The 574,303-nt window shown below is 44.8% G+C and overlaps 14 protein-coding genes and 1 long non-coding RNA gene across 107 annotated transcripts; 8 read left to right on the top strand and 7 right to left on the bottom strand.

The window, feature by feature from the left end:
* The first annotated feature begins 4,878 nt into the window (after window positions 1-4,878).
* On the top strand, window positions 4,879-6,559 carry LOC146766855 (uncharacterized). The gene is made up of 2 exons (XR_014956661.1): window positions 4,879-5,115; window positions 5,972-6,559. It is a non-coding gene; the product is annotated as an uncharacterized LOC146766855 (long non-coding RNA).
* Window positions 6,560-62,701: 56,142 nt separating this feature from the next.
* Window positions 62,702-74,137, top strand: GALNT5 (polypeptide N-acetylgalactosaminyltransferase 5). Of its 2 annotated transcripts, XM_085584833.1 has the most exons (10): window positions 62,702-63,710; window positions 66,668-66,834; window positions 67,515-67,634; window positions 67,911-68,046; window positions 68,462-68,581; window positions 68,933-69,050; window positions 69,205-69,528; window positions 71,507-71,587; window positions 72,127-72,288; window positions 73,735-74,137. In XM_085584833.1, exons 1-10 carry the CDS (start codon window positions 62,860-62,862, stop codon window positions 73,879-73,881), a joined length of 2,226 nt encoding a protein of 741 aa, XP_085440959.1. In that variant the 5' UTR covers window positions 62,702-62,859; the 3' UTR covers window positions 73,882-74,137. The 2 variants fall into 2 exon arrangements, with proteins under 2 accessions (XP_085440959.1, XP_085440958.1); XM_085584832.1 differs by lacking the exon at window positions 72,127-72,288 and having other exon boundaries at window positions 62,728-63,710.
* A 3,643-nt stretch (window positions 74,138-77,780) lies between these two features.
* Window positions 77,781-81,185, bottom strand: ERMN (ermin). The gene is made up of 3 exons (XM_077784859.2): window positions 80,750-81,185; window positions 80,359-80,445; window positions 77,781-78,544 (listed from the first exon to the last, which is right to left on the bottom strand). The coding sequence occupies exons 1-3, from the start codon at window positions 80,994-80,996 to the stop codon at window positions 77,997-77,999; spliced, it is 882 nt and encodes a 293-aa protein (XP_077640985.2). The 5' UTR covers window positions 80,997-81,185; the 3' UTR covers window positions 77,781-77,996.
* A 4,677-nt stretch (window positions 81,186-85,862) lies between these two features.
* Window positions 85,863-93,028, bottom strand: CYTIP (cytohesin 1 interacting protein). Of its 2 annotated transcripts, none has more exons than XM_085584830.1 (8): window positions 92,837-93,028; window positions 91,222-91,271; window positions 90,430-90,484; window positions 88,309-88,411; window positions 88,093-88,186; window positions 87,862-87,931; window positions 86,983-87,046; window positions 85,863-86,621 (listed from the first exon to the last, which is right to left on the bottom strand). In XM_085584830.1, the coding sequence occupies exons 1-8, from the start codon at window positions 92,969-92,971 to the stop codon at window positions 86,188-86,190; spliced, it is 1,005 nt and encodes a 334-aa protein (XP_085440956.1). In that variant the 5' UTR covers window positions 92,972-93,028; the 3' UTR covers window positions 85,863-86,187. The 2 variants fall into 2 exon arrangements, with proteins under 2 accessions (XP_085440956.1, XP_085440955.1); XM_085584829.1 differs by having other exon boundaries at window positions 86,983-87,049; window positions 92,837-93,027.
* Window positions 93,029-99,656: 6,628 nt separating this feature from the next.
* On the bottom strand, window positions 99,657-114,652 carry ACVR1C (activin A receptor type 1C). Its single transcript, XM_085584828.1, has 9 exons — window positions 114,505-114,652; window positions 106,979-107,209; window positions 104,895-105,134; window positions 103,182-103,412; window positions 102,706-102,873; window positions 101,832-101,988; window positions 101,372-101,496; window positions 101,129-101,259; window positions 99,657-100,177 (listed from the first exon to the last, which is right to left on the bottom strand). The coding sequence occupies exons 1-9, from the start codon at window positions 114,575-114,577 to the stop codon at window positions 100,052-100,054; spliced, it is 1,482 nt and encodes a 493-aa protein (XP_085440954.1). The 5' UTR covers window positions 114,578-114,652; the 3' UTR covers window positions 99,657-100,051.
* A 7,441-nt stretch (window positions 114,653-122,093) lies between these two features.
* On the bottom strand, window positions 122,094-167,428 carry ACVR1 (activin A receptor type 1). Of its 3 annotated transcripts, none has more exons than XM_021543441.4 (10): window positions 167,286-167,428; window positions 140,140-140,213; window positions 139,310-139,576; window positions 138,654-138,871; window positions 136,274-136,373; window positions 135,381-135,527; window positions 133,078-133,353; window positions 129,372-129,569; window positions 124,307-124,437; window positions 122,094-123,375 (listed from the first exon to the last, which is right to left on the bottom strand). In XM_021543441.4, exons 2-10 carry the CDS (start codon window positions 140,189-140,191, stop codon window positions 123,241-123,243), a joined length of 1,524 nt encoding a protein of 507 aa, XP_021399116.1. In that variant the 5' UTR covers window positions 140,192-140,213; window positions 167,286-167,428; the 3' UTR covers window positions 122,094-123,240. The 3 variants fall into 3 exon arrangements, with proteins under 3 accessions (XP_021399116.1, XP_021399118.1, XP_021399117.1); XM_021543443.4 differs by having other exon boundaries at window positions 167,263-167,406; XM_021543442.3 differs by lacking the exon at window positions 167,286-167,428 and adding an exon at window positions 146,601-146,624.
* A 14,376-nt stretch (window positions 167,429-181,804) lies between these two features.
* UPP2 (uridine phosphorylase 2) lies at window positions 181,805-189,066 on the top strand. Of its 4 annotated transcripts, none has more exons than XM_021543449.3 (8): window positions 181,815-181,982; window positions 182,079-182,138; window positions 182,730-182,847; window positions 183,883-184,041; window positions 186,081-186,195; window positions 186,799-187,008; window positions 188,228-188,374; window positions 188,879-189,066. In XM_021543449.3, exons 1-8 carry the CDS (start codon window positions 181,903-181,905, stop codon window positions 189,025-189,027), a joined length of 1,038 nt encoding a protein of 345 aa, XP_021399124.2. In that variant the 5' UTR covers window positions 181,815-181,902; the 3' UTR covers window positions 189,028-189,066. The 4 variants fall into 4 exon arrangements, with proteins under 4 accessions (XP_085440951.1, XP_021399124.2, XP_085440953.1 ...); XM_085584827.1 differs by having other exon boundaries at window positions 182,685-182,847; XM_085584825.1 differs by lacking the exon at window positions 183,883-184,041 and having other exon boundaries at window positions 181,805-181,982; window positions 182,685-182,847.
* A 2,430-nt stretch (window positions 189,067-191,496) lies between these two features.
* On the bottom strand, window positions 191,497-233,798 carry CCDC148 (coiled-coil domain containing 148). Of its 7 annotated transcripts, none has more exons than XM_021543447.3 (15): window positions 233,670-233,796; window positions 223,992-224,072; window positions 222,262-222,383; window positions 219,496-219,599; window positions 218,861-218,943; window positions 218,541-218,704; window positions 218,182-218,277; window positions 217,909-218,090; window positions 212,776-212,914; window positions 210,529-210,735; window positions 197,331-197,471; window positions 196,021-196,139; window positions 194,770-194,887; window positions 193,094-193,234; window positions 191,497-192,087 (listed from the first exon to the last, which is right to left on the bottom strand). In XM_021543447.3, the coding sequence occupies exons 2-15, from the start codon at window positions 224,044-224,046 to the stop codon at window positions 191,941-191,943; spliced, it is 1,818 nt and encodes a 605-aa protein (XP_021399122.2). In that variant the 5' UTR covers window positions 224,047-224,072; window positions 233,670-233,796; the 3' UTR covers window positions 191,497-191,940. The 7 variants fall into 7 exon arrangements, 6 of the variants coding, with proteins under 6 accessions (XP_021399122.2, XP_085440946.1, XP_085440947.1 ...); XM_085584820.1 differs by lacking the exon at window positions 233,670-233,796 and adding an exon at window positions 233,027-233,657; XM_085584821.1 differs by lacking the exon at window positions 233,670-233,796 and adding an exon at window positions 232,973-233,002.
* A 105-nt stretch (window positions 233,799-233,903) lies between these two features.
* Window positions 233,904-300,887, top strand: PKP4 (plakophilin 4). Of its 12 annotated transcripts, none has more exons than XM_021543454.4 (22): window positions 233,904-234,015; window positions 261,315-261,448; window positions 272,584-272,696; window positions 276,599-276,633; window positions 280,756-280,881; window positions 281,040-281,233; window positions 282,034-282,589; window positions 284,224-284,415; window positions 285,830-286,040; window positions 288,406-288,538; window positions 289,577-289,790; window positions 290,717-290,900; window positions 291,208-291,325; window positions 291,795-291,986; window positions 292,137-292,310; window positions 293,121-293,271; window positions 295,273-295,468; window positions 296,185-296,269; window positions 296,377-296,494; window positions 298,449-298,580; window positions 299,280-299,353; window positions 299,817-300,887. In XM_021543454.4, exons 2-22 carry the CDS (start codon window positions 261,320-261,322, stop codon window positions 300,063-300,065), a joined length of 3,576 nt encoding a protein of 1,191 aa, XP_021399129.3. In that variant the 5' UTR covers window positions 233,904-234,015; window positions 261,315-261,319; the 3' UTR covers window positions 300,066-300,887. The 12 variants fall into 12 exon arrangements, with proteins under 12 accessions (XP_021399129.3, XP_021399128.3, XP_085440938.1 ...); XM_021543453.4 differs by having other exon boundaries at window positions 299,814-300,887; XM_085584812.1 differs by having other exon boundaries at window positions 285,830-286,044; window positions 288,410-288,538.
* Window positions 300,888-307,358: 6,471 nt separating this feature from the next.
* DAPL1 (death associated protein like 1) lies at window positions 307,359-318,639 on the top strand. 3 transcript variants are annotated; one of them, XM_085584818.1, is made up of 4 exons: window positions 307,359-307,524; window positions 310,486-310,573; window positions 312,193-312,256; window positions 318,137-318,639. In XM_085584818.1, exons 1-4 carry the CDS (start codon window positions 307,479-307,481, stop codon window positions 318,176-318,178), a joined length of 240 nt encoding a protein of 79 aa, XP_085440944.1. In that variant the 5' UTR covers window positions 307,359-307,478; the 3' UTR covers window positions 318,179-318,639. The 3 variants fall into 3 exon arrangements, with proteins under 3 accessions (XP_085440944.1, XP_021399173.3, XP_085440945.1); XM_021543498.4 differs by lacking the exon at window positions 318,137-318,639 and adding an exon at window positions 313,759-314,028; XM_085584819.1 differs by lacking the exons at window positions 307,359-307,524; window positions 318,137-318,639 and adding exons at window positions 308,527-308,642; window positions 313,759-314,028.
* A 5,205-nt stretch (window positions 318,640-323,844) lies between these two features.
* TANC1 (tetratricopeptide repeat, ankyrin repeat and coiled-coil containing 1) lies at window positions 323,845-381,352 on the top strand. 18 transcript variants are annotated; one of them, XM_085584781.1, is made up of 28 exons: window positions 324,532-328,846; window positions 329,891-329,978; window positions 330,590-330,700; window positions 337,324-337,398; window positions 348,849-349,052; window positions 352,938-353,054; window positions 354,129-354,250; window positions 355,201-355,390; window positions 358,662-358,919; window positions 359,499-359,618; window positions 360,636-360,917; window positions 361,796-361,962; window positions 363,226-363,457; window positions 364,556-364,722; window positions 365,967-366,574; window positions 367,891-367,999; window positions 368,213-368,335; window positions 369,167-369,403; window positions 370,013-370,198; window positions 372,037-372,115; window positions 373,456-373,589; window positions 374,327-374,450; window positions 374,564-374,739; window positions 375,739-375,871; window positions 376,674-376,765; window positions 377,198-377,344; window positions 377,825-377,925; window positions 378,806-381,352. In XM_085584781.1, exons 2-28 carry the CDS (start codon window positions 329,948-329,950, stop codon window positions 380,163-380,165), a joined length of 5,685 nt encoding a protein of 1,894 aa, XP_085440907.1. In that variant the 5' UTR covers window positions 324,532-328,846; window positions 329,891-329,947; the 3' UTR covers window positions 380,166-381,352. The 18 variants fall into 18 exon arrangements, with proteins under 18 accessions (XP_085440921.1, XP_031361323.3, XP_085440907.1 ...); XM_085584787.1 differs by lacking the exon at window positions 330,590-330,700; XM_085584784.1 differs by having other exon boundaries at window positions 324,532-329,978; window positions 348,852-349,052.
* On the bottom strand, window positions 370,265-397,114 carry WDSUB1 (WD repeat, sterile alpha motif and U-box domain containing 1). Of its 10 annotated transcripts, none has more exons than XM_085584804.1 (12): window positions 396,985-397,114; window positions 396,209-396,294; window positions 394,310-394,723; window positions 391,089-391,273; window positions 388,235-388,327; window positions 387,444-387,537; window positions 387,141-387,174; window positions 385,394-385,434; window positions 385,199-385,305; window positions 384,108-384,287; window positions 383,283-383,417; window positions 381,549-381,957 (listed from the first exon to the last, which is right to left on the bottom strand). In XM_085584804.1, exons 3-12 carry the CDS (start codon window positions 394,705-394,707, stop codon window positions 381,803-381,805), a joined length of 1,422 nt encoding a protein of 473 aa, XP_085440930.1. In that variant the 5' UTR covers window positions 394,708-394,723; window positions 396,209-396,294; window positions 396,985-397,114; the 3' UTR covers window positions 381,549-381,802. The 10 variants fall into 10 exon arrangements, with proteins under 10 accessions (XP_085440935.1, XP_085440930.1, XP_085440929.1 ...); XM_085584803.1 differs by lacking the exon at window positions 396,985-397,114 and adding an exon at window positions 396,805-396,862; XM_085584802.1 differs by lacking the exon at window positions 396,985-397,114 and adding an exon at window positions 396,389-396,845.
* A 1,992-nt stretch (window positions 397,115-399,106) lies between these two features.
* On the bottom strand, window positions 399,107-511,730 carry BAZ2B (bromodomain adjacent to zinc finger domain 2B). 41 transcript variants are annotated; one of them, XM_085584750.1, is made up of 37 exons: window positions 511,613-511,712; window positions 471,722-471,921; window positions 458,356-458,508; window positions 452,619-452,780; window positions 452,047-452,240; window positions 449,132-449,341; window positions 448,044-448,442; window positions 445,228-445,834; window positions 443,754-444,050; window positions 441,432-441,492; window positions 440,805-440,913; window positions 440,438-440,539; window positions 435,487-435,697; window positions 434,460-434,552; window positions 434,294-434,355; window positions 429,425-429,490; window positions 428,655-428,720; window positions 427,976-428,020; window positions 427,697-427,729; window positions 426,442-426,507; window positions 423,884-424,024; window positions 422,921-423,175; window positions 421,955-422,169; window positions 420,457-420,531; window positions 415,092-415,335; window positions 413,414-413,476; window positions 412,062-412,206; window positions 408,850-409,514; window positions 408,062-408,338; window positions 407,763-407,918; window positions 407,135-407,295; window positions 405,924-406,234; window positions 405,402-405,537; window positions 403,449-403,595; window positions 402,497-402,759; window positions 401,720-401,863; window positions 399,107-400,571 (listed from the first exon to the last, which is right to left on the bottom strand). In XM_085584750.1, the coding sequence occupies exons 3-37, from the start codon at window positions 458,504-458,506 to the stop codon at window positions 400,418-400,420; spliced, it is 6,486 nt and encodes a 2,161-aa protein (XP_085440876.1). In that variant the 5' UTR covers window positions 458,507-458,508; window positions 471,722-471,921; window positions 511,613-511,712; the 3' UTR covers window positions 399,107-400,417. The 41 variants fall into 41 exon arrangements, with proteins under 41 accessions (XP_085440876.1, XP_085440878.1, XP_077640973.2 ...); XM_085584752.1 differs by having other exon boundaries at window positions 443,766-444,050; window positions 511,428-511,707; XM_077784847.2 differs by having other exon boundaries at window positions 511,428-511,703.
* Window positions 506,654-527,958, top strand: LOC146766853 (uncharacterized). The gene is made up of 3 exons (XM_085584008.1): window positions 506,654-506,841; window positions 510,851-520,062; window positions 520,642-527,958. The coding sequence occupies exons 1-2, from the start codon at window positions 506,654-506,656 to the stop codon at window positions 512,043-512,045; spliced, it is 1,383 nt and encodes a 460-aa protein (XP_085440134.1). The 3' UTR covers window positions 512,046-520,062; window positions 520,642-527,958.
* An 8,216-nt stretch (window positions 527,959-536,174) lies between these two features.
* Window positions 536,175-560,894, top strand: MARCHF7 (membrane associated ring-CH-type finger 7). The gene is given in 10 exon segments (XM_085584799.1): window positions 536,175-541,449; window positions 545,495-545,653; window positions 548,444-548,615; window positions 550,219-550,386; window positions 552,025-553,138; window positions 553,402-553,571; window positions 554,751-554,860; window positions 556,239-556,352; window positions 559,990-560,099; window positions 560,101-560,894. Coding segments are annotated over 10 exon segments (2,343 nt in total). The 5' UTR covers window positions 536,175-541,275; the 3' UTR covers window positions 560,153-560,894.
* The last annotated feature ends 13,409 nt before the right edge of the window (window positions 560,895-574,303 follow it).

The following is a 574,303-nucleotide window of genomic DNA, read 5'->3' as shown; positions in this document are numbered from 1 at the left end:
GGGCTGCCGGCAGAAGGCGAGGGGTGGCTGCTGCCGCTTCCCCTGCTGCCTCTAACCGGGGCACAGCGGCCCCGGCCGGGCACGGGCACCGCAGCGGGACGGGCACCTCCTCCTTTGCTGCCCGGCTGCGCCCGGTGCCGCTGCCCCGCTGGCCCCGCTGGCCCCGCTGGCCCCGCTGGCCTCCCTCCCCTCCCTCCCATCTCCTCTCTCTCCCCTCTCTCCCCTCCCTCCTCTCCCCTCCCTCCCTCCCCTCCCCTCTCTCCCCTCTCTCCCCTCTCTCCTCTCCCCTCCCTCCCCTCCCTCCCCTCTCTCCCCTCTCTCCCCTCCCTCCCCTCTCTCCCCTCTCTCCCCTCTCTCCCCTCTCTCCCTTCTCTCCTCTCCCCTCTCTCCCCTCTCTCCCCTCTCTCCCCTCTCTCCCCTCTCTCCTCTCCCCTCTCTCCCCTGCCTGCGATGGGGCCGTGCCTGGCACTGTCACACCTGTAACAGACCAAATACCCGTGCCGCAGGAACAGGGAAAAACCCTCGGAATTCTGTCCTTTCAAACTGGACACCGCTTGTACTGGAGCATCCGTCCAGACAAGAGCTGCACAGGGAGAACCCAGATTTCCTAAGATTCTCTGGGCTAAAGTTCCTTTGGCAAAGGCGATGTCTGGGCTGCAAAACTGCAAAACAAATTAAAAATCAAACCAAATCCATTTTCTGAAGAGGCCAAACACAGCAATGATGATTGTAGGCTCCTAGAATCCCAGAATGGTTTTGGTTGGAAGGGACTTAAAGCCCACCCCATCCCAGCCCTGCCGTGGCAGGGACACCTCTGTCCCTGTCCCAGCTGCTCCAGCCCCAGTGTCCAGCCTGGCCTCGGGCACTGCCAGGGATCCAGTACAGCCACAGCTGCTCTGGGAGCCCTGTGCCAGGGCTGCCCACCCTCGCAGCTGAGAATTTCCTCCCACTATTCCTTCCAACTATTTCCTCTATCAGGGGAAGCCATTCCCCTGTCTGGTCCCTCCGGACCCTTGTAAAATGAAGTGCATCAGCACAATTTGTTTTTTTCAACAACTCTTCTCAGAAGGCCAGGCAACACTCTCAGAAAAATAGAGGACAAATAAATTGGGAAATACACACTGCTTCTGCAGGCACTCCCAGAAGTGGCAGTTCTCTGGTTCACAGCAAAATTTCCCTGCTGCTTTTTTTTTTTTTTAAGGAACCTTCATGAATATTGATGGTAAACATAATAACTGCAATACTCAGGAGTATAGTCAAGCCATGCTGTACAATTCACATAATTCCCCTTAAATTAACGGGAGTCCCACATGTGCCCTGGGCACAGCCTGTGCTCTCTGGGTGCCCAAAGCCAGCATCACACCCCTCCTCTTCCCAGGGGGCCAGCTCAGGCTCAGACCCTTGTGGGAGCTTTGTTTTCCCTTATGTTTGAGGCTGAATCTAGCTTTAAAATGCAATCAGTGCGTGGTGTGACGTGCACACGGGGGTTTGGTTCATAAACTCCCGAGGGATCTCCTCTCCTGGCTCAGCCCCAGCACGGGCTCGCTGCCGGGGCTGGGGAGCGCAGCTGCACCCCTGGGGCTCACCTGGCTCCCTGCCCCTCCAGAGGCACCCAGCCTGCGTGCCCGGGTGATTGTCCTGGGCACACCAGCTCCGGCTGCTGGGGCTGGCAGTGCCTCTGGCCCAGAGAGGAGCAAGGCTCCCATCCCCACCTCCCAGCTCGGGCTCTCCAGAAACTCCCAGCTCTCAGGAGAGCCACAGCTCCTGCCCATCACAGCCACACCAGCAGTGTCCCCAGTGTCCCCAGTGTCCCCAACGTCCCCAGTGTCCCCAGTGTCCCCAGTGTCCCCAGTGTCCCCAGTGTCCCCAGTGTCCCCAGTGTCCCCAGCATCCCCAGCGTCCCCAGTGTCCCCAGCCCACACTGGGCAGGGCTGGGCCAGGCAGAGCTGCAGGCAGGCAGGGAAGGGCTCCTGGATGCCAGATCAGGGGGAAGGAGGTGGGCATGCCACCAGACCCAGGCGTGCTGCTGCTCCACAGGGTCTGCCCCAGGGATCCGTTCCTCCTCCTCTAACACGGCTTTCTGGGAGCTGTGTGCACAGGATTCCTGGGATGAGCAGAAGTGTCCAGACAGGGCATGGAGATATTTACATTTCAAAAGGCTTTGCCAGAAATGGAAAGAAATCCTGCCCAAGACACCCTGGTTCTGCTGGAGCAGCCATCCAGGCTCTGGCACCATGGGGCTGCTGCATCCTCAAGTTCACCCAGCTCCACTCCAGAGCCAGACCTGCTCTGGGCCCCATCCCATCTGGGAATCACAGGATCTGGGGCTCTTCTCTCCTTCTTTTTTCAGTCAAGATAAAGATCTGCATTTTGGAGTGATCCCGCACAAGTTAAGGCGTGACCTGCACAGTTCCTGTCAACAGAGCCGGGCTGGTGATCTTTAAAGGGGATTTTCTCCGGGTGAAGGACAAACATGACATTAGAGTTATCAAACTCCCCGTCTGACAAGGACATATAAATTGTAAATGCTCGGGGGCACTGAGAGCAGCCTGTCTCTCTCCCAGGCACTTTTCCATGCCACGGAGATCTGCTGGATGCTGCCTGGGCCTTGTGCTGGTGCCCACGGCAGGGACAGGGTGTGGCACGGTGGCTGTGGTGTCCTGCTGCCCACCAGGGCTGTCCCCACGGGGCACTGATGGCAGGAGAGGGGGACAGAGCTGCGGCTGGGTCAGTCAGAGCTGGTGGCCCTGTCCTGTGGCCACTTCATGGGCTGGGCACTGCTCCTCTGACCAGCCCTGTCCAGGCACAGCACAGGGCTGAGCCCCTGGGCAGGGGCAGGGACTGACCCCAGCACCGAGGGGATGATGGCACTTCCCCAGGGCTGGGGCCACCAGCTCCTGCAGACAGCTGGAGCATCCCAGCTTTGCTTCTCCTCACACCATGGGTCCTTCCTGGCCAGTGGAGCAGGCAGCAGCGCCCCAGGGTGCCTGGGGGTCCTGGTGCCCGCACATCAGCCCAGCTCTGGCACCCCAGGCTCAGGGGGGAACCACAGGCTTTGGGTTCAGCCCTGGTGGGGCAGGAGGAGCCAAGGCATGGATGGACAGAAGGAGAGAGCACTGAAAGGGTGACAGAACCACAGGGGTGACAGAACTAAAAGGGTGACAGAACTAAAGGGGTGACAGAATTACAGGGGTGCAGAACCACAGGGGTGACAGCGCAAAAAGGGTGACAGCACTACAGGGGTGACAACACTAAAGGGGTGACAGCACAAAAAGGGTGACAGCACTACAGGGGCCCCAGCACTGAGCAGCAGAGCCCAGAACTCCTCTGCCAGTGAAGCTCTCTGAGCCCTGCCCAGAGCCCTGCTCCCCCAGCGACGTGGCCAAGGGTAGCAGCCAAGGCAAGTGTGAAAATGCAGCCAGCAGGAAGTGCAAAAAGCCCCCAGGAGCATCAGGAGAGCAGGCACACCCTGCTGTAAATCTGGGACCCTCCTGGATTTATCCCAGCTGAGCACAAGCCTGACTGAGATGGATTTAGTCCTTGAACTGTAATTAAAAATGAGAATGAGACGAGTGCAGAGTGCACGTGCTTATGCAGATGAAGACACCTCGTCCTGCCCCGCCGGGAGCCGCTGCCCGGCGGAACAGCAGCTGCACAGCCGGCAGGAATTCAGCGAAAGCCGCCTCGAGGGCCGGGGATGCTCCCGCAGGAGCCCCGGCAGGGACCCTCCGGCTCTGTGACCCCCGGCAGGGACCCTCCGGCTCTGCGACCCCCGGCAGGGACCCTCCGGCTCTGCGACCCCAGTCAGGGACCCTCCAGCTCTGTGAGCCCTGTCAGGGACCCCCCGGCTCTGTGACCCCACCAGGGACCCTCCGGCTCTGTGAGCCCCACCAGGGACCCTCCGGCTCTGTGAGCCCCACCAGGGACCCCCCGGCTCTGCGACCCCCGGCAGGGACCCCCCGGCTCTGTGACCCCACCAGGGACCCTCCGGCTCTGTGAGCCCCACCAGGGACCCTCCGGCTCTGTGAGCCCTGTCAGGGACCCCCCGGCTCTGTGAGCCCTGTCAGGGACCCCCCGGCTCTGTGACCCCACCAGGGACCCCCCGGCTCTGTGAGCCCCACCAGGGACCCTCCGGCTCTGTGAGCCCTGTCAGGGACCCCCCGGCTCTGTGAGCCCCACCAGGGACCCCCCGGCTCTGTGAGCCCCACCAGGGACCCTCTGGCTCTGTGACCCCACCAGGGACCCCCCGGCTCTGTGACCCCAGTCAGAGACCCCCCGGCTCTGTGAGCCCTGTCAGGGACCCCCCGGCTCTGTGAGCCCTGTCAGGGACCCTCCGGCTCTGTGACCCCACCAGGGACCCCCCGGCTCTGCGACCCCCGGCAGGGGCAGGGCCGGGGCCGCTGGGCGGGGGACAGGGACAGAAACGAGCCCCGAGTCCCCCTCCTGTGACCCTGCACTCAGCAGAGCCAGCGGGTCCTGGCACTCCGGGAGGGGAAGCTAACGACGCCAATTTGCCAATATTAATTAAAGATTTTACCACAGAATCAGGGAATTATTTGGGTAGGAAAAGCCCTCTAGGCCCATCGGGCTCACCCCTGACCCGTGCCCCCAGGTGCCACATCTCCGCGGCTTTCACGTGAAATCTGCAGCTCCTTCTCTGCCTCAGTTTCCCCACCTGTAACATCATTAGTGTTTCTCCATGTGCCGTTAATTGCCCGCGTTCGCTGTTCGTTTGGTTTGGAAGGACGTTTTTGGGAGATGCCGAATGCCAGCATCCCTGCCCCGCAGCTGTGCTTGGCACCAAACCCCAGCGCCTGCGGGGTCCAGCTGGGCTTGATTTACGCCTGGGATAAAAATGGGAAATCAGCTGAGGAGCAAACAAAGAAGTGCGAGGTCAGAAGTTTGATTACTCCATTTGCCCCCGGGGTAAACTGAGGCACCAAGTGGGGCACCTTGCCATGGAAAATGTGCCCCGGCCGGGCAAGGTGGGTGCTGGAGAGGGAGACTCGGGGCCCAGCAGCCACAGAGGCAGGGGACGCCTTCCCCTGCCGCGTGCAAGCCATGGACGGGCTCAGAGAAGATCACGGAATTTACAGCCTCAAAAGGAAAAAAAAGGTATAAAGTGTCACTTCTATATAAAAATGTTGCTGTCATCTTCAATGTATGTACTTCTCCCACAAAGAGGCATATGCATCATTTATAAGTCTTGTAAACCTCTCACATATATTTTTTATTCTTTTATATATATACACGTATATATTTATTTTTATATTGTATCCATATATATTATATAGAGAAATATACAGATATGTATTGTCTATATTATTATCCATATATTTTTTTTCTAGGTATACAGATACATGCATATGTATTTTCTATATTATTTCTATAATAATATCCATATATATAAAATATATACAGATATAGATGATATAGATATAGATGTAGATATAGATAAATATAGATATAGATATAGATATAGATATAGATATAGATATAGATAGATAGATAGATAGATATATTAGATATAGATAGATATAAACGTATTTTCTAGTGAATTACAAGGAAGGCCATCACGTTCTACCTTTCCCCAGCCCTGGCCCTTTATCAATGCTACTCACATTTAATTAGTAGACCTTTCTCCTTCCTGAGCATATTTACTTGAATTCCTCGTTCCTACGGCAACCCAGGCACTGCTGCCGGAGCAGCCCGGCCCAGCCCAAAGCGGGGATGGAGACAACGAGCAGCTCAATATTCCGCTTACCGGCAAGGACCGAGCCTGGCGAGGCATCCTCCCCAGCGGCCCAGCCCCGGCCCCGGCAGATCCCTGCTCGCCCAGGGGCGCCCCGGCACCCAGCCTGGGGAGGCGGCTCCTGCAGCCGAAATTCCGTCATTTGCTATCAGCTCAGGCAAAGGCGCTTAATTATTTCTTTTTATTAATCGCACTCCATTTCCAATTTCGAACACCCAGCGCAGGAGTAGCTGAACGATGTCCAAGCCATCCCTGCCTGGCGACGCTTTGCTGGCTGCTGCAGCTGTAGGCTTCACAAAACACTGAATTTCCTGGTGGCCCTGCAGAAAACAGAGTGGGACACACACACACTGCCACTTCTGCTGCCATTCTCACGCAGGATTTCCTCAGCCGTGTGCACACTGAAGGCAGATGTTGGAAGACTGATTCGAGATAAATACCCAACAATTCTTCTCCTTTTAGTTTATAAATGTCCCCTATTTTCTTGGCTGATAAAGGAAAATGCAATGTAAAATAAATAAAATAAAATAAAATAAAATAAAATAAAATAAAATAAAATAAAATAAAATAAAATAAATAAAATGGGATGTGTGTAAATTACAGCGAGAAGCCTCTCATTTAAACATTTTTAAATCTCACATGATCCTGATGCTTTTCAAGGAGAAGCACAGTGTAAATGCTCACACACCTTCTATTTTCAACCTGCTGTGAGTTTAACCCTGGAGCAGACAGCTCTGCTTCCAAGACAGGTGCAAAGCGTTCAGTAAAATAAATAAATAAAATAATTAAAACCAGGGCAGAGCACCAAGCACTGGGAAGCATTCATTTTCATGGATCTCCACAAGGCGTTCTGGATTTATTTGGAGGTCATGTGCCTGCACCCACAGGGAATGTTTGGGAGTTTTGGGGAAGCTCCTGGGCAGGGAGAGACCCCCAAGAGGGCCCAGCCCAGGAGCCTCCCTGGGCTGTCTCTGGCCCCGTCTCAGGGGAATATTTAGGTGCCCACCTCAGATTTTGGCAGTGAGCCAGGCCCTGGGGCTGGGCTCCCCCACACCTCCCGTGGGGGCGATGCCATGGGGCACCCATGGGGCACCCGTGGGGCACCCGTGGGGCACCCGTGGGGCACCCGTGGAGCACCTGTGGGGTGCCCGTGGGGCACCCGTGGGGCAGGGGAGCAGCCCAGGGAGGGCAGAGCCCGGATCCATCCTCGCGCCGCCACCGCAGCGGAGCCCCAGCACCGCCTGGTCCGCTGCAGAAACTCGGGGTGCAGCCGGCCCCCGCCAACCCCCTCACAGCCTTTGCCTGGGGACAGAGGAGGTGGCATTTCTACGCATTATTTCTGTCCTCCCAGGCTTCTTCTTCCCCACAAATATTGGCCATCATGGGAATTAATTAATTGCAGCAGCCCAAGAGTGGGGCAGCTGCAGCAGAGCATGCCCTGAACCCCACAATCCAGGATGTGCTCCCAGGCTTGTTCCGAGTGCCTTTTAATACCAAAGAACACAACAACTTAAATGCCATCCCCTGGTTTTATGAAAAAGCAATATAGGAGAGTAAATAGGGCAAATACCAACAAGGCAGGACACGCGAGTCGCATCGAACAATAAATTCAAATAATATCACTAAATCGAAGGGCCAGGCAGTGTCCGAGAGCTCCTTCCCCATGACTTTTCTGGAGAGCCGAGCACATGGAATAACCCGTTCTCCTTGCCCATTAGCAGCAACAATCAAGGCTGGATTAAACCTCTTCAAATAATTCTCCAAGTAGAGATAAAGCGTAAAAGAGAGAGAGGGAGGAAAAATCCCGCGTATCCTTTCGCCGCTGGTAATAAGCTTACGCCTGGCACAGACTTGTTAAATAATTAGAGTTAAATTACCTGCTCTCCTACCACTGCCTTTCCCAGCTCACCTCTCTGGGCTGTGCTTTAATGGAGAGGGATGGGGTGGGGACAGCGGCAGAGGAGGTGACAGCGCTCGGGGCGGCCGTGGTGGCTCTCTGTGGAGCTGGTGATCGCCCAGGGACCCGGAGCAGCCCCGGCTCCAGCACCCCAGGGATGCTCTCCCTGCATGCCCCGGCCTCACACGCGCCCTGGGACCTGCCTGAGCCCAGCCCAGGTCCCTGCTCGGAAACAGAAGGCACAAAAAAAGGAATTGAGATTTGCAGATCTGATAATGAGCCAGTTAATGACATAAATGATACCTCAAGAACCTCACTAAACCATCCAGGTCCTACAATTTAATCTGTAATAAATACTCCTGCATCATTGCGAGATGGCTGCTCATAATGGCAAATGAAATATGCTGGTATGATAGGTACAATAAATCTGGATTTTCCTATGGTTCCCTCAGGCTAGAACAATATGTAACCAGAGTGCGCACTGTCAGGATGAGCAGATCTCAAAGCCATCATAAAATCTAAATGGGGACTAATTAGGAGGCCCTTCCCTTCTAGAGTTACTATTTCTATTGACATTTTCCATGCATGAGCCCCTCCATAACATCATAAGTCACCAAGATAAGAACTCCCTAGATTATAGGGAAAAAGCTTTAATGGAGAAGTTGAACTCAAAGGCGATGCATAAATTTTCCTTCTGATACCCCGGGAAGTCTGTGTTCAGTACTTTCTTTACAAACTTTCCTCCCCAGTGCCAGCTGCTGCTGTGTCCGGCCCGTCCCTGCTGCCGGGCACCTCGGGCTGTGGCACCGGGCACCCCGAGCCCCCGGGAGGGCATCGCCCCCTCCCCAGCCTGGGGGTCAGTGAGCCAGGGCACGGCGCGGGGCAGCCCCCGGTGGGGCTCGGGCAGCTCGCCGTGGCGTGGGCACCTGCATGGCCGGGGCGTGGGGCAGGAGGCCAGGGGGCACAGGAAAGGGACGGGGCAGGGTGGGCACAGGGCACAGGGCAGGGGCTGTGCGGGCACCCTCCCACCCTCTGCAGCCCCCACAGCACACCTGAGAGCCAGCGGGCAGCGCCCACCTGGCACCCAGCCCCTCCGCAGGTGTGCCCAAGGTGGCACCTGTGCCCGAGCCACGGGGCAGGGGACGGGATGGGGGACGGGGGATAAAGGGACAGAGTACAAGGGGACAAGGGGACAGGGGAACAGGGGGTACAGGTGGACAGTGAGACACTGACATGGGGACATGGTGACAAGGGGACAGGGGGACAGGGAGACACAGTGACATGGGGACATGGGGACAAGGGGACAAGGGGACAGGGGGACAGGGGGACTGGGGGACACAGTGAGGGGGGTACAGGGGAACAGGGGGACAGGGGGGACAGTGAGACACAGTGACATGGGGACACGGTGACAAGGGCACAGGGTAGCAGAGGGACAGGGTTACACAGTGACAAGGGGGCAGGGGAACAGGGGAAGAGGGAGAACAGGGGACAGGGGGACAGGGTGACAGGGTGACAAGGACACAGGGTGGCAGGGGAGCAGGGGGACAGGAGGACACGGGGCCAGGCAGTGCAGCAGCAGGTGGATGTGCCGGGCACAGCCATCCCCTGGCACTGCCTGCAGGGGCCTCGCAGTGCCCGGGCTGCGCCAGGCTGAGCACAGAGCAGGATTTCTTTCTTGCCTGCTGGCAGCAGCCTGCACATTCCTGTCCCTGCCACGCTCCCGGGGACAGCCCTGCGGCTCTGTGCACCTGCCTGGCTGCAGAGCGCGCGGAGCACGTCCTGCTCCTGCATCGATCACCTCAGGCCCTCCTCCAGCTGCAGGAATTAGGAATGATCCTGCCACCATGACCCAGATCCCAGAGTCCCAGATCCCAGAGTCCCAGGCTGGGGGTGTCTCCCTCTGCCTCGCTCCCTCCCAACCACTTACACCCCACCTGGTGCTGTACCAGGGCACCAGGGCAGGGTGTTCTCCTCAGGGCCGTCCACCTCTGCAAACTGGAACTGCCAAGTGGGAGGTGTCCCTGCCCATGCCAGGGGTGGAACAGGATGAGCTTTAAGGTCCCTTCCACCCCAACCATTCTGGGATTTTAAGATTTAATTGATGACATTGCAGGGAAATGGCTCAAGATGACATTGCAGGGAAAGATGGGAGAGTGTGATGTGTGCCAAGCATCTCATCAGTGAGTTACTCTTTTGTAATCTTAGTAAATACACTCTAAAAAATATTATGAGATTTTACAAATATTTTCCTCTTTGCCTACATGAAAAATAAGAAATCATATAGAAGAAAATCTGTAGCAAGGTAACTTGCATTGTAGGGAACATGTAATGGCTCCTGCCGTTGATCACATTTATCTTCACTTACCAGGGAACACCTAATCACAGAATTATCAGGTGCCTTCTCACTCATGAATAAAAATGCCACAAAGGCTTCACCAATGGAGGGGTTCAGGGCTCACCCTCCCACTGCTGGAGCCGGCAATCCCTTGCTTTTCCATGGCTTTGATAATCTGGGGTGAAGAGCCAGCTGGGAGCAGCCAGACTGCAATTCCACGGGAGCTTCAACTCATCCAAATGCTGGAGTTTTCACATTTGATCTTCAAATGCACATTATATTCTTGGAAATTACTGACGTAGGTAAACAAGCATTTCCTCAACAACAGCATTCCTGGAGGATGAGTCTAAATACCCTTTCCTCAACTTTGTGTTTGCACAGAGTTATACAGGGGAAATGAGCCTTCGGAGAATTATTAGAGGGCAAACGAGAAGCAGCCAAGTTTATGAAAAACTAGCACAGGAATGACTGAGAGGATAGAGATCTATATCCTAAGTCAACTCCAGCTCCAGCTCATTTTTGTTTGAAGGAGAAGCACTGGCAGGTGTGATTTACTCTGTATTTTCCAGCAGGGTGCCGTTGAGGAGGGGTCCTCTCCTCATTCCCCAAAAGCAGCCCCCGAGGGCCTTTGCTGCCCCGGTAAAAGGAGATTGAGGATGAGGATGAGGATGAGGATGAGGATGAGGATGAGGATGAGGGGTGGCCGCTGGCTGAGCACACCAGGGGTCCCGGGGTGGCCGGACCCCGAGCTCGCTGTGCTCCCACCACCCCTCCTCCCTCCTGCCCTGCCCCAGCCTGGCAGCAGTGGCACAGCCCCATCCCATCCCATCCCACACTCCCATCCAAGCTTCTGGGGGACTCTCCAAGCCCTGCCTCTGGAGCTGCAGTCCAGATTTCCCTGGCACAGCCACTTCCACGAAGCTATGCTCAGAGGCTCTGCAATGCCAGTGTATAAATATCAAACGCCTGCCAGCTTTTCATCAAAAGGATGGAATCAGGGAAATCAGGATGAAATATATGTGGGATTTAATGCAACACCACTTCTGGGTCAAATAGCAGTTGGGTTTAAATGGATCCAGAAACCCTTCCCTGGAAGATGCACAGAGGAGCAGCAGCACTCCGTTCAGCAGGATCCCTGGAGCTGCAGCAGGGCTGCTCAGCCTTTTATTCCAAATATTCCCTTCATGGGCTCACACGGTGCACATGAGGGAGGGTGGGTTTGCTCAGTGCAAGAAACTAATTCAAACCCAGCAAAATCAATAGGAAAATTCATGAGCCACCTCTCCTGCCAGCCATTTGTTCTGCTTTTCCCGAGGCTGCTCCCGAGGCAGACGTAGGAACCTCGGGCACGGGCCATGGACTGGGCTGGCCCCGGGACCGTGCCCAGCACTGCTGCCCACCAGGGATGTGCCAGGACCACCTGCAGCTGCACGTGGCTCTGGCCACCAGGCAACCCCAAATCCCCAAATCCCGGAGAAAACCCTGCTGCATTCTTTTCTTGTCACCCCGAAGGCAGGCGATGTTTGCAGAGACCCTGGAGATTCCCGAGGTGCCGGAGCCTCCTCCCAGCCAGCACCTCTGCTCCAGCCGAATCCCGGCTGGCCAGTGCCAAGGAAGAAGGATTTGGCAGCAGATATAAACCAGCCTGGCTGCTCGGCAGCACTGGTTACTGGGAAGGAGAGCAGCTGGAGCGCGGCCCAGCCCAACGGGGCAGCTGCACGTCCGCACCGCGGCAGAACTCGGCGCCCTCTGCACCCACCCGCGTGTGCCCTTCGTCCCTCAGAGAGCCAGCACCTGGGGAGAAAGGACTTTTACCTCATAAAGGACTTTATGTCACACACCACGGCTCCGCCGTCCTGCCAGCGCGATCTGGGCTCGCCCCGTGGGCACGGGAGGCGCGTGGCCGCGGTGCCCTGAGCGGCACAGCCACGGCGTGCCAGGGAGGGCACGGCACCATCACCCCTGGGCTCACATGCCACCATGCCAGCCTTCCCAAAAGCCCAGCAGCACCGGGCCGGGGGCGCAGGGGCCGAGGAAGGTGAGCTGGGGGCACTCGGTGGTCCTGGCTCTGCGGCGGGGTGCCGCTGCCATCACCCGGCCCTGGGGCTGGCAGAGCTCAGGGCAGCAGGAGCCCTGCCAGCCCAGGTGGCAGCAGCAGGACCCTGTCCCCAGGGTGGGGGTCACCCTGTCCCCAGGGTGGGGGTCACGCTGTCCCCAGGGTGGGGGTCACCCTGTCCCCAGGATGGGGGTCACCCTGTCCCCAGCAGTGTGCCACTCGATTGCCACAGGTGGGGAGCAGAGCTGCTGAGCAATCTGCGGCACGGCAAAGACCGGGAACAGCTTTGTCAGGAGCAGCTCTGTTGTTGTTATTATTATTATTGTTGTTATTATGACTATTTAAAGAGCATCCCAGATGTGTGCGGCACTTTACGGACAAAAATAATGGATGGGCCTTGCCCCTGAAGCTGAAAATAGCACAAGGCCAGCCCAGACAACAATGAGGGAGGCTGTGGAGAGCTGGAGTGAGGCTCTGATGAAAGAGCAGGGTGGTAGCTGTCCTCACCTCTGCTCCTGCACTGGCCTGCTCCAGCTGCCACCACAAGCAGCTTTTCACTGATCTGCACTGAGCACCCAGTTGCAAGGACGGGACAGGGCTTTGAATTATTTTCTGTCTCTCTCTAGAGCTGAAGATAGTGTGGGTGGAGGAGCCAGATGCATCAGCAGTGACACAGGGAGAACGGCTTCCCAGTGCCAGAGGGCAGGGATGGATGGGAGACCAGGCAGGAATCGTTCCCTGGCAGGGTGGGCAGCCCTGGCACAGCTGGGGCTGTACTGGATCCCTGGCAGTGCCCAGGGCCAGGCTGGACACTGGGGCTGGAGCAGCTGGGACAGCGGGAGTGTCCCTGCCATGGCAGGGTGGCACTGGGTGGGATTTGGGGTCCCTCCCAGCCCAAACCAGTCTGGGGTCCTGTGAAGGTTCTCCGTGAGGAGGTGCTGGTGGGGATGGGGTGGGCAGAGACAGGAGCTCAAGGATCCCAGCCAGGGTGACCAGAGCCCTGTGCATTTCCAGGCTGTGCCCGTCTGAGGCCCCTGGGTTGGCTTTTGGGCACTTCTCCACACCAGGACCCGTGGCTGTGGCACAGCAGTCAGGGTGGCAGAGCCCACTCTGCTCAGCACCAGGACTGGGATCCAAAACTCAACGCGAGCCCAGCCCAGAGCTCACGTGAGGCAGAGCAAGCTTCCTGCAGCTTTTAATGAGTTGTGGACTGGGTGCCAGGCCGTTCTAGTGCTGTTTTGTGAAATTACTTAGATTTATGTCCAGCTATTTAATATCAGCCTGGAAAAAAAAAAAAGCCTTGCCTGTGCTCGGCTCGGTGTGACGGTGTCAGCGCTGCTGCGTCCACCCAAAGATTCTAATTTTTTATCCTGTTCATTTTTTTCCCCTTTGCACTGATTATTTTTTTCTAATTTGGTGATCTCAGCGAGATGTTCGGGATGCACTTGACAGAGCATAATATATCACCTGTCGAGAGACCCCGGCCTTAAAAAAGTGGGAAAATTACTGGCGTAATTGCAGAGTAAAGCCTTGTGCAGGAGGGGAACGCCTGGGAGTGGGGGAGCAGGAGCTGCTCCCTCCCTGGCCAGAGCGAGCCCCCTGCCCCACGGCTCAGAGACACCAGAACTGATTGTGTTAATACCAAAGTGACACCGAAGGGGGTCAAGTAAATAAATATGCATGTCTCACCAGTGCAAAATAATAAAATTCCAATGTGTGCAAGCCTGCTTGTTGAACATATGTTTGCAGCACGGCTAAGCCATCTGGCTCAATGTCAAGCATTTACACCAACTGCAGTCTTACACTACCTGACAGCAGAAAAGCTTTATTCCCCTGGTGTTTGGGCACAAATGGAGAAATATTATTGAAATGATTATCTGCATCAAGACTCAGATTTGGTTTGACATTTAGCTGGCTCTGTTTAATCCAAAGGGTTGTCTGAATGAATAAAGAGAAGGGTTCCTCCAGAAGATGCTGCGAGCAGCCAGGGAAAGCCAAATGATTAATGAGACTGAGAGGCTGGGTGGACCCTGCCCACCTCCACCCAGACCTCGGTGCCAAGAACTGCATGGGAAATCAGGCTGAGGCTTCTGGAGCTTGTCAGGAGATGCTGACGGCCGTGGGGGCTCTATTTTTGGACCTTAGGAGAGCAGCAGGAAGGAGCACGTTGCTCCCAGGTGGGAAGAAAAGGTCCGTGCCCCCGTTAAACCCCACCTCAGGTGTGCCACGGGTCCCATCGTGCCTGCCTGGTGTGGGGTGCCCGGGCTGGGAGCCTCCCTCCCACAGCCCACCCAGTACCCGAGGGACCTCAGCCCTGAGAGGAGCCCTTTCCTCACCCCTGGATGAGCCCTTTCCTCACCCCCAAAGGAGCCCTTTCCTCAGCCCTGAGAGGAGCCCTTTCCTCACCCCAAAGGAGCCCTTTCCTTACCCCTGAAGGAGCCCTTTCCTCACCCCAGAGGAGCCCTTTCCTCACCCCAAAGGAGCCCTTTCCTCACCCCAGAGGAGCCCTTTCCTCAGCCCTGAGAGGAGCCCTTTCCTCACCCCAAAGGAGCCCTTTCCTCACCCCGAAGGAGCCCTTTTCTCACCCCCGAAGGAGCCCTTTCCTCACCCCTGAAGGAGCCCTTTCCTCACCCCTGAAGGAGCCCTTTCCTCACCCCAAAGGAGCCCTTTCCTCACCCCAGAGGAGCCCTTTTCTCACCCCGAAGGAGCCCTTTCCTCACCCCAGAGGAGCCCTTTTCTCACCCCGAATGAGCCCTTTCCTCACCCCAGAGGAGCCCTTTTCTCACCCCCAAAGGAGCCCTCTCCTCACCCCTAATGAGCCCTTTTCTCACCCCGAAGGAGCCCTTTCCTCACCCCAGAGGAGCCCTTTCCTCACCCCAGAGGAGCCCTTTTCTCACCCCAGAGGAGCCCTTTCCTCACCCCAGAGGAGCCCTTTCCTCACCCCGAAGGAGCCCTTTCCTCACCCCAGAGGAGCCCTTTTCTCACCCCAGAGGAGCCCTTTCCTCACCCCAGAGGAGCCCTTTTCTCACCCCGAAGGAGCCCTTTCCTCACCCCAAAGGAGCCCTTTTCTCACCCCAGAGGAGCCCTTTCCTCACCCCGAAGGAGCCCTTTCCTCACCCCAAAGGAGCCCTTTCCTCACCCCAGAGGAGCCCTTTCCTCACCCCAGAGGAGCCCTTTCCTCACCCCAAAGGAGCCCTTTCCTCACCCCAGAGGAGCCCTTTCCTCACCCCAGAGGAGCCCTTTCCTCACCCCAGAGGAGCCCTTTCCTCACCCCAGAGGAGCCCTTTCCTCACCCCAAAGGAGCCCTTTCCTCACCCCAAAGGAGCCCTTTCCTCACCCCAGAGGAGCCCTTTCCTCACCCCAGAGGAGCCCTTTCCTCATCCCAGAGGAGCCCTCTCCTCAGCCCCAAAGGAGCCCTTTCCTCACCCCAAAGGAGCCCTTTCCTCACCCCAAAGGAGCCCTCTCCTCAGGGGAGCCTCCTGTGGCACACAGTGGAAGGGGGAGCAGTGCCCCGGGCTGGGGGTGCGCTGGCAGCAGCCCAGCGGGAGCAGGAGCCGCGGGAACCCCCGGGGCTGCCGAAGGCTCGGTCTGACAGAGACAAATTCATCCCAGCAAGCAGATGCACTGCATTGCAAAATGAGATGGGCTAGAGCGCCGGGCACGGGGCTCTGAGCAGCGCCACGCTCCAGGGAGTGCCTCTCTGGAGCTCCGCAGCGCTGCCTCCCCCGTGCCACGGCACAGCAGCCTGCCCGCGGCCTGCCTGCCCCTCCAAACCTCCATCCGGGCTCTGGATTTGGATTTAAAACTAATTCGGTGATTTGAGTTTAATAGGAATGTTAGACATGATTTCCTTCTCACTCTTACTTTTAATTAACTTTTTAATTGAGATTTAAATGAATTCTAATGAACAGAATTGTAGCCTAATTGATTTGTTGCACAGCCTGGTGAGGGATCAGTATGCCGGCAGCATTTTGATATATTACTGTGGGACGTCAAACAGTTTACAGGTTAATTTTTTGGCACAGGTTACTTAATGGCAGCTGAAAACAGTAATTTATGTTGGATTCATTGGTAAACAGTTCCTGGTAGGTATATGGTCCAGGCTGGTTAAACGAGCTCCTGGTTATGCCTTTGTCACCTTGGCCTCTCCTTGGGAATTCATCCGGGGTTGGTCCAAGAGGAGTTTTTGCCCAGCTGTGTCCAGATGCAAACTAGGAGTGGCAGTATTCCTAAATGAATCCATAACACATTTGTTTCTGTAAATATCTGCAAAAGCACGCTGCTTTATCACACGGAGAGCAGCAGGGAGCCTGCGGGGACATGGGGACACAGGGATACAGGGACACGGAGACACAGGGACACAGGAACGCAGGGACACGGGGACACAGGGACGCAGGGACACAGGGACACGGACACAGGGACACAGGGACACGGGGACACAGGGACGCGGGGACACAGGGACGCAGGGACACAGGGACACAGGGACACAGGGACACAGGGACACAGGAACGCAGGGACACAGGGATGAGGGGACACAGGGATACAGGGATACAGGGACACAGGGACACAGGGACGCAGGGACACAGGCTGCTCCCTGGGGCACCCAGCCTCGGGGTGCTCCCACTGAGATCCGCACACCCCACTGTGGCAAGGGAGGAGGATGCCAAGGCAAGGCAGGGCCTGGCAGGGCCTGGCACATCATTAATTGCTGATTTCACAGCTGGGGAGCCCATCGGGGGTGCCAGGCTGCTGAAACACAAACTCACCTCGGCCTCTGGGTGCTCAGCCTCATCAGGACAGCTCAGCACAGAGGCTGTGGCTGGCACGGGGGACCAGGGCACGGAGCAGGAGGGGTCCCTGAGTGCCCGGGTGGGGATCCGACCCAAGGGCACCCCGGGGCTGTCCCTGTCCCCAGGGCTCGGCGCTGTCCCTGTCCCCGATCCTCGGTGCTGTCCCTGTCCCCGGCTGTGATCCGTGCCAGGCAGTGCCACCAGGCAGGGCTTCGGGGACATTCCTGCTGCCAGAGGGCAAAGCAGGATGGATGGAAGAGGAGAGCGGGGACGGCGCAGGGAAATGGGATGAGAGAGAGAAATATTGCCAGCAACATCCGAAATGCCCTGAAATATAGAGCACTCCCAAATTGAAAGGAGTCGGGTTTAAAAGTTCCGCTTTACGATTTGTAAGGAATTTATGTGAAAATAATATTCGAAGACTGGCACTTTTTTGTTCCATAATACCAAGCTGTTAGGTGGGAAGAGAGATCCGTGGAGAACATTAAAATCCCTTCCTGCTGCCGAGCAGAGTGGGCAGAGCTGCTGCCCGCCGCCCCCCCAGCATCCCCGGGCCCATTATCTGCTTCAGCCTGCTCCAGTCGGGTACTTGGTACATCACGAGCTGGAGATTAAAGGGAGAGCCTTTCTCAAATGCAGATTAATTTTGTTTTTCAACTTCTTAAGCTTCTGTTAACACCTTTTCTGCAATCAGTACAGTATCTTTTAAGTTAATTAGATCTGGAGAAGAATTACCAGTGTAATTTGTGCTGAGCCCTCCCCCCTGTCACTCACCAGACAGAGCAGCCTCTGATGGAGATAAAAGGGACACTGGAGGCTCCTCCAGCACGAGAGGTGTTGGAGAGGAGCTCCGATAGCATCTTCAAGCCATTTATCCCCGTTCAGCTCTGCAAATGGGGAGAGAAGGAGTGAGCTGGAGCCGAAGTGGGTATTCGGTAACCTCTGGAGTTTTCTCCTGAGCTATTTAGATCCCTAAACACCCCACATTCCAGGCAGGGAGCGCCTCGCTGGGGCTCCTCCACAGCTGCTCGCACTTGGGTCGACTGTTCCTGCTTCCTGTCACCTTGGAAATAATTTGTTTTATCGACGATGTTCACGAGGTTCTGCGAAGCCTCCTGAGGAGCTGGACTGAATTTTGGGTTCCACACAGACCGTGAGCATTTGAAATTAATTACGTGCATCACTGTTCTGCTGCCAAAGGCTGGCTGCCAGCAAAGCCAGAGCTCCCACACTCTGTCTCTGGGGGCTGGAGCCAAGGTCTCACCCGCCCCGGAGGTCTGTGTGTGCCCACGAGTGCCCACGAGTGCCCACGTGTGCCCAGGTTCTCACACAGCTCAGCTCCCCGCAGTGACCTTTCACAGCATCCCTGACTCACTGCCGGCCCACGAGCAGCAGAGATCCATTGGCAGCGCATAAATTTGCCTGCGGAGCAGCCCAAAAGTCCTCACAGGTGGTTGGTGTCCTCTGGAGCACGGTGTGCTCAGGGAGGGCAGCAGGGACAGCCAGAATTTCCCTGCTCCCAGCCCCGGGACAGCCAGAATTTCCGAATTTCCCTGCTCCCAGCCCCGGGACAGCCAGAATTTCCGAATTTCCCTGCTCCCAGCCCAGGGACAGCCAGAATTTCCCTGCTCCCAGCCCAGGGACAGCCCCAGGTGCTGCTGCCCAGCGCAGCCCCGGGCTGAAGGTGGTTCTGGGGCAGGCAGGAGGGAGCAGCAGCCCCGTCCTGGGACTCCCGCAGCCCCCAGGGCTTCCCCCGGCTCCCAGCAGTGATAGACGGATTTCAGCTGAGCTAATCCTGCTAGAAACACACACAGCAGTAACGGCAAGATTGGCTTATGCCATTAATACTTCTGTTAAAATCAATTAATGAAATCCAAATGGAAAACATTTGTACATTAAAATGCTCATTGAGGACTGTTTTTCCCTATAAACCCCAAGTACAGCAGTGCCCAATCTGTCCCTCCCTGGAGTTTGCATTTAGAAGCGTGATCACTCTCAACTTTCCTGCTTTCATTGGGAGGATTTGGCAAGACACATTATCCAGCTGATGCTGACTTAGTTAAGCTAAATCAGCCAATAAGCCAGGAGAAAGTTCGCAGCAACTGAGAGAGCCCTGAGTGGGAGCCGGCTGCTTTCATGGAAATGAAACTCTGTTAACCCACAGTGAACAAAATCCAGCATTGGCCGAGGCATCGCCCAGCTCCTCAGGCCTGCAGCAAACGCTGCTGGCAGTGCAGGGCTGCCCTGGCCACCCGGCTGAGGATGCCACCCGGCTGAGGATGCCACCCGGCTGAGGATGCCACCCGGCTGAGGGTTCCACCCCACTGAAGATGCCACCCAGCTGAAGATGCCACCCCGCTGAGAATGCCACCCTGTCCCAGGCTCTCCTCAGCTGCCCGCCCGGGCTGTGCCAGTGCCGTGCTGCAGGGCCAGAGCCAGCAAAGCACCGAATAAGGCGAAATCCTCCGGATTCCCGCTGCCCTGGCACAGCCTTACCCGCTGGCAAGGAGCCAGCATGGTGCTGCCCAGCCGCCACAGCTCCTCTCTACATCCAGTTCTTTTCTTTTTCAGTGCAACTGGCCAACGTGGTTCTGTTGCCCATTCCTCTATTTTCCTTCAAGCTGTCTCTAGGGCTGAATTATTCTGCAGAACTGGAGCTTTTTTGCAGATCTGGTTGCAAAGCTGGCAGGATGGGGTGGCTGGGTGCTGCTGCAGCTCTCAGCTGCCCCGAGGAGCAGAGCCTGGCATGAGGAGAGCCCGGTGCCACCGGCAGCCTGGGCAGCCAGGAACGGAGCTGCCAGCTCTGGGCTGCCCCAGCCCGTGGCCATCCATGTCCCAGCCCCTGTAAAGGGTCGGGAGAGTGTTCAGGGATGAAGGGCAGCGGTGTCTCCCCTCCTGCTCCCCGCTCTCGGCCCACCCAGCTGGCACTGGTGCCCTCCCCACCCCTGACCCCAGCTGAGCAGCTCGGGGAGCCAGCACCCTGCCCAGCACAGGGCGAGGATGTCCCTGTCCTCCCTGGGGTCCCACAGGGGCTGTCGGAGCCCGGCCCACCCTGGGCAGGCCCCACGTGCTGCAGCGCGAGCCCCAGCTCAGCGTGTGAGCCTCGGAGAGGAGCCAATTAATTTATTTTTTACACGCCGCAGTTAATTACACCTGATGGCTCTGATTGTGCTGATCACTCCCGTTCCTCCCCAGCCAGTGATCAGCAGCCCCTGGTGGGTCTGGCGGCGGTGCCAGCACACATGGGACACGGTGTTGGCACATGGGACACAGTGCCAGCACACACGGGACACGGTGCCGGCACATGGGACATGGTGCCAGTTCACAGGACATGGTGGTTTGTTTGGTGACTCCATTTCTGCTCGGTGTGGAGCCCACTCGAGCGGCTCCTCCGGGGTTTTGCTCGGGGTTTGGGATTCCCTGCCCCAGCTCGGGCACGGGGTGCCCGTTTGTCCCTGGCAGGGAGGGCCGGGCTGGCGCAGCACGGCGGTGCCACCGCTCCCACCCGGGGCTGCCTCCCGGGAAGTTTGGGAGATTGTTCTCTCCGTGCCAAGGCCTGAGCGCCAGAAACTGCGAAATGCCAGGGGAACGGGAGGCTGGGAAGTGAGCAGGGGCAGACAGCCTCTCTGTGCCTCTTTTCCCTTCAGTGACACAGAAACGAGGGCGTGCCTCCCCAAATCCTGCAGCCGCGGTGCTTACGTACCAGAGGGTTTCCTCCTGCCCTGCTGCTGCTTTTTTTTCTCCTCTAAATGATGCTCTGAGTAACTGCTATGATATCATCTGCTGAGGTCTTTCCAATCTCTGCTTTGCATGAAAGACAAAGAATTCTCCACAATTAATGTGCTTTGAGGGTTTCCTGTCACAAGGAACATAATTAACTCTTTGCTGGCCTAACTAATTTCTGCATTTTAAAAAGTAGCCTGATAATGACAAAAGTGGAGCACTCAATCCACAGGATAGCCATTAACGGCGCTCCGGCATTGTGCTGGCTCCATTCAGCCCACAATTACTGTCAGGGAATGGCACTGGAAGCTGCTCCTTGTACGCAAACAACGCTGTTCATTAAAGGCCACTTCCAATAACGCACAAGCTGTATTTGTAATGAGTGTTTGAGAAAGGAAATAAAATCCCGCGCTCCGAAACCTGCGATACAATTGTTGTTCTTTTAAAAACAGACTTTTTCGGGGCTGGCAGATGTTGGTGCAGTGCAGGATACGAGGTGGGTGTTGTAGGAGCTTGGAACCCAGGGATGAACAGCTGGGCTCAAGGCATCCAGAGGTGGAAAGCTGGGCTGAGGGAGCCTTAAGTCCACGTTAAATGGAAAAGAGCTGGAGGTGTTCACCTGGAGAAGGATCCAGGCAGAGCTCAGAGCCCCTGGCAGGGCCTGAAGGGCTCCAGGAGAGCTGGAGAGGGACTGGGCACAAGGCATGGAGGGACAGGAGCCAGGGAATGGCTTTTTCAGGATTAGATGGAATATTGGGAAGAAATTCTGGGCTGCGAGAATGGTGACGATGCCCAGAGCAGCTGTGGCTGCCCTGGATCCCTGGCAGTGCCCAAGGCCAGGCTGGAGCAGCCTGGGACAGCGAAGGTGTCTCTGCCATCGCAGGGGTGGCACTGGGTGGGCTTTGAGGTCCCTTCCAAACAATCCTGGATTTTATTGTGTGACAAACTCGCTTTGCTGTGGCACCGAGCACGGCTGCTCCCCCTGCCCTGGGCTGCTCCCCCTGCCCGGGGCGGTACCGGCGGCTCGGGGCACTCGAAGGTCCCCGCTGCCCCTGATATCCCCGACACCCCAACACCTCCGACACCCCCGATATCCCTGACACCCCGATGTCTCGGACACCCCGATATCCCAGACACCCCCGATGTCTCGGACACCCCGATATCTCGGACACCCCGATATCCCTGACACCCCGATATCTCTGACACCCCGATATCTCTGACACCCCCGATATCTCTGACACCCCGTTATCTCTGACACCCCCGATGTCTCGGACACCCCGATATCTCTGACACCCCGTTATCTCTGATACCCCGTTATCTCTGACACCCCCGATATCTCTGACACCCCGTTATCTCTGATACCCCGTTATCTCTGACACCCCCGATGTCTCGGACACCCCGATATCCCAGACACCCCCGATATCCCTGACACCCCCGATGTCTCGGACACCCCCGATGTCTCGGACACCCCCGTCTCCCGGGCCGGGCGGGCTCGGGCGCTCGGCGCTTCCGCACGGCAACAGTGCCCCCTGTGGGCCGGCGGCGGCAGCGCGGGGACAGGGACAGGGACAGGGAAAGGAGAGAGACAGGGACAGGGACAGGGACAGGGACAGGGACAGGGACAGGGACAGGGACAGGGACAGGGACAGGAGAGGGACAGGGACAGGGACAGGGACAGGGACAGGGACAGGGACAGGGACAGGGACAGGGACAGGGACAGGAGAGGGACAGGGACAGGGACAGGGACAGGGACAGGGACAGGGACAGGGACAGGGACAGGAGAGGGACAGGGACAGGGACAGGGACAGGGACAGGGACAGAAGGACAAGGGACACCGCGCGGGACAGCGGAGGCACCGGGACAACGGGACACGGGACAGGGGACACCGGGCGCGGGAACAGCACCGCGACCCTCCCAGAGCACGGGAACGGCAGCAGGACCCCGGCACGGGAAGCCCCCGGCAGCAGTGACATCCCCAGCACGGGGACCCTCCCGACAGCCCCGGAGCCCCGGCAGCACCGGGACCCCCGGAACGCGGCGCCCCCGGCAGCACCGGGAGCCCCGGGACACGGAGCCCCCGGCAGCACCGGGACCCCCGGAACGCGGCGCCCCCGGCAGCACCGGGAGCCCCGGGACACGGAGCCCCCGGCAGCACCGGGACCCCCGGGACACGGCGGCCCTGGCAGCAGGGATGCCCCACGGGCTGGCGGGGACACGGGCATCCCCCGGGACACCCCGGCCCCGGTCAGCCGGGCTTGGGAAAGGTTTGGGGAAAACGGCTGATTCGTCCTGGCATTTACCGCCGTCACACTCGGCTCTGTGGGTCCCAAGGTTTCATGTGCAGGAGAATTCCAAAGAACTCCAGATTTTAAGGAAAACATCAAATTTTATGGGAAGAAGAGATCCCTCGACAGAATTCAGAGCATTTTGCACAAGTATTCTCTGGCTGTGTGTAGTGCTGGAGTCACCAGCACTGGAGGGATTATTAGAGTATTTTATTAATATCTAACTAGAAATTGATAAAATCATTAAAATAAAAACATGCAGAAAGATATACAGCTCCCTGACAGGAGGGTGGAGGTGAGAAGGGGTTGGCCTCTGCTCCCACCCAACAAGCGACAGGAAAGAGGAAACGGCCTCAAGTTGTGCCAGGGAAAGTTTAGGTTGGACATTAGGGGAAAATTCTCCTGTCCAGCCCTGGCACTGCCCAGGGCAGCTGTGGAGTCCCATCCCTGGAGGGATTTAAAGGCCAGGTGGATGTGGCCCTGGGGACACGGCTCAGTGGTGCCCTGGCAGCGCTCGTAGAACACTTGGACTCGATGGTCCCAGAGGGCTTTTCCAGCCCAAATGATTCCCCAGGCAGGAGCAGCAGAGGAAAGTTCTCGTCCTGGCAGCCCCGGGAGTGGCCAGGGCCTGCCTTTGCCTCTGCCTGGGGTGGGCTGGTGGCAGCCAGGAGCAGGAGCCAGGAAGCAGCCCCTTGTCCCTGCTGAAGCCATTGAAGCTGGGCAGGAAAAGTGCCTGCAGGGGTTGTGCTGCACAGGTGGGAGCTGAGCAGACAATGACAAGGCCAGGAGCAATTCCTGACCTGCAGTTTGTAGGCCTGAATATACAGAATGGCCAAAGAGGGGAATTTCTAAGCTCACAGAGGAATTCCAGGGACGAGAAGGACCAGGGGATGGAGTAGTTCTCCCTGCTACAGGAGTCATTCTCAAAATAACTTTTGTTCCTCCAGTACAAAAACTTTATTTAGTTGAGACTTTAAAAGAAAATCTTAATAAGCAGGAAAAAGAGAAATAAATATGTTGTTGACCTTGTTAAATCCTAATGTGGCTATTTAACTTAATGGCACTGCACATGCTGATAATCCCATGGGATCCCTCCCCCTCTCTCCCTAGTGGGATAAACACGGTTTGTCATGTTGAGGGGACACTCTGTAGTGCAGGAAAAATCAGAACATATTGTTGGACCAAATTTTCTATCATTTACATTTTGCTGTCAAACAAAAGCAGAACCCAGTGCACAATCTAGTGACGGGTGGAAGGAGAATTAGCCCTGCAATGCCACCAATATTCGGAGGTAAAAGTTGAGGGGCTGCAGCCTGCATTAACTCCCATTGTTTGCTGCCCTCACGGATGCCATGAAAGGATTTTGGTTTTCATTATTATGTACTTTGCGTGTTGCCTGTATTAAATCCGTGGGCTACTTCCCTCCTTCTTGTTCCTGCAGCTGATCTAAAAGGCCTTTAGAGAGCAGCCTGGCCTGGCGCAGACAAAGGCTGATTCTTCATCCCTGGTGCCACGCCAGCGAGCGCGGTTCGTGGTTCGAGCACTCCCGGCGTCTCCCCCGAGCCGCGGCGGCTCCAGGAGTCTCCCCGCTTCCTTCATCCTTCTCCCGAGCCTCCCCGCTTCCTTCATCCTTCTCCCGAGCCTCCCCGCTTCCTTCATCCTTCTCCCGAGCCTCCCCGCTTCCTTCATCCTTCTCCTGGAGCCTCCCCACTTCCTTTATCCTTCTCCCGAGCCTCCCCTCTTCCTTCATCCTTCTCCTGAGCCTCCCCACTTCCTTTATCCTTCTCTCGAGCCTCCCCTCTTCCTTCATCCTTCTCCTGGAGCCTCCCCTCTTCCTTCATCCTTCTCCCGAGCCTCCCCGCTTCCTTCATCCTTCTCCCGAGCCTCCCTGCTTCCTTCATCCTTCTCTTGAGCTTCCCCGCTTCCTTCATCCTTCTCCCGAGCCTCCCTGCTTCCCTCATCCTTCTCCTGAGCCTCCCCTCTTCCTTCATCCTTCTCCTGAGCCTCCCTGCTTCCTTCATCCTTCTCCTGAGCCTCCCCTCTTCCTTCATCCTTCTCCTGAGCCTCCCTGCTTCCTTCATCCTTCTCCTGAGCCTCCCCTCTTCCTTCATCCTTCTCCCGAGCCTCCCCGCTTCCTTCATCCTTCTCCCGAGCCTCCCCGCTTCCTTCATCCTTCTCCTGGAGCCTCCCCGCTTCCTTCATCCTTCTCCTGAGCCTCCCCGCTTCCTTCATCCTTCTCCCGAGCCTCCCCGCTTCCTTCATCCTTCTCCGGGGCCTCCCCGCTTCCCTCATCCTTCTCCCGAGCCTCCCCGCTTCCTTCATCCTTCTCCCGAGCCTCCCCGCTTCCTTCATCCTTCTCCGGGGCCTCCCCGCTTCCTTCATCCTTCTCTCGAGCCTCCCCGCTTCCTTCATCCTTCTCCCGAGCCTCCCCGCTTCCTTCATCCTTCTCCTGAGCCTCCCCGCGCTTCCTTCATCCTTCTCCTGGAGCCTCTCCGCACTTCCTTCATCCTTCTCCGGGGCCTCCCTGCTTCCTTCATCCTTCTCCTGGAGCCTCTCCGCACTTCCTTCATCCTTCTCCCAGAGCCTCCCTGCTTCCTTCATCCTTCTCCGGGGCCTCCCCGCTTCCTTCATCCTTCTCCCGAGCCTCCCCTCTTCCTTCATCCTTCTCCCGAGCCTCCCCTCTTCCTTCATCCTTCTCCCGGAGCCTCCCACTCAGCACTTGCAATCCACCGGCAATCCTGCGTCCCCTGCCCGCGGCGGGGCTGGCATTGCACCAGGCAGGGCTGGCTCTGGCAGGGCTCCGGGTGGACAGCAGTGCCCGGGGGCTGCGGGGCACACCGAGCCACCAGAGAGGGCTGCCAGCCCCCTCGGCTCTGCCACCATCCGGCTCCTGGCAAAACTGAGATCACCTCTGCGTGCCACCTCTGCGTGCCACCTCTGCCTGTCACCTCTATGTGCCACCTTTGCGTGTCACCTTGTGCCCTCTGTTGGTGTTTTGGGAAAAGGAGAGGAAAAGGAAAGGGAAAGGGAAAAGGAAAAGGAAAAGGAAAAGGAAAAGGAAAAGGAAAAGGAAAAGGAAAAGGAAAAGGAAAAGGAAAAGGAAAAGGAAAAGGAAAAGGAAAAGGAAAAGGAAAAGGAAAAGGAAAAGGAAAAGGAAAAGGAAAAGGAGGAAAGAGAAAGGAAAGGGAAAACCAAAGGAGATAAAGAAGGAAAAGCACAGGAATTGAGTAGAAGGTTAAACACAGAATAGAATCACACAACCATTACACTGGAAAAGTCCTCCAAGGTCATCAAGCCCAAGCTTTGACCAGATCACCTCTGGTCACCTTGAGGTGGCCTGGCCTGGCATGTGGCATCCACCCGGGTGCAGACTGCCAGGTCAGGTGGGCACAAACATGGCCTGGAACGGGAGAACAAAACGCCAGGGGGGAATTCCTCAGGGCTGAGTACATGGGGTGGCTTTTGCAGCGCCTTAACCAAGACCTCGAGTGCTGGCAGAGCAAACAGGAAAAACTAACTCGGCTTTTATTCCTTTATGAGAATTCCACCGAACTGCCTCCGGGGCTCTGCCTGCCGTGTCCCAGCAGCGGCTCCTGGACCATTGTCCCCGAAAGCGGCGGCACAGCCAGGCCTGCCGCCGCTTGTCCGGCATCCAGCCCGTCTGGCGTCTGACATTCGCGCGGCAGCCCCGCCGGGGCTCCGCTTCCCGGCCTGAGCGGCGGCCAAAAGCCGAGCACGGCGGCCCCGAGCCAGCGCTGCCCCGGCAGGAACGGAGCTGCCCCGGCAGGAACGGAGCTGCCCCGGGAGGAACGGAGCTGCCCCGGGAAGAACGGAGCTGCCCCGGGAGAAACGGAGTGCCCCGGGAGGAACGGAGCTGCCCCGGGAGGAACGGAGTGCTCCGGGAGGAACGGAGCTGCCCCGGGAGGAACGGAGCTGCCCCGGGAGGAACGGAGTGCTCCGGAGAGGCCCCGGGAGCCGGAGTACCGGGGAGGGAGCGCTCGGAGTGGCCCCGGGAGCGGCAGCGTCGGGATGGAGCGCTCCGAGAGGCTCCGGAGCCGGAGTACCGGGGAGGGAGCGCTCCGAGAGGCTCCGGTACCAGCGGAAGGGTTCGGGCTCGTCCCAGCGCAGGAGCCGTGCCCGGCTGCACCTGGGGCAGGTAAATGTGCAATGGCACCTGAATCTGAGCTCGGAGCGGAGCGCGGCACCGGCCCGGGCCTGCAGCGCTCGCGTGTGATCGCTCCGACACGCCTTTTAAAGTACATTATGCAATACATAAAAAATAATGATTTTGAGACAAATTAAGCTGTAACAGCATCAAATCAGTTTGTCTACACAGTTAATATGTTGATTAATGTCCTTTTAGGACTGAGACATTCATTTTTATCTCATTATTCAACTCGGTGTTTTCCCATAGCTATTGAATAAAAACATAATTATTGCTCAAAATTATCATGGAACCATAGAATGGTTTTGGGTTGGAAGGGACATAAAAGCTCATCCTGTTCCACCCTGCTATGGGCAGGGACAATTCGCACCACCCCAGGCTGCTCCAGCCTGGCCTTGGACACTGCCAGGGATGCAGGTGCGGCCCCAACTGATCTGGGAATTCCAGCCCAGCCAGGAATTCCCAGTTCCAAACATCCCAGCCATCCCTGCCCTCTGGCAGTGGGAGCCATTCCCTGGCTCCTGTCCCTCCATCCCTTGTCCCCAGTCCCTCTCCAGCTCTCCTGGAGTCTCTCTAGGTACTGGAAGGAGCTCTGAGGTCTCCACAGAGCCTCCTCTTCTCCAGGGGAACATTCCCAGCCTGCCCCGGTCCCTCTGGATGCCATCCCTTCCCCTGAATGCCATCCCTTCCCGTGGGTGCCATCCCTTCCCGTGGGTGCCATCCCTTCCCGTGGATGCCATCCCTTCCCGTGGGTGCCATCCCTTCCCGTGGGTGCCATCCCTTCCCGTGGGTGCCATCCCTTCCCCTGAATGCCATCCCTTCCCATGGGTGCCATCCCTTCCCCTGAATGCCATCCCTTCCCGTGGGTGCCATCCCTTCCCCTGAATGCCATCCCTTCCCATGGGTGCCATCCCTTCCCGTGGGTGCCATCCCTTCCCGTGGGTGCCATCCCTTCCCCTGAATGCCATCCCTTCCCATGGGTGCCATCCCTTCCCGTGGATGCCATCCCTTCCCATGGGTGCCATCCCTTCCCGTGGATGCCATCCCTTCCCATGGGTGCCATCCCTTCCCGTGGATGCCATCCCTTCCCCTGAATGCCATCCCTTCCCGTGGATGCCATCCCTTCCCGTGGGTGCCATCCCTTCTCCCCATCGTGGTGACTGCCCTGCCCTCCTTGGTGCCACCAGCACAGTGCTGACGCTGCCCTGGCACACTGAGATCCCCCAGGAGGATCTCATCTCTGGTTTTGTTTTATTTATTTGCTGAAATTGTAACTGGCCTCTGAACGTCAAATTGTTACTCAGAACCAGTCACTGCTGACATTAAAAGTCATGATGCCTGTTTCAGGATTCATTCTCTTTTTAGACTTAATTGCTAATTTAATTGCTAACTTCAGAGGTAGAGACCCTTGAAAACAAAATGAAAGAAAACTTGGCTGTTCTGGGTCAATGGTTAGACTCAATGATTTTTAGGGATATTCTATTCATTTCCTAAATAAGCTGTGATTCTGCAACGATTTTTTTTAAAGCTCTTGTATGTGAGGAGAGCTAAGGTGGCTTCAATTTTTTGATTGGTTTTTTTTTTATTTTTTTAGGGTCTTTTAATTTTATCAAAGTAAAAAAAAATATATATATATAACTGCCCTAGTTCTTTTTGATGCTTCAATCCAGAGAGAGTTCTTTTATAAGGAATTAAAGGCTGGACTTGATGATCTTAGGCGTCTTTTCCAACCTTAATTCTTCTATGAGCTGCACGAAGGTGAAGATTCAAACTTCCTCCAGGAGCATCTTCTGGATGCTCTTTTTTTATTTCCAGAGAAAGGGGAAAACCTGTACTCCCCCAGGCAGAGTGCACCCACTGGGGGGGACCTGAACTGCTCAGAAGTTCCCCTCTGTCCCGACCATTCCCACCCTTCTCCTGCCTGGCCTCTGCCAGGTGCTCCCCAGGGCTCAGGGGGTTTCCAGGCAGGGAGGAGGGAGCCAGTCCCCACCCCGCCGCTGCCAGCTTGGCATGGACTGGGACCAGTGCCCACCAGCACTGGGAAAAGCTGCCCCGAGCTGCCTCCTGCCTCTCATCCGGCACAGGCAGAGCCGTGGCTGCACAGACACTGTGGAGGAGGTATCAGGTCTGCTTAGCTTGATTGAGAAAGGTTAATTACATGTGAAATGAGACTGGGATTCAGGCAGTGTTTGCTCTAGATTTTGTGTAATGTTATATCAACACTGGGATTCTCTGTTATTCTATTAACAAAATAAATTCATTTTGTTTGGTTTCATTTTACTGTTGTTTTAATCCCACTGAACATTTATACTGTTATTTAATTTTACTAAACATGTGTGGATAGTAAAATACCTACAGAATTAAACTACCCAAGGATATTAAAGTGATCCAGTTCTCATGGAGATTTGATCTGCTAATTAGCCACACCAATTTTATGGATCATTGCAGCGCACTTAAAATGTATTGTTATATGTTCATAATCTTTCCTTAATGAGCTTTTATTGAGAGCACAGGGCAGGAGCTGCTGCTCGGCACCGGGGCTGCTTCAAACCCAGTGCCAGTGCCCACCCCAGCCCAGTGCCAAGGGGCTGGGGTCCTGCAGGGTTTGGGGTCAGAGGGGGCAGGAGCACAGCCCTGCAGGGTTTGGGGTCAGAGGGACAGCAGAAACCAGCCCTGCAGGGTTTGGGGTCACAGGGGACAGGAGCACAGCCCTGCAGGGTTTGGGGTCAGAGGGGAGCAGGAGCACAGCCCTGCAGGGTTTGGGGTCACAGTGGGGCAGGAGCACAGCCCTGCAGGGTTTGGGGTCACAGTGGGACAGGAGCACAGCCCTGCAGGGTTTGGGGTCACAGTGGGGCAGGAACCAGCCCTGCAGGGTTTGGGGTGACAGAGGGACAGGAACACAGCCCTGCAGGGTTTGGGTTCAGAGGGACAGGAGCACAGCCCTGCAGGGTTTGGGGTGACAGAGGGACAGGAACACAGCCCTGCAGGGTTTGGGGTGACAGAGGGACAGGAACACAGCCCTGCAGGGTTTGGGTTCAGAGGGACAGGAGCACAGCCCTGCAGGGTTTGGGGTGACAGAGGGACAGGAACACAGCCCTGCAGGGTTTGGGTTCAGAGGGACAGGAGCACAGCCCTGCAGGGTTTGGGGTGACAGAGGGACAGGAACACAGCCCTGCAGGGTTTGGGTTCAGAGGGACAGGAGCACAGCCCTGCAGGGTTTGGGTTCAGAGGGACAGGAGCACAGCCCTGCAGGGTTTGGGGTCACAGTGGGGCAGGAACCAGCCCTGCAGGGTTTGGGGTCAGGGGGACAGCAGGAACCGGCCCTGCAGGTGTGGGGTCAGAGCATCCCCCGGGCTCTGTCAGCCCCGTGGCTCTGGGATCCCAGAGGGGAGCAGATCGTGCTGCAGCTCGGGCAGGGCCACTGCCCCGACTGGGGCTGGGCTCCGGGAGAGCCGGGAGCATCTCATCCCAGGCTGGGGCTGCTCTGGGAGCCAGGAATCAGAATTAAACTACCCGGGCCCCTCTCCATGGCCAGACCCATCCAGTTTTGACCTTTGCCACCCCACAGGTTACCTGTGGCCTAAACACGCACAAAGGAGAATCAGGAGGATGCTGAAGGTGTGAAGTCCCCCTCTAATGAGAGAGAGGAGAGACTGCCGGAGTCCCAGCACCAGTGGGCTCATTTTGGCTGGCACAACTGCAGCTCCCCTCCTGCAGACCTCTGATCAGGGATTCTATCCTAAAGCCAGAGCCAACGGGGTCACTTTTTGATGGACGGTGTTGTGACAAAGGTGGGGGTCCCTGGAGAGCTGGGGGAGCATTCCCTGCCCAAGGAGTTGTTGATGTCCCCTCTGCTCCCCGTGGACCTGCCTCACTTGGGGGTCTCCTGCGCTCCTCCAGGGCAGGAGGTACCGGGGGCGATGGTGCCTTGGCAGGAGATCATCGAAACACGGAATTGTTGAGGTTGGAAAATCCCTCTCAAACCACAGAGTCCAGCTGTTCCCCAGCAGTGCCGAGGCCACCACTGCCCCATGTCCCCAAGTGCCACATCCACACAGCTTTGACATCCCTCCAGGCCTGAGAACTCCACCCCTGCCCTGGGCAGCTGTGCCAGGGCTGGACAAACGTTTCCTTGAAGGAATTTTCCCGATACCCAAGCTAAACCTCCTCTGAGAGCCCAGGGTCGAGCTTGGTGCCGGGATGGACACAAGGATGCCAGCTGGACGGGGAGCTGTGACATCGGGCTGTGCCATCGGGGGTCCCTCAGCTGCTCCCGGGGGTCCCGGGACCCACCCCGCCCGTCCCGGCTGCTTCCGTGGGCCCCGTCCCGCTGCCGCCGGGGGGCCGCTGCTTAATTAATTAGGGAGGAAAGCTGGCGCGGGGGGAGCGCCCGGCGGAGCAGAGTGCGCTGTTCGGCGCGGCGCGGGCTCGTTTAACAATTCAAGGGTCGCTACCTGCAAAAGTGAGGACAGCGCTTACAAGCGCGGATCCGCCAGCGACAACGTGCGCGCCGGGATAATGAACTTAAAACAATCGCAATTAGCGGGCCGAGACAAAGGCTCGGAACGGAGCGCGGGGCGGCGCCGGGCCAGCTCCCCCCGGTGCCGGGGCCGGGCCGGGCCGGCGCTGCGGAGCCGCGATACCGGGAGCCGGGCCGGCCGCGCCGCCGCCTCCCCGGGGAGCCGTGCCGCTTTGTGCCGCCCTTGTCATTGACTGATCAGCCTTTGAACGCGCTTTCAGAGTCAATGGACCCACCTGAATAGATGAAAGGCAGACGGCTCCTGACAAACAAGGGGCTGCGGAATATTCATTGTGCATCTGCGAGGGAAAGATTAATGTATTAGAAATTAAAATGGGCCCGGGCTGTATGATCTTGCTCTAACACTTGGCCAGACCCGTGTCACCCACCGCAAGCGCCTGAAGTCGGCAGACGATCCTGCCAAGGTAGCGGGAATCATTAAGCATCCGGCTATTGTGCGCGGTGAATAATAAAACTTTCCCCCTATTCTTTGCCCGGAGCTGACAATGAATAATTCCGGAGCTATTTGCAATGTTAACAGCACCTATCTTGCCCATCCATTCCTTCACGATAAGGATGGAAATATGCATTTCAACAGTCTGCGCAGATAGTGATTCACAGGCGCTTCAAAGGACACCTGCCACTCAAGAGAAGGGCTGTCAGTCTCCGCCGTCGCCTCTGCCAGCAAAATGGCGAAAAAGATTATCTGCACTTTATTCCTTTTCTCCTCCGATTATAACACCGGTACGCTTGCCATCGACTGACAAGTGATTTACACCCGCTGCTGTAACGCGGTTAAGCTAGGAAAAGCTATTCTCTTAGGCAGCCCTTATTCCTTCAAGGTTTACAACTGTATCCAATATCCTATCGCGGTGTGATCGCCGCCGTACAGAACGCCATTAGGGGAGATACTGGGGGCGTTTAATCTGTTTGCTGACATAAAGGTGACAGTGATAAAGTCCTGTCTCTGGCGCAGGGCCTGGCCGCTCAGCCGACTTTCACGCAGCAGGACGGTGGCCCAAGTTCGGGGCTGTGGCTGGAGAGGCTCCGGGCTCCTCCGCGGCGGGTCCTGAGAGCAGACACAGCTCACGGGACTCCCTTCGGCTGGAACAGGCTGAGCTGTGGGTGCCCCAGTCCTGGCAGCGCCCGAGGCCGGGCTGGCCAGGGCTCGGAGCAGCCTGGTCCAACAGACAGCGTCCCAGCCCATGGCAGAGAGCAGGCATGAGACTTGAGGACCCTTCTGACGGATTCTCTGATTCCACGAGCCCGAGCACGCAGGTGGAGAGCAGCCCCTGGCCCCGCACCCCTCACCCCGGCGGCTGCCCCGGCCGGGCTGTGCCTGTGATTCCTGCTCCACTCTGGGTGCTCCAGGGCAAAAACAAACAAGGAAAAACTCTGCTGCAGTGCCCCCATTTATCTGAAATATTTTCCAGATTATTCGCTAGAAATTCTTCGGCCACAATCTTCCCATTGTGCCCGTCAGGAGGACACCCTGAACAGCCGGGCTGTTCTCCATCAATGCCCACTTTCTTTCGGCACCAGGAATAGCGGGAGTGACTCAGAGCAGCAGCTCCAGCTCTTTCCAGTCAGAAACAGTTTTAGTTGGAGAGGAAGAGGCGCTGCCACTCTGTGTGCCCCGGTGGCACCCTTTTGACCACACTGACCATTCCCCAGCCACGCTGGGCAGGGGCTGGGGACACCAGAGTCCCCCGGGCTGCCCCGCTCTGTGTGCTGGCAGAGGGTCCGTGCTGGCAGAGCCGTGGGTGCCCAGCACCAACAGCTGCTTTGGTGCCAGCAAAGCAGAGCAGGGCTGGGCACCGGGGCTGGGCAGGGTCCCAGTCCCGCCAGAACACACCAGTGAACTCAGCGGTGCTGACCAGAGCTGGGACCCCAGGGATAGTGAGTCCTGGGTTAATGAACAGGCCACTCAGATCCTAGTAAACAGAGAGTTTGGAAACAAGGTCCTGCAATCCCCAAAGCTTGAAAGAGCTGGAGGGGGGCAGGAGCTGTGCCTGGGAGATCTGCCTGAGCCCAGGAAGCGGGAATGCTGGAGCAGCAGAGGGACCAGGAGCCCCTGCAGAGCCCTGCTCTCTCTGTGGCACCTCCCTGTGTGAGCCCCAGCTGTCCCCGTGCCACACAAAGCGGCATTCTCTGCTGGCAGCACGAGCTGGAAATCCTGACTCACAGGGACACTCGTGCCACCCCGCCAGGCACCGCGTCCCCCCGCAGCCCCACATGGCCCCACAGCCCCAGAGCAGGGAGGTCTCCAGAGCCCAGGGAAGGTCCTGTCCCCATCCAGCAGCTCCACACAGACTGGCACAGGTTTCCTCCACTGTGCAAGAGAAGGGCTGAGCTGGGGGCACAGCAAGGCCAGGTGGAAATCTGGAAATCTCTCCCTGAAGGGGAGCTACTGAGATTGTGTGAAAACAACTGAGGTTGTGCTGTGACTTTTAAGGAAAAAACACAGTGCCCAGGTAAGTGCTCTGACCAAAAATCTGCCTGCAACAGCGCCTGCTCCAACACAGGCTGGAGCCCGTGTGTGCCCAGGAATGTGGTGCCAGGCACGCTGGGGTGGCTGCTCCAACACTCCCCCAGGCTGGAGCCCGTGTGTGCCCAGGAATGTGGTGCCAGGCACGCTGGGGTGGCTGCTCCAACACTTCCCCAGGCTAGAGCCCATGTGTGCCCTGGAATGTGGTGCCAGGCACGCTGGGGTGGCTGCCCCAGCACTTCCCCAGGCTGGAGCCCGTGTGTGCCAAGGAATGTGGTGCCAGGCACGCTGGGGTGGCTGCCCCAGCACTTCCCCAGGCTGGAGCCCGTGTGTGCCCTGGAATGTGGTGCCAGGCACGCTGGGGTGGCTGCTCCAGCACTTCCCCAGCCCTCCAGCCCTCCCAGCCCATCAGCTCGAGCATCAGGAGCGCAGGCCTGCCCTGGCACCCCTTGGTGCCCTGTCACTGCCACTACAGAGCCTGAGCAGCTCCGGGAGGCCTCACCAGTAAAAGGGCACTGCTGGTCTCTTGGGTCTTGGTTCCGTGTCCCTTCCACAGAGCAGGCTACAGTCCCACAGTCAGCGCTGCTTTTCAGCAGAACCACAAGGAGGGAAGCGTGGAGCAGGAGCTGTGCCCGCAGGTGTGAATAACACAGATCTGTGCCAAGGCAGGGCTGCTTTCAGGAACTTCTCTTTGACCTGCACAGAGACGTTCTGCCCCACAAACAGAGGGACTTTTGCAGCGCCCCAGCACTGGCCAGGTCCCTGCAGAGTGTGAAGTTTCTGGAGCACTGGCCAGGTCCCTGTGGAATGTGAGGGTTCTGGAGCACTGGCCAGGTCCCTGCAGAGTGTGAAGTTTCTGGAGCACTGGCCAGGTCCCTGCGGAATGTGAAGGTTCTGGAGCACTGGCCAGGTCCCTGCAGAGTGTGAAGTTTCTGGAGCACTGGCCAGGTCCCTGCAGAGTGTGAAGTTTCTGGAGCACTGGCCAGGTCCCTGCGGAATGTGAAGGTTCTGGAGCACTGGCCAGGTCCCTGCGGAATGTGAAGGTTCTGGAGCACTGGCCAGGTCCCTGCGGAATGTGAGGGTTCTGGTGTCCACTGGCACATTCCTAGCGCTGGTCTCTGAGGGTTTGGGTCCCCGTGGATGCATCTGCAGTCAGCCCTCAGCAGCATCACCCGTGAACTAACATTTGGCCGAAGGAGTTGTCAGTTCCAGAAGCACACAGGATCCCCATTCCCGATGATGGATTCCCTGGAGTGAGGGTGGAAGCGATCTGGCTTGTGCCGGTAGCTCTTAAGCTTAATACGAGAGTGAATTCAGCCTCCGTCCCACTAAATTATCCAGCAAGGGCTGAACCCTATTTTTCTTTTGAAGAAGAACAAGGGCGCTGAAATAATTTGTGGATCTGGGTTCCTAATCTTAAATAATTCTTACCATTTAAAACAGTTTTTGCAGGAAATATTTTATAGTTAGAGAAATAGTTTTTGACATTTTGGGGGGAAAAGAACAATGGACCGTTTACAGGTCTACACAGTAGATTAATGAATCTAATTGAGTCTGTAGGGAAATGCTTCAGTTTAACTACTGGAACTAATTTATACATTCACTACATCGTAATAAGTCAATTTAAGTTTCTGGAAATAAAACTGGATATCCTGGGTATAGATTTGAACTATAAATTTCTGCAAGAAAGGAGTCTGTGTGTTCATTATACATTGTAAAATTACCATATGGACCTGTCAACACTTCTTAGCACAGCTTTGTAATAATGTCATTTAGTTTAACATTGTAATGTGCCAGCTGAATTAATGTGTGTGGCACAATGAACACCTCCCACCGCCGGTTCGGGATGGGGGGGCAACTTTTAGAAGGGTTTCCCATGCAGAAGAGTTTTGTCTGTGTTTGCAGGCCCCTGATCGGGTGTTTTCAGCAGAGGCGGCTGCCCGGGGCTGCTGGGCTCGCAGTGCCAGGAGCGGTTCCGAGCAGCAGCCCGGGCAGGACGCGGCGGAGCCCCGGGCAGGACGCGGCGGAGCCCGGGCCGGTGCAGAGAGGTGACGCCGCTCTCCTCCGCTGTCGCTGCCGAATTTCTCCTCCTCCCTGGGTTATTTACGGCCGCCGCCGCTCTGCCGCCCGCAGGCTGGGAGCAGACAGCCGTGTTCCAAAGCCTCTGTCCTGGCTGTGCTCCAGCTCCCCGCTTTCTCTGGTGTGCTCCTGACACCTTCCTCACCCATCTCGCCACCAAATGAACTCCTCAGTGGTAAATGGAGTCAGAGACAGAAGCAGCAGCATTCCCACTCCCTTCTGGTGGGTTACTGGGGGCACTGGTGCAGAGGCACATTCCAGACTGGCCCCTGGACTGGCTGCCAGACCTGAGTGCAGCTGACAGCGCACCTGAGCCACATCCCCGTGGCAGAGCAGCTGCTGAGCCCCTTTCTCTGTCCCTCTCTTCCCATCCAGCCCACGGGAGCCCCCCAGCCCAGCCTGGCGGGTGAGAGGGGCCCAGCTCGGGAGGGTCAGGGCTCACAGCTCTGGCTGCAGGGGGGTCCCAGCACATCTCTCCCTCTCTCCCACTTTTCCTGCTGCAGGACACCTCAGGACCACGCTCAGCTCCTGGAGGCCTGGGAAGAGCAGCAGCAGCCTGCAGGGTGTGTGCCAGACGGGTCTGCCACGGGAAAAAACAGGCACAGCAGAAAGGCCGAAGTGCCCTGTTGTACCCCAGACCTGATCCTGCTCCAGCCTGGACACAGCATGCCAGGGGCAGAATTATCAACGGGAATGCACACACAAAACCCACAATCATCCCTACAGCCTGCAGTGGTGCAAGGATCCAAGGAAAAACTCCTTCAGCAACCCAAAAACTGATCCTGCAGCGCTGACCATTCTCACTACCAGAGCCGAGGGGAGCTCATCCCGAGGATGCTCCAAATAAATCAACTGACATTTCTCCCTTTTCTCCTTTATTTGTCTAATTCTTTGCTTTCCTCCCCTCTCCTTCCTCTCTCAGCAGCCTTGGGAAGTGACCCTGGAGATCTCATAAAACTCTACAGCATGTGGCCGGAGGAGGGGAGGGCAGCTGGATATCTACCTAAAGTGGGGAAAATGCACTTGCCAATGTCCCTGCAATCGGGCTGCGGGCAGCCGGGAGTGCAGCTTGGGGCCATGTGCTCAAGCAGCAGCGCAGCAGCACAGCAGCAGCACAGCAGCAGCACAGCAGCAGTGCAGCAGCAGTGCAGCAGCACGTACCTGCCGTGGGGCGCTGCCAGGGCCGGCTGCCGGCTGCACACGCTGCAGAGACGCTGCCTGATTTCCCTCAGGATGCAGCCGGGAAGAGCGGAGGAATCGCTGAACTTCCTCCCTCCGTGGGCTGCAGAAGGAACAGGCTAATCCCCACCAAGGGACGGGATTTGGGATCTGACTCTCGGTTCTTTATCCAATTGCACAAATCTGCGCGGCCCGGCCGTGCCGGAGCCCCGCCGGCGGCGCACGGATCAGAGGGCTCCGCTCCGGGATGGGTGTGGGGAAACAGACCCAGTTTGGCTAATTAAACATTGCTACCGAGGCTCGGCATTGCTAATTACATATTAAAATCCAGCGGCTATTTACATTTCTGCGCCTGGATTTCTACAGGAAGCTGATGGTTAATGTCACCACTTATGCAAACCTGACGGCATCTGCCAGTAAAAGGGTGATTGTAAAAGCTGAGCACTTTACCTATAAATTCATCTCGCTAATAAGCAATGTGCTCGTGATTGAAAGTCAAAGAGTCTTTGGAAAGTAGTTGGGTGTTTTATTTCCTTTAAAAAAACCAAATCTGATGGCAGCCAGGCAAGTTCTGGAGAGCAGCGCGAGCGTCTCGGTGCCAGCCCGTGCTCGCTGATCCTGGGCAGGGTGATAAATAGCGGCTCCTCAATTCCATCTTTGCTTTATTCCCCAGGTGACTTGTATTCGGGTTGATATACAGGCGCTGTGATTGCGCTTGTTTCCCAATGCAAGGGAATGCCCTTCATGGAAACGTTATTAATTAGGCGGAGCTGTAATTGTGGGCAGGCTGCGGGCGTGGCGGCGGCTCTGCCGTGCCCAGGTGGCGCATCCCTGGCGCTGCCACACGCTGCTCCCCGCGGGGCAGCTCGGCTGGAGCCCGGCGGGGCTCAGCCCCTTCCCAGACCGCCCCGGCTCCCTCTGGAAACGCGAGATTTTTCCCATTTATCGCGCGGCCCTTGTTTCCCTTTAATAAACCTGTAATTGTACATGCTCACGGGTATTTGCCGTGCTTCACGCCTTGACATCTCCTGCCTGAACCTTATCCAGGTTAAGAGAGGTCACGAGTCAGTAATGATTTCCCAAGAGCCCCAACCCAGAATCTATTTTTTTTATTTGGAATATCTTTTATTTAATTAACCACTGAACCAGGCAGACGGTGTTTCCTGCACACCCTGCCAGCACAAGGAATATATCAGTGAATTTCCAGTGGGAGGATTTCTCCTTCCCACTGTGCCAGGCGGGCAGTGCCCACAGAACCCCGCTCTGGGCTCCCGCTTCCTTTCCCTCTCTTTCCTTCTCTCTCTTTTTAATTATGAAAATCAAGGAACCCGTAATTCCCATGGCAGCTATGACTACATACAGACTTACCCATAAACTGTGCAGCAAATGCTGGGTTTGTGGAAAATCATGTTCTCTGACATATGTTTCTCATTATGGGGTAGATTTGCAAAGGAGCGAGGCTGGTTCCTCCTGCAGGTGCAAAGCAGAGCCCTGCATTTCCCGTGCCCTGCCCTGCACCTGCAGCCAGCACGGGGAGGGACAAGGATGAGGCTCTGCTTCCCTTTCAATGAACCAGAGGAACAATCCCTGCGCCCGGTGCAATCATATGCACCCGAGGGACAGCTGGGAATGCACCAGGGCTGTGCTGGCAATAGCCCGGGGTAGTGAAAGGTGTCTCAGCCCATGGCAGAGGGTGGCACCCAAAACGTTCTGGGATTCCTCCCAAGGGGCAGTGGAGGGCCGGGTACCCATCTCTTCACCCCCATGACCGGGGACAGAGCTCGAGGAAATGGCCAGACCTGAGTCAGGAAGATTTAGGCTGGAGATCAGGGAAAGGTTCTTCCCCCAGAGGTGCTGGTACTGCCCAGGCCCCCAGGGAATGGGCACGGCCCCGAAGCTGCCAGAGCTCCGGGAATGTTTGGACAATGCTCTGAGGCACAGGGTGGGACCTTTGGGCTGTCCTGCCCAGGACCACGAGCTGGATCAATGATCTTATGGGTCCCTTCCAACTCAGCAGATTCTCTGATTCTAAGGCTGTGCAGGTCTCCAAGGTCGCTCCAATCCCAGGACTGTACTGTGAGGTCTGGGCTGCTGCAGTGGGACCTGTCCCTTGACCTGCCACCCCAGAGCAGGGCTGAGCAGTGACAACCCTGCAGCAGCCGAGCAGGATCCCAGAGGCAGGAGTGGGACCGGGGGAGGCTCGTCCTCATCTGAGCAGTCTCGGCATGGCCCTGGGGAGCTGCTGATCGGCGCCCACATCGATCCTGACCTGGATCCCTGAGCAGGAGCAGCTCAGCCCTCGGCCCCAGACCCCGCCGGTCCTGCTGCTCCCTTGTGCTGGGCTCAGCCACTGAGTCCTCCTCCGTCTCCTTCCCCTAGTAAAGAACACTTCCTCCCCCTCCTGGCTGCTCTATTCCATCCTTCCATGGCATTCACTGTGCATTCCTGCTCTCCCATCGTCACACGTTTTCATTTCAGCTCTTTTCCCGCATCCCGTGTCCACCTGTCTCCATCCAGAATTCCTCATGTCACAAGAAGTTCAAAAACTTTAGCAGCAGCAAGTTGTAAACAGAACAGAGAATTTCGTGTTAATGCAAAGGGGATCAGCCAGGAAAAGGAAAGTTTCCATTTCCTGCAGAGCTCTCGATCTCACTGAAGGAAGCTGCATGAGACTGATCTCTCAGCTCGGCCCAGACAAGAACTCTCTGGGGGTGCAGCCCTGCCTTCAGCCCCAGCCATCACCTTCCTCACACCCCTATCCCATGCTGACCTGCACCTCGCTGCGGGGGCATTGGCTGTGCCAGCACCACCCCTTTCCAAAATCTGAGTGTCACAGACCCTGGAGCGCTGCTGCAAACAACTTCCTCCTCCTATGGGATGCTCTAGCTGGCAGGATGCTTTTGAGCACATGGAAATCTTACCTTCCCCTTCAGATGCTGATAATTCTGTAGAGAATTTTGTTGAAAAAAAAAAAATTTGCCCAATGTGGTGGCCCTGTCTGTGGAACACCAGCAGAGCAAGTCTAACTCAGGTTCCCTGGCAAGAGCCTCTTGGGACAGCAGATCCGGCCCTCACTCCTCCGTTTTGTCAGCTGAGATCGGTGCAAATCTGGGTTAGAAATAAAGAAAAGGAAAAGAAAGCTTTGTGTGTACAGAGGAATGTTCTCTGGTGTTTATTATACAGCTGCTCCCGAGCTGTGAGAGTGGAGCTGCCATTCAGTATTAACTGGACAGGTATTAGCAATAGCCCATGTCACTGCTCTAAAGGAAATCAATGGACAGCATAAATGCAAAATCAAAAGGTTCTTTCCCCGACGGTGTCATCTTGCCAGCACTGAGTAAATAAACCCCAAAGCACCCTTCACTGCTCCTCAGTCCCTTCAGCAGACTGGAATTGCCTGGGTGTCCCAGGACATGGGTGTCAGGGATCCCTGGGGGTCAGGGATCCCTGTGGGTCAGGAATCCCTTTGAACAGCTGGCAGGGAAGCGCAGCCCTCGGTCCGTGGCTGGCTGGGCTCGGGCAGGGCCAGCTGGACCCGGGTGGTGCTGGCCATGCCTGCTGGCCATGGGCTCAGGGAGCAGCAGGAGCACCTCTGCTGGTCACTGTGCCCAGCCAGGGAGGCTTTGCTGAGCTGCTCCCAAAGGATCCAGGGTTTTTCCGGTCTCACAGGACACACGGAGCAGGGCAGATGTCTCCTGGCCTTTCAGAGGGGTGTCAGGTACCCCCGAGAGCCGAAGGGCTCAACCTTTACCTGCTGCAGGTCCCACAGCAGCTGTGGCAGGGCAGGGCACATCCCTGTGTGGAGCATCCCTGGGGAGCATCCCTGGGGAGCACATCCCCATGTGGAGCATCCCCACGGGAGCACAACCCCACGGGAGCACATCCCCACGGGAGCACATCCCTGTGTGGAGCATCCCCACAGGAGCACATCCCTGGAAGCCTTAGCCGGGACGTGCTAGCCCTGGGCAGGACGCGGAGGGGCGAGGCCAGTGCTGGCCGTGCCGTGCCCGCCCCAGCTGTGGGTGGCCGTGGGTGGCCGTGGGTGGCCGCGGGTGGCCGTGGGTGGCCGTGGGGCCCCGCTGCAGGGCCGAGCCCAGGCAGTGCTGCCCCCCGGAGCAGCTCCGTATGCTCCATTGCGCTCCCCGCTAGGAAATCACATTTCCTTGCAAGGCTGAATTTCTCCAGCCTCCAATTCCAGACGTAACTTCGAGTGAAGAATGAAGATTATATTTTTAGGAAGTGTGATCGTTTGCTGGGAAGAAGCGTACAGAACACATACCATAACGAGAAAGTTGCCTCATTAGATTAATTAACTGGTGCAGGCAAAGGCTCACACGCCAGCTCCGGGAGAGCAGAGCCCCAGCTGCCACCCGCCCTGAGGAGGGGAAGCGCCGGGCAGGAATGTTCCCTTCGTGTGCTGCAGGAGCCAAGGACAGCCTGCAGCCCTGGAGCCGGCCAGGGAAGGCCACTGAGATGCTCCAAGATGCTCTGCTCTGGAGCCAGGCTGGAGCCCCAGGAATGTTCCCCTGGAGAAGGGAAGGATCCAGGCAGAGCTCAGAGCCCCGGGAATGTTCCCTGGAGAAGGGAAGGATCCAGGCAGAGCTCAGAGCCCCGGGAATGTTCCCCTGGAGAAGGGAAGGATCCAGGCAGAGCTCAGAGCCCCGGGAATGTTCCCTGGAGAAGGGAAGGATCCAGGCAGAGCTCAGAGCCCCGGGAATGTTCCCCTGGAGAAGGGAAGGATCCAGGCAGAGCTCAGAGCCCCGGGAATGTTCCCCTGGAGAAGGGAAGGATCCAGGCAGAGCTCAGAGCCCCGGGAATGTTCCCCTGGAGAAGGGAAGGATCCAGGCAGAGCTCAGAGCCCCTGGCAGGGCCTGAAGGGCTCCAGGAGAGCTGGAGAGGGACTGGGGACAAGGGATGGAGGGACAGGAGCCAGGGAATGGCTCCCACTGCCAGAGGGCAGGGATGGGTGGGATGTTGGGAATTGGGAATTGTTCCCTGGGAGGGTGCAGCAGGGGTGCCTGCCTGCTGAGGTGGGGCCCCTTCCCCAGCCCTGTGCCACCTTCCCGCACTGCACAGCCCGCTCCTCCAACCACAAGCCCTATAATTCAATGTCAAGGGGGCTTATGTAATATTTAGGTGTGTATTACACTAAATTAATCTTAACATGAAAAATCTTTTGATTACATAGTGTGTTTTTGTCATTGATTGATTAATTCATTTATTCATATAGTAATGCTATGTCCAACTTCTATTTATATTCAGTTGTAAGAGAAAGTTCCTATTCATGTCAGAGGAGATGAATTAAAATAGTTATCACTGGTATTTGCCAGCCGACTGTTTCAGAAGGTCCCTTTACAATATCTGCTCTCATTCCATAGGAGCTGCCTGCCAGGAATCCCTGCGAGTTCTCATCCTCCCCGTGGAAGGCTGAAGGGTCTGGAGGTGCTGCTCCCTTCCAGCACAGAGGGCTGGGGAGCCAGGGCAGCCCCCGAGCGCAGGGAGCAGGGGCTGGGACATCTCCAGGGACAGGAGAAGGCAAAGGTGGCATGGCACAAGTGACCCACGGGCCCTGGCACTGCCGTACCCTGGCAGGGCCGTGCCACCCGCCCCTGGAAGTGCCACAGCCATTCCTGGAAGCAGCACGGCAGGGCTGAGCCATGGGCAAGGCTTGGCTGCCGCGGCGTGAGGCTGCCCTGGTGCAGGAAAGATCCCTCTTCATTTAAAAATGATGCTTAATTAATTATTATCCTTTAATGGGCTCTGCCATTAAGGCAGAGAGCCGAGGGCCCTGTGAGGCTGTCACCACTGTGACACGTGTCCCCTCAGCCCCACAGCTCCTCCCAGCCATGGAGAGCGGGGCAGTGACCTGCTCCACGAGACATGTCCCACGGCCATGCACAGTGAAACCCGGGAGCCTGGCCCCAGACACTGTCCCTGGTCCCCAGACACTGTCCCTTGTCCCCAGACACTGTCCCTTGTCTCCAGCCACAGCCCCAAATTCAGCAGCCCCAAAGCTCAGCAGCCTCAAAGCTCTGCAGCCCCAAGCTCAGCAGCCCCAGGCTCCTGCCTGGCTCCCCAGGGATCCAGCAGTTGTTGGCAATTGGAATCCCCCCCAATCCCTTCTGTTCCCCTCACACACAGCAGAGCCACGGGAAGTGGCTGTGCACACGGAATGTACCTTCTGCTATTTATGAGTGTTTTCCTAAATTAAAGGGAATTTAAAACCTGTGAGAAATCTACTTGGAAACATTCCCCTTTTGGGTGGGAAAACACTTCAGTGCAAGCCGTATCAGCAGGGACAGGAGAGCCACCACGGAGCAGCTCCACACACTTGGTCACTCAGAGGGGCAGCTGGACCCTGGGTGCCCGATGGGCAGCGTGGCACCGACCCTGGGTCCACGGTGCCCTCTGGACACGGGAACATCCTGGAAAGCAGCACCCAAATCAGCTGGGAGGCTGGGAAAGAGCGGAGGTGGTGTGGGGCTGGAAGCTCAGAGGGCTGGGGGGTTGTGGGGCCCAGAACTCTCTGGCAGCATCAGGGAATTCCAAAGGGACTTCAGCACCTCCAGAAGTGAAACGTCTCCTTCTTCCATTAAACTGAGAGCCCTGCAAGAGCAGCAAAAGCCAAGCCAGGCCGGTGGCACATGCACGAGTTTATGATGTGGAGATAATTAAAGATAATTAACACCTGGAACAACATCCCTGGGGGTGTGGAAGAGCTGGATTGGGAAGGGTTCAGGACACAGCACCAGGCAGTGCAGAGTTCCCAGCACCGAGGCAGTGTGGGGTTCAGGACACAGCACGGGGCATTGAGGGGTTCAGGACACAGCACCGGGCACTGAGGGGTTCAGGACACAGCACCTGGGCACTGGGGGGTTCCCAGCACCGAGGCAGTGCAGGATTCAGGACACAGCACCGGGCACTGAGGGGTTCAGGACACAGCACCTGGGCACTGAGGGGTTCAGGACACAGCACCGGGCACTGAGGGGTTCAGGACACAGCACGGGGCATTGAGGGGTTCAGGACACAGCACCAGGCACTGGGGGGTTCCCAGCACCGAGGCAGTGCGGGATTCAGGACACAGCACGGGGCACTGAGGGGTTCCCAGCACCTGGGCACTGAGGGGTTCAGGACACAGCACGGGGCACTGAGGGGTTCAGGACACAGCACGGGGCACTGAGGGGTTCCCAGCACCAAGGCAGTGCAGGATTCAGGACACAGCACGGGGCATTGAGGGGTTCAGGACACAGCACCGGGCACTGAGGGGTTCAGGACACAGCACCGGGCACTGAGGGGTTCAGGACACAGCACCTGGGCACTGAGGGGTTCAGGACACAGCACCAGGCACTGGGGGGTTCCCAGCACCGAGGCAGTGCAGGATTCAGGACACAGCACGGGGCACTGAGCAGCTCCCAGCTCCCAGCTCCGGGGCTCTCCCAGCCCCACACTGACCCCACTGCTGGCCAGAGCTGGACTTCCCAGCGGATTTCTGTGCCGGGAACGATGAGGGCCTGGAGCCCAGCGTGGCCCGGGCTGGGAACTGTCTGCAGGGCTCCTCAGGGGCACGGCGGGGTTTGCTCTCACACGCTCGGCTCTGCTCAGCAATATTTCACACGCGCAGGTGTACGGAATCCTCATTTTCATGCAAATCCCCCTGCAGCCAGGCAGGTGCATTTCCTGATCTCTATTCATCATCTGGAAATCCAATAACTTGGCTTGTGTGCTTGCAGCTGGTTAGGGGCTGACCCAGTGTGCACTTGAGCATGGATTTCAGGTCTGGGCAGCAGAGAAATAGCTTATTTTCCCCCTGGCCTTTACAAAATTAAGTGCAAGCCCCTCTGTGTTGGTGCAATGTTTGTCTTGCAGGATCAAGCATTTTGAAGACAGGAAATTCCATAACTTAAGGTTACTCCAGCAATGCCAAGTTGAGGCATCACCCGTTTGATGTCGGGTTTTTTTGTATACCTAATTATAAATATTAATAATTGAGCAGTAAAATAAACAATATTAAAATAAGACGGTGTTTCAGACCATTGAAACAAAGGGAATTGTGGCAGGAAATCCCACGTGTGGGCTCAGAGCCCTTGTAGAGGGTCTTGCTTAGCCCGACAGGCTGGGAATGGGTCCCTGAGCTGTGACAGAGCAGCATGGCTGGGGCTAAGGTGTCTCTTCCCAAACAGGGTGCTTTTGCACCATAATTGCAGGAAAACAGCTCAAACCCAAAGGTTTTGGGAGGGCTTGGAGGCTGCTGGCCCCAGTGTGGCCAAGGCACCTGGGAACTTTGGCATCCCCCAGGTGGAGACCCCAGCTGCAGAGGGATTTCAAACACAGCAATCCTGTTCCCTCCTCTTCATGGGGAAAAAGTGAACCCTGAAGTTTTCCGTGGGGGAAAAGCTGTTCCTGGTGCCAGGAGCTCCTGTGGCTCCGAGCTGGCAGTTCAGGTGAGCCCCAGTCTCTGCCCTGTGCTGGGGTGTGAAGCAGAGCTGCTCCGGGCAGGGACAGGCTCTGCCAGCCCTCAAACACCAGCACGATTCTGCTGCTGCCGCCTCGTCAGAGATTCTGCTTTGTGTTTGCTTGTTTCAAGCAGGAAAAATACTTGTTTCCTTTATTATCTTTGAAATAGACAAAAAAAAGGTAATTTTTTCCTCCCCTACAGAAAACAGAGGAGCAAAAGGGGACATGACCTTTGGGAATGGCCACACATGAATTGATGTGACCAAGGAGAGACTTGGAGCATCCTGGTCTAATGGAAGGTGTCCCTGCCCAGGGAGCTGGCCCAGATGATCCTCAAGGTCCCTTCCAGCCCAAGCCATTCCATGATTCTGAGATTTTGGTCATTCACTGACTCTTCCACGCAAGAAGGAGGAAAATCTCATTATAAGGGGATAAACCAAAATCCTGCTGGGATGAGTTCCCTCCCCAAGCCAGGAGCTGCTGCCTCCCGTGGCCGTGGAGCTGGCTGCTGGCCGGGGAGCAGCCGAGGATCCAGCCCCTGTGCTCAAATTCCGGAGCAGAGGTAAACATGCTACTGCTGTCCAGCTGCTGTGCTTTCATTGCAAAATAATATTTTTTCAAATGAAGTAGCAGAAAACAGCTTTACATTTTTGTTATCCCTTCCAGCACAAAATAAAAAATGCCTTTGCTGCCAGTACCTGATTCAATCAAGTGGAGCACGTTGGATACCCACAGGCTACACACACTGGAAAGAGCTGACTTGTATTTTAATTAATAATGCGATACAGCATCTCCAGACCCCGGCCTCTGGCAACGCTCTTGCCTTGCTTCATTATTTGCTGTAAACAATTTCCAAGCGATGTGTAGACAACCCTATTCTTTAATTTCTGCTAATTCATAACACCAGCAAAACGCAGGATTTTTCTTGTGCAATAAAGCAAGAGATTCAACCTCCTTCCCACCTCATGGAGGGTTTCAGGCTGGTTCTGGCTTCAGACCAAGAGGGTTGCTCAGCAGGGATCCCACGGGTCTGGCAGGTGACTCAAGATGGGGCGAAGGGGGCAGGAGGTGATCTGGGGGATGAGGGGCAGCCCCAGCGCAGGAGCTGTTCCCCTCTCCAAGAGGTGAGCTCAGACTCCAGGTGCAAAGGGAATGGGATGCTAATCCACCAAAAGTTTTCTCACTTTCACTCTCCCAGTTCTGCTGGGAGGTGGGTGAGTGGCCGGGGGGGTCTCAGTGGCCGGCTGGAGTTAACCCCCCACCACTCAGGCTGGTTTCGTTCCGTCCTGCCCCTCGGTTCACCTGACAGAAGCACCAGCCCTGCCCAGATCCCAAAGCCCGTTCTGTGGCCATGGGGACGGATGTGCCTTCTCCAGGGCTCTGGCATGAGGGCAGAGTGTGCAGTGTGCACATTGGCAGGTACAGGCAGCATTGTTCTGTCCCCGATCTCCCTCTTGTTTTCACAGAATCATCACAGCTGGAAGGGCCGTGAGATATCCCAACCAGCCATCAGCAGTTTTGCTGCATTAATTCACCGATCCTTTCATCCTGTGCATTCAGCTGCAGCAGCTCCGGATCAGTTTTCCAACTACCCGGACAAACAGGGTATAGCTGGTATAAATACCCAAACAAACAGGGTATTCCACAGGAATAGCTGCACTTTCATTTCCCTGCTCAGTGCAGCCAGGACCCTGCATGCCCTCAGGTGCCCCACCAGACCCCTCTGAAATGTGCCTCAGCCTCCCATTTGATGAGCAGCAGTTTGATCCCAGCTCCTGATGAAAGCCCCGACACCACAAATACAGGAAATTAGGGTGACACGGAGCGTGCAGCCCTGCACGGCTGTGCTGTAATTACACAACTTCTGACAATTAAGTGCTCGCTGATTATGTGTTGAAAGGAAGCCGAGCACTATCAGATGGCACCGTTGCTGATTTATTGAGTTGTTTTTGGCCACATCCTAAAGCTCTGACTGTCCTTTTTTTTACCAAAACTCCTCGTTTAACTGGATGGAGATGAAGAATTTTGCCCTGTAGTCTTTCAGGCCAGAGTGTGTAATCTCCAAACCTTTTCAAATGCTATTTATAATCCCGAAGCATATTGTTTTATGCTTGTTGAGTTTTATAAACAACTATTTTTCCTGCAAGGATAAAGTCAACCAACGGCTTCTGCATTGAAGTCAGGTCACCACAAAGTGCAATAGGCAGGATTTTAAAAGGTCTGGTTTTACAATTTATTGAAGGCAAAAGAAAAGACTCCTGAAAGCTTCCCCATTCCGCGTGCACTGCAGTACATTATGTATAAAATAAGGTCACAGATGCTTTATCTCCTTTCTAGACATCAGGCATGGGATGAAACAAAGCTGACAAGCCATTTACTGAGTGCTTTCTTTATTAATATCGCAAACTTAATTCAGCCGCGAGAAGACTCTTTGCATAGAGCGTGCCATTGACAAAAAGGTACGAGGCAATCATAAAGAGAACAAGGTAAGCGATCTTCATCATTATTATTATTTATTCCGTCTCTTCCCTTTTCCCCCATTAAGCATTTCATTTGGAAAGCCACTGGGGAAAAAGGAACGGGAGGAAATGCGTTCTGCTTTCCCATCTGAATATCCTTAAGTCACATATGTTATAATATATTTGCATTTTTAAATAAATACCCCTTGCGAAGCCGAATGAGGAGTGGTTATTTATGTCCTGGGAAGCTGCGCTAGCCCGCAGTGCTGTCAGAAGGTCAACCATCGCCTCCAACTCGCAGTGCACACGCTGACCTGGAAGCACCGTCGATAACGACCCCGTGGCTGCAAGTCTTGAAGACTTAATCATCTGCCACGCCGGGGCCCGCGGCACCCGTGCCTGGCATTTGCCTTATTGAAACGTACACAGACAATATGCATCTTCAACAATTCCGAGCCGCCTGCCTAAAACAGTCACCGGGCCAGCGATCCCTGTCTGGAACGGGCCCCCGCTCTCATCTCGCCTTGATGAGCAAGGCAGCTAACGAATCGAGCCGGTGCATCTGGAGCTCGGAGCCGGCTGCATTTGTTGTTGGCATTTGCTCCATATTGCAAGGGAAAGTTATCATCTGCGTCATCTGGAACTTAATTAGGATCTGCCACCAGCCAAATTTGATTTTAAGCCTCTCTTAGAGAGACTTCATAAAGCACAACAACAAAACGGGGGGAGTTCTGCGTTCCAAAAGAAACCCAAGCCCGAGAGCCCCTCCGGGAGCAGCTGCTGCTGGGAGCGCCCGTGGCCGTGGTCAGCAGGGGCCACCTGCAAAGAGCCCCTGCAAAGGGCCTGGGATGGTCCAAAAGGGCCAATTCCTGCAAGCTGTTCTCTCTGTGATGGAGCAACCCCAAACCATGGGAAGGGAAGAGCACTGCCCCGAGCAGGAAAACCAAGGTCAGCGTCACGATAACGAAGGACAAAGGGGGACCTTTGCCGATTTTGAGGCTCCTGGGCACTGCTGATGTGACACGAGAGGCAGATGGTTTTGAGATGGTGCCCAGCTGGCGTGGGAGGGTTGGACAATGTGGAACGTCACCACGGTGGCCGGGGTGACCCTGCTGACAGGAGAAGCCTCTGTGAGGGTACCTGGGAGCCCCCCAAGCTGCTCTCAGGGGGGAGCAGGGCTGGGCCGTGTGTGCACAGCCACGGCTTCCCCTGGGCGGAGAAGCCAGAGCCAGCTGTGCCCCACGGCCATGCTGGCACACAGCAGTGCCCACGCTGCAGTGCCCACAGCCCTGTGCCCACAGCCCTGTGCCCACACTGCAGTGCCCACAGCCCTGTGCCCACAGCCCTGTGCCCACAGCCCTGTGCCCACACTGCAGTGCCCACAGCCCTGTGCCCACAGCCCTGTGCCCACAGCCCTGTGCCCACACTGCAGTGCCCACACTGCAGTGCCCACGCTGCAGTGCCCACAACCCTGTGCCCACAGCCCTGTGCCCACAGCCCTGTGCCCACAGCCCTGTGCCCACACCGCAGTGCCCACAGCCAAGCCCACCCAGCCCGACCGTCCCTGATGTGCCACAGGAGGGCCTGCAGAGGCACTGGCTGCTCGAGGTGGAGGCACCATATGGCAGCGGAGCTGTGGCTGTTTCCTCAGCGTGTTTGCCCTCCCACATATCTTCTCCCAGGCTCAGAGGAAATATGCTGGATACAGACAAGCTCTGGAAAAAAAAACGTTCCCTTTTCTCCCCACCCTTGAAAAATATGCCCAAGTGATGTCTCTTTTTGGTATTTCACAGCGCTGGGAGGCAGGAAAGGCTGCCGTGCACTTTCTGTGCCTGCTGCTTTAATGAGGTGCCCATCAGTTCTGTCTGCAGCGCCAGCCCCGGGCTGTGCACGGCACCGAGGGCTCCTTTTAAACACACTTCACCTGCGCTCACAGCGGGCACGAGCTGCGCCTCGGGTGAAGGAACAGCCAGCATTGCTTTCCATCTGCACTTTCATTGAAAACATTTATTCAATCAAAGGGAAAAATAAATGTGGTCCCTCTGCTCTGTCAAGTATAAACTGTTATTGATCCCCTAAATGAAATTTGTCCATGCTGATCGATCAAACGCATTATCCCTTTTCCCCAGTCCATTACCAGCAATTGGAAACTCTCAAGCATCAATAGCAGCTTGACCACACACAGCTGCATGTTCAGCCTCTGTTCCCCAAATCCAAATCATTCCTGTCACCCTCCTTCCCCTCCAACACCCGGATCTCAGCATTATAACCACATTTTTTCCAAGCTGACAGATAGAAAAACTAAATTTCAGGAAACGCTGGGAATCAGTTGTGTTGTGTTAAAGTCCAGCTCTGTGGTGCTGCCTGTGTCACAGCATGGGGACTGCACCAGAGCCCAGCCAGGCTCCCCAGTAGGGTCCTGGGGATGTGTCCTAATACCAACCCATGGCACTCTGGCTGGCCACATCCTCTGGAGCCACCCAGTGGGTTTTAGTACTTCCCAGGAGTGCATTTTTGCCAAAGCTGGTATTTATCAGGAGCATTCCTGCTGTACGAGCTGCCTGGCACGGTCCCCACTCCTGGGGGCACGGCTCCCTGGTGGCCTTGGCAGTGCTGGGATTGGGCTCACTGGGCTCACGGGGATTTTCCCACCCCAACCTCCCCACGTTCTGTGGTTCCACGGAGCTGGCAGGTGGCACCGAGCCCTGAGCCCAGAGGCAGAGCCACTCTGCAGGTGCCCTGCCAGCCCCACAGGCACCAGGCCCTGCTGTTCCTCTCATTCTCAGCACAGGAAAATCACCTTGCCACGGCTGCCCCGGCCCGGCACAGCCCAGCAGGATGTGGCCACCCCGTCCCTGCCCCTGTCCCTGGCCTGACCCTGTCCCTATTCCCTGTCCTTGTCCCCTGTCCCTGTCCCTGTCCCCTCCTTGTCCCTGTCCCTGGCCTGACCCTGTCCCTATTCCCTGTCCTTGTCCCCTGTTCCCATCCCTGTCCCTGTCCCTGTCCCTGTCCCTGTCCCTGTCCCTGTCCCTGTCCCTCTCCTGTCCCTGCCCCTGTCCCTGTCCCTGCCCCTGTTCCCATCCCTGTCCCTGTCCCTATTCCCTGTCCTTGTCCCCTGTTCCCATCCCTGTCCCTGTCCCTGCCCCTGCCCCTGTCCCTGTCCCTGTCCCTGTCCCTGTCCCTGCCCCTGCCCCTGTCCCTGTCCCTGTCCCTGCCCCTGTTCCCATCCCTGTCCCTGTCCCTATTCCCTGTCCTTGTCCCCTGTCCCTGTCCCTACCCCTGTCCCTGTCCCTGGCCTGACCCTGTCCCTATTCCCTGTCCCTGTCCCTGTCCCTGTCCCTGTCCCTGTCCCCAAGGGAAGCCTTTAGGAAGGGACAGGGCACCCCCAGGCTGCAGCAGCCCCTGGGCACCAGGTGCTGCTTCCAGAGGGGCTCTCGTGCTCCGTGTGAGGGGTCCCCACTGTCACAAAGGTCCCAGAGCTGGGGACGTGCTCAGGCCAGGCTGGACAGAGCTCGGGCAGCCTGGGCTGGTGGCAGCCTGGGCTGGTGGCAGGTGGCCCTGCCCTTGGCAGTGGGGTGGAACCGGGTGATCTCTGGGGTCTCTTCCAACACGAACATTCTCTTATTCTACGGCCCGGCGTGAGCTCCCGGGGCTTGGCAGAGCTCTGGTCCTCAAAAGGAACCTGGCTTCAGGCGGGCAGTGGAGAAAGGCACCGCTTGTCTCCTCACAGCCACCCCCGGGGCTCACTGCTGCTGTCAATAGCTCACGTGTTTGTCTTTTGTCTTGCTGATGGGTAATAATTTTCCTAGAGAGCTTAGGGAGCAGACTCTTTTATTAAAACTAATAAGGGAGGGAGTCACAGGCCTTTAAAAATCACTCAGGAAATTATTGCTGACAAGTCTTTCTTGCCTCACCCCTCGGAAGGAACGTGGTGAGGAGTTAGGATGCTCTGCATGACGTCAGCTCATGGATTTGCTGCCAGGTATGCTCAGGACCCCCAGGCTTTACAGTGTCCTGCAGCTTCACTGGAGGTAATAGGAGCTCCAAGTGTGCCTTGTTTCAAATGTTTAATTTTGTCTAAATATGGCCAAAATCATATACCAGGGGAATAAACGACTGTGAAACATTTTGGGTGCTTTTTAGCACCTGCTCAAGTGCTAAAAATATAAATCCTGAGGAAAAAGTGGAAACAGCTCTGCCCCTGAAAAGGGGGAAGAAAAACTGCATTTCAGGAAATGCTGGGAATCTGTTGTGTTGTGTTAAACTCTAGCTCTGTGGTGATGGCCGTGCCACAGCACAGGAGCAAGTGCTGGTCCTGCTCCTGGACACATCACCCACAGGTGGGTCTGCAGAGTGCCTCTTCTTCCAGCTGTGTGACAAAGCACAGTGCAGCTGAGGACAGGAGAGGCTGCGCTGCCTGAGGACCCACCCAGCCATGGTGACCTCAGCAGGATCTCCAGCCCCTCCGGCCTCCAGCTGCAAGGTCACACCAGTGACATGAGGGGCAGCAGGTCTCAGCCTGCCCAAGTCACATCCTTCCAGCAGGACAGCAACTGGCTGTGTTCTAATGATCAGGGACACAGTGGCATCAAAGGACAGAATGGTTACAAAAGGAGGAGGAGGAGGAGGAAGAGGAAGAGGGGGAAAAAGAGAAGAAGGAGGAGAAAAGAAGAAGAATAAAAAGAAAAAAAAAGATAAAAATATAATAGACTCGAAGAAAACCTAAGAAATAAAATAAAAGCCAATAAATAGAATAAAAAATAAGATAATAAAAATTAAGGGATAAAATAAAAACTGGGAAGTAGAAAAAGGACTCCTGCTCTTGAAGTTAGACTTCAAACCAAAAAGTTAGCTTTTAATATTCCTCTTTTTTTCCTCCCATCTTCTCCACCTAGAGAAATTCAACTGATTTCTTTCTGCTCCAGTGCTTCTCCCATGACCCCTTTGGCTCTTTAACAAACAGTATCCAAATGTGGATGTTCTTCCCCAAACCACCCGCTCCCTCCTTTCCCTGAATTGTTATGGCCAGGGCCTATGCCATTCTCTGTGTGAGTTACGAATTCTCCTCCTCTAAAGAATCCGGCAGAAGAAGAAACTCTCCCCCACCCAAGGCCACAGACGCTCCTTCACCCTCAGGCCCTGCTGGGTGTAGTTTGCAGAGGAAATAAGTTTAAACTTTTCTTCAGCTGTAGGCGTGGAAGAGCAGGGAGTGCCCTGTGAGCACCCAGCAGCTGCTGGGCTCAGCCCTGGCGGGTTCCACCTCCGCTGGCACCTCCTGGAAAGCAAACCCGGCCCAGGAGATGGAGCTTCCTGCACCTCCTCGTTCCCTAAGTGCAATTAAACCCCTGGATTTTTCTCTGTAATCACAGGATGAGCTTTTAAAAGGAAAACAACCGAGTCCGGCAGGTTCTTGCTATGATATTTGCTGGGGGATAATTCAATTATTGTAGAAAATTATTTTAAACATTAAGATGCACAAAGTTCAGTTTCCCCTGTTTCTGTGACTATCACCCAAGCTATTGATAAGATGTCTAAATTTATTGCAGAATAATTCTGCAGGAAAAGAGATAAAAGGTTCCTGAATAAAATATGAGGCGAGAGCTGTAAATTGTAGCAATGCATATCATTTCATTCAAATGTAGGAAGCAATTACCATCTGCTATACTCATCAGTTCCCTCCTTTATGACTTAATTATATGTTTAATGCTATCAGATCAAGGAAAGGGCACAATAGATGAATGAGTGAAAGAAACAGAAAAGATTCAGCAACAAGACAAAAGGCAGATGAAAAGTAACCCAAGAACAGAATTGATTTCATTTGTTGGGAGAGGAGTTAATTTAAATAGTATATTCTATCATCTCCTGTGCTGTACCGAGATAATATAAATCATGTGTTTGTGAATTTGCTTCATACAATTTTAACAAAAGCATTCAAGTTTCTGAAAACCCAGGGTCTGCAGGTTTTGATTTATTTATGAAATGAGTAACATTTACAAAGAAAGAGCAGTGACTGACACCAAAGCATTTAAATGATTATTAACAGCACTTTGCTGAACAAGTACAGGATGACAGAGGGAAGCTGGCCCAGAGCTCAGCTCGGGCCGCTCCTGTCTGGATTCCAGGACCTGCTGGGATCAGCTGCCCTGGGCACGGGGCGGTGAAGGGGCACGGACACCAGAGTCAGGGGCACCACAGCCATGGGCATCACAGCCATGGGCACCACAGGCACGGCCACCACAGCCATGGGCACCATGGGCACCACAGACACGGCCACCATGGTCACCACAGCCAGGGCCACCACAGGCATGGCCACCACAGCCATGGGCACCACGGTCACCACAGCCAGGGCCACCACAGCCACAACCGTGGCCACCATGGCCATGGCCACGGCCACGACAGCCATGACCCTGCACCCTTCACCCTGTATCCTTGCATCCTGCATCCGTGCACCCTGGATTCCTGCAGCCTGAGCTCTGGATCCCTGGATCCCTGAATCCTGCACCCTGGTTCCCAGGATCCTGCATACCTGAATCCTGCACCTGGGATCCCTGCTCCCTGCACCCTGTATCCTGCATCCTTGAATCCTGCATCTTGCATCCCTGGATGCCTGCAACCTGAGCTCTGTATCCCTGTATCCCTGCACCCTGTATCCCTGTTTCCCTGGATCCCTGGATCCCTGTATCCCTGTATCCCTGTATCCCTGTTTCCCTGGATCCCTGTATCCCTGTTTCCCTGTATCTCAGTATCCCTGTGTCCCTGTTTCCCTGTTTCCCTGTATCCCTGTATACCTGTTTCCCTGGATCCCTGTTTCCCTGGATCCCTGGATCCCTGGATCCATGTTTCCCTGGATCTCAGTATCCCTGTTTCCCTGGATCCCTGTATCTCTGTATCCCTGTTTCCCTGGATCCCTGGATCCCTGGATCACTGGATCCCTGTTTCCCTGGATCCCTGTTTCCCTGGATCCCTGTATCTCTGTATCCCTGTTTCCCTGTTTCCCTGGATCCCTGTATCTCTGTATCCCTGTTTCCCTGTTTCCCTGGATCCCTGGATCCCTGGATCACTGAATCCCTGTTTCCCTGGATCCCTGTTTCCCTGGATCCCTGGATCCCTGGATCCCTGTTTCCCTGTATCCCTGTATCCCTGGATCCCTGGATCCCTGGATCCCTGTTTCCCTGTATCCCTGGATCCCTGGATCCCTGGATCCCTGTTTCCCTGTTTCCCTGGATTCCTGGATCCCTGTATCCCTGTTTCCCTGTTTCCCTGGATCCCTGGATCCCTGGATCCCTGTTTCCCTGTTTCCCTGGATCCCTGGATCCCTGGATCCCTGGATCCCTGTTTCCCTGTTTCCCTGGATTCCTGGATCCCTGTATCCCTGTTTCCCTGTTTCCCTGGATCCCTGGATCCCTGGATCCCTGTATCCCTGTATCCCTGTTTCCTTGTATCTCAGTATCCCTGTGTCCCTGGATCCCTGTATCCATGTTTTCCTGTATCCCTGTATCCCTGGATCCCTGGATCCCTGGATCCCTGTATCACTGGATCCCTGTTTCCCTGTTTCCCTGGATCCCTGTATCCCTGTTTCCCTGGATCCCTGCATCCCTGGATCCCTGTATCCCTGTATCCCTGTATCCCTGTTTCCCTGTTTCCCTGGATCCCTGCATCCCTGCATCCCTGTTTCCCTGTTTCCCTGTATATCTGTATCCTTCCATTCTGCATCCTGCACCCTTCCGACTATTTGTGCCCATGGAGGAAGTAATCCTGGAATAATGCAATTTGCTGGAGTATCACACGGTGGGGTTAGAGCACAGAATGAACGAATGTGATCTCCCAACGGGGCTCAGGTGCTTTTAACTGCCCCAGTGTCAGCAGGAGCCTGGGCAGGGGCAAATCCCGTGGGATGGCCTCCAGAGAGCTGGGGACAGCGGGGTTCCAGGTGACAGCGCCTGTCTAGCTCTGCACATGGAGAGTTAAACACAGGGGGCACCGAGTGCCCCTCTGAAACAGCAAAACAAGTTTAACACTTCTCACTTGGGGGCTGAATGCAGATTTAGATTAGACATTAGGAGGGAATTTTTCCTGGGAGGGTGGGCAGCCCTGGCGCAGGTGCCCAGAGCAGCTGTGGCTGTACTGGATCCCTGGCAGTGCCCCAGACCAGGTTGGACACTGGGCTGGAGCAGCCTGGGACAGTGGGAGTGTCCCTGCCATGGCAGGGTGGCACTGGGTGGGCTTTAAGGTCCCTTGCAACCTAGACAATCCTGTGCATCCCGGATTCCCAGTGCACAGCAGGGACTCACTGAGGGGTCTGTCCCCCCGAGGGGGCACTGCCTCTTGCAGCAGTGCAGCTGCCAGAGGGCTGGACCTGCGTCCCTCTGTGGGCACACCAACAGCAGCACCAGGGCCTGCTCACACCCTCAGCCACTGTGTGTGCAGCAGGGATGTGCTGGGAAGTTCCAGAGAAAGAAAGCACTTTTGTACTAATTTCCTTAATTTATTCACATCAAATGTCAGTGCAGTGTCATATAAAAGTCTTTTATGATTTTAAAACAAATGGTCCCTGAGGCAGGAAAATAGTTATAGTGCCATTTCTAAAATTAATTTAATTCTGTGGAATAGAAATAAAAGAAGTGCCTGCTCGGTTTCAAAAGCATCACAAATAGCACTGGAATACTTTTGGAGAGGCTTTTCAGCCTCTCACCCAGGGTTTCCCAGCCCTTTTGCCAGCCCTGGCACCGGGAGCCTCACGCTGGGCAGCGCTGGGGGCAGTGTGCCCCTCCTCATCACCCTCTGCCAGAGAGCCCCACATCCCGAGTCCCTGCTGCTCCTCCCCGCAGCAGCAGAAGGGATTTTAGTGCATTTCTCTGTGGCTCACGGGGGATTTTAGTGCATTTCTCTGTGGCTCACAGCGTCCGTCTCCCCTGCTGGACGTGCACAGCTCAGCCCTGCCCTGGCACTCCTGGCTGGAGCCCTTCCTCAGCAGCCCTGGGGTGACCACAGCAGCCCTGCCCCGCTGCCCTGGCCCGCTCAGCTGCTGTCCCTGCCCTGGTGCCACCCCAGTTCCACGCTGGGACAGGGCTGGCACAGCCCCCAGGGACACAGTGCCACCCCCAGGGACACACAGTGCCACCCCCAGGGACACACAGTGCCACCCCCAGGGTCACACAGTGTCTATTTTATTGTCTCCATGGACACTGGTGCCCAGGGTGGTGCTGGGGGAGCACAAAGGTGCGAGATCTCCTGAAAACCGCCGGTGTGGATAATTAAAAGAAGCCCAAACACGTGAAATCGTGTTCAGTGACTCAGCCCACAGGCTCCCCCGCCGCTCCCACACACTGCTGATGCTCAGGCAGAAATGCAGCGCTTACGGACTTTTCGTGCTTTGTATTTATGGCTCCACATTTTCTCTCTCCTTCGGCTCATGCAAGGCCACCCCCAGCACGGCAGGGTTTGGGAACCCTCCAGGGATGCCCCCGGCCAGCCTGGAGCGCCAAGGCCCGGTGCCAGTGAGTGATGGGCGAAAGCAGCGCCCGCAGTGGCAGCCCGGCTTTGCTGCCCCACGCAGGGAGCACCCCTGAAGCTTTCCCTTGCAAGGTGCGCAGGGACCCCTGCACCCCAGACCGAGGTGCTCCCCGGACTCCTTCAGGGCCCTGGGGAAGCCAGGCTGGTGCGTTCCAGCCCCGTGGGAGAAGGAAGGGGTGTGCAGCCCAGCCCTGCCCGGGGTACCACAGCTCGAGTGCAGCCTGCTCCAAAAGCCAGCGGGGATGAGGAAGGAGCCTCCTGCTGCTTCTGCTGTGGAATGGTGCTGGGGCACGGATGCTCTCCGTCAGCCTGACGGACCCAAGTAAAACATTCCCAGTGGAGGGGTGGAGGGCGATGCTCCCTGACAGAACCAGCTCCAGTGAAGCTGTGGCAAGGCTCCCGATAAAGAACCACCAGTCAAGGTGCTGGTGCCTTCCTTCCCTGCACGGCCCTGGGGACACGTGGCCAGGGCCAGCGAGGCTGAGGGGGAAACAGGAGGAAAAGGAATACGAGGCTAACCCGGGGTGCAGCTGAGGGAGACGAGCTCGAGGTTCACAGGAGTTCCTGCCCCAGAGCCAGGGGATGGTGCCCAGGGGGTCCCTGCACCCCGCGGGGAGCTGGGCCCAGGGCCCATCCCCGCTACAAACATCCCAGCGCTCAGCAGACAACTTGACAAATTTGGTTTAACTGTTTTGATGTAATAATGTAATTAGGTAAAAGGGTTCAGCAACCAATTGCATTTCACTAATTTCAACCATCTGCTTCAGCACTTGTTCTGTGTCTGCCAGATTTCAGTGTCTTTGCTCTAATAGTAATTAATGAAACTGTTAATAAGCTACATATATCATATTATACTTCAATAATTTATCAAAGGATAATGTTATGAGACAAATTCTATATAACAATTATAGAAAATGGCTTACATTACTAATGCTGCACAGTGCTCACTAGTTTCTTTACTCTTCCCTTCTTAATGAATTCCCTAATTAATTTAATGCATACGTTATGCATAATTTGAAATTTAAAAACATCGCTGGGTCAGGTTTTAACCATCCTCTTTTACATGCTGTCTGCTTCTACAAGACACATATTAGCAAAACATGACCTCTATGCAAATCAGGGTGCCCGCTGCTGTTCCTGCTCCCGGTGACGACGGCGGCGCTCGGGCACGCTCCTGTGCCAGGGCACGGGCTGCCAGCAGGTTCACCAGAGGCGCTGCCACAGCAAACCCAAACAGCAGCAGCTATTCCAGCCCCTGGTTGTGTAAGCAGCCCTGGTGTGGGGACAGCTGCCCTCAGTCACACATCGTGCAAACCGCCGTCGAATACCACCCTCACCGCCCTCACCCGGGACACCGAGGTCAGCTTACAAATCCAGAAACCCTCCAAAACAGAAATGCAAACTTCAGCCTCTTCATCTTCAGATTTTTAAGCATCCAGCACACAATTGCACAGTATTTCCCAGCTTTCTGCCTCTAAAGCTGTGGGGTTGTCCTGCAGAACACGACCCCAAACTCTCTCAAAGTTCCCGTTTTCATTCCCATCTGACTGGGTGGAGACTTCCAGAACAGCACCAAGCACCCCAGGGGGACAGGGCACTGCAACTTCAGTGTTTCCTTCAGTGGCACAGCGGAAGGTGTCCCTGCCCATGGTAGGGTGTGGACCTGGATGAGCTTTAAGGTCCCTTACAACCCAAACCACCCTGAGATTCTTGTGCTCCATGGAGGAAATCAATTTACCAAGCCAGCCAGGCTTTGGCAAGAGATCATTCCCTCACGAATTCTCTTTGGACAATATATTATTTACATCGCTAAAATATTATATAGAGACCTGAGTGAGTTATATGAACATTTCCTTATCTTTTGGGACACTTTTGGCTGAAAAAGTGTTGAGTTTTCATCTTTGAGCAAGCTTGCTTCCGTGCTTTTCCATCTGACGCGTCAGATAATTTTAATGATGGAGTACTTGATTAAATTAATTCCTCCCTACAAAAGCAGCTGTCTTGTGTCATGGAATCTGTTCAGCTATCTGGAACATTTGTACGTGCCAGGGAGGAGAGCCAAAGTGCAGAGCGTGCGGAGGGAGTGTCTGACCATACGGAGACGACTTTGTCACCACGCGCAAGGCTGGAGCTCAGCGGGCGACCCGGGTCTCTCCCTGCCCCTGGATCTCCCTGCCTGGCTGGATCTTGTGCCCAGGGATTAGGGAAGAGGCTGCTGGCCTGGCCCCTGGCAGAGCAGCACCCTTCCAGCAGCTCCGGGTGTCCTGCCACATGCCGCCGTGTCCCTGTGCGGGTGCTGAGCCCTGAAACACGGCCTGGGGTGCGCTGGCACGGCCCAGCAGTGGGGACACAAACCCGAGGGAGGGTCAGCAAGGGAAAAGCACCAAATGAAAATGGAAATGTTGTGCCAGAATGGTGAGTGAAGCACAGAGAGTCTGTGTCAAACTTTTATTTCTAAACAAACAGAATTGTTTGATTTCTGTTCATCTCTTGCTTACTCTCATGCTGCTGTTCATCTTTTTTTCCTTTAGAGAGTTTTTGCAATCTTATCCTTCCCTCCCTCTCACTGAGAATCCCCAAGCACCATCCACACATGCAAATCATCCAAAATGAGAACTGCCTGCCACATCTGCAGGAGTTTGCTTGGCAAAGAAAAGCCTTGGAAAAACAACGGAATGGCCATTTCCTTGTTTTCCATCCCACGATGTAACCATAGGCTGGGTTTTGATACTATTAATTTTTTGAAGTATAAATTTGAAAGTAATTTTTTCCACTTACTTCTTTTCAAAATTCACGTGCACTGCCATGGGTTGGAGCCCGTTATTTAACAAAATCTCCTGCTTTGGGATTTGGGATACAGTGCATTGTAGTTATATTTATTAATACCAGAGAACTTTAGGAGAGTTTAAGCTAAGTTTAATAAAGCTGCAAAATACCATCTCAGGCTTTTTTTCTTTCACTTCAGTGCCTGTATCCTGAGTTCTCAGAACTGCTGCCCACAGCTCGCCCCTGGTCCCACAGCTCCTTCACCAGGCGGTGCCAGCAGTGCCAGGTGTCCCCAGGCAGCCTGGCACGTTCAGTGCCCGGAGCTGCTGCTGAGCCGTGGGCAGAGTGCCTGCTGTGTGTGCCAGCGTGCCAGTGCTGCTGGGGACAGGACAGGGTGGGGGACACTCTCCGAGGCGTGGTGTGTCCCCTCACTGCTGTCCCTCAGGGGAGCTCAGCCCTGCACAGGTTACCCCCACACAGAGCATCTCCCAAAAACCCGGCCCACACAGGCCCCCCAGAGGAACAGCTTCTGTGTGAGGAACAGCTTCTGTGTGGGGAACAGCTTCTCTGTGTGGGGAACAGCTTCTCTGTGTGGGGAACAGCTCCTCTGTGAGGAACAGCTTCTCTGTGTGGGGAACAGCTCCTCTGTGGGGAACAGCTTCTGTGTGGGGAACAGCTTTTCTGTGGGGAACAGCTTCTCTGTGTGGGGAACAGCTTCTGTGTGGGGAACAGCTCCTCTGTGGGGAACAGCTTCTCCTCTACGGGAAACAGCTTCTTTGTGTGGGGAACAGCTTTTCTGTGGGGAACAACTTCTCTGCGAGGAACAGCTCCTCTGTGGGGAACAGCTCCTCTGTGGGGAACAGCTTCTCTTCAGGGAACAGCTTCTCTTCGGGGAACAGCTTCTCTGTGTGGGGAACAGCTCCTCTGTGGGGAACAGCTTCTCTTCGGGGAACAGCTTCTCTGTGGCTCAGCGCGTGTCCCCGCACCCCGCAGCAGCCGAGCCCGGGGTCAGCGCAGGTTCGACCCCTGGGTGCCAGCCCATGGCTGCAGCCACACAGACCCGGCTCGCTGGGGCTGCCCGGGGCGTTCTCAGGATGCCCTGCTCGCCTGAGCTCCCAGGCTGGAGCGCCTGGGGCCGGCAGGCAGCCCCGGCCTCAGCTGCCAGCGCTGCCAGGACAGTCAGCAGAGCTGGCACTGCCGGCACAGCCAGCACACACGGCACAGCTGGCACAGCCAGGACAGGCGGCACACTCTGCGCCTCCAGATCAGCGGGCACAGCCAGCACTGCCAGCAGAGCCTGCCACGTCCCAGCCTGCCGGAGCAGGAGCAGGGGCAGGAGCAGGAGGGTGGTTCCTCGCTCGTTCCTTTCTTGTCGTTCTCCGGCTCAGCCCACCGGAGGCTGCCGTGTTCGCCAGCGTGGCTCCCGTGCCCTGTAATTGAGCGGGATGTGGAACACACCCACGTCCTCAGCAGCGGCTCAGCCCAGCTGCCACGTGGAGCACGGACACGCACGGCTCCCCCGAGCCACGGCCCCTCGGCCCCGGCGGGGACCCCCGAGACAGCCTCGGGCAGAGGCGCCCCCGGCCGCATCACCGAGCCCGGGATGTCCCCCCAGCTGCATCACCGAGCCCGGGATGTCCCCCCGGCTGCACCACCCATCCCCCGGGCTGTCTCCTCCGAGGCACAGCCCCGCTCCCCCCGGCGTGTCCCCCCGGGGCCGGGCGGGTCCCCGGCTCGGGTGCCAGCGCGGGCGGTCCCGGCGCGGGGTGGGGCGGGTCAGCCGCGTCCCGGCCCCATCCCCGGCCCATCCCCGGCCCATCCCCGGCCCATCCCCGGCCCCATCCCCGGCCCATCCCCGGCCCCGGCCCCATCCCCGGGCCCGGTCCCGGCCCGCCTCCCGCCCCGCCGGGCCGGCGGCTCCGCGGCCGCCCGGGATGAGCGGGCTGCGGCGGCTGTTCCGCGGCAGCGGGCGGGCCCTGGCCTTCGTGTTCGCCGCCTCGGTGGCCTGGGTGCTGCTGGACATGGCCGCGCTCCGCCTCTCGCTCGGCGAGGCGGGCGGGCGGCTGCTGCGGGAGGCGGCGGGGCGCGGGCCGGGCCCGGGGATGGGGATGGGGATGGGGATGGGGATGGGGATGGGATTGGGGATGGGACTGGGGCGGGCGCGGCCCCGGCGCGGCCCCGGGGTGCCGGCGAAGGCAGCGGGGGAGCCGGGAGCAGCCCCCGGCGGGCGAGGGGCCGGGGGCCCGGGACCATCGCCGCCCCCCCGGCAGCCCCCGGCCCCCGGCGGGACGGGCACGGCGCCGCCCGGAGCCCGCGGGAGCCGGCAGCCGGAGGAGACGCGCACGGGACGCGGAGAAACGCCCTCCGAAACTCGCTTCGTCCTCATCGGCAAAGCGGGAATGAGCCCCGCCAGCCCCGCAGCCCCGCGCCGCGGGCCCCACTCTGCGGGGAGCGCCACGGCCAGACGTGGAAAGCACAGAGAACTTGCTGACAAGAGCACTGATGGTGCCCACGCTGCGACTGCCGCTGCTCGGGCCGCTGTCGTGGGTGGCTGGAGCCGGACGCTGGGTACGACACCAGGAGCAGCTCCAGGAGCGGCTGGCACTGGCCGGGATGGGCAGGAGCAGGCAGAAGAAGCTCCAGGAGCAGCTGGCACTGGCCGGGATGGGCAGGAGCAGGCAGAAGAAGCTCCAGGAGCAGCTGGCACTGGCCGGGATGGGCAGGAGAAGGCAGGAGCAGCTCCTGGAGCAGCTGGCACTGGCCGGGATGGGCAGGAGAAGGCAGGAGAAGCTCCTGGAGTGGCTGCCACTGGCCGGGATGGGCAGGAGCAGGCAGAAGCAGCTCCTGGAGCGGCTGGCACTGTCCAGGATGGACAGGAGAAGGCAGGAGAAGCTCCTGGAGTGGCTGGCACTGGTGGGATTGGGCAGGAGCAGGCAGGAGAAGCTCCTGGAGCCGCTGGCACTGGTGGGATTGGGCAGGAGCAGGCAGGAGAAGCTCCTGGAGCAGCTGGCACTGGCCAGGATGGACAGGAGCAGGCAGGGAGCCACCCCAGGACGCACAGAGTCCTGTCCATGGATGCAACACTCGCCCCGAGAGACCCCCGTGCTCCTGGCCAGTTTGGACATCCTGTTGCTGTCCCTGATGATAAACAAGAAGAAGCAAAAAGTAGATGGAAAGAAGGAAATTTCAATGTCTACCTCAGCGATCTGATCCCTGTGGATCGAGCCATCGCAGACACCAGGCCTGCCGGGTAAGATCTGCTCCTCTGCTCCCCTTGCACAAAGCCCCGTGCTGCACCCTGGGGTGGCTCCGTGGCTCTGGGGAGGGCTGCTGGGGGCACACACAGCCCTCCACTTCACCTCTCAGATGGCTACTGCCTGTCCAGCTCAGGGCAGCCTGTTGTTAAACATGAAACTGGGTAAAGTTTGCAGGTTGTCATAATCCACTGAGCCCAGCTGCCCCAAGGGGCAGGACAGCCAGCTCAGGCAATGGGGCTCAGGCCCCTCTGTGCCTTAGGACACTGTACCTGCTGTGCCAGGTACAGCTCTGGTTATCTGGTGCAGCTCTGGGTACCTGCTGTGCCAGGTACAGCTCTGGTTATCTGCTGTGCCAGGTACAGCTCTGGTTATCTGGTGCAGCTCTGGGTACCTGCTGTGCCAGGTACAGCTCTGGTTATCTGCTGTGCCAATTACAGCTCTGGTTACCTGCTGTGCCAGGTACAGCTCTGGGTACCTGCTGTGCCAAGTACAGCTCTGGTTACCTGCTGTGCCAGGTGCAGCTCTGGTTATCTGCTGTGCCAATTACAGCTCTGGTTACCTGCTGTGCCAGGTACAGCTCTGGGTACCTGCTGTGCCAAGTACAGCTCTGGTTACCTGCTGTGCCAGGTGCAGCTCTGGTTATCTGGTGCAGCTCTGGGTACCTGCTGTGCCAGGTACAGCTCTGGTTACCTGCTGTGCCAGGTACAGCTCTGGTTATCTGCTGTGCCAGGTGCAGCTCTGGTTACCTGCTGTGCCAGGTACAGCTCTGAGCACTCAGAATTCGTGTCTTGGTTCCCATGGGTGTGTGAGGGCAGCAGGAGCTGCCCAGAGGGGCTCTCACAACTCAGGCTGCCATGGCCCTTCCCTGGAGGAAGGGACACCAGCCCTGCAGGCAGGGACCTGCTGTGGCTCCACTGACCCTGCAGGAGATGAGCTGAGTGCTCACAGACGGGAGAGGCAGTCTGGGGGACTCTGCCCTGTGGGTGTGTGCAGGGAGGGATGTGGAGCTGGCTTTGGAGAAGTGTCACGCAGTTCCAGCTGTCATCCAGAAATGTGAAACTGAGCTGCACATCTCAGCCCTGCGCTCCCAAAGAGCCACTCCCTGCCGGTCGAGGAGAGCAGGACGAGGCAAGGGCAGCGAGGACAGGCAGCTGGGGAGCCCCAGGCTCGGCAGGGCTGGCTTGGTGCCTGCACCTGATGGCCTTAAAGCTCACTGCCAGCCGAAGCCATTCTGTGTTGGGACAGCTGCAGGGAGGGGGAAGGTGCCAGCTCAGGTGAGTGCCAGTAAAGTTCATCTCTTGCCCTTCCTACAAACACCTCTCAGCCCCTGGGCAGGTGACAGATCTGCCCCGTGCAGAGACCCCCATGTCCCTGTTCTCACGCTCACAGACTGTAGGCACAGTGGGCTGGGAATTGTGCCGTGACTCTCCCTCGTGCCACCGTGCTGGCGGTGCTGGCTGAGGTGAGACCTGCACCAGGTGAGAGCAGGGCAGGGGAGACAGCTGGGGCTGCTTCCCGATTCCACCTGGGCACAGGGCCAGAGGCACGGTGGCACCAAGCCAGCCCTGGCTGCTCTGGCAGCAAAGCCCCAGAGCTGCAGAGCAGGAAGCGCCTCTGGCAGCGCCGCTCCTGCCCTGGAGGAGACCTTTGCTGTCACGGGAACGCCTTGGCCAAACAGGGGCGTCCCCGGGATGTGAGCTGCTGCCACGGGGCATGGAGCTGCCCTGGGCACCCTGGTTCTGGCAGGAGCCTGTGCAGGCTCTGTCCCCACCCGCCAGCACAACTGGGTTGTAAGGGCAGCTCAGGGCAGTGGGTGGTGGCAGCTCGTGGCAGCCAACAATTATTTATTTGGTGTACTCCAGTCTCTCCCAGTTTTGAGTCCAGCTCCTGTTGTGGTCCTTCCTGGAGTACTGGACTGGACACCGACATCTGGCCCATCCGTGCCTCCCCGTGCTCAATGCTTGCTGCTTTGGAGCTTCCCCAGCAGTGCTGGTGCCGTGGGTGCTGTGTCCCTGCAGCTGGGGTGGGGAGAGGGCCCTGAGGAGGAGAGTGGTGGGCAGGAGGCTCCTGGGGAGCACAGGATCCTGCACAGGATCAGGAGTCCTGGGGCTGAGGGAAAAAGGGAAGAGAAGGCTCCAGAGAGGCCCTAGAGCCCCTTCCAGTGCATAAAGGCTCCAAGAGAGATGAAGAGGGGCTTTGGATAAGGGGCTGGAGTGCCAGGACAAGGAGCAGTTGCTTCCCACTGCCAGGGGCAGGGATAGATGGGACGTTGGGAGGGAATTCTTCCCCGTGATGGTGGCGAGGCCCTGGCACAGGTTTCCCTGAGAAGCTGTTGCTGCCCTGCCCCTGGAAGTTTGAGGGCAGGCTGAATGGGGTTCCGAGCAACCTGGTTTAGTGGAAGGTGTCCCTGCCCATGGGAGCCACTGGAAGGAGTTGGGATTTGAGTTCCCATCCAACCCAAACTATTCCAGGATTCTCTGGTGGAGGACAAAGGGGGCATGACCCATTCTGCTCACCAGCTGCCCAACAAGGTGAGGCAAGACTGGATCCAAAATGGACTTTTTGGTGTTTTCTGCCCACTGACCTCCCTGAGACAGGAGGACACATCTCAAGGATTGTGACACAGAGTAATTGTGGGCTGAATTTCACCTAGCCAGAGCACTTCTGGTTAACTGTGAAGTGCTGAAATACCTCTGAATTGCCTTCAGAAGGGGTTCCTGTCAGAACCAAGTGAGTCCATCCTGCCCCATGGGGCTGTCCATGTGCGGGGCCCTGGGGCAGGGTGGGGGGTTCCCCCCTCACCCCCCGCTCCCCTCCCAGCACTGCAGGGCTTTCCCTCTGTGTGTCTCGTTGGGCATTTTCCCTTCCCCCATGCTTTCCCAGGAGCACCAAGGCTGCAGATTTCCAGGTGTGACTGGCCATCACCCCTGAGCCCGTGTTGCCGTTGCAGGTGCTCTGAGCAGCAGGTCCACGACGACCTGCCGACCACCAGCATCATCATGTGCTTCGTGGACGAGGTGTGGTCCACCCTGCTGCGCTCCGTGCACAGCGTCCTCGGCCGCTCTCCTCCGCACCTCGTCCAGGAGATCATTCTGGTGGATGACTGCAGCACCAAGGGTAGGTGAAGCTTCTGCTGCCTTTATGAAACTAATATAACTTGAGGGCAAAATGCAATTTGTCCTCTGTAATTCAATTCTAAGCAGGAGAGAAATTACATTTTCTCCTTGCGCTGTATTGAAGCACATCCTGGCCTGCTCTGGGGCTGAGGGTGATCAGAGGACAGGGGGTGTCGGGGCCGGCTGTGGGGGATGAAGGCACGGGCTGCCGGAGGCTCCAGGAGCACAGGGAGCTGGGTCCTGCCCTGACCATTCGTCTTTCCCGGCTCGAGGGCTTGTGTGAGTGAGCAGGAGGTGCTCTCAGCCCTCGCGTGCAGCTCCCAGGCAGGTGCCCCGTGCTCCAGCGTGGGGAACACGCTCCGGGGTGTCTCGGGGGGCAGTGGGAGCCGTGCTGAGCCGATCTGTGCCGCACGGGGCCTGCCTCGCCGCTGCAGCCGGCAGCCAGCCCTGCGGTGTGACGCTGCCCCTCTCTGCTGGGCTCACCCTTCACAGCTGAGGGCCGTGGCATTTCCCGCTGTGTCCCACGGGCTCGCAGCTCACAGCACGGGCACAAGGAGCCGTGCCCAGAGCTCACACCCAGAGCCGAGCGCCTGGCATGCCCGGAGGCACCTCCAGGGCAAAGCCGCTCATCTCACCGTGTCAGAGGGTGCAGCGGTGAGCCAGGTCCCTGTCCCTCTGCAGAGCACCTCAAGGAGCAGCTGGACGCGTACATGTCGCGCTTCCCTAAGGTGAAGATCCTGCGCCTCCGGGAGAGACACGGGCTGATCCGGGCCAGGCTGGCGGGAGCCGAGGTCGCCACAGGTAGGACAGGAGCCCTCTCCAGCATGGCGTTCGTCCCTCCCAGTGCACCAAGGGTGTCCTTTTGCCACCATCTCAAGCCTAAACTCCACCACTGGCCCCTGCCAGGCCATTTCTGTCAGCAGCTGCCCTGCCAAGCAGGCAAAAAACGCTCTTGGCTGTGGCTGGGCAGCTCTGGGGAGCCAAGGAGGGCCGTGGCACAGTCAGCAGCACCCCGAGCCCACAGGGAGCTGCTCAGCAGGGCAGGGCTGGAGGCTGATGCTCCCACCTGTGCCGCAGGCGCCGTGCTGACGTTCCTGGACTCGCACGTGGAGTGCAACGTGGGCTGGCTGGAGCCGCTGCTGGAGCGGGTCCGCATGAGCCGGAACAAGGTCGCCTGCCCCGTCATCGAGGTCATCAGCGACAAGGACATGAGGTGAGGCAGGTGACAAGGACAGGATGTGAGGCAGGTGATACAGGAGGTGAGGCAGCTCGGCCCTGGCAGTGCCACCGTCCAGGCTGCTGTCCTGGGCAAAGCCTGGCACCGCCCCTGGATCCACTGCAGGCCATGGAGCCGTGACTCCAGAGCCCCTCACCGGCCTCCAGAGCTTTCCACAGGGACACAGAACGTGGCTGTCCACCCAAAATTAACATTAGCTGAGGATGTGGCCCATGTCTATCACACACCTTTTTGCTTTTTCACAACTTTTAGTACATGGAGAGGATTCCTGATGAAATTTGCTAAAGTCCTGGTTTAATTACCTACAGATATTCATCTTCTCTCATTAGGGGTGACATTTCAATCAGGAACGTGACTCAGAATTAGTCAGCCCGATCTTTCCTCTGTTTAGTTACATGACCGTGGACAACTTCCAGCGCGGGATTTTTACTTGGCCAATGAATTTTGGATGGAGACAGATTCCACAAGAGGTCATTGAGAAAAATAAGATCAAGGAAACTGATATAATAAGGTAAATTAAAAAAATGTGAGAGCTTTGCAAACAAACCTCTTCCTTCGGTAATAATTTAGGAGCAGAGGCTCCTTCGAGGCCAAATGCTGTTCTTTTGTGGCCAGGTATTGTTCCTCTGCTTTCAGGACAGGTGAGGCACAGGCAATCCCCCCATCAGGCACGGGCAAAGCCCAGGAAGCCTTTGTCCCCACGCATGGCACTGCTGGCGTGTCAGCCAGGAGAACATTTCACTGAACATTTCACTGCCTTTTCCCCTTCCCTGCCCCACTGCAGTTTTCAGGCCAGGTAGAGCCATCCCAACGCCCTCTGTGTCACAGCCAGTGGCACACCGTGTGGCCTCTCTGTTCCCAGGTGCCCCGTCATGGCAGGTGGCCTGTTCTCCATCGAGAAGAAGTATTTTTCTGAGTTGGGAATGTACGACCCAGGACTGGATGTCTGGGGAGGGGAAAATATGGAGCTTTCATTCAAGGTAGGTCACTGTCACACAGCTGGGTGAGTGATGGCCCCGGGCAGGGGCTCCCCAGGGACAGCCCAACTCCCTGGGCACCTGACCCGCTTCTCTTGGCGTGCACAAAGGCAGCACCCACCCTCAGCTCTGTCCTTCGGGGACCTCTGCTCCTCAGGTCTGGATGTGCGGAGGAGAGATCGAGATCGTTCCGTGCTCCAGAGTCGGGCACATTTTCAGGAACGACAACCCTTATTCCTTCCCAAAAGACCGGGTGAGGACAGTGGAGAGGAACCTGGCCCGCGTGGCAGAGGTGTGGCTGGACGAGTACAAGGAGCTGTTCTACGGGCACGCCTACCACCTGCTCCTGAGCGCCGTGGACGTGGGCGACCTGAGCCCGCAAACCCAGCTGCGGGAGAGGCTGCGCTGCAGGAGCTTCCGCTGGTACCTGCAGAACGTCTTCCCGGACCTGGAAGCGCCCCTGGTCAAAGCCAGCGGGCTGGTACGTCCCAGGGGCTGCTCCCAGGGCATGCAGTGCCCGCCTTGGGCAGCACCGCTGCCGCTGGCACTGGCCTTTGGCAGCGTTCGGGCTGTGAGACACGGCACAGAGGTGTGGTTTTACACAGAAACAGCTCACGGCTAGAGGGTCACTCCCCTCCAGAGAGCTGCTGGGCTTTGGGTGGCCGAGCTGGGCACAGGCAGTGCCAGACAGCCGTGCCAAGGGCTGGATGTGCCCGCAGGGGAGAAACCCCTCCATGCTGGGATGTCCCACCTCGGGGGGCCCAGGGGGTCCCAGCCTTGCCCCCTGCCCCGGCTCGGGGGCTACAGTGCAGTGTGGGGTCGGTAAGGTCAGGGTCTGTGGGAAAAGGGTCTGTAGGCCAGGTCTGTGGGAGCAGAGTCTGTAGGTACAGGGTCTGTGGGATCAGGCTCTGTAGGTACAGGCTCTCTAGGTACAGGCTCTGTGGGATCAGGCTCTGTAGGGCCGGGGTCTGTAGGTACAGGTTCTCTAGGTACAGGCTCTGTAGGTACAGGCTCTGTAGGTACAGGCTCTCTAGGTACAGGCTCTGTAGGTACAGGCTCTGTGGGATCAGGCTCTGTAGGTACAGGTTCTCTAGGTACAGGCTCTGTAGGTACAGGCTCTGTAGGTACAGGCTCTGTAGGTACAGGCTCTGTGGGATCAGGCTCTGTAGGTACAGGTTCTCTAGGTACAGGCTCTGTAGGTACAGGCTCTCTAGGTACAGGTTCTCTAGGTACAGGCTCTGTAGGTACAGGCTCTGTAGGTACAGGCTCTCTAGGTACAGGCTCTGTAGGTACAGGCTCTGTGGGATCAGGCTCTGTAGGTACAGGCTCTCTAGGTACAGGTTCTCTAGGTACAGGCTCTGTAGGTACAGGCTCTGTAGGTACAGGCTCTGTGGGATCAGGCTCTGTAGGTACAGGTTCTCTAGGTACAGGCTCTGTAGGTACAGGCTCTCTAGGTACAGGCTCTGTGGGATCAGGCTCTGTAGGTACAGGCTCTGTAGGTACAGGCTCTGTGGGATCAGGCTCTGTAGGTACAGGCTCTCTAGGTACAGGCTCTGTGGGATCAGGCTCTCTAGGTACAGGCTCTGTGGGATCAGGCTCTGTAGGTACATGCTCTGTAGGTACAGGCTCTCTAGGTACAGGCTCTGTAGGTACAGGCTCTGTGGGATCAGGCTCTCTAGGTACAGGCTCTGTAGGTACAGGTTCTCTAGGTACAGGCTCTGTAGGTACAGGCTCTGTGGGATCAGGCTCTCTAGGTACAGGCTCTGTAGGTACAGGTTCTCTAGGTACAGGCTCTGTAGGTACAGGCTCTGTGGGATCAGGCTCTCTAGGTACAGGCTCTCTAGGTACAGGCTCTCTAGGTACAGGCTCTGTGGGATCAGGCTCTCTAGGTACAGGCTCTCTAGGTACAGGCTCTGTAGGTACAGGCTCTGTGGGATCAGGCTCTCTAGGTACAGGCTCTCTAGGTACAGGCTCTGTGGGATCAGGCTCTGTAGCACGGCTCCGCCGCCAGCAGAGCGCAGCAGCCGCTCGCGTTCCCGGCGCTGCGGGGCCGGGAGGAGGCACCGGCACCGCTCCGGGCACGGAACCTGCGCCTCGCCGGGGGCAGTGGGCAGAGGGCACTTTAAAGTCCTTTCGGATTCAATGCTGTCTGCACAAACCTCTTGCTTGGCGCCTGGTGAGAGAAACCGGGTCAGGCTCCCCTTCTCCAGCCTTAGGTGGAAAGGGACCTTAAAGCTCAGCTTATTCCATCTCCTGCTATGGGCTGAGAAACCTTTCACCAGAGCACGGTGCTCCAAGCCCCGTCCAGCCTGGCCTGGAGCACTCCTTTCTGCCTCCCTTAGTTTTGTGGACAGGATTAATCAGAGTCCTGTGAGCCCAGCAGGTTAAGTGCAGTGTAACATCCTCTCTCCCCTCTTGGGAATTTCTGTCTAAATCCGCATGTTTTTGCTGTTTCCCAGCTCATGAACGTGGCCCTGGTGGGGTGCATCGCTGTGGAAGGCACCACCCTGGCTTTTCGGGAGTGTGATGCTAACAACACGGTAAGGACGGCGTGCACGCAGCCCGGGGTGCCACGCTGCCCACGGCGCTTGGCGTGGAGCTCCGGTGCTCCCCGCGGTGACCTGTCCCCTCCCGGAGCTGGCCAGCCCTTCCTTCCCCGGGAACATGGCCCAGCCATGCCTGGGAGCAGCGAGGGGAAGAGTAGTGAGGGGCAGGATCTTCTGAGGGCAGGAGCTGCCTGCTGGCACGGCCTGCAGCCAAGCAGCAGCGTCAGAAACACAAACCCAGCTGCTTAGGGAAGTCTGATAAAGCTGCGAGCTTGCACGTGAAAACTGAAAGGTTTACGCAGCAGCCTGTGATCTGTGTGCTGGACGTGCAGCTGTGCCTTACAGCCCTGTCCGTGCCCGGGCTCCGAGAGAAGGAGCCACAGTGCCGGGACACAGGGAATGCGTCCCCGCTGCAGAGGGCAGGGCTGGGTGGGATATCGGGAAGGCATTCCCGGCTGGAGGCTGCCCAGAGCAGCTGTGGCCAGCCTGCCGTGGAGCCTGACGGGGCCGTGTCTGTTCCTGCTCTCCCACAGAACCAGAAGTTCAACTACACCTGGCTGAGGCTGGTCCGGCACGGGGAGCTCTGCCTCGCCCCGGCTGGCGCCCTGGGAGCCGTGGGCCTGCGCCGCTGCCGGGCCAGGAGCCGCAGCCTGGCCTGGCTCCACAGGTCGCTGGCCACTGTCCAGCCAGGGCTGGTGAGTGATGCTGCAGGAGGGGTCAGGATGGCCCTGCCTGCCCAGCGCGGCTCAGGGAGCCCGGAGAGCACTGGCACAGCCCGGCACGGGGGCACCCCACCCTCTGCTGCCCGCTTCGCCAAGGCCACCCGTCCCCTAGAGACGTGCTGGTGCCTGGGCCCCCATCCCTCGTGCCCCTCTGCCGGGGGTTGTGTCCATCCCAGTGCCGAGCACCCCAGCACGGCTGCCAGGCCGGGGACCCTGCCACAGCCACAGCAGCAGCTACAAAACAGCCAAAACAGCCTGGTTTTACACAGAAACCGTCAATAGCACTTAAAGGGAGATGAGTCAGCATCGATTGGCTCTCAGCTCACAGGGGTTTTTAAAGACAGCACTTATGGAAAGGAGAAGAATGGTACTTACACTAATTGCCTGCACTGCACAAAGAGCCATGGCTGTACCTCTGTCAGCCTGGTGTAAGCAGTTATCCAAAATTCTCTGAAATGGTATCATCTATTGTTGAGGAAAAAACACCCTTCAGTTAAGAAAGAAAAAATGTGGCATTCAATATACAGACAATTTTCTGTTGTCCTTTGGACTTTTCAGCCTAAAGTGTTGAATGCCAGAATGCCACAGGCTCATGTTGGGTGTTTAGGGAAAAATACAGGAAAATTCTTATCCACTTACTGAAAATTGTGAAATTGTCATTTCACTTTGTGAAAAATATACAGAAATGCCCAAGGAGCTCTATGGGGCACAGGCAGGTCTTGTCTCCTGTTGCAGCCTGATTTCTCAGCTGAGTGTGAGATGGATTTGGTGGTGCTCTTTCACTGGTGCCGGCAAGAGGAGTCTGAAGGAGTTGCAGTGCTTTGCCCTCTCCTGACATCAGGCATTGTGTTGTCCAAGGATGTGAAGTGCAGTTCCTGTCTGCTTCTGCCTAGACCCCCTGCACATGTCACAGCAGCAGTGTTTTTACCGAGCTGCTCCTGAGGGTCACTGCAGTGCCAGGAGGGGCACGGAAATGTCCCTTGCCTGTGGCAGCACCTGCAGCACCACCTGGCTGGCCACAGGCGTTAGAGAGGTTAATCCAAGCCCATGTGAAAAGCGAAAGGATGGAGGTCACTCAGACTCTTCATTCTTTCCTGCCCCAGCACTTGAGCTCAGGGTCTGAGTTACCTGACATCCCTGTCAGTGCAGTGCCTGTGCCAGGCTCATCAGCCAGCAAGCTAAACAAGAAATCAGCCTCCTGCTGCATGTTCCTTGTGGAGCAGAGATATCTCAGGTATTAGGGACAAGCCAAAGAAGGGCACGCTGTAAAGAGCTGGACTTTCTCAGAGTGAAAGCAGAGCTGCTGCTGCAGGAGCCCTAAAGCCTGAGTGCCCCCAAAGCCTGAGCTCCCCAAAGCCCAGCCCCCCAAAGCCCAGCCCCCCAAAGCCCAGCTCCACTGAGCCCCCCTCTCTCCTGCAGACCGAGCACCTCATCTCGGAGCACCAGCACCTCCCGCGGCCGGCGTGCCTGGAAGTGGATCCCTCTCGCCGAGCGCTGCGGGTGAAGGGCTGTGACCCCCGGAACCCTCGCCAGAAGTGGAGGTTCAGCAGCTACCACGCCGACTGAGGCCGGCCCGGCCGCGGCACCGCGGGCTCAGCGGGACATCGGCAGGGCTGACGGCAGCCCCCAAGAGGGAAGAGCATTTCCAGTGGAACTGGAGCCCGTGGTGTGATAGCAGAGAGTGGAGGGATCCAAACACCAGAGCAGCACGGCTGCTGCGGCAGGGCCTGAATGGAGCGGCATTGTTTTCCCGCGCCGTAGGAGACTTTGGGAAAAACTCATTTTCTGTATTATTAAATGGAAATAGTTTTTGAAGTCCCCATCCTACTGTAAGCAAACATCGCTCAGCTCCCCCCGACAGTAGCATAAGCTACAGAAATACTTCTGGGGCCCTTAAGTCTTTAAGCAGCAAATTGAGCTGCTCATTCCTCCACAGAAACTGGAAGTTTGTTGACCGACGCATCAAAAAAAACCCAGCACCATGTCCAGACTGGATCTGGCTGCAGGATCCATCCCTGCGGGACCTGGTGTGTGACAGGTGAGGATCAGGGTTCTGTGAGGAATCACTTGCACATCACTGAAGCCCACATTTTATCGTGGGAGGTGGATGTGGGTCAGTCCCACCCAGGACTGCAGGGGAGGCCTGGAGCAGTCCTTCCCTGTGCCGGGGACAGTGAGGACACGCGTGCCCTGCTTTGTTTGGTGGGGAGAGGAGCTGCTGGAGCAGGGAACCAGAGGTTTATCCTGCTTCTTGCCAGAGGCACACTCCTGGGGCCGCTCTGGAAGCTCCTCCTCCCAGGGCAGCCAGGTTGTCCCACCCTGGGGCTGCCAGGACCCCAGCCATGTCCCCGAGCCCCTGTAGCTTTCCAGAATTCTCCAGGGGCCCTGCTGCTCCCCTCAGCCCAGGCTGCTTGGCACAGACAGGCTCTGCACACCAAACTCCCTCTGGACTCACTGGCACAGGCAAGTGTTGTCTGTACTGTGAAGTTCCTCATCTCCAAAATCCAGCCCCAGTTAGCGATGGGATGGGTTTGATGGGAGAGTAAATTCTGTGTGCCCAGGCTGTTAGATCCAGGGTAAACACCAGACAGGGTTTGTAGCCTGCTCCTGCTGGGAATTCCTGCTCTGGGATGCTGCTCCCTGCTCCCTGCAGGGCTGCAGTGTAGGCAGTGCTATTCTCCTGCCCTGTGCTGAGCTGAGGGGCTGCTCCAGCCCCTGGTGCCTGGGCTGAGCGTGGCACGCGGTGCTCACGGTGAGCACAGCCGAGCCCCCAGCCCTGCCGAGCCCCCCTCCCTCTCCTCTGGCTTTGCAGAGTGCCCCAGCATAGCTCTACCTCTGTCAGTGCTGACAGCATCTGACAGGCTCAGTCTGCCAAAATATTGACTGGCCCAACAGATTTTCCCAGTTGACTCCTATTCCAGCTGTCTTCCTGATTTTCTCTCCCTCCTTCAGCGCAGCTAGCCCGCAGTCACCATCAGAAAAATGACACAGACGTTGTTTGGGCAGTCAGCTCGTATCAGGAGCATGAATTTCATCAAATTCTGTTTGCTGACATTCAATCACTTGTCACCGCGCAGGCAGCGGGCAGTCATATGTCACGGTCACATCCCATCGCCAGCCCTGTCACTCGCCCGCCGCTGCCGCGCTCTGTAAATGCTCACTTCCCTGCTGGATCTCTGCTCGGAGACTGCAGGCTGCCTGGGGGCTGCTGGCAGCGAGCTGGGCCCCGCTGCCGCTCCGCTGAGAGCATTCCCACGGCGCCGCTCAGCCCAGTCTTCCAGAAGCGAGAGCATTTTTCCGGCAGGCTCGGCAGCCGCTGCTCCCCGCGCACCCCGGGCCGCGGCTCGGGGAGCGCCCCGGGTGGGAACACCCGTGTGTGGGGTGGGACAGGAGTCCCTCGTGTCCCCGGTGTTAAATTGTTGAAGAAATAATAATAATAAAAAGGAATACATGATAATAGATGAAGCTGCTTGCTCTGAGCGCAGCGTGTTAAATCTGACCAGCCTGGTCTCTCTCCAGGGACTCCTCCCGAGTTACACCAGGCTGAACCGTAAATCATCGCCCCAGGAGGAGCCTTCAAAGCACCAGTTCCCCTGGTTCCCGGCCTCTTGGCTCCTCGCTCGCTGCAGGAACTGAGCTGGTTGCTGCAGCCACAGCTGCTGCAGGTGTCGTGACAACTGTCACCAGCACACTCCACGAGGCTCTGCTCTTCCTGCCCTCAGCCCACACCCGGCACGGCAGAAACGGAGAAAAAGCATTTTCGGGCAGTGGCTGCCGTGCCCTGGCCAGCACCTGCCTCGAAGTGCCTCTGCTCCGAGGGACAATTCCCACGGCTGCGTGCCCCCTGCCCCGCACGCCGGGCAGCGGCTCCGTGCCCGGCACCCTCCCACGGGGATGGCCGGAGCTCCGGCACCTCGTCTCTGCCCGTCCCTTGCCTGCGGACCCGGCTCTCCACACCACACCCACCGGAGGCCCAGGCAGGCTCCGGCCTCCGAGCATCCCAGCACTTCTATTTTTTCACTTTTTTAACCCAGAAAAGCAGGTGAGGGCGCTGCGGTTCTCGGCTGAGCAAGCGCTGCGTTGCACAAAGCGAGCCCAAGGTTCTGAAAGCCTTGGGGAGCCTTGCCCCGACAGCTCTGGGGGTGGCCACAGACACTGGGGGGGTCGGGGTGCTTTGGGTTGGAGGGACCTCAAAGCCCATCTCTGCCACGGGCAGGGACAGCTCCCGCTGTCCCCGGCTGCTCCAGCCCCGGCTGGGACCACCACAGCCGCGTCTCCAAGGGGGCCGTGTCACCCCAGAGCAGCTGCCAGCGGGAACAGACCCCCAGTATAAGTTGGTACAAGCAAAGCTCAGAACTTCCCCAGGCCAAGGAGCAAACAAACAAGTGTGAATGGCACAATGAGGGCTATGTCTGCTGGCACAATGCAGAATTGCCCCGTATTATTTGCACGCTGCCAATAAATAATTGCCTTTATGTAGAACAAGAAAAGTCAAAGCGATATTCAGTGCTGCTGGAGATGTAAAACTAATCCTTAAAAAGGCACTTAGGGCTGCAGGAGGCCCTGTATAACTCCTTCCTTACCTCCTCTCCCTTGGCAGCTGTTCTCAGCTTTCCCAGATGCTTTCTGGGATGACAAGTGCAAAGCTAAGTCCCAACTCCAGACAAATCTGACCGTGAAACAGTTTAAAAAGATTGCCACCACTCCATGGTGCTTACACAAAGATCTTTCAAAATGGAGAAGGGTAATATGCAGGTGAGACAAAAATAATGGATTAAAACACACCTGGTTTTGACAAAATAATCTTTAAAATTTTGCACCTAAACTTAGGATGAAAATCAAGACACCTGAGAGAGTCTGACCTGGTGGCCTCAGGACAATAGGTGTTCCTGGCAGTGGCCAGGCCCACCAGCTGCACACAGGCACAGGCAGGCAGGTGCCAGCCGAGCTGCTGCCCTGGTGCCAGCCAGACCCCACTGTGCCTCTGGAGATGGCACTGGTCACCGGTGCCACTGCCCCAGAGCCACCCCGGGCTGGCAGGGCAGGCCCCGTGGCCAGCCAGCACCAACAGCAGTGCCCACAGCTGCCCCAGGCCTGGTGGCACTCAGCTGGGGACAGGCAGTGCTGGCAGAGAGCAGCTCTTGGGCACCAGGACAGACAGACTGCAAACCAGAGCGGGGGTGGCCAGCAGCCGTCCCTCTCGGGGACGAGGTGACAGAGGGACAGAGGTGGCCAGCAGCCGTCCCTCTCGGGGACGAGGTGACAGAGGGACAGAGGTGGCCAGCAGCCGTCCCTCTCGCTGCCCCCTGCCCTGGCAGCGTCGCAGCTGCCACGCTGCCAGCTCCTTACAGCACTGCTGGCAGCCTGGGGCAGCCAGAGGGGCCCAGCCAGCTCCAGCTGCCGTGGCCTCAGCACGGTTATAGAGGCAGAGAGAAGAAAGGATGATAACCCTAAAATCCAGCGGGTGTGTATTTAGCAAACTGATTATTTATTTTCCTGCGCTATGGGTGCCTCTGCCCCCGTCAAAGCCAAGATGTTAAATTTTCACAGTGTATTATAAATCATATACAAAAAGAAGAAAAGCAGTGACCCTGTGTTGTATGAAGAGACACGTTTTGGGGGAACAAAATAAAGCCAAGCCCAGAGCAAAGGCTTGGTGCGTCGGGCGCTTCCCCCTCAGTTCATAAGTGCATCATGGACTCGAACTCGTCGATCCGCTGTTTGGTGTTTCCTTTGCGGATCCTCCGGTAGGAGATTGTGTTGTACCTGGAATAGCTGTGTCTGGAGATGTCGTTCTTCTTCCCCAGGCTGGGCGGCTCCCCCGCTTTCTGCAGCGGGGAGTTGCAGCCGGGGCTGCCCGGGGGCGAGGGCTGCTTGCCGCTGTCTCGCTGCTGCAGGCGGGACGCCTCGCTGTTCTCCTTCTTGATTTCAATCACCTGAACTTCATCCTCTTCGGTGTCCTCCTCCTCCTCCGCCTCCTCCTCCTCTGCCTCCTCGGCCGCGTTCCCTCTGGGCTCGGCGCTGCCCGGAGCGGTCTCCGCCACCTCCCAGCCGGGCGCGGCCGCCGTGCCGATCCCTGCCGTGCCGGTCCCTGCCGTGCCGGTCCCCGCCGTGCCGGTCCCTGCCGGGCCGGTCCCCGCCGTGCCGGTCCCCGCCGTGCCGATCCCCGCCGTGCCGGTCCCCGCCGTGCCGGTCCCCGCCGTGCCGGTCCCTGCCGTGCCACCCGGCCCTGCGCGACACGGGGGACACGGCGGCTGCGGGTGCGGCACCACCGGCTCCTGCCCCCAGATTCGCCATCCGGGATGACTCGGGGAGCCTCGCGCGGCCGGCCGGACCCGACAGCCGGACCCTGACACCGGGACCGCGACACCGGGACCCCGACACCGGGACCCCGACACCGAGACCCCGACACCGGGACCCCGACACCGAGACCCCGACACCGGGACCCCGACACCGGGACCCCGACACCCGGGCGGCCTGGGGGCAGCTCCCTGCGCTCCCAAAGTCATCCCTGGTCCTTTCCAATGCCTCCCTCCGTACTGCCACCGAGGGAAGGGAAGGGAAGGGAAGGGAAGGGAAGGGAAGGGAAGGGAAGGGAAGGGAAGGGAAGGGAAGGGAAGGGAAGGGAAGGGAAGGGAAGGGAAGGGAAGGGAAGGGAAGGGAAGGGAAGGGAAGGGAAGGGAAGGGAAGGGAAGGGAAGGGAAGGGAAGGGAAGGGAAGGGAAGGGAAGGGAAGGGAAGGGAAGGGAAGGGAAGGGAAGGGAAGGGAGCCATTCTGCATACAGTGCCCAGCTGTGCCCCAAAGGGATGTGTCCCTCTCTCAGCAGTGGCCACCCCTGATAGAAATGGCCATCTCCCAATTGCCCTGTTTGGCACGTCTCTGCAGTTAATGATGCTTTAGTGTCGAAACAAATGGTCTATTCAAGGTTTTGCCTGTAGGGTCCAGAGTATTAATTAGACTAAATTGGTTGGGTACTAAAAAGCTGCCTGCAATTTGGAGATAAAGTGCTGTGGTTGCAGGGCGGGTGCAGGGGGCCCATGAGAGATCCTTTAATAGGTTTTATTATGTGCTCCTAAAGCAGCACAGCTGGAATATGGATGTCAGCTCTAAGTGGGAAAGCCTCCACCACTATTCACCTCCTCGCACCCTAGGCAGTTGCTATGAAATATTAATTTGCCCATGACAAATGTTCGGATATTTTCCCCTTTGTTAACGGAAGCAGGTTTTGCTTTCAGGGCACAGCCCATGGCTCATTTAGAGCCCACTTCAAAGCTCAGGGCAGAGCATCACCTGCAGCTCCCCTGTCCCATCCCTGCCAAAGCCAACGAGACGGGAGGAGCCTGTGGTGGGAGATGAGGAAGGAGCAATGCCCAGAGCCCCCCTCGGACAGACGTGGCTGTTCTCCTCCAGTAACACGCCATAAAATACTCCTCCTTTTGGAGAAGTGGCTGCAGTTTGCACAGTAAATAAGCATGTTCGTTTCTGTATACACTCAGTACATTTTTAGCTCATGACCAGGACGGGCAGTGACCCCCCTGCAGCCCCACTCACCACAGGAGGTGGCTGAGGCTCCAGCCCTGGCTCCTACTCATTTCCACCATTTTCACCCAGAAATGAGCAGAGCAAGACCCAGGAACAGGTGTGTAGGAGAGCAATTTGATGTGGATCATTGGACATTAGGGGATTCATCACTTGGTGAATCAGGCAGGAAAAGGATTTGGGGTTTCTGACCGCCAGCAGCCTCACAAGGTTCTCCTCTGAGCATGGAGCAGAGAATGGCCCAACCCTGTGAGGCTGCTAGGGACCTTCTGCCTGAAAACCCCACAATGCTTGAATACCCCATGGTCAATGAGATATGTAAAACCCTGGAAGGAAGATATCAGCTGTGGTTTCTAAGGTGCAGCAACTCACAGGTGATAAAGGAGTCACTGCTCCCTGACCCAATAGAAGTTTCTGACCCAATTAAAAAAATAATAACCACCTGCATCCACTGTCTCTTTGCTACACATCAGGGCACCCCACATCAGATGGATTTTGCTTTACCTTCCCCTGATCTCTGGCCATTGGTCCCTGTGTCCTGGATATCCGCTGGTCCCTGCTGTGGTGTCCCAGCGTTCTCCTCTCGCTTTTCTTTGGGAAACACAAAGCACAAGACATGGGCTGATGGAGCAATTAGTGATGACAGTCGGGTTTAAATGGCTGCAGATCCGCAGGTTTTCAGAGCAGATTTAGAATTGCTCCTTTCTTTAGTTATGAGCTTTTCATAGCATCCCTCTAATGTGTCCCAGATTCTGAAATACTCCAAGTCACCATTATAGGTCCCACAGATTAGGAATTTTGACTAACACACAGCACATCCCATTATTCATCAGGCTATAGAGAAAGCAGGACTTTTCTCTCCCAACACCTAGAGACAGGCAGCCCCACACAATACCTTGGCATCGCTTCTCTCCAGCAAAACTCTCAGGCGGGATGTCCTCTGGCAATGAATTACTATTTTCCTCCAGATTTTCCTTTGCAGGTGAAGCGCCAGGGCTCATTTCTGCATTTGTGTACGGGACTGTCCCAACAGATTTTGCAATTTCTTCGAGGCCGCCGATGACCTGGAGCGGGCCGTCCTGCGGGGCAACGCTCCCGTTGCACGCCAGCATGGTGGCAGCTGCGGGCACTTCTTCTGTCATGCTGAGGGCCGTGCCGGGCCGGGCCGGGCCGTGCCCGCTGCCCCGGGGTGGGGAGCTCCTCCTGGCCCCTTCGCCCCGGCTCCGGTCCCTGCGCGAGCGGCCCTGGCGCGTCTCCTGTGCCGAGCCCGGGCCGCACCATCCGCTGTGCCAGGGCTTGCCAGCCCAGTCTGCACCTCCCTCGTCGCCGAGGCTCTGCCCGTTGCATAATTAAACGCACTATTATAATTTACATAAACAAACAATCTGAAGCAAGGAAGCTTTTGTGCTGGCCCGGAGCGCGGGGCTGCGGGCATGTCAGCCCCGCGGGAATAAGCAGGAGTTTGTGCTCTGGGCACAATGGCTCTTTGTGTCCCCGCTGGCCACAGGGACAGCCATTGTTCTGACCCCTAATCCCCGGAGGGTGACCACCTTCCCCAGCCTGCCACCTAACCCGCTTAACATTCCCCAGCGGGTTTGTGCCGGGGAACCTCGCCAGGGACGGAGCTGGGAGCTCACCGGGGATGGAGCTCACCAGGAATGAACTTTGCCATGGATGGAGCTCACCAGGGATGGAGCTCACCAGGAATGAACTTTGCTATGGATGGAGCTCACCAGGGATGGAGCTCACCAGGAATGAACTTTGCCATGGATGGAGCTCACCAGGGATGGAGCTCACCAGGGATGAACTTTGCCATGGGTGGAGCTCACCAGGGATGGAGCTCACCAGGGATGGAGCTCACCAGGAATGAACTTTGCCATGGATGGAGCTCACCAGGGATGGAGCTCACCAGGGATGAACTTTGCCATGGGTGGAGCTCACCAGGGATGGAGCTCACCAGGGATGGAGCTCACCAGGAATGAACTTTGCCATGGATGGAGCTTACTGGGGATGGAGCTCACCAGGGATGAACTTTGCCATGGATGGAGCTCACTGGGGATGAAGCTCACCATGGATGAATCTTGCCATGGATGAACCTCACCATGGATGGAGCTCAGCATGGATGGAGCTCACCATGGATGGAGCTCACTGTGGATGGAGCTCATTGTGGATGAAGCTCACCATGGCTGACCTTGCCATGGATGAACCTCTGTGCCCTGGGACACAGTGGGGGCACTTTGCCCTCTGGGGAGCAGCCCCCACAGGGGAACAGGCACAGGCCCTGCATACAGCGTGGTGTCACTGTCCACCTGCGCCCAGCCACGCACCCCGGACAGCCAGCACTGCTCAGAGGGGCCATGGCTGCCCCTGGAGCCCTGGAAGTGTCCGGGCAAGGCTGGACAGGGCTTGGAGCAGCCTGGGGTAGTGGAAGCCGTCCCTGGCCAAGGCAGGGGGTGGAACAGGGAGAGCTTTAAGGTCCCTCCCAACCCAAGACATTCCGTGTTCTCTCGGTAACTCTCAGTCACTCCGAGGGCTGGCAGGATCCACGGGGAGCGTTTTGCAGAGCGAAGTTGGAGAATCACCCGAGCAGCAATGGTGCATTTCTGACCACAGCTGAACTCGTCCCAGCCCTGGTGCCCAAAGCCAGGTTTACGTAACAGGGTAATCTCCTGCTGTGAATGACATTCTGTGTTTGTACAGTACAGCATTTCTGGTATCTTTGGGATTTAGGGTTTGGAAATCCTCTTGTCAAGTTCAGCCCCCAATTAGAAATGGACCCAAACACTTTCCACTGCTCCTATTAATCTCTTGAGTTTGCGTCTTTAAATCAAGAAGTTTTCATTATTGTTTTAAGATTAATTTGGTGTGATTTATTTATAAAATCCATCCTTTGCTGGCAAACATTGTCCAAGAAAAGTGAACAATAAGGTTTGAACATGAGCTGATAATGAGCAGCGGTTGGTGCCCTCAGAGAGGCTGAGTACCCAGCAAGGTCTGGTGGCTGGAGAGGAGAAGGTTCTTTCCAATTATCACAGAATCACAGAACTGTGTGGGCTGCAGAATTGCAGAAGGAAAAGGCAGCAGTGGATTCCTTCCACCACAGGCAGCTGTTTGTAAACAGCTGGGCAAAACCACCTCTCAAGGGCAGGGAAACATTCCCTCCATGGAATCCACGGGGTGGATTTCTGCCCCTTCAAGCTTTTAAAAATTAAAAAGCTTTATTCTGTCCAATCTGGTGTGGCACAGCTACAGCTGGATGTGACACCAGTAACAGCAGCAGGCCCATGCCAGGAGCACCAGGACTCACTCCTGGCTCTGTCTATGGATAACGTGTGAGTGCATTTGCTGTGAGGTGCTGGCAGGCCAGGCCCAGCCGCCCTCGATAACAGCTGTGCCATCTTCTGCCCTGAGCCCTGAGAGCTGGGTGTGACCAGCTGCTGCACAGGAACACGGCCCCACAGCCACAGCGTGGGGGAAAGGAAGTGCTGGGTGCGGTGCAGGAACCAGCCCAGCAGAGCAGCAGGAGGGAGGCAGCAGCACCGTCCCTTGGAGCCCAAGGGGCAGCGGCACCATCCCTTGGAGCCCAAGGGACAGTAGCACCATCCCTGTGCTGCCCAAGAGGCAGCAGCACCGTCCCTTGGAGCCCAAGGGACAGCGGCACCATCCCTGTGGTGCCCAAGGGGCAGCAGCACCATCCCTGTGGAGCCCAAGAGGCAGCAGCACCATCCCTGTGGAGCCCAAGAGGCAGCAGCACCATCCCTTGGAGCCCAAGGGACAGTAGCACCATCCCTGTGCTGCCCAAGAGGCAGCAGCACCATCTCTGTGTTGCCCAAGAGGCAGCAGCACCGTCCCTGACTGCAGGCCAAGGTGGCACCCAGGAGTCAGGAGCTGGTGGGAGGGTCTGGGCAGTGGGCAACACTCAGCTGAGCAGTTAAGTCTCCTGAGAAGGTCAGGCTCTGTAGCATTCATCAAATTAATTGAAATGTTCAGTTTAAAATCCAATTTCATTCATCGAGGACCAGCTGCGCCCTGCTCTGCAGTAAACTTGTGTTACCCGCTCCGTCCCTGGGGGATAAGCAGAGAAAAGGTTCCACTGGCTGCTGGGAATTCTCCAACATCCCTGTGATCAGTGAGAACTCTGCTGCGGGAGGTCCAGAGCCCACGGAGCCGAACCCCAACCCCGGTGTCACTGTCCCGTGGCGGCTGAACACGCACCCTCCTCCTGCCCTGCTCCCAGGAGGCAGAGCAGGACCCACCCCAAGTGCTCTCTGCGAGGAGAAATGCCTTTTTTAAGAGCTGCTGCAGTTGCTTGTCTCCCTGAGGGCTTTGGCTGGCCTGTGAGCTCCTTCCTCCCCCGCGGGCTGGGGCACAGCGGGGCTCGGGGCTCGGCACCCACATCCTGTTTGTGCCACGCTGCCGTCGCCCAAAGCACGCCCTCGCCCTGCTGGGAGGGCATGGCTTCTTCAGCCTGTCCTCAGCTGAGGGCTGCTCAGGCTCCTCAGCCTTCCCAAGTGCCTATATCCCAAAGTGTGGCAAATTAACCTTTCATGCCCAAAGGCATCACACCTTTGGACTGGAAAGCTGCAATACTTTGGGCTCCCTTTCTCAGTGTTGGGCTGTCCATTCCCTTTGAGCTCCACAATGAATCTCACCGTTTTTCTGCCCCTGGTTGCTTTTGGACACCCTACATCTGCCTTTAACTCAACATTTTGGCCAAATAGAAAATATCTCTAATTTTTTTTTTTTCTCCTTTCAGGGGGTGCTCCTGGCAATGAAAAGTAGATCTATATTTTGAGACAGCGAATCACGGGTGGTAATACTGGTGCCCAGTGACAAGCTCCAGAGCCCAGAGCAGCACCTGAAATGGCCCAGCCTGGATTGGGATGGGCTTTGACTCCACATGGGTGTTGGAGCAGAACATCCCTGCAGAGCAGGGGCTGGGGCTGGACCCAGAGCAGAGGGGTTCCCAGGCTGAACTGCAGGCACTCGGTGCAGCAGCACAGATAGGACATCTCCCCCTGTACAAACCACAGGAGCTCCTCTGTGACTGCCCCCAGCTTTCCTGACTGCCCCCCATCTCTTCTGAGTGTCCCCCAGCTCCCCTGACTATCCCCCAGCTTTCCTGACTGTCCCCCAGCTCCCCTGACTGTCCCCAGCTCCCCTGACTGTCCCTCGCAGGGAAGCTGTTGGATTTAGCCTGCGGTCTCTGGGAAGCCCAGAAAACCCTGGCACAGCGGTACCTGAGGGTACAACAGCACAGGCTGCCCAGGCAACAGGAGAATGGGTCACACAAGGTCTTTGAATTATATTTAAAATGCTTCCAGTTGTATTTCAAAAACATCATGAGGCTGCTCAGGCTGAACAAACAGCCTTTTCTGTGTACTGAGAGGGAGTGAAAAAACTTTCTTCTTCACATCTGTGCCCACGGTTATTAAACCCCACTTCACACAGGCTCTCGTGTGATCCTTACTGCCTGAAGCCTCTGCTTCTGGAGAAATAGATGTGAGCAGGTGTGGGGTGCTGAGAGCAGTGGGAGCAAGGGGCAGCTCCTGCAGCCCTGGGGCACCAGCACGGGCACGCCAGGGCGGTCCCTGGATGTCACCAAGCTGCCAGAGCAGAGCAGTCCTGCTCATCCCTGCAGGATCCCTCCACCTTTCCTCTCTGGCCTCAGAGAGCTCACATCAGCCAGACACACAGCTGCTCTGCTTGGGGCAGCGTCAGACACCACTGCCCTCCCCAGCACGGCCCCTGCAGAGGGGCCTGGGGACATGTGCACGCTCAGGAGAGCCCTTTCCACTTCACCTGTCCTGGAAGGAGGCACTTGGCAAGACACGGGACGCCAGCACCCGGCAGAGGCTGCAGCTGGCCAGATCAAAGCAGCACGGGGTTATCACACGCTTTGCCCAGCGGCTGCCGGGGTGCAAACCTGACACTCAGAACTCCCTGCCCGGCTCTCCCTGCCACATGCTCCAGGCTCCGTCCTCTTCCCAATGGGACTCTGCAACTGGTTTCAGTAGAAGCACTCGTTTTATTAAAGACCTTTGGAAGACACTGACTCTGGTAACAGGAAATAAATAGCTATCAATTTCGCATTCAATTAAAAACTGTTATTAACAGTGAAGTTCGCTGAGGAAGTTCTCCAAAGGTTCTTCACGTTTTGGAGTCGCTCATTTTTCACGTTAATGAAGAGGTCCACAGCTTGCTCTGATTAAAAATTAAAATAATTACAACCCCAGAGCCGTGTGACTCTCATCAGAACTGTTGTCCAGGGGAGTGCCCTGCGGTGCCACCGCCTCAGGCCACAGCCCAGGCACGAGGGTGACACGTGCGACATCAGACCCGGCTTTCCTCCTCTTCTACGGCCCGGTGAAAGCCCGGAATGAATTTCAGAAGATGCTTCCGCACACTGGCGCCGCGGCTCTTGCGCGGGAGGGTGCCGAAGCCGCCGGAGCCGCTGCTGGCCAGGCTGATGCTGCGGTGCCTGCGCAGCGGGCTCCGGGCCCCGGCCCCGGCCCTGGGGAACACGCAGTCGTCCTCCAGGCTGGACTGCCGGCTCAGGCTCTCTGCGGCCCAGTCCTCGAAGGCGCTGCCCTGGTAGAAGCTGTCCTCGCTGCCCAGCGTCATGGAGCTCAGGCGGCTGCGGGAGCTGCTCTCGCTGGAGAAGCGCGGCTTGCCCGGCCAGAAGGGTCCCGGGGAGCCGCAGCCATCCCCCGGGCTGGGCTCTCCCGGCTCCAGCGCGCCCGGCAGAGCGTTGTCGTTCAGCTCCCCTGGCAGCAGGAGCAGGAGCAGCGTCAGCCAGCCCCGCTCCCGCCGCAGCAGCGCCGTGCCCGGCCCCTTGGCCCTGCCCTGCTCCTGCTTCTGAGGGGCTCCCTGCACCCTGCCCAGTCCACGGGAACCCAACCCAGCCCCTTCCCCCGGAAAGCCAAAATAAGAGGGGAAGAAATGCTACCACCCGCATAAAGCCCTGGCCCAGGAGTGACGCAGAGCCCCGGTGCGCGCCGCCCCAGCAGCGGCCGGGCTCGCTGCCCGCGGGACAAAAGCGTTCCCGGGCAGCCCCTGCTCCCTTGGGAGGGGACGGGAGGGAGGCACAAGCCGCTGGGGCTGCGGGAGCGCTGCGGGAACACGTACCGTGCAGCAGGAGCCGCTCCCGGGCCAGCAGCGCCCGCAGCTCCCCCCACCGCTGGTGCAGCGCCTGCTGTGGGGACAAGGAACAGCTCTGTCACCCCAGGGCGGCAAAACAGCCCGCACAAGTGCAGCTCACCCGCAGGAAACACTCGGCTGTCCCACTCCTTCCCCAGAGGGTAGCAAATTTCTTCCGGAAAACACGAGTGGGCTCATGGCTGAGGGGGCTCTGCCCAAGGCACCGGCCAGGTTCGATTTGGGAAAGGAGCAGCCCGGAACCTGCAGAGCGTGGAGCCCACCTCCACCCAGCCGGGGCAGTGCTGCTCTTCTGCAGCCCTGCCCAGCTCTGGAGCACCCAGCAGGACCAGCACCCCACTCCTCCTCGCCGGGCCTCCCGGCATGGGAATGGCACAGCCAGCCACCCCTGCTGCCCTGGGAGCACCTGGGGATCCTGACAGCCCCCCAGTGCCACCAGCCATCCAACACCCGGCCACCTTGCTCTGCCTCTGCTGCAGGTCAGCTCTGGGGGTGAAATCAACCCCTGCAGAGCTGATTAAAAATGCCAAACAGGCGAGCCTGTGCCTGGGACAGCCACAGAAGGAGCCACAGCCACAGTCCAGTGCCCTCTGTGCAGATGGACATTCCTACACCCAAACTGACCGGCCTGAGCTCACCTGGGCAGTCCGGGCATTCTGACCACCTTTCTTCTCTACTCCTGGTTTACAAAAATTAATGCCAGGGGCACCAGGGCTGGGGGTGCTGGCAGCAGGCAGCCCACGGGTGTCAGCCTTGCCAGGATGCTGTGTCCCATGGAAACCCTCCTGCCCCAGCAGCAGTGAACCCACAGCAGCCATCTCCATTTGCCAGTGGAATTAACCACAGTACCTTGAGAGCCTGCAGTCTGGTCTCCAGCTCCATTTTCCTCAGGAGCAAGGCCCCGTTGACGGTCTCTAGCCTGTGGGAAGGGGTGGTGCTGGCCCTGAAGCAGAGGCTCTGCCCAGCCCAGCCCTCGGGGCTTCTGCCCCTCGGGCGCTGCGGGGCCGTGGGGCAGCACGGTCCTGCCTGCAGTGGGGGGGGGAAATTAGACCAAACCCCACCCAAAGGAGGGACACACACCTCAAATAGTTCCCTGAAGACTTGATCAAGTCCACTATCTGCTTGTGGCCGAAGCCCTCGATGCTCACGCCGTTGATGCTGCTGAGGATGTCGCCTGCCGGAGACACACAGAGGCCACATGGGCACCCGTGCCCGCCCTCACCGGCCCCGCGGGAACAGCAGCGGGCAGAGGGGAGCATCGGGCCTCCCACGCCGGGAAAACCCACGGACAGTTACCTGTCTGAAGGCCGGAGAGGTGGGCAGGGCTTTCCTCTTGGATTCTGCAGACACAAGTGCACACCTCCAGGGAGAAATCATTGTGGTGTGGAAACCTAATAGTCTGTTAATGCCAAAGGGACAGTTACCAAACCTGGAGCCATGAAAGCCTCTTAAAATTCAGTATTTTGTCAATGAGAAGGCTGTGACAAGCAGAGTACATTGTATGCGAATGAGATCAAAATGCTATATCCCAACAACTAAAAATACATTTGTACAGCAGAAAACAGTAGACACCTGACATGTGCCTCTACACTGGGTTTGAGGGAAAAAAGCCAACTTAGTTTTAAAGCAAGCTGGTTATTCAGCATTAAAAACTCTGTAACTTCAACCAAGAATATGTCAGCACGGGTGGGAATGGCTCATGCTCCCGGGGGGTAAGAGGATGGCACTGGGGCTTTTCAAGGGATTGACTCCTATTCATTGGGAATGCTCTGTGAGGTCAGCTGCTGCTACCGCACAACTCAGTTTGCATGGGAACTGAAAAGACAGAAGATTTAAACTTACTTTTGCTCCTCTGGCCTCTGGAACTTGTCATCCACACACATCCCCGCACTCCTCGAAGTGCTTTTTATTCTTGACTTAGACATTTAACTAAACATTTAGTAACTCTAATTACTCTAAATCCCTCATGTGGTTACGGGTGCTGACGTGAATTTAGAAAAATGCAAAATCGGGTGCCACAGGCTGCCCAGATCCCGCGGCAGCAGGAAGCCTTTTCTGGTGACATGCAAATAGCACATCTGTTTCCTGGAAACCTGCAGCTGCTGCTTCTAACCCAGAGAGAGCTCACGCTGCAGTCCCGATTTCCCAGCCGGTGTGGACAAAGGGGTGGAGGCCAGGAAGTTCAGAGCTCATCTGGTCAAATCCCCCCTGTGGATTCCTAGCAGTAAAATTCATGCCTAAGCTGAGAGTGCGAGTGAAGCACGAGCTCCCTGCAGATCTAGACCTCAAGTTTCACATCATCTTATTGTGTTTTGCCTGAATTTATCTCACAGTGAGGGAACTACAGCTTCTAAACATCCTCAGTAGCTGACAGATGCTGCCTTTCTGCAGCCCCGACTTTCTATGAAGCGCTCACGCTGAATATATGTTCAGGAAGAAAACGTGCCAAGAACAATTATTTTTAATCAGAACGCCACATTTCATGAAAATCTGCCCTGACAATTTACACAAAAGCCCAATAATTGACTCAATTATCCTCCCTTCTGAAAGCTCTCCTCTGTTCACAAGCTGAGTGCTGACCCCCTCATTAGTCACAGACCCAAACTGGGCAAAGTTAAGCTTTTCCTAACACACTAATTTCACAGAAAACACTTTTTCCCTCTGTGTGCAGACAGAGGAAAGCACTTTAAAAGTGCCCCGCTGCTGGCAGGCAGATTCCTCTGCTCCCAGACTACATCCCCTTATTCCTGGGATCATTTTTTAACTGCAGCCAGGATTTTAGCAGACCTGCTGATTATGAGTTACCTTTCTCACAAAAACCCACAAACACAGAATCTCCCACTGGCAGTACTCCTGGTAGCATTCTGGTTCTCCTACTTGATGACTTACACTTCTACACCAAACAGAATCTCTTCCTGTATGATTTAGCTCCTGCCCCAAAAGTCATGCTTAGCAGGTATTTATGGAAAAATATTGTATACCTTCTTCAAAAGTACACATCTCTCTGTGCATATTAAAGGAGGTAGCAAAAAGCCAGTATAAGGTAATTTTTAAGAGAGGTTTTTGATATCTCTCATTTTAAAATATTCTCATATACAATTCTCAAAAAAATATTCACTTATGGAGGTAAGAAGGTACTATCATTGCCTCTTATTTGGATTTGGATGGGGTTTCTCCTACATTCAACACTCTGACTTGTGAGAAGGCCAGAAATTCTGATCTGTGACTTTCACTACAAAAAAATCCCTGGAGAAACATCCCTGTCTTGTATGAGTGCTGTAAGCTCTTCAGATTTCACAGGCTCTGACAGGCACCTTCCTCTGCTCTGGCCTGCCTCAGCTGCTTCTGGGGATATGACACTTCAGACTCTGCGCCACATTTTGCTGTTAATGAATCAACTTGTCATTTAGGCCTTACCTGGATTTCAAACCCAAATGTCTCTTTATCTTCTTTCAATATAGCAACGAGGTGCCTGCAGGAGGAGCACAAGAATTCCATGTGACCGTGGGCCGCTGCTCTTTGTGGGCCTGCATTTCCACCCAAAACGGTGGTGTGCCCCCACCGCCCCTCCCTGTGCCATGGGGTGTCACCACACCGTCCCTCCCTGTGCCTGCAGGGTGTCACAACACTGTGGGGTGTCACCACACTGTCCCTCCCTGTGCCTGCAGGGTGTCACAACGCTGTGGGGTGTCACCACACTGTCCCTCCCTGTGCCTGCAGGGTGTCACAACGCTGTGGGGTGTCACCACACTGTCCCTCCCTGTGCCTGCAGGGTGTCACAACGCTGTGGGGTGTCACCACACTGTCCCTCCCTGTGCCTGCAGGGTGTCACAACGCTGTGGGGTGTCACCACACTGTCCCTCCCTGTGCCCATGGGGTGTCACCACACTGTGGGGTGTCACCACACCATCCCTCCCTGTGCCTGCAGGGTGTCACAACACTGTGGAGTGTCACCACACCATCCCTCCCGTGCCTGCAGGGTGTCACCATGCCATGAGATGCCACCACGCCATCCCTCCCACGGCGGTGCTGCCTGTTGCCCTGCTCAAGCCAAAGGTCACAACTGCACCTGCATGTCCCAGGTGCTGGGTACCACTGTCTGCCTCGTACCCCGATTGCACCTGGGCTGCCACAATCCCCAGGACACACCTCTCATGCAGAATAAGCCAGGAACAGTGACTGCAGAATCACAGAATAACACAATCCTACCTCTGTGGCTTTGAGAAGTCCTCCAAGGAGCTGGATCTGGCCAAGGCGAGCTGTGACCAGGGACAGGAGAGGAAAGGCATCAGTAGGTCTGTGGTTCTTTGAGGCACACAGATAAAACCAGCAGTTTAGAGAACTAAAATCAGCTGCTGGCATCCCACCAATACCTCTGCCTTGGTCAAAAGAGAGCTTGAACTTTCTGACCAGAAGGAAAAGTATCTGGAGGTCAAATCCTCCTGTCAGATGCTGGTGGCAAGCTCAGGCACAGATGACATCTCTGTTGTGCCAACAGCTCAGCTCACTTTTGTCCCTTTCCTCTAAAAATCTGTGGGTGTTCATAAGGTGAACACCTGCCGGGAGAGGCACAAAGCACCCCAAGGCAGGGGAGTGCAGACCCTGAGCCCTGCAGGTCTGCACAGCACCTCCCAGCCAGGGCCCTGCTTCAGGCCAGGGACCCTCGGCTCTGGGAAGAGCCAGGTCAGTGTTAAACATGGATTATAAAAGTGAGCCAGGAATAAGGAGCTCCATTATCAGCGAGATAACAGGCAAGATAATAGATCAGGGAGTTTATAGTCAGCAGAGCGGATGTCTCTTCAGCAGGATAAAATGGTGCCACGGTGTGACCTCCTACAGAAAGAGCCCCTTCGTGGAGGTGCCCTTCCTTGCCGAGGGACAAGGGCAGGGGAGAGAGGCCGTGTTTAACCCTTCTGGGAGGAGACGAGAGGCCTGCTAGCAGGGCCACACCTGGGCGAGGGACCCCTGCCCTGGGGACGGACCCGCAGTGCCACTTGGCGCTGGTGTAACTCAGCTCTGCCAGTCACAGCCGCGCCGCAGCCGCCGCCGCGGGGCAGCTCCGGCACCGGGCGCTCCGGCGGGGCCGCAGGAGCTGGGGCCGCCCGGCAGCCCCGCTCCCACCGCCGGCCGGCTTCCCCGGCCCCTCACCCGCACCAGGGAAAGGTTCAGTGCCCCTCTGCAGCCCAGCAGAGCAAGGCCTGAGTGCACCGATATTCTGTGCAGAGCATTTTCTGGTTATTCTGTCAGATCAGCGCGCCTCACAGGCACTTTCTGTGCAGGCTTCTTCGTGTCAGGCAAGTAGCCCAGAGCTGAACTGCTCAGCCCATCGGCCGCAGCAGCGCGGTTCTGAGGGAAGCCGGGGGAACGGCGCTGCCCTGTGCTGCTCCGGGGGAAAAGCCCAGCGGCAGAGACAGCCCCGGCAGTGCAGAAACCAGAAACGCTCCCAAATCCACACGGAAATGGCGCGTGGTGTCACTGCTGTCAGCCTTGCAGGCAGAGGGCAGCCAGGCCGCCTGACCGAGGTAAATGCACATTTTTGAAGGAGCACATTTTTGAAGACAGCACAAACCCTCCCTGGCTGCCAGCACGGCTGGAAATGGAGAGTTCAGCCGGGGCCGATCTCAGCTGCCGCCGCCTCTCCCAGCCCGAGCATCCCTCGCTCCTCGCACACCTTCCCACGCTGCCAAAGCGCCGCTGCCACCCCGACAGCAGCCGGCGCTCACCCCTCCAGCACCCACCGGGCCCCGAGGGAGCCCGGGGGAGCCCGAGGGTCCGTCCTGGGCTGGGGAGCAGCCGGCAGTGGCTGTCCCTGCCCGGCCCGTACCTGCCTGCGCCCGCGGGGCAGCGTGCCCACCGTGCTGGCCAGGTGCTGCATCCTCCGGCCGTCCGCGGGCAGCGCCTGCTCCCCGCCCGCGGGGCCGGGGCCGGGCCCGGGCTGCAGGAGCCGCCGCAGGGCCATGGGCAGCGGGGCCGAGGGGCTCCGGGCAGCGCAGTGCCCGCGCTCCGCAGGACGCGCTGCCGGGCTGCGAGCGCGGAAGGGCCGCCACGTGATGCGCGGTTTAGGTGCGAGCTGCACAAATCCCTCCCAGCGCAGCCCCGGGGCCTCGCTGTGCCCTGTGCTCGCACGGCAGTTAAGCACCAGGCTTGGCAGTTACAGAAATCTGCTTAATTTTTCCATTCCTGCGCACAATTCTCACCAGCTGCTGCTGCTCTGCCAGGATTTGTCCTTGCAGCCCTGCCTGCCTCGGGCACCCACCTGGCCTCAACCTGCTCATACTCTGACTCGCTCGGCATCCCTGGCATCCCTCAACTCACCTTTGGGCAAAGATGGGGAAATAACACCGCCCTTGGCTAATGGTGCCCGTGCAGGACCTCCAGCTGCAGAGAGGGAAGGCCAAGAGCAGAGGCTGAAGCGTGGCAGGACGAGGGCAGGACAGTGCCCTCAGCCAGCACTCGGGTCTCGGTGGGGACCAAGGACTTCCTGGCACAGCAGCTCTGGGCACACAGCAAAGCCCATGCAGAGTCTCCAGGACAGGGCACAGGGGGCTGCTGTGGCAGAGCTGGGACAGGCATGGTGCCAGGGAGAGACCTGGCCAGAGGCCATCCCTGCACCTTTCCTGGACGGCCAGAGCTCAGGGAAGATCTATGACTCTGAGAACTGTCCATGGAGGGCCTGCAGGGATGGGTCCTTGCTAGTGCAGATGAGCTCTTAGTGCCAGAGAAGCGTTGGCGTGGAGCTTCCCCCACTCCAGGGGATCCCCTCGTTGCCCTGGATAGCTGAAGAGTCATTACAAACCCATCCTAAAGTTCATCCCTCAAAAACCCGGCATCTGACGGCAGAGAACCGCCTGTCAGGACTGTCTGGTGCTCCCCCCGGAGGAGGGCTGGTGGCTGGTCTGTGGCAGTGCTGCGGTCCCTGTGCCGCTCCGACGGACGGACGGCGGCAGGGAAGCGCTGCACTCTGCAGCACCACAACAACCGGTTCAGATGTCTGTGCTTCACCTCCGAGCTCCTTGGGAGACCCAAGAGGGTTACGGGAAAGAAAAAAAGATATTTAAAAAAGAAGTTCAAAAAGCCCAGCAGGCAAGGGAGAAAGTTCTCTCCCTTTTCCTGAAAAAACTATCTGCGCCCCCGTGTGTCATCTGCACACTTGCCGAGGCAGTGGCCAGCGCGGGGAGCGGGTGACTCAAAGCCGCCCCCCCTTTTCCTGCTCACGGTCACCCCGCTGAGTGCTCGAGAACAAAGCGCCTTTCGCTTCCTCCGGCCGCCCTTTCTGACGTTCCTGAAACCCGGTGACTCATCTGCAAACAAGCGGAGGGCAGAAATAAACGACACCTCACCTCCGAGCACAAAGCAGGACCTCGGTGCGAGCTGCCCCAGCAGCCCCTTACCCTTCTCTGCCCTGCGCCCGCACAGCCCCGCAACCTCAGCCCCGGCAGGCGCCCCGCACACCCAGCAGGCGCCCCGCACACCCGGCAGGCACCCCACATCCTCGGCAGGCACCCCGCACACCCAGCAGGCACCCCTCACATGCAGCAGGCACCCCACACACCCAGCAGGCACCCCACATCCTCGCCAGGCACCCCGCAGCCCCGGCAGGCGCCCCGCACACGCAGCAGGCACCCCACACACCCAGCAGGCACCCCACACACGCAGCAGGCATCCCTCAGCCCCGACACGCACCCGACACCCCCGACACGCACCCCTCACCCAACACGCACCCACACCACAGCAGACACCCCACACACCCCGGCACCCATCCCTCCCGGTCCGGCTGCTCCTCCCAGCAGGGCTCGGAGCTGCTCGGGCCGGGCCAGGGGCAAAGCCCACTGGGCTCACGCGTGTCCGGGCAGAGCCCGCAGAGCTCACGCGTGTCCAGGTGGGGCCCGCCGGGCTCACGCATGTCTGAGCAGGGCCCGCTGGGCTTACGCGTGTCCGGGCAGGGCCCATAGAGCTCATGCATGTCCAGGCAGGGCCCGCTGGGCTTACGTGTGTCTGGGCAGAGCCTGCCGGGCTCACACGTGTCCGGGCAGGACCCGCCGGGCTCACGCGTGTCCGGGCAGAGCCCATAGAGCTCACGCGTGTCCGGGCAGGACCCGCCGGGCTCATGCGTGTCCGGGGGCTCACACGGCTGCCCTGCCCCAGCTCCTCCCTGGCACGGCACTGGTTCTGTGTCAGGGCAGGAGCCATGGGGCGCCTTCCTCCAGACCAGGCTGCTCCATGCCCTGTCCAGCCTGGCCTTGACTGCCTCCAGAGCTGGAGCGTCCCTGCGAGGCTGCAGCGCCCGCGGGGTGCCTGCCCTGCGCCTGGCCCTGCAGAGGGAAGGAGCCATCCATCCATCCTCCGTGGGACACGAGCCCTCAGGAGCTGGCTCCCTCCTCAGCTGCCAGGCGCACGCCAGGGGCTCTGGGGAGTTGATTTACTAGATAACGAGAACCTGGGCAATCGGCCCCTTCTCTTTCCCAGCCAGCCCCTCCACCGAGCGGTGGCTGCGGGCGGCGGCCTCGCGTTCTGCTGCCGCAGGGCCGGGATGCTCAGCCGGGCACAGCACCCAGGGGCAGAAGCGCCCATCCGACTCCACCCAAGTGTGCTGGAGCAGTGTCTCCCGGGAGGCGGCAGGTCCCCCGGCTGCTGGAGGAGCAGCGCGCAGCCCTGCTCGCCGCGGCGGCCAGCGGATGGCAGGCGATGCTCGCCGCTGAGCCGCTGGCTGCTGCTGCTCCATCGGAGCCCGACCGCCTGGCCACAGCCCGCACGGCAGCAACGACACCGTCCTGCAGATGGGCAGGCACAGGGAGTCCACAAGTGATCGCTATAATACAAAGCTCTTTTTAAGAAGAAAAAATAAAGCCCACAGCCCACAGTACCCTTCAAAAGCCACTGAAGTTTCCTGAGTCACAGCATGGCAGATTTCATTTTGACATGCCTTGAGTTAAAATAAAGTCTGACTTAAATTCCCAGATTATGCCTACGTCGGGGAATTTTCAAGCATACACACTCTAGAATTGAGTGCTCAGGGTGAGCTGGTCCCACTCAGATTTGCACCACTGAAAATCTCAAAATCTGGAAGGGCAGGATCAGGGAGTGCTGTACAAAGGGGAGCCCACGGAGAGCTCACACTGCCGTGGGTGCAAGAGCCACGAGTGAAGAGTTCTACAGGTTCACACAGGCTTCACCCTTCTCCCCTCACACCATGAACATAGGAACAGTTTCAGGCCACAGGAACACAAGGGCAGAGCATACTGAATTTATTAAAATTGCCACGTCGTCCCCAAATCCGCATACAAAATACAACAGCTAAACTATTATTTACATCCAGGCAGCTGCAATATCAAGCAATCACTTTAGCAATAGTTTTTAAAATAACTGCAGTGTGCACAGATCAGATATTTCACAACACAAGGGTCGAAGTTAGCACTCACTGCTATACTTAGTTCAGCAATATTACAGTGTTCCAGATAAAATACTCACACTTCTTTTAAAAACAGTCAACTCAGGAAGTGGTTTGTAGGTCGACAAAACATGACATGTTTTTCTTAGGGACTGAGAATCACAGCAGGCTTAGACATCATGTCATAGCTACATTCAAAATATATCTGGTCCATTTACGCCAAAAATACATTCAGTGTAAGTTACAATTTATTGCACATGTCTTATATTCTGTAGAAATATATTGTACCTCAATGCTTATTCCCTGTACATTCGTAAATATTGCTCTGCCCGTTGGAGCAGAACATGGATGCCTTTCCCTAAAAGCTTTGGGGACCTGGAGTCCCACAGCGTGAGGGGACAATCCCTGAAATGACAGCACAAGGGCAGAGGAGGGGACAGCAGTGCTGCTGGGGCACCCAGGTGCTGGGCCAGGACACCCCCAGGACACCCCTGGGTACCCCCAGGACACCCCCAGGGCACCCCCAGGACACCCCCAGGACACCCCTGGGTACCCCCGGACACCCCCAGGACAGCCCCAGGACACCCCCGGACACCCCCAGGACACCCCCAGGGCTCCCCCAGGACACCCCCGGACACCCCCAGGACAGCCCCAGGACACCCCCAGGACACCCCCAGGGCTCCCCCAGGACACCCCCAGGACACCCCCAGGACACCCCCAGGACACCCCCAGGACACCCCCGGACACCCCCAGGACACCCCCGGACACCCCCAGGACACCCCCAGGACACCCCCGGACACCCCCAGGACACCCCCAGGACACCCCCGGACACCCCCGGACACCCCTGGGTACCCCCAGGACACCCCCAGGACACCCCCAGGACACCCCCGGACACCCCCAGGACACCCCCAGGACACCCCAGGACACCCCCAGGGCTCCCCCAGGACACCCCCAGGGCTCCCCCAGGACACCCCTGGGTACCCCCAGGACACCCCAGGACACCCCTGGACACCCCTGGGTACCCCCAGGACACCCCAGGACACCCCTGGACACCCCTGGGTACCCCCAGGACACCCCAGGACATCCTCACAGACCCCAGCCCCACGGCAGGGGGTTTGAGCCGTGCCCTTCACCAGCACACAGAGCCTTGTGCCTGACCCCCAGTGCCCCCCTCGCCCCCAGCAGCACCCCCAGTGCCACCCTGTCCCTGTCCTGTGACTGCCCCAGCAAAACCCAAACTCCTCCTTGCCACGAGCCGGGGCAGCCTCCAGCCCAGCCCTGGCACGGGAGCTCTGGGTGACTGAGAAGAACTTGCCCTGCTCAAAGTCCAGACCCATCCTAGGGACTGGGCATACTTCTAAATTCATTTATTTATAATTCCTGAATCTCGTACCGAGCAAAGAAATGACACAGCATTGACTAAAATTTAGGATAAAATAATAGGATTAAAATTTTAAATAATTTTTAAAAATAAAATATAAAAATAAAAATAAAAATAAAAATAAAAATAAAAATAAAAATAAAAATAAAAATAAAAATAAAAATAAAAATAAAAATAAAAATAAAAATAAAAATAATAGGATTATTTGTAGTGTCATATGAGGGAATGAGCTTGATTAAGTGCAAATTATACAAGTAGGGAAGTGCAGAGGAGATTACAGCCTGAATTTCTAAAGGAGTGTCTGGGGGCAGCAGTTCAGGTAACACAAAAGAAAATTAGGTATTACAGGAAACATTAATTAACTTTCCCTTTCAGTGCATAATCCCTACATTAAACTTTAGATTGTTATTAGAAGCAAATGATAAAATATTGGTAACTCCCCCCAGTTAGAAGCATCAATTAGGAGAAGCTGAATGTGGCGACAGGTTTTGAGCATCCTTGACCTTGAAAATTTTAATGAGCTTAAGAACTTTTGCTTTAAGTGAAGATTATTAGGAACATTGTGACCTCTGGGGAAACCTAAACTGCACAGAAGTGTCTTGGCATAACCTCTGTGCTTAAATTAGAACAGGCCAAACCCACACGGAGGGGAAAGGCCACTAAAACAAGGGTTCTTTGGAGTTTTTCTAAAGGAGTGTAGAGTTTACAAACATTTCAGAACTCAATACAACAGCATCAGCCCCTTTATGCTCAACTCTAATCCATCAAAATGTGCATTCACTTCTCCACAACAAAAGAGAAAAGAAAACCAGAGCAAAAATCCTGAGTTGGGTGAAAAGCCAGGGCAAACAGCCCCTGATGCCTGATGCCAAGAGATGTGTCCAGGGAAAAGGTTACAGCACCTCTGGGGCTGGAGCTGCGACCGTGTGAGGAGTAGCTGAGCCTCGGCATCCTCCACCCACCCACACTGCCCTCAGGCACCAGAAGGCTCTTGTGCAAATTTCCAGGCTGGCCAACAATTTCCAGAGACTCCAGGGGGGAAACTGAAAACTGAAACTCTTTCCCCACTTAAAAAAAAATAAATTTTGATTCTTCCTTTTTAAGATAAGGATCTTTCAAAGATAAGTATGTTCTTGTACATACGACAAGAACAGATGCTGGATCTTAGGTTTGCAGATTTTTTTGAGAGTTGAGTCAGCCACAGGCTTTGGATCGTGCAGCTGCCAAGGTGAGCCTCAAACAGCCTCCAAAGTCACATCACTGACTCCTCGGGGAGCTCACGCAGCTGAGGCACGTAAGAATGAATCGTAGAACCCCAGAATGGTTTGGGCTGGCAGAGACCTTCAGGCTTGTCTCGTTTTACCTCGTTTTACCTCCCTGCCTCGGCCAAGGGTGCCTGAACAGGCGGCATTGGCTTTTGTTAAAGCTTCTCCCTAATTCATCAAAAGGCACTAAAAAAATGCTGCCAGTGGTTGGGAAAACATTGCTAAAAAGAAATATTTTCTCAGTTTAGGTAGAATTTCTCCTGCTCAATCCTTTCACAGCTAACAGAAAAGTGTCGCGTCTATTATTCTTTCCACTGTTAAAAGGAAAAGTTGTTCCTAGATTGATCTGTTCAATGAGCAAAAGACAGAGTAAAACAACTCAAATTTTAACCATGATATGTGAAATTGAGACAATAAAAATAATGTTAATAGGGAACTGACTGAATGGTTTTACTCACGGTGTACAAACTTTGTGGAATTTCCATCTTTTCTAATTGCTTGGTTATTTATAAATATAGTAATTCAAAATGCATTTACTGGCAACCACTTTTCAGATAATGGAAAAAATATTAAATTTAAAAAAAAAAAAAAAAACAAAAAGGTAAAAAGCTGGGTTAATTTGGTCTTTTACTTGGTTGGAGGACAGAACATGAGGTTTCTCCCACAAACAGGCTTTAACCAACACCGGACACTTCCAGGACGCTTGGGGTCTGACAAGGATGAAAGCACAACAGCAAAAGGCATTTTTACACTGTCATGGTGCTTTAAGCTCCTTCCTGCGACTCACTGGTGTCTGATTTACAGAAAAAAGCCAAAGCAAGTCACGGACTCGCTGCGTCCGCCCCGAGCGCCGAGCGCCGAGCCGCCCGGTGCCGCGGCCGCGCAGCCCGGCCCGGCGCTCTGCCCGGGCCCCGAGGCGCATCACCTGAGGTAGAGCGGCAGGGAGGCAGCCCCGGCCGCGGAGAGACGGCAGCGAGCGGCCTCGGGCCCGTTCCGCGGCAGCCGTCAGGCTTTGGGCTCCTGGGGCGCGCAGAGCTGCGCGATCGTCTTCTTGACGCGCAGCGCCGTGAGACGCGCGGCGCCGCTGGCGCGCCAGCACTCCCGCATCAGCCGGCCCAGCACCCGCAGCGCCTGGCACGGAGGGGACGCTGCCAGGGCGGGCAGGGCACGGACAGGGTGGGACAGGGCACGGACAGGGCACTGCCGGGGAGGGCAGGGCACGGACAGGGTGGGACAGAGCGGGGACAGGGCACAGGGCACCGCCGGGGGTGAGACAGAGCGGGGACAGGGGTGGGACAGGGCACGGACAGGGCACAGGGCACTGCCAGGGCGGCAGGGCACGGACAGGGCACTGCCGGGGCGGGGCAGGGCACGGACAGGGCACTGCCGGGGTGGGACAGGGCACGGACAGGGTGGGACAGAGCGGGGACAGGACACAGGGCACTGCCGGGGGTGAGACAGAGCGGGGACAGGGGTGGGACAGGGCACCGACAGGGGTGGGACAGAGCGGGGACAGGGCACTGGCAGGGGTGGCACAGGACACTGCCAGGGGCTGGGGACAGAGAGAGGACCAGGTACACACAGGGTGTGGGGACAGAGAGAGGACAGGGTACAGATGGGAGCTGGGGGATAGAAACAGCACCGGGTACAGACAGGGTGTGGGGACAGAAACAGGAGTGGGTACAGAGAGGAGCTGGGGACAGAAACAGCACCTGGGGTACGAACAGGTCTGCAGGGGGACAGACAACAGCCAGAGATATAACCACCACCCCCCGTTTTCCAGATTTAGTACAGGGAGATAAAGTGCAGCGCTCTGAAATGGTGACACAAGAGCAGCAGCAGCAATTAAGCCCTGCCTTGGACAGCATTGAGCACTTGGTGCAAAGAGTTTTCTCTGTATTGATCTGAAGGAGCGCTAAACATCTGAAGCTTCTAAATTCAGGAGAAGCTGGGCATTGACTACCCTATTTCTCGCTGAAAAGTTCTGTCTAAAATTAAACTTGAAAATATAAACAACAAAATAAAACTGTAAAAAAAACCCCTACAAAATAAACCTGGAACAAGCTAGGAAATTGCTTTTACCTCACAGCTTTGCCACTGGTTTGGAATACTTGGTCTGAGCTTCTGTTCACAGACAACCCTTCTCATATCTTCTATGGAAGGATCAGAAGGCACAAGGTCATAGTAAGGCAACTGGTATTCCTCAGTGATTCCTGGAGAAGATTTGTGTTGTAGGTGCTCATGGCAGGGGTGGAATGAGAAGAGCTTTACTGTCCCTTCCAGCCCAAACCTGTCTGGGACTGGATGAGAAGGTCAAAGCCTCACCTCCAACAGAGCACCTCCGGGCTATCTCCCAGTACACCAGCCCCAGGGAGTAGATGTCTGCACGCTTGAAGGACTCGAAGATGCTGGTGTTCATCGCATCGTCCAGGATCTCGGGGGCCATGTACCTTTGGGGCACACAGGGTCACTTTGCTGGGCAACTCCTACAAAAGGCCACGGCTGTGCTGCCACGTGCCGGGGCCCTGTGACCCCTCGTGGCGCTGGCAGCTGCGCCCTGCCCAGCCCAGAGCACCGGGGCTGGCTGGCACACCGTGCCCCACGTGGGGCAGAGAGCTCCACTCCACAGCAGGGTCTGCAGCTCCTCCCTCGCCCATCCACCCGGCCAGCACCCTCCCCGCGGGGCTGCGGCCAGCCCTGCCCCGTGCCAGGGCAGCGGGGACGTGGCTGCTGGAGGGCAGGGCTGGAGGGGCCGTCACGGAGCCAGGCTGCCCGCCCGCCCCACCTCCTGGTGCCCACGCGGGGGTTCTGGGGGATGTCGATGGTGTTCAGCACCGAGTCGTGCTTCACCGCCAGCCCCAGGTCGGCGATGGCGCAGGTCTCGTTCCTCTTCACCAGGATGTTCTTGGATTTCAGATCCCGGTGTGCGATCGCCGGCTTCCCTGTTCACAGCAAGAGAAACCGCCTCCAAGTTTGATAACTACGAGTGGATTTTAATGCAAGGAGCAAGGATGTAAAAACAGTTTGATTCACTTTTGTTATTGTACCCTATTGAAGTATTGAGGCCTATTTTGAGCCAAGCAAAGCTCTGCTAAATGTTCTCAACTTCAAAAGAAAATTTTAAGGGCATTTTTTTCAATATCTATATTTCAGGAATAAAACGCATAGACAGAAACAGGAAGCTCACTGTCCAAATTTGTTTAGAAAATTACAGACTCACTGGATGGATTGAGTTGGAAAATCCCTCTAAGACCACTGAGTCCCACCATTCCCCAGCACTGACCACCACTAACCCATTTCCCCAAGTGCCACATCCACACAACTTTTTAAGGGATGGTGACCCCACCACTGTCCGGGGCAACATGTGCCAGGGCTGGACAAATGAAGAATTTTTTCCTAATTTTTCCTTCATTAGTGCTCACTCCCCTTCAGCAGAGCTGCTTCTGTAGGCATCTCTTTAGAGGCACGGTTTAAGTGCAGACAATGGAGCAGGGAGGGAAGGTCCCTCTTCCCTGTCTGCCTGCACCACTGTCACTCACAGTCCCCCTGGTGCCAGCAGTTTGGAAAACGCTTCACAGTACCACGTCACCCACGAACGCTCTTGGGAACACTGAAGCTCCTTAAAACACCTGAAGGAAGAGCGGGAGGGAAGCACTTGCCTTGCGTGCCAACGATCTCCATGTGGAGGTGGGCCAGGCCGCTGGCCACCGACAGCGCCAGCCTGACCATGCCCTGCACCGTCACCGTGCCTCTGTTCAGGTAGTCGAACAGCGAGCCCTGCTCGTGGTACTCGGAGACGAGCCAGAGCTGAGTCCACGTCCCATTATCTGGCCAGAGGAAGCAGGATATGAACAACGCGAGCTGGGGAAAGTCTTTCCCTCATTGGGAGCGCGAGCAGGGAAGTGTGCCAGCTGTGCCCAGGAAGGAGCTCAGGGCCGCGTTGCAGATGGATGGGGGCAGCGGACGCTGAGCTGGGACAGACACTCAGGACTCAGCCGGTGCCGTCGCTGGGGCTGGGAAGCGCTCCAAGACCACGGAGTCCAACCAGGGCCAGCCCTGCCAAGGCCACCGCAGAGAGGCAGAGGGCTGTGTGGGCCGGAAAAGCTCTCCAGGAGGCTGGAGGCTGCGCTCTCACCCTTGTTGTCGGCAGCGATGAAGCCCAGGATGTTCTCGTGCCTCAGCATGACTGTCTGGTAAATCTCCGCCTCCCGGAACCAGGACCGCTCGTCTCTGGAGGAGAAGATTTTCACAGCCACATCCTCCCCGCACCACTTCCCGTGCCAGACTTCGCCAAACCGTCCTTTGCCCACAATTTCCTGCAGGACAATAGTCCTGGCGATGGTTCTCTGCACCAGCAGAGGCAGCCCTGGTGAAAAGGAGAGACGGACACCGGAGAAATGGTTCAGCTGGGACCCTCAAACCCCAGCGCTGGCCTTTCCCAGAGAGCTGCGCTCATGGCTTTGCTTTCTGAGACTGCCGAGGGAAAAGACGCTCCCAACCAATAGCTCCTCAAATCCGAATTTTTGATATTACTTCCCAGTGTCTGTACATAGAAAAAATTTTTTAAACCCCAGTAAAAATCTTAAAATTCATCCTGAACTACTCTATTTGGTTTGATACAGACTGCAGCTGTCCTGCAGGCAACTAGTTGCTCTACTCCAGCTGAAATTTTTTAAAATAAAAATAAATTATTACTTATTAATAATAAATCATTAATATTAATTAATAGTAAGCACACTGTGCTTTGCCAACCACAAACCCTGCCTAGATTGATTTGATTCTGTGTTTGTAGAGGACTTAGAAGGAAAAAAACAAAAAGAAGAATTCCCTGGGGTTTTTTTCTTTGTTTGTTTATTTTTTAATAACTGCAACCTTGATTTTGGCTGAAGTCAGAACAAATCACGCCGGTGCATGGGGCTCTGGCTCTGCTCAAGTGCAGCCCTGTTCCTGGCTCAGGGATGGCTGTGAATAGTTAAAAACTTCAGCATAATTAAAGTCAAAGCCTGCTCATTAGAGCTGTAAAAAGGCATTAGGGAAGAACAGCAATTTAATCATCAGAGGTATGCAGCTCATGGAAATAACTGGCATTGTGCCAGTGTCAAACCATGACACAGCTGTACACTTTTTACTTACAAATAAAAGCAAGCATAGTTTACATATTTTGTTCTAGTTAGGGAAAGTTGGGCTATACATCCCAGACATGTCACTGGTCAAAGGAGCTGGAATTTGTGAATTCCCACCTCATTTTTAGGTTTCTTTGGTTAAACAAGCTCTCAATAGCAATGGAGGCATCACAGTAGGCAAGATATCAGAAATGGAAAAAATGTAAAAAAGAAGAATGTTCTGCTCAAAACAAGAATTTGGAGAAACATTATTGTGCTATGAAACACAAGAAATGTCAGAAGCAGCATCCTGAGGCACTCGGGTGAGCTTAGCACCTGTCATTGTCTGCTGCGTTGGTTCTGCTTTCTGAGCGCGTTCCCTTTCGAACGCCTCCGTTCCCACAGAGAACCGAATGCTGGCGGTCTGGCAGAGCAGGAACGCCCAAAGCCCCGCAGGGAGCGTGCCCTGGCACAGCGGCACCAACCCACGGAGGGCAGGCAGGGATGGGCAGGGATGGGATGGGATGGGATGGGATGGGATGGGATGGGATGGGATGGGATGGGATGGGATGGGATGGGATGGGATGGGATGGGATGGGGTGGGATGGGATGGGATGGGATGGGATGGGATGGGATGGGATGGGATGGGATGGGATGGGATGGGATGGGATGGGATGGGATGGGATGGGATGGGATGGGATGGGATGGGATGGGTAGGGCAGGGCAGGGCAGGGCAGGGCACCTACCCGAGCCGGAGCCGGAGGTCGTCATGTCGGAGATGAGATCCTTCAGCGTCTTGCCGGAGCCCAGCAGGCTGCCCTCGCAGAGCGGCTCCTCCACGTTGGGTGGCTTGGCCCCGCGGCGCCGCCGGCCCCGGGCCGTGGCCAGCAGCCCGGCCAGCAGCCCCAGGGCGCAGAGCGGCACCGCCACCGCCGCCGCCAGCGCCGCCGGCCGCCGGCCCGCCCGGCCCGCCCGGTCCGCCGATGCTGGGGACAGGGACGGCCGTGACATGGGGACAGCGAGGGGACAGCGAGGGGACAGCGAGGGGACAGCGAGGGGACAGGGACACTGCTGCAATTCCCACTGACACGGGAACCACGGTGCGCTCCTGCAATTCCCACTGACACAGGCTCCCCTGAACCTCCAGAGCAAAGGGCTCAGGGTAAGAATTCAGTCCTTTTTTTTGAGGACTGAAATATGAAACTAGATGTTTTGCAAGTCCCAGCTCAAGTGCCGGAACAGCAGATATGCCTCTGCAGCTCCTCCAGAAATAGCAGCTTTCTTCCCAACTTGGAAAAACCACCATGGCACTTTATTTCTAGAGCATGACTACAATTAGTGTGTCCCTTCTGTGGTCAGCTGAAAGAAAAACAATGTCCTGGAGTGACTTGGTGATGCTTCTATCGCCAGTTGTCTGTGGAGATACAAGCATCATGCAAATTATCCTTACCACTAATTAAATAATCCTGATTCCTGCCCCACGGCACAGGTGAGGCTGGGACCAGAGTTCACCAGGAGGTGACAGTGCCCAAGGCTCCCACAGCAGTTCCCCCACGGTCTGCCCAGCAACAGCCTTTCAAATTCCATTAAGAACTACACCTTAATTTGCATCTTAAATTCAAGTTACAATCTTAAATTGTGAATTAATTTGCAGCTTTCTTACCTGCAACATACCTCACTGTTGTAAGTATATAAAAATGCATTATCTGATAGAATAGTATATTTTTCACCTTTTTTTAAAAAAAGCCTAGAATAAACAAAAATCTTAGAAAGAAGAACAAAAAAAAGATTAAACTAAAATTATGCTAAAAAAAGTAGAAATATTTATTTGCAGAAAGCACCTAATCAACTTCATTACAGAACTTCATGCCTGGCAGACTCACACACTGCAGCAGCTGGGTACCACACAGGGCTCCACTGGCACTATGAGTGCCAGCCTCTTTCCTCCCTCTCACTGGGACCAGGAATCTCACAGCTTCCCGTTCCTCGGTGACACCGGCGGGACAGCTTGGACCAGCTGCCTCACAGGCTGCCCACCCAACCACGGCCCAGGGCTCCCACTGCTGAACCTGCCCCAGCCAGAGAGGTCCCTGGCAGTGCCCTGGAGCCACCCACCACTCCTGCCCTACGAGAACCCTGTGCCCGTAGGACAGCAAAGCCAGCCTTTGGGAGACCCTCAGTGCCTGCAGGACAGCAAAGCCAGCCTTTGGGAGACCCTCAGTGCCTGCAGGACAGCAAAGCCAGCCTTTGGGAGACCCTCAGTGCCTTTGGGACAGCAAAGCCAGCCTTTGGGAGACCCTCAGTGCCTGCAGGACAGCAAAGCCAGCCTTTGGGAGACCCTCAGTGCCTGCAGGACAGCAAAGCCAGCCTTTGGGAGACACTCAGTGCCCGCAGGACAGCAAAGCCAGCCTTTGGGAGACACCCAGTGCCCGTAGGACAGCAAAGCCAGCCTTTGGGAGACACTCAGTGCCCGTAGGACAGCAAAGCCAGCCTTTGGGAGACACTCAGTGCCCGTAGGACAGCAAAGCCAGCCTTTGGGAGACCCTCAGTGCTGACAGGACAGCAAAGCCAGCCTTTGGGAGACACTCGGTGCTGACAGGACAGCAAAGCCAGCCTTTGGGAGACACTCAGCTGCAGGACAGCAAAGCCAGCCTTTGGGAGACCCTCAGAGATGAAGAACTCCCCGTGCTGCGGGCAGAGCTGCAGTTTATCTTTGCGGGGGCTGCAGGCAGCTGGGCATGGCCGCAGCGGGCACAGGCGGCCCCCGAGCGCTGGCAGCTCCCCCAGCCGAGCCCCAGCGAGCCGGGCCGCGCCGGCCGGCGGCACTCACCGAGCGGCAGCCGCAGCGTGATGTTGTTGCAGAAGTCGGTGTAGCAGCACTCGGTCTTGGTGACGTTCTTGGAGCTGTGGCAGAAGACCTGGGCGTTGAGCTCGGGCAGGGACACGCAGGACTTGACCACCTCCTCGCGCCCGTTGGCCAGCATGACCGAGGCCCAGCAGGCGCCCTCCGTCTGGCAGGTGAAGTTGGTGTGCTCGCACAGCTGGCACACGCACTGCAGGCCTGGAAGCAGGGCACGGCCGTGGGGACGAGGCCTGGCACGCGGAGCCCGGGGCACGGCACCGGCCGGCCGGGACACCCGTGCCAGCCCAGGCGCAGGGCCAGCGCCGGGAACGGGTCCCGGACAGGGCAGGAGCCCGGCCCAGGACACCCAACAGCACGAGCCCCCAGCATCCACACGAGACAAGTGTTTAAAGCTTGGTGCCAGGGGATTTTACAGACACCGTCTGTCCTCTCTGGTGGAGAAGACTGGCCACCCAAAAAGCAGATCCCCCGAAAGCTGGCTCCCAAAACCATGGCACCCCTTGCCCATCCAGCCTCCTGCCCACAGCAGCCACCCCAGCTGTGCCAGAGCTGACTGGGTGACAGCCCCGAGCCAGGTCACCGACACACAGCACCCCAGCCCTTCCTGGGCCAGCCCCAGCTCTGCCAGACAGAGCCCTGCTCTACTCAGGGCAATAATTTCAGCCATAAATCTTTCTGTTTCTTTTGGAATTATGGGGGACAGGGTCTTTCTTTCATTTAAGGATAAGAGAGAGTTGAAAAGTAGAATACAGGTTAGTGGTGGACTTGCCAGTGCTGGGGCACAGTGGGCTCAGTGATCTTAGAGGGGTTTTCCAGCCTAAACCATTCCAGGGATCTGCAACCCCAGGGTCCCCAGGGGAGTGCAGAAGTCCTGAGAGACATCAGCACAAGTCTGCTTTCTGTTTCTGTGACACTCTTTGCTTCCTTACAACAATCCCCACCCTGTGCCACCCTTCCCAAATGCCAGCCGGGGTGTTTATCTCCAGCTCGGGCCCACAACAAACTCCCTTGGCGCGGCGTGTCCGTGTCTGGGCTGGGCGTGCCAGGAGCTGCTCCTCGGCTCTCCCCCGGCACAGGGGCTGGCACCATCCATCACACACAGCACAACAGCCACATCTCTCCTTAAAGACATTACCCTGGTCCTAAAGCTGCTGCCAGGAGCAAGGCTCACCAGACCCAAATGAATTAGAGATCTAGCAGAAGGAAAACAGACACATCATCACCAAAACTGCAAAATAAAAGCATTATTGAGGAAATGAGTCTAAGATTGTTGCAAGTGTCTTAGGGGCTTTAGACACGTCATTATGGTGTTTTTCTCCCTTTCTCACAGCCTAAAAATAAGATGGAAAATTATCTTTATTACATCATCTGCAGTGGATAACTGGCAGATTTATCCATGCTCTGTACTTGCAGATTACTTGAGAGCAGAGCTGATCAAAACTGTCCCTGCACATCCCGAGCAGCCCCACAGACATGGGGTGAGTTGAGGATGGTTGGGGAGCTCTGACACAGCCACTGCCACAACGACAAGGGCTCTGCACCACCAAAACCTGCCCTCATGTAGGGGGCAAAGATGGAAAACTGCAGCCGAATCTGTTCAGAGACACGATCAGAGCTGGAGTTGTGGGAAAGACAAGACACTTTCCTCACAGAAGACTTTCACAGACCACTTTTAATTATAATTCTACAAAAGCAGAAGCCTCAGGTTCCTCAGAGAGCTGCCTGTGCTGCTGGCTGAATTCTCATGTAGAAAAATGGATAGAAATCACAAACCAGGTACAAATCCCTGACCCTGTTCCAAGAGCATTTGTGTCCATCCAGAACTCTTTGTTAACAGAGCAGAAAGATGATTGAATACACAGGTTTCTTTCACCTGTGCTACTTCAGCTGCCTCAGCTCTTGTGGAATCAGGGGAGGATCCTGGGCCCTTTGGAACACGCCCTTGGGAAGATCCAGGTGTCTCCCACTGCCACCCCACCGAGCAGGGGGTGACAAACCCGGTGTCACAGCCCCGCTGTGCCCCACACAGCTCCTCACACACACCTGTGCAGCCACTCCTGCTCCAAGGAGCCCGTGTCCCCAGCCCTGCCGACATCCTCAGGGGCACAGCACGCACCAGAGTTCGTGCTTTGTCTGTTCTGCTCCATCAGGAGAGCCCCAGTGCTGCTCCTGGTCATTCACAGCCCCTTCCATTGGAGAGAATTGGCCAGGTCAGTTCCATAACCAGCCCATCTACAACCACTGGCAGTGTATCCCAAGTTTCACACCACACATCTAATTTGATCTAATTAGAGCATATCTCCTCTAATTTTCCCCTGCTGCTGTTCCAGAGGAGCCAGCAGGGCATTGCCCTCAGCTTACAGGCCAGAGGGGTAACAGCACAATGATGGGAGATCTTCTCTCGCTGTCTAGGCCAGCACCACCTTTGACCTGCCTCCCTCCCACGGAGCCATTTTACAGCACGGGAGAAGAGGAAGGCTTTACAACCATTGACTGAAATCCTATATGTTTCCTCCCTCCCCAAACCCATTCCCGAGAACAGTCTTGGCAATGCCATTGGTGATGCTCTGTCTCAGGACAAAAGTCAGGACTCCCACCACCCTGGAGCCAAGGAATGGGATAAGGTGGCTGTCAAAGAGTTAAAGAATCAAAGAGGCAGGCAAAAAATGTGCTCCCAAACTTTCAAAATAAGGCACTCTTTAATCTGGTATTGAACAGGACTCCTTTATTTACTCTAGCACAACAATTCTCTTAAAACATTCCATTCTCTGCTTGAGAAATTAGGAGAAAGTGAACGACTGAAACACGCCACGGCTGCAGAGAGCGTGCCAGGCATCCAGACCTGGCCCCAACAGTGCCAGCTCTCTGGGCATGGAGCTCTGCAGCAGGCACTCCCAAATGTGCCCCAACCCTCCCCAGAACCCATCACCCCATCCCAGTGGGACCTGGGCTGGAGAGCTGGGCCAGGAGGGCAGAGCAGGGCAGGGCTGGGACCCCAGAGGCTCCCTCCAGCAGGGACAGGAGCTGTGGACAAGGGACAGAGGGTCCCTCCCAGGGCAGCTGGCACTCACTCACAGGGCCCCACAGCTACAGCAGAAGGCACGAGCCAGCCGAGGGCACGGGAGATGCACGCTCTGGCACACGGGGAAAGCAGATTTTGGGTACAGACACCCCAGGAGCAGAGGTTTCCTGGGTTTTTAACACGAACATGGTTTTCAAGGACAATTTCCTGCTGTTATTGCAATAGGAGCTGGGACTACACACCGGATTCTTGGATGAGTCCCACCATGCATCAAGGGCAGGATGGCTTGGTGCTCAGAGAAGAAAATAATCTCCCCTAAAAAGTGACACTTGCTGCCTTTTAGTTTTCAGTGCCACTGCCAGAAAACACCCAGGACAGGCAGACACGCCATGCAATGGGCTAAGAGCAGCAGGAACAGAGCCAGTACCTGATTCCCGGCAAACCCAGAAGGTTTCTGTGTGCTTCCAGCCCTTGACCAGCAAGGGTCAGCACCAAGCACACGAATCACCAGATAACTGAGGAGCAAGTGTGACACCACACGGGAACAGGAGACAGAAGAGCAGGAGCTCAAACACCAGCTTCATGAAGACAACGAATAATTTAAACACACTGATAGACAGGGCAACTTCAAAAGTTAAATGGAAGGAATTGAGCACTTAACACAAGCCCACTGATACCATTGGTCTAACAGAATTTAACTAAAAACTCTGGGGGAGCACAGCCCAGACCTGCCCTCTCTTATGAACCACACGAGGTTCTACATCTCAGCACAGACTTTTTACTACACAGATTAACAGAGCATTAATCTTCCACTAAATCATAATCCATCACTACTCATCATAGCTACCAGTAGAGCATTTCAAAATTAAATTGGAAAGAAAAGATCTAAGTGGCCTGATGGGAGGAAATGCTGAATATTCAGAACATTTCCATCTTTGATCATTCTGTACGGTCATTGTCTATGTGTCCTTCCAGATACACTTTCATTTTATTTCCAAATAACAGACCTGGGGCTCCCATGACTGTGGGCTCTCCACATGGCCTGGGTCCCCTGCCTCAGGCACAGACCACAGTGCCAGGACACAGCTGCCCCTGGCCGCCTCCACCCTAGGGAAGGGACGGAGCCACACTGCAGGACACACACCTGGACCTGGCTGAGCTCACAAGGGTCCCAGCTGACAGAGGATTTCCCGTGGGATGAAGGGGCTCAAAGGAGACCCTAAAGATTACAGCCTGGTTGTTTCCCATTGTGCAGCCCCTTGGTGACGGAGCCAGGACAAAATCCAGAGCAGGTCCCAGTGCAGGCGCCGCGGGGAGGGCGTGGGTCTGGCCCAGCCCCTTGTTCTCCAGTGCTGGGAACTGAGCACAGCAAAGGAGCTCTGCTGGCAGCAGGCAGAGGCACCCTGCTCTCAGCAGCCAGCCCGCCCGTCCTCCAGCCGCTGCCCAGGGCTGGCAGGAGAGCGGCCGTGGCCCAGGGGCTGAGCGCCCGGAGCTCCGGGGAGCTCAGGGGGTGACGGGGCTGCTCGAGGCCCAGGCAGGACGGGGTTCAGAGCAGTGCAAAGCCACTTCACCATGGAGGCACAGAGCTGCTTGGGCTGGCAAGGCCCTCTGAGGCCGAGTCCAGCTGTCCCTCCAGCACTGACCCGAGCCCCCGGGTGCTGCACCCACACGGCTGCCAGGTCCCTGCAGGGACGGCGACTCCGTCACTGCCCCGTGCTGAGGGACCGACGGCCGGAGGACAGACACACCGCACAGAAGGACAAACAGCCCCAGCTGTGCCCGAGCAGCGACAGCACACTCCCACCCCCACTGGGAACAGAGGGCTGTGCCCCCGGGGAGTGTTGGGCAGCTGCTCAGCTCGTGGGGAGAGCTGGGCAGGAGAAGATGCAGCCCTGTTCTGCCATGGGGGAGCAGATGCTGCCACCCACCTCAAAAAGGCACAGGAGAAGTAGGAAGAGTTTCAGGACAGACAGCAAGGGATTAAGAAACGGAGCTGTCACGTCAAAGGCAGTTCTGGAGAGGTGTGAAGGTTCTCTGCAGAAATCACAGATCACAATTAGAAGATGAAAGGGGTCGGGTACTCACCACTTCACATGTACCCAAAAGCAGCCCAGGTGTCCCAGGCAGCACTCTGCCATGGAGCAGGAGGAAGCTCTCTCCTCTCCCTCTCCTTCAGGCAGCCTCAGCACCCTCCCTGGCAGCCCTGGGTGCCTGTGCCAGTGCCACTGCAGGGGCAGAGCACGGCTGTATCCAGCAAGCACAGCCCATCCACCCGTGCCTGCTGGGGACTCTCAGAGCTGCCACAGGTGATGACAGAGGCAGCAGCGTCCAGCCCAGAGCCCCGAGCTGCTGAGTGCCCCCATCCTCCCTCGCAGCAGCTGCTGCAGTGCCAGGGTGCCCGGGCATGCCGAGGCCACCCCTCAGCACAGCAGGGACGGATCCAGCCCCAGCCAGGGGACGGACAAATTTATTCTCTTCTAACACATTTCTTCAGAAGGCAAAAGCAGAATTTTGAGCAATGACGGGTCTTAAAAAACCAAACCTGCTTTTTGGACTATTATGAAAAATATGGAGAAGTTCCCCCTCTGGAGAGGGCTCTGAAAGAAAATAGTTGGAGGAAAAGCTCCCTACATAAATACACTGTAAGAAGGGTTGGTACCAAACAGGACAAAAAATAGAAAGTTGTAGAAAAGAGAGGAAAAGTATTTCTTCTAGAATTGAGGGGAAAATGTCTTTGAATGAGAGACATCACAAAGTTCCAGAAGTTTGATTTCTTAAATAAACATCTGGGGAATTATTTTATAAATATTTGCAAGTATCATCATTTTGGAAGGAGGATACTGAATGCTCAAAATTCCCACTCTGGAAAAGCTCAGCAGCCAAGGCAAAATCCAGCAGGCAGGAGCTGGGTCCAGGCATTGAAATTAATATTAACAGGTTAGGGAAAGGGCTACAACACCCAGGGAAATGACTTCTGGTGGAGTAAGCTGCCAAAGGACATTTTTAGGTTTGAGCAGGAGAGGTATCCTTGGGAAGGCAGTGCTTTATGGGACACGAGCGACACAGCAGAGTACTGTGAGTGCAGGGATTTTGTGCAGCACACACACAGAGCTGAAGGAGAAGCTGCTGGTCCCAGCCCGTGAGGGGCTGAGGGCAGGCCCAGGACTGTGGGTACAAATTCCATGGGGAGGCAGCTGAGATAACCCAGGGCTGACAGCACCGATCCACTGCAAGGCTGGAATTGCTTGCACAAGAGAGTCCCCAGCACTGGAAACTCCTCAAGTCACACCTGAGTGGTCTGACAAGGAATTTTCCACCCAGACAGTCACACTGTCTGTCCCCTCTATTGCCACACACCTGCCTGCCTGCTCTGTGCACAGCCCCAGGCCTGAGCCAGACTCTGGGACAGGAGAGGAGAAGAGGACCCTGCCCTGCACCCGTGGAGAGCAAAGCAATGCAAGACTTTGATACACAAAACAATCAAATCCAGCGTGACTCCGTAGAGCTCTGGATGCTCTCCAGAGGGAAGTGGTGACAGCCACGGCATTGCAATGCTCCGGTTTAACCCGGGCACACCGGGACAGCAAGGGCTGTCCCTGGGGTCACTCCCAAACACAGCAGAGCTCCAGCGAAATGAGAAGAGCTCATACGGAGCAGGTTTTACACCCTGTGGAGGTACCAGAGGCTACCAGGTGCGCACTAGTACACAGAAGCACTTCACAGCCCAGAGCTGAGCTCTGGTCCTCCTCCCTGCCCAAAAGCAGGGATCCGTGCGCAGCTGGATGGGCTCTGGAAGCGCACGGTCCTTCCCCGCACCTGGGGCTGGGACCTCCCCTCTCTGCAAGGTCCTAACGAGCACCACGCAAGGAAACTGCTCTGGTGAAAACACGGAGAGACAGGTAAAACCCAGCCAACCTAACGGGTAAACTGTGAAGTATTCTGTGGTGCGCTGCCTTGCTTACGGCTGGTTTGCAGAGCGCTGCCAGAGAGCCGGGTTTAGGCTTTAAGGGGACGACTGAGGGGAGGGAGCGGCTCCCATCACCTGCCGCCTGAGAGAGGAACCTGTGGAGGAGCCGGGCGCCCCCGGTGGGGCACGGGCACCGCAGGGCGCTGGGACAGGTCCCCCTGTCACCGCACCGGTGCGCTCCTCTGAGGATCTGCCTCCGAGCGGGTCCCCGGGCGCCGCCGGAGCCCCGGGGCGGATCCGCCCGGGATGGCGAGGGAAGCCCCAGGGATCAGGGATTCGGCTCCGGTAAGTCCCCGCTGACCCAGTTCTCGGTACGCGCGGCCGGATTAAAGGCACCGAGAGCCCGAGCCCCCCCGAACGGCGTCGGGCGCACGGCCGGGATGGATAAGAGGGGTTCTAGCGCAGCGCCCCGACCTTCGCGCTCCCGGAGCCCCCGGTGCCGCTCCCGGTGCCGCTCCCGTGCCGCTCCCGGTGCCGCTCCCGGAGCTCCCGGTGCCGCCGTACCTGCGCAAAGGGACACGGCGGCGCCCAGCAGCGGCAGCGCCGCTCGCAGCGCGGAGCCGGGCGCGCCCCGCATGGCCCCGGGGCCGGTGCCGCTCCGGTGCCGGTGCCGCTCCGGGGCCGGTGCCGATGGCGTTCCGGTGCCGGTGCCGCTCCGGGGCCGGTGCCGGTGGCGCTCCGGGGCCGGTGCCGCTCCGGTGTCGGTGCCGGTGCCGCTCCCGGGCCGGTACCGGCGCCGCTCCCCCGCCGGCGCCGCTCACCGGCCCCGCCGCCCGCGGCTTTAGCGGCTTTGGCGGGGAGGGGCCCGGGCCGGCCCCGCCCGACCCCCGCCCCGCTCTGCCCCCGCTCCCGGGCCGGGGGCTCGGGCTCGGCTCTGCCGCCCCTCGGGGCAGCCCCGGGCGCTGGGGGCGGACAGGGACGCGCGGGGCGCCCCAGCCCCGCTCCCTCGGCCGCGGCTCCCGGGGCTCGGCCCGGGCTCCGCGCCGCCCTCGGGGCTTCTGCCCGCGGAGATGCGCAAAACCGGCCCTGGGACAAGGACGGGTTTTAATCTTGGGAGTTTTGCCGCATCCCCATCAGTGCCTTTTGGCACCTGCCCCGGGACTTCTCCGTCAGGCTGCACCGAATCATCCACGAACAGCAACGTGTTGGAGAGTTTTGCAGTGTTTCTGCAATATCTGAATGGGTTTAAACTAAAAGAGATTTAGATGTTAGTAAGAAAAGCACTGGCACAGGTTGCCCAGAGAAGCTGTGGCTGCTCCATCCCTGGAAGTGTTCCAGGACAGGCTGGCCAGGGCTTGGAACACCCCGGGATAGTGGGAAATGTTCCTGCCCATGACTAGAGGTGGCACTGGACAAGCTTTAAGGTCCCTTCCAACTATTCTAGGATTTAGCGATTACACCTTCACAAGCAAAAATCATCTGACTAAATCCTTTTTTCCAAGAAAACAAATTGCCCTCCACCACAGTACAGAGACAGCAGAAATGAAACCCAAGTATTGGGATCAAGTGGCTGTTAAACAGCACCAGAAAAAGCTGCTCTTGTACTTTTTTCTTTTTAAAATTGTCATTCAAATAGATCCCAGGAAAACACTGAGGACTTCCATGTCACCCCACCCTCAATTAATTGTGATGGGAATTGCACAGCACAGAATTATTCTGCTTTTCCATATAAAGGAAGACATAAAAGTAGGAATAATGTAATTAATTTTTCTTCAGTTTAAGAAAGAAAATGTACAGAACATGATTACCCACACTTGGCAGAAGTGATGAAAATATAATCTCCTGCACTTGTAAAGAAGGAGAATCAAAGCTTTTAGAAATTATGTGTATACTCAGGTACCTGAAGGTTTGGGTCCTGATTATCCATCACCACTGAGCTTTCACTCTCTGCCTGATCTTCCTCAGGCCTTTGACACAACAAACACCAGCAGAAACCAAAACAACAAGACAAGGCATGGGAGGGAAAAACACACCACGCTTTGAGGGTGTTTTGAGACAAATGCTCCCCAGTAGCTGCTTGCATGGCATGGCTCATGGGGCACAGGAACAGCCTGTCCTGGGAATGTAGGATTCTTTGGAAATAGGTACCACCAGAGAAACTTCTGCTGACTAGAAGCACTTATAGAATGGGCTAAAAGCCAAGAATCTTGATTTGTAATTCGTTTTGCTCCACGTCAGGATAAAACCAAGATCTACTGAAATTTTGTGCAAGAAAAACCAAAGGGAATCCACAAACAACCTGACACGGGCAGCAGATCAGCAGTTCCCTGTCCCCTTGCTCCTCTGCCTCCCACATCAGTGCCATGGCTACTGAGCACCCTTGCACTCCCTTAGTCCCACTCTTTTCATCCAGAAATGTCATAAAACCATAAAAAATTCTGATGATACATTCTTGCAAAAGCATTATATTGTTGACTGTGGCAATTAGCACAAGAGGTGAAAAAATCCCAAACATTTTATAATTCCAAGAAACATAATTCTTTAGTCACCTCCTCCCCAGATGCTGCTTCTTATGGCTCTGAAATCAAGCACACAGTAGCCCATAAATCTCCTGAGAAGGACACATCACTGAGTGGGGGACCTTTCTGATGAGGAGGTAGCAATGGAACTGCTTGGAGTATTTGAGCATCAGGCATAAGAAGTGTCCAAAGAGCGAGCATTAGTGTAGTTAAAAAGTTATTTCATCATGGCATGGGTTGGGTTGGAAGGAAGCCCACCCTGTTCCATGCCCTGTCCTGGGCAGGGACAACTCCCCCATCCCAGGGTGCTCCAAGGCCATGTCCAGCCCAGCCTGGCACACTGCCAGGGATCAGGGGCATTCTTTCCACCTAAGCCCAACCCAGCAAATTTCCAAAGGGAAACCTCCAGTGGCGCAGTTTGGAACCATCTCCCAGGGGAGTGAGAGGAGATTTGCCAGAAGCAGCAACAAGGAAACGGAACCATCCACCTGTAATGGCTGGAGCAGTCAAAGGCACCGAGTCGGGATAAGGGAGAAGGCCAGAGCCCTTTTCCTAAAGGTTTAATGTGCATTCAAGATCCTCATAAAACAGAGCAAAAGATGCTGAGAGCATGGAGTTGTGTCACATTTCTCATGCAATTTTTTTAAAGTGCTTGCAGAGGAGACACAGTTGCAGGTTCTCTCACTTCAGCAAACAATTAGAAACAACCAAATACCTTTTTTATTTAGTGGTATCAGTGTCCTTTCTCCCAGTGAAGAGAGGCTTTCTCATGTTTTAGATTCCCACAGACTCTCATTACAAGAGACCTGACAGGGTGACTGTGCCCTGCCATGAGCGTGTTCCCAGGGAAAGCTGCAACAACCGAGGCACCTCTGGCACGGCCGGAGGCACGGCCAGGCTGGGCCGGGCAGGGAGAGCACTGCCCGGGCTGCTCGGGGCTGCCCCAGCTCGTGGCCAGCCCCAGCTCTCCTGAAGCCCCTGCACTGCCGGTGCTGCACACAGGAAACAGCCAAGCCCGCTGAACTGCAGGCACAAAAGGGGGATCGCATTTTAAGGCTCCGGGTTTTCCAGAACATTCCAAGAATGGAAAGAGATCCATGTTGTGAATCTGAAATACCTATGAAACTTGGGAAGAGGATTTTTTGGGTGGTGAAAATTGGAGAAAACTGCTGCAGAGGCCCATGGGGGAGGAAACAGGGGCGATGCAAAGTCCTTGACTCCAGCCAGCAGCACGCTAAGGGTGTCATCATCTTTTATGATCCAAAGAGCAAGCTGACTGCAAATCTTAATGTCTTTAACAAAAAAAACCCTGGCCTTGCTAGGTATGACTTCCTTCTGGCACAGTTTTTCACAGTTGACACACATCTCATCTCTGAGCTTGAACAGAAGAACAATACAAGGGATAAGAGGAAGGTGTGCTGGCCTTTTCCATGCTGTGAAAGCCAGCAAAAACACCCAAAAAAACCTTTTTAAAAAATATCTCCACGATACCCACAAGAAGAAGAAAAATTCATGTGTTGAAACTGAACACAGCATCAGCTTTTCATTTTTTGAGAGGAAAAGATTTTAGCACAGAAACCAAGACCTGGACTTGCTGACACTGATGCCAGCATCCAAATGCTGTTGATTTGAGGAGATCAGGGTGGTTTTGTGACAGTACAAGTGGACAGTCACTGCACTGGGAAAGGTGGTCAGTGTTTGGATGGGGGCTGCAGTTGGAGACAAATTGTTAATTACTGCTGTTAGATAATTTTTTAAATCCACCTCAGAGGTTCAGACCTGGGAGAGCAGAGCTCTGAGGAAGGGACGGGAGCCCCAGGGCTGCGCTCTGGGTTTTGACACAGCACTGGATGTCACAGGGCAGCCACTGTGGTGCCGAGGAGGACACTGGCTGTGTTTTTAATAAAACCCAACAGCCCAACAACTGACGTCCCCCAGGTCTGAGAGCTGGCAGACACTTCGGTGTGCTGTCCCACAGGCACCATCCCGGCCCCTGGCCCCGCGCAGTGGGGCTGGTACAGAACAGGGGACAGGGGTCAGGTGTCCCCAGCCCCTGGCAGATCCCTGCCCAGGACCAGGGGCTGCAGGACAAGGCCGTTCCCAGGGAGAAGCTGCAGCCCTGGGGCAGCTCCCAGCTCTCCTCCTGCAGCCTCTTCCTCCAGGAGGGGCTGGCCGGGCGTGAGCCGGGTCCAGCAGAGCTCAGCCCTCCCTGACAGGCTCTGGCTCTGTCCTGGCACAGCTCCGTGGGCCAGGCACTGAAGGGTGGGGGGATTTTTCCTTCTAACTGGGAATGTAAAGCCCAGGTGCTATTTCCAGGTGAGAGCATCTGTAGCAGTAGCTCAGTAGCTCGACATTGGATGAAACATTTTTCCCACACAAACCTTATCTTTTAGATGTATGCTGTTTTTGAGATTCTCTCTCTATAAATGGAACAGCACCTGGAATGTCTCTGCTTCCTTTCTCCAGTGCCAGCCACTGAGCCAAGGCTGAGCATTTTGTACAGCAGACATTTTGCCTCGCAGGGAAGAGAATTGTCCCTACCAAAATAGCTTAATTCAGGTAAATAAAATTCTTGAAGGCCTCCTATGGGTTTTTGATGGATAATTCCAGCCCAGAAAGCCCACAAGAGAAGTTCCAGCTGAGAGGGAGGAAGCCTTCAGTGACTTCCCTACAGCAACACAAACCGGAGTGCTGGCCTCAGGCTGCTCCCAGGTGTCCATCCCCAGGACACCTCTGAGAGCCCCACATTCCTGAGCAGTAACAAACCAGCCTTCTGCACATGGCATCATGGAATCACAGGATGGTTTGGGTAGGAAAGCCCATCCCATTCCACCCCCTGCCATGGGCAGGGACATTTTCCACTAACCCAGGCTGCTTCAAGCCCCATTGAACCTGGCCTTGGACACTTCCAGGCATGGCATGGGACAGCCACAGCCTCTCTGGGCAACAGAGAAATTCAAACAAAAATCGACATTTCCTACCCCTCAGGATTTGACACACCTCTGGTTCCATCCAGTCTTCCCCCAGTAACTGCCGGGGATTGTCCCCAGCAGCAGGACAGCTGAATCCCACAGTCAGTGCTGCTCATCAGAGCTGTTTTTCCAGGCAGGGCCTCCCCTCAGCAGGCTCTGATCCCCAGCGAGGCACGGCTGGAGCAGCTCTGTCCTGGCTGGTGCAGTGCAAACCCGCCAGACACATGAATAATTCAGCTGCAGCAGGGAACTGCCTGTGCCATCGCCATAGTAATAAACGCAGCAACGCCCTTACCGCAGCAGATTATGTGTAAGAATTCCAAATCTCTTTAGAAGATTAGATTTTGGTGGAGGTACTAGAAGAACACTGATTAATGAACATGCTGGGAAAGTAGCATGGGGAGCTGAGGTGTTCCCTTCACGTGGAACCTCCCCCACTGCCCAAGCCCTGACACCTCCAGGGAAAAGCAGCAAGAAATGTTCTCCTGTGACAGGAGAACACGTGGAATGAGGTTAAACCATGCAGACCACAGATAACACTTCCTTGGCTGTCACTGGCTTTTCCCTTCTCTGCTCCCAGCCTGCCACACTCCAGTTCCCAAGAGGGCAGCCAGCTATTCCTGCTGGCTTTGGGCAGCAGAGACCCTGACCGTCCTCAGCAGTAACTACATCAGGACAGCACAGTGCTTGGCTTATCCCAAGCCAAGGGATCAGAACTTGCTAAGAAATAACTCCCAGTGATTACTCTCCTCTTCACTTTCTGGATTCACATTTGCTGAACAGCAACCAATTCCAACACACACACTGGCTAGCACTTCAAATAGTCCAGTTGATGCAGGGGTGAAAGTGAAGTATGTTTTAAATAAATCCTGGATGCTTTTCTATGCAGAAGAAAGTCCTTGGAGCAGCAGCAGTGACCGTGACCTTGTCCATCACACCCAGGAGTGTCCAGGACTTCCAGCACTGACAGACTCTGTTACCCCCTTGCCAGTGGCTTTTCCAGATAATCTCCTTTACCTAACAGAGGATAAAGAGTATTACTGGGGTGTTCCTATGGTTTGTGGTCTTATCCTTTTGTTGGTTATCCCGTGTGTTCAGAGAGGGAATGGAGCCCCAGGAGCAGACAAGGGAGCTGGAAAGGGACTCAGCCTGGAGAAAAGGAGGCTCAGGGTGGACCCTATGGCTCTGCACAACTCCCTGCCAGGGAGTGGAGAGAGAACCACGGTGATCTTGCTGACAGCCCAGTACCCAGCACCGTGGCTGGAAAACCCAAACCCAACCCAGAGCTGTTCCCAGCCTGCAGTCTGCTGTTCTAGAACACAGCACTTTGCAGAGGACGCTGCAGCGCAAAGAGCTGGGGCAGGTATTTAACAGGACCACCTCCCTAATGCCCAGTAAGATGCTGTGACTCAGCAAGGCAGGGCTGGAGGGATGCAGCCCAGCTTCCACCAGCATGGCCAGAGCTGTCACTAACTCTCAGCACAACAGGCTACCTTCTCTCCTCTAAGCCCTGCACTGGAAAACACTGGAGAGGTGAAAACTCCAACCAAAAACCTGACCATACACACCACACTCACACAGCACACTGAACTGCCACCTCTGCCTCTGTCCCCACTCTGCAGTGCCACCTCTTGTCACCCCAGCCTGTGCAGACACCCCTGCTGGCCTCACCCCAAGCACTTCCACAGGAGCCTGCCTTGCTTGCCCTGGGTTTAAGTCCTGCAGCAGTTCCATCAGCTGTTAGAGAAAGCCAGGTAGGTGTCCCAGCAGGCACAGAGGTCTGCAGAGCTTCAGGCAGTGCCCAGATCAGCTCCTCACCACAGCTGAGCTGGTCACCAGTGACCTCCCCCTCCCAGCAGCTCCAGCCCAGCCCCGACTGCCCTGTGCCACGGCCAGCCCGTCCCTCCTGGGCTGCAGCCGTGTCCCAGCCAGCCCAGGACACAGCTCACACACACACCGATTTAAAGCAAACCCAAACACATTCAGGAATGTGAATTCCTGTTGCAAACTAAGAGAAGAACTCTTGGAACCCCGCGTTTCCTGGCTTTTTCTCATCACATATAATTAGAGACCTGGCAGCTGGTGCCAGCCCAGGCTGCTCTGCAGAGCTCCACGCCGTCTCTCAGCCCCAGGCAGCACCTACCCCACACTCGGCTCCTGCTGCTCCTCCTGCACTGTGGAATGACGCATTGCACTCGCTGGAATGGGACTGGAGGTGGGGCTGAGAAGGAAAAGTCAGAGCAGAGCAGAACCTGGCAGACCCAGGAGGGAACCTCGAAGTGTTTTACCCCGGGGAGGAAGCGTGGAGAGGGTGACCCCTGCCCAGAGCCTTGGGTCACCCGGGGGTCCCTGTGAATGAAGGAGCTCTTTTTTCCCAAGGACGAGAGGGCACTGCCACTGCTGGGCTCCTGCACGGGAAGGGAGAGCACGGGAGAGGCTCTCTCCGAGGAGGGAGAGCAGTGGATGGAGAGCCCAGGCAGAGGGAAGCTTTGGTGGCACCCGGGGCTGGGGGACAGGGCCGTGTCCAGGGAGAGCCCAGCACCCTCGCTGCACCCCTGCAGCCCCAGCACCTCGGAGGGGCACGAGCAGCCCCCGAGACCCTGCGGGTACAGCCCAGGGTCCTCACTGGGACAGGCAGTGACACAACTAAAACACTCCCACGTTTGACTTGAAAACATTCTATTTAATTTATACAAATAACTACTAAATAGAAAAAGTAGATTAAAACAAAATAGTTATTTTTCTGGCAGAGTTTAAATGCATATTATATAGCTTAGAAGAAATAAAATGCATTTTCCCCACAGCATTCATGACCTAATATTCTAGTTAACTCCTCCATTGCTTTCCTTTCCCAGATCAGTAAGATGCCAGATGCAAGGTCCTGTGGGAAATGGCTATATATACGTTCCATATTCCAACTGAAAATATGGTACAGACCACACACCTACAAATGTGAAGCACTTAAAATGTGACTATCGAGTTGTAATATGATAATACAGAAAACAATTCATGTTTCAGGTTATATCGTGTTACAAAAACGTCTGTGTAAGAAATCATGAAAGAGGCCACATAAAAATAAGCTTTAACTTTATGCACTTATTTTACAGTTTAAAAAACTGGCAAGTGCACTAGTAATAAATAATTTGCAAGTTTTGGATAAACAAGAAATTCCTAATGTTCAGCATTATTGTAAACATCAGTACACATGTAAAATGCAGCTAAAGTCTGACAGTTACATTTTCAGTTTACCAAATTCTTTTCCTATTACTCAGGCAAAGATCAATGCAGGATACAGCCAATCATATTTTTGGCAAGTCATGTCGTTAAAATTAACAGTGACAGTGCAAGTAAGGAATGCAAAGAATTCCTAGTGCAATAAAGAAGAGAAGCACAGGCAATATTGCTGATTAAAATTTACCACTTCCACGTGTTCACCTTGGGAGTGATTAGGAGAATTAAAATAAAATATTAAAAAAAAATACAAAGGGGAGAAAAAAGGAAAAAAAAAAAAGAAAAAAGAAAAAAAGAAAAAAGAAAAAAAGAAAAAGAGCTGTTCAAAGCCATTGTTTAATGCCCTGATCTTGTCTTAGGATTTCTCTGTCTTCCTTCAGGCCACTAGCTCAGGCACAGCACACCCAGCCGAGTCCTCAGCCCGCCCAGGTGAGCCGGCGCGGGCGGCCGGGGTCCCCAGCTGCTCCCCAGAGCTCCGCTCCGAGCAGCCCTTGGGGACCAGGGCTGGGCACTGCCTGGCCAGAGCCCTCTGGGGCAGCCACGTGCCTTCCTGCCGGGAGAGCACCACGAGGAGAGGGTCAACAGTCAGCTTTCAGTTTGTCTAAGGAATTGTCAATTTTGGTCAAAGTCTTTTTGATGCGCAGGGCTGTCAGTCTGGCCGAGGGGTTCTGGTACCAGCACTCCTTCATCAGCTTGGCAAGGGACGTCAACGTCTGGGGAAGAACAGAAACCACACAACACAGGGGTCACTCACAAAGAACTCGGGGAAGCACTGGCTGGGGCCAAGCACCCACACAGAGAAGTTTCATTGCCTAATGAACGCTCCATTTTCAGAGCTTCCCACTATTTATCAAATACAGAGCTTACATGTTTTGAAAAGCTCCATAAGTCTGATAACTTGATTAAACCAAGAGCAGAACTGGCCCGTGGGCTGACTGGAGTGAACAAATAGTGCAGCTTTAAACAACGGCGTGTTGGGGTTTTTCTAATTAAACACTACACAGAATTTCTCTTCAATGAAACCAACTCCTGCAGACCCATGAAGGCAGCTGAGAAGGTACAGAAGTTCTAACTGTGATTTCATCAAGATCTAACTGTGATTTCCAGCATGATTTAACTGGCTGGGCTCCCAGCACAGGGCACAGCTCCACACCCAAACCTCAGAGATGGGCACTCTGCCTGCCCAGCCCTACAGATTTCAAACTGACTTCCACAGCTCCAGGGGTAAGGACAAAACAGCTGGGCAGCCAGGAGAGGCCAGACTGATACTGATGAAGAAAAATTAACTTGAGCATCAGTCTTTCAAAAAGAAAAGAGCCCCTGTTCTGTAGGCAGGAAAGCCCAGCATTCTGTTGTGTGTGCTTGTAAAATGTAGAAAAGCCCTGGACAAGCTTCTCTCCCCTTCACTTCCCCTCAGAGGGAGAACAACCACCAGGAAAAGCAGCTGGAAGTTTTGGTTTTTTTTCCCTAAAAGGCCAGTCTGTGACTGGCTCAGACCTGGCAGTTGTCAGTTTGCTGAGTGCTCCCCAAGCCAGGCCAGCATGTCCCACCCCTGTACAGGTGACGAGGCCACCGAGATCATCCCCCAGCGAGTGACAACTGAGAAAGCTTCCACAACAACATCAGAGACCAGCACACACTGACCGGGTCTGAGAACCATCTGTTGGGAATGTTGGGCCTCTGCTGATCCACACAGACCACTTTCCTCATGTCTTCAAAACTGGGATCGTTCGGAACCAAGTCATAAAAGGGTGGTTTGTAGTCTTCCACGATTCCTGGCGAGACACAAACAGACATCACTCAATGACTGAGACAGTGAGCAGTGTTTCTGCAGGGATAGAGGGAGCACAAACCCCACCCAAGAGGCACAAAAATCCTTTAGAACTCAACCCTACAGTGTCGTGCAGTCTCTGAACAACAGTACAGCACTCACTGCCCCAGGAACAGCTTTATCAACTCAAAATGTTAGCTAATTGGCTCATATTGCAAGTCCACAAAGTATAAGCTATACCCACTTTGCAGATGCTGGAGCTGAAAGGAGAAGTACATCCCTTGCCAAAAGGCCATGTTTTGTAATGCATGCAGCTTTCCTGCCTACCAAAAACTGGGATTTCTATGAGCAAATGGGAAAATGTAAGGTCTGCACTGGGTTTCCTAACAGGCTCAATACACTTTGGTGCTTCTGTAATTGCTGAAAGTCCAATAAGCATGTCGGCATTCACAGACCCTCAAACTGGTGCTTCAAAGCATTTCATTCCTTGCTATGAAAACAGTAAAATCCCCAGGGCAACTGGCACCACATGCCATCACAAAGCCAAACACTCGAGAGCCTGTGGCACTCAGGAGCTCAATGCATCTTCATAAAATCACAAACTGGTTTGGGCTGGGAGGGACCTTACAGCCCAGTTCATTCCACCCCTGCAATGGACAGGGACACCTTCCACTGTCCCAGGTTGCTCCAAGCCTGATCCAGGCCATGTCCTAGGGGTTTGGCACTGAAAGCAGAGCTGGTGTGTGTGTGCTCCCCCAGCCCATCACCAGCTCACAGAACGCTGCCAGGCTGGAGCCCCTCTGCCCACTCCCCAGGACACACATGCAGTTCTCTGCTTCCCCACTGCATCAGGCTCACAAACCATCTGCAGGGAGCCCAGCCTTCTCAGGAAGCCAATTTACAAACTGGTGTTCAAAGACAGGCATCTGGGTCAGCAGTGTGGAGAAAGCCAGAGCTAATGAGGCCCTCTGTGTCCAGCAGGAACATCAAATATCTGCTGCTGACAGAAATTCAACAGACTGAAATCTGCTGTCCCACGGCCAGACACGAAATCCCTGCTGCTTTGGATACCCTGAAACTGAAAAGAGGTTCTCAACCTTTCCTGTAGCAGTTGAATTTTAGCCTTCCTGTTCTATTGGAGATGAAGACCAAAGCCCCATAGATATTCCTGTGCATACTCAGCAAAAGTCTGTAAACCCCTGTCTGCGATGGTTAGTCAAAAAGGGAAATAGTCTTCAGGAAATCACAAGTGCCTTGGAGAACAGCAGGGTAATTTGGAGACCTGGCTACCCAGGCAAGTTCCCATCAGAACATCAGGCAGCCTGCAGTTTGCCCGGTGCTATTCCAACGTGAACACAGGACAAGTGACATGTGCTGCATAAAGCAGCATCACCCACCCTCCTGCTCAGAGCAATTGCCAACTGCAATTCCCAAACATCGCCTGCTGGGCTGAATTCCTATCTTAAGAATCCACTTTACTGTGAGACCTCATGAACACAACCCCCTCTGTGCCCGTGCTGTCACACCTGTCCTGCAGGTATGGCCAGAGACACGAGACAAACAGCCGAACCCAGCTGTCACACAGCTCTGAACACACTCCAGGGCCTAGAGGATATTACAGATGAACTTTATCTGTGCAGAGAGCGTCTGGCTCTCGTTCACTACTGTCATGTGCTCTTTCCCAAGCACAGGGCACACAACTGCCTGCTGCAAAGCCACGCAGCACTGCAGACAAAGGAAGCGGGCTGGCCTTTGCTCCAGAAGTGCCTGCGGAGCGCTCCGAGCTCTGTCCAGCCTGGCGGGAGCTGCAGCCCGCGGCGGTGCCAGGGAGCCACTCAACCTCTGTCCCAGCGCCGCCACTGACCCGCGGCACGCTGCCCTCGCCCGCTGCCCGGGGCCAGCCGGCTCCTGCACAGCCTGGGCTCCAGCACAGCCTGGGCTCCTGCACAGCCCGCAGCCCGGGCTCCTGCACAGCCTGGGCTCCCGCACAGCCTGGGCTCCCGCACAGCCTGGGCTCCAGCACAGCCTGGGCTCCTGCACAGCCCGGGCTCCAGCACAGCCTGGGCTCCCGCACAGCCTGGGCTCCAGCACAGCCTGGGCTCCTGCACAGCCTGGGCTCCAGCACAGCCTGGGCTCCTGCACAGCCCGGGCTCCAGCACAGCCTGGGCTCCTGCACAGCCTGGGCTCCAGCACAGCCTGGGCTCCTGCACAGCCTGGGCTCCAGCACAGCCCGGGCTCCCGCACAGCCTGGGCTCCAGCACAGCCTGCAGCCTGGGCTCCTGCACAGCCTGGGCTCCTGCACAGCCTGGGCTCCAGCGCAGCCTGGGCTCCAGCACAGCCCGGGCTCCCGCACAGCCCGGGCTCCAGCACAGCCCGGGCTCCCGCACAGCCCGGGCTCCAGCACAGCCCGGGCTCCAGCACAGCCTGGGCTCCAGCACAGCCTGGGCTCCTGCACAGCCCGGGCTCCTGCACAGCCCGGGCTCCAGCACAGCCTGGGCTCCAGCACAGCCTGGGCTCCTGCACAGCCTGGGCTCCCGCACAGCCTGGGCTCCAGCACAGCCTGGGCTCCAGCACAGCCTGCAGCCTGGGCTCCTGCACAGCCTGGGCTCCTGCACAGCCTGGGCTCCAGCGCAGCCTGGGCTCCTGCACAGCCCGGGCTCCAGCACAGCCTGGGCTCCAGCACAGCCTGGGCTCCTGCACAGCCTGGGCTCCAGCACAGCCTGGGCTCCTGCACAGCCTGGGCTCCCGCACAGCCCGGGCTCCAGCGCAGCCTGGGCTCCTGCACAGCCCGCAGTTGACTGCTGCCACTTCCAGCACTCCCTCCTGCTCTGCTGGGGCCGCTGCCTCTCTGTTCCCCAGTCACCTACAGTTCACAGGTACTGCACTGGCTTCTTGCCTCTACTCCCTACAAAAGGGACCTCAAAGCCCATCCCCTTCCTCCCCTGCCATGGCAGGGATGCCTTCCACTATCCCAGGGTGCTCCAAGCCCTGTCCAGCCTGGCCTTGGGCACTGCCAGGGATCCAGGGGCAGCCACAGCTGCTCTGGGTACCTGTGCCAGGGCCTGCCCACCCTCGCAGCCAGGAAGAACTTCATCCCAATATCCCATCTGTCCCTGCCCTCTGGCAATGGAAGCCATTCCTCCTTTTCTTGTCCTTCCATCCCTTGTCCCCAGTCTCTCTCCAGCTCTCCTGGAGCCCCTTCAGGCCCTGGCAGGGGCTCTGAGCTCTCCCTGGATCCTTCTCCAGGTGAGCACCCCAGCTCCCCAGCCTGGCTCCAGAGCAGAGCAGAAGGGCTCCAGCCCTGGGACACGTCCATGGCCCTGAGCTGACCTTAAGTCCAGCTTGTCCTGTGCATGCACAAATCTCACTGCTCAACCCAACACAAAGCACAGTAGCAGCACACACAGAGCGGCAGCTCCAGCCTCGCACAGGGAACGACGACCACACACCAGGGCTCCTCTGAGCAGGAGCCACCTCTGAGCTTCTGGTGTCACTGTCACTGTGAACACAAGCACAGCCCAGGGAACAAGCACAGCAGCTCCCAGGGAGGTGAGCTGTGAGTGCCAGGCACCAGGTAAGCGCCAAACGAGGGAGCACGTTCCAAGAGCAGGGGATGCTCTCCAGGGAACCAGCACAGCTTGATGTGAAGGGAGGCAAACCCATCTTTGGGGACTGAAATCACATTCTGAGCACAGAGAAAATGCTGGCTGGCTCCTGCTGCAGCACACAGACAACACACAAGTACTTGTTTGTGCCAAAGGAGTTCCCTACCATAGCTTCTTCCTCTTACTGAACAAGAAAATACCAAGAACCACTGTATCACCTGAAGATCACTGGGTAAGTTTTTAAAAATTTTAAAAATTAAATTAGAATAACTAAACCATTAAGAACTACCAGACTTAGTCATGTTAGACCAACTTCAAGGTCTCTGTGAGCTGAAGCACTAAACCAGGATGAGTCACTGGAAAACTGTCCACGAGCCCAGGAGAGCACAGGGAGCTGATGAGTGCCTCTGGCCCCCAAGACACTACCCTCCCTTACTCCTGCAGCTCACTCCCAAAGCCAAAGTCTCACTGCAAAGCAAACAGGGTTATCAGTGACCACCTAACCAGCAATGATTCCCACACAGCTCAATGCACAGAGACCAGGGAAGATGTTTGCTCCATCCCAACCAGTGCAAGGGCATGGAATTATTTACAGCAACAGCCAGGAGTACAGAGCAACTGTTCTGTGCAATTGGTATCACCAGCACCTGCAACTTCAGACTGCCCTGATGTGACCAAAGCACAGACAGATCTGCATCACCTAAGTGTTTCCATGGTGGCACTGAGCTCAGTCAGAATCTAATTCCCAGAGCATGCACCTATAAGCAGGTAGGTCTGCAGTGCCATGAGCTCCACACCAACCTGGTGAAGCTGCCAGCACCATCCACCCTTTCTCATTCAAGAGCAGCTCAGGTAAAGCTTCTGTGAGCTGCAGCTGCTGCAGCAATACCTGTGTCCAGTACCAGAACTGTACCTGTGCACATGCCAGTGCTACATTCCAACTTGGTAAAGCAAAAGCAAGTCCTGAATTCTGACACCTTCTGCACTGCCTTTCTTTCTGTCCTTTAGTGTTTGTCATGAGAAACAGACACCTGAAAGTATTCACTATGGTTTACTGACACAAGGAAGAAAGAGACCTTGTGATTTAAAATTTTAACAGCTATTTGGTATGAATTATGTCTCACCAGGACTTAGAATGAGCAGGGGACTTCTCTTCCTTAACAGAAGTGGCAAGAGGAATCAGCCACTGTACCCAACACACCAACAGCTTCCTCAGCGTTTCAGGGCTCAAGCCATCGTGCGCATGTTGCTGTGCACGCTGGGGCGGGTGCTTTGCTGTGACTTACCCTTCCCAGCTCTCCCAGAGCCCAGGGAAGGAGTCCCAGGCACTCACCGTTGCTGACCATGCGCCTGGCCACCTCCCACAGGACCAGCCCAAAGGCCCAGATGTCCACCCGCTTGTAGGAGTCAAAGCAGTCCGCCTGGATCGTCTCGTCCAGCACCTCTGGAGCCATGTAGCGCTTGGTGCCCACACGGGGATTGTTCCCCACATCCAACTGGTTTGTGCTTTGGGAATGCATAACTGCAAGGCCTGAGGGACAGAAAGAACAAGGCACTGTTAAGACCCCTTCAACTGCAGCAGCACACGCTGAAAGGCCCCGAGAGCAGCAACCCTGTCAGATGGTTTCTGAAAGAGGAGCCAAGGGCCCAACTGTCCAAAGACCAACAAGGTCAGCTCCAAACCTGCCAGCAAAACCACCCCTGGGGCCGCAGACAGGCCCCTTATCTCCTAAGGGATTACCATCAAGCATTTTATTGCACTCTTGCAAAACATTGTCATGAAGTGTTTTGCAGCCACTGGATGTCCCCAGCACTCCGGGTGCAGATGCACAGAGGCCAAACAGCTGCTGCTTAGAACAAAACAATTTTACACAGCATTCAAATTTATTTATAGACCTTTTGGGTAGGTGGATACACCCGAACTGTGGGGAAGGGAGACGAAAAACACTGCATGAAGGATACACACAAGTTAAAAAAATAAAGCTGGAAAACAAAAACACCGTATTTGCAGCAGTTTGAAAAATAAACATCCTCAAGCAGATCTAAAATGAGTCAGACAAAACCACTCTACCTGGTTTCTACTAATTACTAAACATTTAAGCAGAGAACATTATGTGAGGGACCAAATTACTGTAAATTTGGAAGCACACAGAGCACTCATTTGGCCACGGTAAACAGAGAGCACTGCAAATTGAGCAGCAGCGGGTGCACAGCAGAGCCAAGCGGCAGAGAGGGCGACACAAACTCTCCCTAATTTCCTCAACAAATCTAAGAATGACATATACTATTTACATTTAACAGGAGTTTATTTTAGGTGAGCCTTAAAAGGCTTTTTACCTCAGTCCCACAAAAACTAACCTGTCACCAGATCATTCATTTGCCTTTCTTTCCAAAGAACAGTCTGTTCTTTAACATAACAAAAATTTTGAGAACACTTTTCTACAATTTAAATGCACTTCAAGGTATTTCAAGTGGATAAGAATATGGTTATGGCACATTTAGGAAGATCACAGAATATTTTGGGTTAGAAGGGATCTTAAAGTTCATCCAGTCCCACCCTGCCATGGCAGGGACACCTTCCACTGTCCCAGGTGCTCCAAGCCCTGTCCAGCCGGCCTTGGGCACTGCCAGGGATCCAGGGGCAGCCACTGGGAAGCTGCTCTGGGCACCCTGTGCCAGGGCTGCCCACCCTCACTGTAAAACACTTCCAATATTTAATGTAAATCAACCCTCTTTCAGTTTCAAACCACTCCCCTTGGCCTATCACAACAAACACTGCTAAAATGTTTGTCCCCACCCTTCCTAGGGAGACCTTATGTACCATCTCATCACCCCAGACTGATGAGAAGTCTGCTCCCAGATCCAAGTACTTCTGTCAAATACTGACACATACACATACACTTTTATGCACTATTTTAAATTCATATTAGGTTATATTATACACTACGTATGGCTTATAATTTTTCCTTTAAAAAAGCTTGCAACAGCAAACAAAGGTCAGAAACCACATTTCCTGGCCAACTCTGAAAACATCAGGCCCTCAGAGAACACTTTGATAAAAACTGTAAAACTTCACCGGAACGGAGCAAACCAGATTGCAGAGGCCGCCGGGTCAAGGTGCACAGGGAGGGAGGCAGGTCAGCACAGCGCAGAGCTGGCAGGGGCAGCGGGGCCGGGACACAGTGCTGTAACCCACCACAGAGGCACCCTGCAGTCTGGGAGCTGGGGAGCAGCCCCTGCTCCAGCCCAGAGCCCCTTGCCAGGGCTCTGCAGGCACTGAGCCCACGGCAGAGCAGCTCCTGCTGCGAGACACCAGCTCCTAAACTGGAACCCACTGGTGTGACAGGGCCCCGGGAGCACGCAGCCCCGCCTGCTGCCCAGCCCAGGCCCACGGGCACGGCTCTGCAAGGACAAAGCAGAACATTCCCCAGCTGCCAGCTGAGCAGGGATGCATGACATCCCTTCCTGACTGCCCCACAGCACACCTGAGCCAGCCACGGCTGCTGCTGCAGCTCCTGATCCTGGGCCACAGGCCACGGCAGCTCCCAGCTCCGCATCCTCACAGGAACAGATCAGAGCGTGCAAACAAGACAGAGCCTCACAGAAGGGAGGGCAGGAATGCATGCCAGAAGCCACAAACTCTTCGGTCACTTTCCCTTACAGAGGAGGAACATAGGGAAAATGTGACAGATATATGTTTGAGGAGTTTCCATTTTAAAAAATAGCTACTTTAACCATCATAAAGACTAATCGAGAAGTATTTACTGCTGTATTCTCTTAGAAAAATCTCTCACAGACATCTGAAACCGGTAGATAAATAGTGTAATAGATTTCACTGTACCTATGCCATGTCAGTCAATGCCAGGACATGCTGCACCTCCTCAGAGTGAACTACAAATTTATTTAAAAGCCACTCTGTGACGCTTTGTATTTTCAGCTCACTGCTCCATTTGTTACTGCTCCATAGCATGTTTCCAGAGGCCCAAGTATGTGGCTTTCCTGTTTTCCCTGGCTGTATCTCAAGTCCCTCAGGCACAAGTGACAGGAACATTTCTAATACAATTCTATGCAGCATAATTATTATTTTAAAATTCCCATCTCCTGTTACAATTTTTGCCTAGGCAATGGTGCCTCAATACACCTCTACTACCATTTTCTCCCTTGTCTTCAGAGGGAAGCAAAACAAAGTTACTGTCAGACATCCCTCCAAGGTGTGAACAAGCCAGGCTGCTGTGCCTGCTGCTCAGCACCCGTGCATGGTGCTGCAGTCCCAAACCAGCTGGTGCCAGGGAACCCACCTGTGGGTCACAGAACGCTGTGCACGACTCGGGCTGATGGGGCCGCGGCACCGGGACAGCGAGCGCACGGCTCAGCCTGTCTGTGGCAGGACACACACTGCTCCCGAAATGAGGTGTGAGGGCTGCAAGCCCTGGGATCTGGGAACGGGACCCGTCCGGGATCTGGGAACGGGACCCGTCCGGGAAGAACGGGACCCGTCCGGGAAGAACGGGACCCGTCCGCGAAGAACGGGACCCGTCCGCGAAGAACGGGACCCGTCCGGGAAGAACGGGACCCGTCCGCGAAGAACGGGACCCGTCCGCGAAGAACGGGACCCGTCCGCGAAGAACGGGACCCGTCCGCGAAGAACGGGACCCGTCCGGGAACGGGATCGAAGGCGCTAAACCGGGAACCGGCCCCAAAGCGCTGCTGGGCTGCAGCCGCCACCTGGCGGCCGCGGTGGGCACTGCAGGGAGGGCCAGCGAGACAGCGGCAGCGCGGGGGCAGCGGCCAGGGGTCAGTGCAGACAGGGGTCAGGGGTCACTGCGGCCAGGGGTCAGGGGTCAGTGCAGACAGGGGTCACTGCGGCCAGGGGTCACTGCGGCCAGGGGTCAGTGCAGACAGGGGTCAGGGTCACTGCGGCCAGGGGTCACTGCGGCCAGGGGTCACTGACACACCATCCCCACGCCCCCAGCACCCCTCAATCCTCCAGCCGCAGCCCCCCGCCAGCCTGGCCGTGCAGCAGCAGGGGCTGCGCTCACCCAGGTCGGCGATGCAGCACTGCCCGTTCTTCTTGACCAGGATGTTCTTGCTCTTGAGGTCGCGGTGGGAGATGGCCGGCTTGCCCTGCGTGCCGAAGATCTCGATGTGCAGGTGCGCCAGGCCGCTGGCGATGGACAGCACGATGCGCAGGCAGCTCACCGTGTCCAGCGTGGTCAGCTGCAGGTAGTCGTACAGGGAGCCCATCTCGTGGTAGTGTGTGATCAGCCACAGCTGCGTGCTGGAGTTCCTGGAAGTCATATCAGATGCAATAAAACCTAGAGGGAGAGAAGAGGAGAAAGATAAAATAAACTGACAGAGCTTTAAGACTCCCCGAGAAAAGCAGCTCAGCCGGCCGGAGCAGGTGCTGATAATGCCAAGGTTTGGGTGTGACCCGCACAGCCCATCCACCCAGAACCTGGACTCGATGATCCTTGAGGGTCCCTCCAGCTCTGAAATGTTCTGTGACAAGGTGAATCAACACTGCAGGCCGCTCTTGCAATGCACAACTTGTCTAACTACAACTGCACTGCAGATGACTGCAGGTACCGCTGCGATGAAAACAAAGCCAACAAATGCTGGAACTCTAACGCACATCTATTCACAAGACCCCATTTACGTATCTGTCAATCACATAAAAAAACTACTTGTCAGGACTGCACACTTTAAAAATATTTTTACTTTTCCTTCTTTTTGAAGGACTCGGGGGTGGGGAAGACCCCAAGTCTGCAGCACATTTGCTGCTGCCCACTTTGAGAGGGTCACTGGAAAGCAGAAACTCCTCAAACATCAAGCCATGAACAACCATTTCCATTTTTAGAGTCCACAGGCAGCCAGTGCAGACTCCTGAGTAAAGGGTTAAATGTGTGGCCCAACCACAATGATCTTCTATGAAGAAACAGAGAAAATTTTCTGTTCAAAAGCATGGACCTCAAGAACTGCCTTCAAAAACATGTCTTAAAACTGAACCCCAAATTCAGGGGAAGCTCCCTTCCTGTCACCTCTGAATATACCCACATAGTGACCTCAACAGCTTTAGCTGGGAACAACGAAAGTTTTATTCCCAACTCAAAAACAAATCATGTTTATGAAAAGCTCACAAACATTTGCCAGAAAGAATACCCGCTGCTTTCTCTCCTAAAGTCAGACTTGTGCACAATGCGACATTTCTGTAATCTGTGATACTGTTTAATATTACATCTAAAAAAGTCTCTAAAATAGCCAACTAATTTGACAGTCATCAAGAAAGACTAAACACAGGCAGAGCACCAAAGAAAATATGCAATGTAATTTCAGCCAAGTCACTTGCCCTCTTGGGAAGGGAAGTTCAATAATTCACATTTCAGGAGGCCACCGAATTATCTTTGTAGTAACAAAGGAACTGCTTCAGGAAACACACAAATGTCTAGCAGAGTGAGCTAGAGAACCAGGGAACGTTCTCTGACAGGAAGCAAGAATAAGGAGTCAAAGGAAAACTGTCTGAAGACAGATTTTGGGTGAAGCAGTGTCAGCACTTAAAATGTGCTGCTGCTTTTATTTGCAGAGGTGGCACACCAGTGACAGAAGGGCACGACTATTAGGAATCAAAGGGCTGATTAAACCTCAGAATGGCTCAACACAACAAAGCCACTTTCCCAGTTCTTAGAACCAAGCACATGAGGTATGAGTGATGCACAAGGTTCATTTACTTTCCTATTTACAGGGAAAAAGATACATCATGCAGCTATAACTGAAGTTTAAACACCAAAAGAGCTTACTCTCACCCTGAGCAGAACAATTAAACACAAGAGAATACTGGATTCATATTACACCTTACTTAGTCATACAGAAAAGTATTCAAATCCCTAAATCTCATTATAAACTCCTCCCCACCTTTTCTCCCTCCATTTCTGCAGGGAAACTGAGATTACAATCCAACACAGATCCACCAGAGCTTCTCCTGAGCCTGGGCAGGACTCTGCCATGAGAGCTGCAGGAGCCAGCCCCTTCCACAGGGCTCTGTGGCACCTCCACTGCTTTCTGTGTGCTCAGCTGCCTACACCTGATTCATCTGGTTGATTAACTGCTTCCTGCTGGAATACTGAAGAGCAGCAAGTCAAGCTGCTATGACACATTCCCTTCTTGAGACTCAGCCCCTCCTGGAAGGTCTCTCCCTGAAAATTTCTCTTCAGCTGTTTATCACAACACAAGAACATAGAGACTGTGAGCCGCCTGGCAAGCATGCAGTGCTTCACAGGTGACCTGTCCAGGAAACTCACCTTTACACCAGACACACCAGGATACAGAACCTGCTTGTCCTACTTACCTAAAATATTCTCATGCCGCAGCAGTACAGTGTTGTACAGCTCAGTTTCCCTGAACCAGGACTTTTCATCCCTAGAAGAGAAGATCTTCACAGCAACATTTTCTCCTTGCCACTGACCCCTCCAAACTTCTCCATAACGGCCCTTTCCTGGTGGGGGAAAAACACAGAAGCTGTCAACGAACAACCAGCCTTCAGCAGGCAGAACTCCACTGTCATGAACCAAGCATCACACCAGGTGATCTCATCCCCTGCGTGCACTTCTTTCCACTGGAGCCACACTGTGCTCCAGCATCCCTCGTTTTTCCTGGCTGCTTTACCTGCAAGGCGTGTGAGTGTGGATCTCCCCTCCCTGCACACCAGTGCAGAATGGAGGGTTTGAACTGGGAGGTGTCACCGTTCACCTCCAGCAATGAAAGAGGTTTTGCAGCTGAAGTGACTTAGGCAGCACATGGCAAAGTCCACGTGCACAACACAGAGCTGTCAATTCTGCAGCAAGGACAGGAAGGAAATGTAATACTGGGGATACAGCCCTTATATTTCTACTCCATCATCACCCCTTGCAACATGATTTAAAGAAAGCAAAAACCCAAACCCATCCACAAAGGAAAAAAGGATTAAAAACCACCAGCCCCACCAAAACCAAACCCTGTCCTGTGCAGATCAGGACATACTGTCTGCAAGTCAAGCTTTTTACCCCTATAGCTTCCTGACCTCTTCAGTGCCTGCATAGCATCTTCCCTCAATGCCAATGCCTCCAGGTATCTTTGACCCAAATGTTTCCTAAACTCAATTAACACTACTCAATAATAAAAATAAGCTGAAGAAAGATGTAATGAATCCTTAAAATTAAAACCAAAGCCCTACAAAAAACTAAACACCCAGAAGACACTGACCTACACACTCCACAAGTGTGATCTGGCGAGCCACCGTTCTTTGCACCAAGAAAGGAAGTCCAGAGCCACTTCCAGATGTGCAGGAATGGTCCAACAAATCCTGTTCAGAAGGAAAAGCACAAGTTTAGGACCCCTGAGAAACCCCATTTTCCCCTGCATGTTTACATGCACAAAGGATAGGTTAGGTTAAAGTCTGGGAGTATCTCTGTGGCTCTGGGGATGCCATTTGGTCACTTGGCGTCAAAGACATTTGTTTACTAAGTCATTATTTCTTTAGTAAGTGTAATAACTATATGACAACAAATGTGTATGCACTGGAAGCCCACTCCTGGCAAACCAGCTATCGTCTGTCATGAGATTCTGCCCTTTTTCAGCACTTCACTCTTCTTTTACTTATCTTATGCCCTCCCAGCTGTTTCTGATACCCATCCAAGCTTGGTGCAGGTATTTAAAACCAACACCAGTTTTCAAATAAACGAGGTGAAGGGATTTTCCAGCATCACCTACACAAGATTTGCCACTGATACTCCAGAAAAATTTCTGTAACAAATCTTTCTTAAAAGCTTTATCAGTTTCTGGTATTTTTAGTGCATAAAAAGCAGACTTTGAGCTGTAAGCTTATAATAAACATGAGTGAGATCCTGATTGAATATTAAAATCCCATTAGCCTTGTAAAATGCTAATGCCCAGCTATTTTCATAGCCAGGAGTTTAGTTCAAAGCATTAACAACTATTGCTGGAATCTTTCTTTACAAAGGAAAATAGGATAAAAAAGCCTAAACAGAATCAACTTCCTATTATTACCAGAAAACTGCATTGCTGTGCTTGGACCAGATATCCATGAAATCTCCTTTCTTCTAAGAACCTCTTAATGAGTGCTCAAGAAAAAGATAACCTAGGAGTGACAGAGACTACCTTACTTTTTAACACAAACTAAGGGCCCATTTTCCTTCCTGCTTGCATCAGAGGCAAAACAAAAGCAACAAAACCAAAAAAAAAACATCCCCAAACTTATCTACAGCAACTGTAAAAACAAGATTTAAAGAGGCCAGAGCTCCTTCCACTAAACAGCTTAGGGCTTTAAGCACTTGGTACACTGCAGAGACTAATCCTAAATGTAAACTTACTTAATGTGTGACAAAACCAGTGACTTAAAACACAATGGAGAAGAAAAATCTGGAATCTAGAAGACTTGCTGTTTAGATGAACATTTGGGCAGAGGAGCTACCGATTACATTTTGTGCATCAGCCACACTGGGAGGCAGAGCAGCAGTGCTGGCACCATTCAGCACTGGCTCAGAGGGTCTGACAGCTCCCAGCTCTTTGAAACAGAATTTTGATTTTTTTTCTTTACAGGCTTTATCACCATTTCCACATAACATTAAATAACTACAAGTACAAAAAGTCTGCAAATGGCTTGAAATGATCCTGCACACATAAGATGGAAGAGCTGGTAAAAGCTGAAGTCAATGCTTAAGGACAGATCACTGCTTTGTGGGCTCATTAAACAGAGCCAAAGGCATTACAAAAAAAGGAAAAAAAATATTAACAGACAGGCTACTCTTTGGCCCCAAAGCGAAAGTGCATTATGGTGGGACGGCACCAAAATAGAAAATGTTTTCTAGCCTCTTAATGTCGGGGACATTTTATCTCAGCAATGCAAGAAGAAAAGTCTGCATTGCTTCAGGAACACACTCCATCTGCCTGAAGTTTTACTTGCTCTGCTCAGATAAAGTGAGGGACATTTGTGCTCTGGCCTCCGGGAAGGGGGAAGGGACAGTCATCTGCAGAAAGGGAACACTTCCCAGCTCATTGTATTTCCCAGAGACCGTATGAGCAAGAGCATATTTTGAAAACTGAGCTTTGAGTAAGGATTGCACATTTCTTAGAACTCCTCCTCCATCAACAAAATGTCACTGACATCCCAGTCATCTCAGAGTCCTGCTATCGAGATAATGGCAGTCTGAAGGTTATAATTGTCAAAATTATCTGTATTTTCTTTCCAGCTCTTCAGGCTGTTGTATATCAAACACGCAGCACAATTCTTCACCTCTCCCATTACTTCAGGCCACCCAACAGCCAGGTACACTCTGTTCTGATGTGCTGACACTGTTTCCAGAAAACAAACAGCTTAGAGTGATTCTCCAGGTCCAAAGGACCTACACTTGCCACACCCATCTTTTGGTTAAAATTCATTAATACTACAGTTTTGGGAGCACAGGAACAGCACCCCTCCAGTCCTGAGGCCAAGTGGCACCCCCTGGCCAAGGGGGATCACTAAGAGCAAAGCATGCTCTTAGTGATGTGGCCACACAGAAGGAAGAGAGGGGAGTTTGGAAGTGAGGAAAACTCACACCCTGCACACAGGCAGGTCACTTACTGCCAACGTGCTGTCCCCCACGTTCGAGGCAATGAGGCCCTCGATTGTGCCATATTCTGCATCCCTAGAATTGAGCCTCTCCATGTGGTTTTTCTGTATTCTCCGTATGATCAGCACAGCTACTGCAGAAAAAACTATCAACACTACCACAGGAGCCAGGATAACGATGATTAGTGTTTCCATGCTGTAACCTGCAGCTTCTCCTTGAAAGGTTTGCCCTTGGGAAAGAGAGGGGAAGGGAAAAAGTGTGAAAAGAGAGAGAAAAAAATAATTTTGGAGATTCCCAGAGAAAGTCTTTAAACGCATTAGCACTGACACCAACCCCGACCACCCAGCGTGACAGAGAGGCTGTGGCACAGCCAGGTGTGAGCACACCTGCACAGAGGATGCACTCCCTGTGGAACAGCACAGCCCTCACCTGCACTGAGCCACTTCTCACAGGCAGTGCCTCCATCCTGACCCCAGCCACACACTGCAGCCCTGCCTGCCCCAGCAGGGCATCAGATGTGTGCCAGCAGGTCCAGGGTGGGGCCCAGGGCACAAAGGCCATCCCGTGCCTCCCTTCAGCCAGCACTGCAGCCATCCCTCTCCCGACAGGGCAGACCAAAGCCACCCCCTCTTTCTCAGAACACACTGCTGCTGAGCTAAGCTCTCACCTTTGGACGAGGGCAGCTGCGCAGTGATGTTCATGTTGCACAGGTGTCCCTGGCAGCACTCCACGGCCTGGTTGGGGGACGGAGGCGTTTTGCACGTCATTTTCCGTTGCTCATAGACCTGGAAGCAGCCCTTCTGGTAAACCTTGGCCCCGTCATTAATGCTCAGGGAAGCAAAGCAGCGCTGGCCTTGGCACCGATCCCCGTTCCCACAGGATATGCCTTCACACACACATTCGTAGGGGACCATCTTGAGCTTCCGTTCATCATCTGCAAAAGGAAAGAGTCGAGGAAAAAACATCCTCCTGTTCTTAATAGCTTCAGTTAGAGGTAATGAAATCAAAAGACAATAACATCTGCTTAGGGGAAGCAACAGTGTTTTCAGGTAGTGCTGAAGAACCACTAAGTAGGAGGTAACAATTCCAATTCAGCTATTTCAGCATGAGATATGCCAAAGCAGACATAGAGATCTCTCTCAAGTAAGTTAAAATTTAAAACTGAGAAAACCAAGTTACTCCCACAAAGCCTTTACTCAATGTTTTCCAAAGGCTGTTTGTGAGGTGGAGCACCCATCTTTCAGGAGCTCATCTCTCAGAACATCCAAGAGATCTTCAAATGAAGCATTCCTTCCTCTCCGTGGCAGTGGAAATACTATTCCCTTTTTCTGAGGCAAACCTTAAACACGCTGCATGTCACAAAAGCTTCACGTGCACACAGCTGTGTAAACCAGTTACAGAAGTCACTTTCCAAAGCCAATGCCCTCACTGGAGCAATGAATCATGGAAGAGTGACCAAACACCACACTGGAAACCCTGACCCCACACAACACTCACCTTGCCAGCTCGGGGATGGGAACGCCATCACCATCAGTACAGGGAGAATCATAACTCCATCAACCACCCTGGAGCTGCAGAAAGGAGAGACACAAGAGTTCTGTATGCTTCCATTGCTGTCTTTAAATGGAACCAGCCCAAAAGCAGTCTTTAGCCATTCATGAATTCCTTACACAAAACACAACCCAGCATTGACTGGATTCCTTTTTACCTCTGTCTTGTTTCCTAAATAATTTCCTTCACTTATAAAATCCATGCATTTACTGGAACATCTTTTTCGATCCACAGAGACATCACATGCAACTACCATGTAGATTCAGAAGCTTGTAGTAGGGAAATATGAACCCTCCAGTACCAAGCAGGCATGCAATACAGATGATCCCTTCTTTGAACCGCTTACTAGAAGTTAAATTATTGTTAAACTGAGACGATGGTCTGTAAAACTGTATTAGCTAGCCTTTGAGGGGAAACAGAAAAGATCTCCACCAGAAAACTCAGAGTAACTTCCATTAACCAGCAAAAACCATCGCTGGATGGCAAGAAAAAGATTGAGATGTATTTAAGGAAGATGCTGCTCTCTGAAGAGCAATTTCCAAGTTTAAGTTGCCTCTCCAAGGATTTTCCTTTTGATGGCCCCAGTCCATTTCCCTGCTGCTGAAGACAGTAACTACACCTTGTGCAACAGTCCTGGCTGATTCCAGCATAAAGCAGAGGCACATGCTCCCTCTAAAACAGGAAATAAAGGAGCTTGCCTTTCTATTTGAATTTTTCTTTCTATTTCCAATATTTGCCATGATACTTGGTCTTTACAAGAAAATAACATACCACTCTTTACTCCACTTTTTACTGTGAAACAAGGCTTCTGAAAAGAAACTCTTCTGCAGTTTCTTTGAATTTAACCCAACAGCTAGGGCTGGTGACTCCGAATGGTTTGTCTGTCCTGTGCTAGCTGGTTCCTGCAGAGACTCTCTGGCCTAGTCACATGGAACAAAATGTTCCTTATGTGAAGGCATTTGTCTTCATTTTTCAGATTTAATTCTAATTGAAGCAGATGAAAATTGAAAATAAATCTGATATTGCCGCTTTCCTCTCAGATCTCTTCTGTTGTGCCTTTTCAAATCATTAGCACTCCTTAAGTGCTCAGTGATGAAAGACAAGCCATTACTTCTGTATTTATTTCCAGTAATTGATTCGTCATCAGTTAAAATGATCATAAAGTTCTGACCCAAATATTCAGTTTTCACCCTCACAGAAAGTCCCAGGCAGCACTGACCAGTTCACCTCCCAGAACAACACTCTCCCTTCCAAAGAGACATTCCCCAAGGAAGCTTCCCCTAGTTCTCCTTGATGCACCCAAGGCATCAGTAACCCCTGCTGATACCTAACCCTCCCCAATCATGCTGCAAACCTGATCAGAGCGAGTTAAACAGCAGGGAGCAATGCACAGAGGCAGCTTAAAGCAGAGGAGAGCTGTTTGCAGCAGCCTGTAACACAGCCACCCCGTGTCCTCACCACCAAACCAAAGGCTGCACCACGGCCATGCAGCCCAGGACACTCCGGGCTTGGGCACGGCCCAGCCACACCACCGGGACCGGGTCAGCTGCGGCGGGAGACTGGAGGAGGGACGGAGCTGGGAGGGAGACTCTGACCGCCACCAAACACGGATTCTCCCTCAAAAATCATTTGAGAGCATGAGTTCAAAGGTGCTGTGTTCACTGCTTAAAAAAATTACTTTTTCAAAGCAATTCATGCACATACATAAGCACTGAAGTCTGGTTCTAGAGACACCAGCAAGCACCCCCTTCCAGCTACTGCTTTAGAGGGAAAGAAAATACACATTTTAATGGAAGGAACAAAACATTATTTAATAAATCCCCCAGAAAATTGCTATGGATTTAAAGATCCATGAGTTAACCAGTTATGATCTGGTACCTGAATTCACAAGAACTTTTTTCCCAAGGGAAGAGTTGGGATTTAACCCAGATAAATGAAGAGGAATTAACAAGCAACCAGCAAAAACACACAAGAGGTATTTTCCTTTTACCGTTTGATTGGAGCTGCAGGCCGTGCCCTATGGAACCGCAGCACAGCGGCAAGAGCCACTAGAGGGCATGGGGAACGTGGGCAGGGATGCAGGGATGCAGCAATCCCAGCGCTCCATGGCGTGCTCCACACACAGGGATGGAGGTGCCAGCACTCCCTGACATGCAGGGATGCAGGGACCCCAGGGATCCCAGTGCCACACCACACAGCCACAGAGGGATGCAGGGATCCCAGGGATCCCAGTGCCCTGTGCCACACCCCACACCCACAGGGCAGGGATCCCAGCATCCCATGCCATACTCCAGATGCAGCAGTACTGGACACCATAGGGCAGAGCAGGAGGCAGGACACTGTGTCAGAGCTTCAGGCACATACAGGGAAATGTGGATCATTTGGGTTTAACCTCCTCCTGCAAAAGCACATTACCATTGGAAAACCAGAACTTGCTATTGATGGAAAGGTCTTTTTCAAAGTGGCAGCTCCCAGATTTCCAAACAAGCCTGCAATGCAGTGCAGGCAAGGAAGGGATCCTGGCTCCTGGGCAGGCCAGCATCTGCTCCAGGGCCAGCTTTGGATTCTGAAGAAGTCCTTTAAACTGGCTCTGGAAGCCCAAATGAACAATGAGCCAAGCACAAGGCAGACCAAAGGCTTGGTGAAGACATCCAACGTAGCACAGAGACACACAACTGGTTCAGGTAACAAGAGTCTATAGAATCCTTACGCTTTGTAGTCATAAAGTCCCAACACTGCAAAATCCACCCTGAAACCCCAACGCTTGTTCCACTTTCACACCTAATATTGCTCTCTCCTTTCTTCTTAAGAAAACCGCGTCCTGCCAAATCATTCCTGTATGGCCTTAGAGCAATGTGGGGTGAAGTTCTGTACTGGGACTGTCAGGACAGCAGCTGCAAGAAGCCAGAGGGGAGAGAAGAACCAGTTCAGACAACCCAAAACACCACAAGGAGCCCTGCAGGCAGTGGCTGTTGGGAAGTGGCTTTTAGTCCCCAGAGCCAGCACTGAGCACAGATCACAGCAGTGAACCCATTAGTGCAGGAACTTCAGGCTGCATTTCATCTCCATATGACACAGACATGGGAACATGAACATGAGAGCCGCTCAGACTTTCCAGATGAGATCAGAAGCACCCAGATATCGCTGACAGTCCCAGTGGCCCCCTGCCAAGAGCCCAAGGGCTGTACATATTTTGCATGTACCTCACCAGATTCCTATCAAAAGAAAACATCCACAATACTGGATCACAGTAGTGCCATCCACAACAGCCACACAAGAGCTGAATTCATCCACAGCTGTGTCTTCAGAAGGAGAAATGTGCATTTAAAGGCAATAATTCACAGCTTGCTCTTTAATTGAATCTCACACAAAGGAGGTGCAACCCCCGAGCAGCCCCACAAAGGCATTCCTTGCATCAGAGAGCAACAACCTTGGGCAGTCCTTTTTTACAGTCTAAACTTGGTTGCCAGAATTCAGAAGACTGAAACCAGCCACCAACTCCATTTGGTACCCACCTGCACAAGGCACACATCCACATTTCACAGCTCCAAGAATGTGTCAAAGTGCCATCCAGAAAGACCAAATGTCTCAGATTCAAGTGTCCACAAACACAGAAAGAGTGAAGGATGGGATACTGGTTCTTCTGTAGTCATGTACAAAGCAAAGTCACAGCACTGCTGAGTAAGAATGAAAACACTACATAAAAGGCAACTACACAGTGTAAAGTGTCCTGGAAGTTTCTTCCAGTCTGTAACTCTGACATGTTCACAAAGAGTTCCCTTGGTTCTTTTAAGAAAAAGAAAAGGTAGCAAAGCAGGAGTGTCATATAAAAATAAAAACAGCCTGCTCCCAGGGAACAGGGACAGGACAAGAGAAAACAGCATCAAGCTGTACCAGGGGAGGTTCAGGTTGCATACTGGGGAAAATTCCTTAACGGAAAGGGTTGTCCAGCCTTGGCACAGGCTGCCTGGCACTGTCCAGGGCAGTGGTGGGAGTCCCCATCCCTGGAAGGATTTAGAAGTTGTGCGGATGTGGCACATGAGATTAGTGATGGCCTTGGCACTGCTGGAAGAATGATGTGACTTCATGGTCTCAGAGGGCTTTTCCAGCAGATACCATTCAGTGATTCCATGTGGGCAGCAGAACCTCTCTGTGGCTGCAGGAGGCAGAAGGCACTTGCCCCAGTGTAAAAGCTCAGGCTGTGTGCAGGTATTGCATCAGTACAAGGGTCTGAGGCAACCCACTGACAACCGGCTTACTCAAACAATGAAGCAAACACAGACACTTTTAAATTGATCTGCAAGTTCCCAGTGCTTTGAAAACACACATGTAACTTTCCATTTTGTGTATCTTTCCGCATTTGCTGCCTCGAGGGGTAATTAAATCCACCAGGAGGCAAGTACCGAGGATTAGCACTGCCCTGTGGAACAGCCTGCCCCTGCAGAGCCAGCAGCATCACTTGGAAGCCCTCACACACAGCCACTGGCTGTGGCTCCCTGAGCACGCCGCCGGGGAGCATCTGCACAGCTGCGCAGTCCCGGTGTGCAGAGAGCAGCACGCAGTGAACACACCGGGCTGAGCAGCACGCATGAACACTCCGGGCTGAGCAGCACGCAGTGAACACTCCGGGCTGAGCAGTGAACACTCCGGGCTGAGCAGTGAACACTCCGGGCTGAGCAGTGAACACTCCGGGCTGAGCAGCACGCGTGAACACTCCGGGCTGAGCAGTGAACACTCCGGGCTGAGCAGTGAACACTCCGGGCTGAGCAGTGAACACTCCGGGCTGAGCAGCACGCAGTGAACACTCCGGGCTGAGCAGTGAACACTCCGGGCTGAGCAGTGAACACTCCGGGCTGAGCAGCACGCGTGAACACTCCGGGCTGAGCAGTGAACACTCCGGGCTGAGCAGTGAACACTCCGGGCTGAGCAGTGAACACTCCGGGCTGAGCAGCACGCAGTGAACACTCCGGGCTGAGCAGTGAACACTCCGGGCTGAGCAGTGAACACTCCGGGCTGAGCAGCACGCAGTGAGCACTCCGGGCTGAGCAGCACGCAGTGAACACTCCGGGCTGAGCAGCACGCAGTGAACACTCCGGGCTGAGCAGTGAACACTCCGGGCTGAGCAGTGAACACTCCGGGCTGAGCAGCACGCAGTGAACACTCCGGGCTGAGCAGTGAACACTCCGGGCTGAGCAGTGAACACTCCGGGCTGAGCAGCACGCAGTGAGCACTCCGGGCTGAGCAGCACGCAGTGAACACTCCGGGCTGAGCAGCACGCAGTGAACACTCCGGGCTGAGCAGTGAACACTCCGGGCTGAGCAGTGAACACTCCGGGCTGAGCAGCACGCATGAACACTCCGGGCTGAGCAGTGAACACTCCGGGCTGAGCAGTGAACACTCCGGGCTGAGCAGCACGCATGAACACTCCGGGCTGAGCAGTGAACACTCCGGGCTGAGCAGTGAACACTCCGGGCTGAGCAGCACGCAGTGAACACTCCGGGCTGAGCAGTGAACACTCCGGGCTGAGCAGCACGCAGTGAACACTCCGGGCTGAGCAGTGAACACTCCGGGCTGAGCAGTGAACACTCCGGGCTGAGCAGCACGCATGAACACACCGGGCTGAGCAGTGAACACTCCGGGCTGAGCAGCACGCATGAACACTCCGGGCTTTGCAGACCCGTCAGCCGCTCAGGGGAGCGCTCAGGTTCAGGTTTCACCTCACATGAACCGTGCCCGAGGCACCGCACAGGTATCTGCTCAAGACACCTAGATACACGCGAATTACTGCGGCTTCTCACGCATTTCACATACAAAGGTGTTCTTTTATTATGCTACACACGTTTCCTTGTACAGGTATTCTTACATGGCACACAGACAGCTCCTACCAGAGGAGCATTCTGTAACTGCCAGAAAAAAGGCTCCACTGCACAGCTGCAAAGCTCCCCAGACACTTTCCCTGTTAGACAAGTCACAGCTACAGACAACTTTGAATACCACTCTGCCAAGGCCATCCTAGATACCCACAAAGTGAGGAAAGCCCCCATCGTCTGGTGACTTCATCTGTGCTGAGGCCTTGGGTTTAGAAGGCAAAGAGAGCACCCCTGCACATCCTGCTGCCAGACTACCACACTTTTTCCCCCTGGAATGGCTCTCTCTCCAAAGACAGTATACTCTCACAACTCAATACAAAACTGCCAATGAAGATACAAACTCTGTCCAAACAGAACACCTGGATTTATCCAGCAGCTGTAAGTTCCAAAAAACAAACATTTTCAACTGAGAGATTATGGAGAATTGTCTGTAAAAGTTGTTTCTGAATAGTTTAGGTAAAAAAATATTAAAATAGCCACAAAAGCTCAAAATGCACCCAGTAACAGAGACTAACTTTCAATTTACTCAAAGCCTACCTCTCCTAGAGTTGGCCTGCTTTCCTGCAGCCAGCAAGAGTGTGTCTATTCCAGACGTTATCTGTGCCACGTGTGATGAAGGAGCTCAGGCAGGAACACAACCCCAGGCGTTCCAGGACTGCCCATCACAAACTGCTGCTGCTGTATCCTGGTCTGTCCTGGCAAGGGAACATGGGGACAGGCACAGCACTCAGCCCCACTCCTACAGGCACAGCCAGTGCCACAGGACATGGCTGTGCCAGCCCCAAAGCCCCAGTGCCACAGGACAGGGCTGTGCCAGCCCCAAAGCCCCAGTGCCACAGGACAGGGCTGTGCCAGCCCCAAAGCCCCAGTGCCACAGGACAGGGCTGTGCCAGCCCCAGTGCCACAGGACATGGCTGTGCCAGCCCCAAAGCCCCAGTGCCACAGGACACGGCTGTGCCAGCCCCAAAGCCCCAGCCCCAAAGCCAGCGCCCTGCAGTGCCAGCCGGTGCCAGCCCTGGGAGCCCGCAGCGCCTGCATGCCCCCTGCTCTCCAAATCAACACCGCTCTGCCCCAGAGCTGCGCCGCAATCTCAACCAGAAACCGAGACAGTTGAACTCACAGCCTAAATGAGATCACTGACTGCTAATAATTTTCAAATGCTTTTCAGTAACTAGTTAAATATTACATAGCTCGCCTGTTCAGAGTTTCTGCAGAACACTCCAGCCAACCAAAACAAACATTTCCAAAAACAAATCTTTGGCTTGGTTATCGCCAACAAAAATCCTATTTTTTCCTAAGGAAAAAAAAAAAAAAAAAAAAAAGCAGCTGGGTTTTTTTTCCCGGTTTCCCCAGTTTTTCCTTACAGAAATTTTAACTACTCATTTCTTTATTCTGGGTTGCAGAGAAGCCTGTGTCTGATGATATGCACAGCTTTTAGAGATCATCTCTCACAGGGTCACACCCTGCTGCAAGATAACAACATCATCTAGTCCCCACAAATGCATTAATTAAGCAGCATCTCCCTACAGTCTCAGTGTGTTTTCACACATGCAGGGACCTAGAGAGGTGCAAATGCTTTTTATTCGAAGTCCCTGACCCTATCAGGCCAGATCACCCAGAGCCAAACTTTGACTGAGGTGAAGGCCTCCCTTGGCCACAGCACCCTCCAGGTGACCCCTCACCTGTGCTGATATTTCACTCCAGTGAGGACCCTCATCTGCACATCAATAATCCCAGTGATATTTCACAGATTCACCCTGGGTAAACCTGACCCTCCAAAGTTATTTTCCCAGGGTCATCACCACAAGAATATTCTACTTCTGCCCTTTAGCCCAAGCACCCTACCCTGAGTGCAGTTTGGGGTATTTTAATAAAAATTAGCCAAAACTTTTTTTAAATCAATTTAATTGAATTGTCAGAATAATACAATGGCAGCATGACTCAGCAACACAGCCACTAGTTAATATAGAACCATCAAAGCTGGAAATATTATAAGTATCTATGTATTTTTATTTGTGTATATCTATAAATCCATAAACCTGAGCAGGGCAGGAGCAGGGGAGGCGCAGAGGAACACAGTACCATGGCAGGGGTATCAAGGAAGAACAGGAGAGCCTGGCTTCACACCTCCATCCAGCTCACTGCTGAGGGATTAAACTGGCATTGGAGCAGCATTCTTCAGGAGTGATGGGCTGCTACAAAGTGGGAAAGGTTAAGGGACATGGAAAAGTCAGGTGTTCATTCTGCACCCCACTTACAGCTTAACTGCTCCTAGCCTCAGCCAGTCAAAGAAAATGAACCAACATTTATAGAGCAATCGGACTGAGAACAGCAGCTCCTGACACTCCATAGGCACATGTCATCAAACAGCATTTCCTCTCAGCAGAGCATTTCATTAACTATTACTCTGGAGTCCAGAAACCTGAATGCAATTAGCAACCCCAAAAAGAAGGAAACACTCTGCTGCATAAGTCAAATCTTCAGAGATTATACTAGACCACCCCAGAATTTTAGCAGTACTGTTTGACAGTTGAGCCACATTATTCTGTTCTTAAATCCAAGATACAAACAAAGCAGGTCCTGGTCTGGCTCTGGTACTCCTCAGCCTCCCATCGCCCACCTGTGCAAACGGGACACCCAGCAGCAGGGGTTACAGAGCCTCAGGAAATCCAGGAACAGCAAGGGGCACTCGCCGTTAAGGGGAATGCAACCCAAAGCTGACTTGAAGACAGTAAGGTGAAGACCAGCTCAGGCCTTTCTCCATCCTTGAACCTTCAAGTGCAATTTCTGTTCTTCCCACATCAACAACATTAACCTCAGTGCGGCAGTTCACAGCTTTACCCTGTTCTCCCCCTCGTGGCATCCAACAAGCTGTCCTCCTTTCTCACCTGAGGCTTCGTAAGGTACCACAGCCTCCACCACAGGTCTCTGTTCTGCTCACATCTTACCTGAAGCAGTCTCAGCTCCTGGGACACTGATCCATCTAACAATCAGGCCTGTGTGCTAAAACAGCTCAAGAACGTTACAAATCACTTTGTCCTGGCATTCCTCAGCTGCTGTTACATCTGTGTCTACTTTGACCTCTCAGGCAAACCCTTGTGCTCTTCCTGGTACAGGAGCTCCCCATCATTGTCCCAGCTGATGTCCATCACTGCCTGCTATGCACCCCTCAGTCCAATCATCAAGCACCTGGTCACCTCTCCAAACACCAAATGTATCCCAATTATACACAATTCTTACACTTCTTTCCAGAGCTGTTTCAAGTATTCCCTTTCCACCTATTTAGCTGTATGCTGTCCAAGTCATGCATCTCACATGCCCTTGCCAAACCCAACTGTACTTGGAGATCTTCAGAAAACCATTCCATGGATTCATACAAACTTTTGGTTTAATTGCTGCTGCAGAAGCCAAAAGCAGCCAGTCTCATCCCTATTTAACAGCTAAATTCCCATGGCTGACCTCACACACACTCAGCTGCAGATGTGAAGCCCAATGAAAGCGAGAGCTCTCTTTGGACCAGTCTGGCTCTGGAGCGCTGCACAGACTGCCCGAGAGCACCACACCTATCAGCAGCAGGGAGCAAGGCCACTCTCACGATTCCAGGGAGCTTGTGACACATCTCCACTCCAGTGCTTATTTCCAAGGTCCAACATCTCGGCACAGAGCACCAGCCATGACTGGGAATGTAAAACACTGAGGACAGTCAGTCAAAGACCACTTTAACCAACTGCTCCTGAACACAGAGAAACATGCTTTGGGCCAACAGCGCTCCTCACTCATGGGCTGTGATGGAGGAAGGGATCATTCTTAACAGGACACCAGGCAACATTTGCTCACACAGAGCAGGTCACCATTCCAGTCTTTTTCAAACAACATCAAGCCATTTTCCTCAGAGGAAAATTCAAGTTAAAGGAGTGAAAGGACTTCCTGCAAATAACCTGCTATCCAAACTGTTCCTAGAAAGGGTCAGAAAGCACTAAAGTACTGTCAAAGGCAAGAGGAAATAAATTTTGGATACTGTGGATATCTGTAATCAACCTGTCAGCCAGATAATGCTGAAGGAAAGGACCAACAGTCAGTACAAAAAGGTTTCTGTGTCCCTACCACTCGCTGCTCAGTGGAAATGGAAAGCCAGGTTGGTCAACAAGACCAGATCTGACTCCACAGAAACCTTCAGCATTTTCACTCATCTTCTGGCCACGAGACAGACTCTTTTGGGTTTCATACTCTAAAGCTTTCCACTCAAAAAACAAAAAGCAGCATCAAAACTCTACCCTGAGTTCACACCAGCGTAGCTCTAATTGTGAGTGCTCTGAAGTTAGCAGGAACACAGCTGCAGAGAGAAAGCAGAAGCTGCCATGACTGCCTGTGAGCATTCAGTGAGGCCAGGAATCATCTGAATTTCAGCTGGACTAGACATTAAGAAAACCACAATAAAATGGACTGAGACATCCAAAATTATTTTCAGAAAATAGGCCAGACCAGGCATGAAAACATCTGGGCTTGGCTTGAGTCATGAACCACATGAGCAAGACACCCCACTGCTGCCTGCGGGCCCAAGTGAGGAATGTGAGCAGCACAAAGGTAGGCAGCAGCAGTCTCCCACACCCAATTCCCTTTCTGCATCTTCCTCCACCAACATGCAACAGGCCCTTTATTCTGACCTGTCTTGTACATCCCAGTCCAATGGGATTTCTAAGGATGGTATTTCTGGGACATCAGGCAATATATACAAGATCACAGCTGGTCAGCCAGCCAGTTCCAGGCATGTATTCCCACTTCAGAGACAAAAACAAAGCCAAAAAGGGTTAAACCATTCCAATCCTGGTCTGTGCTGGCACACCTGTCCAGCTGGCCAACAGTGTACATGTTCCAAGGATCCCTTACTCTGCTACACCAACACACAGCAGCCCCCTCCCTCCTTCCCAGTGCCTCGTTCCGATGAGGACAAGTTTACCCCAGCTCTAAGCAGCAAACAACCAGGACTTCATACGCCAGAAGGGCTGCAGCAGCTCAGCTCCTCTGTCCCTCAGATGAGTCAGTGTCAGCTATTCCCTTTTAGCTTTACAGCATTAAGGCAATTGAAGTGAGCATTCTCACCAGAACTGTTCTCTGAGGCCAGAAAGCCCCAAAGGACTCTAAGCCAGGGTGGGAAAGACAGGCGTGGGGAAGGGCCATTGACCAGAAACTGTTACTGCTGAGACTCAGTAATGAAAGAGGGAAAAAAGAAAAGATAAGGAGGAAGTCAGCAGAACTTCAACAATTCATTACAAGTAATCTGCTCATACATTTTAGAAATAAGCCTGACAGGATGAACAGGTATGAAAGAGACACAGGACGCACTATATTTATGCATTTAATATAACACAGAAAATGGATAGACTATAATACATATAACCTATGGACTAACCCAGGAAATCCCTTTTCTGGCCACCACATGTACTCCTAACATGGATTTCACAGCACTCTTACTTCAGAGTGGATTGACTTGGGTCCCCTCACTGGAAAGGTGCTACCACATATGGCTCCAAGCTGCCCAGCAGAGGCTGAGAACTTGATGCCCACGTTTCACGACAGAACACATTTGCCATACACCAGGACCAGAGCTTGCAGCCTAGTCTCCCCCAGAAGAAATCCAGCATACACATGCCCAAATCACTCTGCAACTCACAATAAATAGAGCTCTGGCTGGGACAAGCTTCAAAAAACCCACTGGTGCTCCAAGACAGAGGCCCAATGCGTTAAGTGCCATAGAGCCACCCAACCCCAAAAGCATGTTTGACCAACAGCCCTTCACCTCAGCTCTGCATCCCCCCAAACCCAGAGGCAGCTGCTGAGGGCAAGCAGGATGCCAAGAGGAGTAAGAATTGACTTTTAACAGGAAAAGGGGGGGTGCACGCCCGAAGCAAGCCCACTGCTCCCGCGGGAGTCGGTGCTCGGTGTCACGGTGGTGGCCCCGGCCTGGCAGCTGCCAGCCCCACAGCTGGCACCGGGCACTGCCAGCCCGGCACTGCTTTCCAGGGACAGCCGCCCCGGCTCTGCAGCAGCGCACACACCATTAATGAAGGTTTTATCTCTCCCTTTTCCTGTCAGCTCAGATCCAGACAGGCTGACTCTGTTAACATTAGAATGCTTATTTTTCCCCTATCCACTATCTCCAAGCCAAAACAACATCTGGAACTTCAGGCTTCCATACAATGAGAGACAGATTATAACTGGAAAAAGCTACACATCAGCTTCCCAAGCTTTATATGCTTCTGCTTTTATCTGAGCTTCCCACATGTACCTTCCAAACAGCTCTACAGGGAGAAGAACTGATTCCTTCATAGAGGCTCCCTAACACAATGTAAGGTCCCTTCCATTTCGGAATAACCTCAAATGATTATCAGAAAAATAACAGAAGCAAAATCGATAGGAAACTTTAGAGTAAGAATTTACCATATGCTCCTTGCACAAAAGAGAAGTGACATACCAGTGACCTAGAAAAGGAAATTAAACAAAGAATATTACTTGTGTGTGTTACTTGATAAAGTAATGGAAGAAAAACCTGGCGCCAGTTCAGACTACATAAAGGTTCTATTTTAACAGACAGCTGTCTCCAGTGTCATTTAAGTGTGCTTTTTGCTTAGATCATGGTCAATGAATCATGAAAATCAATACAGATGGAAAACATAAAACCACACTGCAGACAGGCTCAGCAGTGGAGCGTGTACCAACTAGCACCAGCCTCGGCTGCAGAGAGACATGCCAAATAAACACAGACGAGTTTTCCCAACAACATTTATTTAACTCTTAGCAGTTAATTAACAGAAGTCATGACTACTGGTTATTTTCTAACCAGCCATCCCACTGCAGTTCCACACACCAGGCCCACCACCCAAGCCCTCCTCTGCCCCGTGGCCACGCTCCCGGCCTCTCCCACAGCTGCCCCAGCCCGGCCCGGGGACAGCAGAGCCAGGCGATGGTGGCTGAGGTGTTCTCCAGAGAGGCCCAGCTCCTCCCTGGCAGCCAAGGCCAGCCGAGGTGCTGGGACAGCCCTTCCCCAAGGCCACGCTGCTGCCTGCTAAGCAACGAACGCTCTCAGAGCAGGAATTCTCATTTCCCAGCCCCCTGGACCAGTTACCCCACTGCTGGTCCCAGGCTGCAGGAAGCTGCCATGCTGCTGCCAATCGCAGTATTATTTCCAGCTGACAATCATGTAAAACCAATCTGAATGGCCAAAGCAGAATGAAGTGTATGTTTTCAGGTACAAACAAAACAAGTGTCACGGGTTTCTGTGCCTAGCATCAGAGTTTTAACATAACACAGAGTAGAGCCCAATTAAAATAGTTCTCGTTGAATGGAATCGGCTGTGTTGCAAGTGGAAGGACAGAGAGCCAACCTCACATTGTACCAATGCTTTGACAGTCTCATAGCAATGACCATCAGTTCAAACACACAGCTCGTGCCAACTCCAGTGAAGCAACAGCAGCATAAGCTCAAAATGGTAATTTGCTGCTGAATACAGACAGAAACTCTATGCAACACTCAGAAATTAGTCATGTTTTAGCAGATTTTTGCTTTGCACCCAGCTGTTGCTTGTTCACAAGGCACCTACTCACATATTAGCCATTTCCCCTCTGAAAAGCAGGATTAACTCACAGCAATAATACTCTGCAGCAATGACACTTGGCCCACCCAGCCCCTGTCCCCGTGGGTCCCCAGCCTGCCCTGCAGCAGCCAGGCACTCCAAAGGAAGCTGAGCACTGCCAGATCTGAGCTGAATAAACAAATTATCGATGCTTTTAATACATTATTTTTCTGACAGTAGGCTGGAAAAAAGTATTACTAAATCGTCTCCAAAACCCCTAGAACTGACTGAATAATATGAACTCACTTGACAGTATGAGCTAGTAAGAACAGAACTCACCCCTACTGATGTCCACAGCCCTTTGGGAACATTCACCACAAACACGGACAAGACTGAGTTCCTTTGTACTCAGAGTTTTGGGCTGATGTGTCCCACTGAGGTCTGATGGCAAGGACTTCCCGCGTGCCCCTCTCGCCATTTTCAGGACAGATCATCTAACATTCCTCATGGCTTCCCAGAGCAAAGATAATCACAACCTGGGCTAGCAGAGTTTGAAGCTAAAGCCAGAGAGCTGCTGTTGTGTGAATTTGGTTATTGGTCCAGTTTGTTTCTCAGGAAGAGGCCTTTATGCAGTCAGACGAAATCTGCTCTGCTTAGCCATTCCCCAGATCCCAAGAGCACTGCAGCAGCATTCTCCCAATGCCCATTTCATGCCCATGCAGGAAACTGAACTGTATCTACCTACACAGGTTACACCACTGAACTACTCAACCAAGAAAAGCACTTTGATCTCTTCTCTTCTGTTCCCATTCTTAACACCGTGATCATTTCCACTCACTCCAAGCTCCCCAAAGATCATCTGGGGAAGACAAGGGTTGCTGGACACCAATCAACACTGACCTACTGATACAAACACACTACTGCAAGAAACCCTACTGCTAACACCTGAGCTTTAGCTAAGAGCTCTGCTAAGAGATGGCTCCTCACCCACAGCTGCTCAGACACCTATTTTTGGACCTGCAACTGTACATTACCTCCTCCAGCAGGAATAAACCCCACATGTCCCTGCAGCACTCAGAGGTCTGCTCCATGCTCTGGAGTCCTGCCACTGTACCACCTCCATACACCCAGAGGGAGACAGGCTCCCCTCAGCACCACAGGTAAGCCGAGAGCACAAGGCAGGTCTTGTCTGCAAACTGCTGCGAACACTAATTCCAAGCAGAGGCTCTGCTCCATGGTCTGTATTTGACCAAATAACACAGCCTCAGCTCACCTGTCACCAGGTGAGGAGGAGAGGGTGGGAGATGTTTGAACAGCTCTGCTGTCACCTATGCAAAGGCCTGAGATGTCACTGCACCATGACAGAGGTACCAGCAGCACCAGCTTGGAGCAGGCAGAATGAGCCACAAAAAAACCCCAAAAACAGAGTTCCCACAGCAGGGCTACAAAGGAATCAAACAGCTTCAAAATAATTCTGTGGTAAACCTCCCAGGGGCAGAGTTGCCAAACTAGCAATTCTAGGGAGGGCTGGACAAGCCAGAGCTCTGTGCAGGTCTGCACGGCTCCCTGGGAGAAAGCAGCCCCTTGGCCACCCGAAAATCCAGCCAGGCTGCACAAGCTGCTCCCAGCAAGGAGCACCACACTGACTGACTTCAGCACTACTTGGAGTATTTCACTCCACTTGAGCAGGGATGTACTTGGGATGGAACTTTCTTTGGACTACTACCAGGCAAAAACCAACTAAAGAAATGAAAAATAAACCCAGCTGAGTAATTGTGTGAGCATAATGATTCAAAATTCAAAGTTTAAAACAAACAAAATAAAAAATTACCCCACAACCCACACACCTGGAATTTTACCTGAATACCTGAAATTTTCAAAACAGGCTTTTACATTTGTATGGGTGGAATATTCATTTCAGATTTTGGTGTGTCGTTAAATGCTTCCAAGTTGATCAAGGTGATTTGTCAGGAAGTTGAGAACAATTTAAAGAACCAACTTTAGATCTGATTTTGTACTAATTTTTGTTATTTTCTAAGAAAGGTTTAATTGTTGTTGAAGACAAATTAACATCTTGTTAAGACTAACTAAATAGTCTTTAAAGATCATTTCAGGCTCCATTCCTCTACTCCAACACCCAGAAACTCATTCTCATCAAAGGTCCCCATTTTTTATGGAAAAGGATACATTTTTTTTCATTCTTCATTTATAAATGCAACATTTAAATACTATTTTAACATCTATTTTTAATTGTAGAACAGTCTGGCTGTGGCCTGACTGTGCTAACTATTATCAAGGCCTCTTGCAAGTCAGCCCATGACCAGCCAAGGACACAGGAGTGCAGCTCCCGAGCTGCCCCGGCCTGAGCCAGCACAGTGAGCCTGTGGGGTGACCTGGGCAGGGGACAGCAGAGCGCCCTGCTCTCAGCTCTGGACCCTCTGCTGCTTCTGGAGCCCTGGGCATGGCCCCCATCAGCCCACACACTGCCATGGCCGCGAGGAAAGTCTGAAACACCCTCTAAAAATCTGACCGGTTAGATGGGAGGGTGTGTTTAACCACCTTTAAACCCTCCTCATGATGCAGCTGGGCTGAGCATTTAACAAACTTTATTTAGCATTTACTGTGGGTTTTTATGAGAAACAAGTAAACAAAAATACAAATTAAAGTAAACCCAAAACAGTTCAGCCATTTAAAGTAATTTTAACTTTTACACTCCAGACACACAACCCCAAAGGTGCCGCCTGATTCTGCATGACTTTCAGGGGAGAGTCAGCTCAGCAATGAAAAATCTCATGAAATCCCCAAATCTTTTCGGAAAGATTTGTTCTAAGTCTAATTTAATCTAAGTTTTAGCTTGCTAGCTCTTAATTCAGAATTAAATCAGATGCTATTTTTTTGCATGTTTTACATGGAAAATATTTACTATGTTCCTTTACTGTATTTCAACGTTTTAAATTACTTTAACAGAGAAGACATATTTTTGTGGGTTTTTTTGTTTGTCTGTTTTGTAAGAAAATAGCCTTTCAAGATCAGAGAATCAACAGAATCTCCCTTTAAGATCAGATACTCAAATATTTCCTTGGTGTCTCAGGATACTGACCAACTATTACACCAGAAAACCCACCTTCCTGTTCAGCTCTAACTCATATTGGCCATACAAGCCTGTTTCCTTCGGCCTTGTTTTGCTTCTTGACACGGCAGCTACTCAAGGCCCATAATTATCTCCCAAAAAGAAGGTAACACATTAAGCACTTTTTTCCTCTAGCTGTGGTCCTAAGAACAATTTGAGTAAAACCTACAAGCTGATCCAAGCTGTCAGCTAACACACTCACAGGCGTCTTTCAAACAATTATGACTATGACATACAAGTGGTTTTGGCTTGTCCAACATTCATTTTTTAATTAATATGCCTTTATGAACTCAAGTTCAGAAGAATCCCTTTTTCACATACAACCAAACACACCTGTGGGACTGAAACAAGATCAATCATGTCAAAAAAGCCCAAAGATTTTTGGAAGAGTATTTCAGAACTTGGAGAAAAAGCCCCACATTTGTTATCCTTTCCCACTGCTGGCACACCAACCCCTCAGAGACTTCATTTACAGCCTCTGGGTCACTGCTGTTTGTGGCTTTGGTTTGGGCTCATGTCCCTTCGTGTTCACACTGGCCAGCATTGCAGAACAAACCTTTTCTATGCACACAGAGGTTGGGCTGGGTGAGCCGTGCCCCTCTGGGGGACCCTGGAGCTCCCCAGGGAGGGACCCAGCTGGTGCAGGGACAAAGTTGTGCTCTTGTCAGACCCTTAACCCAAGACAGCTCTCCAGCCTCCAACCTGGGAGCAGAGCCCTCGCACTGCCTCCAAGGAAAGGCTGTAAGAACCATGGTCCCACCCTGTGAGACGCCACGTGTGCCCCGGGAACTTCTCAGGCAAGGCCATCCCAAGCCAACACAGCAATCCTTTGCCACCACATTTCTCCTGGCTTGCCAGCAAGGACCTTGCCACGATGCCGGGGCACTGCAGCGACGGTGAGCTGTGGTCACCAGAACAAGGCAGCCCACCCGAGACCTTGCTGACGTGTTTCCAGCCACGGCTGCACCCACACTCCCAGGACAAGAGGCATGTGCAGAGGTGAACAGCACCAATTATAGGCTGACATGCAGTAACTTACTCTGTCAGAGACAGAGCACAGACTTGGCCACATGCCTGGCCCTTCGCCATTCCCTCCTCTGATGGAGTCCCACGAAGTGTCCCTGAGTGCCCCTCTTTCATACTGACCCCCCAGTTACTTGTATCTGTAATGGGGGCCAAATACCAACTTGGTTTTCCGGAACTCTCCTTTAGGAGATCCTACAGCAGAGACCCCCTTCACTCCCAGCACAGGGGCTCTTCACCCCATAAGCCCTGCAGCCCCAGGGCCACTTTCAGTTCACAGGCATGTGAATTCCTACCAGGAGGCAGCCAAAAGCTGCGCATGAGGCTCCTTCCCTCCCCAGAAAAACAAGGATTTGCCAATTTGTTTTGCTCAGTCACCCTGTGGCACACACATCCTGAAGAAGAGCACATGCTCCTCTTTCCAGATTCCACCACAGACAGGAAAACTGTGAATCTCTGTCTTCAAGGAAGGAACCTGTTGATTCATTCGGGTCTCAAAAGAACCATCAAGTACCAGCAGACAAACACGGCAGACTTCCCAAAGCTGCTGGGAATGCTTCTCACTATTGCTCGCAGGAGCAGCACAGGCAGTCACGGGAAACTTGCTGGGGCAACACAGGATTGGTGCTGCAGAGCAAGAACAATGGTGACAGAACCCCGTGCAGAGGAACAGCAGCCTCTCGATTGCACCTACTTCACATCAGGCTCAAAATACAAGTGAGTTCTCAACATGCCTTTCGTCTGCCTCCATCTGCCGCTGTGCTGTGGCTCTATGGACCCAGCCTTGCGGAACAGCTTCCAGTTAATTCACCTTTTCCATTTGCTTTAGTCCACTCCCCAGAGCTCCATATCCAGTAGATATTTATTTTAAAGCTAAGCCAAAACCATTCAAACACTAACACTTCAGGGCCTTCAATACTCCTGGTTGCACACAGTAGGGCCTCTTTTAGAATAAAGAGCGTCCACTTTGGGAACTAAACCAACATAATTATAATTGGGCTGCATGTCAAAGTTTTACAAATCCCCAGATTGGAAATAAAGTAGGTTTTACTCCTCACAGATCCTTTGTTACAGAAGGCATAAAACTGCACTGCAGCCTCAGCAACACCAATTCCACACCAGAGATTCCAGGGACTGTGTAAGAAAATCCAGTTTGTTGTTCTGGCTCCTCACTGCATGGCACTCTGGCTTTTCTAATGGAGAAACAAGACAAAGTTCCCTCAAAATCCTGGACACTGCTCCACATGAAAATCCAATACATATTTTCTTTGAATGTCTAAACAATGTCCAGGATCAAATCCCAACCAAAAAGATTAAGTCAAAGACTTTTCCAGTCATTAAAACATGCCACTTTCACATCAGGCATGGAAATACCATATTTCTTTCAGACTTCTGATGGTGCTTAGGGTTTTATTTCAATAACTTAGGAACAGTCATATTGATTCACTCATTCTTCAAAATATTACTTGTGTCATAAGGAAGCTGTATGGAGGGAAGTGAATAAATAGGTTCAGATTTTAGAACAGGTTTTGCAGAATAACCATGCTGTGGTTTGCTTTAGAGGTATGACATGAGTCTTACAAATGTGTAAAATACCTACACCAAGACAGAAAAACCACCCTATTGTTTTGGCAAGCTGGGACATGTTACTCGGAGAATTCTCCACTGGAGGCTGATGCAAACATGCCAGGTCCACAAACACACACAAAAGTGTCTACGTGGCATTTCTGGCACATTTGTAAAGGCCCAACTGACAACCACCTAATGTGGGAGAGCAAAAGCCATGCCAAGGAGTTGTTGAAGAATTTAAAAAGTGCACAGGCTCAAGAGGAAAGCCAAGGGCAGGCTCCAGGAGAGCAGACATGGAGGAAAGGCCAAGGAAGCCTGCAGCACCTCCCAGTCACAGCACACGACCTGGGGATCTGAGGCGCGGCAACACAGCCCACATTGCTGAGCAGTCTTTTAGGTGGAGCTTTTTCTTCTATCCCAGTGACTTGAAATAACTTGAATGTTTCTTTCTGGACAGAGACGGGTTCAAATTATGCAAAGAAGACGGAGGCCAGCCAAGACTCGAAGGCTTTAACCTACATCCTAACCACAGAGATTACCTCTGCTCTCACAGACGGGCGTTTGCGAGCTGGTCTGGGCACAAAGCGCTGCCCAACTGAGCTGAGGGGAGAGAACAAGACATCAAAGTAAGATCCTGTGCTGCCTCTGGCAGGGAGGACAGCTTTCTAGCCAAGAGATAAGCAGAGATGGTCCCACACCACATGCACACCTAGTCACCACTAAGGAGGAAAATGGGTGGAGTAAAAAGGTGCTTGCATTGCAATTTTAGACTCAGGATATAGACAGGTTTTGCAACTCAGTCCAAAAATAAAGGTCAAGTGGAATAAAAGTTACTTAGATCAATGCTCAATATGTAAGAATGTATGTCCAGAAAAGAATTTCCTACGTTTTCCAAGTATTTATTTTTCTATTGTAATCACAATCCCTGAGAGAACACACCCTTCCATTTTGTTATGGCTTTTTAATTCACAACAATCAGTATTTTTTTTTGTGTACTAAGAGTACATCTCAAATGCTCTTTCTTATCATTTAACTTGAGCCAGTATTTGGAAGTCAAATTTAAAATAGCCTTTTTTAAAATGCACAACTTATTGTAATTCCATGCCTAAGGAGATACGAATTTGTTAGTTTAACAATCAGACTGGTGCACCACAAGTTGTACATGTTTTTGTTCTGACAACAGAAAATGAGAAGTAGAACACAGTGTAATCCTACAAGATTGACTGCCACAAACTCCACTGCCAAATCATCCTCCTGATCCTGAAATCAGCTGGAACTGTCCTTTGTTTCTCTTTTTTTCCCCACTGGTTCCATTCACATTTATCATCCTGTATACATATTTTTATATCTCTATCTTTATTGTCAGTTAGTATTTAAGTTCTATTCAGCAACTTCTGAAGAATGGAAAATTTTTATTCCCTATATTGTTTATCACTCCAGCCTGGGATTTGCCCAGCCCATGCCCTCAAAGTCAATGCTTTTGCAGGCTGCTACCCACAACTGCAGCTGCAGCAAGCACTTTACTCTCCAGCAGCAGCAAGGGCTGCAATTAAATGGATTTAAAAAAAAAATAAAAATTACTCCTTATAAAGTCAAGAAGAGTTTTAATGCATATTACAGACATGCAGCACGGACACAGCTTTTACCAATAATCAACCTGCAGCGTATCACCTATCTCTAACATAAGAGTATTACAAGGTAATATGAAACCATTAATATTCTCTTAAACTAAACCATTATCTTTTCATTTTGTTTTCACTTTTAAAATTCAGCCTTAAAATTACTTTAATTGTTGCAGCCCTCCCACACAAATAAAGAGACAAGTTTATTGCAATGGAGAGCCCTAAATAGCACAGTCTGGTTTAGGCTGACTAATACAAACACGCATTTTGTTTAATTTTACATTTGTTCCTAGGGAGATCTTGCTCTCATCTCTTCCACCTCACATTCCACAGCACCTGACAGCACAGGACATCACCCGCCCCGGCGGTGAGCAGCGTGGGCAGCTCTGGCTCCCTGCGTGGCAGCTCGGGGACAGGCTGGCCACTGCTGTCACCATCCTGCAGAGAAGGGAGGGCGGGCAGGCACGTGGGACCGCCAAAAATGTGTGTCCGAGCACGTCCTGGTGTCACAGCCAGAGCCAAGAGCCAGCAGCAGGGAGCCCTGCAGGAACGCTCCGTGGGGAGCGAGCACAGCAGGTCCACAGGCCAAGGCTCATGAACAGTCCCGTGGTGCACTCAAGCAAGGCACCAGCCTTCACAAACACTGCGGGACAGCTCGCAGACCTCTGCATCTGCTCAGCCACTCATTCCCTCAGAAACCCCTCCTTAGCACCAGCACAAGAAATATACCTGGGAATTAACCTGGGTTAGAAGTAACCTGGAAGAGGCAGACTAAGTTTCGACCAAATTAATGCCTTATCCAGTGCATCACATGGCCAGAGACGCCAGAACAGGAAAAAGAACAGCACATGGAGAAGAAGAAGCAGGAGTACTTACTCCCCTGCCATTAGGAGCTGGCAAGAAGGTTTGCGCAACCACAGCCCCAAGTGCCTCAAAGCACTGAGCCAGGAAGCCCAAGCCATTCAGGGGGAGGGCTGGAGGGGCCTGCTGAGGCACACCGACTCCTGAAAGCAGGGCTCAGCAGCTTCCAGGACTTCAAAGGGAAGCCACTTCTAGGCTCCGAGCTATCAGCGCAGCCAAAGGCGGCCGGCGGAGGCTGCCAGCCTGCTCCTGCTGTCACAGGATCCTTGCCAGGCAAACAGCAGACCCAGACCTGCAGTCAGAAGAGGTGTTTGTTGGCCTCTCTTCTGCAGCTCATTAGCAGAGGTAAGGTCTGCAGTCAGAACAAGAAAGTCCCGACCTCCAGGGAGCACAGCTCACTACAACTGCTCTGCAAGACAAGGGAAAACTCCTCCTACCAGCTTCCATTCAACAGGATGACCAGCATGCTGAGAAGGAACATTCCAGGCACTCCGGACAGAAGGTTAAGTGCTGCAGCAACACGTCTTCTGTATGAAGCCCCAGATAACAGCTTTTGGTGTTCCCCCTCACAATCTTCTATCTCCATCTCAGTTATTTCAGACAACAGAAATTACTCTGAAGGCAGCCTTGGACAATTGCCAGAATGGAGGTCTTGGTTTTAATAAGCTTTTCTTAACAAAGCCAAAGCCTTGCTTTCCCTAAAGCAGACTGGAGTTACTCTACAACAGGCTCCAGACACTTTCAGACCCATCTTTCCAGCAGCATCATAGGGAACAGTGACTTGGTCTGACCCTCCAGGGACATTTCAGAAGGGGAGATGCAGTGACAACAGGACTTCTGCAGTGAGAGCCACTGAACTGCCTCTGCACACCAGAGGCAGGAACAACCAACACCACACACCCCTAACCGGCAATAACATGACTCCAGAAGAAGCCAGGAGCAGATGCTTAGGAAAAAGCATAAGGACACAGCACAAAAGGGTCATTCTTCCACCCTCCTCTGCCCCAAGCCCCACACCTCCCAGTTGGAGGTAAATTCCCAAGCCCAAAACTGCATCTGAATCACTGCATTTACTGGCCCCTCACAGGCCTACCAAGAGATCCAGCTGTTCCTCAAAAGAAGAGTAAGGCTCCTGAATATCCCACCACAAGCAGTCTATAGCTTAAATAGGCACCACACAAAAACTACTGGTTTTAATTTTAAAGCTGCTGACAATTCATTACACCTGGTATTCCCCATTTCTTACATAATAAGGAATTACCTAAGATCATCCCTTCCCATTTACAGAAATCAATTGTGACTTTAAGATCTCTATATTATTTCCTTTAAAACGTTTCTCCCCTTAGCAAGTCAGTTTATTTACACACCACTTCACCCCACTTTGCAAAACTAAGCTGAACCAACATCCTGTAAAGCTAAAACAGGTCCCACGCTTGAAGAAACTGTAGAGCTGAAGGATATCGATTATCCCAATTGCTTAGGGACTTGCAATGCCCTTGTATTCAAACAGAACTCCATCCCTTGGGACAAGGGACCTTGATGTGGGGGCCTGAGAGGTGTTTCGGAGCTGGTGGCACTCGGGTTTGCAGGCACAGTCTCACCAGTGCCGGCAGAACCCTGTGCCCCAGAAGCCCTGGCCCCAGCACGCTGCCGGGCACCGCCGAGCGACCGGCACGGCCAGCGCTGGGGCGGCCAGCAAGGTGAGGCGCTGCATGAAGGGCAGAGCACAGCAAAGGAGGGCTCTGCACGGCCTGCAGACTGATGCAGCACCTGATGCCGAGGATTCAGGAGCACACGGATCGCGAGGTCAGCTCTGGCCCTCCGGGGGAACAGCAGCACGTGAAGTGCCAGCAGAGAGCAGCAGCACTGGAACTGCACCTGAAGGAATGGCTGTGTACTTACTGCACTGGGGGCACACTCCTCACGCTCCTTCCAGAAAACAGCGCCCCGTGCATTCAGGCAAAGGTGTGCTTCAATGCTGCTCTACAGCTGCAGCTCGGTCTCTGTGGATCTTCTCACCAGAGCAGAAGTTTGCGAGTGTGTTCTGAACCTCAATCTACAGATGCAAATCACTCTGAAATAGGAGCCTGTGAGCACTGTACACACACAGTTCCAGAAGACCACATGTCAAGGAGGGGATTACCATCATCTGAGACTGGGTCAGGTACAACTCATGGTCCAATGTAACACAAAAAAACTATTGCACTACAACCACTTACTGCTATTGGACTGTACTTCTATGCTTTTGAAAGCATTACTCTAAAACAATGTTTTGGCTGCAAATATTGTGGGGGTAAAAAAGGAATTTCTTGAAAGCATTTTGATGGAATTCTGTACATTTTGTAGTCAACAACATTTTATAAATTTGTGATCTCAGAACAGTTTTCAAACACATATGAATTAAGCTTTCCAACACTGCTAGAAAACACCATAATTCCCGATTTTTACAGATACATACAGGCATGTATAGGATATTAATGCTTTACACCCACATGTGGCCACAGAACTTGTCCACAGCAGTGCTCAGAAGGTGAGGATCTTGATAGCACCTGGTATCTCTGTAACTAAGATGCTCTGAAACTCTCAGTCTTGACCAACCTCAGGTCCTAAAGTAACTAATCCATCCCCTAACCCACATGTATACCCTGGCTGAGGCCAGCCTGCCACCACCTCTGTGACATCCTGAATCCTCACACACAGAGGCACTCAGCAATCGCCCGCGTTCAACACTGCAATCTATTGTAGTTCCTGACAGCTGCACAGGTGAGTGGGACAAGTTTTCAACCTGTTTATACACCCCAGAGCAGGTATCAAGATGCCCATTTGAGAGTTCCAATACCAAGAATGTAAATGAATTCAAGTAGCTTTTTTTTGGCAGGGACAAGAAGGGCTGAACGGGTGCCTAATTATTTCACAACGGCTGTCCCTAGATCCTATTTTAGCATCGGGCTTTCATTAAATTTAAGCATGACTTCAGAGTACCAGCTGGCTGGAAAAAACAAAAACCACAAACACAACCCACTCACAACACCCCACGGGTGTTCTTTCCCCCACCCATGTTCTCATCCTACCCTCACCAAGGGCTTGGAAGAGACCAGTTACACTTGGAAAGCCAGCCCCAAAAGCAGATAAGTTCTGCAGGAAATGGCTATATTTAGCCCTCCCCTTTCACCTCAGCTCCTCCATACACTGCATTCTCCTGCAAAAGGATCTTTCTACTCAGTGTTTGAGGTGATCTTTTGCAGGTCACCTCAACAGAAAATATGCAACCAACTTCATACGTGTTAAGAGAAGAGCATGAACAATCACCAAAATATCAAATATTCAGCTACTAAGGCATACAATAAAATTTTCACGCCTCAAAGCATGTTGAATTCCAAGCTCCAGGAACACAACATGCTCAAAATCATTGAGTGGTGCCCATGGAGGGCAAGGCTGAACCTCTGCACACACTATCCAGGTCTTCACCAATTTTGTCAGTAACTAACACAGCCATCCTATTATCTACAGGAAACTCCACAGCTCTGGAACCAACGTCTTTTCCTAACAAATCAATTTCTAAATTTATTTCCTAATAAATAATTTTTAAAATGGTTAACAATGATTCCTGGGCAATGGAACTTGGGCAGAGAATATCAGCAACACCTCTGGAAATATCATCAGCACCAGGTCAGTAGGATTTCCCTTTCCCAGCTTGTAACTTTGAAACACATTATAAGACTTAAAGGTGAAAACATATAACAGGGCTTTTTTCTCCCTTAAGTTGTTTGTTTAAATAATAGCTTCACCTGATATAATTCTATCCTAACCATGATTCAGGCCTGTAAGAGCAGCTTATTTACAAACTGAGGAGGATGATGCGTGAACTCTGTCACAGCAACAGTCCTTAAAGTTTGTTCCAAAATGAAGGCAGAACAAAACACACCTCTCACTCCGTGTGAGGAGACAAACAGGCAATGAGTTACAGTCAGGAACTACTCCCAAGTCCTGTGTCACTGGGCAAGGAGCACACACCGCCCCCTGAAACAGAGGAATGCAGGTCTTACCCCAGCAAACAAATCCTGAGGGAAGGCAAACCTCTGAAACCACTGCACACACTTAACACCTCCTGGGGAGAGCACAGGGCACACAGGAACTTTTTGTTCCCTTAAAACAGATCTCTAACACCTCCTCCTCCAAAAAAAAAAAAAGTTTCGGCCATCAAAGGCCCCAGCCGTGCACTTGAGAGCTCTCCACAGCCAGGCCTCCAGCTTTCCCATTTCAATTGCAAGGCACCCCAGCACTCTTCAAACAGCTCCAGCCCTACAAGAACAGGGCTCCAAGAGCATTTGCAAAGTGCCTGCTGCATTCCAGGTCAACACCGTCCCTCTGAAGATGATCATAAAGATTATAGCAAAGATTGTATTACAGGAAACAAAAGAAAAGTGAAAGTTTAAAAATAGACTTGTCACTGCCCACAGCTAACTGCTATAGCCACAGGAGTCTTCTTCAAGGAGAAGCTGGGCTTCAATGCAGACTATAAAAACACATGAGATTTGGAAAAAGAACCTGCTCTCTTCTGAGAGCTCAATGCATCATTTTAAAAAGTGGTTTTGTACAAACGTGCCAGTTCTGCAGCTCAGTCCAGAACCTGCAAGTTCCCACCAGTAACATCATCCTGAGGCTCCGGTGCCTCCAGCACACCTACATGAATCCCAGCTCTTTGAGAACCTGATGAAGGTGAGCTGCTCTCTCAATTACTGGAAAACAAAGTGATTTAGTTTAAATTTATGTAAAAGTACTGCTAGAAACAAGTTCATTCAGCACTTTTTATAGACAGAGTTGGAAAGAGTGCCTGGGCAGCTTCCCCTGCTAGACTCAGGGCCCCGATTTCACAGAGCAGCATGTGAGTTTGGAGCCTCCAGGTTACCATGCACACACCTGAGTGGGCTGAGAGCGGCTCTGTGCTGCAGGAGCGTGCTCCCCGCGCAGCCCGAGTCCCGGCAGGAGCCGGGCCCCTGCAGCCCCTGCAGCCCCGGGGCGGGCCCCGGACCCGGCGGCTCAGGGCCCGCTGCCCGCCCGCCCCAGCGGCTCTGCCCGCGGCAGCAGCGCCTTCAGCGTCCCTGGCACCCGGGCCTGTGCCCTTCCCATCGCCACCGAAGCGGGGCTGTCAGCGCACAGCCGCGGGCAGCGCCGCGCTCCCCCGGGCGCTCGCTCCCGGCGGGCTCCTGCGGCCGGCCGGCACCACGCAGGGAACCACCTCTGCCCCGCCGAACACCGCGGGCTAACCGAAGCAGAGCCAGGGGAGCCCGGCCGTGCCCGCCCCGCCGCAGCGCAGCTGCGCCCCGAGCGCGGCCGCGGCCCCGCGGGGCCTTTGTGCGCCCCCCGCCCGCACCGCGCACCCCGCGGCGCCGCCCCCGCCAAGCCTCCGGCGGCGGGACCGACCTGCTCCGGCGGCAGGGACTCACCCGCTGGGCCGGCAGACGGCGGGACGGCGCCGGCCGAGCTGGCCGTGCTGCGGCGCTGCCCCGCTCGGGCCGGCGGGGCCGGGGGCGGCCGCGGGCGGCGGCGGCTCCGCTGACAAAGGAGGCGGCGGGGCGGCGCCCGCACCGGCAGCGCGCGTCACTTCCGCCCGCCGCCCGCCCGGCGCCCCCTGCCGGCGCCGCGGGGCCACGGCGGCTGCGGGCGCGGCTGCGGCTGCGGGTTCGGGTTCGGGTCCGGGCGTGGCTGCGGGTTCGGGTCCGGGTGCGGGTCCGGGTTCGGCTGCGGGTTCGGGTGCGGGCTCGGGCTCGGGTGCGGGTGCGGGTTCGGGTTAGGGTGCGGGTTCGGATTTGGGTTCGGGTTCGGGTCCGGGAGCGTCCAGGACGGGCGGCCCTCAGCCCTGGGTCCCGGCTGGGCCGGGCTGGCAGAGCCCGTGGGGTCACGGGTGCCACGGCAGAGCCGGGGCACAGCCATGTGTTTTGAAGGTGTCTTCCTTCATCCTGAAGTTCTAACCCTCCCTCATCCACCTGAATTAATTCCCCAGAATCATATATTCTTGCAACCATGGTATTTGAATCATACTCCAAGTCCCAGGATCCCAGAATGGTTTGGGTTGGCAGGGATCTCAGAGCCCACCTTGTTCCACCTCTGCCAAGGGCAGGGACATCTCAGGCACATTAAGGTCACCATGATGCAAACAACCTGATTTTGGGTGGAACCGGTGTTCCTGTGCCAGCTGCACTAAGCCAACCTCACTGAGATTCCTGGAAAGGCACAGGCTTCTAATTCGTGTCAACAGAGCTCTTATATTGTGACATGATGCATCAAGGACATGACATCCTACATTTCAAATAAGTCTTAACAATCCTGAACAGACCAAGTACATGAGAAATTCCCAAATGTGATTGAGCTGATGCACCACATACGTTCTGCCCAGCCCTGTGGTACAGGGTGTGTGCCCCAGCGCTGCTCTGTGCCTCCCCAGGGCAGCAGTGGGATGGCCCTGGGGCAGAGCAGTGGGATGGCAGAGCCCCAGGGGCACTGGGAGGGATGTCCCCCAGCCCAGTGGTCACTCTGGGTGACCGCCTGCCCTCAGCAGTCACGTTCCCTCAGGGTCAGCCAGGGCTGCCCTCGCAGTCCACGAGCCTCACCCTGCCCGTGCCCAGGCCAGGCTGGGTCTGTTCCTGGGCATGCTGCAGCACTGCTCTGCTGCATGCAATGAGCCCTGCAGGCTGCAGCACCCCACAGCAGCCAGCACAGGATTCCTCCTGGCCAGGTACCACAGGGCTGTGCAAGGACAGCCACAGGCACTGTCCCAGTGATGGCAGTGAGTCCCGAGACTGCCCAAGCCACCACCTGGAGCTGTGGAGGCCCAGGCACGGATCTCCTTAGGAGAGACCACTCCAAAGTCTTTTAGACATTGGCAGGGGCTGCCCAGGGAGGTTTGGAGTCCCCGTCCCTGGAGGTGCTCCAGGCACGGCTGGATGTGGCACTGGGTGCTCTGGTTGGGGTGACAAGGTGGGGATCGGGCACAGGTCGGACTTGATGATCTCTGAGGTCTTTTCCAACCTGATTCAGTGATTCTGCTCCATGTCACAAGGGACATGGTTGTGCTTTTCCTCCACACGGGCGGTGCTTCCCGAGCAGCAGCATGAGTGTCTGCAAGACAGGAGGTGAGGAGCTCAGAGGAGTGGAACGGGACACGTGGAGATGTGGCACAGTCAGGCTGGGACAGTGTGGGTAGCAACCACAGCACTGGTGCCAGGGCAGGAGGCGAATGCTCGTTCCCTTGGGAATAGACAGGTGAACAGAGGGTTTGGAAAGTGCTCGCAATGAAGCTCCTTTGTGCATACAGCCCATTTATGCACAGCCCTCTAAATGGGGCCAGGATTTGACTCACTATGAGTAACAGGAATGTTTTAAACAGAGAAAAGAATACTAATTCCCTTAAAAATACAAATAGGTCTACATTTGGCTCAACAGCACAAGGCCAGTGATTTTCCACAGTGTACTGCCAAGTAGCTGAATGTGACATTCAAGTAGCTCAAGTGTAGGTGTTCCTCGGGAGAAAATACAGCTCTAACAAGGACCGTTTTCCAAAAGAGAAGACCAAAGATTGGGTATCTAATACAGCTTTTCAAAATTTAACCAAACAGCTGCATTTCCAGAAGTGCCAAGTTTCTCTTGAGGCCCCACAGGTGGCAGCCAACACTTCTGAACACCCACCTGCTTATTTGCAGCCTAAAGCACTTTTGACAGTGGCAGCCCATGTGGTTATCCAAGCTCCCAGGAAAGGGTGACACTGCTAGGCTAAGAGCTCCCCTCACTAATGCCTGCGGGGTTCCCAGGAGACATGAGGAGCCACATGGGTTAGAAGCACTTTGCATGAAAAGGTTTCTACTTTACATCTGGTAGAAGAATAAGAATTCTGGAAGCTGTCATTGAGTAACCCACGCATGGCTCACCAAGAGACAGTTGTTGCTAAGGGCTCATTCACAGCCACGGGGGGAACCAGTGCTGGGAACTGGAATTAGGCAGCTCCTGCCCACAGCCTCCTGTAGCTGGATCACATACTCTTTACATGCCACCGATTTCTAATTAATAGTGAAGCAGAGGGAATAATTAGGTTACTGAAGTAATCTCAGCATCATCTATAAACAGGGCTATTTTTCTGTTCTTTTCAATGCCAATTCTTATTTATCATCATAAGCATCCTTACAAATAAAATTTCTGTACAAACAGTGCAGGGTTTTTTCAATTATCTTTTTTTGAATTGTTGATGAGAAATTCTAGCTGTAAGTAGAATCTTATCTGTAATAACGTTATTTGGGGAGAAAACCAGGGCTGCAGTCTGAGAGGGGTAGCATGACAAAGTGTTTGGGTTAATGGCTGGCAGTGCCATTTCAGAGTCAGAAGTGCCAGTTCTAAGATTTGGGGAACATCACAGGGCTGTCTCTGTGCCTCAGATGCCGTGCTGGCACAATGAACATAGCAAAGCATCTGGCTTGTCAGGTATTTTACAGTCCCCCAAGGAAAGGTGGAGTGGATCTGATGAGGGTATTCATACACAGCTGACTTTGCAGAGCTTTGCAAAGAGTAGAGTGTGATTGAATTTGGGGCCTTCCAGTTCCCAGCAGGAGAACCTCGTGTGGCTTTTTCCATGCTGCGGAATAGTCTGGAACTTCTTCCTGGGCAATGTTTGCATTAATCGGGTGTAATAATGGCATGTCCATGTGAAAGGAGCACTGTGGGCACAAATTGCACCCACAGACATTAGAATAAACACATTAATGTTATGCAAATACCGTGGCCTTCAGAAGTCTGTAGGCCCCGGAGCACAGAGCATACCTTGAGCTATGGGGCAGGTTCACCCTGTCATCCTTCCGCACAGAAAACCCTCCCAAGACAGCAAGTAGAGCAAAATCGGGCTTCTCTGTTTTGAAACAATTTCCATGGTAACTTGAACTGCCTTGATTCTTCAAAAATTCTGCCTGTCTCTGGAGCAGCTGGGATTTCAAGTCAGACCACTTTGCAATGCTCTGGGAGTGTAGAAACAGCTCACGTGGCTGAAAGATGCCATGGAGGAAATGTTTCAAAGAGGGGGCTGCTGGACCCCAGACCAGGCCCCTCATTCGGTAAAACCATCTCCCTCTGGACTCCTGTGCCTTTTCAGCTCTGCTGAGTGGTGAGCACTGCCCCAGACCAACAGAGGCAGGGCTGGGGTCTGGCCCAGGCCAGCAGCACCACACGGGGAGGGCCCTGGGGGCAGATGGAGCCCAACAGCAAAACAACACCTCTAACAAACACTGTTATTCCTTCTAAAATACACAGTAAAATACAATTTAGTTGCAGCACACAAAATGAGGCTGTGCATGACAAAGCCATCCTGATAATTGCCTTCAGAGCTGCTGAGGTTTTTAACTCTTTAGCATTATTAACATCAGCACATAAAGACTTTGCTTATATGCTCGAGGTGAGCTGTGGTACAGAAATAATAATCCAGGTGACCTTCCAAGCTGCTGCTTGTCATGAATTATTTTCTCTGCCTTGAGGAAATTTCTAAATATATATCTGTATATACGCATGCAAACAAGCAAAGCTGGCAGTTGCAACACAGCAAAGTTGCATCACCGCCCCTCCCAGCACAGCAACTGGCCCGAGCACAGCTGCTGAGAAAACCCCAGGAAGCACTTGGGTTGGAAATTAAAGAGCTTGTTCTAATACTTAGCTGTGATGAATGTGACTGGGAGTACATGTATTCCATCAGGCGTCTGTGAGTCAGGCTGAGTCACAGACGGAGCCGCGCTGGGGCTGCTGGAGCAGCCGGTGAGGCCTGTCCCAGCAGCTCCGCGGCATGCAGAGCTCCCACCGCCTCCCCCAGGACACTCCGTGAGCGTGGGGACAGGAGCGGGACATGCCTGCTGTCCCCGCAGCTCTGGAGAGGGCCCCAGCCCAAGCACCTTCCACACTTCTCCTTTGTCAGGTCCTTACCTCGTGTGCATCTTTACATCACAAACCCCATGGACTTTGGGGCATTGGGGAGCCAGGTGCAATTCAGCACAGCGAGGAGAGCCCAGCTCCAAGTAATTAACAATAATGTATAATTGCTACCAATTTGGTTTTACACAAATTACACAGTATTATTAAATTAAGCAGACCGTGTTCTTGCATCTGAGCATTAGCAGCATAACTCATTTTCATGCCATTTTTTAAAATAGCACTGGTAATTAGTCCTGTGCTTTCCAAACCCATCACATGCAATGCTTTGTTTCCAGCAAAACACCCACCAAAAAGCGCTCAAGTTCTCTAATTGCAAAGATTCACTTCAAAAGGCTGCACATCTCCTTTCTGCTCTGGGAGTTATTCAAGAACAGCCAACTGGAATTTATTGAAATTACGCTGAAACATAAACGATGAAAACTACTCCCCAGCTCGGGGGGAGCCTTTGCAGGCCAAGGTTCTGCCCACGGAAGTGCCACCACGGAGTCACCGGGCACGGGGGATCAGGGTGGAAATGCTGGCAGGCTCATTTCCATTTCACAGCCAAACGCGGCATGGAGGAGTGGTCCCTTGGGCCACCACCGCTGCTCCCGTGGACGTGGGTGCTGGTGGCCCGCTCGCTGCCCCAGCTCAGGGCCCCTCTCCGCGCCCGGTGCCGTGCCCACCATGCTGACCCCAGCGGTCCCTTTTGCATCGAGGCACGGCAGCCGGGCTGTGCCCGCTCCTGCCCGCAGCGGCTGTCCCAGCGCCAGCCCCGCGTCCCGCCGGCCCCGGCGGCGCAGTCGCCCCCTCTCCTTCTGCTCGGCTGGGAAGGAGCTTTTTTTGGCCTCTGCTTCTGTCATCTGGCATTTAAATGTAACGAGAGCTCTCGTTGCTAACATTTATAGCAGCAAAATATTTAAGTTCCAGAGCTTGTAACGCATGTTGTACGTGTCCCCTTGCCAGCCCAGCTGCAGGCTCCCCGAGCCTTCCCTGGCTCGTTCGGGACCGTGCCGGCGAGCGGGCGCTGTCCCCGGCCGAGCGGCAGCGGGCGAGCAGGAGCGCGGGCGTGGCCAGGGAGAGCCGCTGGCACCGGCACCGGCACCGGCACCGGCACCGGCACCGGCACCGGCACATCCCGCTGCGGCTCCGGGAGGGCTCCGGGGCTGGCAGCACCCCGAGCGCCGGCACACGAAGGGCGGTCGGTGGAGTTTGTCGAACTGGTGCATGTGGTGGAGAGGAGGAAAGAGAAGCACAGGGCTCAGTCACCAGCCGGCACAGGCAGCAGCTGCACAGGGTGGCCCAAAGTGCCTGGTTCAGTCCCGCCGCTCCCTCCAGAGCCCCGGCCGTCAGCCCACAAAACCGGCCCGAAAGGAAAGATGAGAGCAAGCACAGCCCGCTGTGCCCACATGGAGCAGCACGGGGCCTGCGGTGCCAGGCTGCCCTGGGGTGCTCCTGCTTCCAGCAGGGAGTAGGGTGAGAGGACTCGGAAGCAGAAAGCCCCAGCCCCATCCAATAAAGATGCTCCTGGCTTCAGAGGAAGCCTAAAGAACCTCCAACTGTTACCAAGGTGTCTCTTCCTCCTGCTCCTGTTCTATCTGCCCTTTGCTAGGGTAACCTCAGCGAGCTGGTTTGATCCACCTGCACCAGGGCACAGCAGGAGAAGGACAGCTGTGGCTCCCAGCCTGGCTCCAGTGGCTTAGGGTCATCCCAAAACCGTAGGTCCTGGACACACTGGACACCTCAGGGGCTGTGCCAAACAAGAAGAGATGCTTCTGACTCTTTGGACCACAGCAAGTAGCTTGAGATGCAAACACCAAAGGCTCAATTAGACAATACAGCAAAAAATCCCATTTTTTAACCTGCAGATTTTTGAGCCAGTCTCCAGATCTCTCTCCCTGGGGTTGAACCAAGGGAGCCCTCACCTCTGCAGGAGCAAAGCAGGGGCCAGCAACCCTGTTAGCCACAAGCATCTTCTTCTCCCACTTGTCTCTCAAGACTCCCCATCTCATGTGGGCTTAGGAGGGTCTCAGCACCTGCACCTCTCTGTGACAGGCTGCTTCTGCTTGGAGACAGTGGCCAGGTTCTGAGCTGGAAAACCATATTGAGTACTTTGGAACAGCCTTGGCATGCGCTCTTCCATCCTGAGAGCAGTCACAGGGGAAAGGAGTGGGCTGCAGACCCAGGAGGGTGGTGCTGGATGTGGGGTCTCAGCCTGATACCTTCCAGCAGAGACCAGGACGGATGCCTCTATAACACAAGGAGTGGGGTCAGGGCAGCAAGGGACAGCATCTGAGCAGCTGATAGGGAGGGCAGGCTGAGGGAGCAGCAGCCATTATGAGGACAGTTCTCATAATTTTGCTCTCCTAAAGCCAGGCATGAAGTTTATTTTCCTCTCCAATATCTGATGAAGAGGCTGGTTAGGGGAAGACAAGTAATTCATTGTCTGACTCGGGACAGGGAACTGAAGACTGCTCACTGTGATGCTTCTGGACCGCTGGGATGGGACAGGGAGAGAACGTCTGTCGATACTGTAAGTGACAGAAATAACGCAGCAATGTATCAGAGGGCAGACAGCCCAGCACAGCCATGAGATGCTGTTGTATTTAAATAAACACTTCGGCAGGGCCCAGATTTCTTCAGCTCTTCTGACACTGGCACAGCTGAGGGTATAGCCTGACTCGTGTCCTCCTCCCTGGGTGAGCCTAGTGCGATCCAGCTGGCTGCTGACCTGCAGGGTCCTTTCTGGGAGCACAGCTCTCCTGTGGGATAAACTGTGGCTGGAATGTGGTGTGGCACATAGCAGGGTGCTGCTGCCACAACTCAGTTCTAGAGCATGAGGAGAGCTGGGTGAGGGGATGGGAAGCAGGGACAAACCTCTGTGTAAACATTTCCAGGAATGGGGCAGCCACAGCTTCTCTGGGCACCCTGTGCCAGGGCCTCTTCACCCTCACAGCCAAGAACTTCTTCCTAATCCCTTATCTGAATCTCTCTCTCCTCTCTTTTAATTTACACCTTCTCCTATCACAACAGGCTCTGCTAAAAACTTTGTCCCCAGCTGTCTTGAAGCCCCTTTGGGCTCTAGAAGGGGCCATAGGGTTTACCTGGAGCCGTCCCTTCTCCAGGGGAACATTCCCAGCTCTCCCAGCCTGGCCCCAGAGCAGAGGGGCTCCAGCCCTGGAGCAGCTCCAGGGCTCCTCTGGGTTCTCCAGCAGCTCCAGGTCTTTCTGATGTCAGAACCCCTGGCTGGGGCAGCTCTGCAGGTGGGGTCTCACCTGAACACGGGGGCAGAGGGGCAGAATCCCCCCCTCCCCAGCTGCCCACACTGGGATCAGCCCAGGACACCGGGGCTCTCTGGGCTGCCAGTGCACGTTTCCAGGCTGTGCCCAGCCTCTCAGCCGCTGGCAGCCCCTGCTGTTCCTTGGGGTTTCACTGGCTGTAACTGAGTGAGCAGCATTCTCTGGCACCCCTTCTGCGAGGGCTCCGTGCTGCTATGTGCCTCAGACAGCTGGAGGGGCTGTTCGAGGGCTGGCTGCACTCTGCCTCCGGGAGGAGTTTCCAGTGACGCCACCAAAAAGAAACGGGGGAAAGGAATTCTGTCTGTGCCCGCTGCATGGAGGAACGTTTCCACACAAGGTGGCACCTGTCTCCTTCCTTCCAGTCTTGAGCTGGAGACGCTGAAAGGCGCCTGGAAATACTCTCTGAAAATTAACTCCTGGTAAACAGGATGCAGAATCCATCATTAATTCCCTTGTTAGCCATCGCTTTTTGCTGGGCACTCAGTCGGGCACCACAGGAATTGCTGCCAGTCAGCGCTGGGGCTGGGCAGCAAGGAACGGGCAGGAGGAATGGGGTGACAGCCGCTGCCTCCACTCCAAGTGCCCAGCTCTGGGACACACAGACATCCACTGGGAGCCTCCTAGCACCAGGACAGGCCGGGGAGCTGAAGGGGATCCCTGCCCACTCCCCACGTGCAGCACTGCACATCCCACTGCAGATCGGCAGAGGTTTACATGCTCCAGATCTGACAGAGATTAATGCTCTGTGCCCATAATTTAAATCACAATTAAGGTACTTTAGAATATCTCTTCAAACACTCTGCAGAACAGTGCAAGCACTGCTGACATGAAGTGCTTTTGCATTCCCATGCAGGATGTTGGCAAGGCCTGCCTTCCACTGCAGGGCTTTGCTTCTGATCGTGACCTTTCCACACAAGGAAAATGCACAGTATTATTGCATATTAGAAATGCAGCATAGCCAGAACAGCTGTGGCATCAAGCAGTGAGGCAGTACCACTCGCAGCTGAGGAAGGAGCTGGGCTCTCCTGCCACCCTGTGCCCTCAGCACATGCAGAGTCCACTGGGCTCCTACAGGACCCCTCAGCCTGGCAAGGGGGCTCAGCACAGAGATGTTCATGCTAAGCATCTCCTCTGGTAGCAAAGGCAGCAGTGCCAGCCCACCCAGCCCTGTCCCAAGGTGTGCACGTCTGAGCACAGTGGTTTTAAACCTTAAAAACCTTGGTGAAGCATGGAGGTGCCAGATCCCTTACTTGCATCAAGGTCCCTGGTCCTCAGAGTTTCAGAGAAAGGCAGGGATCTGTCTTGAAGGCTGCAAGAGACCACTTCAATTTTCATGTGATTATTTTTAACCCCTATCATGCTTCTCCCACCTGTCTCCAGCTCCATGGTCTCTGCCTGCCGTGTGCCTGGGGCCTCAGTCTCCCATGTTGGTAGAGCACGACAGTAGGTCAGGGAGGGGCGCAGGACAAACTGTCCCTCTCCAGCCTTCCTGGAGGAGAAGAAGAAAGGACACAGGGACAGAAAATATTATAAACACAGGGAAAATGAAAGGAATTGTTTGAAAAAGGAAAAAAAAACCCAGACTTCAAGCCTTCTTGGTTTACCTAGGTGCAGGGAAGAGGGAAAAAAGACAGGGATGGTTTTGCTGGGGTCTTCCATGTATCTCCACAGGGCACTGAAATGCAGACCCAGCACCAGCAGAACTAAGTGCCTCCTCTGGAGCCAGCATTTTTCCCTTTAACTGTTTCCATGGCAATAAAGTTGGATAAAGTAGGGTCTGGATGTTTCATTTTGAAATAGTGGGGCCAGTGGAAGTCTGCCCTTGCATGGAAGCCCCTAATCCCCCACGGAGCACAGGAAAGTGTCTGAACAGCCGCTCAGACACTGGCAAATCCAGCACATGAGGTGATGCAGCAGCTGTCACCGAGACCACCATACTGCCAGGGCCAAGGTCCACGTCCTGCCATGCTCCAGCCCTGCACCAGCTGTGGGCACTCCATCCATGTGGGGCACATAGGCAGGAGGGCAGCTTTGGGGGACACAGTGCTGGAGCTCAGCCACCCAAGCCCCCACATATTTCCTGATGGGAAATAGCTCCTTGTCCTGTTTCTGAGATGTGATTGGGTTCGACAAGCAGCATGGCTCTATGAACTGTGCTCATGTCTTGCATCATTTGCCTTATTGTGGCCAAAATCTCCTCCCAGACCTCCCTCCTGCCTGCACCCACAGGCACCAGCAGTTGCGACAGGCACCCACAAGCCCAAAGAGTAAAAGACAAAAGGAAAAAAAAACCTGTGTAAGAAAAATAAAAGAAGAAGGGAGAAAAAACCCCAGGCACCGTCTGGATTCAAAGCCTGGAGATCAGAAAAGCACTGGGCAGGAAGGGAGCAAGCAGAAAGGGGCTCCCTTGCAGGTTCCACTGCCGATTTGGAGTCTGCTCTGTCACAGCAAACTGGACATTTACACAAACCTCTGTGGGTACTCCCAGCAGGCAATAGCTCACCCATCCCTGTGGGGTGGGAAGAGTTGGAGCAGCTCACTCACCCCTGCAGTGGGAAGGGAACAAAAAGCAGCATGGAGGAAGGCAAGGGGGAACCTACCCCAGAGCGGATGAGAGGGCTCTGTTGCCAAACTGCCCCACTGCTCCTCTTCCTTCTCATCCTGACTGGAGGCACGAAAGGAGCACAGTCTTGGGAGAAGCAAGATGCCAGAAGCAACACTTCCTGCTGAAGTGTATCCATGTGGGGCCAGGTGGGCAGCAGCAATCCATGTAGAGCCAGTCAGAGCCGGGCCAGGACCCCTGCTCTTGCAGCAAGCCAGCACCAACCTCAGCCAGAAACTGGGTTTAAACCTAAGAAGAGCCCTTTACCAGGGGCCTGTGTGGGGCCAGCCTGGTGCTCCTTGAACCTGGACGGGCAGATGTGCGTAGCTGCCACCCTAGTGTCCTCACCTCCTGGGCAGCCCAGCAGGGCAGGGCGCCCAGAGCATGGGCACAGCCCCCCAGCTGTCCTGGGGCACGGCGGGCAAATCCCTGCCTGTTCCCAGGGTGGATCCCACCTGCCATGGGCAAGGCTGCAGAGGGAATGGCGGGAGAGTGCCCGTCCGCTCTAAGGAGCATTCCTGCAGCGGAGCAGCAGCACTCTCAGCCCCTCCTGTGGAGCGACACGGGACTGGAAGATCAGCAGCTCCTGAATAAATCCTGAATAGCAACACAGGTCAGGCAGCTGATTTCTGCCTGAAATAAATGGCTTTGCTGTAGTGCTTCCCCTCAGGGGAAACGTGTCCTGACAAGCTGCAGTTACTCTAGTGCCCCGAGGGTTTGTGCAGCCTGGTTCCTTTGGGGAGTGTTTTACTGTCTGGTCCCAATGCCAAGAGCAGCTTTATACCAATAATAAACAAGGCAAAACACGGAGCCAGAGCAAACAGCTGATAAAAATCCACGTTTTGCTTTCCTGGCTCCGCAGAACAAGCCGGGTACGGAGGGCAGGAAATCGTTGTGCTGCTGGCACATGGCTTTCCTCCTGTCAGGTAAAACACTCCCCGGTGCTTCTGCTGCTCCCTTATGCCGACTGCCAGCAATCATCGCTAGAGGAATGCACCAGCCATGCCTCGGACTGTGATATTCCTCATTCTCTGCTATCGAAGCAGAGCGATGGGGCCGAGCACAGGCTCACATGCCCTGCCGGGGCGGTGGCGGAGGAACTCACTCCTGCGACGGGCACCACCTGCCCCGCCTGCCCAGCCCGACCCGGCGGCCACAGACGGGGCTGGGCGCCAGGTTGCTGGAATATCTCATCATCGGCAGCTCCGGAGAGCTGCAGCAGCAGCAGCACGGTGGGAGGGAAGGCAGAGACCAGCCGAGTGGAGAAGGAGCTGTTGGGGCTCGCTGGGAGCAAGGCTGCAGAGCCCCGGCAGGGCGCGGCGGGTGCGAGCTCCCTGCCGCGCACAGGATGCCAGCGCTGTCTGCTCTAAAATAGCATTTAACATGACAAGAGGTGTCGGATGGGCGCGGGGAGCGCTGGCTCTCCCCATCTCTTCCCTTGCCGAGAGCCTGTCTACAGTGCCATATGTTATTCTGCCGTATATTTCATCGTGCTTTATTTGTCATCCTCTAGCACATATGGTAACAGCTCCACTGCCTGGCACTTGGAGAGGCTGGATTTAGCTCTGAATCAGGCACAAACAAACACTCATTTGGGGCAGTGCTCTTTGCTTCTCACCATCCCCACGCTCCTTTGAGGAAGAGAAACAGGCAGGTAGCTGGGCTAGATCAGCACTGCAGCTCCCTTTCAACTGAAAGCATTTTATTTTAGCATTTCATCCTATCCTAGTCCATTATTCTATTCTATTCTATTCTATTCTATTCTATTCTATTCTATTCTATTCCATTCTGCAGCCTCTGCCATGAAAAGCAGGAGAGGTAGGAAAAGAACAGCCACACTTCAGTTTGGGATTTACTGAAAGCCATCCCAAAGAAGACCAAGCATGGGAAAAACAATCATGGACAAAGGAACCAAAGGTGAGGGACTGCTTATACTGGCCAGGCAGGGAGCTGACCTGAGCCAGACAGGCCCTGAAACCTGAATGGCCGTGGTGGTGGCTGCTGTCCCTTCTCTTCAACGTCACTTCTGGGAAGCCAAAAGCACAGTCCAACCATTTCCCTTGGTGCAATCATGTTTACTTAAACAGAACACACTGGTTCCTTTTACCTTGGGCACAGCAGGGGCAAACACCGCAGAAACATTGCTTGCCCACCATTCTCAGCCTGACATTCCAGATAGAGCTGTGGCTCCAGGGGACTCTGTCCCTGCTCACTCAGCAGGGACACCCTCCAAAATCTTGCCACTTTTGCCAGCACAGGGGAGGTCCCTGCCTGGGACTGAGCACACCAGGGCAGAGGCTGTAGCAGGGCAGGGCAGGGGCTTTGCTGACCACCAGGCAGGGATGTCCCAGCAGGTTGTGCTGGAACACTATTTTTCATAAGAAAATATTTAAAAAGTTATCCATGTGCTTAGGAAAATTGTTTTATTGTGGGATGGTTTGAACCATGCAGGTGTGGACCCTTCCAGGTATGTCCAGAAATACTCTGCCATGGAAGGCAGGCAGAGAAAGGGGACACATGGAAGCACTGCCTTTACCACCCCAGGCAGCAGGTGGGAACACTCATGCCCTGCCACAGAGACACTCAGGTGTCCAGCTGTCTGTCCGTCTGTCCACTCATCCATCCACCATTCTGCTGAACCTTCACTCCCCGATGAAAGCCCTGCCCAGCTGTGCTGGAGGTGGGTGCGGGGCCAGGGCCTCATGTTCCTCCACCAGACAAGACTGGAGAAGGAGGAGAATCCACAGGAAGCCTCAGCCCGATCCCACCTCCCCAGAGCATTTCCAGCCACCTCTGGCAAGCAGCAGCAAACCATCTGCTCTCTTCTCCAGATCAGGTAACTCTCACTGGACACAACTGGAAGCTCTGCATGGAGCCCACTGCACAATCCACTGTGCGCCTGAAACCACAGCAATCACACCAAGCGACTTCGGCAGGCAGAAGGTGTGTGCAGCCCCAAGGAAACTTCTTCTGTGCCCCTCACAGAAATCTGGTGCATTCTGAAAGGGAGAAAAGTCTCCAGATCCTTACTTTTTGGGAGTGCTGTAGAGCGTCAGTAATAAGTCATTTTTGGCAGGCATATGTGAACAGCATCCAGGGAGGGAGAACTTCATCAGAGCAGAGAAATCCTTCCAGCCTGCATTTGGTATGACTCCAGAAAGCCAGAAATATCCCTGAGAGCTCTGCTCCTTCCCCTTCTCAGAGCTATCCTGACCCTATATTGGGCAAGGTACCAAATTTACATGTTCTCAGGCCACTGGCTTGCAGTGTTTGCTTATTTTTATACAGGGTTTTGCAATTTAGAGTGTTTGGATGGGTAGCAAAAAGGGCATTTGCTCAGGGAAAGGCTTCCTCAGTTACGATAATTTCTGTCCCTTCCCATTAGGAAAGCAGGACTGCGTCACTGCTTGAATGCAGGGTGCCAGTGAGCTCCACGCAATGTGCTTTCACCCAGTAATTAATTACCTATCACTTCCCTAATTATCAGAGCTTCCATTGACAATTCCCAGAGGTCAACAGCAAATGCCAGATTCTGCCCCTCCAGCAGCTGCCTGAAATATCTTCCAGGGCAGTGCCTCCTGTTGTTGGGACAGGAAGCAGGACCAGTATCTCCAGTCTCCTCCTGCTCCTGCAGGAGCATCACACACTTGTCCTGCAGCCCCACAAGCACTCTGCCTGCCCTGGACTGGGAGCTGTGCAAAGCTGTGCCTGACACACGGCACACTGTTCTGATGGGCTCCTGGGCTGAGATGGGGCTGGGTGGACCATGAGAGCCAACAGCACTGTCTGGGCATTGCTGAGAGTGAAATCAGCCTCCCCAGGCCAGGCTGGTGGTCCAGGAGCTGTTCTGAGCAGGGCTGGAGGTTGGCTACAGCCCAAATTCCAGTTTTGTGCACCCCAGACAAATGCAGAGATGTTTTGGATTTGCACCTACTGGGGTCAGAGAACGGCTCAGCCAGAAGAACTGTCCATGCCAGCAGCCATGGCTAGGCTGTCCTTCAGTCCCTAGGGCTGAGGAAACACAGCCTGGGGGTAGCATAGCAACATCCAGCTCAGACAAACCATCTCCCCACATGTGCAGCCACGTGCCCAGAGCCCTCCCCACCAGCCAGAGGGCACAATGTCACCAGCCAGAGGGCCAGCAGGCCACTGGCCCTGGCCCTAAGGCTGCCAGTCAAGGTTACTGGTGACGCACCTGCCCAAAAAGGCAATCTGGGAGGAACCATGCCAGCCACTAAGGAATCTTGGCACACAGGAGTGGGACTGCCCACTGCTGACCTTGGGAGCTGCACAAAGCACAAGAGGTATTTAACCCCCTGCAGAGCCCCTTGAAACCTCTTCTGAGCTCTAAGCCTGGACAGCTGAGAATACAGGCAGTGTTTTCCTTACCTTTTTGGCAGGGTATCGCTTTCAGCTGACTCTGGCGGAGCCACTATGACCGAAACAACAGGTTACTCGAGGTGAGTAACAGGGGAACATCTGAATTTGTTTTAATAAGAGAAGAAAAAATGTTCTCTGGGTTTCTTTAAGCCCCATTTATAAAACTAACCTGCATTGTTAGTTATTTGCTTCCCTTAGAGCAGGTGGAAAGGGGCAGCAAGCTGGCCTCTGACTGCCTGCAGTGTCTGCACTCGCCATGCCAGGCAGTTATTTGGGACAAGTGTGAAATCCTGACTTGCCAAGAGCCTAATAAATTGTCACATAGAAAACAGCACAGTATATCACCCCTGGACATTGGTGGCAAAACCTTATAAAGGAAAGAGCTAAGGTAGCCATTGACAAAATTGATAAATACGGAGACATATTTTTTGCCAAATACATAGATATAATAACAGATGTGTCAAAGAGGTTACCTGGAGCAGAAAGACAGCTGGTCCAAACACCACACACAGCTGGCTTGTCCGTTGTCCCTGTTCCATCCCTTGTCCAATGCCAAGGCTGTGTGTACCCTTGTGGAGCTTCCAGGCTGCCCTGTGCCCCACTTCTGCCTGTCCACCTCCCTGCAGGTACTGCCTGGTGCCCCAACCCATATCCTCATCGTCTCCCTGCAGGACTGGGCTTGTCCTTGTTAGAAACCCACACCTGGACTTGATGGAGGAGGACGTCCTGTACCACCTGGACTTGGGAACGAAGACACACAACCTGCCAGCAATGTTTGGGGACATAAAGGTAAAGAGCAGGTCCAAAAGTGAGGCAGCAGCTCCCCCCTGCACAGGCTCTCCAGCTGTGCATCCCACGGTGCTACCGGCCCATGCTGGGCCCTGCTGCTGTCAAAGCTCCCATGGGGTGGGGTCTGGCTGCTCAGCTAAGGGACTCCACAGCCAAAGCAGCCTGGGCAAGGAGGTTCTCTGTCCTTGTTTGTTTTGGGCAGAAATCACAACAGAAAATTATCCTTTTAAAAACCTGTAGCTCTGTAAAACCTGATTTAATATTGGCCCCATGTTGGAGGATAGACAGAGGAGGCATTTGTCCAAAGCATCTTGGTCATCATCTACTGGAGATAAGGGAAGGAGAATATCATATAATTTTTGGCTGAGACCTGCTGTCAAAACTGATTTGTCATGATGGCATCCTCTTTCATTCCAAACCAGTCTTTCCCTAGTTGTGCAGGGGAAGAGACTCAGTGCCCAGGGCTGGAGCAGCCTTGCACAGCACAGCATGGTCTCCTGCTGCCCTGCACCCTGGCAGCAGGATCAGCACTGCCCTGGCAGCTGCACACTTATTCTCCTCCTACCTTCAGCAAGCATATTTTCCTTTAATATGTAAAATTTGTCCTTTTTACTCCCTGACTTTATGGCCTCTGTGCCATCAGAAGTACTCACTAATTGCAGTCAGCATTGTTCATAGAATAAATTAACCAATGACCTCCTCCAACATCTGGGTTTACTTTGCTATCAGTGGCAATACTACCAGCTCAAATTTGCAGAATTATTTTAGATGGATTGATACCCAAGTTATGTGCAGCTGTATGGCTGCCCAGACTCAGGGCAGTCGCCACCCTGCCAGAGTGACAGGGTGGGTTTTGTGTTAACTCCTGGTTTTGTGAGCCTCAGGAGTTCCAATGTCCCTTGACTGATGGTGAGGAAGAGGCATCCTGCTCCTTTCTCTGGGAAGATGTGCCTGGCAGAGCCACCACCGCCACATCCAGGCTGACTCGCGGTTCTTGTTCTAGCTAAGTACCAACATGCTGATATTTTATTGCAGTTCGTCTGTGTTGGCGGCAGCCCCAACAGGATGAGGGCGTTTGCCCAGTTCATGCGGCGGGAGCTGGGGCTGGCGGGTGCCGGGGAGGACGTGGCTGACATCTGCGCGGGGTCGGACCGCTACGCCATGTACCGGGCAGGGCCCGTGCTCTCCATCAGCGTGAGTCCCGCGCCGGCTGGGGACATTTCTGGGGGACGCGCTCTCGGGGCCGTCTGGTGCTGCTCCTGGCAGGGTCCCACAGACGGACGGCGCAGGGACCGTCTGCTCCGGCACAGGCACGGGCTGGCACGACCTCTCCTTCACGTGCCCTCACCTCCCCCAGCACGCACCAGCAGAGCTTTTCCCTCTTTTCACTGTTCAGCCACTACCACCGGTGCAACCTTAGCCATGGCAAAGCTGCTCCTGTTTGAATAGCATCCCCCAGCACCTGCTCTCTCTGTTTGGAAACGGCTGCATTAATAACAGACGTGCACATGTTCTGCTCAGCTTGGTTTGGGAGGCAAAACCACTTCTCACCACACATGAACTATGAAATGCTGCTGGGAGTATTACCTTGATACAAGCTCTAAAAGAAAAGGCTGGCCTTATTATTAATTATTCTTTTAGAGCAGGATTTTTGGCACTGAACACAGGAAAAAGCAAATACAGGCTGTGCTGGGGAGCATTCACATCCAAAATCTTGGTCCTGACTCCACTTCTTCAGGCACAAGACTAGTCTGAAGTGTGATTCACAGCAGATGGAATCACTCACACAACAGAGCTCATGTTTCGTCCCTCTGAAAAAACCAAACCAATCCTGACCAAGGGAATCAAGCCTGAGGAAATCAGTCTGAGAGGATCCAAGGGGAAGAACTGCCACAAGATTTGCTGTTCCCCGGCCTGGCAGCAGCAGTGACATGGCCAGAGGCAAACCATCACTGAGCTTGTGGCCGTGCACCAGCTTTGGCCAGTGCAGAAGGAGACACGGGGTACAGCACATGGCCGCCCTGGGAAGCATCATGCAGAGCTGCTACCAATATCACATTTCTGCAAGTTGCTTAGAAACACAACTGAGCTCAAACATACAGGGCCAGGAACACAGATTCCAGCTCTGAATATTTGCAATGAGAATTAATTTTTTAGGCATCAGCAAATAAGCCAGGCTGATGTTCCAGAATAATAACGTGCAAAAAGGTTTCATATTTAAAACATGATACAAGGCAAACAGAGCATTGGTCTCACAGCCAAGAGAAAGGAGACAACACAAAAATTGGCTGTGTAACTTAATCAATGGGGCTTCCATACATGCTTCCTTCAGGTTGTTGAAGATGATAGCAAAACCAAAAAAATGTGAGGCATTTTCAAAAGGAAAAACCAAACTCCACAGCACCAAACACTTTTGGTACTTAAAAGGCTAAGAAAAGGATGTTGGTCTAGCATGGAGCAGAAGACAGATGAACAAGCAACAGAGCAATGGGCAGATGCAGCAGAAGCCCCACAGCTGCAGGCCTCCAGAACATCTGCCAGCCCTGGGGAGCAGCAGCAGAGATGGGAGTGGGGCATCACTGCCCATGGAGGATGGGAACAAGCCAGTGCCAGCAGCAGGGCTGGGGACAGAAGGGCAGCAGGGCAGGGAATGTCAGCCAGGAATAGGGACAGGCAGCCTGCAAGGCATGCAGCAAACACCTGACCCTGAAGCCTGTCCTCACCAAGGGACACAAACCCTTCTGCTGTCAATTGTGCCCAGCAATGTAGCAGAGATGCTCCAGTGGGGTTGAGGACAGGCTGGAAGGCACATGGAGAAATGAAGGCTCAGGTTGTTCTCACGGAAATTCACTGCTCCCAGAGCATGAGCAGGAGACAACAAAGTGCGAGCCAGCACATGATTGGCAATATTTGGGGAAGTTCTGGGAGCATTCAGATGTTGGGATGCATTTGTGGACCTTCCTTGAAGAATAGGTACCATCAGTGTGCCCACACAGGGTCCCCAGGGATGAACACCAGCTCTACTAACTTGAAGAACCTTTAAAGTATCTAGGGGAGGAGAAGAGGTTAGACACCTCACCTGGACAGACTAAAAGGACCCCAAGATGTCTCTTCCCCCTCAAAAACACTGCTGTTGACACCATCAGCAGAAGAGGCCACAGCTTAACCCTGAGCTTGTTGCAGTCATGTAGCCTCGTGGGGACTTATGTTTCTCTTTTCTCTCCTTCCAACAGCATGGAATGGGCATCCCTTCTATTTCCATTATGCTTCATGAGCTGATCAAACTGCTGCACCATGCAAAATGCCGGGACGTCACTATTATACGTATTGGTACTTCTGGGGGCTTAGGTAAGCGATTCATGGTCTTTCTTCAGAGCAAACAGCTATTATTAAAAAGGTCATTCAGCTCTGAACTTTAGCATTTTTTCAGGTCTCTAAATATCAAACATGGTACTGTGTTTTGGGTCAAACCCAGAAAACTTGTAGCGACTGGCTTGGCAGAGTGCACATTCCCAGAGTGTACAAAGGCCTTGATTCCACTACAGCCGTGTGTCACTTTCAAAACAGAAAATATGGATTAGTGGTGACCCAAATGAATCTATGTCTCCTGGCTGAGGCACTGGTGCTGCCCATGCAGCTGCAAGCCAGAAGCAGCTAAACTCCTGTCACTCACAGGAATGAGTGTCACTCACAGGAGGAGTCACTCACAGGAGAGAGTGACACATTCTCACAATCACTTATCCTGTGCTGATTCTGTACATTTCACTTGTACATCTGTGCTACTTCATGAATTTCAGTTATTCTCTGACATCTTCTTTACTCACTGAAAAGAAGAGCCCTGCAAGCACACGTAGCTCTATTGAGATTTTCCTGTTGTGCTGAAGTTTGGCAGCAGGACATGTTATGAGCTCATGTTATGAGCTCTAGCAGCCTCAGCTTCCATTTCCACAGGGATTGAGGCTGGGTCTGTTGTGATCACCGACACGGCTGTGGACTCCTCCTTTCGGCCACGTTTTGAGCAGGTGGTGCTGGATGATGTGGTGGTGCGGAGCACTGAGCTGGACAAGGACCTTGCGGAGGAACTACTCACCTGCAGCAGGGACATTCCTGACTTCCCCACGCTCATTGGCCATACCATGTGCACCTACGACTTCTACGAAGGTAAAACCTTTGTCCTTCCTCACCACGTGTAATTCCAAGTCTTTCCATTCTTCCATGGACAAAACTATCCAGGGAACCAGGCCCAGAAGGGCTGCAGGCAGAGATCCACGTGGTGCTGGGGGGCCCAGGCAGAGCAGGGGCCACCCTAGGAACACACAGTACCACTGCTTGCACCTTGCTGAATTTGCCACCAAGCTGTTCCCCTACAGCAAGATTGTCACTTCAGAGCTACCAAACACTAGGAAAACATTAGGTTGCCTGTGAGATTTCCATAAACAAACTGGTTACTCTGGAACCATTTCCTTTGCAAAATTAAACGCTGATTGCAGAGTAGATGAAACATAATAAATAAAGAATTAATAATCTGAGCACTATTTATAAACCTTTAGATCTGCTTGCAGATGCAGCCATCTGTGTATTGCTCAAGTCCATATTTTATTTAAGCAAAAAGCCATTTGAGAGGATTAAAGTAGGAGCAGCAATAAACTGAAGGGCAGTCCAGGCTGGCCAGCCACAGGTAAGCATTTGCCTGCCCCACGGCCTTCAGACGCTGCAAGAAAAGGAGCTGCACGGAGCACAGGTCTGCTCTGAGTACACAGCAGGACAGCCAGAGACCCCGGAGGGGCTGGAGGAAAGGGTTGTGATGGCTGCCCTCCCTGAATACCCTGATAGTCCTGCCTGCAGCGGTACCTGGAGCTGCAGTAGGGGAGCACCAGTGCCCTGGCACCAGCTCCCCGACCACACTGGTGCTGCCCGCACCATGAATGCCTCCACAAGCAGCTCCAGCTTCCATCCACAGCAGCACCTGCAGAAAAATTAAACCCACATTAAAGGGGTTTCCTCTCCTCAGTGCTCCCATTCTGCACAGATTGTTGAACCTCTTCTGGAGTCAGTTGGCATTTTTGGGATTTAGCCTGGCAGACTTCACAGCTGATATGCACCAATGGCCCGTTCCTACAGAACACAGCATCCGCTGGTACCTCCCAGCTGAGGGCTGACTCGACCTTTCACCAAGGTTGAAACCTGCATCATTCTTTCCCCTATACAGAGACATATCTTGCTGGCATTAATACTGAGGGGAATACGAATTAACCAGCTGCTCACAGGAAAATTCTGTGGGCCTCAGACAGAATGTGGGCACTCCCAGGCCACCCATTTGCACCTATGCTCCATGACACCATGCAAGGCCAGCAGTGACAGTTCTCTGCTTCCTTTCCAGGTCAGGGGAGATTAGATGGTGCATTATGCTCTTTTTCCAGTGAAAAAAAGTTGGAGTACTTAAGGAGGGCTTATGAGGCCGGCGTGAGGAATATTGAGATGGAGTCCACTGCATTCGCTGCCCTCTGTGGACTGTGTGGCCTCAAAGGTGAGTCGCGTTGCTTCCACCTCCTCCCCACACACGGGCTAAGCCCCCTCTAAGGGTCCTCTTCTGTGTCAGAAGGTCAAACACACATCCTTAATGATTTTATCTAGAAAAGGACACTAGAGCAAATTTCATAGCTCAGTAAAACCCAAGTGTGCCTTAGAAAGACCGGAGTGCGTGCTGGACAAACCAACAGCTTGCTCCCTTCGCCCCTCCTGACCCTACAGCACGTCCCGGCCGCGCTGCCGCAGCCCAGAGGGCAGCGGAGCCGGGGCTCCCGTGAGGGGGCGTGAGGGCCGGGGGGCCCGCGGGGGCCGGGGCTCCCGTGAGGGGGCGTGAGGGCCGGGGGGCCCGCGGGGGCCGGGGGGCCCGTGAGGAACGGGGCTCCCGCGAGGGCCGGGGCTCCTCCCGTGGGGGCCGGGGGGCCCGCGGGGGCCGGGGCTCCCGTGAGGACCGGAGTTCCCACGAGGGCCGGGCCGCTCGGTGACCGCACTCGCCCTCCCTTAGCCGCCGTCGTGTGCGTGGCGCTCTTGGACCGGCTGCAGGGGGACCAGATCCGGGCGTCCCACGAGGTGCTGTGGGAGTACCAGCAGCGGCCGCAGCGCCTGATCGCCGCCTTCATCCGCAAGCGGCTGGGGCTCGTCCGCACGGACTGACGGTGACCGCAGCACCGCTGGGCCCCGCGCCAGGAGAGCGCCGGGCCCGCGGGGCCCGCAGCGGCGCACCCCGCGCTGGGGCTGCCGGCCCGCAGCGCGGCTGGCAGCGCCTGTGCTGGCAGCACCTTCCGGCTGTAGAACACAGCTGCAGGTTCCATCCTCCTTACCACCTGTGCTGGCAGCACCTTCCGGCTGTAGAGCAAAGCTGCAGGTTCCATCCTCCTTACCACCTGTGCTGGCAGCACCTTCCGGCTGTAGAGCAGAGCTGCAGGTTCCATCCTCCTTACCACCTGTGCTGGCAGCACCTTCCGGCTGTAGAGCAAAGCTGCAGGTTCCATCCTCCTTACCACCTGTGCTGGCAGCACCTTCCGGCTGTAGAACACAGCTGCAGGTTCCATCCTCCTTACCACCTGTGCTGGCAGCACCTTCCGGCTGTAGAGCAGAACTGCAGGTTCCATCCTCCTTACCACCTGTGCTGGCAGCACCTTCCAGCTGTAGAGCAGAGCTGCAGGTTCCATCCTCCTTACCACCTTCGCTGGCAGCATCTTCCGGCTGTAGAGCAGAGCTGCAGGTTCCATCCGTCCTTACCACCTTCGCTGGCAGCACCTTCCAGCTGTAGAGCAGAACTGCAGGTTCCATCCTCCTTACCACCTGTGCTGGCAGCACCTTCCAGCTGTAGAGCAGAGCTGCAGGTTCCATCCTCCTTACCACCTGTGCTGGCAGCATCTTCCGGCTGTAGAGCAGAGCTGCAGGTTCCTCACTCCTGCCTCCAGCTGCCCAAAAGGACTATCCTGTTAGGGTCACTCCTGTCCACAGCGTTCTTCCAGGAAGGAGATCCCTTTGTGCTTAAAGACAAAGCCTAAATAAATAACATGAAAGTTTATCCGTATTTGTAACCATTATTCTTACTGCTGTTACAAAGGCCGTTCAGATTTTCATTCCTACTGTATTTAAAGATGTCACAAACAGGCACATGCCAGCCAGAATTTGAGTACATGAGGGACACCACAGCACCCAGCCGTGGTCAGCTGAGGAGCTCACCTTCGGGCACTGCTTGACATTAAAGACACTTTTCTCACTACCAAAATTCACAAATAAGTAGTCTATCTTGAAACCAAGTAACTTAATTTTCACAGAGAAATTCTCATCAAGCTTTGTAAAAGTGTGATTGAGAGTGAACTGCCCATGCTTCATTCCTGGCATAAAGACACCTGAGCTCTGAACTGCCAGTCCTACCCAGCCAAACCCACAAAGCAGGGCTACAAGAGGTGTGGGTTGAGAAGCCTATTTATCATTACCAAGTTTAAAATTACTATTTTCATGTGTGCAACTTGGAAGATTTTTTTTTTTTTGTACGTGTAGAAAGATTTATCATTAAAATCAATGTCATTATAAGGATCTCCATTTCCTGAAGGGTTCTGATCAGTTGTGACCAATGCTAAAGTGAGGATTATGAAGTAGGGTGAAACATCCACCTCCTTCCCACAGGAGCAGGAAAGAGATGTCTGGCCAGGCTGGGGAGCAGCCAAGGGGTCTCCTGGCATGAGCAGCCTTGGTAGTGCTGTGTGAAATACCCTTTTATTGACCTGCATGTTCTCCATGTTCCACTGTTATGTGAAACCCCACCCAAAATCCTCATTCTGGCCTCACTGTATCACTAAAGGCCCTGACTTATCATTGTACTGAGGTAGCCCAGACTTTATAGACTTCTACTCAGTCTCTACCCTGAGAAATTACAGACATGAAAATAACCACAAGTCTCAGTCTAAAAATCTATGCCTGCTATTTCCAACCCAATGTCTGCTCCCTCTAAACTTTCTTTTTAATTAACATCTTGGTATTTATAAAATATGACAACTATAATTTCAATTTCAGTGTTGCAATTTTTTTATCCTGTAGGTCTGCTTTTAAAGGCAAGGGGGAAAAAAAATCAAGTGCCTAGGTTTGGGATTATGCCTTTCTGGGAATTTTCTTGCAGCCAGTCTGTTCCCCACAGCAGAGCACTGCTGGTCTCCCCCCAGGAATATTCAAGGAATATCCCCACAGGAATAGCTGGTTTGAGGTGGCCAAGTGTGTTTTAAAAATAACGAGTTACCCCAAAGGAGCTACCAAAATAAAAAGCACAAATATACACAGAATTGTTAATTTTAGCACAAGCACATCAAGGTTGAGTCCAGAAGACATCACTCCCCCAGCTCAGGGCAGGCTTTGCAGCATTTCCCCACTAAACTCAGCCACAACACTGGCATTATGCTGCTCCTGGGCTGACCCTGTGCTTAGTCTCAGGAGTCCGTTACACCAGAAAATAAAGAGATAAAGATCCCAGCTCTATTTATAATTTATGCTGAAAAACTAATCTGCAATATGAAATTGAATGACTGGCTTGCAGTAAATATGATGCAGCAAGTTATCTTCTAAATATAGACAAAGGTTTAAGTTTCATCTTATAAACAAGGAATATTAGAAACATTCATGGCAATTAAGATTTTATAATGAAAAGAATCAAATTCTCAAGAAACCTTGAAAGAAAATAGTGGGATTTATTCACGTAATATAATAAAATCTAAAGCAACTGTTGTGCAAAGCTATTTTGGACTTCTGCTGCCAATTAAATCCCAAGAATTCATACTCAAGGTGCTGCACATCAGATTGGCCTGGTCTGTGTGTAGGAGTCTTTAAGCAAGGTGTCCCAGCTCCCAGGGACATGGGCAAGCCCACTCCAGGAACACGGAGCCCAGCCTTCTCCAGACCCACACCGGGCAGGTGTAACGTGGTGCAGCACAGCTCACGAGGGAATGGCTGCACACACTGGGAACTGAGCAGTTCTAGGACAACCCAAGGGAATTTAAGGCTTGCGTACTGTGGGCCAGACCAGAGCTCTAATGCTGCTAAGCCCCTCAGATGAGATGTGCTCTACATTTTAAAAGCTGTAGATTCCATGTCTCTTCTTGGAAGCTTTGGTGGTGGAAGTTTAGACAAAACTTCTCTTGCATAAACTGTTTTATGCAGTCCAGCTTCTCGGAGAGCGAGCTCAACACGGAGCCTGGGGTCAGAAATGACCTGTTAAAAAAAACACAGCAATGATCAACAGAAGCCAAAAAGCTCCCTGAGGAGCTGCTGCCTCTCCCATATTCTCCATGCACACAGCCCCAAGTGCAGCACAGACTTCAATCTCCTACTGGTTGTTCCTACAGCATCCAAGTGTTTCAAATGCCTTTATGATTTTTCTCACAGTGTCACCTTGGCCTTACATGGTAGTGCCACTTCCATTTGTCAGAATGACAATTAATATGAGGGAAATTAATTCTGGAATCTGTCAAAAGTTTATCTGACAAAATTTGTAAGCCTCTTTCCAATCCCTGTTGCATGGTCTGCAGTGGGACTGCACTGGAAGTACAAGGAAGAGTGACACATTGCTTCCAGTTCCAGCATCACCTCCCCAGTGCCCAGAGCTGCTGGGTACCAGCACTGGGCACACAATCCACAGCCCCTGAAGCTCTGGGAAGGAGCACGGGGATGTGCTGGTGGGGATCACATACTGCAGCTCGAGCAGCACCAAACCCGTCTGGAGTTGAAGCAGAAAGAAAATGCTGAGAATAAAGACATAGGACCCAAACATACATGTTCAAAGCATCTTTAAGATTTGTCAGAACCTCATACATTGGTCAGATTTGGGGAATTTTAATAACCAAACAAAACCCACATCTTTCCATTACTAAACTGAGAAGCTTTAACATGTCTTCAAATGGGCTTTGCTGGACAACTTTAGCTATAGACATTGTTAAATTTTATCTTATTCAGTGTCAAAAGAAAGCTTTTACACTGCAGGGTTGTACCATAGCTCTTCCCTTTTCATAAATAATTTTCGAATTCCAGAGTGGAAAGAATTGCAAATACATTGATTGAGCAGATAAGGAACAGTGAGGGAATTTAAAGGTATCAAGATGTTCCTTGAGTGCATTTGAAATTGAGGGAGCAGCCTCCTCAGCAGCCTGAGTGCTCTGAAACACGAGTACAGGCAGTTCAGTTCCTGATTCACTTACACAGCACGATTACAGCCCATTACCTGCTCTTCACTGTACGTGTGCAACTTGAACAGGGGCTGCTGCAGCTCAAACTCCTCACTGGTTCCAATGCCCATCCGAGCTTTTGATGCCACCGTGTCAGCCACTGCTCTGGCTGGATCTAATTTTGCAACAATGGCAACCTAAAGACACAGCGTGAAAGTAACAATTACTCTGCAGAGCTAAGGCGAGAGCAGGTCGTTATCGGGAGCACCCCCGTTGAGAACACCATTATTCAGTGTCTTTGCAGTGACCCTGTAACAGCGACACAGGGTCCCAGCTGCAGAGGCGGCCTGGGCACAAGGACATGTGAGAGAAGCAACAGCACCCTGAGCTCTGCAACAGACACTGGCATGAGCTCCAGTGTCCAACCCAGCAGCCTCAAAATTCTGCAATACCCACAATTCCTGGAACTCCAGACTTTCTTCTTTTTCTTTCAATAGGAATAAAGGTGTTCGGGGTGATAGTTCACAATTTTACAGAGTCACGGGCAGCAGCATTGAGTGATATGCTCCAAATAACACAACTCTGTTTTTTTTTTTTCTGAAGTGCATCTGCTTTAACTGTGTAATTTCCTGTAGCAAGATCAATATCAAAGACTCCCAGACACTGTATTGTGCCAGTTAATATTTTTTCATTGTTTACATTGTTTGTGTTAAAATATTCAGATACAGACTAATACTACTTTGGAAAAATACAGAAAGATGCACAAGCAAAATAGCTAAAGTCAGAAGCCCATATGAAGAATGGCTAAAACCAGAAAAAAATACTTTAAATTGCATACAATAGTTTTTTCATCCATCTCTTTAATAAAATATCACCTTTGTATTTACAGGCTGCCAAAATCTACAGACCAAATTACTTTAGTAAAGATCTTTCCCTCCTGCCCCTGCCATAAAAACATTGTACATACTTTATGAAGCAGGATTTCATTAGTGTGAAACAGAGAATAGATGTTGATCAGAGAAGTATGATGAAGTGGGTGTATCAACATCCCAGGCAAAGGCCCTTCTAGAAGCATTTTCTACTCTGGTAAGAGAATTGATTCAGTGGGAAGAGCTCAACAGATCATGACTACCAACCAGCCTCTTTGGAGAAAAAACAAGGAGATTACATACAAAAATGTAACTTAAGACAAAATTACTCTTTCAAAAGTCAGCAGTATAAAAAAAAATAACCCTAGCACTACTTTTACTATGACATTAGAAGCATTAGTAAGTATTTTATGGGTGTCTTTTTAAAAGTAATGTGCAAAAGTTTCAGAGACTCAAATATCTCTGAAGAAAAGTCACCCAAGGTGTACAAGTTTTCAGAATTTAAAAATAATATAAATTACTCATAAATCTTGCCTTAGACTCAAGGCAGACTTAAGTTTATTAGAACAAACAAAATGCAGAAAAAATCACAGAAGAAAAATCACATCTGACCTGGAAAAAAAACCCTTCTCTATCTCCTCTCTAATATCAGCAGCTCCTACAGTACAATTTAATGTCATAATGTTCCTGTTGTCAGAGCTACAAAGGACACAGGATTTATAACAGGAGGGAATTACTATTGGTCGGAGCTAACGTGCCTTTTACCTTGTTCCTTTATTTGCTTTTGAGAGATTGTTCTTTTATCTTTGCCTGCCTGGCAGCGGGTGCCGGTGGCAGTGCGTGTGAACCCAGGGCCAGCCCACCTGCTGCCGGAGCGCTTCCAGGCGCTTCTCCTTCTCCTCCTCCTGCCGGGCCTGGAGCAGGGCCAGCTCCTTCTTCTCCTGCAGCCGCTTCTCCAGCAAGGCTCGTCGGAACTGCACCCTGTGAGCACACGAACACGCCGGGCAGTGGCACCGCCACATTCTCCTGCTGCCAGCCAGTTCAGCTCCAAAGCTGCTCTGAGTCTCTCTAGACCTACCTGGTGAGGCCATGGTGGCTCATCAAAACACCCCAGAACGCAAAGGTGCTTTTTCGTTTCAATGTGCTCTTCTTGTTGGAGTTCTTTGGTTTGGGTTTTTTGGGGAAGGGGAGTTTGGGGGGTTGTGCTTTTCGATTTGTTTCTCAGTGGGTTTTGGTTGGTCAGTTGTCCTTTTAAACAACTTGGCTAACCTTTCATATTCCATGTCTAGACCACAGATTTTCTCTAGCATGCTTTATATAGCCCTGGTACTCTTTTTTCTCCCCCATTTTCTTTGCCAAGAAGAAATGTTCTCTCACATCTGTGTATGGCAGAAGAAATCTTTCCTATAACCCTTTCCATTAAAAGAAACACCTCACTCCCAGTCTTTTCACTGGAAAAAGAAAAAAAAATTGAGACTTACACCCTTCTTTCAAAGGAAGAAGCTGGAGGTTCACACCAGTAACTCCACAACTTTACCCACAGCACTACTGTGCTGCTCTAACTTTCACTGCAGGCATTTTTAGACTATTGTGCAGAGTCTGTTCCTTATGGAGCTATAGATATTTGTTGAGATGTCAGTCTTAGTCTTTCTACAGGAGTGGCCATGCATTAGCAAAGATGGAGTGTCATTGTCAGTAGGCAATGGCACAGCTATGAAATCCACACCCAGCGAAGGCAGACACCTTGGAAATACATACTCGACTGCATATCATGTTCCTAAGGTGGAATCAGTATGCAAAGTGAAAGTCTTTTTAATAAAAAGACCTAGAGAAGGTCTTATTACTCAGCTACATTTTATGACATTTAGTGTTTACAATGGTCTGAAATTTTGATGGATGTTAATTAATTAATTCAAACTGAAATAAATTGCAACTAGGATACGATCACCTAGAATGTAACCTTACTATATGGCTTGAAGCATTTGCTGAACAGGAAAGAAAAAAATATACTAATCCTCAATTTATTCTAAAAAAGAAAGTCAGGAGATCAAGGCAAATTAGGTTATAAGAAGATCCTATTGATACTAAAGGTATTCACATTTGATTTATTTTACCTTTCTTTGTCTTTGGCTGCTTGTTCAGCCATTAATTTTCTCAATTTCTCCAGATGTTGTAGATCTCTCTCCTCCTGTTCTAGCCACTTGAGCTCTTTCTCAGCCCAGTATTTTTTCAGCTAGAGTTTGACCAAATACAGCAAACAAATTAACACTCATTCCAAAGGCCAGACAGTGAGAACAAGCGCATTAAGTTAGAGATTCCAACTTCGATCCTTTTAGAATAAAATTTCTATTTAGAGAACTACAAGGTAACAGAATTTTTACTAGGAGAGCAAGAGGATGTGGAGCCCCCACAAAAAAAGTAGTAAAATTAGACTGTGACCACTAATTTGAATATATTTTTCTACCACAATTTGAATATATTTTTCTACCACTTCCATTCTGCTTGCATTCCCCAGAAAAGCAGCTGTACTATAAGGTTATCAGCCCTTTTAAGGATCTAGGATGTATAATACTCCAATGAAACATATGACTGCTGACCCCAAACAGCTGCTTTCCCATCTGTGCATAAGCAGAGGGCTGCTCTATGTAGACATTACACACAGCAAGAGAAAAGTTTGCACAGCCAGAATATTTACAGATAATATTGGTGGTGGTTGAGTCTTTAAACCTCTTCCTTCCCTGTGGTTTCAGAGCCACCTGCCACTACAAACACTGTGTGTGCAAAGACAAATATACAGAAAGAGCTGGAACAAGAAGAGAAGCAGCAGCAAACCCTCACTAAATGTCCTTCTCTGTGCCACTGGACTCGGAGGTAAAGTCTCAGTGGAACAACCACACGCATTTCTGCTTTCTAAAGCATTACATTCACTACAGTGCATTTCTGAGTGTCTGTTAAGTTGCATCCAAGGCATTTCCCAAGGAGTCAGCACACAAGCCCTGGGAACACTGTCCCCTCAGGGGTGCCCCTGCAGCTGTGCTGCACTGCAGGCACTGTGCTGCCAGGCTCCCCTGCTGCATTGCAGCACACAGCTGCAGCACTGGCAGCTTCCTGAGGCTGCCATGCTGCTCAAAGCACAGCCCTGTGCAGTCAGACCCGCCATGCCTCTGTGCTTGTTTTGTGACAGACACGGTCACTTGCTGAGGCTTTTTTTCCTAAGAAATGCAATAGAGTAACATAACTGGTGTGTCAGCTCAGGCAGCTTTAGAGTTGAAATGGACAGGAGAAAGACCTGACTAACCATTTGCTCATCTCTAAACCAATACATATTACTTTACAAGAATACGTATGCTATGAGATCAGCTATAGATTTTAGAAGCAATGGTACACATTAACATATGCAAAAATGTATAAAGGTTTCTCATACTTTCTCTTTATCCTGAGCTCTACGAATGGTTTCCTGTTCTCTCTGTAGCCTTTCTCTCTCATTTTCCTTTTCTTTTCTTCTGGCAGCTAAAGCAGCTTCTAGTTTAGCAGCTTCTTCCTGCTGTGCTTTCCACTGTAGAACCTGGAAGAAGCAGTTGAAGAGCTAGTCCTGCAGCAGACTGTGTAACACTGATCCTGCCAAGCTGAGACTGGGAAGGAAACTCATGTAATCTGCTTACAAAGTAAATTTGATAATCTTAGCAACAACACAACCATTTAGCAAACACCACCTTGCTGCATGTTCATGTGCAGTGCCCAACTGATAATAACTGATAACATGCAATAAAATCACACATGAAAAGGTTTTAGGCAAAATTGCTAAAACCTTCTCAGTAATTCACATCTCCCTTCAGCACTTAGGACCTATGAACGAATGGAGACCAAGAGTCACAGAGCAGAGTGCATTTGCAGCCTTTGGCACAGGCACTCCTGTAAAAGCACCTTGCTCACACCCAGGGCTCACTCCAGTGACAGGGACTTCAGCTCTGTCAGCACAGCTGGTGCAGCCCAGCCTGGGACCCCTGCTCAGAGCCCGTGGGGTCCTGCATGCCTGGCACCCACTCCTCTGTGGGAAGAGAGGCAGTGCTGCCTGGCACAGCAGGATGGGGCTACACTCCCCACACCCCTTGCTGCAGGGCCTGCCACACTTCCTAACAAAACTTCCCGGGGGCAGCATGGACCACCAAGCCCAGCATGCCAAAAATCCATTCCTGACACCATCCTGACTGTGCTGGTTAAAGGAGACAGCTTGTCCCAACACCTGGCCACAGGCAGGGACTCACCTGCCAGCATGGCCCCGATGCACCTCAGTGCTGCCACAAGCAGTTGTGTGCTCATGTTTCACACTGCTTTCTACAGGATCAATCATATCTCCTTTTCGTTGGCTTGCCAGCTCTTTTTGTAATGGATTTGTCAAGCACTAACAGAACTCTGCCTTCCTCTAGCAAATAAGCATTGCAGCCATTTTTCAGCTGCATTTCTACACTACAGCACTTTAATACAAAGATATGAAAATGCTTATAATTTTTCCACCTTAAGTGCATTTCACTGGCTGTGTGTGCAGATTATTAATTCTTCTGGTTTGCGCTTATAAAAGATGTCCTGTTTAGAAATTCAGCACTCCCCATGGTCCAAGGTTCTCAGAGAGCTTCATCCCTGAACGATGCCATGCTTACCCTGCTTCTTGCTACAATAACAATTATACTTTTTTCTTTGCAATACACTGAACTTCTCATGGAGTGCAGGCAAAATGATAACATGAAAAGAACCTGAAAATGCAGAGGGTGTAACGAGGACAGAGCCAGGCTCTTCCAGAGGTGCCCAGTGACAGGGGCGGGAAAACAACAGGCACAGATTGAAGCACCTGAAATTCCAATGCATTCATCACTTCCCTGCTGAGAGGCTGGATGAACGCTAGAACATGCTGACCAGGGCTGCTTAAACCTGGATTCCACACAGTCACCAGCTGTACCTGACCTGCTTGGGTGGGAGTGACCTCAGGGTCTGGAGAGGTCCCTTCAGCCGCAGCTTCAACACCCGAATCAAGCTTCCCACACACTTGAAACTTGTGACACCAGGGCTGTCGAAATTGAAATTTTCATGTAGCAATTTTGGCAGCAGCCTGCTCATGCAGTTTAGTGGTTTAAGAATTGAAAATAAAATGCTAAATTGTTTCAGTTACCCTTCACTTGCCACCTTAATGAACTCAAAAAAATTATTTGAAAACGAGTCAGAAGAACATGCAATCCTTTCTACCTTGCTTTTGAAACAGACTGAAGCAAAACCATATATAGAAAGATTTAAAATCTAACAACAAGCAAGCAGGGAATGAAATCTGCAAAAAGCATACTCAGATTGGAGCTGGGATAAGCCACAGGAGCATTTGAAGAAGCTTTAAACTTCTGTAATAACATCACAGATTTTCTCAACTGATATGAGGTAACAGATTATGTAACAAAAAAAATTGCTTTTTGTAAGCCTGGATTTCCCTACATCCTGCTTCCCACTCCTTTCAAATGCTCTCCAATACTGAGGTCAGTGCCAGCGGGTGCAGTTCATGATGCAGCTTCAGTTCCCTCCATGTCTGAGAACTCTCCTGATCCTCTAGTGGTCTTTGGATATTCATTTATGCATTAACCAGGGACTTGTTTGGTTGTTTGATTGCAGCCATTAGTAAACTGGTCTCAACAACAGCTGTATTTCCCTGATGCTTCAGGGGAACCAGTGCCTGGAAATGCCCATGGAGAACAGAGAGGGCCCTGCAGGGAGTCTGGGACATGTCAACTGCCTGAGGGAAGCAAAGCACACTGAAGCAGTGAGCAGACACAGACACTAATCTGTCCTGAAATCATCTCAAGCCTCCCTATTAACCCATTTCATTAGCAGCAGTTTGCATGGTGTGTGTGACACCCCACCCCTGTGCCACCATCACCTTCTGGTGTTGTTTCCACGCAGTTCTTTCCTCACAGCCTTTTGATCCAAATCAGAAATCAGTATTGGGGCACAATCTAGGTTTCTGACAGGTTATGTACAAACAAATGAGCATAACCAAGCATCAAATTCAGAACTTCACTAAGCTGACAAAGCATTACTCACACAGTAGTGTTCCCCAGACAGAAGCGATAGGCCAGTAATTCAGTGTGTATCTCCACTCCTACAATGCTCCCTACTCTGCCCTAAATCACTACTAACACATACATTTACTCAGGGGGTAGAACATGCTTTCCATTTTTCATATTTCAACACTGAATTTACTTTTTTGTTTTTTAGTTAGGATTTTAAATGTATGAGCCCAAGACCAATCAGAAAAAAGGGTAACAAGGATACCAGAGGAGAGTTTCACTGTACCATACTTGTTTACAATACTCAGTTATTATTTTCTGTATTCAGCACATGAAATTAGTTTAGATTATCCCTGCTCCATCCCATGTTTGTCTAATCCTTGCCCTTTTCATTAGGGCAAAAGAAGAATGATTTCCTTTAAAGAAAATTATAATTGTGACAAAAAAGGACATAATTGAAACAAACACCACACACACACACAAAAACCCCTAACAAAACAAAACAAAACGGGACATTAGTAAAATCCAGAAAATCAATGCATGCAAAATAGGATATGTGACTCTGATTCTGTAGGCTGGCCTTAATGACATGGCTTTTCCTAGAAGAAGAATTGGAATCATATAGGATAAAATGTTCTTAACAGAGCAGAGGTAGAGTGAAGTGTAAGAAGTAACAAAAATTCAACATTAACCAGGTGATTCAAATACCATATATTTCAATTTTAAACCACATTTGAACATTAAAATCCTCTGTGCTCGAGAGCAGTTCCAGTCTCACAGCCCCAGATCACTTTGTGTGCCAGGCAGGGGAATCCACATCTTCAAGAGGTGGCAAGAGATGTTCCCAAACCAGTGCTGTCCACGTGGTGACAGATTGAAAATGAGGACCTGGACTCTGGCTCGTGGTGAGCCAGGACAGAGCAAAGCCTGAGCTGCATTTCCTGCTCTGGGCAGTCCCACCCTGGCACTGCTGAGGAACAGCACCAGGCTGGGCAAGCTCTGCAGGGAGCATCTCCTGCTTCTGCTGCTCCAAAGGGACCACCTGGTGCTGAATTGCCAGAGTTCCTACACCTGCTGCATTCATCAGGATTTCATCTCCAGAGGCAAGATCATGCAGGCCTGGAGAACAAAAAACCTCCCAAACAATAATTCTGCTTTACTGCAGCAACAATCTGCCCACAGACTGCACAAAAAAAATGTAACATGTTCTTGATTGCATTCTTCCATTCCTATGAGCTCAAAATCAGAAGGGTATATTTTACTGTATCAACAGTAAATATTTTATTTAAATATTAAAAAAATCTTGGGAGTTAAACTAATATTGAAAATACACTGAAACCTGGCTTTCCCATTGCCTGTTCCACAAAACAGTTTTCATTTTAGCAGTACAAGCACTGCCAACATTAGGTTCTGAAAGTTTTTAATTACAAATGGCATTTTAAGTACATTTCACAGTTCATGCATTATTAGAGGAGTTTTTGCCAAGTGAATTATTAAATTGCTGTGTTGAACAGAATGCATACACACCTTTTTTCAGTTCATTATTTCAATATTGCATATAACAATAATGTAAATTGCACTACAAACTAATTAAAGTAATAAATTAGTTCTTTCACTGTAACATCTGAATAGCAATAATGTACTTACCATTCACCTAATGTTACAGATACAACTCTTTTAAAGACAAAATGATGCACAATACCACAGCATCATGTAAGGTTTTCTCTTCAAGCAGAAATGACTTTTTATAACCAGACCTTGAAGCTGCCTGTGGTGACACAAGAGGTGGCATCAAGCTCCTCAGCTGGTATACAGGAGCACAGGGCAGCTGGCTGCAGTCAGGAGGCAAAGGTTGAGCAGGGGCAACCTCAGCTTTGGAAATTGAGGAAAATGTGCACAAGGAACCAAAAGGATGTAAAATCCTGGGAGGAATAGTGTCAGAAATTACTACCTAGAGCTCATATCACTCTGTGCCACACAGACATACTAAGCTTGTAGAACCCAAGTTCTGAGCAAAAGTTCCCAGTAACTGTGTGATAAAGCCAGTACTGTTTGTCATAACTGAAGGCATAAAAGGAAAATCCTCTGAGATTGCACTCTGATGTTTTCTAGCTCACTTTTTCAGCCATGACACAATCTAAATACTCTTCTAGTATCTCACAGAGTTTTATTAATCTTTGAATCTTTTCTGCTCATCTTTCCTTAATTATACTATGGTTTGCAATTTTCATTTTCTTCTTCAAATTGTCCACAATTGATTCTATAAATCCCTGGGAAAAAAATGTAGGGGGTCTCTTCAAGAAAAATAACTTCACAAGTTAAGATTCTATATGGTAGGAAAAAAAAAAAAAAACCACAAAAAAGAAGAAACACAAAATTTGGCTAGCCATGGAAGCCCATGGCAGAACAGAGGCAGCCTATTCATGGTGGGACCACAGGAACACAACAGCCACAGGTCAGGGCTGCATGGTCACAAACAGCAAATGGGATTATGGACAACTAGAAATTCAAATACTTTTTAAAGGAATTCAGTATTTTAAGAGTCCCTTGCATAAAAAAAGAAAACACACAATGCGTCTCCCCACGTTTGTGCCACAGTTCCCACAGGCTGTTGTACAAAGCAGGTGGGAGATCCCAGTGAGCCAGAGGCACAGAGCACCAGTCCATGCTTCCCAGGCTGCCTGAGCTCAGTGTGAGGCTGTGCACACCACGTGCACCAAAAACCAGTCCAAGTACCAAGAACATTGCTATTGTTGCTATTGGGTGGCAAAGCTCCATGTTGGGCTACTGAAGGTGCCCTCAGACCACAGGACAAGTCCAGCAGCTTTTGGGTGAGTCCAGGCAGAGCCTGAGCAGCCACTGAGAAGCAGGAAATGAGCTCTGGAAAGGATGAGCAGTGTGCTGTACAAGACCAGCATCGGCTGCCTTCCACAGCACTGCTCAGTCATCTCAGACTCTCCCACAGCTGCTCACACTGCGCTCAGGAGAGAGAAAGCTGGGAGCCAGGACAGTCCAAAAGCACCCAGAGATGTGCATGTTCAGGTAACCACAGTGATCCACTGCCCAAACCAGCTCCAGCCCTCTCCTGTCCTTCCCAGCCTCCATGCATCATCACCATCTCCCCCGCTCAGGGTCTTGCTGAATATAGAACTGAGAGTTATCTCATTTATGGCAAGTCAGACATACCTCTTGGTTCTTCCAGATGGAAGCCACAAGGCACAGAGAGGGGAAAATGCCTCTCAATTGCAAATTTGGATTTAAACCACGTCAACTATGACATTTTTCCTTAACATTTTTAAAATAAGGGCTGCATCCAGAGAATAAGCTGGTGACCAAAGGAATTCTGTTTGTAGAGAAAAGGCCATTTTAGAGCTATGCCTTTCTAGTGTGTTCTAAAAAAGAGAAAAAAACAAAGCAGATGTAAAAGGTGATTAAGTCATAAGAAGATTCATGCTGAAGAAATAGCAGGACTCCAACATCAGCCCTTCAGTAAAGATATTGCTCTCAGTCCAGCTCCTAATGGGCACATCATCAACAAGGAAGATGATTTTGTTTAGATTTGGAAAACCTTTTATTTCCCTACACATTGCTTTCTCTCTCCTCTGGAACTGGTCAAACTGAGATCACTACAAGATTAACATGGAAAACTCATTAAAAGGTGACTTTCAATGCCAACAGTGCAGCCTCTTTACTTGCAAAGTAGCTCAGCCATTCATACTTCAGATAGAAGCAGCACATGCTGATCAGAGTCTCTTGCCTGAGCAACTCCTGACGTGCACAAGAAAAGGAAATATTTTTAAGAAAATGGGAGGGAAACGTAGAAGAAAAAAAAAGTTAAGGACCCAGTCTCCCATAGAAAAGTAAGAATTAAGTCAATTTCTCTGAAGAGTAATAGAAGTTAAACACATAAATCCCACTTGGGTTAATGGGATAATAAATCACTTGGATTTAAATATTTTACAAATTAAACAGGACTATAGAAGTTACAAAACAAACATTTTTTTTAAAGTCAGTAACTGCATGGAAATGTCAATCCAACAACTACTAAAAAGTAGCGTAATTCTTTTCCAAAAAAAGTGATTTTTTTCAAACATACTTGCATTCACCCACAATTTCTCAAGACAAACTCTAGTTCACCTGCTCAAACTCTTCACTGTGTGCCAGGAGTAGGGAGAGGGTAAGGGATGGATGCTGTAGCCATGCCCATCTGCAGGACAGAGCTGCTGTAGGACCTGCTCTGCTGGGCCCCGGCGCTGGACAAAGGTGGGGTTTGGGCAGCGCCAGCCCTGCTGGCAGCAGATGCCAAGCGCAGGAGCCCCAGCAGCTGTGCACACGCAGCCCCCCAGCACTGGGGAGGGTCTGTGCTGCACATGGGGCACCCCACACATTTCACAGCTCCAGGGAGGACCTGCTCACCAAGACTTCAGAAGTCACAAGCAACCACCCAACAAAGCCAACATTGTCAAGGAAACTGGGATGTATGGGAGACCTGCTGCTGATGTGTAATTGTAGTAACTGATAATAATAAAAAAAGACTTGCACTATTCAAAGCCACCACACACTGAAATATAAAATATTAACGGTGTTATTTCTGGAAATACAATAAGAATAGGAAGTGTAATGTGTGTATTCCTAAATGGAAAGCTAATGAGATGGGTGCCCCAGGGTGTGAATACTAGAGCTTATAAAAGGGGAAAAAATTAAAGTGTATATTAAGAACAGTTCCCTGGAGTCTGAAATATTACGGGGCAGGGAGAGTTCATCCCAACAATATGAAAAAGCCATCACTTTTTAGATTTAGATAGTGCTTTTTTATAAGCATGGTACATATAACTTTTCTCAGGTGTCAGTAACCTCCTGAACCACCACAAAGGTCTTAAAAAGCAAATATGTCAGGGACTGCAGAAGGAGGTGGGAGAAGTTCAGATTTGCACAGGGGCTCCATATCATATATCCCCATCAAGCAGCAACAACCAGCAGAGCCACTGTTGTCCACGTTCTGTTCAGATGCTGATGGCAGAGCCCAGAGATGTGCTGCTGTCTGTGCTGCTGTGGCTCCATGCTCTGAACTCTGGGATCCGTTACACTCGCAGCATTCAAACCCCACGCACAGTCCGAGCGGTAACTACAAACGCCAGCTGCCCATGGAGGGGCTGTCTCCAACAGCTGCTCAGCAGAGAAGGCTGCTCCCCTCCCTGGGAATCCAGCCCAGCTCTCCTGTCCTGGCAGAGAACTTGTCTGTGTTTCAGAGAGAGTCCTGACACCACACAGTCAGAGGTGAAGCTCTGACATCAGCAGGTACAGACACCCACACTGTCAACAAACTCGTGCTATTAACAGGTGGTGGTCTGAAGTCTCCAGTAACTTTCAGCTCTGAAAATCTGCCCCTTTCTCTCTAAACTGGGGATTCCTCAACCCTGAAAACTTCTGAACAGCACCTGGATTCACATCCTGACTCCACAGGGCCTTGAATGACAAACAATAAATGCTAAAAGCTAAGCATTTCTGCATCTGACTGGCCTACACAAAACCTACAAGAAGAATTAAGAGTAGCATTAGAGTATTTGGCAATAGGATAAGAAATAATGCATTTACAAATTTGCTAGTCTCAGAAGATAATCTCATTCTGGCTGTGGTTAGAAAAACAATGGAAGTTCACATCCCTAATAGATTTTTGATGGGTACTCTTGAGCATCTTGTGCTCCACAGGCTACCTCTAAGAGGTTAAAAAAATAAATACCAGAAAAGTGGTTAAAAGTAACTGTCTTGATCATTAACAGAATATTGTCTTCAGTTATATAGGTGTTTAAATCTGAAAAAGGGATATGAAAGAAAAGCACTTGAGCACAGCCCCCAATCATGACCTGAGGAGGAACACCACGTACCAATTTCAGTGAGGGCTGGGATCAGCACTGGTAAAACTTGGGATCCAGAACAGGAGCAGTGCCAGTTCCCTGGGGCTGACAGCATGTCACATCAGCTTCGCTCAAGGCAGTGTGTGAACAGTTTATTTCTCACAGCTTGTCCTTCTAGTTCCTCTCTTTCCTCATCCAGCATTATTGGGAATATCTTTCTGTTCTTGACAATGGGAATGTCAACATTTTATTAGCATGTGTAAATATTATATAGGCTTAAATATTCACACATGCATAACCTGAAATAGGCTGCATTTCTATTTACAACTACTTATCTAATTGCTTCTTCTAGATTCAGAATTCTCTCTTCTAGACCCATCTGCCATCATATGGATGAGAGCTCCTTTGATCCTTTACAACTGCAAAATTTTGGTGCAGCTTTGCTTGCCTGAGGTGCCACTTTCCTCCCTGAAGAAGATAATCTAAGAAAAGAAGCAGGAGCTGTCTGCTTGTCTAGTTATCCATCCTCAAGCAACTTTAGGTGTCACTAGACAATTTCAGCTAGACTTGAGAGAGAAATGCTTGTCTCAGACATACTCCAGACCTCACCAGCAGACAGGTAGCTGAGCAGGTGACATCTCTGGCTGAGCCCCTGCGTGCTCCTCTTAGTAGCTGAGGTTCTGGGGTGCTGTGGGTTGTTTCAATGGACCTCAGAGCACTCAAATCAGCCCATGGTCTCCTCCCATGTAGTGCCATGCAGTCCCTGTTCCCAAAGGCTGCAATTTAAGCTCAGTGGATCCGGCCCAAAGCTGTAAGTGTGTCCTTGGAGGAGTCCAAAGGAACACACTTGGTGCTTTGGCAAACTGCCCTCATAAGCTTCCCGGGAGCACAGGGCTCTGTGGGCACCCAGTCCTGCCCAGGGCAGCTAGACAAATATCAGAAACAAAGTGGGAGGAGATTTCAACAGCAGATAGATCAGAAATAATAACACCATGTGATGGAACACAGGTACAGGAAAATGGGGAGGGGAAGGACTGGTGGAAGGGCAAGCAAGGCAAATGTACAGAGACAACCTCTGCAAGCGCTTCCCATGTACCAGGCACGAGCTTTGTCTGACCCAAAACACCAAATACGTCAGTGCTGTGCTGACCTAGGTCTATTAAACCCTAAGGTTTATTAGGTCTGGATTGAAAACTTGTTACTGAGTCAGAGCTGGCTCATCTCTGATGAATGTTAGAGTCTTACACTCTTGCTTGCATACATTTTGGAGAAATAATGTAGCATCCTACAGCTATTCAGTTCACCACAAACATGAGTGGCTACATTTAAAATTTAGGTTATTACAACTTCCTTGTATCTTTTATGTCCAACAAATGAATAGGTCAACTCGGTGGTGAATAGACAACACTTCTGAAAAATAAAACAATTATTTTAAGTAGCTTACTATTCAAATATTTATTCTTTTAAAAAGTTTCCTTCAAAATGATGAGATTATGGTCAAAGCACTGGATCTGATACCTCTGTGGCTATTTTTTAACATTCAGTTCTAATACTTCAATGTTGATCTCCTCTGATAGTCACAGCATTTAAACCAGTGACTTGAATAGGGAAATTTTTTTCCTAAGTTTATTGTCACATCCTTTCTTACGATACAGGAAAGGAAAAGGAAAGCAGTCTGCAAGATGCTTTATATAATTTACAATACCCCTGTTAATTCTGCCTAGTGCTTTTTTTTTTTTTTTTAATTAATTTATCTTAGTTTCTGCCAGGATAAGAAATGCAAGAGCTGGACTCTCAAAATTCACAATGAGTTGTAAGAGATTTTAGCATTGGAGTGGTGATTACTCCTGAAGCACAGAATGAGGGAGAGAAGAGATTTAAAGGCAAGCAGACACAGAGCTTTGTGTTGAGGAAGAAAAAGTACCCCCTAAGCAGCACACACAGGGATCCACCCACCCTAATGCCTGCTGCTGTAGGTCTTCCCACAAGTCTTCTTTTAAAGTCATTTTCTATGAAGATGGAAAGTACCTAATTACAAATATTTTAAGATAGATTCAATAGAAAAATAATGTTTGGAATGCACACAGTCACCTCAGCTGAATTTGTGATGTAGTACAGCAAGTACTTCAAACCCCAGCTGTGAGGCAGCACCTCCTAATCCTCTGAAAAGATCACTCCTCACTGCGTGCCTTACCTGCATTGCAACATGGAAAAATTTGTTTCTCTGTGTTGTTTAGAAAAAGGAATTTTACAGAGATTGAATTTGTTTTACACAGTGTCTGCTCCAGAACCCTGGGGGGATCAGATTCCCACAGCTCAAAGCACACCAGATCTGAGTGACTCTTGGTTATGCAAAGTGTGAGCCCTCACTGTTTGTTTTGTTTGCTTTCCCATGGCAAACAGGGATGTTAAAGACATGTACCAGGCACACTTACTCTTTAAGAATGTACAGTGCAACCTCCCCAGCATTATCCATTTCACATTTTATTTCCTTCTGATGGCTACCATATGGTCCTTGTGATTTATTTCACCTGAGCTTCTTCAGTCATTCCAAAGTTCCTCCTTAGGGACTCTGATTCCTGTTAAGGACACACATTGATCTTCCATAAGATGGAAGATGGAATAAAAATTGGAAGGTCCTTTCCCCAAGTAAAAACTGCTATAAATATGAATTTAACTTCTCTGCTGCTTTATCTTTTAATTATCCCTCCCTGTCAGTCACAAAGCCTAGTCTCACCAATGGCATAGGTGCTTCTAGTGCATTTGAAACAGCTTTAAATCATGTATTCTTTAGTCAGTCTGCTGCCCCTTTGGTTTGCTGTTGTCAGATGAAGAGAACTGTATAAAAGCTGGGTGATACCACATGGTTATTGCAGTAACTAAACCAGTGCACAACCTGTCAGATATTACATCTCTTTCCATGTGTGTGCCATCACTTCCTTTAACAGATGGGGTCAACATAAAAGCTGTGGCTCTCTGAAATCTGCTGCTGTAACAAAGGACATCTCTGTCCCTCTCAGTCAGATACAACCTCCTCAGGAGCATACACAGAGTTTACTTACAGGTAAATCATTATAGCAACTACACTGCCCCTCTGGAAGGGGAGACAAGTAAGATTTCCTGATGTGAAACTTCCTGAAATGCAAAATGTTAAGTCAATCAATGGCCAAAAAAAAAAGCTGGAAGAACAGCCCTAATCCCCAATTTGTAGTTCCACACTTTTTCCCTCAGAGAGAGACTCACTTTTTACCCATCTTATGGATCTCTCTCAGGATGGGTTTTACCTGTGTGAATTGGTACTGGACTGAGTTCCCTTTTACCTGCCAGCAGCTGCTTTCTGTGTCCAACACTCTGTAGCTGTAAAGTTCAGAAGTGTAGAAAGACAAGTCATGAGTTTTCAAATGCATATCCCCATCAAACCAAAACAGAGCCCATGGATACACTGAGAATCATTTCTCTGAAAATGAGGGAGCTCTGTGCCCAAGCTCAGCTTCCGCCCTCCAGCCCTTTCAGCTGATCAAAACAAGGTCACAATGATATCCTCCTTTAATGAAAGAAATGTTCCTTTTTTGTTCCTCTTTTCTGGGGAACAGGTGAGTTGGTTTTGTTCAAACATTCAACATTTTAACCAAGATCCCTTTGAAGTCACCCTTGAAAAATGTAGGCCTAAGAGGTTTAAGTTTCAAACAGTTTCTGGAAACAGGAGGTCAGAATCCAAAAATCTTTCAGATAATGTTCAGTGCATCTGTGATAAAATCTTACATGGAGACAACAAAGTACTCCAAAATCAGCTTGTTACTTCTTGTGTGGAAGAAAAGTATAAGAAAAAGTGGGGAAAAGTGACTTAAATTCACAGTCCTGAAATAATTGGCCCTTCCATCTCTGGTTGTGCAGGTAAGAAATACACAGGCAATCCAGAAAGGAAGGCCTAGGTAAAAAATCACCAAACATCCCCTCAGCTCCAGAGAACCACTCCTTCCTGCCCCTGGCTCAAGGGAAGGCTGACACAGGAGTCAGAGCAGGGTGCTCCCCACTTAGTCATGCCCAGACAGTTTCTAACCCTAGAGTGTTTAGATTTAAACCTTCCTACGCCAGACAGCTCCAGAACACAAGACAGAAAGGCTTTTGTGTTATTGCTAACTAAAAACTAGCATCAACATCAAAATCCTGCCTGACAGAACAGGTTTTACCATGCTTTCCTTCTCATAGGAAACCTAACTCAAGTGTTTAGTATTTCACTGAAAAGTGAGGGCACAACAGAGAGAATATTGGTAAAGTGAGAATAACACATCATGCATGCTCTCAGATGTTCATTTCTGTGCAAGTCAAAAATCACAGAGAGCAGGTTAAACAAATTTTAACATGCCTCTCATGCCCAGAAATGCGATTCCTCCTACAAACACCTTAGGCACGAACATCACAACATCTTCCTCTTGTGTCCAGCCTCCTCCCACTTTACTCTATTCATTAACCAAAACAACACAGGTATTTTTATCTTTTTTCACCTCTTACCACAGTAAATCAGAGTACTGTGAATCTTCTATAACAAGGCCAAACAAGTTATGGGATCCATTGTTTCATGTCTTAAAAAGCATTCTTAAAAAAACCAAAAGGACAGACAGCCATTATTTATCTGAAAACAGATTAGTGCTAATGTAAAAATCTTCATTTTGAATGTATCTGTTAGATACAGATTTGGTGATGGATTTATAACCGGACATACCTTTGCTTTCAGATCAGCACAGATCTCCAGTTGCTTTTGCCTGGAATCAGCCAGCACCACTTCTTCCTCGTGAGCAGCAGCAGCTTCAGCAGCAGCAGCCACGGCCCTGAGGACAAAGGCTTTCCTAACTTGAGCCCAGGTTAACAGCAAGACTCTGCGCTGATTCCTGATGGAGTGGTAATGATCCCAAGCCTTCTCATGAACAACCTGAAAGAGGAAGGCACTTCAGAAAGGCTTAAAAACTATTTCTTAATAAAATTGAAATTCTATACACTTTTGGAAACCTGGCATGTAATTGATTTAGTTCTTGTATCACCAATATTGGTGTCAAGGGTGGTGCCAGGGATGTCAAACTGGAGTGTGTCGGGCAGTGACACCCTCCAGCACCACAGCATCCTCCTGGCCCACTGCTCTCTGTTCAGCTGCACTTTTGCAATGGGAATAAATGAAATGCAATGGCCCCTCCCTGCCCTGAAGGACATAAGATTTAAGTAGGTCCTTCAATATATCTCCAGAGATATTGAGCACACTTCCAGCAAGATGAGGCTTTTCCTAGCAAATTCTGATCTGCAGAGAAACAGGACACAAATAACAGCAATTGTACAAAAGCAGTACAGGGAGGAATCAGCTTCACTTCTTTCCTAGCAGGAAATTTGGAAATAAAATCTTAGTTCGCCAAGCATCACAGTGCCACCACCAGTGTCACCACCTAACAGAAATGGGGAGTGTTTAATCCAAAACCCACTTGCTTTGGCCTAATTCAGTGAGGCTCATAAGGATATTCAAGGTTCAAGACCTTGATGGAAGCAGTATCACGTAAGGCTGCATAGAATGAGGCAGTAGAATCTTGAACCTGTCTTATATCCCCAAAATATATAGGGATGAATGAGATTCTAGAGATGGCTGGCTGCTCTCTGGTGTCAAGGGGACCATTCCAGATGCTAATTCCAGGCCTCTGGCAGGCAGCAGGGATGCTGACTCACCTGGTGCCTGGCTCAGAGATATTCCTATCAGCTCCTGGCTGAAGCTGCACCTCGAGCTTTCCCACGGCCAAACCACAGCACTCAGCCTCAGCAGCTGCCACTGCCAGGGCTGCTGCCCCAGACACTCAGGCTCCCGAAGACAAGGTGCTCCTGAGCAAGGCAGGGGCTGGAGTTTGCTCCTCCCAACACAGAGCTCTCCAAGGATCTGCTCTGGGATCAGGCCCCAAGTGCCTGACCTGACCACTGAGCACTCTGCACCGGGGACAAGGAGGTGAGGAAGGCTCTAGGCTGCTATTCCAGTGTGACACAAACACATTCTAAGAACAGATTCTTGGCAGCGTTTTAACATTTCCATAGTCATCATGCTAATACACACACCAAGACACATCAGCTCGATGTGGAATTAGGATTTTTAAATTGAGTGGTTTTAAATTTTAAATGAACATTCCAAGGTGTAGGGAGACCCAGTAATAGTGGCTGTGTTTAAAACACACCTGCATTGTCCAAAGCACATGGCTACTCAGCCTTATTCAGTCCAGGGCAAAATTCCTGAAATCCACAAGGACTTGATTTTTAGTGAAACTCTGGCTAATTAGCAGTATCACTTCACTGTCATTCGTTTGCACTGGACACTCCTCAAACACAGGGAAGTAGGTGGTCTAAAAATACAGACAGATAAGAAAAGCCTCCTACTTTGCTTATGACATCCTTAAGTGTTCTGGCCTTGAAATGGGTTTCTCAATTAGCTGCTATGTGCTTATTCACTGTGGAGTGCAAGAGGAATCAGCAATCAATTTGAAAGCATTATGTATATAAAAATAGCCTCTCCCTTAGAGTGGGAGATTACTTTCTACTCTTTGTGCTATATATGTGCCAAAGAACAATTAAAATAACTATTCCAAGACAGTGCAACAAGGCTGTACATCCTCAGGAAAAATGAAAACACCAAGAGAAGCAGAGTGGCATAACACGGCTATAAAATAGTACAGCAGAAGCAATGCTAACAAATTATTTTTGTGAGTTTGGCTGTAAGACTATGTGGAACTAAAAATTCTGCCCAGGAGTTGTTTTGAAGAAATTATAGGTTTTATAATCCCTGCATTTTAAAAACAGGGATGTTTCTTCTTCACTGTGCAGAATAAAATTTATAATTAAGAAATTTTAAGATGAAAAAACTTCACTAAACATACATTCTTTAATAAAACTGTTCACTACATAGTTTAAGAATTTGTATATTTGAATGAATAGGTAAATCAGCACTCACCAGCTCCTGCCTGGATTTGTGGGGAAGATACCTCTGCAGCATATCCAGGTACAAAGTCCTCCTCCTCTGAAGATCACTTGGGTACTGATTGATAACAGTCTGGAAAACCCACTGATCTTCTTCCTTCCAGTCACTGTTCCTATAAGAATACAAAACAATCCATCCCAGTATAACTTAGCCATTGAAAAGGAGGAGTTTGGTTCTGGACAGCCCAGCCTCGAGTGGGCTCACAGTCCTGATACTGTACATCAGGTGTTGGGTTAGAGGTGGCAAAATCAGATTAACAAAATAAAGAAAACATACATTGCTTTGCTGATATGACACTTCCATGTCATCATTTGAGTGAATTGTTCTAATCTGGCTTTTACTGGGGAATGTCATTGTGTTTCTCAAACATGCCACATAATTGGATAATCAGTGACCCCACAGGGAAAATACAGTGTGAAAAAAACCAAGATGATCAGACTCTACCAATAAGCACTAAAATAATCAAAAGGGAATGAATAAAGTGACAATCCTTGCACACAGCTAAATGAGGAACTAGTTTACCAAACTCCTAACAGCCATAAACCCATCAGCAAGGCGTAAGAGTCACCATTTTTTAGAGTAGGAGCTGTAGTAATCAGTTTGCATGCATCTGTCTCAGAAAATGAGAGCAGCAAGAAGTAACATCCATCTGAAGGAATACCACAGGCTGGGATGCAGATTTGTAGCCTCAATCTGAACTCTTGGCCCTGAAGGGATTAATATCAGGCTGTCACTGTCAGCATTAACATCCAAGCAGCAACACTGAGTCAGACCAAAAGGTCTCTCTAGCCCAGTGACCTGGTTTCAGCAGTGACTAAGAGCCCAGGGATAATTAAAGAAGGCAATAATGAGACTCTACCAACCCCCCAAATTCCTGCTGCCTCCAGCTGCTGTGGTTCCTGGACTCCTCAGGCCAGCAGCACTGCCTCAGTATTCCATAGCACTGCATCCAGTAAGGTGTTGGAACAACCTTATCCTTAGGCAGGCAGAAAGAACAGGTGCTTCAAAAAGGGGATTTTTGTGAGAAACTCACAAGTAATTAACATTAAAATAGACTCTATGATCTATCATTAAATAAATCAATAATCCTCCTCTGTGAGTCATGACACACCTCAGTATGGTGACACCTGAACATGCCACTTTAGTGACAGTAGTGAGACAGTTCTAAGAGCTGAGATTCTGTTTTGTAACATTTTACTTTGGACATTTCTGCCCTGCGGGTTGGTGAACAGAGGCTTTCTGCCTACAGAGAGGATTGAGGCAGGGTGAGACACCCCTTGGTCAGGGCATTTCCCCAGGAACTCGAGAGCAGGGACCAGCCAAGATGATGCAGCCCACGGCCAGCTCCTCTGCAGCTCCTCTGCAACTGCACCCACTCTGCCCCTCCACCTCTGTCAGCTCCCTCTGATTTACATTCCTCCAATGGCCAGATAACCATCAATCTCTGCACTGCCCAAAACAAGGAGAAATTTTTGTGGGAGATCCTTTGGGGAGCTATCAGCTGGAGAGAGAGCTACAAGTAGTTTATTGTAAGTACGGACAAACCGGCTGCCAATATCTTGGTTTGTCAGCTGTGCCAGAATTTGTCAGCTGTGCTGAGATTTTGTCAGCTGCTCATAGAAAAACAGTGGGAAAAATAAAAAACCAACAAAAAACCCCAAATCAGCATGACCCAGCCCAGCATATTCATAGCCACCAAGCACATGGAGAATTTCAACATATCCTGCTTCGTGAATCCGAGATGTCACCTCACACTTCTGTAAATATCCAGCAAGAATATCTCATCTAGAACAAGTCTGAAAAGTGCCAACGCATTTGACATGAATATTTAAGGTATTATCAAGTTTCTGCACTGCCAAGATATTGACAAACATTTGCCAGGCTGAATGCCTGACCCAAATTTTAAATGTAGAGCTTGGTTTTCTCGTATGCAGCATTGTACCAGAGCACAGCACATTCTTTATTTTGTTTCAGAGCTGAAACGAAGCAATTGTCTTACACGCACAGCCCCAGGCAGCTGCTTCCCTTGAAACAGATTTACCCAGCACTAATCCCCGGCTTTCCACACTCCAAGGAATACAAACAGCTCCAGGGGAAGCTCCCTCTCCCCGCTGGAATCCCGCAGATCCCTCGGGAGCGGCAGTGGGGACCAGCACCACTGCCGCGTCCATCTGCAGGCACGCACAGTGCCACCGTGACAGAGTGCCACCGTGTCCCCCTGACAGAGTGCCACCGTGCCACCACACACAGAGGTGCCTCACACCAGGTGAGGTGCCGAGGCCCTGCTGTTTCAGAGAGCACTGCCCAGAAACAGCCCAGGAAGGGCCTGGGAGAGGAGCTGAACTCGTTCGACTTTGTCCTCCTCTCCCATTCCTTTGAAAGGACGCTGCAGAGGATGCAGGGCTGAATCTGCAATACTCCATTCATCCTTCGGTGATTTAAATAATTCAGACATCCTTGGAAATTGTGGAAAAAATATAATAGTGCTTAGAGAATCATTTTAACACGCATCACTCCAAGCCCACAATTTGTGGGATAGCTCATGACCTAGGTATTTCCCAAACACAAAAATTTGTGTTTCAGCAACATCAAAAAAAATTAAATTATAAAATATTGTAATCCTGTATAAGGCTTGCAAACAAACCCAAGCTCTTCTTCCCTTGCTAAAAGCAACAGCTACTGCAATGTGCATTCTAGTGTAAATGAAAATCACACAGAATAGACTAGATCAGAACATTATCTTATTCTAAAGTTTCTTTTTTGAACATTTTATGTATATTTTCCAAATTCTCTGTTCCAAACACTCTGAACAATTAAAAAATGGTATGTGCAATGCCAGAGTACTATTAACTGAAAGTTTCTCTACTGTACAATCAACATATGATGAGAGAGGAAGTGAAGTGGCCAAGTGACCAAGTTATTGTGTTATCATAGAATCATGTGCTACTGAGCAACTTATCAAATGGCAAAAATAAGAAAAAAATGTATTGCAGGAGGATGCGTGGTCTCTCTGGGCACAGAGCAATGACAGTAACTCAAAGGCTTCGTTAAGGTTGTATGAACTAGTAGAGCACAGGGGATACACACCAAGGTCAAGGAACTATCACTCCATTTCTGACAGCATTGTCTGTGCCAGTTGGATCACAGTTAGCATGATGAATTATAGAATACTTCAATCACAAGGCTGCATCTTTGCAAACTCATAAGATACCTCCATGCAAACATAAATGTAAAAAGTGAGTTGAGTTTTACAAACCCATACCTTGGAAGCAACCAATGCTATAAGAACAAAGTTTGTTTTTTTTTTTTTTTAATGGAAAACTCATTTTTAATCCTGTTGTGGATAAAATCATTGGAACATAAATGAGCAATCCATGAAATATTTGGAGACCAGAAAGCAAACAAAAGTCCCCAAGGTCTAGTTTTAAATCAAATGCCTGAGATGATGGCTGGTGGCTCATTTATGATTCCCTCCATTTCCAGTTCTCAGGACTGGCACACTGGCCCAAACTGGGTCTATGGCCCTACAGCCTCTTACAGCCCCAGAAGATTCCTGCCCCAGCACCAGCATGTCCTCCAGCTGCATCCACTGCATTTTTCCCATCTAGAGATCACATTTTCCTTCCTTCAAAGTGCCACTGCACATGTGTTTAGGCTACAGCTGATTTTCTTTCCATTGAAAATATGTCATTTTATCTTTAAGTCCCAGTATTATTTAATTATTGGTGCAAAATTAGCTAGTTCCAGACTTAAACTTGTACCTAGCCTATGATCAGTGAAAATACTACAGATTTTTTTAACCATTTTCAGAAATTGTAGTCTATATCCATATCTGTCTATTATTTAGTAGCACACATGCTGTGTGACTAAAGGATTTTCACTTATGAATTTTCACCAAAATTGTATTGATAATAAACTTTGACACAATTTTGATTAAAACCACTAGAAAGACTTGTACATATTTAGTGGTTTAGCATTTGTCACAGATTTTCTCATTAAGGTTGTTAAAACATCTTCTGTAAGAGAAACGAACAAAATATCAGAGAGAGCAGCAAAAAAACTGCTAAAAGCCACTTGTGGCTTCATAAATCAAAATAATTTGGTGGGATAAATCTAAACAAATTTCAATAAGTATCACATTCTAACAGCTAGGATGCTCCAGTAATAACATATATGTTTCAGGTAACACAAGAAGAACATACAGTAGGTCATAACATCCCTTCCTATGGCAGCCAGCATCTTTAGCATCAGGGACAGAACAAACCCTGCACTATATGTGAACACAGAAAACAGATTTGGAAGCAACGTGTGATTCTTTTACCAAAGAAATTCAGGGACCTTCCTGTTCTCCCTAGTTTCTCCTGCCCAGGCTTCAAACCACTCCACTGGGTTTCCCCTTCTTAGTCTTTTGACAGCCTGGAGCCATCCAAAGGAATACCAGGAGATGGCAAAAACAAGTCAAAGATCTTGCAATGTCTACAACTCAGTATCTCATGGATTCTAGCCTCAGCAGAAAGGCTAAGCATTATATTATTAATATACAGGTTTATTACATTTCTAGATTATGAATACTGCTCTTTCAATAAACACTTTCATTTACAGAAAAAACTCTCCTGGTTATCTGAATCAGAGCTATATATATCTTTTTTGTCTTTGTGATGACAATTACTGCAATGATCCAAAATTTGTGAAAAGATTGGACCTTTTTATCTGCTTGGTAGATAAAAGCACTGGAGGTGTCTTGGAAAAATACTGTACTTTTCTGTCATAATCTTGCTAGTGTAATTACCATACAGAAGGAGTAATTTCTATTCCTGCAAGAGCATAGGAAAAGGATATTTGATGCACATCAGACTGTTGGTTCCTTAATCCACCAAACCTGTTGCTTGTTATTTCAGCTCATAACTCTTGTAAGGCCTGGCCTCGCTCCTCGCTCCCAGCCATGAGAACACCAACTGTCCAAGCCAGGGCTGGGCAGTGCCTCCACTGCTTGCACAGAGCAGAGCTAAACCGAGTGGCACAGCCAACCACAGCACCCTCAGCTTCCAAACCACACCTCAGGTCACAGTTCATCCCTGCAAAGGATGTACGAAGCTGTGGCAGTACCTAGCTAAAGCTTCCAGCTGCTGATCCACCTCCTGGAGTTTCGCCCAGTAGCCACTGGCGAGCTCCTGGTACTCCTCCATCACCAAGGTCTTCAGGTCAGGGTAAGGGCATTCCAGAGCCAGCAGCTCGGGAGGAACTTCAAGGAAAAGCCCGTTTTTCTCTTCAGAAGAGTGCACTAATGCCTGCAATGAAGAAATGCTGCTCAGGACACTACTCTGCATCATTTTTACTCCCTCAATGAACTTCTACTTGAACTTACAAGGAAAAGCTTACATTTTCTTTGCACTCTTCGAGCTCTCTTTCCAAAGCCAGACTCTCAAGGATGAGACCTTCCAAAATTGCCTTCTGTTGCTTCTTGATAAATTTGATCTAGTTCATGAAACATGTTACTGTTACTCTTCCTCTTGCTACAATATGAAAACTCTTATTTAGAAACAGAGTCAGGTTTCCAGCCCTACACTGCTAAGCTTTTACAGATTTTGGTGAGCAGATTTATACCATGATAAGGAAGGGGGTTTATGGCAAAATCTGCATGTAAGTTATAGTCTCAAATTTTAACAAAAAAAAAAAAAAAAAGAAAATGCTAAAAATATGGTGATAGTAAATTGTAAAAACAAAGTTAAAATACCGACCTGCTGTAACATCTCAGCTGAATTGATCTTGGGTTTTTGACAAGATTCTTTTGAGAGGTAACGTCGCATTTTAGACAGCTCGAGTTTCAAATCCTCCTTCAGCTGCCAGACAGGAACTAAAGCATTTGTTTGATAAGTGTCCCACTCCTTGGACAATTTCTGCTCTGTAAGTACATAAAGCTTTCTCAAACACATAAAAAATGTTACACAGCACTGTGCTCTGTAAACCTAAACTTTTCAAGGAAGGATTAAGAAACCCAAACAAACAATCAAGATAACGTTGACTATTAAAAAAAAATTAATTAATAAAAAATTCTTACCCAAGTCCCTCAAATCAAAAAAAAAGTTGTTCTTATGTCTGTCTTCATCAAGAAAAGTCTTCATTTCTTCTTCTGCTTTTTGCCTGAAGGAAATGAACATGTATTTTACAGATTTAATTTCTTATTCATTATATTTGCAAGAATGATGAGCCTCAAATACGCCAATAATTATATAAAAAAGGGGATTCTTTGCCTGGAAAGGTATGAATTGAAGGACTTGGACACTAAGATGGTAAAGGAGCCACAAATGCTCTTGTTGAGTACACCGGGTAATGGACAAGAGCATTGTTAATGTCCCCTGTTGTGTGACCTCAACACACAGCCTAGGGACAGACTCTAAAGGAACTGAAAAGCATCTGAAAACTTTGATATTCTTACAAAGACACGGTCTTCAGATGCTGCAGATCAACTGAACAGCTCTGAGAGTATCGTTCCCTGTTACCCTCTCCCTCAGGTGAGCGCTTCATGCCACAGACCCCTCTCCATGTGGATCACAAACCTTCATTCCCCACACAAAAATACCTTCAGATCAGGTATTATAATCTTATTTTCTCACTGTCCCTTGAATCAAGTATGCCAGCCCAAAACCTATCTTCTGGTCTCTTTAGTAATCACACAGATTCCTCAGTCCTTACCTGCTCTCACTCAGTTTTTTAAACTCTTGCCACCACACCTGACGATGCTGTTTCAGCAGCATTTGCTCTTTGCTAATTTTTGAAACTTGCTCTGCTTTTTTAATCTGCAGGGAAAATTAAAGTTGTGTTTTGAACATACTCAAGAGCTTTATCAAATGCCTTCACATGGAAACTTAAATACAGAATGATGAGCCTAATAGCTTTTTCAAAAACTGTGTTTTTCTAAAGAACAATGGGGTCAAATGTAACCAATTTTCATTAAATAAGTTTATTGCATTTCAAATCACAATTCATGAGAGCAGAAGGGGGAAAAAAATCCGTTCATTTCTTCTTTCCTTTTCCATCCCTATGTCCTGGGAGGTAAAGTTGAGCAAAGATAAGCAGGAGAACAAAAAACATACCTTCTTACAGGTGGGAAGATGAAAGACTGAAAGTATGTAAAGAAAAAGAATTTCAAAAATGTATTACTAAAAAAGAGGTTTTTTACAAAATCTATCCAATTAGAGAGGCTCTCAAACTGAGGACTTCACAAAAGCATTACTTCACACTTTGGATAAAATAGGAATTCCTGCTTTTGAAACAGATGGAGTTCCTGCTTAAGCCAGAGGAAATCCTGCCAGGGGAAGGCTGCTGAAGTGGAACCAGATTACTCTGGCCAGCCAACAATGAAGGAAAAAGGCTCAGAAGAATTGCAGCCCGTGAGAAGTGCTTTCCTCTCACCCTCCTGCCACTGTGACTTTCTCTGGCCTCTTGGTGCATGCTGAGGACAAAGGTCCTTTCCCCTCTTCCTTGGTGTTCCCTTGCCATCCCTCTCCTCCAGAACACCTGCCTGCAGCCCAGTGCTCCCACAGCTCCTGCACTCACCCTTTCTTCCCCTCCCCAGCTTCCCCCTCACACAGATACATTGTCCTATTGCAAAATGGCAGCAAGGCAAAAAAAATACATGGGCAAGTCTTGTCTTAGTTCATAAAAGGGAGACTAAAGATTTCACTCCACATCTAGTTCAGCAAAGGTATCATGTTTCAGGTCAAAACTGCTGGGACTCCACTTGGCTCAGGTGGAAACAACCTGCAACTTTCCTACCCAGGGCAAAGCTGCACAAACCCACCATGACCCCTCCGCATTCACACACACAAGGGCACAGAGCAAATGCTCCCAGAGACACAAAGGTGTCCCCAAGCATGTTCTCACTCCTGCCCAGCTGGGCTGGGGACATGAGCAGGAGAAGGTGCAAAATTGTTCTTTGCACTCACACATAGACAAGGACATTCTGCAACCGCAGTCCCTCAGCCACCCACCAACAGAGTCAAAATCCTGCCTCAGATACGAGAAACACCCATCAGATGAAGCCAAGCCCAGTACCTCAGGGTGAGTATACCTGGCTCCTGGCTGATCCTTCCTGCTTGACACCAAACCTGCCTTGGGGCTGTTACTGGGGCGAGAAGCTGCAAAAGGGGCTCTGGAGACATTGTGCGCCTGGGCCTGGGATATGAGGTATTTACAGGAGCTGCCTGTGGGCCTGTGCTGGGTTTGAACACCTGTGTTCCATGCTTTCCATCACTATGCTACAACACTTTTGAATCAAAGATAATGTCTCACTTTTATTGCTTACATATATTTTCACATTTTACAAGTTACTTATAGCTTCCTCTATTTCATGAAACATGTTACTATTATTGCTTTCTTTTGTTACAATATGAAAACTCTTATAAGAAATCAGACTTCAGCAAACAGAATACAGCATTTAAAGCAAGCTAAATTCAGACCAATTCTAAAACTAAGTGAAAGGTTGAAGTACTTTCGTATGTAAAGTTCAACATGCTTTTGAAATTATTTTATAGCAACAGCATTGCCATTTCTGTATAACTGCTGCAATATTATCTTTTTTCTTTTTTCCCTGTTGCACTGTCTTTTTATTTCTTAAATAGTCAGCAGTTGATTTGCCATTTGTTTCTTTGGTTCTACCTCAAAGGAAGAGTAACTCGGCTCTTCAAAATCTGAATGGCTTGAATCAGCAGCAAAAAATAGTAGGTGGAACACATACTAGCCTCTCTGGTACTTCCATCATATATATTTTACTACCTACTCAGTTGGAAAACACTTGAGAAGGTGAAAAAAGAAAAGAAAGATGAAAAAATAAAGCTTGAATGAATTCAGTAGAATTTGGTATTGCCAAACCATGAAGCAATATCTGCCAGAATGTTTGACACATGATACCTACATGCACTAAAGAAGCAATATTATAAAGGAAGTATGTAATGTGTTCTCTCATTCACCCTTCTCTAGGATTAAATAAGGCTCCTCTTGTCTTTACCCCTTGAGACATTCTGCACCAATCTATACCTTTCTGTCAGTTCTACATTTACATTTTATGGCTAATAAACATTTTTAATCTTCTTTTTAAGATCTCCCTCTGCTTGACTTTTGGAAATCCGCATTTCATATATTTTTGTTTGGCTTTTTTTTCTGGATCAGTCTTCCCTTCTCACTTAATCCCACAAATTTTTCATTGCCCCCAGGATTATGTAGTAATTTTTGGTGAATTTCCTCAAGGCAGGAAAATACAAATTTTTCCTGTCTTTTGAGGAAGTAGAATCCACACTTACTTTGCATCACTGATCTGACAGAAGTCCCCACATCGACATTAACACATCCAAATCATGGTATAGCTATGATAAACTTTCATATTTGACCCCCTCTTACTGAAAGAAATATGGTCACTAAATTTCAAAAGCATTCACATTGCAAATAAAACAAAAATCATACCTTTAACTGAATTTGTGCAGAGGCCATTTTTGCCTCCACGGCAAGATCATACAGATGTTTGTAGTCAACAGGTTTGTACTTCTGGCTGCAAAGAGCATTTCCAGCAGGAACCACCAAATTGTCTAGTTATCATATAAAATACATAAGTGTATTTCAAATTATTGAGAAATAATTAGGCATAAAATTAAAGCTCTTTAGATAGAAATCAGAACCAGTGTTTTCAACACTAGAAGTTTTCGCATCAATATTGTTAATTGGTGAATGACAATTTGAAACAAACATAAACCAGTAAAAATTACATAAGAAACAGTAACCAGTTGTCTGTTTACAAAAAGTTAATTTGACAAGTCTTTCATTTACATGTTATTAATTAATTTTAAACTATGTTTACAGGCATCGTAGTAACTTCTAATACAGAAATACTTAAGTTTCAATAAATGCATCCTTCTTGCACTGATTGGAAAACTGCATCAATGTTTATTGCAACCTATGGTTGAGCAACAGGAGTAGGTTTTTTTATTGAAGGTATAAAATTGAGGTACAATTACAATTGGAAATGAGCTACCTGAACTTTTGCCCTGGCACTGTGAAGCCCTCATGCACAGATACTCAGTCATTCCACATAAGCTGGGAGGCTTACAGGGATAAGGAACGGGCATTCCCTTACAGCCCCTGCTTTAGTTTTCTTTAGTACTGAAATTGGCCATTATGTTTCCACATTCTCTACTAAGCCCCGTGGCTGAAAGTGCTGTGCCTGACATGTGGTTTTACAGATGGGTAAAAGGTAAAATAAATCCTGCAGAGCCATCCCACAATCCTCCTTCAGGCCTCCCCCAGGATTTTAATTTTCTGCATGCCTACACAAAGCCTGACAACACATCTCCAGACATGCCTCGCTGGGGAAGGGTTTCACCAAGCCCTCCTGCCAGGCAGTGCCCCAGGACAGGCAGAGACTGGGCACTGAATGGATGGGAGTAGCCCTGGGGAGAGCAGCCTGGGGATCCTGCGGGGCAAAAATGCTGGCCATGAACTGGCAAGCTGCCCCTGGAGCCCAGCAAGCCAGCCTGGGCCTGGCCTGCAGGAGAGGCAGCGTGGAATTTAGTTATTCATTCATTTGATGAATGGTGGCAGGGGAGGGGTTCTGCCCCTCTGCTCTGCACTTGGACCTGCAGAGATCAACACCCAGCTCCAGGACCCTGGCACAGGGGGACAGAAACCTGGCCAGAGACCATGAAAATGGGCTAGAACATTTCTCCTGTGAAGACAGGCTGAGAGAGGTGGGGATGTTTGGCTAGAGGAGACTCCAGGGAAAATTTATTGCAGCCTCTTGATATGTAAAGGGGGCTTATATGGGAAAGGCTCTTTACCAGGGTTTGCAAGTGACAGCAGGAGGGGCAACAGCTGCAAAAGGAGGGTGGATACAGACAGGAACTGAAGAAGGAATTGTTCCCTGGCAGGCTGGACAGGCCCTGGCACAGGTGCCCAGAGCAGCTGTGACTGCCCTGGATCCCTGGCAGTGCCCCAGACCAGGTTGGACACTGGGCTGGAACAGCCTGGGACAGTGGGAGTGTCCCTGCCATGGCAGGGTGGCACTGGGTGGGCTTTAAGGTCCCTTACAACTCAAACCACAACCAGGGTGCTATGATAGCTCCTATATGAGGCTATTAATTGCAGAGTGTTTCATAAACAGTTGAGAAAGAAATTAAACTTAAACATGATAGCATACCTACCTCCACCACCAATCCTACGAGATGAAAACAATGTTCCATGGTCCAGTTCACCCATTTTTATTTTTTATGTATTTTTTATACCTGTTGAGAAACAAATATGTTTTGAGAATATCAACATTGTAGATGTAATCTAAAACACTTTCAAAAATATCTATTGTTTTTTTGAGAAGAGGTACATCTCACTAAAAATGTAATTAGACAGAAATTCCTCCAGTTTCTCTTTCACTTTAGGAGAGATTTCATGTGCCTCATACCATTTAGCAGTCAAGAAAACAAAATTCTATTTCCTTGATGAATCTGTAATGCTGTGACATAGCTCATCTATTCTTTGCTTTGTGCTTTTCAAAATATGAGTCCTTCAATCCAAATGTAAGATCAGGCCTTGAGGTGTTCTTTCCTTCATTTGGAGACTGCCTAAAGGTCCCTTAGCCCCATCTGTAGTAATACCTGTGAAACCACGTCAGTTGTTCAGGCAGCAGTGGCTCAACTCTTGCTGAGCAGCATGTATCAAGTACCCACATCATCATGGATCACATGGAATGTTTCAGATGCAATAAGTAACACAACACAGGAAAAAATGTCTTGTATGTGTCAAACCCCTTGCTTCCAACTAAGCATGCATTGGGTCTGGCACAGAAATGAAAGCAATACACCTGAGGTGTTTCAGCTGACCTGAATCAACAGCTGAGTCCCACCAGAAAGGAAAGGTCATGTCCAGCGAGGCTCCCCATGAATCCTCTCCCTCAAACCCAGCCATACTGTGCCAAAATTTCATCTCTTTGTCACACCTTTGATGTTTGCCTGGTTCCACAGCAAGCAGCAACACAACAAATAGTAGAGCAGGAAAATGTATTCATTTGTGCAGTTATTTGCTCACTGTTCTAGTGAGATGAAACCCTAGTTTATCCCTACAAATTCCAAGGATGGCACAATGCAACAGGAAGGTGGGAAGGAAGACCAGCCAAAGAAATGTACAGGGGAATACTCTGACAGAGAGCTATTCATGTCAGTCAATAAAAAGGTGAGACTGCAACTGAAGACAGTTTGCAGTGTACTTTGCAATGAGCTGACATTCTGCATCCAGCCCTCTGCTATTGACACTCAAGTCTTACTCCTGGCTGCTTTTTTTTTGGTTTCTGATCATCTGAGCACTGCTTCTACTGATAAACTTGGGAAGGGAGTACTACAGTGACTCTCATCTACACCATATAATGAAGGCAAAAATATCACTGATGGAAAATTGGGAGTACTCAAAAGCTCTAAGAAGATTGGATACATCACAGCCACTTCCCTCTATTAAAACCTTTTATTACTGTTCCCTGAGCAGCTGCCGCATCAGCGTCATTCTCCTGTATTACACATTTGGGAAACCATCATCCTAATCTAGGTCCATCTGGCCAGCTTAAAATGACAAGCTTCTAACACAAGACATGCTGTCCTTTTTGAAAAATAACTATGGATACTATAAAGATCAGCAGCAGCAGAGCTACCCCTCTGGATTATTTATTTATTTATTTGTTCATTTGGCAAATTGTTAATATCTTCTTTCTACTGACACGTTTCTGATTAACGTCAGCATTTGACCAAAACTTCACACACATTAACCTTAGCTTCATCTTCTTTTACACGAAATCAAGAGAATACATCTCAAGAACAGAACTGATGCAAAAAAAATTACTTGCCACTTTCTGTAAATTTAGGGTTACTGTATTTGATGAACCAAGTCTTTATTCCTTCTAGCCAACCAGTTCCTCTCTTCCACAATTATGTCATATGTTTGTATTTGATCTCAGCCTTTCACAGGCATTCTTTTCTGTTATTCAACATTATGACCTCACTAAAACACTGAAAGTGAATGCTAAGATGGTTCTGGAAAAGGACAAGACTCATATAAATCTGCATTTTATCTTCAGTAACTTACCAATCAAAATTATAAAAGCACTGCCAGTTATATTTATTTCTGCTTTAATGCAGTTATATCTACAAACCTCTCCAATACTATAAAAGTCCATCTAAGCCTAAATTCCAATATCCTGCCTCAAAGCTTTGCTCAAACTTCATTGCAGACTCTAGGCTGGGAGCCTTGATGCATCTTAGAAAGAAAAAGTGCACAAGACCAACCAGCCACCAGGCAGAAGTCCCTGTACATAGAAATCCGTCCCACAAGAATGCCAAGTCAGCTCTGCCTACAGCCAACCACAGCTAAATCTTTTAGCAGCAGTAAAAAGCACAAGGTTTCTCAAACCTCTTTTTTCTGCTCCTTTGACAATTTAGTATTTCACTATTCACTGAATTGTTTTAGGCAATAAAAACATGTTCTCTTAAAAGATTTCATTTCCAATTCAACCAAACTCTTCAGTGCATTCTTAATGTAAGCCCTTGCTGGTGTCTAAGGTATATGACCTATGTTTATTCTTACATATGGAAATATCCTATACTGAGGCAAGATCCTCCTTGCTTTAATTTAAATAGAAATTAAACTCCCCAGTGTCAATCCTGGAAGAAGCAAAGACTGGTGCCTGCCACATACTGCTCCTGGGGATGAGTCAGGTTCAGTCCAGGCCCCAGTTCCACAAGGGAGTGCTCCCAGCGAGTTTAACCAGTGATTTTGGAAGAGTCTAATTCCACTGTCTCAATTCAAAGTTGTTTGCATACATAAACCTTTGCAGATCTGGGTCACCAGTACCATTTTTCCCTCCCAGCTAAAGGACAGATGGATATCTGGCAGGAAGGTACAATGCTTAATGAGCCAGACATGCCTTTTGAAACATAATTTCTTGTGCATGTTTTAAATCACTCACATTATTAAATGCAAAAATCAATAATATGAATCAAGCCTTCACAAAACACAATTTAGTAGCATCACCAGTGGCAGTACAGCAGGTACCCCTCAGGTTTGTGCAAACGAAGGACACAGAATCCTGTGGCAGCAGGTGGGCCAATCCTCTCTGTGGCTCACATAATGTACTGCTGGGGCTACACCACCAAAAAACCAGAGCTGAAGTACAGACTTACTGCGAACACAACATCGACAGGAACTTGGATTATACATTAGAGCAGAGCTTCCTAAAAAAGAAAAACCCAGGGAAAATCCCCAAACTCAAAATCCCTTATTTTCAGTGCTCTCTTTTGAATATCTGGCTATGTCTTGAACATTTTGTGGAAGGCTTTTTAAAAGATTTTAAAGTTTAATGTTAATCACTTAGCTATTGCTTGTTTTCATTTAAAAAAAAAGGCGTATTAATATGCAGTTGTTGAACTCTCTGATCCTAATTATTGTTAAGGAAAAGAGGCAAAGATTCACTTCCATTGTAGGGTGTGAAGTACAAACAAATAATGAGCTTGATCCCTTAATCAGATCCTTTCTCTTCTAGTTGAACTATCTGAAAATGGCACCCATCCAGAACGTGTTAATCTTGCAGCAGTCAATCCTTTCCACAGGAAGAAAATACAGTATAATGCTTCTATCATTTGGTGTCAAAACAGTTTCTATAAAAATCCCATTGTTTGATTGTAATTTAAATTTACATTCCCCTAAAGAAAGAATTATAGCTCTCTTTGAAATAAAGTCAAGTCTCAGAAATGGTATGTTCCCAAAAGAGACATAGTCCTTTTTGTCTATGATAATCTCATTACTTCCTCATTAAGTAAAACTTAATCCAAATTAGGAAGATCAATTTGAGTAACACTTAAAACAATCAGCTTCATGGGCTGTTCTGTCACAATGCAGGGGTAGGGAATAGCTCATTTGCTTTCTGAGGATCTGCACATCACAAGGGAATTCTATTTCCTCTCCATTCTTGGAATAGTCTTAGAAAATCCAAGAGGAAATAAACTTTAGGAACACTTAGAAAAAATGTTGAAACAAGCAGATAAAAAAAAGGAAGTAAATGTTTCAGAAGTTGGTGCAACATATCTGGATTCCAGTTGTTAAGTCATGCCCCCATTGCTCTTCAGATAAACCAGCAAATGTGATTTTGGTTCCATTGCTGCAAAATGCACAATTGGAAATACAGCTTGAGAGTCATGACAGCTTTATTTTCTGTATCTATGTAGATCTCAGATTTTGTCAAAGCAAGAAGGGAAACAAACGGGAGTTTAAAGAAAAATTAAAGAATTAAAAAGGTAATTTTAAATTGTCCTCACCTTTTGCACTTGCCTCTGTCTTGACTGTTGCCTTCTGTGTAGTATTTTTAATTAAAGTATTTCCTCCTACCCCATTTTCATGGTAGCTTTGTTACTGATGTTTTTTTACTTAACAAACCCAAATCTGCATGGAAGGGTTCCCTGCCCCACTGCTGGAATCCTCTTCTTCACAGCTCTGCTGACAGACCAATTTCTGCACACATTTCCTAATGAATTGCAGGCAGGAGTCAGCAGACTTAGTTTATGTTGTTGGCAGAACAGTTTACTAGTGCTTCAAGAACATACGACTCTGAATAAGTCCAGTTTCTCCTTAAGCCAAGACATTTTTCCCTGTTTAACCTACAAGGAGCTGTGGCTGTCTGGAGCCGCAGCCATTTGCACACTTCCGATTACACTTTGGAGCAATTCTGCATCTCACCTCTGAGCTCCACACATCACTGCCACCCCAAGCTGCAGGTGGGACACACATCCAGGGCAAACACCTGAGGGACCTTGTGAGGTAGTGCTGGCACCAACTGTGCACTGTCCTTTAAGCCAGCCCAGATGATTTTTGTCTGAGTAGTGTAATGGGAGTCAGAGCAGAAAGTTTGTCTGCAGCCTATGAGAGACAAGCCAAGAGGGACAGATAATTCATGTGATTTAGGAGCCACTGCAGCTTATTTTGTCAGGAGCATCAGTATCATTTTGTACAGCTTTTGCCAGTTCTGCTAGGCCAAATTCCCAGAGTTATATGCAGGGAAGCATTTGGCACAACTTCACTTTAAATTTTCACACAATGTTGTCTGATACCTTACTACAAAAAGCAACTCATCCTTGTCTGGGGCCTCTCAGTCACAGCCCTCAGAAATGTACAGCCTTAAACATGAATCAAATAATCTTTCTGCATATACATTTTTTGTGTTATTCAGAAGTATCTCTAGATTTCAGCCTGACATTCTGTATCCTTGCCCTGGTAAGAAATATTACAATTTGGTTAATTTCTCAACATTTTTTCCAGCCTCATACACAAACTATTAAGAAGATAGGTAATATTTTTTTTCAGCAACTGTAGAAGTTGGTAGAAACTAAAAAGGATTTTAGCAGACCTCCCCCTGTCCTTGAGTAGATAGAAGTACCTGCATTGCCCAGAGCTGGGGTGGTGAGGGATTTTTTATTTCTTTGTGGGCTTTGATTGTTTTTTTAAGGTTATTTACACAACAATTACAAGCTTAGGACTTGAAAACCCACTGAACAGACCAACTGCTGATGACCTTGCCTTTACTGGACATCTAAATCAGCATTTCCTGCCATCTTTTCTCCAAACCATTCTCTTGGCTGTTGCCAAGCTGCCTGCTTATTTCCTGGTGCTGCAGGATCCTGGAGGAACCCTGACTTACAGGTGGACACCTGATGAAACCCGATTTCATCATTAGCTGGCTTCAGCAGCACAGCTCACTTAAGGACATCCCTTCTCCTGCTGCCCCACACACAGCACCTTCACTCCTGGGACCATGCTGCCAGCTGAAACAGTATCCTGGGATAGGATTTGTGCAATTGCCAAGGAAAGGTCCCTGAGCTACACTGCAGGTCAGCAAGCTGCTGTTCCTCAAGCCTCTTCCATCCTGCTGAAACATGTATCCAGGGCAAAACCTTTCCCACTCCTGCCAAAAGAGGAGCCTGCACTCCTGCTGCACATGGCTGCTTGCACATTCCTTGGTCCAGGCACTATGGGCAGCAACGGTGTGCTCCGGAAAATGGATCCAGCTGAAAAATAAGGGCAAGTGTGCCAGGGAGGCTTCTGGGGAAGCTGGATCCATTCCATAACGCAGCTCCCTGCACTGTTGCAGGATCCTGGTGCTGGCACTGGAAAGCTGGAGAGAAGTATCATAACGGGCATTATTGTCCTTCCCTTGGCAGCTGGGCATGAGCCTGAGCACGAGGCTCTACAAGGAAGGCCGGTGGTCAAGCTGAGCATTGTGCACCATCTACAATCAGATACTCCTACTTGATGCTTCAGAGCCATGCAAGAAGAAAAGAAAGTGCAAACAACCGGCCAGTATCCAATAATTTTTCCTCAATATTTTGTTTTACCACAGGGAAAGAGTAATATCTATCCACAGCAGAGCAGTAATTTTGAATGGCACTGTCTGAAACAGAATGTTTCTATAAAAGCCTTGTGGTAAGTTTATAATGTGCTTACCACAAGCCCTCACTGAAAAAGCAAAATGCCAGCCCACCCCTTAACCCAGAAATACACCTGCTAGGTGCCTTACCTCCCCAGTTAAACAATAAAAAGCAGGAAAACATTTAGTGCTTTCTATACCAAATGAAACTACAGTTTCAAAATTACCCAAAATCAATTGTATTGCTGTGACATCAACACGATGGCTTGCAGTAACTTTTTTGAAATCAAATTGTAGGTTTTAATAAGATGCAAAAATCCCACATATCTAAGTAACTCCCCATATGAGCACTAAACAGCTGCTCATGTGTTGTGTTAGCCTGCCATGAGCATCACTCTTGTCGCCAGGTATTTTTTTTTTCCCAAACCTTCATAATTTCAGTATCTGGAAGAGATTAAAGTTAAAGCAGGTAGCATTAAATAGCTTCCAGCAGAAACCAAACCACAGCCCTCAGCCTCCCCCAAATAACCCCCCAAAACCAAACCAACCAAATTCACAACAACAAAACAAAAAGTAGAATAAATGAGAAAAACAAAACACAACACCCACCAAGAAAAATAGCAAACTGTTTTTGTGACTGATATTTATCACTAAAATTAAAAGATAGACATGTCAATGTTCTGCAAGGGCTGTAAGCATCTGTGGAATATATATAAAAAGCAAGACTCTGTTATGGATTGATTTCAGACTAGATTAAACAAAGCAGAAAAACATATTAATGACTGGAAACACTGAAGAAGCACAACAGCAGCAAAAACAGCTAGCAAGTATCTGTTAACAGCATTGCCATCTAAACCACAGGAAGATGAGCACAGTCAGTTTAAAGGGTCAGATTTAAGGCTCAAGAGAAACCATACAGTCCCAAAGGAAAGTATGAGACTAGGTTGCTATGAATTGTAAACATAGTGGAATGATGGCTTTCTAAATGAGAATGATACAGACCATCTTACTTGCAAGTTGCATCCAGAAGAAGATGAAAAGAAATAAAATTGACTTGTTTGTTGCCGATTTAAAAAATTATGTAAGAATTTAAACATATATTTGACAAAGGTCACTTTCAGCTAATGGATAAGGAATCAAAGAATCACCATCCAGGCAGCCCTTTGCTAGACATTTAACTGGACAGTTAAAATGGGGTGCCTTTCCATAGCCTATGTCATCCTTGTTGGACAGGACTGCTGCACTGGGACACACGGCAGTCAATTAGATAATGTATTGGCTGCTCAGGGTGCCAAAACAAACCAGCTAGGAGGCTATGACTAATACCAGACAGAATGAAACAGCTTTTCCTCACTGACAGTCATTCAGCATATTTCCAAATCTGACAGGACCTCAAAACATTACTTTCAATTCTTTCTACTTCTCTTGTGCCAAAACAAACTGACTCAAGATCCCTTTCTCCTTCCCAACAGCATTTCTTACCCTTTTCCAGCTCACCCCAATGGGGAACTCTAAAGCACAGCCAGAGCCTGCAATGCATGGCTGCGCAGGGATGCAGGGCACCTGGAGCAGCCTGTTCCTGGTCACCTGGAGCCACCAGAACCAGGAAGGCCTGGGGATGGCATTGTGCCACCTCCTGCATCCTGCCCACAGCGATGCCCAGGAACAGTTTCACTTGCTGAGGGGCAAGTAAGCTTCCTCCTTTCCCAAAAGCTGTTACCTGTGAAAGCCAAGCCAGCATAATAATACCCAAATTACATGTGAAAACCAGTTGAGACTGATTTGAAGCCAATTTAACTAATCCAGTACACCTTTGGTAGAAGCAACCTTACAGCTAAGGAAGGTCACAGCTCTCACACATCCTATGCTTTCTCTTCCCTTTATTCATGATCAAGTTAACTCACATTTTATCTTTTCTTTACTCCAGCTCTCCACTCTCATTTGACCCTTCCACCACTTATTTTATTTCACAACTGCTACTCTATTTTACTAAGTTTCTACTGTTATTTCCCTCAGCTCCTGTTTCCCATTTCCTAGACAGAGACCACCATTTTAGTTTCGTCATATTTTATATGCAGTTCACATGGTATAAACCATGAGATTTTTCAGAGCAGTGAGGACTCAAGACTCCTGGCTACAGCTGTCAAGTGTTTACTATGTGGATATCATCATAATGTAGGAGTTCCTATTGCATTATTCAACAGATAAATAATTATACAAATAGCAACAAAAACCTCAGAGATTAAATATCTTACCAATAGTTTCCATGTAGTATATTACATCCCAAGTGGGAAATTAAGAGAAGGGGCAGACGAGTTTAGAGGTGACTCTCATGTTCAGCTACCTCCTCCTTGTTACCTGCAGTTCCCTCCTAAGCAGAGGCTAACAAGGACATAATTCTAACTGCAGCATCAGCACAGCACCAATTAAACCACAACACGAGTTCATGTGTCCTCACGCCTAAAATAAAACTGTGGTTCACCCCACCAAACAGTAAACCGAAAAACTGAGCTGGATGGAAAACAGACACAAGTTACATGTGGATACCTTTTTCACGTTCCTTCACAGCAGGATTTCTACACCATCTGCATCTATACAACAGGGGAAGAGGGTGAATAAAACAACCTCTAGAGCCAGCAAGAGCTGCTGATTCAAGTGGCCGTTTGCTTTTGGCTCCTCTGAGCCATTTACAACACCGTCCCATGAAGTGGAGAGTGTCGATCGCTATCGTACCTGCAGGGCTGGAGGGTGGGAGGAGAGAATAAGTAAATGGAAAACCAGTCACACCTGGGCTACACCGGGGCGATCTGCTCGGGAGGCTGGAAGGAGAGGAATGGCCCCAGTCAGATTCCCGAGACACACCGAGATGGTAAGTCTAGGTCAGGTATGGGATGCAAAAAATTGATCAAGCATTTAACATGCCCAAAGCTTGTTATTGAAATGTTTTACGGCGATTTTAGGGATACTGGCTTTTCTTTTCGACGTCTATGATTCCTCACACGCCATCAAGAGAGTTCGGCTGCTATTGGAAGCTTAAAATGGTGGGAAATTAAAACACTATGTAAAGCGTTTCCCCATCGTCCCCAAACACCTGGAGTTAGCCCAGGTGTTCGAGCAGCGCCGCGGGCTGTGCGTTCTGCCGGTACCGCGACGCCGGTCACAGGAGCGGCAGGCGGGACGGGACCACGAGCGGCCGGCCAGTCCAAGCTCCCTGTCCAAGAAGGGCCATCCCGGTGACACAGGGTGACGGGCAGACGGGCCCGGCAAAGCCCCCGGAACTCCGGCTGCTCTTCTCTGCGCTCCTCCTTCGGCGGGACAGGAGGCGGCCGGCAGCGCGGGACAGGCACGCCCGGCCATCACGGGCACCCTGCACCGGTTGTGCTCCATCCATCCATCCACCCATCCGTCCATCCATCGCTCGGACACTCACCGCGAGGGCTCACGGCGGTGGGGCCACGGGCAGTGCTGGCGGAGCCGGCCCGGGTCTGTCCCGGCCCGGGTCCGTCCCGGCCCGTCCGCGCCGTCTCCCCCTCACGGCATCGGTAACCACGGCAACCTCAAGTCGCGCCACCATTGGCGGGTTTAACGCGGAGCAGCAGCCAATGGGGCGCCCCCCCGGGCCGCGCCTGGCCAATGGGGGCGGCCGCCGGGCCGGGCAGAGCGTGACGCGTTGCGCGGGCGGGGCGGGGCGGGCGGAGCGGGCGGCGGGGCCGCCACCATGGAGACCCCGGGGTAGGGCGGGCGCGCCCGGCGGGGCCGCGGGGCCGCTCCGCGCGGTGAGTGCGGGCACGGGGAGGCCGCGGGCCGGGGCCGCCGCGCGGGACAGGCGAGGGGCGGCGGGGCGCGGCGCGGGAGGCGAGGCAGGCGAGGCGGCGGACCCCGCCGGGGCATCGGGGCCGAAGAGCCGTCGTCTCGGGCGGACCCGCGGGCGGCGCGCCGCGCGCTCTCCGCGCCCGCGGGGCCGCCCGGAGCCCGGTGGAGCCGCCCGGAGGGGGCCCCGCGGGCGGAGGTGCCACCGCCCTGCCCCGGGCGCCGGGCGGGAGCGCGGAGCCCGGGCCCGCCGGTGCCCGCCGTGTGCGCGAGGTGTGCGCGGCGCCGCGCCCGGAGCTTCGAGCCCAGCGGAGCCGCAGCGGGCAGGGCCGCCGGGCCTCGCCGTGCCCGCAGCGCCGCACGGCCCCGGGCGCGGGGCCGGGCGGGGACACGGCGGGTGCTGCAGGGGATGGCGGGGTCGGCGGAGCGGGCGCGGGCAGCCGGCAGCGCCGGGCCCTGCGCTCCCGGTGTGCTCGTACGGGGCGGCCACGGGGCCCGGCGTCCGCGCCGGTGCTCCCCGGAGTCCCCGGCTCCGGCTGCTGCCCTGGTGTTCCCGGGGGTGCCTGACCCCCCTGCCGTCCCTGTGTTCCCTGCCCGGGACTTAAATCTGAATTTTTCACCCTTCGTGTGACCGCAGAACAAGCCGCGCTCCCGCTGCCGGGAGCCACGGAGCATCCTCGGCCCGCGCACCGGGAGCGCGGCTCTCGGGGCTGTAGGAACTTCTTGCGGTGTTTTCTCCCCCGTCTCCGGTCACACACGCGGGGTGGTCGCGGAGCAGCCCGTGCGGGGTGTGGGTGCGGGGGGACAGCCGTGGCCCGCGGGGACAGGTGGCCGTGCCGCCGGCTGGCCGTGCCTCGGGCGCGCTGCAGTGTGTGCGGGAGCAGAAAGTGCTCTGCAGGTGCCGGTTACCGAGTGCTAGTGCCGTGGCTTGGGCTGGGAGAGCTGGGAAATGAAGTCTTGCCGCAATAAAATAAATGCTGATGCTGAACCCAGGCTGTTTCAACACAGAAAAACTGGAGCTGATGACTCAAGCCCCCTCTAGTCCATTTCTCCTCCCGGCTGACGCTCAGGAGACATCGCCAGTGTTCACAAGCAGACAACTGAGTGTTTCTGAAGTGCCTCTGTTTGCCCCATAGACCTTTGTACTTTTTTTCCCCTAAACAGCCTCCCGCTCCCTGTTAATTTTACATTAGTCATTGCTTCCAGATTCGACTGTTTGAAGGAAGAGGTGTGGTTGGATTGAGAGCACTAGTGTTGCATGAACTGGCTTTTCAGTTTTTTCAGCATTGTCAATTTTTGATAAATTGGAGTTTAGTGATTAAGAGATGACAAAGATGATAATGTTTTCCCCTTAACTAATAACTGTATTTCTGAGGTCAACATAAAATAGTTTGTTCATTGCGATATATATATGGGAACCCACTAAATGTGCCTGTTTAGTTTATGAAGAGACAGTAATTCAGTCATGTTCATCGTATTCAAAGTGGAGGGAGTGTGTGTTGGGGGCAAAAGCTTTCTGTTGGCATTTATATCCTGTAATGTTTCTGTTAAACATTACAATGTTATATGTAAGTAAATGTAACCTTACTGCGGAAAGGTAGGTTGCAGTAACTTTCTTTTTCTGTTGAAATTGCTTATGAAGTTCTCTATTGCTGCTGAAATAAGATGCTATTAATATTTTTAATTTAAGGTAGAAAAGCTGATAGCCCCTTTCCTTTCCAGTAAAAACTATTTTTCCCTTTCATCTTGTCAGATATTCAGCACAAATAGCGGTACTGATACCAGAAGTTCTGCTTTGAAACACAGTTGGACAAAGTTTTGTGCAAGTCATCTTCTATGAGGGGAGATAATTAGTTCTAAATTTTCTTAGATCGTCAAAAGATAATGCCTTTTGGAGTTTGCATTTTTCAATAGTAATGCAGGATCCTTTTATAAAGAACAGTTAAATTCAGTCACACAGTGTAAACAAGGAAAGTTGTAGGATACATTGCCTTTTTATAGAAGCTTCTTGCAATAGCAAAACAGGGTCTGTAGTGCATTTTGAGGTATTTTTCATATTCGGTGATAGCATATACTATGTACAAATAATAGTAATCTTAATTAGTACTGTGTGTTTGCTGTTTAGTGTGGAAACCTACATGCACTGAGAAAAGACTCTGGAGAAAAGCTGCATTTTAAATGAACAGAAAACATAAATAAGTACTTCATGTACTTCTGCTTCACTTTATGTAGATTGTTTAAATACATTTAGTACAGATGAAGAGCAAAAGCAGTTCTGAATCTATGGGAAATTTTGTTATGTTTTTTTTTTTTCTTAATTGTGGTGCTGAAAATAATCCAGTCCTGCAACATCTGGTTATTTGCTGCAGGAAAGTAGTGGCGAGTTCAGGGAGTTCAGTGAGCTTAACAGTAGACTAGTTTGGTTTAGTACCAGGGTAATATACTTAGTATCAGGTTTAGTACTTAGTGTAACGTGGTACAGGAAAACCCCCTAGAAAAGCAAGCAGAACTTGTGATACTTGCCTGGAAAAGCAGAGTAGTGAGCCTGTTAGTGGCCATAGTCTGTGTTGCTCTCAGTTGCTTTTCTGTCATGCTCAGTCACATCAGTGAGTCTGGGTGGGTTTCGTGGAGGTGATGCGGATGAGCAGCTGCGCTCTTTTGTTTTTGGGTGCTCATGGCGTGGAAGAGCAGGGCAGGGTCTGGGAGCAGGGAGCGTTCCTGGTGGGCTGCCATGGGCTGGGACCCTGCTCCAGGAGCGCGTGTGTGGAGCCTGGCCCTCTGCGTGTGCGGAGCCTGGCCCTCTGCATGTGAGGAGCCTGGCCCTCTGCGTGTGAGGAGCCTGCCCCTCTGCGTGTGCGGAGCCTGGCCCTCTGCGTGTGAGGAGCCTGGCCCTCTGCGTGTGCGGAGCCTGGCCCATTGCGTGTGAGGAGCCAGCCCCTCTGCGTGTGAGGAGCCTGCCGCTCTGCGTGTGCGGAGCCTGGCCCATTGCGTGTGAGGAGCCTGGCCCATTGCGTGTGAGGAGCCTGCCGCTCTGCGTGTGCGGAGCCTGGCCCTCTGCGTGTGAGGAGCCTGGCCCATTGCGTGTGAGGAGCCTGCCGCTCTGCGTGTGCGGAGCCTGGCCCATTGCGTGTGAGGAGCCTGCCCCTCTGCGTGTGCGGAGCCTGGCCCGCTGCGTGTGCGGAGCCTGGCCCGCTGCGTGTGCGGAGCCTGCCCCTCTGCGTGTGAGGAGCTTGGCCCATTGCGTGTACGGAGCCTGCCCCTCTGCGTGTGCGGAGCCTGGCCCGCTGCGTGTGCGGAGCCTGGCCCGCTGCGTGTGAGGAGCCTGGCCCTCTGCGTGTGCGGAGCCTGCCCCTCTGCGTGTGCGGAGCCTGGCCCTCTGCGTGTGCGGAGCCTGGCCCATTGCGTGTGCGGAGCCTGGCCCACTGCGTGTGAGGAGCCTGGCCCGCTGCGTGTGCGGAGCCTGGCCCTCTGCGTGTGCGGAGCCTGGCCCATTGCGTGTGCGGAGCCTGGCCTGCTGCGTGTGCGGAGCCTGGCCGCTGCGTGTGCGGAGCCTGGCCCGCTGCGTGTGCTGAGCCTGGCCCTCTGCGTGTGCGGAGCCTGGCCCTCTGCGTGTGCGGAGCCTGCCCCATTGCGTGTGCGGAGCCTGGCCCTCTGCGTGTGCGGAGCCTGGCCCTCTGCGTGTGCGGAGCCTGCCCCTCTGCGTGTGCGGAGCCTGGCCCTCTGCGTGTGAGGAGCCTGGCCCTCTGCGTGTGCGGAGCCTGGCCCATTGCGTGTGCGGAGCCTGGCCCGCTGCGTGTGAGGAGCCTGCCCCTCTGCGTGTGCGGAGCCTGGCCCTCTGCGTGTGAGGAGCCTGCCCCTCTGCGTGTGAGGAGCCTGGCCCTCTGCGTGTGCGGAGCCTGGCCCATTGCGTGTGCGGAGCCTGCCCCTCTGCGTGTGAGGAGCCTGCCCCTCTGCGTGTGTGGAGCCTGGCCCGCTGCGTGTGAGGAGCTTGGCCCATTGCGTGTGAGGAGCCTGCCCCTCTGCGTGTGAGGAGCCTGGCCCATTGCGTGTACGGAGCCTGCCCCTCTGCGTGTGCGGAGCCTGGCCCGCTGCGTGTGCGGAGCCTGGCCCGCTGCGTGTGCGGAGCCTGGCCCTCTGCGTGTGCGGAGCCTGGCCCATTGCGTGTGCGGAGCCTGGCCCTCTGCGTGTGCGGAGCCTGGCCCATTGCGTGTGCGGAGCCTGCACTGAGGCTCCACGGCCTCCCTGGACACACGGCTGTCCTGAGCCTGGACACACAGCTGCTCCACAGCCTCCCTGGACACACGGCTGCCCTGAGCTGTGTTTCTACCTTGTACAGCAACCATGTGGACATCTCCCTGGGAACCTGTGTAGGTGCGGGGCAGAATTTTCAGCATTTTTGGTCAGGTTGTGGGTTTTTTTTTTCTCAAGCAAAAAGATGATGTCAAATCCTTAGGAATATGGCATGTACTGCCAGTCCAAAATTAAACTAGTTTGAACCTCAGTAATGAAGTGGGAAAAGAGAAAGGCCTGGCATAGCTTTGTGTGTGAGTGACCAGAAACGAGATGTGAAACTGGGCTGTTGGGCATGGCCAGTAGCTATCACTTGCTGCTTGCCTTCACCTTGATTGCAATGTTGCTGTTAACAAGGAAGTTCAAATGCTGGTGAAGATGGGGAATAAACATACAACCACAGCCAAGCCCGGAGCCAGGGCCTGTGGAAATGGCTCTTCCCAAGGAGCAGGCTGTGTTGGCCCTGGCAGCAGAACCTGGGAGTGGAGCTGGAGGGGATGATGGCACTGAGCAGTCTCTGGGCATGCTTGGGAGCTTTGCTGATTCTCAGCTGCTTTTCCTAAGGCCTGCAAGATGTCCTAGTTCATTGGATAACTTCTGATGTTCTTTTATCCAAACAGAATACTCATTTATTCTGCTTGGGGGAGGTTTGCAGAGGGAGGGGAGGAGGTGGATAAAGACAGCCAAAAACTGCCTCTGGTGACCTTCCCAAAGCTTTGCTTGCACAGAAGAAAATCCCAGTGTTTTGTCAGTTAAATCTCTGCAGCTAGCTGCAGCGTTCAGACATTTGCTCCTCTCCCTCTTGCTGCCCTTAGTACCTCTCTCCTTTAGTTTGAGGCAGACAAGAGAGGCTTGGATTTCAGGAGGAAGGAAGGAGTCCATAGCTTTCACAGATTAATTATTTTCTTTTTTGATAGTGGAATCCCTGACTCTGTCGTTGAAAGGGAAGGCTGAAGGAGAAGGGTCTGGGAGTGATGTGTCTCGGAGGCTCAGCTGGGCCATGGGAGGCTGGAGGCCATGGTGCTCGACCATGGAGTGGCCATGTGTCCAGGCCCAGGACCGTGTCCAGGCCCGGGGAGGTGACTCCAGCACAGGCTTGTCCTCCTTTCAGGACGGGCGGTGTGAGTCAGCCCTCCTTCCTGAAGAGCGAGCGGTGTCTCTGGGAACCGGCCCGGCCAGTTCCCTGCCGCCTCTCCTTGCCTTTCCTCCCTGCCAGCGGGAAGCCACAGCCTGCGGCTGCTGGGATCCCTGGAGAATGTCTGGGGCTCTCTTCAGCTTTCTGGTGCTCTTCATTGCATCCCACTCTTACAGGAAAACAAGGATGTCTTTGGAAAGCTGGGAAAAATCAGTTCTTTGAGTATGGCATCTTTAAACAAGGTGCCATTTTAACAGACTTTTTATAAAAAGGCATGCTTTTGTTATACGTGTGTTTTCCCACTTTAATTTTAAGCAATTTTACTGTATAAAGAAAAAGAAATTTCTAGTTTTCTCCAAAATGTCTTCATGACCATCTCTTGCAGACCTTCCCCCCTTTTTTTTAACTTTGCACAGCATTTTAGAGATTTTACCTACCTAGGTAAGAAATTTCCTTACTAGGAATTGAAAACCAGTCAACTTCCTTTTTAATTGCTTTCAAAAATAATTTTAAATATGTCTTTATTTTAGTGGAGAAAATGAAACCAGGAGTTGTTACTTTGAGAGTCATTAAACCATTATTCAAGAAAAAAGTAAAATTAACCCCCCACCATGTAGTGTTCTAACTGAAATGCAGTGTGTTTTTGTGAACCTTCAATTAACATTATAGTTGATCTAATGTTTTGATTGGTGTTGTGATGAATTCATTATTAAAGAGCAGAAAGGAATCTATTGTAAATTCTTTGAAGGTGCACAAGTTGAAACTTGCATTCTGCATCACAGCTCAGTGGGGGGATTTTTAACGTATTTACTGTTTCTGCATGGGTTGGTGGTTGTGGGCAGTGAATGAAACCCTCCTGTGGCTATGGGAGCTATGGGGTGTGTGAGGCAGGTGGTTCACAACCCTGTGCAGGCTGTAGGATGAACTGGCCATGAGGGTTGGCTGAGTTTGTGCAGAGCAGTTTAGGGCAGCGGGTCGCCATTCCCTGAGGTGCATGGGGGAGCCCTGATGGCATTTGCTTGTCTTGGGGCACCTGTGCTGGCTGGCAGTAGGGGTGGCTCTGCATCAGGTTGGTGCAAGAAATGCCCTTAGACTGACTGGGGACACCTCCAGAGGCAGCACGAGCACGAGGGAGAGCGTCCTGGGAGGAGGTGGAGGGGCTGAAGGCAGGAAGGTAGGGGCCATATTCCTAGTGCAGGTAGGACAAGGAGTAGCAGAGGTGTGGGAGCAAGTGAGGAAAAGAAGAAGTTGTTGTGTGATGCCAAACAGCCGGACTTTTTGTCCCATGAGGTCCAGCTGTAAGAAACAAGGAAGATGCATTAAAAAATTTCTGGATTTCTGTTTGTTTCTGTGGGTGCCAAAAACTTTTCCTGTCTTTCTCTTCTTATCAAAAGCTCCTCATCTTCTGTCTGTGGTGTAGCAAGCCAAAGACTATCATCTGGGCTATGCTTTTAGCAGGTTTTTATAAATGGACTCAAAAGCATTTGCATTATACATGTCCAAATATAAAGCAGTTAATCTATCCCTTAGTTTGCTCTATATGATCTTACTTAATGCCGTCTGTGCTAGAAATCTGATGTGAATGGGAGATTTCCATTATGTGGTGGATTTTTCTCCTCTTCCCCAGGAAGGCAGCAGCCGGCATCCTAGGTGCTCTGAAAGGAAACCTTTTCTTTTCCAAACCCATGATCTTCACTGTCTTGCCTTGGCAAAACTCCCTGTTGTGTAGCCTGGGAATTGATATTGGCACATTTGCTATAATACGGGTAAATCTGATTGGTGAAAACTAAAACCAGAGAAACTCACCTCTCTGTGAAGTGATTTCAGACAAATGATAATTCTTTAACTTCCATGTCAATGTGACAGGCTTAAAGCTGAAGCATTTAGTATCTTTTGCAAAATGAGCCCAAGGTAGTATATGTAATGTAACTGATTTCAGTGGCTTCTGGACATGTGGAGCACTGGACTGTTAACTGGAGACATTCTGTATACAGGTGTGTTTATGCAACGGTGTTCAACAATTGTCTTCTAATTCATGCTCAAGTCTTGTGTGGTATCTAAAAGTACATAGGGAAAGAGATCTCAGCAAATATTTTCATCATGTTTTATTTAAAAACAAAATTACCTATATTCTTATTGAGAAATAATGCAGCAGTATTGAAATCACAGCCTGCTGTGAAAGGAGATTTAATTTGTATCATACTGGTGTCTAAACTCCAAGTTGGTGTGCCTCTCTGTGAAGTAGAGGGAAGTCTGTTCTCCATAGAGCTTACAGGCAGAAAGGCAAAGTTTATGAAATGCCTGGAGAAGATACCAAGAGCAAACCTTTGTGTAACACACACCTTATCCAGGGTGCTTGTGAGCCAGTGCTAAACCTGGGGGTGTGATTTCATTCAGCCTTAATCAAAGGTATACTGACAGAACTTGCCACCTGCTGCTGCTCCATAGCCTTCATACCCAGCTTTGTCCTCATAACTAATGTAATGAAAATACCCAGTTCCATATTACAGCTGAAATTGAAAATATTGGCAGTGAGATGACTGATACAATGCATCACTTGTTCCTGGGAGCATGTTTGTATTTTGATGTGAGATGAAAAAACATTGAACCCAGAAATCTCAGACTGCCTTGTAGACTTGTGAGATGTGCCTGTTTGCTCTGTGTTATTTGGACTATCAAATAAAGAAAGAAAATTCTGAGTTTTCTTAGTTTTGCTCTTGTTTCTTAGCATAAATCATGGCAACAGCATACACTGAAATTTGGGAAATTTCACTGTCATTAAATACATTCTTTTCCAGAAGGTACTTGAAAAAAAATCCTAGTTCAGTGTTTTTCACAGAATAAACAGACTGGCAGAAAAACTTCCTGTGGCTCAAGAATTTGACACTTCTTAAGGAAGTTCTGAAGTTCTGGTAGAGAGCACTGCCTGTTGTGGGATGCTTTTTGTTCAGGCTGACATAGTTAGTCTTTCAACACTCAGACCTTTTAAATTTAGTTGTGGAACCCAGGTTATTTTTAAACAGGAAAAAAAAATCACCAGGTCATGTACTGCCACTGAGATAAAATCAAAAACTGCAAGAACAAAAGACCCAAATCCCCCCCCGCCACCGTCCCTGCAAAAAAAAAAAAAATCCTGAAGTTATGTAGTGAAGAAGTGTTGAATTAGAAAGGCACACTGAATCCAGGAACTGGATTTGTCTGATGAGATACAGAGTTTTATTGTTTTATTTTGGCCAACTTGAGTGCTCTGAATGGAGCCACCCACTGTCCATCGGGAGCTGCTGCTGCATTGATCCAGTGTAGAAATGTAGTTGCTCAGTAGAGGAGGATAACATTTTTTAATTAAACTTAATGCATTTATTGCTCTTCATAATGGGTAGATTTTAAATATCTTATTTACTGTTGTAAATATAGATACAAAAGAAGATACCCTGAATCACAATGTCCTGCTTTTAGGAGGTGTGAACTGCATTAGATTTAGGAAGCCTTGCCTTGTTACAATACAGCAAATACTATTTTACTGATACAGTTCATTGTATTAGTTAATATGGTGATATTGAATTGTTTTGTATTACTAGTATATTGATTTAACCTATAATATAAATATTGATATATTTCAGACTGAAATTTGAAATACTAAAGGAAGTTACTTTTTTTTTTTGATAGCAAAGATAATTCAGGTTATTGCAATTTTTTCAGAATTTTCCTTTGTTTTCTCTGCATCCCAATGTGTCACAGGAGTCATACTGCAACAGAACAAAAATGTTTTACTGTGGCAATATTCCAGGGTTTTTTGGTTTTGGTTTGCTTTTTGTTTTTTTTAAGAAAGTTGAAGAATATGCTTTATGTGCAGCAGTGCACACTGTGGGATGGTATTTTCACCTGGTCAGGTGTTGCCATTCAGAAGTGACCTTGTGGTGGAGGCTGTGTTGGTCAGGCCTGCGTGCCCCTCTCACAGGTAGAGCAGCTGTGCAAGTTCCAGCTCAATGACTGCACGAAAGCCCAGTCTGCACCAACCCAAATAACAAACCCCTGCACCAGGCTGGCCCGCTGGGGCTGCTGCAGGAGCACCTGGAATCCTCAGCTCCTCACTGAGTGCTGGAACTGTTTTCCCAGAGTCTGCTGAATCCTGGCTTGCTAAACTGATTGTTCTCCCGCTTGGTGATGTGATTGAGCATGGTGAAAACAAAGGACTCTGCTGCACAGACACTTTCTGTGTTTTGAAGCATAAACATGACCTTTTTCCTGTGCATGGGAGCTGATTGATCACACTTTAGAAGAATGCCCTGGTGTGAAAAATTCAGACAGCCCTTCCTTCAGCTATGCAGCACTCAGGAAGGCCTCGTTCCACAGGCCAGCAGCTGCCATCTGTCTGTATGAACTTCCTCACAAAATGAAGAACTGCTAACTCTGAGCAGATCACTTCTAGGGTTGCTCTTGCTTCTCTTGGAGCTGATAATTGGGTCTTCCTTCCTCCAGGTTCCCTGACACAAGCAGGCCTTTGGAAGAACTTGTTACTGTTGTCTGCATGGCAGATAGCCACCTGCCTGTGGGGGTTTTCTTTCCAAATATTTGACGTGTCTGTCTCACTTCCAAGTCTTTAGTGGGCAAACTTAAACATGTTGGAGGAAGGGGAGGCAGGCTGTGCTGCTGCATGGATTGTGTTTGGCTGTGTCCCTCCTTGCACAGGATCTCGCGGAGACTGCCTTCGATTTGATCTCCAGACTTAAACTATCCTCTAGCTGACTGAAATGGTTTGCATCTTGCACAGAATTACAGCCAGAATGGAGATTTTTATCTTGGAATTTTTTTTTTTTTTAATCTTGGATTTTTATCTTGGAAGCAAAAATGCCTTGTATGTCCAGAAATTCAAGGGTGGTGTGTCCTTTTCTCTAGTACAAACATAAATACTGCATGTGAAAGCTCTGCTATGTCATGCTACTAATGCCCAGGAACTAATTAACAACCAGCCCCAGAGCCTCTGCTCCAGCAACTTATAACAGCCTGGGGCAGGAGGAGAGCAGAGATGTACTTGGGATGTCTACACAGGCTTCTTAACTTTGTAAATTTTTACAACATTTATTTTATCAACCCTCCCATTGTAGTGCTGTCTTTTGGATTTACATTTGGCAATGTATTGTATTATTTCTTACACCAAGATAAGAGGTGAAAATCCTTACGGAAGAGTTTAGTCTGTTGAAATTCAAAACTGTTAAGCTCACTTGACCTGTATTTCAGAACCGAGTTTTGGTTGGTTCTAGACAACAGATGAGTAACCACTGTTCTGCAACATCTTTTGTTGCAATAATCACTTGTACTTGGATCTTTTAAAAGATTTCTTACAGAATATGGGAAAAAAACTTCTGGGAAACAGCTAATACTTGGTGTTCCTTCAAAGTATTTATCCATTTTGCAGAACTTTTAAAAAGATATTGTAGGCTGGAATTTATCTCCTTTACAATTGCATCCCCATAACTTAGCTGAATCTAGTAATTCCAGAGTGGAAGATGTGAAGTTTGTGCAGCCAGCTTGTTTCCTAGTGGAGGCTGGGAGAGAGCCCTGGGGTACAGAACACCACCAGCCCAGGTCCCTGTCAGTCGGGATTAGCCAAAGGGATCTCTGCTCTGCTGCACTGGAGCTGTTCTGAAGGGTTTGTGGATAGTTGGGTTTACCAAATGCTTGTGATGTTTGGACCTTTTCAGTCTCTGAAATGGCACAATTCAGTGGCAAGACAATGTTTGTCACTGAGGATATGCTGTTTTTTGGGATACAGTACTTGTTAATGCATTGGCTGATCTCTCACATAGTGCATGGAGTGAGCAGCTCTCTGTTTCAATGTTGGGGACTTAGTTTCCTTCCAAAGGTCCTTACTGATGGACAACCTTGTATGCTCCAAGGTTCAGACTTCTTGCCAATGTATGTTTTCAATATGAATGTGAATCAGTTTGGCATGTTAAATTTGTGAGACTTACAGCTTCGTAAATTTATGAACACTAATGGCACCCTTTCAGTTTTAGGTGTGCATCAGTTTTTCACTGAGTTTTTCTTGAAACAAAAGCTGGTGTTTGATAGGATTAATCTTGTCCAGGATACTGGCAGTGGGCCTGTGAAGCTGGCTGAGGTGGTGCTAATCCCTGGCTTTGTTTCTGTTTTGCCTTTTTTGTCTCAAAGTGTGTGTTAGGAGATCCAGTGGCTGTGCCTCTCACCTGGCCAACATGGATCATTTATTTTTCTAGATGAAAGAACAGGCCTGTCAAACTTCCTGCAGTGTAGGATCTGTGTGGATATACATGGCAGATTCAAAGAGAATGGTGACTTGTGTGTGCTGAGTGACTTGGGTAGGGGACAGTCAGCCTGTCCCCCAAGTTATTGTTCATCTTGGCACAACTACAGCTGTGATACTCATTTGGGTAGGTTAGAGCAGCTGTGGCCTTGACTTGCTCCTACACTGGACAGACAGGATCCCTGGACAGATAAGATCCCTCTTTATGCCAGGTGAGCTTAAACCACAATGTGAAGTCTTGACATGCTACTAGAGAAGGGAGACAAAGTGACTTGAACTAATGGTTTTTACATACCAGCTTATACTTTAAATGAGGTGGAACTTTAACATGTGATTTTGTGGATATGCAGATATTCCTGGTATTGCTGGAGTTCTATGGGTGGATGCTAAATGCAGTAATAGTTTTGGTTGTTAGTTAGCTGAGCTATTGTATGAAGATACAGGTGTATGTCTTAATAAATAGAATCCTAACTGAAACGGTCCTACCACAGCAGGAAAGCAAACAAATCACCTTGATTTGACCTTAACATTTTCCAGCTGCAGAGATGCCAGTAGAATGTGAATCAAAACAGTACTGCCTGTAAACACATCCCAGAGGAGCCAGCTACTTTCTGCTGGTTTAACTCTGATTGAAGGAGTTTGACTCCCCTTAAGGTAGATATTATTTTATTTGTACAAATAGGAAAAAATAAGTCAGATGCACTGGTATGATAGGAATCATCTTTATTGATCCTAACAGTGCAATTACAACAGTGGAGAAAATAGTCATCAGTAATTCTATTCTCAAATAGTATAGTCACTATACTTTTTTACTTTTCCAAAATGTTCATTTCACTGGGAAATTTCCTAATTTGTAGCTACAGTGATAGATTTCTTTATAGTCATTTAAGACTTGTTTGATCTTCTCTCAAATGTTTCCTTATCCTTATTTTTACACCCAAGTGTTCATAGAAAATAATATCTTCTTCATTTCTATTTTGAAAGGTTTCTGGTGATGAAAAAGGAGGATTTGGTTTCTTTGTCATCATGACAGCCTTTGAATTCAGGCAGACCAGCAGAACCAACTGCAAATATGAAAATCAAGGCCTGTGCCAGGTGCTGAGTTAACTTCCATTTCATTCTAAGGGAGCAACACTTCAGATTCTCTGCTGGAAGTGTGTTTTTGATGCCCTCTACAGCAGCATGTGCCCCCACTGTCGCCATCTCACAGGAGCAGCTATGTTCTTCTCTCCAGTTACCTCTTGGGGATGACCTTGCTGTCTGTCACAGAAACTTTCTTTGGTCACTGTCTGTGACTTGGGTAAAGAGCATTGGCAAGATGATTAATGCCCCGTGTCCTTCTTGCCTACCAAACCCCCCTGAATTTGGAAGATATGAAGGCCCGTAGTTTTGCTGGTGTTAAGTGTGATCAATCACAAGGGAATTCCTAGTGGAAAAAGGGTGGAGAAGTAAATTCTACTTCTTTGTCTTCCTTCCCTTAAGCAGGCTGTGTACATGATGGTCATTTGACAACAGAGATTGTGTTTGCCTTGTCTGAGGTACCTGCTGGGCTGTTACCTGCCTGTGTTTTCTCTGCAGACAGATATTTCTGTCATTCTTAGTTGCTGTGCTGCTTTAGCTTGCTTGTCTCTAGCTTTCTTATTATTATTATTATTATTATTATTATTATTATTATTTGACTTGGAAAACAGCAGCAGACAGGTAGATTTCTACACTCCCCTTAGGCTAGGAAGGGATTCTTTTGCATTTGTATCTCTTTTTAAAAGCAGGTATGCTTCCCAGATAAGGACTCCTCTATTAGCTTAGTTACATGCTTCTGTGTGTCATCCCTTCCACTGCTTTGGATAGCTATGGATTTATTTGGGAGCAGGAGATCAGCTCTGCTGGGTTCAGCTGGTTCATATCACCACACTCTTTTCTATTTCGTAAGACTGGTTCTTCTCAAATCCAGCACTTAAGTTGCAGTTCTGCCTACTTGAATTATCTTTCCATTTAGAAATAGAATCAGTCTATAATGATGTGCTCCATGGCAATTTTGGCAACTGATTTTTTTCTGTTCTGTTTTCCAGGCTTGAGTTTGTTGCATAATCTTTTTTATTTAACTGCATTTTTTTGTTGCCGTATCCATTAAATGAACAGCTGTGCCCACCACTGTGCTGATTATTTGTGCCTCCATTGATGTCTAGAGCAGCTGGGTCTAACAGGACCAAGATTCTGGTGGTATCTGTTTCTAATAGAGCTTGCACCCCAGAGTGTGAGTGGCCACTACTAGCAGCTGTCTCTGCTGTTGGAGATGGACTGAACAGTGTTAATGGCTATGTTGTAAACCTCTATCCTTTGTCATGTGAAGGAACTCCGGTTACAAAACTGAACAGCCTCCAGAGAGGTAATTACTTTCTGTGACTTCTCTTGGTGACATGATTGTTCCTATCCTTTGAATTTTGCTTTGGTCAGTGGGTTTTACAATTCACTGTTTGATTAAGATTGTAACTAATAAATTACAAATATGACAGAAGTCTATTGTGAAGACAATGAATTGATGGCTTACTGAGGAAGTCTTTTTTTTCTGTTGGAAGTTGGTAGCTCTGAGCATGCTGTACTTTGTACCAGCACAAGTTTTTCAATCTTTTGCTAGGAGGTTGTCAGTGAGGTTGGGGTCATCAGTTCTTTAGAATTCAGTGTGAAACCTACAGTTTCACACATATTGCCATTCCAGTAAACAGTTTCAATTTCATGAAGATTTACTTGAGGATAATAGAGTCAAAAGACTTGTCCCACCCCTGCATGGTGTTTGTTGGTGTAAGATGTGGAACAAGTAACCAGCCTTGTGTCAGAGCTCTTCTACCACCTTTTCCTTTCTTTAAATTCTTTCATTTCTCATTCCTGTGCAGGACAGGGGTAGTGATGGTAGTGATCTTGGTTTTGAAAGAGTATCAGACTGGCTCCACCAAGATGTAGGCTGGCTCCCTGGCACTGCTGCTGGCCTCAGAGGCAGGCCTGACTGCAGAGGCACAGGTGAGCCAGCACTACTCCTGCCATCACAGCAGCAGTGTGTGGGCAGGACAGTGCTCCTGGGAGGAAGCTGGCTTGTTCTGGGCTGGTTTGTCAACCAGGCATGGTTCTGCTCAGCCCTGGTGCTATGTTTGCCTGGTGGCTGCCCTGCCTCAAGGGAGCTGTGCTCAGATCCCCGAGTACCCAAGGACAGCAGCTCTCCAGGATGTCACCCCGAGACACAAGGGCAGGTACTCTGTCAGCTCAGTTGCAAATCAATACTGTCTTTTAAGGTGACCATAAATGACAGGGGACTTCTTGCTTATTCCTGGGCGTATTCTTTCTGTGGCTCACCAGGAGGATGATGACAGGTAGCAGCAGCATCAGTATTAAGAACAGATAAAAATGGGACAAGGTAATGCATGTGCATGTTTACCCTGCTGTATGGGAATGTGCTGATCTGAAGTCTGCATTAATAACCTTGCTGAGGGCTACTTTTAAAACATGTACGAAAAGAGTGACAGTATTAATCAGGAGATGTGTACTGAGTGTTATTTGGAATTAACCAGCAGCATTACTGGAGAGAAACAACTTAACTAACAAAATGTATTTGCCATTTTAAAGAAGCAACTTCTTTCAAAACCTTATTTGAATTAATAATTGTGTGCAGACTATGTATATATATATATATATATATATATATATATGTATATATATATGACAATTTTCATCAAGTTTTTATTGGGCTTTAGTTTGACAAAAGATGTGCAGTGTTACACATTTCTTTTAAACACGGTTTGTGTAAGGTAGATTTTTGAGCCTACTTTTGCCCCTCCTTGCTGGACATGTTCACGTTTGCTCTGATATTTGAGCTTTACCTGTTAGGTCATATGAGAATGGAAGTAATAGAGAATGTCCTATATTACATTAAGTTAAAGAATAAAAACCAATAGTTTGAACCTCTATAGAATTCCTGCGCTATTGCTGAAAAGTTCAATTTTAAATGTTTTGGTTTGAAGTGGTCGCTCACAAGCAGGCAAGAAGATGCTATTAGGTGGATATGCATTCTGTTGCTATCTGTAATTTATCCTGCTGTCTGTGATACTGAGAAGATGACTAGCAGCTGCCTTGGAGCACCTCACTGAAATGGTTCATTTGAGGTGGCAGAAATGGTTTGTGTGCCGAGTATTTCCCAGCTGTGCAGTGCAGTGGCTGGGGTGTTGGTGGATTCCTCCCTTCCGCTCAGGCCCGTGTTCAGTGCTGCATCCTGCCAAAGGGGCCCGTTCCTGCCATGCTTCACGGCGCCCGGGAAGGACAGCTCAGTAGCAGCTCTCTGAAATGGTACATATTCTTATGGAGCTGAAGTAAGGCATTCTAAAAATGGAAAGATATGCCTCTAACTACAATTACCCCCTAAGCATTACTTAAAAGAGCAATAAAGAGCAATCTTGCAAGTGGTGGAAGTGCATTCTTTTCTGCTGGTGTCATCCAGGAGTGTATTTCCTGAGTTGTTGTATTGACGTTCTCCTGGACTTGCAGAGAGCAAGTAGGAGCAGGCTTTCTCAAGTTTGAAAGTGGAAATCCCCTAAAACACTAATTAATTGTTGTATTTTTTTAAGACATAAAATTGCACAATTTTCCAACTCCCTCATTGTTACTGAAAGGCTTTACTTTTGATCACTGCCTTTTAAACCCTTCATTCTGAGATTTGTGTTACAGCACAGTGAAAATAACTGGTAGAATTTCTGTCTTCACTGTTGGTAGATGTGCTTATTTAAACACATCAATATTAATTGTCAGGCATATCTAAATTGTAAGTGTGAACATTTAATTTTTTCTAGTATGTATAGATGTGAAATGATCTAAAAATTTGTGTTCTTTTGAATTTAGAAGGGCAAAAAGGACCCCCTGTATTCCATTTAGAGAAGACAGCAACACTTAAATAATTAATGTAATTTATATTGTCTGATACTGGCAAGAAGGTAGCTGTAGCTCTTTTAAATATTATCCTTGATTATTGTTTTGTCCTTCCTGCAGTGACTTCAGGATTTTGGCTGTTACTGCTTTTCCCAAAAGTCACTGCTTTATATCCAAACACAGGCAACTTCTGCATAAAATTTGCTTTGCTTTGGTTGCTTTCTTCTGACTTTTCGATTGATCCAGCTTGAAATTGGGTGCACAAAACTTCACTGAAGCAGTCTGGGAAGATTGTGCATTTTCAGTGCACTGCGAAGTGGAAAAGTAGCAGGAGGGATCACTGAGGTACCTTTTTTTCCTTTTCCCTCTCTTTTCTTTGCCAGGGGAAGGTACTTGGATTACAGGCATCCCAGTTTTGTGTTTTCCTCAGAGCTATTGTTTTGCTGTATCTGCTTCCATGCAGGACTTGGTTCTCTGTGTCAGCCGCATCACCTGGAGTGTGGGTGAGGCAGGGCTGTGTGTGGGAGGTAATACAGAATTGGGGATTGCTGGGCTCGATGAACAGCCTTCAGCCTTTGGTGTGTTGGGCTTCAGCGGCTGGATTTGAGCTTGCTGTTTGTTTTAAGCTGGATTCTCCTGTAGCTCTTGACCTCTGCCTGCTGGCCTGCTGCTCCCTGCTTTGTGTGTCCCGTGCCCCAGCCATGCCCTGCGGAAGCCTACGAGTGCCAGCTTCTGCTGCTACCACAGGGAACCTGGGCACAGCTGTGACAGAGCCCACCCAAGTGCCTTTCCATGCAAGTGAGCTGCTGCTTTGGGTTCAGCTTCCTAGGGAGGTTTCTGATCACCTCTTTTTTCCCCAGTGCTCTCACCTGGGCTTTCCTGGTTGTGTCTCACAAAGCCACACGGCAGTGTCAAGACCTTGCACCAAATGTGTTTCTCTAGTGCTCTTGTTGTTGAACAAAATTAGGTAGGTTGGGTTTAAAAAAACCCACACTCTTTCCTAACACTTGAAATTCTAGTACCTGTTACTGGTTTTGGTGTGCTTAATTGCCCTGCTAAGGAATTAGCATATGACTAAAATATAGGGCAGAGAATTAAAAGGTAGAAATAAGATTGGTGTTGTTGTGACAACTATTTGAGATTCCTTTGATGTTAACATTTAAAATACATTTGAGTCATACTTTCAGTCTTTCAGGAACTGAGGCAGGAAAGCTATCTAAATTGCATGTCCAACTGGTAAACTTTGATGCAAAATGTTACCATCTCATGACAAAATTGCATGCCTTTAGCAGATTTTACCAGAAGAAATCTTTTTCACTGTGAGAAGAAAATCACATCTTAAGATCTTGTACTGCTGCATAAAGATGCAATTCTGCCATACAGCTGGAAGCCTGTGAATGCTGTTCTTAAAGTTTCTCCTTGTTTTAACTGAGCATCAGCAAAGAACCATATGCCTTCATTCAGTATTTGTTTTGCTTCTTGACCATTTCCACACTTAATTCCTTCAATGTATGGTTTTCCGTCTCTCTGAAACTTTTTGTTGCTGTATGCTGGATTGCCTATAGTTTGCAGTGGATCCCTGTTTTGGAGTGTGGTTACAATTATTGACATTATTTAATGTACCATTGACCTGACTTTTCCCCTCTCTGGCACTTCTGCAAAAGGTTTCCTTGCCTAGCCAGACGCTTTAACCTGAGTCTGCCTGATTTTGTAGCTGTGTTTCTGTCACCTATCCCTGCTACAGGAAGGCATATGGGTCACTTAGATGGGAACAGTTTGTGTGATTTTGTGTTTATCAACACTGGCTCATTCATCTTTCTTTGTGGTTTTCCTCAAATCACACAGTTGTCCTTGATCTCCTCTAATTGTGATATCATTTGTAAATTTTGGTGTTCACAACTCTTCATCTCTTCATAAAGTATTAGTAGAAATACTAAATTATCTATAGAGTAGAGTTATGTGTAATCCTACTACAGTACTTTCAATTTTGAGGGGTGAACAAAATCAAATACACCTCAGAAAAATAATAATCTTTGGGATATTGGAGAACTGATGGAAATATTGGTAACTATGGCCTGAAAACACAGATGCTTGTTGTCTAACTCTTATATTTTGCTTCTACATTCAAGGATTTTTTTTTTTTTTTTACTTTCTAGCTTGGAGAACAGAAAAGGAGACAGCTTCCTTTGCTTAAATGTAAAAGTTTGCAGGTAGAGTGTTCTTGGTAGCAGAGTTTTGCTGTGCAGTTCTATTTCAGTGCAAGAGGAAGAGTAAACTGTAATTTAATAATTGATGAAGCTTCATTTTAGTAAAATCTTTTGCTAATCAGAAGCCATGTTTATTGGAAAACAGTGCTATTCCTCAATTTATGTTTATGGTATGCAAGAATTTGACATTTCTATAGTTTGGGCAGGAGCATCCACCGGTAGCACTGAAGAATTCATAAATGTATCCTGAATAAAAGCAGGGTTTCAGCATCCTCAGTAAAAGCAGTTTTTCCATTTTGCAGGGGCACAGTCGGGTTGCTGTCCCTGCCAAAGGTAGCTGAGCTGCTGAGGCACAGCTGTCCCTGCAGATGTGGGGCTGTGGTGCCAGTGAACACACAGCTGTGCAAGGGGAAGCGCTGCTCACAGCTGCTTGCTTTCTAAAGGCAGACTAATGACTGGTGTTGGTAGTGTCCAGCTCCAGACCAACTCAGGGGTACATGTGGCACCACATCACTCAAAATCTGGCATTGTCTAAACAGGAGGAGCTATGGAAGTCCGTAACTCTCCAGCTGTCTTTTGTAATGGGGATTGTAGCTGATAATTGTTATCATTGAGAAAAATTTTTGTATAATAATTTTCTTCAAATATACTATATGACAAAGTTGAGAAGCAGACTTTTATAAAGGCATGTAACATATATTTGGGTTGCTAATTCTTCCAGCTGAGGCATGTCTCCCTGCAGGTAATGAGCATTCTCTCTGGCAATAACATAGTCACACTTCAGCAATAATTTTTCTAGGAGAAAATACAAGTAGAAATTGAACAGCAGCTGTAGCCATTGTTTTAATTGGTAGTGGTCATATATGTACTTACAGCCATTGTCATTTTAATTGCCATTTGCTTGTTTGTAGTTTTCAGGTGGCAGATGGAGTGGGTACGGGTTTGGAGCTGGGGCACAGGGCAGCCGTGCTGTCAGCACAGCATGCCTGTGCTGCAGGTTCTCAGTTGTTAGCCTGCAAGTTACGTTGTTCTGTGAAATTCATTCTGAAGTACTTCATACCTACATTAATTGCATCTATTCCAACACCAAACTGAGAATTATCCTGTGCATGGTTGAATGATTAATTGATGAATGTCCTTGCCACCTGACAGTCTGCTTGGAAAACCTAAAATCCTTCTGTGATGCTGTGTGTCCCTCCTCCCCCTCAGTCTGTGATAGAAGAGAGACTGAACTTCATCCCTCGAGATCAATCTGCTGTCTGTTTGCTATTCTGCAGAGCTGGCTTTGAGCACTGTGCTCTGATGAGGCTGTATTTAATGGCAGTGGATTTAGATACCTCAGCAGAAGAGTGCAACACAGACATTTGGGATGGCCCAAAGGGAAGGTTCAGATTTGGGGTCTCTTTTTTTCTTATAAGTCATGGAGCCTTGTTGACTTAAACTACTGAAAACTCTATTTAGCTTCTTGTACTTCATATGTTTGCCAAGTGTAAATGCTCTCCAGACATCCTTCAGATGACAAAGAGGCTTCTTTTCAGGTGAGCTACAGACAGTGCCTCAGGCCTTGAAGGACGTGGCTATAAATATGTCTTTATTCAAAATGGGTGTCTTGCTGTACATGTCTGATACCTTCTGGTGAATGGTTAGTTTGAAAGCTATAAAAGATATTAGTCTCATGAGCATGTTACAACTAGATATTTGTGGATGTAGAATCTTGCCTGCTCACTGGAGTGGAATTAAAGTATGTAGCCATCAGCCAAAAAACCCCTAAAAACTGTATTTTTCTAGGAACTGTAGCAAAAATATGTTTATCAAAAAGCTAAGGTAATGTGCATTTTAAGATTTTAATTAGGATGTAGTACCAAATGGTTTTTGAATCTGCATAAATTTAAGAAAAAAAAAAGGAAAAAGAAGGAAAAAGTAGGTCTTGTAAGGAAAAAGGGATTAGGAAGAGGCTTAATCAGTTAAACACATCTCCCACATTTCTCAGGCAACAGGTCAGTTGTGTGCAGGATTCTTTTTTGACTGTGGGACTCAGTCTGCACAGCTGTGCAGGTGGTTTTTATCCTGAAGTTACTTTCTTCCATGTTTTCATCAGATAACGTGTTTATTTTCTTGGTTTTATCCTTAAGTCTTCATGAACTTGTGCACTACTAATGTCCATAATGAAAATGTATCTCTGAACACAGTGGCTAGCCTGCAGTTGATATTTGAAGTATCTTCCCCTACTGCATCTGGAAATTTCAGACCCTGCCTTTTATGTAAATACTGGAGCCATCTTTCACAGAATCCATTTTTAGTTGCTTGCATCATCTTTGCAAGTGGGTAAGTTGTCATCTGCTGCGTCTCCATCCAGAAACATTCTGCAGGCTGGCAGACAACGCAGAGCATGGTTCAGTCACTTGGCTGCAGAAAGCTTGAGCATTTCAATCCCTGCTCTAGCCTTGCAGCAGGGTGGAACCAATGGGAACTGCTCCTACCTGGAAGTGGTCTGACAGCTCTGTGAAAGAACCTAAAAACAGGTCAATTTTAATGATATTTTCCTGTAAAAACTAGAAATGTAGTACATTTTGTTCAAGTTTTGACTTCTCATGCGCACTGTAAAGAATGAGCAGAGTCTTTGACTAAGAGCTGAGATTTGACTTGTTGCTCTAAGTGTAGATATACAAGAATGACTTTGTCATGTAGTAAATGTTAGTATCCCAGCAAGCTGATTTTAGCTTATAGGAGCTGTTCCCCTCTGTACTAATGAGTATTTGTCTAATGTCATTGGTAGTTTACTATTATGGCTTGTGTTACCCGTGTAGCTAGATAAATATGAGGATTTTCAGTGATGAGAGGTTGCCCATTATTTTTTTCATGTTGCCCTAGTGAAATAAATTATTATTATTATTATTATTATCATGTCCTAGCTAGCAGAGTTGATAAGAATTGTATTACCTCTTCAGCATGAATTGTGCTGGTGGCTGTTCTTACTGGCTGCAAGTCAGATGTGTGCTGAGAGCAGTGTGAGAGCCAGGCTGGCTGCTGCTGGGGCCACCAGGTGACTGCCCAGCCCAGTGCAGGGCTCTGTGGAAGGAGAAGGGCTGGGAGGCTTTAGGAGCTGGTGCTTGTGTGAGCCACATGAGCAGGGGGTGCACAGTGGAGGCAGCACTGTCCTCTGAAGAGGTAGTTATGGGGCTGTTTAGGTGAGCTTTGCTTAAGCAAATCCCACAGTGGCCGAATGTGGTGGTCCCTGCCAAATCCTCCCTGCATGGAAAGCTGTCTATGGTGGCTTGGTTTGCTCTGCCTTGATTTACTGTGTGGTTTCATAAAGCCATTTGAGTGAGTCTCTACAGCAGAGAGACTGGAAAAACCACTGCTCTCAAAATTATTTTAGGGTATTTCAAAGTGGAGGCTTCAAATTGAGCAGCTTTGTCTTTCTTGCACACTTCATCTGGACATGCCAGCCTGGAGCTAGGTTATCACTGCTTTTGGCCTTTACTTCTAAATAGAGAATTTGAAAATTCAGAATAGGTGTTAATAATTTTCTTGGACTTAACATACAAGATGATCTATTTAAGTATTTTCCTGAAAAATTATCTAAGCTATTGAAAAGCATTATTTTTTTACCAAAGGCTGAAATGCACAGCAAATTCTCACTGTCCTCTATGTTTCCAAGCTTCTCACATTATATTCTTGAGCTCCATTAGAGCCATTTATATCATGCACAAGTCTTAGTTCTGCAATATCCACCAAAAGATTATTCCAGAACATTTAAAGCTTCCAGTTCTTGTATATTCTTTGCAATAGCAGAGAATTTAGTGTGTAGACTTTGATGTTCAGTGATGTTAAGATGTAGTCAGGTGTGCTGAAATGCACTGAACAGAGCTATAAACAGTAAAATACATTTTCTGAGTTTTTATTGTGGCTACAGAGATCCTAGATCTTCAGTGTTCAGGAGCAGTTTGAGAATTAAAAGAACTGGAATGCAGGGAAGCATTAAGGTGCATTTCTGGTGGTACCTGTGTGAACTTCCTGATCTGTCAGTGCCCAGGGCTTGCAGAGAGCAGCCCAGGGCAGGACCTAGGAATCTACAGCATGGGGCTGTGGGGGATGAGGGTTTGGACAGCCTGGGAAAAATGTGGGAGTAATCTCCTGTTCTGGGTGATGTCTGACTGCTCAGCCATGACAGGCAAAGTAACTGTGAACCTAATTTTTTTGAGGTATGAAATCTGGTTGCTAGTTTTCCAGTAATGAATCAGTTATTTATCCCTGTCCTTAAGCAGCATCCCTAGACAGGGCTGTGGGGGTGGGGACTGGGCCCTGCAGAGCTTCTCCTGCTCCCTTACTCTCCTGTGCTGTCACCCGAGCCCACGGGCCTGGCAGGAGGGTGAGGAGGGGATGAGCAGACTCGTTTATTAGCTCAAGTGTGTACCTAAGTGTTTGTAGGATCAGAGCCAACAATCATTTAATGTTGGAATCAAGATTAGAAAATCAGTAACTTTGCCAAGAAATGTGTTAATTGAAGGAACATCAGTTGAAACAACTGCCTATGTGAAAGGGTGTAGGCCTGTGATTGCATCTCTTAACACTGAGATAGATGTACATTTAACACCGACACCTTCACTAATAATTAATTTGATTGTTTTTATCTGGATTTTTTCATTAGATACTCAATACTGGGTATATTTTCCATTCCAATGAACTAGCACACCTTCCAGCCAGCTCAGAGGGATGTTTTCTGGACTGGTTTGTTACAAAAATCTACTACAGATGGGTTGAGAAGTTATTCACAGTGTTGGGGTGAGAAGAGAGAGAAAACTATGGAAAAGACAAATTGACTGCTCTATTTTCTGCTTCTACTTCTGACAAACACTGCTCTATTTTCTACTTCTCTCCTGGAAATCCCAAACTGGAGCAGGCACTGCCCTGTTATGTTCAGGTGGAGACACAGTGGGATATATGGACTAGCAAGCAGCCCCTTCTGAGAGAAGCACATGTGTAACTTGTGAGTTTTTGAGACTTGTCCTTTAGATTGCTTAGCAGATGTTTCTAAATGAAGACAAGGCTCAATTGGGTAGTTTTATTACTTTGTATGCTTGCAAATGTATCAGATCATTTAGAAACCTGAAACACTGAGTTATAGTCATAAAAGAACTATGGTAAGCAATATAAAAAATCAGATATGACACATGGAATTGTGGCATGTATTCTGTGCTTTGCGTTCTTACTGCTTGATTAAAGAGTTGGTTTTTGGAAGTAAAACTTTGAAGAAACCATTTCTATTTTCTAAAACCATAAAGATGCACATTTGACTTTTCAAAATCCTACTATACAACTATTAGAGGTCGTTTTTTATTCTGCTTGCTTAATTGCTGTTTAATGGGTTCTGTAGAAACAGTCCTTGAAGCTTTAGTTGCGTGCCCACCTGACATGCAGCTTGTGACAGGCTCTGTGTGGCAGCGTTTGTATCTGCAAGCTGAAACCAATACAAATAGCATTTCAAAAACAGCCAGATATGTCTGGTTATTCATTTGTGGCACCTTGGAAGTCAAGTAGCATTTAATGTTGCTTTCTTTGTCGAGAGTGAGTTCTGTTCTGGTTGCAGTTGATGGAGGTGTCCCGCAGCCCCGCACACCAAGGCCGGAGCTCGGCTGAGCGCGAGGAATCCCTGCGGGAGCCGCCGTGGGTGAGCCGGAGGCCGTGCCCTGCCCGGGCTGCCCTGGCTGTGCTGGGCAGGAGGGAATGCTCACTGTGCGCCATGGAACCTGGCCATAAGGAGGACAGCGTGGTGTGGTGAGGGGACAGCCATGTCTGTGCTGAGGGGAGACCCGCGTCCGTGGGGAGAGAAGGTGAGGGGAGACCTTGTCTGTGTGGAGAGAAGGTGAGGGGAGACCTTGTCTGTGGGGAGAGAAAGTGAGGGGAGACCCACGTCTGTGGGGAGAGAAGGTGAGGGGAGATCTGCATCTGTGGGGAGAGAAGGTGAGGGGAGACCTTGTCTGTGGGGAGAGAAGGTGAGGGGAGACCTTGTCTGTGTGGAGAGAAGGTGAGGGGAGACCCACGTCTGTGGGGAGAGAAGGTGAGGGGAGACCCACATCTGTGGGGAGAGAAGGTGAGGGGAGACGCGTGTCTGTGGGGAGAGAAAGTGAGGGGAGACCTTGTCTGTGGGGAGAGAAAGTGAGGGGAGACCTTGTCTGTGGGGAGAGAAGGTGAGGGGAGACCCACATCTGTGGGGAGAGAAAGTGAGGGGAGACCTTGTCTGTGTGGAGAGAAGGTGAGGGGAGACCCACATCTGTGGGGAGAGAAAGTGAGGGGAGACCTTGTCTGTGGGGAGAGAAAGTGAGGGGAGACCTTGTCTGTGTGGAGAGAAGGTGAGGGGAGACCCACATCTGTGGGGAGAGAAGGTGAGGGGAGACCCGCATCTGTGGGGAGAGAAAGTGAGGGGAGAGCCATGTCTGTGGGGAGAGAAGTGAGGGGAGAACCACGTCCGTGGGGAGAGAAGTGAGGGGAGAACCATGTCTGTGGGGAGAGAAGTGAGGGGAGAACCACGTCCGTGGGGAGAGAAGTGAGGGGAGACCTGCGTCTGTGGTGAGAGAAGGTGAAGGGAGACCCGCGTCTGTGGGAAGGGAAGATGAGGGGAGCACCATGTCTGTAGAAATGGGAGAAGGCGGTAGAGTGGTTCTTGGTATGGCTGGGCTAGCATGTTCAGGTGTCCTTGTGCACTCATGACAGCAGAAACCTTTGTGCACTTACTTTCGCCTTGTTCCCGAAGATAAGTGTGGTGTGGGTGTATGGTAAGAAAGGGCTGTTCATACAGGCACATTTCAGGATATGTACAGGGCAGCCTTCCTGCGCTTCACCTGCAAGGTGCTGAGGGAAAAATTCCTGCCTTGCTGAGTTGGGCTCCTTTTCTGATGTGTTTGCGAAGCATCTTTTCTTTCTCCATTTGCAGTGGTGGAAGCTGGTGGGTGACCAGGCTTCTGCACCACAGGTTGCCCCCATGACTGCTCCACTGCCTCTCATCACTCATCTCACCCAAAAACTCTTTGATTCCCTCAGTAGCTGATGTGCAACTGCACATGAGCCGTGTCATGAGCTCTTTTAGCAGACCGGAACAGGGTGGTTAATAAAGACCCTGTGCTAGCGCCAGAAGAGCTCATGGGCCTGAAGAGGAGCCATTCCTCTGACAGCCCATATGCTGCTGTACACAGAGCAGAACAAAAGCACTTGTTCTTCTACCGTCACCTCACCTCTCCATTAGCAGCACAGCCCTCTTCTGACAGGACAGGCCTTTGCCTGGGCTCTGTGTACAGGGTGAGGGAGAAACCTTGCAAGAGGCCAGCGATCCCAGGAGAGATCCCTCCAGGGTCAACTCAAGTCCCCTTTCAACCCTGTCAGAAACATGCAGCTCTGCAGCACAGATGTGCACTGATCCTGTGCATTGCCCTGTGCTCATTCAGGTGCTCATGGCTAATACAGCTCCACACTGAGGGGTCTCATGGGTCCATTCCTGGTCTTGGAGCCCATTTGCAGCCTAAGCATCTCCTCACCCTTTGAGTAATGAGTGCAATGAGGAAGGAATCTGTTCCTGTTTGTCTGCCCTAGGAATATTGGATGAGTTTGTTCTGAAAATCTAAAATGAAATATGAATTACTCCTAACATTAGACCTCACAAGCTTTATTTTCTGAATGAAATTAAAGTGTGGTATCTGTGTTAAGCTTTGTGAATGCCACTTACTTGCTGTTTACAAAGCGTTAAACACACTTTGCAACTATATCTGTAATACTGGTTAATAGTGATTTTGATAATGGAACAAATTAATTGCTCTTTTCCATGGATTGGAATTGTTAGTGTGCTGCCCCTGCAATAACACAGCTTGGGATTATTGGACGCTAATCCTGTCAGTCCTTTCCACACTATCCATAGCCCAGGGCAATTTGCTTTAACTTTAGCCTTTTAATTTCCTCTTTTGCAAAAAGAGCATTAGAAGCATTGCTCCCATTAAGCTTTTATTACCATAATTAGTCTATTCCTTAGTTTGTTCCTGACAGCAGAGCATTCTGCTGTTATGTGTCATTCTTCTGTGCTGAAAACTGCATGTGGTAAATTTGTACTGATCCTGGGTGTGCCTTATAGTTAACACTAGTATTTTTCATGCATCTTGAATTGTGCTAGTTTTATTAACCACCACAAAATAGTGTTTTTAAAAATAATGTTGAAGCATCATGCAAGCTACTTGCTCCTGCCCAACCCTTGAGTTGTGTGGGTGATTCTGGTCTCTGTTTGTGAAGGTTAAACACAGTCACACAGCATAGATTGAGTAATGCAAAGTTCTCTGCTAATTTAGTTAAATTTGGAAAGCTTGTAGAAAAAAAGAATATAATTCATAATCTTGAAAGGTTGGATTTTAAACATCACTGTCTGAAAATGTAAACTATATTAAAATCTTGTTATTGCAGGCAAAATGCCAGCCCCTGAGCAGAGCCCAATGGTGGAGGAGGGGCTGCCGCAGACAGCACAGGAGACTTCCACAGGCCCAGGCATGGAACCAGAGACTACTGCCACGACCATTTTAGCTTCTGTAAAGGAACAGGTACCTGGCTCATTTTCATCAGTTCATCAGTTCACTGTGTGTGGAGTTAACCGCTGTCTCTTACTGCATTGCTGCAGCAACCAGCACTGTTTGTTTCCGAAGCGTGTGACCCAGTGCTACCATAGTCTGTTTCATGTATCGGTTTTGGAATCTGAATGTAAGGGGTTCAGTTACCTGTGTTAAACAGAAGCACCATTCTGGTGTTCTGTATCCCTTGGAATGTCTGCACTGCTGTTATAAGTCAGACTGGAAATGCAAGTTTAGTGGCAAAGAAAGAGAAAATCTAGTGTAGAATTGATGCAACATTAGAATCGGTCCTTGTAAGTCCTGCAAAGCCAAGTGTTCAGTGCTACAAAGTCCCGCACATACAGATTGGGTATGATAATTGTACTTTATTAAAAAATGGTCATTAAACTCTGAGATTGTTTTCAGTTATCAATACCAAGGTACTAATACATTTTAAATCTGGAGCACATTTATGGGTGTGTATTTAAAGTTTCTACAGGAAAAATAAAATTGCATTTGCAATCAAATTCAGCCTTAATTTGTGAAGATCATTCAAGTGGGAAAAATAGCAGTTCTACAAGGAAACACTCTAGTTAAAGTTTTTGTTGTTTTTTTTTTCTTTTTTAAATTTAAGGAACACAAAGGGAGAAAGGATACTTTGGTTTTCATTGTATCATACTGAAAAATAATGATCATCTTTGTTGACTTTATACACAAACTATAACATCTGAACCTCAGAATAAATCTGCTTTGCTCTTTCTGTTTTGGAACTTCCTTGAAGATGAATCACAACTTGATTCAAGATGGTAACTCTGAATGCAAACGATATATTATTTCTTATGTTGTCCCATATTAATATTTTTTAAAAGGTGAGAGTTAGGTTATATCTCCTTGATATCAACAGTTCGCATTATATCAACAGTTTTCAATAATACCTTATTGTTAAACAAAAGTTTTCTGCAGGATAATGAAATTTGAATCTTAGTTTTCATGCCTAAATTAATAGTTTCAAAAGTAACTTAAGGTGACAATGGCAACCCTAAAAATTACTTAGCAGTGTTAAAATTAATATTCACAGTTGCAGTGTGCAGGATATCGTTGCCAGAGGCTGTTGTGGTGTGAGAGGTCAGCCAAGAGTTGCAGATACTTTCAGTCCCCTCTCTCCAAACAACAGTTTGCCTTGTGCCATCCTAGCCTCTCACAAAAGGCCATTAGGGCTCATTTGTCTGAAGTACGTTGGTGGTGACTTTAAGTCGGTCCATTTTATGCTGCAGCACACAAGGAGTGTGCTCACAGTGTGGGTGAGCAGTGGCAGTGCCAGAGCTGGGCTCTGCAGGCAGGGATCCCCTGCCCAGGAGCTGCAGTGGCAGTGCCAGAGCTGGGCTCTGCAGGCAGGAATCCCCTGCCCAGGACAGCTCCATGCTCCAGCTGTGCCGGATCCCACCAAGTGAGCAGGCAAGGCAGTGCTGTTGGGAACAGCACCAGACATGAGTGTGACTAAAGGCTTTCGTTAGTGTTCCTTTGCCTGCCCAAGCAGTGTTTGTATCTTTTTATTAGTCCTAGAGAAAAAAATATAATGGAATCTTTCTTTCTTTTGAAAGAAGGTTAAAACCTATTCCTCTTTCCATTTATAAAAAGACTATTAAATATTTTGCTATTACATAACTAAATTCTGATGAAATCTAAAAAAAAATTAAATAGTCATTTATCATCAGCATTGCACAAACTTCAAAATTGGAGCATTTCTGTGAAAGACACATAAAATGAGTGTGAGGGGAGGAAGATGTAAATTGTCCTTCAGTCTTGGAAGTGACAATATGAAAGAATTAAGAACTGAACTGCTGCATTCTGGTATTTTTTCTGTTGATAATAATTAAGGACACTGACATGTTCAACACCCTTCCTGTGTGGCAGAAAGCCCAGAACAGAATATTTTCCAGTGAAATTCTTCACTTTATTAAGCTTGAACAGAAACTGCTACACTGTTTGCTTTTTCCTTTGGTACAGGAATTGCTGTGAGGTGCAGCAGGTCAGTGTTTGTAAAATAGAGCTGCCACACCCTGACCCAAGTACTTCAGAAACACTGCAGTGGAAACACAATTTATTATTACTTGTCAAATTGGGCAAGATTTTAATTTAATAAAAACTTTTAAAATTACTACAGTAGTTCTAAGATAGAGAAATATATTGAATTACTATAAGCTTTCTGCCATAGCCATGAGACAATAGTTATGATTATATATAAAAGGTTGCACTAGTTAGCCTTTGAATGCTACAAGCTGCTTCTAAATAAAGTTTCCATTTGTTTCCTTTTCCTAGGACTGCAAATCAGTTTAAAGCAACTATTTTACCAAATTGAAGTGTGTCCTCTAACACGGATCAGTCTCTTGTTGAGTCAGGTGTCAGACAGCTGCGTCAATCTCCCTTGCTCATGTTTTAGGAAAGGAACATTCCAATTCACTCATAGTGTTATAACACAAGCAGAACAGCTGTAACCTGTGAAGAAATTTAGATCACTACAGCTTTGTGCTTTTCTGACAAAACTCGAGATCTGTTTTAAAGTGAGAATGAGCCCAGGTGGGCAAGAAAGCCAAAGGCACCTGGCCCTTGTCAAAACTTGTGTGGCCATCAGGGCTAGGGCAGTGCCCTCCCCTGTGCTGGCACTGCTGAGGCATCTCCAGTTTTCGGTGCCTCAATAGAAGAAAGACATTGAGGGGCTGGAATGTGCCCAAGGAAGGGAATGGGCCTGGAGAATTCCTGAGGGAGCTGGGAAGGGGCCCAGCCTGGAGAAAAGGAGGCTTGGGGGGACCTTGTGGCTCTGCACAGCTCCTGCCAGGAGGGGACAACCAGCGGGTCGGGCTCTGATCCCAAGGAACAGGGCGAGGAGGAGAGGGTACAGCTCAGGCTGGCCTAGAGGAGCTCAGGGTGGGCAGCAGTAGGAATTTCCCCATGGAAAGGGGACTCAGGGATTGGCAGGGGCTGCCCAGGGGCGTTTGGAGTGCCCATCCCTGCAGGTGTCCAAGGAAGGCCTGGACATGGCACTCAGGGCTCTGGGTGGGGACAGGGTGGGCATTTGGCACAGCTGGGACTTGGTGATCTGGGAGGACTTTTTCCGACCTCAGGGATTCTGTGATTCAGAGGAATTCCTTTTTGAATGCAGGAGAATCCCAAGACTAATTGTAATGAAGCTATAACATATTCTTATAATTTTTGTCTTTAAGTGAATTTGATGATGGATTTTGAGTATTTTGGGTTTGTTATGGTTCTTTTTCTATTTTTGTGTTTGGGGAGGGGATTGTTTTCTATGAGTTTGTTTTAGAGAGGGGTTGGGATGTTGTTTTTTTTTCCCTAAAACATGAATTTCACTTCTAAAATGTTACAAGACTTCCATACTATCATGGGTAGAAGTATCTTAGGGATTGCTGAAACAAGTTTTAAATAAAAGTAAAACATGTCTATACTTCTGAATCCTGGGGAGTTCTGAATCCTGCATAGATGTTTAGTTGAGTTTTGTAGGGAGTCTCTTATCCAAGTTAAAAGTAAATTGAGTATTTTCATACTAAAATAACAATTTATTAGAAATTCTAGGGGTAGCATGGTATTTTGGGAGCTTGGAATGTAGGGCAGCTAATTGCCAATTGCTCCTTGTAGGTTTGTGGAATCATTGCTGTTTTCTGTGTTCAAGCTGTATACTGCTGGATTTGGAATGAACTGCTGCTGAACTGACAAGATTAAATGGGATAATTTGGAATTGTGAATTTCATGCTTAACACGTTAGTTTTCAGTGGTTGGGCTGAGAAAAGGTCTTGCAGGAAAAGCCACTCATCAATGCAATTTTCAAAATTAACTGGAATATATTGATTTTAATGTCTTTGCTAAGACAGAAGCACTTGCAGCAGTGGCTGGTTTTTTTTAGTTTGTTCTTTGGTCTAGCTGTTTGTGACACTTTGATGGGCAATTTTTCACCTTCCCTTTAGTAAATAGGTGACAGAGTAAGAACAATTGGATATGGTTTCAGATGGATAACACTTGGGTTTGTCTACATGTTTTTCTAGAAGTGTTTGTTCAGGACTTCAGCAAAATCTTTTCTTTTTGTGTAACTATATTGAACTGTATCATTTAAATAGAGAACATGCACCTCGCTTTTTCCCTTCATTATTGTTTAAGTACAATTTTTTACATTACTTTGGAGATGCCTTTTATAGGGTTTGGGAGCAGGGAGCAAACCTCAATGTTTTTCAGATGGAAATGGAAGGAAGAATACGTTCTGCCTATTTTTTATTGCATGTTGAAACATCTTTTTGAAAGAGAACTATTGCTATTAAGTCTTGGGGATTTCTTTACAGTTCAAATATGTAGTGCTGTACATTCAGTACTCTATGTAGGCATGTCACTTCATGGAGATACCTGAAAAGAGACTTACTAAATGCACTTCCTGTAATTGGGCACAAACTTTGAAATTCTGATTTGCATGCATCTAGTGATCAGTTAGGTGACAAATATGTGGCAGTTCTCAATTGAAGGCAGAACTTTTTGTTGAATGGACTCCCAAGTTTCTCATAAGTGAAACAAAAATCTTGGCCAACATTTTGTGAATGGCTGGAAGAACTGGGGTTTCCTTCCAACTCTCATAGTGTTGTGTTCAATTGCATAGGTCACTCTTGCCTACTTAATCCTAGAATTTTGAGGTTTAGAGTTTCTGCTGTTCACCAGTGTTTTCATTTCAGCGAGTCAAGTCTGAGATGTCAACTTCCTAATGATCCTATTCTAAAGTAAATTTAATGCCACTGCTGTCTCAGGTGAAGTAGCTAGCTCATTTCCTTAATCAAAATTCTCTATACTCCTTTATCCATATGATGACCCAGAAGTTAATTTTCCTTTCTCCTTTGTCATATTAGGCTTCAGAGGAAAAGCTCCCTTTGAAAAAGAGCCAGTCTGGAGTTGTGGGTGCATCTGACATATGCTGGAGTATTGACACCTTGTGTAGCACACTTGGTTTAGATTATCAGCTTGTCTGCTCAGCAGCAACTGAGCCCTGGTGCCCAGCTGGCAGAGCAGTACCCTCAGCTCCAGCACTGACTTGAGCTGCCCCAGTGTTGCCACAAAGCTTCAGAGAGGACATGTCAGAGGCAGTCCGGGAATGCCTCCAGTGCCATTCTTCCCTCCTGCCACTGGCAACAGTAAGCTTTTTATAAAATGCTAAAATTTTGATCTCTCATCAGCACTAAACTGTTGTACCAGACTAGTGAACAATGCATGCATAAAAGTATTAAGGGCTTTAATGGTCTGCTGCTGTTGAATACAGACTAAGTATGATCAGCCAGTAATTGTAGCTGTGTCATCTCACATCCTGTAATCTGTGTTCTCTCTACACTGTCCAATCTTTTCTCTTTTGTCTTCTGTTTTGGAAGATACTGAGATACTGAAAGCATGCAAATGCAGTTGTGTGCGTGAGTAAACTTAATTTTTACTGAAAATATTAAGGTTGCTCTAATATGGTTAGAAGTACAGGCTTTTTCTGCAGTAGATTCTGGTAGAGAATTTAAATATTGGATCACTACTTTGGAAATATGGTATTCATTTGGAAAATATGGTATTCAGTGTGGTTTAAGTAGTCAGTTGCTCAATCTAGCTCTGAATTATGGCAGGTGGGAAGAGAGAATTTTGCATAGATGAGTGCAAGAGGTTAACATAAAGGAAGTTATAAATCAACTTCTTTGTTGCACATTTATTCTTCTTTGTTGCACATTTGTATCATGAAAATATCCAAAAAGTAATAGCCTTTTCTGTAGCACTATGAACTTTCATGGGTGATGGAAGTTGTGTGACTCTGCGCTGTGTTTACAGTTGAATAAGAAATAGTAAACACAAGGTAAAAATACTCCTCTCAGATGCAGGCCACACTTTCTTGGGTGAGTAACTTGAGCTATTGAAAGAGGCTCAGCTCAATTGTTCAACAGAACTGGTCAAGTCAAGAAGCTGCAAGAGACACCTTTGTTTATTGGAGGCATCGTCTGCCTCTGATGTCGAGCTGCCCAGTCTGGGTCTGGCTAGCCAGGCAGGAACCATTCAAAAGGAATCTGTGACTTCTCTTCACTGCTTGTGCAATTGCAACTGATTCTTGCAGAGCTCTCACTAGAAAACCTTTCACTAGCCACCTGGCCCACTATTTATTTAAAGTTGTCTGTGTTTTTCCAGGGTCCTCAAATCACAACAGGACAGAAAGAAAGTAATTTTTATTTTTCAGTGTGGTGAATATAGATTCCTCATTCTCATCTGTGTTACTGAGGGATAAAAGTTCCTTGTTAACATAAATGAAAAAGGTGGATCTGCAACATGGTATCATGATAGGATGCAGATAGAAGGCACAGAATTGCCTGTAAAACCTCTTTTATTATCTAACACCTGCAACAGGAGAATGGCAGTCTTCATGGTCGGTTGTGCAAACAGCATTCCCATTACTTACTTGTTTTCAAATATTTGCTGGCAAGAGCCCAGCACAGTGGTGGTTGTTGTCCCTTGCCCTGGAGCCACCAGCCTTTCAGAGACACTGAGCTTTTAGGCAGAAAGAAGGTTCAGCTGCTGAGATTGGTGTAACTGGTCTTGCCTGTACCTTGGTGCAGTGAAATGTCATCCCAAGTGAGATTCCTGCTGGACAGAGCTTGTCAAGAAAGAGATGTTGGTCACCTGGTGTAAACAGTACAACACCAACACAGGGTTTGGCTCTCCTCTGAAAAAAAGCTTCAGCCTCCAAGATGAGATTAGACAGCTCTAAAATGTTCTGGGTTCTGGTTTTCACTCACGGCAGCCTGTCTGCCTGCAGTTACTGCACCTGCTTTCCAAAGTGAGCTGCTTTCTTGCCCTTGTGTGTGCGCTTCCTGATCCGGAGGTGAAATTGTGCTTAAAGCTTTTATTGCAGTTTTGTATTAAGAATTATGGCCTGTGGCTTTGCAATGGAATTTTAGGTTATGAACATAAAACCTGCAGTTTGATAAGGTGATTAAGCAGTTGCTGCTAAAGAGGTTGCTTGTTTTTCCCTCAATGTATGATGAATAATTTTGAATAAAAGTAGTTCTGTATTGTGGTTTGACATGGGAAAAGAATTTTTTTAGAAAAAAGAAGTTAGTTTAGTTAGGAGTTAGGTTTAGATATTGATTCTTGAGGTGACTAATTAAGAGTAGATATGTTTTTGAGAATATAGAGGGGTTAAAAGCAGAATTCTTAGGAGAATTTATTTTTTTTAGTTTTAGTTAGCGGACAGTGTAAACTTTTTTTGTTTAGCTATAAGCTAAGTGGGGTAGGGGAAAAGCTATATGGCTTGTAGAGGTAGGCTAGGGGGTGAAGAATTGGGAACCAAGCTGGGCCAGCTCCTGCAGACAGAAAGGTAGAGCAAACCTGAAATGTCTTTGTTTCCCTCCCACCCCAACCTAGAGGGAAAAGACATAAAGAGCCTACAGACACCTAGGAGTTTGCCGGCAGAAGAAAAAGAGAAAGGGGGGGAAAGATGCCCAACATGGGAGATGGGAGACAGAGTCCTGGGCCAAGATTTCAGCCATGTGGGGAGTCCGGGAATTTTAACCCTTTCCTGTAAAATGAAAGCTTTGTAAAATATTACTCCTCCTCAATTTAAAAGAAAGAGAGACAGCCGGGGACCTCAGTTGTTAGAGAAAGAAGGTTAGGGGAAAATAATAGAGTAGCTGTTAGCTAGACTCTTCTTATTAGCCATAAAGTAAATCAATTTCTCCTCCAAGAGAGGCTGCATTTTAAGGGGATGCAATGGTGAGCCAAAAAACTCCTCCTCCAACAACTACCAGTTCAGGAAGGAACAGAAGAAAGCAGAGGAAAGTGTGAAGATGCCCTCCATCTTCAAAGAAAAAGAGAAAGCAATCTCTGTTCTTAGACCCCCAGCCACAGGGGAAAATGGAGAGGACTATAATCCCAAAATGAGACACTGGACTGTTGTTCCTGTTAGTCCTTAGCAAAGCATCCTTAAAGGGGCCCTATAAGCAGTCTCTGTCCATGCACAGTAATAAGAACACTGTGACATAGAGAAAAAAATGTCACACTAGCCCAGTGTATTTAGGCAGTGCCATGTGTAACATAGAAACACAAAAAGTAGCAGCTGTGTTTCCTGGGGGGTCTATGGTGCAAAGGAAACTCCTTTCTCCCCTGATAGACTCAATATTAGTTATGTAAAAAGATGAAGGCTTGATTAAAAGTCCAAATGTGTCTCGCTATAATTTATTAGAGTTAATAGTGGGAAGAAGAATGTTTTGAAAGGTTTTCACTTTGAAATTTGTGTATCTTTTTCCCCCTTTTATAGTAATAGTAGTAGTAATAGTAGTATAATAAAGTTTTCCCCTTGTTATTAAGTTTAGCCTACTTTATTCTCAATCACATTTCACAGCATTCAATTAATAAGTTACATTTTCATGAAAGCGCTAGCATTGTGCCAATATCAAACCATGACATTCTGGCTGAGCCAGTGTAGTGTGTCTGTCTAAAGAAGGTTTGTTTGCTCCTTGGGATGCAGTATGGCAGTGTTCTGTAATTTCATGTCTATGATTTTACTATGTGCTTGCCACATAGATGTTCTGCTGCAAATGCTATTAAGCTTATTAAGAGCTGTATTTGAGTCCTACAATGCCATTTTGTCAATAGGCAGTGCTGTAGGAGTCAGTGAGTTGTGATTTATGCCCAGGGCAGGGCTCTGTGCAGGGAGCAACCTGTTCAAGAAATGAGCCCTCCCACTGCTCCCACCAAAGCTAGAGAGAGAAACAAATTTCGATAGATTCCTGCCAGAACTACTAATGTGCTGCCAGAACTAGTCTGCTGTTCCTGCCAGAACTAGTGTGCTGTCCTCATACCCATTGTGGGGGTATGTCCAATGTGCACTCAGAGTGGTATAAAATTTAATTATAAGGAAGTATAAACTAGAAAGGTGATCAATTTAAAGCTGGTTAGGACTTAGTTTTCTGTAATAATAATGGTAATAATATGATTTAAGATAAAAGAAAAAAGTTTTAAAGCATGAGGTATTCCAGCTGTAAAAAAAACAGTGGCTCTAAAACTATCCATCTTGTGTATTTATGCAAGTATTTAATACCTGCACCTGCAGGTATTTAATATCTGCACCTGCTGCAGATCTCAAATTTAAGGAGGCACATACACAAGTCAGCACTCATGGTTTCAAAGTTCAAACTGCTTCTTCATTGGACTCTCAGGCTGAGCTTACCAGAATGTACTCAGACTAGAAAATAGAGATGGATTCTTTTCCTTACTATTCTTGCTCTTGCAAGAGCACATTGGATCTTCCTAAACATCAACATGATTTAAAACTGGCAGATGAGTTGCAGGCCTCTTGCCCCTCTGCTGTTCAGTGCACTGTGCAGTTTGTGGCTCTCTGGTCAACACCAAGATAAAGTGAGGAACAGTGTAAATAGACAGCTGATGGTGTTGTTCCCAGCTCAGCAGTGTGTCTCTGAAGTGGCCAAATAAGGCTTGGTGGCTTTTCTCCTGTTTCTCCTTATCTCAGTTTTTTTGATAGAATACAAGCGAGTTTTGCTTTTAAATGTAGTTTTAATAAATGAAGTAAAATGTATTGCTCTGTTGTCCACTATGTCATTCACCTCTTCTCTTAAGAATTATTTTCAAGAAGAATGAAGTATATTTCTTCTGTTTTAACTGCCTTTAAATTTTTATAGAATGGGGCAAAAACCAGGGATTTTTATTTAAATGGACAGTTTATTACTTGAGATGTTATGCAGCAAGACATTTTCTAGAATAATGTGCTCATTAATGCCTCTATCTGTAAAGGCAAATTAATACAGATTGGTCAAATGAAAGCAATTAATGGCTAGCATGTTTAATTTTATTCATCTAATTAAAAGATCAGTAAGTAACAATAGGTTCAGATTGGCAGTTTGCATCCATGACATTGCTGTTTAAATATTGGTTTATTGGTAAGGAACAGGAAACATGTCCTGGATGCAAACCCACTTCTTCTGGCCATAACTGGGGATGTTAGGGTGTTGATTCAGTTTGGTTAGGGAGCTATCAGAAATGTTTGGATGTGTCCACAATTGCATATATGCTCTGGAAGGGCAGGAGTGGAGAGTGGTTGGTGAAAGGGAAGTGTTCTGCCCCATTCCGTGTGATGTGGGGTGTGAAGGAGCAGTCTGCAGGAGCTGACATCCCTGGCTCCATACAGCTGCTGGGCAGTACCATAACATGAGCGTGAGAAACCTCCTCAGTCTTTTGAGCTTTCACATCAAATGAGTGCTCTGTGTTGCACTTGACCTCTAGATAAGACTTGCTTGGTGCTTCATCTGATTACTAAATATTGGTGTTCATCTATTTTTAGATGGTTTACCTAAACTTCAGAGGGTTTACAGTATCGGTTTGAAAATAATGCAATTGCTCAATAGAACCCTTTTCTCTGGTCAATAAAAGCTGAGGAGAAAAACTCCCTCAATATCCTTTGATGAGACATAGTCTGGATTTCAGAGAGCTTTAGAAAATGGTTCCAGGTTTCAGTAACACCCGTCCTGTGCAGCACTGGTATTTCCCACATCACCCTTGCACTGTTGAATTCCAAAAGCTTCTTAAAAAGGCTGAAGAAGTTTGGTACCCTTGACCAAGAAATATAAAAACACTGAACTCAGAAAAGGTGAAATAGCACATGTCTACACTCAGCAAGTTTGAAGTTGTAGATCTTAAGGTTTCCAACTACAGTCAGAATGTAGGATAGCTTAGAATTGGAAGGTTTGTGATTGGAAAGGTTAGGAATTTTCCATTTTCCCTGTTTATAGATTAAATTGAAGACTGACTTTATAGGCACTAATTTTCTTAGACTGTGGTAATGTAAGAAGGCACAAAAATTTTAATTGCAGGAGTAAAAAAACCCAAGAATGCTTAAACATGTTTTTCTTTCTGTAACAGGTGATTAATCAATATTTGCATGAATCACTGATTTAAAGATCCATTTAATTTCCACTTTTATAGTTTATTCACCTAAGGAAAAATCAAAACACAACACACAACTGTGATGAATCAGTGATTGTTTCAGAGTTAATCCACACCCATTTTTTAACATCAAGAATGCTTTTCTTTTTATTTTGAAATTTCAGGAGCTTCAATTTCAAAGACTTACCAGAGAACTGGAAGTGGAAAGGCAAATTGTGGCTAATCAGCTAGAGAGATGTAGGCTTGGAGCAGAGTCACCAAGTATCGCCAGCACAAGGTACAGGTCCTGATGACTTTACTTTCATTTGTCCCATAAATTAAAGGCTTTTTAGTGGTGCTTATGTCCTCTATAAGTATATTTTCACTGATAGCTATTCACCTCTATTAATATCTGAAGGATTAAAAAAATGCAGATTTGCTGTAAAGGGTTATAGAACAGTTTCAAGCGGCCTCTCTAATTATTACAGTGTATTCCAGACACTTTCTGAATTCATACCTGGAAAATTAGTGGTTTCCAGGGTCACCTGGAAACACCCAGCAAGTCCCAGGACTACCTGTTTTTGGTGGCAGTGCTGGTTAATTTGTTTGCAGGGAGCATAGGATTGCTTAGGTTCCTGGTATAGGGTCTAGCAGAGTGGGTGGACAAATCAGTTACATTGGTGAATTCAAGAAGACAGCTAGAAAAGAAGATAGTTAGAAAAGTTGAAAACTGAAAATTACCTCATTTACTTAAAATATTTTGAAAATGTCTCCTTACCTGTTTCAACAAGAAAAGCAAAATATTGATTTTCATGGTTTCCAGTTGCTTCTAAGGTGTAATACAAGTTTATGGAATTTAGTACAAGGCATTTTATTAAAGAAATCCCCCTACACTAAGAATTTAAGGTTACACTGAGTTTTCTGTATAGTGCATACAGTTGTAAAAGTGTTGGTTGATGTAGATATTTAAAATGGAAGCTAAAGGGCAAGTAGAAGGGCACATTCAGTCTGTGGGGGTACTGGAGTGTGGCTGGCAGCTCTGCGGGCAGCGCGCCCAGCTCCCCGGGAACAGCCCTTTGCTGCTGCCGCCTCACAGCGCAGATGTATTCCAACGATGGAGGCGTAGCCATGTAGGGAACTGAAATACTACAGGAATATGTGTGAAGTACATACATTTTTTACAGAATTATATTTTTAGCTTTTTACAGCTTTTCACCATTTTATAAATATTTAATAAATAGTGCTTAATTTTTTCATCTGTTGCCTTTTCTTTATGACAGCAGCAGTATAGCCAAGCAGGAAGGTAGGCAGCAGAAATCACTGCTTTTCTCTCAAGTGGTGCTGTTTAAATGAGAAATACTTTTCACCTTGTGGCGTACTTGCAGAGATAATAGGTTTAAACTGTTTCATGTTGTGCAATACCTGCAAAAGATGCATGAGAATTGACTTGTCCAATCTAGGAACTGGAGATCATAATTGTGCTTAACAAAATCAGAAATCTGCTCCCTAAGTGTCAGTGTTGTTCTTGAAGGCCTGCTGTGCTGTGCACAGGTGCGGGCTGAGACCTAGCTGAGACTCCACCAGCCCCTTCTGCCTTAGCAGAATGGCAGAGCCATTTCACTGAGAGAGCTGCTGGCCCCTGTTCTAACCTGGAAACTCAAAGCTGGAAAGTGTTTGCGAGCTGCCATATGAAAATGTAAAGCAGTGCTGGTGACCCTTAGTGTGTTTTGTCTCTAAATGTTTTCATGCAAAACCTTTTCCATTTATCAGATTTTTACTTTTTCCAGATTAGTAGCTGGTTCAATTTTGTATCTAAGATAGCTTTGAACTAAAGTAGTGAAATGGCAAGGAAAAGGTGTGAAATTAAGAAAGAGGCAAAACCAAAAAATAAACAACAAAAAATCAAATTAGTCAAAACCTCAAACAAAAAAACCCAAACAAACTAATCCAAATCCTTAAAAATACAAGTGAGAAAAACATCAAAAGGGTAAAAAAAAAAAAAAGAAGGCATAAATGGATTTCAGCACATTTTGCATGCATGGTCCATCTCCAGTTACCAAATATTTCTGTTGCTGTCATATTTGTCTCTATCTCCTCTAATTTAAAACCATACTTCATACCAAGCTGTTACGGTATTTGTGATAGAGGAATATTTCTGCATTTCTACTCTACTAACTAAATTCTTTTCCAAGGATAGTAGTGGGCTAAATTAACATTTTCCAAAGTGCAGCTTTGAAAGAGTGGGCTCTTTCTGGATATATTACAGGCTGCTGTCAGGAAGAGACAGCATTGTGATTAACTCTAGCAACAGCTCGGCATGGGCCCTGCAGTGTGTCACCACAGAGGCTTTTAAACACTGGGATGAAATGCAGTGGAGTTACTGCTCAAAGCTGACAGATTTGCTGTTTTCTTAACATTGCACCTGCTAGGTGACAAAATCAGATTATGATATCAGTAGGCGATGTTGCTAGACTTATGCCAAAATTATTTCATAAGAGTCAAGTTAAATGCTTAACCAGTTGAAGTGTTGATGAAGCAGCTTTCTTCCCATGACCCATGGTCAGTGCAGCCTTTTTCATTTCTACATTCTGTACCTGTAAAGGAAGGTCAAGTAGTCAGGTATGTTGGGCAGGAATGTGCTCTGAGTTATAGCCTTGCATGTGTGACAATAAAGTATTTGTGTGCATTCAGTATGTGTTACAATTGCCAGCAACACAGAGCCATGTTGCCTCAGTGTAAGGAATTGAGTTTCCTGAAAGTCTCAAGAGCAGAGCAAAAGGGCAAGAGTGGAAAACTTGGTATTCAGGTAGGATGGGAATTCTGGGGCCAGAAGTTGACTTTCAGACACATGAAGTCTGCATCAGATTTCTCCTTTTACTTGAAGTGTCATTGTAACTCTAGTTCAGTTTGTGCTAGCATGTATCTTTAGCACTATTTTGTACAAATATTTTGTTTCCAAAAAGGTTCCTAAATGGTTGGTTTCATTTTAGAAAAGAAGGATGTTCTCATGCTGTTCTTGTGACTGAGCTAGTTTTTTGTAATGGGTAGCTGTGGTAGAAAGAAATAAAATAAAAGGTCATTTAGAAATTGCTACATCTTACCCAAAATCACAGTCTCATGCTGATATTTAGACACAATCAAATCTGATGGACTTGCCTGTTTTTCCTTTGAAGAGCTTTTTGTTTGGAAAACAGTAGCTTATAATCACTGTGAAAAATGATGTATTATTCAAAGTTTGATATTTTATATTTAGAGTTATAAAATACATTTTCCCATAAAAATATTTAGACTAATGTTAATAACACATTAGTGTTATTAACATTAGTCTAAATATGGACTATGGATGAATTCTGCATCAGTATTACTGTGAACACAGGAAAGCACATGGCTCAGTGGAGGAACAAAAGGGTGAAGATAGTTTGGTAAAAAATCAGTATTGGAAAAATGCAGGAGAAGTCTGGGTTTTACACTGATATCAGAGACACCTGCTTGGTACCTGCAGTAGTTGTCTGTGAAGGCATCTTGCTAACCTGGACAGTGACGTCTGTCACCTCCTCACTCTCAGAGTTGTAGCTGCGTGTGTCAGGAGGTTGGACTTGTTCTGTACAAAGGATCAGAATTCTCTCTGGAAAACTGGAAACTGAAAAAACAGTGAAAACAATGAACAGAAACAGACCTATGATTTTTGAACTGCTGTACATGTAGAAGCCAGATGCTCTCAAGTGGTGATCCCCAAATCTCCTTTGCTAGACCCTGCCACAAGCAGTGGCTGCTGCTGTCCAAACAAAATGTTTGCTGCTGGTGGTGCACAGGTGTCTGTGGGCTGTGCACGCTGGTTGTGCAGTGCTGCTGGTGGCACACACTGGTGTGGGCTGCCATGGACAGCATACCCCCTTAAGCAGGAGTTGTGTCGTAAGTTGTGCTCTCACCTCTCCTGTTGCAGACAGGTTGCGCTGCCTAGTGCTGTGACATACAAGAAGTTACAATGAATAATTCCCACCGACTAACAGAAAGTTGAACTCAATGGCCAGTGGTTTGGTTGTCAGGTATAAAGCACTGAAGAGTGGTATTTACGTGGACTATTTAAGTTTTATCTGCTGGGGGGTTTTGTAAAGGTTTCTATGATTAATTAAAAATAAAATAAGAAGTCCAAACTAACCACATGGTTAATTTGCGTGATAATTTTTTTTCTTTCTGCAGCTCTACTGAGAAGTCATTTCCTTGGAGATCCTCAGGTATTATGTTTTATGTTCAATTTGCTTTAAGCCCAAGTAGATTTATTTTCTTGGCATTCATTGCTTTTTGGACACAAATGCAGCAATGCTACTTCTTTTCCAAGTGTGTTTTCTAAAGTATGACATCGATGTTTCCTTTGTCACTCATGGGACACATGTGTTCTCTATGTCACTGTAAAAGGTGCTTGAGCTCATAGGTAGTTGCAAGTACTTTTCTTGTATCTTTCTGTGTCTTTGTATTTCTGTGTGAGCTGTGACTCTACACAAGGCTTGTCATGTATTGGGTCTTCCTTGCAATTAACTAAAATTTACTTTTGAGTCTTCCCCCTGGCAGGTAAGGAGCATGAAAAAATATTGCATGTTTTAAGCTTGAAAGCTCTTTTTATTTTCTTTTTACAGATGTTCTTACTTAACTGAGAAGATATCTAATAAGTGGAGGTTTTTCTGAGAGTGCTTTTTCTACTTTTGTATCTTGAGATAGTGTGAACTTTCTTTCCAAAATAAGCATTTTTCTTGTACTGCCACAACTGCTCCTGGTTATGCTGGGGGAGACGGTAGGACTGTATCTTCATGGTGGCATTCCCTGGTCTGTTGGAATAATCCCTCCTGGCCCTGACAGCCAGAGCACAGAGCTCTGCCAGGTTGTGTGCATCAGTTGATGTTTGACATTGCAGTCGCTCTCTGAACTCCACGGGCTCTGGAGTATGCAGGAGTACCTGCAGGACAGACATGGACAGAGGCTCCTGCAAGTCACTTGTTGTGCTGGGTGACCATGTGCTCTTGTCATGCTTGCCAAAATGGCCCAGTGCAATCCCAGAGCAGCTGGCACTGGGGGGTGAGAGTTGCATGAACCCAGGTCTGCAGAGCCTTCCTGTCCCACTCGTGCAGGGTGCTGTATGGCTGCTGCACAGGGGCCCTGCCTGCTGCTGCTTGCTCAATCAAGCATATTCATAATTACCATCACTGGGATTACTCTATATGCCATTCCAGGGTTTTGTTTTATTTGGAGATTAAGCTCTTAAACTTGTGCATAATTGTATGTTCATGGTTTCTGTTTCTGCAGCTGAGGTGAGGCACATGTTAGCTTTTTTCCTTTATTTTAGAGCTAATATTCTTAACAGCCTACTTGCACTGCCGTTTAACTTTTGCTAGTCATGGTGGTGCTTTTTAGGTATTCTTTCAGCAGTGGTTTTAAACAAAAATCAAATTTGTTTTTTCAAGTAACTGAAAAACAAGTCTTACATATTTTTTCAATGTGAATGTTGGATTTGTGTGTTTTGTTTGTTGGTGATTTTTTAAATCACATTGTTTCCACTTGCTCTATAATATCCCAATAATATGACATTTCACAATTGGTACAGATTCCTACTGAGAGCTCTCAGGTGTTGTTTTACTTACTTATTTTGGACAGTTGCATTCCACTGCTTTATTTCCTCTTCTGATTTTCCCATAACTTACTCACTTTTCTCCTTGACCTTCTATTAGTTTCTTTCTCCCTTTCTCTTCTCCCTTTCTCCCTTCTCTTTTCTCTTTCTTCTTTCCTTCCCTTCATTTCCCTTCCTTTCCTTTCCTTCTTTTATCCAGCTCATGCTTTTATTTTGTTATTTAATTCTCCCTTCACATTTGTGTATTTTTCTCTAGAAATCTTATGTTCATCTCCCTGCTAAGCAGTCACTTGACATATGGCCAAAAATTCTACTTCTGTTTTAATGCTCTATGTGTTAATGCAAACCTAGATGTGTATTTCGCATATCTCTATATTCAAAGTAGCCATTTCTGAAGTAATTACTCAGAAGTGGGCATGTTGGGGAAAAAAAACCTTATTTCTTGCTTAGAAGTTCCTGATCTACATTTCATTTCCTGTTTACATTTATGCTGTGATTGTGGTTTGATTATAAGTTTTTATTCCCCAATTCACCATGAATCTTTGTTTTGTAGAAGTGTCACTAGTTGCTTTATGAACTGTAATCTGAAAATACTGAAGTTAAAGATGGATTAAACCACTGCCTTAAATCACCTTTTCTGTGACTGTAGGTAGTGGTTTATGTCAGAAGCATCGGTGGATGATAAGATGTGACTGTAGCTGTAATTGCTTTCTGCATCAGTAGAATTATACAGAATTTTTCCACAGAAATATAAAGTTATGTTGTTTTGCAGATGCTTATAAATAGAATAGTGGATCAGCCATTTATAAGAAGGGTATTATTTTATTCAGGGCATTCCTCCTGTTTTATGGTAGTGCTGTCAGATAGAAAGAAAACAATTCATTTTATTGTGCATTCTTGCCTTTGTTAAACAGCCTAAACAATCTTTACTTTTTAGCCCTATGAAGGCTTTGGCCTGGTGGGCAGTGTGTGATGGGAGCGAGATTGGGCTCAAACCTCTGTCCTGGGAACATCTGCACTGAACAGCACAATTGGACTTTATTCTTCTTGTGTCTCTCCCCAAACTGATTGTCTGTTTGACATTGGTTTAGTATCATGTAATATCCAGTAACTGAGATAATAGGGCCTTGTATTAGATAAACAAAATATTGAAGATTAAACTATTGCAGTTCGATGTAATCCTAATGTAAATGTCCAAGTCCTCCAAGTGTTTTATTCCAAAGAACATGGAACACCCACTGGTGGCTGTTTCCATCTGGTGTTGAGTTGGTGTAACAGGCTGTGAAGTCAGTTCTGGCAGTGTTGGTTCTCTGGATCATCTCTAGGCATAATGATTATTAAAATAATGGAAGTGTAGTAACACTTCTTATTAAATCTTAATTAAATTGGATCATAATACTCCTATTCTAGTAAAATAACTGGCCTCAAATTTTACATGCTAGTTTTGACCAAAGAATGCACTACTGGTAAATAACTGCTGACTGCCTAGGATTTCTAGGAATTATTGATTTTTTAAAAATCTGACTAGTGTTCAAACGTTCTTCATAATAGCAATTGCTGAGTAACATTTTTAGTATGAACATTGCTTATGGCTTGTTATGCAGGTGGTGAGAGACCAGCATTTTGTGTGCAGCCACTGGTAAAAGCCAGAGTATTTCTGTGCATCACACCTCCTGGCACCAAGCAGTCCTTGGGGCTGGGCTGGTGCTCCTTGGCACCTTCCCATTGGATTTGACCCAGGCTCTTTCATGGATTTCTGCAGCAAGAATTTACATTTCAGGTGTTACCTTTAAACATGACCTCCATTGTCTACTCTGCTTCCTCAGAGAGGTTTAGCCTGGATATTAGGGAAAATTCTTCATGGAAGGGCTGTCCAGCCCTGGCACAGCTGCCCAGGACAGGGTGGGGTCCCCATCCCTGGAGGGATTTAAAAGCCGTGTGGATGTGTTACTTTGGGATCATGGGGCAGTGGTAGCCTCATGCTACCATGTAGCCTCAGAAGGCTTTCCCAATCTAAACCATTCTGTGGTTCTGTACTGCATCCCTGCTGCCTGCTTAATATGATAGCTGAATGCTTAATATTTCTTTTACAATAATGTTGATTCAGTATCCTCATCTTTTGTCCTTTTTTTCCAGACTCTTTTAACTTTTTCCTTTCTTCATAAGAGCATTGCTGTGCCTCCTTTGCCTTTCCTTACAACACTGTCATTTGTCTGTACAGTTGAGATTACATTCTTGGAACTGAAGTTAGCTTAAGAGGCAAATATTTATATATTAGTTTACTAAGTAAAAAATGTATAGAAATTTGGAGCAACTAGTGTTCATAGTACACAAACAGGGATGAAATTCAGCGCAGCCTTTTACATCTGGAGGTATTGATTACAGGCCGTTAAGACAAGGGTAGCTATCCACTGGGCACTGCAGCACAGTTGCACAGTGTTTCTATTCTTCAGAGTGTACTAGATAATCAATTAATTTTTCATTAAAATAGGTTTGGAACATATATTTGAAAAATTAGAGTTGTAGAGCTACATCAAAACTTTCAGGTAACAAAATTCTCAGTGATTTATATTAATGTTCTATTCATTGTGTTTGGGAGATGATACCTGTCTGTCAGTAAACGGATTCTGTTTGGTGTAAGTCCTTCATTAGTATGTATGAGAAAATTATCATTATTGAGTTTTCAGAAAACTTGCATGTGAAACACTGGATTTATCTAAATAATTTATTCTTTCAGATCCTCCGCCCACCAGTGTAAGCAAACCACAGGTGTCAGAGGGTGTTCACACCAATGCCTTTGATATTAGGACAGAAGCAGAGCAAGGGACTCTCTACTCACCAGAGCAGACATCTCTCCATGAAAGTGAGGGTCTGTTGTGTGCATTTTAAATATTAGAATATATTTCTTTATTGACAGTATAAAAATGATAATACAGTTACGATGCAACAAATAATAAAGTGATATAATACTTGGTGAATTTGTTAGATTATTTTCTTCTTATGCTGGCTTCATATTTACAGGGTCCATAGGTAACTCAAGAAGTTCAACACAAATGAATTCTTATTCTGACAGTGGTTACCAGGAAATAAGCAGTTTCCATAACAGCCAAAACTTGAACAAGTCAGAGATCAGACAGCAGCATTCCCTTGGTGGACCCCTCAACAACCTTGATGTGGTGAGAAGCTCGCACGCCGAGGGGCAGACATCAGTCCAGGTACTCTGACCAGTGCACTATGCTGGCTGTGCACGGGCTCCAACAGGGTTTAGAGACAGCAGCTGTATAGCTGGGCCCTGCTTTGTATCGGCTGGGTTTAATGTCACAAAATTAGTTTTTGTTTAATGCTTTCACTGGTTACAGAGCAGGAATAGCTTGCTGCAGAGACCCCTTTGCTGGAATCAGCACATGTGGTCTGGGTCATTCACAGGAGCTGAAGTGAAGTAGCACTCCTGACTGCACAGTACACTGCTATTATCATATCAAGAAAGTATCACTCACTCAAAATTAATTGTGAAATGGGGGAAAGCCTTCCAAGAAGTTAGCCTGTATATAATCATAGTTCTTAAAGGAAGATGCTACTTGTATTCCTGTACATTCTATGGTTTCTAGCTTTTCCCTTCTTTTTCAGTAAATGGAATGATAGTAAGACAGTAAATGTTAGAATATTTCTGGATTATACCAGAACTCTATGCAGTACTGTTCCTGAGTTTCCAGAGGAGTTGAGTAGTGAGGAAGAAAAGTATAGGTGAAGATTGACATAGCAAGCCAAATGAGAATGAGAAGCAGGTGGGTTTTTAATGTTAAACTGTCATTTTATATACTAAGAAACGTTGTTTAGAAAAAACGTTACAGGGAAACGTGAAGGAATTAGGTTTAGGGTAAAAGCTACACTCCAGCTGCCTGTATATACCATTAAATTGTGTGCATTTCCTGCAGAGTTCTCCATCTTACAGGAGAACAATATCCACTCTGTGACCTAAATGATAAAACTCATAAATGTTTTTGATTTTCAACAGCCTTCAGCAAATACTGCTACCAATCGTGTGATGAGACGGGTCAGTTCGGTGCCATCCAGAGCACAGTCTCCCTCCTACATGGTCAGCACGAGCATGTCCCCATCGCGGGGGTCACTGCGGACATCTCTGGGGAGCGGCTACGGCTCTCCCAGTGTCGCTGAGCAGAGATCCCTGCCCTCGCACGCGTACTCATCCACCACCCTGCCCGTGCAGCGGGCGGGCTCCCCGTACGCCGCGCACAGACCTGCCTCCCCCTCGGCCGTGCGCCGCGTCGGCTCGCTCACCTCGCGGCAGGCAAACCCCGGCAGCGGCGCTGCCCCGTACCAGACAGCCGGCAGAGTCGGCTCTCCTCTTGCCCTTACTGATGTGCAAGCCAGAGTGACTTCTCCATCCCAGACTCAGCTGGGATCCTCTTCCCCGAAGCGCTCTGGCATGACAGCAGTTCCACAGCACCTGGGGACAACGCTGCAGAGGACAATTCATGACATGGAACAGTATGGACAGCAGTATGATATCTATGAGAGGATGGTCCCCCCACGGCCAGATAGCCTCACGGGTGAGTATCCAGCACAGACCACAGCTGTAGAAAGCTCAGCATGCAGTCCTGGTGTTGTGCATGAAACGTTGTAGCACTGGGGCACAATTGCAGTGCCAGTGCCAGGTTATAAACACTGATGTGTCAATCGCAAGTTCCTCATCCATACTGGCTTTATGATTATTAATTGCTGGCCATGCATTGAATTAAGTCCTATGATTTAAGTTGCTAAATGAAATTCTAAGTCTTACAGAGGCATGTCAGCATTTTCAGAAATAAAGTACATTTAAATGTATGTGCAGGCTAAACATAAAGTAAAGCATACTAGCCTGGAACTAATTTTATGTCTAGTTCTTTCCTAAAATATATAAGTTATTACCACTGAATATTAGGGTTTTTTTCAACTGATATTTCTAGACTATCTCATACTTCAAGTCAAATATAGGGTAACCATTTTAATACTAGCTCAAAATAGAGCCCTAAAAAGTAGAATCTATTCATCTGAGAGGTAGTTCTTGCTAACATGCAGTTACTTGACATTTTAGATTTTGTGTGTACTGATTTTGTTCTGACCTTCATCTGAATGAACAAAGACAAGGTGATTTTCTATTTAGACCACATGCCCTTTGAAATAGATGGCAATTTTTCTTTTGAACCATTATAGTGCAGGAAACTCCAAAATGCTCTCATTCCTCAGTAAAAGATAAAATGTGTCTTCTCCCTTACCTCTGTTTGCCAGACTTAATAATATACCATTTTGATAAGGGATTGGGAATGAGTTTGATGGGAAATGCCCTCTTTGCCTGCTCAAGTCCTTCTGTTCTCACCATCTGTAGATATGTTTTCTTAGTGATGGCCCAAAGCTTTCCTTGCAGACACTGTGGCAGAGTAGGTCTGGGATTTTGAAGGGGCAGAATACACAGATGACGGATACATTTGGTTACACATCACTACTCCATTGTACTTTTGAAGTTATTCTGTAATCTCCACCATTTCATCATCCTTGCATAGCTCATTTCACATATTGTGCTGCTTTGATAACTGCCAAAGCTTTAGTGCCTGCAGTGTTAATGCCAAAGTTGACAAACTGTGTACATCTTATATGAAATATTAAATATATAGCAAGGTGAAAAATACTAATCCAGCTGCAGCATAGCTATTTATATATACTCACATCATGGGCTATTTAAATCTTTATACATGTGCTTGCATTTCTGCTGCCACTATCAAGCAGATGTTTACTCTTAATGCTACGGGCTGTTTCAGTTTCAGGATTACAACCCCTTTAGTCTGTGCCCTCCGTTATGACAGGATTTCTGTCAGGTCCATAATTGCCCTGCTATTGCTGAATCTCTGCACTATGTATGCTGAGTCAGCTTTTATTCTCTGTGGTTAAGGCTGTAAATGATACCAAAAAAATTAAATTGGGAGATTTCAAGTTGCCAGTGTATGGACAAAACTTTTGGTCAAGGAAATGCTGCTTTGTCAGCGAACCTTTCAGTATGGACCATTTAATAATGGAAAAAATATAATGAATAAGTCTTCGTAACTGGTAGGTTTGAACAACACCTTTTCTTGGCTAAAGGAAGAAAGCTTCGATCCTGACAGCTCTGTTGCTTTGGGCCACATCGGCATGTCCCTGTGCTTGGTTGCAGGCCTGAGGAGTTCGTATGCAGGCCAGCACAGCCAGCTGGGGCAGGAGCTGCGCTCGGTGGTGTCCCCGGACATGCACATCACCCCCATCTACGAGGGCAGGACGTTCTACAGCCCCGTGTACCGCAGCCCCAACCACGGCACCATCGAGCTGCACCACGGCTCCCAGGCCGCCCTGTTCCGCACCGGCTCCGGTGGGTGACGGCCTCGGCTCCGTCCGAGCCAGCTGGTCCGGGGCACGGGGTGTGGGGAGCAGGGGACACACGGAACGCCAGTGCACAAGGAAGAACTAGAGGGTATCAATTAATGGAGACAGAAGCTAGGTTTGAGGGACTTCAAACAACCTGCAGGAATTAAAAGGCTCTTGTGATGTTTGCAGTGAATGCTTGGGGCTATACATCACTGTCAGCCTGGGGTCAGAGTGTTTTCTGTTTGATAGCACATGCACGGGTACATCCCAGATAAATGTATTCGTGACACACAGAATTTATTGCTTCCTCTCTTGCATTCTCTGTGCATCTCTCTCTTAAGAATTGAGTTGGTTCATGGGTTTTTTTTCATTCATCAATCCAGAAAAACAAGAGCTTTCCACTAAAATTACTTACCACGTCTTTCACAGTAAAAATACTGTTTTACCAAACTTCTCAACAAAGCATAATGGTTAATGCTACAGCTGAGGATTGTCTATTGAAATTGAAATATTCCTCTAGTATCTCATAGAAGTGGCATTCATGTATTATGAAGAGCATAGGCTTTAGATTAGTATTAGGATTTATTTTGTGTAGAGAGAAATATAATGCATGTTGCAATGCAGTTTGTTCTTTAAAGGTTGATTAATAATTTGTATAGTGGCTCCAAAAACTCTTAAAATATTAGAGTGATTTAGTTAAGTAACTCTCTAGAAGTATTTATAGAGAACTATCCGATTCATATGCCATGTTTTCACACACTTGAAAATGCCTTTTTGTTTGCTAATGTAACTGCAATACCAAGAGAATAGTGCTGAAGAAGGAACCAGTTTTTGCATTTCTCCTGCCTTCCAGAACCTAGAATAAATGGAGTTGTCAGGATGTGCCAGTGAAGAAATATAACTAGAAACTGGAATTCTTTGTTTACTTGTCTACTTAATACCACTTTTCTTGGAAGAATGAGAGCCACCAGCTCTGTTCAGATATGAAGACGCATGTTCTTGTTCCCAAACCGCTCAGCTTCATCTTTGCAATGGTCCACATGTTACCTTTTGTCAGGGAAATTGTCTGTGTAGTTAGGAAAAGCAAAATATCACATAAACAATATGAACTTTGAAAACACTTTGCACCCAGATTTCCTGCTTGTTGGCATGGGATGCACTTTTCGTACTTTAATTCTTGTTGAGGGAAGCTGAGGCACGAGTCTGATTCCACCAAACCTTTAATTCTGTAACTAACCTCTCCATCTCCATGGAACACTGCAGAATTGCTCCATGAAATCTGACATCAGTTGCAACATGGAGCACAGTAGACATTTTCAAGACTGATGGTTTTTTTGCTTGCACTGTTAAGTAGGTGTTGCCCCTTCTCTTCAGCAGGCACTTGTTACCTGTTTGGTTTTGACACTGTTCTATCCTAGGCATGGGTAACCTGCAGCGATCCTCCAGCCAGCGTAGCACCCTCACATACCAAAGAAACACCTACGGGCTGCCCACGGCGGCCGCGCTGGCGGAGCCGCTGCGGGCGGTGCCGTTCCGGCTGCCGGAGCCCGGCTACGGCCGCCTGCACCCCGCGCCCGACGGCGGCACCACGCGCTCGCCCTCCATCGACAGCATCCACAAGGACCCCAGGCAAGTGCTGGCCACGGCCCGGGGCTGCAGCCAGGGCACAGCCTTCCCTCGCGCCTGCAGTGCTGCCTCTGCCTGGCCCAGCCAGCCCCGGCCTGCCGGAATACTCACATCTGCACCTTTAGTGCTAGAACAGGAACACAGGCTGCTTCTTGCAGTGAGAAAAAATGGTTGCTATGCAGTTTATTATTACATTTTTTTAATGCTTGTTTTTATGGAGAAGTTATTAAGGGAACACAACTTTGATGAGATTTGACTGAATTATTGAACATTTCTTTTAGTAACCTGTAACACTGTAGTGAGATTTCTCTGTCTATGAATGGGAATTGGGACTTGAAAATTCAAAAGGACAGACCTAATTTATTTGAATGAATTTTTTATTAACAGTTTGCTTAAATTTCAAAAAAAGTAAGTGTTAAAACTATTTATAAATGTGCCATTTTGAAAGTGAACACATATATTTCTGCAATAATTATTGGTTTGGTGTTGCAGATGTCTGTGCACAGTGTGAGTCTGTGACAAGTGTAGTATAGTCATTGGCATTTACTCTGGACACTGTGCACTAAAACCTTGTATTTAACCTGGCAGTATCAAAGCCCAGGCTGTGCACATCTTGGAAGGACTTATGTGTATATTCCGTGTGGATTTGGAATTAGTAGGAATTTCAGTCCCTCCTCAGATTCTGGTTCACTGAGAAACCAGCTCATTCTGGAGGAGCTGGGCTGAGCTGTGCCTCCATGGCTGTCCTAGGGACATCTTGGGTACCAAGGAAACCTCAAGCAGAGATGGTGAGACTGGAGCTTTTTGCTGCATTCCCCTGCTCCCATCTACAGCAGGCCTGTACATGGCATTTATCTAGTGTGGGCCAGTCCTGTCATCTCGGCAATGAAAATGCTTCTTTAATGGATTTTGTTATTCTATTTATTAGTGGAAATTTATATACTTAATTTTTTAATAGATATTGAGAGACAGAATTAGTTTCATTTAATTGAATGGTGCATTCATCCAAATGATGTTAATAGGATAGTCTTAGCTCTAGGTAGTAAAGCTTGGAGGCTGCCTGCTCTGGTATGGTGGCTAGAAGAGTTACTTTATAGCAGGGATGCTTCCCATTCATGGCAAGGAACTTTAAAGAAACTCTGATTCAGTTGTCATTGCTGATGCACCTTCTTAGCTTGTTACAGAGGAATAGTTATTATAGAGGAATAGCTTCTACCTTACATTTAATCTGTTGCAGTTTCTGATGTGCATATCGGGCTGTGGCAGGGGAACATATTACACACCTCAGAGTGGGCTGGTAGGAGTGGGCTGGCTCTCTGGAATGAGTGAAAGTTACTAGTTTTACTAAAAAGCCAGTTTCCCCTAGGGTTTTCCTATCATTAGATACGGAAAAATAAATCTCTGAATTGTTGGGCATTTCAAAGTGGGCATGGACCTGAGCTTCCCCTTCGTGTGACTGGGGGCCCTGGGGAGACCTGAATGGTCAGGCCAGCATTAGTCTTGGAAGAGCTTCCCAGCTATTGTTCTTGGAACATACTTTGCTCTTTTTTTCATTTATTTTTTTGGGGGGGGATTTTTGGTGGGGTGATTGGTTGATTTGTTTCTTTGATTGATTGATTTATTGTTTTGGGGGTTTAGTTTTGGGTTTGTTTTAGATTTTTGTTTACTTAGATTTTTGAGCCTGGGAAAACTTAAGGCACTACTTTATTCCCCCCCCTTTACCAGTTCTCTTTTACAGAAGGCAAATGGCCCAGCAAATATTAATTACTGTGTTTCTAAATCTGCAAACTGGGCATGTTTTGTGACTTTTCCAGGATTGGTCTGCACAAAATCAATGTGGTTTAATGAAGGAAATATTATTTAATGATTTTAAATTTACAATTCCTGAATAACTCAGATCAAGCAACCATCCTGCATCTGATCCTGACAATAACACTTCAGGATGTGCAGGTTTTGTTGAGCTATAAGTGGCTTCTGCCTGGGGAGAACATTAAGCACTGAAAAAAAAATGTCGTGCAGAAGTGATGTCCCTAAGCAGAACAGTTGAGGGGGTATAATTGCATTATATATTTAACTTTTGGGAGATTTTTTTGTAGGTTGAAGTGTTTGGGTTGGTGTTATTCTAGTGATTATTTGTGGGGTCTGTGATCCAACTGAAGCACACTGGATATAGTGTCCTTTTCCAGTTGGAAGACTAAAAGGTGATGTGAACCACTGTTATCCCATTATACCTGGGTTTCCTTCTAGCCCTCTTAATTCCAAAACAAAACTGAATTGTTGGAAAGCTGTTGAGATGCCCCAATACTTGTCCTCAGTAAATCGCCATCCTTTGTGAGTAATGCCTTCTCTCTGTTGCTCTCCACTGAAGGGAGTTTGCGTGGCGAGATCCAGAGCTGCCTGAGGTCATTCACATGCTCCAGCACCAGTTCCCGTCAGTGCAGGCCAACGCAGCTGCCTATCTGCAGCACCTCTGCTTTGGGGATAACAAGGTGAAAACAGAGGTGGGTGCTGCTTGTGCCGCTCTTCCAGGACACCCATACCAGGAAAACCAGGCCTCTTGCCTCTTCCCTTTTTTTTCATCATGACACAGTATTTTGAGCCCTCCTGTGTTCCTGTGCTAATATTGAAGTGCCTGGGGGTTATAATTATACATGCTCAGATTCTTCCTGTCATAAGAGCTGCATGGAAATTCTATGGAAATCTTTTACCCTAGAGTTGTGTCATCCAGCAGAGTTCTAAAGTAGGTTTGCCAGAGCCTGGTAGTGTGTAACCTGTTGGTGACTGGAGACTAGAACAACCAGGAGCTCTGGAGTGCTTTCACTGGTTTTTATCAAGGTGTTTTAAGGCAACATGGGGAATAAGTGAGCTGCCAGGCAGGGGAAAGGAGCCCAACCGTAGAGAAACATGGAGGAAACTGTGCCACTGTGATGTGGTGGCAGAGTACATGGGAGCGAACATTCAGATTATTATTGAAATCTCTTGAAACTTTGCATTCAAAGACCAGCTGTTTTTGCAAAGCAGCTGTGGGCTGTTGATTTGAGGGAATTTGCCTTTTCATTTGCATGCTATGTGTGTGTGCTAGATGTTATTTTCAGTATAAATTTTATTTATGTTAATAAAATGTTGGGGCAACTTTTGTAAAAAGATAGCCCACATAATTCACTGTTGCTGGGAGATGAAAAGCAGTTTTGATGATCTGGTGACCATCACAGTGATAATCAGCTCTTATTTCCAGTATTCCCTAAAAAGATATTCCGGGGTATAGGAAATTAAATTACTTTTAAAAGTGGAAACAAGACTGATGCAATAACAATTCTCTGAACACAGCAAGTGTCTGAAAATGACCTTCAGCCATTGCAGTGGGGTAGAGGGAGAGGTTCGGTTCCATGTAGCAATCAAATCAATAAGGGTTCAGCTGCTGATTCTTCTGGAAGTAGAATGGGTAGTATTGTTCTCATAAAAACAAAAGCCTTTTACATCTGTGGAGTGAGGTGGGTGAGATCAGTGGGTGCTGATGGTCCTGACATTCCACTTCCCAGGTCTGTAGGCTAGGAGGTATCAAGCACCTGGTGGATCTCCTGGATCACAGAGTCCTGGAGGTTCAGAAGAATGCCTGTGGTGCGCTGAGGAATCTTGTTTATGGAAAGTCCACTGATGAGAACAAAATAGCCATGAAGAACGTGGGAGGGATACCTGCCCTTCTGCGGCTGCTGAGGAAGTCAGTCGATGCCGAGGTCAAAGAGCTGGTGACAGGTAAGTTTCGAAGGGAAATTAGCAGAGAGCCATAATGCAAGGTATTTTTCTGGACACTTATCTTGATCAGTTAAAACAGCACAGAGTATAGAGTCATTAGGAGAAGTGAATGCTGAGGTGGTTGCACTAAAGCTCTACTTAGGGTGAATTTTTCCTCATATAAGTCTCCTGCATACACAGCAGGTATTTCTTTATTGATTCTGAACATTTGTTTTATTACAGGGTTTTTTTATCTTTTCTTGACAACAGTTTTAAATAAGATCTTGCAGAATTCATAAGATGGATCCAAACTATGTAACTGCATATGATATTTAATCTGAATTATAATCAAGGATGACTTCTTCAGAAAAAGTATTTAAGTTGTGTTTCATGATAAAAAAGAAAATTCAATGCTGTGTGCAGCAAGTTATTTGTATATACAGTTCTGCTGATAATTTACATCAGATTTCATACTTCTGTATCTGAATGTCATGTATGGAGACTTTGTGGGCAGGGGATTAGGGATTTCTGCCCAAGCATAAAAGATGGGTAGCGGTTCCATGCGGCTAATGGATGGATGGGACATGCTCTGGACTTGTGGCTGTTGTTCCCAGGAAGAAAGTTTCCATAGGATTTATACATCCCTTCTTGTATGTTCAGCTCTGCTCCTCAGTACCTGATATCCCTGGTATATGGCGCAATGTAGCAGGAATGTCAGGGCAGACCACCCTTATCATTGGGAAAAAACCTAAACCAAAGCCATGCCCTCCTCCACTGTTCACTTTGTTCACCTTGATTTCCTCCTTCTTGGATGATGGCTCCCCACATTCTGCCTCTTCTAGAATCACATCACATGTTTAAAGTAATGTCTTTTAAGTTGCCAGTGTTGCTTCATGTTTATTTGCCAAGTCTCTGCTGACTTTTCTGCTCTGGAAATGTCTTCTAAGGGGTTCTCTGGAACTTGTCTTCGTGTGATGCCGTGAAGATGACAATCATTAGAGATGCTCTGTCTACATTGACAAACACTGTGATAGTGCCCCACTCAGGATGGAACAGCTCCTCCTTTGATGATGATCATAAAATTAAGTTTCAGACTTCCCTTGTTCTGCGCAATACAACAGGATGCCTGAGGTATTTGCTCTTCTAGAATACTCCCTTTAAAAGAGTAATCATGTTATCCAGTGGGTCTTTCTTGTATTGTAATTTTAAAGACAAAGGAATTGTTTTAGTCTATAAATTACAAAGTTCCATCATGTAGACAGTTTTTCCAATTGTCCTTTTTTTCCTAATAGAAAAATATGCAAATTACCAAGTTAGTCACTAAGAGTTGCTGACCAGTTACTAATCAGCTGCATAAAAACCTTATGCAGACTGTCTAATAAGTGATTATCTGTCTATCCTTGCATACACTGTGTTCCTTTGTCATTCCAACTTTCAGGAACCTGAGCTCTGCTGGGGAAGAGGCGCGAAAGCAGATGAGGTCCTGTGAAGGACTGGTCGATTCGCTGCTCTATGTGATCCACACCTGTGTGAACACCTCAGATTATGACAGCAAGGTGTGTGCATGTCTCATCTACAGATACTTTAGTGGTATCCTGTGTGTCTGATCTTGGGGCTTCGTATAGCTCAGCTGAGCATGATGATGTCCTCAGCTCAACTGGCATCACTCCCAGCCCCAGGTTACTGAGGCACAGCCAAACTCAGCTGTGTAACACAGAACCACCTCTTGTTTTCAGCAGTGCTGCAGTATCTGTTTCTTAATAAAACAGTAAATAAGCTCTTACACTTCTCATTTTCAGAATACTAAAGAGTAGGCCATTATAGCAGAGACCACTCATAAATATTGTCAGATTTGAGAGAGGTTGCATTTTCCCAGAGAAGCAGCCACAACACAGCCCAAGGCCCAGCGTTAGAGTTTAGCACTTGTGCTCACAGTGCCTTTTCTTCTCTACTGAACTGGTTTCGTTTGGTTTGTGTCTGTATGAGGAAGAACTGGTGACGTGGTGTCTCTCTGGTTTGGTTCAGACAGTGGAGAATTGTGTGTGCACCTTGAGGAACCTTTCCTACCGCTTGGAACTGGAGGTACCTCAGGCACGGCTGCTGGGAATCAATGAACTGGATGACTTGTTGGGAAAAGAGTCACCCAGCAAAGACTCAGAGCCAAGCTGCTGGGGGAAGAAAAAGAAGAAGAAAAAAAAAACTTCCCAGGAGGATCAGGTTTGTATTTTCAATGTACTGCAAATACCTCAGATGGTGTTTGGCTCATGGTGGGGGAGGACATAACTTGACAAAAACAACCCTACACTGCCTACACTGAATGCAAATACAGAGGTTTTGTCCAGTTACAAATCTGCATTCCTTTCTCAGTGGGATGGAGTTGGCCCTATCCCAGGATTTTCCAAGTCTCCTAAAGGGGTGGAGATGCTCTGGCACCCATCGGTGGTGAAGCCATACCTGACACTCCTGGCAGAGAGCTCCAACCCAGCCACTCTGGAGGGCTCTGCAGGATCACTCCAGAACCTTTCTGCAGGCAACTGGAAGGTATGGGAATTCCTGCTCCTCCTCCTCTTTGTAGTCCAGCTGTTTTTTCTAGTAGACGCTGTAATGTGTTTGGGAGGACATACCACTTTCTCATGTGCATCTGAGCATTCCCCTCGTCTGTGCATTAGTGCTCATATGCTGCAGTCGTGTTTCCACAGTGAAAAGCCTTGGCAAAGAGCAGGGGCAACAAGAGCCATATGGAAGCTGGCCTTTATTTTAAATAAACAGAAAAAGCTTCTTCCAGCTTCATCTTTTGATCTTATCAGATCAAAACTATTTTCTGGCATCTTCTAGCTGTGAATTCTGTAGGGGAGGTGCTGTTGAAATAACACCAGGACAAATAAATTTACCTTATTTCCATATTCTATTATTTTTTTCCATACATTCTGGCCATTGCATATATAATGTGCTACAAAAGCAGCACATGAGAACGCAATATTATGTCATGTATTTGTTATGGAGAAATTAAAAAACACAGCAAGCATTAATTGCTTCCTTTGCTTGCAGCAAGCCAGCTAAACCTTTTTCAGTTTGACCATTATGAAATTGGTATTAAAAAAAAAATACAAGCAAAACCCAACCTCCTTGCTCCCTTTTCAATAATCATCTATCCAGATACTTTCTCTCTTTGAAAGAGGAATGAGTGAAAAATGGCAAAGAGCCAGCTCTTTATACTCACAAAAGCAGCACACATCAAACATGTCATCTTTATTGGAAATGACCAAAGATGCCTGAGAGTTCCAGTCCAGCCCAAGGCTGTTTCAGTGCAGTGCTGTGGAGGATTGGTGGGTAACTGAGGTTCTGTGTCAGTTCGCAGCCTACATCCGCGCTGCCGTGAGGAAGGAGAAGGGGTTGCCCATCCTCGTGGAGCTCCTGAGGATGGACAACGACAGAGTGGTGTCATCTGTGGCCACTGCCCTAAGGAACATGGCCTTAGATGTCCGGAACAAGGAACTTATTGGTATGTACAGACCATCCTCCAGAGAGCACCAGCACCGGGGTGTCAGACCTCGGATGGGTAATCCAAGGAGAGATTCCAGGGATGGGAACAGCACGCTTGATGTTTGTGTGTCACGTCAATTGTGTCACATAAATGAGTCTTCCTGACAGCAGCAGCTTTCCAGAGCTATATTGCCACATTAGCTTGCTGCTGGCCACCTTTCATGGATGGGAGTCAGCCAAGCCAGACAGAAAACCCTCAGTGCCACATGGCATGGAAACACAGCTCTGCTTCCTTTGGAGCTCGGTGCTCACCTGCTTGTGGGGTGCAGGTCTTCCATGTGTTCCTGAGGGATGGAACAGCTCTGCTGCCATGACAGCCGTGCTTTTTTAACAATCTTAAACAGGAAGAGAAGGGAGAAGTCTTCTCCAGGAAAACACAGATATAGAGCATCATCTGTGTCTTTGCTGAATTAAGTCATCAACATAGGCGCTTTCTAGAAAAACTTACTGTCTTGTCAGTTCTAATATTTAACCCTTTAAGCATTCATCTGTGCCTTTCTTATCTAGCATTAAAAAACCCAAGAATATAACCATCAACTTTCCTGCCTTTCCTGCCCTGAGTTTTCTCAGTCTGTTAGTGTTGAACATGCTTCAGCCTCAGGCTGCTGTGGCTTCAGTGAACCTTGTTAATAAATGGTGTGATACAAAAAAGTCTAATTTTTGTAACAACAGCATTTTCTGTGTGTAAAATTGTGGGGTCAAGGATATAACTGCTCACAGAGGTAGGAGGATCATTATTCTCAAAAAGAGAAATACAGGTGGACAAAACTTAGTTATCTGTTTCTTAAGCTTCTCATCTGGGACATTCAGAGTCTGTTTTCCTGCAGTGCAAGTGTTACACGTGAGAAATGTGTAAAAAGATAATCTTATTCCATTGTACTAGCCCTGTGCAGGTCAGATTTAGGTGATAGTCTCTTGTCAGGATGTTCCTTCCATTCCTGGCAAAACTGCTCAGCTCAGGAATGGTCTTCCACCTACTCTGTCTCCCTGTCAAAGCTGTACCTCTGAAAGAATTTCTGGCTTCAGACACACTCTGAAACGGACCATTGGGTAAAACATTGCTAGATGTAAAGCCAAGTTCTGCAGTAATGCTAGAAATCATCTTTAGGAGCTTCTCTGCTGGTACAGGAAAGGAGCAATGGTCACAGGGTGACACTGAAGGAAATGAGAGATGAGGACTCCAACAAATCACAATATATGTTGGAATATGCAGCATGTCACTGAGCTTGCTGAAGGGTTGGCAATGGCAGAGTATTGCTACAGTTCATTGTGGGGATAATTTCCCAGTGAATTTCCTTTTGCCAGCAGAATTCTTTTTTGTTTCTATTTTTCCTTTCAGGCGCATTATGCAAATAGATGGTGAATGACTTTATGCAAAGCTCCTTCATTATTCACTGTTACGTGCAAATACATGTCTCCTATAAAATCAATTAATCATTCAATTAACAGTACAGCCCAAACAGGAAGAATCCTTGACCTTATCTTAGTTACTGTCCCTTGTGTGCAGCTTATCTCTGGCATCAGTCAGCAACTGGAGCCTGACAGAGCTGAGTGCTGACAGGTAGCAAACAAGGTGAACAGAACATCCAGAAGAAAGAATTTACAGTTACTGTAAGGATTCCTTTAATCCTCCCATAGATGAAGCCCAGCAATGTGCATTGCTCTGTCCATCATAATACGTAGCTTAACATTTTTCCTTGAACAATTCATCTTTATCCAAATAATTCTTGTTTAAAATTGTTCCTCTTTTAATGCAAAATTCAGATTTTAAGCTAGAAGGGAAAAAAGAAATTGTTATGTGGTCTCCCTTGACTCTGTGTAAAATGTGAATTCTTGGCAGATTTTGGTACACTGCTGCTTCTTACTGCCTTCAGCTGCAGTTTTATGACATGTCCTGCAATTTCCAGCCAGAAGGACCAAACAGGGGTTTTGACCTGGTTCTGTGGGTGTGTGTTTCCAGGTAAATACGCGATGCGAGACCTGGTCAATCGGCTACCAGGGGGCAATGGGCCGAGCATCCTGTCAGATGAGACAGTGGCTGCAATCTGCTGTGCCCTGCATGAGGTCACCAGCAAGAACATGGAGAACGCCAAGGCCCTCGCCGACACTGGTGGGATAGAGAAGCTGGTCAACATAACAAAGGGAAGAGGTGACAGGCAAGTAGGCAGCAAAGATCCTACCTGTGTCCACTTAAAATGCTTGTAGGAAATGTTTTTTTGGGTGAAAAAAAGATCTGCCTTTGCAGTCTGGGTCTGAGGAACTGTCAGCTGGAGTCTCACTGGGAGGGAGGAGGCACTGGTACTGTTGTCTTGAGCAGTGTTCTCTGTCTCAGGCTTCTGAAGGCTTGTACAGCTGCTCACAGTAACCATGGTCATGGGACCTGTTTTCAATGAGTTAGCCAGTCAGTTCTTCAACACCTACAAGATTAATAAAATACTTGGAGCTTTTCTAAGTCAGACTGTGTGGGCACCTTCGTCAGGATGTATCCCAGCAACTATGAATTGTACCTAGTGCAGCCCTTTGGTCAGTAGAAAGAGAACGTGGCTAGGGGAAAGCCCTTGAACAGCATTGCCAGGCAAGTGCTGGCTGAGGGGAGCTGGTCCTGCCTACTGTATCGGGGCTCTGGAGAGGCCATCAGACAAGTTCTCTGGTTGTCTAGTGGGTCAGCAGCAGGAGGCCCCTGTGGCGGGGATGGGGTAGCGGGAGCCCCATGCCGTGGTGAGGCTGCTGGTTGGCTGTGCTCATGCTGGTGTTGCAGGGTCTGGTTTGCCCCACAGCAGCAGGTTCAGGCTGTTAGGAAGCTGAGGAACACTGTTCTTTTGAAGTGGAATTCAGTGGCTTTCTAACACTGCCATATTCGTCACCTCCTCAGGTCCTCACTGAAGGTTGTCAAGGCGGCAGCCCAGGTACTGAACACGCTGTGGCAGTACCGAGACCTCCGGAGCATTTACAAAAAGGTAAATTGTAAAATTAGCTTACACTAGAAAACAGTGCCACAAAAACTCCTCGTTTATTTATAACTTGCAATTTATTCTGACGTGTTTTTCTTTTTGCCACTCCATAGGATGGATGGAATCAAAGTCACTTTATTACACCAGTATCAACACTGGAACGAGAGAGATTCAAATCCCATCCTTCTCTAGCCACAGCCAATCAGCAGATGTCACCTGTCATGCAGTCAGGTCAGTCAGGGAGGGTGAAGGGGACTTGCTGCCCCATTTTTAACTCAAATACCTCTCAGTTTGGCACTAATGCCATTTAAAACACAGAGGTCAGGCTGTTGCTCCTTGGTGTTTGAGCAAAGGGCTTCACATGCTCTGAGTGCTCCCTGAATTGTTCCTGCAAAGTGAAATCTTCAATTAATAGAGCTGGACATTGTTACCAACCATTGCCCTGCTCAAAGCCACTCCTCCTGCGCTGTGTGGGCATTGTGGAGTAGCCTCATGGAACATGGGGACCTGGCAGCACAAACAGCAACACACCCACAGTGAGGAGCTCATTTTCATTCCCAACTATGCCATGTTCCATAAGAATGAGCAACCAAACCCAAAAACATTACTTTTCTGACTCTTCCCCATTTATTCCTCACCATTGTTCCTTCAATGTGTTCAGTGCTAGGATTTAGATCTTCAAGACAGCTGATACAAAACCTACCTGAAGCCTTCTATTTTGTCTTCATTTGGCATTTTATTTTACCAAATTTACTCTTCTAGAGACTACCTAGAGCAGATCTTTGTTAATACTGAGAAATACCTACCTACTGTGACTGCTAAAATTAGTGACCAGTTCCTACAACACTCTTGTTTAATTACTTCTTTACATAAAAGTAACAACCCCCACACATTCCTTTATAATATGGTTGACTCGAAAAACAAGGACTCCACCAGGGATTTGTTTTCCTACAAGAAGTAAACCTGTTGTGGTGTTTGTGCCAGAGTTCCTCTCACCCACCAAGGAAGCCAGTACAGCTTACGCTCAGGGAATGACTGGATTCTACCCAAGTGTAAAAGGATATTCTGATGCCAGCTGTCAAATTTCTATCTTGGCACTTTCTCTCCCAGGATACACCAGCAGAACAACTGTGTTACTCCAGTTCTTTGAGTGACAAGTAGGAAGTAGATGAACAGCTCTAATTTAATATTCAGAGGATGTTGTATTTCAAAGAGGGTTTAGTAAAAATTCCTAATAGGAAGTGTCTGCTTTTCTGCTCTAGAGCACAGCCAAGCCCAAGGGAGTCAGTGGAAGTTGGTGAAAGGCCCACATCCCCAGAGGGGCTGTGCAGCGTCGTGCTGAGCACAGCAGATGCCTGTTGGAACAGATACGCTTGGACTGAAACAGTTGTTCTTGTTCCAGTCACTTCATCATTAAAACACACATTATTATGTTGACCCATGTCAGAATTTTAACAATATGACATATTTAGCCATGAATGTGCCAGGAAAATACCAGTAATTAAACTATCCATAATAACACAGAATTCTGAGTTATGATGTAACAGACACATCAGTGGTTATCATTGAACTAATATTTTTAAGCAAAATTTATAGAAATTGTTTTAATTATTTTACTCTCATTGCTGGAGTCTTTCTGAGCCAACAAAATCCAAGGGATCTGTAGACCAGGGAGGATTTAGCAGAACAAATTTCTTACAACAGCAGTTGAGATTTAGCTGCTTATTGAGCAGCTCAGTGATCCCTTGCTGGGATCAGCCCATGGCCATTGGCCTCCCAGAGCACACCATGCCCAGGGCTCACCTGTGTATATAGGGGTCACTGAGGCCAGGTAGGTTGGACAAGTGACAGGGTGACCTTAAGTACTGTGTTTAAGTGTAACTTAGATAAACCATCACCATTAGCAGGGTATCATCTTCTGCCTCCACATAGGTGATGTCCTAGGCATGGTAAGGTCCCATATCTGGGCTGTGAATGTCACCAATGTCTTGTGTCTGCCTGTGAGCATCACAGAGCAGTGACTGCCCCTTGCTGGCAGCTCTAGGGTGTTCACCCAGGAACAGCTCTGGTGTTCTGTCCTTACCCACCCCCTGGTTGTGAACACTTCAAGCAGGGAGTGCTGAGGAAGGCTGGCTGTGCAAAAGGCTTTTGTTGTCAAGCTTGAGAACCTCTCTTTTCCCATCAGTTGGCAGCACGTCCTCATCCCCGGCTTTGTTGGGAATCAGAGAGCCTCGCGCCGAGTACGACAGGACGCACCCTTCTATGCAGTATTACAGTAGCCAGGGCGATGTCATTGCACATAAAGACATCTACACTGGTAAGAGACCAGCTGAGCATCTTCTGGAACAGGGAACTGTTCCTTGTGGGAAGAGTTTACAGCCGTACACAGACAGCTGCACTAGCGGGCTGGTCGCTGCCAGCTGCTGCTTTCCCTTTCCATTCTTTGTATTCCCTGGCTGTGGCACAGGGCAGGGTGTCACTGCCTCTGCTGTTCTCTGTAAAACTGCCCGGTACCAGAGTAAACACAGATCCCTTTCTATACTGGGAGGTGAGAGGCAGTTGGAATTCCTATTTTTGTTTAAAATACTAGTACAGAAAATTGTATTATTATATACATAAATTATAATGATGATGTTATAAATTTTAATGTGCGGTTGTAAATTATTATTATATTACTAAATTATATCAAGATTTAATATTTTCCCTGATCTCTCTTTTCCTTCTTCTGTGTCACACAAGTAGCAAAACAATAGATGACAGTGACTAAAGAGAAGGAAAGTCCTTGCTTTAAAGATTTTCAGTCTGTAAAATGAGAAATAGCAACATAAGCCTCCTGGCTTTGCTGTAAGGGTTGCTGAGGCACAGTGCCATCATTCTGCTATTACATTGTATCATTAGCAGGTACTGAAATCTGCAGATTTAGTAGTATGGGTACTACATAAAAGGCAAGATAAAAACCAGCAGACTTATGGCTGAATGAAGACTGACGTTTATGCATTAAAATGTTTTCTCCCAGGTTCCAGCAAAGCTTCACCAATTTACATCAGTTCCTATTCCTCACCAGCGAGAGAACAGAGCCGGCGGCTGCAGGTGAGCCCAGAGTTGTGTTGGGGTAGTGCTGCTTCCCAGACTCACAGGAGGGGCTGAGCCCGTTCCCACAGCCGCTGCCTCAGTGCTCTGGGTTTGCAAGGCCTCGGGGCTGCTGCAGCCTGGCTGCTTCCATAGGAGTCACGTATTTCAGCACCTTCTTACAGTGGGATCTGAGACTTCTTTTGTGACTTGAGTGGGGTTTGGGCTGGTTTTGGAGGGTACGGCCAGGTTTTGTACTTACTGTACCTGAGCTCCAAAGTTGTGCACTTCTGGAGTTACTCCCTTCAAGTTATGTAGGAGGAGACACACAGCAAACTCAGGGGCATTTCCTCCATTTCCCTGGGTACATTTCCTGGAGGTTTGAAACCTGCATTACTGTCATGGGTAGAGGTGCACTTGGGTAAAGTATTTTCTCTGCTAATTACATTTTTGAAAGTTTATTTTGATATAATTTTACCAGCAGCATCAGCAATTGTACTACAGCCAAGAAGATACCACCAGGAAAAACTATGATGCCTATCGGTTGTACCTGCAGTCCCCACACAGCTACGAGGACCCTTACTTTGACGATCGAGTTCACTTTCCTGCTACTTCAGATTACACACAACAGTATGGACTGAAATCAACCACCAATTATGTAGACTTTTATTCCACCAGACGATCTTCTTACCGAGCAGAACAGTACCCAGGCTCTCCTGACTCATGGGTGTAGCACCAGAGAGAAAAACCCAGCGTGCTTCTTGTCTGGCTTGAGAAGGACTGGAATGGCCCCATGTTGTTTTGGTTAAGAAATGTAAAAGTGAAAGAAAAGAAGGAAAAAGGATGATTTTTTTTTTTTTGTGGGGGAGGTGGTGGCTGGGGGCTTGGTTTTGTTTTTGGGGTTGTGGTTTTTTTTGTTGTTTTTGTTTTTGGGGGTTTTTTTTTGAGTGAGGAATTGTCAGGAGAAAAAGCTGGCAGGGATGGTTTTGCTCTGCTTAGGTGTTAGGTATCATTACTTGTAGCTCCTGTAGTCTGGTGAGGGTGTGGGCGATGTGATGAAAGGTTTGAGAATTGAGTATGATGAATTTGGAAAGTGTGTAGGTCAGAGCAAATTAAAGCTGATTTTTTAATGTGAATAAAAGTCTTGTTCTGATAGTTTGTACAGAAAAAATCCAATGGCTACCCTTGTTTTATTGCTATTACTGAATGTCAGGATTGTATGCTACTGCGTCATGTAAATTTCTTTGTTGGTGTAAATATGGAAATGCCACGTTGGTCTCAAGTGCCATCCATTTGTAATGCAGTGTGTCATTGAAAAAGGAATTTGAAACATCATGCACAAAAAAAAACCCAAAACCAAGAAAGTGTTGTGAATTCTAAGAGGAAAAGAACCCAAATTTTAAAAAATGAATAGTGTAATTTTGAAGCACAAAGCTAGTCCAGTATATCCAGTATATCCACATCTCTCCCATTCCCTGCCTATTTCATAAGGAAATCACTGCCATTTTCTATGCACATGGAATAACAATAAATATGGAAGTCTCATCCATGGAAAGCTGTTCCCTGTTCATTTTTTTCTTATTATTTTCTCTGAGTGATATTCAGAAACAAATACCATGAAAATTAAGTCTAATTGCATGTTCTTAAGCAGGTTAAGCATATCAAAACATTTGGACCAGCTCTCCAGTGGAAATGTCCTGAATGTGTCAGGCTGGCAGCCCAAAGTGCTAAATCCAACACCTTCCTACCAAGATTCCTCAGACTTGTGTTTTTACTTTTATTGGTATTGGCAATCCAAGATACTTCAGAACTCTAGCCTGTTTTCCCCTTGCTCTCTCATGGAAACTGAGCTCACCTTGCTGTCCTAGAAATGATGGTCTCCATTCTGACCACAGTCTGCTTGGATTTCTTTCCAATAAAAATGTTTGGTTATTTTAAGTAACTAAATCACAAACTTTCCTGTGCTGTACAGTCTGTTACCTCTACCCTGTCTGTAACCACAGACACATTATTGCTCCACATCATTGCATTTTCTTTGGGTTTTCAGGGTTTCCAGTATCCTGAAGAAGGATTGAGAACACTGGGAAAAGGCTGATAAGTTTTTCTATCAGAGTAAACAGACTGAAGAGAACCCATCAGCCAAGGACAGTACTCAAGCGTGCATTCTGTGTTTGAGTTACTGTATCAAAGACTAACACAAAAGGTAACATAAACATGAATAAACTTTTTGAAAAACAAGATGAACATGACTGTGTAGTTACAAGTAGATTCCTGGAGCTGTCAACAGCAGGCACTAGGGGAAAGCTGTCACTGAGATGTGCTGGAAGGTTGTTCATTTCCCATCACAGAGTGCAGGGATTCATTTGTGGCCATCAGGCAGAGGTGAGGGAAGGACTCTGTGCTGGCTGCCCCACTTGGAAACCTCTCCAAACAGTGTCATGGAGTGGGGAAAAGTGACTGTCTGCCTAGAAGGCAGAAATCAGCAGGAAGGTTCTTCATTTGCTCACAATTAGCATCAAAGTGATATTCGTGAGTTCGGTTATCCAAAGACATCGCTACTTTATTAGAGACTCTAAATATTTGTATTGAGATGGATAAAACTTACAGGGCATTCACTAGTTTAAAATGCATGCATTTTCAAAAAATACCGAGTTTTCTTTTTGCTCTTATTAAGGTTTTTTACCCCATCAAAAAAAAAAAAGTAATATGTATTTTGTTTGGTTAATGGCATTTTAGTTCAGAGTAGAGTTGGTAATTACATCAAAATTAGACAAAAAGGAAGGCTGACCTTGCTTCTTCCCGTGGCTGGATGGTGCCCTGCGTACAAGCGGCCTGTGGGTGGTTGGGCAGGCAGCTGTCCTGGCCTTGCTGGTTATTTTGCTGCCACGCCTGTCACATTTTTTATACCCACTTTGTAGACTAAATACAGGAGTAAGAACTTTCTCTTTTTGTCTTTTACTAGCACACCTGCCCAGGGAACACTGCCGTGCTGAGTCCTGGGCTGTGTTTGGAAGGGCTACAAGCAACATTTCAGTTGTCCACATGAACTTGCCTGCCCTCATACTGTGTCAGCAGTCCCTGAATATTTAAATAATGTGTAGGAGTTGAATTAGCTTTTCATATGATTTGAACAGAAAGAAATGTTATGAACATGGAAGGAGAACCAAAAGCTCAGTACAACATATGTTCAACAATGGAATGGACAGGTATGTGTGATGGTATCTCTGAAGAAACTGTGGTATTCTCCTTCTAAAACTCCAGTAAGTATTCCTGTTCTGATACTTGTTCTCACATCCCCCTGCAGAGCTTGTCTCAATGTGATTAATTCCTCTATTTTTCAATTTCACTCTGTTTTAACTACATTCCACAGAAGAGGGGCAAGTGTTGTGTTGTTTGTATGGGCCATGTCACTGAAGATTTAGTGTGTAGCTGTAGTACACTCACTGTCACACCAGTAGAACTTGCTAGTGCTGTGCAAAACAAAGACAGTGTTCCTTTGGGAGACTGCAGCAGTGGCATTTCTGCAGACATCCAAAGGGCTGGATCAGCTTCTCAGGATCAGCTGGTTCACTGACTAGCACTAGCCAGAGCAGGCCAGTGATACCAGGCACCGTATCTCCTTAGTGCTTCAGGGCACTCCGATGTTAGCAAACACCTTTACACACACTGTTCTATTGTATGACACATCACCTTCTGCTCCATCCAACATTACATTAATAGTGTGTAAAAGAATAAGACAAGTAGCAGGATATGTAATGTGCTAATTTTCAGCTAGCTCTCAAAGTCAGAAAGATTGTGAAATGAACTATCATCTACCTATTCACTGGCAAAAAGCAATCGCGCTCTGAGAAGAAACTGATCTCCATTAGGATGAAATTCCAAAGGCCTCTGTCTGTGTGTGGCAACCTAGTTCTTTAGAATTCATTCATTTGTTCCACTGCCCAGTAATACTATTTTAAACATGGGCACTTAGGTGGATAAACATGTGATGACAAAGGTATATCTTTTTAGTCCTTCTGTGGGGAAAAGAAAAAAAATCTATAATCAAAATTAGCTAGTAAGGGTCCTCTGCTTAATGATGTTGTCCTTTACCTTCCAGCCTGGAGACTACTTTTTCTCCTGTAGTCTGAGAAACAACCAGCATCCAGATCAGAACCAAGACCTGAACTGGTCAGGTTTCCTACAAGAAACAGGCAAGCTTTACAGATATGAAGCCAGACCTATCCTCCAGATTTTATCAAATACATACTATATGCACTAGTGAACATTTCTATCAATACAAACCCACTGAAAATATGTCTGCCTTCATTTCTCCTTGCTTTAGACACTTAACACAAATGATCTCTGTAACATTATTAACTTTGTGCTGAACTACTATAAAACAGAAAATAAAACCAAGGATGGGAGAAATTAAAGCATGATAAACATTTAAAATATATATATATATATATATACCTGCCCCAGAATATTTGTTGTCTCCATTGGGCTCCTGAAGCATCTAAAATCAGCTATATTGACTCATCTGAAAAAGGTATTGCCTACCTGTCACTGAGTTTAAGAAAACAGCAGTAGTATTTCACCAAGCAGTTGCCAGATATAAAACCAGTGTCAGTTTGTATCAGCAGCCACAATTTAGTACTTCTGACATTTGGAAACAAGCTATACTGGAAATAAGACAGAGAAGGGAAAATACTGCAGAGACATTAGCAATAGATCTTAACAACAGAGAGATGTGATTTAAAATATGACACATGAGGAAGGTATTCCATATGTCTGCATGCTAACTGCTTCTTTTAGATGTGGGCTAGGTCTGGTTGTCACCCCAAGACACTGGTGTATAATTATGCTAATAGCTGTTAGCTGGATTAGAACAGACAGTCTGCTTGGGAGCATAGTGATTTGTGCTCCTGCCAAGTGACTTTTCAAACTTTGCAATCAGCTAATAACTTGTCTGTAGAGCACTGATTTTAAAGGAAAAATTTCCAGGAAATAGGAAGAGTTCCAGAATGCTGAGAGCACCACTCAGGAAAATTTAAATGACTACTGTCTCTTTATCACAGTTAAAATTCTGTGTTTGCCCCCAGGCTTTCCCACATCTGCCTCTGTTATGGAAAAAACACCACATTCTGAAAATACATAGAACCATTACAATATAAACTCATTTTTAATTCAGTCATTCACTAATTACTATCATTAGAATAAATCTATCCCCAGCATCAGATGAAGATCTCTGAAGTTTGGCATTTATGTGATTGGGAAATGGGACTGAGGATGGCAAGAAAGGCAAGAGATTTCAACTGCACTAGGCCATGGCCACAGAAGGATTATTCTCTTGCTGATTCTTCTCACCCAGACAAACCAGTCTAATAATTTCCAACAGGTAAAAAGTCTAAATGAAAACAGGAAAAAAGTCTAAATAAATGAAATTGTTACATAAAATCAGATTTACAAATCTAATCTGGCACAGTGGCATTGTTGAGGTAGTGCCAAGAGCTAGCTGCCTGTCAAGAATAAGGTGCTCCAAAAATTATTTTATAAATATGGTTTCAATTCACAACAGCTTCTGGTTTAAAGAATACCAAGTGACAAAAGAAATGAAGTAAAGAGAGTGAAAGAAAAAATTTAAAAAGAAATAGTATATTATATTTAATATGGTAAGAAGTCAACATGAACTTACAATTTCTTATTTAAACCAAGTTCCCTATGCTTGTCCCAAGAATTCCTAAAACAGATGTACAATGGCACTAAACCTTATAATTATTAATGCTTTAGGCAGCACACCAAAGCTGTACTACATGACTGCCTTATGTGGTAAGTAATGAAACTTCACCTCTCCAATCTGTGCAGTAACAAACAGCTCAGGAAAACAAACTGAAAAAATCAGTATTTCTCTGCTGAGGCAGAGTAACATGAATATCAAAACCCCTTACTACTGGCTAAGTACTTCAGAGTAGCGTTCTTTTGTTCTCTCTCCTGCTGATCATTTTACCTGAAAGAATTTATTTCCCCGATCAAAATTGCCATCATCCACTTCAGGCTAAATGCTTATGGGCAGAGACATGCAGTGCTATCTACTTTAATATTTGCAAAGTAAGTTGTTTTTCTCAGGAGGAAATTGCTGCATTTCAAAACTATTTCCTGCCTCATACATACAGAATTAAATATCTGAGATATCTGGTTTAGATTGGATGTCCTTTCATTTTTTCTGCTTTAAAGATCCAAGGCAACAGTAGTCAGTGATAAGGTGGTTGTTGTGCTATAAATACATACTGGTTTCTTAGTCTGTTTTCTCTTCCATTTTTTAAATTTCATTTCCCTCTTCTTCAGATTCCACTTAATCACATCCTATTTTTGCATTCTCTCTCTCCTTTTTGTTTTAATCATTGAGATCCAATAATAAGACAATTCCAAATAAATCACGAGACTAACAATTCTTTTCTTCTTTCGTGTTTTGCTTTCCGAATTCCTAAACGAGCAAATTTTTGTGATGAAATGCTTTAGCGCAGCAAAGCAGAACATGTTTACAGCAATCTAAGAAAATCTTTAGGACATTATGCGTTATGGTTCCAGCAGCTGCCTGCAGCCCAGCCCAACGCAGCCCACGGCGGCGCGGGCAGGGCCACCCTCCCTGAGGCGGGCACCGTGAGCAGCGTGCCCGCGGCCAGCTCCTGCAGCCGCCGGGCACGGCGGCAGCGCGGGAGCAGCGCCGGCAGCGCCCGGGCGCTCTCCCCGCTCTCGGCCCGGGGCGCGCTCACATCCCTCGGAGCGCCTGAGAACGCCTCGGGGCGCGCCTTGCCGCCACCTGCCCCGCCTTCCGCGGACCGCCCACAGTGCACCTATACAGCATGGTACCGCCACAGACAGCTTCCAGAAACTGACAGCCTTTGTGACCAAGATTTCTTCATCCGCAGTATAATTTACAACACAGATGGTAGACGTTGGAAGATAACTCCTTAATTTCTTACTTGGTCATTTTAAATACCGAAAATACAAATGTTGAGGAGTTTATGCAGTAAATAATTCCAGATTAGCTGTACCTACTTTCAGTTTTTGTATTTCTAATACGTTGTGTGAAACGTCAGTGTTCTTTAAGGTCGTTTTAAAGTAGGGCACATGAATGACAATGTTTTGCTTGTCTCAACCAGATACTACTGATTGAAGAGGGTAAGATTTACCTCACTAGATCAAGTTCTTTGAATCCTTACCAATGTTTTTTAAAAGTCCCCGCCTCTCACACCGCTGCCCGTCCTCATTATCGACTTCGCACCGCCTCTCACAGCGCTGGCAGCCTGTCACATCGCCTCTCACCCTGCCCCTCACGCCGCTCCCAGCCATTCTCATCTCCCCTCACACCGCTGCCCGCCTTCATTATCGACTTCGTACCGCCCCTCACGCCGCTGCCCGCCTCTCACAACCGCCCTCACACCGCTCTGCACTGCTCTCCATCCCTCACGCCGCTCCCCGCCTCTCCCCTCCCCTCACACCGCTCTCTGCCTCTCCCCTCCCCTCACGCCGCTCCCCGCCTCTCCCCTCCCCTCACACCGCTCTGCACTGCTCTCCATCGCTCTCCATCCCTCACGCCGCTCCCCGCCTCTCACCGCCCCTCACACCGCTCTGCACTGCTCTCCATCGCTCTCCATCCCTCACGCCGCTCCCCGCCTCTCCCCTCCCCTCACACCGCTCTCTGCCTCTCACCTCCCCTCACGCCGCTCTGCACTGCTCTCCATCCCTCACACCGCTCTCTGCCTCTCACACCGCTCTGCACTGCTCTCCCCTCCCCTCACGCCGCTCCCCGCCTCTCACCGCCCTCACACCGCTCCCCTCCCCTCACACCGCTCTGCACTGCTCTCCCCTCCCCTCACACCGCTGCCCGCCTCTCCCCTCCCCTCACGCCGCTCTGCACTGCTCTCCATCCCTCACGCCGCTCCCCGCCTCTCACCGCCCCTCACACCTCTTCCCGCCCCTCACTATCGACTTCGTACCGCCCCTCAGACCTCTCCCTGCTCTCACGATCCCGCCCCGCCCCACCCCAATCGCTCCGAACCGCAGAAGGCGCTGGCGCCCGGCGCGGTGCGCGTTTTCCTGCGCGGTCCCGCGGTCCTGCCCGGTCCTGCCCCGCCCGGCTGCCGGCGCTCCCGATTCCTCCATGGCGCTGAGGAGCGGTGTGCCGCCGGGCCGGCGCCCTCCCGCAGGTAGGGCCGGGGCCGCTCCGGGCCGGTGTGCGGGGCTCTCCCGCGCCGTCCCACACGGATGCAGCTCCTCGGCGGAGAGGAGTGCCCATGTGGGACCGGGAAGGGTGGAGGCAGGTCTATGGTGCGCTCGCCCCGGCCGGTCCCGCAGCCGCCCCTTCACGGGTGCGCTCGGCCGGCGGGTGTGCGGCTGGCGCCGCTCGCTGATCGGCAACGTGTTATTGAGGGATAGCGAGAAAAACGGCTGTCCGTGTTCAGTGAAATATCTGTGTTTAATGTTACAGCCGTATCCCTCGCCTCCTGTAGCAACGTAAAGAATTTACTTCCCCTCCACCAAGCCCCCCTAGCCACCTCACAGAGACAGATCTCTCTGTGGGGAAGCCTTCCAGCCTGCTGTTCCAGCCGCCGCTCTGCCTGTGTGGCTGCTCTACGGATGTAGTACCGGGGTTTTACGGATGTAGTGGCGAGTGTAGTGGCGCCTGTGTTTGTTAGGGGAGCGTGTAAATGCATACAGCGTGAGAAGCTCGTGGGCCGTCCCGGGGGCTGTGCGGAGCTGTCTCTCAGACACCCCAGTACGTGAGCTGTGTCCCGTGTCCTGGGGCACACGCAGAGATGCTGCGCGCTCAGCCTTCGGAGCTGGGGGATAGTCACTGCAAGGACAGCCACTGCAGGCTCAGCCTTTGATACTTGAGGAACCGTCACGACAAGCTTTAAACCAGTTGGGACTTCCCCTCGGTTTATTAGGAGCAGTTAGTGCCTGAGGAGCACACACTTGTGTGTCTCCCTGTATCCCATAAACTGTTTGGTTTTCTTGGAAATATTTTTTTTGTTTGGAGTGGTTTTTTTTAGTATGCTTTTACATGAATTTGGGATGTAAATAATTTTTTTTTCCATCTTGTCTCTAGTCCATTCCTGGACTTTTGTGTGTGTGGCAGGGAAGTTGAGCTGTACCTGAAAGGGCCTTTAAACCACTGCAGTCAGTGACCTGAAGCAGATACTGGTCTTTATGAACTTGCATGATAATAAATTGCAACTTGTAGACTTGCATGTCTGCAAGTCTTGGTGAAGCTTATGAGTGACTGCAGTGGGGACCAGCTTGGCTGAGGAGTGGAAGTAGCAGAGTAAGTGGTTTATTCTGACCAGTATTCAGACAAACTGTCTTTGTTTTCACTTGGGTTTGTTTTTATGTTGCTTCATTGTTCGGGGTTTTTTGGGGTTTTTTTGAGAGGAGAGCATATAAGGGAGTGTGACTTCTTACTTTCTTGTTTTATTTTAAAAACACATGGTATTTTAAAAATGGAAATTAGTAAAGATTTTGTCACTTAACTGTTAGATTACATGGCTAACAGATCACTTATAAAAATCAAAAAATTGAACTCTGTATTAAAAGTTTGACATACCTCTCTCTTGCTGTGGAAAGCAAATTACAAAACAGCTTTGTGGTGCATCCCAGATGCATCTATGTTTAACTCTTCCCCCATCATAGATGTGTGTGAGCAGTTGGGACAGCTGTTCCTAGAGGCTAGTTTCAAGTCAGTGCAGAGGTGGAAAGGAAGACGGGTTGTTTTTAATCATTATAGATAACATTGTTTTGTGGGCCTATTGGTAATAGACACAATTCCAGACTGTCCGTGTTTCAGTATCTCTTCCCACGCTGGATATTTCTCTCCACCTCTCCTGGCTCCCCTCGTGTTTTGTGTAAAATGTTAAAATGTCTGCCTCTGTCTGGATCTTCTTGCCCTGTCAAATTAAAACTAAAAACAATGCTTTTATCTAGAAATTGCCAATCCTGCATGTGAGGGAAAGTCCTAAATCAAAAATTGCTGGTCTAGATTCAGTTACCTTTTTTTTTACCTAATTCCAAAATTTTAGTAGATTCCCTGTTTGTTGTTTGACTGATTCCTAACAAGACAAGAGCCTAACAATCTGTGGGAGAACATAACTTTTGCTGGTGTTCTGGATGAATTTATATAAAGAAAAATTATGTCAGGAAGATCTCTGAGATCCTGTAAGATGCCAGGGCTTTTTTTGGGTGGCCTTGTTTGTTGTTGATACTTGGTTTGTGGTTGTTTGGTTTGGTTTTTTTTTCTCATGCTAGCTAGTTGAGTAATTCCAGAAACCTTTCCCTATTCTCTCCCTCCCTCAAATTTAAACTCTAGCCTTGATTGTTCATGATCAGTATAAGAGTCTTGCTGAGAGGTGAAGCAACTTGCTCAATAGAATGAGAAAAGAACACTAAGGTTGTTCTTTCTTACTTACAGTTTTAAAACTTAAAATGTTCTCCTGAAGAGGGAGAAAGTATTTCTTTCAACAGAATCTTTTAGATAACTTAATGTGTTCTTTGTTCAGAATTCAATTTTCAGACATGCCTCAGAAATCAAATTGCTGTTGTTAAGTCACCTGTAGCTTAATTAGTACTAATTGGTTTTGTGATTGACAGATATGTTAATATAATATAATTAAACATGTTGGAACACAAGTACAAGATGAGTATACATCTGGTTCTTATCTGCATTATTCAATTTATTCTGGCATACCCTGAACTGATCATGAAACCCTTATTGCTGTTAGTCGCATTGTTCAAAAACCTGAAAGTGTTCAGATGGTGGTTCGGTTTTCTTTTTTTGTTTTTAAAATACAAATCTGAGATGTAATAGTTTCTGGGGAAGAATGCATATTAACATAGTAAGGTGTTAAGGTTTAATACAGTTAGTGGTGCCTGAAACTGCTCTGATTTCTTGATTTATGGTATCTGGAAGTTGATTTGAGTCTGCTGTGACACAGAATTTTGAAGCCTTTGGCTACTCCTGTGTATGTGTGTGTACAAGGAAAGCATGGAGCCAATTACTGAAAGATGATTTCCGGTTAATGGTTATCTGGGGTAAAAGTACTCTCTTCTTGTGTATGTAATGTGGTATGTAGTTCTGTAGGTATTTTTACTTACATTTCACTTTCTTCTTGCAGTTAAAGCTGGAGGTATGAGAGTGTCTAAAAAGCAAGAAAATGGACCTGTTGAGAAAAATGCTAAACTTCTAGGAAAAGAAAAGTCAAGGTATTACAATGCAGGGCCTGTTCACCCCTGCCCTGAAGTCCAAGTTGATAAGTAATGATCTTTGAAAACAGAAAACTCTTATTCTACAAGAGCTTAATTCTTAAATTATCTTGTGCAATGTGTAGATAAAATAATACAGATATTGAAATAAGTATTGACTTAAAAACCCCCAAACCAAACAACTTCAGAACCCAAGGATAATGCCTTGCAACAAAAAGCAAAGGCTGAATCTCATCTCTCTTGTCATGTTTTATGGAACAGAAATTAAAACAATGTATTACATACCTGTGCCTAATAAAGGAATGGTCAAACAGTTTCTGGTGAAGTAGGAATGAACTTTATATTGTCCACATTCTGAAGGAAATTAAACCCACATCAGCTACCCCCAAGGAAGAGTCTTATCTCCTGTATAGGCTATACCTCCTATTTCAATCTAAAATCTAATTTGGCTTTTGCTGTTTGCTACTTTACAAGGTTAACCAAGCTGGTTTGCCCTAAAAATGAAGGCATACTTCTATTTTGAATAAAGTAACAGCAACCAGTTGATGTGGTCATTAAAACAAGTATTTTCTTGCAGCTTTTTCAAAGACTGAACATTTTTCCTAAATACATGCACTTTTCTTAAATGTCACTTAACAAAAAGTTAAGTTAACCAATATAAGAATATGACAGTAAAATTTGAATGTCTTGTGATGTTCCTGAAATTTTTGATTTTTTGTTGTTTTCTACTGGGATTAGAAGCTTTTTATTTTCACTTGTTGCCAATTGTCTGGGTGTAATTTTGCAGCTGTCTTTCCCATAGTCATAGTTACCTAATAATATAAACAGATCTTAAATAACTTATATTTGTCAGTGTAGCAAACTGTCAATTGCTAAATTGAAATATCAGTAAGAAGTGTCTTGCCTAATCCACAGAATTATTAACTTAACTAAAACAATATCTGCTTTTTCAAGAGTCACGTTTATGGTATTTGGGATTTAAAATTATTTTTCCCTACTCCGTTTTAAGCTACACATGTGTCAGTGGATATAATGGTATCATCAGAAGAATCTTCTGATTCTGGAGTTCTTTCTATTGCTGAAGTAAATTATTTCATATCCACAGATTTGTTTATTTGTGGAATATTGGCAACATGGTGTTGTTCATTGGAATATGGAGAAGTTAATAGGATAATCTTGGGGAAAAAAGAGTTCTTGCTTGAGAAATAGTTGCTGTGAAAGGAAACTCTCCAAAACCAGAGGGTGAATTTTTTTCATGGGTCTAGATTGGAATCAAGAAAATGTTTTGTAAATCAGGATATAACCGCTCAGCTTCTGAGAAGCTATTTCACAGTGTACAAAAAAAAAAAAAATCCTTTTTGAGATATTCAAGGATATTTCATATACAATTTTTTGTATATCTAAATAAAACAGCCTGTCATAGATTTTCTGTTGTTCCATTCTGAAACAGCATGCTTTTTTTGATATTACATAGTTTTTGACATGATGAAAAGATTTAGCTCCAAACCCTAAATTTATTTGCAAAATGTTTTGTATTAAGTCTGGAAAATGAAAGTGACAAATGCTCGTGTGTTTCAGTGAGATGAAAATGCTAAATACTTTTTTCTTCTGCTTTACAGTGCTATTGTCAGTTTTGCAAAACCTCAGAACATGGGTGTCTTGGTAGCAGAAACACTGAACAAAGTAAGTCTGAAAGAAAAAGTCAGGTTTCTTTATAAATCTAACCATGAAAAAATGTTAAAAAGTGAAATTTCCTTAAACTAGTGTGTGGCAGTTGCAGGTGTTTCGTTGGCCACTAAGTGTTCTTGGGATAACCTATTTCTGTAGTGGTTGTGTGTCTGAGCTGCTAGATGGCTAAAAAGTACCTGGCCTTCTGTCCTTACTCTGGTTCCACTCCTACTTACTGCAGCATGCTCTGGGTAGTTGTGCACACCTGTGCAGAGAAGCACAGCCAGGCAGTGGGCTGTGTCCTGCTTGTAAAGTGGCATGGTGCATTAGCTTTACTGAAATATGGGGAAGAATTACCAGTGGCATCTAAGTGTCTGGCCAAGTTGGGATAACAGTGCAGGGCAAAACCTTGTCTTTATCCCACTGTGGAAATCACGCTGACTCCTATAAGGGTCCAGCAAAAATACAGAGCTGCTTGAGGGAGGTGGGTGGCATGACTGGCAGGTGCAAGGAACACCAGGACGGTGATCCAGTGTCCTGCTTTGTGAATGATCCCCAAGACAACAGACACAGCATGTCCTATTGCTGCCCCAGATTTTGCTGTTCCATCTGAGGCTTGACATCACTCAGTCAAGCAAGCACCTTTTGACTGCTCCCTTAGGAATACTACGGGATCCTGTAAAATCTTGTATCCCACAGTGGCTAATGGACCCTTCTGTTTATCACATGCTTACAGCTCCTATCCTGTGTTGTATTAGGCTGTTTGTGCAGACTTACACCTGCCCTTTGGAAGAGCTGATTTCACAAGCAGCTCTTTGGTTTGCATGGTAGTCCAATCTGACCGTTATCATCTCTTTGTTACACACTTGCAGTCTTCAGACTCTGAAGCATACAAGATTTCCTCATCTTTAGAGCTCAATAAAACATCTCTTGCATAATTTCAACACAAGCCTTTTATCAATAGTTGTGTTTATACATTTAGCCTGTAAATCTTGAATATTTGCTTAGACTTTACAGAGAACAGATACAACTCATCCTCTTTCTGTTCCACCTGTCCTCATCTCCTCTGTTCTGACCCACCATTTCCTTCTCCTGTTGGTTTCCAGAATATATGAAACTTCCTTGCTACTTTAGACTGTGATAGTTAGCTATTGTAATAATGATGATTTTGAACATGGGAAAATAAGAATTTGATTCAACTTACTGTAAACTGTGGCATACTGATTATTTGCTGTGTTTTCCTTATCTTGGGAGCTCATTCTATGAGCTCCTAAACAAGGGAAGAAAAAAAATCAAATATTCCCTAAAGGTAGTTAGACTAATATTGTTTTAAAAACAGAAATTATAACTAAATATATTGAGCTACCATGAGTTCTGTGTATTGATCACTTGAACTTTTTGTGGGTTTAGGTTTTACTGCTCCTTTTAAACTACTTTAATAGGATAAAATTTAGAAAGAGAATAGCTGAAAATCTGTATTCTATCACAACTTTTTTCTCCCCCCTTTAATGTTACAGATGAGCCACAAAATCCATGCAGCAACACTACAAGTAGCTCACCAAAAGCCACAACCTACCTTGGAGAAGTTCATACTGCCTAAAAGAATTTACATTATTCAACAGCCACGAAAATGTTAAGATAATCACTAAAATACTTATGTTTACTTAAAAGTGAGTTTCTATTCTATATAGCACTTAGCACACTGTGGTGAAGTGTTCAAAAGCTGTGTGCTTTGTAACTTGCTGTGTTTCTGTTACTGACAATAAAATATAAGAAGAGTTACTAAATGTACTTGGGATTTATTACAATATTATGGCTTCTGTCTAACCTGGTATGTAGTAATTACTCAATGCCAAAAAGTCTAAGTTTCACTTACTGTGTGAGCTTTGAGTGAAGTACTGGGGCTGGAAACTCTATTGTTTTGGGTTTTCTTAGTTTAATGGTAGCAAAGCTGATGTGAACTTGATTCTAAGAAAGCATGACTGAAAGACGTAGGGCTTCTTTCAAGTGAGCCTGAGGTTTTCCATGCTGAATGCAGGCCTGAGGCTTACTGCATGATAGTAATTCACAAAGTCCTGTGAAGGATTTCTGTCAATGAAAGAAGTATTTTTTGCTTGTATTTCTTTCTGTGAGAAACCCCAACTCCTCTGCAGAGGTCCAGAAGTGCTGAGTGGAAACAGTCTGTTTGAACCTATTTGGGGCTGGAGTGGATAAGTGAAGGAAGTACCTGACTTGGAGCTGAACCCTTGGCATAGCAGGGCAGGTAGCAGGGAGGAGCCAAGGTGCAGAGAATTCTGTGACTGCAGTTTGGACTTAGACTTGGTAAAACGGTGTATGAGACTTAGCACTGCCTGGCAGTAGTAGGGTCACGAGGGATCAAGCTTAAAAATGGGGAGGAACGAGTGTAAATCTGAGTCCAGGCAATGTCCTTGAGCCATGACCTGCTTGCAGTAACAGCAGGGACAATAGAGAGCCAGGGGATAATACTGTCCTGCTGTTGGGAGTTGGTTGTGGAGCTCCACTGACTCAGAATGTAATTGACTATTTTTTTTTTAGTAGTGATTGCAGAAGAGTATTGTCCCAAAATGGATTCTTTCACCCTTTTGGTTTGCAAGAAATTTATCCCCACACAGAGTGGAGGTTTTTGATTTGTTTACAGTTGTAGGCAGAAAGGGGTACTGGGTGGTGAATTGTCAGAGCTAGCATGGAGACAGACCAAGGTAGGCACACCTATAGGTTACACTCTCAGGCCAAGCAGATCTTACTTCACTCCATGGTTAAATTGCTGTGAGCTTCTCTCTGTTTCAGTCTCAAGGTATAGTGTCCCAAGAAGTCATGGTATGTGCTTAGTGAGCAGTGGGCTCTTGGTGGGCAGAGGGGGCTGAGCTGGAGATGTGGCTTTTACTGTTATAATTATGATCTAATGACAAAAGTTCATGGCAAAGGCAAGTTCTCACCAGAGAAACAGTCAGACCTGGGGGTTTGATGGCCCATCATATAAGGTCCTGAATGAGAAGGGTATGATCTTTTTATTCCCTCCCCTTCAAGGACCTAGGACATCAGTTTTCTGTTTTCTACGTTCCTGTGAATGTTGCTCCCATTGCTTAACTGCTTTGTTCTCTGTCTTATTATTTGGAACTTTGTTCCTGTTATTCATCAGTTCCCACTTTCATACTTATGATGCTTCTTATAGATATCGTAAGTCTCACTTTGGAACCATCACATATTTTCCTAAAAGGAATCACAGGACTGACAGGAAAATCAATTGCTTCATGATTTCCCAAATGCAAATACACAGTGCCACAATTAAGACAAAGCATAATAGGATTAGTATTACGAGAACAACAAGGTAAAATATCTAGTTTAAACTCCCTGTAGTGATAGTAAGTGACCACCTGAAAAGTGTCCTACCACCCCTGTGCTCTGTCTCACTTCACTTGTTCCAACCCTTGTGTGCTTTCCACATCATGATGGTCAGTAATCAAAGTATTTTATCCATTCTTCTGAGTTTGTTACAGCAGTTGTTGCAGATCATCATGCTATAATAATTTTCTTACTCAAGTGAGATTCATCCCAACAGAGGTGAGCAGCAGATCTTGAATCAGTATATAATTATACTGAAATGACTGATATAATGTGACAGGAGCTGAATAATTGAAATCCCACCCATTCATTTTGGTGAAATTGCAAACACAAGCATTAGAGTAATTATCTGTATCTACAATAAGGTTATCTACAAATATGAAGCCACAAATTGTTCTCATATAAGCACATTGTTTTCCAGTATATAAAATTACAGATTCATGAGCTTCATCAGGATGGATTTCAAAATGACAAACACTATTCTGGATCCAGACAAATGTCAGGGCTTTGGTGTGAGTCCCTGCTCCCATATAGTGCATGTGCTAGCACTGATGGTTTGCCATTCCCCATGGGCCTATGTCCTTTGCTCCAGGGTAGGGTTCAGTTATGATTCAGGCCTAGTGCAGTGACTGAGTGATGGACACCAAGGTTCCTGTATGGATTAGTACTGTGCTATTGATGGTATTATAACTGAAAAAATGCCACCAAGGCTGGAATTCCTTTGCAAATTCAGTCATTATTCTAAATCACTTTTTGAAGTTCAGTGGGTGAAGGTGCCTTCTTCCCTTTCTGTTAAAATTGCTGTGGCTGATGTTGATTGTATCCACAACTGAGCTCAGATGTAGCTAAGAGAAAAAGAGCCTTTGCCTTTGTTTGCACCAAGTGCCTCTGGGATCAACTATGAGCTCGCTTATTGATTCTTTCCCACTGAGGCAATGTGTCAGATAAGAGCCATTGATTAGTTTCTAATACTGGTAGAGAAGACCACAGACGGTGTTGCAATTTGCTTAAATCACTTGTGGTTGTGCTCAGGTTATTTATAAGTACTTCAGCATCTGTACAATTCAAAACTCCCTGTGGTCCCTGTGGTTCCAGTCACAATCCTCCTTATTCCTTTTGGAGAAGTGGGGCTTTGCCCGTGTAGCCAAGCTAACTGTCTTGCGTGAGAAGCACTTAAGGATGATGACCACATTGGTTTAAGTAAATAAATATTAATCTGCCTTACTAGTTCTATTTGTTTAAGAAACCAAGGTGGATTAAACAGCATTTGTTGCTGATCTGCATTTTTGATCACATGGTCTAACTTCAAAAATTTGTGGGGATTGAATTTTCTCATCCTCTTGGACTGGAGCAGATGTAATTGTTTTGGTTTCAGTAATATCTACCTTGAGTTTAAATGTTAGTCCCGCATTATGGTGATCCCAAAGGCATAGAACAAAAACAGGTTTAACCAGGGTAACACTATACCAACAATCCCACCTTTTGGTGGCACAAAATTTTGAGTCTTTTGCACATGATTATGTTGTACTAGGAAACATTGAAATCTGAGTGGCTTTCCCATGTGTAGATCTATTGATAATTTTGCAGCATATCTGAATTTTTTCTTGGGTTGTTCCTTTCAAGAGAGGAACCCAACTATACTGTCTGGCAAGACCGTGTCTGTGGGCAAACAGGAGTTCTGCAGCATGGGCTCAGCCTGTGTATGTGAACTGCATCAGTCTGCCCAGCCCAGCCAATGCAGGTGTGCCTGCAGCAGTACCTGGGCTCCTGCGCAGGAACACTGCTGCAGGGTGCTGTGGGAGTGCCCAACGGCCTGCCAGAGAGCAGGCTGGAATGGAAAGGACCTTCCAGGAGCTACCTGGGTAAAATTTCCACATGTAAAAACAGGTCCAGACAAGAACCTAGGAGCTCTAGTTTTGATAAAGTTTGTTTTATGGGTTTGCTAATCGTAGAGCAGGTGCAATCTCCTCTTCTGCTATAAGAAGGGAATCCTGGCAAGTGTTCTGTTCCATGTCCTGCTCTGTCAGCTGGTGCCCAGTTTGTGTTTGCACCATCCTTGGTGATACTGTGGTAAGGCTGTTGTGCCTTCTGTTGCAGGCAGTTTGTTTTATTTAGTTCGAGCCGTAACACTTAACTTGCATTATTTAAATATGGATTGCCACCAAATTCAGCACATAAAGAACAAATACAGTAGGCTTGCTAGAAAAATAAAACCCCTGCAGGAAGACTGTTTTCAGGCTTTTCATGGACTATTTCAAACAATGCAGGCATTCAGTGAGAAGGACATGATTTCAAGAAAGTATTTCTGCTGCTGATCTTCATTTCACCATATTGGAGGACAAAATATCGGTTAATATGCAGTTGTTATTAGCTGTAGCCCTCAAAACACAGAGATGGAAAGCCAAGGGACAATGAAAGCTGTGGAAAGAGTTTTTAGTGCATGTTGGTTGGTTCAATATCTTTGTCAGCTTGGTAATGTCACATGTGCTGTTTGATGGCCTGAGACACATGTTCTGTTGGACTTCTCTGCAGGGAGGAGTTTCCTCTGGGGCAAGGAAGAGTCTCTACCTTTAAGCACTTGGTGCTCCTACGTTGGGCGGTGCTGGACAGAGCTGCTTGGGAATTGGGAACTGTGCAGCTTGTCACTGGTCTAGCAGGAGCTACAGGATATGCTGTTCAGTGCACAGACCAAGACAAAGGGATTCCTGACTTTTGTGTAAAACTGCAGCAGATGAAATGGCAAAGAAATTACACATGGTGAGACTGGGAAGCTGCAATAAAAGAGAACTACAGCACAGACTTTATTTTAATAAACAAATATTAGCTGTTGTGTAAAGCCTTTGTGCGTTCCAGGATGTACTTGTTCGACCTGTTCCTCTCTAAGTGGTATGCATAAATCTTCAAATCATTTCAAGCACATTAAACTCTGCCTGGCATATCAGCCCCAAAAGTCCTGGTAAGTGGTGCATACATAAGCCAAATAATTTCCTGAATTTACTTTAATTCTAGGATAGAAGACTTTATTCCTACAATGTAAAAAAAAAAAAAAAAAAAATTCCCAACAAATTCAGTGGTCTAATCAGTGTCATCTGCCATACTCATATTGTTTCTGCTGTGTGCAATTCCCACACCATATTCCCAGGAAGGCACTCTTGCTTTGGAAAACCTTGCTGTTGTTGAGGACCCTTGTTTTCACATGTTGTCATTCCTGCTCTTCCCTCCTTGCACCTTCTCGCTGCCCTTTCCCCCTCAGCCTGCACAGGACAGCCAGCTGGTCAGGTGGCTGGAGGAATGTGTACTTTTATAGTATGTTTATGATTCTTGTCATATATGGCCACAGATTGTACTCATGGCCATTATGTCACTCTTGCTCAATTTTAATGAAAAACTTCTAGATTATATTATTAGCAGAAATTTCAGTCTGATGCTTCATTTATAATGGGCTACCAATGCTTAATTCATTCCAGAATTGAAGGACTATGAGAGCTCTGAAGTCTGAGTATTGTTGAGCATCCAGCTAACAGGGACTCTCCAACTCTCCAGTTGTTTGTTAAAGCAATTTTATAGATGTTTGTAACTCAAATCAAGAGAAGCTTATGTAGTTTCAAAGGTTATTAATTGTTACATGTTTACTGGATTTGCCACAAGAGGTTGCTGTATGCCTACAGCTTGTTCCAGCTCTGCCAGCTGAGCAGCTCTCAGAAATACAGCCAAGGAGGTTTTCTGCCAAGGAGGTATATTTTAATCTGCTGGAAAAGTTTCAAGGAAAAAGAATCAACGAGTTTATAAAAACCTCATTTGGTATTTCATGGGGGACACAACTGCCTAGAAGCTGTGAAGATACAAAGGACATAATTCCATGGTAACAAAAAGTGGTATCAGACTTCCCACACTTCCTCCAGTCTCTGGGTTCCCAGCTGGAGTCAGGTACAGGTGAGGCAGCACAAGGAACAGGAAAGAGTGCGGACTGTATTGGTATTGGGTACATTCAGTATTATTTTCTCAGTTTGTAGATGCTTACATAGTATGTTTCTGAATGTGGTCACTTCATAAACTCATTGCTCCATGAGCCAGGCAACATTAGAAAGTTGGATATAGCATCCCACAGTCAACAGTTATGTATCAAGGGATGAAGTTTCTGAACCCATCTCTATACACAGTGTATTTCTTTTATATTTGGACTTCTGGAGAGCAATTCAGAAGTTATAATTACGTAAAAGAATGATTAAGACTTTTCTTAAGTTATGATACAAATGTTTCATATAATAGGTATCAGTTGCAAAATATGCAATTACTATATACTGAAACAGAACAGTCACTAAAATGAAGATTGATAATAAAATTTAAATTCAACCTTCTACTTTCATTGATCATAACTTTCTTAAATTCCTTCTACTTTCAATTTTTCACATTCAATGGGTTTTTTCAAAGTTAAAGAGAGAGCTGGAGGAAATGGAGCTATCTTTAAGCTATGTAAGCCTGAAATATTTGGGTTTTTTATTTTACAATCAAGAAATATTAAATAATGAAAAGTAAGGTTATCTATTTTTAAAAATAGGTGAAATAGAAAACTTTTAATTTGGTTTGTTCTGTGGATCTCAGTCTTAAAAAGTAAAACAAGTCAAAAATACAAATTTAGACTGATTTTTCTGAAGCTGTTCACAGGTGCTAGCCAAAGGTGACAGGTGTGTTGCTCAGCTCTGGTGTGTGTGCATTTGAACTCTTCTCCAATAAAGTCTGTTGCGGTTTCTGTAGACAGCACTTGTAAATATGTCACAAAGAACCCTCCAATTATGTCAAAAGTTCTAGCTGCTGGTTCTAAAATTGGTTTTGCTGCCTTGAATTGTAATGAATAAAGCAGACAATAAAGGGGGTGACAGGGTGATGGCAGAATGTCCTACCACTTTACAGACCTGGGCTGTAAGGAATTCAGAATTTGGCTGCACTGCATGCTTCTGCTGCTTGAAGTACATATACTGTTCTAATAAGCTTACAGGTCACAAACAGGACTTTTTTTACCTCATGCTTTTTTTTTACCTCTCATGCTCTGCCAGCGAGGAGGTTCCCAAAGGAAACTGGGAGGGAGCATAGCTGGGACAGGTGACCAAAGCTGACCAAAGGGATATTCTACACCATAGAATTTCATTCCCAGGCTATGAACTGGAGGACATACCCAGAAAGTCCTATGTAGATTTAAGGGGGGGGGGGTCTGGCATCATTCAGGCAATGGTGAGCAAATCCATTGTGCATCACTTCATTTTTCCCTTTTTATTATTTACCATTACTACTGTACTTTATTTTCAATTATTAAACTGTTATTATCTCAACATACAAGTTTTACTTTGATTCTCCTCCATATTCCACTGGGGTGGGGGTGAAGGAAGGTCATTGAGGGAGCAGCTGCATGGTGTTTCATCTCCAGGTAGGTTTAAAATCATGACAATCTACTATCTTAAAATCAGTAAAATGAGGATTTTATACCAAATTATTATGTTGCATGAGAATGAATCTGCTGGGACAAAAACACCTACATTGAATGGAAGTCTCTAAAATTTACAAATTGCCTTCCTTGAAAGCACCCTCCAAAACCAAGAATTTGAATAGTGGGTTAAGATGAGAAGCATGAACTAACATAAACAACACTGAAGCTGAGCTGAAAAAGGAAGTGTGATTTCTAATTTCTCTAGCCCCCTGCATACATATTAGTACAATGAACATTGCTGCCATTATATTTCAGTGTGATCTGATTCCTGTTTTCCTAAAATAAAAAAGCTACTAGAAGCTTGCATGGTAAGGACGAGACAGAGGGGAGCCATAACCTTTTTAAGAAGAAAGAAGAGCTGAAGAATTTCAGTGGCTAGGAATGGATATATCATCTGAACAAATGAGTGGAAGGAGCAGGGGGCAGAACAGTTAAAGCAGAACAGCTGTGAGCTAAATACTTCCCAGAAGGAAGCTACTGATGAGAGCAAAAGTCTTCCTGATATCAAAACCAGTGTTCTACTGAGACAAATTGGGAAGCACTAGAATCCATTCTGAGCTTTCCTGTGAAGCAGCAGGAACTAAATCCAGTGGACTGTAAATACTATTTCAAAACTTTTGGGTTCATAGCTAGAGGAGGAGAGTGTGAACACTGGACCTGCTGAGGAATAGATCCCACAACAGTGGAGTCACAGCTCAGTTTCTTGTCTCAGATTTCAAAGACAAAATCATAAAATGCTGGCCAAACATTGACATTTCCTCTGAAAAGGAAAATTCCTTTATTTCCAGATACAGGCCTCATCACACTGGCAAAACGTAGGGAAGAGAATGTGATTAAGAGGATTTTCCATTGAAGAAAAGACACTGTGCTGCTGGCTGAGGTGCATACAGCATTCTACCCTTGTTTTGGAACCAATCTTTGGCTACCAAATTGCTGAAGTGACAGTGAAAGAAGAGTCATGTCACTAATTACTGTTGCTCTTGTCACCCTGAGGGCTTTGTCTCCAGTTCCTCTGCTCTTCTGACACCAAATCAGGCAGTTATGGCCAATGTTCTGCAGAAAATGTGCTGCTTGTGTATCAGCCTGTCACTTCTTTCTGAACACATATATGGATTGTCTTTGTGTCCCTTATAGACACATTGGAAGACATTTTGTGAAATGCTTGTATAGTGTAGAAAATGTTCTAGAATACTCTGGCACTGTAATTTTGCAGTTAAATTCAGATTTATTTTATTATGATGAATTACATATGAAAATCAATCAGAATTTGCACAGAAAACAGCAAATCCTTATTTATCCATTTATAAATGTATTTTGATTGTCCCTACATTTTCCTTTTTTGGTGTGAGGAGGATTCATTTTTGTATTTAGTTATATGAAATTGTAGAGGTTGTATGTAGCATGGCTAAGCACTTTGGCCTCTATGCAGGGAATAGCTGCTGTATTGGACACAGGGTGGAAGAAGCAAGCAGCTTCAGGCTGGGAGAGAAAAACATGTCAGCTGAGTGTTCCTGCTGACATTTTTGACTGATGTTCTCATAACAATGGCATGCAGATCACCACTGCTAAACCTATGTTATACATAACGTAGATGATACCACTGGGCACTTCAGTACTAACTCCACTGATATAAGACAATTATCTATCTACGTGTCACATTCCCAGCCAGAGACAATGCTCTTTGGTGGCTACTTTGGTACAGCTCATTTGGGTTACCATGGGTTCCCCACAGGAAAATTACCAATACCTTGGGTTTTTTTCTCATAAGCTGCCATCTGAGCTGTCTTTTTGAGGAGCTAAATATTTTAACACTCTTGCTGCCTGGCATCATCTTCAGCCTTCAGAGCAGTTTTCTAGATTTCTTCTGCAGTCTCTCATTGTTCAGTATCTTGGAAAATATGGATGGATAGATTCAGGTAATACCACCTCTACACGTGCTTGCCGATCCCTCATTTGGACACACTGGTAAAGAACACACAGGTAAAGAACACACTGGCTTCTTTTGGAGCAGCAGTACTTGTGTCATGTGGTTTTGCCACGGCAGCCTCAAACCCTTTCGAAGGTGCTGCTTCCCCGGACGCAGTTTGTCTTTTTCTGTATTGTGTACAGGGCCACAGTCCTTGTTCATACACCTGGCATTTCAATGTGGTTATCTGAAATGCCTTGTGTTGTCCAGTTCAGAAAGTAACTTGGATCAGTCTGAGATCTTCACAGAATCACAGAATGGGTCAGTTTGAAAGCGACCACACTGAGTCATCTGGTCCTACCTCCTTGCTCAATCAGGGTCATCCCAGAATACACGGCACAGGATTGCGTCCAGACGGTTCTTGAATACAAGCACCTGTGGAGGGAGACTCCACAACCTCTCTGGGCAATCTGTTCCAGACCTGCCGTTATTATTTATAGTATTTATATTATTTCTATTCCACTCGTCTTTTGCCGTGTGCAGCTTTTATAAGCTCCGATGCGACTAGGTTCATGTTCGTGGTGGAAGGCTGCCTTGGTGGAAATGGATGGCCTCCGGCGCGAGGCTCGGGGCAGGAGCCGCCGCCCGAGCTGTGCCGGCGGGCTCTCAGGAGCAGAGCCCAGCCGCTCCGAGCAGCACACGGCCCGCGGGCCCGGCTCTGCGGGGCTGTGCGCTCGGTGCTGGCGGAGCGCGGCCCGCGGAAGGGCGGCCCGGCCGCGCGGCCAGGGCGCTCCGTGCCTCGCCCGGCGCTCGGCGCGGCCCCGCTCCGCCCCGGCCCGTCCCGCGGGGGCGGGCGCTGCCACCGCCCCTCCCGTGAGCTCATCCCGCCGCCGCGCCTGCCCAGCCCGCAGGAGCCCGGAGCAGCGCGGGTTGGGCCGCGCGGAGCCCGAGGCAGGGGCCGGGCCGCCGCTGGGTGAGACCTCCTGCCCCTTCCTCTCCTTCCCTTTTCCGCCCCGCGCCCGGCTGGGCAGGGCTGCGCGGGTCGGCGGGCGCGGAGCCGCCGGTGAAACTTTCTGGCGGAGGAGCGTGTGCGGGCATGTGGGGCGGGCTCGGGCCGGGGCCGGGGCCGGGGCCGGGGCAGGGCGTGCGGGGGCGCAGCCCGCGGACAGCGGGGTGGCCCGCGGCTCGTGGGTGGCCGGGGCCGGGCCGGGCCGGGCCGGGCCGGGGAGGCGCTGCCCGGGCGGGGCCCGGCCGGGATTTCCGCCGCCCGGCCCGCACTGTCACGTTTCGGTGGTGACCGGGCCGGTTTTCTTGCCTTTACCAGTAAAGATCTGGGGGAAAAGAAAAGAGAAGCAAAAGAAAAAAATAGCTGCTTTCTGGAAAACTTGGTTTCTCGGTGGAGTTTGGATTCGGTACTAGAAGGCGAGGAAGAGCCGCTGAGAAGAGGCGCACGGGCCGGGCAGAACCGGGCTGCGGGTTCGGCCGTGCGCGAGCAGAGACTGGGATGGGATGGGATAATGGGATGGGATAATGGGATGGGATAATGGGATGGGATGGGATGGGATGGGATGGGATGGGATGGGATGGGATGGGACGGGACGGGACGCGTGCGTGTCTGTGGGCAGCGACCTTGTTTTGACGGCTGGAACAGAAGGGCCTGCACAGAGGTCATCAGTGTTTCTGCTGAGATCTCAAGCATAAAACGATAACTTGATTAGTTTTTAATATGTGAGTTACTGATAGTGTGTAGTAACCCGTGTATTTTAAAGCAGACTTTCTTAAAGCTTTCTGGTTTCTCAGTATTTGTTTGTCATAGCCTCATAATGCATATTTGTTAGATAGGGGACTGGGTCCTGAATGACTGTTTTCAAAACCAGAATGTGGCTGGAGACACCTCGGTGTGAGGTTGGACCCCGGGGATGGAAGGAGGTTTAGATCCGCCTCGGTGTGATGTGGAATGTGTCCCCTGGCCGCGGTCGCCGCTCTGCAGCCCCGCGGGGCCGGGTGGCAGTGGCACTGCTCTGCCTCACTTAGCAGTTTCTGACGAAGCTAGTGCTTTTGCACCTTTTGGAAAGCTAACAGCTGAGGATGTGGGAGGTTTACTTTGAGCTTCTGTGACTGCTGGGTGTAAAAACAGTTGGCAAGAGGTTTGTTCATAGGTCTGGAGTATTTTAAATGTTTTACTCATCCAGCCTGCTTCAGAGTTTTGCAGGCTTATTCAGTATATGCAGAAGTCCTGTGTTACTTCGTATTTTTGATAGTTGTTGCTTAAAAATAGCCTGATACTTAAAAATTGAAAATATCAGGAAATTAGGGAAATAAGTGTGATGCCTTAGATCCTGGAAAATTTCCTCCCACTGTTGTTTAATATACAGTGGCCAAAAATGCACGTTTCCTATTTGTTCTGATATGCTATGTAAGTGCTGTTCAAGTGAAAAATGGTAATATATTATTAAATAGTGCCAGTGAGCAAGGTAAATACAAGTACTGCTTCTTTTTGCCAGTGCTCAGGTAGTGTATTCAGCGCTTCATTTATGTGGATGCTCTGAAGTTCTGGTTGCCTTGCTTTCTCAGTGTAGCTAACCATTGGAATGTCCAAATGGTGATGAATTATATCTGCTTTAGAGCCAAAACATATTTGGTTCCTAGCCAGAGTTGCTCAGCTTCCCATAAGAGCATGTAGGAAAAGAGACATTTTGTGTGTATGACCACAGTCCTGGAGTTGATGCCATGGCAACTTTGTGATCTGAATTATATGTTGGAAGGCAGCTGAGCAGTCTTAGCAGAGGTGATTGTTTTTCCTTAGCTGAACTTATTCCTCTTATCAAGATTAAACCTTTCCTTGAAGGTGAAAGATTATTTAGCAAGTTCTCAAACTCCTATGCATGTAAGAATATCAGCCTGATCTGTTAGTTATTTGTAACGACATCCATAAATATCTGTAAATTGCAATTTATATCCATTATTTTAAAACTAATATTTATATGTGGGGATGCTGTTTTGACTAAAAAGTGGTATTTCAGGCTCTGTCAGGAGCTAGATCTTAATGTTTTCCAGAAAAATAGATAAAGGTCAGCTTTAGGTTTTGTGTGTGGGAAAGTCTGAGAAAACTGGGTTAGTTCAAGTCTTTTGGTTGCTTTCAGCTCCCAAGACTTGATATGGAGGTTGGAGAGTTTTTTTATCACAGAGCTGTGGCAATGGAAAAAAACCTCTCAGCATATGGCCTAACAAATGTGTCTGATCTTATTTCTTAACAATATGTTTGTGTATAGGAAGCACCACTGTTAGAAAACTGACCTCTGAATATTGAAGGCATAGTGTAACTCCAGACTGAAGAAACCCCAGGAGCAACCTCTGGAACATTACATGTTCCTCACTGCATTTGGTTTTGTGCTTACCTTTAGTTTGATAAGTGCAACTTTTTTTTTTATTATTTTTAATAAGTTTGTTTTTGTGGAGTCTTAACCTCTCTGATCTTATCCTGAAGGGAAGTAAATAAAGGGATCAGTTGCTCATTAATGCAGAATATCTATTGTGTGGTCTAATGTTAATATGTCTGTTTGCTCTGCTGCCTCCTAATATCCTTTCCTTTTGAAATTCATTGTTTAGCATGACTGAATGAATCCTTCAGTATTTGTTGTACTTGAGAAGTTCTGTAGAGATATTGCAGCGTGCATAATTGACTAGATTATTTATCTAAGTATAAAACTGTAGAGCTCAGGGTATGATCTCTATGCTGTGTTTGGGCTCTCCGCAGATACTTTGGAGTCTCCTGTGGTGTCCATCTCCTGCTCACTGGGATGTAGGAGAGTCTGAACTGGAGCACTGGTTTTATTTCACTCAGTTTGTGCTTCAGTCAAACAGGGTGCTTTTGGTCTCCTTTCATAGCAGAAATATCCTCTTGCTCCCCTTCCCTGTCTTCTTGCTTCATAAACCTTCAGAGGTTTATCCAGTGTAGTAATTTCAGAATTTTGTGCTGTGTAGGTGTTACATCACTGTGTAGGCTTTTTTTCATCCATCATTGCCACTCCTGCTTCTTGAAGTTTATGCATTCTAGTTCATGGAATTACTTTCACTTCTAAAAGACCTCTTTCTCTTGCTGTGTTTCTGGAATTTTGTTTTTGCTCCCCCCCTCACCAAGAGGAGGCCTGCTAAACCATAGGCTTAATCTGTAAAGGTACTTTGTTACTAGAATATTCGACTTTGCAGTATCTTAGCTTCAGTGCTTGGCCTCCTTTTGTACGGTATGGGGATACTCCTGTGCCTGAGGGGTGTTCATTAGAGTGTGGGAACAAAGGGTTGGGCAGCTGTGCCTGTGAGTTATTTTTCCACGGAGTGATTGGGAGCATTGCTGGCACATGGGCTTGGTTTCCTAAGGTGGTATCACCAATTTCGTATTTCATCTATTTTCTCCTCTTGATCTGGAGTACTAGTTTCTAATGAGGGTGCCAGTTTGAAAGCAGAAGTTCCACTGGCTTTTGGAGTGACCAGCTGTGCAGATCAGCCAGCTTGGCAGATGTGGGGTGTCCCGTTGGTGTCTTGTCCCATGGGACAAGTCCTTGGGTTCTGGCAGAGAACAGTTTGCTCTCAGCCTCGTGGGTGGTGTAACACCTCAGCCTGGGATTCTTGCTGAGCTGCACAAGTGATGTTCAGAGATGGCAGCAGCAAGTTCTGCCACAGCCCTTACTGAAATTTAAATGTCTGTGGTCAAGTCAAGAGCTGCCTTTACAGTCTTGATGCTGAGGAAGTTGATGGCAATGCTCACTGAATTATGCCTGTCTGATGTTTTTCTGTAAATACTCTGTCAACAGGTGCAGGGGTTGTGGTTTGCAGTGTTTGTGAGGTGACTGACTTAGTGAGGCATTCTTTGTGAAGCACTTGTCAGGTACTTTTGCAGTCTAAATGGCCAAAATAATTTTGGGAATGCAGCTGGTCTTGAAGTAATCTAGCTCTTCCTCATGTGCATTAGGGAATTCAGCTGTATCTAGAAGTGTAATGAAATTGGAAAACTGCATGCAGCTTAAAGTTCTTGTGATCTTAAATATTGTAACTATATAATAAATATATACAATATGTAAAATATATAAAAAGTGACAGATATGTATTTTGAATATCAGAGTGTTTTTTATCAGCTGCCTTTAATCCATGGTGATGCAAGTTAAAACTTTTGAATTATCATTAAATACAGATTTCCTCCATGTTTTAGATTTCCGTAACACAGGGTGGTCTTAAAAGAGAAACAAACTCTGCAGCCTACAGTAGTATTGTTTGCAGTCTCGTTTTGCTCTGCAGCAGAATTTCCGTCTGATTAGTGATGCAAATGTTGATGGAATTTATCACCTTGTATTTTTAAGAAAAGATGCCTGGTGGCCCAGCTTTGTCAGAATTACCCCATGCAGGGGGTGACAGTGGTGCATAGCCCACCTGACACAGAGGTGTCGCAGCTGTGGGGCCCAGGGGCATCCCGAGGGTGGCTCAGGACAGGCCGTGGCACACGGGGCAGTGCGGAGTGTGGCCATGGGACTGCGTTGCTGCAGGCAGCATCCTCGTCCCTGAGTTGTTTCTTACCCTTCTGCGTGCCTGTGCCCCTATTTATCTCAAACAAATCTCTAATTTAAGATACTCAAGAATTACAGTGTTTGCAGCAAAGCCTGAAGACTCTGTAAGGAACCTTTTTGGCTCGATGCAGGCTGTGGCGAGTGCTCTCGTTCCGATGGCCGGGCACAGGCACCCTTGGCCGTGCTGGAGCCTCTGGCTGCCCTGTGGATGTCACCAGCTGTCACATATCACACCTACTGAACAGTGGGAGCTGCTGTTACCTGTGCCTTGGAGCCTTTAAAGTGCATTTTCAAAGGTGTGTAGGACGAGAGAGTGAGGGGCTGCTGCTTGTTTGCTGCGTTTTTCATATATTTTATAATTAACTGCTTTAAGATGAAAGAGTTCTGTAAAATGTTTGCTGCGCTACACTGCAGTTGTGTATATGGCGTAAGTTGGCTTTTTGTGTTGTTTCTGTTCATTAGTGGGGTTTTTTTTGTTTGTTTTATTGATTGGGCATTTTTGCAATATTTTTTAATTTTTTAAGGCTGTATCTTAGTCATGGTTAAATTTAGCTCCAGCAGGAGAGAAGCTGGAGCTTGTTAGCAAACAGGAAATGCCTTGACAGGAGGTTTTTGATGTGTGTGTTTGTGTGGAAATGTGAACTCTACAATGGAATTGGGCCTGCAGACCTTTGGGTAGGTTACAGTGTTATCTTAGATTCTGGTAGAACTTCACTACATTAAGTGTTAAATATGTCTTAACTTGTCAAAAACTGGTAGTTATAAGTTAAATCCAAAGCCATCACTCTTAGAACAGCAGAGGTTTTGCTGAATTGACAGTTCAGATTTTATCTGCTTCAGCTTTGTGTTATCTAGAAAAATACTAGAATTTGTGTAGTCTAAAGATTGTGCTTTTCTCTTTTCAGTCATTTACAATGAAACTAATCCACTTCGGTCTTAGCAGGTGTCCCTTCTTTAGGATCTATATTTCTGACCATCTTTAACAATTAAGTATTTGAACAGTATCCAAGTAAGAGTAAATAGAATGACAGTATGACCATTGCTTTTTGAAATTTAAATGAGGTGGAAGTTGGTAGAGGCTTTAACATGTGGGTTGGATTTGATTATTTTTCTGTGTTGTGTGGGGTTTTTTGTTGCTTGGGTCTTTTTGTTGTTGCTTTTGAACAAGAATGACAAAAGACAAAATATTCTTAGTGTGAGTTTTTGGGAGACTAGTTTTGTGTTTTACACCAGAAGCGCCTTTGAGTTCAGTTGATTATTTAGTTAATATGCTTCAAAGTTTGTTTTACACTTGGCTAAATACCATTGAGGTCGCAAAAGGATTTTTTTTTGTGTGTTAGTAAGGACTGAGTTCCTGGATTTTTCTACAAAATTTTCCAGCGATTGGAAGTTTGAAGATGACTATTGTTGCCACAAAGCATAGGCATGGTAAGATGAAATTTTGAGCACTTCCCAATATAGAATGTTTATGTTCATGCAAGAATTCCTTTGAAAAGTTAGGCAACATTGTGACAAGACATAAAGGGAAGACTTTGCTTTACTCTCAGATAAACTATACTTGGCAAAGGTAGAATGGAGTATAGGAACATTGTGCCTTCTAGCATCATATCCTAATCTGTTGGGCAGTTTCAGTCTAGCAATACAAAGCTGGTGTGTATGTTTTTGTTTATTTATTCTCTGTCTAAGCCATTCTTTGTGCCACTGTGGTATGTCACCAGATATTTTCTGTGAATTTGCAATAAACCACCCTGAGATTGATGGCAGCAGCTTATAAAGTGTTTTATACTTATTTTGAGGTACTGGCCATAGTTTGAAAGTCTGGGGGGAAAAAAGACCTAATTAATATTGGGTTTTTTCCCTGCCTAAAGTGTTGCACTTTGTCCTTTAAAGACAATAAGGAAAGGAGAACAAAAGTGACATTAAATAATTTTTTTTCTGATGGAGTTCAAAGCTTTGTAAAAGTCTGCACCAGAGAAATTTTCTGAATGGTTTGTCAGGGAGGACTTGTTTCTCTTTTTGTTTTTCCCATGCTTGTGCAGAAGGTTCCCCCAAGGCTCTTGGACCCTGTGTGCAGTGTGTGCCACCAGAACTGCCTTGGTTCTCACTTGGGGATCTGGACTTCTCCAGAAAGCTTCTTTTGTGCATCCCAGGTATCTGCCTCACTAATATCTGGGGAATCTCACACTGTCCCACAATCTGGTAGAAACAAGTTTATTTTTTACCTGTTTTCATCATCTCTGCTAATAGGGAAAACAAATGCTTTTCTTCTCAGTGAGCCTTGCTTGAGACTCCTTTCTTCAATCTTTAGCCTTCCCCAGGAGAAAAAATGCATTTTGTTTATTTGCAATATTTCTTCTGTTGGCAGGATTTCGACCTGAGTGAGTTCTTGCTGGTGTCGTATCACTTCTCTTGGTGTATCAGTGAACTTGACTCATGTGATGTACAGTGGGCTTGTAGGCATCTCAGGAGCAGGTTAAGGGGAGGCACTAAGCACTGTCTTGGCAAACTTATAAAGATTTACAGACTTAAGATTTTAATGAATAATTTTTTTTTTTTAAGTATAAAAGTTTGTGTTCCACTAGTAGTCAAATTCTGGTTGTGAGGATTTAAATTTATTTGGTTTGGACACTTGCCTGTGGAAGGAATGCTTTCTAGCATCTGAGTTAGAAACTATAGTGGTGCTAGGCTGTTTAATTACTGAAAACAACCGGACAGCTGTAAAATTTTAATAAATACAGGCTTGCGAGTAGTTAATATTTTTGGTAAGAGCATGCAGGATCTTGTCTACACCAGGAAATTATTGCGGGATGGGGGAGGGTGTGAATGTGAAGCACTGTCCCCCTTGTATAGACAAGCCTTTAATTTTGCTTGAGTGAGCTCTGGGATGTTCTGTGTATTCTGTGTTCTTGTCCTTAATTTGAGCTCTGCAGGGGCTGACAAGGAGTTAGTTATACTGTCTGGTCCATGTGAATAATCTCCCTAGTTTGGGGTCTGTGTGTGTAAAGAGAGCCCACACCTGCCAGGCTAGGGCTCAGGGGAGGCCTTGTGTGTGGTCCCATTGGGGCAGGTGTTGCCTGCCAGGAACGTGCAAACAGCCAATATTAATGCTGTACCATGGTCTCTCAATGCCACTGCATTGTACACTGAAATAAGAAGTGATTCAAGGGAAAAGGAATTGGGAGAACATGGGTGTTAAGAGTGTTTCTTTGTGGTTTACACTGCAGAAGAATGCCTGAGTCCAGTCCATAAAATAACACAAGCAGGTAATTAAGAGGAGAAAAACTCCATGAAAAAGCAGACAATAAAATCCTCAAAATACCAATAAAACCCTCAAAAACCCTCAAAATACCTGATAAGCAGGATGAAGACTATAGGAGAGTTGGAACTAGATATGGTAAGGAACTAAAATAGAAACAAGCTTTGAGTTTTATCAGCACCATCTTATGTTAGCATTCAAGGAAATACAGCTGTCTGTATTAGTGTGATGTTTCTTTAAAAAAATAAAAATATCAGGCATACTAGATTCATTGAGAACCTGCAAAGTGTCTGTGATGATGAAAAAAGTCACCTCTTTTGTATTCTGGACATAATATTGACCTTATTTTGTTTGGATTAGTTAGTTTTAATTTTGTTTTGTAAGTCATAACTGAAGAAAGGGAAGACTGTAGAAAAAGGTAGGTGACCGTGGTCTTGGCATTTTCTCTGGAGGGTCTCAGCAGAATGGGAACAAAAATTCTAGAACACCTCTGCTGTGGTCAGAAAAGCTGTGAACAGGTAAGATTTTCAGGTTGTGTTGCTCTTCTTTCCCAGTGTAGCCAGATAGGTGATTCCAGTCGTGATTCTTCATCTGCATGATTGCTGAATCCTTCGGGTTGGTTCAGACAGGGGCTTGTGACCTCTGGAGTGCATGGTTCTGGCTTGTGAGTGCTCTCCATCTGCTGCAGTGAAGATCAGATTCTTCAGTGCTTTGGTGTAGTGACAAATAATGGGCAGCAGTAATCTCTGAGATTATGATGAAGAACAATTTTTGCCATGTCTGATACCTGCCCAACATTTTTGGACAGCAGTCAAATGAAGTAACCAGCTTTTCTCCTGTGTTGGCTGGCAGTCCTCAGGGACACTGGCTAAAATAAGCAGCAGTTTGGTAAAAGAGTAACGTAGCAGAAAACTGGGTGATTTCAGGGCATAATAGTTACATCTTTGGCATCTGAGAAATGAAATTAGATCCAGACTGGTGGGGAAAAAGCTACTGCAAAAGCACATTCTAACAGCTAACATGATAATTAGGTTTTTCTCACAATTCCTCATCTTTCACCTCTTATTGTATTTTAATACTGCTTCAGGGCGTAATTCCACTTCAGAAGTGAACAACAAACTGGAAACCTTGCTGCTGTTTTGCAGTTTCCTTTTAAACTGCTGCATAGCTTTCACTGGGTCAGATGAGAGGGAGAAAATGTGGAGTATCTCACTGGTAAGTTTAATAATTAGATGATTGAGTGAAGAGCAAATTATGCAAGTGAACTACAACTTGTCAGTTTATCTGTATTTTATCTGTTTTGTACTTAGATTGATCTTTCTGCCTGAGAATTGCCTACAAAGGGTAAAGGCCATAATTGTTTAGGGTATTGTATAAAAATATTTCAGTAATAACTATTTAACTTTAGTGGGTCTGGCTAAATATAGCATATTGGAAACATTATATATGCCACTTCTTACTTGGCTGTAGGGACAAAGGGTCAGAGACAGACCTCTCCAGAGTATGCTTTATCATTTTTGCTCATGCATTTGAATCATCATAACGCATATATCTCACTGGAAATTGTACCTTAAAAGTAAAACTACTATTCTCTTACAATGTCTGTTAATTCATTAATTAGTAGTCCCATATCCGGGGATACATACTCTGTTTATTACAAAATGCTAGATATTGATGGCCCAAAATGTAGTAATTTTTACTTACTGTCTTGATTTGTTGCATCAGTAATACTTTGCTCCTTTAAGTATTGCATTTTGCTGTATATTCCTCTTGTTTGAAATCTGGGCTTTAAATTTGCCAGAAAAGGGAAATGTTGGAACTTTTCTGTGTGACACATAGAACAACACTCTGAATGTGTTTGTAGGCAGTGAAAGCGGTTCTGACGAATTGAAGTTTTCTTTCAATGCTTAGGATTTTGGGATTCAAATTTTTGAATCTTTGGATTCAAAAATGCAAAATACACTTTAAAAAAATACAGATTATTTGGAAGTATGTGTTTAATAAATTCCACACTGAAAGGTGGCAAATACTTAAGTACTTCTGTGCAGACAGTAGACTAAGGTGTTCTACCCTGTATTTCTTTGCAAATGAATGCTGACTGGTTTTCAGGATCTAGATCTGGAAGCTTGAACACAGCTGTGGGTAGTACTGTAAGGAGTGTAAATGTCAGGAGTTCATGGGCATTAGCTCAGGTGCTTACCTGCCATGTGGGATTAGTTTATTTGACCTCTGCAGTTGTGATGAGCTCCTGTTGGTAGATCTTTGAAAATAACCCTCTCCAAAAGGTGAGGGAGGTACAAGAGCTGTGAATCATCTTGTTCCTGATGTTGTTGTCTTCAGTGGTAGTTTTACATGGAACACATTCCCATGCAAGAAAGTTACTGAGTTTTAAGGAGAGGTTTGCAGGCAGAGTGAAAATGTGGAGAGATTTTTCCATCTCTGCTTTTCAGAGGAGGGATTCCTCAGGTAATGAAGTACTTATAAAGGTTGATACATGAACTGTTTTGTGTGCCTGTGGTCCTAACTTTTTCATTACCTAAAATTTGTGTTTTACAAAGCTGACAGTGTTTTGGAGTTGTTCATAAAGAAGCTGATCATTATAAATTCTCAAATCAAGGGACTTTCTGCCCTTTCCCTTCATGCTCTGAGCAGGAAGCATGTATGGAATGTCTTCTGCATCTAAAGAAAACAGTTGAACTGGTGGGAGCACAGCATCCATTTGAAAATGGTCTGGACAAAGCTGGGAGTCCGCCTTTGTCAGCAGCTGACAGGGTCTTCAACAAGCAGAGGAGTTCTGTTGGGACATTATTATTAGCACTCTGGGATAACAAGTCCACATCTAATACCCATTTTAAAATGGGAATTATAGTTTTAAAATCATTAAAAAAACCCAACAAACACCAAAAAAGTGGCTTCATGGCAGAATTTAAATATTGGAATTAAGAAAACATGAACTGCAGTTGTTTACCGAAGTGAAGCAATTGGAGTAGCTGAAAGGGCTCCTGAAGTCTGAGTCAGGGAGTTTTTCTACTTCATCTTAGCTGTGAGGGGAGAGAAAGTGCAATATGCTTAGAAAGACAGTGTGCCAGCATTACTGTAAAATATCCTATTAATACAGTTATCTTTAAAACAGAACAAGATTTACTATCTTGTGCCTGGTTCAAGGGATGAGAAATTATAAATGCACACTATTGCAGTTCACTTTAATTGGTGTTATTGAGGTGTGAACTATGGGTATGAAGAAATACTGAAACTGAAATGCTTTTGGATGTATGTCAATAAGCATCGCAGTAGGCACAAATAACTTTGGTATATATATATATATTTTTTTTTTTTTTAAGTAACACTAAAGTATTTCTAAGCTGTAATCATTGGTTCATTCTCTGTGTTCACCTGCATGCTCTGGAATGCAAATGATGTTTTACTGGACCCCAGGTGGTGGTTTTAGCATTACTTCAGAAGATAGTTTATTTTTTTTTATTTTTTTTATACCTTTCAACTTGCAAACAAAGAGCTGCTATTGCTTTGCTGTTGCAGCCCTTAGGGTTAGCTCTCTCTGTGTGCATAACTCACACAGCAAAAGGTGAGTTGCTTTGGAGGTACTTATCTTTATTTTGGCATTTCCTTTTATAGGGGAAAAGGAAGGAAGTGGGCTTTATTTCCAGGTAGTAGGCACTTTTCATATCCACACTGAATGTGGTCTGAATAAGCAACCATCTTGCATGCCAGTTGTGTTCTGTGTTAGATCAGTGGAGAACTCTTTGCACAGTAGGGAAATTGGCCTCAATTCCGAAAAAGAGAAAATCTGGGATGGAATTGTCCTTGATTCCTTTTATTTGGTCTCTCATTAACCCTTATCTATATTCTAAGAATAGGAATGACATATACTGTAGAGTTTCAGTTCTATATGGAGCCTGTCTGTCCTGGTTAATAGAAAATTCACTCCTGATTTGCAAAATAAGAAAGTTAAATATAATATGTGACTTTTCAGGTCTTCCTTTTTTTTTTCTTCCCCCTGCCACTCTATTCTAGCTATGTATCTGAAATACCTTTCTTAGATTCTGAAATTCATTAACACTTTTAGGTCCTACCGTTGCATAATGCAGGCTTTCTAACATGGCAGTTGGTTTTTGTATGGTTATTTTGATACATTTATTTTGCTTTGTATCCAATTAGTAATCAAAAATTATTTCCTTTTAGTGTATTTCATTTTTTGTTTAGATGATCCAGTTTTGGGCGTGTGTTTGTGAGCTTTTTCAATTTTTTTGATGCTGAAATTGGAGAGGGCTGATGAATTCCCATCCTTGGGGAAAAGCAGCTGGAGATGTTGCAGAGCCTGCTGGCCCTGGCAGCGTGCGGGATGGAGGTGTCTGTGCCCGTGGGTGGCCCTGCCTGCATGGGGACAGCCCGTGTGTGCCCGGCTGTTACCTGTGCGAAGCTGGTGGAGAGCAAGCCGGGCCCTGGAAACCTTCCAGGCTTCTGGGCGTTGTTAGTTCCGTATGCTTCAGGTTATTCATAGGAGCTGAACAATTCTATTGTACTGGTTTCTCTTTCTCTGTTTTATTTCATCAAATGAAGAGAAATTTCTGAGGAATCCACAGTTTTTGGATGGAAGATTTTTGCTTTTCCTTTTGATTTCATGTGGTGTTCATGGCAGTCAGTTACATAAGACAGCATAGTCAGGTTACTTTTTTCCCCCCCTTCTTGTTGCACATTCCGTACTGAAAGTTTTCTCTAAATGAGATACCTTTTGATTTTTTCAATAGAGAAAACAAATGAAATCACAATTCTCAGATGCTCCCAGAAAGCATTTTGAGAAAGAAGTGATCTTCATAATTCCTTCCATTCTGTTTTCCTTGCTCTGTAACTGGAGTTACTTCTGTGAAAGAACTGTTTTTCAGGTTTATCAGCCCAAATACATTTTTCTTATACTTCTTACTTCTCTGAAATCTGCAGCTGTTGCTCACTTGAGGTTGACTGTTAAGAGTGCCATGTGGCAAGCAGAAAGCGTTGTGGGGATGGAGGAGTTTGTTCCTCAGTTCCCTTGTGTGCTGTGTGTGGGCACAGGTGGGGGTGGTACCCTGTCCTGCTGTTATCCCTGCTGTACAGTCTTGCAGTTGGCATTCCCAGCTGATGTCAGCCTGCTCCCGTTACTGCCAGTCAGGCTGCTGAACTCCAGTCAGAAGTTAGAGCTTGATTTTAGTTTATTTTGCTGGAGTGTCCTACCGCAGCTTACTCAGGTTTAGCCCTGTAACTGCAAGTGGATGTGGAATGTGGAGAATGCTGCATTATTTTTCTGTACCAGAAGACAGCAAACTCTTAGTTGCTTAGTTCAAGTATTGAAGCGTTTCTTGTGTTTCACTACTTTGTTCAACCAAGTGACACTGTAAGAAATAAATGTGACTACCAAAAGGTCTCTCATAATTACCTCGTTTTTTTTGTATTGATCCTGTTCTTTGTTTTGACTTGTGTGAATGGACATTGCATTTATTTTTCTTTCTCTCTGTTACTCTCCAGGAGCAACATTTAAAATGTTAAAGGCCGTTCTAAAAAAGAGCCGAGAGGGTGGCAAGGGGACCAAGAAAGAGTCAGGTATGAATATTATTGCAATGTTTTATACCCCAGGTGAGTTGGGCACTGCAAACCCAGGACTGTCCATCCTCTGGTGCAGCAGTGCCCATCCCAGGGGCATCTTCTTGTCTGCTGCCCCAGCTGCTGCCTGGGGAGCAGGAGCTGCAGGTCTGCACCTGCCTGGAAGGTGGCTCCAGTGCATTTATTGCTGCATGTCCAGCAGGCAGCAGGGGGAGAGCAGTTGGTTGTGCTTGTTGCCCTAGAGACACTGAGAGCAGGCTGTGTGTGCTGTGCTGCCAGCTCCTACCCAGCCTGGAGCCAGGCCTCCCGACCACAGAAATGCACTTTAAACTGCTTATTCGTTGTGTTACAAAAAAACTCAACACTGGTTATGTATTATGGGCAATAGAATTTTTATTATGTATGTCTTTTGAAAAAAAAAAATTATTGAATTTGTGAAAATATTATTTAGCTGGCTATCAGGTTTCTATTATGTTCTGGTTTTTGCTTTAACTACAGAGATTTTTGGAAGAGAAAAGTAATCATTATCAAAATAAAACTTATTTTACTATTAACCATATATTTAGTAGGCCACTACTTACCTGCATTGCCTTCCAGGAAGAATGGTAACAGAGCTGTCGTTGCCATTTTCAAGGGCAGAGAAGGCCCAGCAGTGCTTGCTGAGGAGAAGCAGTAGCTGTAGATGTGCAGGTATTGGTGATTGGGATAAACCTGCCTGCTCTGTGCCAGGCGTGCTGAAGTCTTTGCTGCAGTGGCTGGAAAGCTCTTGGACTTGAGTGAAAGTGACCTGGTTTTCAGAGTTACATTTTTAACTTCAGACTGTTGATGTAGTCTAACATTTCTGATTTTCTGATAGAGTTTGATCCTGAATTATACATTGGAGTAAATTTATACTCTTTGGCAACATGAACTTCTTACTCCCAGAGTGCAATACAAATAAATCCAAATACGTCTTAAATGTATAAAATTGGATCCTTTAAAACAACACAATGCTGTTTTTTTGGAAAGCAAGTTACATACATGTCTTGCATTGCAGCTTTTAAAACTATGCAGTTACACTGAGTCCGGCAAGGGGAGGGTATTTTCACTGTTATTTTCCAAAAACTGGTTCTGAGTTCATCTGGCAGGTAATATGGTGTTCTTCAGGAAATTTCTGTGGTCTTGTGAAGTTTTCACTCTGTCACAGTTCCTTTCTAAATGACTGAATGATGGGAGCTATGTTGATTAGAAGAAACATTGACACTAGATCGGAGATGCACAGAAATAATCACAGAGCAACACGAAAGGCATCCTGTTAATTTTGTGTGTGCTGCTGACTTGAAGTTACCAGCTGGGGCTGTTTAAACAGAGTGGGCTAAAGATTCCTGTGGTGAGGCTTTCACTGGTACATTTTTTTGTTAAAGTACTAGTTGGAAGTTGGTTTTGACTCAAAAAGAAAATTGGGCTGTTTGGAATGGAGCTCTGACCAGGCTTTGATTAAAATCTGAAGCTTGGAAAAAACCTTTTCTTGTAGGTTGGAAAGCATGGCTTTTTATTTTGGATCTTATGACATCTGTCTGTATTAATGTGTGGAAAGGAAGATTTTTCTATGTTTTTGCAAATATAATGCTGCTGTATTTCTGAGCAGCACAAGAAGAGTTAGAGTGTGGGACTTTTTTGGTTTAATTTTTGGTTTGGTAGGTTTGTTTATTTGTTTGGGGTTTTTTGTTGTTTTTTTAAGCAGAGCTCTAGAGTGTCATTAATTAGATGTTATGGATACCAAATATTGGGAAAAATTGGTGAATAGTGCCTGACTGGTGAGAGGTAGAGCAAGGAGGAGTTCAGGAGCAGCTTTTTAAAAGGAAGTAAATAACTGATACATTGGATTTCAGAGATTTTGGGGGTTTTTTTTGTATTTGAAGATGTGAAAAGTATGAAGAGAGATGTGTGCATTTTATTCTGTTCTGTGTTATGCCAGGTCTTCCTGTAAAGTTATGTCCAGGTTATTAGCTTTCTCTGTTGTTCCAAAGGACATTCCAATTCTTCCAGCTGTAAGACATTTCTCTACTTTTAGAAAAGATGTGAAGCAAGGCAAAGAACATTGGTCTTTGTAGAGCTTATTTTTGCTCACTCATCTCCCTGGTCTTAAAACTGAAAACAGGGAGAAACTGAAGGGTTTTTTTGATTGTAGAGTTTTCCCACTTCATGGCTGTTTGGATATGGAATAGCAACAACAGCTTAAAATTTCCTGCTCTCTGAAGAGAGTAGAAATGCACCCCAGCGATGGCCATTCTTCAAACTGCTGTTGGAGAGAGGATTGCAGTAGTAAATGTTGATGCTTCTCTCAGCTCTGTGGGCACATGGGCTTGATTTCTTGCTTATGAAGTTTTGAAAAAATTTTTCAGAGCTTCTGAATGTGGGAGGATGGAGACAGTGCATCTCAGTAGGGCCACCTTGAACGCATCTGGGAAGACTGCATGGTCTTTTTTCAGTATACTCATGGCTTAGGGGTGATGCTGAGGAGCTAGAAGGTAGTAAAATCTCCATGGGTCATAGTGGGCAACCCAGCCAGCGTAGGAAGGACACCAGGGTGATGAGTTGCAGCTATGCCTTTACCACATGTGACCATTTGAAGTCAAATTGGAAGGAGTTTATGCTAAACGCTAAGAGATCATTCTTAAACTGAAGTAACCCCAGTTGTCCCATGGGTTGCACGAAAGGAACGCCTGGAAGTCTGCGTAATTTAGATCTGAGTGGGATGATTCCTGTTTTACTGAATAGAACTTCCTGTTTGTGTGTTAACTCTCTTTTATGGGTTTTACAGCTGGTAGGCTTGTGGAACTAGTGCGAGTAGGAATGGTGGTGTTTTTTTCTGGATTGGTGGCAGGCACAGCTGTAATATTAAAAAGTGCAAAAGGGTTAAAGGACAAAAAGAAATAACTCTAACTTTTTTAACAGTAGCTTATGTGGATTTTAATATTAGAATTTCTCATTTGTCCTGACATAAGGGATTAAGAACTGAAGCTGTAACATTTTTGAAATCTAGCTGCTGGGAATGTTGATTGCAGGTTTTAATGGCTTCTTAAATTCAGGGTTATCTTGAAAAAGAAGGTTGCAGGAACTAGTATTGATACTTTGAGAGAGAGACTGAAGTGCTCTGCTGAAGAGTGGTAGAATGTCTTTGTAGAAATAGCTTCTACCTTGATCAGATGGAAGGCTCTCACGTAAGAATGTCACTTTTGGAAAAATTATGCCTCAAGCAGCACCAAAAGCAGAAGTTAGAGATTTGTAGTTGGGCTCAGACTCTGCAGTTGCTTCAGTAGAAATTCTTCTACAATAGTTTTGTAATAAACCCATTTTAAAATGGATTTATTTAGGCGTGGCTGGGAGGCATTGATAGGTAGATAGGTGGCTGTTGTAGAATTAGATAAAATCTAAATGAAGCAAAATTAGTGTGATTAAACATGCACATATGTAATTATCAGTTTGTGCAAACATACATGAACACAAATGAAAGTAGCTGTGTTGGCAGCAAGTTACATGTAGAGCAGCTTTTGCAAGTAAACTTAGGAATGTTATTTCTAAGTGTGGATTTGAAGATAAGGTGGTTGATATCGTGCTTAGGTAAATAGATGAACCAAATGCCAACAAAATGAACAGAAATGCCAACCAAATGAACAGAATTTCAAACAAACCAATTTTTTACCCAGACATACAACTTTTTTTTCATTCAGATTTTTTCTGGTTTTTTGCGGCATGAAGAAACCTGTCTTTACAGCCCTTCAGACATAGTTATTTCCATACAACAGACATAGCTATCTCTAAGTTGATTTTTCTTTTCTCTTGTCCTTCTTTGCATTAATGATGTGCACTTGATGAAGGATGGAACCTGAGGGGGATAAACCCACAGTCTGCACCTGTAACCTTAAAGTAACAGAAAACTGTTTGGGCAGTGTTTGAAACCAAGCAGGAAGGGAGTAAACAGAAACAAAGTAAAAAGTGGTACTTTCTCCTCTTTGTTAACTTGTCGTCAAATACCTGTTATCTCTTTAAACTCTCCCAAAGTTTCCTAGTCCTCTAGAGATTGCTGGGGAGCTGTCTCTCCAGTGGGACATGGCAAAACTGTCTCACCTAGTGCCCTCTGCTGAGGGTTCATGTTCTCATTCCTCGCTCTTTGTCTTTTGCTTTGCTCTGTTAATAGACTTTTATTTTCTACATTTAAGGTAATCCCACCTCTGTGTCTATTTCTGCCCTGTGTTTCTTTCTACCTACCATAGGATTGTGTGTTTTTGCTCTCTCTCCTGTGTTCTCACACTTGAGGTTTACTTGTTGACCAATTTATTTCTTTGAGGTTTTTGACCTCTGTAACCACAAGGATATCTTCTGTCTCTGGCCTCATCTGAAAGTAGCTGGCTGTTTTTATTTTAATATAGCATAGAAATTTTGTGTGTTTGTGACACTGTTCAAGCAATCGGAGCCAGAAGACTGTTGTTCAAGTTGAAGTTCTACTTGGTTACCTGTAAGTCCTGTCTGTGCCTATGAAGAGGTGATAGTATACATAATAAGCTTCAGAATATAAACAAAAAGTACTTCTTAATTATGATTGGTTCAGAAATTCTACAGACCTACTAATTCTTAAATGCTTAAAAATGCTTCAAAGATAAATATGTATTAGTATTTCCTGCTGGGTTTCTGTACTGCCAGCTGTTTTCCAGTATATAATTACATTTGTTTTCTTTAACTGTCCCAAAGTCAGCAACTTGCCTGCGTTTGAGAATCTGCTTTTTTTTTTTTTACTTACTAATCAAAAGCTCATTCAGTATAAAATACATGTAATGTATTTTAATTTAAAAAGAAAATAAAATCTTGTATGTTAAGTTTCTACAGAACATACTCAGTTATTTCAGATGGCTTTGTAGTAGCGTGACCATTGTTGTTCTGTTGACCCAATATCAGGCCTGAAGGAACACGAATAATGGCAGTATTGTGCTTAGTTTGCAGTGTTCTTCCTGCACTAAATCCCATCAGAAGTTGAGCATCAAATGTAGTACATGGTATGCCTGGAACATTCATTGATGTCAGTAGAAATTCAGTGTGGTAAGTAGTTGGGACTTTCAGGTTTTCCAGCTTCAAGGCTTGTTAGATATTAATAGTAGTGGTCAAATACCAAGGGACGGATTATTATGTCAACAAAATGATGATGTTTAGAATGTAGCAATGTAGTGCTTTAAAGGCAGAGAATCTGGAGAAACAGTCTGGATGATTTGATTTCTGAAATAAAAGTTATTGAAGTAATTACAGATTTGTATACATCAGCCTTTCAGTGATTGCCTGCATATTTAGATTTTTATTATTATTATTTGTTCTGCAAAAAGGGTCCATATTAATAAATGTTTCTTTCGTCTTGCTTGATTCAGATCTGGTAGATCAGACCTAATTTTTTTCAATACTCTTTGAGACTTAGTTTGCATTTGCATTAGTTTCTTCTTGTATTCAGGTATCTTCATGTGAGTATCTTTGGCTTAAATATGGGTGTACAGACTTCTGAATGTTTGTACAGAATGGAGGTTTTATTTCTGCATTAGGTTTCATTGCAGATTAACATATTGTTAGTTACTTTTGTTTGCCTTGCGCTTTAGGAATACTGTGTACTGAACAAGCTGGATGAAATCTGTGCATTCAGAGTTTCCTCTCTTTTATTCACTCTTTTATCAGATACAACTAAGAAATTGAGATTATGCTTAGTATTCTTTTTCATAAGTAAAATGGCTTTTGAAGGCATGAGCTGTATGAGGTTCCACCATCCCTGTTTTACTTTCTATTTGTCCTTTCGGCCAAGGCCCCTGTTACAAGCCTGACATGCAGCACTTGCAATGATAAACATAAATATGCTGAAATTTACTGTCACTGGGTTTTGAGGTTTTTTTGTTTGTTGGGTAGGTTTTTTTGTTTGGTTGCTTTTTTATTTATTGTTTTTATTGCTAGTGGCAATTAAATTGCTACTCTGAAAAGTGAAGCTGCTGTGCAGAAAAGCCTAATTTTTTCTTAAGACCCATACCCACTATTTAATCTTTATTTTAAAACTGAGTATTTTAAGAATTACTTGCTTGTAGCAGTAAAGGTTTGATTCTCAGCTGACTGTGGTGAGCTAAATGCAGCTTTTAACACCCCTGTCTTATATTACATTTCACTCAGCTTTTCTGACGAATACAATCTGAACCCAGCTGAGAGCATCAAGGTACCATTCTGGAAAACTGAAAGGCTATTAAATAAGTTTGCTTTTTTAAATCTAAATATGTAAAGTCAATTGGCTTTTTTCTGTCCAAACACTCTGTGATACTAGGCTTTGAATTTTAAGAGCAAAGGGCATTTGTGCTGCATAAAGTACACATTTGCTGTCTGGAACATTGAACTTGGAATGGAATACTTTTACGTTTCAGTTTGACTTTTTGTTGTTACTCTAAAAATGCCTTGCAATAGAAGAAGCATTGTTTCATGCTTAAAATATGGAGCTGTTTTTTACTATCGTGTGTTGCTTTGCCCACTTTCAGCTGCTCTTGTCAATTATTTAAGAGCTTAAGCTTTTTTGCTGAGCACTGATTATTTAATGTGGTGAATGTCTTTTCAGAAGTCAATTCCAGTGATGTATCCCATGTACATATAAACATCACCCCTCAAAAAAAAAATCCTGCCCTTGAAACACATATGCAAATAACTTCAGTGGCCTGAATGACCTCTATTTTTCACTGTTTTCTGGGGTTTTTTTTAAGAGCTACAGGAGAACGTTAATATTTTGTGTCCTAATAAAGTAATCCAAGGTGCAGAAATAAATGCCAGAAAGTGAGCAAATAATGTTAAGTACAAGCAGAGTTGGCAAAGGTTGGCCATTTAAACCATTTATTCTAATTTTCCTGGGTTGTTTCTCACTCATTGCACTTCACTGCCTCCTTTACTCAGGCCATAATGTGTTTTCTTCCCATTCCATGCTAGTTTCTCTCCTTTTCTGGTCTTCCCAGAGTCTTGAGAGCAAAACAATTAAATGTTGCTCTCCTCTCATGCATGTATTTTCCATGCCAGCAGCTTGTGTCCAGTCCCAGAAGGCTGGCTGTGGATGGCTCCACTTGGCAGGAGTGGTTCTGCAGTTCCTGGTCAGTGATTGTCCTGTGTGACTGAGCTGCCTTGTCCTGGCTGGACAGACTGGGACACTGGACTCCCCAAGCCTCCTGGATTGCCCTCTCCTGCAGCTGGGCTGGCTGTATGTGCAAGTGCACACACGTGTGTAAGCATTTCGGTTTTGAAAGACACAACCCTTCAAGGGCAGTGCTTAGTGTTTTACAATAAAAATTAAGCTCCTTATACTCGGTCACTGAGCCATGTTAGAGTTCTGTGTATACGTGCCTGTCAGTTCTATTGAAAGAATATCAAACCCACTGGGTTTCATAATCCTTAGACAGTTTCTTACTGCTTAGACATAGAGAACTTGTTCTGGAAGGGACTTTCCAGTTTGGATGGCTTTCCTTGTTCTTACAACTGTTTTTCCCACATGTAGTTTCCTTCTGAACATGTCTGTAGGGTCGCATCTTTTCTTAATATTTGTTAGGGTGAAACACATCCTGTGAAGCAGAGTAGACTTTGTTAAGACTGTCAGTGGTAACGTGTAATCACATCAGTGTTTACATTCTGTGGGGCTCACAGGGAGCCTTGGTTAGCAGCAACACCCTGCACTTTTTTTCTTTTTAACACATCTAAAGCAGAACTACAGAATTTAAGATTTCTTCCATTGTAGCATGATTTTATATCAGATATTTTTCTGAAGTGGGTCGAGAGTCTTGTTTCACTTTAGTAGAAAGGTTAAGGGAAAGACAAAACAGGCTATCCCAGAAGGGCCTGTTGAGGGAATCTATGGAACATAGTTTTCTCTGAGGCTGCTCTCAATATCCAGGATCAAAGAGGCTGCATTTTCATTGTTTTAACTCTCACTGTTGTAAAGGTAGTGGTCCTAAGTAATCTGAATTCCCACATATGCATCAAACTCAGTTTACACATATTCTGGTAACATAGGTGGCATTCTGGTTTCTAAGCAACTTATATTGAATGAAGAATTAGATGCATTTTATAATGTTTAATGCTGATATAGACAGGTGTGACGGTTTCCATTTTAGTTATCCCCCCTATTAAATAGGATTAGTTTGATCTTAAAGTTCAAGTTCTCTTTTAGAATACTAAGTTCTACAAAATCATTACTGTAGTCATCCTTGTATCTCTTTGCATCTAAAGGAAAAAAATGTAGTTTATAATCAGATTATCCATTCAGTTGCATCCTTAGGTGCAGCTAAACTGGGATTTGGTTTTCATTCTCTGAGCTTTTTGTGTGTGGTTTTTAAAACTTTGTTTCTGTAGTTACATTGACCACTGAATAAGAACTCGAGTGTTGATTGATGCTTATGGAAGGTTTTTGTCCAGAGGCTGCTTGGCAGTGGAAAATGTACAACTCAGAGGTTTTAAAAAAATGGAAGCGGAGTTTCACAGGACCTTTCCTTATGTGTTTGTTTTACACTGACAAACTTCCTTCCACTCCAGAACTGATGGAGCCTGCTTTATACTCTGGTAGATGGCAGGCAACGTCATGTAATTTTAAGGTATTGTTCTGGTAGCTAAAACATTTTAAATTACTAACCTTTGAGTTAGTAACAAGTAATTTTGGGGTTTTGTGTTTGTGTGGCATTTGCTAGTATCTGGGCATTGTAACAGATTGTATTTTGACAGGTATTTCTCATGCATTTTTCTAGTATTGTTTCCATAATGCTAAATTGATGTGTGGCAAGCATAGTCTATTACCGGGTGGATCCCACAAGCTTGGTAATTTTGGGTTTATCTTGTCATGTGTTGAGCCACATATGTTATGGGAATTTTCCTGTTTTTGGATGAAATGTGGAGATTGGTCATCAGTCCAGTTTATACAAAATAGAAAGTGCAGACTTAGAATAAATAAATCTATGGGATAGATGTAGAGATTTGGGAAAGGATGATGTAAGCATGTAAAAAGCTTGGCACCCCTCGTTATCCCACATGTAATTGAACTGGAGGCAGCCACAGACAAGGTTCCTTGTGCAGGTCTGGATGCTGTGGTGCCAGGACCACACGTCTGTGGGTCTGTCTGAGGTGTCACAGGCTCGGTCTGACTGTGGGGCCAGGAGCCCCTCACTGAGGCAGGGACACTGCTGTGTGCCCTGGCAGCCTGTCCTGAGCACGGAGCCTGCCCTGGCCCTGGCCCTGCTGGGTGGAGGGAGCTTTGGAGCTGGCCCTGGCCCTGTCCCTGTTCCTGCTGAGCAAAGGGAGCTTTGGAGCTGGCCCTGTCCCTGTTCCTGCTGAGTGAAGGGAGCTTTGGAGCTGGCCCTGGCCCTGTCCCTGTTCCTGCTGAGCAAAGGGAGCCTCAGAGCTGGCCCTGGCCCTGTCCCTGTTCCTGCTGAGCAAAGGGAGCTTTGGAGCTGGCCCTGGCCCTGTCCCTGTCCCTGCTGAGTGAAGGGAGCTTTGGAGCTGGCCCTGGCCCTGGCCCTGTTCCTGCTGAGCGAAGGGAGCCTCAGAGCTGGCCCTGGCCCTGTCGGGTAAAGGGAGCCTCAGAGCTGGCCCTGTCCCTGTTCCTGCTGAGCAGAGGGAGCCTCAGAGCTGGCCCTGTCCCTGTCGGGTAAAGGGAGCCTCAGTGATGGCCCTGTCCCTGTTCCTGTCCCTGCTGCGTGAAGGGAGCCCTGGCCTGTGCAGCGAGGGATGAGGGCTGTGCCAGGCTTCCACTGGAGCTGCTCTCGGGCTGTCAGGGAGTTCTGGGGAAGTGCTGGTCTGTGCCTATGGTTAGGGCAGCATTCCAGGGACTGTGGTGTGCATGCTCTGCTGGCTCCCTGCTATTCCTGGTGTGCGTGGTTTCTGAGCTCGCAGGTGTGGGTTTGGTCTGTTACGTTGGGTTTAACAGCCTGTTAGAAAGGGCCTGGAGGAGGGTGCTGTTCCTCCTTTCTTGGAATGATACTTATCTAATAGGTGTCTTTTACACTTAACACAAGAGTTTTCCTTCAGCAGAACACAGCACTGTTCAAATACACTGACCATCACTGAGGATATAACACCCTTAGGCTGAAGCCTTGAGTTTTCTCAAGGTGTGAATTTTGCTCCCAAGAGCTGCTCTGTCTGAACACCATGGGGATGTGAGTGGTAATGTGCAAAAGCTTATTGTAAAATTAGGAAATGAAGTGATTAAAAAGGGGAATTTCTGTGGTACACATTTCACATTTTTGTCTTTTAAGTCATATTACTCTTAGAATCTGAGTCATGGAAGCCTGTTCTCCACAGCATCAGGAAAAAGAAAAACCAGAGTACTGCTGTAACAGAAATTCCTAAGATGCAGTAGTGTCTCTATATATTGACTGTAAAATAGCTTTCCTGTTACTGTCATGGTCAAATACTCAAAACTTACTGATTAGAGCTATTTAGCTCCATCCAGCTCTCTTCCAAGTTGCAATGTTTCATATACAATAGAGATGAGTAAATTAATTCAAAATTCAAAAGTCTACTAAGAAGGAAATGAATTGCACAGATTATGCCATAATAAAAGGGAAAATAGAAATTAAGGAATTGCAAGTGAATGTATCAACCCTTTTGCACCCCCCACCCCTCAGCAGTCCACCTGGAATACTTATAAATTCCAAACTGCAACCTGGATATGTATCTAGTAAAAAGCTGTTAACGGGAATTCCAGTATTTTCTAGTTATATTTAGCTGCATTGCCATTCTACTGTGTTTTTCAACACTTTTTGAAGCAAACTCACATATTCTGTACTGAAAAATAAAGAATTATATCACCAATGTTAGATCTGTGTTTAAATTGGCTGTTGTAGAAGTTTAATTTTCAAAAGAATAGAGAAGGAAAATCCTTAGCCTCTTTACTAGCACTGAAAGTGGGAAAACAAATCTTAGACTGCTCATCTCTGAGTGTACCTATTAGTAATACACCTTGTCATTACATCTAAGGGTAACCCAAACCCTCCTTTAACTAACTCAGTAAACAGTATTTCAGGTGGTCCTGGCTTTCATGCTAATGCAGTGATGCTAAAACACCTTTTTAGTTTGAAAAATACTTTTATTTTCATAGGAAACTTGATGTTAAACCTAAGGATGAAATTTGAAAAGTGCTGACTGTTGAAAGTGAGATTTTTCTTCCCCCTTTTTCTCTTGTTTGTTGCTTACTTGTGTATTTTACATTTGCTTACTTTGTATTTACCCATTAAATTTGTTTGTTGCTTACTTGTGTATTTACATTTTCCCAGTAGTTATCTGGATTCTGCAGTGGAGGTGGCACAGTAGGGCAAGTCATGCTCAATTGTTGCTGGCAAATGTTTTCTTGTGTTAAATACTTATATTTCAATGCAACTCTAGGCTGTTTATTTTGGCAGATGACCAAATACATAACAAAATTCTATTTTTAGCAGGTGACTGCTGCCCAGAGAATGCCTCGCAGGTTACAGCAACATCTGGCCACAATGCAGATTTACCCAGTGGCGAGCAGCCAGGCTCCCGGGACACTTACAGAACGAACTTGGCCAAAGGAGTCTCAATGTCACTGCCGTCCTCGCCTCTGCTGCCACGGCAGTCCTATCTGATGCAGGCAAGAGCAAACAAGAAGTCTCCAGGTAAGATGAAACAATGAGCAACTAAAATCTTCGTAACATGTTAACTACTTCATAACATGTTAGTTATTGATAAATGCTGCATAAAATAACATAGTAAAATCATGTTAAACTTTTGCTACAAGAACAAGAGTAGTGCATGTTTCCTGGTTAAAAAAGGATTATTAAAGGTTATTAAATAGAATGTATTATTGCATGTGGCAAAAAATTAATCTGTTTGGTGTTGCAGATACTTATATTGAAGTGTCTGAATATGATTAAACCTGGTTATTTATGTTTAGTTTATCAGGTGGAGGACTGCTGCAAAAAGCTTTGTTTGTGCATGTGTTAGTGACTGTGTAAGTGAGTAGTTTGTGGTTTTTACAGTTCAATTATTTTCCTTGTATCTCCATACACAAATGGATTAATAGATAAGTTGCTGTGAAAGGGACAAGGAAGTTGTTAGTTTTCAGCAGTTGTGTCCTCAGTGATGTCTACCCACTGGTGTGGGAGCTAGTCTAAATATGGGGCTCCATGGGGCTCCTTTTATCAGCATTCTGTGCATAGAAATCATTCCAGCACACCAGCATCACTTGGGTTCACTTGGGTCAGGGCAGGAGAGACAAGTGAAACTCTCCATGTTCCTGTTGCCTGTGGAGACACTCAACAGGTTTGAGTATATAATGTCTGGAACAGAGTGTCAAAAGCTGGGCTTTGTCAGCACAGAAAATGCTGAACAGTTGATGAGTCGTGACTGAAAAGCCATATTAACAATGACTGTAGAGTTATTCCACTGTGACCCACAGCCAAGGGAAAAGATTTCCTGTGATTCTACAATGCTGCGACTGCATTGGCATTTATGCATTATTATTTTGTACAAAGACCTAACCAGGTGATAGGAGGCTGACAGAAATGTTGTGCTATTCCTTTGACTTTCACCAAACTCTAGTTAATGGAAGATGATTCAATATAAATTAGCTGTCTAGTATCTGGGGCAGGGGTAATAACAAGATTATACTAATGTCCTGATTTCAAAGCTCTCTATTTCAGTAGTATGACAGCAAGTTACAGATCTTCCAGGGTATGGTGAATGAAAGAAAAAAGGGCTGCACAGGAGGCTGAAGTAGTGTTCTGAAGTTGGGTTGTAGTGATGAAGTTGTCTAGCAATGATAGAACAAAATTCTAATTTCAGTCCTCTCAGTTGAGCTTCTTCTACTACTAAACTAGAATGAGCATTGTTTGGATTTGTTCTCTTACAGGTGTGCAGCTAAACCAGTATTTGTTGTCTTAAAGGGGTAATAGTTTATTGTAGTCTGATCTAGGAGGCTCAACTAAAAGAATGAAAATACTGATTTATAAGGGATATTCCAAAAAACATGATTGTGGAGTTTAAGATGTGAATGAAAGATGATGCTTCTTCACTTGAAAAAAATGTCTACGACTTTCCTTACATTAATGATATAATAATTATTTAACAGAGAAAGATTGCCTTGGAAATCAGTGAATTTCCATCAGTGAATGCCAGAGGTGACTCCTAGCAGAGTGTTGCATAATGTACAACAGAACTTTAGTAAGTTTTGAAGTTAAACTTCAATTAAAACTTTTAATTAATAAGCAAATTAATCATCATACCTAATTCTTGAGACTAGACTAGGTCAGAGAACTGGTTTCATCTCAGGCTGCAGTTCAATGCCCTACCCTTGGGAGCCCTGGGACTGTTACTCCTGAGAGCTCTAAGGTGTCCCAGCTCCAAGGTCCTGCATCAGGCAATCTCTGGGATCAGTACAGCTATAGATCCACTTAGTCCTGACAAGAGGGAAGGGATGGAGCTGCACAAGTTACAATGATCTTCTGAGACATCAGCTCTTCTTCAGTCAAAAATGCATTAAGAATTACTAGCAAAGCAAGAGATGACTTAAAAAACTATTGGTACAGAATTGTTTAAATCTGTATATTGTCCCCCTTGGGAGGAGACTGGTGTAATTCTGGTGATACCAGCTTTAGAAATCTGCACTAGATTTAGGACAGAACTAGAACAGGCTTCAGGAATGACTGTCAGTGTGGGATGGCACTGAAGAGAGGTCACAGTAATGGACTTAGAGTGGTGTTTGTCCACCTAGAAGAAAGGCAATTGTAAAAAGGAGACAGTACAGTCACTGTGTCTGGCAGTGTTGTGTTCACTTGCTGATGTTGCAGAGTATGAGAGAAGGGCTGGAGTTAGTTCCTGGAAGAAAAGTCCATCCAGAGCTTCTAAAGAGCGAGTGGCCGCTTTTGCCTCAGGCCACGATAAGGCACTCAGCAGCAGTCAGGAGGGATGGCAGGGAGTGTGTTTTCCCTTACTGGGATTCCTCTGCAATTTGCTGCTGACAAAGCCCTGTCCCAGGTGAACATTCTGTCAGACTTGATTCAGCCATCCTACACTTCTGTAAAAGAGCTGCTGTTCTGCAGCACTTCACATTTAAATTTTCATCCAAGGGTTAATTCATGTGTCCTGTTCTAGATTAGCGCTTGAAAAAAAATTACCATGAATTCTCCTACTTGTTGCAATGTTGTGTATTGGGTTTGCAAGTACTGTTAAGTCACTTCCACAGCAGTTTGAGAGGAACAAAATTCAGTAAAGGGTTTCTTCCACCCTGAAGCATGAGTATTAAAAATACATCCTGAAAATCTTTCTGTGTTGATCTCATTTTGCAACTGCTACACATTTTTTTTATTCTTTTAGAATGAGTGCTTTTTGTTGTCCAACTTTGATATGTTTGATTATACTTCTGCTTACAGATGACAGTTGTGAACTATTGTCTCCTTAAAGAATGTGATTTTGTTTCAAAGGAATACATTTTTAGCTGCTTTCACCAGGGCCAATGTCCCTTATTTTTGTTAGACATTATTGTTGGAAGAGCCCCCCCTCTGGTGCTGGTGCCGAGTTGTTGGTGTAGAAAGTGAAATTGCTCAAGAATCTCTACTAGAGATATAAATGTGTGTTCATATGGGACTGACACTTCCTCAGCAGTATCTCTTAGCTAAGAAATTAGGTTGTCACCATGTTCCTGTATTGCACTTCTAGGTGGAAATCTGAAAGAAGAGCAGATGGGTCCAGCCAGATCGTTCTGGGCAAATGATGTGTGTTACCCTGTGATGGGGTGGCCAGGCCTTCACAGCTCTGTGGTGGTGTGACCCTGGGAGCCTGAGGGTGCAGAGGAGAGATGCAATTTTCTTTAAAAGCAGTCATGAGTCATAAAGTGCTCAGAAAAAAGAGCAAGAAATCAATGTAGTTTTCAGAGACTTAATGTAGCATCTCAGGCTGCTGCCAAAAGGAAAGATGGGATGCTTAATGTGGCTGAAGTGCCACAGCCTATATATAGGGTGGAGTTTTAAGAAACAAAGTGTGAGAGAGCTTTGGTGCACCCTTGAACTCTGAACCAAGGAGAAAGATGTTTTTTGAAGACCCAAACTGAGGAAGGGGAAAGTCCCTTTATCAAGGGCAATGTGGGACAGTTGGCATCAGGCCCACAGTCCCTCTGCAGTGCTCCCTGAAGGGGTTTTGCTCTGTTAGCATGGGAATTGCAGGACAGGAGGAGGCATGGTTGAGAGCCGAGGTGTAGTCCTGAGTTACACATCAGTACTGAGAAGAGTAGGAAGACCAGCTACTGGGGTTACATGCAGTATGCAGTTTACACACCACATACAACGGGTTTGTTTTCTAGCAGTCTTCGTGTTCTGAAAAGCCTGGAGCATGTGTTTCTCACAAGAGTGGAAGTGCAGCAGCTTGGCTGATCTTTGTGATAGCAGCTGTGTGTGTAAGAAGTAATTGTTCTGCTTTTTTTACATCATAGAGAATAGATAGAGGACATAGGAGCCTTGTGGTCCATGTGGAAACCGTTCAGTATGCTCTGTTCATTCCCATTGCAGGTCCAGTCAGGAAGCCCAAGTATGTGGAGAGCCCCAGAGTGCCAGGTGAGGCAGCCCTGGCCCTGCAGAGAAGGCTGGAGTCGGGAGAACCCAGCACCAGTGGTGAGCATCCTCCTGGTGAGCATCTGTCTGTCCACCTGGCGAGCGTCTGTCTGTCTGCCTGCTGAGCATCCACTCACTGGGCTCCCTGAGTCTAGGCACCTGCTTCTCTCGCCCACTTAGGCACTGTGTGGCGATTGGGAATTGTTTGTTGCGCAGCATCTCCGAAAGTTAAAGTGCTAGAGCTGTTTGGGTGTCCTTGGTGCCTCCCAGCAGTGGGACTGGCTCGGGTGCTGCCTGGGAAGTGACCGCGTAGCTGCTCCTTGGTGTCCCGCTTGGCAGCTCTGGGGTAAGAGTTCCTGCTGGGAGCTTCTTCTCCAAGTGGTAGGATGATGCTCCTTATTTAATTAGTTGTTTATACCTGAGGATGGGACAGGCCTATATATTTTTTTTTTAATTTTTTTTTTAATAATGGATGAAAGAAATAAATGCCTGGTGAATGTTCCTGTCAGAGCAGGTGGTCACAGGTTGCTGCATGATGCCAGACTGCTGACATCAAAGAAGGAAGAGGGCTGGAAATGCTTGTTTATGAGATGCCATTAGCAAGAGTGTGTGCCAGGACAGAGCTGTGCTTGGCTGCTTCTGTTGCAGGTTTTGTCTTGTTATATCTGTTGGATGCTGGGAGACATTTCAAAGCACTGTATTGATAAAATTAAATATCTTTGCACCAGAAGAGCTGGGACTTTTACAACTGGTATCACATCTTCTGCTTAGCAAGCAAAACAAAACTGTTTGTAGTTGTGGTGTTAACTGTGAGATTACAAAACATCTATGTTATTAACCTGTACCCTTCACATTTTTATGTGACAGAAATAGAATTACAGTTTGCCACTAAGCTTTGATAACATTGAGCTTAATACTGCTCATGGTGTTATGTCACTCATCAGCCCATAGATGAACTGCTTGCACATTTCTGGTTTGACTGGCAGGTGGGCTTTTCCTCCCCTAGATTTCTGCAGTTATGCAGAGGATCCAAGACCCACCAGTAATTAAAAGTCTGACGGACAATTTGGTTGTACTTTTTCTACCACTTTTAATAGTTCCCAAACAAGAGACTTTAACCTTCAATTTTTTTTTCCTTACAATCCAAAGCAAAGCCTGACAAAGATTCAAGCTGTTCTCCTGCAGCACAAGAATTGATGACAAGACTGGGGTTTTTACTGGGAGAAGGGATCCCAACTTCTGCGCACATGGAGGAGAAAAGCGAAGTTATGGTAGGATAATGGAATATAATCTTTTAATGTTCGTCTTGTTTCAGAGAGGACTAATTGTACTTTGTCTATCTGCTGGTTGCAGTTACTTGATATCTACCCCCAAACCATCCATTTTAATAGAAATATAGTAATAGAATTGGACTTGAATTTTAACAAGTGGTTTTTTTCAAGAAGTCAAGATCAATTCACAATTTCAAAACACACAGACTGAATATGTTTCTCATAATTTCTGGAGGTTAAATCTGATCTACTATGAATGTGAATAGCTTCTAGAATTCTCTTTGCTTTTAGTACTTAGGAGGAAATTTTTGCCTTCTCTTTTCAGTGATTTCCAAGAATGGAGAAGGCCAGCATTTTGTTAAAATGGGAGCATGCTTGGGGAGAGGGGTGTGTTTATTTCTTCCTGAGAAGTTCACTTCAATCAGACAGCCCTTCTCTGTCATGTGGGGTAGAGGGATTGGAGAGAAGCAGGCAGCTACTATCCACATGAAACTTAACCTGCTAACTAAAACTTCACAGTAACTACCAAACTCTGCTCCTCCCTTTTGCTCTCTCCACTTTTAGTCCGAGCCCTCCTAAGTCTTAGTGCATCAGTTTGGGTTTTCACACTGATGGTGAAAACTTAACAAGACTGCAGTTCTAGTTTTTTTCAAATCAAAGAATAAATGCAAGGGGTATCCAGTAAAGTATTAAATAGAGAAGACATCTGCCTCACTACAGCTTTTTCACTGAATTGTAACATTCCCTTTTTAATTCAGTGGTCACTTTTTAAGAGTAGTATGAAAGCTTAAGATTCCCAGTCTAGACAAAGCTTTCACTTTTTGAAGCTTTACTTGAAAAATGGGCTTTTTGCTTTGCTCTTATTCTACCTCTGCTCGAGCTCTCTAGTTTGCAGCCCAGCAGGATCCTGCCTGCTGGGCAGTGAGTGTTTCTTGCTCTTCCTCTGGCAGTGTGCAGTTGCCAGCCAAGGAGTGAGTCCCTGTTCCACCCTCACCAGCAGCACAACGTCACCCAGCACCGACAGCCCCTGCTCCACCCTCAACAGCTGTGCTGGCAAAACAGCAGCCAACAAGGGCAGTCCCTGTGGCACCATCAGCACCCCCAGCTCCACCCTGGAGAGCAAGGACAGTGGGATTATTGGTGAGCATTTTCATTAGCACATAGTAGAAATTACTTTCTTCTTAATTGTGCAAGTCTGAACAGCTGCTTTGTGTCACCGTGTTGGGTTTTACACTGTCTATGGATCCCATTTTGACAGATTGAAATCCTGTTCTTGGCTATAACAGCTACTGTTATGTCTGCATTTCTCTTCTTTTGTTTTCCTGGTGGAGTTCTAATTTCTTGACTTTTTCCTTTGAAATAATTAATTTCCTCTGTTTTTTCTCCATTTCTTGTTTTATTATGCCTTTTTTCTTTTCCATTCCAGAGGTCTTATCAGTGCTTTTCATAATGGTGAAGCACTGCAGGGCTTGAAGTTGATTTAATTTCCAGCTGAGGAAACAATAATTGATGTGTTTTCTTATGAGAATAGCTTAAATTAAACTGTTTAAAGAAAGTGCAGACTTTTGAGTAATTGGCATGAAAAGGAAGCTAAAATGGGACATTGTGGAAGAGATGAAATGGTGTGATCCTCTGTTGAAAGATGGCTGAATTGAGGGTATATGTGCACCTTGTGTGAGGACTCCATGACCATTGGAGGCAGACACCCTCACAGCCCAACTGTTACAAGCTCCTTGCACCAACCAGCTGAGTATAAATCATTTTTACTGATCAGTTACCCTAGGAGACATAGTTTGTCATGGGTCAAAAGACTCCTGTATAAAACTTAAGTGTTTCAATTGAAGAAAATGATTTTGTGTACTCATTCCATGTCAGATTGATACATGATCAACTTTGTATAAGATCTAGTTTTGAGATAGCATGAACATCTTGATGTGAAGAAAAGGGTCTATCAGAAGTATTGCTTTTGGAAAAAGAGCACAAATGTAGATACTGATAGGAACATACTAGCCATGCTTGACAAATTTGAAATAGTCCGAGAGTATGTCCATGCTCTAAATAAGGTCAGAATGGCCTCATGTTTGTTTAAAATAGTGTACTGGCATAACAACATCATTGCTCTATAGCCTTGTAAGTACCAGTGTTTTAAAGAAAATATTTTAGAACAGGGATAAAAGTTGCTTATTGAACTACTGAAAAGGATGAGTGTATGAGTGCAAGAGCAGGGGGAACTTCTGGTGGCTCCTTCAGTCAGGTACATGTGGTTCATAGCTGTGGGACCGCGTGGAAATCATCAGCTGCTGCTCTGCAGAGCTGCTGTTCATGTCTCAAATTCCAGGAGAATCTGAACATCCCCTGTCTCTTGGCTACCCATGGCAGTACCCCTTACATCTATCAAGGCATGAAACCAGGAAGGGAAAGAACAGGCACCTTTCTGATAAGTGACCTTTTGGTTTTTAAATACAAGTATGTCTGTGCATTCAAATTTGTTATTAGTACATGTGCATTTTAAATTATGTTTAGCAAGTATATGTTTTCTAATGTCTTTGACAGAGTTCATCCAGCCATGAAAATATCTTACTCCTTCGTACTACTTATGTGGACCTCCTTTGTATTTCTACTCCCACTACGTTTTCTGGACCAGCAGACTGATGGGAAATCAGTCTTTTCTCTCTTTTCCTCTTTTTTGCTTACAGTTGAGGCTTCCTTTAGTTTTCCAGTGTTTTACTACTGTAGCTGAATAATTCTTTGCTTCAGTTGAGGTTGATGTAGTAGCAGTAAAGGCAGGTTTTAAACTTAGCAAGGAGCTAAGCAGGAGAAAAGATTGGGCTGCTGGCCAAAATAAAAGCTTTGCTGGATCCTTGCTGCTGTGTCAGGATGGAAATCTTGAGCAGCCAGGTTTCCTGGAGCTGCATTTCACTCCAAGAGGAATCAAAGTATTAAAGATTTCATACTTCAGGAGGAGCCAGATTTTTTTTGACAATAAATGTGTCATATGGAAGAACAATCTAAGTGTGTGCAAAGGTTAATGGGGTGCCTGGAAAGTTGTTTTTTTTTCATCTACTGCCTCTAAGTTGCATGTCATATTATTGGCATTTCTCAGAATATGAGCTGTTGAGTTGAAGCATCCAGTTTTCTGTTTCTTATGACTATGAGCCTAATCTGGAGGAACACAGAGTTGTACAAGTACCTCACCATCCTGCACAGCTGAAGCTGCAGTGCAGCTGGTGTGGAAGAACAGCTGGTCCTTCCTAGACTAGATCAGGCTCAGCATTGCAGGAACCACCCCTGTAGTTGCATTTTGTTAGCAGTCCAGTATGCCAGAATGTTTTCATTAAAGAATGGGCCAGTTGAGTGCAGAATAGCCACAAATATGGCTTTAAATTTGTAGTCTGGGAAGGACCCAGAGGTCAAACAGATAGTATAGTTTGAACTGGTTTTTCTTTAATCCTGTTGCCCTTTTGTCCTATTTTGTATTTTCCTCTGTTGCATTAAAGTGTTCAGAGTGCATTGAGTGTTGGCTTAACCTTCAATAAATATTTGTTGTTCAGTTATTTTGTGAGAGTTTAATGTAAGTAGTTGAAAGCCTTTTAATAAACAGAGTGGTTTCAGTATTAGTCATACAAAAAGTATGTATCTGTAAAGTGTTCCTAATTGGACAAGGAGGATAGCATCGTTTTTATCAAACATTACTCAAGTAGGTCTTCAGGAATATAAAGTCTTCATATTATTGCAGGAGGCCTTGATTAAATACAATCTCAGACAAATACAGGCACACTGATAACCCTCAGCAACCCAACTGGAGCATTTGGATCCCACTGGGTAATGCAGTTGGTGTTATCTCTCATCCAGGGAGTCACTGCAGCAGTGGAAGCTGCTTCTCTGCACCACAGAATCCAAAAACACCTCAGTGACCTTAGCTGCCTTTTAGCTGAGTGTCTCTCTAGGTCTGTGTTGCTTATTGCCTAGCATATTAAATTTTCATAGCAGAAAAAGCCCCCTTTCCCCCCAAGCCTTTATTTGAGCCTCTGATTTATATTGCAACACTCTTCAAAAGCATAAACCAGTATGTTTAATATCATCTGAAATTTTATTAATATACTCTACTGGTTCTGATTCATCATGCGTCTATTCCTGTTTGCTCTTTCTGACAGCGAAATGTAGTAGGTGATTAAGAAAGGAACAGTAAATAGCTTACTTAGTGGAAGGTTTCTCTCAAGACTGGTTTTCTAGGTATATGAATACAGGCTGATTGTCATCCTGATATGATTATGTGTTTTAGGTGAGATGGACCTCTGAACAATATTGAATTTTTGTCATTTAAGTTTCACAATGCCGTTTGAGAATGAAAATTCTTATGTGTGTGCCATATTCCTCTGACTTTTCTTGGGTTTTTTCCCCTCCTTCTCAGCTACTATAACAAGTTCATCAGAAAATGATGATCGCAGTGGATCCAGCTTAGAGTGGAGTAAGGATGGGAGTCTCAGAGCTGGAAAACATCAAGGCATCAGCCACGATCGAAGAACAGATAATTGCTCACCAGTTGCAGAAGAGGAAGCCATTGGATCTTCTGAGAATTTGCCAAAAGAAGTACCAATGGGAGAGGGTCCCCTTCCTTACACTCAGAGTTCTGCCTCTGTAATAATGCCTCGTCCAAACTCAGTTGCAGGTAAAGTCCTGAGGTCAAAATCCAGGGGTGTTCTTAATGATAGGACATTTCTTTTGAATCTTTCTGTTGTTAGTATGAAAATATCTCTATAGGATAAAAAGAAAAAAGCCTATGTTCTGAACTGAATGAATGAGCATTACCTCATTTGTTAAAAACTGGGATCCAGAAGGCTGTTACCATGCTTTTTGATAGGTATTGATTAGGTCAGGACTTTTGAAACACTTCAGAAGTTCATTGGTTATTCCAGGACACTGCCTGGTGACAGGTATAGTGTTAGCAGGTAATACCTGAACCTATTCTAATGCTTCTGACCTCACTGATGTGGTTGTTCTTACAGCAAAAAAGAAAACTCTCTCAACGGCAGAGCTGAGGGCCATTTAAACAGGGAAAACCTGAACAAAATCTTTAGTCAACTTGATTGAAACTCATTTTGTAAATGTTGCGACATTAATTACTTAGTTGTCATTGTCTAGAAAAACTTCTCTGTAAGTAACATACAGATGAAGGACTGTAATAAATAATAACATTCTTTGTAATTTGTGTTGGAGAATAATAAGCTTCAGTTCTTTAATACTCTAGCAACAAGTTCAACCAAATTGGAAGATTTGAGTTATTTGGATGGACAAAGAAATACTCCTTTACGAACTTCAATTCGCTTACCTTGGCACAACACCGCTGGCGGAAGAGTGCAGCAGGAAGGTAAAGGCAGAGATATTCACACCTGCATCTGTGGGCACAGTCATACATTCCTTCAGCAGCTTGGAGCACGGGTGGGCTGTGAGCTTTGTGAACAGCCCTGTCCTACAGTGTTACTGTGGAGTGCTGACGAGTCATCTGCATGTCTGCCAACAAGATGCTTGCTTATGCTTTTTCCTGCACAATGTTGTGTTTAGAGGTGGAATGCGTGTGTGCATCTGGTAAAATCAGTAACAATTAAGGGCAGAAAAATTTAAGTGAACTCCTAGTAAAACTGATCTTGAGGAGCGTATGTAGATACTGTGCTGCTCTCTTCCATTTATGGTTTTTCACAGTCATAGATTAATGCTGAAAGTTGTGTAACGTTACATTTGGCTAATGAATCTTTTGATCTTTAGAGCGTATTATTAGTGAATATTATTCCTGTACATTTTAAGGTATTTTATGCAATTAAACTCAAATTCTTTCCTAAGTCATCAGCTGTTTCCCAAATATATATATCAAAGTAATCAAAGGTGTAACTACTGATCCTGTGACTTGAAAAGTACAGAAAAACAAGCTAGTAAGTTTGGTTTTTTTAAACAGAAGAATTATGCTATTCTCTTTACCTTTTTCTGTTTCTCTGTAAAGTCTCTACAGATTTGAAGACCTAGCACTGTGATGCTCAGCACATAATTCACTCTAAACTGAAAAATGGTGCTTCCCCATTTGTAGAATTATTAATGCATTATTAAGAAAACTTTTTGGATTCTACAACTTAGTAACTCGAGTTCAGTTGTAAAAAAAAAATAGATTGTATCTGTAGCTTCTTTCCTTTACAATTTAATTCATGCCAAAATTATAAAGATGACCTGAACTGAGGTAATCAGATTTTATTGCTTTCCTTGTGAAAGAAGTAGAATGTCTGATTATGACTGATAGTAGCAAAGCTTCTAAATGATGTTGCCTTCTGAAACTGTGCTGTTTGACTGCATGTCAAGCTTCTTCTGGTAAACTTTCCTCCCTGACACATCTTTTCAGCTCGTTTCATCCCCTATAAGCCTCAGGACATTTTGCTGAAGCCGCTGTTGTTTGAGGTGCCAAGCATAACCACAGACTCGGTGTTTGTTGGACGAGAATGGCTGTTTCAGACCATTGAAGAAAAACTGCAGAATCCTGACCCAGCAGAGAACAGGGGAGCAGTTATTACTGGAAATGTGGGATTTGGGAAGACTGCAGTCATTTCACGGCTGGTGGCACTCAGCTGCCATGGAAGCCGCATGAGGCAAATAGCCTCCAACAGCTCAAGTTCATCTCCTAAAAGTATGTTTCTTTTCTGGGTAATGGTCTGGGTTAATGTGCTGACATCAGGAATCACGTTTGCTTTTTTGATTTAAAGTAGTCAGGCCTCATCACGCCTTTAGCAAACACTTTTTTCTTCCAATGAGCAAAGGAAGGAGTTAAAATTTTATGTTCTGACAAATACCTTCAAAGTGACATAATGCGGGCTCAGCCCATCAGAGAGGTGGTATAACACAAGAGGCAGCATCCTGGATCTTCTCTTGTCAGGCAGTGTGTACCCCAAACTCTGAGGCTGTGGCTGCAGCAGGCTTTGTCTCTCACATGTTTGGAAAGGGAGCAGTGAGTGTTTCTTTCCCACTGCATACCCACTGTGTATGCCTTCCATAGAATTTTTGTAGAGGTGAAAATAAAGCTGTGGAGAAACCCCTTCTGTCTTCTACTGGGATCCATAGCATCCTGTCACCAGACCACTCCAGTGCCTACATTAACTGGAAGGATGGTGAGACTGTCATTACTGCTATTTCCCCGCCTGACACTTCAAATGTTATTATTACTAATAATAACAATGATAAATTTCCCAGGAGTTCAGTCATACAGTAACTACTAGTTTAAATGAGGCATTGCATGTATAATTTTCTGAAAGAAACTCTTCACATCAGCATGGTTTTGCTTTCAGTAATTCTGTAATTTTGATATTAAAAGTCAGTTGAGTTGTTTTAAAATCATAAAGTTGCAGATATGTGCCTGTATTTATCAGACTAGTTGCAGGCTTCTTTTATAATGGTATTGCTCAGTTTCAGTTTTTACTCTAGCAGTAAGATAAAATCTGTGGTGTTTTCTTAGAAAGCAATCTCCTGTCAGCAAATTTTGTTTCTCTTGTATTTGTTGCCTTTTACAAGCAGTTGGTGACTCCTGTCAGGAGATTCCCTTAAGCCAGTTGCCCCTGTGTCCCCCGCCGTGTCCCCCTCCTTCAGGTGATACCAATACAGTGAAGACTCTGGCTTGTCCTGCTACTCCTGAATACAAAACTCAGATAGGGGATTCTGTGAGACACCTCGCTTCAAAGGTGAGTTTTCACTTCCTAAGAGATGTTCAGTGTGTTAGAACCCTCTAACCTGGGGGTCAGTTTGCTTTGCAGAGCCCCCGGGAGGCTGCGGGCAGTGCTGGGAGAGGGGCAGTGCCTCGGCACCTCTGCGTGATGGCTCAGCTTGGCTGGTGAAATCAGCTGCCTGCCCCTTGTACTTGGCAGGACTCTTGTACCCGAGTCCTGTGTGGTCTTAGAAAGAGTTACCTTAACGATTTCTCATCAGTTTTGTGTGGGCGTGGAAGGTTGGGATCCTTTCCTTGCCAAAGGGGCTGTATGTTTTCTACAGGGAGCTGCTCAGTGTACCTTTGAAAAGCAAAATTCGGGGCAAGGGGAGACAGGGAAGATAAAACGTTTGGTTCTTGTATAACCTATCTGTATGCTATGATACAGGTTGAGTCTCAATGTAATTTTACTTTCCATCTTCAGAAAGCCTGAAGTAATTTTTGTATTAGATTAATATGTTAGGTGTTTTATTTTTTGCCTAAGTAGTAAAATTAATGAGTGTCTGAATTGCACATTTTATATGAATAATTGTAGGGAAAACATGAGATCTTTAACATTTGCAGTCTTTAAAGTGATACATACTCGTTTGAAGCAGTGTTACGAAAACCACTGAAGTGCAGGCTTTTTATTCACTGCAAGCATCATGTTTTCCTTACATTTTGTTTTGGGTTTTTTTACCCCAAAGAAATATGGGTTACATTCGTGGTTTATTTTTACGTTATACACAGCTTTGGAATATTTGGAATAAAGCCAGTTGTCATACTTCTCCATCTGCTTACGCAAACATGTCTTTAATAGCTGTCTGTCATTTACTTTTGCCTGATGATCAAATTAGCCCTTAGGTCGTTACAGTGTGGGACATGGTGTGGTTAAATTGCAGCTACTGGGTTACCTCGTCAGGCTCCCGGGTTACTTTTGTGCCCAGTTAATCAGCTGCTTACCCACTGTATCCAAATGCCATGAACTCAAATTATGTTTTCCTGTCAGAATCTGACACTGATTTCTTCTGCTCTCTGCATGCCCTGCAAGGTAAAAAACCTATTTCATTGCCTTCCTCCCTGTGTTTGACCCAGACTATCAGTGGCTGTTAAAGCATGGGATCTAACACTGGAATGGATTTTGTAGTTGAGAGAGAAATTTAAATTTAATCTAAATTTAATAAAATTTGATTTATTAAAACTAACTAGTAACCAACCAAAATTCTGAAAGGGTAACGCTTTTTACTTTGTAACTCTGCAGGTCGTTGCTTATCATTACTGCCAGGCTGATAACACATACACGTGCCTCGTCCCCGAGTTCGTGCACAGCGTGGCAGCTTTGCTTTGCCGCTCGCAGCAGTTAACAGCGTACAGAGATCTCCTCATCAGAGAGCCTCACCTGCAGAGCATGCTGAGCCTGAGGTCTTGTGTCCAGGATCCAGCAGCAGCTTTTCAAAGGGGAGTGTTGGAACCGCTTTCAAACCTCAGGAGAGGTACGTTAAGTAGGAAGGGACTTGGAAATGGAATCTAAACTGCATAAAGAGTGGAGAAAAGTATTAAAAATAAATAAAGCAGAATATTTGTGGACAAAGGAATTCCTTAATTGTACTAGTTATTTGTAACAATAACATATGGGTTTTATACAGTTGATTTAATGTTTAAATTAAAATTCTGTGAAACTTATTAAAGGTCATAGAAACTTTATATTTGCTTTTTTGCTAGAAAATGGGAAGATAGCTATTAGCTTGAAGTTAAGGCTGGCACTTTCACATTAAAGGATTTTGTTTTTTAAGATGCTGTCTAATTTTCTGCATCTGCAGAAAAAAAAATTGGCCTAAACATCTGCAAAGTGGATGTAGGTTTTGCTTTAAAATAGATGTGGCAGTTTTCCAACAATCACAGAATCTCCTAAGGACCCACCAGGATGATAAATCCAGCTCCTCTCCCTGGACAGACACCCCAACAATCCCACCCTGGGCATCCCTGGGAGTGGTGTCCAAAGGCTGCTGGAGTTCTGGCAGCTTTGGGAATGTACCCATTCCCTGGGGAGCCTGGACAGTGCCCAGCACCCTCTGGGCTTCCAAGAGCCCTTCCTGATCTCCACCCTAACGCCCCTCTGAGCCAGCTGCAGCCATTCCCTCCTGTATGGTATGTAAAAGAAAGCATGTAGCAACATGATTTTTGTATTTAATAAAACCCTAGCAAACTCCTCTTGAAAACAACTGCTTCCCAGCTTATGCCAGCTTGAGCAGATACCTGATCTGTGGCAGAATGGGGGCTTTGCCTACATATGAACAGAGTATATCATTACTGTTAAAACTGTTTTTAGTCTTCTAATGCTGTTTTTAATATCCGAAATAATGCTTAAATGCCATAAGATGTACTGGTGTGCATAAAGATACATTTTTGTTTCTTGACATACAAAATTTGAGGATAAAGGTGTGTCACTTCTTGACATACAAAATTTGAGGATAAAGGTGTGCATAAAGATACATTTTTGTTTCTTGACATACAAAATTTGAGGATAAAGGTGTGTCACTTTAAGGGAGAATTGTGTTTTTATCCTTTCATTTTTTATTCTCAAATTTCAGAACAGAAGATTCCTGAGGAAGACTACATAATTTTGGTAGATGGTTTAAATGATGCTGAATTTCATAAACCTGATTATGGTGACACAATTTCTTCATTTATTACAAGTATAATCTGCAAGTTTCCTCCCTGGCTGAAGCTCGTTGTGACTGTAAGAACTAATTTCCAGGTAAAAACACTTTTAAATGCTTTTCTTACTCTCAAAGACCAAGTGATCATTTCTATTGGGTGCAGCTGCATTATTATGAAAAATACTGGCTTTAGAGGAACTCAAAGTCTCTTGGATTTTTTCCTTCCTTCCTTTGTTACATGTTTGTTTGCAGTGCACAGATACAATATTGGAGGCCTTTTCCATTGTGAATCACTGTATTGCTGCTGTCAGTAGAATTGCTAAACAAGAAATTAAGAAATTTGAGTCTGTTCCCTTGTACCTCAGGAGTGCAGTGTTAAGTTGCAGGTGTGCTTCAGTACAGTCTCTGAGAGTTGATTTCTTCTCTGCCTTCTTACCACTAGCACTCAGTGTTTAACTGGCTGGTGAGTTTATTTCTCAACTAAATTTTTGGGTTTAAGAAGGGATTTCTATAGCACAGACTGTTCTGTCTCTGGAGACTGGAGAAGTGTGTCTTTGCTTAAAACACCTCACTAGTCTTAAAGTGCAGCTTTTTGAAATCCATTTAATTACATAAAGTGGAATAGGTCCTTTTTGTGTTCTGAAAGTCTGAAGATGTTTGCTAAACCTTTCTAATATATGACTCCATGTAAGAAGTTTCTGGTTTAAGTTAGAAGTTGCAGAAGTGTTTCTTTTAAGTAAAGGTCTTTTGGATCTTTATTTACATAAACAGAAAAGTATTCTGTGTAGCAGAAGCATAAAAATGTGTTCAGATGAACCTGCTGAAAAGTCTGTGCTGTACTTGGTACTTTTACCTTCAGGCACATGGGGCTGGAGATGCGTGCACAGCACCTTTCTGGTACATTGTTACTGGAAGGTGGAATGATAAGGGGAGTCTTTTCCCTTGTCATTTGTCACTTCTTAATTAAACATTCCTGCCTAATAGATCATTCCTTTTGCCTCTCCCTTTCCCTGGCTTGTCTTAGGGTCCAGTTCTGGTAACTGTTTTCCATTTCCTTGACTTTGAAGTGGTCATTTCTCATCCCCTTCAATTGTTGAGTTTGATCAGTGAAATATTTGAGACCTTCCTATGAAAAATGATAAAATGTAGAAGTACTGTTCTCCCTCTTATGAGGAGGCAATATTTGCAAAACCATCTTAGGGTTACTGAATTCCTTTTTAATCTGGTACTCACAACAGAAGGGAAATGTAATAGATGCATTGTTGACTTCTCAGTGCTGGAATACTGTAATATCTTTGGCTTGCTTAGTTTTTTTCTATTTTCCCCCCTCTCTCCCTCACAGGAAGTGATAAGTTCACTACCATTTAGCGCAATATCCCTGGATAATTTTCCAGACAACAAAGGAATTCATGATGACTTGAATGCTTACATTCAGTACAGAATTAATAACAGTCAGGAAATTATAAACAACATGTCTTTAAATGGAAAAGCTGATGCAGCTACAATTGGGAAAGTGAGTAACCACCTGATCATGAGAAGCCTGGGATCTTACCTCTATTTGAAACTCACTTTGGATCTTTTCCAAAAAGGTCATTTAGTAATCAAAAGTGCAAGCTACAAGGTTGTTCCTGTGTCTCTGTCAGAGCTGTACTTACTGCAGTGCAATATGAAGTTCATGACAAACTCTGCTTTTGAGCGAGCTCAGCCCATATTGAATGTGGCATTGGCATCCCTGCATCCCATGACAGATGACCAGATTTTCCAGGCTATTAATGCAGGACAGATAAACAGTGAGCAACAGTGGGAAGACTTCAGCCAGAGGATGGAAGCCCTTTCCTGTTTTCTGATCAAAAGACGTGACAAAACACGTATGTTCTGCCATCCTTCCTTCAGGGAATGGCTTGTCTGGAGAGCAGAAGGTGAAAATACTGACTTCTTATGTGAGCCAAGGTAAATTAAAAGTGCAGTAATTAATGTTCAAATAACCAAAATTAGGCTTTTTGTATTTGATTGCAACAGTTGGTGAGAGGAAAGAATGATGTTAAAATACAAGTACACCTAATTTTTTTTCTGAAATGAAAACTTTTATATATTTAGAGGTAATGTGACTTAAGATTCAAAATTTACAGTGCATAATTGACTCTGTGGAAGTTAGAAGTTTGCGTCTGACTTTGCTACCTTCATGGAGAAATGAGAGTGCTGTACTAACACAGCAAAATTGTTTAGGATCCTGTGCAACATTACCTTGTCTATGTAATGTAGAATGCAGGAATAGAAGGAACAGATCATTTATACTTTTTTAAGTGCAAAAATATTGAGACATGTTGTGCTGTAATTATATCCTGCTGGCATTGTTCTAGTTTGTTCCAGCTCACTTTCTGTGACTTGGAGAGTCAGAATTGGTCGAGTTTGAGACAGTGGCTGTTACTGTTTGTCATGTTCTCACAGTCAGCTCCCCCTTTTTTTTTTTTTTCATGTTCCTTGGGGCTTACAGCTTTTGGGTTTTATAAAAGAATAAATAATGCTGTCATTTAAAATTATATACCACCCCAAGACTTGTCTGAGCTTTCAAGTGGCTGTAACAGAGCCAGTTCTGTAGGTGGGACTGGGGGCTTGCAGCCTTGTGGAGCCCTGGTCCCACCACTCTGGGAACTCCCAGCGCTTGCCCCAGCAGCACTGGGAGCTACGTGGCCCAAGTAAAGCTTCTGATTGCAAAGTTCTGTTCACAAGTGTCTGAAGATGGGATGAGAAGTCGCTTCCCACAACTTCCTCCCTCAGCTGAAGAGTCCATCTAGCATATGGCTAATTGCCCAGTTCCAGTGTATAGTCTAATTAACAAATAGTATATGATAACCTTGTTTTTTCAGAGTTGTGCTGCTCTGTTTCCTAGAACACCCACTAATGGAGGTGTAGAATTACTAAATACATGTTTTTGCTCAAATGTCACAATTGTTCAGATCTTGTGCTTCTAAAAGGATTGGTTTCTTTCTGAGATGCCTGCAGTTCCTAGCTCTGAGAATGCAAAAGGGAGCACTATGTAAACCACTTCAGAGCTGACACAGGCCCCCTGTGAAGGGACAGCAATAAATACCAGGAGTGTTTCATCTTCAAAATTTGCCTTTTTTCATTTTGCATTATTTCATTAGGGAAAGAATTTAGTTTGGATATGATGGTATGTTGAATTGTTATAACAGGCATAAGGATGTGTTAGAATATTTACTGAAATGCAGTTATAAAAGTGGTTCTCTCTTAATCCCTTTTATTAGGAATGGACATGCTCTACTGGCTTTCATGTTTTCTCGACAGGAAGGAAAGTTGAACCGCCAACAAACTATGGAACTTGGCCATCATATACTTAAAGCTCATATTTTCAAGGTAAAGCTTGCAGCTTAGTAGGCTTTTTGACCTATTCATATGAATGCATCGTAGAGGTTCTCCTCTGTCTTGCTTGAATAACTCATTGGGAGCTTATGCAAAATATATGGTAGTGCTATCTATCCAGATTTTATTTCTTTTTATACTGAGTTGTAGATTAAAATAGGATTTCTAATTCTATAGAGAGATTTCTTGTTATATCATTTCTGTTAGGGTCTCAGTAAAAGGACCGGAATCTCTTCCAGTCATCTCCAAGCCTTGTGGATTGGTTATAGTACTGATGGACTGTCTACAGCCCTGGCTTCTCTAAGAAACATCTACACACCCAACGTGAAGGTAAGAACACCAGCAGGGCTGTACAGCCAGTGCCTTGTCTGGCTGAATGTCAGTGTGACCCTTCAGCAGAAAAGCACCTGGATCTGAACTCTTTCGTGCCAAGCCTTCAGGTACTTTTGTAAGCTGTTGCTAAAATTCAAATCAGTTTCCCTTGATAGTATTGATGGAAAGAAGGGTTTTTCCTTTTTTCTTCTGTGTCTGTGCTCTGTAGCACAGGTGAGTGTGTGGCTGCATTTTTGGGGGTTAGGTGTCTCACATGGCCTTGTTGGGCAGAGCTAATTGCTCTTTGCTTCTGTGAGGAAGTGTCAGTTGTAAAAGGGGAAAATACTGTGAGAGGAAGGGATTTAAAATGCCACAACTTTGCACTGTTATGTGCATCCCTAGATGATGGATAGCAAAATCCAAGTTGGTCAGTTGTAATTTGAGCCATCTGCTAAAGCTTTTGACTGGAAATCTGTGTGTCCATAAACACACATGTGCATGCTCTGGCTGGTTTTTTTGAGATTTTCTTCTTACGTAATCTGGTTCTCTCTCAATGGAGGTAGTTGCAGAGTAGCAGCAAGTCACACATGCAGTAGTGAGTTTCAGGGGAAAGACAGGTCTTCTCTTTGGAGGACAGTGCTCAGTAATACAATAATATATTTACTGAGAGAAGATTTTAAACTTTTTTTAAACTGGCATATTGCCATATATGTGTTAAATGTTGTTTATATGTGATGTCTGCCAATAAAATCTGCATCAAAATTAGGGCGTAACAAATGAGTACCTGATCAAAATAACAAATTCAGACAAATCTGAGGAAAACATTGTTTTGTTTAAATTAAATTTTAGGTGAGTCGGCTGCTGATTTTGGCAGGAGCAAATGTGAATTACAGAACTGAAGTACTGAATAATGCTCCAGTGCTGTGTGTTCAGTCACACCTTGGACATGAGGAAGTAGTCACTCTTTTACTCGAGTTTGGAGCTGCTATTGATGGAACTTCAGAAAATGGGATGACAGCCCTTAGTTACGCAGCCGCTGCGGGTCACATGAACATCGTGTCACTGTTGTGCAGAAAAGGTGCAAAGGTAAGCTGGTGTACAAAGACTGCCAAGACTGCAGCCAGAAGAGTCATACAAAGGCCGAAAAAAGCTGTTACTGATTATTAAAGTGTATAATTATCAGACATAGGCCTGAGGGGTGAGTCCAGACTTCTGTGAAGCATTTTGCAGGAGCTACTGGTCACAACCCTCTGGCAGAGCTGTTCAGCCAGTTTTGGGTGCCCCTCATTGTGCACTTTCACGACCTGTTGTCATCAACTTGTCAGTGACTGTTACTGAGGGAGTGTTGGAGCCTTCTAAAGTCAAGGTCGAGGACATCCCCAGCTCTCCTCACCCACCCTCTAGTCCCATCAGAACCGCTGGCTGTCCAGCAGGCTAAGCACAATCTCCCCTTGGCAAGCCCATGCTGACTCATCCTCACCTTGTCCTGTGTTTGGCAGTGCTCTCCAGGATTAATTCTTCCATCACCTTCCCAAATGCTCAGGTGAGGCTATTGGGCCTGTAATTCCCCAGATGTTTCCCCTTGTCCTGGAAGTTAGGAGTGAGAGCTGCTCTTTCATAGTGCCTTGAAACCTCTCCTCTGCACAGCCTTTCACTGCATCTTTAAGCTCAGACATTCCCTTTTCCCCCCTTCAGGCTGACCTTGCAGACAAGAAGGGCCAGTGTGCTTTGGTGCACAGTGCACTGAGAGGGCACTGCGGAATCCTCGAGTTCCTGCTCGGCCTGGTTTGGGTGGCTCCCTGCCCAGAGCAGGATTCACTGAGGAAGCGCCAGGCTCTGCAACAAGCTCTCACAGCAGCTGCCAGCATGGGGCACTGCCAGGTGGGTTGGGAATACAGGTGCTTCCAGATCTGGTCGAAATCATCAAAACTATACAACAGTGCTTGCAGCTATTTTTGGAAAGAATTGTTGATGCAATATTTATTGTAGTACATATTAGCAGCTTGTTTAAATGCTCTAGCTGAGTAACCAATAGTACAGTTTGCTTCAGGATTTGTTTATAAGTAATTTTCTGTCTACTTTCTCTTCCCCGTCCTTGGAAATAGTCCTAAATCTCTGGTAGTGGTGATTTTCTGTATCACTGATCCACCCAAATATGTTTCTACTTCAGGTTGAATTTTTTTCATTGCATGCAATTGCACAGACTTCAGTTTTTAGCTTGATGCACACACCAACTTAGAGAATTTAGCTCAGTGTCACTTTAGACATAAATTTGGGAAGGAACACTAAAAATAAACGCATAAGAAGTACTTAAAATGCTTTGGATATTTAGGTAATACAAGCATGTTTTCTGTTCATTGGGAAAATAAACTGTAACCTTGATAGAAAAGTAATGGGTAAATAAAGAGACTTGAATGAAGATCAGCTTGGCTAGGGGACTTAGTTATGTAGTAAGTGACATACCAAAGTGGAAACAAAATCTCTTCAATAAAGCAGTTTCAATATTTACTTCTTTTAAATCTAGCTTTAAGTTGCTATAAGATAAAGAGTCTGATCTTGGAAGTTGTTTAGATGATCCAAATATAGACATGTCTATGTGCAATTAATTTATTAGATGGTGTATATAAGCCATCACTGTCTTACAATATAAACTTGAGGATTGTGAACTGTGGTTAACTTGGATGAATGGATAATTCCTTTACTCCCATAAAAGTTCTTGTTTGCTGTCCACTGATTAAATGAAAGCAGTCAACTCCTGAATAGCAACAAAAGAGATCACATTAATCATAAATACATAAGTGAAAAATGTCCATATTTCTCTATTTTTAAGACATTAAGAAGCTGTATTCTTAGCTAGAAAGAAGATCTGTGTGTTTCATGAATTTTACTAAATTATGTGTCCTAGCATTTTGAATTCTAGGGTTTTCCATACATTGTATGCAACAGTTTTCAGCCTGGAAACACACACATTCTTCCTCCTTTTCTGCCTTTGTTTTTTCTTGTAGCATCCCAAACTTTGTTAGTATGATTCTCCTCCCTCACCTGTTGACTGCAGCCTCAGTGACCATGTGCTCCATTAGAAAATCTGTTTGAAACAGTAATGAGAAAAAGTTTTCATTTAATGATCTTTTAGCAAGTGGTTTCAAAATACAAATTTCCTTAATATTCTGGAAACAACAAAACTTAATTTAAAGCTTATTTCAGCTTTAAAAATTGCCATTTATCAACATATTCTTAGACCATTCTGGGAAGAAGTTTAGAAAAACAGGTAAGCTATAACCAATATGGAAGGAAAAAACTAGGTATCACCATTTTACAAAATGTATGCAAATATTCTCATTTTTGCTATCTTGTTTTAGATTATCTGAAATTTCCTCACTGAACTGGGAGGCTTTATTTTTGCTATTGTTTATTTTGATTATTCTGTTCTATGTAGGCCACATGAGAGCTCATTAAATCATAGTCATGCCAAACAATAAATTCACAGAAGAGCACTGGGCTTTTTTTAAACTGTTTTAAATAACATTCACTTGTTTTCAAGTCATTCTAAAGTCCTACTGAATTTGTTTTGCATAATACTGATTTTCTTTTCTGTCGATTATATGCCTTGAGATAGAAGTACGCTCACTTGTTTTGCATGGCTTTGTTGCTTTCTGCATCATATGTGTGACAACTGATGCTGTTATGGCTCAGCACATCTCTGCTCACTGCTTTTGCAGGTGGTTCATTACATCTTGACAGTCGAAAAAGACCATGACATGGACATCAATGACACTGATGCCTTGTGGGGAGAAACAGGTATTTCCCTTCTTGTGTGTTTCCTAATTATCATTGCTAAGAATAAAGAGTTTTTAATCTTCCTTTTTAAATTTAATTCTCCATAATAAAATTAATGGAAAATATTTGTTTTAATAATAAAATGCAGTTTATAAGTATGGTTTTAACTTACTGAATCTATTAATCTTAAGTATTGAAGGACTATTTTCTATTAAAATTACTGTAAATTACTGACTTTTTAACTAAATGGAAAATTGTAGAAATACAGTGCTTAAGTTTTGGATTGTCTATTTGAGAACCTTTGTTTATATATCATTAGTTTTCAGGGAATGCTGGGTCATCGTCTCATTTGTTCTGATTAGGCAGTGGAAGGAGAGAGCTGCCTTTGGTCATCTGGGAAAGGCAAATGTAGTGTTTAAGGCAGACTGTAATGCCTGCACTGCAGTTCCCTGCTGTGCCTTGTGAGTGGCATCTCCATTCCGTGGAAATGGCCGAGGGTGGGGAGCAGCATTGGGATGATGGTCAGTGGCCTCTCACATCCTAAAGAAGCAGCTGTGCTTTGTTCCTACATGTGTACAAAACCCTCATTGCAAATTCAGTGAATTCCAAAAGTCATACATCTGCTTCTAAATTAATTTTGTTCTTCAGTATTTTCCTGTCAGTGTGTTTTATATCCTTGCATAATGCATTGGGAATCTTCAGTCATTGAGGAAGTGAACTCCATAAAAGGGGGATTTTTGAACAAGGCTCAACTCTTTTGCTTGTAATATTGATATCCATAACAGTTACTTTCCAGTTATTCAGCTCTAAACAGTTGTTATAACTGTTACACAGTGCAGTTTCATTGACTCAGGAGGGAGGGAATGGGTAAGATAAGTGCTAAAAAAGAAATATTTACTTCTTCCTGCAGTGCTTGTAATTTCCTTTACTTTCAACATTCATTGGAATTAAAAAAAGAATTCTACTTGATCATGTTTGAAAATGCTAAAAATGAGTAACAGGAAATTCACAAAGTGGAAGTTACTAGGCTTTAGAAGCTGGAGGAGCAAGTCCTTTGCAGATTCTTGCATAAGTCACACATGAACTCATTTTTTAATACTTGTTGGCATGACTGGTGAGGCTTCAACACAAAAAACAGAATTTAAATTTCAAGTTCTTTTAAAAACATGATATCAGCAAAACAGAAGAGGGGGAAAAAATCATGCTGGGGAAAGTATTTTCTTGTTTTGTTCTTTTCAGCTTTCAATGCGTGTCACAGTGAAAAGCTGAAAGAATGGGGATTCAGTAACACTCACATATTGTGTGTGTGTCCAAAGGCCAAATAAGCCAAGAGCTAATGTTGATGCAAATGCTTTCTCTAGCCCTGACAGCTGCTGCAGGAAGAGGAAAGCTGGAAGTGTGCAGGTTACTCCTCGGGCACGGAGCAGCCGTGACCAGAGCCAGCAGGAGAGGCGTGCCCCCGCTCCTCTGCGCCGTCCGGCAGGGCCACTGGCAGGTCTGGCACAGCTTTGGGGACACTTTGGCGGTCCCTGATTCTTCCCATCTCTAATTTTGAAAATAATTAGTGTCAATTTTCTAATACACATTTGCATCTGCTTCAGAGGGACATGCTCAGAAGCTTCACTTCCAAGCCCTTTGTATCCCTGGAAATAACTTAAAAAGCACATTGGCCTAACAACAGTCTTAGTTATAATATACATGAAAAATAACGTGAGTTTAAAATATTTTATTTCCTAGGCGAAGATCAGAGGTGATTTCAGATCTTTTATACTGCTGCTGTGCAGAGAGAGAACCTTGGATTCAGAAGCCTTCCTCATGCTGGCCTCTCCTATCAGGAGAAGGCCTTGAACTGCAGTCAGGGCTTAGCTACATAGAACTTCTCAGTGGTTAGCATAAATACCACCTTAGTCCTCTTTGCTAAAAATTCATGATATTATGGCTGAAATCTCAATCTTCCAATTTCATAAAATCATAGAGTGGGTAAGATTGGAAAAGCCCTCCAAGACCAGCAAGGCCAACTGTTCCCCAGGACTGCCAAGGCCACCAGTAACCCATGTCCTGTAGTGTCACACCCAGAGGATTTTTAAATCCCTTCAGGGCAGGTGGGAATTCCACCCCTGCCCCTGTGCCATGGCTGGACACCACTTTCTGAGAAGAAATTCTCCTGATACCCAATCTAAAACCCTGCTGGTGCAAGGAATGTATTTTAAAATTGATATTTTTCTATTTCAGATTGCTAAACTTCTAGTGGAGCACGGAGCTGATGTGAATTTAAGTGACAAGCAAGGCCGGACACCACTGATGGTGGCTTCTTGTGAAGGACATCTGAGCACTGTGGAATTTCTCCTTTCTGAAGGTAGAAAATAAATAGCAGATTACAGCTGCACTAGGGATTGCATCTGGGTGTGTTAAGGAATTTTTCCATTTAAACAGAGAATCTTTATAACAAAGTTCATATTCATTTTACAGGTGCAACTGTTTCATCTCTGGACAAGGAAGGACTGACAGCTCTGAGCTGGGCATGTCTGAAAGGCCACAAGGAAGTAGTTCGGTATTTAGTAGAGAAAGGTGCAGCAACTGATCAGACAGACAAAAACGGACGAACACCTCTAGACTTGGCAGCTTTTTATGGGGATGCTGATATTGTAAGTATAGCAAAACATAATATTCAATAAAAAATTACAAAAATTTAGAATTTAGAAAAAATATTGCCTATTAAAATAGGAAATTTGGGAAAGTAGCTAGGGGGGTTGTACTCCTCTCATCTTGACTGCATTGAAAATGTTTGCTTGGGAAAGCATTTTCTAGGTAAGTGGAAGCCCAGAATTATGCTGCAAACACATAGAGGTCCCTTCTCAGGGTCCTGGTCAGTTGGTGCCTTTGTAGAAAATACCCTAAGAAGAGGAAGGGCACACTCAGGTCTGTGTGCACTGTGGACAGATCGGAGAGGTCAGCAAGGAACTAGACAGAAGAGCACACAGAGCCTCTCACACTTACATCTGTGTTTCTGCAGCTCGCATACACAAGGTGCTGCTGTGGCATGTAACTCGCTGTAGCATGCTGTCTCATTCAGCCTTTGTCTGATTTAACTTGAAATTGTAAGTCAGTCCTCAGGTTTCATAGTGGCTTTGGTAGATTTAGACACTGTGTGTGCTTTTGCCCGTGACACTGAGTACTGGAGAATGAGAATGTCCAGGCTCCTTCCTGTCCCTGCATTTGCTATAGGTCATTGTCCTGGAGTGGTACCAGCTCCCATTTTCCTGCCTAAATTGGTCCCTTCAGTAGGTCTGAGCTCAGCTACTGGCCAGGCTGGGACAGGGACAGTGCCAGTAAAGAGGTTCTTGAGCAGGCCCATGGCTGTAGGTCATGGTGCTTGTCCATGGGTAGGACTGTTGGTGCCTCTTCCCTTACAAGATCACTGCTCGTGGCACTTGAGCCAAGTAATGGTTATGAGAAAGAACTGCTGCTTCCCTCCAGCCTGCCTGTGCTGTGGTGCCTTTGGTGGGCCTTAGATGGCTGTACTGTACTCAGCAGCATATGTTCAGTGTGTTTCAAAGAAGATTACACAGTACCTTAAATATTTCCTTGGTCTGCCTTTCCTACCAGAAGCCATGTTACAAGGCATGTCTCGTTTCTTCTCCCAGGTGCAGTATTTGGTGGAGAAAGGAGCAATGATTGAGCATGTGGACCACAGTGGCATGAGGCCACTGGACAGAGCAATCGGCTGCCGCAATACCTCAGTCGTGGTCATGCTGCTGAGAAAGGGAGCTAAGCTGGGTTAGTGAAAGTGCCCTGCACCAGCAAACAACTGGGTTCTGCTCTACCAGAATTAATTATTTCTGTAAAGTAGATTAAATAAACCCCCAGATTTTTGCAGGCTATCTGGTTTGCAGATGTCCACCCAAGAGAAACAACAATCTCCTTTAAAGGCAGACACACAAGACTCACTTTAGAAGTGAGGAGACGCAAGGACTTTAATTCTGCTCTTTCTTTGATGTGTGCTGATGGTGAGGTCTGGAGGTGTCACTGTATATGGTTACTCTGCCTTAATATATTGCCTTAGGACAAGAAAATGAAGATTGTGTTATCACCGATACATAATTCTGGCACCATAAATGACTTAGATTAGGAAGTTTTACTTCTAAATAACATTCTTCTAATAAACTATAGAACTGTGTATTTTTGCAAAGGGTAGGCCAAAGAAATGTAAGTACATATTGCCAGTAGGCAAGTACAGGATGCAGTTGTGTATGTGATAATTACTGAATATTTAATACATTTGAATCACTATTTCGTATTATTTAGGTAGTAAGTGTGATCAAATACAGGTTCTTACTTAGGCCTGAATTAAATTGTGACTTCTGTACATTCCTTCACAGGGGTGAAATGTATCAGACCATTTAATACCTGGCTGCTGTCCAGGTGACGGCATAGATGCATTTTAAATGTGTACACCCTAGTAATGATGATAATAGTAATACTGGTTCCATATAGGTGGACTATATACTGAAGTAGGGAGGGCCAGGCTTTCTACTGTAGTAGACAACAGAAACACATTTTCTTCCCTTTTAACTTGCAGGAAATGCAGCATGGGCAATGGCCACATCCAAACCCGATATTCTCCTGATTCTTCTGCAGAAACTGATGGAAGAAGGAAATACGCTCTATAAAGTAGGTAGATTTTTCTTTTTTTCTGGCAGCAGAACCTTGGACTTCTGCTTGAAGGTAGACTGAATGCCTGTATGCCTCCTTTTCAATTATGTAATCTGATCTATTAGTATTTTGAACAGAGTAGTAATAGATCAGATTATATGATTTTTTTTCTGGTACTAGCAATACATATTAGTTTCAAGTATTATCTTTGTCAAATACCATTAAACATTTGATTTCAGAAAGGGACACAAACTCTGATTAACATGCAGGCTGTCACTGTGCATTTCTGACAGCATAGTTCATACTGTGAATATTTATTAAAAAATCTGTCTCTGTGTTTTCTACTTGAAGGGCAGCTCTTGGTAGATGTCAAATATAAATATGCTTTTTGGCAATAGTATTGCAATATTAAAAGTTTGTGAAAAATCTCTTGTTCCCAAAAATTTGCAGAAAGGCAAGATGAGGGAAGCAGCACAGCGCTATCAGTATGCGTTGAGGAAGTTCCCAAGGGAAGGGTTTGGTGAGGAAATTAAAGCCTTCACTGAGCTGAGAGTTTCATTATACCTGAACTTGTCGCGATGTCGCCGCAAAACAAATGTAAGTTGTCGGTCTGCTGCCTCTTGGACATTGGGAATCTCAGACTTACATCCTACTGCATTACTGGGGTTGTATGTGGGCATCTATCCATGCTATTTTAGAATCCTTTTCACTATATCCTGATCTTGGGCTTTATCACGTCAGTAAATAGGTAGCTTGCAAGATGAGGGAGTGTTGCTGCAGGGGATCTATTACAGCTGGTCTTACATCATGCAGTGATCGTGGAATGATGAACTACTGGATCTTTGTGGTACTTTTAAAAGACTGAATGAAAAACACTGCTATCTTTGTTATCAACCAGCACAACCAGGTGCCATGGCTGTGCCTGTGTGTGCTTTGAGCAAATACCTGCTCTTGCAGACTGGAGCAGGAGCCTCTGCCACATGTGCTGTCTGCGCCCCTGGAGCCAGAGCAGGACCTGCAGCTGGCAGCTTGCTTTGACTGGTGCTGTGTAACGAGCATGTTTGCTTCCTTTATTAGGATTTTGGAATGGCTGAAGAGTTTGCTACAAAAGCCTTGGATCTGAAGCCTAAGTGTTATGAAGCCTATTATGCCAGAGCAAGAGCCAAGAGGAACAGCAGGTACTGTTAGAGTCTTTGCATGTCTGCAGAGATTTTTTTTTTTAACTTGCCATTTTTAATAACTTGTTCTTTTATGCTAGTTACATTTCAAATTTGCAAAGAAAAACCTATTTTGTAATGCACTTTGCATCTGTACTAGGTCTCTCTTATCAGATAAAGCCAACCACATCTAAATAGTGATACTGAATACTCTGTAAGTATTTATGAGGCAGTCCAGAAAGTAACGAATTCATTTGAAGAGGGATTATTTTAAATGTAACAGTGAATGGGTCTGCTGCTCCACACAATTCAGCAGAATGTGACCAGCAGTGTGTCACCCAGCTCCAGCACATCATTATTTATTGCCAAGCTTATGATTTATTACTGGCTGCTTTGATAGGAAAGAATATGATGAATCAGCAGCTGAAGACAAAAATAAGGGGAAGAGAGGAGGAACTATCTCTTTAGGTTGAAAGAATAACAAACTATGGTGGTATAGCTGAAATACAGGAAGAGGTGCCTTTTTGATTCACCATGTCTTTTCTAAACATACCAATAAATGGTCATGAAGCAGAGTTCAGCAGGTTCCCTACTCTGGAGGTAATTGTGGAAGAGCTTGTGAGACAAAGTGTCAGTTCCTGGTGTTCCCAGCAGAGAGTTCTGCCTGCCTGCATGGGATGTCAGGATACTTTAGGGAAGTGTTTAGGGTTGGGTCTGCACTTCCACCCTAGTTAAGAATTTCCTGAGGTGGAGAACTTGCAGTTCTAATTTGTCACCACCTGCATCAGGAAGCAACAAATCAGGACATTTTGCTGAAAGGGTGGAGGTGGATTAGTCATAGGTAATGCAGGGACACAGATTTGCCCCAATTTTCATCGTTTACTTGCTTCTTCCTAAACAGAAAACTACTTGCGGCTCTCGCTGACCTACGGGAAGCCACTCAGATATGCCCCAGCAATCAGGAGATAAAACGTCTCTTGGCTCGGGTGGAAGAGGAGTGCAAACAGCTCCAGAGAACACAGCAACAGAAGCATCAGTCTCCACAGCTACTTGAACAAACCAACAATTCTGATAATGAGGAGGAAGGAATTGTACAAAGCGTGAATGATAATTTTAATCTTCAAGACAAGGAAGATGAACTGCCACACCCCAATGAATCTATTTCTCCTCCACAAAGGCTGCAGTGTTCCTCAGCTGCATCATTATTTAGCAGGACCCTTCAAGAAGGTGTTCAGAAAGCTCAGTGTGTGTCCCCTCATAGCCGAACAAGCAACAAGTACCTGAGAGAGCCAGGCTTGATCATGCAGCCAACAAAGCAGGCACAGATTGTAAAAACTAATCAGCATCTGAGCTCCATCCAGCCTGGATCTAAACAAGGAAGCAGTCAGTGTAGCACCAAGCCACAATCATCTTTGCAGCATCTTCCCCACAGTCCCTTGCCTATCCGGCACTGTAGAAGTCAACAGGTAGATGGGACAAGCACATTGTCATCTGGAGGCATCTCCACAGATCTCACTGCAGAACTGCACAGTGAGAAGTTTGTGTCCAGCCAGCATTCACATCCACAGCATTATGAGACTCTCTCTTCTCGTTCTTTTGCTAGTAAATCTAAACCTGACACATCAACAGCCTCTGCTCCAATGAATTTCAGTGACTCAAGGCAGCAAAGCCCTGTACCCAGTGGTGGCTCTTCTGGCTCTCCATGCAGTAGTGTGATTCTTACCAGCTCATCAGGCAGCTTCACTTCAGCCAGCAGTTTGTCAGGCAGTGTTAAGGGGCTGGGCCCAGATGTTCGACTCAAGGAGACCAACATCAGTCAAGCTCAGGGCACTGAGCACCGACCTCGTAATACCCCATTTATGGGAATCATGGACAAGACTGCAAGGTTTCAGCAGCAAAACACACAGTCTAGTCGCACTTGGCACTCTCAGACAGCAGGTGGATTATCCACAAATGTTGCTTGTGCAAGCATTCAGCCCTCCAACTTGGAGCAGTTCTCAGTTAAACACTACTCAGCTAAGGGATCCTCTACAGGTGCTGCCCTGGGAGATGGCAGCCAGAGCAGCGTGCAAGCAAAAGAACGTGAGGAGCTCACTTGCCAAATCCCTCCCCACTGTACAGACAGCAGATCACCCAACCAAGGTTCTCATTTATACCCCGATGCTGTAGCCAAACTGCCATCCCACAGCACTCAGGACAGCCACCTCAGTCACGTCACCACGGCACAACCAAAGCGATCGTTCATTGAATCAAATGTATAAATACTGTTCTGTATATTGACGGGGTAGACTGGGCTCACAGCATCACAGGGTTTGACTGCTCTACAAAACACTGACTGCCTCGGCATGGCTGGGTCCCAGGGAACAGTCTTTAATGGGATGCAACCACTTCCAACTGTTCCTACCATCACAGGGCAGTGACAGTAACTGGAATAACAAAAGAGTGTAGAAAGACTTGATTAGGTTGGCCTAGGAGCTTAAGCAGAGAAATCTTTTCCATTAGATGTTACCATTAAATAAGCCTTTCACCTATGGCTTCAATCTTGGCTTTTGGTTCTCTTGCATCTCGCACATAGTACTCACACCTCTCAAATGCTTACGTGCTGATGTCTCACAGCAGTGCTAAGAGAGATAATCTGCTGCAGCATACTCAGATCTGTACATGCATGTATTTTTTAAAAATCAAATTATTTTATCACTTTTCTAGTGGGACCTAATTTGAGTTGCATGATGTGCATTTAGGAAGCATAAATAATTTGTGTATGAGTAAACTACGCAGCCATGCTTTGATGTGTAAATATAACTATTTTTAGTAAATAGAAGAAATTAAATAAAATGAGTGACATTTGCATGTGTATTGAGAGGCTTTGACCATATTGGTTATTGCACTGAAGAACACAATATTATGGCCTATTAACAATAATCGCACTTTATATAGGGTATCTAATCACCTTTGGGTGCTATCTTAAAGCAAAATGATTTATTGTTTATTTGTGAAAAGGTACAATAACTAAATGCTTAGTAAATGTTTTTGTGGGAAACCCAAGAAAGGGATGGAGTGAACGTGAAAGTTTGAGGAACAGTATGTGCAGTTGCATGACAGGATGAAGTTGAGAAGTTGGTTTTTTAAGGAGATGAGGAATTTTATTGGCAAGAACTTACTGAAAATTAACTGCTGCAGTGACATTCCTATGAGTGCAATTCAGTTGGAGTGCTCAGCTTTATACTCTTCCCATCACGCTTAATTACAGTATTCTCTGTACATTGTAAACAGCTGTACCCAGCTGTACACATCCTTTTGCAGTTTGTATCATTACACTTTAGCTTATTTATTGTTTACTGTTTCTTTGACATTTTGTACAAGTCCTATATTAGTCTTGTCCTGTAGTTCTATTTTTGCACAGCTACTGTACTCTTTCCATACAAAATAAAGATTATTAATATACCTATGGGATGAGATGCGGTCCCTGATGGTTACAGGAGAAACTCTCTCCCAGCTTTTCCAACTACATGTCCAGTAATGGGGAACAGAAAAAGACAGTCACATTTTGGTTTTTTAGAGTAGAAAAAGAAACACAGATCCTATACTTTGCTGTTTCTTACCTTCTGAAAGACTGACTTGGCAAGATGAATACTCAAAACTCGTAGTAAAAATTATAAGAAAAATTTATTTGAAAAACTGAGTTCAAGTACTTGATTCTTAAACAGAAATACCACAAAGTAGAACTACCAGGATCTTAAAGTTCTTCTGGGAGTTTCCACCAGTGAAGGTTGAACCAGCCACAGAGAGAAGAGCAACACAAGTTTTTCTTTCCATTTGTTTCTGATACAATTAATTCCTCCAGATGCATAAAATTTCAATTAATTTTAACAAACAACTTCAAAATTAAGTGGTTTAACTATTTCTGCTGAGTCTCTAGCCAGCGACTAATGGCCATTTTTAGTGTTCTGTTTGGTGTGAGCATAAGAGAGTGGAGAGGAAGATTAGTCATGGGACTAGATCGTCTATTGCTGATCCAGTTTTCCATTGCTTCCCTTTCATAGGAATAGCCATCTGCAAAGAAACCATCAACAAAAGCTTATATTACAGAGGCTTGGGCACTGTGGCACTGTGCAGATGTTAGCTGTTTAAATGTAAAAGGGAAGTAAGGAAATATATCCAAAAAGGAAAATTGAGATCTAGAATAAGTACACTGTATGTGAAATCTTTACTGCGGCTATAAACAGTTCTGGCTAGTTTCTATCTCTGCCTGCAAAGCATGAAAATATATTGCAAGTTAAATAAGACTTTATTTTCAGTTGGTATGATCCATAATGTGAAGTAAAAGCTCAGTACCATTAATTGCCTAACACAGCTAAAGCCTGCTGCTTTGCTGAACAGGGGACTTGTCCACCTGGCTGACCCAGCCCTGAGCTGCACCTTTACAGAGCCCTCACCACCTGCCCAGGTTCAGAACTTCAGCTCTTAGAGTTGGTAGCTGAATCAGCTGATCCTTAAAGAACAGATATTAGGCCCCAGCTAAGTGTTAGTCACCCAGGAATATCTGTGGTGGAATACAAACCCAGGCCCTATGCCCTCTTGTCTCCTTACTCCTTACTGCCTAAAGGAACTATTACTCCAGCAGTTAACAAATGTCTTCATATTTTGGCCATTTTAATTCTCAGAAGTGTGCCTTAATACTTCAGAACTGGATGAAGTTAGTTATTGTTTACAGAGCAACAAAAAAATTATACTGATCTTGTGATGTTCGTATGCTCCTCCTTCCCTCTCCCCCCCAAGAATTGAACTACAAAACAATAGTTCTTCATAAAATGTTTTAACTGCACAACATCTTATGCTGCTGGCATATCATGGTTCCAATCGCTGCTGCATTTAAAGAAGTCTCACTCTACAAACTTTTAAGTGCCCTATAGATGGTGTCCAAAGCATAGTAAGAGGCTGGGGGTTTTTTGGGTTTGTTTTTGTTTTTTTGGTTTTTGTTTTTTTTGTTTTATTTTTTGGTTTTATTTTTTTTGGGGGGGGGGGGTGAGGGGGTGGGGCTTGTTTGGTTTGTTTGTTTGCTTTTTGCCCCACTGAATGCACAATTTCATTTTGCACCTACTGAGCCAACACTGTAATTAGGCTTGTTATTATATTTACAAAGGCACATAAAGGTGGTCATTATGAAAAGGAAGAAGTTGCTTGATACAGTATTTTTCTCCATATCAGAGCTGTAATTCAGCAAATTATATGTTTATCACAATTCTTGTTTGTTGCAACAGCTATTTAGAATAGTTTATCTTTCTAGGTCTGATGTTAAAATAGGCTTGGGATCACAAAAATGGGCCTATGTTTACCTACAGGTAATTAGTTTTAATCCATTTCATGTAAAGACATACCTGTGGCAATGACAGGATCAATCATAAGCTCTCTTGTTATAGGACATAAGAACTCATCAGGAACAGCAACCGAGATCATTGTCATCCTCAGTTCTTCAATTTTCTGGAGAACTTTACTGCGCAGGCCTAGAGACTCTGAAAAATTATTTGTACATGAAGTGGACAGTATAGAGAGGTAAAGCAAAGAGGTCCGTTAATAGAAAACTTGCATTTTGAAAGTTCCAGTGCAGTTCACTATCTTTTGAGTCCGTCTAAAATGTAATCACAGTTTTGCAATAGAGCAATAGGAGAGTGTATGAACCTGATATATTAGAAATTGCCTGAGCCAGGCAAGCTTTGCTTGGTCCTTACCAAAAGTCATCATCAAATGCATGCTTAGGAATTTCACTGTTCGACTCAGTGAAAGGTTGGTGAACACCTGCAATTCTAAACATGGCACTTCTGCAGGCTGATAGGAAAAACTATAGACCACCCTATTTACCAAAGTGAGAAACATGAATTATAGAGAAAATCTGAAATTCCTTTTCCACACCTTAATTATACAAGATTGAACAAGGAAAATAGAAACAAAATCAGGTAAGACCATTTAACAGCATCACTAGTAGAAGGGCATTGTATGTCTCCAGGTATGAGCAAACACACACACAAAAAAAAAGGAATACCGTGGACAATGTAACATAAGGGGGTTTTTAACAGTCCTGAAAATTAAATAAAAAAGGTATTTCATGGGGAAAAACCCCATGTATCGAACTCCTAGCTTGCTTTCATTCTAACATTTCAAAGTACTCTAGAGATTAAAAACTATTTGGATTTCAACACTCTTACCAATTTTTAATTCATTAGCAAGACTTTCCTTAGTAAGATTCAGTAGTTCCTTCCCATCAATATTATTCATTTTGAAAAGTCCAACAAAGTCTGCTAAATCCTGTGCACAGAGCCAGGCTGAAACATCATCCTCTGACCAGTCCTCAATAGCCACCTTTGATTCATTTTCTGTAGTATCTCCTTTGAAAATGAAAAAGTTAAAAAACAAAACAAACAACCAAATTAAAAACAAACAACACCATCCCCCGCTCCCCCACAAAAAAACCTCACCACAACCCCCCAAAAGTAAAAAAAAAAAAAAAATTAATTCTCAGTTCAAAGAAACAATGTCATTAATAGATCCCGTTTTTAAGTGTTCTCAGTACTATACATTCTTCATCTTAGAAAATAAATGCTTCTTAGACATTGCTTTGTGAGGGAGGGCAGTAATTTGGATTTATCTTTTACCTGTGAGTTTTCAAAATTTAGAGGAATTAATATCTTAGATGCCTAGACTTCTGTCAAATTTGAATTGAACAAATAACTAAAAAAGTGCTAGACACTGGAATCATCTTGCACATCCTTAGAAGGCACACCAAAATCCAAATTTACTGTGTGCTTTGAACAAAGACAATCTGTACCTTTGTTCCACAAACTTTAGGTACTGGTGTAATTTGTACCATTAGTTAACCTATATTAATGGCACTAATGTCATTAGTACAATTAGCTTTTCAGCTATAATAACTTGTAAAGTGCATTTCTAAATGACAATTACACTTGCAATTAGCATATTTTCAACTCATCACAAATTATGGCTGTCCAAGAAATCTTCCAACACTCTGGCAATAACATTCATCTCTTAAATGCTGTCCAAAGAATAAGCAATTGCAAATATCAGAAAAACAGATATAGATATGTCTAGCATATTTTTCTTTACAAAATAACAAAAAGAGAATACCTCTTCTGGGCATTAATCAGGTTAATTAGACGATAAAAAGCATGTACACAATCCTGATGTTACACATTAAGTGCAGGTAAGAATAAGGGATTTTTGCATCTTCAGAAGGTGTTTTGAATTTAAAGAACAGATTTCAAATACTTCACACACTGACCTGCACAGGGTTGCTTAAGGTCAAGCTGCCATATGTGCACAGTTTTATCCATTGAGCCTGTGGCAAGTAAGGGACTATGTGGTGCAAAAGCACAAGTTGTAACATATCTACAAATAAATAAAAAAAAAGTCTGAAAATTCATTAGAAAAGGATTTATTTTATTTATGAAACAGAATAATCATGCTGATTTCTTACCTTGTATGCTGAGACAAAGTATGAAGGGTATTGCCAGTACTCTGTAAAAGATTTTTTATGATTTTAAATCTTAAAGGATAAAAAAAGTGTTTCTTCACTTGTTTGCTTCCTTTCAAAACAGGGACTATTGCTTCTTGAAACACAAGGTACAGAAAGTACTTTCAGAGAAGTTACACAGCCTTGACAAAGCTGATCAGCAGCAGAGTCAGAAACGCAACTTGAAATTCCTGCTTTAAGCCCCTGTTCGATTCCCTGGAGTACTGTTACCCTGCACAATCAGCCAGCAAGGAACATGCAGGGAGAAGAGTGCCAGGAGTACTGACTGAATTAAATCCATATTGGCTGGTTGGTTGTGTAGATAAAGACATTCTTTCTACAAATCTTGTATTAGAAACAACCAAAAGGGTCATTGTGGGGGTCAACCCACAAGCCTTCAATTGGACCAATAATTAACCACACCTATTTGGCCTATTCTCTATTTGGCCACTAAATACTAACTGAAAAATGAAATTCCTGAATCTTGGCAGTTTTAATTTATTATGGAAAGATTCTCCCTCCTATGAAAAATTGCATTTCTTTGACAGGTACAGACAGGTTGGAAAGATGATAAGCAAAACGATTCTGAATCACTAATTGATCAGTCAGCACTCCAGTATTTTGAGTTGTCCAACATGACCAAAGTTCCCTAATATAGGTTGAAATCTCTCTCCCTCCCAGAAAAGTTAATTGTCCCTACTTTTCCCCACAGAATCACAGGACGGTTGGGGACCTCTGGAGATCATATAGTCCAACCCCGCTGCTAAAGCTAGGTGCAGGTGTCTAGGCAGGTTTTGAGTATTTCCAAAGGAGAATTTCAGAACTAGAAATGTTACTGTCCCATTTGATAAAAACCTAAGGCCATAAAAGCTGATGAACAGTATTAAGAAATATTTAGGCTTTCCTTCATCTTCCAATTTTCTGAGGCTCCTGAACTCTAGAGGACATCTTACATACCTGTCTAAACTTCAAACTACTAAAATAACTGGGCCAAAAACTGTGCATGTATTATATTAGTGATTTTGGTGAAAAACTTTAATTCTAATTTTAAAATTGTATCAATACAAGTATGTGCTGAGCAAACTGAAGAAGTTTAAAATCTGTTCATCCTTCATTTTCAGCAAAATTCTTATTTTTAATACTATAAAGTACTACAGGTATAAATACCACTTACAGGTGAATCATAAAGGAGATAATGTTATTATAGAAAATGCTTAAACAATAGGTTAAAGACATTGTACTTAATATAAAAATTTTCTTGAATTCTTTATTATGCTTCTATTTTATGTGCACTTTACATATAACTAACTACAAAATTTCTATGTTCACCATTCCTGATTTTATGTCAAAAGATACAGTCTTCCTTGCTTTGAAAGCTAAGCTAAAGTTAGGATAAGAAAAAAATCCTTCCACCTCAATATGAATCTTGTAATACTAGTAAGTATGGAATTAACTGAGTAACACCCTACTGCAGTGAAATCAACTGACAAATCCTCACAATGTAAATAAAAAAGTGAGAAAGACTGATCAACTCTTAGGAGATATTTTTCCTTAGACTCCTTCCCCTCCTGCCTCCATATGCTCAGTAAGTATTTTGGCTTAGTATAATTTGTATTCTTTAGTATTTTTTCATTGATACAACACTGCAGAAGCAGTGCTTATATTTAAAGACAACACCCAAACAAATGATCCTGTATTATGCCATACTTACAGTTTCATAGATTATGACGCACTTGTCCACAGACCTTAAAAAAATACATTGACATTAAAATTATGCAGAGAAGGAAAAGGAAAGTGTTTCATTAACCTTTTCCACAACCCGAGATTTCAAACTCAATTGCCTACAAGACACAGACTGATTGCAAAGACACTTCAACAGCCCTAGAGGTCACAGAACTATTCTTTAATTATTGATAATAAATACTTAGAAATATTTAACTCTTCTGAACTTTCTGTTTTACAATATTGAAGCATGAATCTAGACAGCCAGGCATTTCAACAAGGTGCTGCTTACCCCGAGACTATCATCTGTCCATCACATGAAAATGCACAAGCCAGAACTGGGGCAGAGTGCCCATTCAGTGTGCATTTATATTTTAACTGAACACCTAAAAACACAAAAAGTAAATTATTACATATGGCTATATTTGACAAGGTATAATAGAAGCTGCTTTAAGAAGCCCAAAGCTCCACCAATGTGACTCTGTAACATACAAAAAAGGGGATACAAAGATCACAGACACAACTTCCCCTTTGAATATCTCCAACTTTATCACTTTGTAGTCTTAGCATGTCTCACAAGGTTTTAGATAATTAAGTGTGTATATGGACACACAATATTAATCCTTACCTACTTTTATATAAAGGAGATTACAAAAAAAGTACCCACTGAATAATTTTTTGGCAATTTACTTAGTCTCTACATGGTTTTTGCAGGAGTCAACATTCTTTTCTCCAGCTCTTATTCAAGGCCCAGGTAAAACATGAAACATGAAAACAAATATCTCCCTGGCCAGGCAGATTAAGAGGTTTCAACCTATCAACCTGTTAAAAGGCCACAGTAGAATTTTTTTTTAAATCTGTACTTTCAATACTTGTTGATAAATAGATTGCTAAATACAATCTACATGGCCCCGCATCACAAATTGCTGGATACCTTAGCTGTTCTCCAGCTAATAATTAAAGAAAACTTTCAACTTGTGGTTAGTTTGGCTGTGAATCCAGTAGTATAAATTTGATTTTTGATTTAAATTGTCACTAAAGACCTAAGACATTGGTATATTCAAAAAACACTTCTATACAAACCTAAGAAATCTGCAAACAAAATAAGCCAGAGTTTGATATGATTATCTTGTCCACAGGAAGCCATCTGGAAGTATTTGCATCCATTTTCACTATCTGATAAAATTAAAATATATAAATGGTAGTCAGAAACACTGAAAATAACAGCAGATCAGTAAACTACATCAGATAAAAATCATTGCAGAAGTTCTAAAACAGTTTGGACGTAAGAAATAGGTATCATTATACTCTTTTCTGAATAAGTAGATTATGACCAGAGCTGTGTTCATGTTTTTTCTTGGTGGGAAATGTTTGAATCCTCTGATTATTCCACTACAGTCTTTAAATCTAACTTATATAGTTATACCCATTTTTCCTACAGTTCCGCAATTCTCAAAATAAACCACATACACGTACAAAATTTGAGAGTATCTGACAGGGAATTTTCATACTTTTACACATTCAACTTTTCACTTTTACAAACTGACATTTCATGACTGCAGTCCAGACAAACACTCGGTAAATACTGCATTAAGTGTGAAATACAACAATAATAGATTCATAGCTTTCCCTTCCTGATTCAGTGGCTATGAACATCTCTGAATTATCATGATCCATGAGTGGACTGTTAGATGCATAAGAAAGTTGTTGGATGGTTGCAACCAGAGGGTAGTGCTCCATGGCTCAGAGTCCCAATGGACCAGTGGTGTCCCTCACGGTTCTGTGTTGAGAACAATGCTATTTAATATCTTCATTTAGATATTTAATAGGCAGCAAGAAGGAAGCAAGCACACCCTTAGAAAATGTGCAGACGACATCAAGCTGAGTGGTGCAGGGGACACAAGAAGGACAAGGATCTGGGAGGACCCCAGAGGGATCTGGACAAGCTCGAGCGCTGGCCCCTGGGAACCTCAGGTGCTGGTGTGGCAATCGGACTGGGGCAAGCCCCAGTGGCAGTCCAAGCTGTGGGGTGAACAGGCAGAGACCAGCCCTGCCAAGAAGGATTTGGGGGTGCTGCTGGGTGAGAGGCTGTGAACATGGCCTGAACCATTTACCAGGTTCAGTTCCAGCATCACCCCGGCCTTCCTCACCCCCTCCCTACACAACTATAATTCACCTCTACACTTTTCCCAGGATACACGTCTTTGTTCCCACTGCCTGTGCATTTGCTTCTTGTCTTTTAGTTTGACCAGCAGTTCTTGACTCAGTGATTCAAGTCTCTTGCCCTCCTTGTCCAATTTCTGACTCCTGGGGACCACTGACTTGCACTCAGTAGAAGACTTTCCTAAAGATCTGCCAACTCTTCCATTCCCTTGTCCCTAAGGGCAGTCTCCCAGGGGATCCTACTGACAACCTCCCTTAAGAGCTGGAATCTGCCTTCCTAAAGCTCAGGAGCCTGCCTCTACTCCTTACCTGACCTATATTCCTTAATATGGTACCAAATTCCACCTTAAGTTGTGGTGGAGTTTGGTACTCCACCAAACTCCAGCACCACTGCTCTAGACCCCATGAGATCCTAGGCAACTGTAACTGAATCCACTTCAAAGGCAGAAGAACCACCTGTTACAGCCTAAAGCACAAAGAACCTATCAGACACTCTGGATTACAACTTGCTCTGAATTAAGCAGGTAAAGAGAGTCTCAGTTTAAAACTATCTCTAATTGTACTGGATAAGCACTACTTGTATGCATTTCATAATGTGTTAAATCTGCCAAAAATCCCAGAAGGTTGATGATTAAACAACACCACACAAAAGGAAATATATTCACTTTCAATAATACATAGATTAAAAAAATCAAGAATTATGATAAATCAGCCAGAACAAATCCACAGTGCAATAAATATCTGTTTTGTTGCCTATTTATCTTGGCAGAAGACTGTAATTTTTAAACCAAGAGAATAATCTCAATATGAAGTGGAGTGGTGGAAATTACACTCTGATCTGTTTCAGCTGCAACGTATTTTTTGCCCTCAGATGCAACTCTTAGTTCACAATGGAGTTTTCTTCCTCAGGTTCCTCCTGCTTTCTTCCCTACTGTTTTTCTCCTGTTTTCTTCCTACTCTGCACCACCTCCTTAGACAGGGTGGTACACAGACAGCAGTACTTACTGCTGAGTTCAGCACTTGAAGATGCAAGTGGCTGCCCAGTTTTAACTTTTGGGGCCTTTGAAGGAGCAGTTTGAGTATTCTGAATACAAAAGCCTAAATATGTCTATAAAGATCACTTTGTCTCAATAGTAGATCTGGAAAGCACAAAAGTATACACACAAGTATACACACAAAGTTGTTAAGTCAAGTTGCTGCATTACTTCCTAAAGCTGACAAAGAGGTTTCTTCCCAATTTCCTAACCTCCATTAGAAGTAAATGATTGTGTGATCAAATGCTAAAACAGCTCCAAGAGTTTTGAACATCTTAATGGAATACAGGAGATTCCGGGCTCATTACTCCCCCAAATTCCTCTAAATTACAAAGTCAGGTGCAGGAAAATAGCTATCTGTTCATATGCCACAGTTCAAGCATTTAGCTTATTACGTTTACAGATCTCTGCATTGTTTTAATCCAGTCCTGCTCCTTGGGAACGGAAGTATGAGTCAGGGAATGGTAATCATACACCGCATCTCCTAAAACCCTTGTCTGCCGTGGGAGTAGTTAGCTACTCAAAGTTATCACCTTGTTTGTTGAGCTAGTACATTCCTTCCCACCAACCTGACCACAACCTTTACTTAAGAATATTAAGAATATTCCAAAACATCAGCTCTTAACAAGGTCATTTGTATCTTAAGCACCAATGGCAAAAAGAATACGAAAACAAGAGCTAGGGAGAAATAAATCTTTCTTTTTTTAAATGTTCCTCCTCTGATGAGTTGGATAACTAACCAGATACTGGATGTGAAGAAATATCACAGCAGGTAACGCCAAGATCATGTGCTTTTTCATTATACAGGCATCTCATTTTATCATCCCAAATGGTTAAATCACCACTTGATGATCCAGTGACAAAGAAGTTTCCATTGGGAGAAAATGCACAAGCCATCAAAGAGCCACCTTTAACTTTCCCGGATCTGAAAAGCAAGAGTACACAGGATTTGAACTCAGAGTAGGTAAAATTCTACAAAGTGATCTCTCAAATGCAGTCTGACACAGTAAGCCGAACTCCTCTAAGGTTTGCACGTTGGAACTAGCTAACAGAGGAAAGAGAAACTCAAACCAACTATAAAAAGAGAGCAAAATAAACTCTGCAGGAGGGACCATTCCGGCTCTTTGACAGCAAGAGGAAAGCATGACATGGAGGCCCAAGGCAATAATTTTAACTGAGTGATAAAATAATTTTCAAACTAAAGACAATTTGCATGGATTTAACACTTAAAAGGCCCAATGCACTGTTAAAATTCTGTGTCAGGATACATTTTAAAAGTCAAATATAAATATACGCTATAATTAACACAGATTTACATGTACACAAACAAGGGGGAAAAAGACTGACAATTCTTCTGGTTTTAGAGACAAAAGAGACCACATACTAGCCCATATGATAAGCTGTAGCTGAGTAGAATACTTTGTGATTTATGATGCAGGATTAATTTTGCACCACTTGTACACAAGAGAAAGCAATGTGGAAAAGAAATTCTGTATTTTAATTAAGTCACCCAAAGCACTTTGTAAAACTGATCTTCAAAGAAAATTTCCAGCAGATATGGAAGTGTGGTCAACTCTCAGGAAGGAAGTGGAGTCAGCCTGACATCCTTTACATTATCTGATAACCTAAAGTCAGTCAAAAGAATCTCACTCATTTTAATGAACACCAGATCCAGCCAAGCAGAGTCTTTAAGTGTGGGGAGAAAATCACAGCCATGAGAAATGTCACATGACAAGAAATGTCAGTCCTATTTACTCTGTGATCATACTTCATAGAACAGCTGCTAATGCTCTTTTACTGACAGAAATTTTATTTACTGCCAGAGGTGTCAAACTTAATGTCATAGAAGACAAGGCAATTTAATTTTCCTCAGTGTCACATTAATCAGACCCATGACCTTCCAAAAAACATGGTCTCCCTTAATTCTTTTATTAAGAATACTATCAAATCCAATACAGTGCTTCCCATTTTTATATGTACAATCCTTTTTGTTTAGTGTAGCTTTTACAACTTTCCTTCTTTCACACAAAAAGTTGCAGATTCTGCTCTGAAAGCAACAGTAAAATAAACAGCATTGTGCATGCATTTAAAATTTGCAGGCCAATTATCAGTTTTGTAAATTACTACTGAACAGGAAATAAAAACCAGTAAGAAACACACAAAAGTCAACTTGCTTTCCTATTGTTCACATTGACCATAGCACTTATATAACTAGCCACCTTCCTTCACAATTTGAATTGTCAATTACAATAGCTGAATAGATAAGGAGCAAATTTTATGTAATTTTATTGCAATTACCATCTATATATTTAGTCAAGTGAAAAAGCAGTGTAGTCAAATGTTTTCTCATTTTCAGCATCAACACAGTCAACTATTTCAAAAGAAACAGAGGACTACAGATTGATATTAGATGGTTAACTAACTTCCTCTGACATAATTTTTAAGTACTTTTTTGATTTCTATGTTATACTGATTTCAACTATTAAAAACAGGACATGCATTTTTCTACCTGCAATTACAAATCACAATAAAAATATTCATCAGTTGAAAATACATACATATCCCAAAATAGATATAAAGTTAAGTTGCCTACTGCTGGCCTGTTAACAATTAACTGTTGTTAACACTCTGAAATACGTTTTTAATAGTTGAAGGGGACAGGATCAAAATGTTCAAGTTTTTTTTATTTCTCTATAATGAAAACACCAAAGCAGAATAATTTCTGCTTGTAATAACAATATAGTTTCTAAGTAGCCATTATACATCCACCATTCAACTAGAAGAAAATTAGGATGTAGGTCTAAAACATGCATCACTGCATGTATTAAGAGTGTACAATTGTAAGAAATGTTTTCATATTTCTTGGTTTTTCCCTTCAGCAACAAGCATTCTGAATAACAAAATATATAATCTCTTCACTAGTAATGTCTCAAAACAAATAAGCCCTCAGATTTTAGAATACTAATGACTGAATTTCCTGATTTTTCTTAAAGATAAAACTAGGAAATAATAGGTTATCAGTTCCCACATAAATCACTGCTGTGGAAGGCAAAGATGCCACAAAATGAGGGACATGCTTGACAGGGAACTACCAACATCAAACAATTCTGTCTTTCAGAAACAGCTGCTCCCTCAATCCTGAATGAAACACCAGTTTGCTTAAATTCTTAACTTCCTTTCTAACTTTAGAGAGAAATTCAGTTGTGTAATAAGCCCTAAAACCTAAATAATGTCTTGCCCAAATACACATTACAACAACTGGCCTAAAGACTTCACTGGAAGACAGAGATGTAGAGGAGGACTCTGCAGATAGCTCTAAGGTTCATGCCTTTATCTGTGCAACACCAATAAATGTGCTCATCTTGGAAACCTATGTGAAATGTTGACTCTCAAGCTTAACTTATTTAGCACCAATACTTCTTTTAGTCACTTTTTCTCTTAAAATGTACAGTTTCAAGACAGTCCATAGTTTCCAAACTCTGGTTGCTGGATTACCAGCAAACTTCTAGGAGCTTCCTGGACTCAAAACTTCTAGTAATTAAACATTTAATTTATACTACTGTGTGTGATGCAATACAAAGCACACTGTACAGTCAGGCTCCACTAACTGTGTATTATGTACCACAGTTTGCTGACCCACTGTTTAGAAACCAGACACAATGCATTCTGATCTCATGTTAAATCAATGAAAGAAACTTAAAAAATCAGGATTTAGATGTACGATAACTTTGCAAAAATTAAAGCTTCTTGACTTCACATTGTTTAATTTAAAAAAACAGAAAGCTACTTAGCACTTATCCCTCTCTTGTTGATAATCTTTTGGTCATCCAAATCCTATCGCCATTCCTTTGTGATATCCATCGGTGGTGTAAGTCTGCATATCTTATATACAGTACAGCATACTGCTTGAACTATATTCACCTCAAAACAAAGTATTTATCAAAAACTATTTGAGACTCACCGGTAGAGTTTCATGGACTGCACGTTCCAGAGAACCACGCTGCCATCCGCTGCCCCTGCCAAGAGATAAGCGGCCTCGGGAGAGAAGCGGCAGACCCTGACGGGGCTGGCCCCGGGCTGCTCCAGCACGGCCAGCCTGCGGCCATTGCGGGTGTCCCACAGCACCGAGGTGCCGTCCGTGGAGCACGAGGCCAGCACCAGGCCCGACGGCGAGAAGCAGCAGCAGTGCACGGCGTACGCGTGACCCTCCAACGGTGAGTATGGGAGCTCAGCGAAGTTGCTCAAAGAATAAACGCGAATTGTTTTGTCCAAGGAACATGTAGCCAAGCACGACGATGAGAAGGCACAGTAATTAACATCATCACTATGATCTGCTAAAGTGTGAATTAATGTCGCCATTTGAAAAAATAGAAATCTGAAAAAGAGTTTAAGAGACTTAATGTTCCTGTTCCATAAATGAAACATACTACCTTAGCAAGAAAAATTCTGAAAGAAAAAAAAAAAAGAAAGAAAAACCCATTTGCAAAGATAGGTTTTTCACCTAGCATTGCTTAAGCAGAGAATCATAATATCACAGATTAGTCTGGGTTGAAAGGGACCTTCAAGCCCATGCAGTTCCACCCCCTGCCATAGGCAGGGACACCTTCCACTATCCCAGGTTGCTCCAAGCCCCATCCAGCCTGGCCTTGAATGTTTCTAGGGATGGGGCAGCCACAGCTTCTCTGGGCACCCTGTGCCAGGGCTTCACTACCTTCACAGTCCAGAATTTCTTCCTAATCTCTAATATAAACCTGCTCTCAGTTTAAATCCATCCCCCTTTCTATCACTGCATGCCCTTGTAAAAAGACTCTCTCCAGCCTTTTTGTGGCACTTACCAGTGAAGACTGAAACAAGTTACTGAGTACCTTAGCCTTCTCCAAGTCTTGGGTAACCAGATCTCCTGTTTCCTTCCAGAGGGGGCCCACATTTCTCCTAATCTTCCTTTTATCACCAACATATATATTAAAGCTTTTCTTGTTGCCCCTGACATCCCTGGCTGGATTTAATTCCATCAGGACTTTAGCCTTCCCAACCTAATCCCTGACTGCTTGAAAGATCTCTCTGTAGTCCTCCCAGTCGACCTGTCCTTGCTTGCATCCTCTTCCTTTTAATTTGACTTTGTCCAAGAGCTCTCTTCTACTTACTTTCACAGATAGCAACAGTAGCGATGGCAAAACATCAGCCCAATAACACATACTTGTGTTGCCAATCCAAAGTTTGACCAGACTGACTAAAACATTTAAGTCAAAATGTGAATATTAATTGGGTGATCAGCATTGGAACCTCTCCAGTAATTGCATTTGCTGCTACACAGAACAACAAAAGGCAATGTGAACACACGCATTTTCCCGGGATGCAAAACTGCTAGAACCAGTTTAAATTGTATCAGAAAAGTGATTTACACTGTGAGGTCAGGGAAATCCCCGAAGAGGTACATTTCAACCAGTTACTCCCCATGCTGCAGATCACAGACAACTTTCCTGAGAATAAATGCACAGAGCCTTCAAAAATGAAGTTACTACAGTTCTTATAAGTTGTTTATAATGAAAAAAAAAAACAGTAATACTATTTATATTGAGTTAACTTATATATAGTCTGCTATTTTAGGTAAGTGAATAATAATTTCAGTGCTGAGGTATCTGTGAACAAAACCATATATACTCACTTTTTTTTTTTAACATAGAAACATACGCACAGACACGTTTGCATGCATGTGGACATGTAAGAATGTATAAATGTATGCACACATATGCAGAGTTATGTACATATACACACAGACACAAAGGTGCATATGTAAGGGCTTGCTCTCTTCAGACAGTGTATGACACTGATTTAGTTAGACAAGATCGTTGAATACTACCTGCTTTAGCTTCAGGATGCTCAGTCTTACTACCACTCTCTTTGAAATCATTATACAAATGAAGTAGTATCAATAACATATCTTAGCTGCAGAAAGAAAATAAATATACTTTCTTCAGCTATGAGAAACCGAAGAGTCAGAGAAAGCTTGACATCTGGAAAGATGAGCTGAAAAAGGCACCTTGATCTCACTGTCAGGAGGCTTTCAGGAGCTCACTGCAGAAAAGCAAACCTAAGAACGTGAGGTTTAAGTAACAATAAATGCACTGAGGGAGCTAGGAGCAGCGGGAGCATTCGTCACCAGAGACGTTCAGCACCACAGCACCATCTCCTCTGGCAATTACGTATTTATCTTCATAATGCACCGGCCAACAGGAAGAGCTACCGCAATTCTCGGCACGGCTGGCAGCCTTTCCCTTCTTGCTCATTCCCGCAGCCTAGTCCCACCCAACCCACCGCGTCGGCAGCGCGGCCCGGACGCGCTCGGAAGGCCGGCGGGGTCAGCCCGAGCTCCAGCGGCATGTGTCGGGTAAACAAGAGCCTGCCTCGGCTGCTTGGGGCCCCGCCCGGCCGGCCATGAGGGGATCCCGCCCGCACCTCCCGCGCTCCGCCCGCGGCGCCTCGGGCTCGGCCGCACCGGCACGGCCCAGGGAGCCGCGCACGCGCGGTGCGCCCCCGGCCTCCCGGCATAGTGCGGTCCGGGCCAACCAGCCCCGTCCGGGCCACGCCACTGCGCGGTGGGCGTGGGGGGAGCCGCGCTGCGTTTCCCGCTCTCACCGCCGCTATCGGTCCCGGCCCGAGGCAGCGCGGGCGCAGATCGTGCGACCTTCAGCTCTCGGCGCCCTCAGCTCCGGCCCGGAGCCGCACGGCAGCGGCCGGCGCTGTGGCTGCCCTGGCACGAACCCCCGCGCCTGTGGGATGTCGGCGGGGCCGCACGCTGTCCCAGGCGCTGCCGCGCCCTCACGTTGGAGCGCCGCCGAGCGCCAGCCGTGTCCGAGCGGGCAGCGGGGCCGCGCTCCGCTGCCGGGATCGACACGGTGACCGCCTCAGCCAGGCCTCGGCCCGCCACACGACAGCAGCGAGCAGAACCTAAGGCAGTTCCAAGAAAGAGTGCTCCCCCAGGCCCAGCAGCCCGCCAGGTAACTTACACCATCGCCCTCTCCCCTCTTCACACACATGCTCAGCAACTCATGCGTAATAAATGCTTTAGCTGGCACCTACATATTTTAAGGAAAACAAAGTCACTTTCTCGGAGTCACTGTGCCCAGGAATCATGCCCTCAATGATCGGCCTTCTGTGGTTAGTCTGGACCATCTCACGCTCTGTTTAGCACTTTATTTGATTGCACACTGCAATCCACGGCTGAAGACTGGCTTTTCATTGTTCTGAATACTAGGTGACAGACACTATTAAAAAGAAGGCTTTAGACCACCTTTTAAAGATACATATTTTGATTTTCAGCTGCTTTTTTATCATCCCATTTTTTCCAAAGAGATGACGAGACAAAAGAGAACTCACACTCCACCATAACACTCTTCATTAAGTGCCATTACAGTATTTATAAAATAGTAAGTTTGAAAGTTTCAGAATAAATTCTGTAAACAAAGATTGGCACACTATGTTCAGAAAGGATCAGAGCACACTGGAAAATTTTTCCTCTTAAGAAAACATACAAACATCAACAGGAGAGAAAATTAGCAAAGAGAAATGTTACAAACATTTTTCTAGTGGTTAAATCCCTGCTCTTTTCTATGGATATATGAGGGGGCATATGCATGACTCAAACTTGCCATCCAAATATAGTATTTCCTGTAAATCTAATTTTACTGCAAGAGTAATGAAGACACTGGCTGTTAGCAAGGAAAGCGATACACTGACCATGTCAAGTTAGAGGTGATGTTTGTCTCACTGTCATCACTATAGCAGTAGATGTTGCCACCTTCCCAGCTGTTCAGCTGAATTGGGATACAAACTGAAAAAATGCAACTTATTTTATAGATATTGTATGTCAAGAAGCTGGTAACCTGTCTGATATTTCAGAAAACTAACAGTTCTAGTATTGCAGACAAAGCATTAACCAGCACAGAATCTGAAAAAAAAATATCATTCAAGAGCTAGCTTTCTCAAATACCTAAGCATATTTATAACACCTTCTTACAAGATTACCATCATAAATTCAAAACAGTGATTAATCTTCACATCTCTGGTACATGTCAGCAAACCTCTTTACTGAAGTCTTCAGAAAGGTCATGAAAAGGAAAGGCATGGAGCAGTCAGTGGGAGTTCATGTTAGCATGCAAGACTCTCTGACAGCCAAACATGATTTTTTTTTCAAAGTAATAAAGATAAATCTAACAGAACTTTGGAATGAAGGAAAATATTACCAACCAAGATATTCTGTGGAGAGCAATGGAAACATTAATTTAAAAATAGGCACTAAGACTCAAACATGGCAGACCTAGTTTAAAAGCAAAAATCAACACTCCCAACATTATTTTGAGAGAACTACAGGTATTTGTGGTTCCACAATATCTGTTTGTAATTTCTGTATTTTCTTCAGTCAGAGCAAGGATTATGATTAATGCCCTTCTACAGGCCAAAAAAGGGACAGAACCTTACATGGACAGCAGTTTTCAGAAACATGACCAAATGAGCATTTCCATGTCCATAAGGACAGTGATCAACCTTGCACACCTCCATTATTTACAGGCAGGGAATTGCTCTCTGACTGCTTGGTAATTGCTTCCTTATGAACTACCATTAAAAGCCCAAGAGAATTAGATGAATCATAAAAAGAACTCAGTGTTAAATGCAAGACTCCCAGGATATTATCTAAAAAATACCCCAAACCAAAAAACCTGTATACATCCGACCTGAAGTATTAAAATTGTCCAGAAAATCTGGTTTGCAAAACAGTCTTTTATTGTATCCGTGCCACACATACTAGTGAAAAATAACACTCCAAAAAAGGGAAAAGAAAAAGAATGCTACCTTTCCACAACATTTCTTTTAAATAAAACTTCAAGTACTCTTACATTAGTACAAAAAAAAAATTCCAATCTATCTGCCCCAACAGGCCACCACAACACACAGTAGATAAAACACAGTGGTTACAAATGTCTTCTTTTGTTATTCTGTGGCAAGGCAAATGGAGGAAATGTTTCTATGAAAAAATACTGTGTGCGTAGGAAATTGTCACAATTTTCTTCCACATGGATACAAATGATTATACTTGGATTTTAGGCCGTGGGGGCTTGAAATTATATAACAAAATAGAAAAAATGGAAAACTAATATCCCCTACACCCTGTTTTAAAGGCAGGCACTACCAAGATTAAGGAGACTCCACAGTGTTGGTAGAGGATAATTACTGTACAAGCCATAGAGCTATAATTACCTTAAGACTAAAATAAAATGCTACCATCCTCCTAAGGCATAAACAATAATGTTGCAAACAATATGTACACATCATACATATTTAAAACAAGACTTAATATAAACAATAATGAACAGTATATACATGTCTCAATTTTTCTTCACTGTCTTGAAATACAATTTAACTACACAAGTGATGCAGCAACATATATATAAATGTACTTGTAACTCTACAGTAAAGTTTAATTTTTAGTGCCTTCACAGCACATCAGTGTAAACAGTTTTACTTGGCTTTGTTTTATATTTTAAAACATTCCTTGTTGTATTTTCAACATTTAAAGCAATTTTCTAGTTCTTCCTTTTCACAGAAAACGAAGATTCTGAATGCTGTATAATCATAAATAATTCATAAAATTAAATACATTCACTAAAAAATAAACTACAAAGTAAAAAATGAAAAATATATATTTATTGAAAGGGAAAAGAGAGCCATTTCCCCAAGTAGAGCTCTGGTGGTTGAATATTCAGTGCGTTTTGATAAATTGCTATTGCACTATTAACACCCCTTCCTTTGAATTTCTTTGGGTGTGCTTCCCTGTTCTATCTAAATTAGTTTGTTAAAACACACAAGCCAATAACCAAGGGGCCATGGTTGCTGTAGGAGTGAAGCCTTTAGAACTAGTATCACAACTCTGTGATATTTTGAAGGAAAAAATTAGTTACGTATGTGCCTTGCACTTCCATGTAAATATAGTTCACATTGCTGGTCTTATCAGTCCTCATTTAACGGAAGGAAAAGAAATACAAAAAGAAGAAAAAAAAGAGTCCTAGTAGCTTCAGCTCACTTTGAAAATCTCTGTCCATTTTTTTTCAAAATACTTCCTCATGTTGTGGCCAGCCCTGCCTATGTCAGAATCATCTTCATTGAAAGTTTCACAGTTGTCAAAAACAAGCCTGACATCCAGCGAAAATGCTTCAAGATTAGGGTACCTAAAAAAAGAAAAAACTGAATGATTTTTGGAACATCGAGAATCACAGAGGAAAAATACCTCTACTACATGAGAAATATTGAAATAAGAATTTATATTAGAATTTCTAACAAGAAAATGAACCTCAGTGAAAGAGAATACAGTCTAGTCACTGTTTTGTTATTTTCCTCACAAGTTTTGTAAGGTAGAATTTCATGCCTGTACTTGAAAACAAACTTTTAGAAAACTAATTCCTCCCTCTTTTCAACAGCTTTCTAGCTAAAATTCTATGGCTGTTTTCCATTTATGCATTTATTCATGCATTCAGGGTCCTTGCAAAATGTTGAACAGAGCTGAATTTGCCAAAATTAGGAACGAATGGGTACAAAAAAAGGCTGCCCAAATAATCTTGTGACACTGTCTTTACTAATTCTTTTATTAACCTGAACATACCCCTGAATGGCCCAAAGAGTATTCCAATATTCACAGGAATTATTAAAAATAAGAATAGAAGTTACAAGTGTAGTGATATGACCACATGGGGAGCATTTAAATCTCATATTCATGGGACAAAAAGTCTGAAGAGGCTAAAAAGCTCCTTGTGCTATCCTAGGGAAGTTGCTCTGTGTGGAGCTGACAGACACTGCAGAGGGTCCATCTTCACAGATTCCTTAGAGCATAGGGATATTGGCAAGGAGGGAAGGTATGCAGAGGCGTGTAGTGTGGTCTTCTCCTTTAAGAATCCATGCAGTCTAATTGTAGGACTATAAAATTATTAACCACCATTACAGGAGTGTTACTACAACAGAGCTGCATTTCACTCCACAGCCACACCATTTACAGGGACTCCAGAAGCTTAAAGCCTAAACAGCTGGTTCTCCCTGACATGCAATACATGAAAAAAGATTCCTTTTCATTGTTTTGGTGCATTTGACCTGGCAGTTTTATTGTTTTTCAGCCAGTCCACACATTCTCCCATCCAACATGCTATTTCACTCAGATATGGCAAAGATAAGAGCATACAATTAAGAATTTTTATTTTGAATGTAAAAGTAATCACAGATGTGTCAGAGCAGAACAATATAGTTTGGCTAATATTACACATGCATTGTATTTCAGTGTTTAAATATTTTTAAAATGTAAAGTACAATTTACAACAGGTTTACTTACTGTCCACTACTTAGCTTGTCTCTAATGGTAGAAAAGTCCATAGGTTTTTTAATAACTTTCTTATAACCAGGAACAAGTTTCAAGTTTACAGGAAGTAAGAAAGGCCAGGCATCTTCATGAGTTTCCAATTCTGAGAGAATCATACTAAATAAAATAAGGTTTCAAATCAGTGTTTTTAAATTTTATTCATACATTCAGTGTTTTCACTATCACATGAATTCCCTATGAACTGCAAAACTATTCACTTTACAAAAGGAAAACACTTTATTCTGCACCCTGTGCAAGGCTGAGAACAATTTACACAGAGACAGACAACTAAGTAACTACAATAGCATTAAGTTCTCTCCAGTCGACCTATGTGAGATGAAAATCTAATGATCAACATTCCGAAAGAAAACATGGTCCTGCAACTTTGATGCTCAGTGTAAACCACTGGCAAACCAGGTGCTAATACTGACTTTCCAAGAGCATGAGAAGGCTAAAGGATGTCCCTTTTGACCGAGCAGCAGTGCTACCACAGCGACGGTCCGTGTGTGCCCGTTCGACACTGTGGACATTGCCACCCTTGAGAAAGGTGTCAGTGCCACTGCTGCAGGGGCTGGGCTTCTCTCCCGGAAGAGACACGTGTAGGTACACATACACACACACACACAATCTGTATATATATGTACATTTGTCAAAGAACAGCATTCCTGCTTCCCAGAACAGAGAGAAAAAGGATCATGTACTACTTGTTTCAACAAGACTTACCCCTACATTTAGCATCTGACACTTTACCTGCATATAGCCAGGTCCTTGGAGTCTCCATCTCTCTTAGGTTTCTTAACAGCAGTGCAAGTTTCTTGCTTTAACTGGCTTACACAAACATTTTCATCCATTTTTCTTTTTTTAGGGTCTGTTTTTCCTCTTTTTAAGGCAATGCTTGTAGTTGCAGAGTCTTCATCCTCTGTTTCTCCGGTTAATTTCCTGCTTCTCTTTTGTTCATTACTTTTTTTACCTTTAATTTGAAGTTTTTTTATCTTTAGAGTTTGACCACTTGCCTACAATAGAGACAACTGAAATAAGTAATCACATAAATAAGTTATCACTGACAGACAGCCATGAAGATCAGAAACAGAAGCACCAAAACAAATTAAATATTTAATATTCCAGATTATTTACTTTTTGCTCTTCTCTGAAGGCAAATGAAGCTGCAGAAATTCCTGGTACTCATGACCTAGGTTCTCAACTTGTGACAATACAAAAGCACCTGACATTCAAATTAGTAAAATAACACCTCCTAACAACCAAGTTGGCATAGTTTTAGACAAACATTAGCCCATTACTAAATGACTGATACAAACATACAAAATAAAATTCACTAAGTTTTTTCTCAGATTTTTCTTTTGAAACAGAACCTGAGACATTGGTCTGTCAACACTTAATTTCAAATACAAATACTGAATAAATTTTAAAACAGAAATTAAAAATTATGGTATTGAATAAGCATGAGAATTCCAGACCTACTTGCATTAAAAAGCCCATAGTTTAGAAGAAATAAAATTGTAACCTTTACTGCCACTAAAATACAAGTTAAATAAAATTACCAATTCCATAATTTAATGAGAGCTCTCCATAAAAAATTCAGACCATTATTTTCACTGCAAAAAGCACTGGCAGACCTGTAACTCTACCACATATAAAAAACCAGTCAGTTGCCCCAGCCCCTCCATCCTGACAGGAATGTTACCTTTGCTATACAGGCAGGACAGAACCAGTCCCCATCTGGGATGGTGCTGATCTTGGGTCTGTGGCAGTAGGTGTGACAGCCTTTATCACAACCATCACAAAGGAGCAGCAGTTCCTCATTATCTCCCTTTCGACAAATCTGGCAATACTGTAATTGATGAAAAATGGGTTTAATTCAATTTTTAAAATTTGAAACTCATAAATGGTACCTAAATTACCCTTCTCCTTCAAATACATAAATTCACTCTCAAAAATACTTTCATTTTACTTCAGTCAGAATCTGCTAATGATCATATCCATACAAGAATACACAGAGTATGTAATGCACTAATTTAAAGGCTACATTTGGGGAACATGTTGGAAAAGAAATTTATTTATTATAAGACAGGTGTCCCTAGTGCACAAAAAAAGATGAGCACTTTTTGTAATTCATTTATGTCCATGAGAAGTAAAGGTATACCTATCAAAACCTCTTGGCCCAAACATACTATCTCAGAAATCTTCTCTTCATTTATGCCCATACTGTATCTGTACACTGCTATTTAATAAAGAAAATTTATATTTTATAAGAGCATTCCCACATAATAATTGGTAAGGATCTTATCCAGGGGCCACCATGAACAAATGCATAAAGCAAAACAAATGATCCCAACACTTCCTAAAATTCACACTAACTTAAAAATATCTAAAGGACTGTCAATTTTCTTAAATACACTGTGTGATTTTGCTAATTACCTTCTTTTTAGGCATCTTAATCAACTTAAAAAATCTCCAAATATTTTCACCAAATACGTGGTTAAAACATATTAAACATACACCAGTATGTTTAACCTTACAGTTTAAACATACAGTATTAAACATACAACAGTATATTTACTGGTATCACAGAATACTCGGGAGTTGGAAGAGATGCATGAGGATTATCATGTCCACCTGTTAAGTGAATGGCCCATACAGGGATTGAATCAGTGACCTTGGCGTTATGAGCACCCTGCTCTAACCAACTGTGTTGTAATTAAATGCAATGAATATTTGAACCAAATGGAGAGTGATATATTTTTTTATGAATAAAAAGTTACTTCATCTTGAAATGTTCCAGTGTCTTTTCAGATGCTCCTACCAAATTCATAAGCTTTTTGCACTAAAGATACTGCTTAAAACTAACAGCTATATAAACTTGAAAGTACAGCCTGAGATTAAAACTTTTATTTACATCATCCTTTAACTGTCCAGATGTAATCAGAACTTGCATAGGAGTGACAGAAATTTAAAAATTAGGAAAAGGACCACAAATGGAAGGATCACTTTTGCCATCCTTTACACAACACCAGTGATGATCACATCACAGTCACTATTGCTGTAGTAATAAGTTTTGTTTTCAGGAATTTGAGGTTCAGAGGTCCATGCAAATTTTGACATATCCCCTTCTTGTGCTTTTTTTGTATATTTAGTTGACATAGATTAACCTGTTGAGTATACAAGGAAAGCTTGTCTCTTCACACACTTGCCTAATTTGTATGTTCAGTTGTGAGAACTCTGCATGCAAAGAAGCTGCATATGTGGAGCATCTCAACATTCTGAAAAATTAAGTCCTTAATGAAGGATATATGATGTTGAATCTCCATAAAACTTGCGTCACAGGTGAGGTTAGAAACACTGCATTAGAAAGAGTATATTTCATCAGATGGAGCAAGATGACTTTTACCTCGATGTCATCATCAAAGAATAATTACCATCTTAAATAAGGTAACCATTTACAAGTGTTTTCTCTCTTAGCAAGTTCAGGATGCTGAATTTGGCAAGCAAGGTACAATCTTTTCCATTAGGCTTATTCATCTGGGCACAATGTACAGTTTAACTTTGTGAGGTTTTATGTGAAGTAGTAAGAAATGCATTCACTTAAAATGCCTGAAGCTGGAACACAGGATATAGCAAAACCAGTTTAGATACTTACAACTTTCATAATGGATTTTTCCCATGCTATTGATTTCTGTAACTGCTGTATGCACAGAGCTACCTGGGCAGCACTGCGTGCTTCTGACAGTGCCCTTCTCCACACCCTTAGCCCTGGAGCAATATCCTCTTCAGTTCTGCATTAAAATACAGGCAAATTAAGTAGGTCACAGCTGTGTTTGTTCATGTTTAAATGTGGGACAATCATTATCACACTGAAAGCCAAGCAATGACAAAACGTACACAGCCAATAAGTATAAGGTTTAAGCAACTAAATTTCATGTAGTGCACAGAATGTGGCTACGTGCCTCAAAGCTTAGTCACAACCAGTTAAATGTAAGATAACTTTGCAAGATTATTAACAAACGTAACAAAAAAATTCTTTACAAAGCACCATGCAGAATAAGATGATCCATATGGATCACAGACATACAAGAAAGTACATAGATAACAGGCAATAAGAAAATAGGCTCCAATTAGCAAAGAAGCACAATAATTTTTCAAGTTAATCTCAATAACCTACCCGTCACCATCACCACTAATAGATGGTGCAGGAGCAGGGACAGTAACTGTGCCCACATTATCCAGTTTGATCTGAATGGTGGTACTTAAGGGGCTCTTCAGATACCTTCGCTCTATGTTCCGCTCCAAGTCAGCAAGCCTGGTTACAGCTATATCTAGAGGGTTGTCACTCCTCCGCTCTAGAGAGCTGGCATTGCCTTCTCCGCCTCCAGCACAATCTCCATCGTGCTTCTTGTGCAATCTAGTAATTGACTTATGTTCACGATATACCAAGTCGTCTCTCTCTGATGCAGGTTCAGGACACAGCCAACCCTATGTCAATAGAAAGGTTTGGGCATTTATTGGTTGCTGTTAACTCAGTGTGCAATCAGAGGAATTGTTTTATGGACTCAAACTAAGTAATCGAAGCGCTGTTTCCAGTAGATCTTGGTTACTTGTAATCCATCTGTAGAGACATTTTCCAAAATATCCAGAGAACTAAAATAATTAATCAAGAAATACAAGCATTACTGGACTTTCTGAAGGGACATTTCTGCAACAGTCTGCATTCTTATCCCCATGTGAAGTATCCTGTTCTATTGGCTGAAACATCAGAACAGGTCTACTTGTTCAGTAGACTCAGGAGGCAGTATCACGACACAGGAAATTAACATCCATCTCATGCCAAAAACTAGAGCCCAAACGCTGCACCTGTACTATAACCAAACACATGCAATTTGATAACCTTACACCCACCTTGGAAAAATTCCAAAATCCAGAGTGTTCTTAACTGTATCACACTCATAACCATTACATGTTCTCCATGGCTCTACAATACTCAAGCATATTATTCTGATGCACTTGTAAGCATTTCTGAAAGCATTAACAGCAACAATCACACAAACCAGGCAGAACTGTGGCAAATGCCCCAAGAGTTAAGCAGTCTCTGTGAAATATGGTCTTTGCATTCAGAGAAGGTTAGCAAAATGTACACGAACTGCACTGTAGGAGAACATTCTCCAGGAACTGCCATTCTGAGCATCTTCAGCTGAAGACTGAACTGCAATAAAATGTTTCAAACACAAATCTCCGTGATACTGCACAGTGTATTTGTTTCATTCATAGGCAATTAGGATGGAATAAGAAGGCACTTACCAATATACAAAGACTGCTATCTGCTTTAAATTCATACCACTTATTTTAACGAGACATTTTACTGAAAGTTGGTTTTACCTTAACTTGTAAACTAGCTGATGCAACTCTCCTCTCTAGATCTTCCACCTGCTGAAGAATAGCAAGATCCATCTCCATAGCTTGTTCTTCTACTGACCAGTTTTCCACAACATCCCGAGTTACCTGGTTATCTTCATTTTCATTGATATCAATAATTGCAACTGTATTTGAGAATCACATTTTTATTATTTTAATTAACATTACAACTGCACTGGTAAATTCAAGCTGTTTTACCCGTCACTCCAGTCAAATGCTGAAGAACTGTGAAAGTACACTATTCTTAAAATATCCAATATGGACAACAAATTCTGTATGCTTTCAAACTTGCAATTTAAGAGCAAGAAGGGGAAGGAGACGCCAAGTGTTATAGACATGGAAAGAGCTTCAGAAGGTTACCAGAGCTTAAGAAGGTTATTTATATCACTGGAACTATTTACATTACATGGAATTTCTCTAATCCACTAACTTTACAGAGCAAGGCTGGTGAAAATGCAGCTACACATGAGAAGACCTTTATCTTTTTTCTCAAGCCATTACTTTAAGTCTCCTGCTAAACATGTCCCAGGAGAGCTCTATGTCCATTGCCTGGTGCCCCAACACCATGTTAACATAAATATCAACTACATACCATCCTTGTTTTTGATGCAGGCCAGAGTGATATAATCCATGTGTTTCTGTATTTGCTTTTGTAAGGCCTTTTCTCTTATTCCCCTGAGATGCAGCACTTTAAGCAAAGATTTTAGGTCCTCTGGATCAGTAATCCTCCACCATCCATACTGCATTTCTAAATCAAGACAAGCATATAAACACTTTGCAGGTCCTTTATGTAATAACACATGATCAGATTAGAAAATCAATAGGCAATTTTTAAAAATAGTAACATGATAGAAGCACTGCTGAAATTACCATCTTACTGTTCATACTTACCTTCTGGTATAGGCTTTGGGTTAGGATAATCTACAGGCTTGGCTACTTCAGCTGCTGTAGAAGGGGCACAAGTTATTTTTTCAGCTTGTAGTGCTGGTGATTCACTTTTACTTGCAGGAACACTAGATGCCAAGAACGAGTTACCATTCACTTCTGATAATCCCAGCCCTGATCCAAGAGCAGGTAAAGGAGATGGAAATGGAACATTTGAAGTAAGAACTCCTGTAGGCCATCCACAAAACTGAAGTCCCATTATAGGTAGTCCTGTCTTCATCTGCTACAAAGCACAACTACCATTACTATAACCAAGAAACCTGAATTGTGATTAGGATGCTATTAGTCAAAACAATACTCAAAACACAAAGAAAGCCTTTATTCAATACTTCAGTTAGTTTCAGAAAAACTAATGTAACAATGACATGTAATACTTATTAGGGCCCAGTTAATGCTAAAAAGCAATAGCTTCTACAGGTAGGGTTTGGTATGTTACACTTCCAAAAACTAGTTTGTATTTATTTGCTTTTCATTTAATACCAGTAGCCAACAACCCTAAAAGCCACGTTAATTACTGAAATACATGTATAAAATATCATACATTGGCTTACTTGATACATTATAATCTAGTATAACAAAACTTCTGTATTTAGTTACTAACATTTAGAAAAAGAAAAAAAAAAGATATAATATGCATATATAATGATTGCAGGTCTGTGAAATAATTTGTATAAACAGACATCCTGCCCAAAAAAGTCTGCAAGTTCAAGCTATTCAAAAATTAATTTATTTACCTGTAGCGGTGACAATGCAAAAGGACTTAATCCCATGGAACTCTGTGCAGAGGTTGAGCTCAGAAGAGGAGATGGAACAGGTGATGGTGAGTTTGATGGTGGATGTGAATGGGGAGTGAGTGGAGCTGTAGTAGCTGTTGTGTCCACGTGGGTGACCGAGGTATCATCACAGGGCACGCGCGGTAACAGGCTGAACCACTGCCTGCTTTTCTCAGTAAGAGTCTTTAACAACTGATCATTTGGAATTAGTGGAGAACTGTAAAACTTTCCTGTCCCACTGGCATTAGGACTGAAAAGACTATTAGACTCAGACTTCTCGATGGAGCTTTGTGATGCAGGGGGTTGCAGACTGCAGAGAGAGTTTTTTGAGTTACCTGGGTAAGATAATGTGCAGCCATTTGCTGCACTGCCATTAGGTTTTGGGGACATAGTGTCAGACTCAGGTGGCATTTTTGCTACCTCTAACAGTTTGCTTAGTTTTGAAAATGACCCAGGCTTTTGTAAAAAAAGGTTAGTGCTGTCCTTTTCTTTCAGATTTTCCTTTTGCTCACAGTGAGTTGTAGCTAAGCAATGCAATTTTTCTTCTGTTTCAAATTCTTCTTCTTTGATATGCATATTTTCTTCTTTTTTTAACTTCTCTTTTTCTTTTGCAATTTCTTCTAGACCTAAAAAGATGCAAGAAGCACAGATTGCCTGTAACAGATTAACTATTTTACGAACTTTTTAAAATCTAAGTCTGAAAAATAACTTCATTTTTGGCTCAACATGTGTTAGATTCCCATGTCTTTGCTGTTGTTGCTGTTAATTAATTCCCTTCTCACTTTACAGCACCCTTTGCAGAAGGAAACAAGTTTCTAGGCATACCGATATAAACACTACTAAACACCTCTAGAAAAAACAACATGGCTAACACACTACTGGATTCACACATCTTAAGCAGTTGCCAGCGCAAAATCTCTGAAAAGGACAAATTTTTGCCAGCTTTCTTTTTGCAGGACTCCACATGCCTCATTGAGAAGCTTCTCTGGTTATATCAAGAGAGTGCCATGTTTACAGCCGTAAGTTTATTTTTGCAATTGATCATTTCATTAAACACACAGACAATTACACGAAACAGTACCAAAATTCCTGTTACAATATCAAGCATTCCCCAAATACCAAAATTACATTAAACATTTTACTTCTTTCAATACAAATCATTAAAAACTTTAACTGTGCAACAGTATCATCAGTCTATGAAGTTTAATATTCATTCGAGAGCCACCCAGCATGACTGGAACTCTCCACACAACTAAGCAGACAGCTAACATCTAAGCAATTTAAAGTACAGCAAGCAGAAGCTGATTAAAAAACAACAAAGGTTCTTTAAACATAGGAAGTGCAAAAGATCTGAAGATCTAGCTTTTATGAAAGGAAAATACATTTTTTTCTCTTCTTTGCACTACTAGTCTTTCTTAACCATTTCTCTTCTACCATTTCACTGACTCCTATTTCAGACAAAAAGTCTTTAAAAGTATAAAATGCTTCTAAATAGAGAACTGTTAGTATAAGGGGAAGGAGGTAGAAAATCCAACTCCTTATTTTATGTTCATCAGATAATGCAGTCACAAATAAACACATGGCTTACAGTTCATGGCAAGCACATCTACAAATATTTACTTGCTCCTGAAAAACTGTAATTTCTACAAAGTACACCCCCTCCTATTAAAACTCCAAAATGTGTTCACAGTTATGGTCTGTATCAAGATATAAACAATTTAAGTATCAGCATAAACATGAAAGTGACTGCACAAAAGGGATAGAGAAGTTTTTTTTTTAAATGGACAGACCATTCAAGACTGTCTCCTATTTCCAAGGTTTAGCGTTAGGGTTACAGAATTAGAAATAGATAAACTACAGAATTTACATAAAGAGGACAAACTAAGAGCCGATGGGAAGAGGAGGTAGGTGAGAACTTTCATTAAGACAACATTAAAAACAGAGGTTTGCCCTACAGCTCTTGGATAAAACTTTTGTGTGGGTTGGTTTGTGTGCGTTTTTTTTACTATTTTAAGACAGGTAAGTATATGTAAACTGTTTTCTTTGTGTACCATTTCCAAAGCCTTTGGGAATTCATGTGGTTAAAATACAATGAAATACAGCAAACTAAAGAAATGCAAGCAGTACATTCTGTATGCAGCTACTTGTGCAAAATTGCTCCTAACACAGAGCATAACTTCATGTGGAGCAAGAGACAGAAAGGAAAGTACTTTTTATGCTACCCATTTTAGAAAGAGAACTTGATGACCAAGATTACATTTAGGGGAAGTTCAAGGGCTTATTTTTGGACCCAAACCAGGTTCAAATTTCCTACTACGCTGAACTGTTAATTAACCAGCTCTCTAGAATGATGCAGTTCTCATGAGATCATGCAATTCTGATGTGCGTCTAATCTTTTTCTTGTTATTTTTTGAAGGAAAAAATGTAAGAGAAATGAGGTTTTGGTTAATCTATATGAAAATTAGAAAGGATTTCTCTGTGGCCAAAATGAATGTTTAAAAATTCTAATACCAACAAAAAAGTTTGATTAATACATAATTTTTGCATCTATCCAATTAAAAGTGTGTGAAAAATTCAACCACAGTTAATATACAACTGTCACAACCCCAAAATTACATTATAGTTTTAGCAAAATGATTTCAGCAATTGCTGGTTAAAGAAACATCAATTGTTAAAACACAGACACTAAATCATGTGATTAATTAGAAAACAAGGTACTTCACTGCATGAAAGTAATTGTCATGTTTTTGCAGACATCTATCATATCTTCATGCACAGAATAGTCTGTGCATTTGCAGAAAATCTGAGGATGAAAATTCTTTCTGCATTCTATGGTCCTCCTAATTTTCATACACAGGGATCACTGCCATAGGGTAAGGTGGAATAGTTCAGAGTCAAGAAACTTTGCAGATAGGTAACATCCTAACATGTAGAAGTACAACAAGTGAAAACTTCCAAATTACTAATCCTCGTTTTGAAAGGTATTACCTGATCTTTCATATACAGAAAGAGATACCAGAGAACCACATAAGGGGAGAGCTTTATTGACAGCAGCCTGAGGGCATCAGGTTGAGGGTGAAAACCTTGCTGCACAATGCCAGTGCCTCCAGAAATGGGCACCATGTCTTGGCCTTGTGTGCCTCTGTGTGCCACCACTCCTTTATGGCTCTTACCTTCACCACTTTCCATGCCTTCTACAAAAATGCCACCACACTGGGGCAGGATCCAGTACCGGCGCCTGTAACGGTCCTGACCAAACATCATTGAACGCAAACAGTGCGAAGCTTCAAATAACTTCCTTCTGTACTGGCTTTGTTGCTATTTAAAAAAAGGAGAGCATTATAAATCAGTGAGGGGAAAAAAAATCTCATTATTACAGAAAACATCTCTAATATGTCAGACTGAACAGAAGTTCAAGGGTCAGACAAGAAGGTCCTCTCAGATTCAGGATAGTGGTGTGTCTATGTGTTCTGATATTCTACTCACAATTGCTGCCTTGATGATTTTACTTACAAAGCTTCATTTAAAAAAAAATCAATTAAAGCATTCCCCTCCTCAGCCTAGGTTTATCGGTTGTCCTCTAAAAACACACTCCAGTGGTGCACCTTGTCTTTTTATCCCCGACTCTCAAAAAGTAGTGGATTAAAGAAAGACATCATTGCACAAGAACAGCTGAAATCCTAACAATTACACAGCATCAGCAAGTGGTATAAAGAGCCCTGATGATAGATGATAATGCAACTGCTGATGGGAGACTAGTGGGATATTTTAACTGTTCATGAAAGAACGACAACAACAACACAGAAAAATAAATTCTGAACATAACACAGCTCTCTGAGGGGGGCCAACAAGAACTTCAGTTAGTTTATTCAGTTCTTGCTCTGCTAAATTGACACTGATGGGAGTCAGGTGGAATCCTGGACTGCTAATTTACTGCAATTTGGAACATGAGAGAAACCAACACATGAAGTCTTAAATGACAAATTTTTTAATAGGAACAATAAAAACATGGGCCATGAGTACCCCTAATTACAGCATTACATTTTTCTCATTTACACTTCTCTTCCTATTCTATTGCTGCTTCTTTCAAAATGGGAAGGCCAGACAGTGCTGTATGGGCTTGGAACACAACAGCAGAAATCAGCATGGAAAGGAGGGCATGAGAACAACAATCAATTGTAAAACTGAAGCCATTGCTTCTCATTTACAAAATTTGTTATCACTTTCTAAGATCAACAAACAGGAATATGTGAAGTAGATCTGGATAAAAATTACATTACTCTCTGAAGTGCAAATACATTATCAACTATTAACTGCCTTTTGAATGACGTCTACTTATTGCCACCGGAATAAATTCACAGTTCAGGTGTCATGAATCAGAGCATTATTCATACTTTCACAAAACAAGTGTAGATACTTATTTCAATTTATATTAACTTGGAGCACTGAAATTTATGTTTAGTGTATTAACTCATAACACCCAGTGATCACATTTGTAGGAGAAAGAAGAGTAATGATCTCTCACCTTTGTCAATTTTTCAATTTGCTTCTCTAATTCTTCAACACTTGCTGTCTGATCCCCATCATCCTATAATCACCAAATATACTGTCACACCGCATTTATATCAGGATAAAATCATATTACGATTACAGGAAAGAGACTACTATGATTACAGTAAAAAGATGTAACTGAAAATGAGAGGAAAATACTAAAGAGGAAAAAAAAAGTTCAAATTGTCTGCTTGTGCAATATGTTTCAATAGCAACAACACAACTGAAAAGAGGATACACCTTGAATCTTCTGAAACCAGACATGGACAAAGGAGAAAGTTCCTGTTTGCTGAAAACTGGAAGTAACTTGGTTTGTGCATGAACACAACACTATAGAATTTAATCTTAGTTTCTATGAAGCTTTTTAGATAGTCAAAATAATTTAAAGTGTTTCTCATGTATGAAATAATGGCATCTCAAAATCATATTGGTAAGTCTTTGGTCAGTCCACATTTGCATTTTATTTCAATGTCTACATGAAATTGTAAAGCCACATTAAATTATAACTTTCTATAAAAGTTACAGCATCATTCCTGCTGATTTTTGAAGAGGAATGCGCTCAGGATTAAGTCTGCGGTTGCCTTCTTCTTGCCTGTTTAAAAATTAGAGTATTTTCCATTACTAGAATTTTAATATAGTTGAAGAAAATCTTTGAAGATAGTAGTAGTCTTCCAAAAGAATATGGTCAAAGTCATCCTCACCATAAGATACAAGTCTTGTATTTCTTGGCTTCATAAAAGTGTACTAGAGTAAAGCCTTCTGAAATGCTACACAGAATACAAATGCAATGGAAATTCTGGTAGATCAAAAAATTAATTTCTGTACAGTTACTGGAATTTTGTCTATGAAATGCCAAGTGCACCAACACAGGGATTATACAAGAGGGAAAAGGATTAAGGGATGAACTTGAGATTAGAAATCTAAATATTAATCTTTTTTAAATTCTGAATTATTTTTAAGAACTTTGGGCTGTTCCTCTAAGGTATTCTCTTAAATTCATACTAATTCTAGTACTTGAAATAAATCCACAATAACAGCACGAAGGGCTAGTCCTACACTAGAAATTAGCTGGGTTTCTAATGAAGGGTGTATGCAAACATCTGAGTTCACATATGCTGGATACATGCATTGTTCAAGCACTCTTGAAAATCTTCAAACCTTGCATGAACGGATCATTTTCTGGCAAACAGAAAACACCCAGATTAGCATCAAGTGCTTTAAAACGTAGTATTTTTTATTGCCTGTGCCCTGTATCAGGTTCCATCCAGTGGAAGCCTGTGCATTTCCATTAAAAACCAGCTCAACAAGGTAAAAATCTTTCATTGATACTTCCTGTATTGTATCCGACACTGACAAACAAAATTTATCATCTTGTGATCAAATAAAATCAGCCAGTGATTATGTGGGGGAAGGTGTGAAAAAAATGCACAAGAAGATCACTCAAGCTTCAAAATAAATAATGTTAAATGTAACTGCATTGTTCATTTTTAATTAACAAAATAATAAAAATTTAAAACAGTGGAGGTAAGTTATTTTCCCCTCCTTTTTATGGCAACATTTTTGGGAAACAGCACCATATTACAGAAAAACAGAAGGGAAACAAGCTTTAGCTTATTTGCAAATAAAGTTTCACTATATTGACAATTCCCCACCTCATCTTCACAAACTTCTGCTTTTTTTCCTTTTTTATCATCTTTGTCCTCTTCATCCTCATCATCCTCATCTGCCTGGTCATCGCTGTCATCATCATCATCATCATCATAGTCACTGTCCCCTCCCTTCCGCCGGCGCTTGCGGCCAGGTGCGGGTGTCTCCAAGGAATGGGGTTCCTCGCCTCCGTCCCCACTCCCCACAGCATCTCTTTTACCAGTTTTCTTGGCATGAATGATTCTAAGCCTTGGAACACATGAGAAAGGGTGAAATGAAGGATTATGGCTGTAGCATAAACATACCTCTCTTCCTATGAGACTGAGAGAAAATAATACATTTCAGATTTAAATTACAGCTTTTGATCTATCACGACACTGTATGTTCTCAATATTTATCGTCACTAGTCAACAAGAAAAACTGAGGTTACAAAACCCTTACTACTCGTGGTTCCGTTCTGAATAGACTTTGTTTCTCCCAGGTCAATTTTACTGTGTAACTGTTCAGAAGCAATGAAACACAGGAGGGATTTTGAGAAGTCAGGAAAGATGATACAGAAAAAAGAACCATTTCAACTTTTTTATCTATTTTATAATGCATTTAAGAACATGACGACGAAATACCTGTGTCTGAGCCAGAGAGGAAAAGGCAAAAATCCTCGCTTGGAAGTATGAAATTATATATATGTTGCATGGCAACAAGCAAGGTTGATTTTAATTTTTTTTTTTTTTAGATGTTTATGAACTTCAACTATTATTTTACTTCAGTCCTTTAGCTGAACTTTTTATTCTAAGATATACGTTTTTCCTGGAGAATTTTAGTTACCTCAACTACTAAAGATTACTCAAACTGTCATTTTTCGTTTTATGAAAGAAAAGGGAAACTTACATACCAGTTATTATGGTTGTAGTAGACCTCCTTCTTCTACAAAACCCCTATAAGACAAGATTCCACACAGCAAAAATTACAGTTCCACCTATCAGGGAGCTTGCAGGCAAACATGTTGAACCACAGGAGGTGTATATAGCCAGGCTGAACCAGTCACTTATCACGCAGACCAAAAACGCAACTGACTTAGAAGAGATTAATAAACGTGTAGAAAAGACAAAGATTTTTTAAGAGATGACTGAAGAAGGTAGGATGGGAAAAGCAGAACGGTAACGACAAACACAATTACCACGATGTAATTTTTCCTTGTCGTATTCCTCTCTCTTCCCATCCTACAGAACAATATTCCATACAGCAAGTGGCTACAAGTACAATGAGTGCTGTCCAAGTACTGGTTCCAGGAATACTGACAAATGAACCAGCCTTCTCAAACGGTGATAACCACAGCCAGTTCTTAGTAGCACAGACTGAAATGAAGGCGTCAACTGTTCAACTGGGAGCAGCACTTCTTTTAGAAAAAGACTGTTAGCCAAGAAATCATCAAGGGGACTTGAAAACTGCTGGGCTTTGGTTTCTTGGTGTGGTTTTGTTATTGCTGTTGTTTTGGGTTGGGTTTTTATGCACTAGGTAATACACTGGAGTATAAAGTTTTATACATTTATTTTTTCTGTATCAAGTAGATGTTTACCTGTTTTAGTGATTTAAAATATGTCAAAAAACAAAACTTTCAGGCCTTTCAGTGAATTTTGAAACAAATAACATTTTCAGCTATGGTGCAAAAATCCCCAGTCTCACGGCGCATCAATACCACTCAAGCTATTGGTTAAATTTTTTAGAAAACTAATTTCCTCTTTATGAGGACAACTTCAAACTTCTTCACGTAGACTGGAAATTCCTGCCAATACACAGGAATTAACTACCAAAATCACTAATTAATGACTAATTAATGATTGTCTGCTGCAGTGCTGGACGATTTTATTGACGATTTACATACACTAAGATAATCTTGAAAACAACTCAGTAATAAAGCTGGCAAGTGAATGTTCCATGACCTGCCAGCACCTCTTTCACATACCTAAAGGGAATCAAAAAAACCAAAAAAGGCTACTTTTGCTGAAAGCAAAAATAACGATGTAATGTTTTCAAGCACTAAAGCAAGCTTGCATGATACTGCAAATTATCAAGCATGCAAATGGACTAAAGATGCCCTTCTCTATTAGCACCACAATCAGAAGAAGGCAGCAGTCCCAACTCAAAGTATTGCAGAGGCAGAAACCAATGCCAGCACAACTTTTTAAATGTTCAGTTATTTCAAGAAGCAGCATGATTTTTCTGTTGCTACCTACACATCTGGGTCACTGAGAGAAGAAAACGCTTACTTAGGAAACTGCTCTTTCTCACTTTCAGGTATGGACCAAACCTGCCTCTGCAACTGCTGAGAGAATCATAAAGTCTACTGACTTATAAAAAGAGTGGGTGGCCCATCAGAGAACCAGATGATTGACTTAAGCCTGCTCTAATCTGATCTATAATACTAGATCACAGAAAGAAAATTCACCTTCTGACTTAGTGTTCATGCCTTCCCCATAATTTTTGCATGTAAGTAGTAGGGAGTACCAAGGCAAGGAAATTCTGAAGGTTGTACTTTTAACAAACTTCACCTCGTGTCTCAAAAAATTAAAGTTTGGCAAATCAGCATTAGCGTCTCCTACCTAAACTCAGGGTGTCATTTCTCCCCTTAGTGACACTGCTTTTCATATACCATCATCATTTAGAGTTGAAATAGTTTCATCTAACAGAAACTAATTTACACAGAGCATACTACAACACTGGCATGTGAAAAGAACACTGTTGCAGTGAAAAACTTAAGTCCTTTAAAAAACTGAATTATTATGATAACCAAATTATTACCTACTTCTTTAAGAGGCGATATTTCATTTTTAGTCTGTTCATGTTGATCTGGCTACAAAAGAGATGCCAAAGAGAAGACATGTAATAGAAAAGGAGATGCTGAGACTTTGATTATCTAGTTCAAAAAAAAAAAAATCACAGAATCATGTCAGGTGAGAGTCTGGCCACAGCTGTCACACAGAAAGCACAAAGTAAGATGGCTTGATCATATTTTTATAAAAATCGTATCATATTTTTACAAAAAACGGGATTAGTACCAAGATTCACAACAAAATGTGATAGAGAAGGAATTAGATGCAACCTCTCACTGACCATCAGCTAAGCAGAAACAGTCCAGGCAGTTCAGAACTCAAATTTACAACCATCTATATTACACTTACTAAGATCCTTGAGGGAAAAAAGAGAAAAGGAGGGAAGAGCGGGGAAAGGGGTGAGAGGGAAAGCATCCCTTAAAACAAAATACAATTATTCTGTTTTCCAACCTGGGATTTTACTGTTGCTTATTTGCATCTGTCAAACACAGCCTTTTGCATTTACTTTGCCCTCCTCCCCAGCTGAGACGCTTATGTCATGAAAAAATGAGAACATAAGTCCAAAAATAAATCCTTCATCAAACACATGTGATGCAGATACAATCTTTTCTCATCCCCCTTTGATACACTTGTAGCCAACCTGGACATAGTGGTTTGAAGATTAACAACAGTAAACAGTGGCCTACCAGGCTGAGATGAAATAAATCCATTCCTTAGCCTCGATTATTCATCCCCTACACACTTCCCACAGGAGGGGCACGTGCTGAGGGGTACATAAAGGTCTGTAGGCACGTGAAAAGAGGTCACACTCTTGATCACATAGCGAGTACTCAACTAACCAGTTATTGCCATGCAAATTTGGGACTGGGATGCTTAAAAATTAGACCAAGATGTGAATGGACAGGGACGATAACATGTAAGAATGAAGTCTGGAAGCAGAAAAATTGCAAAAAGAAGATTGAAGTGTACAGATTTCATTTCAGAGAAGTCCCAGAACAGTAGTAAGGGTTTAAGAAAAACACAATTGACATAATAAAGAAGAAAATATTGCTTAAAATTGATGGAAGAAGGCCCTTCTAGAACCTTCTTGAAATTCATCAGAAAAAGTGGAAAACTCAAAAATTTTGAATCAAAGATTGAGAGAGATGAATCAAGCTCATTGAATTCAAAGAAGCAGAAAAGTAACATTTCTGAGCTCTGCTGCAATACTTGCACTACGGGAACTTGAAATCCACACTTGAGGGGAAAAGAAACAAGAAATGGAAAAGTTATTGTAGCGAGAAGGAAGAGCTTGGGACTTCAGAGTATGATGCTCTCTACTTGACAGAGAAGAAACGAGCGATTATAATGAAAAGGGAAGATCCTACATCTACAAGTACTTACAGTTTGATGGAGGGAGAGGAAGACTAAGCAGGCACTAAGAAGACAGGGACAGGGACGGGTCCATTTTGCTAATGGCAAGTTGGTTACATCAGAACTTCATAAACACTTCTTACAACCATATCCCATAGAGGGGACACAGATGAAGGCAGGAATAAAAGTAAGTGGGTTATCCTAAAGGTTAAAATACATCAGGATGTATCAATGTATTATTAAAATACATTTGTCTGTGCAGACTGGGATTTGTAGCATTGGTACAGAATGTCTTTTTATTGATCTAATTTTTTCCTCTACCTCCCTCTTGTCCTTCTTCTTTACTTCTTTCCTTCTTCCTTCTGAGATACATTAAAGGGAAAAAATGGAGACATAAGATTAGAAACGAAAGTACCTAAAGCAAGGACTAAGAAAGAATTTACCATTCCTAGCAAGAGGTAAAGATGACAAAGAAAAAAAAAGCAGAGTCTGGCTATGCGTTTTTACCCCCTGTGATTCATTAACTTTATGCCATCCAGCTTCCTGATAGTTGGAGCCAGTATGGTTGCTGTATGGAATTTTGTCTTGTAGGATGGGAGAACAGTGAATATGAAACTGACAACCCTTAAGAAGTTCCAATTTTACCTTAAACAGAAATATAAGAAATATAAAAAAAGTCTCAAAGCTTGCATTCTACATATGATCCCTAACTATAGGGAACAACATGACATTGACAAATGAGAAACACTAAGATAACATAAATTAGCAAAATTCAGATGGCAATTGTATGAAAATCACATTGTCTTAAAACACCTTTCAGAATAAACACTGGGAATTATGGTAGGTCCAAATAAACGTTGATTATGTCAATAGCAATTTTATGGCTCCTTTAATATTCCAATTTAGAAGTTTTTTGTTTCCTCCAAAGAATACAAAATTAGCCTTGACTTTGCTCCAATTCTAAGCAACACTGAATCTCATGCATCTTTAGTAGACTGTAAAAGACTGGTGTTGCAACATCCTAGATCCACATATGTCCTAATTAAGCAGTTTGATTACCAATGTCTTGGTAAATCTGTAACTTCATCAACTGATTTCATGCTTAGAACCAATTCTCTATATAGCAGTGTATGCGAACAAAGGTAAAAAAGCAAAATATTGTAATATTTAAGGAAATAAAACTTACTTCCGAAGTTTGCCTTCAACCATCCATTTATCTCTCCTTAAGTTTGACATATAATCAATGTTTTTATCAATTTCACTGTCAAAGATGAAAATAATCCATTAACTGTGAACTTACATATCTTTTTTCTGATAGACATTTACATATAGACACTTTTCCCTCAAAAAACCGTCTTCTGAGATATCGTTAAAATTCAAAATAAATAATTTTAAAGCTAGGAGATCACAATACTAGGAATGCCATTGTAGCACGCTGCTGTACGTATGTCAGTCTTTATCCCCAGCATCACCTCAGCTTTCTTTCCACAAGAAGCATGGCATTCAACATTTTTTCTCATAGCTTTAGTTCAGTGTCAAGCCTCCAATTGTCTTTGTCACAAAGCATGTAGCCCTGTGCTGAAAAAACAGTTACCACTGGTACATCTGAAGTATTCTGCCTAGGATCCCTGGGATCTACAATCCAGCATTCACTTTTCACTGCAGAAACTGAAGAACCAAAAAGAGGGCTTTGGTGCAGTCATCATCTGTGCGCCCATGTCTGAGACATCCCAGCCTCACCAATTCAGCAGATTACAGTTGTTTCTATGATCAAACTATAGAAACTCAAGTTCTAAGTGATCATTTCTACAAATAGGACCTAACAGTCATCTTCAACAAGAGGAAGTTTCTTTCTATGATGAATTTGACTGATACACATGAACATTCTTGAACAGTTGAGGCACAGCATTTGCACTGCCCATTTCTGCTATTTTTCAGCTTCAGAAAACATGAAGCATCTCTTCCATTCTTGCCTTACGCAACAAACCTGATTAACTTTTGCAGGACAGTAACCAAACTCAGCAGAATACACCAAGAAACAAAACAGCACTCAATTAGCTGACAAAACACTTTACCATAGACAGTCATTCTGTGGAAGAACAGGCATCCCAGAAAATGGCATTTCCTAACTTTTTATTGCACACTGGTGGGTTTTGACGAGTTGTTGAACATAGGGAGGATTTAAAATCATGAAATGCTATACACTACTGACCACAAATGCAACATACACCTTCTTGCATTACTCTAATGATACTTGAAGCTTGCCACCACACCTTATGACCCTACCTAAAGACACATCTTCAAAACATCTTCAAAAAAAAAAGGAAAAAAGGGAAAATAGTGTACTGCAGAAGCCTTCAAATACTCTTCTAAATTTTTCCCTAGAATACCTAGAAAATTTCTTGGCAATCAACCTCATCTTTTATTCCAAAAATTGCTAGAGAAACTTTGGTTCAAGCTTTGAAAACAAAATTACAGACCAAACATGGATAAATTATATTCTTCCATCATATCGACAGTACATAAAGGTAGGAAGCAGTAACTCAACCAATTTCAGCTCTCTCTCATTGTAAGAAGAACATAAGTAGTCCTCCTGTAACAGAATACAGTGAATACACAGTATTTCTGAACTACAACATTATTTATAATTTTATTTTCACCCACCTGTTTGGGAAAAATCTTACCTTACTACACTTTTGCTGCATGCTAACTCATTGACCAGAAAAGCAAGTACTGATGCTTTCTGAGCTGGAGAATGCGCCTGAAAAGCTTTTGTCTTCAAGCTCTCTGTCAGCTCTGTTTGCCCACAATGAGCCTCCATGAAAATCTGCAGAATCTCAGACACATTATCTCGATTGATACCAACGTTCAGTAAGTGTTCCCCAAGAATAGTTTTAGCCTAAAAAGAACAAAGACACTTCAAACAACCATGTTTTAAGAGCACCATTTTCCTTTGTAGGCTATATTATTCTTCATAGAAGATGGATGGGTTTGTTTGCATTTTTACATAAGGACATCAAGCATGATTATTCTTTGAAACTATTCAAATATAAATCTTAAATACAGTAATAAATTAGAATGTCTTCACCTCTAAGTTTTTAAAAACAGAGATAATATTAACAATAACAAAATGGATTACATGTAAAAAGGCATGGTCCAACTGACAGTTGATGAATACTGCTGTGTACAATGATACTATGAAGTCCTCCAGAGTGGAAGAAAGCTGTATTGACTTGAAAAAGAAGGCCAGTAAGAAAGTCATGAATGAACTGGGGTTTTGATGCAGTGACCTTGACAGCAGACCTTAGGGAAAGAAATAGCAAGATTCACTGGGAATATCAAGATAAGAATGCAAAGGAATGGATGGAAAGGATTTAAAAGACTTGGCAACAGATGTGACAGTGCTCTACAAAAGGTCCAAATAAAAATGGGACATGCGTTTGTGTGAAGAGAAAATGCACAGAAATTTATCATGTCTGGAAAACGGGAAGCTGATGGGACACAATGTTTTGGAGTAACATTAGAACCGTGACACTGAAGAAAAGAATTAGGAAAGACAAAGGAAATCCATATGAGAGAGGTGTCAGAGACGCATTATAAAGAATGCATTCATATTTACAGGCTGTTTAGTATGGAAATTTTATTTTTACCTTGTATCCTGTACCAAGTCCAGGATCGCACACAGCTGCAGTGACAAGTTTCACAAGCAAGTCCTGTACTTCTCCCATGCTGTCCCCTATGTTGAGCAAACCCTCTTGAAGAACACTCAGGGAGGGAACATCTATGGTCACATCAAAGCCCAGAACTTTACCAAAGTTACGCAGGAACTGCACTACCATGAGACAATCCGAAAACGTGCTTCCATCAAGAACAAGGCCCGGGATGCGAGGCAGATCTGGGAAAGGCTGGAAAGCAAAGAAAAAAAGTTAAAGATTCAGTAGCATATTTCAAAAGAAATTTCTTTAATAACAGCTAGGAAAATTGATTGACACTTCCTTCTGACCTACAGCATGACCCCTGCACCCCTTGTCCATTCAATGCTTAAACACATTTAAATTTTAACAAATTATAGGAGGCAAGAGATTAAGAAATACTTCCTTTTTGGCCAGGAGACACTGTAAGGATCTATTATGAGTCTTTACAAATTACTGTAAAAGGTGGTGTAAAATTATTTAGGGGGAAAAGGGAAGGGATTTCTCTGGAACAGACTTTGAACCCAATCTTCGTCAAGACAAGAACAAGGAACTTGTAAGACCAGGAGAGTAATTCTTTTTGAACAACAGCTTTTAAGAGTTCTCTAGATGACTATATAGTGCCTGCGTATCGAGACATGATGCACACTCCTGATGTAAAAATAACTTGAGTAAAGATTTTTTTTAAAGCAATCATGCTTTTTTGGGAAGCAAGTGTATTTTAAACAAAAAGCTTTTAATTACCTAAACATACGCTACTGTGTAGTGTTCTAGTATCTTGTATTTGTATATATTTTGAATAGCTCTCTAATTACCTCAATTAAAACTTGAATGCTTTCCATGTAGCTGCAAAAACAAGGTTATTGACTGAATTATAGAATACACAAGAAGCAAGAAAGTAGTCTATGTTGTTGTGATTACCTTCTGGTCTGCTAAGCACATATCTTCATTAGGCTTCTTTAGCTCCTTTGCCATTTCTAATTCCAGTCTTCGCTGTTCCAGTTTACGTTCCTTATTTAATCTTTTTTCATCACGTTTCTCTTGCTTTAGCCGCTCTTTTTCCTTAAGAGAATTAAAAGGGAAAAAAATAAACCCAACATATAAAATTTAAAAAGGAATAATCTAAGAATTTGAAAAGCACTAGTTCTGTAACCCTAATAATTGCCACATCAATTAAGGAACCCACATTAAAGAGGAAGGGAAAACTAGAACAAAATCACTGAGTTTGTAAAGCAATCTAAGATTCACTTTTTTCTCTCCTGTCCACACAGACACAGGTTTCAAGTAGGTTTGCAAAGAAAAACTCTTTGAAGTACCATTTAAGAAAGATGACTGAGTGAAAACATGGCAAAGAATTGCCATGCAAGGCATCTGATTTTAAAGGCTCTGCTTACACCCCAGTATTGTTAATCTGCACCTGCTACAGCAGAGACCACTCAAGAAACCTCTCTGAACAATACAAGGCTTTACAAGTCCCGTAATACATAAACTAGATATGAATACCTTCTAAAACACAACCAATCTTTTCAAACACAGGTAGCTTCTGGCCTTCAATTACCATACACTTTGCATGTAACCTGAAACTGAATACGTTGTTCTTTATGTCCTGTATGCACAACAAGAACACACACATCACCAAGTGAGAAGACAAGCATCTACTGTCTCTTCAACACCCTCCAAAGTAGAGTCACACCAATACTACACCAACTCTATAACACCAAGACTGACTATGAACTTATAGCTCCACGGCCTTTCCCATCCCCAGGGGTTCTGCTGCCAATCCACTGTCCTGATGACACAACTGACCACACACCTCCGTGCAACCAGTATTGACTGTAAAATGCATGGAATCTGCCACACATCAGCACCACCTGTTCAGAGCACAGAACTGTGAGTACAAACAAACACATGTATGTGTGTGTGCCTCCACTTGAGAACCTGATACAATACAAAACTGAAGATGCTGCATGGTGCTTTTCACCTGTGGACACAGAAGGGCTAAAGAACCAAGCCAAGATGCCTCCCATTAATTAGAACCACTCCCTTCTAGTCTGTTCGTTTAAGATGTCACTCTAGTCTCTGCCATTTACTACCACCGTATTTTGCAACAGTGAGAGTATGGGCAATACTAATTCAGGGCTCAGCTGCATTTGTAGGTCAGTATTAACCACTGACTTCTCTGTAGAGTTCTGCCAGGCCCCATGACTTTTTATTCTTCTGTTTGATTCTATACAGAGTATTACGAGACCACTAGCAACACCTGTGGATAACCACTGTGAGGGCACAGAGATCATGACTTCTACTACTACAGTCTTTAGTGGATTTTATGCAACATCGAGTTTCACATTACACACAAAGAACATCTTTGGATCAGTAAATTTACACTGGCAGAAAAAAAATGCATTGACATTCAAAACTACCCATCTGCCCACCTGTTCACTGCTCTAAAGCTGTGTAAGCATCCTCTATACTGCCAATGCAGGCCCTCTTTATCTACACTGGGTTCATAAGAGACATCTTGTATGGAAAAATCACAATACACTAAAGCAGCACACAAAATCCCTAACTTGATGCCCTCTGATTTATTTTTTTGAAAATGGTTTATTGCCTTTTATCTTAGCCTACGTCAATGTCCCAAGGCCAACCGCCATTGCTTACAACTTGTTTTTGCCAATTCAAAACACTCTACAACAGAAGAGAACAAGAAATGTATATATATGGATACTTACGTGCCCACTCCGTATTTTACAGTTATGATTAAAACAAAAACCTTTAGCTGCACTACATTTCATAAATCTATTTAAACATTTCTTCTACTGGTTGAAATAAACACTGTTCTATGTCTATTAGAGTAAGAATATAATTAGAGCAGTGGATCAGACTAAATGACCATTTAGTCTGGTATCCTGATTTCCAACAGTGGAATGAGTGCTTGGGGTATTATCTTCCTCTATTTCCTTGTACTGAAGTATTATTCAGTTTTTCTTGGGTTCAGTCAGTTGCTTTTACTGAAATTTGCAAATACATCCTAGAGATAAGTTTTAACAATTTCCTTAACAGCTACTTCTTTTTAAGGTGGTTATCTTATTTCAGTATCTTCATTATCTGCACTTTATTTACAAAAGTTTCAGGATATGGACATAAAAAATGTCTCAGGATATAGAAATACATATATGTAAAACAAAAAGTAAATTAGTAATTGTGGGAGTTTTGTATCTTACTTATGTTTCCTCTCAAAAACATACAGAACTCTCAAAACTGGCAATCTGTGACAATGTTCAACCATCTCCCTCCAAGTAAAAATGCTTTTTAAACTTTGAACAGAATTTCCTGTAATTCAATTTGTGCCTAATGTTTCTTTTCCTACGGCTGCAATGTACACATATCAAATTACACATAACATAAAAAGACATTGCTCTTCTACAGATAACTGCAGAATGAAACCATGAAAACCTCAAACTTTCAGAGCTAATACTCACTTCTGCTTTTTTACGGGCTTCCATGGCTTTCATAAGCATCATATGTTGTCTTCTCCGTTCTCGTTCCTATTGAAGCAGGTAATATTAGAACAAAACTAAACCACATTTTCAAATCAGTAAAAAAGCGGAATAACAAATTTAGCATTAATAGACAAGTCACAGTAAATACTAAATATAGGACAAGAATGGCCAAGTCTGTGCATGTTTTAGTTCAGGTTTAGAAAGCAAATACAAGAACAATCAAAAGCAAAAAGGTAAAGCAATGAACATGGAGACAGTGTAAAAAAGAAGCATACAGATTTACTTATGGTCAGTTGTGATGCTCCTTCATAAGCTGGCAGAACAAAAAGCATAATGGTTGGCTGGAACAGGTCAGTTACCTTACATCTGCTATGACAGAACTTGCAATTTACTTCTTCAATAGCCAATTCAGCAGAAATTTTAAACTTGTCTTTCTCAAACATTACGAATATTAACATTTTTCTAACCAAGCAATAAATTAACATAATTAATGTTATCAGCTCTAGATCAGTTTTTATCAAGCTAGTGGTGGTGCATATACATATGCAACAACACTTGCATTTACCGATGCCTGTCCCTCGGTAAATTATGTCAGTAGCTTCAAATGCATTAATGAGCAGTATTCTAAAGCACCAAGTACAGAGGTTTTGCCTTCAGCTTAACAGCTGAAGGGCAAATCTTGGCCCCAGTAAAGGCTATAGGAATTTTATCATCTAATTTGGTGCAGCTAGGATTACATACTAATATTTCATTGTATACTTATAACATTATGTGTTTACCACCAACTGAAAGCTAATTTCCTCAGTATCTTACAAAGGGAAGACATCACCCTGATTTCTATAACAGGTTAATTCAAACTGTATTTAAAATGTCTGGATTTATTCCCAGTGAATGGGACAAGGCTTGCAAAAATCATCCAAGTGACCATCCTAATGACTTTGTATCCATCCCTGATTTTATATACTAGTCAAATTTTCACTGGGACATCAGTAACATAAATCCCTGGTTAAAAACAACATTTAATTATCGCCACATTCAATTTATACACATGTTCAAGACATGTCTTTTTTTCCTTAACAGACAAGACAAGCAGATGTATGCAATGCACTGTGCTGTAAAGCCATGCAGCAGTATGTAATATGACAGCAGCCAGTGCTACATTTTATGCATTGCTATGACAACCATATCACAACCAAATCACAATGCGGTGTTAGATGTACAAAAATAAACATACCCATACCATATCTAGTCTATGCCTCTCCAACTCCTGGTAGAAAGAGTTGGCACAACATTATGAAACAGAAATCACAAAGTCATAAAACCACTTCATAATCCCCCAAAAGACCCCAATACCAAAGCAAAGCAAAAAATCATAAGGCGAAAGAAAATCTGTGCAGAAATCAAACCCAGAAGTTTAAAAAGGGCATATTTTGAGGATTCCACTCCCCCCCATACAACTGAAAATAGTAGCTGACAATTGGCATTCTCTTTGGTCAAGCAAACTTATACCAACCTGGTGCTTCAGAAGAACAGCCTGCTGCCTTCTCATCTCTTTCTCCTTCAACAGAAGAACAGAAGTGTATTTTTTAAAAGTATCAATCAAAATTTACTTCCCAAATTGCACAGCTCTGCCACACTAAAACAGCACATCTAAGTTAAAATTTAACTTACAGAAAAGTATACACAGCATACATGACAGTAAGTCTGGTGAGTTGGGAGTTCCATGTTAGAACACACCTAGAATGCTGAAGCAGCAATAGAAGTATACAAATACTGGAAAATACAGACACTGTATTTTCCAGTATTTGTAAAAGAGTTCTGGAGTTCTGTAGTCTTGCATGCATTACAGCCTAGAAAAGACTACGCTACCCCAGAAACAACATCAGTTTTCGATACAGTGTGCATAAAAGATTTTGTGAATAATGTTACTGCACGAACATTTTGTTATGGAAACCATGATAAATGGCACATGAAGTACTGTCTCTGTCTATCTGTATGTGTATGCCACACATACACAAACTCCTCTGCATATGCTTCCTGCCTTTTTATAACCATACATAGATGTCATTATTTGCTGTCTCTATGTACAGCTTCATTACCAATTAATAGCCTCCCGAATTATTGCTTTTATACATCAACATATGTTATGTACAATAACACAGTTCTTGTTTTTAGAGCACCTCCAAACTAACCTTTATTCGTTTTTCTGCTTCCAATAATTTGGCATTTGCTGCTTCTTCCTTCTTTTTCTTTTTAGCCTGTGCATGCAAAATAGGTCACACAACAGCACAATCACAACTTGAAAATAATCTGACTAGAAGCAAAGTTACGTATCTTTAAAAGTTAAGAACATCATCACTTATTCCGTACATTGCAAGAAATCTCTGATGCAGCTTTCACGATCAGTCAATTCACATTTCAGTTACTTTAAAAAAATTCAACCAGAATTTGAAGTCCCACTCAAAACTGTTTCACCTGGCTATTTCAAGAAAGCAAGCACACACAGAAATGGCAAAGAGATTACTATTAATTTTTATGTCAATGGAGACTTGAAAACTAGCAATCTATCTTTGCTAGTACACTAGCAAACCTGTAGAGTATACTCTAATACAGACACAGTATTTTTAAACCCACTGCACTTCATACAGAAGAGAGTTTTAATATCCTACTACTGCAAACTTTTTTTCTAACAAAGGGATTGCTCTACTGTTAACTTATGTACACACAAGACTATTCTCACAGAAAACCACAAGCCCAAGTGTGAATACTTGTAAGATTATGGATCACAGTTTATGTTGATCATTTAAGAAAAATAATTTAAGACACATCTTTGAACTGGCCTTTGGAAATAAGGTCACTAGAGCTGCTATATTTAGTTATGCTTCTAACTACATATGTGACTACTAAAATACAACATTTTAAAATGGCAATGGAAAAATTATATTTGAGTCATTATTTTTACCTCCAAAATTTGCTGAGCTCGAAGTTCTTTCTCCATTCTAATTTGCTGAATTCGTTTAATTTTTTCCTACAAGGGCAAGAAAGTTACTTCTTTAAAAAATATATATAAAGGAAATTATACTTTTTTTAATATACGTATACTTTTACATACTATACTTTTTTTACACATATACTTTCACATTTTAAAAATGACGAAGTTTATATGTACTTTTTTGTTATTGAGTTTCACCCATTTTAGTCAACTGTTCCCATATGTTTAGAAATTTTACTAGCATTAGATGTCTGGTATAACCGTGAAGGAAGCCACACCTAGTTATGCACTGGTGCTCATGTTTAAGTTGTCAAAGTTTTTATTATTTTTTTAACACCTTCAAGAGGACCAGATTAATGGCCAAGTAAGGAACTAGAGTATTCCTATTCCAGCTGACAATGGTAAAGCTAGTTAAGAATTAACAGAAGGGTGAGCTATGTCATGAAATACACAATATTTTGAAGTCATCTCTCCGACCAAGAAATAGCAAGATCTGTCCAAGCACTGTTTGTGCCTCAGTTCTTGCAGCCTCTCAGGCCATTGTGGTCTCACAGGCAGCACAGCGAGCTGAGCTCAGCAAAACCCAAAGCCCATGCTTTGTCAGCCTGGAACACTCACCCACATGCAACCTGGGTAACATGCTCAGCTAAGTACACTGCAGTTTCTCCAGATATTTAAAGCACTCAGATAATTGATGCTAATTTTGGAAGCCTTATTATGTAGTTTAGTGATGGAATTGTATACATGCTGTAACAAAAGAAGTAATTGGAACAGGAACCATGGGTACTACAACACATTTAAAGCATGTTTCATCATGGTGAGAAGAAAATTATCAAGTTATGCACTCCACAGATGGATGCTGGGCAACCATATTCTAATATATTCATCTTGATAAATTAGACCCTAAAATCTGAACAAAGTCTTATTACATTGAGAAATGTAATCATTGCAAACACTGGAATCATTTCACACTACTTGTGTTGCATAGGTTTGTCTGTTAAATTAGCTATTAAAAATTCATTAGCACATTATTGAAATTATCTCAAAAGAGCTGACTGAGCCACAGTGACTAGGAAGGATCATTTTGAAGAAAAGTGCATACATCCAGCTGGACTTCCTGTAAAGTTTTAATAGCAAAACCCAGACCATGGAATAGCCCTGCAAGCTGGGGGAGGCCTAGACCAGATGCTTGAAAAAGAGCTCAGTTAACTTATCTGGAACAGCAGACGCTTTCCCAACAATGAGGGCAAAGCCCATCTGTACAGAATACAATGTTTTCTTGTGAGCTGGCCTGAGACTCTTAGAACAGGGATCACTCTAAAATTTTACTCTCTGGAGAACACATAGTTATGTATATACTTTACTGAAAAATGACTAAAACCAAAACCAAGCTCCTAAGAAAGATAATCTAAAATATTTAACAGTAGAAGAGCAATCACGGATGAGAAAGACATACTATGTTTTCTGACACAGAACTCAAATACATGAAGTCTAATGAACTCCAGGCAAATCTTACCAGCTCCTTAAACTGTTATGAAGTCAAACATAATAAAACCTTATCAAGAAAATTAATTCAGAAGCCTTGTTCAGACAGTGCTGAACTTCTTCCATGTGAAGCTTCCATGTGAAGCTCACAGCATGGACCTTAAATCTCTATTATCCCCCAATGTACTTTAAAACAAAACAGTGCAGAAATTGAAAGCATGTGCCACACCCTCTCACAGAACCACAGAATAACTGGGTTGGAAGAGACCCTAAAGATCATCGAGTCCAACCTGTGCCTGAACACCTCAGCTAAACCCTGGCACTGAGTGCTACATCCAGCCTTTTTTTAAACACATGCAGAGATAGTGACTCCACCACCTCCCTGGGCAGCCATTAGAGAACTTTATCATCCTTTCTGTAAAAAACTTCTTCCTGCTATCCAACCTATAATTCCCTTGATGCAGCCTAAGACTGTATCCTGGTTCTGTCGGTTGCTGCCTGGTGACAGAGACCGACACCCACCTGACTACAGCCACCTTTCAGGAAGCTGTAGAAAGTGGTCAGGTCACCTCTGAGTCTCCTTTTCTCCAGGATAAACAACCTCAGCCAGCTCCTTCAGTCGTTCCTCAGAGGACTTGTGTTCCAAGCCCCTCAAAAAACTTGTTGCCCTTCTCTGGACGCGCTCCAGCGTCTCAACATCCTTCCCAAACTGAGGGGCCAGAGCTGGACACAGCACTCGAGGTGTGCCCTCACCAGTGGTACAGGGGGAGAATGACCCCCTGCTCCTGCTGGCCACACCATTCCTGATCCAGGCCAGGATGCCTTTGGCCTTCTTGGCCACCAGGGCACACTGCTGGCTCATGTTCAGCCATCTGTCGACCGGTGCCCCCAGGTCCCTTTCTTCCAGGGCATTGTCCAGCCACACCAACCCCACCCAATAACATTTGCAGGGGCTTCTTGTGGCCAAAATGCAGGACTCTCAACTCCATAAAGGTTAGAGTTAATACAGAACAAAGTTTTCAGCAGAGATCACAATAAATATGAGAGAATAAAGTACTCTGCACATTATGAAATAATGAGTTTTATCAGGTTACACATCAAGAAGGAATATGATGATGACGAGGTCTAGATTTGATGTATTTCACAATTCAAAAATTCTTGCTCCCTGGACCTCTCGGAATGTAAGGACCACTAGAAAATCATAGTGTGCTCCTTTTCTTTAACAAGAATAGGTTGGCCTTGAGAAGTGGACACCTCGTTGCAACTGCTAAGATCTACAAAAGAGCAGAATGGCTGAGGCTGCGAGGGACATCTGGAAGACATCTTGTCCACGCCCCCTCTTGCCCTAGAAGGGTCACCTAGAACCAGCTACCCAGGACCACGTCCAGACTGCTGTTGAAAATCTGTGTGGGAGGCTCCACAGCCTCCCTGGGCCACCTGCTCCAGTTCTCAGTTGCCACCTTGGTGACAAACTGTTTCCCAATGTTCAGAAGGAACTTCCTGTCACTGGGTACTTCTGAGAGAAGTCACCTCTTTAAAACCTCCCCTCAGGTACTTAGCAATATTAGCAAGATCCTCCTGAGCCTCCTCTTCTCCAGGCTGAACAGTCCCAGCTCTCTCAGCCTTTTCTACTGTAACTCATACATGGTAGAGTGACAACTTCGAGCTCTGTATCTACTCCACTGAGCACTTTGTTAAAAAAAAATGAAACATTTAAACAGTTACCAACAAGAATGAATTGTTATCTATTAAGGCGATATTTAAGGTAGTCTGCAGTAACACCAGTTCTGGTTTACTCCTCAAAAAAAAAAAAAGAAATATATCAGAATTTAATAACTCAATCTCAAAGATGTGAAAGGGTTTTATATTTTTACTGGTTTTTTTTTAAACACCTCAATATGTCACAAAATCATTGAGTATGCTGAGCTGGGAGGTACCCATCAGGATCATCGACCCAACTCCTGGCCCTGGCTCAGACACCCCAACAATCCCACCCTCTGCCTGGGAGCATTGTCCAAACACTCCTGGAGCTCTGGCAGCCTTGGAGTCGTGACCACTGCTCTGGGGAGCCTGGTCCAGTGCCTGACCACCCTCTGGGCTGGTCAACCTTTATTCTGATACCTAGCCTAAACCTCCTGACTTGGCTCCAGTAGTTCCCTCAAGTCCTGTCACTTGTCACAGAGTGCAGAGATTGGAGCTGCCCCTCCAGTGCCTCTCCTGAGTATGCTGAAGAGCAGAGTGAGTCTCCCCTCAGTTTCTTCTCCAGGCTGAATAAACCAAGTGCCCTCAGCTGCTCCTCTTAAGACTTCCCCTCCAGTCCCATCCCCATCCTCATGGCCTTCTCTGGATAGCCTCTAATGGTTTACTGTCCTTTTTATATTGGGGTGCCAAAAACGCTCCCCAGAACTCAAGGTGAGGCCACCCCAGTGCAGAGTGGGACACACCCCTCCCTTTCTGGCCAGTGAAGCTGGGCCTGATGCCCTCCAGGGCAAAGATGTCCCTCCTGGGTGCCAGGGCACTGCTGACTGATACCCAGCTTGTCATCAACCAGGATTCCCAGATCTCTTCCTGCAGCTGCTCTTCAGCTCATTTCCCAATTTATAAACACAAGCAGGATTGCCATTAATATATTTGAAAAAACTTTTTTCCATTGTCCTCCACATTTCTGGCAGCTCCAACTTAACTGAGCTTTGGACGCATGAATTTTCTCTCTACAATGGCAAGCAGCATCTCTGTCTTCTTCCCAAGTCACTTACAGGCAAACCAATAGTAGTACTTTTTCCAAATGCTGGGATGCTGAGATCATATACAGACACTGAGGGTATGTAGCATGTCCAGAGCAGAAGGGCAAGAGAGCTGGGGAAAGGGCTGGAGCACCAGGAACAGCTGAAGGAGCTGGGAAAAAGGCTCAGCTTGGAAAAAAGGAGGCTCAGGGGGGACCTTCTCACTTTCTTGAATTTCCTGACAGGAGGGTGCAGCCAAGTGAGGATCAGGCTCTGCTCCCTGGAACAAGGGACAGGACAAGAGGAAACGGCCTCACATTGGACCAAGGGAGGTTTAATTTGGGTATTAGGTATTATTTCTTCATGGAAAAGGTTGTCTAGCTCTGGCACAGGCTGCCCAGAGCAGCAGTGGAGTCACTGTCCCTAGAGGAATTTGAAAGATGTGTTGATGTGGCACCTGGGGTTATAGGTTAATGCAGTTTACAATTTTAAGACACATACACTCTTTAGATTTAAAACATACACTTTGTAATCAGCATACTTAGTAATGTACTAAATATTTTAAATACACCTTATTGAATGATAATGAAAACATCATTTAAAGATCTTATTTAGCAGTTGCATAGTTTACCTGTTGCTTCATTATCTTTATCTGCTCCTTTTGCTTTCGCTTTTCTTCAGCTGCCATAATAGCTAACAAACAAAAGCAAATAATATCAGCAGAACATGGTAACTTTTAATAAACACTTCTGAAAATAATCCCCTAGCATGCACAACCTTGCACAAAAAATACTTGCCTTGCTGCTTTTTCGCTTCTTTGGCAGCTCGCGCTTGTTCCTGCTTCTGAAGCTTTCTCAGTAGTTTTATTTGTGCTGCTTGCCTAGCTATTTCTGTTACAACAAGAAATATTAAGTTCATAAAAACAGTGCTATCCAACAATAAGGATACAGTTTGTGTTTCAGACATTTGCATGTTCTAAACACAGAGTAAACAGAGGATTTGTTTTGTACACACTGGCATTTACAAAACTTTTCTATGAACGATCATTTACAGCACATCATGTATCAGTAACTGTGTCAACAGTACAAATGAACATGGATACTTTCTACATAAAACAAATACTGGTTTTAGAGGAAAAGTATTATTAAGTGACAGAATCATACCAATAATGCTGGTTCATTTTAAAACCATATTCTTCTTTCTTCTAAAGCAGAAAACATTTGTTACAAAACTACTAAATCAACATCTTATTCAGAAAGCATGGAATTAGTTTTCCTTAGAAGTCACCTCATGTAATTATGTAATAATTTTTTAACAATGAAGCAAGAGCACACTCACCTGGGTCACATGCCTCTTTTCTGTGTCTGCCTGAAGTCAGCCATTCTTATATTAATAAATAACCTCCTGAGGCATTCTACTAACCTGTGACAGCATTTCTGAAATTTGAATTGTTTATGAACACATTCATAGAAGACAGCTGTAGGAAGGATTTTCTGGAGGTTGAATTCAGCTGCCTTTTCAAAGGACTGAGGTCCAGGACCTGCATGCTTGAACTCCCCAAAACAGTGTCAGCTTCTTGTGCAGTAACTATAGAGTAAGCTTTTAGACATGTCTTTACACATGCACTTCCTTCTTTAAAACCTATATACCGATAAACTATTTACTGATCTTCAGAAAGTCTTCAATAACAGCATGTAACAAATACCCAAAATAAAATGCTATATACTAATATCCTAGTGAGACAAATCACTCTCCCATAGGAAAAACACAAACTCTTTACACACCAATACCCTCTCTTTGTGAAAATATTAACAGAGCTCTTACCTTGAGCCTGGAGCTTTCTCAAAAGCTTTGTGTCAGCGTTGTCTAGAAATTCACCGCTCCCAACATTGGGAGGTCGGCCTTTGCGGCGTCTGCTCCTCGACTCCTCTCTGGAGTGCTGTCTGTCCGGATTTGGGGGTCGTCCTCTACGGCCTTCCATAGCTCTGATACGGGGAATTACTTCCTCTTCTTTCAGAAGACACCACTGCACACCCTTTTAATTGACACATTTCACAGAGAGCTATTACAAACAAAGATTAAAATAACCTGAAATCTCAGGTGAGTTGTAGATATTAAATATGCAAGTGCTATTTGGGCAGGACAATTTCTTGATGATGCACAGAGAGACTATCACTAAGACCTTTTGTAAATTCCATCACTAAGAAAGATTTTGAAGACTATTCAAGCATATACAAAGTTTTTACCTAGTAGATATGCCATTCCTGTGTTATTTTAAATTATTTCTCATCAAATCAAATTGTTCAACCCTTTCTAAAAGGCAAAACAGATTTTTCCTAATTATGTAAACTCAACAACAACTATTCTACTTTCACATAATCCACTGCTCAACATGAATGAAAAAATGTATCGAGCTATGAGGCGCTGTCCCAACAGAGTGTCTTTACAGAAATTCTGGCATACATAACAAGCAAAGGCTTGTATTTTCAAATTATTTTCAGTAACGTATTTTCAAATGTTGCTTTTGAGTGTTGTAGAGCTCAACAACTAAGCTGAAAAAACACAGATGTATTTTGATGTTCAAGTTTTAGTTAATACAACTGAGTTCTCCCCTCATTCACTGCAAAACTGTTTCTGCACCAGCTTGAATCAATGAAAAGTAACTTCTAAGCATCCACATATCTAAAGGTACGTGAACTATATTCTCTAACCAAACAAAGCATGCACTGCAGTATTCTGAGGTGTGAGTTTGAAGGCCCTGGGTTTCCACACTGAGGTATCACAAAAGCAGATTCTGAAATACTTTGTTAATAAAAATATCCAAGTTAATCCTCATAAAGGAATAGCTTTACTTTAACTGCTTACTAAAACTAGAGTTAATTGTGTCTACTGAGCAGAAAATGTGTACCGTCTAGGTAAGCCTGTTCAACTGAACACCAGTATTTCATAATTTTAACCTCTTTTATCATTTCTCCAAGTTTTTGACAAATGTGGAGAAAATCTGCAAGCTAAGCATCCTTTAGGACTTCTTTAGAGCTTGCCTTAAAAGGGTTTGTAAAAAAATTTGAAAATGTCTGCTAAAGCAAGAAGATAGGTTGGCAACTCTAAAAACTCATTAAATGTCAGTTCAGAAGAAATATATTTAGAGTGCTTTAGTTTTCACATTTATGTGTACATAAACCCTAAAATCCAATTTACTGTATCAGAACATAAATTATTTTTGCTTTCTCTGGTAGTTTGTATTTTAATTATTTCTGCTCATTCTTCACAACTACAAAGGTTTTGCATAACTTCAGAAAAAGAAATGGCAGTTTGTTAATGAGACATTCAGATTTCAAAGGAGTTATCAGTATCTGTAAAGATACTTTTCTAAAGTCCAAATCATTCCCAGTTAAGACCATCCCCAGAGTACAAGTCACACTTGGTTTGCACACATTCTAAAGGGCTCTGTTATTAATTATGTTCTGAAAATGTACTGTTCAGAACCAAGACCACATCATTAATGTGCACCACATCATCATGCACCACCCCTAAGGACTTTTTAATCCAAAATATTCACCTCTACCACTTGACTAAAAATTAATTCTCTTACTATCTTGAAGAGTACTACTTAAGTGCAACTTTTATTTCTCTGCCTAATACTTGAATTGCAGTTTATCACAAGTTGAGTTTATTGAGGTAGATTTAATACTTGTACTTACTAGCTACACCACCTTCCAACCTAGAAAACCTAATCTCAGTAAAATGTACATGCCAGGGGAGGCAAAACAGAAATCAAAGAAGAGAAGGACAAGCGGCCATAGTTTAAAAAGTACCTTAGAATGGCAACGGAGATTGCTCTTGCCCTGTATTTGTATTTTCTGCAGTTAATGATACTAATGATAATAAACATGCATCACAAAAAGGTGGTCTACCGGATCATTAGTACCAGAGACCATGTTGAGTATTACATTTTCCTAATGCTTTCTGCAATACAAACTAGAGGCCATCAAATGAAGTAATAGTTCAGTAAGCAAAAGGAGCAGGTGCTTCAAAGAATGGGAGAAGACTGTTTAATGTCTTGTCAAAGGGTATTGTGGATGCACAAGTTTTCACAAATTTAAGAGAGAACAAGACAAAAACAATCCAGAACAAAGCCATTAAGGGTTAAGCAAGAGTTGACTGACCATCTATATTTTGTGCTCAAACAACTTTTAAAACCTAACCCAAAATCCATTTCTATTAAAAGAATGTACAGTCAGAGTGTTCTATTAAATGAATAGAATAAAAACTCATATACTTTTGACATTTCAAAGATAAAATATAGGGGTTGTGTCCTAACATAGGAGAATCACAGGCTTCCATAAAATTAAAGCTTTGCTACTCAAACATTAGAGAAAGAAACAGGAATAACACTGTGAAATGTTGTTGTGTATTGTTCAAACTAATCAAAATAATAACTTTATTCAACTTCTCACCTTCATGCATCTACCACGTACCACAATACTGTGCTGCCATCAGGACATTTGCCAAAAAGACACCCCACAACTATGCATGAAAGCAGAATCAAGTTCAAATCCTGTTAATCAAGCTAATGAACAAAACCACAGGCACTTTGCAAGAAGCAAAAATCCACTTATATTTTAGATTAGATTTGTGGGGAAAGTTAACAACATTGCTTTCCAAACTGAATTGCAGAACTCAGAATAGGACAAAGACTCCTATACATATTAGTTAAACTCATGAGGATCCATGTTTCTTCCATCAGCCCAAATTACATTCATACCTATCTTTCTAAATCACATAAGTTTAAAGCTTCCAGGTCCAATCACTGAATTTTCACATTTTCCAAACTCCAATCATTCTTCTAATCCTGCTCCTTTGTGGCCCACTTCTGCCGGATATGCTTCTGTTACAGCATTCAAATACTGCTTTGAATAACCCATAATATTTGGTGGTTTGCATACCACAGGAGAGAAACCCAGGCGCTAACAGAAGCAGGTAATCCACGTACTTTTGGCTTGCTATAGGTAAATGTTTAATAATACTGATTTAGCCTTAAGATAATTTTCTGCACATCTTGTTTCATCTTAGAGCTGGTGTGAAATTTAGCCCAGCACATGTTGCATGTCTCAAAAGATGACAGAAATGTATTACTAAGGAAGGAAAGAATAATCACTAAAGGCTATGCAGAATAAATGAAATTACCATAAAAGCAGAAATAAAATCTTCTGGAATTACCTCCAGACATCCATGAAGATATGATTATCATGTATTATTTTTAATCTGGATGACTCAAAAAACTTTGGCAAAGAGGGTGCAAGCTCTTTTTATAAAGTATCAGTACCACGTACTATTTCACTAGGCAATATTATCAGCCTGAGTGCAGCTCCACTGTTTTCTAATTCCTCATTCACACATAAAATGTAAATACATCTTAGCACATCTGGCACAGTTGCCCTCAGTCTCCTTTTCTAATAAAAAAACTTCCAAGTCTCAGTGGAAGCTATCAGAAACCGCATCAGTACAAAGTTCAGTGATGATATGTACAGCAAACTAATGTTTGCATCGCCAGTCTTGCCAATAGAAATCTCCCCCTCACACTGCCTTCATTCTCAAGTTTTATAGATCACAGGGCAAACTGCAAATCAACTGAAGGGAGAAGACAGATATAACTAAAGAAGGGGACAAGACTAATGAAGTAATACAGGCAACAGACACAGAAAAGAGAACGGAGCAAAAAAAGAGAAGATTCCCTGGCATTACATTACATCATATCACAGTAAAATTAATTCTTTCAGTCAAGACATGCAGGTACATAATGAAGTTCGTAACTACGGGAACTTGTAACTGTTGAAAGCCAAACATGAAGCAAACTTAGCCACGTTTTAGCCTGCAAGCCAGGAAACACCACCTAGAAGTATCTGCTTACCATTAATTCAGTCTTTAATGCTTTCAAATCTATACCAGACAAACAATACATATTTCTATAAGGTATTACAAGAACATCAGGCTTAACTTGAACCTGAACTCAAGACTGTTAAGAGCTAGTAACATGTTCAGAACACTTATCCCTTAAAGAAGCAAATACTTTCACTAAGAAAGATAAGAAATTTTCATGCACATCCTGAAGAAATGGCAACGTGGCCAAAATACAGTAACACAGCATGGCATAAACACAGTAACAATTTCCTTAAAATTTTAGTTTTACTTATCCTGGTGTGGTTTCTCTACACATCCTCTAATAATTATACGACTGTACGGCATAACTGGTATAGTTCTGCATCCCCCTCTGTAAGTGTCATGCTTCACGATGCTCAGAGAATATTCTTGATCCAGGAGACACTTGTATATGAACATGCAATTTACATATACATAAACACACATACACACGTACATTTATTATGAACACACTAACAGAGTGGGATTTAACATCTACACACAAAATTACTATTGATACAAGGCTTTATACAATAAAAGAAGTAACAACGTCTTAAGTCAGAAATACCTGAATGCTAAGATAAAATATGTAGCTCTGAGTTTTCAAACTAGACCAAGCCAGGCTCAGAGCTGATCATAAAAGCACCCTCCAGGCAAAGCCACTGAATGTGGTTCTCAACATAGCCCAGGATCAAGCTCTCCACGTCTCAATCTGACTGCTGTTAAGAACACGTGCAGCTTTTAGAAATAATTAGATAAAAACAGGTAATGCGTCAGATTGTAGTAAAAATTACTTCACCTAAACTTAAGTTAATGCTCCTTGGATCAAAAACTTTACTTTTTAAAAAGTGGATACCTGCGGTCCATCTCTGGCTTCATAGAAGTCACCCACTCCTATTTTTGCACTGAAGCTGAAATTGTCCCTTGAGATATCCATTATTCCATTTCTGCTGAGATACTGAAAAAATCACATATTTTTCCACTTCAGCTTGTAAATAATTACAACCCAGCTTTGATGTACAGCTAACTTTGTGACTGTAATGTTTTGCACGTTCTGTCAAAGGGATAAGCATTTTTAAGACATCAAATCAGTAACAGACTGAGATACATTACACCTCACATCATAGAAAATAAGTACCTCTACTGGAGAGAAAAAAATTACATATTTTAATTGCAAGCATGCTTACTAGCATTAGAATACAGAAGATAAAAAGTTAATGCACCTTTACTACTTCAGGATACTGTCTCAGCTTCTTTCCACAAGGTGCAAAATATGCTACTTCTCCTTGAAGACGACCACCAAAGTTTCTTATTCGGGTTTCTCTTTGCCACCTAGAGTAATATGAAATAGTTGCATACAACAATACACTTTTTAAAATACAAGTAATTTGTGTCAAAAAATGAAAGAGGAAAATGTGACTAGAGTATCATAAATCAAACAGACCAACCCAGAAAATTTTATCATGTAGATTGTCCAAACTGACTAAATATATGAATTCATTTATATCAAACTACTTACATATTACCAGATTTTAAACAGCTTAGAACTATACTTTAGGGAGTTATTTGGAGTCTGTATCAGCTCAAATCATTAGGATTAATTTTCAAAGCAATACAGCTAAGAGACAGGTCATGTTTGCAAAAGAGCAAATTTAATGCACAAAAATTAACACATGAAACATGCTGACACTTTTTAAAGAGATTCACAGTCACTGGGAGTCAGAAATCTAAACTGCTGAAGCCCTTTCCTTAGTATTCAGCCTCAAAAATTTTTAAACGCATTTCTTTACCAATGGATTTTTGAAGGCATTATCTCCCTTTAAGGAAAGTCAGGTACATATATAACGTACCCATAATCGAGAGGAACACGCAGCTCCCGTTCATCTGCTACTCTTCGTCTTTTTGAAATACCTAAAACAGAATCTCTGATTAATACCTAACAGAACCTATAAAAGAAAACATGTTCCTAAAATGTACTTTCAACGTTTCTATCCCCAAAAGATAATTGTTTTTCCATTCTTGCCATTATGTACCTCAATTACCAAGAAAACTAATGGAAATCTTCCTCTTCTGAAATACATTTTCCTCTAAGTTTCCTGTAACCTCATCCTTTGAAATCGTAAACAGAAAACCTAACTACCTATCTGCTACATACCTATCTGCTTGTTCTGTTTAGTGCTCTCAAATATTGCTAGTTTAATTCCTTGCACACCTGTTTTTCTAGACAAGAACATTTAAATTTTTTTTCAGCAAAGAAAATGCAAATAAAAACACTTGACTTTAAAGATCCATATTCTAATAGGTTTAGTCTTCCTAGAGCACTGCCTATAGACTGCAGTCAAATGCCAAATGCATAAAATTTTCAGAATTACTTCAGCTTTTCCCAGGTCTAACAGATGTTGTGGTTGGTGCTTGTCAAGCAACTGAATGAACAGTATCCCAGAGACAACTGCCAAATGTGGGGGTTTTTAGCATGAAAGGCTTTCCTCAAGCCTCTGACAGCCACAGTACATGAACTATGCACGCAGACCAACTTGTGGAAGATGCCCATCTCAAAAAGGTAGTTTGGAGCTTCTGCCAGGAGTGTGACACATCTCTTCCCTGGGAGCAGCCTGGCCCCTGGCACTGGCTCCAGCCTGTCCCAGCTGGGAGCGCCACACGGCAGCACAGCACCAGCTGCCACGGGAGCTGCCAGCAGCTCCTCCCTGAGCGCCTGAAGAGACCCCTAAAAAGCACCAAGGAAATGTCTGTGCTCAGATCCCAACATTTAGACACAGGTCGCACTCAACCTAACATGAATGACTACTACATTATTTTGAATAGTCAAAGTGCAGGGAAGGAGGCTGCTTTTCCAAATATAAGTGAAGTGGGAAGTCCAGTGCAAAACAGATACAGAGAAGAGACCACAAGACTCCTTCAGAGACTGACCAACTCTAGGTAAAAGGTTCACAAAAATTAGGTGATTCTTAGATGTAGCATTATTATACATGAAGCAAGGACATAAAACTTATTTATTCTACCTCCTACCCCTGTAAACAGAAAAATCTATCAGACTTTTCAAAGCATCCCAAATCAATACAGATTCCTGAGAATTTACCCATTTAGATTGCTCCTAATCCACATGAAATCTTTTATAAACTGTACCATAAACAAGCCTGTTTCTGGGATAAATACTAGATAGATCACATTATACTTCTTCAAAGCTAATGACCTTGTGTGACATGGAATGAAGCTCCTATTCCACTGAATCCAAATATAAAAACCCATTTATAAGCAGATGTCCCCATTTAAAAATCTGCTTACACACACTCTAATTCAAAGTAGGAAATATGTGATTTAATTGTTACCATACAAATTAAGACATGAGACTTTCAAAAATGCATTCTTTACTGTAGCCATAGTAATTTCTAAATCTTACCAATTAAGTCACCAAATGATGGGTTATAAGAACTATAGAGTATCAGGCAAATGCTAAATGTACTTTCCATGAACTTTTTTTTTAAAAATCCTTGCACATAATCCATAAATTCTACTGAGAATTTTGAAAGACTTACTAGAAAATTATGTTCTAACAAAATATGGTTACAAAGTTTGTTGAGGAAGGGACAAAAACTGAAGATTCAGAACATAAACTAGAATGTTCAAAAATCAGAAGAATCACTAGTTTAAAATTAAATTAAGAATTCCAAAGACTTAATAATGAAGAGTTTTACTATCATAAATATCAAATCTGGATATTTAATTCTATCTTCTCTAAATAATTTCACAAGTTAAAATGCCCTAGTCTTAAGTGTAATGTTCTAGTCTGGAGAATTTGCAATTTGGTTGACAGGTCTTAATGACAGCTGCAAACACCCATGAAAAGATCACAGAGTCACTCAACAGCCAAAGTCAGAAGGGACATCAAAAGACACCTGATCCAGCCTTCCATGGAAAAGGAAGCTTTGCCAAGATTATCCTGCATCCTGACCGACTGGCATCTGAAAACCTCAAGTGAGGGTGACTCTGCCACATCCCTAAGGGTGGCTGTTCAGTGAATCACTGTTCTGAGGTTAAAAATCGTCTTGAGCTGTCTCTTCATACCAGCACCTGGACTATTTTTGCAACTACTTTCACAACACATGGACCTGAGCTATCACATGGCAGTAGTATAAGAGAAGACAGTGAGATACCACAGTGTGTACTTGGTGTGAGGGTGGAGGCTCCTGTCCCGAGGAACACTGCAGGCTGGGACTCAGGGCATAAGGCAGCTGGTGCCGAGCTTGACGTCTTTGCTACTTGGAGATTAAGCGGGGTGGAATGAGCTGTAAAACCAATGGAAGAGCTCTTCACAGAGGATGAAGTTTTATTCAGTTTCAGCGGGGCTTTTTCTCCTTCAGTGTCCGTATCTGATTCATCTTGGTCTTTATCATCCTCATCATCTTCCTCCTCAGACCCTTCTGTATCTGACTCAGAATTACTGTCAGACTCTGTTTAAAGAAAGTGTGGCAAAAGGCACATTATGACTTGGAAACTACTAGCGAGTACATTAAAGTTCTAACACTTGCAGAGCTTTTTCTCTTATCATACATGCTTTTTAAATAACATCTCTTGAGTATAAATAGGAGGTTCTAATTAACTACCAAAAGCTTTAAAGTTATTACAAATATGACAGTATTAAGTAATGCTGCACGATAATACACTGTTCTTTTCAATGGAAACAGATGAATGACAGAAGCTGCAGTATTTCAAGACTGTTTACCCCAGAATGAGCTACAGCTAAATAAATCATCCTGTTAGACCAGCAGCAGCTGGGCATTACCCCAGGAAGGGAATTTCATAGGTGTGAAATCCATCATGAAGAGGAAGAAAACAACAGAACTGGATACAGGTCAAAAGGTGTCAGAACCAAAAGTATGGTGATCTGGGCAAAGGAAGAGTAAGAATCGAGGCTAGCCAGGGTAAGGAACTAAAGATGAGATACAATCCTGAGATAAAAAGATTAGTACAGGGATGTGGATGAGAGGAGGAACAAAGTTATGAAGGTGTAAACTGGACACAAGGGATATCAGCACAGAGGACAAAGCAATGACTCTGAATACAGTCAACTCTTTAAACCAGGTCTTGTCATTCCAAATTGCATAGCCTGGTCTGCAGCCTTTAGAACTGTCCAATTACTTGCTCACAGATGACTGTGCTCCTGAATGAGGCACAGAAACACGCTTTTCTTGCCACTCTTGACAATTTGAAGGCCCTTGTTTAGTTCCTCTCTGGCTAGGAAACCTGTTTTGCAGTTGGTCTCTTGTCTGCCAGAATCATCAACTGTCAATCAGCCTTGATGTCAATCTCTTCCTGAGCACTTTGTCATGTCAAGCTGCAGGCTAGTTGACTAATGTGGAAGGCAGGTCTCCAAACAGCCTTTACAAAAGACAAAGGAGCCATCTCACTAGGACAGCTGACCAAGTATTTGAACATCCCACAAATGATTTTTGGACATGACACAATGGAGAATGAGGATATGTACTAATTTCAACAATATGTGTAGAGCACTGTGGGGACCATGCTGGCCCAGTATTTCCTGCCTGTTTTAAAATATGGTGGAAAATGCATGTTTTCAAAAGGCAAAAAAATATGTTTCTGCTTTTCCTATTAAAAAGGTTAAACCACCTGATTGGCTATCATCAGAATCATCTTCTTCATCATCCTCATCTTCATCTTCATCATCGTCGTCATCATCATTTGAGTCGTCAGAGTCTTTACTGCTGGGGGCATCTGAGTCTACCCCTCTGAACTGCTCCACCACCAGCTTTGCAGAATGAAGGCGGTGCTGTGGTTTTACTGCATTTACTGCATTATTGCTGACTGCTTTATCCTTTCCTGAGCCAGGTAACACAGGAGAGGTAAAGGGCATAACAGCTGTCCGGTTACCAGTTGGCTTTTTGCCACATGCACTCAAGTTTATTGGCAAGGAAAAGGGGGCACTGCTAGAAATGGCTACACTTTCATTGAACTTGGTCTGGGGTTTCGGTTTCGTAGTGAGTGCAAGAGGAGCCTCCTGGATGACACTCTGAATAACTCCATTGGGTTGGTGATTACCTAAAAGTGCATTTGTCAGGAATGGGTTAGAATGGTTGTTTTCCAAGGATGTGAGTTTTTGATGAGCTGGTGAACTAGATGTTTGTTTGGGGCTTGACAAAGCTGCGATAACCTTCTTCAGGCTCTTAGACGATTCCTGTTTCTTTAGCTGTGCTGGGAATGTCTGTTTATATTGTTCCTAAAGAAATAAGAAGACAGAGGAATAAAATGTGGAGGTGTTTGTTTGGCTTTCTTTGGTATTCAAGCAGGTGAGCTCTAGGAAATCTTAAATATCTGCTAAGCCATTTTTAGAAAGCCAAAAGCAGATACTAGGTACAATAAAAGAGATGAGTAACTACTGGTTACACAAGTCTTGCATGATTTTTTCACTGCAAATCACCTACGGAAAGATGAACTGAACTCAAGATGAAGTTAATTCAAATTGCAGAGAGAAGCTTTCTCACCTGCTACAATGCTCTAGACAGACACTTTCATAAACGTATTGATCATTCTAAAAAAGGTCATTTTTAGAAATATACTTACTACTCTTGTGTGTACCAGCACAGGAAAACCTCTTCTTACAATGTAATGCAACGTATAAAAATCCCATTAATGAATGTACAGCTATCTTTAATAATTTATTCACTTTAAAGCACAAGGTAAATATAACACACTAATGGCCACAATACTAGAAAACCAACAGAGGACTCTTGGTGCACAAAAATTTTATTTAAAAGAGTGAGGGAAAAGGTATTACTCAGAAATGCTGTGATACTTTAACTGTTTAACTGAAAAAGTAGCACTTGAAATTCTTCATGCAAAACCTAATAATAGTTCAGAAATGCATGTAAAGCCTACAGTGTTTTTAGTCTAAGGACTCCTCCAAAGGAAAAAAACCACACATCATCTTCATTAGAAAATACAATAAAATGAGTAAAGGTGGTACAGTTTAAAATCAATTTTTAAAAATTAAGTCAAACACAACACATTCTTGGAAGTTACTAACATTTAAAACTGAATAAGAAAATATGAAGAACTCTAAAATAAATCTTCACACAGTGTAAACCTCCAGTAAAAGTTTTAGAGAAATTAAACTACTAAAAGTATGAGCTATCACCAACTGAAGACTCATAACCTAAACTTGAAAGCAGAAGCCTCTTTCAATAGCAAAGATGTATGTTCTCATTATTATAATTTAGCTACTCCTGGTAAGTGACAAGCTCATTTGAATTTTAACTAGTAACAGGAAATTGGGAAGGAAAAACAGTTTTTTATCTCCTAGTCTAGCTAGAAAAATTAAGGATTTTTCAGTCCTCACTGAGGGTTCATGAGTTAGCTGTGAATCAGAATTGAGTTACTACTCCTGACTACTACTTAGTTTAAAACAAAATTTGAAAAAATAAAATAATAATGACAGTTGCCTCCATAAATGTGTATTTTATATATTTATTTTTGTATATATCCTCAGCCTCAGTATTTGTAAAATGATAGATTTTTATTATCTTCAAATCTCACTGAACAGAAAATTCATCACAGTCCTCTTAATTACTATTAAAAAATAAACTGAGGATTTGTTTTCTAAAACTTCTAGAAGCCACTGAAGTGTTCAGACAGACATACAAACTTATTGTACAGTCCTGACCAGTAAAACGTAAGATCAATTGAGGGAGGGTGGGCAGCCCTGGCACAGGTGCCCAGAGCAGCTGCGGCTGCCCCTGGATCCCTGGCAGTGCCCAAGGCCAGGCTGGATGGGGCCTGGAGCAGCCTGGGACAGTGGAAGGTGTCCCTGCCATGGAAGGGGTGGAGCAGAGTAGAGCTTTAAGGTTCCTTCCAACCCAGGTCATTCTTTGATTCTAAAAAAACTACTGACATGGCCATACTGAGTTTTTACAGCTATCAGTGCATAAATACCTGTCCTTAAAGAGCAAACAAAACTCAGCATTACCTTGAGCATGGTTTTTTAATGGCTTTCAACTTCTTTGTTTAAAATCATGGCTAAAATAGGTGGTTTCAATTACTTTGACTTGAAACTATCTAACTTGAAAGAAAATGGTCATGCTTACATACTAGATATGTGAAGTATTAAATCAGCATTTTGACTGAACCTAGAAGCACAGGAAAAATATCCAGGCCACACAACTTACTTATTTTGATATTTACAATTTTCTTATCTTGATACTGATTTCAGGTGCACATTGTTCTTAAGAGAGGCGTGAACCACATAATCTAGTTCATTTACACCATTCAGAAATCCAGATCAATTCTAAAAACACATAACCTCCTAGGATTATGAAAATATATATATACTTATTATTTTAATACACTATATTTAAAAGAGCTTGCTGGCACAATGTTGTGCCTTTTTAAGCAGATGACACGGGTTACAAATAATCAAAAACTTCACTCACCCGTTTAGATCTAACATCGCTGGTCAAAGAGATAGATTCTTCCGAGGTATTTTTATTCCCTGCTTTGAGTAGATCAGGGGAAGGAACTATGAGTTTTAAATAGGTCTCCTTTTTGGCTTCATGTACCAAAGACAAAGGTTTCACATTAGGAACCAATCCCGTAGACTGTATTACACTTGTGTGTTTGTTCACAGATTCCTCCTTTGCCTGAGAGCTTTGAAAAATAAATGGAAGCTGCTGTGACAAAACCTGAGGCTGCTTCTGCTGGGACTGGAATGATGAGTGAGTCTGGGAATCAGACACAAGAGGTATCTGCTGGTGTGTTCTTTTTTCTTGAGACTTGTCCTGTGATTTCTGTCCATCAGTTTTCATATCTGTTACACCACTATGCATTAGCACCTGCAAAATATTTATTTTTGACTGCTCATTACATAAGTTAAAGATCATTTTTAAAAGGCTAAACATATGATCGGTTTTCCTGAAACAATTACACTAGTCTTTGCAGAGGATGAACAATAATAATTTTTAAATAAGTCTTGTAATATATGTATTGTTCATGTTCAGTTTTTTCCCCCAGATGGATTCAGCATGTTACAACAACATTTACTAGAAAAGGTGTATTAAATCATGGTTGCTCTTAAATATATTTCTGACTGTAAAGCTAACAGGATACCAAAGATTCCAATCTTGTTGTTCTACTACTAGGGAAAAGTAGGCACTCTACTAGGAAAAAATCAACTGCCAAACCAATCTCCACAATTATATCTTTTCAATTCACTACCTGCACACAGTACTTACTTTCTTTGTATTTCCTACTTTATAACAGAAATAAGACTACCAACTGTAAGTCTACTCCTAGCCTGTAAAGAACAGCAATACCCAGACATGCATGCACACAAAAGAACCAAAAAAACCTCTCCCAGAAACCTCACAAACAGAAAACCCTGAGGCAAACCTAAAAAGAGTATTCTTAGCATTTATTAATGTGCAGTTAAGTGTTGACTGTTAGTTCACAGACGTGAGTAGGTCAACTTGTCACAAACAGCTTGTAGCAACAAGACTGTGGGCAGCAGAGTGAGATGTTATACCTTGTTCTTGCTTTCATGATGTGCTTCATTTTCGGAATCAGATTCATCATCTTCACTCTCTTCAGCACTCTGGTCCTCCTCCTCCTCCTCTTCATCCTCCTCTAGGTCATCTGAGTCACTACTACTTACACCTTCACTTGAGGTGTCTGAAGAGGACCCCGAATCACTGTCGCTGTTACTAGAGCTTTCCACTGCTTTTTTTCTGGGTTTCTACCGGGAAGACGAATTCTCTGTTAATGCTTCTGTTTTTAATCTGTTATGTAACCTTATTATTAAACATAATCTTTGAAACAAAGAAGAGTGAGACTTTAGAGTAAAGTGTTCTGCAATGCTTAAAGACAAAGTGTTTCACAAGGTGATGAAAATTAAAAACTGGTCACAAAGTTCCACTGAAGTCTTTTTCTGACCACTGCTGACATCACTACATCACAAAGTAAAATGCCACATTTAGGCCTAGAATGTTGACCTAGAATTTGGGTCTAGTAAACTTCCACAGTATGTGCCAATTCCAAAAAAAAAAAAATACCCAAAACTCGTAGTGCAAGTTAGTGCAGAAAGAACAACAAATATTAGGTTTATCAAAGTTTCAGGGATGCATTCATTTAAATAATTTCACAGTATGGGCTGTACACCAATGTAGAGTTTTAAGGACTGGAAAGAACATGTTCATCAAATTGCTTCTGGGATTTGATTCTGAAAAATGGTCCAGAATCTGCTGAAATACTGTGACAACTACATCATACTGAATGTAGATTTTCATCAACTGTAAAAGAACTTTGATAACAGCTTTGCCTTTTTCTTTTTTTCCTAAAACTAAATAAGTATTTTAACAATTTTTTTAGATACTATCTTCAAAAAGAAATTACAACTCAGGAGATGACTGAAGAAATCAGAAGATGAATACTAAAAAACTAGAACCCTAAATAAAAGAACGTCTAGAAAAGTATATTAAAAGGTTTTAAAGTAAGACATGTTTTTAAGAAGAGTCAAGTTTTACACTTAGAAATTTAAAATCATAACATCACTTGTACAAAGCTCAGCTTTAATAATCATAATCATCCTCATATTAGAGTTATCATTTGGAGTAATTTCTGTATTTTGATACAAAAGGTTGTTAAAATCATTACACTGACAAATACCAATTACCTCATAAAAAGTTTCAGAGGAAAAGAAGTTATGAATACCAGCATATCAAGTAAGATTAGGAACACCAAACTCCAGTATTTAAAAATTTACTACAGGAACTTAAGAAAAAGACAACCTGACATTTATCTGCATGAGACAAAGGACTTAGAAGTCAAGATATGGAACATAACATTCTTATGAAAGGTACTTTCACATCAAATCCATCTTTTTACAGCACCTCAGTATTTAGTCAATAAAACTGGAGTTTAAAATCAGTGCTTGCATCAATAAATCTATCAACAGTACCAAATTTATACTTGAAGACAAATGGTAACACAAAGAAGAAGATGACAATGCTGACAGACATTCTGACAGAAAACGGGGGTGGGGGGAGGAACCAAAACAACAAACCAACCAGCCAACCAACCAAAAACACAAACAGACAATGGGCAGAAAGAGGTAAATTTTTCTGAATAAAGCAAAGAGCCAAAAAGTACCTTTTAAGAAGGTATTTAGAGATATTAAAATAGAAATTTATTTGCTACTCTACCCAACTGTAGTAATAGTGAGAAATACAGAAACACCATCTGGAAAAAGCTTTACCTCCGCACTACAGAAAGAAAGCTAAATTTTGCATGTAGCTACCCAGGATAAAAGCAGAATTTTAGAAAGAGCCATTTTTAGTATTTAAGCCTGAAAAAAATTCAAAGATTTCCCAAATACCTTTAACTAGCTAAATACTTTCAAAAGGTGTCAACTGTTGAACGTGAAGATTGTTTTGAGGGAAAATATTCTTAATAATTTCCCTATTGTCCATATATTAAACATTTTCTATCACCACACAGTTCTAAGTAACCATTTCAGTGCTAACCCCTATTTTTATGCAGATAGATCAAGCACCAGCTGTCCTTTGAAAATGCCACCCTCTCACCTTCCAACATTCGGACTTGGTAGCTGAGTGTAGTTCAGTAACAGGAAGAAAGCAAGAGGCCCAATTCACTCACAAAACAAAAATAAATAGATATAAAGAAAGAAAAAGGTTTTAGCTTAGATGGCTATCAGTAGAGAATTATTCCCCTAGCTTCTATTCTTACAGTAAGTAATCAGTTTTCTAGTATACCATTTTCTGTGTTTTGCTTCAATAGTTTTGATTCCAAGAGTAGCAAAGTTTTTAGAGTGCTTAGGTCTATATATAAGGTTTACTAACTCACTGAGACTACTTATGTCTTTCATATTAGATGGCTAAGATTATTTCTGAAACACACCAGTTAATAATAGCTCTTTCTTCTGATAAACAGGAAATGACTTACAGAAAAGCGTTTTTAACGTCTAACAATTTTCTTTTTTTTAATAGACACAAAAACCTAATAAAATTCACAGAAATAATAGATAATGCTATAATTGTAATACCAATATATATGTGTATATATACTGTACTATAATAATATTCAATATAGGTGTTAAAAATATTTTTTTTAAAAAATTAGATAAATTAAATAAAACAAGGTGTTGGACACCACTATTAACTTATCAACTAGTGAAATCAGCACTAATAGTAACTTTTCATTCATAAGTAGGTTAAAAAAATCCCAAACAGTTAAAAAAATTTCAAACAGCAATACACACAAAAAAATCCCTATGGAGATAAGGAGACAGATCCTGCTCTAATAGATCAGAAGAATCCAAAACATTTTGTACTCAGAAAGAACACTTAAAAATGCTCCTGTATGCAGAACACTTATCATGTCAATTTTTCTGTCAGAATCTTCAATTTCTTTCTGTGTATTTACCTTATCTTTGATTTTGTCAGCCCTGGTGTCCAAAAGCTGAACTTTGCTTTGCTCCTGGTTGTATTTGCGTCCTCCAGCTCCTGAGGTCGCATTTTTCACTGGTCCTGCCGATGTTGCAATGCTAGTGGAGAGCACGGATGTGCTGAGAGCTGAGACTGCAGCGGCACTGTTGCCGTTCAGTGATCCATTCATGCCTAAAGATGACAGATTTACAAAGCGACACTTAAAATAAATCTGAAGTAACATATAATTTCTTTGAGATGCTCCAGTCACACTAATATTCCATAGACAAGTAACAAGATCCTAGACACTTACAAGTCATGTGCCACATATACTAAAATTTGTCATCAAAGTGTCACTCTGATTTGGAGTTATTTTAGTTCAATTATACAAAGCATTCATGATTTAAAGGCCAAACACATACTGGGTATGTATCATCCTTACCTAATAGAACCAATTTTTATAGAACTCTTTAGGAATGGGAAAAATGAGGAAAGTAAAGCTCGAATTCCACACCCTTCTGCATGTACAGAAGTTCAGTACGATTATTTCCCAACAACTTCAGCCATTACCTTTGTCTATATTACTCCGACTACTTTTTCCTGTAGCTCTTGAGTGGAATGAAGCAGAATCATGATTCTGTGCAGGAGGCGCAAACAATGTGGGAATTCCCAAGAGTGGTGGGAAAAAAGCTGCCCCAGGACGAGAGTGCGTGTCTGCTGTCCGCCACCATTCTGAACCAAAAAGGAGATAAAAGCAAACTTCAGTTGTTCTAATACTATATTTAAGTATTTCAGTAAGCATATTGCTGTGCATAATCCAGAGCAGATTTACTAAATCGAGAAGTAAGAACAAAACATTAAGGAACTTCTCAATGCCATACATTTCCTGAAGCAACTCTGGTCTTAAGTCATTAAAGTCATGCTGATAAGTTTGCAATGCAGTTCTATTTAAATGCATTCTGAAAATGAATACTTAATAGAAAGCTATATGACACTAATCACACCAAAGTGAAGCTGCTAGCCTTATAAACTGAATCAGTATTGACAGATCACCCTTTAACATTTATTATTATCTCAGCACTCTTCCTACATCAGAACAACAACAACAACAAAGTAACACAACAGGTTTCAGTAGCCTCTGCAATCTGAGTCTTGCAATACTCTGAAGGCCTCCACCACAAAACCACCATCTGAAGCTGCTCCCCATGAGAAGACCTATTAAATAGAGGAACTGCTAGCTACCCAGTGGTAACTCTACAGCCATTGCAAGAGGTTTCTACCCCTGAGTTTGACACTGCATTGCAAAAAAAGCTGCCTCTATTTTTTTTCCTGTAACAACCCTATACAAATGCCTCAGTTTCAACTGGTGATCCTGCTTCTAATTTCAATACGTGTTATGCCATCTCTCAGGCTGGGAGGTTGGAAGACAAGATGAGGAGATGGAAGACAAGATGAAGAGGTGTCCTGGTTCCAGCCAGGACAGAGTTAGTTTTTGCATAGCTGGGAGGGGGCATGGCAAAGACTCAAGGTTATTCTGATAAATCTCACATCATTGGCAGGGGAAAAGGACTCTCTTCCAGGGAGAAGGGCTCTCTTCCCAGTTGGTACACCAGTGGCAGAGGTCAGTAATTGTCTATTGTTGAGATAAGGAGGGCTCCATTTGAACAGTTTGTTTCTTATACCCTCTGTCAGTACTGCTGCTGTTAATATTTGTTTTCTTATATCATCTCTGTTTCCAGTAAATTGTACTTATCTTGATCTGTGACCTCTGCTATTTGCGCCTCCAATTTTCCTCTTCAGCCCTCTTCAACGACAAGGGTGGTGGTGAAGGGCAGGGGAGAAATGAGTGGCAATGTGGTCTCAGTGGAAGGACTAAAGCTAGACAAACCAGACTAAAAATTACATGCAAAATGTAAGCATAGCTAACCTCTGCTTGCCTTAAACAACAAGGAGGCTGAAGCTAATACAGAAAGGAAAGTATGTGAAAAGGGGAAATGACCAGAAAAAAAAAGAGAAGTTATTTGAGCAGCTACACACTGGAAAGTTGAGGAAGGGCAGCACAGAAGAGAGCAGGCACTGATGAGCAAGTCAGCATGTATGCATAGGGTAGGACAAGGTAAGAATATATAATAGCTAAGACGACAGACAAAAATCAAAGGCCTAGAGATTCTGTAATCTTGGTAAAGGATATCTCATAGGAGTTTCAGAACTAAACTTCAGCTTTAGAGATAGCCTGAACACAAGTATGGAAAACAAATCATGGAATTCTCAGACTGTAAAAGCATATATGACCAGAAGAACAATGTAGTCCCTAATGGAGAGAAAAAGCAGGAAAAGACTAACATCAAATAACATTAAATTAATGTGTGCCATCCTTTAATATAAAGAGCATCACGTTAAAAAGGACAACATGAGAAAGACCAAGTATTCTCTGTTTTCCAGGAGGCTCCCATTATCAACAAAGGCCTCTGCACACTGACCATGCTTCTGGTGGAGTTCTACACACAAACCATTAACTTGTTAATCCTATTTCTCCCTCTACATGTTTTAAACATTATTACCATGTTTGTATATATAAGGAATAATTCTGGAATGAGTTCTTGACTGCAGTAACTCATCCTATTGAGGAACATAGGGGCATTCACTAGGAACTTTCATTTATTAGCAACTAGAAGGCAACATAACAGGAATACTACGTATACAGTGCAGGGAAATTCCTCTTACTGATTTCACATTTCTGGTTCAGGTGGCTTTTTTTTTCCTTCCTCCAAGAAAAAAAAGAGATTTTCACTTCATTGATGCTAACTATTGTAGGTGATGTGTAGAGTATTTCTCTAAACTTCTGACATGAGGTTAAAAGCATCATGTTTCAGGTCTACATTTGCTGGATTTAATTCAAATGGCTTTAACATCACTTCGTAAATTATCACAGAAAAGACCCAAAAACAACCATAACTAACCCAAACCTCATTTGTGTATCTTCTTCCACAGTGCTTTTCTTTCACAGACCACAGTGGTGATTCTTAATCATGCTGATGAGCAGCATTACATTGCAAAGTTTCGTAATACTTTGAAGACTTTCCAAGTTAAAAGAACTTTGAGACTGTTCATCAACTTTCTTCATCATACAGAAAGTGCAGCTAACTCTTCACTATACTACACTCTGTTATGGCCTTGAAAGAAGACATACTAAATGTGCTAAACCATTACCTCATGTACATAGGAAAGAGAAGCCACCCATTTTAAAATACGCATTTAAACACATGGAAGAAATAGAACACCAATAAAAAATGGTAGAAGTCTCATAACACTACACTGAACTGTAATGACATTTTCTCTCTTATCTCATGAAAATGCTAAGTCTGCTTACCAATTAATTAGGAAATAGTATTTCCTTAATTTTCCCATTTTAGCGTTCACTCTTTAAGTTACTAACTTACTTTAAACATGCTCCACATAGCTAAATTTCATATTAAATCTCACTCCTTAACATTCTTGACTTACTTTCAAATAGGTTAAATATTTTTGAGCATAGTTTTTGAAATTCTACTAACCACTGCACAGATAAATGACTGAAAGCATTATTCTAAAGGGCAAAATACATTTCAACAATGCTGGTCTTAGTAACAAAGAATGACTTTGGGCATTTATGTACACAATTTTAAAATTGTTCTGGATCTCATTAAGAAGAAATAGAGAACTGAAGAAGACTGAAGAATTTTGCTTTAACAAAAACAGCTTCTGGTCTGAGAAAAAAAATTGTTGTGTTTTGTTATTTAATAAAAAGTTAATGAACTTCCCTTTTTTGAAAATTAAAAATTAAAGACCTTCCCGATCTGGTAACAACAAAACAATGCAGCTTAACGTGTTCAGCTTAAAATGTAAAGACAAAACACTGAATTATGGTTTTATTTAGAGAAAAAGCTATTGATTTATATTCTTCCAAAGTTGATAACATTCTAATGAGGGTGAATGTAAACCTCTTTCCAGAAGCTATTTACTTTTTGAATGCACCTTGTTTTCAGCAATGGCTGAATAAGAAGAAAGCAAATAAAATATCTGTTTACTTAACTGGAATGCTTTAATTATTCAGAAACTAGTGTAAATTAACCAATTAAACTAACAGTATATGATATATTCCACAATGGCTTCACACAATTGCTTTGTCTTTCTGACCTGGGAAGATACCAAAATAACTTACTTGTATTTTAATCTCCCTGGCAAAGCATAAAGAGTCCCAGTTCTAACTCATCATGTATCATGGGCACCTGACAGAGTATGCAATCAAGTTCATTGCAGAGACTACTTAATAGACTACTGATTGCTGCAAAGAAAATAAAGAGATCTTTTTGGGCTAAAAAGAACCCCTCTAATCTCATATATTAAGATGCATTGCTTTCTCTTAGTAAGAATAATTGCTCATTCTTAAAAGATTATTTTATTAGATATTAGAAAAATGCATTTTTAATTTGACGATTATTCAATTATCTGTTTGACAGACATTGTTGGTTTTTTAAAAGTATTACAGGAGTGAAGAACACCTCAGTTTAGAACTGGCTACTATAAAGTCTATCTTGGCTACAGAGTATCCTGTAAATTCAAGACAGGCAGCTGGCTGGCAGCATGAACACTTCAGTGAAATCTTTTCACAGAGGATATAACAGTAACCACAGTGCACTGTGTCAGCAGAGAAACAGACATACTTATAAATAAAACTGATGGTATTGATAGTAAGCTACATTCCAGCTTGGTTTTGGGAAGACAAAAGTGTCCTTGAAAAATTATGTATGTTCTTAAACATCAGATGCAGCCAGGCAAACAATCTGACCATTAAAAAAAAAAAAAAAATTAAAGTAATTACTATCAGTCTTAGATTTTTAACTATTAGCTATCAGACAGAAATTACACTTTTTAAAAAATAAAATATGAGAATAGATTTTTAAAAGGCCTTTAGTAAAGAACCACCTCTGTTTTCTAATGAAGAACAAAACTGAAAGTTTAGTACCTTTGTTACATTATTCATCTACTTCAGTCTTACTGTATTTTGGCAGACCAAATACACATCCCTATAAATGCACAGATCCCTAACAGCAGATATAGGATTACATGATCTAATACATACACACCGAAAGCAGCAAGGAGAGGTAAATGAGTCACAGAAATCCTCATGTTAGGACTATACATTATAGCCATATGGAAATTAACTCCTGCTACATTCTAGGAACCACCAAAGAAACCCATTTGAAGTGGCACAGGCTAATGAATATAGACCAACAATTCTTTTGAAGATAAATCTTTAGTGGGGTACTGAAAAATGAAATACTTAGTTACTTATTCCAGGAGAGTTTTATTCAAGAATTTTCTGGCTGATTTTAGAGAAATTGAAATAAATAGTTGAGACATAACTCTAGGTCTGGAGACATTCTGGTTTAAGCTTCCTAGGGCAGCTACAAATGAGCAATTGCAGGATGAAGTTGGGGGCTTGGAATCTACTGATTACTCATTATCAAGCTGTATCGGTTTGGAGAATATACTTTTGCTCATTTTGCTGCAAGAACAGTTTTTTCTGAAAACAGGGGATTACTATGAATTTAAGCTGAAAAAACTTCCTACTTACCATATATCTTTTAAGAATCAGGCTAACAGAAATAATACTCTCCAAAAAAAGATCTGTTTACCAATAGTTAAGTGAGAAACAGCAGGGAAGAGTTTACTATTTCTTGTTCTGTGGATGACATTTGCATCATTCAGCTGAAATAGGAGTTTCAATCACAAAAATTAGATTCTTGCATGGAGGAATCTTCCATATTTATCTCTGACTCAAGGTAAGATATTTCACTCTAGTCAATATTACCCAAGACTGTGACACTGTGAAATTTATATTTCCCATTTCAAGATCCATTAGAAGAAACTATTCCTCCAAATGTGAAACAACAATATGGGTTGGGCTTAAATGCTGAGAACATAATGTACGTTCAAGAAGCTGATTATTACAACTTAATCTGAAAGCGGCACAGAGTTTGCTAAATTAACCCTTAATTTGATCCTCGCTTTCAAGGCAGCCTTGCAAACTGAATTTTTTTCCACATTTTAAATAGGTAATTTTTAATTAATTTCATTCCATCACTAAGTAAGTACTATATAAAATGTATTCACAGCAAATGAATGTTACTTGGCAAAACCAAAAACCACAAACATTTTTCTTGGATGAACCTGTGCAACCTTATTATGTTTGATTTGTAATAGTAATTACAAGTGCTGACAAACACTACAATTACATTGTAATATAGACTCGAGTAATTTTTACCACATGTGTTGATTGTGGAGCTCAGTGTCGCGGCTCCAGAGGAAAGGCCACCTTTCGATACTTCTGAAGTTACCGATGGTGTCGAAGATGCTGGAGTGGAAGCAGCTGCAGTAGAGGCTGATGATGACGTTAACCGCTCTCCAGACTCCATATCTGGAAGAGAGAACATAAACAGCTGTCTTCTATGGCAGCAGAGGAAACCACAAGGGACTATGGGGACTGTCTGTGTTGACTGTATCTCAGGATCTGCACTAAATCCTCAAGAGGTCCCTGTGAGACTTTCACATGAGAGGTACATCCCATTAACAGCACCCCATCTGTCAGGGAACTCAGCAGAGCTGCAGCACTGTGGGAATTTGGTACTGCTGTTCAGAGTTACACCACATTTCAACTTGAATGCCTCCACCACACCCTGTGCTCAGGAGCTCCATTTCAGCTCAGACTGGAGCCCTCAGCCCTTGCCAGCCCATCACTCTTGCAGCCTGCCTGTGCCCCTGCATCTTGGCTACATCCCATGTTCCAGCTGCCCTCTAGGATGGCATAAACTCCCATCTACTGCTACTTCTGATCAGACAACCAGATGGATGCTGGGCCAGATAGATTCAACTATTCTGTCTAATCCTGTGACCAGCACTGTGCTGGAGTAGGCAAAAGCCCTGCCTGTGTAATCCTCAACTGTGTAATCCTCAATCCTCTGCCCCCTTGCAGAGCAGCCCTGCTCTTCCACTGCTCCCTGACAGCCAACTTTAAAGAACCTGTAGTATGTGCCAAAATGTCCATATCTAGACTATTAATTTAAGGAAAGACTCAGCAATTATGGTGAGATATATAAATACAAGAACTCCTGTAAGTTGCTAGGGGTTTTTGGTGGTGGTGGTGGTGTTTCCTGGTGAGCTCTTCATACAAAATAACGCATTTATCTGTGCCATGAATTGTCTAAATTGAAAGTCACCAGACTTATTTCACGGAACAAGCATGTGTATTTTAAGAGAAACAGATAGTAATGTTATTATTAAAAACACTATAAAAAGTATTTGTACAATACTCTCATGCACATTGTGTGGCTGTCAGGGACAGTCTTGTGCAGAGCCAGGAGTTAGACTCAATGATCTTTGTGCGTCCTTTTCAACTCAGCATACTCTGTGAAGTAGTTTCTCAAATACTTAAGAAGTGCAGCCATGTCAATGAGGTCTTTTCGCAGTGGTAGCAGCATCAACAGACTGTCTGTCTCAATCTGCCAGAGCAGCAGGTGATGGTGAGTCAGGATCACAGTATAAATAAGGTGGGGAAAAATTTCCAAAGTCCCTGTACTATTAAAAATGCCATGAGACTAAGCATATTGAACTCTTAAATGGGGAACGTCCAAGAAACCTGTTCCTGTCGTGGAGTCTCCCTCATGGAGAGAGACACCCTTTCTCAGATTTATGCCTGAAATCTGAGGGGTAAGTACTGAACCTAAATCAAACAATTTATAAAATCTCATTCCCAGTACTTGTAAAGCAGAATGCCAAGTACACAAGAAAGACACACTTTTCCAAATTTTATTTTAAACAATTTAGAAAACTGATATGTTAAGCAGCACTTCTGATCCAAAGTTGTATTAAAGAGTGACTTCACAAATGTGCATTTGGAAAGACAGCATAAAACCTGTTATTTGCTTCTCCAGAAAGTAGATTCTTGGTTTGTGTCGGACAGTAAAAATGAAACTTAAAAAGCCACAGCAAATACAAAAACAAAATCAAGGGAGAAACACAAAATACTGTGAAGATACACTGTGCCCATTTTAACTAAATTGCTCATTCCTTGTCACTAACAATTTTTATACATTGCAATTTCTATGCACAAGGAAAGTATCAAGGCTTTGCAAGCTAGCAGAACAAAGCACAGGACTTTGGGAAACTGAAAACTGCCAACACGGGAGTTACAATCTGTCATACAGAACTGCCTATCCTCTGTACCAACTGCAAACAGCCACTCCACCCTCAACAGCACCTAAAGACTTCACTGCTTTTATTCTTTACAGCCCAATTTATCATTAATTGTTCTCACACATGCAGAAAAAAAAACTAATTTTTTTCTGCAAACACAGAAAATCAGCTACTTACACTGATACGGCACCAAAAAGGTATCTACTATTACACTGAATATTAGGGGTATAACCTTCACCTTCAGAACAATAGTAGAAGTAACAAAACTATTTACTTTGGAAAATTTATGAACGGAAAATGTTATTAAACATTTTGTTTTTTTCATTCAGGACTCCTAAATACATACTTTTCTCCAGCTAATCCTTTTTCATCCATAGTTAAAGAATACCTAATTCTTTTTTAACAGTCGGTAACTACAATCAATTTAATGTGCTGATCAGTGGAGGTAGGTCACTGGAAAATACTGCATATAATGCTTATTACATATATATGTCCATTAACTTTTACTACTATTCTGAAGTGTAATCATTAACAAAAATCTCATTCATAAGGGACTATGGTTTTTAGTTTGCATCTAAAAAGATGGACTTAAATCCACAGCATTCGCAAACACACAGTAAAAAGATTTACTATGTTTGGTATATGGACATCAATAGACACAAATGATTATGACAAAGTGATTTTTTTAGTCACTATGAATGACTAAACTTACTTGAATCCAACAACTAGTCCTCGTACAAATTAAAATTTGTTGTATTTTGGTATTGTTTTAATTATGGCTACAGTGAAGCCACTATATTTACAGAGAGTATAAGGGAAATTAGAAACAAATCAAAATTGTATTATTACAGTATTTCCTTGTAAAAGGAAAGGAACTTATAAACTTTAACACACTCCATTTGAAACTCAGGATTAAAACTTTGTATTTTACTTTCCCTCATAGAAACATCCATAACTCTCAAATTTCTAAAAAAAAGAAACTGTAATAATAGAACACTATTATTATTACACTGTTTAATAAAACACTAAAATAAGTCCTTACCATAAAATCACAGAATCCAACCTAACTGGGTGGAAAAGACCTTCAATATCATCAAGTGCATCCTGTGCCCAATCCCCACCTTGTCACTCAGACCAGAGCACTGAATGCCACATCCAGCCGTGCCTGGAACACCTCCAGGGATGAGGACTCCATCACCTCAATAGGATGCCCCTTCCAGTGCCTGACTGTCCTTTCCATGAAGAAATTCCTCTGATGTCTAACCAGACCCTCCCCTGGCACAGCTTGAGGCCATTCCCTCTTGTCCTGTCCCTGTCCCCTTGGAGCAGAGCTTGATCCCCACCTGGTGGTTACACCTTCCTGTCAGGGAGTAGAGAGGGAGAAGGTTCCTAGGAGCCTCCTTTTCTCCGGGCTGAGCTCTCCCTCAGCTGCTCCTGGTGCTCCAGCCCCTGCTTCAGCTCTGTTTCTGGACTAGCTCCCTCTAGTCCCACGGTATCTTCTTTTTCATGACAGACTCAGAATCAGGCACAGCACCCAAGTCGCCTCAGCAGTGCCAACTAGATGTCATTGCCCTGGTCCTGCTGAGGCTGATACAATCCAGGTGCCCTTGGCCATCTTGCCCACCTGGGCTCATGTACAGCCACTTCCACCAGCACCCCCAGGGACTTGGCCAGCTTACGAACCACTCTGCCTCCAGCCTGGAGCACTGCAGGGGATTGCTGTGATTCAAATGCAGGACCCAGCACTTCACCTTACTGAACCTCAGTTAGCTGCCCTTGGCTCATCAATCCAGACTGTCCAGATCCCTCTACACAGCCTTCCTAACCTTCCTACCTGCAAGCAGATCAACAATCCCGCCCAACTTGGCGTCATCCACAAATTTACTGAGAGTGCCCGCAATCCTCTCATCCTGATCACTGATAAAGATATTGAATGGGACTGGACCCAGTCCTGAGCCCTGAGGACACCACTTGTGACCAACCCCAGCTGCACGTAACTCCATTCACCACCACCCTCTGGGCCCAGCCATACAGCCAGATCTTAACCCAGTAAAGTGCACCTGTACAAGCCATGGGCTGCCTGTTTCTCCAGGAGAATGTTGTGGGAGACAGTATCAAAGGCTTTGCTGAAGTCCAGACACATCCACAGCCTTCCCCTAATTCACTAGGCAGGTCACCTGGTCACAGAAGATCAGGTTGGTCAGACAGAGCCTGTCTTTCCTAAAGCCCTGCTGGCTGGGCTTGCTTCCCTGGTTATCCTGCATGTGCCGTGTGACCGCACCCAAGATGATGAGTTCCATAACCTTCCTGGGCACTGAGGTCAGGCTGACAGGCCTGGAGTTCCTCAGGTGTGAGCATCTAAAGTATTTTATAAATAAGCATAGTTAAGAACCACCTACAAGCAATCCATGTTTGAATCATAAATAAGAAGACATCCTTGGCAAATCAATACTTTTTAAATACAGAAAAGTAAATATAGCTATACGTGCAAGCTTTTAACTAACATAAGCCATCTGTTTGATCAAATAAGAACTGGGAGAATAGTAATAAGAGTAATAAACTGCCCTTTTAAGGCTCCCCTCTCTCTTTCACCCCCACCCTGCTCCTTTTATTTCAGTTTGCAGGGGTCTGGAAAGTGTTTTTGAGAGGGTGCTTTTTCAAACTTTAATTTAGCTGCTTATTTAATGTCTTTAATAGAGAAATGGAATTTGGTATTTCTGAATTATTCTGAATGGAATAAATTTACGTTCTTCTCCTAGAGACATACATACTTTTGATTTCAAACTAAGTTAACCCTTAATTATGTTTAATTACTCTAACCACAGCAGATGGCTAACTCCAAAAGAGATAATCCCCAAAACAGTCATTAGACAGGATCAGCAATAATTACACTGTAGACCTAATGCATTCTGTGACTAAAAAGTCCATACCAGTTACAGCAGATCCATATCCTTCTTAACCTCAAGTATAAATGAGACATTTGTTTCATTGGAGTTATTTTGTCAGTCAATAGCTATGAACTGATATGACTGGTTTTTAATCTCTCATATTTGTAAAAGAGAAAAATCATTAAGTAAAACTAGGAAGAAAATTACTTTCAAAAATTTTTCTGGTACTTGTAGTGATTTATGTCAGTTCTTCTCAATGCTTTGCTTGAAACCCCAGCTATTTTTCCAGAATTTCCCATGGTGAATAATCATCATCAATGCAACTTAACCCCGTGAAAACAGAACATAATCTCTCAGTTAAAATGAACAAAGAAGGAAGGTATGTGAAGCTTTACACAAGAAAAATGTTGTCTTTTTGGGGAAAATTACTAATGTTTAGTAAAAATAGAAACACAAAAGAAAATATTTACTAAAGGAAACAACAATCAAATAATTTTCAAATATATCAAGTTGAAATTTCTTTACAGTCAATCACCTACCTATTCTATGCTCAAAATCTTCATGGAAATGTACCCTTATGTGGTACTTAACCCTATCAATGTTAGCTGGGACGTGTAAAAACTGTGAAGTGTATTTTGAAGACATCTAAACGCTATACTAATTCATATCCAAATTCCAGTTTAATTTCTACATTCCCTTGTACTGCTTCCTTATTTCAATTATTACCTCAAACACAGTGAAAAAGAAGTTGAGTAAAAATATGCTTCAGTTTTTCTCAACGACCAAGTGAAATTTGTAACAACTCTATGACCCCAAACTATAGAAGAGTCCCACAATACTGTATTCTCTTCCCTTACAGCAAGGTATTCAATTGCATCATAGTAATATTGTCAGTCTGCCGCTTGTTCTTGTGCCAATTGAGTGCTCCGATGCCAGAAATACTGCAGCTGATGAAAGGAAGCACATCAGAGTCTCAGAACACACAGTCCAGCACATCACAAATGCAAAATGCACTGTCCAAATCTGTCACACTCAGAACGCAAATGCAGAGCATGGGTGCTAGCTCAGAGGTGACTCAGTAGGCCAAGCAGTACCTGTGTGTTCCACATCTTCCACAAGGGCCGCAGAACCAGGGAGGAGTGGGGTCAAAACAAGTGGTGTGACAAAAACCCCACAAAACAAGCAAGCACACTGACCAAACTTCAAGTGAGAAGGAAGTGAGGTACCCACAGGAATGGTTGCAGCTCCTTAAAGACAGACTGTGGACAGCAGAGGCTCCCAGTGATGCTCCCTCCTCTGCCAACAAGGCCTGGTCACAGATCTTCCATGTTTTACCCATTGATATTTTTAAACTCAAATAAAAGTGCCTATATACTTAGTGAGATCCACTGTCTCAAATATTGTATAGACTAGAAAAGCCAAGTTAACTGCTACATACTGCAAATTTTGCAGAATGTCACTGCAATTATGTCACTTTCGATAATTTGCTCTAAGTATTTTATGTAAAATTCTCTGGGAAAAAAAGTCACCACAACAAAACTTCTTTTACTAAATCAGTAACAACAGTAAGACCTTTTTTTGTGAATCAACAGCAAGATTGGCTTGTGTTTCAAAGATATCATACAAAGACACTTCTATGTACCAATACACTTAATACCTTACTGCCAGTTATACCGTGTGAGGCAGACTACGTTCCCGTGTTTCGTTCTAAATGGGCTTTATAACCTACCCCTGACTCACATCACCCATATTCGATAGCAATATGACAACTCATTGTTTAGCGCATCAGAATCCACTGCAGTGAAAACATTCATAAAATCACATAGATATCACAATTCCATAGATATTTGTTTTAACAGTCTTTACCCACATAAGGCAACTTACTAAAAGACACTTCAAAGAAGACCCAACTCTTAAGCTCAGTATAACAGAGTCATGAGTGGCCTGGCAAAAAGAGAAACAGAGAAGGGAATCAGCTGCCATTCTACTCTTTAATAATACGTAGTGGCCATTATAAATAGTCTCAGGACAAAATGACATTTTAAACAATGCTTCTACTTTTACTCTATCCAACAGGATAAACCCATCATTAAACAATACATGCAAAATAAGTTGCACTCAAAAACTTATTTTCTCCTATTTTACAAGTAACAATGCTGCTTTCCATTAGAAATAAACATCACTTTGACTATTTCTGCACTCTCACATTTTGTGACTTTCATGATTCTGGTAAAGACAGAATAGTTACAAATGACAGAGAGCATTATAAATCACTTTACATTCCATGGAGGGAGGAGGGGCACACAGGTCAGGTTAAACTACAATCCTTCATAAGCCTCACTTCGGGACAAACCTCAGTGTATATTTCTGAAAGCTGCATAATGCTGGGCAAGAAATCTAACCTATGCAATCTGTACCACAAAATGTGTATGGCCATACTAAGTATCCATGAGGCAACACAGCACCACAGAAACGTATTTAATGTTGAAATGACCCATGCCTCCTTCAGAGTAACAACACTAAGAGTTTGGTTTAAACAAATATATAAACGGAACCATAGAACGGTTTGGGTTGAAAGGGAGCTTAAAAGCTCATTTCTTTACATATACACACACCACCACAGGCAGGGACACCTTCCACTGGATAAGGCTGTCCACAGACCCATCCAGCCTGGCTTTTAACAGTGGGAGACCACAGTCGCTATGGTCAACCTGTCCCAGTGCCTTACCACCCTCAATTTCTTCCTAACATCTAATCTAAACCTGCCCTCCCCCCTCCTAAAATAAAATCTATCTGCATTATCTATTATTCTGTATGAGGTTATCAACTTTTAGCAGTTACCACTTTTACTAAGAACACAAATCCCTTCACTTATTTTAACTTCTATGTTGGATTTGGAAAGGAGAAGTTGACACCATCACCCTCAAAACACAGAAGTCGATGGGTGGGATTAGCTTCTTACACAGATGTACACACTTTCAGTCAGGAATGCTCACCCTACAAAAGCAGCTGCCCAAGCCACTTCTTGCAGCACAGCAAATTTCAGATAACAACAAAAGGAACCATCCTGTAAGTTACTTTTACCAACAGAAAAGCTGTGCAATTAATCCAGCTCAAGAAGAGGAGTAGTCAGGATGCAGGTATCAGGGTGGCAATTGTACAGTGCAACTCTGTGCAGACATTGAGGCTTATGGACACTCTGCTCATGGAGTGGAGATGATGCCACTACACATCTGTATTCCAACGCTGCTAAGCAGATTCCAAACAGGAAATAGTGGTACCACATAAAATTGATGCAAAGTCTGGAGTCTTGTCATAACTACAGAGGCTAAAATAATAGCATCTGAAGAACATTCAAACACAAAGATTCTCTAGCATCAGTCTGGTAAATACCCCAAAGAGGCACGTTCACCATTTTGTCATCAAACCAAAACAAAGCATTTATCATTTCAGAACTGAAGTTTTACAAATCCTTCTGTTCCTAAAAAAAACCCAAACCAACAAACAAACGGATCACTGCAATACTTTATACTGTCCTGGGATGAATATCAGTTTCTATTTTCATGCCTAACAGTTCAGCTTAAAGACATGTTTCCAGTTTCAATGCAAAAGCCCCCTTTTCCATTCCCACATATCTTTTGGTTTTTTTTAATATTCTGGTTATGAGACTTCAATAACTTGGGGTTCATTTGCACCAGATTCTAGTACTACTACATCTTCTAAAGAAGCAAGACTTAGCATTTTATACTACAATTAGCATTTTATACTTCAATTTGTAAGGGCACTGAGCAAACTATCTACAACTACCTCTACAACTCTAAAATTATGAGGCATTATTCAATCTTTGCATACTGATAATCAATACAACATTTTTTTAATGCATAGCAAAAATTCTTGCTTAGGGTGGTTCTGACCCACCCTAAGAACAGAAACCCACACTAGAAATCCTATGCAACAGTAGTTCAAAAATCAGTAAAAAAAACTGGGACAGCTGAAGTCAATGCCTTTTTTTCTGTGCTTTTTCAAAATCTGAATTTCAATCTGTCAGAGGCAAATTTTCCAGGTTTTGGGTAGTATTCTGCCACTCAGAAACTTACCTCCTGTTTAGTCATTGTATAGTTTACCTCTTCCCATAGTTCAAAAGCCAGACTTGATCTCAAGCTCGAGATCGAGGCTTAGCACCAATTAAAGGCACTACCAGAGCTGGAGAAAACACCTACCAAGAGGGAGTGCCCTGCTGAACCTCTGATGGCAAAAGCTGGGAATCTGTTAAAAATTCAACAGTGCCAAACATGCTTTTTAGTACTTCTATATCTGAATCTTGCCTAACTTTGCCAAATAATAACAGAAGGCATTAAACCAACAGCTAACTTTGTGAAGCCTAAAGTATCTGCTCTAATATATATATATACAAGAACTCTCAAAAGGAGTCACTACAAACAATGTGTTTTGCCTACTTGGTATTATTTTGCTTTAAGCTAGGAAAAATAACATAAATTACTGCATAGAGAAAACTTAAGTTGATCTTTAAAAACATGATCTAAAGGAAAATTAATTTGGGGAAGAAATAACTACAAATCCAGTATCTGTTTAGGTGTATGAATGCCGTGTGTGCCAAGATAACAAGTTCAGAACCAGTCCATGGGCACTACCTAGTAAAAAAAAGATGCTGAGAAAACTGTTCTTTTACCCCAAAATCCTGAACTTACAGACCTCATATACTCTAACAAGGGGCAAAGATTGTAAGCAGTGGTCTAGAGATTTGTTTGTTTGTTTTAGATTTCTTAATCCTAACAATTTAAGTTATTATTCTAATCCTTCAAATATTGCTAAAAACTATGACCACTAGCATACTCTGATGAGAAATTAATTATAGGTACCAAGTCAGAGTTCCAGAAAAGCATTCAGGAGAAACAAATCTTTTCAACGTGTTCCTGTACCAGCCTCAGGTTCTGCAATGGGTCCTGGTTTTGTTTTAGAATAGCATCAAATTTCAGTCTCATTATTCTAACATTAATATAATTTTGTGTTTAAACAAAAAGAGAAAAAGCCAAACATCTGAATTGTACATTAGGCTTTCCAATGCCAGCGAAAACTTGTTTTAGCCCATGTTAGAGCAATGAAGTATATCAGCCTCTCACATCACTGAGTTCTAGCACCCTGACTAAAAAACTTATAATTGAGGAAAGCTAATTCCTCAGTTTTGAATTCCTAAAAGCATCTTGCAGTGTCATCTAGTATGAATGTAATAGTTCCCACTAATAGGCTGAGACACAGATAAATGGTTTCCACATTTTCATGCAGTTGCGCTCTTATGGCTCTTTGGAAACCCAGAACCAGTTCCTGAAGGAAGGGTTACATGCCCTAACAGCCATTGTTTTGAGTCACCTTCATCTTCATCACTGGCATCCATTCCCTTCTTCAAAGTATCTTCCTTGGGTTATTTGTTCATTGTTTCTTCCAGTTTGAAAGATACTATGATTTTTTAAAAACCTGAAACATTTAAGCAAAACAAAATCTCCACAAAACAGAATCCACTAAAGTTTAGGTAAACAGAATAACTAGAAGGAAAAATAATGGGCGTTTTAAGACACAAAGAAATAAAATTCAGCCTCAACAGAACCCACAGCAGGTATTACTGTGTCAGAAGACTATTCTGGCTGACTCCATTCACAACATTATTTTTACAAACCAAGCAGATGCAAATATGACATCCTGATGTTACTTGCAAACTAGAAATAAGTGCTTAGACACAAAAAAAACTGCCAGATCACAATTTTATTTCCATAAACTGAAAGAAAGAAGATAATAAACCATCCATACATCTATCTTCAAAACAAAAGTACTGTATCTAGATATCAAGCTCCAACAAAGCCACATGCTAAACATTACATTTTCCTACATGAGTAAAGAACACTGGTTAAAACACACAAGTCCACTTTTGCTGTACACTAAGTGTTGTTTTCTTGCAAAGCTCGAAAACCCTTTAAGGATTAACAGTGATACACATTGCAAATAAGCAATTTTTTTAAAAATTTGAAGGTACTCTGCAAAGGGAAGCAGTCAGTGATGGTCATATCTGACAGATAAAGCTGGGGCTGTCTTACAGAGTGTGGGAGCAGGAAGCCTAAGCAGTCCCAACTCCTGTTACCCAGCACTCAATTCAAGAGCTCCATAGGGACCTGTGGCTGGGCCCAGGGCTAGCACCACAGCAAAACCAGCTGTATCCTTTGGCCACTGCTGCCTCCCACACTTCCCTTCCCCCAGGCAGCCTGCGCAATGCAGCTCCTGCAGCTCTCACCAGGGCTGCTCTACCTGCTCTGCAGGAATAAGGTTCTGCAAATTAAGCTGAAGCTTGACCCAACAAGGTCAGCTGTGAGGCACCAAGCTTTAAGAGTCTCTTCAGAGGTAGAATATGTAAAAAGATTACAAATAGCAAGGGAAACCTTTTCAAAACACTCAGATTGCAGAACATTGGAAAGAACGGAGCAGGGGTCCAAGAAGATGGCTGGACAGCAAGGAAGTCTGCTGAAAGACAATATATATGTTTTGCTGGTCCCCAGACTAGGACATTTCATAGACATAGTCAATATTAAGCACTACTGTAACTTATCAGGCGTGTGTGTATATATACATATACATATATAAAAGAAAAAGTTTATCTATTAACAGCAGCAATTCATTATTTTATTAAAAAAAAAAATCAATAGAATCTTGTTTTGTAAGAGACATTAGGACAGGGTCACACTCCAGGTCACTGGGCTTCCAAATTAAATACCAGTATTGAAGGGCTTGTAAGAGAGGCAGCATGTGTATGAAACCTACGGCTATCCTGTGAAACTTTATCTTTCAGTCAGTGTTCTCAAGATGAAAAGGTCATAGTTTCAGAGAGAATAGCACTCATTCCTGAGCAATCCTCAGAATACAGCACAAGTATTTTGGGGGAAAAAGCTGTTCAAATCAATGGCTTCCAAATACCAGATCTTCACCATCCCACAAGAAGAGAACCCTTTTAAAAAAGTATTATACATTGAATCTCTCTTCCTTTCTTCCCCATGGCACTTTTCCTGCCTTGTTCTCCTTAAAACAGACCTGTATCTACATGCTCTAGCCACTCCGTTGTCCACACCCTTTTCTCTATAGCTAACAACTCATGTGAACTAATAGGTCAAGCATGTCCAAAAACCTTTCTACCTCAAGCTGGAGGAACACTGTTCCTCATGTACTTATTCTTCTCACAGAGTGAACAAAACAGATTTCTCATATATGATGCCTACCTCACAAGTTTTTTTAATGCAGCTGTTTAATTCAATGTCTTTTTTATCTATTATAAAAAACAGCTCTTTCTTTTAACTGAATCATACTTTTTTCCATGTTTCATTTTTGCTTCCAGTTTCTGTTAACACAGTAGGTATGTTCTGTTACTAAATGAAATTGTACATCCTTTTATTTGCATGTAAAATATGATAACATTAAAAGTGGACATTTGAAGCGCAACAATTATTTTGATTAGGAATTCACTACAAGGTTTTTCATAATCTAGTTTACAAAAGGAGCAAGTAAGTCTTTGGTACGAAGAACACAATATTATTTTATTATTAATTTAAATCAGAACTGCAAAATTTAATTTAGCACTTTTCTAAACTTCCACAATATAGCCAAGAACACGAATTGGTATTCCATACTATAGAATGCCAGTAACATTCATCGTGGTATGTACAGCACTACTGCAAATGCTGTGCCATTTATACTAGCGCAACAGAAGACCAACCTTAAGAAGAATAAAATCATTGTAGACCCATGTAACAGGCCGAGTAAGATCAAAAACACACTGTAAACATTGTTTGACAATATGAAATCCGTTAGACTGATAGCCTTGAGAAAAATAAGACCACATCTGTGTACTGAGTGATAGCTCACACTCACCTGGTCCTCAGCTGCAAGAACCAAGAAATTACTTAAAGTAAAAATAACACATCAACTCTAATAAAGATAGAAACAGCACTTACACAATCATATTAGAAAGGCTGACAAAAAGGTTGTTTTTTTTTTTATTTGAAGACTAAGTTTGTTAGACAGGAAACAGTTCTGGAAGTGGTAAAAATACTATGAAAATATCAATACTTCAGAATTTGCATGAAACATGCATTCCATGTCACTGCATTTGTCCAGTGAGTATTTATCAGAATTTTTCATAAAGTTAATACTAGTTGTCTGAAACCTAAATATACTTCAATGGTTTGGGTTTTTTAATCTCACGAAAATCAGGTTTTTTGCTCCTCACTACTGTCAGATAAGCATTAAAAGAGCAGTAGTTAGAATTAAAAAAAAAAAAAGTAGCCTTAGAATTAAAAAAAAAATTGCTACTCTATATATTATTTTTGCATTCTTAAATCTATAAACATTTCAAACTATTAACCCAGGGAAGGCCGGGGGGGGGGGGGGGCAGGTGCGGGGTAGGGGGGTGGGGAGAAAGGAGAGGGAAGGAAGCACAGAAGGGCTGAACACTTGGCATTACAAGAGAATAGATAAAGAACATGAACAGCTTACTGTGGAGAGGGGTTTAATCAGGAAGTAGCCATTATCCTGTCGCTACAGCGCAGTGACAGCACACCAAAACAAGCCGAGGGATTGGTCTTGGAGGTTTTTGTTGTTTGCTTTCTTTTTCACTCAAGAAGGAGGCACACATGCTATCATGTCCGCGTTTGCTGAGCCCAAAGGTCACCAGATGCCTATTGTCAAAAGCTATCCTGAAAATGAAATCCAAGCAAGCGTTGACAAAGCTATATTTAAGGAAGCATCTAAAATCTACCACAAGCTCCCTCTGTGTTACACACAAAACATGGCTGTCTTATTCAGAGATTAGCAATTATTGTAATGAGATACTGTCGGAGAGGGTCAAACAGTGCTTCCTGCAGTTTACACATCTTGATTTCCTGGTAAACAAATTGAAAAGCAGGTGGAGCACTTGGATAACTAGTAACACAGCTGCTCATGGACCAAAACTAGCTAAGGTGAAGTATGCAGCTTTATTTGCACTTTAAGTAATGAGGGGGAAAAGTAGCAGAAAAACATAAAACCAATGAACTATGAAGGAAATTTTTCCCACAGTGTTACATAAGCGTCCGTGCCAGGCTGCATTGTTCTCTCATTAATGCTAATCCCAAAGAAATTATCTCCTTTTTTATGTAAATGATGCTTATGTACACACACACACACTCTCTGCAGAACAAGCTGCTCCCCAAGTTGTTTTGGTATGTAAGTGCTATGAAACTATACCCTGAAACAACCCTGAAAAATTCTGAAACTGAGAAAAACAAGCCCTAATCACTGCATGTGAATTTAAGCATCAACCTCCAAAAAAAAAGCACAATTAAATCTACTAACAATATGCAGAAATCATAAAAATAATTTAATTAATAACATTTTTTTAAAAATTCAAATTACTTTACTTGGAACTGCCAAAAACTTTTCCTCCACAGAAAGAAATAATTACATATGGACTAAATACATGGCAATAATTCAGTTAGAAGAGATTTCAGGTTGCTCCCTACCTATAAACATTCCAAAAACTAATTCCCACAAGCTTCAGTTTAAAAATCGTATTTTCATGGTGGAACTGAAGAAGGTCCTAGGTTACTATGAAAATTAAAAGGGAAAAAAACCAAACCAAACCAAACCAAAAAAAAACAACAACAACAAAAAAAAAAAAAAAAAAAAAAAAACCAACCCCCAACAAATAAACAAGAACATTCCCCACCCTTGACTAACAGAACTAAAAGCTCACTTCTCCTAAGCAACTAGAATAAAGTATTTGGTCCAAAAACAGAATACAGACTTTTTGCAAGAGAGAAATATAGTTAACTTATTAGACAATCTGTTGATACAAGTGAAACTGTTACAATGACCTAAAATAACAGCATATGGGTCTGTCTGAACCACAACACGTAATCCAAGAAAAATCATTTGTATAGCAGTAGAGAGATGCAAAGGTACTGGGGGCTGGGGGCCAGTCGATCAATCAATTAATTCTTCCTCCCTCAGAAATTCATCAGCATCAAAGACAATCTAGGGAACACACCAAAGTAACATGCCTGAAGAAAACAAATCAAGAAACAAGACACCAAAAAAGTTTCTAATAACAATATGAGAAATACATTGCAGCCAATTTTCACAATTACAAAAGAAACAAAGGAACCTCATTTAAAAAAAAAATACATAAAGCATTACTGGAAAGATCATGAAATATGAACGGGTTCATCTGTATCAGCAAACACTGACAATGAAAATGCAGCCTCTGCCAATGAAGGAGTTATTCTGTCCTCACAACTTCTCAAACAAACAAAAATACATTAAGAGGGATCTCTGCAATCAAAAAAACACACCAAGAAGAATTTTGCAGGCTGTGACTGTTACAGACATAACTAGTGCAGCCACAATTTCCTCATCAGACACTTGCATATTAACCCATTGCCTTAAGTTAAACTACACCAAAACTTCAGCATTTCATTCACACAATTTTTTTGTTTCCCGTCTCACAAAAAACTAGTTACGTCAAATTAATGTGCAGGGTTTCTGAAGAGAAGAGTAGAATTCCAAACCATCAAATGAGAAAAGCCTTTTCAAAAACAAGGAGTAGCAGCAGCACTCTTTACAATAGTCTTAAAATAGCTTTAAAAAACAATATATGCTGTATTTAATTTGGGTAAATTTGGTACTAGTATCACTGCAAATAAGCCTTCACTGCAAGATTTAGGAGACCATGATCTGAACCTTCAGTCTGCTAGTATCAGAAATTTGTGTGCTAAAATACAGCCACAATGAATTTGATTCTTGTATGACTCCAAGAGAATCACGCAGAATAGTTCCACGTGTAAAAATAATAGCTCATAAATGATGGTTTTTCTAAAATTGTTTCAATCCATATTGCTCATAATGTGTAAAAATACTTAGTGTGGAGCAGCTGTTTAGCACTGACAGAGCAGTGAAGGAGAGAGAGAAACAAAAACATGCCACTGGAAGCAGCAAAACAGAAGGTCCATACTTATTTTCTGAACCCAAGGCTCAATCAGACCTTAGTCCAGTAACAGTCAGTGAAACATTAAAAGCACAAATCTGGTTTCTACCACTGTAGCCATCAGAGAAGCTAAATATACTGAACTACAACCCACTGCCTTCGTGTTAGTCAGCAAGAGAGTAACAAAGATTCAGCAATTGTTGTTCTCAGACAGAAGTTTTACAGGCTACCAAAACACTGGTGGTCAAACACCTCAGCTTCATGAAAAAAATTATGTTTATAAAACTGACCTAATATGATACAATAAATCAACTACTCCAGCTGTATCTCAAATACTCATCAGCCCCTGCCCTCACAAAATGGCATGGCCTCAAAATGCGGAGTACTGTCTTTGTGAAAGATTTCCTTTTTTTAACAGTATCACCTTCTATATAGCAAATTCTAAGTATAAATATGGGTATTGAATACAACTCTAGCTATGGGTATGATTAGATAAACTACGTAAATGAAAAAATTAAAATCTTTACAAAACAATACATATACATAAAATATTGAAGGGCTCCTCCACTGAGATTTCAAACACTGCCCATGGGAATTAAATCTATGATCATAAAGAAACTACAAAATTCTGAAAACTTCACCTACTAGATTTCAGTCTATCTAGAACTACCTATAATCATTGAGGTAGCTCTATTCCGCACATTTTGATTTAGAATATCTCAGTTTACCCTGTGATAAAAAAATATAAAAGCAGTTAAGCCGTGAATGTTACTTACACACACTTGAGAAGAACATGTTTCAATAGAACCTGCAGTGAATGCTAACAAAGCCAGAGACCTACATTTTGCATCATAACTTGATCCAACTTCAGAATTGTTGCAAAAACCACATTACTTCATAGCAGAAATACTTCTCAAAATAGCAAACATTTATGAATACAGTCCCAATACCTGAATCCAGCATCATCTGTGAACACAGCCTGCATCAATGGTGTTGGAAAGCATAAACTTCCTGCAGTTTATTAAATCAATATGCTTCCTTATAAAAGTTTCAGATGCAATATTAAGTCTGCCTTTTGCTTCTAGCTATTTTTACTGGAATCCTCTGACACTAACTGCATGGACCAATAAGGAGGACACAAAAAGGATAATTCATTACTTAGGGAATAACAGTGATTCTAAATAATATTTTTATTCAAGAAAAATCTAACAAGTTAATAGAAGTGACCTCCAACTAAAATACAAAAGATTGGCAGGAGGAGGGAAGTGACCACAAAGGACAGGCCCAACAACCAACTTTCTTCCCCTCATTCAGCCTGAAACAAAAGTCTCAACCACCATTGACTCCTCAGAGACCTTCCTGTAATGGCACACCAAACAAGTCCTACTTGTGTCCCTGTAGTTTCAGAGACTCTGACAACATTTACAAGCCTTGCTACCATAGTTTCCCTACATATGCTACTGTATGGAGCTCACTCTTGAGTTCCACTGTTGCAATGAGTGCCACTAGTACTCACTGGAGTGGTCTAAAGTTTGGTCCCCAAACTGAAAACAAAGATGCATCACAAGAGACAGATTACCTTACTTCAAATAGTTTCTCACCATCAAAAACAACTACATCAACCAATCTCTAAAACCCATCAGCTGGCAGTAAGGAATCTGCATCCTTACATTGGCCTAACAAAGCCAAGGGAAAGATGTGTCCTTTCCCAAGGCAAAGAGAGGCAACAATTTCCCTTCCTTCTACCTCCTACATATCCCAGTCACATTTATAGGTGACAGCGCTCATGACTTGACTTTACTTTAAAGGCCCTTTGGTCTTCATTGAATTGTTTATAAAATGCACGAACACTGCACCTGTCAATTTGATCCTGAAACGGTATCTTGGATTTGAAATGAACAGTAGCTACCAGTGAAGCATCACTAAGAAAGAGCCATATTCTACTTTTATTAAATACATCTCTACCAAAACCCTAGTAAATACAGAATTGTTTCAGTGCACATAAGAAGTCATACAAAACACCAGAAAACTAGCTTATTCTTTACATTACTTCAGGGCCCAAAATCATTCTTCATGCAAGCTCATTACCTAAAACTCATCACAGAACCACAAAAAATCCCAAACTATCACTATTTTAGTAGCATTTCAAATATTTCCCACTAGATTTCAATCCCACAATATATATACATGGAATAAATATTCAAAGAGCACAGAAAAATAACTAAATTAAATCATTTCAGTACATTTTCATTTTCCTGTATCACATCTTTCACGTATACTCCTTTTCATTTTTAGCATTTTGATTAACAAATGTGTTAGTATTACTAAATGTTTTTAACTAGCAACTTGGAAAAAAGAAACTAAAAAAAATAGCAAACTAAACTATATCAGGATCTCAAGGAACACACTGTCCTATGTACCAAAACATGCCATTTCATAACAAAGTTGATGTATCTTACCATAATGTATTGCTAATATTTTTCAGTATAATCTATTAAAATTTAGTCATTTGAGTTTTAGAAGATTTGACATGAAGAGGCGGTTTATTTCCATGTTCTGCATACATTACCATCATCCATTTTAAAAAGCATTACAGAAACCAATATTCTTAATTTTCTTTACATATTGGTATGTGGGGGGGGATAAATTCAGTATTAACTGCTATTTGGTCAAACTAGATTTTGGAGAAAAGACCACATACGTAGAAAAATACACATAGAAGGAGGGTTAAACTGCTATTTTCCATAAAAATAACCACTAATTTATCACATTACTGGAAATTTGAAAATAAATTATTTTGAAGATATAATGATATTTCAGAAGTTTTAAAAGCTTGGAGCAACAATAAATATATTCTTTATCCATCATCAAAGTACACACACACACAGAGACACTCTGAGAATACAATATTCATTTTGCTGCAGAAGAACAGACATTGCATAACAATGAGATTTGCTAATGAAATCAGCCATCAACCTGGAATACATTTGTATTAAACCAAGACCTCAGTGTCATTTTCTTTTTGCATCATTTGTTCTCTCATTTTCTGACCTTTCAAGTATCTTGTCCTCCTGTTTTCACTGCTTCATGTACAGCAATACTGCAAAATATTTTAACACTGTATGTACATTTTACAAAATTTCTTTCTCTGCTTACTAGTAAATGTAGATTCTAATTGCATAGCTTCTATCAGAATTGTGAATGTAGCCTTGAAAGAAAAATCAGCGGCTACTACAGAAACAAAGGAGTTTTTATTTCCTCTGTAAAACTGCTGGAACATCCAATAAAAACTGGCTGTCACTTGGAACAAACTATACTTTCACAGTTCAAGTTGCAAGCCCCTTAATACAAGAATTTAACAGAACACCACATTTTAGAAAAATACCCTCTCTATTTATCTAATGATTAAACGGGACAGAATTTAGCATCATTACATGAATACAAGTGTATTTTCTTTGCCTGAACATGCCAGACCATAATGAAAAAAAGTAAAATAATCCAGCAAGCTCAGAGACAGTATGTTAAAGTATGCACTATATATAACAGGCACATAAAACACTTTACTGAAAAAGAGATTAATACAGAATGGAATTATTTGACTACTCAGAGGTGACCATAAAAATTAAAAATTGCGAAGGTATTTTAGAAGACATTTTTCTCTCCTTCTATTAATACCATATTTTGGTTTTGCAGATTATATGCTGTCTTATACTTCATAGATAAAAAGCAACCTGTTTGCACCCCTAGCTCCAAAAGTATTAAGCATATGTTTTGAAATCATCCCAAAACTATTGAAACTAGAATACAGCACACTAATTTTTTTTCTACTGTTCTCATTTTACAGATTTTTTTTTCTCAACTGAATTAATACAAATAACACATTGTGACCATAAGGTACTATTAAGTTAGTATTATTGCTGATAAACTCCAAAGTCACACCAAAATCTAATACAAAACAATAGGGAATAAATATTTACAGATCTGTTTGGTAGGGTTGGCTGTTTTATGCAGAAGGGGGTGAGAGAGGGGGGGTCACACATGACATGGTGCTTGCTTGGGTGGGCATGGGTGTTTTTCTCCTTTTTTTTTAATTAACACTACAAAACCCTAATTCTATGAAAAGGAAAGGGCAAATAATCACTCACTCTAGTAAAAAATTGCTCACAACTCTCATGGAATAAATGGAAGCAATTTGTAATTTATTTTATCTGGGAGATGTAAGGAAGTCATTCAGTCCTTCTATGGTTACAACAGCCATCACAACATCAAAAAACCCAAAAGGCATAAAAGACCACTGAAAAAAATAAAGGAGAAAAATAATTACATGTCAGGATATGGACTTAAGCATCCCTGGAGCCAGTTGTATCAAATGGTCTCTAAACAGCCCACAAATACCATCAAGATACTGGACATAACGAAGTAGGTAAGTAACAGAAAACACAAAATTTTCCACAAACTGTCTTCATATGTATTCCACTGCTAAACTAACAAGCACCTATATTATTAAGAGCCTTTGAAAGCTAAAGGCATAAAACACATGCCTTTACTTTTTATTCAATTTTTCTCCATTTTAAAGATTTGTGGCTACAGGATACAAACATCCAGGCATACACCATATGAAGAGGTCTTACTCTCATTCAGATTACCATGTCCTAATAAAAAGATGGATGAAGACTATCACACACTATCAAAAATGCTTCTTTCAATTATGAAGCATTTGTCCTTCTTCAATAAAGCCATCCACATTACATCTCAAAATGACTGAAGCTGAAGAGATAAAGGAGGCATGATTCATTTAAATGCAAGGACTATATGACCTTCAGGCTCTGAAATGAAGAAGCTCTAATGCCACAACCTTGACCCTTGAAAGTGATAGGTCATTTTTCTTCTGTGATTGCTTTCTAAAACTCTAACAATTGTTAAGCAGGCTAAAGAGTATGGCTGGCAGATGACAGCTGTGAAAAGCTTGCACTTTTAACAATGACTTACTACCATGCAGTATAGTTCAACGGTCCAATTGAGCATCTTCCACAAGTTCTTACAGGCTCTTGAAGCCACATATTATAGCAACTGACATCATTGGTTTTATTAGTGATCAATCTAGTGGATATGGAACCTAAGAATATAGAAAACTGTTAAATAATACAGTCCTAATTCAAATGAGAATGACAAGATATGCAAATTTGCTGTACATATGAAATATGTGATTCTGGTACATCACTGTTGACACTAGGCAATCATGCATATACCTTAAGCACACAACATAAAACTTCACAACTCACACAACTTGGCATAAATTTCACAGGCATGAGAACACAGAAACCAGTTATTCTACTAATGAAAGCAAACCCTTATTTTAAAAGTATAGACAAGAAGATAGATGAAACTATCAACACCACACAGAATAAGATAATGCCTGGTGCTAAAACATATTTGAATTTTTATCAATAAGAAAAAGCATGAATCCAGAAACTTATTTATTCGTATTTATTCTTTCTGAACTCTGAAGAGGTAGTTACTTCTGTGTTTTGCTGCAATAAATCACAGATATAGATGCTCAGAGTACAAACATATTCCAAAATTTAACACTGTCCATTTTATAGTGTTTCAAATATTCCAGAGAACATTCATAAAAATATATACATTGACATACAGAATATGCACAGACACATATCCAGTTTGCATATACAGGTTTTGTATTGTGCTGTACACGTAGTCATACACACACACACTAACACCTTCACTTTCAGTATTACACAGTGCTTAGTTAAACGCTATTACTGGCACTTCAATGCAGAAATTGTAGGCATCCTTCAAAGCTTACTTTTAAATACCTAGCAATAAAACAGGCTTGTACTTTTTTCACAATGAAATACTACAAATTGTACTGAATTATTATGACTACTATTTATTTACTTTTAGGGAGTAAAACTAGAGGATAATTTATTAAAGCACAGGAGGAAGTCCTGAACACTGGAACGTCACAGGCTATGTGCTGAGATGCTAAGCAAAAGTGTCTATGATGTTGCAGAGCTACCATTTTTCTTCCTTGACAAAGCCTCCATCTGCCACAGAGCCATTTACAGCCTCAAAGTCAGAATATCAATGATTTCCAACCATTCCGCAAGTCTGCTTTCACCTTGCTATCACCTCTGAAAAATATCTAAAGCAGATACTACATATAACCCTCAACTATCTCTAAGCCCTTGCTTTATTCAACTGATATACATTTACGCTGTACTCTAATACACCGTTTCTTTACTTCCTCTGAATTGTGCAAGAATATGAAAACTCCAAATTGTACATATTTTGCATTGTTGTGTTTGCCTTAAAGAAATTACCTTTGAAAAATCTAAAAAGAAAACCTCTGACTATTGACAAAACACGTAAAAATTAGTTAGAAAACATCTAAAACATTTACATAATGTACATGCACACCATCACAATTTACTTTATTCTTTCCCATATAAACAAAACATGCCTGGTAAGATACATACTACACAGAATAAACTACCACAGCTCCGCTGAAACCAGCAAAACTACTTTCAGCTCTTGATGTGTATACAAACTGATTTTTTAAAAAAATGCAGGTTAGAGATAGGTCAGAAGAGGAAAAAGAATCTTGACTTACTGAAAGAATACCTAATGAATTAGGTTCTCAGACAAAACAATTATACCTGGATCAAAAAAACCAATCAGACACACATACACACACACATATATATATATACTGATAAGCATTAGCATATATATATGATAAGCATTAACATATATATATACACATACATACATGCACACATGCTCTCTGCCAAGTACAAGAATATACACTCCATCAGTCTGGTTACAACATGACTTTAACGAAGGCATTCACAAGTAGCAACTTCTGGAGTCTCAAAATATAGATGAATGTCGGTACTCTAGACTAATTTTAGAACAGGCAAAGTTGCAGCTTGATTTCACAGTGAAACTGGGCCACAGAAGAAACAATTTTGTATTACAAATATGTATGCAACCACATATGATAGCCAGAACTTCAACTACTGCTATACAAACCCTCAGGATGCTAAGTATACAGGAGCAAAATATTTGAACACTAGATGAAACTTGCGAGCGTCTTTATGAAAAAATTACTTCGTAACACCTGTAAAGTACGTATTTTACAATCTCAACTTTTGAATAATCAAATGTAAAATTATCAATGGTAGTCTGGGTAAAAAGCAAAAAAAATGCCACATGCAATATACCTCCCTCCTTGAACTCGTAGCCCTTACAAAGACCAAACTTTCTGGAGCTTTCCTTGTGTGAATTAGTCAAGTACCAGCTTTCTAATTGAAACAGGGACACAATACTCAAGACAAGTCACCTGCAGGAAAATCCCTGAAGACTTAGATTGAAAGTATAAGGTGGCAACAATTTACACATGGAAAAATATCTATTCAATAGTCAAATAGAAATGTCTTCTGAACCTGAACACCTGAATTTCACAGTTACTGTATAAAACTCTGAAATTTAGTAAGAAAAAATATTTCTCATTTCCCATAAGTGGGCAAAGCTTTATTTTTAAATGCTAAGAACATTTTCTGCCGTAAGAAAGCCACAGCAAACAATGTGAAAACTCTAATCTAATCATATGTACTTGGAAAGATTTCTGAACTTTTAAACTTTTTGAGGGAATTGTAAACAACAAAAACACTTTCTTGTGCAAACAGAATGTTCCTATTGCAAAGATAAATCAGCTGGTCTAAACAACACGGTGATACTATCAAAAACTGAATTTACATCTGAGTTCCCCCAGTTGTCATCTGTACAGTAAAGTTTAACACCCCTTATTCCTCCTAGCAGTGGATTTACAATACTAATTTAGAATCTGCCCCTCAGCAGATAACCATTATTAAAACTGGCTTGCAGAAGAAGCATTAACAAAGTTGAGAGTAAGTCTTAAAGAAATTGTCAGTAAAGGGGTTTTGTGCTTTGTTTTGGTTTTTTAACTGCCTTCCTATTATAACTTACAACACATCAAATGCAGACTATTCGTTTGAAAGAAAACTATAATAAAAAATAGGTGTTCCACAGAGAAATGTGCAGTGTGTTAATTCTTTCCTTGAAACTTTCAGTCCTTTTGTAATTTTAGTTGTTTGAGCTAATGTGTTAATTTGTTTTATTCAATAAAGGCATCTAAATACATACAAGCAAGGATATACAAGTAGATACACACTAACCATATTTGCAGAACACACAGAGCAATAAACTTTCAATTTTTAAAAAGATTACTTTCTAAAAATAACTACAAAGAAACAAGTAGAAAAAAGGCACAATTGCCCTGTGTTTCGTTTACACTCAATATAATTACTGCACGCATATAAAACTGTTACAATCATATTATCTTTAGTTTCTTAGTCAATGTTAATTGTTAGTATACTAAAGTGAAGGTGTAATTAAATCTCCAGGTGTTACATGTGTATGAAGAAAGCAAATTCTCATGTTCTGTGGGGAATGGCCTGTTTTGGAAGCTTTTACATTTTTTCTGAGCTTGCTAAGTGCATATCCACCTACACTGTTAATAAAACCCCAAAGTGCTACTTCTCAAACATTATTACCACAAACTATGAACAGCCTCCTTTTATAGTCTCAGAATGCTTCTGTTTAGCAGGGACCATAAAGCTCATCTCATCCCAACCCCTGCCATGGGCAGGGACACCTCCCACTATCCAAGGCTGCTTAAGTCCCAATGTCCAACGTGGCCTTGGACACCTCCAGGGATTCAGAGGCAGCCCCAGATGCTCTGGGCACCCTGTGGCAGTGCCTCCCCACTCTCACAGGAATTCCCAATCTCCCACCCATCCCTGCCCTCTGGCAGTGGGAGTCATTCCCTGTGTCCTGTCCCTCCATCCCTTGTAGCCAGTCCCTCTCCAGTTCTCCTGGAGCCCCTTTAGGCACTAGGAGTTCTGAGCTCTTCCTGGATCCTCGTCTTCTCCAGGTGAACATACCCAGCTCTCCCAGCACGGCTCCAGAGCAGAAGGGCTCCAGCCCTTAAGATCACTGTTGCAGCTTCCTCTAGACCTCCTTTAGCAGCTCCACACCTCCCCTGTACTGTAGGCATCAGAATTGTTTTGGGGGGGGGAATATAAAAACAGAAATACATTTTCCATAACCAAATGCACATTTCCAGGAATTCTCTGCATCTTTTTGAGTAGTTATATGATGTAGAAAGGTACGTAAATGCTAATTTAACTTTTGAGGAGAAGGGGAACAGCTGTGGAGAGGGAGCTACTGACACAGTCCAACTGCATTAAAACCACTGAGCCACTGTTATTAACCCAAAATCACCACATTTTTCTTCTTTTTTTCCTCCTTACTTCTCTGTAAAGTGTGTTCCAACTTGTTATCAACAGTTTCTCATTAGCTGCCTTATCAAATTTCACTTTTGGTTCAATAATCCCAGTTTTTGTTAATTTTCTTTTATTCTGAGACATAGAAGCTGCAAGTGATAAACCAGATGGTTTTATAAAAATAAAACTGTTTGCCTAACTTGCTTGTTTCTGCGAGTCTTCTTTTATTTAGCTGCAAACAGGCTATTATTTATCTACATTTAAATTTCAAGTAAGGGTTTTTCTTGGCAATTTGCTTTCATATTTTAAACTGAAATACATGAAATCTTTCATGGGTCTGACTCACACTCATTTTTTTGTTGATGTTTGCTTTCACACTCCTAGCCACCAATTCCCAGTAGGCGACTGAATACTTTGTTATTGTGAAAAGAAATTGGGTAGTTTTCAAAACCTGACTTGAACTTTCTGTAGGACACTTGATTTCTGAATCTTCTAAGATGTTGCTCTTTTTTACTTTTTTTTCCCCGTCTGCCCTCCCCTCCAAAAAAATGGAAAAAAAATCCTAAAGTGTGGATCTCATCTATGAAGAGGCTTCTGCTCATCACAATAGTCACCCCAACACCAGTATTCCCGTAATAGCAACATCTCTCAAAAACATGACAGTTACCTTGTCATGGCAATTTTTGTCAAAGAGGCCTCCCTTAATTTCCTATCTTTACTCCAAAAAATTTTGTTCAGCCTTCTGCTGAGCTGATCTTTTACTTTGAACTCTTTTTTTTTTTTTTATTATAGCCATTAATAACTTGTTTAGTTACAACCATATAGAAAAATTTTTGGAAGTATTATCTGCATAACTTTCAAGTACTGTGTCAACATTCTAAATTAGCCGTTTCCACAAATAAATTGGGACTGTTAGAATTCATCACTGCCGCCTTTTGTAACAAATAAAAATAGCCATGTTTAGGAATTAAAATAATTTTGTATCTCGGGAGTAGAAATTAGTATCCACATGAATTTCCTATCTAACATGAAAAGTAAAAAAATCCCATCAAACAAACAGACCAACCACCAACACCAACTGACAACACAGAAGGAATTATTACTTGCCATTTTTCCCCATCTTTTAAAACTCTCCCTTCATCGACCTATTTGTTACAATGCAAGGCACAATGAAGTGCCATTTCTTTGTTTAGATGCAAGGGTCAGTAATGCTTCAGACTGAAGAGAGTATGTTCCATAAGCTAAAGAATTGACTATACTTACAAAAATGTTAGAGAATATTAAGGATACATTTTTTATTATTATTCAGAGATTTGATATTTTTCATCTCTCAGAAAATAAGCATGGTTGGACAAACAAACAATGAAAATAAACTGGCACACTGACTTGGTACTGAAAGCATCAGAATTAAGTCTGTTGAAAGAAAGAGATCTACACCTGGCTATTGTTTCTCTTTTATTTTTTAATCCCTACAAGAAAACTCATCAAAAAGCATAAATCTTCCTATTAATTCCTCTTGTTCTGCATACTTAAAGGGAAGAAATTCACACATGTCAACTTGACCATTTTTGAAGCATTTTTCTCATCTTCCTCAGTAAGGCACTCTTTCTTCAGCATTCATCTGATGGCTCCACAGAGTAACAGTGGTCAGCTGCTGGCAGCAGCAGTTCTCGTTCCATGCTTGGAAGTCCAGGAAAAAAATGCCCCACAGGACTTGTTGCCCCTATGAGTAGGACTCAAAGGTAACAACTCCCAAAACATTAAGGAGGAAGGAGCCCTTGTAACACTTCAGTATTCAGAAGTCAGGACAAACTTTTAACTCAAGCAATGCAGTTGTGTTCTTAGTAGAATTCTACCTCCTTCCCAATATAAAGGACTTTCTTTAAAACAAGATTTCACAAGTCAGAAAGTTAGCAGGATTAGCTTTTCGAAGCCAAACATACAGATAATGTTTAATATAAATTATATATTGAACTTCCTTATCCTCTGCAAAACTGGAGGCGTCTTCTATAAAATCTCTACATCCTTCCACTTACTGGAGCCTGGGGAAGTAGCACTCTCAGTACATCCCAGCAAAAAAAACATTACCTCATTAACAAAAAAACAACAGGGTTAAGCTTTTATTAAAGGAAGGCTTTTTCACTAAAACCAGCTCAGGTTACAGAAGCTGGCAGTAGACTGCCGCATTACATGAAGTTTCACAATAGCTGATTCTGCATTAAGTATTAAATACTAGATAAAACCTTCCTATTTCTGTTATTGCAAATTATTTAATATCTTTCCTAGTTCTGCTTTTTGATTTTTTTTATGGTTCAGAATGCTGCTCATGATTTTGAAATAACAGGCGATCATATCTCCCACCCTTACCTGCTCATCTATCACTGCCTGCTAAGCAGTATGTTCACTAGAAAATGGCTCTTTTGAATTTTATTTGATCCCTCCTGTTTAGTAGATCTGCTCTCTTCATATTAAGCTATTGCTTCTTTGAATTTAGCAGCTGCTAACGGTGCCCTTGCCATTCCCACAAACACTGTATTAAGACACATGTAGTGGCTGCCACAGCTTCTTCCACACCGAACAGAAAGCACTTCTGAAACCGAAGCCTTTTAAATTTAATATTACAAATTATTTTAACCAGCATGCAAAACTTCTTGGTTTAGGCTCTTCTTCCCTACTTTCAGTGCAAATTTCACCTCTACTGACTGCAAAGTTACATCTGGGATGAGGGCCAGAAGGTCGCTATTGAGACATAAGACTCTCCTGTATCGCCCAGTCTAGTAAAACAAGAAAACTCATGTTCATCATCTAGCAAAATATCACATATTCTCTGACAGTGCAAAATGCCTTTCAAAGGTGATAAAACTAATTTTGGAATTAATCTCACAGCACAAACTCTCAATTAGTTTTAAATGCTCTGTAAACTGTACAACTGACATCAAAACTACTAAAGGTATACATTAAAATTACACACTATCAGATTTGTATTTCAAGCTTACATACCAAGTAATCCAGAAAGAATGGTAAGAGTATTATGTTAATGTTAAAGACCTTCTCAAAAGCTAAACTTGAAGTCACAAAAATAATTGCACCCACAAACTAAGTTTTACTTGGACTAATCTGTAAGTTTTTTTCTGAGAGTGTACTTAATGTCTGGCTAAAATCATGATCTGGATGAAGAATTTAGCACTAAGCCATTCTATAAATAATATTTTCCTTTTCCCTGTATGAGTCATGCTTCTCAGAGAACTATTAGAATGCTTACTGCTACAGCTTACTTACTATGACCAATGTGGTCAGTTCTGTGACTTTGCTGCTCAGCCACCTGAAAACAGAAAACAACTGATGATCAACTAAGTCATCAAGTAACTTCTGCAAGGACAAAGAAAGACACATCAAACAGAACACTAAAATTTATTTTTGAAAAGTACGTCAGACATTTCCAGCACACTGAAAGCACTGTTTCCCACTGCCAGATATGAAGCCATTATAAGAAGAACAGTTCAAGATAAATGTTATATAGTAACACTTGATTTGTTTGCAACCATCTGTTTAAATACACATATCCATTTTACTATAAATAAATTGTGAATGATACAGTACAACATGTACCCTTTGATAAACACAGTAAGTCAAAGGAATCTGTCAAGATGCAAAGTAATTCCCAAAAAATAATGGAAAATGTTAAAATTTTTTTATAATGGAACCAGAGTTTCATTCCATTAGTGATGCTCTCTAGCATGCGTATTTCAAATTCTCCTCATGTTATGAAAATTCAGAAGCATCTGTGTGTCAGTACACAATCTGCACATATTGCACAGAAAATTTAAAACTCAAAATAATTTTCAGCATTTGTTTGGATTGTTTACTTCCTAGATTTTTTTTTTCCTCTGGGTATGATCAAGTTTTTCTAAACATCTAGCTCACACACAGTGTATAGGACAGAGAAAACAGCACAACAGACGCAACATTTCCATTTCAGAAAAAATGTTCCTTGCTATAGTAGTAGAGATCCAATACTTCTGGGATTTCCTGATACATATTTTTTTCACTGAAGACATGTAAAGATTCAGTGAAATTTTACAACTTTACAGTTTAGAGTATTTTAAAAATATCTTTTGTAAAATTAAACATGGACCTGTTTTACAAAGCTTAGAGGTGCTCTCTTCAGCTACACTGACAGACAATTTTAACTATGTTAAAAAACAGCATAATTTGCTTACGTATCAAAATGCTAGAGTAAAATGGCATTTCAGGATTTTTCTTTGGGTTTGCCTTGATTGGGGCTTTTAGACTGAACACTTTTTAGAAAACAAATGCATAGAAAAACAGGTATTTTTACTCTAGATCCTTTCCTACAGTATCACACTGCTGGGAACAGAAAGCTCACCTATCTCAAAGTGGCACAGACAAGAAAGCACACTAATAAGCTAACACAAAATTGCAGTCACCTAAGTGAGCAAGAACTTCTTTAAGACTTAGACAAGCTAGCTAATTTAAATCTAGGTAGGCAGTTGCATCAACAGTAGCCGTACTTTTTTTTAAATGTACTCTTAAATTACAACCAGTAAATGTGTGGGCAGTAACTCCAACTGCTTTTTTTGTTTGTTCTGGCTACCAGTGTCAAGCTACACTCCCAGGCCTGCCGGAAAGCAATAGGTATTTTTCTCCCTTGACAAAGGACAGCCAGGAACAAAACACTCCTCACAACAGTCAGTGGCAACATCAAGAACCTATAAAGGAATCATGTTTATTCTCCCAAGGGGAAATCTAAACATTGATATTCTCATTCTCTACCCTACTGCCATACTTTGACACCACCAAAAAAACCCAACCTACTGGAACCAAAACAAGGAAAGAGACAGAAGATACCACACAGTAATTACATCACTTCAACAATGGGAGCAAAACATTTGAGAGAGGGGATTAAAGTATGCATTTTTCTACACTCTCAATCATCCTGCTGGTTGACTAGAGCCCTGAATTGTCTTCCCAAAAGCAGAAAACAAAGGCATATTTCCTTTCTCAAATTGGAAATGTGGCACTTCTTGCATTAACTGAAGCTCAAAGCTCTTGCTCTCAGCTAGTATTCTGCACATATGTTCTACTTCTGACTACATACATTTCTGTGGCACTGCTGAATTTGGGGTTTGGGATCACTCCTGAAGGCACTCCTGAAGGCACTGATTAGGCCCCCAAAACCTGAACTTTGGGACAAAGGTTAGAAGTTCAGCAGAGGGCAGTGAAAAAAAGTTCTTCAGGTTCCTGTCTGCAACTTGCCAAGAATGATAACCAGCTACTTAAGCACCCCGGCAGGCAGGGATACTGCACAGTCGCAGCTCTTCAGCCTTGAATCAAGTCATGAAAATAGTTTTAAAAACAGGCTCTACTATGGCTCTTGGATTAAAAGCACACAGACTGGTTTTGGCCCCAGTGTCCAATGCCCAGAGTAAACAGATGCCCTAAATGGAAAACACGAAGGTAAAACTCAATAGCAAAGGTATGATTTGATTTGGCATAACTGAAGGAAATTATACAACACCAACTTCTCCATACAGTAAAAAATACTCTAAAGGACCAAATAATATTGTTTCAGATTAGATATTCTCTTTCCTGACATAACAAACATGACAAGCTCAGGATTAACCATTTAATTGTGCAATACTGTAAGTCCTTGAAACTAGTTTCTTCTTCCTTTCAGCACTCACAGTTATTCTATTACGGTCCTGGCAGAGAAGCATTTGGTTGTGGTTTATTTTTTAGATTTGTTTTTAGAACCAATTATTAGAAAGTGTAAAACAAAATATCCTCAGACACAAAAAAAATCCTACTGCAATTTAAGAATAAAAGGCCAGAAATAGCCAACATTCCACACTCAGTAACAATGGAGAGAGGTGGAAGTTGAGTATTTAAAACAGAAACAAATAAACCCACAACAACAACAAAAAAAATGAGTGGTCAATGGAGAATGGGACATTTATAATGGACAAGAGTGATTTTATTGTTTATTTTCAAATTTTAATATTGACTACACAACATTAACGTAACCTAATCAGGCTTCCCTGCATTATTTCCTTACGGTGTAAAAGGTAAAGACAAAGGAAGCTTCCTGCGTTTAATATTAGCATCTAAACGGAGCTAATTAAGGTTTGACTTCAGTGAGAAGTCAGAATGAAGTGAATTCTCACCTTTGTTACTCTTATCACTTTGCAAGGTGGGTTTCTAAGCAAGATTAGAATAACTGGTATACATTCTGGGAATGACATCTCATTTGTATCGAAACTTAGTATCTGAAAGCACTGCAGAATTCAGCAAAATAAAACAACGTTTTCATAAAGCTGTGATGGAAGACATTTTCTATCATGATGGTAATTTGCTTATTTCTCCAATGCAAATATACAATAAAAGATATTGTCTTCTAAAAACTTAGTGCCCTTTTTAATTACATTGCAAAGACTCAAAAAACACTGTTTCAGGTTACACATTCCTAGTTTTCATTCCTTAATTCAAGACTTGTCTGCTCTGAAAGTTTACTGTGACAGGAAAGCTGACAAAGTTGTAGCATTTATAAAAGACTGAGAAAGTGAGATTAGGGAGCTTTATCAATCTGTTTCATACTTCTATTAATATCTGTAACCAGTAGTTCTCAAAAACCCTACAGAAAGAACATTTGATAAAACGGAGGGCCCTTATTCCCTTGAACTTACCTGAACATTTGAAAAAAAAAAAAAAACCTGAGAAGTTTCTCTGTAAGACAAGACATGCCATTTTTGGTAGTTTTAAAAAGCTTTTCAGAAAAGTCATTAATACCTACCAAAGACTATTACATGAAAATGTATTTATTGAAAACCCTTTCTACTGAATAATCAAAAGAAAGAGAGAAGTCATGGGCCCAAAATATACTTTTAGAAAAGTAACCAGATTTAGAAAACCACACACACATTTTTACAGGTTTTTTTTTAAGACTTATCTCCTCTGGTGAACTAATGTTGGAAAAACAATCATTCACGAAAATGGATTTAGAGCAAAAGATCAACAACAACAAAAAAAAAAAAAAAAAAAAAATAAACACCTCAGAAAATGCTGAACCTGCCAAAGCAAAATTATCCCTTATGATTACAAAAACTGATAATTCAACAGGAGTTCAGTATTGCATCATCATATTTATGCATCAATCAGTATGAAGAACATTTAAGTAACAGAAATCAATCGCTTTCTCTAAGACTTCGGGTTCTGGGTTTAATTTCATTTAAAAGATTTATGCAGTTGGGTTTTGACTGCTTACAATTCTCCCCCTGCCCTCTTCTATAAAACAGTGAACCAGTATGGAAAGAGCACAGAACTGAAAATTACCCCGGATCAAATTTACTTCCTTCCTATCCCACATCACACAATTCTTCTCATAGTTGATAAAATATCACCTTCAAATTTGGTTTTCTTCTCCAATCTTTATATCCTTCAGGTTTTCAGCTAAAAATTGTTCTTCATCAGCTTGACTCTATTTGCTTGAATCCTACAATTTCTCTGTTCTTTACGTTTTTTTCTTGGGAGCTTGCACACCATGGGGCACAAGCATGCAAGGACGATGCAAGGTTTAAATTATGCTAAACTAAAGCAGTCTAAATTCTTTCAAATCCTTGTATAAATCTCCAGATTACCCTCAAAATCCCAGTGTATGCTGTCTTCACCTATTTTAAAATTATGCTTCTTGAATATGAACAATCCTTCTGGAACAGATTCCAGAACTATATTCCAGATGAGGCCTTACCAGCAAGTTCCCAATGCAACAATCATCCAAGAGAATCACTAAAGTCACAGCACAAAAGCCGCCCATCCAGAGACACACCTCAGTGACTCACTCAAGTATTGGCCCATGAAGACTCAGTTGCCACATGCTTCCCTGCTGCACAGAACCCTTCAGTGGATAAGCTCTTTACAGCTCCTGCTGTACCTTCTAAACAGAAACAGTGAATCTGAGGGGGCAGGAAGTGGGGATCCACCAAAGAAAATCCCCACACTCTAAACCATCTTCAATATGATCTAGTTATATTCAGCTTCATTTCTTCAAGATGCTCCTGAAGAACATTCATTTGAACATTCCTCAGATTATGATGTGTAGAACCACAAGCATAACTGTTACTCCCCCTAAAATACCAAGTTTTCTCACATTATCATTTTATCAGTCCTCAAAAAATTACCCACTCTTCACCTACATTAGACAAAATTTTAGAAGTGGGAGGAAAACTAAGGCCCCTACCCACATTTTAACTTTGTACAAACAGAATGAAGATAAAAAATACTAAGAAATCATCTTTTCAGCAGCAAATGGAAGGCTATTTTTATGACTAATGTCCTAAGTGCAAGAAGCCATATTTTTACAGTGAGTATGGTAGCACTGCTTTATGAAAGCACAAGCCTAGGTAAGTACCTGATTCTGCAGTGAGCAGACTATACCTCTCTGTTGTAGAGGAAATACAGAAGTTAGTTAGCTACTAGAATGGTGCACACAGGAACTATGAATTGGCCCCAAAATGCCTGAGGCTCACATATAGTTTCGTTGTTTTTTTTTTTTATTCAAGTAATTTGATCTATGCAGCTGGAGACATCTCTCATCTTCAATCCCTGAGTACATAGATCCACTTACACAGAATTTCTTAGGCTGGAAAACCCCTCCAAAACCACTGTGTCCAACTGTTTCCCCATCACTGCCAAGGCCACTGCTAATCCATGGCCCCAAGTACCACAGCCACATGGCTTTTAAATGCCCCCAGAGATAGGGACTCCATTACTGCCCTGAGTAGCCTGTGCCAGGATGTGACAACCCTTTCCAAGGAAGAAATTGTTACTTATATCCAATCTAAGCCTTCTGTGGCACAATACTGTACAATCATACCAAAGTAAATACCTTCTAGACAGAATCCTTATAATCTTCTGAACTGTCATATTTCTTTAAGTCCCTATTAATTTAAACTTTTGACCATTTTCAAATACTTGAAAAACATTACTAATTCTCATACTAATTTTTCATTATTTGACCTCCAAATGCTGAAAAATCTCTGCATACACTATGTGAAGAACAAAGACAACCCTCCTTTGAGCTTACTTCTGTTTCAATGTAATAGACCACAAAAGCATAACCATCAACTGGTGGCTTTATTTAGTACAGTAGTATTTTAAAATAAAAATTCAACTTTGAAAGTCCTTTTTGCATTTTTCAGGTAAAACATGTCTGCAAAACATGCCACTTTCTTGCATAATTATCCTCTCTCTAAAACAGAACAAGCTAAAAAGCAAAAAAGTTCAGAACACTGAACTGAGCTATGAGGGTTTATTCACATTGTTGACCATTTTGTGCAGCTCAACAAGGTGAGATCCCAACACTTAGCTACTCAGAAAAAGAAGGTACTGTGGAAGAAACAAAAGCTACATGGACTGTCAAAGCTCTGTCAGCACATCGGACACACTTATACCACGAACCTTTCCACATCAGGACCTCTCACTGTTATGATGACTGAAAGCAAGGATGTCAGCTATGACATGTCCTACATCATAATTAGGATTTTTTGATCAAGATTCAACACTTGTGAAAAAATTATCCTTTAGCAAAGCTTGCCCAAAAGTGCTGAAAGGCTTTTACATTGCTTTAATTAGTTTTCATTGACTCCCACATTCTACAGACATGACAGAATTTTTCTCTGACTCAGCATTTCCAGAGATCAGCAAGCACACTTAGGACTAAAAAGCATGGCCATTCTATATAACCACCCTATGTGTCACTTCCATACATTTAAGAAACAAAAATTGTGTCAACACTATTCTCTAACAAGTGAGGACGTGTTGGTTACCAACTCTATAATGACAGCAGAAAGTGAAGAAAAAAACATTGTCGGTAAAACTTCAAAACTTCTCTTCAAGTCGTCACTTTCAGTAGAAGACAAAAAAAAAGTGAAAATAATTTTTTCTTCTAGCAAAGTTTAACATCCATTTTAAGCTAAAGAACAAGATAAAGTCTGAGAATTACTGCACTGGCAGGACTCGATCCTCTTTTTGAAGACTGACTACTACTTTGAGACTGCATTATTTGCTCTGCAGTACTGAAAGCTCTTACAAACAAGAGGGGAGCAGAAGACATGGCTTCAGCATTCACATAGCTAGCTGCTGCAGTCTGCCAAAAAGAACAGAAATTGTTTTGCATGGTGCCTCAGTCACAGACAAAGCTTCACTGCGTTGTACATGATTCAGAGAATCCTAGAGAGTATTATAAAAGCAATAACTACACAGACACAAACACAGCTGAGAAAAAGAGAAAGCAAGAACATAAAATCAGACAAAGGAAGAAAATAAGAAAAAACCAAAGTGGTTAGAAAGTTTCAAAAGCCTTTTTTTTAATTAATAGATCCAGTTACTTAACAAAAATGTAATGCAACTGTAAAGTCTCACAGGAATGAAGTGAGACTATTAGGATGAAGATGATAAAGAAGGTACAGGTACCTTTATTAGGCATGTATTTAGTCACATAGGCACCACATAGTTGAGACATATCTAAAATGTCAGTAAGACCTTTTATTAAGTTTCCCAGCAATTAAATCTGTAACAAATGGTTAGAAAAGGTGTGAAATATAGGTTTGATTCACAGTTAGATTATGTCAAGTACACAAGCTAATGTAAGACTCTTATGCTGAAAACTGCAACAGGAAGAGAACTCTTTCCATGTAAAGATAGTTATTTCCAGGTCCTTTTGATCTCCAAAACTGAGATGCTGTGATGTGACAAACAGCAAACATTTTGTATCTTCTCCAATAAAAGCAATTAACAGCTGCATGCTCTAGCATTTCAACCAAATGAAACTAGAGATTAATTGGTTATCAAGCACAGCTACATTTAAACATCCTTTGTATCAGATCTTTTGTCTTTAAACTTCCACATCAGTCATAGAAACATTGCCCTGCCTGTCTAGAAAACCAATCAATCCCACTTGTAAAAACAAATTTTCAACGATGTATGTATATAAATAGGGACACCTTCCACTATACCAGGTTGCTCCAAGCCCTGTCCAACCTGGCCTTGGACACGTCCAGGGATGAGGCAGCCACAGCTTCTCTAGGCACCCTGTGCCAGGGCCTCAGCACACTCATGGGGAAGAATTCCTTCCCAATACCCCAGCTAAACCTGCCCAAGCAATCACCTGGCATTTACAGCCCAAGATACCATGAGAGAAAAAGATCCCCCATATTATGTGACATTGAAGAGTTAATTTAAACCTAATGGAGAAGTAGGATTTTTGAGGCAGAAACACAGGTACTGTTTACAGTTACTTGTAATTATTCTCTTGATGGACTATACATACATAAAATAATTTTTCCAAGTAAGCATACAAGAAACCACATAACCTGAAGCAGGTAGGACATAACAGACTTTCATAAAGCAGAATTCGCTGAATAAAATCTGGGCAAAAATAATCCTAGGTTATGTATTAGAAGGCTTATTGGCAAAAAAGTACTGGAAGTCAAGAACAAATCCATTTCCAGAAAAAGTAACTTAGACAACGCCAGGATCAAACCATTTACTACATATCATTACTTACGTTTTATAGGTACATCAGATAAAACAGGAAAAGATTTAACAAATAAGAGCATTTTAGCAATAGAGATAGCTTTTACCTATAAATACACATTAAGGAAAAGCAATAATCCACTGCAATTCTAATTCACTCTTGCCCAAGATAGCAGTAAACTATCTTAAGCACATATGTAACACTTTTAGACACTGGAATATTCTCACACTTTCCATCTATCCAAAAAACAAGTCAACATAATACAATATTCAAACACACCACTCCCTTTCAGCAGGGTAAACCACTTCAATTTTAGGCTCTTGCTCCTTCTTCCAAGACAACAATCAGGCTGCTGCACTGGCAGCTGTCATACAAAACAACCAGAGTAACATTTACTTCACTGGGATTATTACTGGGATAATAAAATACCTCATATCTCATTCAAATATTTTATCTTCATTTTACAGTGTTCAGTAAAATATTTTATTTACATTAAAAATCTTGCAGTCATCTCATCAGCTTACATAACCACTACATTAAGATCAGAACACTTCTCTTATTAATCACAATAAAAATTACAAGCTAATGAATCATACAGTATGTTTCCTAGTTACATGTCTAGTACTAGGCACCATTACTTTTCAAAACAACCTCTAAAAAATGAAAAAATGGGGGGTTTCATTAAAAACAGGGGCTTGTTGGGGGTTTTCTTTTTTAACACTGGGGGTTTGTTTTTTAACATTTGTTATACTTAAGTTTACTGCCTTACAAAACAAGGCAGTGCAGCTGATAAGCTAACTTTAGCATTGCAAGGGAAGGGAAACATAGGCTTTCTTAATTTCGAAAATCACAGTATGTTGATATATATACCTATACACACACTTTATGTCTTCCTATTTGCAGAAATCTTATTAGAAGGTGGAATTCCAACCATTACAAAAAACCTAGTGAACAGATTTTATCAAATTAATACAGTAACTTTAATATATTACTCCTCTGGAACAACAAAAGGCTTTAAATTGGTCCATGTGCAAATAATCATATCAAAGGCAATAAAAAAAGCCCGTATCACAAAAAAACTCAACAGTACTAATGGACATCTTCTGTTGCTTAACCCTAAATCTTCAGTGCATGACACGCGCCACCTACCAGGCATACACAGTTGATTTATCAGATCACATGGTAAGTACAGACATGTTACCTGAAAAAAACAAACCATCCACACCAGTGATAAAGTCTATTCCACAGATTTTTCTAAGTAGAGAGTCCTGCTACAGGTTTATTTCCCTGAAACTAAAGTGCAAAGTAAATCCTGCAAGAGAGACAACCACTAAAAATTCTGGAATAGAGAAGTTATGTTGCTCCCTGCTAGCACGCAAAATCCAGTTGACAGAATGAAGCTACACACACAAATATTGAGTATTTTGTTTAGGCATAAATAAATTTGAATGGAAATAACTGTTGGTTTTCAGGGAAAAAACAAAGGAGCAAATTTTACTTAAGAAAAAAAAATCAACCCTTCTTCTTTTCCCCTCAAGTTTTGGGTAAAGGAGAATTTGACAGTGTAAATATATGAAATAATCCATCAAAGACAGAACTGAAGAACTTCCTACTAACCTTATAATAAAACCATCTTTGAAAAACAACCCTTTTTATTATTCTGAGAAAAAGCAGCAAAGAGAACAGAAGTTTAACCTATAATACTCTGGGTTCCCTGTGCTCACACAGTTCAGCATGAAGTTACTAACTTCTGTGTCAACATTCTCTCCTAACATGATGTAACAGCAGCACAAAAAAACCATTCGTTGATTTCCTTCAGGCACACTTTAATGAAGTCCTCCTGTCTCAGGACATTGTGCATTAAATGTCAAAACAGTATAAACCAAGAAACTGCAGAACAAGAAAATGTTATCTTTTTAAAGATCACACTGTTTAGCCTGTAATTTAATCCTCGCACATTCTATTTCAATGAATCCTAAAGACCCTAGAATTTTAAGAGTCTTCATTCAAGACTGTAGCAATATTCTACACTTCTGGTCAAAACTCATGACTCTGCATGCTCTCCTAGTACCATTCTGACACAAAGTAAGTTTTAACAGTTCACCAAAATATCCTAAAATAGAGAACAAGGGACACACAGTACCACAGAGTGGTTGAGATTGAAAGGAAGACCATCTTGTCAAAGCCTTTGCTCAAGTAATCACTTAGAATCAGTTGCCTGGCACTGTGTCTAGATGACTTTGGAGTATCCCCAAGGGTGAAGAGTGCAACTTCTCAGGACAACCTATGTAAGTGCACAGCCATCCTCACAAACAAAAAGAGTTTACTGATGTTTGAGGGCAACCACACAGAATGGGTCCATTTGAAAGGGACAGCAGCAGGTCACTTGGTCCTGCCTCCCTGCTCAAGCAGGGTCATCCCAGAGCATATAGCATGGATCCTCTTGTGTTTCAGTCTGTGCCCATCCTTGTCCTGACCCACTGAAAAGAGCCTGGTTCTGTCCTCTTTGCACCTTTCAGACAGATATTTATAAACACTGATGAGATTCCCCTGAACCTTTTCTGTGGGCTGAGGAGTTCAAGCTTTCTTTCCTTGCAGGTAAAATGCTCCAACCCTTCAACTCCTTAACAGCCATTTATCAGATGCACTTCAGTAGTCCTAGGCTGAGGAGCTCAGAACTATACTCACACAACTCTACAAATCTCACCTCTGTCCTTCAGCATGTATTTAACTGTATTTTGAACAGTGAAAGGCCATAAAGAATTACGGTAACAACTTACAATTGATAATAATTTATCAGAACAATAGTGGAGCCACGACCGACACTGAAAAAGGCTTCAAGCATCTGTCCTTTATTGTTCTTCAGTGCAATCTTTTATACCCTTTATCTTATATGCATTCCACCTGTGTGCTCTCTGTACCCTTTTGTGATTGGTCAGTACACCTCGGCATACAAGGTCTCACTGCCTTCAATACTGGTTACTTGTCCAGCACAGCTGTAGCCCATCAGTGATGAGGCTCGGCCACAGCCCCACTCCCAGTTACCACAAACTGGGTGCCTACAACAGTAATTCTTCTGGCAAAAAGATTTATGGTAACAACTAGTTCAAATTCAAAGAAACAGAATTTGCATACCAGTTACACGGTACTAATGAACAAAAAACATTGAGACAGTGTTGTGCCACCAAAACAATAAACTACAAGATATTACTGGAAGTTGAAAGTGTAATGCAAGTTAGCAAACTTACCTAAGTTGAAATACAATTGATAATTAGGTATGAGCTATGGGCTCTGCTGTCAGGATTCTCCACTCCCCCTATTCCTTTGGTCTTACTGAAGCAAAGGTATGAATCTTGGCCACATACACAAGGGGGAAAGAAAAGCCAAATAACCCTGTGAATTATACTCAGAAAATAGAGTGTAAAAATAAGGAACTACTGGTAGTCATAGTTTTTTACTTCAAACCATTCGTATGTATTACATGCATTATACTAGCATCATTCTAGTACAAAAGCACTGCACTAGACATTCTGCTAGGTTCTTGCAAGTTGAGAAGCTAACAGCAGCCTGAAGATGCTATAATGGGTACCTATTTGAAAATCTAGATCTTGTGTTTCAAAATATTTTTCTTCTGCTTCCCTACTCTTTCTGTGCAAAAATAAGCTTACAAGTATTTTATTCTGCTCTGTGAGCTTTCAAGTTCAGGATAAGGAACACAGTTTTGACAAGATAACCTAGGAATCTGTAAAAGGAAGTTGATTGTCCACAGATTAAAAGAGAAAATACTGTAAATAAAATGCCTTAAATCTGAGTAGAAAGGACCACTACAAGGTATAACAAGACAAGAGCAAGCTAGAAAGTCTGAATTAACTGCTTCTAAGAAGAATATCCCTGACTTTTCAGCTCCTAAAGGCTGGAACTCAAACTCAAAAATGAAACTTCCACCACTGCTTAGCACTAATTTAACTTTGCTACTAATGGAATTCAAAGTACATCTAAGAACATTAAGATAAATGCTACACATTTTTTTAAACATTGCCCTAAGTATCAACTAATATCCAAGTATCTCAGACAAGAAATATTGAATCAGATTAGTAAAAATCCACAATGGAAAAGTTGTTTTGTTGTTAACAAGCTGCATTTAATTAGAAGGAAAGATGGTCAAGACATAAGTTTGTTCTAAAACTCACTTTTGGTTTGATATCTACAGATCACTGATCATTTGACCTCTGCCTTTTGCTTTATGGCTCATAAAAAAAAACAGAACAGGAAAGCAAGCAACAGGCAAGTTGAAAATTAATCATCCTGAGGCCATACACTTTTAAAAATACAACTTCTGATTATTTCATTGATTTTTATATATAAAATCATCTATTTACAAGGAAAAAACATTAAGAAAAGGAACTTAAATGGCTTGCTTAAGAAACTAAGCTTCTCTTCAGGTCCTGTAGAAATTGCAGTCTTACACTTCTGCTGTTCAGAATTAAATTTTACTGATCTTATGGCACCTGACTTCTGTTCTACCAGTGAAAACATACTGAAACCTGTTTTTCAGCAATTCTATGACAACATATATTCTAGCACCCACAACAGTTAATTACTGCCACATGCTTATATAAGCCAGTATGATTTCTATTACAACAAAAGCAGCTATCTATGCAGGCTTTTTAGTATCTGACAAACAAGTCTGACTCTTGATAATCTAGTTTACAATTTACAGGATGGCAGTGAATCTTCTTCATCACTGAAATCCAGCCCACAATATGTGGCAGGGGGTGGGAGGGCAGGTGGAAGAGGCCAGACACCTCACTTGCCTTAAAAAACAGCTATGACTATATCTTTTAAAACCTTGTATTTTTCACTTGCATTTTACTACATAAGTAGTAGTCCTGAAAAAAGGAAGCAATAAAAGCTAGTCTTGCTTTTATTAATCAAACAGCAATCAGCTGTCTGTAAGTCATCCATGTGACACATGCACACAATCCATTTCACAGGGCACTGGTACGTTCACAGACTTCAGTTCTGAAAAACCCTCAACTAAAATGAAAGCTCTGGAAAATTGTGTATTATTATGTGCATGCATTTCATAAATGTAAATGCTTGTTCTCTCATGTAATAATGCACTGGAAAGATAACAAATTAGCACGACTTGTGCTAGACTATCTGTGCACCCTCAATAAGAAATAATGCGCACATGGGAATGATTCTAAGGTATTTTCACCAACAGGAATTACAGAATTACAGAGGTATTTATTGCTTGTAGTTACAGATGTAAACATCATTCTAGTCACGTTACTTAAAAGTGACCAATATTTTCTAATTGAAATCATACTGAATTTATTCTGAGAACAAAATTTTGATCCAAAGAAAGTAAAATTTAGTATCCACTATCTGCATTCTACTGCACATGTACAAGGTTCCATGCAAAAGCTTTTTACTACAAGTCTTCTCATGTGCTACTTTTGAGGTGGCTGAAAAAATTCTCCCATAAGCAGCATTCCTACGATGGCCCTCTGCATTTTCCTACTGCCATAAACCAGACCAGAGGAAATACAAGTCCACTTCAATAACCCACTTGGCAAGAACAATGTTGACAGCACATATATTTGTTGGACAGTGGGCACACACTGAGGAATCATAGAACTGTTTGGGGCACTGGTGAAATAACACTAATAGAACTGTAGAACTTTACTGTTGAGTATCTAGCTTACTTTCAATTATGTCTGAAATGACAAACAGAAGTTACGGCATGGAATGGACAGGCACATAAACAAACAGGTGAACATGACGCACAGTCCTAAAATTTTACGTGTTGACAACAGGTATTTGAAGGGAAAGAGACATATGAAGCAAAAAAAGTAACTCAGTGTTACAAAAAGATCCCACTTACATGCATCTCAAATGTCTCCTAGAACATATAACACAGATCATTCCTTAAGACGATTGCTCATCTATTTATTTTAAAGACATTGCAAGGTATAAAAAAATACCACAATTATAAAAATTAAGCATTTAGAGGCCAAGAAATCTTTTTAAAGTGATTGTCCACACTTGTTTTAACATAGTCTTTACACTATTCACAAATCTCTCAGAACACGTGATTCATTTCCATGACCGCAAAAAAGACTGCAGGCTACATTTGAACACTGCTCTGTATGAACTACTTACATCAACACAATAAACTTTCCAATATGCTGTATATCTATAACATCTTAACTGCTAATACTGAAAATTTACTAACATCTGCAAGCGTCAAAAGATTATAGATTTACCTCAAAAATAACCAGAAACAGGTTGACATACAGAAACATTTCCCAAAAAACAGGCAAGTATTTCAAGCTGCTCTGAATCTTTCTCTCATATAAATAAAAAGAAAATGACACAGCATAACCTGTTCCTTTCAGTTCCCAATACCAGGCAAAAAAGGGCATTTTATAAATGACTGCACTTACTGGTGCACTTAACATTAGTTTTAACCTAAAGTGAGAGCAAGTTCCTTCCTACCCTGCATGCCCTTTGACTGTTTCTTTGTATAATGAAGACACTGCTTTTTGCAAATCATAAAAAAACTAGTTCAAAACTAACCCTCTGGAACCGCTACTCCCCATTTTTGTTCAAAAATACATTTGGTTCCATGAAGACAACTGGCTATACCCTCTAAGCCTTAAAGGGGAAAAATCAGGCCTGAAAAGCACTTCTAGAAAAGAAGGAAAGAGAACTGCAGAAAAATATAGTGCTAATACCACAGTTGAAGGGTGAACAATAAAAGACCCCTACTACGACTGTTGTCAGTTTAGTAATATATTCCTTCCATATTCATTTTTTCTCTTTTCTGAAATTTACTGCTCCAAACATTCTTATATGCATTAAATGGCAAGTATATAACTATTAAAGCCCTTTAGATATTTTTTATTTGGCAAGTTGTTGGCAAGTTAGAACAAACAAAAACGACATGAAAAACACCAAACAGAAAGACTCCAGTATGTCATCAAAATGAGGCATACCCATTTTGTGTTCAAATCTACGCCCATTCTAAAACCCTATCCTCCAAATCCTCCATCACGTTTAAGGTATGGCTAAATCCAAGTGCACTCTCTACTAAGCTGCCGGAAAGATAATAATTGTTGGAATGTATTGCTGTGATTTTTTTCAATAATCCACAGTATTTCACTGCTTTTTAATCAAGACTTGGGATGTCAACTTCCTTCCCATTTCTCACGCTTTCTTTGGGACAGTAGCTTTTTTACACGGTCTACGTTGACAACACAATGAAAAAATTCAATCACTGTCTGCTGTTAATCAAGTGTCAGTGATTAATAAGAGGAGGGTGGGTGTGTAATCACCTAATATCAGAATATCCTGCATTGGAGGAGACCCACAAGGATCACTGAATACAACCCCGGCCCTGCCCAAGATAACCCGCAATCCCACCCTGACCCCAAGAGAAGTGTCCAAACGCTCCTGGAGCTCTAGCAGCCTTGGGGCTGCGAACATTTCCTGGGGAGCCTGTCCAGTGCCCAACAACCCTCTGAGGACAGAACCTTTTTCTGATATCCAACCTAAACCCACCCCTGATACAGCTACAGCTGTTCCCTCAGGTCCTGTCCTTAATCATAGAGAGCAGAAATCAGAGCTGTCCCTTTACTCCCCTTCATGAGGAAGCTGCAGACCCCAATGAGATCTGACCTCAGTTTCCTGTTCTCCAGACAGAACGAACCAGGAGACCTCAGCCATTCCACATGGCTTCCCCTTCAAACCCTTAACAATTTACTTCTTTAGACTGCTGTGTAAGGTAATTTCACTGAAAGAGCCAAAATGGGAGCGTCTATTGTTTCTAATATTAGACTTGATAACTAAAAGCACACAAAACCTCAAACAGGAATTCTCCTTGCTGCTTTGAAAGCTCTTACAATCGTGCTATGAAGAAATTGTTTCTGGCATTACAACTGTTGTAGAGGTTGGGTCCCCCCAGGGACCTATTGAGCACCCTTTCACCCCACTTCTCTCCTAAACCACACGGTTGTAGTCTTGGTTACCTCTGATCTAGCTCTTTCTTCAACATTGAAAAGAAGCAGTGAGGTGCTAAGGGTAACTCCAAAAAAGAAAAAATGATCAGAGATGTGATGGAAAAATACTGGTTTGCATTTCTCAAAGTTTATCCTTTTTTCAATTGCTGTAACTACTCAGAGCTGTAGGGAGTGATAACATCTTTTATTAAATCAACTGATACAGCTTGAAAAACTAGACTCTATCAGACACATATATTTTTTTGATATTTTTATCTCACTGACTAGCACAGTAAGAAACCTCCCTTAATGGCTTCCCATTTTCCTGCATCCATATATATGAAGTAAGAACTTATTTTAAACTTTCTTCAGCAATACTTTCTATTTACATGCCAGCTTATAAATTAGTAACAAATTAATAAGTTACAACGTACTGGATCAAAAGATGTATGGAGAGCAGGAATTTCAGGCTCCCTTTTACTCCCAGAAGAACTAAGGATGTTAGGGAAACTGACTTTTTTTTTTTTTACTTTTATTGTCAAAAATATATTACTCCTTATAAAAGTTCCAGTCACTAGGGCAAACAAAAATACAGAAAAGTTATCAGACTATTCTGTATAAGCTTGATTTCTAACTGAAAAGGAAAACTGAATGTGGGGAGATCAACTTTACATCACAGCTTATATACATATATCAATAACTAATATTTCTAAGTAGGTACTTTTCACATCATAATAATAAGCATACCTTTATGAGAGTACAGTCATTCCTAATACATCTATTATTTTCTCCATGGGATACTCAACAAGACTGCTTACTTTTATTTTACAATACCTTCATTTTGTGTAATACAATTGCACTTTATACTTCTTGGCTTTCCCCCAAAACCACTGGGTATACAATGCATGGGAAAAGAAAAAATCAACTACAGTGTTAGCAAGGTAACATTCATTAAATCTAACAAGGATTTCCTATTCAGAACAATAAATGTTACAAAACAACTACATAACAAGATTTCATGTTTAAGATGTATGTCACTGCTCACCCTTACACCTTGTTTCTTCAAAGCTCGGAGTTTAACAGTTTATTCAGCATTTAGTTAAAAATAAATATTTAATACAGAGGTTGTTCTACAATGCAAGCACAGTTAAAATGAAAGGCCTCTGTGGCTACAGCGACCAGATTTCAAATGCAGGTAGATCAATAAAAAAGAAAGCTCAAGCACAGTCTCCATGTGTGAGTAGAATGGTTTATAATAGCTTGCAAACGACTATGCAGTTGCTGTAACCAGCTCCTCTTAAATTATGAATATGCAACCAATTCATGTTAAAGCCAAATCCCAGCACCATTTTTACAGGGAAATCCTAGTAGTTTTTTGCTTGTTCCACATGTTAGCTCTGTTAAGGCTATATACAAACAGCAGTAACTTTGGAACAAATAGGACCAAACTATTTGCATTTCATTACCAAGTCCATTAGCCCAGCAAGGGTTGTCAATCTTTAGAACTCCCCTACAACCGCACAGGCAATAGAACAATGATCTCCAAGCCGAAAAAAAAAACCTCCACAGCAGACACACAAGCCCCTTTGCCAAGCTTTTGCTTCAGCCAATCAGCCTGTCTGCCATGACCTGCTTGAAGGCTTGCATCAAGCTTCAAACACTTTAAAACATCCATCATAAAAAGGAAGACAGGACACTGAATTATACAGTATTAACCTCCAAGGTTTGCATACAAAGATGTAAGATTTATTTATGTCCTAGCACGTTAAGAGCTTCAGCACACTGTTCTTTACCACAAACTAGCTGCCAATTTGATGAACCTCTCTGCCCTGAGCAGTACAGTGTCTTTGATTAATGAGTGCATGCTTGTGGAAAAGTGCAAGAACAAGAAATGGAGCAAAATCCACAATGATGTCCCTGTGCACCGATGGACCACTGCAATCATTTTTGTCCAACTGGCTTCCTGTTTTAGAAAGACTGAGGGCTGAGGAGGGGGTTGTGGAATTATTTTGCTGATTATACTCTGATACTACATATCACTCTTCTACCAGATACCTGGTAAAATGCACTGCATTGTTTATGAAAGAATCTTTCAGCATTGGAAAAACATTTAACTCATTAACACAAATCAATTAATAAATAGGGTCACAATCCAAAAACATTATCTGTGTACTCAGTGAAGAAAAAAATACGCTCCCGAAGATTTCAAGGTTTTAGCTTCTAATCCAAAAGACTAAGGACTGAGGTTCAAGTTCAAGAACAGCTAGGCAGATTATTTTGTGCCTTTAAATTACTGTATTAAATATTCTAAAGAATATCTACCTTATACTTCCTGTAATTTACAGGAATAAGAAATCACCAGTAGGGTTCATCATTACTCAAAAAATGAACATCTTTCATTATCCTTTCCAGAGCAGAACTAAGTTCAGTGTGAGGCTCCAAAAAGACAACGGTATTATCAGTCACTCTATTATTTTTAAGCCTACCCAAGCCTTTCCCAAGGCTTTATACTGTAAACATTGGTGGTGACAAATACTTAAATTTAGCAGTCTTACTAATTAGTAATGTAAAGTGTCCATCAGGTAGAACAATTTTCAGGTAGTTTTTCTTTACATTTTAAGTCGTTTGAATTTTAAGGGTTTGGGTGATTCCTCCCTCAGCAGCTAGAAAAATCTCTGCAATCTCTTTTTGCAAACTACCGAGGCTTAACCCATTCAGCTCTTTACAATGCCTGACCTACATCAAGTGAAAGGCATCTTATGTCCTTTAAACACAGAAAACAAGACATTCAGGAGGCCCTGAAGGACATGGGTAGCAAGGTAAAAGGAGTGATTTCACATTAAAGGCAACAGGCATCATATAGACACCGACAAGCCCAGCACATCTTTTCCTAAATTTCAGAGATTATGTCTGAGAGATCATCTGTCACTAAGCAAGGTTTTAAAATGCATACTTGTTTTGATATTGGTCTTTTTTCCAATGATCTTTTATAGAAGATATTCTATAAAAAGAGAAGGAACTGGTATTAGGAATTGTGTCAAATACATAAATTAATTATGTTAAACTAAGCTGGGAAAACCCTTGTATCCTTTCTTCCTTGTTGTTACATTAAAAAAAAGTGAAATAAGCATTAAGACCTCCTCATACTCCAAGAGTTTCTTTCTGGTGTCTCAAGATCTAGCATCTCATGAAATGCTAACACCACAAAATAAATCTTAATTTCTCTTCCCCAAAAAGAAACAAAAAAATCTATTTTATACCATAAAATTACTACCTTTATTATTTATTTCCATTTAAATCTCAGAGGAACTTTTGTATTGGACTTTAAAAAAGTAACTTGTTTTTTTCTTTTTAAGGAATGGCTCAAGTCCCGGGCATATATAACAGCAAATTTAGGACAGTAAAGAGCTTAAACACTAAAGAACTTGAATAAGAACACAGCTAATAGGTGAAACTATGTGCTACCTGGACTATATGTTCTAAATACCTCTTTTCCACTTAAAATTGTATGATAAAGAAACAAAAAAATGGCAGAATACTGCATCTTGCCTGGCCCTTCTGCAGAAGCTGAATGAATACATGGTCCCAGTTTTGTTTAATGACTACATGCTGCATTCTGCTTACCTACCCATAGCAATTACTCTGAAGGCTAACAAACCACGGAAGCATTTCTGTTTTCGAGGAAACAACTACCCAGCACACTACAGATTAAAGTCACTGAAGACAGCTCTTCCTTCATCGTCTACCACCAACTACTTGAGATGTTGGTAAAACACTAAACCCTTCAAGAGTCCTTATCTCTGTAACAGTGAAACTAATACTGTTCTGCCCTCATAAAGACCTAAGAAAGACAAACTAAAAAACTAGTAAGAATCTACTGTTTTCCTCAGACAAATCTTCTGGTGATTCCTTGCTGGTTTGTTTGTTGCGCTTTACAGTACAAATGGTATTAACATAAAAATGTAGTAGCATAAGAAAAAAATCTTTAAAAGCATAGTCGTCAGTTTAAAAAAGGATGTTTCATTTCCTTCTCTTCCCCAGTGGGGAAGATCATCTGTACCTAGATTCTGAATACTGCATAATGTTCTTCAATACAAACTTTCCATTTCTATAAAACACGTTGACCAACACATACTTACTAGATTTTGTCTACATTCAGATTGTTGTAAACTATCAAACAAATACAAAAATCGCTGCTTACCTTGACAACTGTTTCAGTGTTCCTTGTGGTGGCAATTAACAATCACAAACTAGTTTACAATGTAGTATGACATAATTCACTGAGTGTACTGTAGTAAAACTACAGTATTAACTCAGAAGTTGATCCACACTTGGGAGAACATTGGAAGACTATGGGAATCTTCCTTGGGCCAAATTATCTACATGATGAAAACACTAAGTATCACTCTTAGCACTCTATTGGAATAGTCTATTTTAAAAATATTTAAAAATCAAACAAAAAAGCTCCATTCCACCATTTTTTACACTTTTGAGTTTTCTTTAAAGATACGTCTACATTAAGAGTCTCAGAGACAGATCATAATAAAGGGATCTGAACACAGAATGTTCACACAGTGAAATTCTTCATATGCCAGAGGGAGAGGTGAGGAAGGGTGTAGGAAACTGCATTGTTGGTTATACCTCCCAACAGTCAAGATCTCCTATTCCCAAATATGCCATTATAAGAAAATTATAGAATAGCAGTGAAGTATTCCTTCCCCTCATTCTGGGATATGAGACGGGGTGCACAAGCTTCATTTTATTTGCAACTCTGATATTCCACATCTTGCACAGGAACAGAAAAGTAGCAACAAAGACCTTAACAATTGCAGATCAAGCTGGGAGGGACTGTTCTACTTGAATTCAATGACACCACTAATGGCTTCTTAGCAGTTTCATAAAATCAACCAGCTGTCAAATCGATGCATCAGAAGGAACAGTTATGCACTCCCATAAGAAAAAGCAACACATTAGGATGTTTTACAAAACATCTGCTCCTTTACAATGCAGTTCTACAATAAACGTGCAAACAAAGAAAAAAAGAAAAAGGGCAACAGGACCTGTAAAGAAAGGCTTCTATTACCTTCTTATTTACATTTTAACTGTCTCCCAAAAAGAGAAAAAAAGCCAGTCTAGTAGAACTTTCTTCTTAACATAAGGTCAACATAAAGATTAAACAAATATACTACAGCAGTCAACCAATGCTCTTTCCCTCCATGATATAAAGATATTGTCAGTTAACCTTTTGAAAACACAAAACGTTTTATTACAGGTTCAAGAAAATCCAGTATTTTCACCAAAAGGTATGAAGTATGTATTTAGTTTTTTTCCCTCTCACACTACTCAAGAAAATTTACAGTGGCACTGACAACCTACATGAATCTTAAAAACAATTACCTTTTTGTGGGAACACAGACCTGTAAGGAACCCAGCACAGTGGAATTTAGTTTAAGAAAATAATTTGGATGAGAAATACCAGTATGTCATCGTTTAGGACTGGTATTCTCCAATTCAGTGCTCCCACTGAAACCACGTGCTGCTCATTCGTTCCCTCCCCTTCTTCAGGACGGGGAGGAGAATTGGAGGCACAAAAGGTAAAGGTCATGGACTGGGATAAGAACAATTTACCTGGAAACAGCAGTGAGATAAGAAAACGAATAGTAATAACAACAATACATGACAGAGACTACAAAAAAGCGTCCAAAGATTCACACGGAAACAACAATACCCTAGGTTCACTTGGAAGAGAGCCCTTCTCTCCCCAAAAGGAATAGAGTGTGCCTTGCCTGCCCTTCCCTACCCTCAACAAACAGAGGTAAGGTGGTCCGAACTACTGGGTCCCATCCATGCTCCTCCTGGCTGCTGCAAAAATGAACCCTGTCATGGCTGGAACTAGAACAGGGTATCACAATTCCAGTTTATTTTCATTACACAACAGTCACAAAACCTTATACTGTGCCATCCAGAACAGACTTTGGATCAGGAATGAAAAGGAAACAATACCTGATCCTCAAAAGAATTTTTTTTTACTTTTCAGAGAGTTCTGTTTATGAACAACTTCATCACAACCTGATATGAATATTCCCCTCACTTACAAGAATTGGTACAACCTATGATTAAACCAGCAACAAGCAATACCTGCTTGAAGCAAACATAGAATTTCTTGAACACTGAAGGTTCCTTAACAATTCCTATTGCCTTCTCTACATATACTTTACAAAAATTACCTTGGCTATCATTTTCTTAACATTATACAGTTTACTGATTTTGCAGAGTTTTGACAAAAAATGTATGTAGTTCATTATGAAATGTCAAAGCTATACTGCCATTTTCAGAAATTGCTTATCCTTTGATGCTCACCATTTATAACCAATCCAGTCTTCTAGACCTTCACTGCTGTACATGCTTTCAACTGTTTAAACGTTTTCATTTACTCAGCATTCACACAGGAAATAGCAAATCCAGCCTCACTTTCTAATGCATTTAGGAAAGAAAAATAAAGTAAGCATCTGACATTTGTTCTAACGTAACCCTAAGGCTACTTCAAGTACCGTACTCAATACTGAGTTGAATAGAAAGTCTTGATGTACAAACAGCTATTGCTATTACTTTGTATGTTAACTGTTGTCAATATTTTCCCCAATCCTGAAGACAAAGAAAATGTGAATTACATACAAGTAGTTTCACGTTCTCCATAGTCTGAATTTAAATATGGAGCATGTCAAACAAGCATAGAAAGAATAGAAAAACAAAACTTTTCCTACAACAATTACTCCTTACCAATTACATGTTTCATAAAGTCATGTGACCAGAAAAACTTTCCTGAGATTTTAAAAAAAGCAATTGACAACGAAAGTAACATGTTGAACAATACCTTTTATTGTTCTCTCTTTCACAACAACTGATGCAGAACTTGTAGTCAGAGGAAAAGAGATTTGTTGCTGGGTTTTGAGTAAGGAGTTGTAGGGTTGGTTCTTTCAATGAGTTTAGTATAGTTACTACACTTAGCCACACACATTATACAGTACCTGGAACACAACCCAAACTACATGTAATATTTATAGGTACTTTCCAGATGGAACCTTTTAATAATATACCTTAATAAGTTCATTGCTTCCAAACATACCTCCAAGTCTGTAATTTAAAAATGGAGGTCTGTTTAGCCATGTTCCCTATGCCAAGAAGACACTGTTTATTTCTCAGGCAGGATTCTGTACCAAGTGTTTCACATAAACGTCACATCAGATTAATACTTTCCATAAACAAAACCAATGCAGATCTCCAGATAAATTGTTATTTAACATAGTAACTTCAGAACGGTTTTTTTTAATAACCAAACAGTTAAGCATTCCGAAGGCCAGGGCAGGAGAAAAAAAAAAAAGGGCGGGGGGGTGGGGGGCACAATTGTTTTCCTGATATGAAACCAGACACCAGATAAAGAAGCATATTCACAGTGTCCCCTGTACGTGCGCGCTCAACTAGGAACCTTTCTCTTTAAAGCGCGGTTTACAACACGTTAGATCAGGGATTCCAGGGGAAAGCACAGAGTCTTGGACAAAAATTCCCTTAAACTTTACATGACGTCACTATCTGTCCCTTATAAACTTTAATGCTTATCCAGAAGTGCTTTCAGGTTTTCTACTCATTCCCTCCTAAAAGAGGCGGTCAGACTTTGGAATAAAAATTTGCCCAAGATGGCGAAAGGCTTGTTGTTTAGAGGGCAGAAAAATGGAGGATATTGTAATATACACAAAGGGATAAATTTCAACAACTCAGCCCAACGCTGCAGCTGCTTGTTTCTCTTTACAAGGACGGGACACGCACAAAGCCGCGGACAGAGGGGGCCCGCAGCGAGCCGGGTGTGCGGAGCGGCGCCCGCTCCCGGCCCGCGCCGCGCCGCGCCGCGCCCCGCGGAAGGGAGGGAGGGAGGGAGCGCGGGAGCGCCTGCTCACCGCGCTCGGGAGCGGAGGCTGCGCGGGGCGGAGGGCCGCCCGCGGAGGGGCATCGCCCACTCCGACCGCTGCCCCGCGACTGCTCCGCGCAGCCCCGCCTCGCGCCCGCCCTGACAGCCCCGGCCGAGGGGAGCGAGGCAGCGCCCGCCGCCAAGAGAGGAGCGGGGCGGGAGGGCCGCCGCGAGCGGAGCGTACCACACAGCGCCACACAAAAGAGCCGCCCGGTGGCCGCTAGCAGCCGCCGCGCCGCCTCGGAGGCTGCGGGCGTCTGTCGGCAGAGACGTGACCGGCGCCGCCCGGCCAAGGCACGGGCGTGTGGCCATGAGCAAAGTTTAAAATCGCTCCGAACGCGGCCGTCCCGTCTGCAGACACCCCGGCCCCGACCCTTCCCCGGGACTCACCTCCACGCAGCCACTCCGCCTCCCGCCCGCAGCCCTGCCCGGGCAGGGCCCCGCAGCGGGACTCGCGCTCGGCCCACACAACAAAGGGGCGATACGCACCGCCGGGGACGCGGCCGGCGAGGCGGGCGCTACTCGGGTTCGGGAGCCTCGGCGCGGCAGAACACCATCCCAGCCCAGCCGCTCACCGGCGAAGCTCCGCCGCTCGGTGCGCGGGGCGCGCGGCTCTCGCTCTCCCGCTCTCTCCCCTCCGCGGTGCGGGCGGCGCGCGCCGGGCCGGCCCTTCCCGGCGCTCCCCGGAGCCGGGCGGGGGCGCGCGCGGGCGGCGGCGCGCGCGGCGGCCGCCCCCAGCCGGCGGGACCCCGGAGGGGGTCGCGGACCCCGCGCCCCGGTGACGTCACCGCCGGCGCTCCCCACGGGGCCGGCGGCGTGGCCGGGCCGACGGCGGGATCGCGGATCTCGCTGTGGGACCCGCGGGGAAAAGCTCCGAACAGCCCACGTTCTTCACACCACGACGGAAACTTCCAGCCCGCCTTGGATCATTTTTTAATGATGACTTTATCGGTCGGGCGAGAAACAAAGTTGCCCGCCTTTAGAACCTACAGATTAAGTTCAGGTTAAAAAAATTAATAAAGCAACAATAGAATCTGTGCTGTAAACAACTGACGTCTACGAAACAAAAAAATAAGGTGATCCACTTCTAAAAGAGGAGACATTTTAAAGAAGCAACGTTCAACTTTTGAGTTCTTGAAGTACTCGATAAATTAAAGAAAGCAACAAGGGTGGCGGAATTAAATTAAAATCAAGAGGAAGTATTAACAGTATTAACACTCACCAGCTATTGACACAAGAATTAAAATTAAAAATAAATTAAAGTAAAATTAAAACTACATTTTTAAAATACAAATCTCGTCTTGCCTGAAACAACCCATAGAGGTTGTTTGTCGAAAATTAAAAGCTGTGCTTCCCTACACCAACCCTTCACAGGACACACATGGTATCCTCCTTTTATATTTTTTTTCTTTCTTTGGCATAGTCTCAAACTCAAGCAGGGTTAAAGTACAGTGCAAGAACCCAATGACTGCTCCTTACAAACCATAGCACTATAAAGTTAAACCACAGTGCAATGAAGAAAATCTAAGTATGAGTTGGTAAAAACATACTTGCAGAATTCAAGAATATGTGCAGCTTGTTAACCTTATTAAATACTACATATAACCATTTTAGGAATCAACAATATTTCTAAATAAAGTCGATCTATGCATAAAGAAATATGCACATATAGAAAGATGCCATTGTCTTCTGTTTCCTCTTCAGTCACTGGCTGCGATTTTAATTGTGCTGGAGGATCTTCATTAGTATTAACACATGGGGAGATTTCACAAAGCTGCTTCATTAGGGGGAAAAAAAAAGCCTGGCAGACTAGGTTTTTTTGCATGCAACGAGAATGTCAGCCTTACCTCGGTCATTTGTAACATAATAAGTGCAAGCACAATGATTGCAGTGCAGGAGCTTTGGGGGAAGGGCAAAAACACTGCCTAATACGGATATGAGGAAAAAAAGCTTCTCATTACACAGTAAAATTTATGCTAAAAATTAGTGAAGATGATGTCTCGTGAGACTCATGCTAAATACATTAATATACTGATATGTTTTTAATTATGATTTTTGTACAAGGCTATTTCATTCCAAGGATTCACATCATCCAGCAGCAAAGGTTTCCTAGCATTTATTGATTTTTTTTTTTTTTTTTTTTTTTTTTTTTTTTTTTTTTTTTGGTCCACCACATTCCCGGAATACAGATTTTAATCATTTCACTACAACACACTCAGTAATTTAATTAAAAAATTGAAGCTTCCATCCAGAAACGCATTTAATTTCAATGACACACAATTTCTTTTAGCAGCAAACTGTCTCAACAGTAAAAGCTGGCCTAAGGTTCAAATACATAATTTAGTCCCAAATTCTCCATGCTCTGCATTCCTTTGAAGCTATAATTTGACTAACTACCTAATAACTGTAATAAGGACAACGATTTCCTTATAATATAGTATTAACCCACATTTAATTAACTCAGAGGCTGAGCTCTGTACATGTTTGATTGGGTCAGCGCCTCTCTAACCTCAAAACTTACCAATAATGGTCTAAAAAACAGTGTGGGGTAAGAACTAGTACAGATAGTATAAACAGCTGCTTTGCTCAGAATGTTATCCATCAAAAGTTCACATATTTTTCAATGCAACAACACTGTCAGTCATGAGAAAATAGAGTTTTGTAAGGGGAAACAAACATTAGATTTAGATAATTCATTATCAGATTTACTGGATGTTTGGTGCATATTTAATATTGCTGCTTGTAACATTTAAAAGAAATTCTAATAATAATAGAAATTGTATTATTACAACCTCTATAAATAACCATAGTAATTTTTTGTTGTTGTTGTTAGTAAGAGGAACTATAGTATCTTGTGACAAATAAAAATGTGTATATGTTTGGACAATGTGATGTAATCTTTATTTTCTGTAATGCTCAGCAGAACAGAATTTAATCTGTGAGCACAGAACAACAGGTCCCAACACATATTTCTCTTCACAAAGTTCAGTCAACCATCCAAATTTACACTACTGGGTTATATTTGTCATCAAAATATGAAAAATAACTTTCTCATTGTGCCGAATATTAATTTGGTTTTTGGTCAACTATTTAATGTAGTCTTAGGTAGCTATGTAATATTTTATAGTCTACACCAAAATATGTTTATAAAGTTACAGTTTTTCCACCAGTCACAAACAAATCAGTTTTACTACTGCAAAACGTACCAAGGTTTTAAAAACATATTGCAATTTCTTTGTTTTAATATGCTTATTCAACAAAAGCTGTTGTTAGTGGACATTACTGATGCATTTAAAGTGATTAACTATTACATCAGAAAGATCCCTAGCTTTCAAATTTGGCTGTTCTCCCTCAGGCAGTATGAAAGATAGAATTCTCAATTTTAAAAAATGCAAATTCAAACTGTAGCACATATACTACAAAACCAGGATTCTTTTTTCTTTTGCTTCCTTTTAATGATGAATTATTTACAAATACAGTTAGCCTTTGCATTTTCAGGCTTCCAGTGTAAATACTATTAAAAAATACACCACGCTAGAGTTCTGTAGTTCCCTTAGTATTTTCTGCTATGCTTTTTGACCCTATCATCATAATTTTTTAAACTAGCTGCATGCACCAATGCATTCATAATCTTAACTGCTGAATTGGGAGAAAAAAAGAATAAAATAAGCACCGTATTTACAGACATGTAACCTCACATTTGAATAACTACACTGCTGTCACAAGGGCCATTTACATACCATGCGAAAATGTCTGGAAGGTCAAATCCAAAATTCCCGTGGGACCACAGAGAAAGAGTTCACTGTAATGATCTCTCCAGAGGCACAGACAGTTTAAGAGGTTTCTCTCTTCAGCACCTCTATGCACAGGCTAGCAGCACAGGTTTACAGCCCTTCCTTTGTAGCAATCCAGTTGTTTGTGAGGCTACACAATATTTCCAAGCCGTGATCTTGTAACAGGATCTGTTCTAGACAGACCTTCTAATACACCTAAACAAACAAAAAGTCTTTGAAAGTATTTTATAAGGCTATGCAGTATTCACTAAGGACTAGAAACTATATTATAAAATTCTCTAACAGGTGGTCTGTACACTATTTGTGAAGCATGCATTTTATTATCATAGAATATATTAAAACTGATTTACCACACTGTAAGGACCAGCGGAATGTTATCATCAATCAAAAATATCATTTTTACAAGGCTAGTAGGGCTAGTCCATCCCCCAATAAAGGGTTGAAATAGTTAGCATTTAATGAATACTATTAATTAAAAAAATTAAAAGTTTGATTTTCATAAAAACCTGAATATATCATTCAATTGTGATGATCAATCTGTTTTTAAAACATTACATTCAAAAATATTGCAAAGCCTTTTTGCTGAATTTGTGTTCAGGAGGTTCATTGTCATCACAGATACTTGTAAGCATTTGCAGAGATTATGCTACCACTCTCTGACAGCTATTTCTACAATTTAGCATGTCTAAGTATCCCTGGCTTTATGCTCTTATACACATGGTTTTATTATGCCATCCTGGAGTGGTCAAATGAGTATCTACTTCTACTGCAATGAATGAGGGTCGAGGTACAAAAGGCCAACGAATCTTTAAAAACATAAAAAGTATAAAACTAATTTAATATTTCTGCAACTGGATTGATATGTTCACTACTAAGTTGCTTTCGTTAAGAAATGCTGTGTAATTGTTGAAAGTCAGTATTTAGAGAAATTTTGTTTTAAAGTTTTGCAAAGGTGCTGAACTAAATTAATCCACAGAGCAGTCACAACTGCTGACTGCTGTGCAGAAAACACAGATTTGAAGTACCAAAGTAAGAACTTCTGAAGGACGGAAAAGAATCTAGCCTGCGAGAATCTAGACTTCACACATTCTTAAAAGTCTAGAAATCTTCCTTAAGGATCTTCTGCATCAGCCTATGTTACAGACAACTTACCAAATACACTGCATAGGAAGTGCACTCTTCTTAGAACACATCTCACTGGGAGAGAGGTGAAAGCAGCTATGTGTTATTTCTCTTCACTCATAAATTGTTAAAAGATACTTCTGCTCATCTTAAATGATAGAGAAATCTGTGATCTGTTCTGCCAATCCCATTTCAGCAGTCTCTCATACCCCAACCTTGCCTTCCATAGCTCCTCCAGCATCTCTTTCATGTCTATGATCAAAAATAGTATTTTTATTAACCAATTAAATCTCTAAAAGTGAGAAATGCCAGCTCAATCTAAACAATTAAAATACTAACCCTTTGAAAGTAGAGAGATAAAAAAAATGTTCTTCACTAGGTCCCTTCTGTACTGACATTACTCTTAAATTTTACAGTTAAAATATCTGGCTCTGACTTGTACTCAGAGCCAATGTTGGATTTTAAATACAAGGGTGCTTTCAACTGCCAGTTGTTTGGGACATATATCCAGGATGTTATATTTACCCTTGGAATGAATGAAAAACAAGGTAATTGTAAATGTTACAGTCAGGCAATAAATTACCTCTACATTAGAAAATACTTAGGTTTTTCTGTTTGACTGGAAAAGCACCAACCTCATTGACAACAATGTTAGCAAATAAGGTATGGAAAATCTCTGATTACCATGACAGCTCACATTGTTCTATCAAAATCTTTGCAAATTAAAGTGTCTAAAAGACATACATAAAAACAAAAGAATCAGGGATTAGTTTCGTATATTTTTTTTCACTAGGTGCTTTAGAAGAACTGAAGCAAGGAAATACTAACTTGCAAATTGTTAATTGTTAAATACTAACTTGCAAAAAGTTAGTTTTTATCTTCTTCCAAAAAATTGATGCTTTTTACTATTTAGGCATATTTGGCATTTTCCCTTCCCTGTGTCAGTCTACAAAATACCTTATGTAACAACTTGGTTAATTTTCTTATACCTACAAAAGTCTCTTCTTATGGACCAAAACTACGGTTAGTTTTCTCTGATCAAAGGATGTCGTGTGGGGCTTTTTTCCCCTGTTGCTTCTTTAACCATAAGGATGCAAAAAGGCCTACCTCAAAATTTAGTGTAGATCTGTAGTAATTGCACCCAAGAGTGAAAAGAAGCTCTTTCAGGGTGGAACACAACTGCTGTTACATAGCAGACAAGACTACACAATAGTTTAGGAGAGGAAGCGATGGCATCTCTTATCAAACTACATTTAAGCAGGAAGTAATCTTATGTAATTAACCAACTTGGAACTGGCCAGGTCACAAGGATTAAGAGCTCTTGCAAAAATTTCAGCACAATCTTAGTTAATTGCCCATGAACTTAATTTAAAATACAGCATATTATTACTGAATATATAGTGCTGTATGCACCAAAAAGACCTGTGGAAAATTATTTTGTCAGTATACACATTTTCAGGTTGCATATAGGCTATTAATGATGTTGTCTTTAGTGTACTTTTAATAATTTTATCCATAAAACACCATCCAGTTGGCTACCTTTAAGGCTACATCAAAGTTATGCATATTGTCTAGGTGATTTTTATATATTAAAACAGAATAATGCAGAACACCAGTACTGTGACAGAACAAAGATTTTTTGGTTGGTTGGGTGGTTGGGTTCCTGGCTTTTTCTTTTTTTTTTAAAGAGACACATGCTGTTCAAGTTTTATTTAATTAAAGTCTCATATACCTGCACAGCCAAGGCAGAACCTGGTTTTGCTTACACAGTTCAGATTGTTCAGCTTCTAGCTCTTCTCGTAGTTTATCCTTATTGTGTTTGCAACGTTCCTAAAGAAATTATAAACACATTTCTATATTTTAAGACCTCGGTGATGCATCCATAAACCAGAAAATATGTCAAACAGAGCCAAGATTACTGCAAAACAAACAAACAAACAAACAAACAAACAAACAAAAAAAAACCCAAAAAAAACCAAACCTAAGCTGGAGGATAAATGCACTAACACTTCAGCCATTGAGTTAATTACTTTTACAACAATGCCACTAATTGAAGGAAATACAGAGGACACAGGTCTAATGTCCAAGAATGTCCTTAGCCTAACAGAATCAACCCATTAGTATATTTAATTTCCCCCACCAACATCATAAATGCTATTCTAAATGAGAGCTATTTTTAAAGGTAAAATATACAAAGGCCCTTGAAAGTTACATTCATACATTGCCTTATGAACAGTAACTCTTAAATTAAAAAAATACGAATGATTATGTCCTTTTTATGGACAAGGATTGAGATAGACAGAACTAAGAGCTGAAATCATAAGCTTATGATTCTAAATCCTGTGAAGTTCCGCCTTCCAATTATTAGAAAAAAGCTTCTTAGAAATAGTTTTGAACCATGATTAGTTGTATATGTTGATAAAGAAATACGCATTCCCTAAACTAATAGTTTTCTAGGAATTTATAATAATACAGTTTGTCAGAGAGTTCAGAGATCATATTCCCAAGTGCAATACTATTGCCATTAAAAAAAAGTGATTATTTTATCACCATGTCTTCAGAATCTCTTGCTAATCTGTTGTTTCTTATTCTGAGCACATTTTCTGCATCATCTGCTTGATGTCACATCTTTTTGCACTATCTTAGAACCCTCAGAACATTATCACCATTGCATGTCACAACATAACCCAAATAAAGATCAGGCTTCTTTCAGGACTACAGAAAGCTGAACTATGGATCTAGAGAGTATTATTGCAACTATCTGAATATGAATCTGAATATTTTTTAGTGTTTCTGAAAAGACTGCAACATGCAGTATGGAAATCTCATGCTGTTTTTTGCTGTTTTTTACATAAGTAACTAACATTTCTTTGCAGGAAAGCAAGCATGAAAAGGACCTTTTCCATACTACTGAAAATTCTAAACACCCTACATTTATTGTTATATATTTGGGGATATCTTAGGCCAAAAAAAAAGTAACAAAAAGCTACTTAATGTAACTAGAATAATAGAAATCGGGCATTTGTGTGTTTCCTGTACCTTTTCCTTTCTCTCCCTCCACATTATATTAACTTTCTTTGTTTGAAAGCTAAAAATGCATAAACTTATTACTATCCACTACAGAGAGCTCTATGACAAAGCCACCTAAATCACTTCCTGGCATAGTAAAATGACTGATTTGTGTTTCTGTGAAAACTCGTAAGAATTATCATAAGTGGGAAAGGTGTATCGTGTTTGAACTTTTTATGACTATAACAAGTACTATTCTCAAATTATGTAATTCCAAATTTTAGCTTCTGAAAATTCAAGTTTCTGATCACATTTTGATCATAGAAATCAATAAAGATCACTTGGATGCTTCTTGTGTTATTGTTTTAACATAAACAGATAAATTTTTAAAAAGCCAGAAACATTCAATGTCTAGTCTTGAATGTCTACATCAACTCATACTCAGCAGATATAAATACATCTGCATTTTATGCATCGCATAAAAGATTGCGTATGTTCATGAAGTGCAAGAGTTAAAAATAACCTCAGTGCTTTTCCCAGGATTTTTAGCAGACTATACATACTTAATTCAATATTATTTCCTGTTGTACTTTAGCAGTTTAGGAAAAATTTTAATCAGATATTAAAAAAAAAATAAATTGGAAAGGGCAAATAGTGGACTACTCTAATGGTATTCCTCCGTGGCAAGACCCTGCATCTTTTCTCTGACTTCACCATATTAATGGCCCTCGGCCCACACTCGGCTGTGGCTGTAATTTCCATGAGCTGAAGACAGCGCACACATCGGAGCCGAGCCGGCTGTTGACAGCGTCACACCTCAGAGGAGAAGCTGCTCGCCAGAGAGCGCTCCGGGCCTCCACGCCCGCCGAGCCCAGGGCGGCTCCAGCCGCGCACTGCCCCAGGGCTCTGAGGGCAGCGCGGCGGAGCGTCCCCGCCCGGTGCCCTCAGGGGACCCAGAGCCGGCCCGGCCGAGGCTGCCCGGCTGCCCGAGGCGGCCCGACGCCGTTCCGCGCGCCCTCGGGCCGCCGCAGCCCGCACCGAGCCCGTGAGGAAAGGACGCTGGCTTGCCGTGAGGGCCTGCACCGGGGCCCTGCCTGCAGGTGAGCAGGAATGGCCTGCGCTGGGGACTGGCTGCGAGGGCAGACATGGCCTCACAGCCCGGTTGCCCAGCAAGGCAGCTCGGACAGGTGGCCTCGGATTTAGCAGACCCTGCCTTTTGGAGTTTGTGCTCCCTCTGCCAGACTAGCTGCAGACTGAAGCCCTTGAGTCCAAGTCACATCCTGGTTATTAAATTATATCTCTAAGTTGGTTTTTGCTCATACAAATTTGACTGGAGGTGACCCCATGCTCAACTGCAGTGGTTTATTGCACCATTAAATTTTTTCACCTACTTCACTGGCAAGGATTCTTCTTCAAAGAAGGCAGATAGGTGTACTTGCTTCTTAAAAGACTGTGCTTTGTGAAAGCACTATGAAAAAGCTGGAGTAATGGCAAAGAATTATTAAAAAGGCTTGATCTCTACTTGATGCACTATCTGCTCTCAAAAATCAGTGTTGGTAGAGGCAGTGTAACAAGATTTTCCAGCGCTGAACATTGTTTAAGAGTAAGAGCAAACTTCCTACAACAGGCAATTTTCCACTGCAGACTAACCTGAAATGCTCTCATTCTGTATACTTCAGTGCACACAGAAGACAGAGACAAATTCTGTAGATGCTGATGAGCGCAAGAGAGAAGATCAAGGTAAGTCTCAGACAACTTGAAGAGGTAACTGAATAGTATCATTATAGTTCTTGATTCAAGAGGTCTAGATGATGTCAGGGAAACTGCTAGTAAAGAATTCCCATAGTTATATTTGAAACCTATCATTAAGCAAGTCTTCAATACTGTCAAAAGTATATGCTTCTGCTGTTAGACCTTGAGTTATGCATTATTTTTTACTAATATTTTTCCAGTCTCTGTTGATTAGTTATTAAGTTACTTCTTACGGTTGTCTGAGACTTACCTTGATCTCCTCAGTTGTGGTCACCAGTGTCTATAGATTTCTTGGCTGTCTTCTATGTGCACTGAAAGTAATGGAACCAAAATAAGTTGGGGGGTGAGGGGGTGCAGGTTCCTTGGCCTAGCCAGACTAAGCTTCCTATACAATTTGAAGAAGTTGAGAAATAAGGCTTTTTGTTCTCAAGTCTAAATATTAGTTGTATTTCAACTAGGACTAAGTTGAAATCCCAGCACAACTAGTGCACTAAACAGCTTAGGTCTTGAAAGTTTGGCTGATGCAGTCAGCCCTGGAAATTAAATCTTCCACACCTGCCCATATGTTCTTAATTTGAGTGGACATGAATTATGAATTAGTGTTCATGACATCCCCTTTAATCTGATCTGTTTGAACTGTCATCACATTCTGTTGTTTCAGTTATATGGAATCACAGAATGGTTTGAGTGAGAGATCATTTAATTCCTATGAATGTTAAGATGTATACAGAATAGTAAGTGCAGCCACTCAAAATTCCAGATTTTTTGTCAGTGTTTGAAAATCCACACCAGAGGACAGTACTGGGGTTGCTTATATGCATAAGGGCTTCCTCACAAAAGAAAGCTACACATTGATGTGTACGTCTAAGAACACTGCAGGGCAGTAGGGATTTGGATGGCCAAAAAAGAGGCATTTGGCTACCTAAATTCTGGGTGGCAGGTATAAAACAAGAAAGAAGGAAAGAACAGACTTTTGGAGGGGAGCAGAGAAAATCGACAACATTGATTCGTATTCTATCAGTTTAAATTTTTCAGAAAACTGAATAGACAAAAATCTAAGATTTATCTTTCTGAAAGGGGCTACAAAATTGACAGCTAATTAAATGTCACTCATCCATGAAGCTGAACAGGCCTAAGGACTGAAAATTAACATATTATAGGAATAAACCTGTAGTACTTTATGGGCCTTACATTTTACTATTACAACAAAAAAATATTTTCAAGACTGCACAGACAAGCTCTCTGATCTAAGAATAAACATGACTAAAACTCATGTGTGACATCAGTTTGGCCTCTTTGTTCTCATGAGCTTATTATTCTAGTGTAGTTTGGTGGGGTTTTAGGGCAGTAGACAAAGGAGGCAGTTATCTATGCAATTCCTGAGCCAGTTGCTGCAGAAGTTGGACCACAAAATGAATGAGATATTAAGTTGTCACTCTTTAAGTTAAAGAACATGAAAACCACTCAGGAAAGCAGGCTTTTCTGTTTTCAGAAAGTATAAGGTATTCACCAATCTCCATTCACAGAAATTTAGAGCTGTTTCCTGAGCAAAGTTCTTCACCAAATACAGGTGCTTGACCTGAGCATCCAAACTAATCAAGCAAAGTTGGCAAATACATATTGTAATATGCCACATATGAAATCTGATAAAATCGTTCCTAATACATATAAACTAGCATGCCAAATAAAGACTACTTATTCCAGAATTAACTGTCACATAAATATGGTCTCATAGATGGCCAAATGGCCATACTAAAAAGAATAGGTTTAAATTCATGTCTGCTCTTGTCCAGATTAATTTTCACCTGTAAAAAATCATTACTTAGAGCCTGCTTCTTGTCTCTGAATTGATAAATTCCTTATGTGCCTTAATAGTGTGTATGTTACTACCATACAAGGAGTAGAAGCTTGATGTCCTTCATTTTGTACACACAAGCAACTATGATAATCTGGCTTTGTATTTTTCTTGGGGAAGATGAAATAAGAAGCCTTATAAGTACGATTGCCTAGAGGGGGATTTGGAAAGTGCAGAGAATGTGAGCCAGGTTGAGATGAAAACGAGCTTTGAGACGGCAGACCTTGGTTGCTAAGCACCGGTGGACAGTGGTGTAGCTAATAGAAGGTAACTCCCTTTTTTGACCCATAAACAAATCAAAGGCTCAGATAAAGTATTCTGTCTCATTCCTCAAGAATGTAGAGTCTATCTTGCACCTGTAACTCTCCCCTGAAGTATGATGTATCTGTAATCCCATTGGCCCAAAGTACTTTTCCACACCCCCCTCTGAAACCCCCTTAATAAGGTGTTCCCAGGAGACCAGCCGCCCTCCCTGTCTTTCTCTCTCTCCTACCCCTCGCTCCAGCCCCTTCTCCTACTCCCTTGGACCCTCTCTTGGAACTCTCTTGCTATCTCGCCCTACCCCACTCCCTGGGGCCTGCTTCGAGCTGTGGCTGGCAGCTTCGTGCAGGGCCCTACATAGACCGTAAACCCTGAGACCTGACTCCAGAGCTATTTCGTCTCCATCCATCCCAACCGTCCAGCTCTCACCACATATTTTGACTTCATTTGCTTTCCAACAGATCACTTGATTAACAGTCAATGCAATAATAAACACATGAAGATTTATTTAAAATATCTCTTTGTAAACTGATCTGTATTGCCATTGCTACAAATTACACAGGAGCAATTTGAGACCCATGATTAGAGAGGTGTTTCATTTAAGATTCTTGTTCTCAGAATGCTGGCATTTTTGACAGAATGATTTTACTTACGCATCTCAATCCAAAGGTAATATTCATTACTGTTGTTTTGTAAGCGTGGCAAATTAAATCAAAAATATTTTCTCTAAATCCTCATTCTGTGAAAAGGTAGTGAATCTTTTTTATTTTGTGACTAATTTCAGGAATATTTTTGTCTCTATAAATTAAACATTTAGTCTTCCCTAAGCTTAGTTCTTATTTAAAAATCCAACTTGTTCAAGGAAATTGAATTAAAAAATAGATACTTTAGTCTAAAAGCTATGTAATAACCCGTGCATTGATTCTATGCCCTATCTCCTAATAACCTTCTGTTAACTACAGCAAAAGCTGTAATATGGCCTCCTCGAGAGGGAAAATAAACTAAGCTTTGGTAGTTCCACTAGCCATAGAGCTATTTTAATTCATGTTTATTGATGTCATTAAAAGAAATCTGAACATTGATACTTGTACACAATGAAAGTTTTCAGTAAAAAGAGCAATCAAGAAGGGGGTTTTGTCCTTGGACTCCTCTGTTATCACAGTAGTCCTGTTTATCCCATGATCCCTTTGGTATCCTTCCCAGGACTGGGGACAATGTATGTTATGCTGATGTAAAATCCATGAGAGTTGCCTGGCCAGGAGGTTTGTTCCAACCAGAATATACAGCATATGCATCCTGCATTCTTTTCTTCACTGAAAGCATTAATTCTTACTATTCTCCTCCATGCCTGGAAAGATACAGCCACCAAACTAGACCTCAAACAAATTTTTTTGCTATCTGCTTTTACTGCTTACTCAGGATCTCCAGTTAGCATCTCTGTCACAACAAGCAACTTCTCTCTCTGTCTGTTCAGGCTCAGACCTAGTAATCTCTACTCCTACACACCCTGAGTTTATCACTCAAATGGCTACTATTATTTGGCAATTGTTTTTGCACAGTCACTGATTTTCAGGAAACTTACAGGAACACAGATTTCTATCTGTCTTCCAAAACGGGTTGAAAATTGGTCAAGACAGTAAACAATGGGACTGGCAGAGCATTTGTATGAGCCTCATTTCCTTGGGAAAGCACAATTGAATTATGTCTTTCAACCATGCTGGTGCAAGTACTGTCACCTCTGCAGGGGTCAGTGGCTCCAGCTACAGGGTAAGCAGAGATAAACAGTTGCCCCCTTTCAGAACACACTTCCATCAATGCCTGCCTGTCCATCAGACCTGGGCACATCCATTGCTAGGATTTCACAAGAAGTCTGTAACAAAACACTGGAATTTATGTATGCTAACTATTAACATCTGACATGTAAGTTTGAAAGAAAAAGTAATCAATGATCAATGAATGGCTTACATAATTAGTCCTGTCTTTTTCAAGCCAAAAAAGTGACAACCAGGAATGGCAGAGGTTGAAAGTAAACCTTACTGGAAAGGCAGCAGGAGATAGATGTGTGCCAGGACAAAGGAAGAAGACAGGCAAAACCACACAGGTATTTATGAGAGCTGTGAGTTTCTGAGATCTGCAAAAGGTCATTCCCAATATAAACAGAGGCATGCTGTGGGAGGAAAAATTACTTAGGGCTATGGAAAGAAATATTTTACCAGAATTTGTTTCAAATAATTTCTAAAATGTTTACTCTGATCTTCACTTGAAATTAATTTCCTCGGCAGGAGCAGAAGCTCTTCAAGGTGTACTTTAACACAAAGCACTCAAACGACCAGACTGGCTTACTACTTAAAATCTAAGCAGGTAAATTGACTTTATACAAGACTCAGGTGTAAAAATTATTTTAGCAATCATCTAGACAAAGGAAACAATTGCCATGCACTGTAAATAGTTTCAGAAAGGTTTCATTTCAAGTAGGTAATTGGTAAGAAGGCTGCTGTCTCCTGGCTCTGTTTCCCTGTGATAAAGGCACAACTTTCTCATGTTTATTCTTTTTTACTTTGACAATGATGATGGTTCCTCCTGAGTCATGATTTGTCGGCTCTAATGGGATACTCCTTTTCCTCATTATAAAGTACCAGTGGAGAGAAGCATTTATTTGGCAGAAGTAGGCAAAAAGAAAATAAATAGCTGATCTAGTATAGTGTTAAACAAGCTACCCTACTTCATATTTGGAGGACTCCCAAATCAATCCATATGTATATACAACATAGAGGAAGCAAAGAACACAGAAAACAATTTTACCAACTTCAAAAAGAGATGCGCAAGAGAAGTTAGAAGGAATAAGCAGACTGTGATTAAGTGAATGATGGAATTAGCAGTTATTTTTTCCCCTTGTCATAATGTAATTTTTTTTTCTACGGGCAATAGACTTAGCTCACAGTGCAGGACTTTTTCCAAATGCTATATCAACAATATTGCCATTTCTTAGCACGTGAGTAAAGGTGGGCACAGAAAGCCGTACCAATGTCACCAATATCACAGGTCAGGATAATAACTACCCATCTGATGAAAAGTCACTGCAAAAAGCACCAAACTTATCAGTAAACAAATTGTTGGAGGGCCATTATTTAACCTTTATTTTAGTCTGAGGCCAAACCCAGCACTCTGGATCCTTATAAAGCACATAATATTATGCCAGGTGGATAGGCACCAGTGAGCCCAAGGCTTTGAACATCAATTTTATCCATACTTCAAAAATCCTGTGTGACTCCTCAGATGGCACTAGGCTTTCAAAAGTCTAGGTCTGTTGTCTAAATGAGCTGTGACAGAAATTCTGAGAAGGTGTAACATGCAGGCTCAGTTTATTCTGGTCATCTGTGGCCTTCCTTTATTTCCTCCCTCCCTTTCCCTCCCTCCCTCCATTCCTTCCTTCCTTCCGTCCATCCATCTGTCCGTCCGTCCGTCCATCACTATTTGGATTCAGGGCCATAATAAATTTTAATTGCATATATTTATTTTGGATAATTGGATAATTGTTTGAATTACTCTTTATAAAAAAAAAAAAACCAAAGCATTACCTGTAACCGGTTATGTTAGAACTGGCAATGAGGAGTGCAGATCGATGATTTTGAAAGGAGTACACTGTATTTGTTTTCACCTCTCACTTTCAACTCACAGAAGTTGGTTATGGAACTAAAGTTAAGTGTTTGCTTTTCTCTGCATTATTTCCTCATATGAAACTGGCAGTCATGCTTATTTACTAAAGTAAACAAAAGAACCTATAGTTTTGATATCTATGCTACTAAGTTATTTAACTAAGGCCATAAATGTGCCTTAAATTATGAGAAATTATGAGTATATTTTACTGTATTTGTTTCTTATTTTATGAAGGGATAATAATGCAGAGGCTGTATGTATGACACCTTCCAAAAAACCACATTCTAAATTTAACTGTGCTAAGTGTAATCATGGGAATCTAAATGTATTAATGTAAGAAATTTAAATTCTGCACAATAAATATAAGCAGGCTGAGTTATGTTATTTTAAAAAGTCAGATATAAGCTTTCTTTTGTGAGACCTTTATTTTGCTCTCCAGAGTTAGTCAAAATCTGGGATTTTAACTTCACAGATAAGCAATAATCCACAATTCAATCCACTTTTCCTCAAATGTAAATATTTTTCTTACTGAATCTACATTACTTAAATTCCAAACAATATTACTTGTTCGGCAAAATGATAAATTCTTGCTATAGTCTGAGATTAGAAGACAGATGATCTTGAAGAAGAAGCAGGAGACAATTAAAAAAGCCATTACTGATTTCAAACCTGACAATTCTTAATGGATTGAGACTCAGGAGGCATAAAGTGGCATTGGCCTTTATGACTAACAGAATAGAAGTCTCTAATATTTTATGAAAAGAATCTTTAATATTGATAATGGCATAGAAACAAGGCGAATCTGGTGTTTTGCAATCTGGTGAAATTGCATTTATTTACATGGATGTGAGCCTTATTAGCAAGGGCTACAAAGAAAAGTAGTACATTTAGTAGAAGATGCAGATGCGATGGATATTTTCAAAAATTAAAGAGGTTAACTTATCCTCAGTATATACACTCAGCTATTTCAGTGATGCAATAAGTGACCTTGTACTTCTCATATAACTACCAAAAAGTATGCACAAATTACATAATAAAGCAGCATAATGGGTTGCAACAAAGCAATTTCTCAAAGGATATTTAAAAGCAGTTTGAGAGTGTTAGGATTGGAGTGATACAGTTTGTCTTGCAGAGTGGTCTTTCTCCTCTTTGTACATCACTGGGAATCAGTTAATCAATAATAATTCAGTTATAAAATTGCTTCAATGTGTTGCTTTCCAGAGCAAGATCTACTCAAGTGAACAGCAGTCCTCACAAGAGAATGGAGAAATAGCGTCATGGGATACATCAAAATCAGTTGTTACTGCAGCCCAAGGTGTCTGATTATGATTTCACCAGTCAGTGCTACTGTCAAGTGGTGCTAATAAATGCTTACAACAAGGGAAAAAGAAACCATGCTGCATAAACGAGGGAAATGGGTACTACTAACTACATATAGGTATTTTAAAGTAAATAAAATATTGTGAAAGCTTTTTTTTTCTCTTTTGTTGGTGTACTATTGCTTTCTTTAGTTTTTGTACGTGACATCTTGGCAATGCATAGTGGTTAACTGATAAATGCCACCCCCACAGGATTGTTTCCAGTCCCACCTGCTGGTCTGAAACTCACCATTTCTAGTGAATTCTGGAGTTGCTTCTGTATTTGGTTCTGGCTAAATTCTTCTTATTTTTAGGCTCGAAAATTCAGGTAAAGGCTAAATGCATTTTATTTAACCAGGATTTTTATTTTCCAGGATTTCTGTTAAAGCAGTAGTTATTTTACAGATGTTTTGCAATTTAACTCCTGCAGAGTCGAAATATTTTCTGACTACGACTTGCGGGCCCGGGCCCTCGGGGCGGACGGGCGCCACCGGGTGGATTGCCGAGGTACAGCCGCGATTTGCCTCCAAGCGGGACCAGAGTCTTGCCCTGTGTCATAGAATCACAGAATATTCTCCGTTGGAAGCGACCTTCAAGGATCATCAAGCCTTTATGCACTTACGTCTCAACAATCGTTACATTGGTCACCTGTACCTAAGGATTAGAATTCGGGCTTTAAAAACATGATGGCCTTTTGCTGAGACCACTGTCCATCCAAAGGAGAAATAGTCTCTCATAGTCTCCTGTACTATTTACTCACTGCTTTGCCTGATATTGGGGTTTAAGACCATCTTTGATTTTCCTTCTATATTAGAGCAGCAGTTACCTCAAAAATATCCAATGGGTCTTTACAGTGTATGTATGCTTCATGCTACGGATAATATGAAAGAAAGTATTATGAAGGCATTGGCTAAAACAGGATAGATCACATGGGAAGCATCAATAAAGCAAGAGAAATATGTTCAACAGAAAACTATATGTCTTAGGGAAGAAAATATAATAGATCAGCAAAAGAAAAGTGTGATTTCAAACAATTTTTCTATCCGGATTTTGGATGAGGCCTTCATTTATGCTCATTAACTTTCCAAATAGGTCCTTAATTTTTAAATAATGTCTTGGATGTGAAAATCTATGTGTAAAAGTTTTTTTTCATCCAGAAGAACAGTTTGTTTCTGTGAAAACAAACTAATTTTTTATATGTGAATATATCTGATTATTAGTAGTACAGGCAATGGTGTTTTAAGAGAAATAATCCTATTTCCTGGTTTCATGAATACTGAATGATTTTCAACCTTTTTCTACATAACAGCTTACAATGACAGAACCCACCCTCCTTATTTTCTCATATGCACAGCCTAGTCAATACTGTAAGGACATTTCATAAAAGATAGGGAGAGTTTTCCTAGAAGGAGACTGAGCTTGATTTTTACCTCTCCTAGGCAAGGATCAGTTGACCACGAAGAGATGCAGTTCTTGTATTACACAGCAAATTCCTCTTACAGATCCAATTATGCAAGAATGACACACAGACAGTCCTGTGTTTAGCCTAATGATGTGTTTCCTGAGTTTCTGACTGAGGATTTGCATTTGTGTTCTTCATTTACTTCCTGTATAGGAGCATCAATGGCTGTTATATCTTCAATGCCCAGCCTGTGGGTGCTGGTTGGCAGCAGCTCAGTAGGAGTCAAAAAGGAGATGGTCCCTCTGAGCTTACCATTGGTGCAGCCTCACCATGTGGTCCATGTGCAGCTGTGGGCCCCAGCAGTTGGAGAATGACATGAAGGTCCTCTGGAGGAGGCAGCTGAGCTGGTGAGGGGTTAGAGGGCACATCCTGGGAGGAGCAGCTGTGGGATCTAGGCCTGTCTGGTTAGGAGAGAAGGCAGCTAAGGAGTGACTGCTCGGCTTTTAACCAATTCCTGAGCAATGGACATGGAGAGGCAGGTGATGCGCTCTTCTCCCTGGGACTCAGGGACAGGACGTGTGGGAATGGCTCAGAGCTGTGCCAGGAGAGGTTCAGACTAGACGTGAGGGAACATTTCTTTACCAGGAGGGTGGTCATATGCTGCAACAGGTCTCCTAGAGAGTGAGTTGATATCCCAAGTATTGAAGAGACATTTGGGCAGTGACCTTAAAAACAAACTCTGACTTTTGGTCAGCCCTTGAGAAGTCAGGCAGCTGTACTAGCTGGTTGTTGTAGGTTTCTTCCAACTGAAATAGTCCATTCTATTTGAAACCTATTGGCTGAGTACAATATCCTTGTTTTAAAATGTCCATCCATTCTTTTTGGTTTTCATAAGTAAATTAGATGGCTATGAATTAGAACTAAGATTTAGTGCATTTATACAAAAGCATTAGGACTATGTACATTTAAATAAAGGAAATTAAATTGCTTTCTAGTTTTGCATGGGTCTCACTGGGAGCAAGAAATACAGCATACATTATACAAGCAACCTGATTGTAGGCTTCTCAGTATTGGTGAAATGAAAAAGTTACTGTAGTTAGTCCAGAAGAGTGGCACATCTCAAGGTAGTCCATGAGTAAAAACAAAGCTACATTTCCAACCCAGTGAAAACAGATATTCAAAAATTTTTTCCAGAGAAAACTGTATGTTTTCAATAAATTTTAGAACAGAGATTTTAATATGTATCAGTGGTATCAAAGCCCAAGCTCCTATTGCAAACTTGGGACCACAGTGCTGCTACAGCCAGTATCTTCATATCACTTCTATTTTTTTCTTCTTTTAAAACCTTGTATTACAAAGATTTATGAGTATGCTAACCATTATGGTTTGTGAGAAGATCCATAGGCCCCATAGCATATCAGAGCTGTTGCTTGATAATTAGTCTAGAGAGCTAAAAAAAGAATGTCACAGGCTGTCTTATAGAGCTTAATATTTGTAGGTGTAAGTTTAATATTACTCAGTTACATGTAAAAAGCTTACTTACTTGAGTGAAGTCTGCAGAACTACTTCCAAGATATCAGTAATCACAGCAGATACTAGATGCAATATTAGTTTTACTAGAATCTGAAGAGATGTCAGTGTCTGCACAGGTGTCCTAGTTTAACCTGGACAGAGTTCATTTTCTTCTCAGTTGCTGGTCCAGTGACTGCTGTATTTTGTATTTGCCGTACTATTCTCAGTATGAGAATAATATTGATGTTTGGATGCTTTTGGTTGTTGCTCAGCAGTGCTCATCCTAAGTCAAGGACTCTTCCATGCTCTGTCAGCAAGGAGGTGCACAAGAAGCTGGGGAGAAGCATGTCCAGGACAGCGGATCTGAACTGGCCAAAGGGATATTCTGTACCACAGAGCATCACAGGATATGACATGCCATGTTAATATGTATGAACTACAGGTTCTGTAAATGCTTATAACTAAAAATTCAATTTACAGATTCTAAGTGTGAATGCATATGAAAGTACTCCAGTGACAAAGGGACAACTTCCTAGAAAAAAAATTACATTATATCCTTTCCCTACCAACTAGCTGATATGAGACAAATGCTTACTGTCAGTTCTTTGTTCCAACAGTTGTTTGTATCTGAATTTCAAACCCATTTGTATGCTGGTCTTTGTTAGGAGCAGTAAATTCTTCTCTGTTGCCAAGAAAACCCCATTTTGCAGTGATTTGTCTACTTTCTTGCATTGCACATGCCTCCTGTACATAAAAGAAGTTGGAAATACTGCAAACAATTGTCTCTGACCTTTAACTGCATTTAACTACAGCTTAAATTCCACATTTTGTTCAGCATAGGATTCACACAAAAGTCTTCTAAATAGGCTCTACCAGCTGCTATGTAGAGCTGCTCCCATTGTAAAAAGACTTTCCCCCCACATTTCATTGTTTTTCAAGTAAAATGTTACTGGTTGTATTTTTAGAATGTTTTTATCCTTTGCATCTTTAATGAGAAGTGAACATGCTAATAGTTTGCTATGCATTTTCTTTCTATGACTTTCTGCCAAACACAGCTAAACCATCAGCCAAAACATGAAAGTTTTTTATGCTAATACAAATTTGAATAGTGGGTTTGAAAAATGCAGTTGTTTCACTAACATTTTAGTTCCCATCTACTCAACAAACATATACAAAGAAAGCAGATACTTCTAGCTGTGATAATTTCTTGTTTTGACAGCTTGTGGCCAGATCTCCTTTGGCTACTCTTGGAAGCAATAGAATTGTTAGTAGTCTCAAGCTCTAAGAATGAAAAGGTTAAGAAGTGCTACTTAACTATACTAAAAATCTTGATTTAAAATGTAAGATCTAAGTTTTCTTATTCTGAATGTGATGTTATAATTTGTTATTTAGGCTGTACAGTTTGGATAAAACCAAATCATTATTTATAGAAGTCAAAAATCGTACAAAGCATATAAATTAAAGCCTTTCATATTGTATTTGATATTTAAAATGAAGAGGATGAAAAAAATAAAAGAAACAAACCAGAAATAAACTACTCGAAGCTGTGGAAGGCAGAGCATTCTTGTTTCCCTAAAACCCAAACCCACCCAAAGTTATAAAGTTAAGATTCATGTGAAACAGGAGAAGCCTGCATTTAATTATTACTGAGTCTTAGATCCTGATTTCCACAATGAAGAGCAGAGCCCTCTGAGTCACTGGAGTATGACCTCTAAATGAAACACAAAAAAGCAATAGGCCCTGTATTCTGTCAGGACTGTGTATTTCTCCTAAGGCTCTGACCAAAAACTCACAAGCAAATGGTATCTGCAGGGTGGGAACATGCTACCTCGCTTGCAACACTCACAACTCACAATCCCATTCTGGGTAACTCTCCCATCCTTTTCCCCTCTGCCCAACTTCTCAGGCACTGGTCAAGGCTTTTAGAACTTTTCTGGATCACACATCCATCCTGGCATGCAGGAGAAGACAAAAAGTGATCTTTGAGACTGCAGATAAAAAGAAAGGTGAAGGTTATTAAAAGCTGTCACTTCCTTTATGCATCTTGAGAAGATAGCTTCACTAGCTGGATGTCCTAGGTTGACTGTATGATGCCTTTATCCCCGATTGTCTGCCCTGTTTATGTTGAATAATAAGTTCTACACCTTTAAGACTTGTTCCAGGAGTGAAAGAGGTGGGGAAGAAGCGCGGAGTTTGTTTGCAAGAACTGTACTCCCTCCTCCACATTCCTGCTCCTGGACTGAGTGTCTGCGGACAGACAGACAGCGAGACAGAGCTCGCCTTTGTTTTCTAGTTAGTTTTAGCTAGCTGAGGTGAAGAAGTTCCCTGGACTGTGGTTTTTTTCCCTTTCTCTGGACCTGCTCTGGACTGCACACCAGGAGAGCAGCAGCAGCAGCAGCAGCACCTGTGGCCCAGCGGGCCGGGCCTGGGCCATGGCATTTCCAGCGCCAGAGGGACTGAGCAGAGACTGAGTGAGCCCAGCTGCAACCCGGGGATTTTTTTCCTGAGTTCGTCTCTCTCTTGGAGTGGCAAGAAGTTTTATTGTTTAATATTGTTTAAGTTTGCTAGTTTAATAAACAGGTTTTTTCCTCTTTTCTCCAAAGAGGTATCTTTCCCGAACTGGTTGGGGGAGGGGCCAATTGAATCTGCTTTCCTGAAAGAACCCCTTTGGGGCTCTTTCACCGAATTTTACCCTGAACCAGGACACTGGAACACAAAGGAACACATAAAAATTCCCCCTTTTCCTGATCAAGGTAATATGATCAAAAACTAATCCCTTTTAATGTAAGGCACTACATATGAGACACCCAGTAGGTTTGAGCGCATTATTAGAAAGGAAATAATCTAATTAATTTGTTTCAGACTTGCCAAATTTCACACAAATTTCAAACGAAAAAGCGGCTAACCAGAGATTCAGATTTCAGGTTCAGTCCTTCTGGGCAGGAAGATTTAGATTTACTTAAGGGTATGTGCCTAGCAGTAATAAAGCCATCTTCCCAGTAGAGCTATCAAACTCACACTTGTGAGAAAGAAAAAGTCATTAGTTTGACACATTTCCTACTTATGGAACATTCAAGGAATAAACAAATAAGACTGCCTATACAAGATCAGAAAATGAGCATCCAATACAGTATGTTTTTTCCCAACTGTGTCTCTGTGGTGGCTTAACCTTGGCTGGCTGCCAGATGCCCACTAAACCACTCTTCCACTCCAACTCTTCAAGAGCTCAGGGGGAGAAAAGAAGATGAAAAATTATGTGGCTTGAGATAAAGACAGACAGATAACTTACTAATTACCATCAGGGGTAAAACCAAACTGACTGGGGGAAGATTAATTAAATTTATTGTCAGTTTAAAGTTGAGGAGGATGGTGAGAAACAAAGCCAAAACGAAAATCCATCTCCTTTCCCTTCCCCTATTTCCCAGGCTCAACTTTACTGCTTTGTTCTAACTCTTCTACCTCCTCTCCCATGAGCACCGCAGTGGGGATGGGGATTGGGGATTGCACTGTAGTAATAAAGCATTCCTGTTATCAAAACTATTTTCATCACAAATCCAAAACATAGGACCATATGAGCTACTATGAAGAAAATTAACTCAGTGAACACCAGCAGGCACTTCTCTACCACACCTTCCTCTTCCTGCTGTTTTCCTTCTCCAGCATGGGATCCTTCCCACAGCGTACAGTCCTTCACAAACTGCTCCAGCATAGGTCCTTCCCATGGGCTGCAGTTAGTTAAGAAGTGCTCCCTCCAGCATGGGCTCTTTCCATGGGGTACAGTCCTTCAGGAAGAGATTGTTTCAGTGTGGGTCCCCCACCTCCCCCCGTTCCCCTCCCACCCAGGACACAGATCCTGCTAGAAAACCAGCTCCTGTCACCTCTCCCTGCACCAGTTTCTGCCAGTAGACCATCCTGGTGTTTAGTCCTCCATAGGCCACAGGGCCTCAACACATCACCATGGTCTTCCTCATGGGCTGCAGGCAAATCTCTGCTCTGGTGTGTGGAGCACCTCCTCTCCCTCCTTCACTGACTTTGGTTGTCTGCAGGATTATTACACATTTTTCTCACTCAGATTTATTAAGTCAAATCTACTTGATACTTATTTTCTCATTTGTGTAAGCCACAAGAGGAAGATATTTACTCTGGTCCTATTAAGTGTCCAGAAAAACATTTCATGTTCATTTTCATTTTTTCCTACTGGAATCTTAAGAAAGGGAAATTAATCTGTTCAATCATAAAGCAAGAGTGAGATATAGTTTCACCAACAGTTGCAAATGCTTTCTGGTTTAAATTATGTTTTAATCACAGTAGTTTGTTTTTACCCATAAAAGTGTTTGACATAATAAAAATTAAGGTAAATCAAATAAATAAATTTGAGACAACTTTTGAGACAATTCCACTGCTAATTACAGGAAAAGCAGAATTAACTCCTTGTTGAATTTACTGTAACTGATAATTCATGATGTTTTGCTCTTCTCACTTCCTTCTCTGACACTGAATTAGTCACCATGTGACAATAACAGTAATTATGTTGTATCCGGATTCCAGTCCATTCTCATCAACACAGAAGTAAAACATATTGCATACCTCACCCTACTTACATACTATCCTCAGATAGATTTTGGGATTTTGGTAAAATCATACACTGCTACTATTCTTGCTCAAAAACTCTTTTAATCCCATATGTTTATATATATATATATGTATGTATGTATATATGTATGTATGTATGTATGCATGCATGTGTGTGTTCATTTTGTGTAACTTTTAGATTCTTATAATAGGTATATAGAAATATAGTTTAAGGCTATCCAGGTTTTTAGTAGCTAACATTTCTTGCTAAAGAACAATAGACAAAGACATTTTCACCTCCAGTGGAGTAACTTCCACTGCTCTAGCCTGGGTTGAAGACATCACCCTGGATAGGAAGATGAAAGACAACACTGATGTCTAAACACTCTCTCTAAAACGTGTTGTGACTTCTCACTATTAGCTTTTTCTATTGCAAAAATTAGAAACAATCAACATATGTGACTTAAGATGAAGAACTCTTATTTATTAAGATATTTCTTCACAAGGTGTAAAATATTTAGATTGTTCTTTTTAAACATAAATGCTATTGCAAAGGGAAAAGGGAGTTGTTTCAGATGCTGCAGTTTTCAGGCTGAACGCGGAAGACGATTCGGGTGTCCGTGGGGATGATGCTGGGCGCATTAAAGGGAACGCTGCCGCTCCCAGCGGGGTTTTGCAGCCGCCGCCCGCGATGCCCACCCACCGCACCCCGCCGGCCCGCAGCGCCCGCAGCGCCCTCAGGGCTCCGCCCCCGCCGCGCCCCGCCGCGAGGCTAGAACGCGTGGCCACAGTTCTCGCGAGAGCTGGGAGTGGCCGCGCCTGGCAGCCGGGCGGTCTCGCGCCGCCGCCATTGTGTTGCGGGAGCGGCGCGAGCGCGCAGCCAGGCCTGGCCCGGCCCGGCCCAGCCCGGCCCGGCCGTGACGGTGAGTGAGGGCTGCCCGCGGCGGCCGCTGCGCCCGGGCTGCGCCCGGGCTGCGCCCGGGCTGCGCCTGGGCTGCGCCCGCTGCGCGGCCTGCTCGCCCCGGTGGAACCTTTTCGTGCCGTGCTGGAACCGGCCCAACCGCCCTTCTCTCCGCCATCGCTACCAACGGCCTCTCGCCCCGCGCCCGCTCCCGTAGCCAGGCCGTGTGACACCCGGTGCCTCCTCTTCCTCTCCGTCCTCCTCGCGGCCTCCGCCCAGCGCTTGGGGCCGAATGCTGCCTGGGTAGCGGGATCGGGTGCGGCCGCGGGCCACGGCCGGGCCCGAGCCGTGCGAGCCGCTGCCCGGGGCCCAGCGGGGGAAGTGAGGTGCCCTTGGCAGCTCTGCGCAGCACCTGCTGCCTGCGGGAGTAGCCCAGCCTTAGGACACCAGCCGCGGCAGCGTGGGCAGCCATCCATCGACATTGTAAATATTATTGCTCCTGAGTTGTCAATTTCACTATATTGAAGCTTGAGAAAATAGCCGTAACGAAGAATCGCACAGTCTGAGAGAAAGACTAGTGAGCGCCGTCTTGTTTGTCATAAAAACGTGATTGTGAGTAAGCCCCGAGGAAGACGCGTAAGCATAGTTTGCTCGGGAAAAAATATTGGGGATAATTTTATGTTAAATTGCAAAAAAACATGTAGACATGGGAGCTTGAGACTTAGGTAGAAGTGTCAGTGCATAGTTCTAACCTAGAAGAATGAATTTAGGAGCAGTCGGTGAAGCTTATGCTTCCCTCTGATGGAGGGTACAAGGTTGCTTAAAACTGGTAGTAATCATGGAAGCTGGAAAACGCTTTACTTACTCGTAGGCATGATTACGTGAAATTGCTCCTCTTTTATCGATAGAGAGGGTCAAGGCAGAAGAGAAATATTTGCTGTCTGTGTTTTACGAATCCCTTTTTGGGAAGGGGTGTAAAAATGGATGGTTAAGGATAGTTACTGTTTTTGCCTTTTGCGATTGCATTGCTTCCCTCAAATGCCTCTTGGATCTTTTAGCACTTCGTTATCTCTATCCATGACTGTGTTAGGTCTAGTTCCTCTTTTACAATGCTGTTAGAGGAATGACAGATCAAAAAAGGCAGGACATTTGATCTGTGTGCCCAAAATAGGTTGTGCTGCTCCACCTCCTGTTTCTCAGGTATGACTTAAAAGTTTTATTTCCGAACTTGATTTCTGACTAAGTCGCAAGAGGTATTATGTATGTCCCTTATTTCAGGAGTCTCTAGAATTGTTTCAGTTTTTTTAAATGAGGCTGAGTAGTGTAACATGGCGTAAGCTGATGAAACGTGTTCTTTGATAAAGAGTGCTGCTCATCCTGCTGTACATGTACATGTTCTCATTTTTCTATTGTTGGGTCTGAGCGTGAGTAGTGTTAAAATAATGGAGAAGCCAGAAGTGTGTTTTCACCGGTTAATATGTGGAGGGTTCTCAATGAAGGGCACGTCAAGTGTAATTTTTGAGTAAGGCGTTCCTTTACTTTTTGGCAACAACAGGTTTTTTTAATCAGTTCAGACTAAGAACCCAATTTCTGGTTCTATGATTATTGTTATTATTTCTTCAGAGAAGAAATTTAAGTATTTTTTGGTCTTACTAGCTTCTATGTAAATTGAGGTGTCTGCTTTGTCATTACAGAACTCGCCCCACAGCATGTTAATTAACACTTGGGGTTTGTTGAATTCCTGTGTGTGTAAGCAAAATGTTTGAGGTTTTGAGTGTTTTTCTTCAGAAAAACCCTTAAGATGATGATACTGTAAAAGGGAACCGTTCTCATTCTGAAATATTGTATACAAGCACAATATTCCCCTTGCAGAGAAGTATTGTTGTGGCTTTAATAATGTTCTTTTAGCATGAGACCATTGTATTGCTCTGTCCTGTGCTCTGTGATAGCTTAGTCTGCTCACCTTATTTATAACCATTTCATTGTATTACTACGATCAGCATAAGCCATGTATGTATTTTGTTTGTATTCAAACTACCTATGTTGCAGCTCAGGCTTTCAAGGTACAGTACTTAAAATGGCATTCAGAGAACTCTGGGGGAAAAACTCCAAAACCCAAAAGACATCTTACTAGTGTTGGTCACCAGAGGTGAAATGCCTAGGTCTAGTTTTGTCTATCTAGTAAATGGACATCATGGCTCCATTGACTGACCACAGCTGCATCTCTGTCCATCTGGGTAAGACTATGAGGAAAGGCTGAAATAATTTGGGCTGTTTCACCTGGAGAAGAGAAGCCTCCGGCTAAACCGCATTACAGCCTTTCAGTACTTAAAAAGGGTCTGTAAGAAAGATGGGTACAGACATTTAGTAGAGCTTATTGTGATAGGACAAGGAGTAAATTTAAGAAAGGCATTTTTTATGGTGGGCACAGATTGCCCAGAGAGGTGGTGGATGCTCTGTTCCTGGAAACATGCAAGGTCAGGTGGAATGGGACTCTGATCGCTTATTGCAGGGCTGTTGGACTAGATGGCCTTGAGATATCCTTTCCAGTTGAAACTATTCTATGATTTCTGCTAGTTGGATTGAAAATAAATTTTATAATGGATGCCCAGAAATTGAAGAGCTCTCAGGCAGCAGATTTTTGAAAATTATTCATCTTAACAACATGCTTTATGTCACCAAATCTGTATTGAAAGGTAAATGTAAAATCCAATTTCCTTGATCAGAATTTCTTTGCCTAGATCATAAGGCCTTTTATTTAGCATCTTTTCAGTTCTGCATCAGACATGGTAGATGTAAAATGCCTATTCTCACGTGACTGATCTTTATAGCAGATGCTTCTTATTTGCTGGCTGAAGCAAAGACTGCAGAAAAAAATGTAAAGTTGTATGCAGGAAATGAATTGTAGTGTGTGTGCATAAACTGACACACAAAATTTTGCTTTTCCTATTGTGCTGCCTTAACTTGGTTTAAACACCTTTTTTTGGTTATAGTTTCTGCAAGATTTTTTATTTGTAGAAAGAAAATATTCTATAGATACTATTATCCTGACATACTTTGATTGAAATCACAACCTGTGCTAATTTACAAGATTAGGCTGATGGGTAACATTGTCTGTCCTCTTGGGGCCACCACTGAAGGAGAAAATTAGTTTTGTTCCTATTTATGTGTATCTGTAGAAGGAATTTGCTAATTTTGGACTCCATTTCATCTTCTGCAGGATATTGGCTGTGGTGTCCAGTCTTCCACCCCATCCTGTTCTGTGTGAATGCTCTTATTCTGTTCTGTGGATGGTGCATAAGCAATTATATTAGTATTAGATGATTTATAATTCAGTCTTTTAAGTTGTCTTACACTTCTGTCTCCTCCAATGACTCATGTGGACATTAATTCCTACTAATAGGAACATTTTATATCAGGGTAAAACATAGACAGACAGTGCTTTGTGTATCAGATCTCATCAAGATGTATGGCTGTTCTGTCCAGCCTACACTCTAGTCTATATATTGTGATATTATTTTAGCTTCACAGTTTGCGACTTTGATAGTTACTTTTTTGCACTAATTGCAGCTTCATACAAGTACTAAACTTGTAGAGCACATGATGGCAAATTACTTTGAAGGTTAAATTAACTATCATTACAGTTTGAGAATAAATATTATTGTTATGTTTTATCGATCTAATGATGCACTTGAAGCAGTGTAGTTTAGATAATTAGGCTTGTAATCAATTTCTTTTAAACTTCCACAATTAACTGGTTTTTTTTGAACTCTGGACTTCTGCTTAGAACATTCTTGTTGATACAGATGTGCTTACAACCTGAGAATTGCATAAATTGCTGAATATTTACCAAAGGTCTTAAATGTGATCTGGGAAATGAAATTAATTAATTACTTCAGTATATTAATGCGAAGTTGGGCAAGTGAGGATTTCAGATTCTTAACCGCATCTTGTGTACCTGGTGATGACTTTGACAAACACGAACAGGTTACTATGGAAGTGTGGTCTTGAAGCAGGTGTGCTCTGTAATACAAGCCTGTAGCTCTTTTGTGCACAAAGGTAAACAGTCACTTAAACTTGGTATACTTCAGAGTCCTACTTGCAAGATAAAGCATTTTGGCTGCTTTGTGTTTTGGCTGCTGCTGTAAAGCAGAGTTAGAAGTTGTTAAATAGACTGTACCACTTTGGCAAATCACCCTTTATCAGTGGGATCCTCTGCCATATGTTTGAGCTATTGCATGTCATGCTACTCTTCATGTACCACATCATTGAGGATACTGCAATTTCCTTAAATTTTTTTAAGAGCTAACATGTGTGGTCTGCTTCTGTTTGTACTGTCCTGAGGAGGAAGAATCTAGCTGTCTGGAGTTTTAGGTAAACATTAAGTCAGATACCATTTCAAGGGCAGGGATAACTATAGGAAGCACATCTCATGTGGAAAAGGCACCAGCATTGCTTTTGAAATGCCTAGAAATAACAAAAGGCAGATAAAGACTCAGCAAGAGAGAAGTAAATTTATTAATACACTTGTGAGATAGCTTGTGCTCCTTTGCATATGTTAGCTTCCATGGGTGTTATCTTTGGAGAAGTTGAAGGCAGATAGACTGCAGATGTGTTTTTTCAGAGGAGGGTGAAGTTTCACAATTTCAACCCTGAGGAATAAGTCTGAATATAATTTCTGCAAGTGTTGAGATGCAGTTAATTAGCAAAAACATAATATATGAATTTGAGAAATTTGAGTAATCTGTTCCTGACTTGTGTTAATATGAGTACTGTGTAATTCTTAATGGAGTACTTCTTACACTTACAATTGCAAGAACATATTGTAACAAAATAATTAAAGGGACTGGTTTTCTAATGAGGGATGGGAGGAGATGTAAACAAGAGGTTACAAAAACTAGGATAAGAATTTGTTTCCCCATTTTGCTGATGCAGTCAGACCAAAGCACTGGGTAAATATTTGTATGTGTGAGTCATATTTACGTTGCACCCAGAATGACCTGTGCCTATTTTGCATGAGTTCCCTGCTTCCACGAGAAAAAAATGATCGGTATGTCTTTGTACAGGATACAAAGAATGGAGTCAAAACCCTCAAGAATTCCTCGCAGGATATCTGTTCAGGCTTCCAGCTCTCCTGTAGGATCTAGAACTGGAAACAGTTTATCTGGTGCATATAGTACAAGAGAATCTTCATGGAGATTAGAATCTGGATACCAGGTAATGTATTTTTTCCCTTTTTATAAAGTATAAATAATTTATAAGTGTCTTTTTTAACTAAATAAAACCCCAAAACTTAAGAAAAAATTTCTAAAAGACAAGAGTTTACTAACCAGGCCAGTGACAGTAATTGGTGAACTGGTAGTTCTAGATTTTCTGGTTTTACCTGCTTTTGTTTGTAGCTGCACCTTTAGAAATCAGCAGTTTAGTGAATGAGAAGGCATTCTGATAATATGGATTCATTTTCTTATGAGCCACTGCCATCTTTGAACCTGGGTAAATGGAGTTTTTTGTTGAGGGAGAGGTGAGATTTTGTTTGAACTTTGATGTGTATAGGGTGATGCAAAAAGTACAGGACTGTGTTAGTCAACACTTGTTAACTTGTCAGTTAACAAGGTTATACCATTCTGCAACACCTCCTGTGTTTATATTTTGAAAAGGTAAGAAGACAAGCTTTAGAGTCTGTCATGGTTCGGCACCTGCCAAATCCCAGGCACCCACAACAATTGCTCACTCACCCTCCCCTGCTGCAGCTAGGCAGAGGAGGGAAGAACTTAATGAAGGGTTCATGAGTTAAGGGCTATGAGAAAACACTCCAAGAGCAAAGCAAAACAGGCTTGACTTAAAGATATGAAGTGAATTTATTACTAACAAAATCAGAGGAGGATAATGAGAACTAAAATAAGCCCTGAAAAACACCTTTCCTTCTCCCAGCCCCTCTCTCCTTCCCACTGACGGCGCATGGAGAGAGGGCATGAGGGTTTTGGTCAGTTCCTTACTCAAGGTTTTTTTCCGCATGGCTCAGGTCCGGAGTCCTTCCCCTTTGAGGCCATGGGGTCCCTCCCATGGGAGACAGTTCTCTGTGAACTTCTCCAGTGTGGGTCCACTCTCATGAGCAGCAGTCCTCCCAAAACTGCTGCACTGTGGGTCACTCTTCCACAGGATGCAGTCCTCCAAGGACAGGCTGCTCCAGCCTGGGAGCTGGGGACCTCTCTCTCCATCGGGTCTCCCACTGGATCACAGCCTTCTCTAGGAATTCACCAACACCAATGTGAGCACCTCCCCCAGGGGCTGTGGGCGGATCTCTGCCTTCCCAGTGGACTCGTGGACTGCAGGGGGACAACCATGTTCTTCACCAAAGTCTGCAGAGGAATCTTGACTCTGGCGCCTGGTGCACCTCCTCCCCCTCCTTCTCCACTGACCTTGGTGTCACTGTGTTGTTTTCTCACCTCCTACTCTATTGTGGCTGAAATTAAAACTGCATCTCTACTTTTGTTTTGATTTCTTCTGAAACCTCTTATCACAACAGGTGTTATCACCATCTCTAATTGGCCCAGCCTTGACCAGCAGCTCGTCCATCTTCAGAGCCACATGAGGAATTTGCTCTGCCAAATGTGGTGGAAGCTTCCAGCAGCTAATTACAGAAGCCACCTCTCTGGTCCCCAAGGTTTTTGGCAGCTACCAAGATCCATGCTGTGCAAAACCAACAGAGACTCACATTAGTCTGTCATGTCAGTGTGTTAGTACAGCTGGGCTTTGTGTGCACTACATGGGACTGAAAAAAGGCCTTTTGCTGTTTCACAAGCAGCATTTTACACTAACCAAGCTACTTTTATGAGGAAGGGGAGCTGTGCTCAGGAGGAGGTATTCACGCTGTGCAGGTACTTGCAGTTTAGGAGGGTATTATGGGAAGCAGAGATAAAACTACTTTAGGAATTATTTTTGACACTTGGAAGCAACAGATAGCACTTTGGCTCAATTATCTTAGTACATTTTTTCTGCTCCTGTCAGCAGTTCTCACCTCAGTTTTGGGCTCAGAAATGTAAGCCCATTTTGGTCTTTGAAATTGCAGAAACTTAACTCTATGAGTAAATGTTCATATGTAAAATAAAATGGTTAGGAGTTTGGTCCCTGCTGGCAAGCTATCTGGGACGTTGTATTACATAATGCCTTTTGAGAAACAGTTTTACAAGTAATAGAACATTTTTTTTAGCTCAATTAAATGTATGTGTGTTACATTTTTGTTATCTTCAGCATGCATGAACTTGTTATTATATAGGCTGAATGCACAAGAGGAAGCAGTTGTTGGTCATTTTTGCCTTTTGGAGTTCTATGTGTTTTTTGCTGTCTGACTGCTCAGCAAAAACAAATCTAACAGTCTTACTTTTTGTAGAGCTATATGAACATAGTCCACACAGTGTACACATACTGAAAGCCATTGATCAGAAGTCATCAGCTGACCTGGTGCTGTTCAAAGATTTTGACACAGTGTACCTTTCATTATTTCATTTATTACATGAATTGCAGTGTGTTCACTGCACTGTGTATTCTTTTGACTATTTCCTGTTGAGCAAAGTGATTCTGAGCTGAGGAATGATCTCATAAAAATTGCGAGTTAAAACAGCACGGAAAATATGTGTATAGAAAATTATGTTGTGTCCCTTTTTTTCACTCCCAGTTTGTCAAAGGTACTCTGAGAAATCATTACACAAGACTGGTGCTTAGTGATAAAACTGTAGGGACTCTTAACTAACCTTTGGTATTTACAGAGCTGGTAGGGGCAAATTGCATTGTTGCTTGCAGGTTAAGATTACAGAGACTGGAGCAAGAAATTTTTAAGTCCAGTCAGATAGGAATACAAAGGACAGGCATTTTCACTTTGTTAATCCATTCAAAAACCTACCATAAAGTATTTTAAGATCTAGTTCAGTTACTTAGAAGAAAAACGTGGACTATCAGTAATTTTTTAGGTATAAGGAGGACTTGAATTTTTGTACAATTTCTATAGAGAGAGCACTTGATTATAGGTTAACTCAAAAGCTATTGGGACAGATGAGTAAAATTTATATTTGGTTTTGATTAGGGCTAACAAATAAGAAAGGTTTCTATTGGGCGGGTTTGTTGTTTTATTTTGTTGGTTTTTCTTTTCATGCACATACGGAATTCTTGTACACCATGCACTTTTGAGATTGATCTGCGTACTAGCCCCTGCTTATCTGAGGAGGCATAACAAAGAGGTTAATTGTATACTAATCAGATGTAGGGGATATAGTGTTGTTTCCAGGTAACTTTAAAATAGAAAAATGAAACTAGTGTCATGGTATGAGAAAAAAAACCCTATCCTTTACAATACAACATAGTAAACATTTTATGTTTACTATGAAAAAATGAATTTTAAGTTTTATTTTTTTTTTCAGTGGAGGCATAGGGTTAAGAGTAGTTTATAAAATTGTTTTGAATGTTTTTCTGATTAAATTTTTCAGCTACTGACAATAGACACCATAACCAGAATACCTTATGTAGGGCTTTAATTGTTAAGTTCTGACAAGGGATTTTAAATAGTCTTAAGCTGAAATGAAGGAAGAAAACAAGCTGGAATTTTTGTATTGTTTTGGTTTGGCTTTGAATGCTTTGTTGTTGCTTTTAAGAAATGGTAACAGCAATTACTTTGTTTGTAGTACTCATAGTTCATAGAGAATGGACAAATAATCACTTAAAAATGCTGCTTAGTGTTAATAAAATGGTTGAATTTCTGGGTTTTTTTTCTATTAATTTTGCTATTCTCCATTATTATTCTATGGAGCAAATTAAATTGCAGCCTCTTTTATAATCTGTTCATTGAAATTCAGTTGGTTTTCGTGGCCAATGAGGTGCTTCTGTTGTCACAGCCACCCTTTCTACCCCTGCGGGTTTTTTTGCATAACATGTGAAACTTAGACCCTTAATTCTGCCCTGTTGCTGCAGTATCCAGGTCAGGCTAATGTTTCAAAAGCCTTACATTTTAACTTTTTATTGTCCCTCGTCAAAACATAGGACAGATGAAGGAATTGCTATAAAGTACTTAAAAAAACCAAATAACACAACTTTTCCTTTTGCCAGTGGTTCTCTCTAAGTTTGTTTCATTTCTTGGCTGTCCCTCAAGGTTTCTTATTAAATGTTCCCAGATCTGTTACTGCTTCCATTTCCCTGTATTTTCAATACTCAGATCAGATACTGAGCTATTTTTGAGTTACAAGATGCATATGATAATCATGTTGTTCTTCAGGAATCCAGTTTATTGAATAGTTCCAGTAGAGACTGGAGATTTGGAGAAAGGGACACCCATGAAACTCCTTGGAAACTTACAGCATCGTCTCCAACTCGCTACTCAGGGACACTTGATCACCCTCATTCTGGAAGATTTTTGGGAAGCAGAAGCAGATTGGTGAGAATTGTTACTGTGTGATACTTGGGAAAAAATTTTGAAACCCCGGGGTTTTACTTTAGTCTTCCCTATCTGAAATGCTGCCAGCAGGGGCTCTCTCTCTAAACTCTTACAGATTTACGTTTTTAGATAAGCAAATCTTACTAATTCTCAAGATAGAGCAGAAGCTAGAAGATGGCAGTGTTTGAGAAATTCAGAGGATGAAAATAGTGAGGTGTATTAGTTTTACTGAGTTCAGAAATGCATTTAAAGTGAGTAGCTCTGTAAAAGTCCATTTAAAAAGAAAAAAAGAGAGGGGGTGATTAGAATCTCAGACATGTTATAGTCCTGTGGATGGCAAAGTTCATATTGCTTCTACTTGTTCCTTCAGGTATTTCCTGGGGGGGCGTGTTTCTTGGATGGTACTAGCTTTGTGAGTTAACACAAAGTTCATGAGTTTGGAGACTTGCTTTAAGAAATGTAATTGTGAGGTATAGTTCATAGTCTGATTGTTCTGACTTACATGCTGCTTAAATCAGCAAAAGAATGGTTGCCTGAGATTCAAGACTCAGGCCCTAAGAGTTTGTCTTATCTGGGTTCTAGTGATTTATTAAAAAAATATGGATATTGTTCTAGTACCGATATCCAACTGTGACAGACAAAAACTCTCTAACAGTTTAAAGTTAGAAAGTGTGTGTTTATTGTGTGTGGGACAGCTCCCAAATACACACCGCAGCTTCCAGGTGATTACAGAGTCTTTTTATCCATACAAGTATTGAATACCCAAAATACAAATACATATTCATAATTTTGGTACATCCCATTCTTCGCTTCATATGCTAATCATTTCAAAAGCTATAAAGCATGTGTAGTTTGTTCCTTGAAGTGAGTCGATGGTCCCTTTCATGGGGAGGGGTCCCAAATGAGGAAATAAATGAAGTCTTCCTTGTTCTGACCTTTCTACCTTTTCAATGCAAATATGACAAATGAACTCTTGGTAGAACTCCCATTCCTTGGCTTCAATTGGTTTCAGAACAGAGGAGGCCCACAATTGTCTTAGTTCCTAAAAGCTCTTTGTCAGTTTCTATATTCTTCATTATAAACCCGGCTAACTAAACATTGTGCTGACAAGTTATTAGTTAACTACTAACTCTTAACTTCATCAAGGCCTACTCATTTATTTTAATTAACTCTAGTAAGGTTTATCTCTAACTAAAATCTTAGCTCCTCTAAAATCTCTAAATTCCTTAAAATTTACGTTTCACTAGAATGTGCCTCAGTAACTCCAATAGTAAAGCAGTTTGCTTGTGGCATGCTTATTGTAGAGCAACAGTAAAACACTTGGAAGCACAATAGAAATATGAAGATAGGAAAAGCAGAAAACTGTGGACAAGTTTGGCAGGACGATAACGAAATAAAAATTCTACTCACTTTCAAAGGCCAAGATGTTTGGGCTTGAATCATTAAAGAGGTATTGGTTTTCTTAGGTACCTTGAAGGTGAAGACACTGAGATATTATTGGAGGGTGAGGAGGGAGGAGCTAGTGTGCATGTGTTGGCCTTCAAGGGAGGTCATGGCAGATGTCTACCTATAGTTTAAATGCAAATGAATCAGTGCTTCTAAGTGGTCTACATATCTAGATAAATTAGTGCTGCGGTTTTCAAGGTGAAGACCCTTCTTTCCCCCCATTAAGGTTACTTATTCTCTTAAAGTAAACTCTAATGCAAGTGAACCTTACAGAAGACGCTCTGAAAATTCCACATATCAAATAATGAATTATTAAAAAATAAGTGATATGTTAAATAGAAGATTAATAAGGGAAGGTAACATGGCTTTGTACTTGGTTGCTGAATGTTGGTTTGTTTCCCTGTTTTTTTATGATGAGGGAAATATTTAAGAGACTTCTTAGTTTGAAAGAGTAAGAAGTCATGTGTTAAACTTAGTAAAAACCATAACTAAGTAGAAATAAAACACAATGTACTCTAATTTGATTGATCTGTAAAGGATCTTGGTTGTGGATAGTTTCTAGGAAGACAAATGTTTCAATTCAGCTTTTTGATTGAGCTTAACTTTTTTATATGAAAAAAATAAACCCAAAGTATTTAAAGTAGAAAATTAATGCCTTAACTGTAAGTAACCAGATGAACAGCTTTGTAGGCTATTCCAAACTTTATATTTTAAGTCTTATAGTGCTAATTTTATTTCAGTGCTGTACACTGCAAAAATTGTATTGTACCTGTTCTTTACTCTGAAATCCTTCAGTTGCACTTGAGCTTATTGTAATCAAAATATACTTGTTTCAAACAATTTTCCTGAATCTCACTCCTTAGTTAATTGTATTTTAGGTTGATAAAAAATATGTTGGATTAGTTAAACTGTTAAATAAAACAATGTAGCCTCTTCAGTTTTGGCCATTTCTGGACAGCAAAATATGTTCCCTTGGGGATCTGTAGAGCTATATTTGATTGTGTTTATAGCATCTTATGGGCCAGGAGTATAATTTTTTTCCACCTTTTTGCGCCAGTTTTTTGTTGTAAGCCACATCTATCTGGAAAGGAAATAAAATGCTGAACGTTATAGAAACTGACTTTTGTGTGTAGGACTGTATTGGGTAAACCTGGAAATACTAGTCAAGAGCACAAGCGTAATTCCTACTTTATTTTTATTTTTAAATAATTTTTTTTTTTAAAGAAAAGCGTTTGTATTTAAAGTTATTCCTTACAATGTTTGTGAGTTTTACATTATGTACACTTTTGTGCCGTATAAGTGCATCTGATGTACTATGTCATTTATTTTTTAATGTTATTTCAGTCTACATCTTCTTCCTCTCATTTCACATCTGGGTGTTATGGTGAGTCTGAGAGAACTCAGGGAGCATATTCAAGACTGCATAGCCAGCAGCAAGATAGTGATTCAAAGAGACCTAAACTATCTTGTACATCTACCTCTTCTGTGAGAAGTAATGGCTTGACTGCCTTTTCAGGTGAGAGGTTGATTACTTGAGCTGAGTTACATCAAAATTGTCTGAGTAGTAAGATCAGGTTTTACCAAGTTTTAAAAGACTTGCTTCAAGTATTATGCTTATGTGTTTCTTAAGTAATAAAAATTTATGCCCATCTGAAGAGTATGTTCACAGTGATAGCAGTATCCAAAGTTCCAAGTATGCTGTTAACATGGTCTTTTGAAAGTCCAGTTGTACTCATGTCATTTCAGAATTATTAGCTGTACTTAATCCGTTTGTGGTTAAGCTGAACTTCATGGCTCAAACATAGCTTCATTGGTTAAGATTTCAAAAAAAGAATGAGTGCAGCTGTTCTTGTTTAATGAGTCAAATGGTGTTGATACATCAATGTGTGCCAGGGACAGCAGAAAGGAAATCTTTACCATACTTAGCAATATGTTCAAGCACAGTGTCATGGCTGGTTAAAGCACTATTGTAAGGGCTCAGGGAAGAAAGAGTTCCTTTTTTAGCAGGGCCTGAACTCATTCTTCAGGTCCTGGCTAAAGAAACATTCTACACTAAGAGCTCATTCAGGAAAACCTGAGATTTTCATTGAAGCTGTGGGTAAGTTTGTGAAACTTGCCAGCAGAAGTCTAAAGCTCAGGAAGTAACAGTCAACAGCTTACACTGAAAATATTTCTAAACCATTTTGATACAGGTTGTTAAATTAATTCAGATTACCCTTGTGAGTATGGATTAATAGGTTTTTTAATAACCCCTTATGGAATTGCATAGACATCCAAATAAAAATTAATTATTGCTCAAACCTCAGTATTATTCATACTTTCTTACTTCAATAAATTGACAACTGTTAACATTTCACATTATGGTGTAGGAGTGTTTCTCTTTCCATTTCTGCCTTGGTTGGTTGTCACACTGCCGATCAACGAGTGCTTAAATTTGTTTTTCTATGTTAGCAATGAAGTGATATCAGGTGAATTTTTCAGAGCCATTGAAGAAGACTCTTTAGGAACTAGAGTTTTTTCCCCAGCTGATGTATATGCAGCTTGCTATGCAGTTGTTGGAGTGGTCAACAAAAAACAAGATCCATTTTCATGCTGAAGTGTTTTGCTCTGTAATATGAACGAGGATAGTGCTAGTCATTGTTCTTAAAGCTGTGTCCAAACTGCATTTAAGCTTCATCAGCTGTTTTTATGAGAAATGAAATTTCTTCTAAGTAGTGTCAAGTAGAGTGGCAGCATTTGCTAAGTCTCAGGCTGCTGTTTTGCTATAATGTGAAACCTTTTTAAAAACTAGCTGCCATTAGGAGGCAAGATGCTACTTCTCTTCTGTCCTGTAAGAGTGTTAATGGGTCTGACTTTTCACAAAAGTATTACTACTTTTTGTTCTACGTAGCCTTCTGAGCCAGCTTTCTGCAAGATGAAGTGCCTGCATCAGCAGAGTGCACTTAGCTTTATGTTGGCACCTGGGTCCTTGGTCCGTGGAAATGTTAAATGTATAGTGGTCCAAGTGGTAGTGTTAAACTTACCCTTGATATGAATAACGAAAATGTCTGCATAAGTGCCAGTTTTAACGGATTTTTAGATGATTACAAAAATGGGATTTATTTACTTTTTCTTTCTAGATTCCTCATGGAGATACAGTAGGATTCCTAGATCTTCATCAGTAATGCTTGGCTCCCTTGGAACTGATCTGGTGAGAGAGCGAACACAGTTAGAAAGAAGAACAGATCTGTCTGTTAATAACCTGGTGGATCCCAGCTACGGGAACAGTGATTTTTCACCTTCAGCATGTATGTTTTGTGTAACTGAAAACTCATAAGCCTACAGTTTGTATTGCTTTTAGTTTCTTAATGTGTTCATAGGATGACAGAATGATTTGGTTTGGAAGGCACCTTTTGTTCTACCTCCTGCCATGAGCAGGGACACTTTCCACTATCCCAGGTTGTTTCAAGCCCTGTCTGACGTGGTCTTGAACACTTCCAGGGATGGAGCATCCAAAACTTCACTGGGCATGTTCTTTTAATACTTCATTCAAAACATGAATACAAAATAGATTTTAAAGTATCCTTTTAAATAAAGTTTATTGGCCACTCTTCATGCGTTGACCAAACCATCAAAGGATATATGAATGGTCTAGCTTGTAGACGCATTGTGGTGTTGGTGGTCGCCACTGTAACTCTGTGATTACTCAGTAAAGCTCTTTTCTTGTTTGTCATAAAATCTCTTTGTATTTAGGTATGGGTTGAGAAATAATGTTGATTTGACCCAAGGAAGTTTTTTCTTAAAGGTGCATATTATCTTTTTTTATTTGGGTTCTCAAGTGGTTATTAGGGAAAACTGCTAGCCTACTGAAAATAACAATGAAAAAAACCACACTTTCCATGAGGTCAGAGGTTTGTCTCATAGCAACTTCTAGGACTAGTAAGGACTTCAGCACTGTAATTTTCACTTTCTGTTCAGAGTGCTGTGGACCTTCTAGAGCTGTGTCAGGGGAAGCTCACCATTAGTCTTATCTGCAGCCTTTTGCAGATGCATTAGCTGTATTTTGTCATGCAGAAGTTAAAGAAAATGCCACGTTTCTAAGTATAGAAGATAAGCAGAAAAGATAAAAATTACTTTCAGAATTCGTCCCATTGTCTTGCCTTGACAGAAGAGTATATTTTAATGTCATCATACTCCTAGCACTGTTTAGTAAGTGGACAGTTCAACTACTCTACCTGCTAGAGTCTAATGGGAGAAGTGTATTAGTGATTAGCCTTGCTTTGTACTGTCTGTGCTGCATTTCTAACAGTAGTGCTGCTATTAAGTGCTATAAAAATAACTCCCAACTGTGTTCCCTGATGTGTAATCAAAAACATATGGTAGATGATTGGCATCTGTGCAGATGTTTCATTAGCTGGAATCTGCCAGGTAAATAAAGCTCATCTTCAGTGGTAAATTGTAATTGCAATGCAGAACCTATTAAAGGAAAGTCACCAAAACTGCAAAGATGAAAGTTTTAAAATTGAGACTACATAGAGAGCTTCTGTTTCCTACCTTCATCTATCCATGCTTGTTCCTCTGTCCCCTTTTTCCCACCCACAACCACCCAGTACAGCCATTTGAGGAAGGAGACTAGCCACCTCAGCTGCTTCATGTGAACTACGGTTCATCTGCAGTGGAATTCTCAGTGTTGAGATGCTCAGACAGCACTTACAGAGGATGTGCTTGTAAGAATGATAGAATGGTTTGGGTTGGAAGGGACCTTTAAAATCCCCTAGTCCAGTCGCCCTGCAGTGAGCAGGGACATCTTCATCTACGATAGGTTGCCGTGAGCAGGGACATCTTCATCTACGATAGGTTGCCTAGAGCCCTGTTGAACCTGACCTTGAATGTTTCCTGATATGTTTGAGCACATCTTGTCATTTTCCTCTGCTTTTCTGCAACAGATATTCAAGACAGGCCTGCCTCTTCATATGCAGAGGGAGCAAGACCAAAAGAGAACTCATTAAGCACTTTGAGGCTGAATGCAACCATGAACCACCAGTTGCCTTCTGATCATCAGCCATCTTTTTTCAACAGAGACTCTAACATGAGCTCTTCAAGATCCAGCTATTCTTCAAGACAAAGGAGAAATGAATTGGAATCTCCCCAGAGGAGTGTGCAGCCAGCATTTTCTCTTACTGCTGCTAGAGATGAAATCCCTTCCTCAAGTGGTTCTGAAAGGATTTTATCTTCTCAGAGGTCATTGAATGAGTCTGCAGCTGACAGTGAAGGGAGGCGCACAACCAGACAGCTGCTGTCTCGTTTAGCATCTAGTATGTCATCTACATTTTTCTCTCGAAGGTCTAGCCAAGACCCATTGCATGCAAGGTCATTAGGCTCTGAAGAGTCAACAGTGGTCCCAGGAATTCAAGCTACTGCTCTGTCAAGTAGTAATGGAGCTGCAACTCCAGAAGTTACAGGACTTCAGTCATCTGAAGCTTCTCAGGGGTTCAGTTTTCTTGGACGAAGATGGGGTTTATCAGGAGTTTCACAGAATCGCAACTCTGATTCTGATGGGGAAAGTTACAGACCAGACAATGAAAGTAGAAGCACGGGATCCTGGTTGTCATCCTCTTTGAGGAACAGATGTACACCTCTCTTTACCAGAAGAAGAAGAGAAGGAAGAGATGAATCTGCAAGGATCTCTACCCCTGATACAACTGCTAGATCACAACATTTCTTCAGAAGGAGAGAGTCAGGTGAGGAGACCTCTCTTGAAGCATCAGATAACCCTCCTCGGGCTTCTGTTAGCAGACCAATGCCTGCAGTGTCTGTTATTTCTACAGCTACTGCCTCCCCACCAGATTCAGCCCCCAGTGGAAGAAGTTCGGGAATTCTGCCTGCTTCTCTCTTTCGCTTTGCAGTGCCTCCAACATTAGGAAGCAGTCTGTCTGACAATCTTATGATAACTGTAGATATTATTCCCTCTGGCTGGAATCAGTCTGATGGACAAGAAAGTGGCAAGTCTAAAATACCACCTTCAAGAGATCCGGAAAGACTCCAGAAAATTAAAGAAAGGTAAGTTAGTATGTTCTTTTTGCAACAGTAAAATGTACCTGTTTTAACCTGAGAGGGCTTTCTGCAGTTGTGATTTTAAAAGAAAACTTTCCTTTAGAGGAGGTGTCAGCTCAGTCCCCTGTCCACTTATATTCTCACTTTTGTCTTTAAAGAAACTTTTTTTTATTCTCACCCGTTTGAGAACAGTTTGATAAGTGGAATTCTCATTTTAAAAAGTCCTACATGAAATATCACAGCATTTGTTGGTATTCCATCCTATTCAGCCTGCTTTTAGAAGATTCTGAAGATGAAGAGGGTGACTTATGCAGAATCTGTCAGATGTCCTCTGCAAGTTCTGACAACCTTTTAATAGAGCCATGCAAATGCACTGGAAGTCTGCAGTATGTTCACCAGGAGTGCATGAAAAAATGGCTGCAGTCAAAGATAAATTCAGGTAAAGCAAACTCTAGACCAAGGTAGACTTCTAGTTATACATGGAGGCTTATCAGAAGAGTTGCAGTTACTGAAGTATTTAGTTGAAAAGCAAGCAGTGGGGACAAACAGTAGTGTGACACTTCCAGGCTTTTTGTGTTCTGTGCAGCCTCTCATGTGAGTAGTTCGAAGAACTGTATTTCTTTAGAGAACTACATTTTTTGGGGTCATCTACTAAGATGTTAGATGAAAGATAACATTGAAAAAGTGTAGCTTTAGAATTATTCTGCCACTTCAGTGATACTACTTTGGGTAGCATTTGTTCCCCCACCCTTCCTTATGGAAATGATTGTGCTTTTTTCCAAGACTTCTATAGCTGAGCTAACTGTTAGCAGTGATAGGAATTTGAAAATCCAGAAATTATTTTGAATTGTAACCAAAGTATGTTATTTTTTTTTCTTAAAGATACTAACTCCTGTGCAAGGCACTTTAAAAATGCTTGTTCAAAAATTACTTCAAAGTGCATATATAATTCTTTAAGAATTTTAAGAAATGCTTCAGATATTGCATGTTGTAGAAATATTTCTGTAACAGATTGATTGACCGGTTAGTATCTGTTATCTGCAGTATTCTTAAAAGTAGGTGGCTTGATAGAAGACATGAAATACTTTATACTAAAGGATGGTGCTAATATCTGACTTTTTTACTCAGCACCAGAGGATGTTTTAGAAGCCTCAGCCTGTAGAAGAAAATTACTTTGAATTATTTAGCTATATATGAAGACTTACATACACTATCAACTTGCTGTCTGTTTTAAAACTGGTACTTAAGACAAAATGTTACTTAACAATGTTCTAGTATATTTATTTTTACTTCTGTGTGTATTTGGATTACATGGTAAAATTCGGAAAGCCCAAGAAGCTGTTTTATACCAGACTTGCAGGAAGAGGCATATTAATGCCCAGAGTGAATGGGAGGCAAAAGAGGTGCAGCTGGATAGAGAATAAACATTCTACAGTGTTTAAATTCTGACAGTAGCAGATGTCACTACATTCCTATTAGAGGCTTGCTTTTCTTCTAACCTTGATCTGCAAAATAAAACCAAAAATTACAGAGTTTTTAATGTTTATGTGAGTGTGTCATATGTTACGGATTGTTGAAATTTGACACTGAGTTTTCCCCTTGCCTGCCACCCCACCAGGTTCTTCTTTGGAAGCAGTGACAACTTGTGAATTGTGCAAGGAGAAGTTGCATCTTAATCTGGAAGACTTTGACATTCATGAACTCTATAGGGCACATGCAAATGAACAAGTTAGTATATTTTACCTTATTTGGTAAGTGTTGATGTAGTGCTGGGAGGACAGTTTTTAGAGAAGCCAAATGCATCTCAGACGGACTGTTATGCATATTAAGTAATGTTAATGTGGAACAGACTTTTCTTCTCAATATTCCAACTACCAGTACCTTCCTGCTACGCTTCCTACAGCTGAGCTTTCAGTAAGTGTAATATATCTCTTTCCATAGTTGCGTATCTGTCATCTAGCTTTGTAATCCAGTGTCTCTGCCACATAGGTGCAGTGTGAAGTCTAGCATGATTAGATTGAATTTCACATTAAGTCAGGTGTTGTTGTCACTTTTAGCTGGTTTTGGACACAGTTTAGCAGTTGTTTTAAACATAAAATTACAAACTTCTTTTGTTTCATTAGAGTGGTAGAAACTAACCTCTGTTCCAGCAGTTTCTAACTGCTCCTTCAAATAATTCACTAACTTAAACAATAATCAAAGGCCCATTGGTATTAGACTTGTTATTTAAAATCGAATGTCTGAGAACTACTGGATTGCGTAGTATTTAAAAAAGAGTAAATAAGACAAAGCTGGTGTTTTTAATCAACTTTATTTGGAGGGTTTTTTCCTATTCTCTCAGTTGTAATCTGACAATATACAAAGACTAATGCTATTAGCCTACCTCAAATGTTTAAAGAAAATACCAAGTGACATCAATTTTGGGGCAAAACATTGGCCTCTAATATTTTTATTATTTAAAGTAAGTTCTTACCCTAGTACTCTTAATTCCTGTTTATTTGGGGAGTCTCTGAAAGGTATTTTTCAAGAGTGCTAATTATCTTGTTTTAGTGCTAGTGCTTATTAGTTGCTGTCATTGCACTTTACTAGAAATAAGAACTTGGAATTTTTTTTGTAAAGAATTTACTAAATTATCTGTTCAGCAGAAGCATTTTAAAAACTTTTCTCTTACCTTAGCAGGTAAAGGAATTCCTTAAATATTTGTAACATCATAACATTCTTAAAATAGATTCCTTTATTATGGCTTTCTGTAAAGCCTTGGGACCACAGAGAAGAAACCAGCAATACTGGTTTTATTTCCTCAAGTGATATAATACTCTGATTTGCACATTCTTTCCTCTGAACTAATCATGCTGACTGAGATTTTATTTGTAGAACTATTTATTTTCAAGGATAATATGTTAGATTTGGGGTGGATGGGAAGGACCAGAAGCATAACTAGCTTTTCAGCAGCTTAAATTTTTTAGTATTACATTTTCCTAATTCTTTCGGAACAATTAGAGATAAATCTGTAACGGTTTCATTAAAATCTAATTGTTGTTCTACTTGAAACATATATGCAGATGTATTACTGACATTCTGAATGTTTCTTTTGATCTCCTTTAAGGCAGACTATGAATTTATCAGCTCTGGTCTCTACCTTGTAGTGTTGTTACACTTATGCGAGCAGCGCTTTTCTGATATGTTAGGAACTGCAATTGAGGCCAGCACACGTGTCAGAGTAAGTATGCAGTGATTTTCTGGCAGGAATTGCTCATACAGAGAACTTGCAAACAGATTGTTACCTTGAGTGACCTAGGACTAGATAGCCAAGAAACAAACTTTTTAAACAAATTTAGGTTTAAAATGGGCTGTGCTTGTCAGTGCACCGTGTTTGATTGGAAACTAATAAATTGGAATAATTGCAGGTACTCTGCTACAGAATACTTTCTGTCAAGGTTGTTGGTAATTTATTAGTTAGCATACAGATAGCATACGTGTTGTCATGATTATTGTGAATTTAAGCAAAACGGGAGGTTAACCTCTCTGCCAGGTGTGTAGTTAAGAATGTTGTACTACCTGATTTGTTTAATTTTTCTCATTATGCAAGTCTCCTATTGCAAAGGCCTGGCACTTGTGCTTGTCTAGTGCACTAGACTAGTGCTCGTCTGCCAGACTACACCTAAAAGTGTACTTGAATATTAACATTCTGCAGCAGCCTATAGCTGTCGTATGGTTTCTCTAGCATTAGTCCAAACTCTTATTTGTTGCATTTGACTGCATTCTCGTCACTTGCAATGCCTGGCTTAGGAACGTGTTTAATATACCTTTAACCAGTAAGAGATCAGCATACAGCGTTCTTTCTGCACAGTGATTCACTCATAAATCCAGTATTCTTCATGGTTATTTGATACTAGATAATTAATCAGTGCTCTTAGTCAACTGAGCTCCTGAAAAGCTGGTTATTTTTGGATTTTTTTCTTACGTACAAAGAAGTGACAGTATTAACCTTATCTAGTGCATATGGTAGTGGTTGGCTGGTAGCAGGTAGTAGATCTTTGGAAGAGGCAAGACTGCTCTGCCTAATCTCTTAATGTATTAGAACAGTGCTCCTCTTCTCTGTACAGATCCAATGTAGGGCTTGTATTCTATGCTACAAGTGTAGAGATATAAAAGATGCATGATCTAATTGTAGCCAGCATCCAGCACAGATTGTTTAGCTTGAGTGTATTGCAGATGTTTTTACCGGTTTCCCATCAGAGGAGGCATTACATACTTGAGTGTGTGACACTGCATTTTAAACCAGTGAGAGCACCAATGCTGGTATTTTATATCAAGCATATGAATAAGCTGTGGAAGCTCTTGTTATCTGCTGTGTCTCAGTGTCTGGACTTTTAACTGAAGCAGTGATACAGATTGGCAGTGACAAAAGAAAACCACTTGGCTGAGACTTTAATTGTAGGAATTTTGGCTTTGGGTTTTGATACTGCGTGTTTCTTACATCAGACTGCCACCATTGCCCAATAGTAATCATGCTCTTAAGATTTTTAACTGTAAACAAAAACTTGTGTTTATGCATTTTTCCTAAACCACATACATTCAGAGGGCTCTGTTTTGTTGTATTAGTCATGAATTAAACAAAATGGATTTAACTAATGCAAGTCCTTACTGTGATTGTTTTTCTGCATTACAGTTTCTAGGAATGGTTTTCATTAAACTGACACTTGTTTATGTTTGCTGCTTTCAAACTTGATGTGTTTTATAGTCACAAGTCGCTACCACAAACATTTTAAAGCTGAAATAACTGCAGTAGCAATTTGAAGTCTAGAGTGTGGGGATTTATGTTAAATTTTGCATTGTTTTTTGTAAATTGGGCAAATGGGTTAGTTAACCAATATCTGTCATGAACCTTTGGGATGTAAAAAGTGAAGAAAAATTTGCTAACTTGTTGCAAATGTCTGCAGGTAACTTTGCAACTTTTAAACTACTTTCTCTCTGCCTTGTTTCTAGTTTATTAACCTTGCAAGAACTCTTCAGGCACATATGGAAGATATTGAAAGTAGGTGCTTCCCCTCTTTTCCTCCCCTCCCATTAGTCAACTAAAAGTTAACGAGTACAATCCTCCTTGCCAAGATTCATAATACTGAACATAATTACTGAAAACCTTACTCAGCAGTGCTTTTTCCATCATCAGTAGAATTATTCTGAGGGGGAACCGATTTTAATTCTCCATGATTAACTTGCCAAGAGCACACAGTTGTTTAAGACCACAGAAGAATTATCTGCAGTCACTAACAAAATTCCATAGTAGTTACAGTTTGGTTATTGTAGTTCTGGTAATTCATAATTACAGGATAAATTATGACCTTCAGGTTGCTTCCTTTTACAAGCGAAAGTAGGAAAGAAAGTAGTAGGAAAGAAACATTTAGAATTTAATTTTACTGCATTTAAATTAGACACTTGTATTGCCAGCTTTCTTCCCTTTCTTTTTCTTTCTCTCTTCTCACCTTTGTTTTTCCCATTCACATACACTTTTTGGTTGTGTGGGTTCCTTGATCAGACCTCTAATGAATTCTAAAAGTTGCCAATTTTGGCAAAGCATTAGCCTATTTTCATCTAATGTCTTTTTTGTGGGTGTGTGCTTAAATTCAAAACTATATGCTGATATGTTACATTTCTTGTAAATACACCCTGGATCTGTTTCTGGGCGTGTTGAATAGGCAGTGCAAGGGAAGTTGGTCTGCCCTTTTTTTCCTAGTGTGTACGTGTCTGTCAACTGTATATGAGTTTTCAGTACACAGGATGCATTTGGAATACCATAAAGAAAGGGAGTGTGTGTGTGTGTGTGAAAGAGGGAGTTCTGGTTCAAGGTGATTATTTCTGCATTCAGAGTGGTCAAATGTGGACTTGAGTTATTCATTCCTAAGTTATGTGCATTTTCTCTATTAGAGGAAAAATTAAGGAGTGTCATTTTACTCCTTAATTCAATCTATATTTGATTCAGCTTTTAACCTGCAGATGAGGAATACTGAGTTCTAGATTTATTATTGATGCACTTCAGTTACATTTTTAAGAACTGAAGAAGCAAGGAGTTAGACTTTTCTTCTTTCTGTGTTCAGGGATGGAACAAGTTATTCCAGTATAGATACTTCCTTGCCTGCAGACCTTGCTTAAGAGGACACACTAAATTCCTGTTACAGAGAAGCTAACATTTTACAAACCTGATGTAGATGTGCATACTGACTTTTCTACAATAGTTGACAAGTGTGCATTTGTCTTTTAACTCGCCTTGCAATGACAAAATCCCGTGCATATGTGGGCTTTGTGTTCGTCTTGCATATGCTGAAAGGACAGGACTAGAGAGAGGAGCCGCTTCCAAGCAGGCCCAGTTTGCATTAAGCAACATACATATATATTTATATATATAAAACGTAAGAGTCTATTTTTAGACTGCTGGATCATTCTAGGTATTTTTAGTATCCAAGTTGCTAACTTAGTAATTTCTTTCCCTTATATTGGGTGCTGCTGTCATGGATTGAGTATATCCTCTTCTGACTACTGCTGGAATTAGTCACTCTAAGCACTACATAAAAGTTGAATCTCTGGCATAATTAAGTTTTCTTCCTCTTATTTTGAGGAAGGAGAGTAGGAGGACACAGCAAATTGTATGATCTGTTGAGTTTTGATTTGAAAATGCTGTATTTTTCTGACATTAAATGCATTTAAGAATTAAGTTATGTAATTACTCAAGGTTTGGGTGGGTATTGCAGTCTGCTATTTGATATTATAAAATCACCTTTATTTCCTCTACTCATCCTAAAGTGCTTTAATTTTGCACATTTTTGTCAAGGTATCTGATTACTGTGTTGTCCCAACAGCTTCTGAAGATGACTCTGAAGACTGATGCTGGAAGAACTTTCTTACTGCAAGAAACAAATGGAATTGCTGCAGAAATGCTGAAGTGGCAAGAACAACATCAATATGCATTTTTTTATTCCTCTCCTTAGTAAAACGCGCATTGAATATTACTGTAGTTTTTGAAGCATTGTTGAATTCAAAATCAACTGCTGCACAGTGGAGCTCAGTAGACTTGAGAACTACTCAGCATGTGTGAGGATTAGATACATAGAAAGCAACCTCCCTTTTCAAATTATGAGGATGTTGTGCTTTGTTTTGGAAGACATTGGAGTCTGAATATTTAAGGAAGCTCTGTCTCCCTTTGTGTTTCCTTCTTACTGTAGTCAAAGTTCTGGTTTTGTCTTACCGAGTTTTGCTCCTGTACTGGCACTAAGTGGTTATAAGGGGTTTCAGGGGGAGGGTGGGGATGCCCGTGTACTTAAATAGGTTTCGTTTGGGTGTTCTTAAATGCCTCTTTTGCTGCATCATATAACTGATTGCTTCCATTGTTAATGAATGAACAGGAGGATAAGCAAGGTACTGTAGAGATTGTTTGGCTTTAGGCTTATTTGAAGATTATTATTTAACTCAAAAAGCAATAAGAACTTGCAGTGGTCTTTTAATACTTGGTCATGGCTTTTTTATGTACCAGTTTGGAAATCTGAGATTATATTTGATATCATGTGGCTATTCCATTATGGAATATTGCAGGTGTAAACTCTTGCATTTCAGCATTCCTGGCAGATATGCAACTTGACAAAGACCTCTGGTTGTTTAGTTTAATCAGACTTTTTTTAGATCCCACCTTCACTGTTCAAAGCACCAGTTATCAATGTGTTTTCTAGTGTTGTCACTTCTTTATAAATAAAGACAAAAGAGGTATGCATCTCTACTGGTATTGTCCATTTCATTTAAATGTGGATATCTACCAGAACTTACACATGAAAACATAGAAAGCTGGAGTCTGTGGGATATCTTTACTAATGTTACTAAATTCTTATCCAGATATATAAGATAGTTCTAACCATTTTGGATTGAAATGCTTTGTATAAATGGTGGTACAATAAATTCTTATACATGTGTTGGAATTGCATTTCCTACAGATATGTGTTAGTTTTGTGATAACCACAGTAACAATGTATCTGCAAAGAGTGCAGTATGTTGAATTGCCATGAGTCTAGTTTATTGTCGCAGTATGTAAAACTAACTTGTGCAGATGAAAGGATGTGCATTACCAGCTGAAATGAACTTGTGATTTGTAGAGTTGACTTTGCTAGCATTACATGAGTTGGCCTGTCATCTGTAAGACTTGGAAAAAAAAATGGAACACTAAGGAAATGGCATTTCTGTATCCATTTTGGTATTTTTAGGCATTTGGTGCCAACACTTAAAAGTATTATTCAGTAATGAGTTGAAATACAGCTCCGGGACATTTATCTGAAAAGTGAAAGTCCAGGCATATGTGAGGATGTTTCTAACTTGTTTCTGAAGAAGGTGAATTGAAGTTTATAATAAATGTTCAATCCTTGCTGAGTTAGATGGTACTGCTTAAGAAGATGTCATAAATGGAAGTAGTCAGTATTTTATATGCACTCAAATACATTTAGGGTTACAAGCATGGGTTCTGATACCCTAATAAATTCATGACTTGAAGGATATTTTAAAGAATTTTTCCTCAGTCTTTGTAACAAATGCCATTCCATGAAGGTGAGCAATGTAAGGAGCTCCACGTACAAATGTGGCTGAAGTGATATGTACGTTTGGTGTCCTACAGCTTTATCGAGTTTCAGTGCAAATGAGTGACATGGGGGAATGCCACAGTGGAATTGGTGAAGAGTAGAGGGTCTGAATGCACCAGTTGGCAAGAATGGTGCCACTGGACCCAGCTGCCTTCTCAGAGGAGAGCTGCCTTGCAGCCCTGATGCTCCACAGCTTTAGATAGGTAGAGCCTGGGAGTGGCCAGATTAGTTGTCATCTGTGTAGCTGTGGCGTGAGATCTCTGTCAACGGGCACACCTATCTGTGCAAGCTCTTTGGGTCCATGCAAGCAGATTTTTGTTAGCACATTGCACGTGTGTCCATGCGGGTGTCTGTGCAAACATGCATTTTCTCTCATCCACACATGTATGTGCCCTGTTTGTTCCCAGGGTTTTAAGACATGAGGAGTAACTGTGGCTTGTTGCTTGTTTTAGCAATTAATAGGCATACCTGATCCTCAGTGGTGGGCCCAGATCGCCCTAACGAGGCCAGTGATAACAGATCCATGTGTGAATGGGAACAAGCTGCAGAATTGAGAGCTTCATCCCATCCTGGGGCCAGTTAAGAGCTGTGAGATTGACAGGATGCAAAGGTGCTCAGTGCCACTGTCAATATTTAAGGCTGTGGCTCCTGCAGAGCTCCTTGGTGCTCAGCTGGACATGCTCCAAGTGTCCATCCTGGGCTCCTGTGTTGGGGGCGAAAAGGAAAGCATATTTTTCCACATTACAATTCTGACCTCTGCTACTGTGTGTGCAGTAGCGTTTTGTTCTGTGTGCAGCGGAGGATTCCACCCGTGCACACGGAACTCTGCAATGTCGCGCATGCGCAATTAAAAAGCAGTAATAAAACTACTCAAACATAAAAACACCCAGCAACACTGCGTGCGCATGAGCGGCACAACTCCAACAAGCAAAGAGACGAGCGACGGCTCGCGGAGCGGCGCACGCGCGGCCAAGGGGGAGCGCCGCGCGTGGGGCTGCTCGCTGCCGCCACCTGCTGGCGGACAGGAGGGGTTGCAGCCCCCGGGAAAGGGGGGCACGCGCCAGTGCCCCGGGACTGAAATGGAATGATGATGGGGATGTTGCATCCATCCTTGCTGCATGGAGAAGGTAGTCTGGGTTTTTTATTTTTACTAGAACTGCATGAATGACTAGTGAGGGGGGCGTTTTTCCTCCCAACACAGTTGCTGTTACCCTTTTTTAAGTAGGAATCCTATTAACAGGAGACCTAATGACAGTGATGTTGCTAGTGTAACAAGAGAATGTTATCATTGCCGCTGCTGTGGAGCTTGCGGAGCACAAGCCCCAGTGCCCTGAAAATCTGCTGTTGTGTATTGCTTTATGAGCAAATATGTTGTTTCCAACCCATTTTGACTCAGCAGGTAAACACATGCACTGCGCAGGTGCCAAATGGTGTTAGCCTTTTGTGCCTGAAAATTTCCTGGAAGGATTTATGGGGCAGCAGCACTGAGCTAATTGTGAGGCACATCATGAGACTTGGGTTAGGTGCTTTGTGAAAACTTCTGGGGTACTTCTTTGCAATTTTGTGGAATTGCTTTTAAAAATAGTGCTCCTTTTAAATGATCTTTTCTTCTTCCCAATATTTACTTCTCACAAAGTATTTTTATGAGCCCTAGGAATATGTTTCCTGAGCCTCATTTCTTGAATGAGGGCTAAAGTCTGCTAGAGGCAAGGAAATCTACCTCTTTGCTGTTTCCGTGGTAGCATTTTTAACGAAGAAGTTTTCTGCAAGGCGCTGGTAGGTCCCAGATATATGAGGAAGTTTAAAGGTTCTTGCAGCCAATCTTAGCTGCATGTTTAGGTGTATGTATGTGTTTCCTGTTCCTGCTATATCTTGGCTTTCTGAAATTGCTATATCCTCTTGCATGCCAGTATGCCTGAGAGAATTCATGCCATGATTCCTCCAATTTGGCACTAGTCTGTTCCTTGCTTGGGGTACAGAGCATCCTTGAGTGCATTGTTAGGAATCTTAGCACGGAAGATACTTGAGATGTGAAGCTGGACATCATTAACATGTTTGAAAAGCAAAAAGGTTTACTGGACTATTAAGTCATATTGTTTTGAATGCAGCAAAGGAAGTCTGTCTATTGGCTGGGCCTGTCATTTGCACTAGCTCAGCTCTACTGTGCAAAAAAAAAATTGTTTAATGCTTTGGGGTTGTACATTTCAACTGTAATGTATTGCCAAATTTGTCTAACGGGTTTTGCATGCATTTTATGTGTTAATCTTGTTGCAGAGCTAAAAGGCTGAGAGGGGATGCTGTCAGTAATACAGAAGATACTACTGTGGGCATAGAATGCATCTCTGAATGCCTCTGAATAGACTGTGCTGCCTTTTAGCTGGGCACTCCCACCCAAGACAGACAGGTCTTTTGTTTCTCCTGGTTGCTGAGAACTGTTACCTCCCGTTGAGACTCTTGAGACCCTACAGCTTCTTTTGTACATTGGCAACTCTGTTGTGGCTTTAATTTGTTCTCGACTCCTGTAATAAAGATGGAGTATGTAGGGCTGTACTCACCATCTCCTGAACTAGTTGGATGTTATGGGGAATGCTAAGAAGGTGACAGATCAGTTGTTGTTTTAAAAACAAAGGCAATTCTTCGGGATGATTCCAGAGTACAAATCTCACACTCAGTTGTTGCTTTATTGCCACTGAGGGTGGTTGCTTTTAAGTTGATGAACACTGGTAGACTGTCTTTTACTTTGATTGATCAGCCACGTTTATTTCATCCACCTCTGAAGCTTGGGAAGAAACCAAAACAGTGTTTGGAAATTGTTTAGAATAAAGCTGGTGTCCTAAGAGTGGAGGAGTGAACACTCAGGAGTGAAAGAGTGACAGGAGTCATTTAAGGAATCAGCTTTCCTCAACACGAGAGGAGGAACCAGCCATGGGCACCGCTGTGTAAATGCAGCCACTGCACCTCTCTGAGCAGCTGAGAACACACCCCACAGTGTTTTGCAGGCCAGTGAGCCATTTTCCTTTTGTGTGTAAATATTTTGGCAATACAATCTGGGGACTCTCATGTCTATGTGTCTGTCTGGGTGCCTCTCTGTGCATATTTATGTATCTCAAAGAAAACTGCCTGTACTTATGACTGGGATCACTCTGAGAAGTTCTTTTCTTGCTATCCTTCACAGGAGGCAAGTACTTGAGGAGTGCTTATGGAGCACTTTTTGCTCCTCAAGAAATTCCAGGAAGAACAAGCTGCCCAGCTGCTCAGTTCAGAGGCCAGAGATACTCTCTGGCAATGGCACAAGAGGAGGACAACAAACAGGACAATATCTTCAGCTGATGATTTTCACATAGAGCTTAGAGCTGAAATAGAAAATGGAATGATTGTGTTGTTGAAAATTCCCATTTGAGACATATAATTCATAGCAAATTCCCTTGGGGCCACAAGTGCTGAGATTACATCTGGAAAATTAGCCTCTGTTTTGAAGTCTTTGCACTTTTTATCAAATAGTTTCATTATGATGGTCTGAAGAAAACACTATATAATACAGCTTTCTTACCTTCCCTTTTAAGTTCAGTTTGTCCTCACTTCCTAAAGTGAGGACAAACTGAATTTTATCTTCGATCCAGATTTTCTATATGCTTTACTGTTAAAAAGATCAAACCCAGATTTCCAGGAGTATAAATCAGTACAACTCCCCAGCGGCCAGTGGTGACATAAATCAGATAGGAGAGAGGAGAGGTGGGAGAAATGTTCCCCAACAGTTGAGAAGTTTAGGCAGGCAGCACAATTCTCTAATATGGATGTTCTTGTGTTTATGTTTTGGGATTTTTTTTGTCCCCTGTATTTTGTACTGCTCTTCCAGAGTAGGGCAGTACCCTTCAAGGGCAGAATAACAAAACAGTCATTTATTACTTCATCTTCTGAAAGCATGCCTGCATCTCTTTCATATGCTTTGGACTGACTGTTAAGGTAAAGCAGTCTGTGGGCTGAAAGAGGAAGGATGTTGGAATTGGGAAGAGAGGATTTACTCCTTAGTGTTCAGCTGTCTTCAGTGAGGAAGAGAAGTGTTTATGAGCAATTCCAATGCCTGTCCAGTGCTCAAAGCCTGCCCATCTGCCCATGTTATGGCTTGAAAGGCAGGCGTCTGCTAGGGAAGGCAGGAGCCTCCCTTGGAATGGAGAATGTAAACCTCTTCCCTCCAAATTATTATAATTTGGAAATTAAGGGGCTCTCCGGCAAAGATAAGAGCATAGGAGTAACAGTCCTTTACTAGGATGTATAACAAGGCAAACAAACAACAGCTATGGTGTTAGCAACAAACAGAACCAGGAACCCTGTGATAGCTTTATCAGCTGAGATGGATTAGGATGAAGATTCTCCTCCCCAGAAATCGTGCAGCTGCTGCTGGAGCAGGATCAGGGATGGGATCAGGACCAGGAATGGGATAGGGATTGGGATCAAGATTAGGATCAGGTTTAGAAAGGATCAGGATTAGGATCAATATTTCCCTCCTCAGAGATCCTGCGGCTGCTGCTGGAGCGAGGTCAGGAGTGAGATCAGGAATAGGATCAGGATTAGGATTAGGATCAGAATTAGGATTTTTTTCCCCATCCCAGAGATCGTGTGGCTGCTGCTGGAGCCAGGTCAGGGATGGGATCAGGATCAGGTTTAGGATCAGGTTTAAGATCAGGATCAGAGTCAGGTTTAGGTTTAGGATAAGAATCAGGATTAGGATCAGGATAATATTTAGGATCAGGATCAGAATTAGGATCAGGTTTAGGATCAGAACTAGGTTTAGGATCAAGATTAAGATTCCCCCTCCCCAGAGATTGTGCGGCTGATGCTGGAGGAGAGCTTTGCTTCCCAAAACCTTGGACCAGTTGTTCCCCGTGCCCCTGCAGGACTCTGAGGAGCACCAAACTGGAACAGCAGGAATGAACAAAAATTCTGGACTGGCGGACGAGATGTATCCACAGCTCCATGGTGGTAGCTGGAACTGCGGGACATCCTGACAGGGCAGGGCAGGGCAGTGTGGGACTACAGCGTAGAGAAACCCAGAGCAGTGCCGAAGAAACCGTGGGGTGGGACAGCGGTGGCCTGGTTCTCAGCAGGGCAGGGAGAGGCGAGCTCAGGATTCCCGGGCACACGAGCAGATGGTGATAGATTCCACTTTTAGTGAGGTAGGGTGTTTATTAAGGTCCCAGTCCAACGGCTGCTCTTATGAGCAAAGGTTTACTTACAGAAAGGAAGAGGCAGTACAGGCCTGAACTCCGGCAGTGGCAGTAAATTCTCCCCGCAGTAAGCAATAGCTTGACCGTTTTCCTTCTGTGAGTGAGACAGAACAGCTGCCCACAACCGCGTCTTTTACCTGTCCCCAAAATTCACACTATCTTCCCTCTCAGACAGAAACTCACAGAGAAAAAGAAGTGTAGCCAGATGCTACACTCCTCTCCTGAGCTTGGCCGCTTCTTCAGTTTTTCTTAAGTAATCCTAAGTACCCAGTATTTAGTTTCCTATAAATGTATGGGGAAAATTCTATAGGTAAAAAAGAGAGAAACCTAATCCCCAACACCCTGGGAATCACAGTGTGTTAGATTCCAGCAGCTGGAGTCTGTTCTTTCGGCAAAAATCTGCACTTTCTGTAGAAGCATCCAGCACCTTGTAGTTCTGCTGGGTGAGGAAACGACAGAACAATCTTTCTGCAGGGTCTTGTAGGAAATTCCATCTTCCCTTTCTGTGCAAATGAATTTGGTCCAGGCTCAATGTTCACTTGGATGCAGGAAGATGCAGGGGGCAGGGAAGAGCTGTCAGTGCTTCTCCTGCTGTTATCTCTTTCAGAAGAGTGCCTCGAATTAGTGGATCCCACCACTCCCATCATGTGCTTGGCACAAATGTAAGCATTTTACTCTCTGCTCAGAATGACAGTTTTCTCTCTTCTCTTTCTGAGTCCTGCAGTCCTGCCATGAAGCACCTTTCCTACAACCAGCATGGAACACATCTGCAGCTCCAATCATCTTTCTCCCAGGGAAGCAGGGTGTGGTCATGCCATTTCTCTGCTGTACTCTCACAGCTCTTGGGCCCTGGAGGCTGTCTTTCTACCTTCCCCAAATGGATGGAAAAGCAAAAACTCCAGTATTTTGATGATAATTAAATACAGCTTTCTGATATTGTGGAAATAATTTTGATACTTCATCTGTGAGTTACAGGCATCTATAAAAAAACTTCATCCTTTCCTTGCAACAGTCCTGTCTCTCTAAAAGCTTGTGTGTTTCAGAACAGGTCTTCTGTGTGGTAGCTGCATTAAGAATTAAACTAGTGTGTTCTGCCCTATCTAGGGCTCTGTTTTTTTTCTACAAGTTCTTCAAACCTGGTAACAAAACTGGATTAGTTCTATTCTGTCCGGTTCAGTCCTAATTTTTAAAATCCTGTTGCAGAGGTTCAGTGTTTCAGTCTGCATGGTATCAAGGATATTTGATTAAAAAAGACCACTCTTTGGAACTTCAGTCATTGGAACCTTTTCAGTCCTATCTTTTAACAGCTTGTTTCTATGAAATATGAACTTCTACCATGGGGAATTAGCGTGCTTAATTTATTCAGCATACAAACCATAGGTGCCAGCTCAGTCAATAAACAAATCTTTATCACTGTAACTTTTTCCATCTCCTTGCATCTTACTGCATTTTACTCTTTAATTCCAGCTAATTTTTCTTTTAAAACAAACAGAAAGCAGGTGAAACTGCATTTCCCTCTGGGGCCTATTTAGCATGTATGCATGTTAGCAGAGTTGTGGGCACGTGTCAGTTTCTACAAGAGAAAAGATCCAGCTTTTGCCTCAAGATTATGTGGATTTACTCAAATGGTGCAGAGTAACTTTTCTTTCTGAATCCCTGTAAAAAAAAAATGAAATGCTGTCCTGTGAAGCTGGGTAAGGCCATGCTTAGACTCCAGGCTGCAGCTGACAGGATGGCTGTAATGTCCAGGAATTGCCGGGTGTGTTTGACAGCTGGAGCAGGGATAGGCTTACTTTTTGTTGCTGACTTTTCAGTTTTCAGAGGATGAGGATTTTTCAAGTTCCTGATGTCTGTTTTCTTGTTCCACAGAACTACCTTCGTACTACCTTTGTGCTGCATTCCAGGAAGTTACCAGCAGCTGTGGAGGAAAGACTTTTCTGGTAGGGCCAGATATCAGTGCCAAAGATGTATGTCAGCTTTGTGCTGAGCAGTTTCAAGTGGCAAATCCAGAAGAATACAGCCTGGTGGTTTTTTTTTTGATGACACCTGTAAAAGTGTGTCTCGTGATTCTTTCTTGTCCGATGTGCTCCCCCTTCCCTTTCACTACTTCACTCTCTCTTGTTCTTTTTTTTGTTTTAACAAATAAATCCCCAATATTTATTTAATAAATATTACTCAATCCCCATCCCTGGGGGCAGATGCCCAAAGTTTTTATCTCTGTCTCGCTCCCTGCCTGCATCTTTATTTCTCCTTCTTTTTTCCTCTTTTTTTCCCCTTTATCCTTCACCATAACTGTATTTCTTTGTCCCTCTAGCTGTCCTTTTGTCTGTACCTGTCTACACCTGCTGTCCAGTCCTCCTTCCCCATTGTACCCTTCTCTTGAAAAGCCTCCATTGACATTGTTTCTCGCTAGATCCTTGTGTCCTGTTTACGGTCCCTGGTTTTTTTAATCCCTCTCTGTCATGCTGCCCATCCCAGGTTTTTTGGGGATTTGCTTTTTTTATTTATTTCATCCTGCACCCTGTTCTTTTCCTTCCTGTGTAGTCTCTGCTGCCACTCCTTTCTGCCCCTGGCCTGTGACAGCGAGGCTGGGCAGGAATTTCAACCCTTCTGGGGGCTGCCCCCCCTTCCTTGTTGCGGCGGAGTCCCTTTCTGGGGGGATGGACGCGTGGGAAGGGCTGGAAGGGAGTGCTGGGCTGCTGTCCGGGGCAGTTGGACTCGTCCTGTGCCTTCTTCGGGAGTCAGGGTTAGGGGCTGAAGACTCGGGGCTCTGATGTCATTTGGGGCACCCCAAGGTCGCTAGGAGAGGGACGCACACTGCGGTGGGGGAGCGGGTGGGTGGCAGATGAGAGGGGGGGTCACGCTGGGTGCCGTCCCGCAGAGGGACCCAAAGCTACCCCAAAATTCCCAGGGAGGGGTGTGTGTAGAATACTAAAACCTGGCAAGTGTTTCGTTTTTATAGTTATTGGTAAAGAATAGGAATCTATCACTAAATTCATTTGGAAAGAAGATTGGAAAGAAGTCCTGTCTCTATCCACTCATTTGTATGCAGGAATGTAGGAAACTGACTGGGGATGGGCAGTAGTTTTGAAAATAATGCCCTAATGCCCATTTTTATCTAGGAATGAACCAAGCAAGTGCCCTGAAACCATCAGAGCATCAGCAGGAGCTGAAGGGAACAGAAAGGGCTCTCTGGCACCTTTGCCTCCATTCTCTGCCATTCCCCAAAAGGTGTCACAGTCCCAGAAGAGGCATTTGCCATCCAGCCTGCCAAAATAAAGACCTAATAAATAATAAATAATTAATAAATAATAAAATCCTAGCTCTGCCTTTTGTTTAACGTGTTCTTACTTCCTATTTATGTCATCACAGAAAGCAAGGAAAGAATAAATGTGACTAGTTTCCACTATTGCTCAATGCAGGCATTTTTAAAGGCTGCTGTACTTCTATCCTCTTTTTCCACTCCAAGCTTCATTTTTCCCCTCCTTTTTCGAGGTCTGCTGCTTTGGGTGTCCCAAGGAGGGCTGGGTTCCTCAGCAGGGGTCTTAGGAGTTGGTGCTGATTCTGCTTTTCCACAGATATATCAAAGTGTGCTACCAAAGTGACTATTTTCTCCAGGGGAAAGCTTTCTCTCAATGACCGTCAATTCATGTATGTGTTTTAATCGTGTAACCAGATGGATTAAGAAAAGCTGACACCCGTAGCAGATTTCTGTTGGATCTGTGTCTGTGAGAAGTGCGCTGTGTGCTGGAGAGGGAGAGACGCTGTTGGAGAGTGGCAACAGCGGCAGGTGTGAGCTGTTAGGATGATGGGGGCTCAGAGCAGCCCCAGGTGTGAGCTGTGAGGATGATGAGGGCTCAGAGCAGCCCCAGGTGTGAGCTGTGAGGATGAGGAGGAGGGGCGGCTCCTGCTGGGGGGAGGTTATTTTAGGGCGAGGGTTTGCCCCCGCTGGCTTTTGCATGGAGCTGCTGGAGGAGAGGAGTTTATGGGGGGCTCCCGGGGCTGTCTCCTGGAAGGACGGTGAGTGCTTCGGACGGGGTCTGGGGGATCACCTGGATATGCACTTGGAGACGTGGAGCATTGCTCAAAGGAGGAGCCGAGGGACAAACCCTTGTGCCGAGAAGCAGTAGCCAAACAGGTGAGCCGGTGCGCCTTTGTAGTGGGGGCTTTTGTCCTTTCCCTTTGAAATTTCGTCATCCTGAGGTTGAAATGGAGGGGTCAGTCCTGTGGTCCCGCCTTTTAAGAGGTTTGGATTGAGGTAAAATTCTCCCTTTTACCATTATTTGAGGCAGGCCCCTTGTTTTCTGCTCTTCTAGGGGACGCAATTGAAGGGGGGGAGCGCACGTTTCTGTGCCCTCGTTGGGGTGAGGTGAGCGCCGGAGCGTGGCGTCACTGTCGGGCCTTCAGAGGAAGGGAGCTGCAGCCGTGGCAGCGCTGGCAGGGCGGGGATCGCGCTGTGCCGCTGCATTCGGGGCGCTTCTTCTGCCCCCGGCCCGGCAGCGAAGGGTCCGGCGCGGAGCCCTGGCGGCAGTGCCGGGGCTGGCCGGGGCGGAAGGGGAGCTGGGCGCGGCTGGGCTGCCGCGGGCCCGCCGGAGCCGCGCCGGTGCGAGCCGTGCGGAGCCGAGCGGAGCTTTGGCCGGGCCGGCGGGCGGGGGAGGCGGCGCGGGCGGCGCGCCGGTGCCGGCCGGTGCCGCCGCTCCGGGCGCGGGGCTCGGGCGCCGCCGGGGCCCCCCGGGCCCGGTGCCGGCCCCGCCGGGCCGGGGGCAGCGGGCGGGGGTCTGCCGGCGCGGCGCCGCCTCTGCCTGCCGGAGGATCCGCTTTCCTGCCGGAGCCGCGCTGCGCCCGGGGCCGGGAGCGCGGCTCCGCATCTTCCAGCCTCCCTCGCTGCGCTGCTTTTGAGGAATTTATGGGATCCTTTTCTTTTGTTCGTAGTTGCTGTAGGAGAAGGGCCATGGTGTTACTTTTTGGTTGTTACGGTTCTTGCTTCAGGTGCGCATGACAAGGGGGTTTTTTTTGATTGAGTGTTGTTGGATTTCTTTTTGATCCGTTCTTATGTTTCTAAAGAATGTGTTCTTAAAGGTTTACAATGGTTTTTATGGGTCGTAGCATGAAGTAGACGTTAGGTTTTTAATTCGTTTGTGAAGGCTTTTATTAGCATGAGCATATGTAGTGTTTGTTTTGGTGGGTTTGAGGTAGTGTCCTGTAGTTAATCAGTGAGGTTTTTTTTAATATTGATTATTGCATTCTTGTTTATTATGTTATAGGGGTTTTATGCATTTGGCATATTTGATTGCCGTGTATGTTTTATTGTTGCAGAGAGTTCGGGAGTTATTAAAATTGTTACATTTCTCTTTTGGCGACGTGTTTATTTCTAGGTGGTATTTGTGTTTTGATGGTTTGAGGCATAATGGGTTTATTGAGTTAGGAATAATTATTTTGTTGTTGTTAATATATATATATTTTTTTTTTTTAGTTTGATGTATTTGGTTGTTGTTTTTTTATTAGTTTTATTTTTGGGAACATGGGTATATCTATGGTGGGTCTTTATGCGCAGTTATTTTATCTGGGTGGTGAATTTTTTTTCCTTCGTGGTTTCGATTTTTTAATATCTGTAATTATTTGGTGGTTTTTTTTAGTTCATTTTATAGAGCATTGGGTTCTCTTTATGAGTTAGTGTAGTGGTAGAGTTTTGGTTATTCTTTTTAGAAACGTTCGGGGTCTGTTGTATGATTTGCAGTATAGTAAGTTAGTTGGGTTTTTTTTTTTTCATTTTAGTGGTTTTTGTGATTTGCTGTGTGGATTTCTATAGGTTGTTTTAAATGTTTGTTTCATTTTTGTGATGTGATAAGAACTGTTAGTGAAAGGAGTGTAGTGTGGGTTTTTTTGCTGGTAGTTGGTTGGCTGGTGGAGCCTTTCTGAATTTTTTGGATGGTATTGGTGGGAATTTGATGCTGTTTGTTTTGGCATTTTATTTTTAGGAATTGGATTATAACTGCAAAGTTTTAACTATAACTCTAATGAAACAAAAGAAATGCATAAATATGAAAATGGAATATAAACCTTCAATTTTAAATATAAACGGAATACATATAAATAAAACATGTAACATAAATAATGTTATCCATTACTATTAGGTATTATATTGTTTGATATAGAGTATTTTATATGTATATATAAATACATATAAATAGAGATTATAAATACAAGCAAAATAACCATATAGAGTTGTATAATTAATTCGTGTGGATATATAAATATAAAAATTACAAAATAATAGAAATCAATGCAGTACATAATGCATATTTTACAGTATATGTGTTATTATAACACATTATATGTCATAAATATTATATATCAAAATATAGTACCTCAATATATTGTGATAGAAGATATAAGTACTATTAAAAATAAAATATAGAAATATTTAAATATCGTTTAAAATAAAGGGGATTTTTATTTTCTATTTGGTAGTAGGTAGGGGTTTTATTACAAAAATTATAAATATAAATAAAATAAAATTAGAAATCTATGTGTAGAAATATATCCTAAATACATTAAGATCTATATAAAAATTCAGTGGTAAGTAAATATAAGTATTAGCAGTATGTACGAAATAGAGTTTAAATAATAATTTATCTATCTTGCTACCTTATAATATATATAATATATATTTATAAATACATCAGTGTAAAGTAGAAATACAAATGTGACTATAATGATGAAAAATTATATGAATAATCAAGTATTGCTTATAGACAGAGCTTTTTTTTTTAAATTTGGTTAGAGACAGGGCTTTAATAGAAAAAATATGAATATACATTTTATTTTGATATCGTTCTAAATATGGAAATATATATTCAATGTATACAGATATATATAAAAATATAAAAAAATAAAAATAAGTATTAGGAAGAGATAGGCTATAAATAACATCATACATCAATCTACATTTAAAATGTAAATTTGAATATAAATGCAAAAAATAGAGATAAATGTAAACGGAGCTTAAATAATGGGATTTTTTTAAAGATTTTGACTTGGATGGAGGCAGGGGTTTATTTTAAGCAATATAAACCTTCTAGAAATCTAAATCTAACTATAGAAATATATAAGCAATATATTAAGATATGTACTAAAATAGAATAAAATATAATAGAAATAAATGTAAGAAATTATAAAAATTCAGTTATACATCAATATACATTATAAATCCGAATGTGAATATAAATATGAAAAATATAAAAATAAAATACATTGAAATGCAGTTTAAAAGAAAAGGTTTTTTCTTTTGGTTCTTGTTGGGTTAGAGGCAAGGGGGTTTTTTTTGTTGG

Source organism: Lonchura striata, chromosome 7 (genome assembly GCF_050655825.1).
Source record: "Lonchura striata isolate lonStrDom1 chromosome 7, ASM5065582v1, whole genome shotgun sequence".
NCBI lineage: Eukaryota > Metazoa > Chordata > Aves > Passeriformes > Estrildidae > Lonchura > Lonchura striata.
This window is presented reverse-complemented; position numbering and strand designations above follow the sequence as displayed.

What these genes read in the sequence shown, in the direction of transcription:
- LOC146766853 (XM_085584008.1), top strand. Translation starts at nt 506,654, where the DNA reads ATGGTCCCAGTTTTGTTTAATGACTACATGCTGCATTCTGCTTACCTA. An exon ending in ACCAACTACTTGAGATGTTG is followed by an intron (nt 506,842 to 510,850) that starts GTAAAACACTAA and finishes TCAACAACTCAG; the next exon opens with CCCAACGCTGCAGCTGCTTG.
- PKP4 (XM_021543451.4), top strand. Translation starts at nt 261,320, where the DNA reads ATGCCAGCCCCTGAGCAGAGCCCAATGGTGGAGGAGGGGCTGCCGCAG. An exon ending in ACGGCCAGATAGCCTCACGG is followed by an intron (nt 282,590 to 284,223) that starts GTGAGTATCCAG and finishes GCTTGGTTGCAG; the next exon opens with GCCTGAGGAGTTCGTATGCA. An exon ending in ACAAAGGGAAGAGGTGACAG is followed by an intron (nt 295,469 to 296,184) that starts GCAAGTAGGCAG and finishes TCACCTCCTCAG; the next exon opens with GTCCTCACTGAAGGTTGTCA.
- DAPL1 (XM_021543498.4), top strand. Translation starts at nt 307,479, where the DNA reads ATGGCGCTGAGGAGCGGTGTGCCGCCGGGCCGGCGCCCTCCCGCAG. An exon ending in GGGCCGGCGCCCTCCCGCAG is followed by an intron (nt 307,525 to 310,485) that starts GTAGGGCCGGGG and finishes TTCTTCTTGCAG; the next exon opens with TTAAAGCTGGAGGTATGAGA. An exon ending in CTAGGAAAAGAAAAGTCAAG is followed by an intron (nt 310,574 to 312,192) that starts GTATTACAATGC and finishes TCTGCTTTACAG; the next exon opens with TGCTATTGTCAGTTTTGCAA.
- ACVR1 (XM_021543441.4), bottom strand. Translation starts at nt 140,191, where the DNA reads ATGATTCTCCCTGTACTGATGGTGATGGCGTTCCCATCCCCGAGCTGG. An exon ending in CCCATCCCCGAGCTGGCAAG is followed by an intron (nt 139,577 to 140,139) that starts GTGAGTGTTGTG and finishes TTCCTTTTGCAG; the next exon opens with ATGATGAACGGAAGCTCAAG. An exon ending in CAGGCGCATGGTCAGCAACG is followed by an intron (nt 124,438 to 129,371) that starts GTGAGTGCCTGG and finishes GTGTCTCGCCAG; the next exon opens with GAATCGTGGAAGACTACAAA.
- CCDC148 (XM_021543447.3), bottom strand. Translation starts at nt 224,046, where the DNA reads ATGGGTGAACTGGACCATGGAACATTGTTTTCATCTCGTAGGATTGGT. An exon ending in GTGCTGATCTGAAAGCAAAG is followed by an intron (nt 197,472 to 210,528) that starts GTATGTCCGGTT and finishes TGCTTCTTCCAG; the next exon opens with GTTCTACAGTGGAAAGCACA. An exon ending in GCAGCCAAAGACAAAGAAAG is followed by an intron (nt 194,888 to 196,020) that starts GTAAAATAAATC and finishes GTGTGCTCACAG; the next exon opens with GGTGCAGTTCCGACGAGCCT.
- GALNT5 (XM_085584833.1), top strand. Translation starts at nt 62,860, where the DNA reads ATGAGCCCCGCCAGCCCCGCAGCCCCGCGCCGCGGGCCCCACTCTGCG. An exon ending in GGATGACTGCAGCACCAAGG is followed by an intron (nt 66,835 to 67,514) that starts GTAGGTGAAGCT and finishes GTCCCTCTGCAG; the next exon opens with AGCACCTCAAGGAGCAGCTG. An exon ending in AAGGAAACTGATATAATAAG is followed by an intron (nt 68,582 to 68,932) that starts GTAAATTAAAAA and finishes CTCTGTTCCCAG; the next exon opens with GTGCCCCGTCATGGCAGGTG.
- WDSUB1 (XM_085584800.1), bottom strand. Translation starts at nt 394,773, where the DNA reads ATGTTTCATTTATGGAACAGGAACATTAAGTCTCTTAAACTCTTTTTC. An exon ending in CCTTAAGCAACCCTGTGCAG is followed by an intron (nt 384,288 to 385,198) that starts GTCAGTGTGTGA and finishes TCATTTTCAAAG; the next exon opens with GAGATACTACAGAAAATGAA. An exon ending in TGCTAATGAATTAAAAATTG is followed by an intron (nt 383,418 to 384,107) that starts GTAAGAGTGTTG and finishes ATAATTTTTCAG; the next exon opens with AGTCTCTAGGCCTGCGCAGT.
- ERMN (XM_077784859.2), bottom strand. Translation starts at nt 80,996, where the DNA reads ATGACAGAAGAAGTGCCCGCAGCTGCCACCATGCTGGCGTGCAACGGG. An exon ending in TGGAGAGAAGCGATGCCAAG is followed by an intron (nt 80,446 to 80,749) that starts GTATTGTGTGGG and finishes TGTTTCCCAAAG; the next exon opens with AAAAGCGAGAGGAGAACGCT. An exon ending in TGGCCAGAGATCAGGGGAAG is followed by an intron (nt 78,545 to 80,358) that starts GTAAAGCAAAAT and finishes CGTGTCGCGCAG; the next exon opens with GGCCGGGTGGCACGGCAGGG.
- UPP2 (XM_085584827.1), top strand. Translation starts at nt 181,903, where the DNA reads ATGCCAGCCACTAAGGAATCTTGGCACACAGGAGTGGGACTGCCCACT. An exon ending in GAAACAACAGGTTACTCGAG is followed by an intron (nt 182,139 to 182,684) that starts GTGAGTAACAGG and finishes ACCTCCCTGCAG; the next exon opens with GTACTGCCTGGTGCCCCAAC. An exon ending in CAATGTTTGGGGACATAAAG is followed by an intron (nt 182,848 to 183,882) that starts GTAAAGAGCAGG and finishes ATTTTATTGCAG; the next exon opens with TTCGTCTGTGTTGGCGGCAG.
- BAZ2B (XM_077784848.2), bottom strand. Translation starts at nt 458,506, where the DNA reads ATGGAGTCTGGAGAGCGGTTAACGTCATCATCAGCCTCTACTGCAGCT. An exon ending in GACTTGGTACAGGATACAAG is followed by an intron (nt 422,170 to 422,920) that starts GTAAAAATAAAA and finishes TGTTCTTTTTAG; the next exon opens with GCTAAAACTATTCTTGGGGA. An exon ending in CCCAAAGCCTATACCAGAAG is followed by an intron (nt 407,919 to 408,061) that starts GTAAGTATGAAC and finishes GTCTTGATTTAG; the next exon opens with AAATGCAGTATGGATGGTGG.
- ACVR1C (XM_085584828.1), bottom strand. Translation starts at nt 114,577, where the DNA reads ATGCGGGGCGCGCCCGGCTCCGCGCTGCGAGCGGCGCTGCCGCTGCTG. An exon ending in GGAGATCGTTGGCACGCAAG is followed by an intron (nt 101,989 to 102,705) that starts GCAAGTGCTTCC and finishes TGCTGTGAACAG; the next exon opens with GGAAGCCGGCGATCGCACAC. An exon ending in CCCCGCGTGGGCACCAGGAG is followed by an intron (nt 101,497 to 101,831) that starts GTGGGGCGGGCG and finishes TGTGCCCCAAAG; the next exon opens with GTACATGGCCCCCGAGATCC.
- CYTIP (XM_085584829.1), bottom strand. Translation starts at nt 92,971, where the DNA reads ATGGCCCTGCGGCGGCTCCTGCAGCCCGGGCCCGGCCCCGGCCCCGCG. An exon ending in CCTCTCCGGCCTTCAGACAG is followed by an intron (nt 88,187 to 88,308) that starts GTAACTGTCCGT and finishes TGTCTCCGGCAG; the next exon opens with GCGACATCCTCAGCAGCATC. An exon ending in TCTTCAGGGAACTATTTGAG is followed by an intron (nt 87,932 to 88,092) that starts GTGTGTGTCCCT and finishes CCCTTCCCACAG; the next exon opens with GCTAGAGACCGTCAACGGGG.
- TANC1 (XM_085584781.1), top strand. Translation starts at nt 329,948, where the DNA reads ATGACTATTGTTGCCACAAAGCATAGGCATG. An exon ending in GCTTCTTTTGTGCATCCCAG is followed by an intron (nt 330,701 to 337,323) that starts GTATCTGCCTCA and finishes GTTACTCTCCAG; the next exon opens with GAGCAACATTTAAAATGTTA. An exon ending in TTTATGGGGATGCTGATATT is followed by an intron (nt 374,740 to 375,738) that starts GTAAGTATAGCA and finishes TTCTTCTCCCAG; the next exon opens with GTGCAGTATTTGGTGGAGAA.